At 38.4% G+C, this 447961-nt stretch overlaps 12 protein-coding genes, 2 long non-coding RNA genes and 2 pseudogenes across 20 annotated transcripts; 8 read left to right on the top strand and 8 right to left on the bottom strand.

Annotated features, from left to right (window-relative positions):
- Positions 1 to 13394: 13394 nt before the first annotated feature.
- On the top strand, positions 13395 to 16804 carry LOC104597369 (uncharacterized). Its single transcript, XM_010258840.2, has 5 exons — positions 13395 to 13581; positions 13721 to 13913; positions 14540 to 14907; positions 15320 to 15386; positions 16471 to 16804. The coding sequence occupies exons 1-5, from the start codon at positions 13460 to 13462 to the stop codon at positions 16513 to 16515; spliced, it is 795 nt and encodes a 264-aa protein (XP_010257142.1). The 5' UTR covers positions 13395 to 13459; the 3' UTR covers positions 16516 to 16804.
- A 10322-nt stretch (positions 16805 to 27126) lies between these two features.
- PAO1 (polyamine oxidase 1) lies at positions 27127 to 33958 on the bottom strand. The gene is made up of 10 exons (XM_010258841.3): positions 33800 to 33958; positions 33439 to 33688; positions 33051 to 33176; positions 32849 to 32910; positions 32602 to 32756; positions 31221 to 31364; positions 30337 to 30486; positions 28618 to 28872; positions 27994 to 28075; positions 27127 to 27902 (listed from the first exon to the last, which is right to left on the bottom strand). Exons 1-10 carry the CDS (start codon positions 33849 to 33851, stop codon positions 27688 to 27690), a joined length of 1491 nt encoding a protein of 496 aa, XP_010257143.1. The 5' UTR covers positions 33852 to 33958; the 3' UTR covers positions 27127 to 27687.
- Positions 33959 to 48537: 14579 nt separating this feature from the next.
- Positions 48538 to 76196, top strand: LOC148790123 (retrovirus-related Pol polyprotein from transposon TNT 1-94). Its single transcript, XM_088891470.1, has 3 exons — positions 48538 to 49035; positions 49141 to 49385; positions 75875 to 76196. The coding sequence occupies exons 1-3, from the start codon at positions 48538 to 48540 to the stop codon at positions 76194 to 76196; spliced, it is 1065 nt and encodes a 354-aa protein (XP_088747596.1).
- Positions 76197 to 80425: 4229 nt separating this feature from the next.
- LOC104597372 (insulin-degrading enzyme-like 1, peroxisomal) lies at positions 80426 to 208825 on the bottom strand. Of its 4 annotated transcripts, none has more exons than XM_010258842.3 (26): positions 208622 to 208825; positions 183831 to 183906; positions 178790 to 178857; positions 178198 to 178289; positions 178030 to 178103; positions 177888 to 177931; positions 156829 to 156880; positions 143434 to 143556; positions 143233 to 143345; positions 142923 to 143085; positions 124764 to 124856; positions 124322 to 124407; positions 122431 to 122517; positions 115750 to 115853; positions 106093 to 106195; positions 91547 to 91642; positions 91259 to 91448; positions 90900 to 90961; positions 86514 to 86618; positions 85228 to 85429; positions 84928 to 85136; positions 84439 to 84563; positions 84304 to 84355; positions 84122 to 84208; positions 81790 to 81912; positions 80426 to 80962 (listed from the first exon to the last, which is right to left on the bottom strand). In XM_010258842.3, the coding sequence occupies exons 1-26, from the start codon at positions 208742 to 208744 to the stop codon at positions 80648 to 80650; spliced, it is 2967 nt and encodes a 988-aa protein (XP_010257144.1). In that variant the 5' UTR covers positions 208745 to 208825; the 3' UTR covers positions 80426 to 80647. The 4 variants fall into 4 exon arrangements, with proteins under 4 accessions (XP_010257144.1, XP_010257147.1, XP_010257149.1 ...); XM_010258845.3 differs by lacking the exon at positions 208622 to 208825 and adding an exon at positions 198087 to 198969; XM_010258847.3 differs by lacking the exon at positions 208622 to 208825 and adding an exon at positions 198167 to 198306.
- On the top strand, positions 198151 to 198879 carry LOC148790122 (F-box protein AUF2-like; annotated as a pseudogene).
- Positions 201939 to 207505, top strand: LOC148790121 (uncharacterized; annotated as a pseudogene).
- A 3248-nt stretch (positions 208826 to 212073) lies between the features above and the next one.
- On the bottom strand, positions 212074 to 213980 carry LOC104597373 (uncharacterized). Its single transcript, XR_735194.3, has 3 exons — positions 213099 to 213980; positions 212480 to 212670; positions 212074 to 212343 (listed from the first exon to the last, which is right to left on the bottom strand). It is a non-coding gene; the product is annotated as an uncharacterized LOC104597373 (long non-coding RNA).
- A 1122-nt stretch (positions 213981 to 215102) lies between these two features.
- On the bottom strand, positions 215103 to 326733 carry LOC104597374 (insulin-degrading enzyme-like 1, peroxisomal). The gene is made up of 26 exons (XM_088891984.1): positions 326525 to 326733; positions 293719 to 293794; positions 282684 to 282751; positions 282134 to 282225; positions 281967 to 282040; positions 281827 to 281870; positions 279942 to 279993; positions 276954 to 277076; positions 276744 to 276856; positions 276418 to 276580; positions 274232 to 274324; positions 273750 to 273835; positions 262306 to 262392; positions 255221 to 255324; positions 246480 to 246582; positions 233444 to 233539; positions 233158 to 233347; positions 232837 to 232898; positions 228760 to 228868; positions 218982 to 219179; positions 218680 to 218888; positions 218200 to 218324; positions 218057 to 218108; positions 217879 to 217965; positions 216602 to 216724; positions 215103 to 215722 (listed from the first exon to the last, which is right to left on the bottom strand). Exons 1-26 carry the CDS (start codon positions 326645 to 326647, stop codon positions 215471 to 215473), a joined length of 2904 nt encoding a protein of 967 aa, XP_088748110.1. The 5' UTR covers positions 326648 to 326733; the 3' UTR covers positions 215103 to 215470.
- A 2374-nt stretch (positions 326734 to 329107) lies between these two features.
- Positions 329108 to 333819, top strand: LOC148790120 (uncharacterized). Its single transcript, XR_016078233.1, has 2 exons — positions 329108 to 329279; positions 332787 to 333819. It is a non-coding gene; the product is annotated as an uncharacterized LOC148790120 (long non-coding RNA).
- A 10044-nt stretch (positions 333820 to 343863) lies between these two features.
- On the bottom strand, positions 343864 to 350931 carry SMT1 (sterol methyltransferase 1). Its single transcript, XM_010258850.3, has 14 exons — positions 350766 to 350931; positions 350442 to 350548; positions 349669 to 349735; positions 348801 to 348874; positions 348563 to 348647; positions 348025 to 348080; positions 345859 to 345913; positions 345536 to 345583; positions 345293 to 345376; positions 345085 to 345201; positions 344912 to 344995; positions 344657 to 344782; positions 344385 to 344482; positions 343864 to 344163 (listed from the first exon to the last, which is right to left on the bottom strand). Exons 2-14 carry the CDS (start codon positions 350522 to 350524, stop codon positions 344112 to 344114), a joined length of 1029 nt encoding a protein of 342 aa, XP_010257152.1. The 5' UTR covers positions 350525 to 350548; positions 350766 to 350931; the 3' UTR covers positions 343864 to 344111.
- Positions 350932 to 371209: 20278 nt separating this feature from the next.
- RLF (reduced lateral root formation) lies at positions 371210 to 377270 on the top strand. Of its 3 annotated transcripts, none has more exons than XM_010258854.2 (6): positions 371210 to 371432; positions 371620 to 371709; positions 371796 to 372189; positions 373693 to 373827; positions 376826 to 376876; positions 377033 to 377270. In XM_010258854.2, exons 2-6 carry the CDS (start codon positions 371677 to 371679, stop codon positions 377107 to 377109), a joined length of 690 nt encoding a protein of 229 aa, XP_010257156.1. In that variant the 5' UTR covers positions 371210 to 371432; positions 371620 to 371676; the 3' UTR covers positions 377110 to 377270. The 3 variants fall into 3 exon arrangements, with proteins under 3 accessions (XP_010257156.1, XP_010257154.1, XP_010257153.1); XM_010258852.2 differs by having other exon boundaries at positions 371210 to 371443; positions 371636 to 371709; XM_010258851.2 differs by having other exon boundaries at positions 371211 to 371432; positions 371636 to 371709.
- Positions 377271 to 381407: 4137 nt separating this feature from the next.
- On the bottom strand, positions 381408 to 383770 carry LOC104597377 (protein TEEBE-like). Its single transcript, XM_010258855.3, has 3 exons — positions 383155 to 383770; positions 382287 to 382784; positions 381408 to 382091 (listed from the first exon to the last, which is right to left on the bottom strand). The coding sequence occupies exons 1-3, from the start codon at positions 383231 to 383233 to the stop codon at positions 381568 to 381570; spliced, it is 1101 nt and encodes a 366-aa protein (XP_010257157.1). The 5' UTR covers positions 383234 to 383770; the 3' UTR covers positions 381408 to 381567.
- Positions 383771 to 384672: 902 nt separating this feature from the next.
- Positions 384673 to 386669, bottom strand: LOC104597378 (protein TEEBE-like). Its single transcript, XM_010258856.3, has 3 exons — positions 386513 to 386669; positions 385736 to 386233; positions 384673 to 385314 (listed from the first exon to the last, which is right to left on the bottom strand). Exons 1-3 carry the CDS (start codon positions 386646 to 386648, stop codon positions 384794 to 384796), a joined length of 1155 nt encoding a protein of 384 aa, XP_010257158.2. The 5' UTR covers positions 386649 to 386669; the 3' UTR covers positions 384673 to 384793.
- A 24742-nt stretch (positions 386670 to 411411) lies between these two features.
- LOC104597379 (leucine-rich repeat receptor-like tyrosine-protein kinase PXC3) lies at positions 411412 to 415525 on the top strand. 2 transcript variants are annotated; one of them, XM_010258858.3, is made up of 3 exons: positions 411412 to 414703; positions 414856 to 415183; positions 415271 to 415525. In XM_010258858.3, the coding sequence occupies exons 1-2, from the start codon at positions 412360 to 412362 to the stop codon at positions 415179 to 415181; spliced, it is 2670 nt and encodes an 889-aa protein (XP_010257160.1). In that variant the 5' UTR covers positions 411412 to 412359; the 3' UTR covers positions 415182 to 415183; positions 415271 to 415525. The 2 variants fall into 2 exon arrangements, with proteins under 2 accessions (XP_010257160.1, XP_010257159.1); XM_010258857.3 differs by having other exon boundaries at positions 414856 to 415525.
- A 5046-nt stretch (positions 415526 to 420571) lies between these two features.
- LOC104597381 (DNA topoisomerase 2-like) lies at positions 420572 to 433346 on the top strand. The gene is given in 21 exon segments (XM_088892390.1): positions 420572 to 421236; positions 421532 to 421824; positions 421932 to 421998; positions 422204 to 422474; positions 422577 to 422776; positions 422863 to 423072; positions 423193 to 423306; positions 423391 to 423501; positions 423623 to 423787; positions 423949 to 424256; positions 430121 to 430154; positions 430244 to 430377; positions 430459 to 430692; positions 430694 to 430766; positions 430855 to 431041; positions 431160 to 431209; positions 431300 to 431728; positions 431831 to 432023; positions 432109 to 432173; positions 432264 to 432372; positions 432466 to 433346. Coding segments are annotated over 21 exon segments (4470 nt in total). The 5' UTR covers positions 420572 to 420663; the 3' UTR covers positions 433116 to 433346.
- Positions 433347 to 433473: 127 nt separating this feature from the next.
- Positions 433474 to 439987, bottom strand: LOC104597380 (uncharacterized). Its single transcript, XM_010258859.3, has 4 exons — positions 439833 to 439987; positions 434155 to 434255; positions 433922 to 434074; positions 433474 to 433817 (listed from the first exon to the last, which is right to left on the bottom strand). Exons 2-3 carry the CDS (start codon positions 434246 to 434248, stop codon positions 433926 to 433928), a joined length of 243 nt encoding a protein of 80 aa, XP_010257161.1. The 5' UTR covers positions 434249 to 434255; positions 439833 to 439987; the 3' UTR covers positions 433474 to 433817; positions 433922 to 433925.
- Positions 439988 to 447961: the final 7974 nt, after the last annotated feature.

Below are 447961 nucleotides of genomic sequence, written 5' to 3'. Positions count from 1 at the left end.
GATTTTTGATTTTTGATTTTTTGGTTTTAATGAGCACCCCCACGTCAAGAGCCATTTAAATTCTTTTCCTTTCTTTTTCATGGGTGGTTATAAATATTCATGCAACGAATTCTAATCCAGTGTGAAATCGTGTGTAAACTTGACTACACAATCAATCATAAATGAATACCTCAATGTTATATGTTCCGTACACATGAAACCTACGTATGGTATAATGTCTATTAAAATTTAAACATATATCAACTATGGAAATGGAGATAAATACAAAAAAATCATAAAAGATTGGTGTGTTTTGTTTAATTAGGGGGTTACAAGAGAGTGATGTGACCACGATGCATGCTTGGTCCAATTTGGGTATTAACAAGGACCATACTCTAACTTGGAACAAGAGAACCTTAGGCTATGTTTGGTTGGATAAAATATTAAAGACAAAAAGAAAGTTGAAGGAAAGTTCCATTTGAGGAGAATGTAAGGCCTTGTTTGGCAACGTTCCGTTAGAATATTTCTCTTGTTTATGGCGTTCCCGTAGAGCAAAAACACGTTTGGCAAAATAAAAGTGAGAAAAATGAGTCATTCTCGTGTGAGAATAACACCCAAACAACATATTCTTTGGGAGTGACAAATCGACACTCTCAAAGAACATGTTCTCAGAGAATACGCGGTTCTCACATCATCCTTCAAATTTACGAATACATATGCCTTGCTTCCCACGTGAGAGTAAGGGCATTTTAGACATTTTCCCAATCTAATGGTTTTCTTCTTCCTTTGACTTCTCTTTACCGTCACACAACCAAGGAGCGATGAGCGTTGGATTTTTGGCGAATGATTAGGGACTTCGGTGAGCACTCGGTTTTGCTCATTGCCAACGGTGAATACTCTTGTTTTGCACCGTTTTTGCTTACTGTTGATGGTAAACGCTGCTTTGCTTGTCTTCCTTATCATCACTTTTTCTTTGTTACTAGATACCTTGTTTTGCCTCTCATTCGATTTTCCTCTCTACTAGTATTCTTTCAAGGTGAACACTGCAACAACTCTTTGATGTTTGCTTACTGACAACTATCATTTACACAGATATGGTTTATTTTCCCAATTTGCTAACGATTTGAGCTTCTATCTACCCTGAAATTCCTAATGATATGAGCTTCCATCTACTCCTTTTCCCAACTCCCAACCTAGGTTGCGTGAAATGAAACTAGGTTGGTTTTCATAACTCTAACTACTTCCTAACAATCTGAACTCTATCTACCTTGAAATTCCTAACAATTTGAGCTTCCGTCTACTCCCTTTTCCAACTCCCAACCTGGGTTCCCCCTAGAATTGATCTTGTAGTTCAGTGTTCCTATTGAATATCCATAATTATTCATTGTTTTATAGCTCAAGTCAAATATAATTGGAAAATGAACCATTATGATTCATGTGACTTGAGACTCACAATGGCACTTGTTTTTTTTTTTTTTTTGTTAATTTTAGGTTTAATGACTTGCAACAATGCAAAATATGTTGATAGATTGCAGAATTAATATTAAGAAATACTTGTGCTATACAAACGTTGTTTCTGTTTCTATATATAAAACAAAAATATGTTCTCGAAGAACAAATTGCCAAAAACCTCTATTTTTCTTGAAGAGCAAGAAACAAAATTCCTATTCCAGATAAGGAATTTCCTCAAGAATAGAAACAGGTGGGAACATTGCCAAATAGGGCCTAAATATGTACAGATGTTCAGTGCAAATATAAATGCTACCTCAGGTTTAATTGAAAAAAAAAAAAGATTAAAGCAAAATAGCTCCTACCAAAAGTGGATGATAAAGACACATTATCCATGGTCAAGAGAATATTATACTTAGGCCCATTTGTTTACCGATAAATGGGGGGAGTTGGCCAGTGGGTGGGCCCCATGATAAAAAGAGCTTCATTGACCTCGGTAAAATTTATTCATCTACCAGGTGGATAAGTGACTTTTCCACTTATGGGAAAAGACAAATTTGCTCATTTTAACATTAGTTTTTTTATGGGTAAAAAAGTCAAAAGTCATTACATTATTTACTTGGGAATCAAAAGAACATGGGTAAGTGAATTTATTCAGGTAAGCGTTACCTAAGAAATATTTACTTGAGTCAGTGAAAATTTTGTAAATGAATGTGGCCTAAATGTGATAATATAGGTTACCTAGTTGTGTTCTAACTGTTGAAAACTGCATACCTCTCTCTCCCAAGCCATCGAAAGAACCCCAACTTAATTTGGTTTTATATCATCCTACTATTGGAATTCCTATTGGATATCACTATTTTACTACACATGCAATTATTTTTGTTGCCTAAGATTAAGGGTCCCCATCCCTCAAAACACTTGTTTTTGTTTCTAAGAAAGCAAAAAGAAAGAGAAACAAACCATCGCACGTATGAAACTACTAATATATCAAAATATGATCACACTCCAATGGATTATGAATTTGTTTCTTTTGGAATGTGAGAGTAGTGATGTCAACAGGTAGGGTTTGACTAATTTGAATCCCATTTGTCTCACAAATAGTATACCTATACTCAATCATCAAGGCAATATTTAGGTCCTGTTCATGTCTTATTAAATGACTTACTTGGATAAATACACTTAACCAGGCAAGTGTTCCTTGGGAAACACTTATCCAGATATGAGCACTTATCAGTGTTCTTATACTCCCAAGTAAAGGTGTACAATGACCAATTTATCCAAAAATGACATTATAAGTGGCATTATTGAAGGGACAATGTTGTCCCATCACACATTAATGATTTTTGACACACATGGGTAAGTAATTTATCCAAGTCTAAAGAGAGTATTACTTCTCCAGGTAAATGATCCGCTTGGGACTTATTCTTTTTTGTAGAACCCACTAATACTGGAAAATGAATGTGGGTTTATTTCTTTTCCATAGGACCTACTAACTTATCCACCCCTACTTCCCAAAAAAATGAATGAGGCCTTATAAAAATACTCCAATGCTACATATTATATCATTGTGTTTGGTCGATATGGGTTTATCACTTAACCCAAGCTGCTCACATCACCATGTGAGAGATGAACTAGTAACCAAAAATAGTCCACCTCGCATAGTTTTGCCTAAGTAGACATCAAGATAATAAAATGCTTATTTGGTGACCTGTTAAACGAGTATATATAAGAAAAAATGCAACAATGGGAAACATCTTCTAGATCATGCATGTGATTAGTTTTTTATATTCTATGAGTTAGGATTTGCTCCCAACAAGCAACTGCTCTTGATATAGGGCTATAGTGCCTAGTTGGGAGTAAGGGTGCAAACGGTATCCGATTGTCCAAAGTGGATCCCATTAAGGCCCTGTTTGCTTTTCGGTAAGTTACTTACCCGGGTAAATGCAATTACCTAGGTAAGTGCATTTACCCATGTCCTTTTATTTCTCAGGTAAATAAGGCAATGACCATTTTAGCCATAGAAATCCATTATTAAAAGGGGCATTTTTGTTCCATTCAAGTGTTGACAACTTCCCCCTATGTGGGAAAGTTATTTACCCACCTAGGAGATGGGTATCGCTTTCCTACGTAAGTGATACCTAGGAAAATAAACTTTCCCTAGTCCCCACACAAATCTAAAAAAGAACATGGAATTCTTGGTCAATGGGAACCAAAATCCCATTGACCAATTTTCCCCCCTCTCCAAATCCAATAAAAGGACGTCCCCTAAGGGTGACCCCAATTGAATCTATTTATAATTGGATTGAATATGGATGCACCCCTATCTGATCTAATATAATCTGAATGGATTCGATTTAAATACATATATGCATTTATACACATAGTATTTATATTGTATCTATTAGTAACGTTGACTTAAATGTTGTGTTTTTACTAAATTTTCTTATATTCAAGTTTCATATAAGTATTTTTTAATTAATTTCATTCATAAAATACAACATCAAAGTCAAAGTCGTTTTTAGTTTATTTTATTAATACTATATAATATTTTGATCATTTTTAATATACTTTATTTATATTTTTCAATATCGATTGTAATCCAAATTAGATTTGAATCCAACATAAATCTGATGATAAGATCTGATTCGAATTCGAATATAAATGAATCAAATTTGTATCCACTGATATCTGATCCAATTTGATATATTTGCAGCCCTAATAGGGGGGCTTATTGGTAGTAAATCTTCTTTCATATTCTAGTGAAGCAAATTCTTTAATAAACAACTGACCAACTTGTGCCATGGTTGAATGGTCCCATTTGAGTATCAACTGATAAAGCAAACAGTTTCATAGTAAGATTGTTACAAATTGAAATTCAAATAAATTTTCTTGACATATCCATTGTCATCATTATCAAAGCCTTATTCCAATTATATGGGATTGATCATATAAACCATGTTTCATCATCAGTCCATTCTATTTAATATCATATTCAATGTTAAAGGATCACCGGTTAAATCATTTCTTAACATATCCATCTATATTTTAATTATTCTGTATTGTTTCTGATGCTGCTCAATTCAAGGTAGTACACGAACTGAGGTTGTAGTCAAATAGTCATTGCCAATAGGGTGGAGCCGAGGTGGAAGGATGAAGCCGCGCTTCAAGACCTGTGATCAAGAAAGGATGTTAGAGGCCCAAGGAGTTATCCCCGAGTAGGCACTCCGACGCTCAAGTCAGTAAAAGGTGTTTGATGGCCGGACCAATCAATGAGGGTGCCGGTCCGAGTAAAGTGACAGTATGGGTGCTAGAAGTTGGAATCCCTTACCTGGAGCGGGATATACCTTTTCATAGCTGAAGGTCCATGTCCTGGTTGAATTAGGCTTTCGGGGTTGCTGAGATGAGGTTAATTGCCAAGGTCTTTGAGATAGAGTCCTAATCCCCAGCGGAGTTGTCCTCATTCCTTCTCCTATTCTTGGTCGTGCTTATCTGTGTGACGTGGGACTGACGTGGTTGAGAGGATAAGGTGGGGGCTATGGAGATAGCGTTGCGCGGTCATGGCTACAGAGTCGGTGTATGCCGCGAAGCTGGTTGGGCGGTGCCAACGTGGCCGAGGTGACTAGGCGGCCATATGGCATTTAAGACCAGCTCAACCATGACCCGAACACCACTCCTCCAGTTCTGAAGTCGAGGAATGAAGTGCTCGGTCAAGTTGTAGCGCGACAGGGTGCTTTAGTTCTCGGCTAAGGAACTCCAAGTTGTAGTCTTGGTTGAACGTCTGGTCCACTTAGTATTCCTCGACGCTTGTCCGAGCTTGGAGTCCATGCAATGCGGGATGTGGCTGAAGAATTCTTTGATCGTCGGCTACGGAACTCTGAGAATTATAATTTCGAAATCCAAACACCACTCCCCCAGTTTCGGAGTCAAGGAGAGGAGTGCTCGACCGAGGCATGGTGTGGTCATTTACTTCGGTTAGGCACCGATGAGCTTTCAGTTGGTCTTCGGGGTCCGAGCTTCTCTGATGCTCGGTTGTGTTGCGTCGCGGAAGGGCTCTTTGTTCTTCAGCTGGGGAACTTAGACTCGAAATTTTGGAATCTAAACACCACTCCCCCAGTTCCGAAGTTGAAGAGAGGAGTGCTTGGTCGTGGTGTAGTGTGGAAGAGTTCTTCAGTTCTCGGCTGAGGAACTTGAACTTGAAGTCTGGTTGAGTGCATTATCTAGGTTGAGTGGCTCGAAGTTAGCCGAGGTCTCTGCCTTAGTGTTCTCAATCTCATGCTAACCGAGGTCTTTGCTCCTTGTTGGCCGAGGTCTCCGCCTTAGTGGCCTCAACCTCATGCTGACCGAGGTCTTTGCTCCTTATTGGCCGAGGTCTCTGCCTTAGTGCCCTCAACCTCATGCTGACTGAGGTCTTTGCTCCTTGTTGGTCGATGTCTCTACCTTAGTGTCATCGATCTTATGTTAATCGAGGTCTTTGTTCTTTGTTGGCCGTGGTCTCTGCCTTAGTGGCCTCGATCTTGTGCTGACCGAGGTCTTTGCTCCTTGTTGGCCGAGGTATCTGCCTTAGTGGCTTCGATCTTATGCTGATCAAGGTCTTTGCTCCTTGTTGGCCGAGGTCTCTGCCTTAGTGGCCTCGACCTTGTGCTGACCGAGGTCTTTGCTCCTTGTTGGTCGAGGTCTCTACCTTAGTGGCCTCGATCTTATGCTAATCGAGGTCTCTGCCTTAATATCCTCGATCTTATGCTGACCGAGGTCTTTGCTCATTGTTGGTCGAGGTCTCTTCCTCAGTGGCCTCGGTCTTGTGTTGACCAAGGTCTCTGCCTTAGTGGCCTCGATCTTATGTTAGCTGAGGTCTTTGCTTCTTGTTGGCCGAGGTCTCTGCCTTAGTGGGCTTGATTTTATGTTGACCGAGGTCTTTGCTCCTTGTTGGCTGAGGTCTCTGCCTTAGTGACATCGATCTTGTTCTAACCGAGGTCTTTGCTCCTTGTTGGCCAAGGTCTCTACCTTAGTGGCCTCAATCTCATGCTGCCGAGGTCTTTGCTCCTTGTTGGCCGAGGTCTCTGCCTTAATGTTCTCGATCTTATGCTAATCGAGGTCTTTGCTCCTTGTTGGGCGAGGTCTCTGCCTTAGTGGCCTTGATCTTGTGTTGATCGAGATCCTTGCTCCTTGTTGGCCGAGGTCTCTGCCTTAGTGGCCTCGATCTTGTGCTGAACGAGGTCTTTGCTCCTTGTTGGCCGAGGTCTCTGCCTTAGTGGCCTCGATCTTGTGCTGAACGAGGTCTTTGCTCCTTGTTGGCTGAGGTCTCTGCCTTAGTGGCCTCGATCTTATGTTGACCGAGGTCTTTGCTCCTTGTTGGCCGAGGTCTTTGCCTTAGTGGCCTCGATCTTATGCTGACTGAGGTCTTTATTGGCTGAGGTACTTCCAAGCTCTCAATGTTGCTGGGGAGCTCGGTGGCACCTAGTCTTGAAGAGTTGCGATGAGAGCGGGATCCCCGAGATGGGGATCGGCATGTTGAGCATTCCGAAGCGCTTCTTGGCATCTTTCTTGATTGCGTGGCGAGAGAAAATTAGGAAAGGCTTTTTGTGTGTTTCCCACAGACGGCACCAATCTGATGTTGCTCAATCCGAGGTAGTTAACGAACCAAGGTTGCAGTTAGATAGTCCTTGCCAATAGGGCGGAGCCGAGGTGAAAGGACGGAGCCGCACTTCAAGACTTGTGATCAAGAAAGGATGTTAGAGGCCCGAGGAGTTATCCCCGAGTAGGCACTCCGACGCTCAAGTCAGTAGAAGGTGTTTGATGGCCGGGCCAATCAATGAGGGTGTCGGTCCGAGCAAAGTGACAGTATGGGTGCTAGAAGTTGGAATCCCTTACCTGGAGTGGGAGATACCTTTTTATAGCTGAAGGTCCATGTCCTGGTTGAATTAGGCTTTCGGGGTTGCTGAGATGAGGTTAATTGTTGAGGTCTTTGGGATAGAGTCCTAATCCCCAGCGGAGTTGTCCTCATTCCTTCTCCTATTCTTGGTCGTGCTTATCTGTGTGACGTGAGACTAGCGTGGTTGAGAGGATAAGGTGGGGGCTATGGAGATAGCATTGTGCGGTCATGGCTACAGAATCAGCGTATGCCGCAAAGCTGGTTGGGCGATGCCAACGTGGCCGAGGTGACTAGGCGGCCATGTGGCATTTAAGACCAGCTCAACCATGACCCAAACAATTTCATAAGCATATCCGATATGTGTCTTAAAATATGATAAAGTACACCATGTGAACCTGATGTTTGGGACCCATATATATATATATAGCTGACATGGTGTATTGTGATTGGCCAATGTTATGAGTGGAGGTTATAGAAGATTTGAACTGAATCCTATTTCCCTCTTTGGGAGTGCAGCTGATGTATATGCATACAAAATAGATAGGTCGTTTCTGCCCCATGACGGATAACAGAGAGCTTTCAGTTGAAATTGTTTACCAAGGCTACTAATTACTTATATTTTAATACAATGTGAAGATGATAAATGGAAATCAGATGCCAATTTATTTTACTTCTGAAACAACAAATACATGGATCCAAACTAGCATTTTCACCAACAGCACAATTCATAATTCAAAAGCAGAACTTACATCTCTTCTACCTTTCTTTTTTATACTTCTATTCAGTCTGTGACAGGTTTCCTCATTACACGTGTATAGAATGCAAAACGTAAATGGAAATGGAAATGTAAAAGAAACGTGTGGGAGAAAATGCAAGAAATTCGGGTTCATCATATACAAGAGAGGATTAGGATTAGTTAAACTTGATAGCCATTGTTCGGCCTGTAGAGCCAATCATTTTACCTCGAAGCCATAAATGAAAGTGAGAGGTTGAATGATTGTACTCCGGATCTGCTACCCATGAATGAATTGTTCTCACATCCTTGCCGAGACAAGGGAGATAATCCAAGTGAGCAACTGTAATGTTCTTTGAATGGGGATATAGGAATAGCAGAGCAATATGTACTTTGTGACTGGCGTGGAAGTGTGTAACACAACGATCGGTGATCCCTCAGTTCGTAATACGAGTTTTGATTGACACTCATATGCACCGGGAACATCTTTCATACTTGTCACCAAGAGATATTCTCAATGCACGAGGGTGTTCGATGCAAATTCTTGTAAAATAATTATCAAAGCTTAGTTAATTAATCCTTTCCTCGAAAAAACCTGCGATTCCGGTTCATACCGGTTCATGGGACTCAATACGTGAAGCATCAAAAAGTTCCAAATTAGGGAAGCCATATTTCAAAGAAGTTAAGCTCCTTTTTTGGTATTCAGTGCAATGCACCATTAATAATTTCCTCCTAACTATTTTTTCTTTGAAGTGCTGGTTGTGGGATTTGATTCTGTATCAATTTTGGAACAAACCAGCTAACACACCAATGAGTCAGCCCTTGATTGGTCAAGCTCCTTCAATTCCCAAATCCCCATCATTGATTTTATTTTTATGGGAAGGTTGGCTGACCAAAAACAGCCTCAAATATATGTTATATTCCCATCTGTATTGATCAATCTAAAAACTTTTCAGGTAGAAACAACAATATTATATATATATATATAAAATAAAAAAAAATTCTTTAGGTTGTATTTTGAACCATTGCTATTTTTACTTGAAACATTTTGGATTACTAGTAAGCATGTACGTGCTTTGCACGTGGTAATTCTAGGTGATGATAATGATAGTAATAATGTATCCAAAATTTTCTATAAATATGTATTTTTATTTTGTTTGTTTTTATATGTTCTTTTTGCTTTTTATTATTAATCGGATGCATATTGCAAAATCAAAATCTTATTACATAAATACATCATCTAAATATGTGATAATCGGATCGAGTTGTGAAGTTTTAAGTATCATTGATAGGTCTATCTGCTTGGTTAAATTTTTATTTTTATAATATTTTATCTTTTTTTACTATAAAAATGTAAGATTTAAATAAAGAAAATTGAATGAGGTAAAATTAATAGTTCAATTTACAATTTAAACCTTACAATTAAATAGGGATTAAATTAAAAAATGAGTATTTTAGTTAAAAGAATGTTCCATAATCTTATTTATATTTTTAATAGTAGTGTAAATATAGAATTATAGATGTGTTCATTTTTTATAATTCTTTTATATTTATGTGTAAAAATAATTCCGATATGTAACACTTAACTTTGTTTAATATGATAATTAATTAATATTAAACATGTTTCTAAATGTTTTTTGGTCAGTTCTAATGCATGTATTTCATTTTATTATCAATAAAAATAATTTTATTTATTACACTTATTTTTTAATTTGATTATTAAAAGTATCATAAATGTGTCTAATTTTTTATATATTTTTGTAATTTTTATATTTATTTCTATTTTAAAAATTGTATTACCTAATTATGACTTCATAGGTTTATCAATTTGATTTGGATGATTGAATTGCTTAGCCACCACTTTGATAAATAATGCTTTTATTTTTTAGCTAGTTTTGAAATATATGTGTTCATATCGTTAAAATATTAACATAGATCTAATTAGTACTAGTTATTGGTAAAAAATAACTTAAATATAAGATTTAATAGGAGAAATGGGAGTTAATACCTTTAAGTATAAGACTTAATAAAAGGGAATTAAATGAGGTGGAAAGTAATAATTGAATTTACATTTTCAACCCTTATAATTAGAGGTGTAATAAATAAAAAAATATGGGCATTTTAGTAACTATCAAAAGTTGGCAATAAATCTGTAATAAAATGACTTTCTTGTCCTTTATCAAACAAAGAAATAGAGAGTAATTTTAGTTCAAAAAAACTTCCACTTGCATCTACACTTTTATATATAGTATAGGTCATTTTTCTTTTGTTCATTAAAAATGTAATATTTAAATAAAGGGAATTGAATGAGGTGAAAAGTAGTTTAATTTACAATTTAAACCTTACCATTAAATCATCGGTTTCATTTTGGCCCCAAATTACTATTTTTACAAAAAAAGGTTGAAATGGTCAAAGAACTGTTGATCCGAATGGTTTAACCATTAACGTTCAACCTGGTTACTAGTTCTTGGGTTGCTTTCAAACTAATTCCAAAATTTTTATTTATTTAAAAAAAAGAAATTAGAAAATAAAAAAATTGGTAAAAGAAACTTTCATATCTCAAAATCTTGTTCGATTATTCCTAATAACCAAAATTAGTTAGGGTTTTTAGTTATTTTATTTTGATTTTGAGTTTTCTCATTTATGCAATTATTTTTAAATTGTAATAACAAAAAAAGTACAACTACAATGAAGAAATTGAAAAATCGATACAAGAGATAAGAGATTAAACACCAATCTTTTATTAAAATCTGAGATACACCAATGAAGCAAATGATTTGGGAGTTGAAAGAGATTTAGAGAGATGAGAAATATGTAAAAAGTGGGCAAGCAATGTTGTAGCAGCGGCATTGATGAACAAGGAGATAGCCATCACTGAAGATTCCTTCTTCTTTTTCTTAGGGCAAATATTTCTGCAATAATTCTCGATGAATATGGTGACAACCACCTCCGGAAATGCTTCATTATCTTCTTCTTCCCTTTCTTTTTTCTCCTTCTCAACTTTAATCAGCTACCTCCTTTTCAAAGTCTAACACTCCCTCTTATAATAATGTAAATATATAGTAGGCTTTAACCTAATCCTAACCTAATGGTCAAAATAAAAAGTTACATTATATTTTATATCTTACCGGTTTAACCCATTCAAAATGAATGGTTGAACGACTAACTTGGAAATCGGAAACCAAAGCGGTTTTATTTCTCGGTTGGTATTTATAACCTTGATTTTAGTCAAAAGAAAGTTTCATAATCTTATTTATATTTTGAACAATAGTGTAAATATAAAATTTTATATGTGTTCAAAATTTTCTATAATCTTTTTTGTATTTTTGTGTATAAAAAAATTCTAATATGTCACATTTACTTTTTGTTTAATATGATAAATACATGATATTATACATGTGTTAGAATGTTTTTTTACAAAATTTATGTATTTTTATATTTTATTAATTTTTATTATTTATTTAGGACATTAAAGGTTAACACATTTAACCCAAAAGTTGAACTATTTATTATTAATTTTTATATTTCATTTTTCGTTAGTTCTAAATTATGAATTTCATTTTCATTATGAATAAAAATAATTCTTGTTTATTATTAAAGGGAAAGTTGGGTTTTGAAGAAAATTTATACATCACGTGGTGTCATGTGTGTATGAATTTCGATGGAACATTAACGAATATTAACGGCAGAGATAGAGCTAGTCAATTGTTAGAAAACTTAAGGGTACTGCAAGACAATATCTAAATAGTAAAGGTACAACTTGTCAATTTCGTTAACAGTAGGGATAGTTTAAGAGATTTACCCTTTTTTAATTTGATTGAAAAAAAATATCATTAATGTGTCTAATTTTTTTGTAATTTTCTATATTTATTTATATTTAAAAAAAAATTATTATCTAACTATGATTTCATAAGTTAACCAATTTGATTTGGATGGTTGAATTTCTTAGCCACCACTTGAATAATGAATGGTTTTGTTTTTGAGTCAGTTTTAACATATTTGGGTTTATATTAAAAATATTGACATAGATCTAATTAATAGCATTTATTAGTGAAAAATAACTTAAAATATAGGATTTAATAAGAAAAAATGAGATTTAATACCTTACCTATAAGACTTAATGAGAGGGGATTAAATGAGGTGAAAAGTAATAATTGAAGTTACATTTTCAACTCTTACAATTAGAGATGAATTAAATACACAAATAAGGTCATTATAGTAGCCATTAAAACTAGCATTAAAGCTATAATAAAATGACTTTTACCCTTTTTAAAATAAAGAAATGAAGGATAATTTTAGTCCAAAAAAAGTTTCACACTACATCTACACTTTTATATATAATATAGATTTAATAATAGTTGGCATAGAATTGTTATTTGAAACTATTTATGATTGAAACAGGCATATCTAAAAAATGCATTGAAATAGAAGATTGGATTGGATTGGCTATACACTAAAAACCATAATTCATAAAAAATTGGCCAAAACTGTCTGAACGGTTGGTTTAATCAAAATGTTGATAATAACACTTGAACTCAAAACCTCTTATTCATATATATAATCTTATTACCATGGATCCATTTTTTTTATTTGCATTCATTTGTTCATTTTTACTCTATTTATTATTTTAATACACATGTATTAAAATATGAATTAAGAGACTTGAACCATATGCAAATATAATACTATTTGTTAAATATTTAATATATAGTATTTATTTGAATTATAGTATATATATATATATATATTCCACGTTATCATGATTCAACATCAAGTTTCACCATGATTGAATCTCTGACCCATAAACTTTTTCTTTTTCCGATTCTATTATTCTATTATTCTATTATTCTATATCTATATCTGATCCAATTCTCTAAACATTGAGTATATATGAAATAACTCCCACATGTGATGTAACAATATATATCTCGCACCCATTTGTATTAATCAACCCAAAAGTTTCAAACACAACGTAGTTGTTGCTCGTTTCTTGGTTTTTCCGTTAAACCACATATATGACATCAGATAAAAGAGACCGTAAGATGGGAATTCGCATCTAACATTGCCTTGGTTTTGAGGCCCATTCTAGCCATCGGCCGGTTCACTGACCCGGTCCATGCAGGATTTTCCAGCCTTAGGCCCTTGCCATTTACAAGACCTGGATCGGTTGGTTCTCTGACCCGGAATCCTTGGCCGGGATCGGGAGGGAAGCTGCAAGCTGGACTTTGATTTGATAAAAATGGAACGGTCCAACTGAAGGGTGTTTTGGCCTGTTGGGTATTTACCGAATTACTGGCGTAAAACTATAAAAAGGATCAACCGCGCTTCGAAAAACGGAAAAAAATTCAAAAAATCGATTTCGATCTGCCCGCCATTCCCGCGCGCGCGCGCGAGAGAGAGAGATTCTACGTTCGCTTGTCCGAAACATGGGAGCATTTCCATGCCTGCGCGAACGTAAGGCTGCAACTGCTCTCCTCCTTCTCTCCTCCTCCTCCTCCTCCTCCTCCTCCAACAACTCTTCCTCTCTGTCTTCAAATTACTCTTCAAGGTAATTCACTCCACTGGAATTCCTCCTATGATTTTTATGAATTTCTCATCTCGCTTTCTTCTTCTTCTTCTTCCGTCTCCTCCGCGTCCTGATTAAGCTTATCATCTGTTCCACTGTTTTACTTTTATCTTCTCTTTAGGTGCCTCTCCAATGAGTCCTACTCAAACAACTATACCATCAGTTCAGATGGCAAGGAGGAATCGTCTCCAAGCGGTTCGAATTCGAAGTCGTGCTCTTCATCTCTCACGAATGAAGGATCTTCTGAAAGAAATGAACAGTTTCCGCTTAGAGTTCTCGCAGCTGCAGCTCGGTGTCATGAAATCAAGCTCAAGGTGATCAGATCCGTTTCATGGCTCACTTGTTTCGTTTAGGCTTAATTTTGTATTATCTGTCCGTAACTGCTTGGAGTTTAAGATCCGATCTTCGACTTTGAACCTTATAATTTAGTTAGTTTCATTCTTTCCGCTTCAGATCGACGTGCTTTTTGAATTTAAATTACTTGAAGCGAATCGTAATCTGCAGATCTGAATACATTTTTCATATATAAACCAGTTATGGATTTCGGTTAGTAGGATGGTCTTTCAAGTTTCGAATCCTCCCTACCTTCATTTCACCTACTTATTGTTCTGGTTTATGCCTGCTTTGAAATCTTTCCGAGTAATTCCGTAGGATCAGTTCTTCTCTGCTTGATTTGAATTCCGATTGCTCTATATACCGATCTAATATTTCGGAATGGTTTGCTATTTTAACTAATTCTGAGCGTCCTTCAGATGATTTATAAAGAGTTTTACGTAAATTTAATTATTAAATAATCTGTTTAACTACTTCGTATCTCTGTATATCATTTTAAGCTTCTTCTAATAGTCCAAACCTATCAAACAGTTCAATATTCTGGGATCTCACGCTCAACAGATTCATCTAGAGTTCTAGAGTAGTTTTCTGATCTGATCCTGCGCAGGCCGTGAGAAGACGACGTTCGAAGAACTACAAGAAGACCGACAGCAAAAAAATGATCTCCGGCGTATGGGAAAAACCTGTAATTCTAGCTCCAGCAACTGTGTCAGAAGTTACAGAGGTTTCGTCTCTCTCGAGTGCATCCAGCAGCGTAGCTTCAGCCCTACCAAACCACCGTCTAATAAGACTTGGGAAGAAGTTATCACTGATTCAGGAACGTGGTGAAGAGCGTAGAAGACAGAAAATCAGTTCGGGTTGCCTCCGGCGCCGAGCGGAGGCCATCATGAAGTTTCTTTCTGTTGGTTGCGCTTCTGAGGTTCGGATTCGCCAAGCGCTCGGAGACAGCCCTGATACCAGTAAAGCTCTTAGAATGTGAGCCCTCTCTCTCTCTCTCTCGTCCTGCTCGATCACTCTACTCTAGTCTTTAGAACTTGACACGTTGCATGTGGCGTGTGGTTTGCGGCATGCACGCTTGTCGTCGAGTGTTCTAACTTCTAAAGTGCGCCATCGGAGCGTAATGCGCACTGATCCTAAGAAGTTATGATCACGATAATAGTTCATGGTTGGCGATGGTGACTTATTATGCGGTATGCCTTGTGCGTGACAGACGGTAACCTATCCCAATAAGGTACAACAGGGGTCGGTCCAATTCTTTGGCCATGATCTGTGAATAATGTCATCACCGTTAGATCAAAATCGGACAGTGATGTTATCTCTTTTGTTGTTAATCCAATAATCCATATCGTACATCTTCTCATGATGTCGACGATCATCTGGCATGCAGGTTGGTAAAGCTGGAAGAAATTAAGCGATCAGGTGCAGGTGGTCGTACGGACCCATACATCTACACGGTAATGTTATCACGTCTAATTTATTCTTCAAGAAGGGTATTTACGTAATTTGATCAATCAGTATTAGCACTGCAACTTGGGGAGGCCCCAATTGGCCTATCCGGGCTTCTGCACGGGCTGGTATGATACTTTGGGCTTTGGGCTGGGCTTGGGCCTTGATCTAAACAGGTTGGTTTGGTTGAGGCGTAGTCTGAGCCAAATTCAACTTGGCTGATCTAACCTAAGTCTGTTTAAACAAATAGATAGATGTATTTATTAATGAAAGTTATACATATTTTAAGTTTATTCTGCTTCTAAATTAGATTATGAATGACTTCAAAAATATGTTCATAAATTCTTTTATAGCTAAACAACCTCTTTAGGTTTAACCAAGCCCAACCCAATCCAACCCGAGTCCAATCCCAGTTCAAATTGTCTTGGGTTATGTTCCGATTGGCCTGGATTGATAAATTTGGACTTCACCTCAAATCATCCAGGCCAGATTCAAGCCCAAGATTTGCATCTTAGGCTGTGTTTGGTAGCAGTGCAAATTTATTTGTACTGATGCAAAATTATGGCAGTGTAAATGTTTTGGGTGTAAATTTTGATTTATTTTTGTTTTGAATTTTACCTTACTTTGTTTAGTTGTAGTACAGATGAAGTAAAATAAGACCTAAAACAAAATAAAGTAAAATCCAAAATAAAAATTAAACCAAATATTATATATTTTTTTCATTTACACTCCCATGCAGTTGTACTAGTGCAAATAAAATTGTACTACAACCAAACACAGCCTTAGGGTTAGGCCTAAGTTGACCCCTCAATCAGATCCAACCCTTGCACTCCTGATCAGTATATGTCGCCACCATCGAGTCCGTGGTGTCAAAACTTTATGCTGAAAGTTGATAACAGCCATTTGGTCTGTTGAATTCAAAGATAGTTGAATAGAAGACTTTAGTCGTATCTGCATGACAAAGATTCACAACTACCTTTTCCTTCTTTTTTTTACCTTTTTCCTTCCAACCAAACACGGCCTAAACGATTATTTTGAAAAAAATTCCTTTAATATATGTTCTGATGATTGATGAACATGAAATTTTCACAGGTGGCAGATGCAGCAGTATCCAGGAGCGATGTAGACTCGGATTGACCGAGTCTTCACGTAAGTTGAAAGTTTTGGGGCCTACTCAAGAAAGGTAATAGAATAAGGGGTCATAGGTAACAAACCTGACTAACACAATGGGCCAATTGTTAATTGATTTGACGAGAGTTTCTCTCTTTAATAGAGAAAGGCAGACCCCTCGGATACGCAAGTGTAGAGTCATATGATGTTCTTGTAGTCTGAAGATCTTTACCATTTACCAGCAACAATATGTAATAGGAGGAAGATATGGATGCTCAATAAATCAATAATAGAAATCTTCTTTCAAATAGAAAAAAAAAAAGAAAAAGAAATCTTGATGCTTTTCACATATGAACTGTTTTTTATATGCATTTTATTATTGTAGTACTTGCCATAAAAAAAAAAATCATCGTAGTACTTAAATAATGTAGGAGACTTGAGAGAGGGAGAGACTCAATGGATATATCTATCCTTTCAGAATCAGATGGGACGGCTCCATAGTCCATTGCAAATCCTGATTAGCTGGAACCATTAGCCGCGAAGATAACCATGAAAACAACTGGGCTCTGTCCTCTTTATAAATTTATTGGTTGAGATCTAATCTTCATACTAGATTCAGCTGCATGCATATGAACGGTTAGGGCTTGGGTTACACCTAAGGTTTTTGAATCGCCGTTGATTCGGACACTCGGACCGTTTGGCCTGGGAATCGTTCATACAATCGGTTCTATTTTATTTCAGATTCAGGTTTTGGTCAAAAACCGTTGAAAAAGTCAATAATTTGTTGATCTAGGTGATCAAACTGTCGATCTGTTCAATGGTTTTAATCGTTTTTTATTTTTAATTTTTTTGTCAGAACCAAGGTTTTTAAAAACCAACCGGTGACCGAACTGGTCAGAGGTCCGGTTACCGATTCAAATGGTCTGACCGTTCGACCCGAACGGCCGGCTCGTTCTGACAAAAAAAAAATAAAAAAATTGGAAAATGGTCAAAACCAAAATCAATGGTTTTGGGGGAAAAATCGGTTTTGAAGGAAAACGGAACCGATTAGGTGACCGCTTCCCGGTTTTTCCAGTCCGACCATCCAATCTAATCCGGTTTTGAAAACAGTGGTCAAAATAAGCTATTTGTTCAAACCGAATGAACCATCCATTCAAATCGAACAATCGGACTGTCGACATAAAAATTGGTGGCCAGAATGATTCTATTTCCGAGTCTTTTTTTAAAACGTTGGTTACTTACACCAGTTTGGCCCGTCTTTTTTCCCAAGGACCTTGGCTCTTATGTTTTGGATGGGGCAAGATCTTCAGTCCTGGTCTGAATATGGATCAGATAGAGAGAGACCATTATAAAAGTTTAGAAAAAGCAGAGGATAGCAGAATGCTAACCACCTGATTCGAAATATTGGTGTAATTTGAATCCAAATTTGGTCGAGAACGCAATGCTCAGGGTTATATTGGTTGTAGGGATTGATATGGGGCCAGTAGATTCTGTTTGTCTCTCAATCTTCCAATCTGTATTCACCCTAAAATCCGTATTTAATATCTAATACATAAAGTTTATATGCTTTTTAATAATACACGGGTTGGGGAAGATTGTGTTTAGCCTAATATCATATCTTATTTGTTTCTGTTGTGAATAAAGGGGAATCGTCAAAATCAGGGAATCATACATGTACATGTATAAGGCTTATACACAAGAGAGGGACACCACAAACAACCCAAAAACTTAAGCTATTGGGTTATAGGCCACTCTTGTATATAAAAGACGACTTGATTCATGTATCCATAAAAGGATTTCAAATTGTGAACGTAGATATTAATTGGTTCAGCATTGGGCCACACTAAGACTAAAAAAGGTGGGTTTTGGGTTATTATAATTAATTGAACCATTTTGTACCAGTAATGTCTATGATATGAATCCATTATTTTTGTCATTTTTCTTAGAAAGTTTAGTAATAGAAAAAGAGTAATGCCTAAATGGTTTGCTCTTTTTCCTTTCTTTTTTCCTATTCCTTTTTTACTCAAATGGTTTATTGATTCAAGTGTGTGATATTGAATGTCAAGGCAACCATGCATCTAATTTTTATTTTAGAAAATGCTCGAAGGCAGATCCATTCAACAATTTCTCAGTTACACCAGATTGTAAAGAAGTCATTACAAACCAAGTGAGATGAAAAACAAGACAGAGCATGTTTAGCAAGTCTATGGGCATCCCAAACAAATGTAACTGAGTCATCTTGAAGGTAGGATAGGAATCTCTTACAGCACTAGAAATTCCAAGAGAAGAGGCAAATGTAAGGCTTTCCAAAAGAGCCCAAGGAATTAAGAGGGCGTTCTTTTTCTAGATTTTGAGAGGAGGGAATGTTGGTCAATGGGAATCAAATTCCCATTGACAAAGAATCCCATGTTCTTTGTTCAGAATTATGTGGAGACTAGGGAAAGTTTATTTTCCTAGGTAAGTGATACCCATCTCTTAGGTAGGTAAATAACTTTTCCACCTTGAGGGAAAGTTGTCAACACTTGAATAGGACAAAATTGTCTCTTGTAATAATGGATTTTTTTGACTAAAATGACCATCGCCTTATTTTACATGGGAAATAAAAGAAAATGGATAAATGCACTTACCTGGGTAAGTCTTTCCTGTAAAACACTTGCCTAGGTAAGTGCATTTACCCGAATATATAACTTACCGAAAAGCCAACGGGGCCTAATTAGAAATCTAAGGAAAATTATGGACATTCCTTAAAGAGCAGGGGCAGAGCCAGGGGAGCCATGCCCCCCCCCCTATGATTCATAAACTCTCCAATGAGAAACAGCTTTCCCTGTAAATTTTCCTCTCTTTCCACTCTCCATCTCAATGGTTGGCCCCCTATCAACCCATCCATACTTCATTTATGTTTTGGCCCCCTTATAACAATTTACTGACTCCGCCCCTGTTAAAGAGTCAATAGTTGCATCCTGATTTTCAAGGACAACTACACTATAATTATTATGGTAAATGGACTTAGTTCCCTGTGCAACTTTTTGCAATGTTCAGTTCATTGTACTTTTATATCAAGGACAAATAACATCTTCCATCCATCACCATGCAATTTATAAACCCATGTGCTAGTCATTTATATTGTCAGATAATTTTTTAAATCTTAGAATGTCTTTCTATTTACTCATTTACTTTTATTTAATATTATTTAAGAAAAGAAATCTATGAAGCCGAGAAGACATGATATAGGAAGGGAATTGATCAATCAAATTCTCTCGTGAATTTTGATGAAAATCCCCTTACCTGGTTACCATCATTTTGACGTTGGTTGATTGATTATAAGTTTTCCCGGTATTATGTGTCTTTTCGGCATCATGGTCGATCAAACCCATTATTTAAAAACATAATTTTAATCATAATCTTTTTTGACTAAAGATCTAGATCATAAACTCATGTTTCAAATTAGTCAACCAACCAATGGTGGTTCAGTTGGCAAGTTCAAACAAACAAACAAAGTTGAAAATGTAACTGATTTACTATGTAAGCGCTATAGAAGTAGTATGGTAAACAATGTATCAAATTAATCAAATTCTCAAAATAAAAGCAATGCATATGGTGCATTGAATCAACCCAAGGATCTAGCCCATCAAAATGGTCTCTTAAAATCACTGCCTTACGTGGCGTTTGATAACGTTTTTCAGAGGTCTGGTGTCTGAAAAACTTGCTTTTCAGACACACCAGACCTGTTTGGTGTTGCTTTTGAAAATTGGTCTGAATTTTGCTTTCAAATTTGAAATTGAAAGCTCGTGGCTTGGCTCTTAATGCGTTTAGACATGTTTCAGAGCTAGCACAAAGTCGAAAATACTCCCAGTAATTTTGAAATGACACAATTTTGCCCCTGTTTAACCCCAAACCTAAAAACCTAGCTCATTTGTGTTGCCTCTCTCGAACGGGAAAGAAGATCATTGTTGCTCGTCTAAAGATTGTTCCAGGTATGTTTTCATGGCCGCAACTCTTTCTTCTCTCCTTTTTGCTTCCTCGTTGTCACACATCTGATTTCACACTGTATTCTTCATTTTCTAGGGGTTAAAGTAGCATCCTCACTCTAGATGCCTAGCCAACGATTAACAAGCGACGAAAGTATCTTCTTCTTCTTCTTCAAACGTCTGTTCAAAGGAAACCCAGTTCATATTTTTGATTTATTTTGATTTGTTTATATTTAAATATTTTGATCTATTTATAGTTGTTTGATTTGTTTGAGATAGACAAAACTGCATTTTGATATGTTTATCATGGTTGTTTGATTTGTGTATATTTATTTTGATTTGTTTAAGATAGATAAAGTTGCATTTTTTTATCATGGTTGTTTGAGATAGACCAAGCATAGTCCTCCTCAGAATTTGAGAGGTGCCAAGCTTCATATTTTTATTAATTATTAATTATTAAATATTATTTTGAATTTGATAAATTATTTTATATGAAATAGTACAAATTGAACTCAAAATTACCAAATAGTCTATTCTAGGGGTTAAATAGTAAAATCAGGAAATTTCATATGTTAAAGGTTTGATCCAACACAAACAACCATATCTATTCAAAGCCTCTAAAAAGTAGGAAAGCATCTATACCTCTTTTCAGATTTCAAATACCTTTAATATTTTTTTTAGCTTTTCACACTTCAGATTTCATATTTATCAAACGCCACCTCAGTCTCAACCATCCAAATGATACACTAACATTCAACTAATATCAAATCCATCCAAATGATACACTAACATTCAACTAATATCAAATTTATGGATGCATAGTTGCATATACATACATGTATTGATAGGCAATACACATACACAAGCACTTATAGGTATAAATATATTTATATAGTAATTATATATGAAAATATGAAGTTAAGTTGGGGTTGGCCAAGTCTTCAACCCTAACCTAACCTAAAATAAAGTCAGGTTCATACCTTTTAACCCTAACCCTAACCCAAACTTCAACCTAACCCAACCCTATTTTTTTTGGGCTAGGTTAGGTTTGAGTTTAGGGAGGTCAATTTTCCCCATCCCCGATGGGTATCTGACTTCTCCGACCCAATGGGGTTAGGGGTGGGGATTGCTTTGACGGGGCAAGGATGGGGATGGGGAATGAGGTCCCTTCTCTACCCCGATTATATATATATATGTGTGTGTGTGTGTGTGTGTGAATATGATATTATTACTGATGAGGGCGGATTTGGCCCTCCAATGACATTGTGACATGTGGCATCTCGGAACAACTAGGTGACATTCGAAACCATTTAGGCAACAACTTGCCTTAGCCAAGATGATGGTGTCCTATTTGGCGACTTGGCACAGGCACCGAACTGGCGGCCTAGCACAGGCGCCGAACTGGCAGCCTAGCACAGGCGCCAACCTGGCGACCTTGCACAGGCGCCGAACTGGTGGCCTGGCACAGGCGCCGACCTGGCGACCTGCGAGACGTGCTCGCTGACAAATTCGGCATGCATATCCCAACACTCCCACGATCCTTGGAAGTTGGCCCACGTATCGAACGATCCGGAGGGTGGTCAACGTGCATGGTGGTTGCCTCTGGGAATCTCGGACCACTTAGGCGACCTCTCGGAAATCTCGGATATGGTGCGTGAAGCCCACGCCAAACAATGCCTATATAAAGGCACCAACCCCAATGACATGAGGGGGGCAAGTAAGCATATTCTAGCTCTCATACTTTTATGTTTTTTAGCTCGTAGTCTACTATGAGAGTACTGACTTAATCATCGGAGCGACCTCGCCGGATTAGCCATCCCGGGTCCTCTGACATTGATTCTTTGCAGGTCTCTAAAGAATTACGAAGCTCAACAATCAATCCAGCTCGCCACCGGTCAATTCGGCACCTAATAGGCAGCTTGGCACTCTGGTCAGCTCGACACCTGATAGGCAGCTTGGTACTCTGGTCAGCTCGACACCTAATTGGCAGCTTGGCCCTCTAGTCAGCTCGGCACCTAATAGGCAGCTCAACACTCTGGTCAGCTCAGCACCTAATAGGCAACTCTGCACTCTGGTCAGCTCGGCACCTAATAGACAACTCGGCCCTCTGGTCAGCTCATCACCTAATATGCAGCTCGGCCCCGTCAGTTTGGCACCTAACCTGCCCCCAGCTCGGCCTGGTCAACCCGGCATCTAGGTCCTCATCCAGCAAAAGTTCTCCACTTCAGCCTCTGAGTCATCAGCCACTTGGAAGCAGACCAAATGACGAGGTACTTAGCACGAAAAATTGATACATAGCCAAAAAATTGATTCAATTACTATTACTATTATATATATAAATATATTTAAAATATTTTTTATATTTTAAAATTTATATTTATTTTAAGTAAATTTATTTTTCAAAAAAAAACTGTCAACTAAAAAAAATTTGGGGATTTAGGTCCCTGTGGGGAACCCATCCCCATCAGGGGTCGAGGGTGGAAGACAATTTTTATCCCCAATGGGGATTGGGGTTGAGGACTGAGAATATGATCCCTACCCTGTTGCCATTCCAATTTTGGTTCATGCTAACCTGGCCCAAGTTGCAACCCTACATGGATCTAGGCCATCAGGGTGGTCTCTTAAAAGCAGTGTCGTAATCTTAACCATCCAAATGATGTATTAAGATTCAGCTAATTTGGGACATCCAGAAAATGCCCCAAATGGACACAAAAAAACTAGGCTATCAAAATGGTCCCCTAAGAGCATGGTTTTCAAAATCGGACCAGACCGGAAAAATCGGGAATCAGTCAAGTGACCGGTTCCATTTTCCCCAAAAACTGGATTTCCCCTCAAGACCGTTGTTTTTGTCAACAAACCACGGAATCGAGCAATTAATCGTTCGAACCGTTCTGACCGTTTATTTATTTATTTTTATTTTTTTAATTTTTCTTTTATTTTTTTGTCAGAACGGGCTGAGCATTGATTCGAACAGTTAGACCGCTCAACCCAATAACTGAACCCCTAATCGGCTCGATCACCGCGTTGGTTTTAAAAACCATGCCTAAGAGCAAAGAATTAATCTTGCCCATCCAAGAAATGCACCATGATTTCAATTGATCTTGACAATTCAAGTAAATTATCATTTTTTGTTGAAAAAAATGTTAACCACATAAAGTGGTGTACCAAATAACACCAAATTAAAATCTGGCTCATACAAATAGCATCCTAGGTTAACCAACCAATTACAACCACGCATCAAAATGATGTGCCAAGTTTTTCTCAAATCCTGCCCATCCAAATGATGTACACAATCCAAAGGTCTAGGGCATCAAAGGCCCATGCAAGTGATATGCCATATTTTCAATAAATATGGCTTCTTTAAACAATACATCAAATCAATAAAAAAATCTAAGTTATCAAAATGGTTACCAAGATTTTAATTCGTCTTGGCCATTTGAGTATAGCATCAAAATTTCTAAAAAATATATGTCAAATAAAGTGATGTACAACAAAGTAAGCCAAAGATCTTTACCATTACAGTGGTCTCTTAATATTAGTTAATTAATATCAGTTATCCAAATCATTTATTGAAATTTCAACTAATTTTTGTTTCATCTAAATGAGCTATCAAATCAAGTCAATGGATCTAAGCTATTAAAGTGGTCTCCTAGGATTAATCTCAATTATCCAAGTGATATCAAAGTTAATTTCAATTTATCTAAAGCACGAAATGATTTCTTGTTTGTTTACCATTTACATCATCAAGGTGTTCTACGTTATTTGGGGCTAAGTGTTAAAAAAATAGTATAGTATTAAGGAACTAAAAGTTTCAAAACCCTAAATATAAGGAGTCCCTCTAATTCACCCAATTAACTTGTTTCCAATACTAGTAAGTACGTACGTGTTTTGTATGTGACAATTTTAGGTGATGATAATGATAGGAATAATGTATACAAACTTTTTTATAAAATTTATGTATTTTTTGTTTTTATTATTAATTAGATGTAGACTACAAAATCTAAATCTGATTATGTAAGCACCTTATATTGGACTACAAAGTTTTGGGTATCATTGGTAGGCCTACCTATTTGGCTGAACTCTTCTTTTTGTCATGTTTTATCTTCTTAGTGTATAATTTTTTGTTTATTTATAAAAAAATGTAAGATTTAAATAGGGGGAGTTGAATGAGGTTAAAATTGTAGTTCAAACTACATTTTCAACCTCACAATTAAATAGTGATTAAATTCAAAAAGTGGATATTTTAGTAAAAAGGAAGTTCCACAATTTTATTAATATTTTTAATAGTAGTGTAAATATGGAGTTATTGATGTGTTCAATTTTTATATAATTTTTATATTTCTGTGTGTAAAAATAATATTGTTATTTACACTTTTTTGTTCAATATGTTAAATATATAATATTATACATGTGCCCAAATGTTTTTTTTTTGTAAATTATGTATTTTTTATTTTTGTTTGTTTTTTATATTTTATTAATTTTATTATTTAATTATAACATTCAAGGTTGATGGATTTGACCCAAAAGTTGAACTATTGATCTCTGCCAAATTAGAAAATAATTTCATTTTTTGTTAGTTTTAGATTATGTATTTCATTTTCATCATCAATAAAAATAATTCTTGTTTATTACAGTTGTTTTTTTTTTAATTTGATGAATAAAAAATATAATAAATGTGTATTTTTTCTACATTTTTGTAATTTTCTATATTTATTTCTATTTAGAAAATTTATTATCTAAGTATGATTTCATGGGTTGGCAAATTTGATTTGGATAGTTGAATTGCTTAGCCATTACTTGGATAAAGAATGAATTTGTTTTGAGTAAGTTTTAAAATATATACTTTTAAAAGTATTGGACATAGATCTAATTAGTAGCATTTATTTGTGAAAAATTAACATAAATATGTGACTAAATAAGAGAGAATGAGAGTTAATATCTTAAATATAGGAGTTAATGAGAAGACATTAAATGAGATGAAAAGCATTAATTGAAATTACATTTTCAACCTTCTTAATTAGAGATTGACTAAATAACATATATGGGCATTATTTATTTATTTATTTTTGCTTAAGACATATGTGGGCATTATAGTTAATAAAAATTTCACACCTCTCATTTGTACATTTTATAATAGTACAGATATCTTCAAGAGAATGTACATTAAGTACCACCTCATTTATTATTATATTGATCAGACCTCCACGTGAATGTGTGTGATAGATAACAATTTTGCCATCAACATAAATATAACATTGAATGCTATTATTATAAGTATTTTTCATCTTTATTCTCTTTAAATTATGAACTCTTTTTTAATAATGATCTACCACAACGTGAAATGATCTAATCTGAAAATGAAAATATATGTGAACACTTATATTTACTGACATAAAGAGTACATATTATACACGTGTGCAATTAAATATTATCATATATGAAATATGACTTTTATAGCATTTGTTTGGCATTGATGTTGTTCCAAAAAACGGTGACGCATCAGCATTACGTAAAAAAAAAACGGTACTCTAAGAAACATCAATATGTTTGGAACCGTTTTTCCATAAAAAGCAGTGCTCCAAACCATGCCTTGGAAATCGAGAAGGCATAGTTTGGAGCAATGTCGAATTTGACATTTTCTCAAATTGGAGCTCATTGCTGTCAATAAAGACATGATGTGACAGTGACGTGGACTTCCTATAATGAGTACCAGTGCTGAAAAACAGATATGGAGCACTGATACCAAACAAAAAGTGTTGTTGTTGCTCCAAGAAACATCCTACCTGACAACAACTTTTCCAAACAAAAAAAGGCATCATTTTCTCAAAAAATGATGTTGTATCTGCAACATCGATGCCAAACATATACCTAATCTATTTGGAACCTAAGGCAAATATTGGCTTTATATAGTATTAATGCTTGTATCTATCAAAATTAGATGCATATTGGCTAATGGTAAAGTTGGTTTGAATATTCCGTCTATACTAAAAATTCAGAGGTTCAAGATTCATAAAATTCATTTTCAGGTCATCCAATATTCTCATTATTTTTACTTAATTTTTATCATAATACAATACACAAAACTGCATAAAAGACCACCAACAATCTCCGTTAGAAGAAGTGATTTGTTACAAGTAGAAGGGGTTAGAAGAGTTAGGGGTAGACCAAAAAGGACATGGGTGAAAGTAGTAAGAAATGATTTAAACAATAATTATTTAACAGTGGATATGGTTTTAAATAGAATGAATCGGTGAAAGAGGATTCATGTGCCCAATTTCATATAGCTGGCATAAGGCATGGATGATGATGAATACAATATCCAAATATAATCCAAGTTCAATATAAATCTGATGACAAAGATTAAATTCAAATATTAATGAATCAAATTTGGACCTAGGTATATTCAATTCAATGCAATCTGTTTGCAGTCCGACAAAAACTAGACCAATCTAGGTGAGCCAGATAAATTGGGTTAACTATGCTGAGATAACTAGATCAATGTACCAGGACGGTCTGAGACACCAAGGAAGGGATTGAGCCAGATGAACCAAGGTCCTCAGCCTCATGTTCTACCTTTTTTCACTCTTTTCCATTCTTCACCGCAATCCTAAATTAAGGTGGTACGTTTTCTTCCCTGTATTTTGTCCCGTTTTTAAATCACAAGAAGCCATGTTCAAATTACCACTATTTTGATATAAATGGGCTAAACAAGAAACTCAGAGAACAGTGTGCTCTGTTTCTTTTAATCCCCTGACATCGTAGTTCACAAAGTAACCAGTTGATTAAGATAATTTCCAAAAAAAAAAATTAAATACGCATTTATAATGAAGAAAAAAAAAAAAACCACCTCTGAAGAAAAAAATGCAATACATCGGCATCAATCTACCCTGATGATGAGAGAATGCAAATGGAATCAAAATATAATGCCTTCTTTTTCCTCCACGTTGTATGCTTTTATCCAAAAATCCATTCCCTCAATCCCAAACCCAGACTCGGACCAGAATCACCCCCTAAACAGAGAGCAGGGTCCATTTCATTCCTCCATGTCTCTGTCTTTGCTTATTCTCCTTTTTTTCTTTCATTAGCGTCTTCGTATTTCCACTTGGTGGGTACGATTGGATGGGGGTGAGTTGGGGCCCAAGGCCAAGGGCACTCGAGACAATTTGGTCAATCCACTTATATCCAACTTTGGCCAACAATGAAAATTGGGTTCACAACATGGCCCATATAGTCACTTGATTATTGCCTCGTGGCTGACAAGCTTTCCATTGGAAAAGAGTTGTCGAGCCATATCCCATTTGTGGAGACCAGAAACTGCGTCTGTCTGAGTCAATGTAAGCGACCCTGTCAATGCGAGCAAGGGCTCTAGCAGAAATGGTTGACTCTCCTTTTCGCTTCCCTTCTCATTCTTCATTTCTTTCAGTAAAGCGTTGCCCGTGTCAATGCCTGCTTAAAAATCCTTCGTTATTTAACAGCACAACATTGAGTACAACTCTTTTTTCTTTCTTTCTGTTTTTACCCATAATCTGGTTCTCACCTGACAGGTATCCTCCGTGGACGTAACCATTAAATCTCTCATTTGTATGTTCTCCTGTGAAGAAGATGGGCACCACGGGTGCCTGTTCAACAAGAAAAAAAGAAGGAAACTTAAGATCAGCAACCAACTTCTATTGGGTGCAAATTGCAATAGCTGAATGAATGACCAAAATCAGTACATTTTGTCCAAGTCACATAACAATAATTGTGTAGGAGTTCTTGGAGAATAATAATAATAACAAACGAAGAGTATCGATTAGTATATTGATGCTGTGAAAAATAAGGTTCATTTAAGGTGTCCTCTTCTAGCCAGCCATGGATTTTTTCATACTAAAGCTTTAAAAAACCAGACAAAATGTTAAAAGATAAGATAATGGAAAATGATCTAGTCATGATCTCTTAGGTTGGACCTGTTAATTGGGATATAATAAATCCCTGAATATATAGACAAAGGTATCAATGGGTAAAGGGGCCACCTTAGATTACTCAATATGAGATCAACCTTTCCACAGAATGAGTTAATAATGAATCCGTTGAACAAGCAATTAATAATGAAGAGAAAAGTAAGATTGAATTAATTTTCTGATAATAGGAGGAATATGATGCTGTTAATTAGATAGAAGACCTTGATGTCGGCAAAATCTTGATGGGTAGCCAAGATGGGGTAGTTGCTGTAGCTGCCACGCTGGAATCGATTGTTCCACCAGCGGGGCACGAGGATTTGTGTGGCATCTGGTATGTCAGGTCCAAACATGTCCCTAAGGACCCCCATTGCTTCCTTCAACGTCTCCTCATCGGTTTGCGCTTCCACACGTTTTGATTCTCCGTTCGTCAATGTTACCACCAAAATGTTGGACCCAGGATATGCATTCTCCATATGCTGATGACATGCAAAAATCAAAGAAGACAGCGTGGATCAGCTCGGTGAGTAGGTGATCAACTGATGGCTTTCTGATTTAAACTCAAACCCATAAAATAAGTTATCACGAGCTACAAATGAACTATTTGGATTCAATAAAATAAGCTTATGATAATGGAGCTAATAAGATCCCTCCAAAACTGTGTAAGAGGCCACGTGTGTTGATTATAAAAGGATACAAAGTTTTCATATTAAATTAGAGTCAATGATTTGAATTTATTAAAATATGACATGTTTGATCAAGCATTATTTTATAGAAGATATACCCATTAACAATAATAAAATGTACTTAACTATAATATCTTACACAATTTAATAAGGAAGAAAAAAGGGTGAAGTGTTCAAGGAGTCTCTTGAGATTGGCATTTTATGGTGCAATCAATATTTTTGCCAGCTCAATGGAGTGACCCAATGCCATCTACTTTATGAGCAAATAAACAATACAATATCAATAAGCCAAACAAATGCAAGTTGCTTTTTTACGGGTTCTCTCTCCTATATATATACAACACACAGACATATTATATGGAAAATAAAATTTGTGACTTTTATTACATGTAAACAGTGGTATAGGCAACATGTACAATATCTATTTATCTTCTACGTTGGCATGGATGAGTATTTTGGTCGTAGTACAGTGTTTCAGAGAGTAAGCTACAGGTGCAGTTCTTATAATTAATTAAGTCAGTAAGGAGGCAAATTTCTAGGAATACCTGTATATATTAGATGTCATGCTTATACAATTATCATTATTAAATCCATTGGAGGGTCACTTATACAACTCTGAATAATTTAGATGTCATGCTTAAGGGATTTTATATTCTCAAAAACCAGGTCATTAATGATGATTCCTCTCACGTAGAACACGTCGAATCAGTGCAGAACACAAATCAAATTGTGGGATTTGCATAGATCGATGATCATTTAACCAGCTAGATGATCTTAATCATGGAACTAATGAATTATGGGATTGGCCCACATAGCTTAAAAAACATAATTAAATTGATTGCTTAATTAATCAAGATATAAACAAAGATAAAGAGAGGCCCAGAAGGATTTAAAGGACTCGGGATACATGTGCCTAAGTAACTTACGTGTACACTATAAACATGCATCATCTTCAAAATAATATTATGTTAAATCATTTCTCACTTCAATAAATTTCTTCTCTGTATGTCATGAATTCAATCCATTTGTCCATGCAAGAGACCCAATACTTTTGTCAAGTGTCACTTATGAAAGCATTTCTTTTTAGGACATCTTAACCACCTCTTATAGTGAAAAAAAGGATCTTATGGTGGACCTATCATGCGTGCACCTTGCTTCATTATCATCATCAACATGCATCATCATCCATCACACATTACTCCAGGCACCAGACAGGAAATAGAGATTTCCCTATAAATGAAAGAGAGCGAAACTAACCTGCCAAAACGTGTAGTAGCCTCTCCTCTCGTGAGCATAGATGAAGAACTCCGTCCCAGGTCCACACGGCCAAAACTTACACGGAAATTTGAGGAAGATCTTTGTATACACGATCACATCACACTTCATAATCGCTTCAGTTTTCCATTTCTGTCAATCCAATGTTTTTTAATTTACTTATCCGAAAACAAAGCCAATAAATTAAACAGTAAAATCGCTATATACGACAACCATATTAATATAATCTCTCCTAATATTACTAGATTTATTATCGGGAGGGGGGGGGGACCAAAACATCAAACCAAACCACCCACTCAACTGAAAAAACAATCCTTGTTGATTTATTTCTTGCTCCTTATTAAGAGAGAGCATTATACGATGTGACAGCTGGCAATATATTCAATCCACCTTGCCTATAATTCACCGTACACGTGTCGTACCAGCTAATCTGTCCTAGACCATACAATTGACTGTCCACATATACGGCTTGAATTATATTTATATCATAGTAGACTGCCCTCCACCTCAGAATTCTGAATTCCACTGCATACTTACTGTGGCTGCTTCAATACTGTGGATTGCGTTCATGTAACCCATGGCATCTTATCGAAACCTTCACACGAGACAACTGGTCTATTGCTTACGTTATCACCACAGTTGGAGATATTTATTGAGATGGCTCTCTATCCATCAAATCCGTGCTCCTCTACTCTAAGATCATTATTGTATAATTATTACGATCTCAGTTTTATGGGTCCCATCGAGGAGATACTCCAGTGGGAGTGGGACACAATAAACCTACAGGCGGCCAGATGCGTTCACGCTACAGAGTACGTACATCTAACGGCTGAAATAGTGGGGTGAGGGCGGAAAAGTGAACGTACCGGCAAGGGGGGTCGGAAGGAAATGAGGTCGCTTTGGAGAACGCCCACGCTAACGGACAATATTACGTAAGTTGCCTCGAAGACGGAACCATCCTCCGTTGTTACGGTAACGCCGTTTCTCGAGTAGTGTAATTCCCGAACAACCTGCATCAAATCTGTGTGAAAAGAAATAGCAGCAGGATATAGAAACCGAGCTTCAAAACATGAAATTCTGGGCAGTCAAACCAAGAAACTCCGTGCAATGAAATGGATTTTTTTTTTCATTCAGAATTTACTACCAATTCTGCATATCTTCATCCATCTCTTTGTTCTTCTTTTTTTGTTTTAAGGTTACATTGTTCTTGATGGAGTGTTCTACAACAAAAGGTTCTTCTGTTTTATGCTTGCTTATGACCTAAGGAAAATGACCTGACTGCCCCAAGACTGGATAGGGTATTGAGTCTTGAATGGGAGCTCCCCTGCCTCCTGAGTCCTAAGAGTTGGTGATTGCTACTCAACATTCTATTACTGGTTACTGGTTAGAGAGTTAATTAAAAAGGGATATGAAGCCATTTCATTAGGATAGATACTGATTGCTGAGTATGGATGAGTAGAGTTTTCAGTCATTTGATGCCCTGACTCCTGAACGGTCAGATACTACTACTTGACAGACTCACAGATGGAGATGGACAATCTTGTCAAGTGAAAGTTACTAGACAAACCAATTGGATGCCAATTTTATTGAAATACCAATATCTGTTGAATTAAAAATACAAACACAAACACTATTTAAGGATTCGGTATTTCTTTATTACAATCCAAAAACTATGGTTGAGTTTAGGTTGCATGTAATGTGGAATATTTATGAAGAACAGGAAGGGTTCCCATCTCTGTTTCAAAACCCAGAAAGGAATTCAAAACAAATTCAAGTAGTTTAATGGAGGTACCAGATCAGAAAATGAAAATAATCGAGGAAACTCATTATTAATCCATCCTAGTTTTTTTTTTTTCATCAAAAAAGCGTAACAAACACAACTCAGTAAAATAATAAATAAAAAAGGACAGACATGGGAACTCCAAAAAGGGGTTGACCAAAATCCACATATGTTCTGTTCTTTTTCTATTTTTATTTTGTTTTAAACTTTTAATGCCTCTCAAGAAAATGTCGTTATCTGAAAAACACAAAAGTGGGTCAAACTCTAGAGAAAAGGAGTGCATGCATACAAAACAGAATTTCGGATTTTTTTTGCTAATTTTTCGTTTCTTCTGATTTTTTAAGCATTACTCTGTTTCGATCTGGTGTGATTACAAAGAAACAAAAATACGACATAAATTTATAAAAAACAGAGCGACAGACAGCGAGGAAAATGGAAAAGAAAACAGAGATCCAATCTAATCTAACCTTGTTGAGCTTGAGACGACTGTCCACGATTTTACCGTCAGAGGTGAACAGAAAATTTTCCGCCATTTTGTAGAGCAGGAACTCATATCCTCTTTCATCTGCTACAAGAAATTCTCTCTCTCCGAAATCTGTGTAAGTCGATATCGGTTCTACCTCTGCAAACAAGAGCCATTTTCTCATCAATTTCATCTCTAATGAGAAATGCTAACTCGAAGAAAAATGAAGCAGGAAACCAGCCAAAACTAACCGGCCATCTCAAAATCATGGAGAATGAAATCAATGGCGAGTTCTATTGGAGTTTTAGGTGTCCTGAACAGAATCCATACAGCCAAAATATGTTGTTAATGTCCGTCCCACTCAAAACTTCTAATATTTTCTGACTTATTTTTTTTTTTTTTTAAAAAGACAAACCGAGAGAAGGGAAAAAAACAAGAATGGAAAAACATTACAAGGGCGGTTCGGTTATCGTGGAGAGGCCACGAAGCTTCGCCTCTTGCATCCTCAACTTCTGAATCGCAGAGTCCACCGCTTTGTTGTATGAAGCAGCCGCTAAACCGCTTGGAATGATCTTCCCACTGAAACCGATTCCAAAACTCGGTTAAGATCGCCCGAGTTACCAAATTCCGAATAGCTCAAAATGCAAAATCAGCACTCTTCACATCGCCGATACGAAACTTAATTTTAACGTATCGTTCAAACAATACGATCCACCGCCAAATAGCACTGAAGAACTTAGGTGACAACTTGCCCCCGCCCCCCCCCCCCCCCCCCCGGGCGTACTATAGCAAAAACTAGAAACAGATTTAGCAGAGAGGACAACATAGAGAACATACGAACCTTTGATCGTAGATGTTGTAACGAGCATTGCTGTAATCGGAGAAATAAGTACGCAGGCCGACTTTATTGGCGAGTTCCCAAACCGGATTCGGTTTTTTGCCACCAACGCCTGCAATCCAGCCCGCTCCCAGCTCCACCGACACGCCACCGAAATCCTCCTTTCTAATCCTTCCACCGATACGATCCGACGCTTCAAGAATCACCAAATCCTTCACGCCGTTCTCCGCCAATACCTTCGCCGCTGATATGCCTTCATTAACACAAAAACAGAAAGAAAATACGTCACAGGTTCGCAGGAAAGAAAAAAAATAAAAAACATTTCTCGCCAGGAAACTGAGGTTGTTGCCGGAGATTAACTTACCAGAAATCCCTGCTCCGACGATTATCACGGAACAAGGAGTAGAAGAACCCATAGAGAAGAGACACTCGCGCAGAGAGAGAGAGAGAGTCTGTTTGATTTGTTGTGTTATTTGCTGGTAGGAAGCTGAAATAGCGGGAGTAGGTCTTATATAGGCTTGTTTTAATTTCTGTAGACGAGCCGCGGAGATTGCTTTCAGCCTCTGGAATGATGATGTGGCGTTATCTAGACCGTACGTCACGTCGACAAACTCTGGGCCAACGTGAATCGCCACGTCTGACTGAGCTTCCTGATTGCGCAGATTGCCACACCACAAGATCGTCCAGCAAAAACGAATAAAAAACAAAAATTATGGATGAGGGGGGGGCGGGGCACGGTCAAGGATTGAAGAGAAAATAAGACATTTGGAAAGGACGTTAAGATGAAATTGGGGAAGGGCGGGGGGGTTATGAGAATTTAGGAAATTGCAGGTGTGGTCGCCGTGTGGTCAATGTCGAACGTGAAAGGCATTGAATCCGTGGCAGAGTGAGAAAATCAGTGAACAGTGAACAGGAAAGAACAACCAAAACAAAACCGACGGGAGACAACTGCTTATCGTATCCTTTTTTGCACGTGAAATTTATTAATGCAAGCGTGTGAGATGAAAAAAATGGAGATATCTGAATTCTGAACTGAACCCACATCCGGCCCATTACTCCTCTTTCTTTTCTTTTGGGCTGTGTTTGGTTTGAAACATAAGGTAGGGAAAAGGAAGGGAATTGGTGAATCGATGGGTTTCTTTATCCACATATTGGCTTCAAATTTCAGTTTGATTACATTCCTTCTCACTAATTGAGAGAGAGAAGCAAACATTAGAGGTCTTGTATATGTCGAGGCTGACTATGATAGGCGACCCTCTGCTTTATCCACATCTGCATTAGCGTCAGCCTTAAACCTAATATTGTATGACATTTTTTTTTATTCCCAAATTCCAAATGAAACAATGCCCCACTTAAGGCGGGAATTTCCTTTTCTCATCATTTAAAACTCTGCCTTGTCTTACTAATGATGTTGATGTTTTGTAGTCTTTCTCCTGTTTGGTAATCTATATTAATTAAGTTCGAAAAAGGACAGATGCATACTTTCTCGGATTCCCCTTTTAATTATCTCTAATAATTCATCATCCCCTCAAATATGCTTCCATTTAGCCTCTTTATTTCCCTATTAAATCACTTTAATCCCTGCCAATAATCATAATGCATTAATTTAATTATATCGAGGTTAAAAGTATCACAATGTATTGGTATGTATCATACAATATGGTTTTTTAATCCATTGATACGTTAAATATTAGGAGTTAGGACATGTGACAACTTTTGGAGGTTAATCCTCTTATTACAGATGCCCTAACTCTACCGGGGACCAAAAGATATGATTCACCTGATACAGTGCATATCATATTGATACTTTGAACCTTGAATGCATTGAACTGGGTAGTATTACTTAGAAAAATATAACCCGGGTAAGTGTTACCCAGAAAAATGTAATTACCCATGTTGTGTTTGCCAAATGTGTAAATGAGTGAATTTCCTAAACGGTTCCTAATTCACTTTTGTTCTGACATGGACATTTTAGTATTACATACTTTGGCCAATTTCCCCACTTCATAAATAAGTAATTTACCTAACCCCCAGGTGGTCAAAACTTTTCTACACACAAGTTACCAAAAACTTTCCCATTGACCAACTTCCCCCCCCCCCACCACCCCCCCCCCCCCCCCAAAAAAAAAAAAAACAAAAAGGGAAGGGGGGCCTAAGAGTACCTAGGCCTGCTAACTCTACCCTAAAGTCCACAACTTGATCCAACATCTGATGGGATCATCTTGGATTCAAATGATGGGTTTATGTAATCAAATTGTTTGCAATTTGCATCCGATTAATAATCGGATTGGATTCAATTTTGATTCTATCTGATCCAATTAAAATTCAAACCTGATTATATTATAAAATTTATTTAATTATATTTAAAATTATAAAAAAATATATTTTTAGATATTATATTATATATGAATTTATATATAATAAATTCAATATGTTATATTTACATTAATTTATTATATATAGAAATTGAAAAATAATTAACTTTTTTTATTTTTTATATTTTAAAAAATTAAAACAAAATTAGATTAAATCCGAATAAGGTCCAAATATGTTAGGATTCAAATTCAAAATCCAATCGATGCAAGTTTTCAATGATTGGGTTATATTTGGATTTTACTGAATATGATCCAAATCTAATCCATTTACAGCCTTAAAAATATCGGCCCTTTGAGTCGTGCAATACACGATTTGAACTTATATGAAGTTGAAGTTAATTAGATATTTATTATATCTAAACTTTAAATTATTAATTAGATATCCGAAGAATTTTCCAATCAAGATGATTCATTAATTCTACGTAATAGATATTTATGATTAGATTTTTTTTTTATGTAGCAGCTTTTTTCTTTACTTTTCTTTTATGAATAGCTTATTTCTTTGTATAAATTTGTTCTCTTGAAGTTTTATTTCACTTTTATATTGTTTCCCAGTATTTGGTTTTCCGGTGCATCATCAAAAGTTTCTATTAGTAAGGATTAAATAGGGTTTTATTTTACAAAATTTAAGTTATTTATTTATATTAGCAAGTTGGATTAGACTTTTACTGAAACATTGTAGTTATTTTATACAATATTCTGTGTTAATATTTCTTTGTACTTGCATGAAACTCGGAATTTGCCTTAGCTATGTACTATTCTTTCCGTAGACGCCAAGTATAAATTATAAAATCATTAATTAAAACCAAAAGGTAATTAAAGAAATTCTACAATCATTAATAAAATATATTAAAGAGTGTATCAATCATTATCATAAGCATTAATAACTTGGAGATTTTCAGAGAAATGTTTCAAAATTATTCAGAGTGACACAGTTTTGAATCTTAATTAATTGTTTAGTATATTATTCAAGAGAAAAGACTGAATTACAACATTTCTAGGTAATTAATTTGGCATTGAACTCTATGTATCATTGTCACAACATGAGAAATCTGGCCAGTGAGTGTTACAAGCTTGAGTCTAGGAACCAAATTAGAATAAGAAAATGGAAAATAATATCATGACCCACCACTGTCCTGTCCTGTGTACTGAATGGTGACATTTTTATACTAAATGGGAGGAAATTTGTACTTGCTAGTTTAGTCAAAGTGCAGCCTAAAGGGGAAAAAACAAGAAAAAGAATAGAATGAAGTATGAAATTTCCATGATGCTGATGTCTTTGCTAATTACATTTTGCCTTGAAAACAAGGGAAGATGAAAATAATACCGATGCTCTTATTTAGATGATAATATCAATATAGGGTCACAAATCGAGTCGGCCGACCACCGGAATATGTATTCGGCAAAGTTGAATTTATTCCAAATGTATAAATGTTGGGATATCATACCATTTTTGAATCTCAAAAGGTGGTTTAAAGTCTTTTTTTTTTCTTTTAATCAAAAACCTAAGATGCCATGGGATTTCAAAAGGTGGTCTAAAATAAGTGAGAAGAGAGAAGATTAGAAATGCAACATGTTCTTGTTACATTTTCAGGAAGCTGTTTCAGGGTTCAAGCGAAGCAAACAGTTGAATAGCTAACTATCATATAATCAGCCAGAAACTGTAACCCCCCTTAAAATTTAAAAAAGAAAAGATCAAAAAGCCATGGCCCACGGCCCAAGCCTGTGCGGGCCTGTGCCGTGCCGCGGGCTTGGGCCAGGCGGGTTGTAGGCCATGCCGTGGGCCTGGGCTGTGTCGGGTTGGGCCATAGGCTAGGCCTTGGGTGTAGGCCGAACCGGGTCAGATTGATTTTTTACTTTTTTTTTTATATTTTTGATATTTTTATTTTTTTGTTAAGTAAAACTAAAATATTTAACTTTCTTTTGAGAACTATTGAAAAAATAAGAAATAAGAAATCTAACAAATAAATGAAAACAAATACTTAACCAAGTAAGAATGGAATAACAAATTTGAAGAAAAATAGGAATTTTATTTCATTTAAATTTGAATGATACAAATCACAAAGCATACAATGGTTGGATACTTGGATGAATGAAATATGAATATTAGAAAATGGAATAAATTAATAAAATATAAAAAATACAATATAGTTACAAATTAAAAATACAAAATTATATTGTTAAAAAATAGAAAATAAATTAAATAAAATTAAAACAAAATTTACAATAATTTGAAAAAATGCTATACAACTATTGAGTGAGTATACAAAAAATATTGACTTCATCATTTTCTGATTTTCTCCTATTGTTCATGACTTTCATCATCTGCTTCAGGTGAAATATTGGGTGTAGTGTCATGCCCTCCTTTGTCTTTATAATTTGTTTTCAGCATCCAACCAATCTTTAAAGTAGATGCACATCTCTAGACTTTCATCATTCATACAACTTCTCTTGTCGTCTAACACCTTATTATCTGCACTAAAACAAGACTTCGATGGAACTATAAACATCGGAGGGGTTAGTAGATCACGTGCCATGGCAATGAGAACTGGATAATTTTTTGAATGTTCACTCCACCAAGCTAAAATATCAAAATTATTTGTTCCATCATTTAAAGTAGAAAAATTTGCTTGTAAATAAAAATTAAGTTCAATAAATGAACTTGTTGTTGAGGTAGCTGATTTCTACCTTTTACTTATTAAATAAAAATGTTTTTTTCTTCTACTACTGTGCTCAAGTTCAGAAGTGGAAGATGCAACTGTACAACTTGTAGAATTATTTACTATTACTTCAGAAATAAAAATGTTTCTTTTTATTTCTGATTTCAATATTCGTATTTTCACAATATGTTATAAGTAAAATATCTAAACCATCTTTCCTCATCCTAGGATCTAATATTGTAGCTAAACAATAAATAGGAGAAATGTTCTCCCAATATATATATATATATATATATATATATATATATATATATATATATATATATTTTAATTTTTTCATTATTTCGACAATACTTTTAAATTGTGGATTATTTATATATTTTGCAAAACAATCACTAACCACCATTAATTGATAAGGTAAATTACAACTAGTTGGATAATAAATACACAATAATTCATTAGTTGCATCATAAAAATGTTTTAAAAAGTCTCTTATACAAATTACAATTTCAGTCTTCCTCAAATAACATATCAATAGACATTTTTGTATTATAAAAATCATTAAGAATTTGTTTGTAAGAAATACAACTTTCTAACATAGGTAGAATTCCATCTATGTTTAACATTTGATATAAAATATTTATATTTTAACATTTGATATAACATAAGTAGAATTCCATCTATGTTTAACATTTGATATAAAATATTTATATTTTAAACCATAATTTTGAAATAAATATTTGAATTCTTGCTTTCTTGCTCTATAACTTTTAACATTTATAATACAATTTCTAATTTTAGAAATATGAATAGAAATAATATTTAAAGCATCTTGAATACATAAATTTAAGATGTGACATGCACATCTGATATGAAATAATTTACTATTTAAATATAGTTTTAATTGAGATTTTAAAATATTTATTGTTGAATCATTATTACTAGCATTATCAAAACTAATAAAAAATAATTTATTATCAATTCCATAAGCATGTAAAGTATTTAAAATGCTCGTAGCAATAGCTATGCCAGTATGTAGTCATTAAAGCGTAGTAAAGTTTAAAATTCTTTTCTTTAAAAGCCAATTTTCATCAATAAAATGACCAATAACACAAATATAACTTATGTTAAATTTAGAAGTCCAAACATCAAAAGTAATTGCAACTTTAGAATTAAGATTTGACAACATATAAATTAAATTTTGTTTATATGAATAAAAAATTTTTAAAGCATCTGATCTAATAGTATTCCTAGAAACTTTTTTAAATTGTGGATTTACAGAATTACGTAACCATTTTTCAAGTTTAGTATCTTTAGTTAACAAAAATGGTTGTTCAACATATACAATGTATTTTGCTAATTCTTGCCTCATTTTTCCTTGAGAATATTTAAATGTACCAAAACCCCCGCCCAATTTGTGTTTGTGTTGTTTCTCTCCCTTCTTCTTCTTCTTCTTTCTCATGGATGAGCAAATGTCTGCCCAAAAGGCTAGCACCACCCTTGCTATAATAGTTAGTCTTTCCTACATTTTTGGCAAACAACTCTTTTTCCATTCCCCTCAACCTCCTCTACTTTAAATATTTTCTAAACCCGACTAATCAGCTTATACTCTTAGAAACCCTCTTTTACTTTCCCTTAGTATAAGTAATAGGGTGAAAGTTCCATCAATATCAATAGCATCCATATCGGTGATAATTTTCTAAACTCGACATTGAACATGTTGGGGAATTGGTTTCGGGAGGAGCTAGCCATTTTTTTTTAATTCTAAAAAAATAAAGATTAATTTAATTGGACTTACCCGGATTGCTAGTTCAGAATCCCAACTTGATTTCAATGGTTGAAGCCTTTCAACTCCAAGAGTCTAAGCCTCCCAAATTGCTAACTTGAGATGCTTGAACTGGTTGAGCAAGCATTATTCTTGTTGAAATTTCAATAAAGTTGAGAATTGGGAAATTAGTCAATTAGAGTTTAGAAAATGTATGAGATATTGAGAATTTTAGAGATTGGGAGATTGAAACTTGAGAGAGTATGAGAATTAGAGAAGAGATTAAGAGAATTGTTGAATTGATGTGATGAGAATGGTAGAGGATAGGGCTATTTATAGGAATTGAAAATAATTCAATTGCCCCAAATACCCTAAAAACTAGTCGTTTTTTAGTTGTTGGAAAGGGTATTTTGGTCATTGTAAAGTTATTTATCACTTTACCCAAACTAGCTGTTATATAGCTATTAGGGGGCATCTGTGTCATTTTATCTCTCTCTATAACCAAAATACATAAATACCCCCCTATATAATTGTTTATAACTGGTAGGGGGGGTGTCCCCAATAGCTAGTTCTCGGGCGGGCCGAGCGTGGCCCACTACGGGCCCATGGGCCATGCTGTGCCAGCCCATGATGGGCCATGTCGGCCTGTAGACATTGAACCCTAGGCCCAACATGGCCCGGACCATCACGCTGGGCCTGGCATGACCTGATTTACACCTCTAACCGCATGTCCCCTATGGCAGTTCATCCAAAAACTCAAGATTCACTTCCCTCTTTCCCACCCATACTTGGTCTCTCACTCCCTTGCCCTCCTGCCTACTACTGTCGAGAAATCCGACGGACGATCGTTCCAGTAGATGCATCGGAGGTACGTACTCTCTGTCCCTCTCATCTCATCTACTTTTTAATCTGTTTCTCTGATATATATATATATATATCAGAGAATATATATATATATATATATATATATATATATTTTCTGTAATGGAAAAAACTCCAAGGGAAGAATCGACAACAGTACAGGTGCAGTTTTCTTCCTCCTTATATTTCTTTATATCTGTACTTTACTTTCCCCTGCTCTATGTGCATACAACATTAGGGTTTTCCCTCACAACTAATTTTTTTTCAGCTCGGGGTGACATTTCTGTTGGGTGGCTGAAAAAAACTGATACCGTTTCTTATAGTATATAACTTCACATTCAGATTATCAGTGCAATGTATTATGTTTTGTTAGCAATGTATGTGCGGGAGAGGTGGGGCGAATCGAGTTTCAGAGGGCAGGGGAGTGAGAGACCAGGTATGGGCGGGAAAGAAAGAGGGGAATGAATCTTGAGCTTTTGGATGAAATGATGAGTTGAGAACTAATGGGATGAGCTAACGGCCTCTGCACGAAAATGAAGTGCCCACGTGTGGGAAGACACTCGGCCGAATGTAATGATGTGGGACGTTGTTTTTTTGGGTAGCCTACAAGGGTGATGCATACAGCGCAGCTAGGGAGGTTTTCAGAGACCATCTACTGAGAAAAAAAGGAGCTGCAAATATGTCCTCACACATCACTTGTAAGCGGCAAGAAATGGCACACACCCAGGTTGTAAATCTGCTTCTGTAGCTGGGTAACGTGGACACAAAGCAAAGGAATACGTACAGCTTCTACTCGTACAGTGCTGGGCTGTCCTTGTTGGTATTATTGTGATGCAAATAGCAGGGAGTAGAATATGTCTTGTAGATTCAATAAAGGAGTTACCCCCGGCCCCAGGAAGCTTAATTTTTCTTTTTTTATTTTTTATGACTGAGGAGGAGTGAGGAGTGAGGACTACTGGTTCACTTTTATTACTGTGGAGATCAAGATAGCATTATAGAATTGCATTTTGGGAAGAATCTGATTCCAGTGAAAATTTGAAACATTTGGAGCCAGATTCCATAATCAGTTCTATAATTCAGCCCCGTCTGTATTCTGTAATGGGTTCTAGGATTTTGTGCTGTGGATTTTGGCTGCCGGACCCAACTATTCGGATTTTGCGGGATTTGACTGTACAATACCTTGGATTTTACAATATCATCCAAGTGTCTCTTGGATTCTAATTTATCTATGTAGGATTTTTTTTTTAACCTAAGTAGACAGCTAGCTGTTACTCGGATCAAATTCAATGTGGTTTGGTCTTTTTGAACCCGGCCCGGCCAAATGCTGTACCCACCGCCAAGGATAATGGTCATAACTCAAAATTCTCAATTAAACAATTGGAATTAATTGACAGGTGGAGAAGATTTTATCAGAGCTGAGAAACAATTAGAAATTTTGATGGTTAAATCTTAAATGTTGGGATTCTGTGGCTAATAGCGACAGCCCAAATGGAAGCATTTGTGTCAGGGTGCTGGACAGTTGATTATAGGTGGTGAAGAAGAGAAATCTCATCTCATGACATCAAGCCCTGAAATAAGTCAAGCTGGCAAATCGGACAGTTGAGAGTAATTCTGCAACATGGTTCCATATGTAATTTGTTGATTCTTTTGACAAGCTCCATTCAATGGTGGGTGTGGGTCCAATTGTCCAATTATTTATATTTATGAAACATGGCAGACGATTTGATAGCTCTGGGTGAGGGGTATCATTATGAGCCACTGCTTCAATGAAAATCATCATAAATGAATGATCTTGATTCATAAATTTATTTCCCTTTTTTTCGTTTTTATTTGGATAGTCAAAAAATTAATTAAAAGAAATAAAAACAACTAGGGGAGTTCAAGAATGAATTAGAATGCTTCTTCTGGTTTCATACATGATTTCCCTCTCTTCCTTGCTTCTATTTAACAAGATATGAGTTTGATAGGGAATTCTGGGGGATGAAGAATAGTTTCATCACTCTAATTGGGTATATATATTCTCATAAAGTAACACTCTCACATGCACAAACTTTTTAAAAGTGCATACAAAACAAAATGGGTTGTGTACTTGTGTTGGAGTCTTCTCATGTATAAATCTATATGAAACAATTCATTCCTTAATCTGTATGCATCTGGCCAGCTTGGATGTGATCCAAGCCTGATCAGATTTGAATGAAACCCATGCAACAAAGAGAAGGAAGGGGTAGATCTGTTTGCATATGCATGCATCTTGAGCATGATTTGGATTCAAACTAAATTTGGCTTTATATCTTAGAAGTTAGAACCCTCGAGTCTATTTCAGACTATTTTGAGGCTATCCTTGGATTATGGAGGAAAGATCTCTAGGGTGGAAAAGGTTTTGGCGTTTTGCATCTCAATTCAGCATGGATCTCTTTATTTCTTCATTTGGCTCCAAAAATAATGCACGGCACATGGGTTTTGGCTTCATTTCCACTGAAATTTATCCTAATCCAAACACAAGCCAAAGCCATCAAATCAAGGTGATTTTGTGAAGACAAGGGGTGCACCTTTTTTCTTTTAGGCAAAACATAGAAGATTCATTCATCTATTGATTCAATATAGGTACATAGCTGTGACGATCTGCATCTTTTTTCTTTTAGGCAAAGCATAAAAGATTCATTCATCTATTGATTCAATACGTATATTGCTGTGACGATCATATGCTACATTCTTCGATTTTTATAAGCAAAATAAGCCAAGTCATGGGCTATTATATATATTCAGGTCTCTTTTTATATGTTGAATATTTACAACAGAAAAGGAATCCAAAGTGCCCATATATAGTTGGCCCATACGTTTTTGCCGATATACCAAGGTTTATCGAATGTACGATCCTTGATTCTTTTGATTAGCGTCTGTTGGGAATCATTGTTGTTGTTTCAGAAAATGGTGATACATCAGCGTCATTCAAAAAGAAATGGTGTTTCAAGCCATGCCTTGGAAATCGAAAAGGTGTGGTTTGGAGTAGCGTTGAATTTGGCGTTTCTTTGAGCTGCAGCTCATTGCTGCCAACAGGGATATGAGGTGACAATGACAGGGACATGATGTGGCATTGGATAATGAGTACCAGTGCTGAAAACGTTTCCTAGAGCATTAGTACCAAACAAAAAACATTGTTGTTGCTCCAGGAAATGTCTTGGCAGAAACGTTTCCAAATTAAAAAAGACATTGTTTTCTCAGAAAACAATGCTTTTAACCCACACATCAGCAGAGAAAACGGTGCTGTATCTATAGCATTAATGCCAAACATATACTAGAGCTTCTACATCTAAAAATATGGACACCCCTGAGACACCCAGCCTTTTAGCGAGTAGAAGAGCTTGTAGCTTGTATGAGTCTCAATAGTCTTCGGCTCTAATTACATATCATTTTCTACCCTTTATTGCAATTGTTTGAAAGCCATGAGCTAATATGACATATCCAATACCTGCTTTACCACTAAGGCCCCGCTTGTTTTTTGGAAAGTTACTTACCTAGAAAAATGCATTTACTCGGATAAGTCTCTTTAGAAAGTTTATCCGGGTAAGTGCATTTACCCATGTTCTTTTATTTCCCAGGTAAATAAGGCAATGACCATTTTAACCATAAAAGTTCATTATTAAAATGAGCTTTTTTATCCCATTTAAGTGTTAGTGACTTTCCCTCCCGGTGGAAAAGTTATTAAATTTTCCCTGTGCACACATAAATCTGAAAAAAGCACAGGGGTTTCTTGGTCAATGGAAATCAAAATCCCATTGACCAACTTTCCCCCTCTCAAAATCGAAAAAATAAGAACGCCCCCTAAGTAACATAAATGAATCACCCACAAAAATAAGGAATTGATCAGTCCAAGAGGCCCCATGTGTGAATGCAATTTGAAATTTCCTTTCCTTGTGAACAAGATTATTCTTGGACATAGTCTATTGATCAAATAATGACCATTAACACCTCCACAATCTTGTTTTGCCAAGCAAATGCATGAGTGAAACGTTACTAGTAATACCTGAAAGACAGGAGGGGTCAAGGGTTCCAAGTAGATCGGACAGTCCGACACTTTTGGGTTGATCAGGGTGATCGAGATGCCTGATCCATCTTTACTTATTCCAACCGAATCACGGTGAGGGTATCTCGTACATCGCTTGCTGGATTTTAATCTTATTAGAGATTAAATCCAATGGGTTTGATTGGTCAATTACATGAGAAATTGCACCTGCACACTTGTTTTAGAAATACAACTTTTCTCTTACTAAAACTAATTTTGAACTTGTCCCACATTGGATATTTACAAGTTTTGTTTTGAGTTTTTTTAATAAGAATTGATTTACACTCCTTAGAAATAGAAGATGAGAGTATGAATACTTTATACTGCACAGCGTGTGCGTACGCGTGTACGCATGTACGCACACGTGTACGACACAATGAGACGCTTTAGAGATACACTTTACTAGTTGTATCAGATTTTTTTTCCTTTCTTTTATTTTGCTTGCAACCAAATGCAACAAGGGAATGGACTTTAGACCACCCATAAAAAAATAATAACTTCGAAGGGTGAAAACTTAGGTGACTCAGCTTACATTAATAGTGTGGAGTTGTCATTGTGTTTTGGGTTGATAAATACAAATTGTGAGGAATATATGTTGCCATATAATATATGAGCTAGTGTCGTTTCAACTAGAGAACAAGAAGCATCAAATTTGACGTTTTATGTTGAAATCTCTCTGAAATGCAATGATAATGCAACACCCATTATACTAAACACCTCCTAATTGGTCTAACTTGTTGGAGTGAAGGGGGAGACCTGTTTAATATATAGAAAAATGTTTAGACATTTGACTTTAAGAGTAGTAATCTTGTATATTGGTCACTATAGCAAAGAAAAGGTCGAATATCTCAGCTGTGATCATCACTGGATCAGAGTCCACATCAATCATACTTAATTGTTCCAACACAATTGGAAGTCTGGTTTAATGGTTTTAAGGATACCAGCTGGCTAGTTGGCAAAGTAGTTAATTGCTTGTTGCTTACTTGCTGCTGCGGGCCGGGTGGAGAGGTCGTGGAGAGTTCACATCTGCGCCTAGAGGGAGCGCCCCGCAATGTCCCACAACACATTCATGCCATGTATTGGGAACATCTTCTGATGATATTGTTAGAGCTGATGATATCATCATTAGGAGATGTTTCCAATACAGGGCGGGGATGTATTATGGGATGTTATGGGGCGCAGATCTAAACTCGATTGTGGATGTTTCATTTGTTCCTCACACCTGAGCACATGCCTTTTTGAAGCTCCAGTCCAAAAAGCTTTCTGTCTGTAAATGCTTTCAATTGATCCAAGGTCAATAATTTAACGGGAAACCCATACATATCCTAATGAGGGATAGATGACTGAATTATTCATTAGAATGTAAAATAAATCTGTAGGTAACTGGAGTGTTGCAACACAACCGGTGTCAATACATCTCTCTCATCACAACAACCACCACCACCATCACCACCTAGAGAGGTTGCTGACTCGGAGACAATATTCCTTGATGAAGGGGTCCCTCCCAACTAAAAGACAAATGTCATCACTATTATAGAATTGGGACTTGCTCCTCACTGAGTGTTACTCACACCGACCTACAACCATATCCCGTGTTATATTAGGAATATCTTCCATTAATAATATGCAAATATGGGAGATATTCCTGATGTGTGATTGGAATATGTTGTGAGGTAAGTGTGAGGAGCAGATCTGGACTCTTCAAGAAAGAAATTTGGAGCTAATCTATCAGGGATGTGCTCGGCTAATTAGAAAAGCAGAATTGGATGAGCCAAAATAACGTCGCCTCATTTGGATTGGCAGAAAGCGATGGCTGTCAGCTGTGGAACCAATGATAATGATAATGTCTCGCACCAACTATAAATGCTAAGTGAGAGATTGAGTGGTTTTGAGCCATGTGAATTTTATGACTATTTTGGAGTATTACCATTGGTTACACAGCCCACTACACAGTGGAGGGCCCCTGCTTCGCAAGGGCTATCACTCCATTATTTCAATTAGCCTAAATAAAAATATAAACTTGGGATATTTATAATTGTGAATTACACTTAAAAACCCTCGGGGTGTAATTGTTAAATTGAAAATAGTAAAGACAGACTTGCAGGGGTTTATCTATGAAGATGCACACAAATTATTGAACCACATTAAACCTTGTAAGTTCTCTGTGATTGCATTTCCATTTGTGTTTTCTTGGTAGTCAGTATCAATTACAGCAATGCGCAAGAATTAAAAAGAAAAACAACAGAATTGTATGTTAGAAAAATTACCCGTTGAGTAGGACCCGGATTGTGGCCCATCATGGTGGCCACGATCCAGAGTGAATTGGTCCAAATCCAATCACCCTAATTTGATCTCCAACTGAACCGGTTCAATATAACCTTATCAGTACAAATCAGATGGTGGTCCAGTTCTTAATTAAACCGAGTGAATTATTCAAATAATTCGTTTGGGATCTCTGTAATCAATATTTTGATCGCGTCGACAAGTTGGTTATTGATTGTATTGCACTATAGGAAATTCTTTTTCTGAACGGGCCTAGCCAAAGCAACCCATTGGTGTGTCAAGGATGCCGGAGTTTAAATTAATCACGTTAAATCTTAACTACTTAAGCCCAAAGGCGAGCAATTGAGATTTAACAAACTGAGTGTGTACTGTTAGAAGATTGGGATAACATCCTTTGATGATGCATGCATACTCAGTTAATATGGCGGTTGGGTTGAATGCCCAAAGGTAAAACTCAATTGCTTTTACAGCAAATTCTTAATTCTGCTTAATTCAAATTGCAGCAAATCTCGATTCGTTTGACATTACTGCAATCCTTATGTTGAATGGGGATAATTACGCGGAATGGAGCGAAATGCTTCATATAATTCTGGGTTGTAAAGACTTAGACCTAGCCATATGAGAAGATAAAAACCGTGCTCGTTGAAATTGCGTCTCAGAAAGATATAGAGCACTTGGATGCATCCAAGAATTGTAGAGGCAAGAAATGTAAAGTACTCAGAGGACCTGTTGGAGAAGAGGGGGAATCCTCGAAGCATTGATTTTAGGGAAGTCCAAAACATTGATAGACATCTCAACATTGTTCTGCCTACAAACTCTGTTGTAGTATGAGAAGAACAATCATTAGTGGAACAAACTACTGAAGTGGAAGCGACTGTTGCTCATCAAGAAGAACCTACGGAGGAAATACCATTAGACATAGTGAGCATAGAGGCATTGATGCTTCATAGGAGATCAATTCGAATAAGAAAAATGATCGCATCCTCCGATTATGTATACCTTCAAAAAACTGAGTCTGATTTGGGTCCTTTTATAGACCCAGTCACATTTAGAGAAGCCATTGAAAGTTGTAACTCCATGCTCTAGCTTGAAGCCATGAAAAGCAACATTGACTCCATGGTCACTAATGGCGTCTGGGATGTAGTACCGCTACCGATAGGTGCTAAAACAATTCCATGCAAATGGATATTTAAGACTAAAAGGGCACCTACTGGTGAAATTGAGAGGTACAAAGCAAGACTAGTGGCCAAAGTGTACAATATAGAAAGAGGAATTGACTACAATGAGACTTTTTTCCCTGTCTCTAAGAAAGATTCATTCAGAATAATCATGGCATTAGTAGTTCATTATGACATAGAGCTACATCAAATGGATGTAAAAACAATCTTTCTGAATGGTGATCTGAAAGAAGAAATGTACATGGAACAACCCGTAGGGTTTAAAGCTGAGGGCAGGGAACATATGGTTTGCAAACTAAAGAAGGCAATCTATGGGTTGAAACATGCCTCCCACCAATGGTACTATAAGTTCCATAGTGTAATTACATCTTTTGGATACAAAGAAAATGCAATAGATCAATGTATATACCTCAAGGTCAGTTGGAGTAGTTTCATCCTATTAGTGTTATATGTTGATGACATCTTGTTAGACAGTAGGGACACAAACCTGTTGTGCCAAACAAAAGAATTTCTAAAATAGAAATTCGACATGGACATGGGAGAAGCTTCTTATGTCCTAGGGATTGAGATCATGAGAGATAGAACCCGTAAAGTTTTGGGGTTATCTCAAAGGGTCTTAGAACACTTTAGAATGGAAAACTATGCACCAAGTGTAATTCACATTCACAAAGGAGATAAGCTTAGTAGTGAAAGTTGTCATCAAACTGAATATGAAAAGGATGACATGAATAAAGTTCCTTATGCACTAGCCGTTGGTAGCCTGATGTATGTATAGGTTTGCACCAGACCTGACATTGCGTTTGCAGTGGGAGTATTGGGTAGATTTCAAAACAACCCAAGTAGGAAACATTAGAAAGCTGCTAAGAAATTGCTTAGGTATCTGTAGGGAACCAAATAGTATGTTCTCACATACAAGAAATGAAACAAATTGAATCTGTGTGGATACACTGATTCAGATTTATGGTGGTTGCCCAGACACCAGAAAGGCCACATCGAGGTATATATTTTTGCTTGTTGGATGAACAATTTCTTGGAGAAGTAGCAAGCAGAAGTTGAGAGTTTCCTCCACAATGGAAGTAGAATTCATTGGGTGCCATGATGCTACGAAACATGCAATATGGTTGAAAAACTTTATAATCAGCATGGGTGCCCTAGTATTGGATTATGTAGATAAACCAATACAACTTTACTGTGATAATGCGATAGCTGTGTTGCAGGAAGGCAAGGTAGACATCCATCATATCAAAACTGAAAAAATGTTAGCAGATCCTATGACTAAGGGATTGTCCCTAGTGGTTTATCAAAACCATGTGAAAAACATGGGTGTTGTCAGTTCGTTGGATGAATATAGTTTAATTCAGTGACATGTGTTGGTGCCTCCTATATCTATGGATGCCCCGTGGCCTGTCATATTGTACACATATATGAGATGACAAACTATGGATTGGAAACACTACAAGGTTTATACACTGAGGGTTGTGATGCGTAATTGTATAATACATGGAAGAAACTTGTATAATCCGAGGGTACCGCCATGATTTACATTATGTTAGCAATTACCTAAGTGGTTTGGTTGAATGTGTATACTTACACATTCATTGGCCTTGATCAAGCCAACTATTCGCGTATATATATATATATATATATATATATATATATATATATATATATATGTATACATGTATGTATTTATGTATGTATGTATAAATATATATACATGTATCTTTCTTTATGGCCACCTTTTGGGCCAAGTGGGAGATTGTTAGAAAAATTACCCATTTGGTAGGACCCAGATTGTGGCCCATCATGGTGGCCACGGTCCAGACTGAATTGGTCCAAATCCAATCACCCTAATTGGAGCTCATTATGAGGGTGTTGGACTTGAACAATTTTCTAATAAAACAGCCCCATTAATTAAGGGATTTGCGAGATTCAAATTTGAATTTAAATATCCCATTTTTAATTTTGGAAACCATGGGGCTGATTGATTGGCAAAATTTATGGGAATTAAATTCCCTCTAATTAGGCAAGATCTTTGATAGGAAGATTGCCTAAAAGAATGACAATAGAGATATGACCCATCTCCCCTATGTGTGTGATCCCTCTTGACTTTTTTTCTCCTTCAAGCTTCACTCTCATTCTGCTCTCCCCAAAAGAAAATGAGTGCTCCCTATCAGCACTGAACTAGAGAGTTAACACACAAGAGATATCGACTAGAATTCTAAGGGGATATTATAGTTCTCGCGAGTCACCAATTATAACCAGTGTGTAGTTGTTGAGTAGTTTGACTGCATTAATTAGAAGCAAGGAGTCAAAGTCCAGTGGGGCTTGATTCAAGAAAGTAGAAAGCGGTTTTGATCAATACACTTATTGGTACGAGAGTTCCTTGCACAGAGGTTATGACAACTGTAGGTAAAATTTTATTCCAAACTGTTCTTTTATTTCAGTTGAACAGATTTTGGTCGACTTACATTGTACTCTTCAAAATCATTTCTTATTATATTCCTTATGTAGTAAGAAACCTTGTGCATTTTAATTCAACCTGCTCCGAAGTTTATCTCAAAATCAAATATCAACCTACCATGAAATACCAAGATCATATGGCATGGTTGAAACCATGGAAGCAATACTATTATAATTAAAATTAAATAATTTCAAAAATAGTAAAGAGTAATTACTCATATATAGATAAACAGAATGTTTGGTATCAAGTTATTTCAATAGATTGACTCATTTTGTTTGACCACAACCTAATCACTAGGGATGGTAATGGGTGGATTTAGGGAGGGTTTTGTAAATTCTATATTTTACCAGTCTTTCTAGACCTCTCAACTTGTATCCTCCCCAAGAGGCCAAAACCCTTAGCAGATTGGAATTTTAGAATTCAAACCTTCTTTTTATATAAAAATACAAAACCCTCCCCAACCCTACCTTCCCCACATTTGAGGGTGGGGCAGGTTGGATCTAGAATTAATTTTCCATTATTTCTTATTACACATAATGTCACCTTATACTTTATTTCTTTACCTTCATTTGCACAAATGCGTATCACATGTGCTTACGTTAGTAAGCAATAACGAAGTAAAAGAACATGAAAAAAAATCCAAAATTTCAATTATTTGATTAAAACTTGTGAAAAACACAAATTATCAATTGTGCTTTACATAAAATTCAAAATATTATTAAATTTAACACCTAATATATAAGTTCATATGCCTTCTAACTATATACAGGTCGGGGAGGGTTAGGGCTAGCCTAATAGTGTGCCCGAGGAAAAATCTATGATGCTGGAAAGACATGATATTAGAAAGATTTTAACCAGTCCAAACCGCTTGCAAATTTTGATGAAAACCACCTTATTGGTTACCACTTTTATGATGCTGGTTTATTGGTTATAAGTTTTTCTAGTATCATGTATTTTCAACCAATCGACCTAAATGGATCGGGTTTTGGTCCAATCCGATCCAATGTGAGTCCATTTATAAATGGCTTGGGCCCATTCAGATCCGAATCCAATAAAAATAGAATTCAAACCGGTTCATTTAAATGCATATGGGTTGGATTGGATTGAAATAACACAAAATACATAGAAAAATGTAGAACATAGGTTATAAAATTACAAAAAAAAGTAAAAATGCAGAAAAAAGATACAGGAAAATTTAAAAATAAAAATAGCAAAAGAAATACAGGAAAAAGAGTAGAAACAATTATAGAAAATTATAAAAGAAATTATAGAAAAAGATACAAGAAAGTTACAGAAAAAATTATAGAAAAATTACAGAAAGTCTTTCTACCTACTCTTTCCTTAACTCTTCGATGAGATTTCATCGTATCTGGCGACTTGACCACCACATAGGGGTGTGTCAATGGACTGATTTTGGGTTGGACTCCATCCAAATCAAAATCCATTTGGATGGATTAGACGGACCAAAAAGACATATTGAATTTGGACAGACTGGATGGTCCAATATGACATTGGATTGGGCCTGGTCCGTCCATAATAAATTTATATTGGGTCCAAAATAGGTGTCAACAGATCAGGTTTAAGTTGAAACCAATCTAAATTAACAGGAATTTAAACAGACTGAACAGTCTCTGGACCAATCCAAAATGGTCCAAAATATTCATTGGACTAGATTAGACCAGGTCCATTAATTTATAATGGACTCACATTGAACTGGACTGGATTGGACGAAATCCAGTTCAATTGACACCCCTACCACCACAGACGTCTTTGCAATTACTGCAGACCACATCACAGCAACCAGAAATGGTATTATCCGTCCATTAGAGAACAGCTGGTCAGTTGGCGACAGGAATCTCGGGCTCAACATTTTCAGGAGGGTTTTTCCACTGCAAACGAAGGCTAGGTTTCTTGCTGTTGCCTTTGATTCTGAATCCCACGAAAATCATGTAGGACTAGCAAACAAGAAAAATCCCCCAAAACCAAAACTGAGAGGGATAACAACCAAAATAGAAATCTCAACTTATTGAGATTTGAGAGCGAGCAAGGACCGGTTCAACCCAATAGGCCAGGCCAATACGGTATGTTGGACCCGGTCCATTGACACCTCTAGTGATTCATTAGCATGAGTCTGGATCGAGACCAGTTTTGGTCAGTGCAAAGCCCGTTTGAACAGCCTTTACAGTTTTACAGTAGGAATATGTCCATATTTATGTATTTTGTCTCATGGGGAGATATTCTCCAATGTAAGGTTGCAAGAGGCTGTTCCAACGGTGTGAACACTGGCTTTTACTGACCGATGCTGAACTCATCTGCTACTCAACAATGACCGGTGCCATTTATTAGAAATGCATGATGATGGAGACCTTTTTGATGGAACTAATGGAATAGAGACTGCCAAATGGAGTAGAGACTGCCATAGCCACAGCTTAAGTTGTAGATCAAATTAAGGTTCAAAATTTTGTCATGTATCGGTTGATATGTATCTTTCCAGCAAGTTTTTGATACGGTACATGGTACCAAATTGAATGTTCCATATCTATTCATCGTATCGAGGCTGTATCGTGCCCGTATCGTACCTGTATCATTGAGTATCGATGCATTTTGGCACTGTATCGGCCTACGGTAGCGTATCAGCCGATACAATATGATTTTACTGTGGCGGAAACGCAAATAAAACTCCCTTTGAAAGAGGGTTTCCAAACCCATTTCAGAAGCCCTCTTTCTTTCCCAAACCCTTCAAAAACCCTTTTAACCTTTTTACGCTTCTTGCATTCTAAATTATGCTTCACGCCTCTAGGTAGTGGAATGCCTCTGTGTTTTAAAACATTGATATTTATTTTTTTTAATTTTTTGAATAAAATATGCAAAATAATTATTTCATCTATTATGTCCATAAATCCATTCAATTTTTTGTTACATATTTACTTTTCTTAATTTTAATTTAATTTTTAAAATAAAACATGCAAAATAATTATTGAATAAAAATAAATAATTATTTAGTTTTTAGAAAATTAGAATAAAACATGCAAAATAATTACTTGATCTATTATATCCATAATTAGATAGTGTGTTTCTATTCCCAACTTCCCGTTTATTGATTATAATATGTTTTTTCATAAAACCCACTAAAATGTGTTATTTTTATGCATAAATAACTCATTTATGTCTTATATTTATTGATATTGATATTTATTTATGATTTATTAGAGTATTTATAGAATTTCCATGCATATCTTAATTTTTCATCTGTATCCATGTGTATTCAAGGCGTATCCCAATACGTCTCTTAAATTTGCCTTTCCGATATACATAACGTTTCCAATACTTTGAACCTTGGATCAAACTCCATCACAGGACTCTCCAATTTGATTTGTGTTTCCTTTGTATTGAACTCTAATTTCTACCACTTTAATCCAGTTGTCTTCATACTGTTTCTATGATAGATTGAAGCCTCCTCAGTGGAGATCAAGTTAAGCTGAAGCTCAGATAGACTGGGCCGTAATATTCTTATTCTGAAAATTTATTATATTCTGTAATCAGATGAGACGTAGTGGAGAGTTTTTGGTTGAAAATTATTATGTGATACATAATATTTTTGTTGATTTTTTTTTTTTGTCAAATTTGTAATTTTTCTACAATTTCTGTTTATTTGGTTATTGGATTGCTACCAATTTATGTATTTTCTACAATTCTAATTTTTGGCTGAAATATATATGTGAAAATTTGTCATTTTTTATTTTATTTTTTGAAATTTCTGGTTTTTGCTAAAATGTATAATTTGTATCTTTTTTTTATCAATTTTGTGTTTGTGTTTTGAAAAACAAATGATGAGTGTGGTGGGTAAACGGGCCAAAATGGGTGGGTTGTGACCCACTAACAAATAGTCAATATGGGCCACTAATGGGTTGTAGATGATAATTTGCCACAGCGCTGAGTAGGAGATCTGAGCTCGATTAGTATACCCCCCAATATCTTAAAATATGACTTTTTTATTCACTAAAAAACAAATCAGTAAATGATCAAAAGATGGATAATGGGTTTCTCTATCCTTTTTAGGATCATGACTAAAGAATAAAATTATTCTACATAGTTAATTAAATAGTCGTTTGTTTGCTCACAACCACGTTATTTCATTTGATACGTTCCTCAAACATCTTAAAAGCCACCCGTTTTAGAGTCTTCTCCAGCTTAAATATCATCACTTTACTTGTTATATAACGACATATACATTAGTTACTGTGTTTGGAGCAGACCACTTCATGCACTGAATGAATCAAGGTAACCAGAACATTAATAAGAGACCGACTTAAACCATTAGTAACTCAAATGTCAAATCAAGGCTCCAAGGCTCTCAAATTTCTGATTAATAGGCTCTAAAATCTAAATTACCCTAACTAGAATTTAAATTTGTCATTGTAAGTTTGTAACACCCTTAAATGACATCAATGGAGTCAACCTTGAGGAATGAAATATAAAGTAAAGCTTGAATTTGATTATTTTGGGTATAATGTGGATTATGGCTACTCTTTTCATTGTAATTTTAAAACAATTAAAATCCCAATATGCAATTTTATCTCCAATCCAGAATGCTAAGGAGAAAAAAAACAACCAAAGCTTCTCTTTCTGTTTTTTTAGGGAGAAAGTATGGACCTAAATGCAAGAGACAAATAACAGAAACACCAGCATCTTGTATTGTGGATTTTATTTTTTCCTTTTTTGTTTCTTTTGAGCCCATGTAGTAGTCATTCATGTCCACTAAAACAGAACATCCCCCTTCAAAGGAAAGCAAGAACAAATTTAATATTCTGGGTTTAGGTTCTTAAAGGTTTCTGCTAATAAAAATGGAACCATGTAGATAGAACAAAGAAGGTTGAAGCATCTCATACTAATGAAAATGGTATAAATTAAAAAAAAAAAAAAACAACACCCGTAAGAAAAAATTACAGAAATCAAGTCTGACCAATACCAAAGGGCAAAGGAAAATAAAATCCCAAACTATTGATCTGTAATAACCTGTAAATCAATAATGAACACTAATCAATATTAAGTGGAATTGTCTGTGATCATGGTAAATCCACAGACCTAAAAAGGAGCATTCCAAACAGCAGGACAACATAAGGCAGGGAACCCTCCTTGCTGATCATGCCTGGAAGACTTGGTGTTCATTCTCCTATTGCTTGCCTGAGCCTTGGTACCGCTGTTGTTGAGGTAAACTCAAAACAATGTTCTGGGAATTGAAGGATGGAATCTAGAAGAATGTAGAATTGCAACTAGGACCCAAGTGATAATAATAAGACCCTCCAAGGCATGTGATCTTGCAACATTCAAGATTGTCTCTTTTTCCAGAAATTAAAACACTCCATCTCCTAGCAGTTGATCCAACTTGGTTTATTCTAATGACTGCCTGGGGCAAAGTAATTGATATGATAATTAAAATAAGACAGGCACTAAAGAAAAATTGCAAAAAGAAGTAGATGCTCATATGATAATTTATATTGCTTTCTCCCTTTTATGCTTTTCATAATTATTTTGCAATGATAATATATACAATGTGAAAAAATAGAAAGTTGAGGGTAAAGTTGGGAAGTAAAATTAGGGTGTTTTGACCAAACCAATTGCAACATTCTCATATTTTAGTATGGTATAGAAATTTTTATTATTTTATATATATATATATATATATATATATATATTTGTAATTTATATTGTGATGGTGCGCAATCCGGCTGAGTCCTAGCTGTCAACGACCTTGTCTCTGACCGGGGCTACAGGGAGCCTGAAACAGAGAAGATGAGGAAGCTCCGGGGGGAACCCGGTATGAATGCTCCGAAGCTCAAGTTAGAATTCTTAGGCAAGATAAAACCAGATGGCGCAAAGTTCACGTACCTTGTTCTTGGGGGTAGGGAGCCTTTTATAGCCACCTCGTGCACTCACTCCTAAGCTTCTGTTAGGTTGGGTATGATTACCTCTGGTCTCCTGCCAGTTCGGGTGTCATCCCCTCTGTTGGATAGAACCGCTACTACTCCCTTTTGTCAGAGCCGTCTCTGCGACTGACGATGACGGTGGCAGGTGGGGATGGTAGGTGACCGTTGAAGTGCGGCTGTCAAGTGTCAGATCCCAAGTCAGTCAGGTGCGCCGCCCTTGGATACGAACCTCCTCGGTGTCAGGTATGGTGCGTTTGTTCAGTTCAGCGTCTCGGAGGAGAAGTGCTGGAGTGGCAAACGAGGTGAAGTGTTGAGTTCGGATAGGGGAGTGTCTCGAACTGCCATGAGGCGGGCCAGTTTGGGTCACTGCCTTGTGTGCCTCGGGGCCTAAGGGAGAGTTCGGGCTCCTCGTAAGGAGGTCGGGCTCCTCGTAGTGAGTTCGAGCTCTTAGTAGGGAGGTTGGGCTCTTAGTAGGGAGTTCAGGCTCCTAGTAGGGAGTTCGGACTGCTGGTTTCTTCCCTTTGGTGCTTGCGCCCTGGGTGCGCTGTTGTGCCGAGCTGTTTGCCTTTGCCACGTGTTGAGTGATTACGAGGTCGGGGCAAATCTTCCTTCATCAATTGCCCCCCACTCCTCGTGCTAAGGGTCTTGCCTTGGCGCGGGGAGTTCGCAAGGTGGCAGGTGGATTTGTCCCGTACTTTGATTCTCGGTTGACTGATAGCGCGAGGTGCATTGTCAGGGTTAGTTTCTTTGAGTGCCCAGAAGACGGAAGACGCGCCGACCTGCTTATAAACGCTACCAGACGTGACAGCACGCTTTATTTTAAAATAAAAAAGGCGCGCCACTGGGAGACGTGATAGCAGGCGTCCTTTCAAAATTTGAAAACGTGCCGCTGCCGCTTTTAATGTGAGGAGACGTGTGCTGTCATTCTGTCAGTTTCACAAAGACGTGTGCTGGCGCTCTGTCAGTTTCAAAAAGACGTGCGCCAACCACGTCTCGGTCTTAGGGGACGTGCGGTCAGCGCGACTGCGGGCCGTTGGATTGGCCTTGATCTGTGCCGTTGCTTCTTGGTCACTATGGGTATAAATAGTGGGGGACCCCAGTCGCTTTCACTTCTGTGCTGCCTCTTGAGCTCGCGTCCAAGTTTCAGCTCACGCCCAGGCTTTCAGTTCGCGTTTCTAGGTTTTCGCTCGTTCAAGTTCCCGTAGTCTTGTTGAAGCTTTTTTCCGGGTGAGTACCTCCCTGGAATCCACCTTCTCTCCTCGATGTCTAGCTCGGAATGCTCAGACGGTCCTTCAAGTCGGTCAGATGCAGGTTCTACGAACCGAGTCGCATCCCCTGATAGTCCTAGCGAGCCGGAGGTAGAGCTCGAGGAAGAGTTTGAACCTGTAGGTCGAGTCGCCTCGGGTAGTTTGGCATCCACCTCTCGTCGGGGTCGGACGTTAGACAAGTTTGGCCCCTCGACCATGATGCCTGAGGGACTCCAATCCCTTATTACCTATTACAATTTGCTTGGGGAGTACGCTTATTTTATACCTTCGGGTAGCTTTCCTTGGGAACACGGTCCTGATGAGATCGTGATATTCCGTGAGCAGCTCGCTGCGGGGCTGCGATTGCCTTTCCATCCCCTCTTTGTCGAGGTTTTGAATCACTTCGGCATTACAGTCGGCCAGCTTCACCCGAACTCCATTCGTAATTTGGTGGGGACAATCTCCCTATTTAGCGAACAGGGCTTTCCTTTAGACTTGGAGATCTTCTCTTACATCTTAATGCTTAAGAAGCAAGCGGGTCTCCTCCCCGGGCGTAGGCAGGCATATTACCTGTCTCCTCGCCCGGGTTTTAAGCTTTTGCACGATCTTCCTAACAAGGTCCCGACGTGGAAGCGGGACTACTTTGGGGTGCGAAGTGTGCTGGGGTGACCGTTTCAGACTGGGTGGGGGGTGGCCGCCCCTGACTCCGGTGTTACGCTTGACAAAGAGACGGTGAAGGGCCTCCGACAATGGGCGCGGCTTGGGCTAAAGTGCCAACAGTATCTGACGGAGGCCAAGCTCATTGCGGCCAGCCTGAGTTCGGGTAGGTTCCTTACTTGGAGGTCCTATTTTGCTCTGTCTGGCTTTTTTCTAATGCCGAACTCTGCTTTGCAGGTGTGATGGACTTAGGAGGGACTTGTGGTGGGCGCTTGTTTCAAGGCATGAAGAGGAGGAAGCGAGTTGCCAAGCGAACTCGCGCCGAGCTGCCCCCGGATGCGGAGCCCGAGGTACCGGACTGCCCGTCGGGGGATCCGCCTAGAGAGCCCGAGATGGCTCCTCCAATGCAAGAAGTGGCAGGGGGCCCGTATGCTGAGACTACTTATATGGGGGCTCCCACCTACTCTGGTGCTCCTGCTTACTCTGGGTTTGCTCATACGCGAGTTGGGCCCTCGAGCTCGGGGGCCCCAAGGGAATTCAGGAGTGTGCTATCGCCGACCTACGCTCTTCAGAAGAGTAAGGAGGCCATCTTCCCCGAGGAGGTCACGGCGTGGACTGATCTCCCTCCGCACCAGGTGGCCTACCGTGCTGTTACTCATGCCATGGTGGTAAGTCAGACTTTTTATCGAGCTCTTTTGCTTTTATCCTTCTTGCCGTGCTGTTACTCACTCGTTCTTTTTGGTAGGTGAACTCTTCTATTCACGCCTTGGTGGCCCAGGTGGAAAGGAGCTCGAGGCAGGCACGAGCTGCTGAAGAGGCTCTTCGTGCTGTTGAGATGACTTCCCGAGCTGCTGAGGCGGCTTCCCGAGCTGCTGAGGTGGCTGCTCGTGCTGCAGAGGCCAAGTAGGCGAGGTCTCAGAGAGATGCCGAGGCCATGGGCGTCGTAGTGAAGCACATGGCAGACCTGAGGCTGGATTTGCAGCATCAGGTCGAATACCTTCAGGAGGACATTAGGGAGAGGACGCAGATCTTTTCTCAAGGTATTGAAGATGCCAAGAGAAAGGTTGTCGATGAGTACATCGCCTCACCGAGCTTTGACGACCTAATGGTGGATTCGTACCGAAGGGGTTTCAAGCTAAGCCAGTGGATGATTCGGAATACGTACCCCGAGCTCGATATTAGTGCCATATCCACTTCGCGCATAACTCAGGAGATGGCCAATGCTGCTGACGGTGAGCCAGACTCCGAGGGCAAGGCAGGGCCTTCGGGTATCGTTGAAGTGCCTTCTGATAATGAAGAAGTAGCTCCGGGATTGTATTTTTTTTTTTTTTGAAATGTACTACCTTACTGGAATGACTTTTCTTTAGGTTAAGTGTTGGTTGTTCTTTCTCCCAAACTGAACGTATTTGCCGGACTGACCATATGTCAGATCTATTTCCTGCCCGGGTTATCGCACTCGCGCGGCCTATTTTGGTGGTGATTTTATCCACTTCGCTTGGTGGTTTATAGGTAGTATCGCCTTAGGTTGACATTGTTCCATACTCGGGGTACTTGCTTACCCTCTAAGGTTTCGAGCTCGTATGCCCCTCCGAGTGCTTTCTTTACTCTGTAGGGTCCTTCCCAATTTGGTCCGAGTTTGCCCACGCCGGGTTCGGGTACCATGATCTTACGGAGAACCAGGTCGCCGACGCGGAAGCTCCTCTTCTTTACTCTGGCGTTATAGTATCGAGCTACTTTTTGCTAGTAGGCCGCTGTTCGGATGTGCGCGAGGTCTCTTACCTCATCCAGTAGGTCGAGGTTGGTGCGTAACTCATCTCCGTTTGTCTAGTCATCATATGCTTCTAGTCGCAGTGTAGGTATTTCGATTTCCGCCGGGATTACCGCTTCGGTGCTGTAGGTGAGGTTAAAGGGGGTCTCTCCCGTGGCGGTTTTTTCCATAGTTCGGTCCCACAGGACACTTGGTAGCTCGTCCGCCCACAATCCTTTAGCTCGGTCTAGTCGTGCTTTCAGTCCGCGGAGGATGGCTCTGTTCATTACTTCTGTCTGACCGTCTGCCTGCGGGTGTGCGACCGATGTGAAGTTCTGATGAATTCCCATATTTTGGCACAATTCTTGGAACTTGATATCCTCGAACTGTTTGCCGTTGTCGGAGATCTGTACCCGAGGTAGCCCGAAGCGACATTACTATGTTCTTCCAAAAGAAGTTCTGTATGTTTCGGGCTGTAACTGTTGCCAGAGGTTCAACTTCTATCCACTTTGTGAAGTAATCTACTGCCACCACTAGGAACTTTCTCCCACATGTTGCTGGCGGGAATGGCCCCAGAAGGTCAATGCCCCATTGTGCAAAGGGCCATGGACTAGTGAGGTACTTGAGGTCGGCAGCAGGCTGATGGTGGATATTGGCATGCTTCTGACACTTGTCACATTTTCTAACGAGCTCGACGGCTTCTGCCTTCATCGTTGGCCAGTAGTATCCTTGTCGAAGTGCCTTTTGGGCAAGGGCTCTGCCCCCCAGGTGTCTGCCGCACAGACCTTCATGAGTGTCGCGCAGTACGAGCTCGGCTTCGATAGGTCACAAGCAACGCAGGTAGGGGAGCGTATAGGATCGTTGGTACAACCGTTCGTCTATTATGACGTATTTGGCTGCCTGGCGCTGCACCCTCTTGGCTGCATTGCGGTCCGCAGGGAGGGTTCCATCTAGTAGGAAGCTCGCAAGTGGGTCGATCCAGCTCGGCTCTGCTTCAAGGACGGGAGCAACCTCTTCTGCCCCATCGAGAATGCTGGGCCGAGGTAAGTCCTCTATGTACACGATTCTCATGGCGTTGTGACTCGTGCTGGCTAACCGGGACAGCGCGTCGACCTCAGTGTTCTCTGACCTCGAGATTTGCCTGATGAAGTGTGACTGGAAGTTGAGCAGAGCATCCTTTACTTTTGCCAAGTATGCAATCATAGTGAGCTCGCGTGCTTCGTACTCGCCTATAACCTGGTTGACCACGAGCTGGGAATCACTGTAGATAACTATGTGCTTTGCTCCAACCTTGCGCGCTAGGTTCAGCCCGGCTATCAGCGCCTCGTACTCCACCTCGTTGTTGGATGCCACAAACTCAAAGCGTAGTGCGTATTCCAGTTTCGTTCCGCTCGGGCCGCGTAGCACTATTCCAGCCCTGTTGCCCTGTTGGTTCGAGGAGCCATCTACGTGAAGGATCCAAGGCTCCTCATCCCAATTCGTGTTTGGCCTAACCAGGAGAGATGCTACACTAGCTGCTACTTTACGGGGTTCAGACTCTATTGGCTTGGGAGCTCCGAGCTCGCCCGAACTGAGGATCTTGGGCTCGATCGGCTCAGGGGCTTCGAGGCTAAACGTGCACTCGGTGATAAAATCTGCCAAGGCTTGGGCCTTAATAACAGTTCTTGGTTTGTACTGGAGGTCGTACTCGCTGAGTTTGATGGCCCATTTCGTCAGTCGATCGGAAACCTCGGGCTTGAGTAAAACTTGCCTCAGAGGTTTGTTAGTCAAGACGATGACGGTGTGAGCCTGGAAGTACGAGCGGAGTTTCCGAGCTGCTATCACCAGTGCGTATGCTTGCTTTTCTATCTGCGGGTACCTTGTCTCTGCTCCCTGCAAAATTTTACTAACATAATAGATGGGTCGTTGGACCCGGTCTGCTTCTTTTATTAGTACCGAACTGACCACCTCGTCGCTTGCAGAGAGGTACAATTCTAAGACCTCGCCCTCCTCAGACCGGGCTAAGGTTGGCACACTAGCGAGGTAGCTTTTTAGCTCGTCGAACGCGAGCTGGCAGTCTCGGGTCCACTCGAACCCTTTGCCTTTGATTGCTTTGAAGAAGGGCAGGCAGCGGTCTACTGATTTGGACATGAAGCGGCTTAGAGCGGCTATGCGGCCGTTTAGCCTCTGAACTTCTTTTACTTTCCGGGGTGGTCTCATATCTAGGATGGCTTTTATCTTGTCTGGGTTGGCCTCAATATCGCGCCGGTTGACAATGTACCCTAGGAACTTGCTTGATGTGACACCGAAGACACATTTGTTAGGGTTCAGTTTCATGCTAAATTGACGTAGGATTTGGAAGACAGAATCTAAGTCTTGTATTAATTCCTATGAAAACTGCGTCTTGACGACCATGTCATCTACATAACATTCTATCTTCGTGCCAATCAAGGGCCGAAACAGCCTATTTACAAGTCTTTGGAAGGTTGCCCCGGCATTTTTTAATCCAAAGAGCATGACCTTGTAGCAATATAGGCCAAACTCGGTTATGAAGCTGGTTTTTTCCTCATCGGACTGGTCCATCCTTTGGTTGTAGCTCGAGTAGGCGTCTAGGAAGCTTAGCAACTCATGTCTTGAGGTCGCGTCCACTAGGCGGTCAATTCTGGGGAGGGGGAAGCAATCTTTCGGGCAAGCTCGGTTCAGGTCGGTGTAGTCGACGCACATGCGCCACTTGCCGTTTGCCTTTTTCACCAGCACTGGGTTGGCTACCCATCTCGGGTAATGGACTTCCCTTATGAAGTCTGCTGCGAGGAGCTTTTCGACCTCCTCGTCGACCGCCCTCCAGCGCTCTGGGGCTAAGTTGTGTTTCTTCTGTCTAACGGGTCTAACTACAGGGTCAGTATTAAGTTTGTGAGTTATCAGGCTGGGGTTAATACCAGGCATGTCGGCCGCGGACCAAGCAAAAATATCTAAATTTTGAAGTAAAAAACTCACCAGTTCGGTTCGTAGTGGTTCCTCAACGGAAGCACCGATCTGTAGTGTGCGAGATGGGTCTGTAGCCGAAGTCGGGACTGCGACTGTTTCCTCTGTGGGCGAAGCTCGTTCCTCGCCTTGCTCCGTAGGCCGCTCCAGTTCAAGGTCGTTGGTCACCTTGGTTTTCCCTTCAGGGTGGCAACATAACACTTGCGGGACTCGAGCTGGTCACCCCTGCGCTACCCCCACACCGAAGTCTGTAGGGAACTTTATTGCCAAATAGTATGTGGAGACCATTGCTCGCAGGATATACGTAATTAGCCACCCTATTATGGCATTGTATGGGGAGGGGGTCGTGACCACCAGGAAATCATGGTTGAGTCTGTCCGCACAAGACCATGTGCCGACTTCCACAGGTACTGTTATTTTTCTGAGGGGCTGACTTCCTCTCCGCTGAAACCCACCAGAGGAGTGTTCGCGGGCTTCAGCTCGCTCCTCTGTAACTGTAGCTGGTCAAATGCTGACTTGAAGAGGATGTCCGCCGAGCTGCCCGAATCTACGAGTACATGCCTGAACTCGAAGTCACTGATCCTTAGTTTAATGACAAGCGCGTCATCGTGGGGGTAGTGGACCCCTCGTACATCGTCTTCCGTGAAGAAGATTGACTCTTCAGTCTTTGGTCTTTTTGGGGGGTTTTGTTCCTCTTGGGCCGCTTCGCGAACTGACATCCGGACCGCTGCCGAAGTACACTCTGCTACCACCTAACCTCCCGTAATTACATGGATGGTTCCCCGAACTGGCCTCTCTTCCGGAGGCTGTCGCTGTAATGGTTCGGCTGGTAGCACTATTCCAGCCCCGCTGCCCTACTGGTTCAAGGAGCCATCTACGTGAAGGATCCAAGGCTCCTCATCCCAGTTCGCGTTTGGCCTAACCAGGAGAGATGCTACACTGGCTGCTACTTTACGGGGTTCAGACTCTATTGAGTCCTAACTGTCAACAACCTTGCCTCTGACCGGGGCTACAGGGAGCCTGAAACAGAGAAGATGAGGAAGCTCTGGGGGGAACCCGGTATCAATGCTCCGAAGCTCAAGTTAGAATTCTTAGGCAAGATAAAACCAGATGGCGCAAAGTTCACATACCTTGTTCTTGGGGGTTGGGAGCCTTTTATAGCCACCTCGTGCACTCACTCCTAAGCTTCTGTTAGGTCGGGTACGATTACCTCTGGTCTCTTGCCAACTCGGGTGTCATCCCCTCTGCTGGATAGAACCGCCACTGCTCCCTTTTGTTGGAGCCGTCTTTGCGACTGGCGATGACGGTGGCCGGTGGCAGTGGTAGGTGACTGTTGAAGTGCGGCTGTCAAGCGTCAGATCCCAAGTCAGTCAGGTGCGCTGCCCTTGGATACGGACCTCCTCGGTGTTAGGTATGGTACGTTTGTTCAGTTCGGCGTCTCGGAGGCGAAGTGCTGGAGTGGCGAACGAGGTGAAGTCTTGAGTTCGGATAGGGGAGTGTCCCGAACTGCCATGAGATGGGTCAGTTCGGGTCACTGCGTTGTGTGGCTCGGGGCCTAAGGGAGAGTTCGGGCTCCTCGTAAGGAGGTCGGACTCCTCGTAGTGAGTTCGAGCTCTTAGTAGGGAGGTCGGGCTCTTAGTAGGGAGGTTGGGCTCTTAGTAGGGAGTTCAGGCTCCTAGTAGGGAGTTCGGACTGCTGGTTTCTTCCCTTTGGTGCTTGCGCCCTGGGTGCGCTGTTGTGCCGAGCTGTTTGCCTTTGCCACATGTTGAGTGATTACGAGGTCGGGCCAAATCTTCCTTCATCATATTGTATTCTTTATTTTGAGGAGAAAGGTGCGTAGGATAAGAGAGAAGCCATTTCTGCTTCTTTCTTCCTACTGTAATGATGACATTTGGTCTTTTGCCTCTTGCCATTTTGCTCGTCAATGGTGGGGCTGTTATTTGGATATCTAACGGCTAGCATTAGGATATAGGTTGATTTTGATTCATTTATATCCATATTCGAATCGAACATCTGTTTGATTTATAAAGAAGAGTCTAGATCTCCTACTAACAAAATGCATTCCAAACCCCTACGACCCTACCAAACACAACCCCTATGGTATTACGTTGGTACGGTGTCAAATTATCAGATTGGCTTAATGATCGTTAAGAAAAAACACCCTATAACGATTCAATATAATGATAAGAGCATTTCCTGATCCAATACAACTTATTATGTTAACAGAGACAATTGAAAAAAAAGTTTCATTTAATCATCTAATCGATTGTTCCATGATGAAAAGAGAGAGGTTGAGAAAACATCTATTCCTTCATTCAATTCAAATTCGTGATTTGGGCAAACCATTTGATACTTAACACGTGTTGGCTCTAATCAATGAAGATGTTTGTCATGTAGGTGCTTTTGGAGAAGATCAGATAAGGCGAAGAATAGGTTCCACAACAGTCTTATTATTATTTTATTTGTTTTATCCAATTACAAGTGTTAACTGTTAATTAAATAAAATTGAAAATAAAAAACATAACAAAGGGTAAAAATGAAAAATGAAAATCAAGCTTTAAAATAGAAAACATGATAAAGGATAAAAATCAAAGTGAAAATTAGGCTTTTTGATGAAATATTGTCACCGTCCACATTTTTATAAATGGTAAAGAGATTATCCAATTACAAGTATTAACGGTTAACTGTTAATTAAATAAAATTGAAAAAATAAAACATAATAATATAAAGGGTAAAAAACAGAAAGTGAAAATAAACTTTAAAATACAAAATATAATAAGGTTCCCATCATGTCATCATTGACCATTCTTCGCAAGTATGTGAATGGGTCGGGCAGACCCGTTAGCACCCAACCAAACCTGACCCAATTATAATAGGGTTGGGATTGGTTTTTTAACTTAATTTTTTAGTTCATATATAATCAATTGAGACCCGAAACAGATCAAGGGTATTTCTCTAAAACTTTGTCTGTTTTTTTTTTTTTTCTTTTTCTCTTTTTTTGGTATTTCATTCATTGGAATACATAATTCTCGATTTTGTTCATGTATTTAGACTTCGGAGAACACTATATGGGTGGAAAGAGGAGATATATATGAGGCAAAGATTGTAGTTGATTGACTCATATGATCATATCTACAATAGGGGTATATAGGCCTATATCTTTGCTTATTATTATTATTATTATTATTATTATTATTATTATTATTATTATTATTATTTGTATTTGTTTTTCTTTTGAAACTGTTTCAGAGGAGTCTATTTAAGGTCAGTCTACCCTCTGAACCCCAAAACATTCCTTGTAGGTGTGTATCGAAAAACTATCGATACATATCTAAATTTTGAACCTTGGGTATAACTTGGTTGGTTCGGGTTGGGTTGAACATTTGTAAAATTTTTGAATGAGCCCAAACTCAAACTCGAGTCCGGTGTATTTTAATATCTTCAATTTGGGTGGTCCAGCTTGCACCCAGATCCAACCTTTGCATTTTCAGTGGAACCAACCTAATATAAAACCTCAATCTTAAGCAAAAATCTGTCAGCTGAGAGTTTTTATTTTGTTTTATTTATTAATTTTATTCCGGTTGATGAGCCCAATCAGCTGAGCTCGGATCCACCCAGAGCTTTTCCAAGGAAAAGCAATTTAAGTTGGCATCACTTGTACTTGTGGCTTCTCATCTGAGAGTAGGATTTATTATGATATAGTGAGAAGGGTTTCCTCTTTCTGGGCTCACAATTTATCTCTTTATCATAGTTGCAACTTGGAAGATAGAACTCTGAGCCCACTTTAGGGGAGTTCTGCTTCAGTCAGGGCAAATTTTGTTCAGGCAGCCTTTATTGTCTTGCATAGAGAATATTTCCATACTTATATGCTTTATTTCATGAGGAAATATTCTCAATGCAAAGTTGAAAATCACTTTAGGAGATAAAACCTATACTGGAACCCTGGTTGTTCTTAGGGATATTAAAAAAAATTCTAACATATAAACAAACGATTCTTAAAATGAACTTTAACCCGGCTCATGTGAGACACTACCCATTAGAATGGCAAATGAGAATGCAAATGTATGGTGCAAAAGTTCTTTAATAAAGTGGATTTCTCATTATTCAGTAGGTGTGGAAAGGCTACTCTCCAACTATGTAATGTAGCCTGATTTGTTCATTTTTTCTACAAAAAATAAAGGAGTTTGGGCCCAAATGAGTTGTCTTCATTTGCACAACTGCGCTTTCATAGTTCCCGTGTGAAGAAGAGAGTGTGCATTCCCGCTTTAATAATCCTCTTAGCCATGGTTTTCAAAACCAGGCCGGACCGGATGGTTGGACCAGAAAAAACGGGAATCAGTCAGGTGACTGATTCCGGTATTTTCCAAAACCGAATTTTTGCCAAAAAAAACATTAATTTGGTCAGCAAATTGTTGATTCGGGCAATTGAACCATTTGAACCATTCAACAATTTTGACTGTTGAATGGTCTGATCATTCGACTCGAAACCGGACCCTTGACCGGTTCATTGTCCGGATCGGTTTTAAAAACCTTGCTCTTAGCCACTTCAATAATTTTACTATGCGTGAATCACACGACCCATCATTCAGGGCCTGTTTGATTCACAGTTGGAATTGGAATTAAAATCGAAATCCTCCAAAATTGGAATCAGAATAGTCAATTCCTATAATCTGTTTGGTTCAGATAGGAATGAAAATGGGAATTAAAATCAGCAGGAATGGGATTTCATTCCCAAGAGAAGGATAGGAAATGACTATTCCCTCAAATGGGGAAATACCATTCCAGCAAGAATGGGAATGGGATTCCAATTCCATCTAATCAAATTGTTGGAATCGGAATAGCCCATTCCAATTCTGATTCCAGACTCCTATACCCACGAACCAAACGGGACCTCAGTCTTGACAACACATTTCAGGATAAACCCAAGAGACTCCCAGTGTTCTGTAAAAAAACAAAATATCACGTAAAACGACGTTGGATTCAAACACCGGCGTGTTTAAAAATCACTAGGGGGTCTCAGGTTTGTCCTTGACCAAACTTAAGTTCTTTAGTCTCGGCTTCCTTCCAATGATTTCCTTTGAAAAAGGGGATACAAGGTGAAGGGTAAAGATGTTATTGCTGCATTGTCAAATTTAATTTTCATGACATGCACACAGAGCCCAAACAAGTATCCCATTTAGGCTTGGTTTGGAAAGAGTACAAATGCAAATATATACAGTATAAATATATACAAAATAATACAAAATATAAAATTTTACACTTTACATATTTGTATTTATATTCCTTCCAAACAAGTATCCCATTTTACACTTTACATGGATAGAGAGGGAGAGAGAGTGAGAGAGAGTGAGAGAGCGGTTAAAGTTCTGACCAATCACAATCATACCTGTGAATTTTGATGAAAACCCATTACCACTTTTATGATGCCCGTTGATTGGTTATATGTTTTTCTGTATGATATTTTTCTGGCATCATAGTCAAATACTCAAATGCATAAAACAGCATTATCATTAGTGACACATAGACCATGAAAAGAGTTTCTTTTGTGGACCATGTAAAGGACAGTCAGTGCATGAGGTTCCCACTAATATAGGGTCTGGGGAGGAGTAGATGCACTCATGTACACAGCTTTGCACCTGTATTTATACGAAGAGGCTGTTTAATTTCAAGATTTGAACCATGATAACTCAAGTCAGTCCCAATAGAGTCTGGAGCATAAGTTAACCCAAAACAAGTCTTACCCTTAAGATTGTTTAGTAAAAAACGGCAATTAGAAGCTCAATGAAACTGTTATATGGTCCAATTACATTTGAGATTGAATCTTCTGGTAGACATGGTAGACATAGGAAGGGTCCCATCATCTGAGAAATGGTGATCGAGTATGGGTACCATCTATCCCATACCCCAAAAGTGAATTAGTGTTGCTAGGAGCACTTGCACTCAACTATACTTCATATATATGATTCTCATGAAAGCTTAGAGTTGCATGAAAAGGAGCAACATTCTCATAAAATCTGTGTTGATGTCTCTTATGTTGGTTGCTCAGTCTACTACAGGTTTCATTGTCAGATCTCCTAAATCTTTTTTATCAGTAGGTCAGTCTTGCATGGTTAATGGTCCAGAAGAGGCAGAAGGGTGGGCGATTCTTAAAGGGCTCTTGCTTTTGGCCTCTGCATGATTGTGATCAAACTCGTCCTTCATGGTTATTTAGCCTCAGTTTGAAAGGACTACAGACACAAATATATACAGTACAAATACATACAAATTAATATAAAATACATAGTTTTACACTTTACATATTTGTATTTGTACTCTTTCTAAACTGAACCTGGAAGAAATACAAATGCAAATATATACAGTAAAATGCATGCAAAATAATATAAAATACAAGATTTGCACTCTACATATTTGTAGTTGTACTCTTTCCAAACTGAGCCTAATTATATGTATGTTCACAATAAAGTTTTTATATAAGAATAGAGATTGTACTACTGCAGCCCATAGCCCCATATGATAGCTCAGAAGGCTCATACCGATGGTTGTATAGCACTCTCCACCGGTTTGGTTAGAACCAGTTATTAGTTATTAGTAGTTTTTTTAGTGGGCATTGCTCCATAAAATAAAGGGGAAAAGTCTGGCTATTTGAAAAAGAAAAAGAAAAAACAGCCGGAGATGTTTGGAATGTTCCTGCAAATAACATTTTATCATGAGTGTGGGGGTGAAAGAGCTTTTGCATCCAATATTTCTTTTAGCAAAAGATACATACAAGGAACACTGTTTGGAGTTAATGCTCATGTGCAAGAAGCTCCTAAGTCTTAAGCAGCTGCCTAAGCTGTTTTTCCCACTCAGTCCCATCAAGTGTTCGCTTGTAATTGACTACGATATGCAGCTTTGTGAACAGCAGATCCCTATTACCCAAATAGCCCAGGGTGCTTTTTCTAAACAGCCAATATTTTTCCTCATAATATATCCAATTCAATGGCTTAGTTTGATGGTTCAAGTGGTATTAATCTTATAGGTGTTTGTGCTTTTGTTTTGTATGAAGCTCACAAGCACCCCTTAAAATTTATGATAATATAGGACTAAGGGTGCAACTTGAATAGGCTTAAGTTAGGTTTATGTCAAAATTTGAATGGACTCGGCCCAAAGGCCCAATCCCAGAATAGTGTAAAATGTTAATTTGCGTCAATCAAAATTGCACCCCTAACTGGGACCAATCGGCTCAGTTTGGAAAAATATAAATGCAAATATATAAAATGTAAAACTGCAAATATATACAAAATAATGCAAAATGTAAAGGTTTAGCGTTCAACATATTTGTATTTGTACTCCTTCCAAATAATCCGAGACTGCAATCCAAAGTTCACATCTAAATTTCAACTGTGAGCCATATGCTGGGCCTCTTCAAATTTATTAAATGCATATCTGAGGCCCAGGTCACCCACAGTCTATCCAGAGGACACTGCCCGTATGTTGAAAATATCTTTTTTACATGTATGTTGTCATTTATGGGAGATATCAACTGTAATGTATTGCGGACGGTATATTTGGGTTGAAAGGATGAAGTCCCAATTTTAAGTGTCCCTTTGATAGGGCTAATATAGCTGATGCAACTCAATCTAATAAGTGAAATATCATATTGACAGGTCATTCCCAGCATTTAAGCTATGTTTGGTTTAAAGGAAAATGTAGGGAAAGGTAGGTGATGAAGGGTAATTTGGTCCTCCAATGATATCACGATATGTGGCATTGCAGAATAGTAGAATGACACCTCGACACCACGTAAGAAGATTCTAGGAGCACTTCAGACACTTTACAATTGCATCGATGACCTCAACACCACCCTATTAGGCCAAATTGCAAACAGTTAGGCAAGACCTCAAGTCGACGTAAGAGGCGACCTGTTTCCACCGATTTGACCTGACTCCGGTTAGCAACCTGCTTGACGTGCCGAGCGACCTCCCCCCTTAAATAGACTATTACCTCCGAATTCCCCAAGATCATGACACCATGTGTGAAGAGTTGGTTATCACCCCGTTCGCTTCGATTAGGATTGGATAAACATTATCTACTTATGTGGAGTCCACCTCCAAGTGTGAAATTACCTCCGAACCAGACATATTGGAGATCCTGGACGCATTTCGTGAGGCTCACAACAACTCACCTATATAATGGCCTCACCTCCAACCTCATAAGGTATGCACGATTTAGCACACTCTCTCTCTCTCTCTCTTTCTAACTTTCTAAAAACTCCAGTTTGCTAACTTAAGCATCGGAATGCCCTTCACAAAGTAAAGCAGCCCAGGTACACTGATCTTATCTCTCTTTCTTTACAGCTCGACCAAGTGACCTACCTAGTCCGATGCCCAATTAGTCCGCCAATAGGGAACACAAAATCGGACACCATCAGTAGGGAAATCTATACAAAGTTTATAAAGATTTCCCTACCTTTTCCTACTTTTTCCTTAAAACCAAACACAACTTTAGCTAATCTAAATTAATAATGGCTACCTAGTTAGAAAGATATGGGATGCTTTTTGGGCTCAGTTTTAGAAGAATGTAAATGTAAATATGTACGGTGCAAATACAAAGTTTAAAAATGTCATTTACAAGCTAGCAGTAATGCCTTACTTGATAGAATCTCTGACTTGTTGAGTGGAGACCTAGGATCAAATTCTGTTGCCACCAGGGTTGGGGGTTAAAGGGAGGGGCCAGTGCATCACCTCATGAAAAAAATAAATCGCTTACAATGTACATTTTTGTATTTGTACGTACCGAGATTTAGTATTTATTATTCTTAATATTGATTCGTATTTGCCATATCTGGTTTCCCGTTTGAAGAAAAGACTTGAAGAAACAAGGAAAGCAGGCAGGATAAAGATTTATGGATATGTGGGGGAGATGTTTATTGGGCAGTCTCATAATTAGATACCAAAATAAAGTCTCATTACATGTAGACCTATTTATGGACTGGACTAGGACTGAGCTTTTACACTGTTTTGGCCTCGGGCTTCATCTCAGGACCGTTCAAATTTTGACAAACAATCACCATTACTCCAAGAGTCTGTTTGGTTTGCAGTTGGAATTCAAATTTGAATCAAAATCAAAATCTTTCCGAATCAGAATCAGAATGATCTACTCCCTTGATCTGTTTGGTTCAGACAGGAATTGAAATGAGAATTAGAATAAGATAGAATGAGATTTCATTCCCAATGTGGGTGGGGAAGGGAATGGCCATTCCCTCAAATGGGAGAATATCATACCACCAAGAATGAGAATGGGATTTCCAATCTGCCCAACCAAACAGTTAGAATTGGAATGCCATTCCGGTTCCAATTCCAGACCCTTATTCCCACAAACCAAATGGTCCCTGATTGTATTATCATCCAGCCCCTCCCTCCAAATCAAAATTCTGACGAACAACCACCACCACCACCTCCCTCAGCTCCTCAACACTCCCAATCATGGTAGTGTTGGCAGCTACATAGCTGCTGCCGATGCCTCCGCCCAGTTGGGTGATTGCAGTGCCAAGACGTTAGATGCTACAGACTTGATGCCTTATTCTTTTCTGAAGCATTTGAGCAATTGCATGGTTCAGATAAAAAGAATTAAAACAGATTAACGAATTACTATGGAAAGTTTTAATTTACTTCATTGTCACATAGACTTATTTTCCTTTCTCACTCACTCTCACTCTTTATTGATTTAGTGAATCAGTTGACGAATTTATAACTTGAATATACTTTTTTTGGGTATTTTGAGTTGTTTTTAAACTAAAATTCATTGAGAAACACACCGAAAACATACAAGAAGGGAAGCTTCCTAACCTGTACTTGTTAATGTGGAGGGACCTTAAAGTTGTTAAATATATATGAACTTATTTAACTTTGCCACTTCAACTGCCGTATGTTGTTATTTTGGCTCAGTTTGGAAAGTGTGCAAATATAAATATATAGAGTGTAAATACATATAAGATAATACGAAATACAAGTTTTTGTACTCTAAATATTTGTATTTATACTTCTTCTAAACTGAGCCTTTGTTACAAGAAAAATTCTGCAACAGCGATTCAATACTCATCAAGTCTCAAGTCCAAACAAAAAACCAACTGCACATGGACATGGGTTGATGGGTCCCTTATAACTCGTCGTATATCCGGTCCAGGTCTTAGAGATCAAGACCCACCATTGGATGGGTCCCACCTGATAGCTCGATCTCGATTTGGCCGGAAGAAAAGAACATGTAGAGAACATTACAAGCATGTGGTTTTAGTGCTTTTAGTTTGGTTATTATAGCAACAAATTAAAAGGTTTTCCTTCATCACCGATCATTTCAATGGTTGTTAGTGGTTGGAATACGTGGTAAACCCGCACTGACCCGACCCTATCGGGTTAGGGTTGGGTCCGGATTAATCAGGTTTTGGGTCAGCTCAGGTTGGGGGTGACCCACGCTGAATCCAACCCATTGACAATATAGCTTTGAATTATTAATTTATATAGTGTTTATTGAGTGTAGGTGTACCATATATGAGCTGGGGCGAAGTAGGTTCAGTATCTCTTCTCTATTTAGTCGGGTCCTGTTAAATATGGCTTTGGTTCGGGTTCCGGATGAGACAAACCCGTATTGAAAGTAGGTATGGTTCAATGGATTACCCAAACTAAATCGGTCCCAACTATAGGGTCTGCGTCTGTATTAAGCGTCCCAGTTATTATTAGGTCGGGATTGGCGTTGGAACGGAAGAACCAGAAGGAAGAAAGCCGTCATTGATTAGAGGTGCGATTTGGGTGGGTTTTGGATTAGGCTTTTGTCAAAACATAAATGACCCAGCTCAAAGGCCCGGGCCTGAAGAAATGTAAATGTTAACCCGGACCAACCCGAGTTGCACCCCTTCAACAGGTTCAGGTTGTCTCTTCTCTCTGGGCTGAACCCTAAGCAAGAGAAATTAGCCAATTAGGATCTATTTTCTCCTGACAGATCGCTCATTACGCCACCTCACAGCCACGTACTAAAAACATTTTTCCATAAATAGCACAAGAGATATTTCCGATATACGATTAACACATACCGTGAAATCGGTGTGAGGAAGGAGGAGATGCGGACTCAGGCAAGAGAGTCCCTCTGAAACTGTTCCTAGTCAAAATATTGTGGCCAACTACTTTCCCGAGATTGTGCATCAGTGCATGTGAGTCCATGACTTTCTATGGTTACAAATTAGCATGGGATGGGCTATTGCCCTATTGGGCTTCCTCAGTCGAACCGAATTGGCTGACGCTTCATTTGGGTTGCCCACATTAGGGTCTTGCTTTTAATACATGGACAAAACACTGCCCAAGCCTGAACTGTTTTTTCCTTTTTCGCTGGGTTAAAATAAAAATAAGAAAAGGATGGCAAACCGGACCCGGATCTAGATCCGGTCCGGGCCCTTCTGATTTGCCACTTATACGTCAACTTCAGCCATGGTGTAGCTGACGCAACCAAAGTCCAACAAGTCAAATTTAATATCATATGAATGTAAAGTCCAACGTGCTTAACCGCATATAGTGCGTGGAGGGAGATATTCATTTTTCAAAGGGGGCATTTCTGTATTTCAATCAAAATGACGGGGGTATCCTAGACAAACCACACCTCAGACAAAAATAATAAAGAGCGCCAGCTGGCAAATAATCCCACCAAGAAGAACCCTAGACAAACCACACCGCCGTCGCCAGCACGCGGCGAATATCGAGCGAGCGCGTCACGAAATTGACGCGGTCCTGATTCAACGCCAATATCAGAGGAACGGGGGTCCTAATTCAATGAGACTCATAATAAATCTTATGCACTCACATCCGTCAGATTCGAATCTAATGGCCCCGTACTCCTTTCTTAAAGCCCGTTAGATTCAGCACTCAATTGACCGAACAATCATTTGGCCGAATTGGGTATTTGGGTCATCGTCCTCCGTGCAGCACATCTCCATCACATCACTTCTAACTTAAAAAACAAAGCAAAGAAAGAGGGGAAAGTGTTGTGGGGGAGAGAGTAGCCTTGGACAGAGAGAGAGAGTAAGAGATGAAGCAGATTGAATACAGGACAGACTGGCCTATAAATAAGGCACCCTCTCTGCTCCAAATTCTCCAAGCTGTTTTCATCATTTTCCCATTTCATGGGCTCTCACATCTGGGATGTTTTCTAGCATCTAGCTCTGTAAAAGTTCTTTTTTCTTTAGTTGTTTCTCCTTCTCTTTCTCTTCTTTCTTCTCCTCCGATTAGAAAGAAAGCAGGAGAGAGAGAGAGAGAAGGAAGGGAGATATCTGTGGAGAAGGAGATGAGCAAATACGTGGAGATATTGGATGCTTTCAGAATTGCAGCGAGGATTCACTCTCACTGCCCTCAAACGGCTCGGATGTACTACCGCCCTCCGTCCAACGCCGATGACCAAGACAGCCAGCTGCAGCCTCTCGACCTGCACTCTCATGATGGCACTGCCGTCGTCAGCAACGCAGCCTCTGATGTCTCCGCCCGGCTGGGTGGTTGCGGGGCCAAGGCTATCACCTTCGATATGACGGACTTGATTCTTTACTCCGTCGTATGACCGACCGCATACACAGTTTAGAGGAAAAACCAAAAAAATAAAAGCAAGCAAAAGATGCCATTCTTGGGGAGTTTCGGTTCATCTTATTTGTTTATAGCTCCCCCTCACAAACATAGATTCTTTGTTTTCTTTCCCTTGTTTCTGTGATCTGTCATTGTTTCTCTCTGTTCATTTGTTCTCCATCTAATATTTGTTGAATGAATGAATTGAGAGAGAGAGAGAGCTCTCTACTCTTCTTACAGTTTGTTTATATGTTTTTTCTTCTCTTAAATCGTTTCTGGGGCGCTGTTTTCTGATGGGTATTGTCTATTGTGTGGTTTGAAGTTTGAACAATAAAGATGGAAACATGATTGGTCGGTCTATGTATAAGTCTCCTCTGAAAACTGAAAGCAATTAAACCACTCAACGTCTCGTTAGGGTTTCAGGAGAAGGAATAGCGTTTACCTTTTCTTTGATAACTCGAAGAGCGTTTACCTTGAGACGATGGCTTAATTTCCACGTTAAGGTGGAAAATTTTATTTTTTGTTTGAAGGAAAACGTAGGGAAAGGAAGAAAAAATAATTTAGATTTCTCTGTGTTTCCCTTTTTTTTTCTCTACCTTTTCCTTTAAATCAAACATAGCCTTAGGGTTTAGATTTGGAATAAACTGATTCTGATGGTCTTGAGGAAATATCAACCGTCCATTAATAGTCAATATATATTTTTAATCTCTTTGCTATTTCTATAGTTCATTTTTGAGATTCTTCTAGATTGTTTGGTTGGTTGGGTTATGTGGGGTCCCACCATGCACGTTGCTAACCTGCTACCACGCGACATGTGAATGGAAACGTCAGTAGGTGTAGAGAGGAGGCGTAGGTTGAGTCAAGCCCAGCTAACCCTTTTTTGGAGTTTGGACGGAGTATTAGTTGGAATTTCTGAGTCTGTATCATCTTATTATTAATTAATTATATTATTAAGATTAATATAACAGGAAATTGTGTGAACCGTGAAGGACTGAAGGGGATGGTTTTGAGGATAGAGATGGTTTGCAAGATGTCTGATTCCTTTCACACGATGGACTGTTCTTTCTTTATGTGGTAAGCCGTAAGCGCACGTTTTGTAAGGAACTAAGGATCGTTATTTTGTATGAGGGCCCCTTTGGGTTGGGAGGGTTGAAGTTTTGAATCTTTTGATAAGTTGCTTTCACTTTGGGAAGCCAATTTTGTTTTTCTTTTTTTAGCATGACAGGGCTTTTGGGATTTTAACCAAATATAACTTATAAGTTATTCATGTGGGGTTCCAAAGCTAGAAGTCATAATGAACAAGAGGAGTGGTTCAGTTGGTATATTAGCTAGTTCACTCTAGCAAGGTTCAAAATATCGATACGCCGGTAGGGGCGTATTGGGCCATATCGGTACTTTGTTTTATTTTTTATTTTTCAAAATCGGTTCAGGGGGGACGGTTTAAGGCTCCTCTGCCCCCTGAACCGATCAGAACCCCGATACACCCCTTGTAGGAATGTATCGGGAAGCTCTCAAAACGATACATATCGGCTAATACAGGCCGATACATATTGATTCTTTGAACATTACACTCTAATATAGACGTCTAGAACTTGTAAGCAATTACTGTTTGGTGAAAAGTGAAAACCCTAATAAACCCAAAATAATAATCTAACAATCAAAAACTTGATTTTTAGGTTTAGTTTGGAAGGAGTACAAATACAAATTTGTAGGGTGTAAAACCTTGTATTTTGTATTATTTTCTATGTATTTGCATAGTATATATTTATATTTATACTCCTACTAAACTGAGCCTTTAAGTGATTTCTATGATGAAAACAGCTCAACCAAAGCTTCAGCCCACCCAAAACACAGCATTGAAGTGGGGTCTTGTATGTACATATACAGAAAAAATCGGAGCTGTTGGGCGAGAATTCCCATAAATTCAAAATTTATAGTCAGTAAAAGAATATTCTTGATATAAAATGAATAGAATACTTTAAGGCAAAGGAATATAAAAACATGAATAGAGAAGGGAGTCCTAAAAACATTCAGCATTCAGAAGAGGTTGTCAGTAGAATTAACCTTGCTTGGAAAAAAGAAATGGGATTAACTTGACATCTTTCCAAAGTATAAGACATCACTGCCTACGTCATGTGTGTCATAGCCTAATTTGGCCTGTGAATACGTCCCCCCCTTCACCCAAAAAGAACAATGAGAAATATGACAATCAACTGCGAAGTCTAGACTCTTGAAAATAGTTATAAGCCATCTCTATTTCTTATAAACACAAAGAAAAATAAATCTTAAAGACAATTCCGTCGAGCATGATTTTAGGTATTAGAATCACAAAAATAAGACAACAGAACCACTCTCACTTGCTTTCACAAAAAACTTCAAAAAAGAAAAAAAAAAAACCACTCTCACATCGCTTTTATTGCAAATTGCAACCCTCATGGATCATAATAATCGGAAAGAAAGGATCTTAGATTGAGTTCAGCTTTCTAAAAAATCGGGAAAAAGAAGAATTGGGTTGAACTTAAGTTGCTATGTTTTTGAATGGGGCACAATTTAACCTGGTAAATTGGTAGAGAAGCCAATAATGATGGTTCAGCAGCGACTTGTTTCGTGCCTTTATCTGAACATTCTTCAACAATATCACACGTCCAATTATTAACTTTCAAAAGTGTGGAGTGTTCTCAAATATGTTAATTTTTCCCCTTTTTGTTGTGATTTCAAGAAAATGGAACTGAAATCAGCATCATCCAAGACTTATCCCATGGGCTTGGCTATATTGAATCCTATTTCACCAGTTTATTCTATTTAAAGTCATGCCCACTATTAAATTATTAGTGTTTACTTACTTTTTTAGCCTATCCTATTTCTTCCGGTCACTTCAACTTGTAATGGATCACTTCTTCTAACAAGTGCTATCCGTGGTTTTTTGTACACAAACAAATCATCTTAATCTACTCTCTCATTTTATCTAATGGAGATATCCCCAAGTTCCTACAAATGACTTCATTCTTAATCCTATCTTTTCTATGTTTTCCACTACTCCATCTCAGCATTTGCAATTCTACCACACTTTTTTAGGACATGCTTCTTGATTGTTCAACACTTTGCTCCATATAGGATATAGCATAGTTGGTCTTACAACTGTTTTATAGAAATTTCCTTTTGGTTTAATTGTCATTTGCTTATCACTTAAAACTCCATACGCATCCTTGTTATGAATTATTGAACTAATGTACCTGAAATTGTCACGACTCACATTGAATTATCACTTGTTCTCCAAACCTAAGTTTTCCTTGATTTGCACTCTTACTATCACTAAATTTACATATCATATACTTTGTTTTAATCCTACTTATTTTGAAACCTCATCTCTAGGGCATTGGTCCATAAACTTAATTTGTGTTTAATTCTTATTAGTTTCCTCAATTAAAACAATGTCATTAGAAAATAACATGCACAATGGGACTTCCTGAAAAACAACCAAAAAACCCTCAGTTGCACTGTGTTTTTTCTTTAAATAAAAAATCTATTCTTAAATTTCTGGTTTCACATTTACGACTTTCTAAGATGATTTAATATTGTATTTTATAAAATATATGGCATTTAGATAAAGGTCTTAGTCAAATGGATAACATTTTTCTTCTTTTTAGATTTTATACTTTGGATGAAAGTCCACTAAAATATAGGTTGATATGATTCACAGGAGATTTAATCCAAAACTTGGAAGGCTTATAGTAGTTTGGTGGTCTGAATAGATCACTAAATGATAGCCATCCTCAGTCTTGTGGAAATATAAAAGAGACGTCTTTTTAAAAGCATCCCTTCTGTTGGTTTTAGGAACAAGAACAAGGGAACTTGTTCTGAATCAAATTGTTCTCTTTTTTTTTTTTTTTACTTTTTTGAAAAAACATAAGTTGAAAAAAGTTTTTTGCCTTATTTTTTTGGTTGAGGTGAATTTTTATAGAAACATAAAAAACATAATATTCATTCTGGTGAACATTCCCCCCATTGGTTCCTTTAGAAACCATTTTTTTTCCTCGTAACATCCACGAAACAAAAACATCGTTATCTCGTTGAAACTTGCAGCCTATGGTCCTATCTTATCCACCATTGGTATTCTTAAACTTGACACAACAAAAAAGAACTCTTGTCACAGAAATTGATTTTTTTTTATTTCAAAGCAGATGTGCTTGCATTTCATTGGGGTCGCGTGTGGTATAATCTTAGAAATTTTCTCGATAAAATTGCACTATGTTATAAGAGCAAAAAATAGACAATTCTGACAGCTCATGTTTATCATAACAATTTCAGAGAAAAGTATGCCACAAACATCTGCATATAAAAGATGAGAACAAGGTAGTTCTTTGATTTGATTTAAGGGAGAGAAGCCTTATGGGGTAACTGTGATCTGTTGGTGGTATTACGACCAATATCTCCCATGCTTGATAACTCTCATGAGCAGTGCTGCATCAATGGAGGCTCTCTCACAGTTACTGTACAACCAGGTTGAAACATCTGTAGTTTCATATGACCTAAGCCTCCTTTGAAAGAGCCATATAGAGGTCGTGATCTTCTGAAGCTGAAAATGTCATCAATTCGAACAGATTGTGGTTGAATACGTTCACTTTTGGCTAATTTATAGCCATCAGAATGTAAACCCCCATATACCTGTACACTGAGTATCTTTTTGCGAGGTGCACCCACCTTTATGTATTCATTGAAGAAATCTATCAATTCTTGTTGAGTCAGCTGCTCCAGTGCTGCAACCTGTTTATTGCCACAAGTGACTAAAGCTGACGACTATTTCCAGATTAAGGTGTTTGGTCATGGATGTAATATGCTGTAATTAGATCGTGCAGTAAGAAAATTCCATTTTATTTTATTTTTACTTGTTTCATTTGGGATGCAACGATTTATAACTATTGAATATGATATGCACTCCAAAGTGTTTGCTTTTGCGTGTCTTGGATCTAAGCAAGGTTTTGGAATTTGGATTTCCTATGGATCTGTATAAGGAACTGCAGAACTGGTCAGATCTCAACCACACATGGTAAAATCAGGCTAGTAACTCATAATTGAAATTTAAAAGAATACTAACATAAGCAGGATTTTGCAAAAATGAGCACCGGAAAGTAAAACATTGAAAACAAAAGTAGCAAGATACTAAAGTGGCTGAACTGATGACTTGTTGCTTAATCTCCTAGCCAACAAGTCATTAAGTAGATTTTTGAGCTCTTCAAAGCCTGAATCGTATGTTGGGTTGGTTACTATATTAATAAATATTTTATTCTATAACTAGCTTATCTACTAAAGGACAAAACAATAAGTCCATTCAATTCAGTCACTTAAGCTGTTATCAAATCTTAGGGGCTTGGAGGTTTGATGTCTGATCAACCTGATCTAGGGCCCAATTGAATGGCCAAACGGGAATTACACATAATAAGTACTAGGATTTGAAAAGGGAAGAACGTAATGTAATAATTTAAAACCTAATCCTCATTTCTCACCCAACAATTTGACATTATGTTTTAGTTGCAATGCACTTAACATAAGGTTGACCCCTACATCATATTTGTAAAGTAATGTATTCATACCTCAGATTCTTTCCTGTCAAATTTGAGGGTACCATAAACAATTTCTTTCCAGTAAAATGAAGATTCTTCCCTCAAATTCTTGTGCCTTTCAAGTTTCATATCTATGAGGGCATTTACATTGCTCTGTTTAATAAAAAAAGAAGAAAAATGTAATTAGCTAGACAGATCTGTGACTCAAACATGGTGAAGCTTTCTGAAATTCAATGAGATAGAGAAACCCTCATAAAACACTAATGACAAATAAATAACAAAATTTGGTTATAAGAATAATGCTAGCAAACAATGCTTTTCTAAATAGCCCAAAGACGCACTAAAAGACAGGATTGATCTACTTTATTACAGGTCCCACCATGCCAGTTTTGTTATTTTAGTGACAATGAGGTCAAGTTCCAACGTGTTGCTTGCTAGAATCCCCATTTATATGGAAGATCCAAATAAGGAAATTAGCTCCTAAAGAAAGTCACAACATCAGGATGAATTTAGGATACATTAGTAAGAACAATATTAGGCAACATGTCATGAAGATTAGAAGAGACCCTTATATTGGTAATCTAAATGCTGTCAAAATAGAAAACCATCAAATAAAACCTTCGAATATATGAACTACAAGTATTATAGGCATGGGTCACAAATCATTTTAGATGATTCAATTGTGTAATCAATCACAATCTTTAGAAAGCAATATGGTTAACATTCTTTCTTTAACATTAAACAATAAAGCCATTTATTAAATACACACAATTAATTCAGTTGGTGTGATATATTTGCTATTATATCTGCAGTATGGATATTGAAGTTGATACCAATGAGATGGTACCCTGATTGTGCAATACAAAAGTACTGGGCTCTATGCAACATAGAATAGTCCCAGTAGAACATCCCTGGGAATTTATATTCAAAGGCCTGCTTATAGCAATCTTCAAATTCAACACTTAGAAATCAGTAACACATTCAAGAATTTCTTTGTAAAGTAAATAAAAAGATAATTGGAACTCATCAAGTTTAAAAAATTCTCTCCTTGAAGGCTTGAACAGAGCAGGTCATCATCCCCTGAAATTTCTAGGGAGGTACTTTCTTGATTCAACTCTTCCTATGAAACTTACTGTCCTCTCCTAAAAATGTTGTCCTGGAGAAACTTTGTGGAAGGTGTTCATCCAAATTTCTTGAGAACCAGAGCATCTAGTTGAACCAGGAAAACTGGAGCAGACTCCATTCTGCCAAGTTTGGCAGTTTCTAGGTTAAACCACAAGGTTTCACCAAGGAAACTAGAACTGGAACCCCATCCTGGTTTTCTGATTCAGTTTTCATAGCATTGGTTTATCCTGGAATGGGGGCTATAAATCAAATGGTCAGTCAAAAGAAAATTGTGAAGGTTCAAAGGTTGATTAACTCATGCATGAAATCTTCTGCTGCTTATTTTTCTGTTTTACCCCGGCAACATAAACATGCTATTATTATACATGCTTTAAGAAGATTTTATCACAGAGGTATGACCATCTTAAGGATCTTTATGCTTTTCTCTTAGCTATAAGAAGAGAAAATATGGACTTACCTTTTTATTTTTATTTTGATAATGGATCTATCTTTTTGAACCTGGAATTTGCAATGCCGATTGAAAGTTGATATTGGTTCTTATTCTGAAGGAACAAACAACTGGAAAAACATACTTTCAAAATGATGGTCATGGGAAAAGATGTTAAGAAAGTTATTAGTGGTAATAGGCATCGATGTGGATCAATATAGAGTTTCCATCAAACCCATTTTCCATTTCAAGAGCAGGTTTAGTTGTGCGAGATTGGTGAAGCAATTGCTAATGGAATGAAGAAGTTGCTCCTTAAGACCACCGGACAATACAATCCGGCTACACACGTAAAAGCTAATTCCCTAACAGAAGAGATGTTAGATCTTTGCAGGACTGAAATTGGAACTCTCCATAGGGATAGATAGAGTCCAGCTTGAAGGATAAAGAAGGATCCTTGGGTGGTCATGAGAAGGATGCCTTCACACTAATATGGGAGGTAGGCATCCAAAAAAATACATCAAGGATGCCAGATCATTGGCACTTTAAATGAACAGTTCATTCAGATGGATTCCAAACTTGCAAACTTTCTTGTTGATGGCCTAGCTAGGGTAGGACTGGCTTCTTCGTTTTAATGGACTACAATAATGAGGGTAGCTAGTAGGTTTTAGTCGTACTTTTTTCATACAAGATAATCAGTATTGGTACCCTTGTTCCCTTTCTTTCAATCATAGAGATTTAGGACTGTTTTTTCATACTTCCTCTAACAAACCTTGACCTTATTAATGATCCTGAAAGAAGAGAAAACTTAACCTTGAATTCATCATTTGTCATCACATGAAGTTTGCTCTCAAACACCTTAAGAAATGCCTCAACTCTCAAATCTACCTCCTGTGGATCCTGTTAAGGCCAAAATTGATATTGTTTAGAAAAGGCCTAAAATGGTAACTGAAATGAAAGAAGAAAGGATATCATGATAATGATATGTTATACACCTTTTCTGTTGATTGAATAATAAATTGCAGTCCTCGAATACCAAAATCATTCCTACATGTGGAAAAAATCAGAAATTTTATTGCAAATAATATTTACACTGTGAAGGATGAAGTTTAGGGACAAGCAGGACATACCGCTGCATAAGAACAGTAATGTACCCAAGTTGCTCAACTGAGCGAAGTTGGTGGAAAGCTGCTTGCTTTGCAATAAGGGAAAACAGTTGAAGTTTCACATTCAACACCGAGTCATCTTGGTGAACCTACACATCAATAAGAGCAAGCAATTGAATTATCACATTCAACACTAAATTATTGGTTTAATTGCTGTCAATTAAAATATTATAGATTTGTAAAAGAAAGCATGATTCACAAACATATTAGTGCCAAGCCCAGCATAAGTTAGGTGAGCTTCTGCTGCCTATCCCCTTTCTTTACACATTACATACTCATTCAACATTTCGTAAATTCAATTTAAAGATTTTTTGTTCTTTTGAAACCTCTTAGAGATTTCCCACTTTTTAGAATTGAAATTTCCTTGAGTGTATTGGCAAACCTTGTCCAGAGGAAGTTGAGGAACATATAATAATTATCCCACCTACAAACATCATTCTTCTTGGGATGTACCTGAATATAGTGGACTAATGCAGAGTTCTTGTCACTCTGATTTAGTCCTTCGATAGGGTAGAAATAACTAAGACTGCTTTCAAGCTTAATAGTTCTAGTTGCCAAATGCTCAGAAGGGGATAACTGCTTAGATATGGGTTGGGGGCACTTAAAGAGAGTATCTTCAATATGCTTGATCACTGATTCTGCTTCATTTTGATCAAAATTTCCTGATAAAAGAAATGTTGGTGTTAAGTATCTAAACAAGGCTTACGTGTAATAGCCATTAAACAATAATTGAGTTTATAGAAATATGTTAACCTGCAATGTAACACTCTAAGAAAGCCCTTGAGAGCATCACAGGTGAAAATTTTGCAAGGTCATCGGCTTCAAGATGAGGAAGAGCTTCAAGTTTTTCACTCCAAGGCCATGAGTGATCCTCTAGAATTGTAGAGCAATAGTACAAAGCCTGTTGATATGGTTGTTGAAACTTGAAATTTTCATACTCCTTTGTCACACTTTCCTGATTAAAGAAAGACATAAAGGTGTCAATTACTTGCCTCATCTTGATTCTCTGCATACAAAATATGATGCTTTGTGAGTTTTAAGGACTTTAACCTTGAAACTACCATAAACGGTAGATTAATAAATTATACCTCAAGTTCTTGACAGAATTGTTCAGCTATTTACTATGGTTCTTGAAAAAGATTGTTGTAATTTGTAAAAAATTTAAAAATCAATAGTTCATAATTGGAAGTTTCAAAACTACCTTAATACTGATACAACAGTTAGCAAGACAATCGTAATTCTCTAAAGGTTCTGTGGAAATACATAACCCTGTCTGATCAATATCATCATCTAAGCCTTGTCCCTACTATATGAGGTAGGCTACATGAATCCCATTTCACCATTTCATTCTGTTCAGTGCCATATCCATTACTACAATACAGACGCTTAAGTCATTTCTTACTACTTCCGCCCAAGGCCTTTTTGATACCCCTAGATCTTCTAGCCCCTTCAATTTGTAATAGATCACTTTTTTCTAACAGGTGCTCTAGTTGGTTTTCTATGGACATGAACAAACCATTCTATTATAAGTTAATATAACAGAAAAACAATATGATTAATTTTCAAACAAGAGTTATTGCTTAGCATTACGGTGAAATCATGGGCTGACAAGCATGAAAATGTGGATTTACTATGAGAGCATCCTCTTGGTGCAAAAATGCCAAAGTTTAGGGTTCTATCCAATCTACCCCTCCCAAGATCCTAGATTGTTGGGATCATAATTAGGCAGTGGCCCTTTATTGACATGGGAAATTAAGTACTAACCCCTGTGGTATTGAAAAGTCCCAAAGACAGCACTAGATCATTGATTAGCAGAGTTTCCTTTTTGAAGCTGACTAAGCTGCATTAATTGCTGCACACTTGACAGGCATGGGTGTGCCAGTGTGCATTTGTGTGGTGGGTGCTGGAGAAAGTGGAACCACCACAGAAATCTATATATTGTTTCTTCTTTGAATATGGATTGATGGGAAAATAAAAAGTAAAAAAAAAAAAAAAACAACATGAATTAGACAATAATCAATAAGAAGCCATCCACTTACCTTGACAACCGCAAACCTATCCGGTTTTACTTTAAACTCAGCAATTTTTTGAACTACGGTTTCTAACAAGATCCTCATTTTGTGATTATAACCCAACACAATCACCTAAAAAGGGAAGCAAGAAAAAGTTAGAAAAAAACACAGATGAATTTATGGGAAAATTAAATATATTGGTGTTGATTAAAATTTAAAAACAATAAATAAATTGGCAAAGCAGGTGGACAAAGATAATGCTTAGAAAATCAGTAAAAGCGACCCAACATCATCCTCAAAAATTCAATTTTCTTGGTGTATGATTACAAGTTTTTGTTTTGGGGAGATCTTTGGGTTGGTAACTTGACTCTCATGGACCTTTTTCCCTCTTTGTACTCTCTCTCTGCTTTTAAGAACTACAATGCTTTGCTTCTTTCTTCCCCTCATCTGGTGTTAGTTGGGATTTAGGCTTGAGAAGAGGTCTGAGAGACCATGAGTTTGATCAGGTTGCCTTACTTCTATAAGTCCTTGATTCTTTTCTTTTTGGACCCTACCCTTTTCTCTTGTGCTTCTTTTTTCTCAATCTTGTGCTTGTATTTGCCTTTAAAGAAGTTTGGTTGTCAAAACCTATTCCACCCAAGGTTGGATCTCGTTGTTGGGAAGCTTTTTCATGAAAAGTTAAACACTTTAGACAACCTATAAAAAAGAAGACCCTTCTGTTGTCTCTCTACCAATTGGTGTTTTATCTTAAAAGCTAATAGTGAGAGTTGCTACCATCTGCTAATCACTTGTCCTGTTGTTGCAGGCTTTTGGGAAAGGTTTTTTTGCCCTTTGGTTGCAGGTGGTCTTTATCTTTGCAGATCAGTAGTCTATTTGACCATTCAACCTTTAGATGGCCTAAGAGAAGGGGCAAGATCTTGTGGAGATGTGCTAGGGTTGCCTTGGTGTGGACAGTGTGGGAGGAGAGGAATGCTAGAATTTTCAGCAATAAGGAAAGGAACAAGGAATCCATCTGGGACTGCACTTTAAGTAGGGCTATCCATTGGGATAAAACTATGAATATTTTTTCATTGCTTTCTTATGATGATATTTGGAGGAATTGAGGAGTTGTAGCAAGGAGCTCAGAATTGAACATAAAGCTGGCTAGAGCCTGGTACATCCTGAAGGTTTCATTAAGCTTAACTTTGATGGTAGCAGCTTGGGGAATCTGGGACCCTCAGGAATTAGGGGTGCTTAAGGAATGCAGATGGCAGTATAGTTGCTTTATTTTAAGGCCTATTGGTGTAGGGGACACTATTCAAGCTGAGTTTGAAGCTGTTTTGCAGGAGCACAACTTTGTAGAGAGTTGAACATTGATAGATTGCTAATTGAAGGGGATTCGAAGCTGATAATTGGGTGGCAAAGGAATCCAGACACTGTTGTTTGGACCTACAGGGAAGCTATGAAAAGATTCAGATGGTTGATCTCCAATATGACAATAAGAATTTTACTTATCAAAAAAATAATGACAATAAGAATTCAGTGGGAAAGGAGATTGACTAATGGGATAGCTGACTGTTAGCTAAGCAAGGGGTATATAGGGATCATCTTTTTTAGGCTCAATTGTAATTCGGTGCTTTTTGGGAGGCTGCATCTCACACCTCCTTTTGGGAAGTTCTTTGTATAATTTTCTTCTGCTGTTCTGTTAATAAAATCTTTTCTATTACCAATCAAAAAAATTAGGAACTTAAAGACCTTCTGAGTTGATTCACCGAGTACAACAAAAATTCTAAGATAAGACTTTACAAAAATGTTAAATGGATGGATAGCTTTATCAATAGGAATTGGATAAATTTTCAAGAACCAGAAACAGAACATAAGAATAAATATTTCTTGGAGAGACTAGAGAGATCAAAAAGTGGAAACATTGTCCAATGACCAATAGAACACTGATTAATTTCTAATAGAAAGTAAAGGTGCTTAAGGTCTGGAGAGGGAACAAAAGAACCTTCTTTCGTTCCCTTCTCAAGTTAGATCCCAAAAAAGCTTATGAATGGACTTGGGACTTTTTAGATGAGGTACTTGATAAGTGGAAGTGTGAACAATCTTTTTAGAATAGGGGTTCTTCACAGAGATTGAGAAAAGAAAAGGAAAAAAGAGTAACCACCAATCCAAGAAATTTGGGTGAGATAGGGCAACAAAATTTGAAAATGCAAGTTTTGAAATAAGACTCCAAATGGCAGCAAACCATTACAAATAGTTAAGTGGCTTATCTGTGGATAACGGAAGGTATTCTGCTCCCTAATCCTTCCATAGAAGAATGGGTACCAAGTGCTAAACCATCTTCAAACAATTTTCTTTTTTTTTATTTAAACTGGTATTTTATTTTTCAGTCTATAGGACCCTAGTCTTGATTATTAAGAAATTATAGAAAATCATGAGGAAATTCCTATTGAACTAGGGGACATCAAAAAGGACCATCTCATTAAATGGGATACATGGAAATAAGATTCAATAATGAAATAAACATGAAAACTGCAATCAATCTTAGAATAGAGAAGATTAGAAGAGCAAGAAGAAGAAAAAGAAGAGAGAAAAAGTAAGGAGAAGCAGAGGGAAGCATAGATGAGAGGTGGCTGCCCCATCCTTTTATTATTTATACTTTAGCGTAAATCAGTGTTCAAAGACAAATATGCCCTTAGTAGAGCGGTAACTATTAGAAAGAAAATAGACACCGTACTATGAGCCAAGGCCCAATAACTAATAACAAAAGGAAATAAATAAAATCTCAACTGCTATCAACTATCAACACTCCCCCGCATATTGGGAAAAGAAGTTAACCATTCCCAACTTGCATAGATCATTTTCCAAGTTATTCCTGGCAACTCTTTTAGTGATGACATTGCAAATTGCACTCAGATTAAACACGTGGCAGTCAGATTTCTCCTGAAGACATCCTCTCCCTAATGAAGTGTCTGTCCACCTCGAAATGATTATTCTATCATGCTGGATTAGGTTATGGGCAACATTGATGGTGCCCTGGTTATCACAACACAGTATCATGGACTGCTCTGCATCAATACCACCAACTACTTTTTACTTTCCGATGAAACTAAATTACCATAAAAAAATGTGTAAAAACCTAATGTAGATCTCCTATGGTCCAAAGACCTACCCAATTTGCATTTGTAAAATCCTTAAGTTTCATATGTTCTTGATTATCAAACGACACAAGTTGAAAAAGTGGCTAAGAATATGTGGCAGCTAAGGGAAAAAATAACATGAACTGAGCTCATCTTGGCCATGGGAGCAAAAATCTCCAAATAACTAACACCATAGATTTCTGTATATCCCTTTGCAACTAACCTTTCCTTATAACTTTCTATATTTCTATCAATATTATACTTTATGATAAATACCCATTTGCACTTCAGTCTCCTTATCAATAGTCAAATCAACAATTCCCCAAGTTAGATTCTTAACCAGACATTTTTCCCTTCCTCCTAGAGTCTCTGGCTGTGTAGTTCCATCCATGTTAAGGATCCTAAGAAAACAAAGTTGGATTTTAATGCTATCCAGTATACCAAGAAAAAGTATGTCACCAAGGATGTGGTTTTCTTCAAGTCTCAATCCTTTTTTCAATCTCCCAGGAATCCTCTTTAGGGGGAGACTAGTAGGATGGAAGAGGATCCATCTTCTCCTTCTCCTTTTTGCTGTTATCTATCTCTTGTCTTCCATCTTCTCCTCCTAATTCTCCTAGTTCAGCTTCTTTAATGAATCTATTTCATTATTCATAAAAAAATCTCATTCAACTGGTTTACTAAGTCTCTTGCTTTTAATCATGATCAGGTTGCAGAATACTTAGTTAGGTCTGCTGTTGGAAATAGAGAACTCAATTCGGGTGTAATACTTCTGAAGTAGGGACCTTTATACGTATTGCTTCTCTCAGCATACTTTCTTGGTGGTTTTGGCAGATCACCCTAGGACATCCTATTGTTGTGTATATTGTTGCTTTCTTCACAGACAGCTCTTTATTTCTGGGTGGGGTAAATAATTATCTATTTTTTACTTTATTAATAAAAACTCTTGTTATTTGTCCCAATAAAATAAAAATACAATGACTGGAGATCTAACCATATTATTATACTAGTCATGGCACCATGCACGAGTACTAAGAGACTTTTTTCTTTTCTTTTCTGTTATTTTTTTTTTTATGGTTAAGTACTAAAATAATTGATACCCACTGATACTAGACCTAAGACTTAGGACCACTTAAGTATACAACTTATTTTGACCATAAAAACCAAATTTAATAAAAAATAAAACAAAATAAGATAATAAAATTTTTAAAATCAACAATTACTTTGCCATTGAACATGAGTGTTCATCACACAAAATGCAAAATCCTTATAGAATGTAAAAAAGATGAGTAACCTGGAAACCAGTATCTTTCAGGTATATGGCATAGTGAAGACCGGCAACTTGAGCATCATAAGCTGAAAGATACAGAATAAGTAAGATCAGCATCAAGGTTTATGCAAGAGATAAAAAAATATTAGAATGAAAGAAAAGGTTTATGCCAAATACCTGACAGAAAGAAAAGTAGTATGTATTATATCAGCATCAAGGTTTATGCAAGAGAAAAAAAATGTTATCGCTTCCAGTGAAATCAATCATGTAAAAAAATTTTAATTTCATGCTTTTTGATCAGAATAAACCTTATTAAATAAATTAACTGGATAAAACTTAATGGTACAACAGTTGTTCCATGTTATACACACTAAACAGCTTACCATATTCATTCAAGTAGTCCATTAACAGCTGTGTGAAGATATAAGTAAGAATTTGCGCCTCAGGAGAGTGGCTCGCATAGGGACAGTTGAAATCTATCCTAATATATGCCTTTGGGGTAAAGAACATTGTGTCAGGCTTATACCATAACCTTGAATAAGCTGACTTCCTTAACAGAACCGGATATTTAGCCTGATTCAAATCCAAAAAATCATGTCATTTGGAAAAAAGTTCATAAATAAGGTAGTTGACAAAATACAAAGAAATGGTTTATGATGTTCTGATTGCACCTTTCCTTGTACATCTTTAAGTGACAAATCAGTGGGAATGAACAGATTGGGTGCTGGTAGATGTAAACAATCATTAGGAGCTGTATCTATCCATTTCTGCAAAAGGTTTAGAACATATGATGAACCATCAAGTTGCTCCACAGATTATAATCAACCAGAACTGAACAGTAAACATTAGGTTCAGAAAATGATTTGAGGTTTCCCTAAAATTTACCAAAATTTCCTATGAAATCCCCATTTCAGGGTCCCAAAATATCAATCTATGGAATTCACATAATTACATGATTTATATGGAAAACAGGCAATAATTCTGCTAAAACGTTCCATTTGGTGTTTTGCAACATATCACATACACTTGTTCCAAAATTGAGCATGAGCTTACATATTTCTTTTCTGCAGAAATAAAAGACAATATGATAAAAGTTATATGGATTTGATTTTGTACCACAATGTGTCTATATAGCTATTAACGAAATTAGTTATCAAAAAAAAAAAAAAAAAAAACATGTGGCTTTTAATGACCACTTTGTTCCTTAAACTTGCCATACCCAATGCATAATACTATATTTGTAGCATGGGTCTTTTGCTTTTAATCATGTCTGTATTAACATTATCTGTAGTATGTAAAGAAAAACTTCACTCTCCCTAAAATTGAGAAAGTGTACACTAATTAGAAAATTTCCACTAAATTCCTAACGAAATTTCTAATTTTATTATTGAGCACAGAAGTATTTCTCAAAAGCAAAGTAATGAACTTTCCATCAGAAAACCAAAAAGCTTAAACTTTTTTCTTGACTACAGTATATATAACTATTGATAGTATGAAGAACATGAATGGAGAGAAAATGCCAAATCAATAAAGATAGAGCACCACAGTGCCTATATTTAGAAATAAAGTTGCAATAATTATCATAGGATTAAAATGAGGAGCCAGAGAGAAAGTGGCTAAGCAAAGATTACAGCACAAAACAAGTATATCTGTTTGGCAAATTGTTCTTAAAGAACATATTTTTGTTTTATAAAAATAGAAATGGTATTTGGATAGCCATATTATTTGTTATGATTAATTCTTCATATCAATATACATACAGAAAATCATAATAGTAGTTACTAATCTATTAAGCATTTCTCTTTTAAATTCAACAAATTTAAACTAGATGATGCAATTTCTCAATAGCATAGAGCTGAAACACTTTTTATAATAGAGTAACATCCAATGAACAATAGAATGATAAAACTTGGGACTCTTCTTAGGATCTTAAATTCTACAATATAGGAAAACTAAAACATTAAATTCCAAGATTCAATTGTAGAAAACATGGATATTATCTACCAAATAGGGGACGGAGAGGATTAATGCTAATCCCTATTCCAAAATCGTGAATGGAACCAGTATTTCTAGATTACTACTTTAGGGAACAAACTAAAATGAAAAAATTTATCTTTTGGATTAGGAATGGAAGCGAACTAAAATGAAAAATTACAACATATTCAAGTCATTAGATTTTTTTATTTCAGCCAACAAATGATCAGAAAACAGAAGAAAAACAGCCTTTTGAAAAGAAAGGACTGTTTAAAAAGTTGCAGAAATCAGGTTTCAAGAATAGAGAAGAAGAAGAAGAAGGTGGCGGCAACTACGATTCAGAGAGAGATTTTCGAACATAACCTTCTCTCTTACACCCCTAATTCCATTTCATTAAATTAAACTTTAGTAATTTACAGAAACGCCCCTAGTTGGGAAGAAAATTAAAAAACATAACATAAGAAAGAATAAAGCTCAGATTAAGGCCCATTACAACAAAGAACATAAAGATAAAAAAGGATAAACAGCCTATGGGCCATTCGGCCTATCTTCTCTACACTCCCCCTCAAGCTAAGCATAGATGTCAATCATGCTGAAGTTTAGCCTTGGGAATGCCCTTGGTGAAGAAATTAGCTAACTGTCCTTCAGAAGTAATGAAAGGTAGACACACCTCTCCAGAAGCCACTCTTTCTCGAATGAAGTGTCTATCAACTTCAATATGTTTAGTTCTGTCGTGTTGCATTGGATTATGAGCAATGTTGATGGTAGCTTGATTATCACAGTATAACATCACTGGCTTATCATGCTCAATACCCAGTTCCTCCATCAAGGATCTAAGCCGCAATAGTTCAAAAACTCCATGAGCCATGGCTCTATATTCAGCTTCGGCTGAAGATCGGGCAACAACTGATTGTTTCTTGCTTCTCCAAGAGACAATATTACCAGCCACCAAGCTATAGTACCCAGAGGTAGATCTTCTGTCATCAATGTTTCCAGCCCAATTAGCATCTGTGTAGGCTTCAAGTTTCGTATGGCCATGCTTAGCAAATAGAATTCCCTTTCCAGGGGAACCCTTCAAATAACATAGAATCCGCTCCGCTACTGCCATGTGAGTATCCCTGGGAGCATGCATGAACTGACTAATGCAACTGACATCATATGCAATGTCTGGCCGAGTCATGCATAGATAGAGAACTTTTCCAAGTAGCCTCTGGAAGACTCCCTTATCTTTCAACAATATTCCATCTGAAGCAGAGAGTTTATGACTCATATCAATAGGAGTAGCAACTGGTCTAGCACCCATCTTCCCTGTTTCAGAGAGCAAATCAAGTACATACTTTCTCTGAGAGATAAGGATCCCATTTTTGGATCGAACAACTTCTATGCCAAGAAAGTATCTCAATTCCCCCAGATCTTTGATCTCAAACTCTGTATGAAGGAAAGATTTGAGATCATTAATCCCTGATACATCATTACCAGTCACAACAATATCATTTACATACACAATCAGGTAAATGGCCAAGGATCCTCTCCTCTTCACAAAGAGGGTATGATCAGACTATGTCTGTACATAGCCAAAGCTAACAAGGGCAGCCCTAAACCTTTCAAACCATGCCCTAGGAGACTGTTTAAATCCATAAAGAGATTTCTTCAGCCTATAGACCCTCCCTTTCATATCTGTTTCATACATCTCTGGAGGAAGAGACAATATAGACCTCCTCATGTAACTCTCCATTCAGAAATGCATTATTTACATCTTGCTGATTAAGTGGCCAATCTGAGTGTGCAGCCAGAGATAGTAGAACTCTCACAGAAGTCATCTTGGCAACAAGAGCAAAGGTCTCCAGATAATCAATCCCATACGCCTGTGTATAACCTTTTGCAACCAGCCTAGCCTTGTACTTTTCAATGGTCCCATCAGCATGATATTTGATGGTAAAAACCCACTTACAACCTACTGGATCCTTCCCTTTAGGTAAATCAACCACGTCCTAAGTGTCATTCTGGATCAGGGCATCAATTTTTGTTCTCATAGCATCCCTCCACTCTGGAATAGTAAGAGCTTTTGACACAGACCTGGGAATTGGGTTATAAGCAACAGAAGAAAGATAACCAAAATATGGAGAGAGCAAATTATAAGAAAGGTGTTTGGAAATGCAATGTGCAGTACACTTCCTTTTTCCTTTCCTAATAGCAATAGGGATATCAAGGTCTAGAAAGGATGACTCCAAAGGGGTTGTATCAGTACCTATTGTCTCTTCTGTGATTGAAAGTGTAGGAGGCTCATGTGCTGTAGGGGAAACAATCTACTCACTTCTGGTTCTCTACCGTTGGTACAACCTAGGATTAAAAAGAGGACAAGGAGGTAAAGAAGGAGGGATAGGAACACTGGAATGAGAATAAAATGATTGATCCTCCCTTGACTCATTTGAAGGAGGAAGAGTCTCAACAGAAGACTCAACTAAGATAGGAAGGGGGAGAGCAAACAGCTGTGACAAATTCTCCCCCTTTGGACAATGCCTCTCTTGAGAAGAATCATAAAAGGAAGAAAGCTCATCAAAGGTAACATCCATTGAGAGCCATCGGCTAGGGTGATTTTGTCACGGCTAAGGTGACATCCATTGAGAACCATCTGTAGCCTTGATGGTTCCCTTGCCGGAGATAGGGGCAAGAGAGCCATCAGCTAGGGTGATTTTGTCACGTCCAGGAAGTAAATCATATGAAACAAACAAGGTAGAAAGGTAGGTCATATGATCAGAAGCACCTGAATCAATAATCCAAGGGATCCTATGATTACCTAAAATGGTTGCATGATTAGCAGAAACCCGTATACCTGAATGAGCAAATGCAGAAGAGGTTGAATTTTCTAAAGGGTTGGAAGAAGAAGTCACACCCTCTAGGTGACTGATCATCCTCCCAAACTTCTCATATTCTGCTTTCATGGCTGCTAACTGCACACTAGCTGTCATCTCTTTAGTTTGGTATTTGTCACTATCTAGACCAACAACAATATTGGCACTCCCTGCCTTCATATTATCAGACCTCTTTTGAAACCGAAGAAGAAGCTCAAGATGCAATTTCCAACACTTGTCTTTAGTGTGTTTTGGCTTCTTACAGTACTCATAATTTCTTTCTTCCCCGAGCTACTTGCTACTTGGAGTCCCTGCAATTCCCTTGGATTTCACTCCCATATTAGCAAAGTGATCATTTAGACCAGTCCCTTGAACCTAGACAAGTCTCTTGCTTTCTTCACTACTTACCAAGGCATAGGCTTGAGACAGTAAAACACTATCCTTGGATAAAATACTTTGCTTTGTGATGTCATACTCTGGATTCAGCCCTGTCAAAAACTCAAACACCCTATTTCTCTTAACAAGTTTCCTGTAGGTCTCAGCATCATTAGTGGTGTCCCAGGCTACAACTTCTATCAAATCAATTTCTTGCCATAAAGACTTCAGTATTGAGAAATAAACAGCTAAAGGTTTCTCCCCCTATCTCAAATTCTTCACATCACTCAGCTTGTAAGCCCTGCCCACATTTAATTTCTGGGAATAGGTTTCATCAACATTATCCCAAATTTCCTTTGCTGAATTCATCCACAAATAGTGTTGACTAATTTGCGGTTGCATTGAGTTCACAAGCCATCCAATAACAGTATAATTTTCTTGCATCTATTTTTCATATGATGGATCAAGAAAACCCCATTTGCCTCTATTGCATATATGAATTTTTACTAATTGTGACCAAGCCAGATAATTAGTTCCATCTAGTTTGACTGTGGTCACAGCCAATAGAGAGTCTACAGAGGCTCCCAGAACCAGTCTGGATTCAGCAACATGCTTGTTTTTAACTTCTAAAGGGTTCATCTTCTTAAAATACTTCGAAAATAACTTCTAACAACTTCGAATAACAACAAATGAAGATAGAATAAAAACTGTGTTGTGAGCCAACCTCTATGTAGCCGTACCAGCTACGTGCGTCACACCCGAAAGTCGGGAGAAACAAAGAAATCTCAGCCACTCCTTGTAGACTTCACAGAACACCAATCCACTTGAATCGATCTTCAAGATGAAGGATGAGGAGACTTTCAATCACTGAGCTCCCAAGTCAAACTCCCTATAGGGCCCGCAATCAGATTTCTCCAGAAAATTTGGGTTTCGGGCAACACACTTGAATCTGTCAGGAGGACGACAAAACCAGTCCCCTTCTCTCCAAGAACCACTAACAACTGGGCTGAAATAGGTTTCTTTAACTATTCATACGATTCAGTTCTCCATTCACATTGTGTATGGGAAAAAAGAGGTGAAAAAAGGAAAAAGTCGAGCCTGCTCTGATATCAAGAAGAAAAACAGCCTTTTGAAAAGAAATGACTGTTTAAAAAGTTGCAGAAAATCAAAAGTAGAAGAAATCAGGTTTCAAAAAGAGAGAAAAAGAAGAAGAAGGTGGCAACAACTAGGGTTCAGAGAGGGATTTTCGAACATAACCTTCTCTCTTACACCCCTAATTCCATTTCATTAAGTTAAACTTTAGTAATTTATAGAGAGGCCCCTAGTTGGGCAGAAAATTAAAAAACATAACATAAGAAAGAATAAAACCCAGACTAAGGCCCATTACAGCAAAGAACATAAAGATAAAAAAGGATAAACAGCCTATGGGCCATTCGGCCCATCTTCTATACAAAAACAAAACATAGGGTTTATCTTTCGGAAAGGGGATTGGCTAAGCAAGTTGAATCAAGGAGGAGATTGACCTAACCTTCAAAAAAATAAAATTAAACGTTAGAGAAGGGGGAGAAAAGAAGAGCAACGAGGCTGAACTCTGTTTGTGTGATGATATAGCAGAAGAAGAAAAGAAGTTCTGGCGTTTTTCAGTGCATTGATTGCTGTTTTCAGGCTGAACTATGGTTCAAACTCTTCAATTGGCAACAGTTCAAGTCAGTGAATCCACAAGCAAAGAAGAAGAATGTTCTGGCCAACTATTCTTTCTTGATTGATGGACTGTGCGGCAGTGGGATGATGAAGAAAAGAGATAACTGACAAGGGTTTTTTGTGCCCAACATTTCTTTTATTTGAGCAAAATTACATTAACATCCCTCTTTACATGTGAGAAATTCCCACGTGTTTGTTTTTATAAGTTAACATTGTGGGAACATGCGGTTCCGCAGGACATGTTCTTTTGGAGTGACAGTTTTGTCACTCTAAAAGTACACTCCTGGCAGCTTGTTCTTGTTCCAGAACACGATATTTCTTGTGACAAAATGCATGCAAACGTATTTCTGATCCGTGAGAACATTCAGAATGCAAGAAACGTTCCCATGGAACGATACTAAACAGGGCCTAAATTTCTGATTCCTTTCCTTTCGCTTTTTGGAACAAAAACAGGGGCTCTGCTCCTTAAAATTTCTGTTCTTCATTTGATTTTTTTCTCTGTTTTTTGAAACGGTCATCATTTTCAAGTTTTTTCTTGCATTTTTTTAAAAACTATAACAGGGGCTTCAACCCTTCTCCTCCATATTGCTTATCGTTCTCTCTCTCTCTCTCTCTCTCTCTCTCTCTCTTATGAGACAAAAAACAGGGGCTCCACCCTTTCTTCTCCTTATTTGTTGATTTTTTTTTCTTCTTTTTCTATGACAAAAACAGAGAAGCCCTTCTTTTACTAGGCGATGGTTATTTCTAAGACACTATCCTTGAAATGGTATGAAGAAAATGGTTATTTCTGAGATATTACAGAAGATAAGGTTTATTTTTGAGACAGGCCTGGAAATACTATGAAAAATACGTTTAGTTTTGAAACACTAGGCGACACCTAGGTGGGAGCCTAGGCACCGAGGCAACTAAGCACTCCCTTGTTGCCTAGGTTCACCTTGGCACCTTGAAAACTATGATTGTATTATCTTGATGGTGGTGGTCCAAAAGTAGCACTCCAATCTTCCCTCACTCCTCTCTAATGGTATTATCTTGTGAGTCATGTCAGTATGGGAAACATCAAAAAGTTTCCTCTAGTCCTAGAGTTGATAATCGGCTTTTGAGTCCTTTTTCTTTAGTTCATTCAAATGTGTGGGGTCCAAATAAAATTGTCATATAATGGCTACAAGTATTTTGTAATGTTTGTTGATGACTATTCAAGGATGACATGGCTTTATCTCATGAAAGAAAAAAGCGAATTGCTCTTTATTTTCCAAAAATTTCATGCTGAAATTCGTACTCAATTTGGTGTTCACAGTTCATATTAAAATTCTTCATTTTGATAATGCAAAGGAATATTGTTTAACACCATTTCAGCAATACTTAGAGCAATATGGTATAATTCATCAAACTTCTTGTACTTACACACTACAACAGAATGGCTTGGATGAACGGAAGAAACAACGTTTTTGGAGTGATGTTGTATTTAATCATGTTTTCTCACCAATTGGATGCCCATGCCTATCTTTAGAAGTCATTTTCCTTTCTCAGTTTTGTTTCCTACTCTATTTCCTTTTCCCCTTACTCCCAAAGTTTTTGGTTGTGTATGTTTTGTTCATAAGTTAGGGCCTGGGATGCATCTTTTGTTTCCTAATCTATCTCATTTTCCCCTACAAAATGCATCTTTCTTTACTATTCTAGAACCCAAAACGGATATAAATGTTTCAACCCCAGTTTCCATCATTCATTTGTTTGTCCAGATATCACTTTCTTTGAATTTGTTCCCTTCTTTACAAGTCTTGATGTTCCTCCCTCTCCTCTAGTGTTTCCTCTTCTTGTTCCATTTGAGGACCCCGTTTCTACAATTTCAGTTGTGTCCAAGCCTTCATCTCCTCTAGTGCAGGTTCCACTAAAAGACCACCAATCATGCAAGTGTATATTTATAGACAAGCACCGACTCCTCCTCTAGTCCCTTCTTCATCGATAGATCTAGCAATTGTTTCTCTTCCTTCTAACCTTGATCTTCCTATTGCATTGTAGAAAGGTAAATGCAATTGTACTTCTCATCCCATTTCCAATTATGTTTATGTTTCTCACCTTTCTACTTCCCATTGGCAGTTTGTTTCTATTCCAAAGAATGTCCCTATTACCTCCCTAGGGTGGCGCCAAGCAATGGAAGACAGGAAGAGGAACTGTCTGCACTTGCATATAATCACACGTGGGAGCTTACCACTCTCCCTCCTAGTAAGCATGTGTAGGATGTAAATGGGTGTATACTAAAGTATTTACTAGGTGGCAATGTAGAAAGATTGAAGGTTCAATTGGTTGTTAAAGGCTACTCCTAGTTATATGGAGTTGACTACACAATTTTTTTTTAGTTGCTAAGATTGGATTTGTTCGAGTTCTGATATCTATAGCAGCAATTTATTATTGGCCTCCTTTTTAGCTTGACATAAAAAATGCCTTCTTACATGGTGACATTCTTGAGGAAGTATATATGGAGCAAATGGTAAAGTTAGTACACTTAAGAAGGCAATGTACAAGCTAAAACAGTCTCAGCATGTGTGGTTTGGTAGGTTCAGTGAAGTAGTAAAAGACTTTGGTATGAAACAGTGTCAAGTTGATCATTCCGTGTTCAGCTATGAATCTGAAGCTAAGAAGATTTTGTTGGTGGTATATGTAGATGATATTATCATAACTAGTAGTGATAGTGTGGGGATTGACAGATTAAAGGCTTTTTTGCATGATGCTTTCGAACAAAAGATCTTGGTAAACTAAAGTATTTCTTGGGAATAGAAGTTGCAAGGTCGAGGCATGGTATTAAATTGTGCCGAAGAAAGTATGTTCTTGACTTGCAAGAGGAGACAAGATGGTTAGGTTCCAGACTAGCTAAAACACCCATGGAACCAAATGTCAAATTATGTATTGATGTAGGCAAAGAGTTTGAAGTTCCTAGGAAGTACAGAAGGTTGGTGGGTAAGTTGAAGTACTTAACTACTACTTGGCCAGATCTATCATTTGTAGTTAGTATGGTAAGCCAATTTATGCAGAATCCTTAGGTTCCACACTAAGATGTAGTTCTAAGGGTTGTGCGATATTTGAAGATGCAATTTTAAGGATCTTCATGGGTGACTCTAATCTCATGGAAATGCAAAAAACAACAAATTGTTTCCAAGTCCTCTACGGAAGCAGAGTATAGGGCAATGCCATTTGTTTGTAGCAAAGTTGTTTGGCTTCAATCTTTATTTCAGGAATTGGGTCATTCCTCTCCTACACTCATCCCTCTGTATTCAGACAACACTAGTGCTATTAAGAATGCCTCTAATCCTGTCTTTCATGAAAGGACGAAGCATATTGAGGTGGAGTGCCACTTTATCCGCAACCTGTTTCTTGTGGGCTCTCTCTCTCTCCCTCATGTTGCCTCCAATATGCAAGTTGCAGACACCTTCACAAAGGCCATGACAAGATCCAAACGCTTATTCCTTGTAAGCAAACTGATGCTCATGCCTTTGCATTAGTTTGAGGGGGAGTGTGAAGAGTCTCATTGATGTACCATATTAATGTAGTCCCTATTGTATTGTATCTTTTATTTTATTGTTATTCTCTCTTTAGCCCTGCAAGGGATTTTTTGTAAATATTCTTATTTCTTTAATCTATATATTGAGGCTCTTGGGGTTGGGCCGAACTATTCAGTTCTTCACCCCAAAAATCTGTCTTCTCTCTCTGGTACAAATTGCTTGTTTGACATTCTCTTCTCTAAGCATGGTCACTTGAAAGTAGAGACATATATAGATGCTAACTGGGCAAGTTGAGCTGAAGATAAAAGACAAGTTATTGTACTTTTGTTAGGGAGAAATCTAGTGACCTGGAAAAGCAGAAAGCAAGCGGTTGTTGCAAGATCTAGTGCGAAGGCTAGGTATAAAGCCATGGCACATGGTTCAACTAAGATTTTGTGGCTTAAGAATATGTTAACAGAGTTGGGAGTTTAAGTTTCTAGACCAATGTCATTCTATTGTGACAACAAAGCTACTATTCATAATTTCATAGCCCATAGCCTCGAGATTCATGAAAGAACAAAACACATCGAAGTAGATAAACATTTCATTCATGAGAAGATTGAAATGGTGAAACCTGTATTCCCTATGTAAACTCCATGGACCAACTGGGTGATATCTTCATCAAGGATGTTACAAGTCCTTGGCATGCTGACATTTTTACTAAGTTTGGAATTATAGAAATATACAACCCAACTTGAGGGGGGATGTTGTTAGAAGTGTTAGAATGCCTTTTATTTTATTAAGTTGTAATCAAGGGTATTTTCTAATTTTTCTTTATGCTAAACACCCTAATATATAAGCCAATGTGGGGAGCTGCCACTAATATCTTTTGCCCAAATATTCTTCTTTCTCTCTTCTCCTCCCTTCTCTCTTCTACTAGAGAACTTGCTGCTGATTGGGATGGCAGGGCATTCGAACCTGGAATACAAATAAAACAGAGTTTGAATTGAGACACTGAGAGGGAAAACGAAGAACTAAAGGTACTGTTAATAGGCTACTTTGAATCTCTTCCTCTTCCTCTTCTCTTCTTGTGTGATTTGTCACTCCTTTTCTGTTCTATCGATCTCTTGAGTTGTATCCAAGCTTTTTCTTTTTCTTTTTCTTTTTCGTTTTCATTTGATTCCTTTAGATTATGCTAACCACATGGCTGGCTGTGCATTCTACCTAGGGGTGAAAGTTGGGTGGGCTGAGCCAGGTTTAAGCTCAACCCAAACCCAACCCTTAAATTGAGCCTAAGGCTCAAGCCTGCCCGAGCTCAAGCTCAAACCCGAACTGTCCAACCTGGGTCCGACCCAAATGGAAATTTGATGCACTCAGGTTGGGCTCAGGCCCAAGCCAGGCTCGAGTTCGTCAATCAGCCCATATTAAAATTTAATATAAATGTATATATATATGTATGAATGTATGCATATATGTATGTACATAGGTAGGCAAGGCTTAGGTTAGGATAAGGTAGGGCTGGGTTAGAGCTACCAAAGGGTTACTCTTGGGCCCATCACGAGAAATAAAAGAGCCTAAACTTTTGGTCCTAGGCCCAGCCCAAGGCCCTAAAATCCAAGCCCAGGCCGTGTAAAATTGCAGGCTAGGCTGGTCTAGGCTTGGGCTGGGCCCACCCAAGTTGCACCCCTACTTCTACCTGCATCTCTTCCCACCTTCTCAATTGATCACAAAACCCTCTTCTTCAAACCAAAAGTTTTCAAATCTTAAAGGGGATGTCTTAAACGTCACTGCAATCCAGATAAATAGGTGGATGATTGGTAGGGTTACAAAATTGTGAGATGGAGATTGAAAATTGTATTTTTCTTGTTCTGTTTTTTGTTCTTAGGTGTTACCTTAACACCTATCCAGGTTGTACTCAATTAATTTTTACTTTATGAAATTACCATTTTACTTATCAAAATAAGCTGTCTAGGTAGAGCCTCTAAAGATACACTTAAAAAATTTTCTTCGTGTTCAATAGAAATCCCAAAGCAGATCAGTTTAACTAGAGTTTCTTCCTCCTGATTGCTTGTCCATGTGTATTTGTCCCCTGCATAGTTTTCAAGGTGCCAAAGGCAAGGCTAGGCAGCAGGGGATAGGGGTGTTAAAATTTGGTTGATAAACCAAAAACTGAACCGAACCAAACCGAATAAGCTAATTCGGTTTGGTTAATTCAGGTATCAGTTCGGTTTGGTTTTTATTTAAAAAAATCAGTTTTCGGTTTTGGTTTGGTTTGGTTGAAATTTTCAATGAAATCAAACTGAAAACCGAATTAATGCTATTATTTAATTAAGTATATGAAATATTTAATGTTCTATTTAATACTTTATGCTAATTAATTATTATATTTCCCAATGAACAATTTGGCAATTCCCATTGGGCTTTAGGCCCATTCTAACTTTTAATTAATAATAGTTAATTAAAACCTAGACTGATTATTAATTGTTCATGGATCATTAATTGTTTGTGAAAATTAATGGCCAATTGCCAATTCCCATTGGCAAAGGGATTTGGGCTTATTCTAACTTTTAATTATTAATATTTAATTTAAACCTAGACTAATTATTAATTGTTCATTAATCAATAATTGTTTTTGAAAATGGCCAATTTGCCAATTCCCCATTGGCATAGGGCTTTGGGCCTATTCTAGCTTTTAATTAGTAATAGCTAATTAATTAAAACCATTGGGCTTTTGGGCCATTTTAACATTTAGTTAATAATAGTTAATTAATTAAAACCATTGGGTTTTTGGGCCATTTTAACTTTTAATTAATAACACTTATTAAATGCTTATCATTTATGTGGAATTAGGGCCCGACCGAACTGAAAATCGAACCAAACCGAACTGAATTCAGTTAAGGTCAGTTCAGTTCGGTTCAGTTAGAGGAAATGGTAAAACCGAATAGTCAGTTAGGTCCTCGGTTCTAGCCAAAACATATATCCTAGGGTAGTTCCCTAGGTTCCATAATGATATTTCCTTAATAATTATCCATAATTTCCATAAGTATAAACTTCATGTTAAAGTACAGAAAATGAACATATTCATGTAAGGAAGAAAGAAAAGAAAATTCAAAAAATATAGGGGCTGAACCTGTATTTTTGTTATAGGACAAGAAGAAAAGAAAAGGGTTAAGTACTCTGCAACCCAATGCAGAATTCAAAATGACAGCCTTCCATAGTCTACTAGTAGCCCCCCACCTATAAACCGCATCCTGCCCGTGAATTTGGCATCAATTCATGGTCAGGATGCATCCCCCTGTACAGTGGGGCTACAAAATTCTGACCTGGACTGATCAGTCATTCTCCCAAAAGAAAAAGGTGGAAGAAGAAGAAGATGGTGATGATGACGACAATGTGGAAAAAGAAAATATGTTGATTAGACAAAATTTTAAGTTCTTCCCTTATTGGTTCTGGTTTTGAAGTCTTTGAGGGTTCAATACAGCAGTTAGCAATGTCTATGTTGATTAAACCCTAACAAATAAGAAAATAAGAAAAAGAAATTAGTATATGAACACACAAAATGAATATTTTAGTTTAATACTGTCTATTTTATAACTATAATCTAAAAAATTATAAATATAAAAGCATTTTATAACACAACATACAACATACAAACTGCTTGTTGCCTAGGCGTCACCTTGACAACTATGGTCTCCTATCAGTGGTAGATCCATCAATGCCCATCTTTCCAAAAATTCAGCAAGCCCTTTCATACCTTTGCTTGGCCTAGCTCCTCCCTTCTTTCTTTCATGGGCAATAAAAATAGTGTTGAAAACTGAGAAGTTTTAGTGGATGATTTATACCAATTTCTTGGAGCTAGAGGCCAGGTAGTGTTGGCACTCAAACTGAAGAGGCAATTCCATGACTGGGAATTAGATGACTTGATATATCTGCTCAAATGGTTGGGTGATCATAATTTAAGACCGGGTTGTGATGATGAGTGGTGTTGGAAATGGGAAATGAGTGGTTTCTTCTCAGTCAATTTTTTTTCTGAGATGTCTTAGCAGTACCCATAATGCTCACTTCTCCTCATCTCTGATTTATAGTCCTTTAATTCTTTCCAAGGGTGGGATTCTTGTGGTGGACTGATACTTCAGAGAAATGCCTCACCAAGACCTCTTTGCAAACCAGATGGATGCAGATTGCAGACCAGAATTGTGAGTTCTGCAACGAGGATATTGAACATGACAACGACTTCCATTGCCAGCCCGCCAATAAAATTTGGGAGTATTTTATTGAGCAGCAAAGAAGACCTGGGTAAGGTCTTCAATCCTGTTGGAGCATCTAAGGGCCTGGCATAAACTTGTCTGTACTAAGGAAAAGTCATTTGCCAGCTTAACTCAGCAGCCATCACCTGGACAATTTGGTTGGAAAGAAACAGAAGAATCTTCTCCAAAGTTTGAGATGGAAGAGCTGATCAAAAAAGTGATTGTAAGAATTGGATCCCAGGCATCTGTCCAAAGGGAAGATTTTTTTTCTTCTTAAGATAAAAAAAATATATATATTAAAAGTAAAGAAAAACAATATCCTCCTTCCTCCCCATCCCTCTCCTCTTGAGGATTACACCTCTTATGTTCTGAACTACGACTCATGCCTCTGCATTTTAGAACATTAATGGTTTATTGTTGTGGGATGTTTGATGTCACTGTGGGGGGGGGGGGGGGGGTTCTGCCTAGAGGGCAGTCCTGCCTCTCTGTTGTACTATTTGGTTTCATTCTAATAAAATCTTACTTTACCATTTAAAAAACAAAAAAAAAGGAAAAAGAAAAGAAAAGAACTTGAAGTAGCCATCTAACAACATACCTGTATCATGGAGTCTGTGAGTTTCATGACAGCATATGCAGTTCCATACCATGGTTCAAGCATGTCAGTATGTCCTTCAAATTTCTTAGATTCCCAAAAGATTCTGTCAAAAAGAGAAGCTTGCTTAACATCTACTGAATATAAACTGTGCTATGAAATTGTCATGTGAACCAAACCAATAAATCTAGATTGCAAAGCAGATGAATGTTGCAATGATGAACATTACACAAACCATAAGCAGTAAACAGAGTTTCTTTACCACAGAGGAAGCCATCCTTAATGGCAAAGGTTCATGTAATAAGTCATGCTAACCAAGTATCTATACTTCAATCCAATATAGGTGGAATTGAATAATGGAGGTTCATGGAAGCATTGTACATGAGCAAAATAACATGGATAAAAAGGATTTAGGACGAAGCCTCAGGAAATGATAAAATTAGCATCAAAACACACTTAAGGTGTATTATATAATAATGATTATTTAAAGTAGTATCATGAAATTGATATCTAGTAGGTAGTAAAATACACTGTTAAGCATTCTTAAAATCTATTTAAATGAATAAAAAGTGCAAACATATTAAGGGAAATACTTTCTCAACCTTGAATTCTGTAACATAGGTTCAGTTGAAACTTGCCCAAGCATTAGCAAAAAATGACCATGATGGGCAAAATGTTGAGAAAAGAAGAAAATTTATTACTTGTAAAAAACCAAGAAAATTTTATTTTCACATATAGGATTTACTACGTTTCCTCTCTAGAACTATTTTCTCCATCCAAAATGCTTCAATCCAAAGATCAGCACATGGCTAAGACCTCTTTTGTCTAAATATCACAATGTTAGACAATTATGCCCTTAACTCCAATCAGATTGATGTATCTTTTGACATTTATTGTAAATGAATAAAGTATATAATTGATTCATGTCATTGTAGTGTGTTTCTGTGTAATACCCTTAAACTGGACACTTATAAGACTCATGTTAGTATAGAATCTTCACAGCTGTTGGATAGATCTGGGGAGATTTATCTTGCCAAGGCTGACACTGATGTGCCGCCAAGTTGGTTGGGGTGGCTTGTCTCAGCTGACAAGGTGAGACCTGAGGTACATGTAGTGTGGGTTTTCTTGAAACCCTGAACCGGACCAAATTCCAGTATTACCTTGGACCTTGGAGATAGATGGGCAAAACTGGAATGTTACACCTGACCCCTAGACTCGATTATGGTACTGCACTAGGTGTTGGATTGGGCTGTCTTTGATATGCCAATTAGTGAGATCCTTAGAGGGGGTCAAAACCTGGGTATGTTGGGGCAGTCCAAGAATTCACCTGAGTGGGTGATCATAGTGACAGGATCAGCCCCTTTGTCGGAAAAAGTGAATGATCGGAATATGAACTCTCCCTGATGGAAACCTAAATTGCCGACAGTTGATTTCAAACATTGAAATTTGGTTTTGCAAAATATATTTATATAAAGATATACATACATATGTATAAATATATATATTATGATTTCAAAATGTTTGCAAAAAGTTTTAATTCCTGGGATCCATGCGAGTAGAGAGTGCAGCACTGTACCTTACAGCCGAGGGAGCAATCCTCTTTTGTTGGGCAATGTTTGATCATTATGGGTTGCGAGGTTAAGTGTAAGACCATTGAGGGTAATACCTGATGGGCTAATTTTGCATCTGCCCACAATTCTTGGGTTTTCATAAGGTGGCTGGATCCAAGAACCATTTAGTGTAAATGTTAGGCCCATTAGGAGCCCATTGTGATGGACTTAGGGGTTCACTGTCTCCTATAGTGAATTCGGCCAGGCCTTGTAACAAAGGCTGGGCTGAACCCATGTGGCTGATGTGTAGATCAATGTTAGGGTCCCACGCCATACAAAGAGAGCCAACTGGGCAGCAGGTTAAGGAGTAAGTGAGCACATAAGCTTAATGGGCCTAAGGCCCAATTCAAACTGGGCTTAAGTTAGTTAATTAAAAGGGGGCAAGATCTGATTTATAATCTGATTAGGATTAGCTGAAGGATAAGACAAGTCTTATCCATTTAAGAGTCTAGATCCAAATATCAGATTTGGATCAAGAAACTTTCTCCTAATTAGATTAAGAGGCTGATCCAGAGAAGGCAATAAATAGGGGGCGAATTCCTCAGTTTTAACACACAACAATCTACAGAGTTCTCCCTTGTTCTTGCCGCCCCTACCCAGTTCGATCTCCACTTGTGGAACTGATCAAGAAGTATTCTTGATATTGCTTCTTCTGCCAAGAAGCAATCTGAAGTCGTGCTCACCAGCCCTTACCCAATTCTTACTGAAGAATTCAGGTTCTTGCTAAAGAACCATCCTGCTGATCCTGATTCACTACACACTGTGTCATCTTCAGAGGAGGCGGGTTTTGGTTCTCTTTGGGTGTGAACACCTGCGTTGGGAGTTACTGCTACTTCATATCAGGTATATCCCTCACTTCTTATTGGTTTCAGATCTGGTCCGGTTTTGGTTTCAAGAACGAACCTTGAAAATGCAGTTTTCTAAATTAGGAAATGCGATTCCCGGATGGGAGAAAATAAATTTTTGAAATTTCGACCAACCTTCCCATAGGGTTCGGCCATCCATATGATGGATCTCCCATCCCTTCACACAAGGGCTTCTGAAAAATTATGATAGCATGTCTAAAAACAATCAGCTAGTTTGAAGAGATGTAGCAACTAAATTCAAGTTAAAAGGATTCTACATGTTAGCAAGAATCCAAATATGGTGGCAGTTAAACTTGATAAAGTAAGAAGGGATTTTCTGTGGAAAGCAATTGTTGACAGATGTTGTTGTACATATGTTTAGTACCGCAAGGGTACTTTTGTAATTTCTTCATTCTTTATGTTGCACGACCATCCTAGTATAAATAATAACATACTGCACACGCCTGGAGTATTCTTTTGGGCCCTCAGTCCTCTCGCCTCTCCTCTCTTTCTCTTCTCTTGTTCATCATGGTATCGGAGCAAGTCGTCCAGGCCTGAAGGGTGATGTCGAGCAAATCTGATTTGTTCATCTTCCAAAGTCGAGCAGTCAGTCTCTTCATCTCCCAGCTGTATCCATCTGTTATTTGACCTTAAGCAAGTAGAAGCCTACCTGACTTTTCATCTTCCAGCGTAGAGAAAGTTCTGGTTTATAGAGAGGCTATCATCTGATGTTCAAGAAGGTATTATCTACTGTTCATCTGCTGTTCGGGTGTCCTGGTATTCGACTGAAGTTTTTTTTTGTGTTACTTTGCACCCATTGATGGACTGTTGATGCCCTGGTATTCAACTGAAGTGTTCTTTTTGTGTTACTGTTGTTCGGCTACCCTGTTGATGGACTGAAGTAGCTCTTTCTTTTACTTTGCTCTCATTGACTGTTCGGCTGCCCTGAAGTTGGCACTATACCAGGTCTGCCGATTAGGTGTGTGGTGAACTTCACCTTCCTCCTTCCATTCTGTTGTGGGGTCGTATCATCTCTGTACAACCGTAGGTCATACAGACCTGTTTATGTGCTGCAACAACAGTGTTTGTTTTTTTGGATCCCTGTAAAACCGTAGGTCATACAGACTTGCTTACGTGCTGCAACAGCAGTGTTTGTTCTTGGATCCCTGTGAAACCGTAGGTCATAAGGACCTGTTTGTGTGCTGCAATAGCAATCTTTTTAGTGGACCGAAGGTCAGGAAGTGCCTGAGGCAGTGCTCCTTCTTTGGGTGCTGTTTTTTAAACCTGAAATCATGAGTGGTGAAGATTCAGCCACATCTGGAGTTTCTTCAATGCTGAATGGAATGAGTGGGGGTGGTGACCTATCCATTCCTATGGCTGTTGTCCCTCTTGATGGTTTAAATTACCTAGAGTGGTCAAGAGGGATCAATATACATCACTGCAAGGGGGAAGATAGGCTATATTAATGGGAGAATTAAAGAACCACACTCTGGGAGTGCTGAATATGATAGATGGAATCAGGAGAACAGTATGCTTATGTCTTGGCTCTTAGTCTCCATGCAACCTCAAATAAGGAAGAATTTCATGTGGGCTGAAACTACAAAGGAGATCTAGGAACAAGTAAAATCTACATATTTAGAACTGTGACACTATGCCAAGATCTATCAACTGCAGACAGAATCGTCTACTTGTAGACAGGGGGAGAGGTGTTTATCAGTATATTACTCTGACTTGACTTCTGTTTGGAAGGAGTTGGACCATTACCAGAATGTGGATTGGAAGTGTGACGAGGATGCAAAACTGTACAAGAAACTTGTCTCCCAGCAAAGAGTGTTTGCCTTCTTACATGGTCTAAATCCTATATATGAATCTATCAGAGTTCAGATTCTCAGTTCTAAGGATCTTCCATCAGTTCAGGAAGTTTATGCTCTTGTACAATCTGAAGAGAGCATAAGGAATTTGATGAACAACCCTGGTGAGGATGCAGTTGTGTTGGCAACAAAAGGGGGTGTCTCTACTAGTGTGGGATCTTCTTCCATGAAAGGAGATCTCTAGAAAAAAACAGAAGATAAGGACAAATTGTGGTGCACTCATTGCCAGAAACCCCGATGCACCAGAGATACCTGTTGGGATCTTCATGGGAACCAAAATGGGCTCAAGATCTGAATAAGAAGCAAGGTTCAGATGTGAATAAAAGGTCCGGACAGCAAGGTACAAAGAAATACAACATGGCCAACATGGCTACTCAGGAGAATCAGCCCTCCATCCCTACTGTGACTCAAACACATCTCTCTGGATCTGACCCTAGGGAGGATATTATGAACTCCTTCCGTGACCATTTAGAGATCTATGGTAGAGCAATTCGTCAGATGGATGCTCCTCCCTCAACTTCATTTGCATCTATGTCAGGTAACTCTGCCACAACTTTCCATGTTGCTTCTCACACCCTTGACTCTCCATGGATCATTGATTCTGGAGCATCAAGACACATGACTGGTACGTCCTCTTACTTTCAATCCTATCACCTTCTTTCTGGAAGAGACAAGGTGAGACTAGCTGATGGATCATACACTTCCATAGTTGGTCAAGGAACAATTTCTCTTCCACTTGGCCTTACCCTCTCTGATGTCCTACATGTTCCAAAATTTCCCATTAATTTGTTCTCTGTTAGTAGTGTCACTAATTCCTTAAACTGCTCAGTGACTTTTTTCCCTTCTCATTGTGTGATTCAGGATCTGGCCTCGGGGAGGACGATTGGTAGGGGACGTATGGTTGATGGGCTTTACATGCTAGAGAATAAGGCTGGTCTTCATGTTACCGAGTCTATGAGTCAGTCCTGTAAGAGTCAAATTTACTTATGGCATTGTTGCCTTGGTCATTTGTCTTTTGAGTCTCTAAAAGTTGTGTTTCCAAAACTGTTTAAGTCAGTGTCCATTTCAGATTTCTCTTGTCCAACATGTCAGTTGAGTAAACATTGTAGAACTCATTTTCTTCAAAGAAATAGTAAATCTGAATTTCCCTTTCACATTGTTCATTCTGATGTATGGGGCCCTATTACTTTACCATCTAAGAGTGGTTACAAGTATTTTATTACCCTCATTGATGATTATTCTAGATATACTTGGGTATATCCCATGCGAACCAGGGAGGAAGTGCCAAAAATTATCCAAGATTTTCAGAGGATGGTCTTCACTCAATTTCAAATTGAAATCCAAATTTTTCAGTCAGATAATGCGAAAGAGTATTTTCATAGTGATCTCACGGAATTCTTTGCTTCGCGAGGTTCACTTCACCGTAGCTCTTGTACCCGAACACCACAACAGAATGGTGTTGCCGAATGAAAGAACCGACATCTTCTTGAAGTGGCTCGGGGCTTACTACTCCATATGAATGTCCCCAAACGCTTTTGGCTTAAAGTTGTCCCTTGTTCCTCCTACCTCATTAACCGTATACCCTCTCGTTGGTTAGAGTGCAAGGCCCCACATCAACTTCTTTTCCCTAAGGCCCCCCTCCTTCCTATTCCTCCTCATGTATTTGGTTGTCGGTGCTTTGTCCAAAATCTGTCTCCCACCCGTGGGAAATTGGATTCTCGTGCTATTCCTTGCATATTCCTTGGTTACTCCTTCACTCAAAAGGGATACCGTTGTTTTGATCCTGTTTCTCGGAAATTCTATGTCTCCATGGATGTTTCTTTCTTTGAGGATGAGCCTTTCTTTCCTGTTTCTCCTTAGGGGGAGTGTAGGCCTGAGGAGAAACTGGTTCAGCTCCCTTCTCTTCCTGATCCTCCGCTTTTTCGTGTCTTCTTTCGTCGTCGCAAAGGCCAACCAAATTCAAGAGCTGTGGAGAATCTAGAAGTTGTACCTCCAGTGCCATCAAACCCCTCGGGGGAGGATCATACCCACTCAGGTAACTTGGCTCCCAATGATGTTCCTGATTCTATTGAAATTGATACCTCTGCTGCTAATGACCTTGACCTTTCCTATTGCTCACAAGAAAGGTGTTACATTGTGCACCACTAAACATCCCATTTCCAACTTTGTTTCCTATGAGAACATTTCACCCTCATTTCGTGCTTTCTTTACCTCTATTGACAGTGTCCCTATCCCTAAGAATGTGGCAGAAGCTCTTTCAGTACCTGAATGGACAGATGCCATGAATGAAGAAATTAATGCCCTTCATAAAAATGGCACATGGGAACTTGTAGATCTTCCTAAGGGAAGGGATCCAGTTGGATGTAAATGGGTGTTCACTATCAAGCATAGGGCTGATGGGACGGTGGAGAGGTATAAAGCTCGCTTAGTGGCAAAGGGGTTTACTCAAGTGTACGGAGTTGATTATGTAGAAACTTTTGCCCTTGTTGCCAAGATGAACTCCATTAGAGTTCTAATCTCTCTTGCTACTAATCTGGATTGGGATCTACATCAGCTTGACATCAAGAATGCATTCTTGAATGGTGATCTTGAAGAGGAAGTTTACATGATTCAACCCCCTGGTTTCCTGGCTCAAGGCAATGAACAGAAAATGTGCAAGTTGAAGAAATCTTTATACGGGCTGAAACAATCACCAAGAGCTTGGTTCAGCAGATTCCATGTTGCGGTTCAGCAGAAAGGATACAAGCAATGTCAATCAGATCACACACTGTTTGTGAAAAGAGGAGAAGGTAAAATGGTTGCTTTAATAGTATACGTGGATGACATAATTGTTACTGGTGACTGGACGGATGAAATCCAGAGGTTAAAGAGTTTCCTTGCCACTCAGTTTGAAGTGAAGGATCTAGGACCTCACAGATACTTCCTTGGAATTGAAGTTGCCCAATCAAAAAGGGGTATCTTCATTTCCCAAAGGAAATATGTCCTAGATTTACTTCAGAACACTGGAAAGATGGGAGTGAAGCCTATTGACTCTCCCATTGACCCCAACCATAAATTAGGTGACAGCCAAGGTGAACCTCTCAAGGATGTGAAACAGTTTCAGAGGCTTGTAGGGAGATTGTTATATCTTTCTATGACTCGCCCAGACATTGCTTATGCTGTTGGTGTCCACAGTCAGTTCATGCATGCACCTAGGTCAACTCATCTTGAAGCAGTAGAAAGAATCCTCTGATATCTAAAAAAGTTTCCTGGTGCTGGCTTGTTATTTCAAAGGCATGGGCATTTGAAAGTTGAAGTTTATACAGATGCAGATTGGGCTGGATCTCAAAGTGACAGAAAGTCTACTAGTGGCTACTGCACCTTTATAGGAGGGAACCTTGTTACATGGAGGAGCAAAAAGCAAAATGTGGTGGCTAGATCCAGTGCTGAAGCTGAATATCGTGCAATGGCTCACGGAGTAGCTGAAAGTATGTGGATAAAGAATCTATTGAGTGAGTTGGGTTTCCCAGTGGACAAGCCTATGACTCTATTCTGTGATAACAAAGTAGCTATAAAGATTGTTGCTAACCCAGTGCTACATGATAGAACAAAACACATCGAAGTTGACAAGCATTTCATTAGAGAGAAAGTCATCACAGGCGAAGTATGTACTCGATGTCAGCTCTGAGAACCAACTTGCAGATACCTTTACAAAAGGGCTACACCATTCCAGACATCATGATCTCTGTGACAAGTTGGGCATGATTGATATCTATGCCCTAACTTGAGGGGGAGTGTTGACAGATATTGTTGTACATATGTTTAGTACCGCAAGGGTACTTTTGTAATTTCTTCATTCTTTATGTTGTACGACCATCCTAGTATAAATAATAACATACTGCACACGCCTGGAGTATTCTTTTGGGCTCTTAGTCCTCTCGCCTCTCCTCTCTTTCTCTTCTCTTGTTCATCAGCAATTAATGATGAAAGGAAAGTCCATTTAGTAGAATGGCCCCAAACATCTTTATCCCAAAGGAAGGATGAGAAAGGTGTTCAATCTCATAGGGTGATGAAGGAAATGCTTCTAGGCAAATGGTCATGGAGGTATGAAGAGTGGAACCTATTGAGAAGCACTCTTGGTCACAAATATGGACGTGTCTCCACTGGATTGGGAAACCCTGTCGATTAGCCTATGGGTTGAGTATTTTTTCCCAAGTTTGCCAAAATAGGTAAGCTACAATCAGGGCATACTATGAAGAAATTGGTGGTCATACTATTTAGACACCTTAGTTACATCAAAACAACAACAATTAGAAATGCAGGAACATCCATTTTTGGAGGGGCTGGGACTACATAACTCTGAATTTATCTGTCACTGTACAAATGGAGGAACAGTTGTATATGATAGACGGTTTCTTTTTGACCCTTTAACCATTATTTTCTATACTGAATGAACCACTCCTTCAATTTTGTAGCTAATACACATTTATCGGAAAATTAAAAGAGGAACCAACAAGCATGGTAAATCACAATGTTGATATATCCCTTGAACCCAAAACCTTAACAGCTTAAAAATATGAAATTATTATTTTAATGAAAAGATATTGTATTAGTGAAAGCAAAATGCAAGTATGTGAATCAGATTTATGGCTTTCAAGTCACTCCAGTTGAACTGTTTTCCCATTATGTTTCAAGTAAACAACACCAGCATTATGAAATGAAGTTGATTTTTCTAGGAGTGCAAATTGGATACCAGATTTGAAAAATCTACACTGCATCTGGTTGAGGTCCACAGGCCCAGATCAGTCCTCTTCAAATTTTAACAAATGCTCAACCCAGACTCACCCAAGTTGCACCCCCTATATTTTTCATTATACACTTTTCAAAAAGTGAGGGTAGGCTTGGTGCAATGGCTGGGTTTCTCTAGAGCTGGGTGACTGGGGTTCAAATCTTAGAAATAGCCTCCTTATGTCTGTAGGGGTAAGTCTGCATACATCTGTCCCCCCTCAGACCCTGCATTAGCAGGATTCTCATGCACCAAGCTGCCCTTTTTACACTTTTCAATAAGTAGAGTGGTTTGTTTCTTTTGTATTTAATGATGTGCAAAAAAGAAAAGGCGCAATTGTCATTGCATTTATATGAAGCAGAATCTCAATTTAGTAACAATTGTGATTTACAAGTAGAATACAATGACAATTGCTGCCTTTTCTTTTTTGCACATCCTTAACTTATAAAAGAAACAAACCACTCCTGATAAAAGGGAGAACAACACAGTGAAGGGAGAGAGATTTGAGTTTTCATAGTCAAATAATCCCAGTTCAAATCTAATAATTATTCATGCACCACCTTACTTACCTCACATTGTTCATAGTAAGCTCATCCAACACCATCTGAATGGTGCCTGGATTGAAGTTTAAAGGCAAAGATGAAGCTACTAACCAGTCTTTGGGGGGATATAACTGAAAATATAATTTTAAACGTCAGATTGCCTTTAGCACAAGTAATCAAAGAAGAAACAGCAGTTGTTAAACCAGTTCTATATCAGTGATTAAATCCTAAATTCCTAATATACTTGAATGACATTAAGCACACATTATGATCATGCAGGGCACATGCATCCTTGAGAAAAAAAATGCCCTAGTAAATTTTATAAGTAAAACCATCATCCAGAAATGGAAGGCTCATAGTCTTAATGTTAGTCCTGTAGAATGAAGCACCAAGTTTTGGATGAGCATGCTTACTACATAAAAAAATTGTAATATCAAATGATTATGGGGTTGTAGCTTCTAGGATAAACTTGGCAAGGGATTGGATTCCACCAGTCTAAGATCAAGGCAAACTTAAATTTGATGGGTGTAGTATTAGAAATCCAGAACTGGGAGTCCTCGGGAATAGTGCTGGTTACTTCATTGCTCTCTATTAAGGTCCAGTAGACAAGAGAGACTCTACAAGGTTTCAAAGGCATGCTGCCCTTCAAGGACTAAGGATATGCAAAAGACTGAACCTGTATCAGCGAAAAGGTTGCATTGGGGGATTATTATTCCTTTCTGACAATCAATACAGTTTTCACTGTAACCAATAAAAAAAAAGATTATGGGGTTGTGTAATGATATATGGATGGAGAATGTTAAAGAGGATTTGGCTCAGAAAAATATAGTTCTGGGATTCAAAGGTGTTGTAAAAAGGGTAATTGTAGGGTGACAATATATTCAAGTTCTTTTCAAGAGTTAAGGGGATAGGTTTGAGTGGTCCTTTCCCAATGTCTATGGACCTAATGAGGAAGAGAAAGAGGAGCATTATGCAAGGAGTAAGGGGCAAGCCGGATTCTTTATGGAGAAATTTGTTGGAGGTTAGTGAAGCTCAAATTTGAGTTTTTCATGAGAAGAATGGAGCAATAAAAGAATAGCAATCCTTTAGGGAACCAGAGAGGTAAGTTCATCCATTCTTTCATGCTTCTACAAACACTAAGATACTAATTAACTTATAAAAGTAATATCAGGGCACTGTCATTTTCTTGCATGGATTTGAGCATAGTCATAGATGTGACTATAAATTTCTTTGAGAACCCCTACATAATAAGACAGGAAAAGTAGGCATACATCATTCAACCTCATAACTTTTTTTATTAATAAGCTACATCCTTGCACAAAATAGCATGACTTCAAACCTATAAATCATCATGAACCTATTTCTCAAGTAATGGTATGTGTAAACAGTAGAAATTACTGATTGCAGATTTAGATGAATTCCTTGTGAAGAGAAAGAAGAAGATGAAGAGTTTCAGTAGTAGAGAAGAAAAGAGGAGAAGAAAAGAGTAGGAAGTCAACCAGAATTGAAAAATTAGCTCTGAGCGCCAACCCCTCATTATATTTTATACTTAACTCAAAGAATGAGATATTACAAGAATGCCCTTAATAGGGCGGCTACTAAAGTAGATGAACAGTCACAACTTAAAGCCCAACAATTTCCTAACTAAGTAACTTAAAATAAGAATAAAAAGCAGTTGGGCCCAACTCAACCCTCCCCCTCAAGTTAGGAGTAAATGTCACACATTCCCAACTTGCGTAGATCATGCTCCAGCTTGTTCCTTGCAACACCTTTTGTGAGAACATCAGCGAGCTGCAGATCAGAAGCAATGTATGGAAGACAAACTTCCCCAAAAGTCACTCTTTCTCTGATAAAATGTCTATCCACTTCAATGTGCTTAGTTCGGTCATGATGGACTGGGTTAGGGACAATGTTAATTGCTGCCTGGTTATCACAGTACAACATCATAGGTTCTTCTACCTATACACCAATTTCTCCTAATAGGAAACAGATCCAGAGAAGTTCTAAAACTCCATGTGCCATGGCCCTGTATTCAGCTTCAGCACTTGATCTTTCCACCACTGTTTGTTTCTTACTCTTCCACGAGACAAGGTTACCCCCAACAAGGGTGCATACTCCTGAAGTGGATCTCCTGTCATCAAGGCATCCTGCCCAATCTGCATCTGTATAACCCTTTAGTTTCAACTGTCCATGATCAGTAAACAATATGCCTCTGCTCGGGTGTCCCTTCAGATAAGCAAGAATCCTGTCAACAGCCTCCCAATGCTAGACTCGTGGAGCATGCATGTATTGACTTACCACACTTACTGCATAGGAAATGTCTGGTCTTGTCATACACAAGTATAACAGCCGACCCACAAGTCTCTGATATCTCCCAATGTCCTTTACTGGCTCACCTTCTGATGCATTGATTCTGTGGTTCTGATCAACAGGAGTACGGATTGCCTTCGTTCCAAGCTTCCTTGTTTCTTGAAGAAGATCCAAGACATACTTCATTTGAAAGATAAAAATTCCATGTTTTGATCTTGCAACTTCAATGCCTAAGAAGTATCTTAGTTCTCCAAGATCCTTAATTTCAAATTCTTTATGTAGATTCCTTTTCAGACAATCAATCTCACTTAGCTCATTCCTTGTGACAATAATATCATCCACATAAACAATTAGGACTGACACCAAAGATCCCCTCCGCTTCACAAACAAGGTATGATCGGATTGAGTCTGAGTGTAGCCAAAAGCAATCAAGGCCTTTCTGAATCTGTCAAACTATGCTCTAGGAGATTGTTTCAAGCCATAAAGTGACTTCTTAAGTCTACATACATTTCCCTTTTCAGCATCACTGTAGAAGCTAGCAGGAAGATCCATATACACTTCCTCTTGCAGATCCCCATTTGGGAAAGCATTCTTCACACAAGTTGAAACAAGGGTCAAGAGTATGTGGCAGCAAGAGAAAGAAGTATCCGAACATATGTCATCTTTATAACTGGTGCAAAAGTCTCTAACTAATCAATGCCATAGGTCTATGTGTACCCTTTTGCAACAAGTCTGGCCTTGTACCTTTCTATACTTCCATCTACCTTATATTTTACTGTGTAAACCCATCTGCATCCAACAGTCTCCTTGCCCTCGGGTAGGTCGACAATGTCCCATGTCTGATTTTTAATCAAAGCTTCCATCTCTTCCTGCATAGCTATCTTCCACTCAGGTTTAGAGAGAGCCTCACTAACACCCTTGGGTATAGACACAAAATCAAGAGAGGAAAGAAAAGCACAGCAGGAAGGAGAAAGTCCATTGTAGGATAAGTACTGTGAAATACAATGAACAGTGCACTTTCTCTTCCATTTTCTGAGAGCAATAGGAAGATCCAAGTTATCTGTAATAGGATTTAGTAGAATCAATGGGAACTGAAACAGTAGCGGGATCAAGAGGAATACCTGAATCCACGTTAGTTGAATCTAGAGTCTCCAAGGAACCAACAGGAAGTGATGTGAGTTTTACTGTAGTGGAATCAACCTCCCTGTGAAGTCTCTGTCATGAGCAATGCAGAGAAGCAGGACGCAAAGGAGGTGGTAAGGTAGGTGACACAGGAGGGTTAAGCACAGGAGTAGACACAAGGACTAGAACTGGGAGAGGAATAGATTGCCGACTCACTTCCCCAAAACACTCCCCCTGAGAATGATTCTTTGAGAAGAAGTATGTGGATTCAAAAAAGGTGACATCCATAGTAACATACCGGCTCCCAGAGATTGGATCATAGCAGTAGTACTGGTTTTCTGCATATCCAAGGAAGACACACTTCTTTGCCTTGGGATCAATCTTCAAGCGGTGAGGACCAAGGATATGTGCAAAGCAGACACACCCAAACACCCTGAGAGGAATATGAAACATCTCGCCCTCAGGAAAAAGGAAACTGAATGGGGTGCTGAATTCAAGTATACGAGAGGGCACCCTGTTAATCAGATATACTGCTGTGAGGACTGCATCACCCCAAAACCGAGCTGGAACTGTAGATGTGATCATCATGCTCTTGCAATCTCAACAATGTGTCTGTTCTGCATTTCTGCAACATCATTCTGCTGTGGACTGTAGGGACAACTGCTCTAATGGACAACACCATATTCTAACAAATATGAGGCAAAGTGTTTTTCAAAATATCCCCTGGCATTGTCTGATCTAAACACCTTTATTCTTATTCCAAACTATGTTAGTACCATCTGATGAAATTGCCTCACCAAGGATGGTACTTCATCGCAGGATCTCATCAAGTAAATCCAAGAGTATCGTGAGAAATCATCCACAAGTAAGAGAAAATATCGATAGCCTCTCATAGAAGGAATATGGTACGGTCGCCACACATCAGAATGAATAACATCAAAAGAAGAACACCTTTTATTACTAGTTTTCCAAATTGACAACCTTCACACTCTAGACTTGACAAACTAACAAACTCAAGAAGTTTTGGAAACAACAGACTCAAAGAAGAAAAAGGTAAGTGACCCAAACGATTATGCCAAAGCATAATCTGATCCACAGACCCTAACTCACCATCCTTGCTGACATGATGACTCTGATGAGGAGTAAGCACATCCAGGAGGTAGATTCCATTCACTTCACGACCACTTCCAATCGTCCTCTTTGAATCCATATCCTACAAGATACAATGACCAGGAGAAAAAACTACTGAGCAGTTCAAGTTCTTAATCAAACTACTAACAGATAACAAATTAGTGCTCAATCTGGGAACATGAAGGACAGAGGGAAGGGAAATGGAATCACTAATCTTGACAGATCCCTTCCTAGCAATGGGAACATGGGATCCATCAGTTGTGGAGACCCTATCTCTGCCAGAACAGAGTTGGTAAGAAGAAAAAATAGTAGAGCTATGGGTCATGTGCTCTGAGGCTCCAGAATCTATAACCCAAGGAGGTCCCTCCTTACTTGAAGTAGAAACATAATTTGCAGTGACATGTGAACTACCTGTGTGAGCAAAGGAAGTAGAGTGAACTCCACCAGTACCACCTGTACCTTGTTGTCTGCCTATTGCTGAACTAGAACTGGCTGTATCCCGTAGGTTCAGAAGCTGCCCATACCTCTCAAGTTCGGCCCTTACTGCAACAGCTGCAACAGACTCTAGAAAGAAGATGTTGTCTTGCAATATCATACTCAGGATTAAGGCCAACAAGAAATTCAAACACCCTATACTTCTCTAGATGTTTCTGATAGGTAGCTGCATCCTTAGTGGTTTCCCAAGCAAATGTCTCTAAATGGTCAATCTTCTGCCATAGGGTTTTAAGGCCTGAAAAATAAGTTGCAATAGGTCTATCTCCCTGCCTTGTAGCAATAATCTGATTTCTCAATTGATAAGCCCTAGCAACATTCTCCCTCTGTGAATAGGTTTCTGCAACCCCATCCCATATTTCCTTAGTTGTATTTGTCCATAAAAAACATTTTACTTATATGGGGCAACATGGAATTACACAACCAAGTCATCACCATATAATTCTCCTGTACCTACCGGGAGTTGCTAGTTTCGGGTTTCACTTCTTCACCAGTGATATACCCTAATTTCCCATGAGCACCAATGGCCATCTTTGTAGATTGTGACCATTCTAAGTAATTTGAACCATCCAACTAAACTGTAGTAATGGTCCCAGTCCCGGAAAGGTCTCCAGCACCTCCTCCCACTGGTCCAATTTCACTCCCGGACTTATTTTCAACTCTGTGACCCTCCATGCTTCTCAAAAGGTGCAAAGAAAATAACTGAAATATGCAAGAAGATCAAAAGAAACACTTCTGGAACCAACAACACCTTTCTGGTGTCCTAGATTGTCCTCCCACAAAAGATTCCTTTTCTGCAGGACGGAGAAGAGAGAGAAGAGGCAGCCGCTCTCTCTAGAGGCCTCCAAATCGGCCAAGACTTGAACCGCCCCCTACAGAAAACTCCAAGGAACCCTAAAAAATTAGAGCGCCACTTCCTAGGTCAAAATTGAAGAGTCCAACAGAAACAGGACTCTTTCCCTTTTTCTAGTTTTTCCTGATTTTGATGAGAAACCCTAGACTAGCTACAGGGCAAACAGATCCACCAAAAAATCCAAAAACTGGGCTTACCTGAGATCTTCGATCAGCCTCTTAAATCACCATGCAGTCGACCGATCTAGGGCTGCATGAGAAAACAACTCAAGAAACCTTCGGCCTGCTTTGGTACCAAGTAGAAATTACTGATTGTAGATTTAGATGAATTCCTTGTGAAGAGAAAGAAGATGAAGAGTTTCAGCAGTTGAGAAGAAAAGAGTAGGAAGTCAACTAGAATTGAAAAATTAGCTCTGGCCACCAATCCCTCATTATAATTTATACTTAACTCAAAGAATGAGATATTACAAGAATGCCCTTAATAGGGCGGCTACTAAAGTAACTGAACAGTCACAACTTAAAAACATAAACTAATGGGCCTAAAGCCCAACAACTTCCTAACTAAATAACATAAAATAAGAATAAAAAACAATTGGGCCCAACTCAACGTAAACAAGGCAATTCCAAATACCAGTTTCCTTACAAAATATCTACAGCAACTACAACTGAATCATAAAGAGATGAGGCTTTTATTTGTAGTACAATAAAATTCATTTTGATTAAATAAAGGATAAAATTAAACATAACAGTTGCAACATTAAGCAATAAGAAAACTGTCCATGAATGTAATAGTTCACTCACCTTCATGTTTGAAGCAACATTGACTACATAATTAATAGGAGGGATTTTGTCCTTATAATGGAACACTGTCTCACAAATGGCTGAGATCTTGTGAACAGAATAAATTGTTTCAGAAGCCATAAATATGAAATATAACATCAATTATCCAATAATTCAATATCACAAGAAAGGCAACACTATCACATGAACATTAGATCAAAGAAGAAAAATACTTAACATAATCCTGAGATTGGCACCACAACAACAAAAAATATCATCATCATCATCATCCATGCCTTATCCCTGCTATATGGAGTTGGCTACATGAATCCTATTTCACCAATCTGTTCTATTTAATGCAATATCCACCATTAAATTATTAGTGCTTAAATCACTTCTTATTACTACCCATGTCCATTTTGGTCTATCCCTAGCCCTTCTAGCCCTTTCACCTTGTAACAAATCACTTCTAATTGGTGCTCTTGAGGGTCTTCCATGCACGTGAACAAGCCATCTTAGTCTCTACTTTATCTCATTTTCTCACCTATCAGAGCCACTCCTAGGTTCCTACGGATTCATTTCTGATCATATCCTTTATATTTTTTCCACTCATCCATCTTAGCTTTCACAGTGCTGCCACTTAGTTTTTGGACATGTTGTTTCTTGACTGCCCAACACTCTACTCCGGACAGCATAACTGGCCTTCTTTTTGATTAGTAGAAAGTAATTTTATTAATGCAACTTTTAGATTACAAGGAGGTAGGTCTAAGATCCACCCAAATAGAAAAGAGTTCACAAATTTTCCCAAAACAAATGTTGTCTTAAAGCCCCTTGTTTGTCCTAGAGTGTCTGCCATTCCTTTTGTTGTTCTTCTCATCCATTTAAAGGAAACATTTAGCTCCCTCCTTAAGTTCTCAATATCCCTGAATTTGTGCCTGAAAACCCAAGGTATTTGAGCACTGCATCTTATCCAAGAGCTGATCACCTGAGAGTCCCCCCTTCCACTTCTAGATTGTGGAATCCAAAATGTTTAGAAAATTTTAGCCCCTGCAAAAAGAAAATCAATTCTGCTGTCAGTGAATCACCATGCTCCAGTGGTCCTTAATACAAAGCCACCACTCTTCCTTCTGAATTCCTGAAGACACCCCTACCCCAGCCAATCCCATATTGCCTATGAAGCTTCCATCAAAGTTGAGCATTAGAAAGCTAGATGCCAAAGGTTTCCATACCATAAGTTGCCTTTCCTTTTCTTGAGACAAGAGTGTCACCTCTTTCCAAGTTCTCAAAATATCATTCAAAGAGAAATTTTGGAGAGCCTCCATAGTTTTCACCCAGTGTGCAGCCTTTATTTTAATTAAGGTTGGGCTTACAACTGTTTTATAGAATTTTTCTTTTAATCTAAGTAGTATTCGCCTATCACATAAAAGTCCAGATACACCCCTCCATTTTGCCCATCCTGCTCTAACTCTTTAGGCACATCCTCCTCAATCTTTATGAATTATTAAACCAAGGTACCAACAAAAAAAAATATCAAAAGTATTAATTTGTTATAGCAAAGTATGAAAGCACCACAATAAGATCAGAAGAGGTCAATGCTATTTAGTCATTTTTTTTATTTATGTACAGAAACAAACAGTATCATGTAGTTCTAATGGTGATAAATAGGAGCATGTAGATACAAGGTATGAAACTTAATCTTATTAAAGGTAAGCACTGGTGCAACGGTTAGGTTGCTCCATTGTAACCTGGGTGACCAGGGTTCAAATCCTGGAAGCAATCTCTCTGTGTTACCTGCATTGATGGGACCCTTGTGCACTGGACCATCCTTTTTTTGATGTATATAAATATATATTAACAAAGTTGGCAATTGCACATAAAACCATGCATGTCTAAAAATTCAAAATTCACATACCTCATCAAATACCCATTTCTTAACACCAGATTGTTGTAAGAGAATAATGTATTTGAACAATAATCCTACAATTTCTCCCATGTGCTCTGTAATTTAGAAAGTCAATATCATTTACAAAATGTTTATCATATTGCTAAAATTTCTTCAAGAAAACAAAAAAAAAAGATTTAATTTGACCTATCTCACCATAACGATACATGACTATAACTTAAGAGTGTACAGGCATGTCAGATCCTTTCTTCACCATATTTTATCTTTATAGTAATTTATAAAGGGAAGTTCATAGAAAAAAGTTGAAAACTAAAATGGTGCAAGGCAAAGTAAATTTTTTTTTATAACAGTATAGACAAATAAAAGGTTTACTGGTCAGAAAAAAGATATCAAGAGAACTACTTAGGACACATGAAACAAAATAGTTGATGCACCAAGAAAAGGAACTAACCATGACCAGCATCAGTAAGATCAATAACCACTTTAAAGAAAGAAAACTCGCGTGTAAAATCCCCTTCACCTGCTGACAAACTTATAGCCCATCCTGCAATTTCAGAAAGATGCAACCAAATATACAGCATTAACCTTGACCAATCAGTACAAGAACAATAAGTTATGGATATACAGTCTATTGTTTCCTTCAAGCAATAAAGAAATAATTATTGTATAGTTAAAAAGATGTGGGAGTAAAAAATGCCCCTGTCCCTACAAAAGAGATGCACAAAACCAATTGATGTTTCTAATCAGACAGATTCCAATCTTTCTAAAACAAACAATCTAGAAGTCAATACATTTCAGCTTATGGAACTCCATAAGGAATTTCTTCCCATTTCTTGATAATTGGCATGTATATATTATAATACTAATGCGTATAAGTATATATATAAGATTGATTCTCAAGTCCTTGTCTTCCAGCTCAGCTGAACATCTGTCAGATTTTGGCTTTCCCATTGACAATACATATACCAAAATAAGGATCAAAGATGGAGAATACACCTGATGCTTATACTATGCAATGACTTGAACTTGATGAAACATAACCTCTGAAGTGACCCACCTTTTTTTAAAACAATTTTGATAACAACATAAAAGCCTTTCAAAGGAAACTTGCTGAGAACAACACAATGAAGATTGTTCATTGGATGAAAGCAGCGAATGTATATATGCAATTCTCCATTGACAATATTCTATGAGTATTACGTGGTTGCCAATTCTTCTTCTTTGAGATCCCTAGTGTGCAAGAGGTAGATGCCACCTATGAGTAGCTAAATTAAACTGAATTTTGATGTCTGCAGCCTAGGCAACCCTGGAAATTATGGTATTGGGGGTGTGTCCAGGACTGAAAAATAGAATATCATTAGCCTCTTCTAAGGGCCTATTGGGGTGCATGACTCTCTACAAGAGCAGAACCATTGGAAGCACTCAGAGGGTTAAAGATTGCAAGGAAACACAATTAGGCTATGTTTTGTTTGAAAGAAAAGGTAGGGAAACCTATACGAGCCTTCCCAAAAAGAGATACAACTTTTTCCTTTAGAAACTAACCCACAACATGCTTTCCAAGCCCACAACCCTTAACAAACCAAAACAAAGTTGCCAACCCAACGAAACATAACCCTAAAACAAAAACCTCAATCTATCATCTTTTTAAGATAAATAAAAAAGAAATTTTATTGCTAAAAGAAAAACAGTACATCATAACTAGGTGAAAAAATGTCACCCCCACCGGATTACAGTAATGAAAACCACAAAAAGCAAAAACATCATATCAGATATATAACAAATCTCAACATTCCTATAAAGAATTCAGAGAAGTCCAAAAATCAGCTCCAAAGTCTTTTTTTTTCTGAAATCCTTGAAACTCTTGAAGTAAAAGCACCCAACCAATAACTGTCGAACTAATAACAGCTACCAACTCTTCCATGTTTTTCTTTTTCTCCTTGAAGATCCTTCTGTTTCTTTCCTTCCATATTTCCCAGAAAACAGAGAAGGGAATACATGACCAAAGGATCTTAACCTTAACTCCACCTTGGATTCTTGGCCAACAACTGAAAATTTCAGCTGGAGCAGCCAAAGAGCTTCTTTCCACCTTAAGTAACTTGAAGAAATAGGACCAAACTGGATATGAAAAGTTGCAATGAAGCAAAATGTGAGACACATCTTCCACGCCAGCACAACACAGCGCACATCTACTTGGAAACTGCAGACCACTAAGTTTCAAGTTATCCCGTGTTAGAATGCAGCCTCTCACAATCAACCAAGCAAATGCTTCAGCCCTTGGTGGTACAATCATACCCCAAGCACCCATAACTGGATCAGCCTCCACCTGATTTCTGATCAGTGCCAAATACAATGACTTGACAATAAACTTCCCATCCTTACACTCTTTCCACACTCTAACATCTGTAATTGAGGGATTAATCTCAGAGGCCTGAAGTTTTGCCAGCAACTCCAAGCACTCCACCTCCCAATCAAAAAAGGGTCTTCTGAAACTTGGCCTCCAAATCACAGCACCATTAACAACTTCGCAGCAGTCTGAAATTGGCACTCCTTTCTTGCTCAGATTATATAATCTTGGGCATATTCAGCAAATTTCCCCACCCCCAACCAGTCATCTTCCCAAAACCTTATATTCAACCCACTTCCCACTTTCCATGCATAGAAAGGAATCATCAAGGAGTTAAAACTCATGATACCTTTCCATGCACAAACTCCATACGTGTGTCTCACCTCCTTAGAATCCCACCCAAAGTTCACCACCCCATGCTTACAAGCCACCACTCTCCTCCAAAGGGCCTCCCTCCAAACCCACTTTCCCAATAAAGCTTTGTTGAAGATTCCAACCCTTTTCACACCTAAACCCCTATCTTTTTTGGATCTGCACACCAACTCCCACTTAACCAAGTGCAATTTCTTTCTCTCAGCCCTAGCACTCCACAAAAACTCTCTCTCAAGCCTTTCTCTCCCACCACAGCAGCAGGAGCTTTATGTAAAGATAAATAGTAAACTGACAGATTTGAGAGAACACTTTTTATCAAAGTTAATTTCCCTGCAAAGGATAGAAATTTCCCCTTCCACCATGCAAAGGATAGAAACAGAAGCAGCTCTAGCTCCAATTGGAAGTCCAAGATAGGAAAAATATATAAATATATAATAAAACACTAGAAATATATATAAAATATTATATTTTAAATAATAAATAATATATTATATATTATATATTATAAATATATATATATATATAATGCATATTCAGTTCGGTTGACCGAATTTCCAATTCGATTTCAGTCGGTTTTTTAGTCAGTTCCGTATTTCGTTTCTTCTTGCTCACCCTAATAAACTGGCTTAGAACACCAACCATATAAGCTATGTCCGGGTGTGTCATGGACAAGTAAAGCAATCTTCCCACTAGTCTTTGAAACGGTTTCACATCTTTTAGAGGTTCACCATCACAATGACCCAATTTATGATCAACATCCATAGGGGTGTCTGCTAGTTTTGCACCTAGCTTGCCTATATCTTGTAGCAGATCTAGGACGTACTTCCTCTGAGAGGTGAAGATACCCCTTTTTGAGCGGGCAACCTCAAACCCAAGAAATAACTTTAGGGGACCCAGATCCTTCACCTCAAATTGGGAAGCCAAGAACTCCTTCAACCTTTGTATTTTAGAGCTCCGGTCCGTGTAATAATGATATCATCCACATATGAACACTACAACTTATTCTTGACACCCCTTCACAAACAAAGAGAGTGTGATCAGACTGACATTGTTTGAATCCTACCTGTTGAACTGCCATATGAAACTTGTTGAACCATGCTCTGGAAGATTGTTTCAGGCCATAGAGAGGTTTTCTCAACTTGCACACCTTATTCTCACTACCTTTGGCACAAAAGCCTGGTGGCTGAACCATATAAGCCTCCTCCTCCAGATCACCATTTAAGAAAGCATTTTTTACATCAAATGATGCAATTCCCAATCAAGATTTGCAACCAATCAAAACTCAAATTGAATTCATCTTAGCAACAAAGGCAAATGTCTCATCATAATCAATACCATAAACCTGAGTGTACCCTTTTGCTACTAGCCTTGCTTTGTATCTTTCTACCATTCAATCAACCTTGTGTTTCACTGAAAACACCCACTTACACCCCACAGGTTCTTTGGAAGATCTACTAACTCCCAAGTGTGATTCTTATGGAGGGCATTAATCTCCTCCTTCATAGCATCTGTCCATTCAGGATAAGTTAGGGCCTCTGCCACATTTTTGGGTATGGGAATACTATCAACAACAGATAAGAATGCACGGTGAGAGGGGGAAATATGGTCATAAGATACATAGTGGGTAATAAGGTGTTTGGTAAAACACGATCGGACTCCCTTTCTGTGAGCAATCGGGAGTGAGGTGGAAAAGCTAAAATGTGAGGTGGATTATGATAAAGGAAGTGTTGGAAGGAAGGATAGGAAGAAATGGTGAGTGGGAGCTGGCTGATTTGGGTGTGCTTTATTTCGGTGTCCATGAAGTTGATAAGATGGAATGTAAGAGGATTAGGAAGTTCAAGAAAAAGAGGAGTAATTAGGGACCTGTTGAGGAGAAAAAAACCAGATATTGTTATGATTCAAGAATCTAAGTTGACCGAGTTGGATAAAAAATGGGTGAGAAGTATTTGGTCAGCTAGAGACATAAGTGGGCATATGCATAATCTTGGGGAGCCTATGGGGGAATTATAACTTTGTGGAAAAATGCAGAATTGGAGTGTAACGAGGAGTTAACTGGGAAATATTCAGTATCCATAAAGATCAAGAGGAAGATGGATGGTTGGGAGTGGGTGTTAACCAATGTGTATGGTCCTACCTCTTATAGGGGAAGGGAGAGTTTGTGGGAAGAGTTAGCAGTAATGAGAGGTTTATGGGATGGTCCATGGTGTTTAGGGGGAGACTTTAATGTAATAAGATTCTTAGGTGAAACAAACAACCCAAACCACCAAGTTACTTCGAGCATGAGGATGCTTAACCTCTTTGTAGAAACCTTTGAGCTACGGGACTTACCAATTCAAAAGGCAAGTTTTACTTGGTCAAATTTTCAAGAGGTCCCTACTTGTAGCAAGTTAGATAGACTACTCTTCACAACAGACTGGGAAATGGAATGGCGGGGATTAGTAGCCATGGCTTTGCTGAGACCTATCTCAGACCATTGCCCAATCAGCTTAGCCAAAGAGAGGGTGCGGGGTGGCCCTTGTCCCTTTAGATTTGAGAATATGTGGCTGCTACACCCTGAATTCTTACCAATGGTGAAGTAATGGTGGGAGGAGGATCAAGTAGAGTTCAGATGGAAGTGCTATAGATTTTACAAGAAACTACAGTTGCTGAAAGCAAGAATCAAGGTTTGGAATAACTACACTTTTGGAAGGATTGAGAAAAGGAAGCAGGAAATTTTGAGTAGGCTAGAGGAGTTAGATGGTTTGGAAGCTGAGAGAAGTTTGAGTTCGGAGAATAGGGAAGAAAGGTGGAGGTTGAAAAAGGATTTAGAAGAGGTTAGTTGGAGACAGAAATCTAGTTGTCAATGGCTTAAGGAAGGGCATGGAAACACCAATTTTTCCATATGTTGGCAAATGGTAGGAAGAGGAAAAACTCAGTGTTGAAATTGGAGTGGAATGGACAAGTTTTGACAAAAGATGAGGACATTGCTCAAGCCTTTGTGAACCACTTCAAGACGGTGTACGAGTGCCTGGGGAGCTCAAGAGAAGGTTTAGTGGGCTTGGAATGGAGGGCTGGAAATAGAGTTATTGGACACTTTGGAAAAGAAGTTTGAGGTACAGGCAGTGAGAAATGCAGCCATCTCAATGGAAAGATCTAAAGCCCCAGGGCCGAATGGTTTTACAATGGCATTCTATCAAAACTGTTGGGAGATAATTGGGGTTGATTTGATGGAGGTTTTTGATGAATTCTTTGAGAGAGGGAAATTTAACTCGGGGACAAATGCAACTTTCATTGCTTTGATACCAAAGAAAGTGGATGCAATTCAGCCATAAGGATTTCAGGCCAATAAGTTTGGTGGGAAGCATGTATAAAATCATATCTAAGGTGTTGGCCCTAAGAATAAAGAATGTCCTTCCTTCGATGATTTCTCCAAATCATGGGGCCTTTGTTTTTGGGAGACAAATAGTGGATCAAATTCTAATTGCTAATGAATGTGTTGAGTTTAGTAGAAGGGAGAAGCAAAAGGGGCTAGTCTATAAACTAGATCTAGAGAAGGCTTATGACATGTTAGATTAGGGCTTTTTGATGGATATTCTCAAGTGTAAGGATTTTGGAGAGGGATGATGCAGATGGGTAAAGGGATGTATTTCTTCATGTCATTTCTCAATTTTGGTGAATGGAGTAGCTAGAGATTTCCTTCCTGCTAAAAGATGTCTTAGACAAGGAGATCCTTTATCCCCCTTTCTTTTTACCTTGGTAGTTGATGTCCTGAGTGAAATGATTGTAAGGGCAGATGCTAATAACATGATTAGAGGCTAGAGAGTTGGAAGGGAGGAAGTGGTGGTTACACATCTACAATTTGCAGACGATATTATTTTGTTTTGTGAGGGGAAAGAAGAAGTGCCTGTGAACCTAAAAAGGATAGTGCATAATTTTGAGAGGCTTTCCAACCTTAAAGTAAATTGGGGTAAGTGTTGTGTGGCAGGGGTAAATTTAGGGAGTGAAGAGGTGGATATGCTAGCGAGACTCTCGGGGTGTGAGGTGGGGGAATGGCCATTACAATACCTAGGACTACCATTGGAAGGAAATCCAAATACAGAGAGCTTCTAGTATCTAGTGATTGAGAGATTAACAAAGAAACTTGCAAAACTGGAAAATGAACTACATTTCCCTGGGAGGTAGGATAACTCTAATTTAGTCAACATTGGCTAACTTACCTGTGTATTTCCTATCTACCATTAGGATACCAGTGAAAGTGGCAAACAAGTTAGAGAAGATTATGAGGGACTTCCTTTGGGACCCATAGGACTCTAAGAAGGATCACCTAGTGAAGTGGGAGGTAGTTTCAAGAAGTAGAGATGGAGGCCTAGGGATTAGAAATGTTAGGATGAGAAACACAACATTATTGGGGATGGTTATGGAGGTGGTCGTTGGAACAGGATAGACTACGGCACAGAGTGATTGGCAGCATACATGGAGTGGTAGATAATGGTTGGGATGTGGGAGTTGATCCTAGGGCTTCTCGATGTTCTCCCTAGAAATCTATTCATGGTATTTTGCCTTCCATCCTTCCTTACATTAAACTTGATGCTTGTGCAGAAAACGAAGTGTTGTTCTGGGAAGATGTTTGGGTTGGAGAGAGTCCCCTTAGGGATAGGTTCCCCAATATTTATTCAATGCCAGAAAAGAAAAGAAAAGTGATTTCTTCAGATTTTATTGATAACTAGTTCCCTTTTAGGGTCGACCTTTTTGGATCAGTCTTGTGAGGATAGTAGAATTTGGAAACCTTCCCCGTCTGGTGTTTTCACTTGTTCCTCTTTCTTTAATGTCTTCATTCAATCAAATAACCATGCAAGAAACTTTCCATCAAAGGAGGTATGGTCTAGCCCTATACCCCCAAAAATTTGGGCTTTTTGTTGGGAGGTGGTTCTTCAAAAATTCAATACTCTGGATGTGTTGCAAAGAAAAAGGCCAAATTTCTGCCTTTCACCCCATGTTTGTAGCCTTTGCTTGGGTTCTGGTGAGACGATCACACAACTATTAATATCTTGTCCTTTTGTGTACTTTATTTGGTCCTGGTTCTCTTCTCTCTTTGTTTGCAGGTGAACACCTCCCTCGGATGTGATAACCCTTTTTGATCCATGTTTTTTCAGTCAACCAAAGAGGCATGGTAGAGTGATGTGGAGAGCCACAAGAGCAGCTATACTTTGGTCAGTCTAGGAAGAAAGAAATAATAGGATTTTTAAAGGAGTGGAGAAATCCAAGGAGGCAACCATAGAAAGAATAACCATTATGACTATCCATTGGTTGAAAATTCTTGATTTATTTAAAGATTTCTTAGCTGAGGACATATTTAGGAATTGGGGAGTGGTGGCAGCTACAACATCTATAAAACCTATTGTGTAGGAAATGTTGTCCCCTCCAACACAACAAAGAATAGATTTGAACTTTGACGGGAGCTCTAGAGGTAACCCAGGGCCTTTAGGTATAGGGGGAGTATTCAAAGATGGAGATGGGAGAATTACTGCTATGTTCTCTAGGCCAATAGGGGTGGAAGACTCATTGCAAGCAGAAGTGATAGCTTTGCTTCAAGGTGTAAAATATGCCAAGCAATTGGGATTGCACCAAGTGGAGATAGAAGGAGATTCTAAATTGTTAATGGACTGGTTGCAATCAGGCAAGTTGGGAGCATGGATGTATCGACAGCCCATACAGGAAATTCTCAATATAACAAGGGAGCTTGATGCAGGCTTCAAGTGGAAAAGAAGATCAGCTAATGGTCTGGCTGATACCTTAGCCAAACAAGGGACAATGAGGGAAAGTTTGTTCTGGGCAGTTCTGTAATTCAAATTACTTGGGCCCAACTCCCATCTTAGGGGTTGACAGTTGTATCTTAATTTTAAGTAATGAAGTTACTGTTTCCAATCAAAAAAAGAAAAAAAAAGGGACAAGGCTGCCTAGCTAATTTGGACTTACCTCCTAATGGCATTGGTTACTCAATATCCAGTAGCTCTACATCTTTAGAGCATTGTTGGTCTCTACAGCGTGTACGTAGGAAGACACAAAATGGAGCTGGATCCGGAAGAGGAAAGAGAAACTTGGCGAACCTGCTTTTCCTCCTTTGTACTCCTCTCCCCCTAAGGAGAAGCAGGGTAGAACGGTTCAGACTCGAAGAAGGAAACATCCATAGAGACAAAGTATTTATGACCAACAGGATCAAAACATTGGTACCCCTTTTGAGAGGAGGGATATCCAAGGAAGATACATGGAATAGACCAAGGGTCCAACTTACCACAAGGAGACAAACCATTAACAAAAGCACGGCAACCAAGCACCCTCATAGGGATGGAAAACAGAGGGGACTGAGGAAACAACAACTGATGGGGGGACTTGCAGTTCAATACTCTAGAGGGCATGCGATTGATGACATATGCAACAACAAGTACAGCATCTACCCAAAAACATTTTGACACATTCATATGTAACATCAACCCTTGTGCTACTTCAAGAAGGTGTCTATTCTTTCTTTCAGCAACACCATTTTGTTGTGGTGCTCTTGCACATGAACTCATGTGAAGGGATCCATGGGAAGCAAAAAATTCATTAAGCTCACCATGGAAATATTCTCACGTTATCTGATTGAAAGATCTGAATCTCAACATGAAATTGTGTGAACACCATCCTCTGGAAGTCCCTTATAATCTTTGGGACTTCGTCTCCGGTATGCATAGGAAATATCCATGTATAACGGGAAAAGTAATCAATCAATGTGATAAAGTATTAATATCCACCCTCTGAAATTATAGTAGTAGGCCCCCAGACATCAGAATGCACAATATGGAAAGGTAAATTTGTTGTTTTATTACTTGAATGAAAAGTTGTTCTACATTGTTTGCTCAATTGACACATTTAACACTGAAAATCTGACACCAAACATGACTTAAATAAAAACGGAAACAAATACTTTAATATTTCAAAGGACACATGACCTAGACGATTATGCCACAGAAAAAACTTGACTCCTTATTGGACTGACCCAACTAACTATGTGATTCTAAAGATAACCAAACTGAAGATGACACCGAGAAACCAGCCTTGTTGTCGAGAGTATAGAGACCATCTACTAAGCTTCCCTTACCAATCATCCTCCCTGAAGTTAGATCCTAAAAAATACATGAACCAAGAAATGTTACACTACAATTTAAAAAATTTGTGATACTACTAATGGAAAGAAAATTGATAGAAAGTTTAGCTACATGTAACACATTATATTAAGGTTGAGGCCACGGGGAAGAGATATTCATCCCTGGCTTGCAATGGATGAGAATGATCCATCTGCAAGCCTCACCTTATCTCTCCCAAACAATAGGCTATAAGACTGGGGCTTACCAGTCATGTGGTTCGAGGCCCCTAAATCAGTAATCCATGGGGAATCAATGGCAATGGAAAAATGGAAGGTAGAGGCCGCATTACCTGATGTAGATGCAAATGAAGTAGTACCAGTAACTGAGTTGTCCATCTGACGTAGAGCCCTACCGTACAATTCTAGATGATTAGGGAATGAGTTCATGATATCCTCCTTAGGGTCAGAAATTGTGGATTGTTCCTATGAAGCACTAGGGTTACCAGTAGACTGAGAATCTTGAGCTGCCATATTTGTTGCATTGTACTTCTTCTGACCCTACACCATACCTTGCTCTTCCTTTTTCACAACCCACTTCGGTTTCCCAAAGAGATCCCAGCATGTGTCACGAGTATATCTTGAACGCCAACAGTTAGTACACTACAACTTGTCCTTTTCATCAGCTTTCTTGGGATCACTTTTCTTTCCTATATTAGTACCACCTATTGCAGCTGCAATCAGCTGCTCCCCCTCATTTGCAATCATTAAACTCCGTCTACTTTCCTCATATTGGACCAAGGCATACACCTCTTGGACAGAAGGCAAAGACCCGCTGCTCATATTCACGACTTCCCAAAATCTGAACTTAGATGCTCATACATAGGATTCAATCCCAACAAGAAAGAAAAGACCCGCTGCTAAGATACCAACTTCTTATAAGTTTTGGCATCATTTTCATTCTTCCATTCTATAGTCTGATAGTGATCCAACTCCTTCCAAACAGAGGTAAGAGCTGAATAATATATTGACAAACTGCGGCCACCCTATTTACAGGTTAAGGATTCAGCCTGTAACTAATAAATCTTAGCATAGTGTCTTAGCAAGAGTAGGTAGTTTTAGCTTGTTCCCATATCTCATTTGTAGTCTCTGCCCATATAAAATTCTTATTTACACTTGGTTCCATGTCTGCAAGTAGCCAAGACATCACCATACTGTTCTCCTGATCCCACCTATCATGTTCAACTGTCCCACCTTTAGGTTCTTTTACTCTCCCATTTATGTATCCAGCTTTTCCCCTAGCTATAACATATAGTTTTACACCTTTAGCCCACTCTAGATAGTTCAAACCATTCAAAGGGGTGATTTGCATTGGAAAAAACATATTCTCAACATTCATACCCACTCTACCATGGGTTGATGTAACCCCAGACGAAGCTGAATCATCAGTTGCCATGTTAGACAGGTTCTACAATTCAGAAAGAACCACTAATGTACACAGAAATAAGTCTCCACCCTATTTCTACTACCCAACACACATGTAGGGCACAAAACACACACCAATCTGCCTCCTAGAATGGGACACCACTGCTGAAACACCACTACCGTCTCCAATCACCATTAGGCCACACAAGCCACACACTAAAACAGGACAGCACATACCTGTCACGAGGGAGCACACAACCCCCTATACAGCACCTGTACGAAGGTGAACATTGCAAGAACACAGCCTTCACAGCATCGGCTGTCACCAACTAGGGTTTCCTTGATGTTATGACCAAGGAAGAACCCAGAGAAATCACAATTTGAGAGTTCTGACAAGTCTGATTGGGATCTTGCACCTCACAGTTCAAGAAATCAAAAACTGACGAGAAGAGATGTAATTCTGAGAGAGAAGCTTCCTCCCATTGCCCAGAAGTATGCTCTGATACCATGTTTTCTTCTAGGAAGAAGAGAAGAAAGGAAGAAAAAGAGAGAAGAGAAGAAAAACAGTCTTTTGAGAATAGAGGACTGTTTAGAACAGATGCATAAATCAAAATAAAATAACAGAAATTATTCTTCTAAGGAAGAGAAGATGAAGAAGAAGATGGCGGCAATAGGGGTTCAGAGTAAGAGAGTTTCGAACCTTAATCTCCACTCTTACACCCATAACACTATTTTATTAAGTTAAACTTTGATAATTTACAGAGAGGCCCTTAGTTGGGCAAGAAATTAAAAGAACATAACACAGAAAGAATAGGCCCAGAATAAGGCCCATTACAGCAAAGAACATAAAAAACAAAAAAGGATAAACAGCCTATGGGCCATTCGGCCCATCTTCTCTACACTCCCCCTCAAACTGAGCATAGATGTCAATCAAGCCAAACTTGCCAGTATCATGCTGAAGATTAGCCTTGGGAATGCCCTTGGTGAGGAAATCTGCTAATTGTCCTTCAGAGGTGATGAAAGGTAGACACACTTCACCAGAAGCCACTCTTTCTCGAATGAAGTGTCTGTCAACTTCAATATGCTTGGTTCTGTCATGTTGTACTTGTGAGCAATGTTGATGGCAGCCTAATTATCACATTATAACATCATTGGCTTATCATGCTCAATCCCTAGTTCCTCCATTAATGATTTTAGCCACAATAGTTCAGAAACTCCATGTGTCATGGCTCTGTATTCTGCTTCTACTGAAGATCGAGTAACAACAGATTGTTGTTTCTTGCTTCTCCAAGAGACAATATTACCTACCACCAAGCTGTAGTACCCAGAAATAGATCTTCTGTCATTAATGTTTCCAGCCCAGTCAGCATCTGTATAGGCTTCAAGTTTCATATGGACATGCTTGGCAAACAGAATTCCCTTTCTAGGGGAGCCCTTCAAATAATACAGAATTCGCTCTGTTGCTGCCATATGAGTATCCCGGGGAGCATGCATGAATTGGCTGATGCAACTGACAGCATATGCAATGTTTGGCCGAGTCATGCATAGATAAAGAAGTTTCCCAAGGAGTCTCTGGAAGACTCCTTTGTCTTCTAACAATATTCCATCTGAAGCAGAGAGTTTATGACTCATATCAATAGGAGTAGCAACTGGTCTATAACCCATCTTCCCTGTTTCAGAGAGCAAATCAAGAACATACTTCCTCTGAGAGATAAGAATCCCATCCTTGGATCTAACAACTTCTATGCCAAGAAAGTATCTCAATTCCCCCAGATCTTTGATCTCAAACTCTGTATGAAGAAAAGATTTAAAATCATTAATTCCTGAGACATCATTACCAGTCACAACAATATCATCAACATACACAATCAGGTAAACTGCCAGGAATCCTCTCCTCTTCACAAAGAGAGTATGATCAGACTGTGTTTGTACATAGCCAAAGTTAACAAGGGCAGCCCTAAACCTCTCAAACCATGCTCTAGGGGACTGTTTTAGTCCATAAAGGGATCTCTTCAGCTTGCATACCTTTCCTTTCATATCTGTTTCATACATCCCTGGAGGAAGAGACATATAAACCTCCTCATGTAATTCTCCATTCAGAAATGCATTCTTTACATCCAGTTGATAAAGTGGTCAATCTGAGTGAGCAGCCAAAGATAGAAGAACTCTCATAGAAGTCATCTTAGCAACAGGGGCAAAGGTCTCCAGATAATCAATCCCATATGTCTGTGTATAACCTTTTGCAACCAGCCTAGCCTTGTACCTCTCAATGGTGCCATCAGCATGATATTTTATAGTAAAAACCCACTTACAGCCAATTGGATCCTTCAGGCAAATCAACCACTTCCCAAGTGTCATTCTTGGGCAGGGCATCAATTTCTGATCACATAGCATCCCTCCATTCTGGAATATTAAGAGCATCTGACACAGACCTGGGAATTGGGTTAGAGGCAACAGAAGAAAGGTAGGCAAAATATGAAGGAGAAAGCAAACTATAAGAAAGGTGTTTGGAAATGCAATGTGTAGTACACTTCCTTTTTCCTTTCCTAATAGCAATGGGGATATCAAGGTCTGGAAGGATGGCTCCAAAGGGGCTGAAACAGTACCTGTTGTCTCATCTATAACTAGAAGTGCATGAGGCTCATGTGTTGTAGGGGAAACAACCTGCTCATTTCTGGATCTTTGCCTTTGATACATCTTGGGATTAAAAAGAAGACGAGGAGGTAAAGAGCGAGGAACATTGGGACAGAAAGAATAGAATGATTGATCCTCCCTTGATTCATTTGAAGGAGGAAGAGACTCAGTAAAAGACTCGACTGGGACAGGAAGAGGAAGAACAAACATCTGTGACAAATCCTCCCCCTTTGGACAATGTCCCTCCAGAGAAAAACCAGAAAAGGAAGAAAGCTCACCAAAGGTGACATCCATTGTGACATATTGAGTACCAGTCTTTGGATCAAAGCAACAATAACCCTTCTGTGTGGGGGAATAACCAAGGAAGATACACTTGTGGGCGTTTGGTTCAAATTTATGTCTTTGGACACTAGGGATATGTACATAATACGTGCAGCCAAAGACACGAAGAGGAATAGTAAAAAGCTCCTTGTCCGGATGAAGGAGACTAAAAGGAGACTTAAACCCCAAAACCCTAAATGGCATACGGTTTATAAGGTAGGTAGCAATGAGAACAGCATCACCCCAAAACTTTGTAGGGACATGTGAGGCAAACAGGAGACTTCTTGCAACTTCAACAATATGTCTATTTTTTCTTTTAGCAACTCCATTTTGTTCTGGGGTCCTAACACAGGAGCTTTGATGAATAACCCCTAAATCAGTGAGATAGCAGGACAAGTTCTTCTCAAAATATTCTTTTGCATTGTCAGATCTGAAAATTTTAATCCTGGTATCAAACTAGGTTAGGACAAATTCATGGAATTGCCTCACAAGTCTGGGAACTTCATCACGGGATTTCATCAGGAATATCCAAGTAAACCGAGAAAAGTCATCAATGAACAAGAAAAAATATTTGTAGCTACCCATAGAGGGTAAGTGGTAAGGCCCCCACACATCAGAGTGCACAATATTAAAAGGAGAAGAAGATCTTTTATTACTCAAGGGATAATTGTTTCTACAATGCTTAGACAGCTCACAAGACTCACAATGAAGACTGGACAAACTAATTCCCTTAAACAGTTTAGGGAATAAATGACTCAATGCAGAAAAAGAAAGATGACCCAAACGAAAATGGCATAACATGACTCAACTGATAGACTCTATAGATATAGACCCAAAAAAAGCTTTTCTAGGTTGTTTAGGGCACTGTCCCGGAGTGTCAAGCAGGTATATTCCATTCGCCTCACGGACACTCCCAATCACCTTCTGAGACTCCAGATCCAAAAAAAAACACAATAGGAAGGGAAGAAGGTTACACAACAATTTAATGACTTAGTTAGACTACTTACAGATAACAAGTTTGTATTTAGTCTACGTACATGAAGAGCAGAAGGAAGAACCAAGGAGTCTGTAGCCTTGATGGTTCCCTTGCCGGAGATAGGGGCAAGAGAGTCATCGGCTAGGGTGATTTTGTCACGTCCAGGAAGTAAATCATATGAAACAAACAAGGTAGAAAGGTTGGTCATATGATCAGAAGCACCTGAATCAATAATCCAAGGGATCCTACGATTACCTGAAATGGTTGCATGATTGGCAGAAGCTCGTATACCTGAATGAGCAAATGCAGAAGAGGCTGAATTTTCTGAAGGGTTGGAAGAAGTCACACCCTCTAGTTGATTGATCATCCTCCCAAACTTCTCATATTCTGCTTTATGGCTGCTAACTGCGCACTAGCTGTCATCTCTTCAGTTTGGTATTTGTCACTATCTAGACCAGCAGCAACATTAGCACTCCCTACCCTTTTATTATCATGCTTCTTCTGAAACCGAAGAGGTAGAAGCTCAGGATGTAATTTCCAGCACTTGTCTTTAGTGTGTTTTGGCCTTTTACAGTACTCACAGACAACCTCTTTCTTCCCTGAGCCACTTGGAGTCCCTGCAACCCCTTTGGGTTTCACTCCCATGTTAGCAAAGTGATCATTTAGACCAGCCCCTTGTACCTGGACAAGCCTTCTGCTTTCTTCACTACTTACCAAGGCATATGCTTGTGACAATGAGACACTATCCTTGGATAAAATATTTTGTTTTGTAATATCATACTCTGGGTTTAATCCAGTTAAGAACTCAAACACCCTGTTTCTCTCAACCAGTTTTCTGTAGGTCTCTGCATCATTAGTGGTGTCCCAGGTTACAGCTTCTATCAAATCTATTTCTTGCCACAAAGACTTCAGTGTTGAGAAGTATACAGCTGAAGGTTTCTCCCCCTGTCTTAAATTTTTCACATCACTTCTCAACTTGTAAGCTTTGGTCACATTTAATTTTTGGGAATAGGTTTCAGCAACATTATCCCATATTTCCTTTGCAGAATTCATCCACAAATAGTGCTGACTAATCTATGGCTGCATTGAGTTCACAAGCCACCCAATAACAGTATAATTTTCTTGCATCCACTTCTCATAAGATGGATCATCTTCTGAGGGAGCCTTTTTTGCTCCCAGAGATAAAACCCCACTTTCCTCTACTATAGATATGAATCTTTACCGATTGTGACCATGCCAGATAATTAGTTCCATCCAGCTTGACTGTGGTCACAGTCAATAGAGAGTCAACAGAAGCTCCCGGAACCTGCCCGGATTCAGCAACATTCTTGTTTTCAATCTCTGAGGAGTTCATCTCTTTAAACACTTCAAAAATATTTCAAACAACTTCAAAAGACACCAAATGAAAATAGAACAAGGACTGTGTTGTGAACCAACCTCTATGTAGCAGTACCAGAAATCTGAGTCACACCCGAAAGTTGGGAGAAATAGAACAAAAAAAAGGAGCCACACCTTGTAGAGTACATGAAACACCAAACAACTTGGTTCGATCTTCAACAAGGAAAATCAGAAAGCCTCCAGACACTGAGCGCCCAGTCCAAACACCCTGCGGGGCCCGCAAACACCAGAAAATTAGGGTTTCGGGCAATACACTTGAATCAGCCAAGGAGGCGACAAAGTCAGTCCTCTTCTCTCCAAAAACCACTAACAACTGGGCTGAACAAAGTCTCTTTAACAGTCCGTATGATTCAGTTCTCCATACACACTATGTATGGAAAAGATGGTGAAAAAAAAAGGTAAAAAAGAGAGTTTGCCCTGATGCTAAGAAGAAAAACAGTCTTTTGAGAATAGAGGACTATTTAGAACAGATGCAGAAATCAAAATAAAATAACAGAAATCATTCTTCTAAGGAAGAGAAGATGAAGAAGAAGATGGCGGCAATAGGGGTTCAAAGTAAGAGAGTTTCGAACCTTAATCTCCACTCTTACACCCCTAACACTATTTTATTAAGTTAAACTTTGATAATTTACAGAGAGGCCCTTAGTTGAGCAAGAAATTAAAAGAACATAACATAGAAAGAATAGGCCCAGAATAAGGCCCATTACAGCAAAGAACATAAAAGATAAAAAAGGATAAACAGCCTATGGGCCATTCGGCCCATCTTCTCTACAAGAAGAAAGGAAGAAAAAGAGAAGGAAGAAAAGAGAAGGAGAAGAGAGAATGGCTGTTTGGGAGCCAAAACTTCTTGCTGGTGGCGCCCTGCTTTCTATTTATATTAATGAGATAAAAAATAAGAGGGAAAATTACATGCTTGCCCCTGGTGGCACACACTAATAAAAAACAATAATAAAAACAATAAACAAGCTGACAGCACCCTAAGATTAACAGCACAAAAGACTGTAACAGCATAAACAACACTCTCCAACACTTTGTCCTCTTGAGAAGGTCCAACCTTCGAAAGAAATTTTTTCTGTCCAGGATTCAGAACAATGGACCTATTTTCTTGAGTAAACTTTGTTACCATCCATTCCCAATACCATCACCTTTCCTATTTTTCATGCAATTGCTTTTAAACTCCTCTTAGAGATCAAAAGTTTTCATCCATTTGATTTACTGAAACTCAGCCGCAGCGTCGACTTCTCTTTCTTGAGATGAAGCTTCTCATTTTTCTTCCAACCAAACCCCTCGCAAGGAGACGTAGATAGACCAGAAATTGTGTCTGTAATTCAAGTGGGCCAACTCTCCTCACATCATTCTTAGAAAAGTTATTTGATTCAGCCTCCACACCCTTAGGACCACACTTACTAGCCCAACACTTCTTTTAACAGAGGAGTTATCGTCATCTTTAATCATCCACAAACCTCATCCACCCCCACATAGCCCACCACCAGATCCTAAGTTGGTAGGACACCTTTTCATCCTACATCAGTTTGGTATCAGAGCCATATTAGAGTGAAATGAAGGGGTATCAAGGCCTACCATGAATAATGACTCCATGAGATGGTGCCAAATCATGACAAAGACTGCTATGAAAGAAGCCAATGCTAAATTTGATGATTTGGTTTATAGCCATTTAGAAAATAAGGATTGACTACATGGTATGGTGCAGAAAGTTGCTGCAATGGATGACAAGTTTGAGCACAAGTTTTCTGCAATAGATCACAAACTTGACCTTTTAATTGCCAATCTGGAAGCCTATCTTATAGAGAACGGTCTTATTATCTGTGAAAGATTTTGAAACGCCACATCTAACAGAGTGTCAGCCTACCTTGGCATCAACTTCTCAAACATCAGATCAATATTTAGATAACAACATTATGACACTTATGATACAAATTTCAAACAGAGCTAACTCATACATAAAAGATGTAAAATTAAGATAATCAATGATCTAAAGTACGAAACGAGAGGACTATGGGAGTACATATATAGAACTCACCCAATTTTTTCAAGATGAGAAATAGAGAACCCTCTCCTTTATGACCAATAAGGTGGCCAAGATACCTACATGGCCCTTCCTTGTAATAATGAATACTTGGGGTTATAGGCCATATAATTCTCAGCTTGTGACCTTGCATTATTGGGACAGCTTTGACAAGAATCTGAATGCCATAATATGAAATAGAATCATGTATGAGACAAATGTTAAAATGTTGAACTAGGAATGATACCCCAACAGATGAATAGATAACAAGAAATAAAGTCATATTGTTTATATTTAAGAATATTTCCCTGTAATCTAGGAATACCTGAAGATGCTCAGGTGTGCAAGGCTGCCCAGGAAAACTGAAACAACTTCGGTTGGTATTTGGAATTTCTTGAAACTTGTTTTCCACCAGGCTTTGAATTTTATCAAGACTCTCTGGAATTTTCCATAGTGAAGTAGGTAAAAGGTTCATTGCATCACTAGTTTTGTAAACCACAATGGACATCAAAAAATAACCACTGACCTTTCCCATATACAACCAACTGCATAAGGTTGGCAGAATAGCGTTCTTCATAGAATTTGATAAGCTCACATCTAATATCTATCCCTCTTGCTTTTGGACGGACTTCTAAAGTATCCCAGTTTCCTAAAATCACAACAGATCACCATTAAACTATAATAGGAGGTCATGGAGATTCAGAACCATAGCTAATTTAAGATTCCATTATATTGAGATAGAGATAAATAGAGATAGATAGAGAGAGAGAGAGAGAGTGGTTACAATTTTAACATCCATTAGCAAACTTTTTTATATCACTAACAAAGCAATTGGATTTTGTTGATGAAAAATCAAAAAAAAAAAGAAAAAGAAAACTCATATCCCTTGAATAGAGTTATGTGGATCAATTCAAGAGACAGCATGTGGTCCATTAGCAAACATTTAGGAATAAAAAACATTAATAAGCTAATAAATCTTTCCAAAAACAATGCAATCTCCAGAAGGCCTCCAATTGATCAGAAAATTCAAGTTTAGCAATTCAAAGTAAATATCAGATGATGTGAACTATATTTATATTTACTCATGCCTAATGTTTTTTATTATGCTTGTCTGATGTTTGACTTCAACATGGTTGAAAAGGCTATGGTTCTTTTTGCAGTGTAATTTTTCAGTTGGCCTAGGTTGGGGTGTTTTCCAAGTTTCCATATTTCTGTCTTTGGTTGTAGGACTGTTGGCTGTTCTTCAATTTGTGGTAGAGGTGATCCAGTGTATGTCTTTTCTGGGGAAGGTGGGTCTTACGGTGGCCTGTTTGGATGAAAGGGCTTACTACGTTAGTTCCATTCCATCACATGAATATGGATTCCAGTCTGTTAGAATGTTAGAGTGATGTTTGGCTAATAAGAGTTCTTATTAGCCCATTCTTATGTTTAACTTATCTTGTAACTGGGCCTGTGTTAATGGGCCTAATCCTGTTTAATGATTTAAGTAATCTGGGTGTCCCATCACTAATCAGGGGCATCCCAGTAATTTTTTGTACCTTGTACTATATTCATCTATAAATAAAGGACTGGTCGACTGGCTAGTACAGTTCGACATTCTCTTCAGTTCTGTGGTTCTCTTCTCTTCTTTGCTACTTCGAGTATAGCTCTTCAGATTACATGGTATCAGAGCATTAGCTCCTTCCTGGTTTCAGCAGGCACACTCTCTTCTCTTGCTGTCTTTTCATCTTCTCTCTTCCTTTTCTGGGTTGCTGCAGTGAAGACCTAGGAGTGTAAGAGAGTAAAGCAAGTTCGAACCTAGGGTTTCTCTTGGTTGTAGGACTCAAGGGAAGTAAGACCCAGAAGTAGATGTCCTACTAGATTATCTCCAGCAAATAGTAGCTATTGGGCTACTAAGAGAGGTCTGTATAGGACAGACCTAGTTGAGGACTGATTTCAGCAGTCCTAGCACTAGCCGAAAGGGGGAGAGCTTCCTCTACAGTTGCAGCTTCATGCTCCAGCAAGACTTGCGCAGAACAAGTGGTAAAGACTTAGCCTTCTCTACAGTTGCAGATTCGTGCCCTAGCAATACTTGCGCAGAACTGTGGTAACTTCAGTTACAGATTTTCTTCAGGTCGGTTATCAGTCCTACTTTGTGAACTTCAGTTACTGCACTGCACAGTTACTTCAGGTCACAGAACAAGCCCTAACTGAAGTAACTTCAGTTACTAGCACTGTGAACTGGTTCAGTTACAGCCCCTTACTTGCTACTTCGGCCAGTCCTAAACAGCACTGCACAGTACCCGAACTGTGAACACTTCTACCAGCACTGTGACCACTTCGGCCAGTCCTAAACAGAACCACCTACAGCACTGTGAACAACTCTTGGACTGAAGTCAGGATGTCCTCACTATCTGGTGAAGTTTCCTCTAGAGATAACAGACCTGTTACAAGGTCCTCAAACCTGGAAAACCCTAATCTGCACAGCTTGCAGATTACAAGTGTGCTGCTAGATGAGTATAACTTCAGAGAGTGGTCTGTCTCAGCAATGCTGTTCATTACCTCTCGTGAGCTCACAGGCTATTTGGATGGAGACAAGAAACAACCAGAAATTGGCAGTCCTGAATACACCGTGTGGCGCAAGGAAAATGCCACAGTCATGTCTTGGTTGCTGGCCTCTATGACTCCTAGGGTGGCCAGAACTGTTCATCACTTCCCCACGGCTGCTAAAATTTGGGAGAAAGTATCTAAGACATATGGCCAGAAAAAGAACAATGCTAAAATCTACAGACAGAACCAAGACATTGTAGCCCTAAGGCAAGGAGACATGTCCGTGGCAACCTACTTTGCAACACTGGAAGGCCTCTGGGAAGAGCTTGACCACCATTTGATTTTGGATTGGGAAAATGCCAATGATAAGGGGAGGCATGATAAGCAGATTGAGGAGGACAGAGCCTTCAAGTTTCTGGCGGGTCTTGACCCTTGTATATGAAGGTATAAGGTCACAGATTCTAGGGAGAGATGAACTACCTGAGCTTCACCATGTCTACTACCTGGTGAGGAATGGAGAAGTAAGGAGAAAGGAGATGCAAGTTGACTCCCAGACACAGTCAACAGAACTACCTAGAGAACATTCAGCCTTAGTCTCCACTAAGGGGAATAGATTTTCAGACAAGAAGTCACTCAAGTGTATACATTGTGGTGGTGAGAAACACACAAAGGAGAAATGTTGGGTCTTGTACCCTCATCTGAAGCCAGCTGCTCTGAGAAAGGACAAAAGGTAACATAAGGGCCACACAGCAAGTGGGAATCTTGCCACCAACAACAGTAGTGACAACTCACAGAGTACTCAGACAGTGTCATCTTCCACTGCAAGGCAGGCTGCCGACTCCTCTGGACCAAGTACTTCGGGCTTCACAGCTAGTGAGGTAGAGGTTCTCAGTCAGGCATTAGCCCATCTGAAGAACAATTCTTTAGCTTCCACCTCTCTTGCCAAATCAGGTACAACCTCTGCATTTAGTGCATCTAGTTCCATTAATTCTACCTCTTGGGTGATTGATTCCGGAGCCACTGACCATATGACACATATGTCCTCCTTATTCTCTACATATCATTTGTTGTCTGGCCAGGATAAGATGAGAGTAGCTGATGGGTCCCTCTCCACCATCTTTGGAAAGGGGGTGGTTGACCTAAGCAAGGATCTCTCTCTTAAATCAGTCCTACATGTTCCTAGTCTTACCTCAAATCTGTTGTCTGTTTCAAAGCTTACAAAAAACTTTAACTGCAGTATAACTTTCTTTCCTTCTCATTGTGTCTTCCAGGACAGATTGACGAGGAGAACGATTGGGAGTGGTCATGAGTATGGGGGCCTCTACTATTTTGATGAAAATGTCAGCCCAGCCTTGCAAACTTCTACTACTAGTCCGGAATGTGTGGAGTCAATAGCTAGGCTGCACTTGTGGCATGCTAGGCTAGGTCATTTGTCCTTTACTTCCTTAGCAATGTTGTTTCCCGAATTATGTAAGGACATTCCGAGTCAGAGTTTAATTTGTGATGTGTGTCAAATGTCAAAACAATGTAGATCAATGTATCCAATTTCTAGTAATGAAATTCAAGCCCCTTTTGATTTGGTTCATTCTGATGTTTGGGGTCCTTCACCCATTGTTTCCATTGATGGCTTCCATTACTTTATCAGTTTTATTGATCATTATTCTCAGTGCACTTGGATTTATCTGTTGAAAGGACGTGATGAAGTTCCCCGGATAACTATGATGTTTTGCAAGATGGTTGAAACACAATTTGATAAAAAGATCAAGCAATTCCATTCAGACAATGCAGCTGAATACTTTGAAAGATCCTTGAACTCGTTCATGGAAGATGCAGGCATGTTACATCAATCATCATGTGCTTACACCCCTCAACAAAATGGGGTCGCTGAGCGAAGAACAGGCATCTATTGGAGACAGCTCGAGCCCTTCTTTTCTAGCACAATGTGCCCAAGCAATATTGGTCTCAAGTTGTTCTCATTGCACCATACCTGATAAATCGGATGCCATCTAAGGTATTGGGTATGAAGACCCCTTTCTCTGTTTTGTGTTCCACTCTTCCAGAATTTCCTATTCCCCCGCGGGTTTTTGGCTGTACATGCTTCATACATGTGAAGGATCCAAAGAAGACCAAACTGGATCCTAAGGCTACAAAGGGAATATTTTTGGGGTACTCTCCTACGCAGAAGGGGTATAAGTGTTATGATCCTGTCTCCAAGAAAAAATATGTCACCAGGGATGTAGTCTTTTTTGAGTCTCAATCCTATTTCCAGTCTTCTCAAAATCCTCTTCAGGGGGACAGTAGTGGGTTGGAAGAGGATTCTCATTCTCCCTTCTTTTTTGTTCCCATTTCATCACCTTCCACTACTACTAGCTGTAACATTCCAAGTCAACCTAGTGAGACTTCCACTGTGCCAGTTGCTTCTCCAGATTCGGCTGATGCTTCTGAAGGTTCCAGTAAACAAGAGAAAGAGATACTTACATACAGTAGAAGGAAGATGGCCCCTCAACCTCATGATTGCAACCAGTTGAACTCAGATCAATCTGTCTCTACAATCCAAGGTAATTCTGACTCACTCAATTCAGATTTGGATCTTCCTATTGCTCTCCGTAAGCCTGTTCGTTCTTGTACCACTCGGCATCCCATAGCCGATTATGTTTCTTACTCACACTTATCCCCTGCCTATCATTCCTTTGTGTCTGCTCTTTCCTCTGTATGTGTCCCTTCCAGGTATTCAGAGGCGGCATCTGATCCAAGGTGGAAAGAAGCCATGAATGAGGAGATGAAAGCCCTAATGAAAGCAAGGACGTGGGAATTGGTGGACCTGCCAGAGGGGAAAGGCACTGTTGGGTGCAAGTGGGTATTCACAGTAAAGCACAGGGAAGATGGGTCAATTGAGAGGTACAAGGCTAGACTTGTGGCAAAGGGATTTACACAAAAGGAAGGAATTGACTACAAGGAAACCTTTGCCCCAGTAGCAAAGCTCAACACAATCAGGGTTCTACTGTCACTAGCAGCAAAATTCTCTTGGGAACTTCATCAGCTGGATGTGAAGAATGCCTTCCTAAATGGTGATCTTCATGAAGAGGTATTCATGGAACCCCCACCTGGATATGATGTTGGAAAGAAGGTATGTAAACTAAGGAAAGCATTATATGGTTTGAAACAATCTCCCCGGGCATGATTTGAGAGACTTTGTTTGGCCATGAAGAAAGTAGGGTACACTCAGAGCAGTGCAAATCATACATTGTTTACAAGGAGACAGGATGACAAACTTACAGCACTCATTGTGTATGTGGATGATATGGTGATTACTAGAAATGATGTGAAAGAGATGAAGAGGCTGAAGGAGTTCTCATCTTCAGAATTTGAGATCAAAGACCTGGGAAATCTAAGATACTTTCTTGGAATTGAAGTTGCTAGATCAAGAGAAGGAATCTACATATGTCAAAGAAAGTATGTGCTAGATCTCCTAGAGGAAACAGGCATGATGGGGTGCAGGCCAGCAGACACTCCAATAGAACCAAGCCATGGATTACAAGAATCAATGGGTGAGGAAAACTATGACAAGGAAAGGTACCAAAAGTTGGTAGGAAAACTGATATACTTATCCCTTACTCGGTCAGACATTGCCTATGCAGTGCATGTTGTCAGTCAATTCATGCACTCGCCAAAGACCCCTCATATGAGAGCAGTGGAAAGAATCCTCAGATACTTGAAGACTTGCCCAGGGAAACGAATTCTATTCAGAAAAAACAACAGACTTGAAATTGAAGCCTACACTGATGCTGATTGGGCTGGGTCTGTTGGAGACAGAAAATCAACCTCAGGTTACTGTACATTCTTGGGAGGAAACCTAGTCACATGGCGCAGTAAGAAGCAAAATGTTGTGGCTAGATCAAGTGCAGAAACAGAATACCGGGCTATGGCACACGGGGTTGCTGAACTCTTATGGCTCAAGACTCTCCTTAATGAGCTTGGTATCAAGACTAAGGGTCCTCTCAAGCTGTATTGTGATAATAAAGCTGCTATCAACATTGCCAACAATCTTGTGCAGCATGACAGGACAAAACATATTGAAATTGATTGACACTTTGTCAGAGAGAGAATTATTTCAGGAGAACTCCGTGCCTTATACTCCATTAGAGATGCAGATTGCAGATGTATTAACTAAAGGGCTGGCATCAACGAAGTTCAGGGACATACTTGGCAAGCTAAACATGATTGATATCCATGCTTAGCTTGAGGGGGAGTGTTAGAATGTTAGAGTAATGTTCGGCTGATAAGAGTTCTTATTAGCCCATTCTTATGTTTAACTTATCTTGTAACTGGGCCTGTGTTAATGGGCCAAATCCTGTTTAATGATTTAAGTCATCTAGGTGTCCCATCACTAATCAGGGGCATCCCAGTAATTTCTTGTACCTTGTACTATATTCATCTATAAATAAAGGACTGGTCGACTGGCTAGTACAGTTCGACATTCTCTTTAGTTTTGTGGTTCTCTTCTCTTCTTTGCTACTTCGAGTATAGCTCTTCAGATTACACAGTCCTTCCATGTATAATTGTCTTTAGTTGGGGTTATTTCTGGTTTACTTTGGGTGGTGGGTGCATAGGGTATTTCTAGAATTCCTAGAGCTCAAACTTGTACTTTTTCTTTTTTATGATCAACAAGAAACAAAATTTTATTACTATAATAAGATGAAGGTCTAAGTGTAGACAAGTCCTCTTGTAGAGATAAGGAGTCCTATCTTTACCTATTGAACATCAATTTGCTTTGTTTACAATTAAGACCAGAACACTTGTTCCCTCCACACCCCTTGCATTGCTAAATTATCTGCCAAGCTGTTAGCTTCCCTTGTGATCCAAGAAACCTTCACCTCCAGAACAAGGATTGCATTAAAAGGTGAGAAGGCACCCACAAAAATGCAAGTCACCAAAACCCAACCAAGTCTCCCAACATGAAACTTTCTAAACCAAAACCAAAAACAACCCCCAGAAATCCAAAACCAATTCCAGCCAAAGAGCCTTCAAACTAATGACAAAAAGAAAGAAGATGGCCCATTCAGAAAATGAGCCCCAGCAAACCACAACCATGAAACAAAGATCACTTCCAACCCTAACCTCTACCTAACAAAAGAGACACCCAACTCCAATCCAAACCCCAACAAGAAACCCCTTAAAACCCCAGCTTAATTGTAACAATGCATTTTCTGCTTCTTGGCTTTCATAATTTTCTTGAAAGGACCACCCCCTATTAATTCGCTTCCAGGTGGTTTTAGGCTCTAAAATCTATAGCCCGAGCTTTAGAAAAAGATGCCAAACAAGTTATACCCGACTTTTCATAAGTAATGGTATTATTGAAAGAACAAGAAGATAGACAAAGCTTTTCATACTCCTCAAGGGTATGGATATCATCTCCTCTTCCTCTTCCTCTTCCCATTCCTACTATCGAGATTTCCCTACTGGCTACCAAAGTTGAGGCTCCTAAACAACCGCCAATTCGCAAAGTATACTCTTGCTCCAACTTCTAATGCACCACCATTGCTCATCTATCTCCTTCCTATTGAAAGTTTGTCTCTTGCTTCTCTTAACTTTGTTCCTAGGGCTGTTTAGGAAGCTCTTGTCTTACCAGATTGGAAGAAGGCAATGGATTAGGAATTTAGTGTTCTTGAAGCTAATAATACTTTGGATCTCATTTCTCTCCCTCCAGGAAATAAGGTGGTAGGTTGTCACTGGATTTACACAATTAAGCATTGGCTAATGATAGTGTGGATAGGAAATAAAGCATGCTAGTTTCTAAAGGTTATACGCGGACTTTTGGCATTGACTACATTGACACCTTCTCTCCTGTTGCCAAGATGGTCTCTAATCTCTATATGTGTTATTATGTCCTTAGCTGCCTACTATGATTGGCAATTATTTCAGTTGGATGTCAAGAATGCCTTCCTCTATGGTGATCTTATAAAAGAAGTATATATGGAGCAACCTCCTGGGTATGTTGCTCAAGGAAAGGTTGGGAATGTGTGTAGATTAAAGAAGGAAATCTATGGGTTGAAACAATCACTACAAGCATGGTTTGGTCATTTTGGTAGTATGATACAACAATTTAGACTGCAGTAGTGTTGTATTGATCAATCAGTGTTTAGTAGAGATTCTCCTTTTGGTAAAATTATCTTTGCTATGTATATTAATGATATTATTATTATTATAGGAAGTAATACAAAGGGAATCAAGGAGTTGAAATACTTCTTGCAACAAGAATTTCAGACTAAGGACTTGGAACATTTGAGGTATTTTCTAGGCATTGTGGTAGCAATGTCGAAGTGGGGACTCTCTCTCACATAGAAAACTTTTAGAAGAGTAGAAAAGTTTGGACAACCTGTTTTGATATAAAAACTATAAAAGAAAGAAGAAAAGAAAAAGAAGAAAAGGTTTCATCTAAGAAAGAGAGAGGAGAGATAGAAGAGAATGGGAGAAGCTCAGAATTGGGTCGGGCCGCTCCTTTCATTAGATTATATACTCATAAATAAAAGAGAGTACAAAGAAAAGTATGCCCTTAGTAAGTCGGCTACTTGTGACAACTTAAAAAAGCACTCTTAACTTAAAACATAAACTAATGGGCCTAAGGCCCAATAACTCCCTAACTATGTCATATAAATAAAAACAAGTTATATCAGCCCAAAACTCAACAAGAAGAAATGGGATTACTAGGAGCAAAATCAGTGGACACTCCTATTGATCCAAATGTCAAGATATCTGATAGTAAGGGGGAGTTCCTAGATAACCCTCGAAGATATAGAAAACTAGTGGGGAAGCTCATTTATCTCACCATCACAAGGCCAAACATCTCCTTTACTGTGGGAATATTAAGTTAGTTTATGCAAAGTCCAAGGACAAATCAATGCAAAGGGTTGTTGCATAAGAAAAGGGAGAGCTATCTTGGGAGGGATACACAGATGTAGATTAAGTAAGATCCACTACTGACAAGAAGTCCACAGCAGGCTATTGTACATTTCTTGAAGGAAATGTGGTTACATGGAAAAGCAAAAAAGTAGACTGTAGTTGCCAAGAGCAGCACGCAGAAGTTAAATACAAAGCCATGGCAGATACAACTTGTGTGTTGGTTTGGCTAAAACGGCTATTATAGCAAAATGGTAGGAAGGCTTCAATTCCTATGAGAATATTTTGTGATAATCAAGCAACAAATCGCATTTCCTCTAACCCAGTATTTTATGAAAGAACTAAACATATAGAGGTGGAATGTCACTTTTCAAGGAGAAGGTCACAAGTAGAGAAATTATTACCCCATATGTGAAGTTAGAAGATCAGCTAGCCAACCTCTTTACTGAAGGTCTAACCCATGCTCAGATGGATCATATATGTAGCAAGTTGGAGTTTTATGATATATATATGCTCCAACTTGAGGAGGGTTAGTATTAGAGTCTTTTTATTTTCTTTATAACTAAGTGGTGGTTGTAACTGTTTTCCCTCTTTTTATTTCCTTTCACTTAAGAGCACTAGTGTAATTTTAACTTCCTTTATAATATTAACAAAAAAAGGGTGGCAGTTGGAGATCAGTTTATCGTGATCTCCTCTGCTTTGATCCTCATTCTTCTCCAAGTTCTCTTCTCTTTCTTTCATCTTCCCTTCTTTTTCTCCTTAATTCTGAATATTTTCTAGGTTGTGCCTTGCCTTCCCTATCATTTTCAGGTCTGATCAAAATGTACAGGAGTAATTTTTCATTTTGTTGGGAGCTGATCTCATCTGTAAACTTCTCAAGTACCTATGTTCATTTATCTAACATATCAAGCATGTCCTTGAAATAAATAAAATATTTTAATCAAAGATAATAGAATAATGATTCAAAAGAATATAGATAATGAAGAAATGCTCCATGCTTAACCACATAGCAGTTATATGTTGCAACTCTACCTCATTTCTATGACTTAATCAACTTTAAGACAGAACTCCGACAGTTTGAGCTTGTCTTACACTGCCGGTCTCAAACCCGAACAAAGGAGGGTTGTGTCAGCTTGGCATCCGGCACCAAAACTTTTGCCAAACTCTCATGATATGGCTCCTAATTTGTCTTTCCAATGCTCATACTAGGGAATTCTCCATAAATGACATGTTGCACCCTAACCCGAGTGTAGTGTTAAAAGGGCAAAGGTTTACTAGGATGGTCCCTGCAAATGACCTACCATGGCAACGTCAGTTGTGGTGTCAAATAGACAAGAGTTCTCACATCCTTCTGGACAAAGGTGGGTAAAGAAGCTAGTCCAAGAAACACGACTTCGTTGAACCACTTGGAATGTAGAAACATTGACAACAAAAACTATGGAATTAGTAGACACTATAAAGAGGAGAAGAGTTAATATTACATGCCTACAAGAAACTAAATGGAAGGGTAAAAGAGATAAACAATTTGATAGAAACAAAGTATGGTATACGAGAGAGGTAAATATCAGAAATGGTATAGTGATAATAGTAGATAAGGATTCAAAAAAATGAAGTGGTATATGTTAAAAGAATTGGGGACAAAATAATTTAATCAGACTTGTTTTAGGTGAGGAAATCATTAACATAATTAGTGCTTATGCACCTCAAGTGGGTTTAGAAGAAAACATTAAGAGACAATTTTGGGAAAACTTAGAAGGATTAATCCAAGAAATTCCAAACAAAGAAAAGATTTTTATAGGAGACTCAAATGGGCATGTAGAGAAAAGAAGTGTAGGATATGATATGGTGCATGGAGGATTTGGTTTTGGGGAAAGAAATAAATCAAGAGGTACAATATTAGACTTTCTAAAAGCTTATGACACAGCAATTTTAAACACCTTTTACCAAATGAAAGATGAACACTTGATAACATTTAAAAGTGGGTCAAACATAAGTCAAATAGATTTTTTTCCTTATGAGGAGAATTGAACAAATGATATATAAAGATTGCAAAGCTACTCCAGGAGAAAGCTAAGAACACAAATAGACTAGTGGTTGTAGATGTACGCATTAGGAAATTGAAGAGAAATAGGGAAGAAAATAGGCATCCAAGAATTAGATGAGAAAACATAAAAGGAGAAAATTTAACTCAGTTTAAAAACAAGTTGATAGTAGAAGGAAAACGGAATTTCGATGAAAAGACTAATGATGTGTGGCTTGAAATGGAAAACAACATAAAAAAAAGTAGAAAAGGATTTCCTAGGAGAATCTAAAGGAAAATGGGAAAGTACTAAAAAACTTGGTAGTTGAATGAAGAGGTTCAAAACATAATCAAATGAACATGAGCAATTGAGCATGTTACTAAGAATGTAAGACACTAGTGCAGAAAACTGCAAAACAAAACATAAAACCAAAAGAAATGAAGTTAAAAAGTGAATGAAGCTAAATATAGGGCATATGATGAACTTTATCATAAATTAAACATTAATTTATATAGCAAAAGATGAGATAGAAAGGAAAAGCAGAGATATAACCAATGTTAGGTGCAATAAAGAGGAAGATCAAAGAGTCTTAACAAAAGATGAGGAAATCAAGCTAAGATGGAAAAACTACTTCAAAAAATTATTTAATGAACAATAGGGAGAGGATACTAATGGAGGAGAATCTAGCAATACTAATAGTGTTAAAAATAATGTGTGCATTCGTAGAGTTAGACCTACTAAAGTAAAAGAGGCACTAAATAAGGTGAAGAAAAGAAAGGCATTAGGATTTGATGGGATTCCAATAAAGGTATTGAAAGGTATGGGAGAGGTAAGCTTGTTATTGCTAACCAAACCTTTCGATAAGATAGTGAAAGAAAAGAAAATGCCTAATGATTGGAGAAACAATAGTATGATGCCTATATTTAAGAACAAAGGGGATATACAAAGTTGTAATAACTAACAGGGGATTAAACTCATGAACCACAATATGAAACTTTGGAAGAGAATTATTGAGCAAAGATTACAACTTGAAGCAAGTGTTTCTGAGAACCAATTTGGCTTTATGCTAGGCAGATCAACCACAGAACCTATATTTATTATGCAATGATTTATAGAAAAATTTAGAATGAAGAAAAAAGATCTTCATATGGTATTCATTGTTATAGAAAAGGCAAATGATAAAATTCTTAGAAAAATAATATGTTGGGTCTTTGAAAAGAAAGGGGCTCAAAACAGGTATATAGACCTAATTAAGGATATGTATGAGGGGGCAACAACCAATATTACAATACTAGTGGGAGATGCTTCAAATATTACAATTACTATGGGTCTTTAGTAAGGTTCAGCACTTAGCCCTTATCTATTTGCACTAATCATTGCTGAATTGACTAAATATATTTAGAGTTAATCTCTCTCTTTTCTATTCCTCGTACTGTCTTGTACTTCCTTACTTTTATTTATTTAGTAATGACTGAGTATATGACATATAAATTTAGTAATAATATGACTAAAACAAAGATTATCTCTCCCTTTTCTATTCCTTGTATTGCCTTGCTTTTATTAATTTAATAAATTAGTTATGTTACTAATAAAAAATAGTAACAATAGGAGTGTAAATCAAGATACACATAGAATTGGAGAAGAGATAACTCAATGTGACCATTTCCGGTACCTTGGTTCAATAATTCATAACAAGGGAGAGATTGAGGAGGATGTCACCCAAAGAATTAGAACAAGATGGGCAAAATGGAGGGGTGCATCTAGACTTTTATGTGAAAGCGAATTCCACTTAGATTAAAAGGAAAAATCTATAAAACAGTTGTGAAAGCCAGTTATGTTGTATGGAGCAAAGTATTGAGCTATCAAGAAACAACATATCTAGAAAATGAATGTGGCAGAAATGCAAATGCTAAGATTGATCTGTGGAAAAACTACAAAGGATAGGACTAGGAATGAAGTTATGCATAGGAACCTAAGCATCTCTAATAGGTGATAAAATGAGGGAGAGTAGACAAAGAAGGTTTCGGCACGTGTATGGAAGACCATCAACTGCACCAGTTAGAAGAAATGATTTATTACACATTGAACGGGCTAGAAGTGCTCGGGAAAAGGGCATGGAAAGAAATAGTAAGAAATGATTTAAGCACTAATCATTTAACAGTGAATATGGCTTTAAATAGAATGGATTGGAAAAACAAGATTCATGTAGCCGACCCCATATAGTTCGGATAAGGCATGAAACAACTTTGGGACAACAAACCTATAACAACATTAGTTCATATTTTCATTTCTAGTTTTTTCCTATATTTTCCAGCTGAAGTATCATTTCATTAATTACTAGAAGAGTACCACTCATTTCACCATTCACACATACTCATTAATCATAATGAAACAAATACTGAAGCAAGAAATCAGTACAGATTATTTATCCCAGAAGAATAGATTGATTGTGTTGAAGACAAATTTTTGCACACCTGTACTGAATTTATGGTATGGGTGAGCTTCTGTGCATAGATGTTTCTGAAGCTATAAAAAATAAATCAATGGAGCAAAAAATAAAATTAGCCCATGAAATATATATGTATATATACAGATATATGCACTAAAGGGGTCAAAAAAAGGGCAGGGAAAGCCCTATGATATGGGTTCCAATGCATTATGTGCATGTCATATGTCAATGTCAAGAAGGAAAATTTTCTTCATTCTTTTACTAAAATCAATAAATTTTTTATTTTTTTGAAAGGTGAAGTATATTTGTATTAATTAGTATAACAAAACTACAAGGGTCTTCCTGTACAATTTCTTTTTTTGAATAATAAAAGAAAAAATTATTAAAAAGACCAGCTACAGGGTGATAAGGCAGCACTCAACCAAACCACAAAACAAACTAAACTAAAGAAAAATATACAAGAAGAAACAGAAACAACCCTCCCCTTCTGAACACTTCATTAGTCTTCTCCTTCAAAAAACTCTTCCCAACCATCTTCTTCCTCATTTCATGCCTCTACCCCTACCCCTGCTGAGTTACTCTTTAATCTTTCTTCCTTCCTGCCTTTTTCAAAAGCTTCAAATTCTCTTCTTGCAAAGTCCTCTCTGCCCCAAAAAAACAGGCCTAAACTCTTTCCCTCCTTTACATTCCTCTCAGCCAAAACTCTCAATCTCCACTCCTTTCTTCTCCACCTTGCTAAGTAAAATCTCCTCACCATCTCCCTTCTCACCACCACAGCCACCTTCTTCTCTGGCACTGAAATTAGTAAGGAACTTTCTTCTTAAGAAACCAACATCTGGGACTCTGCCAACTGAATCCTGAACCCCCCAAAACCTCTCCCCTCAGCAGTCTTATTCAAAGCTTTGGCCTTTGATCCTCTTTTCCTGTAGACTCTCCAGAACTTGTTCGTGGGACCTGTCCCAACTAGACCTTCTTTCAGTCTTGAAAATATTTTAGTGGCATGAACTACGAGAGACTTACTACAGATCTGATCATGCTTCAAAACCTCCAGATGACATATCCACATATTCAAGGACCCTTAAAAAATCACATCCAAAAAAGAAGATAACTCTGCCTTCCCTGAAATAGCGTGTAAGTTAGCCATCCTCAGAGCCTCGATTGTGCCATTAAAAAGGGTTGTCTTCTCCAGACCTCTTGTATTCTCTTCTTCTCTCTTCTATTACCCACCACAGACCTTTCTTTTTCTTATTCTTATGAGTTATTCTTATGCAGTCTTCGGACCAGCTGACTACATAACGAATTAAAAAGGGCTGGTTGATCACATCCTTGAGTCCTGGTTGCTGGAGTTTTTGGTGCTGGGTTGCTGCCCAAGTAGTAGTCTTGGAGATCCATCCCAAAAACAGGAAGAACCAGAAACAAGAAGAGATAGGACTGAAAAGATTTCTTTATTTTTTTTTTACCAATAACAGAATTTCATTAGATTTTTTAAAAAAGAATTACAAGAAGAGGAGAGGTAAACTTTCTTAACTCTCCTCAAGGAAATTTACTATTACAATTTATTCCTGTTGAGGATTTTACAGTTATTAGCTTGTTTTTATTTATTGTTTGTTTAGTTAGATGGGACCATAGCCCATTATTTAGAAGTTGATAGAGTAGTGGTTTTCTGTTTCATGTAAGTTGTTTGCATCAGCCGTCCTATTAAGGGCATATTTGTCTTTGTACATGTTTTTTTACTCAAAGTGTAAAATACTAATGGAAGAGGGCATCCAGCATTACTGCCTTCTCTTCCTTTCTTCATTCTTTCTCTTCTTCTTCTCTTCTCTCTCGAAACTCTTCCTCTCTTCCTCTTCTTTCTATATTTTTTATTTTTCTACTGATATCTACTTGGTATCAGAACCAAATTAGGCTTCCTTAAGGCTGATTCATGCAGTCTTAAATCAGCCAACTGCATGAGGGAGTAGAGGTAAAGATTCTGTATTACACATGCAGGGTGGAGATATTTGGCAGAGCAGGTTAGCTTGACAAAGCAGAGAAATTGATCAAGGGGATGCCCTTTGAGCCTGATATAACCTAGTCTCCCCCTGAACATGTTTCAACTCTGACACTTGAACCAAAATTGGTTGTCATGATTAGAAGCCATGGTCTCTGAAGTGGTTGTGAATCCGGAAGGATATATTCACGATAGACTCAGGGTCTTGAATAGGAATTTGGTTAGGCATTTTGTGAATTCTTATCCAGACAAAGAGAGTATTGGTGACTGGGCTAATTCTACTTGGCATCCAAGGAAGCCGATCCAGGTCAGGAAGTTGAATGTCGGCTTTTTCTTTTCATGTTCAATAGTTAAGCAGAGGAAGGTGATATTTTGAGGAAGGAACATAACCAGGTTCAATCTCCGGAACTTAGAATTGGGTGATGGAATCCCTTGGTTGGTGAAATCAGAGATTTGGGTCCTATAAGTTTGATCTGGATAAACATTTTTGGAATTCCCTTACATGCTTGATGTTTCCAAACTTTTAAAGCAGTGGGGGATGTTTGCAGGAGATTCATATTTGTGGATTCTCAAACGATTAACCGGAGGAGTGTTGCTGCTGCTCATATCCTAGTTGAAGTCAACAAGATTCATATGGTCCCATCTTCTCTTGTCCTTCGCTATGCTGGAGAATGCTATGATTTAAGACTTGGAGTTAAAGGCTCATACCCAATGAGATGGTTTGAAAATCTAGGTTCAAACTGGGAGGAACTGAGCATGAACCCTCAGACAAAAGCTGCAAATGGTGGGAAGATGAACAGACTGCTCGAAAGAGGGCCCGAGGTTGAAGACAAGGGCATCGTCAGAATTATAGAGAATGCCAGTCCGGGCTTGATAGGTTCTAATAATAATGACTCCAGGAAGATTTCAAGAGGTGGACTGAATGGTGGGGCCCATCTGAATTGGACTGAGAAACGTAATGAAGTGGGAGCCTCTTTCGATGAGGAAGGAGGCTGTTGGTGGAGATTTTAATGAGGGGACACGTGGAGGGCCAGAATAAGGAGAGGGTGGGGCAAGGTAAAGATTCAGGAAGTTTCTGTAAAGAGACTGGGCCGAATGGGACCTAGCATCTTCTTTTGTAATATCTTTTATTTTATTGTTGGCTAATGGGCCACTCTTAATGGGCCTGTTATTTTTTTCTGTTTAATCTCTTTATGTTACTGCCTACCTGGCCGCCCACTTAAGGGCATATTTGTCATCACTCTAATTTTTAATTCTTAATAAAAAAGGGTTAGAGGAGAAAGGGGAGATAATTCGACTACTTCTTCTCCTTCCTTCTCTTTTCGCCATCTTCTTCTCTTGTATTGCTGCTCTTACTTCTCTTCTTCCTTTCTTCTAATCTTCAAATTTACACCTAATATTTGAGGACTAATTTGCATCTTGGTATCAGAGCAGGTCTATTTCTTCCTTTTTCTCTTTCTTCTTTTCCCATACACCCTTAGATTAAGAGAGTGTATGGAGAGATAGGTTCTCTATAGTACAGAGGATCTCTGGCCTAGTTGGTAGAGGGTTTGGAGAGTTTAAATCTGGTTGGATATTGCCAAGAAACGGTGCTGTTCTGTTGCTGCCCAAAACCCTAGCCGATTAGAGATTTTCGAAGGTACCGGGTAAAGGTGAAGCTTGGGTGTGGCGCTTTGTGCTTGGGAGGTGTCTTGTGACTCCTAAAGGAGGGCGGTTCAGGTTTGGAAGAGATTGGGAAGGTCTGGTAGGAGCGGCTGCATCTTCTCTCTTCCTCCCCAACAGCTAGACGGAGTAAAACCCTAGTTTTCAAGCATCTGAGTTCTGGTTTGACTTCGAGTAAGTTTATATAGACAAAATTTCTGGTTTTTTTTATTTTCGTTTGATTGATGAAGACATACGGAAGTGAGTTCAAGCAAGTGCCGGTTTCAGACCTTGGCTCGGTAGATTCCGTTTTGACTGGTGTAACCACAATCAAGCTAGATGGGACAAATTATCTTGCTTGGGCACAGTCTATAAGAATTTATGTCTGTAGTAGAGGAAAACTCGGGTATCTCACAAGTAGTAAAGTGAAACCCGAAGAGACAGACCCTGAATTTGAAAAATGGATACAAAAGAACTATACTGTCATAGGATGGTTGGTCAATTCTATGCAACCTCGTATAAGTCAGCACAATCTCTGGATGTCTTCGGCTAAGGAGATATGGGACAGTGTTATTGAGACCTATTCACAGAAATTGAATGTAGCCAGAGTATATAAGTTGAAAAGTGATGTGAAGAACCTAAGACAGGGGGAGAAGAGTGTAGCAATCTACTACTCTATACAGAAATCCCTATGGCAAGAAATTGATGTTATGGAGACAGTTGTATGGGAGAGTAAGAATGATGCTGAAATGTATAGAAAGTTGGTGGAGAGAAATAGGGTGTTTGAATTTCTCATTGGACTCAACCCTGAGTTTGACATCATTAGGCAAAATATCTTGGCCAGAGATGAGGTTACTCTTTCACAGGCATATGCTATGATAAATAGTGAGGACAGTAGATGGCAGGTTCAGTTGCAGGGTCCACCTACAGAACATTTTGCACATGCTAGAATGAAGCCAAAGGGCCCTATTGAGAAAAAGAAGCAGATATGTGAATATTGTAAGAAACAGAGGCATACAAAGGACACTTGCTGGAAGCTTCATCCTGAGCTTCTCCCTGATAGGTTTAAGAATAACAACGGCTCTAAGAAGGGCAGTCAGGTAGGAAAACCTAAGACAGCTAATGTTGCTACAGTACCTGAAGGGGGAAATAAGGAGAGTGAAGAGAAATCAACCATTGAGCAGTTGGCAGCAATGAAGGCAGATTTTGAAAAGTATGGGAGGCTCCTAAATCACTTGGAAGCTACGGTTTCTTCAGCTAACCCTTCCAACAACACATCATCTTCATCAGCATTTGCTCACTCAGGTATTCGTGCTTTTGCAAATCATGCTTCAGTTTCAAGTAATCATAAAATCCCTTGGATTATTGATTCCGGTGCATCAGACCATATGACCAGCCTATCTAATCTTTTCTGCTCATACCACCTTCTCTCTAGCAAAGAGAAAATATCCCTTGCTGATGGGTCTCTTGCTCCTGTCTCTGGTAAAGAAGATATAAAGACCTCTGACACCCTTTATTTATCATCTGTCCTTCATGTCTCTAAACTTAATACAAACCTTTTATCTGTTAGCAGCTTAACTAAATCCATGAATTGCAGCATAACCTTCTTTCCCACTCATTGTGTTTTTCAGGACCTGCAGTCTCAGAGGATGATTGGGAGTGGCCATGAGGCAAACGGGATATACTTGCTGGACACACCGGATCGAGGTTTGGGACCCACCTCATGGAGTTGCCTTAGAGTCAGTTTTGTCAGAGTCTGTTAACAAAATTTTGTTATGTCACTTTTGATTTGGTCATTTGTCATTTTCTGCTTTTAGTCATTTGTTTCCAAATATGTTTAAGGGAGTGTCTTTATCGAGTCTTCATTGTAAGTCGTGTGAACTGGCAAAGCATTGTAGACATTCCTATTTAGTAAGCAATAAAAGATCACTTTCTCCTTTCCATATTGTTCACTCTGACATGTGGGGGCCATATCATTTGCCAACTATGGGGGGTTACAGGTAATTTATCCTTTTTATTGATGACTATTCGCGTTACACTTGGATTTATCTCATGAAATCCAGGGATGAAGTACCAACTATTGTGCAAAAATTTCATGAACTCATCCTCACCCAATTTAACACTCGTATCAAAATATTCCGTTCTGATAATGCTATGGAGTATTTTGAGAGAACTCTCTCCACCTATCTTGAAACTTTTGGGGTTATTCATCAAAGTTCTTGTTCCTACACTCCACAATAAAACGGGTAATGACACTCAAGAGGTCAATAAACTAAAAGGATTTCTCAACTCTGAATTTGAGATCAAGGATTTGGGAGATCTTCGGTATTTTTTGGGCATTGAAGTTGCTAGATCGAAAGATGGTATCTTCATTTCTCAGTGTAAATATGTCCTTAACCTCCTTGCAGAGACTGGTAAACTTGGAGCTAAACCAATCTCCACTCCTATTGATCCTAATCATAAGCTTTCTACTACAGATGGTGAGCTTTTATCTGATAAGGGGGTGTTTCAGAGACTACTTGGGAAGTTGTTATATCTTTGCATGACTCGGCCAGATATTTCCTATGCAGTAAGTGTTACTAGTCAATTTATGCATTCTCCCAGAGATACTCATTTAGCTGCTGCAGTAAGGGTTCTGTGTTACTTGAAAGGTACACCAGGGAAAGGTATTCTATTTGCTAAACATGGACACATGAAGCTGGAAGCTTTCACTGATGCCGATTGGGCAGGATGTATTGATGATAGGAGATCCACCTTAGGTTATTGTGCTCTGGTTGCAGGGAACATTGTGTCATGGAGGAGTAAGAAACAGTCTGTAGTTGCTAGATCCTCAGTTGAAGCAGAATATAGGGCAATGGCACATGGTGTGTCAGATTTATTGTGGCTACGATCCCTTTTAGAAGAATTGGGGGTTGACTACGAGAAGCCAATGATACTCTATTGTGACAACCAAGCAGCTATCAACGTTGCACATAATCATGTTCAACATGATAGAATTAAGCACATTGAGGTTGATAAACATTTTATAAGGGAAAGAGTTTCCTCAGGGAAAGTTTGTTTGCCATTCATCACATCAGAAGAGCAACTGGCTGATATCTTGACCAAGGGAGTTCCAAGAGGGAAAATGACACACTATATAAATTGACATCTATGCTCAGCTTGAGGGGGTGTGTAAAGAGACTAGGCCAAATGGGCCCTAGCATCTTCTTTTGTAATATCTTTTATTTTATTGTTGGCTAATGGGCCTATTATTTCTTTCTGTTTAATCTCTTTATGTTACTGCCTACCTGGCCACCCAATTAAGGGCATACTTGTCATCACTCTAATTTTTAATTCTTAATAAAAAAGGGTTAGAGGAGAAAGGGGAGATAACTCGAATACTTTTTCTCCGTCCTTCTCTTTTCGCCATCTTCTTCTCTTGTATTGCTGCTCTTACTTCTCTTCTTACTTCTCTTCTTCCTTTCTTCTAATCTTCAAATTTACACCTAATATTTGAGGACTGATTTGCATCTGTTTCCAATGCTAGATAAAGAAGAGGTGGCTTGGGAGGGTAAGGGGACCGAAGTTTCAAAAGGGGCCCATGCCTTGAATTTAATAATAAAGAATTTCAAAAACCGATTTAGAGCTTCATTCTTAAAGGCTAACAGAAAATACTTATAACTTCAAATGTCAAAAGCAAAGGAAGCTGAGGTGAAGAAAATCGAGCAACAAGCAAGAAGTCAATAAAGAAAGATGCGTTTAGGAGATTTTCAAGTCTATTTCAATTGGGAAGAAGACTGATCCAAACAAAGATAAGGCAAATGATAAAGAAGAGGCTTTACGAATTGACTCTGATGATGGTTGTGCCTTGGTTTGCTACAATCCTATGGTGGATGACTTGGTGGTAGCCTCAAAAGTAGAGGAAGACAAGGGGTCTGAAGTCATTTCTGTTCAAGAAGGTGACTGTAACTCTAGTGAGCAGTTCGGTAAGGCCGTAGGGGAAGGCTGTGAGGAAGTGGAGATTGGTTTGAGGGAAGAGGAGGAAGGTGCAACGAGGATTAAAGCATGGTTTCAAATGTCGCTAATGTTGCCCAACATATGTCGATGTCGAGGCTCACCGACATGAAAATGGATGGTAATATAAAAATTACATTATTTCGGTCGACATTTCCTATATTTCAGAAATGTCGACCAAATCGGTCCAAATAACCAAAACAGATGCAGTTTTTCCTATTATGTCAACAGGATGTAGACTAATGTCGACAGGTTGTCAACTAATTTCGACAAGATGTCGACTAATGTACATTAATAATATTTCCATTAATAATTTCTATTTAATATTTCAAACAAAATACTTATAAAAAAGAATTAACAAAATATAAAAACAAAAGAATAAATTAATTACTTTATAATATAAAACATAAAATATTTTTCAAGTAATAAAATATTAACTAGTTAGTATTTTTTTAAATATTTATTAAAATCAGAAAATGTTTATTAAATTTTATAATAAATTATATTCTTCATTTAATATAAAAAATCAGAATAAATTTAATAAATTTTATACTAAATCATAATTTATTATAAATTTAGTACTAAAAATCATAATAAATTCATTAAGTTATATAAGAAATCAGAATTTATCATAATCTTAATACTACAAAAAGGAGAATCAGTTTATTAAATTTATAATAAAACATAATGTATTATAACTTTAATATTTAAAAAATCAGAATAAATATATTTCTATTTACTAGTGTGAAATAAATACATTAGAATTTATAATAAATCAGAATTAAAAATAAGAAAAGAAAATATCAGATAACCTTGTAAAAACATCAAAATGCATAATAAATCAGTAAATCATCATTTACTAAATTGTTATTGATCTTAGTTTCTTAGCATTATATAATGGTTGGGAATAAGATAATAGTCTAGAAATATGTATTCATACTTCTTTTATCATCTTACAAAATATCTTTGCATATTTCCACATATTTCATAATATTTCCACAATGTCTCTAATTTTTACAATATTTCCCCACGACATTTCCGACATTTCCAACATATGTCCTATATTTTGGTAAGCGACATTTCCATTGACATCAACATTTTAAACCTTGGATTAAAGAGGGTGAGGCAGAAAGAGTGGTGGAAGGAGAAGAAGTGAGACTGGTTGAGAATGTGGTTTGTAGGGACTGCAACCAGGCAAGGAGATCAAATGCTGATCTTTCTTACTCTGAAGAGGTGGTGATAAGCAGGTCAAGAGTGGACCTAGGCCGAAGAAGAAAGATAGTTGGGAAGTCCTTGGATGCTGGGGAGATAGTGGTTGCCAAGAAACCTTGATCTTCAAGAAATCCCCACATTATTCATGTTACCAAAGTTTTCTCTTGGCTGAAACTCAGTTTGGTGGGGGCAGGACCTACAAAAATCTTCAAGAAGGTATATAAGAGAAAAGGTGTGAAGAAAGCTAGGCCGATTATAGACGACGAAGGTGGGACTGGATCTCGGATTATTGGCAGCCATGATACTCAGGAGGGTGGCTTTCAACAGGGTGAGGAGATTAAAGCCGCAAGGTAATTCTCTTGTATGGAAATGTTGAATTCGATCTCTAAAAAAAAAGGTGGAAAGGAGGCATGCCAATTGAGGAAATTGCTGAAAGGGATGTAGAGGTTGGTAAGAAGCATGGAATGTTCTTTTGGGGAGGGAAGGGATTAGCTAGGAAAGCCTTCAAGGAGTTTGAGAGAAAGAGGAAAGAAGAGAAGTTAAAGAAAGTGATTACCGGGGGAGGGGGGAGAAGTGGAATGAAGAAGACAAAGGTCAAGAGGAAGGTCTCGAGAAGGATTGAGGAGAGGCTTGTTTTCTTCAGCTTCCAGTTTTGAATTGAAGGTGTACGGGAATCTTTTGGTCCAGGGCATAGTGGCTTTTGCTGCTTTTGTTTTGGTTGGTGTTTCTTTAAGGTCTAGAGTGTGTTTTTTTATTTTGGTGTTAGTAGTTGTTTAGAGTGCTTAGTGTCTGTCTTTTCCTCTCGGGTGATTCCTTATCATCTTTCTCATTGTATTCTTTCTTTTCTGTTTTGAATTTAATTATTACTTTTTGTTAAGAGTTAGCCGAATGAGGGGTAGATTAGTCTTTTCCAGCCACTTTAAGTTATGTGCTTATGTGACAGTTCTAATTAGACTTCCTGTCCCATACTTAAGTGGGGCCAGTTTAGTCTTTGTACTTAATTAAACCCCTAATCCATATTATGGTCGAACGGTAGGGTTTAGCCTACTATGTTCGACTGTTCTCTTCTTCTTCTGCTCTTCTCCTGGTTCGAACTACTGTAGCTACAGGACAAACATGGTATCAGAGCAAGACGTTGCTCTCTAAATCTCCTCCCCTGCTCCTCTCTGTTCGTGACCTCATTTTTTTTCTTCTTTCTGGGCTGAAAATGGAGAACACGGATTCGACCTAGGTCTGAGAACACTTCAGTCCTTCCTCTGCGCAGAACTTGACTGTTTTTCAAGAAAAACCTTCAGAAGTGGATGGTCGAGTGAAGCTCTCCATCAGAGGTTGGATACCTTTTTTTTGTGCTGTTGGTATTTCTGGGTTGAAAGCCTTCAGAATCTGCTTGGACTGATCAGAACCTAGAGAACTAGGTTGTTTGTAGCCTTGGTTCTTGGAAAAAGGTCCAAGAACAGGCTGTGTTTACAGTGGCCGAATGGTGTAAGGGTATGTTTGACCCTTTTATGTGGGTCTGTAATTGTTTTGAAGCCTTTGTTGGTCACAAGTGACCCGAATTGAATGACAGGTTACTACAGTGGCAGTAGTTGATGTTTTCTTTGGACTTGCAGTGCCCTCTGAAAAAGCCAGACAGATCTGTACCATGTGTGACAGCTATGGTTGTGTGGTGGTGCTTGTGATGCTCAATCTCTATTGAGCAGCTTCAAGAGGGCTTGTATGTGGTTAGTGAGTTGCTAAATTAATGTCAATGTGATTCATGGTTTTGTGAAATCAGTAGTGGTGTGAACAAGAACAAAAGTTTGTGTACCTATCAACTGTGTCTGGGGACGACTGTAGTGTCTGGGACATCTGTGTGTTTGGGGACTGATTGATTGTGACTAGTTGTGAACAGTGGTGATTGATTGTGACTGGTTGTGAGCCTCTCATCTGTGTTTGGGGACTGCTGTAGTGTCTGGAACATCAAACTCCTGACAGCAATACTTAGTTGGCAACTGGGAATTCAGATTAGAAGTAGCATTGGAAGAGCATCATGGCAGCAACTGGAGATGGTTGTAGTGATAAAAAACCTAGTGTGGTGATTCCCTCTGACTATCTGGATGTGCAGATGACTTCAATTAAACTTAATGGTGAGAACTATGTACCATGGGCCAAGTTAGTGAAAGTTTTTCTCAAGGCAAAGAGGAAAGTGAAGCATGTGAAGGAAGATAAACCACCAGCTGACTCTTTAGGGTTTGATGACTAGGAACAGGAAGATGCCCAAATCATGACATGGTTATGGAATAGTATGGAACCTAAAATAAGTGCCAATTTTATGTTCTTAGATACAGCCAAAGACATATGGGAACATACCGAGAAGCTTTATTTTGGGCAGAATAACACTACGAGGGTATATTAGCTCTATCAGGAGTATTTTGATCTGCAACAAGGGAGTAAAACCCTAGAAGAATACTATGCCAGCATGAAAAACATCAAAAATGAACTAAATGTCTATCATCCCCTAACTTCGGATCTTAAGGTTCAGCAACAACAAAGGAAGCAACTAGATGTCACTAGGTTCTTAGTGGGGCTGAAATCAGAGTACAAACTAGTTAGAGCCCAAATTTTGGGAAGCTCTACTCTTCCTACCCTTGAGGAAGTATTTGCAAGGCTCCACAGGATCTCCTTGGGTTCTATAGAGAGTACAAACACCATCTGACAGATCAGGATTTGTGGTAGCCAGAGGAGGTGGACGTGGTAATAGAGGGGGAGGACATGGATCTCGAGGAGGTCGTGGTGGTTTCATATTTGGCCGTGGTGGTGGTCGAGACTCAAGGGGAGGCCGTGGTAAAGGAAAAAGTACCTCTACTAGGAACTATACCCACTGTGGTAAGGAAGGACATTCAGTGAATTTTTGTTATGATCTCCACGGCCCACCTTCTACATGGGCAAATCATGCAGTTGTTGGTGGGGTTGATGTCAGTGATAACCGATAGCTACATCTCATATCTTCCACATCTACATCTATTTCTAGGAAGGAGATGATGAGTGTACCGCGTGATGAGTATGAGAGGTTCCTTCAGGCTACTTCACAACATACTACTGCCACCCTTGCTCACTCAGGTATTGCTTGTCTGGCATCCAAACCCTCTCCCTAGATTATTGACTCTAGAGCCTCTGATCACATGACCGGGACTCCAGGTGTGTTCTCTTCCCTCTCTAAAACTTCCACATCTCAAATTGTTACCCTTGCCAACAGTTCCTCTTCTCCCATCTGTGGTGATGGTAATGTTGACACAGCTTCTCTTTCTTATTAATTTGTTTTATATGTACCTAAATTTTCATTCAATCTTATGTCAATCAATAAATTAACTAAGACCCTTAATTGTTCTATTACATTTTTCCCTTCCTTTTATGTTTTTCAGGATCTCAAGACGAGGAAGAAGATTGGTGGGAGCATGAAGCCGGTGGATTGTAATACCTTGACAGTGGATCGTCAGTTGCACTTTCGACTTCACTCACTCCTCTACAATGGCATTGTCGGCTGGGACATCCATCTCTAAAGGCACTCAAGATACTAGTTCCGTCTTTGAGCCATTTGTCGTCTTTACAATGTGAGTCATGTCAGTATGGGAAACACCATCGGGTTCCCTTCAGTCCGAGAGTTGATAGTCGTATGTTGAGTCCTTTTGCTTTAGTTCATTCAGATATTTGGGGTCCGATTAAAATAGAGTCTTATAATGGTTACAAGTATTTTGTCACTTTTATTGATGATTGTTCAAAGATGACATGGATTTATTTAATGAGTGAACTATTTTCCATTTTTCAAAATTTCCATGCTGAAATACGTACACAATTTGGTGTTCCAATCAAAGTTTTTCGTTCAAATAACGGTCGTGAATACTTTCTTACTTCCTTTCAACAGTATTTAGAACAGCATGGCACCATTCATCAAACTTCATGTGCATCCACTCCTCAACAAAATGGGGTGGCTAAACAAAAGAACCGTCATCTCCTTGAAACTGCTCGATCTATTCTTCATCATATGAGTGTTCCTAAACAATTTTGAAGTAATGTTGTGCTTACTGCTTGCTTCCTTATTAATCGGATGCCCTCCTTCATCCTTCATGGTCAGTCTCCCTTTTCTATTTTGTTCCCCACCTTGTCTCCTTTTCCATTAACACCTCGGGTCTTTGGTTGTGTGTGCTTTGTTCACAATCTGAGTCCTGGGATAGACAAGCTGGATGCACACTCTATTAACTGTGTCCTTCTTGGCTACTCTCGGACCCAAAAAAGGTATAAGTGTTACAATCCCAACTCGAAAGTTCTATGTCTGTCCTGATGTCACCTTTTTTGAGTTTGTCCCTTTCTTCTCAGGACCTGAAGTATCAGTATCTCCACCTTTGCTTCCTCTTCCTCTTCCAGTCCGTGATCCCGTTCCGATTGTTCTAGTTGGGTTTGTCCCTTCACCTTCTCCAGTGCAGATTCCTATTGAACGACCACCGATCCAGCACGTGTATACTCATCGACAGACACAAGCTCCTCCTCCAGCTTCTACCTTGTCTACAGATCCTGTTGTTGCTCCTGTCCTAGAACCTTCAAGACTTCATCTTCCCATTGCTTTACGGAAAGGTAAACATAGTTGTACCCTCCATCCCATTTCCAATTTTGTTTCAGTCTCTCACCTTTCTGCTTCACATCACCAGTTTGTTTCACTATTGTCACCTATTTCTATACCTAAGAATGTCTAGGAGGCTCTTACCTCACCTAGGTGGCATCAAGCAATGGAGGAGGAACTCTCTACCCTTCAGCATACTCAAACGTGGGAGCTCACTACTCTTCCTCCCAGTAAGCATGTTGTGGGTTGTAAGTGGGTGTATACTATTAAATACTTGCCAGATGGTAGTGTGGAGCGTTTAAAGGTCAGACTTGTTACTAAAGGTTATTCACAGATGTATGGGGTGGACTATATGGAGACCTTCTCTCCCATGGCTAAGATTAGCTCTGTCCGTGTCTTAATCTCCCTGACAGTTAGGCATGATTGGCCCTTGTTTCAACTTGACATTAAAAAATGCCTTCCTTCATGGTGACCTTATGGAGGAGGTATATATGGAGCAACCACCTGGGTTTGTTGCTCAAGGGGAGGATGGTAAGGTGTGCAGACTGAAAAAGGCAATTTATGGGTTGAAACAATCACCTCGTGCTTGGTTTGGGAAGTTTAGTGAGGTGGTAAAGAATTTTGGAATGAAACAATGTCAGATTGACCACTTAGTGTTCAGCTATGATTCAGAAGCTAGAAAGATTTTATTAGTGGTCTATGTGGATGATATTGTCATAACTGGCAATGACAAATTGGGGATTGATAAACTAAAGGTCTTTCTGCAAAACCATTTTCAAACAAAAGACCTTGGGAAGTTGAAGTATTTCTCGGGTATAGAAGTTGCCAGATCAAAGCAAGGTGTAAACCTGTGCCAAAGAAAATATGTTTTTAATCTACTGGATGAAACAGGACTGTTAGGTGCAAAACCGGTTGAAACTCCCATGGAACCAAATGCTAAGTTGAGTAGTGATATAGGGGAAATATTTGATGTTCCTGGAAGATACAGACAATGGGGAAGCTGAACTATTTGACTATCACAAGACCAGACATCTCCTTTGTAGTCAATGTGGTGAGCCAATTTATGCAGAACCCTCGGATACCTCACTGGGATGCATTTCTTAGAATTGTAAGGTACCTGAAGGGAGCTCCAGGCCGTGGGTTATTGTACAAACCAGGAGGAAGACTTGAGGTAATTGGGTATACAGATGCAGACTGGGCAGGCTCAGTGTCGGATAGAAGATCTACTACGAGTTACTGCACATTCCTTGGAGGCAATCTAGTGACATGGAAGAGTAAGAAGCAGACTATTGTTCCAAGGAGTAGTGTTGAAGCCGAATACAAAGCCATGGCACATACTACATGTGAATTAGTATGGCTAAGAAACCACCTACAAGAAATTGGATTCACAATGGACAGACATATGAGATTGTACTGTGATAATCAAGCTGCAATTCACATCTCATCTAATCCTGTTTTTCATGAGAGAACAAAGCACATAGAGATTGATTGCCACTTTGTGAGGGAGAAAGTCCTTACTGGAGAGATAAGCACAGAACATGTGGGCTCAGGTGATTAGTGGGCAGATTTGTTTACAAAAGGTTTAAACTCAGGGAGAGTGAACTATATATGTAACAAGCTGGCATTATATGACATATATTCTCTAGCTTGAGGGGAGTGCTAGAGTTAGCCAAATGAGGGGTAGATTAGTCTTTTCCAACCAGTTTAAGTTATGTGCTTATGTGGCAGTTCTAATTAGACTTCCTGTCCCATACTTAAGTGGGGGCAGTTTAGTCTTTGTACTTAATTAAATCCCTAATCCATATTATGGTCGAATGGTAGGGTTTAGCCTTCTTCTTCTTCTTCTTCTAGTTTGAACTACTGTAGCTACACGACAAACACTTTTCATAAAAAAACAGAGGGTTGATCAATTTGCTTCAAATTGCTTAGTTCTTGGATTTTTTTATGGATTTCAGTCATTAGGAAGGTGCTTTGTGGTTTAGCATCAAAATCAAGAAGAACTAGAGTGTGGGGAAGAGTCCTAGTCAAGTTGGACTCTTTGTTTTTGACCTGGTGTTGAGCGCTCAAACTTTACCTTAGAGCTTTCTGCTTTTGACCTTAATGTGAAGAATGCTTTCCTCAATGGATATTTACAGGAGGAAGTGTATATGGATCTTCCAACTAGTTTTTATGGTAATGTAGGCAAGGGAAAAGTATGCAAATTAAAGAAGTCCATATATAGTTTGAAACAATCACCCAAAGCTTGATTTGACAAGTTTAGAAGTGCACTGATTGGTTTTGAGTACACTCAAACCCAATCAAACCATACCTTGTTTGTGATGAAAAGGGGATCTTTGGTGTCAATGTTGATAATCACAAGGAATGACCTAAGTAAAATTGATACCTTAAAGAGGAACTTGCACCAGGAGTTTGAGATTAAGGACCTTGGGGAACTAAAGTATTTTTGGGGCATTGAAGTGGCAAGGTCCAAACATTAGATCTTCATTTCCTAGAAGAATGTGTTGGGCCAACTACAGGAGACAGGAAAACTTGGGTTAAACCAACTAATACACCTATTGACCAGAATCACAAAATTAATACTTCAGATGGAGAATTAGTAAAGGATTTTGGGAGGTATCAGAGATTGGTGGGCCAGCTGTTATACTTGTGCATGACACGACTAGATATCTCCTATATAGTTAGTTTAGTGTGTCAATACATGCATGCCCCACGAGCTCAGCATTGGGAGGCCATTGATAGGATACTTGCTTATTTGAAAGGACACCCAGGCAAAGGGATATTGTTTCCTGACCGTGGGCACTTGAAGCTAGAAGCTTACATAGATGTTGATTGGGAAGGGTGCCTAGATGATAGAAGATCTACATTAGGAGTTTGCACTCTTGTTGGGGGTAATTTGATTTCATGGAACAATAAGAAGCAATCAGTTATAACCAAGTCAAGTGCACAAGCTGAATTGGGGTTTGAAAGCTTCTCTAGGTTCAGTCCTTCCTAGGAGAGATTGGAGTTGATGCAAAGGAACCTATGATGTTCTACTACAACAATCAAACAGCAATTAACATTGTTCATAACCCATTTCAGCATGATAGAACAAAGCATATAGAAATGGACAGACGTTTCATAAGAGAAAGGGTGACATTTGGAGAAGTGTGCCTACCACATGCTGCATCTGACTTACAAATAATTGATGTTCTCACAAAGAGAGTTGCAAGAAATAAGCTTGAACATGATCTACGCAAGTTGGGAATGTGTGGTATCTACTCCCAACTTAATGGGGAGTGTTGAGATTCAGCAGTTTTTTATGTTTTTCTTATTTAAAATTATTAGTTAATGTTATAGGGCCCAAGGCCCATTAGTCATGCTATTTTTTGGGACTACTTTTATGTTGTTAGCAGAAGCCGCCCTATTAAAGGCATATTAGTCATTGTAATCAGTTTTATCTTATGAGTATATTAGATAATGAGTGGGGCAGCCAAATCATTATTGGTTTCTCCCCATCTCTTCTTCTCTTCTCTTCAAGAACCACTTTCTCTTTTCTTTCTATCACTGTTATCAAATCAGATTATTGTTTTTTACTTTCTACTAATAATGTTCTTTTTTTTTTATAAATAACATGGAATTTCATTAAGATTTAAAAGGGAATATACATACAAGCAGAGGAGGTAAATTATCTTAACTCCCTTTAACCAACAAAACAAAACTACAAGAATTGAAAGGGAAGACCCCTGTTGGTTGTAAGTGAGCTTTCACAATTATGTATAGGGCTGATGGCAAATATAAAAGGTACAAGGCAAGGCTGGTTCCTAAAGGCTACATTCAGGGCCTGTTCGTTTCCTCTTAACTCTTATCTCTTACGAGGAATCTTTTAACTTTTAAGAGAAAAATGTTTGTTCGTTTCCTCTTACCTCTTATCTCGTAAAGTGCAATCATACAACTTTTTGTTTTTGTTTTCTAATGATATCCCCAAAAAGACAAACAAAAACTCTTATATATGGGGTCAAAATAGATATTTGATAACTTTCATAATTCAAAATTCAGAATTCAGAACAACATTCTATGCATTCAAAGTTTAGAGGAAAGAAAAGTTCACCAATACCAATATACCTCTTAATGTAATTATTGCACTTTTAGATGTCAGACTTCAAAGAAAACGAACAGGCCCTCAGACTTGCAAGATAAAATATAAGGAGAATTTTTTCCCAATTGCCAAAATGGCATTCATTAGAGTTCTCCTATCTCTTGCAGCTCATTACTCTTGGCCTCTTTATCAAATGGATGTCAACAATGACTTCCTTAATGGTGGTCTTCAGGAGGAAGTGTACATGGATTTCCCTCCTAGCTTTTATAGGCATTTAGCTAGGGGGAGTGTGTGTATAAGCTAAAGAAAGCATTGTATAGCCTAACGTTGCAATCAAATTGATCTTGAATTGAATAATTCAGGCCCGAGTTCGATTAGGCTCAATTCAAGTTCGATTCTAATCAATCTTGAATCGAGTTCAAACCTCGGGGTAAGCTCGATTAGTTATTTGAGCTCGAGCTCGATCAATAAAAAGTTCAGTTTGAAAGCTCAAGAACTTGGCCCGATTAACAAATGCATGCAGACATACATACATACATACAGACATACACATACATGCATACATACATATATTATGAAAATATATTTTTATATTCTATATATAATATAAGAATATACTATATATTATAAAAAATATATCATATATATAATATAAAGCTATATTCATTTTCAAGATTTTGTGTCGAACTCAAACTCATATATCATATATATAATCAAACTAAGCTCAAATTGGAAAAATATAGTTTGAATCAAACTCGAGCCTGAACTCGATCTTGGTAGTATTTTAGTTGAGTCGAGCTAAGACGTGACAAAGTTCAGGTCAGCTCGGCTCAACTACACTCCTAGTATAGCCTCAAACAGTTTCCTTGGGCATGGTATGATATGTTCCTTGGTAGGGATGGCAATTTTCCGGGGCCCCACCCCAAACGGAGCGGGTTTTCCCTGACCCTAAATAGGGACGGGGTGGGGATGGGGAAAATATTTTTTCCCCAAACTAGGGACGGGTATTATATATAATTCCCTGAACCTGCCTCGAATCCGAAGGTAAGTTACTAAAATATCCCTAGGTTTAATATCGATATTTAAAATCTCTAAGTTTTCCCTAAATTCTTAAAATCCTAGGATCCCAAAATTTTATTTTTGAATTACCCCTAAAGTGTTATAATTCAATTCCTAAAATACCCCCAAATTCCTATATCCTATGTATAAATTGTCCATAAAATAGATAATTTTTAAGTAATTGCCTTAGAGGAGGGAAAATTCGGGGATTCCCCGTCCCCGATGGGGAATGGATGCCCCACCCCGCCACCAGGGATGGGGTGGGTACGGGGCAAAGTATCTTGACTTTGGGGCGGGGACAGGGAGGGGGTGCCCTGCCCCAAACCTGCCCCATTTCCATTCCTATTCCTTGGGGCCTTATTGAAGGTTGGGTATACTCAGCCCTAGTGTGACCATACTTTATTTGTGACGAAGAAAGGGCAACATATGACAGCTTTGATAGTTTATGTTGACGATATAGTGTTAACTGGTAATGATCAGGATGAGATTGCCAAACAAGGGGCTGCAAGGCAGCAACTATATTGGGCCTCATTGTAACTTGGGTTGTAATCCTTGGGGATGACTTTCAGGTCATCAGTCTGTAATTAACTCCACATATTTTAATTAATGGAACAATCCTTTTGCTGATCAAAAAAATGATTGAGATTGCCAATTTGAAGAAACTAAGGTATTTATTGGGGATTGAACTTGAAGTGACTCAATGTAAGTATGTTTTAGATTTACCAAAGGACACAAGGTAGCTAAGAGTAAAGCCAGTTGATAAGACTATTGATCCCAATCATGAGATTTACCTATGCATGACTCAACCAAATATTGATTACTATTGAGTATAGTAAGACAAAATATACATGCGCTTGTACCAAGGGTCAAAATTTCACAACGTATTGGCCCATATCAGTCACCCATCGATATGCTACTTTAGGATAGGTTTTGGGGTTTGACCTGTTTCAAGGGGTAGATAGGCCTTAAACCGACCCTGTGAACAGGTTTGAAAAAAGAAAAACTAAAAAAAAAATGAAGCGCCCAATGATACAAACTGATATGCCCCATCCAACGTATCGACCTATATCGATATTTAGAACCTTGGCCTGTACTACACATTTGGCAATAATGTACTCACCCTAGCATATTTGAAGGGTTTTCCTAGAAAAAAAAAAATCTTATTTTTTAGACATGATCAAATGAGGATTGAGATGTTACCAATGCTAACTGAGCAGGATGTCTTGATGATAGGTGGTCTATATTTGGGTTATGTGCTTTTGTTGGAGGTAACTTAGTATCATGGAAGAGAAAGAAGTAGTCTATTGTAACTCACTCCAGTGTAGAGGCTGAGTATAGAGCCATGGCACAAGGCTTATCTAACATGTTGTGGCTGTAATTCTTACTTGGTAAATTGGGGATTGCCTAGGAGAAGCATAGCACAAAAGATATTGAGGTAGAACACCACTTTTTCTTATGGAGAAGTTGATGACTGGAAAAGTTTGTGTCCCATAAGTGAAGACCAACTAGTAGTTGGCAGATATATATATATATATAGCCCCCACCATTCAAACACGTGGATTTTTCAAATTTAGACATATGGCATTTTCTGAGAAGTTGTTAAAGCCCACAACCAACTATCACCATTCAAACAAGTGGCCTTCTCATTTTTTAGAAAGCTAGACACGTGGCAATTTCTGAGAAATCCTACCAAAGCCCACAACCCACTACCAAGCTACAGCTCCCCACCATTCAAACACATGGCCTTCTCATTTTTCTGGAAAACTAGACACGTGGCATTTTCTGAGAAGTTGTTGCTAAAGCCCACAATCCACTACCACCATTTTCAATCCATTCCTAAAAAAATGCAGAAAATGCAAAAGTGGTTATCAACAACCACTTCTGCCTACATTCTATCAATCTCAGTTAATTATTAACCCTCTACTTATCATAACAAAAGAAAATTATCCATATTCTATTAATTATTGAAAAGATATTTCTTGAAATTTTAATAATATTTAAAATATTAATAAATATAAATTTAACAGTATTGATTCCATAATGTAAATTTAACATTACTGATTCCCCGTACTTAGTACGGGGTCATTCACTAGTATGTTCACTAAAGGAGTACCTTGGTTAAACCTACAAAGTGTACTTGGAAAATTGGCTATGATGGAGATCTATTCTCAACTTGAGGGGGACTGTTGATAGATTAGTCTGGCCAGAATATATCCTTTTTGGGACTGTTATCCTTTATATTTTATCTTTCTGATTGGGCCTTACCATTTTGTCTTTATGTAGCACCATTGTATTGGTACCTAGGTATCATAGGAAAAATTTTACAAAGCAATAAAAAATGCCAATTTTTCATTAACTCTTGTTACATCTTACAAGTGTCAAATCAAGCAAAAAATTTAACCTTAACAGTCTCTATCAGCTTAGAATCAGTAAATACCATTCGATACAGTACTTGGATAAAATACATATATCTTCCCAGGAAAGGGCAGCTAAGGCAGTAAAAGTTACATCAACCAATACCTGATTCATTCGCCAAACATCAGACAACAAATTTTTCTGATTCTCTGGACAAAGGGGAAAAAGGAAACAACAAATTACTCCAAAACAATATAGAATATATTGTAAATTTGGTAATAGAAACCACTAAAATACAACTACATACCAGAATCAACAGCTTTTATTTCCCTCATGGTAGCATCAGGAGACATTAATGGTTTGATAAAGAACTGTGCAAATCTGATTGATAAGAAGAATGCAAAGAATTCACGCTTAGAAAATTTTAGAAGGAAAAAAGTAACAAAACTAGTTCTAGGACAGAACAGCATCCTACCTATCCAAAGCCTCTTCAAAACAGTCAGTGTTAATGTCAAAATGGTAATTTGTGCGTTCAGAAGAAGTGAAAGCATTTGTAGAACCTCCATGCTGAGCATCAGCCAAAAAAATCACATCAACAACAAAGCAACAATAATAAAAAACAAGGACAATAGAAGATACCCTTGCAAGGGATAAAAGACCAACAAAATGAAAAATAAAGTTGGCAAGAACGACTAAAGCATATTTTTAATGAATTATTGCTGCAATGAAAATGCTATACCAGTATTTTGAGAGGATTTGTATGCTTTTCATTTCTAATAAAATATCTTTATTGCCGATAAAGAAGAATTAAAAGTTGGTCTAATTGACTACCTTTTTGCTACTGGGTAACAACTTATGCTTATAAAAAACTCACAGCAAAAATCATCTACAGAATTAAATAGTATATATACAGGGGGATGCGAGAGAGAGAAAGAGAGAACAAACCACAGTATGGCATCAAGAAGAAGAAGAAGAAGAAGCATAAAGCAAAGGAAGCAAACATCTAAGAAAATCTGAATAAAAGGATTAAGTATCTCTACTATGATATGGAATTATGGAAGCAATACCTCTGCTATGTACTTCGAATAACTGTCTTCCAATGGATACTTTTCACTAGCATAGAAAAGCATATGTTCTTCAAAACAGTAACAAAATACACTAGGATCAGAAGAAAGTTATCAAAAAGATAATAGAGGAAGGCCACTCATTATGAAGTATAGATACCAAAGTTCATCAATTAAAATAAAGGGGAACTTAAGCTACAATTAAACCATTCATAATGTTGAAAAAACAAAAGCATGAAAAACAACATCATGCAATTAAAACCTATCAAATAAGTAAGAGAAGTTTTCAAACAAAATGGAGAAAACTTGGGAATGAGAAATCCAGAGACTATGCAATGGATAAGACCATTGTCTCACCGAATATGGCTCCATGTTTAAGACTTAAGACTGACCATGCATCAGCAGAAGGATTAACAAGAAATCAATCAACATAGCATGAAACTAAAATATAAAATATTTCTAACATGTCTTATTGATAATATTTCCAAGGAAATTTTAAAGAGTTGCTTATAATTTACTAGGACATGAAAAACCAAATCAGTTGTAAATAAGGCAATTCCAAATAATCCATATAAGAAAGTTAAATAACCTACACCGGATATGTTGTTAGACAGTGTATGCCCTCATCTCCAGCTAGACTAATGTAATCTGATATTTATTATTGAATGAAATCAGAACATTATTATTTCATGTGTTTTGGTGTGTTTCTATGATTTACCCCTTAATCTGAACATTTATGAGACTCATGTTAGTTTAGAATATTCTAGGCCATTTGATAAAATTGGGGAGTTTATCATGTCAAGGCTGACACTATTGTACTGCAGAATTGATGGAGAAGTTTGCCTCAACTACTAGGGTCAGACCTAAGGTACAATGAGTGAGTGTTTAGTGAAACACTAGGACTGTTTACAATTATGCCTTGGAGTTTGGAGACAGATGAGCAAAACTACAAAGTTGCGCTTGACTACAAACTTGATAGCGATACTTCATTAGGTGTTGGATTGAGCTGCTTTTGATATAACAACCAATGAGATATACTTAGGATCAAATAACAAGGTATGTTGGAGCAATTAGGAATAGCACTTAAGTGGGTGATCATTGTGATAGGATTAGTCACTTTGTCAATTAGACAAAGGAAATATCTTGGAATACACTCTCTTTGATGGAAACTTAAAACTGTCGGTAGTGGACTTCAACTTGTTTTAAAGTCTGTTTGCAAAATGTATGTATATGGTTTATTTTATAAAATGGTTTCCAAAAGATTTTAATCCCAAAATCCATCTGAGAAGAGGGTGTGACACTGCATATTCCAGTCAAAAAAGAGGTCCTTCTTTATGGCCAATGTACTGATATTATTGGCTGAGAGGTTGACAGCAAGTGTTTGGTTAGGTTCAAACCAGATAGGCACTTTTTCTCAGGTTAAACCATTAGGCTTGGGCTCATAGGATGGCAGAAACCCAAATCCCACTTATATTTAAGTATTGGGCCAGTTCTAAGCCCAATAAGATTGGGTGGGCAGTTCACTAGGTTACACTAGTGAATTCAGCCCATATGTTTTAATACATGGGCTGAACCCACATGGTTTAATTTGGGAGCTTAGCGGATCTCACGCCATACAAGGTTCAGGTCAAATAGACTAGTCAAAGGTACGAAATAAAAGGATTACTTAAAAGGTCAAATTTATTTCCAACAAGAATAGTTTGACTCGGAAGTTGGATATTATGGGTCAAATTAGCAAAAATGCCTATTCTCTCTTGATCCTACTCTAGATCCTAATCTAATTAGGATTATTTCCTAATTAGAAAAATTCTAATTTAGTTAGATATCTGATTGGGAAACTCATTTTAGCAAAATTGCCTATTCTCTCTTGATCCTAACCTACTATTGATTCTTTTGTTTCTTCGTTCTTTAATAGATCCTCGAAGGATTTGCACACCAATTCCCAAATTCTTTCTCTCCCAGGTTCCCACAAGCTTCCTCCTCATTCCCTAGTTCGGTTCTAACTTCCCCCACCCCTTACATTCTCCTCTTGTACACCTGCAGCTAAAGATTGGGACAGGAGTGTATCTATTAAAAACACAAAAAGCTCATCAGTAGCCTTAAAACTAATAATGACGTGCATACCTGGAGAGAAGGTTTCAACAGGACCGCTAGGCTGTACAGCACCTGGCTCGAGAGTCCACCCATTCAAATCAGTTTCCACCAAGCTGGGAATTGTAGGAGACACTTAGGGTAGAGGTTCAGGTTACAAGAGGTGTTTTTCTCTATGTTTTCTTTGCCTTGCGCAAAGGGAGAGCTAGAGACCAACGACAAAAATCCTTTCCCTTGTTGCTCAACCCGGGTACATTTTGATCCCAAGGGATATAGAAAGGCCTCCAATCTATCAATCCATGTTTCGACCTTGCAACATCTATTCCCAGAAAATACTTCAGTTTGCTAAGATCTTTTGTTTGGAAATGATCATGTAGAAAGGCCTTCAATCTATCAATCCCCATACTATCATTGCCAGATACAATAATGTAATCTACATATACCACCAATGAAACCTTTCTAGCTTCAGAATCATAGCTGAATACTAAGTGGTCAACTTGATGTTACTTCATAAGAAAGTATTTTACCACTTCGCTGAATCTACCCAACCAAGCACGTGGAGACTATTTCAGCCTGTAAATTGCCTTCTTGAATCTACACACTTAACCATTCTCCCCCTGAGCAATAAATCCTAGTGGTTGCTCCATATAAACCTACTCAAGAAAATTACCATGTAAAAAGATATTCTTAACGCCGAGCTGAAATAGAAGTCGGTCATACATAGCTGCTAAAGAAATCAAAATTCAGACTGATCCAATCATGACAACAGGAGAGAAAGTTTCTATATAGTCTACTCCATACAACTATGAGTTACCCTTAGCAACCAGTTGAGCTTTCAACCTTTCTATCCTATCATCTAGTAAGTATTGACAGTGTGCACCCACTTAACCTACGACATGCTTAATAGGAGGGAGAGTAGTAAGCTCTCACATGTAATTATGTGCAAGTGCAGATAGTTCCTCTTCCATTGCTTGACACCACCCTAGGGAGGTAAGACCTTCCTAGACATTTTTAGGAATAGAAACGGAGGATAAAAGGGAAACAGACTGGCAATAAGAAGCAAATAGATGAGAAACATAAACATAATTGGAAATGGGATAAAAAGTATAACGTTGTTTACCTTTGCACAATGCAATGGGTAGATCAAGGTTAAAAGAAGGAGAAATAACTGTTAGATCTGCCAACAAAGAAGGAATTGGAGGAAGAGCCAGTGCCTGTCGACGAGTATACACTTGCGTGATTGATGGTGGTTCAATAGAAACCTGTGCTAGAGGAGATGAAGATTTAGACACAATTGGAACTAGGAATGGGGTCATCAACTGGAACTAGAAGAGGAAACACAGGAGGTGAAGGAGGAACATTAGGACCAATGAAGAAAGGACCAGATTCAAAGAAAGTGACATTTAGACAAATAAATGAACATTAGGAATTAGGATTATAGCATTTATACCCTTTCTGGGTCCTAGAATAGACAATCCTCCTTTACTTGTGCTTGACTAGGCCAAATATATCCTATGTAGTTGGTGTGGTGAATCAATATATGCATGAACCCAAAATCTCTTATACGCAAGTTGTCAATAGGATTCTTGCCTATCTAAAGGGATGTCCTAGTAAGGGAATGTTATACTCCAACCCATGGCATCTGAAGATTTAACCTTACACAGATGCAGACTAAGCAGGGTTTGTCGATGATAGGTCTACATCTGGCTATTGCGCTTTGGTAGGAGGCAATGTGGTATCATGGAGAAGCCAAAAACAATCAGTTATTGCTTGTTCTAGTGCAGAGGCAGAATATCAGGCAATGGCCCATGGGGTATTTGAATGTTATGGTTAAAAGCCTTATTATCTGAGATAAGTGTTCATACTGAAATCCCAATAAGACTCTATTGTGAGAACCAAGCAGCAATAAACATTGCCCATAATCTTGTCCAACATGACCACACAAAACACATTGAAGTGGATAGACCACCCTCTCCAATAATCTCTCTTCTTCTTCCTCCTCTCCCTTCTCCCATCTTCTATCCTTCCTACTCAAAGTACACCTCCACATTATCTTCCCTAACTTGTTAATGGAGGTAGGGAAAACTATTCATTAACATCTCCTACACACCTCTAGGATGCATCCATCAAAAATCAATGCAAAGACATGACCAACTCGAAAGAAAATTAAAATAGATAAAAATGTAGTTAGACAATCCCCATCTTCCAGCTAAAGAACAAACTTAAGGAGTGACCCTTCAATTCTAGGGTTGTCAATGGGTCAGGTTTGGGTCGGGACAAGGCGATCCCAACCCCAAACTGATTATTAATCAAGACAAAATCACAGACCCAGGGCCAGAGCCATCCCGATTAATAGTCGGGTCCAAACTTGATTTACTAAAAATTATATTTATTTACTTAAATGATAACTTAAAATTTAAACTTTGATAATGTAAGCTTAATAAAAAATGATAGTAAAATACTAAATTATTTAAAGGTTTTTATTAGCAACTAAATTATTTATATGTTAATTTTTGAAAATTAACATTTTTATTTATATGTTAATTTTCAAAAAAAATTATTTATATGTTGATAAATTAAATATTTTTAACTAATATTATCTCATATTAGTTCTATAAAATTTGGCACTTAAAACATAAAATATGATAAATATGATAAGAAAATTAAGAAAGTCTTGTATAAATAAAATAAATAATTGGTTCCATCTAAACCAGTTCAAGACAGGCAAGAACTGGAACCGACCCAATAAACACCAAAATGTGGTTCCTCCTACAAATATCTTTTTGGTAATTGTGGTTCCTCTTACAATTATGCATGCGAGAACAATTTATTGCATGATAATCAATTTACAAACATTATTAATTGATTAGAGAAGTAGCAATGCAATACTATTGTTTAACATAGTTAGTACAAGAGGAAAAAATCCACCACTTAAGACATTTCTTCCACATACCAAGAAAATGAGCGAGACCGTCAAGGCCTTCAGGATTGCTAAATGAACCAACACAAACATTCATCGAAGCTGCAGCCTGAAAAAATTGGCATAAAATTTAGGATATGATTCCAAAAAAGCTTTCTACAGTCCTAAAACTTAAAAAAAAAATTAAGAAAGAAGAAAAGAAAAATAATGAAGAGATTTTTTTTAAGATAAAATCATCAGCATCATCATCATCCATGCCTTATCCCAAACTATATGGGGTTGGGCACATGCATCCTGTTTCACCAATCCATTCTATTTAAAACTTTTTTAAGATAAATAAAGAAGAAAGTTTTATTACTAAAAATGAGATAATACATCAAACATAGGTGACAAGGAGTCACCCCCAGCAAACAGAAAAAGCAATAGAATAAAGAGAGGTTTACTAATCCAAAATACAAGAAGCCAAATCAAGCATTTAAAGTGTGCCAAAAGTTGGCTCCAAAGTCTTCTTTCCCAAGGCCTTCAAATTCTGGAAGAACCAGCACCGAACCAACTAACTTCAAGCCAATTGCCACCCCAACTTCTTCCATGGTTTTCATCTTCCCCTCAAAGATTCTTTTGTTTCTCTCCTTCCAAACCTCCCAGCAAACAGCAAAGGGGATGCAGCCCCAAATGATTATAGATTTAGGATTTCCATGTACTCTTGGCCAGCAACCAAAGATCTCAACAGGATCAATTGTTACCCATCTGCTCGCCTTGAAGAGTTTGAAAAAGTAGGCCCAAATACCTTTCACAAAATTACAATGGACCAACAGGTGCAAGATTTTCTCTTCAGCCAGACACAAAATGCATCTGTTTGGGAACTGATTACCTCTTTCCTTCTGCATATCCTGAGTAAGGATGCAGCCCATTGGAACCAGCCATGCAAAAGCTTCCACTCTTGGAGGAATTGGTTTCCCCTAAACACCTTAAAATGGTTCAGCCTCCAGGACCTCCACGTGATTCCTCACCAAAGCGTTGTACATAGACTTCTGTAAATCTTCCATCTTTACAATTTTTCCACCATTTGACTTCTGAAGCCGAAGGGTCAATTACCACCACCTGCAACTTTACCAGCAGCCCCACACACTCCTCCATCTCCCAATCAAATAAAGGTCTTCTAAATTTAGGGCACCAAAACACTGAACCATTGATGATCTCATATTGAGAAGTAGACACTCCTTTCTTGCTCAAACTATATAGTCCTGGGCAAAGATTACAAAGCTTTCCAACTCCAAGCCAATCATCATCCCAAAATCATACACTAGACCCATTACCCACTCTCCAAGAAAAGAAAGGATGCATCAATGAATTAAAAAATTCATAATTCCCTTCCACACACTTACCCCATAAGATGACCTCACTTCCCTCACATCCCCCAAGGTTCACCCCATACTTACATGCTACAACCCTCCTCCCTAGAGCTTCCCTCTCCCTCCCAAACCTCCAAAGCCACTTCCCCATCAAGGCTTTATTAAAGATTCCCACCCTTCTCACTCCCAATCCCCCCATCATTTTTAGCTCTACGCACCAAGTTTCACTTAACCAAATGGAATTTCTTTTTCTTTCCACCTTAATGTTCCATAGGAAGTCCCTTTGTAGCCTCTCAATCTCTTCCACCACCAAAACTGCTGCCTTTATGAGTGAAAGGTAGTAGATTGGAAAATTAGAAAGAACACTTTTTATTAATGTTATTTTCCCCCAAATGACAGATATTTCCCTTTCCAGCCTGCCAATCTCTATTCAATTCTATATAGGACAGGTTGCCATGTGGAGGAAGCAACCACCCTAACCCCAATTGGAAGCCCCAGGTAGGAAAAAGGGAATTTTCCTAATAAACATCCCAAAGCTCCAGCGCACTCCTCCAAAACAGACTACTGAATTTCACCAACTCCTATCATAACACTTTTGCTGAGATTAATCTTTAAACTTGACAACAGTAAGAAGCATTTGGGTATACCCTTTAAATTATAAACTTGCTCCACTGAAGCATCCAAAAATATTAATGTACGAATAGCAGTAGAACTCTCAAGTTTCAAGTTCTATGGTAGATCCAAGGATCAACATTCCACCATACATGCTTCATAATAGCACAGGGTCCAACCAACAATCTTAGATAGAAAGTATCCATGCACACTAGAAACCAGAAGGAATGCAAACCTAGTAAATAATAAAAACAAGGGTAATGAAGATGACAATAACAAGGATGATGCTTATGACTAACAACAATTCAAGCAAATGTTGTTGCCATGTTAGATGGAAGCAGCCTTGGAAATTTGGGACCTTCTTGCAAAGGGGAGCATTTAGAGATGAGGATGAGAATGTATTGCTATGTTTTCCAGACCAATTGGAGAAGGAGCTCCTTAAGAGAGGAACTAATGGCAGCAATCTATGTGGTGCAGAGAGCAATGGAAATGAAGGTGGAGAAGATATTCATTGAAGGTGACTCTCAGGTGGTGATAAACTGGTTGCTCAAAAAGGAAAGGGTTCTTTGGAAATATAGAAATGAGATTAGAAAGTTCAAACGGATGACAAGGAACTTCAAATTCAGAGTAGAATTTGTTTAAAGGTCCGCAAAGGGGGAGAAGCAGTAGAGGCTGGGATCTCAAGGGATTTATTTGTACCCCAAGGGCTTGTATATCGATTGTATATTTCTGTTTATAAATTAAGGAAATTTTCATGTTATAGATCAAAAAAATCCAAGCAAACTAATAATAATGAAGTAAAAAATGAAGTTCACCACCTTTTTGTCACCCCATACTTTGTCTAAGGATACAAAAAAAAAAAACTAAGAAACCCCCTACTTAACCAACCAATGTACCATGTTAGTAATATTGTAAGAAGAAATTATGACTATATTTGTTTCTCTACCTTCTTTGTGGACAATATATATTAATAGTTGGCTTACCAAACAAATTAAGTTTCCCAAGTGAAAAGAATATAACTTGTTTTTAATGTTAACAATTTGAAAATACCTAAACTATTTTAATAATGTATCATTGTTAAAATATTTTTGATGTACCCCTAGAGTACAAAAATATTCTAAAACCCATGTCAATGTATAAGGTCATTAAACCAAATCTGAAAAAGGTCCAAATACACACAAGTAACAAATGAAATCATTCTAAATTTTTAGGATTTTAAGAAATAATTGAGAAAACCTGCAGAATTATTTCTGAGGATTGAGACCCCAATATATATTGAATTGCTTAGTCTCAAATAAAACAGGCCCAATGAAGGCAAGCCATAACATTTCTTAAGTTGCTCTGACTCCAATCACAATTGAGCTGATACAGGCAATCTCAATCAATTTTAATCAGTGTTTTAAAAAGCATTGGAGGCATATTCCAGGTGAGCACTAAGAAAATGCCTGGAGGCGCAGCCTAGAAGCATATAGACACTTGAGACATATGCCTCCAGCATTAAGGCATACACTTCCAGCATATTAGTATGAAGCATACATCTTCATTACGCTTATAACATGGTCACAGATTACACAATAAAACTTCTGGAGGCCATAATTTTGTGTTTGGTTGCCTGATTGGGGTGATCATTATAAGGATTGGTAATAACTTTTCAAGATTTATGCATCCAGTTAGAGTCAACTAAACAGGGGTAATTTAGTCTTTGTATGTCTCCTACATAGACGGGCATTTCTGTCTTTGTATACATGTTTTATCAATTCTAAATTAATGGTCGACTGGGTTGGACTTTTGAACTTCTCAGTTCGACACCTCCTCCTCCTCCTTCTTCTCTCCTCTCTTCTTTCTTCTCAGTTCGGATGAATACAAACATGGTATCAGAGCGCCACTGATAAAGGTAGATTGCAGCCTTCTTCGTTATCTCTTCTCCTTTCTTTCGTTTTTTTTTTCTGGTGTGCGAAATCTGGGTTAGAAAACTGCGGCAAACCCAGGTTTCTGCTGCAATTTCTAGGGGTTCGGTAGGTTGACCTCTGGTGACAGTGGACAAGTGCAACAGTTCGAGTGAACAGGGAAAAAAAGAGAGTTTTTTTTCGTGTGGACTGCTGTCACCATGCATGAGAGCTGTGCTGGTCGAGTTGGTGCAGTAGTGGTGGTGTGAACCTTCGAATGAGCAGTTTCAAGAGGGATTTTCTGTGTTTTTTTTTCTGCCTGTTCGCAGTACAATAGTGTTCAAAGTGACCGAATGCATGTTAGGGCAAACTCGTGGTGACTATTAGTGTGCTGGTGTGGTAGTTGAAGAACAGTAGTGCAGTGGTTGGATCCTCTTCTTCTTGTGTGTGTGAAGGGCAGAAGCAGTTTCGCAGATTGAAATGGCGTCGGTGGGTGATTCAAGTGGTGACCAAAAATCGAGTGTGATGATCTCTGATTTTTTGAGTGCCCAGATGACATCCATCAAACTCAATGGTGAAAACTATGTTCCGTGGGCCAAGTCGGTGGAAGTGTTTTTGAAGGCTAAGAAGAAAGTGAAACATGTATGGGAGGAGAAACCGAGTGCTGAATCCCCAGGTTTTAGTGATTGGGAACAAGAGGATGCTCAGATCATGACGTGGTTGTGGAACAGTACGAAGCCTAAAATCAGTGTTAATTTCATGTTTTTAGATACAGCAAGGGATATATGGGAACATACCAAGAAACTCTATTCTGGACAAGACAACACTGCAAGGGTTTATCAGCTTTATTAGGAATACTTCAATTTGCAACAGGGAAATCAGACTCTTGAAGAATATTATGCCAGTATCAAAAATCTTCGGAATGAATTTAATGTCTATCATCCCTTAACTCCAGATGTCAAAATTCAGCAGCAACAAAGGGAACAACTAAATGTTAAACAGTTCTCAAAGCAGAGTATGAACCTGTCAGAGCACAGATATTAGGGGGATCTGCTCTCCCTACTCTAGAAGAAGTGTTTGCCCGTCTTCGCAGGATATCTCTTAGCCCCACAGAGAGTAACATAACTTCCAACTGATCAGCACTTGTTATCTCTCAAGGTGGTTCTTATGGGCACAGAGGAGGTGGTCGTACAGTTAAGGGAGGACGTGGTAATCCTATGGGTGGTCGTAGCAGTGGAGGAGGTCGTGATTCTAGGGAAGGCCGTGACAGAGGAAGGGGGAGCACAACTAGGAAGTGCACACATTGTGGGAGAGAAGGGCACACAGTTAACTTCTGCTATGATCTGCATGGCCCACCTTCCACATGGGCTAATCAATGCAGCTGTTGGTGGTAGTGAAGTCAGTGATACTGAACCAGTTGGTCCAGTATCTTCTACAGTCACAACTAATTCTGGAAAGGAGATGATGAGTATTCTAAGAGAGGAGTATGAGAGATTCCTTCAGGCCACTTCACATCAGAATACCGCCACCCTCGCTCATTCAGGTAAAACTTGCCTAGCATCCAAACCCTCACCCTGGATAATTGACTCTGGAGCCTCTGATCACATGACCAAGACTCCAAGTGTGTTTTCCTCTCTTTCACCAATTTCTACATCAAATAATGTTACCCTTGCCAATGGATCTACTTCCCCCATTTACGGTGTTGGTAATGTGACCACGAAATCTCTTTCTTTATCATCTGTTTTATATGTTCCCAAGTTTCCTTTTAATCTTATGTTTGTTAGTAAACTCACCAAATTCCTAAATTCTTCTATCGCATTTTACCCTTTCTCTTGTGTTTTTCAGGATCTAACGACGGGGAAGAAGATTGGTGAAGGGCATGAAGCTAGCGGATTGTATTATCTTGACGGTGGCGGCTCTACAGTTACACTTCAAACCTCCTTGACTCCTCTTCAATGGCATTGTAGACTCGGCCATCCATCTCTTAAAGCTCTCAAGCTTCTTGTTTTGTCATTGAGTCATTTGTCGTCTTTACAGTGTGAACCGTGTCAGTATGGGAAACACCATCAGGTTTCCTTCCGTCCTAGAGTTGGTAGTCGTATGTTGAGTCCTTTTGAGTTAGTTCATTCAGATGTTTGGGGTCCAATTAAAATTGAGTCGTACAGTGGTTACAAATATTTTGTTATCTTTGTTGATGACTGTTCAATAATGACATGGCTTTATTTAATGAAAGAAATAAGTAAATTATTTTCCATCTTCCAAAAATTTCATGTTGAAGTGCGTACACAATTTGGTGTTTCACTTAAAATTCTCCGTTCTGACAATGGCAGAGAGTATTTTCTTTCTTCGTTTCAGCAATACTTGGAACAACATGGTATTATTCATCAAACATCTTGTGCCCACACCCCTTAGCAAAATGGGGTGGCCGAGAGGAAGAACCGACACCTACTTGAAACAGCTTGGTCTCTTCATCATATGAATGTTCCTAAACGGTTCTGGAGTAATGCAGTACTTACTGCTTGTTTTCTTATTAATCGCATGCCCACGTTCATTCTTGATGGTCGTTCTCCGTACTCCATCTTATTTCCCACTTTGTCTCCATATCCTCTGCCTCCCAGGATCTTTGGGTGTGTGTGCTTTGTTCAGAATCTTGGTCCTGGTTTAGACAAGTTGGATACTCGCTCCATTAAATGTCTCTTCCTTGGCTACTCTAAGACCCAGAAAGGGTATAAATGCTACAATCCTATTACTCGGAAACCCTTTGTTTGTCCTGATGTTACATTTTTTGAATCGGTGCCATACTTCTCGAGTTCTGATATCTCTCCTTCACCTACAAAGGTTCCTCTTCCTCTTCCTCTTCCGGTTGATACTTCTCTTCCGGCAGTTCCCATTATGCCTGAGTCTCCACCTCTCCCAATGCAGGAGAATACTGAAAAACCACCAATTCGTCAAGTGTATACTCATCAACAGAGACCAGCACCTGCACCATCTTCTACTCCGGTAGCAGATCCAGCTCTTTCCACAACTGAATTGCCTTCTGATCTTGACCGTCCTATTGCATTGCGGAAAGGTACACGTAGTTGCACGCTACATCCCATATTCAATTATGTTTTTGTATCTAACCTTTCTACTTCCCATCGCAAGTTTATTACCCTGCTGTCCTCTATATCCATACCTAAGGATGTTCAGGAGGCTCTTACCTCGCTACGGTGGCGACAAGATATGGAAGAGGAACTCTCTGCTCTTCATCACAATCATACATGGGAACTCAACAATCTTCCCCTAAGTAAGCATGTTGTCGGTTGTAAATGGGTGTATGTTGTTAAGTATCTACTAAATGGGAGAGTTGAACGTCTAAAAGCCCGTTTAGTTGCAAAAGGGTACACTCAACTTTATGGTGTAGACTATGTCAAAACCTTTTCTCCAGTTGCAATGATTGGCTCAGTACGTGTGTTGATTTCCTTAGTTGTCATGCATGATTGGCCTCTATTTCAACTTGATATTAAAAATGCCTTTTCTCCATGGTTGATCTCCTAAAGGAAGTGTACATAGAGCAACCACCTGGTTTTGTTGCTTAGGGGAAGGATGGTAAGGCGTATAAGCTCAAGAAAGCGATCTATGGGCTTAAACAGTCTCCTCGTGCTTGGTTTGGAAAATTTAGTGAAGTAGTGAAGGGATTTGGAAAGAGACAATGTCAAGTTGACCATTCAGTATTTAGCTATGACTCTGTGGTCGAGAAGATCTTGCTAGTAGTTTATGTGGATGACATAGTCATAATTGGCAGTGATAGAGTTGGGATTGATAGATTGAAAACTTTCCTTCAAGATCAATTTAGACAAAAGATCTTGGGAAGTTGAAGTATTTCCTGGGTATAGAAGTTGCTATATCAAAGCAAGGAATAAACCTCTATCAACGGAAATATGTCCTTGACCTATTGGAAGAAACAAGGTTACTAGGTGCTAAACCAGCTGAAACTCCCATGGAATTGAATGTGAAGTTGGGAAGTGACACAGATGAATTGTTTGATAATCCTAGTAGGTATAGAAGGCTAGTAGGGAAATTTAATTATCTAACTATCACTAGGCCTGATATCTCATTTGTTGTCAGTGTGGTAAGCCAGTTTATGCAGAGTCCTCGGGTACCTCACTGGGATGCAATTCTTAGGATTGTACGGTATTTGAAGGGGGCTCCAGGTCGTGGGTTATTGTACAAGCAAGGAGGTGATCCTGAAATAGTTGGATACACTAACACAGACTGGGCTGGCTCTGTATCAGACAAAAGATCCACTACAGGTTATTGCACCTTTCTTGGAGAAAACCTTGTGACATGGAAGAGCAAGAAGCAGACTATGGTAGCAAGGAGCAGTGCAAAAGCAAAATACAGGGCCATGGCACACACTGCATGTGAACTAGTGTGGTTCAAGAATCTATTGCAGGAAATTGGGCTCTCAATAAGAAAACCCATGCAGCTATACTATGACAACCAAGCTACAATTCACATCTCATCCAATCCAGTGTTTCACGAGAGAACTAAACACATAGAGGTAGATTGTCACTTTGTAAGGGAAAGGTCATCAATGGTGTGATAAGAACAGAGCATATGAGAACAGGTGATCGATGGGCAGATCTATTCACAAAAGGGTTAAGTTCGGGAAGAGTGAGCTATACATGTAACAAGCTGGGATTATATGATATATACTCCCTAGCTTGAGGGGGAGTGTTAGAGTCAACTAAACAGGGGTAATTTAGTCTTCGTATATCTCCTACATAGACGGGGGCATTTCTGTCTTTGTATACATGTTTTATCAATTCTAAATGAATGGTCGACTAGGTTGGACTTTTGGACTTCTCAGTTCGACACCGTTCTTCTTCCTCCTCCTTCTTCTTCTTCTTCTCTCCTCTCTTTCTTCTTTCTTCTCAATTCGACTGAATACAAACACATCCCAACGCACCTTGCCCCACTACTTTTGCCAAATGAAAACCTTTTTGGCCTCAAATCCCAATTTTTAGCATTTTTATAAATAAAAAAAATTAATAATTGAAATAAAACATAAAACAATACTTCTATTACATGTAATACACACACACACACACACACACACACATATATATATATATATATAAATACCGTAAAGAGATTGGGCCAAATGTGCCTTAGTTTTCTTTATTTTTAAAGAAAACTGTAGTGGGCCTTCTTATGGCCTATGGGCCTATTTTTTATTTCTTTTGTTTATGCTTAAGTCAACCTCCCAACACTCTAGTTCCTCATCTTTTGGAGCAAAGTTGATCGAGGCAGTTGTTATCAAGTTTACATCCTTAATCTGCTGACAAGACTCATTATTACATATTTTAATTTTTAATAATTTATTTTTAATTTGTTATATTTTTTATATGTATTAAATATTAAATATTTAAATTTGTATTAATTATTACATATTACATTTTGTATTAATTATTAACTATTTTATTACTTTTTCATTGGAATTTATTTGTATTTTTCAATATTATTTTGATATTTAATAAATTATTTTTAACTTTTTTATAATTTTTACCAAATAGTCTATTCTAGGGGTAAGATAGTAAAATCAGGGAATTTCAAATGCTGAAGGTTTGATCCAACACAAATAATATCTTTTTAACTTTTCAGATTTATCAAACGCCACCATAGGGTCCGTTTGGTTTCCGGTTGGAATTAAAATCACAATCACCTATTCCCCTACTTGTTTGGCTCAAACAATATTTGAAATCAGATTCCAATTGATGTTGTTTGGTTCATCTGGAAGCCAAAACTGGAATTAACTAACAGTGACTTACCTCTCCGAAGTTTGAAGCTTCAGCTGTTGGAGGGGGTGCCAACAGAGATGGAAGGAAAGAGAGAGTAGCATCGGCTGTCACATCTTATTATTTTTGGCCGGCTGTAATGAGATTCTCATTCCCAAGGGGGCAGGCCAGAATAGTTACTTCCTCAAATGGGGAAATGCCATTCTGCCACGAATGGGATTCAGAATCCCATTCCACCCAACCAAATGGCAAGATTCTAAAATTCTTGCAAACCAAATGGACCCTAAATGAATTTTTACATTTCCTCAATTTCAAATGCCACAATCGAGTCAGATTAATCTGTATACCCAAAAACTCTTTTTAAGAGAAAACAATGATTGACTAATCTTGTGACTGCCATGTAGCAGATATGGATCATGTCAACCAGTATGTTCAAAAGTGCATCTTAAGGGAGAAGTTTGGCTATGATACCAATCAAGTGGTATTCATCAAAATTCATAAGGGTGCTTTGATTGGTCCAAGATCTTTTTTTTTTATCAATAACAGAATCAATTTATTAATGGACAATAATATTATGACAATCCAAGAAGAGGTAAGGAGGCTTAACTCTTCCGAAAAAGAAAAAAGAACAGAAAATTACAATACAGCCCAAAACATCTGTTCCCTTCCCACCCCTTGTTTCACTAACGTATCTGCAAAAGCATTTGCAGTTCTCTTCACCCATTGAAACTGAACCTCTAACCCTCTAGTTAGCCATTTAGCATCCCTTCTCTCATTTGCATATTTCCACAGTCCATTGTCCTTCTGTAACCAGCTTAAAACCAGCTTTGAGTCTCCTTCCACAATTAGTCTATGAATACTCAGCTCCTTTGTCTTCCTTAAGCCTTCCATTAAGGCACATATCTCAGCTCTTAGAGAGTCAACATTACCAATGGGCCTGAAAACAAAGCAATCACCTTACCATTCTCATCTCTGAACACCCCACCAACACCCGAGGGCCCAGGATTACCTTCACTACTGCCATCAAAATTTAATTTGACACACCCTGGGCCTGGTGGAGACCGTAAGGGAGAGGAAACTGATGAGAAAGGAGGTGAATTTGCCACTTCCAACCAGCTATTCAGAAGCATAGCTGTAGAGACATCAGTAAATATATTCAGAGACTTCAGCCAATGCACCACCCTAACCATAATTACCTCAATGATACCTTCTTTGCACCTTTCCTTATCAGAAAAGGTCCTGGAGTTCCTCTCTTCCCATATAGTCCAGCAAATGGCAGCCCTCACACACCTCCACATAATCCTTCCCCTTTTCTTAGGCCATCTAAGGAAAGACGTGGCAAGCAAGCTTCGTATATCTAGAGGAGGGGTCCACCTGCAACCAAATAAAGAAATAAACCATTCCCATATATCAGAAACAAAAGGGCATGAAATTAGTAAGTGGTAGGAGCTTTCACCATTAGCCTTGCAGAGGGTGCAACACTTTGGGGATAAGCACCAATTTGGCCCTTTCTTTTGGAGTAAATCACATGTGTTGCATCTTTCCAGGAATGCCTCCTGACAGAAAGCTCCAATCCTTGGAGGTATCGGCTCACCCCAAATTTCTTTGACTAGGAAAGACTGAACAGAATTGTTGGTTTGTTGTACCAAGGACTTAAAGAAAGAAGGACAAGAGTAACCCCAGAAGGGGACAAAGTCCAAATTCTACTATCCCTTTTTTATGGGTCCAAAGCCAGCCCATTCAAAATCTGAATTAAGTCCACAACAGTTCCCAATTCTGACTCCCTAAGGCCTCTCCTAAGCCCCAAATCCCAATCATACCCAAAATTTGACTCAGAAGGAACTAAAAGATCAGATACACACTTCCCTTTGAAATGGGAGAGGAAGAATAAAGAGGGAATTTGGTCTTTCAGAGGTACATCCCCCACCCACAAATGTTCCCAAAATTTAACCCGATTCCCAGAGCAAAGATCATACCTGATGTATTGCAGAAAAGAATGAAGAGTGGCATGTATGGATTTCCAAGGAGAGGCCATGTTAGTCCTTGCCACAATCCCAGAGTCTCAGCCATCATCTGCCTGTCCATGAATGTACAAGATTACCTTGGTCCATAGTTTATCCCTATCCCCTCCAAACCTCCACAGCCATTTGCCCAACAAGGCTTCATTTTTCTTTCGGATATTGCCTAATCCCAATCCACCCTCATCTCTACACTTGGAGACTAACTCCCAACTCACTCTATGATCTTTCCTTTCTTCCCCTAGCTCCCATAGAAAATCTCTCATCAACTTTTCCAGCACTCTACTTATTTTTCATAGGATTCTAAACACAGATAAGTAATACACCAGCAAGATAGCCAATGTAGACTTGATCAGAGTGATTCTGCCACCCAGAGATAAATAATTCTTCTTCCAAGAGGCAAGCCTTTTCATGAACCTATTAATTAATAGGTTCCAAAAACTCTTATTCTTCGTATTATCCCCTAAAGGCATCTCCAAGTATATCATAGGCCACTATGACACATCACAATCCAAAATCTCAGCCCTATCCTTCATCTCTCCTTCCATGTTCATCCCTACCACACAACTCTTACCAAAATTAACCTTCATATTTGACATTCTTTCATATAACTGCACTACCCTCTTGAAAATTCTGACCCACCTCACACCCCTTCACAGAATAGGATTGTGTCATCAGCAAACTGTTGATGTGTAATGGTAACCTATCTCTTCCAACCCTCCACCCTCTCACTAGGTTCCTCGAATCTGCCCTCTATTAATTTCCCCAACACCTCTGCTATCAAAGTAAAGAGAAATGGGGAAAGGGGGTCCCCTTGTCTAACTCCCCTAGTGGCAGGGAAATGGTCCACTACAGAGAGTTACAGAAATTACAGATTACAAGTAGCCTCGGCTACCCCACTATACTTAACATGTCAACCATCAGAATGATTTTTCATTCTTACAACTGAGCCCAAAAACATTGATCCCTATTTATCCCTTGTTTAGCTAGCTGGTCTGCAAATCCATTTGCTGCTCTTGGAGTTCACTGAATTGGCAACTGCATGTCCTTGGATTGGCTTTTAATCTTCTTGATGTCATTTCTGAAGAGCCAGGGTATTCTTTCATTTTGCTTTAGCCAACTGGTAACCATTTTGGAATCACCTTCCACAACCAGCCTTCTCTTTTTTTTTATATTCTTCCACAACCAGCTTTCTCACCCCCATCTCCTTAGCTTTTTGTATCCTATATGCCACTGCTTTCAATTCAGCTGTAGTAGAATTTTCCATTCCAATGGGGGCTGAAAATAACCCCATCACAATTCCTCCGTCATTTCTTCAGTACCATGTCTTTCCAGTATCATATATTTTCCCAAGTTTTTTTTATCCTTCTTATGACTTCCACATGGCAGATTTTCCCAATTAAGGGAGAAAAAGGTTTTTTTTTCCTTTCGAGCAGATACAGTCGGGTCAATCTACATACCTATAAAAATAATAGAAAGAGGAGAGTGTGGAGGCTAGGATCTCTCACCACAGGCCTCACACAAAGTCTCCCCTAGTCTCCTTCACACATGTGAAATATTAAAAATAAAGAATTTACTAAAGCTTTTAAATTAGGTATCTTTGTTTCCCATCATAAAGTCTCATAGTGGCAATTAAGGAAGGATGCCCCAATTAAATCCCATCCTTACATCCAGTCTCCAATTCCTTATTAATATCTCTAAATCTATTTAAGGAAGAAACTTTTAGAAATTAAATTCTAGATTCCTTTTTTATTCATTTTTATCACTCACAAATCACCAATTGAATTCATCCCCACCAAAACATTTCCTACACTGTTGTATTATTAAAGTTTCCTAATATTATTCAACCATAGTCCCTCCTCCACCCAAAATTCAATAACTTAAGTTTCAAAACATCACCCATGCACATAATTAATCAAATGCCTATTTTTCTTTGAAAACATATATTTTTTTGAAGCACAAAAACATTTACTTCAATTATAAAACCACTTATATCAAATAGTTTATTTATCTTATTTTTCCCCAAGGCCTAAATAACATGGAGTGTCTTCTATAAAGGTAAGAAACCATTGCTCCTCTCCATGGGTTATCAGGTTCTTCTCTTTTTTTATTAATTTAATGTAGATTTGTTAAAGCACCGAATATGAGCCTTTGGTTATCTCGATCTATTCAAATTTGAAATTGCTTTTTTAACTTGGTTATTGATTTCATGCTAATTACTTGATTTATGTACTTAAGCAATATAAAAAAAGAAATAAGTTTGAAGCTCAATAATTAAGAAAAAAAGTTATTTTTTCTACTATTTTGTATGGATTATGCAAGAAAAATAAAAATATACATAAAGTTTTGCTAAATTACTATTACTTCATTTTTTCCTTAAAAATTGTTTTTAACACCATCCACTATTACAGAAAATTGCATAAAGAAATTTTGCAAAAAAATGCAGAAATTTGATAAAAATAGAAAAGTTCAAGAAAATGCAGAAAATTGCAGGAAAATGTAGAAAATTGCAGGAAAACACAGAAATTATTAAGATATATAAAACTTGTTTGACTTCTTCTCAACAAAAACAAACACGTCGTCATTGGAAGAATAATGGCATTAAAATAATGCACATTAAGGTGAAGAAGAAGAAGCATACACGCTTATCAAAAAAAAATAGCATAAACTATACAGAATAGAGATGCATCCAATCACGAAAGCCGATGTCTTCGACCGAACCTCGACACCATCATTCTTCTCATCTTCAACCAGTTATCCGAGCCGTGTTCAAGCGCTTCAACTCCCTCGTCCCGCAAGCTGACAACCTAGTGGTAAAGGTCGACCGCGTCATCTCCAGATTCTCCACCGAAACTGGTGAGTGCAGCTTCCTATTCCACCTGCTCAAGTCTATACTCCAGACATTGCAAGACTCTCCTGAGACGAGTTCCAATCCAGCCCCGAAACCAGAACTCTCTGACCGAAATCCTTCGCGGATTCGACAGTATCAGAGGGCTTGAGATCATACTTCGAGCCGGGGATCTCCGTTTACACAAGGACGTGGTTGTGAGATGGAGAGCAGAGTTCGGGAAAACCTTGAAGAGCTGCGTAATCTTTACGGTCCAGACCATTGGACCACAGACGATGGGGGAGGCAACGGCAGAGATGGGGAGCGTAGACTTCAACGGTGAAGACGAAGAGGGAGGATAGAAGTTGGGAGTGGTGTGGACGATTAGCGCGCTGGTTGCGGCTTCGGCGAGGCATTATTTGTTGAGAGATGTGATCAGAGAGTACAGAGAGATGGAAAGGTTGGTAGTGAAGGACAAAGAAGAGGAGGGGACGGTGAGGGGCAGTAGGAGAGGGAAGCGCAGCAACTTAATATCACGGTGGGGTGGAAGAATATGACGCCGGTGCCAGCGGTGCGGATGAGGATGATACATGAACCACGTCGCTGAAGAAGAGGTTTCGAACATCAGTCGTCGTCGCCAGTGAAGAAAACACTTCAAACTTCAGTCGTCGTCGTCGTCTCCCTAGAGTCCGGATTCAGATCGCAATCCCCCCAGTAGGGCTGTAAACGGATGGGGTTCAGATCGGATCCAGCTAAATTCGACCCGATCCGATTATCAAACCATTGAATCCGAAATCCGATATGATTTCGGATTTAATTGGCAAAAAACCATTGCGCTTAAAATGGCAAAAAATAAAATATTAAATTTAAAATTAAGCACAAAATATTAAATTTAATCACTATAAACCTCAGGTAATTGTATATAATATATTTTTGAATTTATATAAAATTATACTATATATAATAGTTTTTTATCGTACTTGATTGTAATTAAACTCAATAAACTATCCCCATTATATAGCTCCACAAAAAAAAAAAAAAATCGAATGGAAATTCAATCTAATACCCTATTCCATACTTTCTCATTCAACTTAATTGAACCATTATATAAACCAGTCCAGAGTTTTTTTTTTTAAGTGAAGAAATATATTAAGAGGAAAAAAACAAACTATATAATTAGCAAGCTCTATCTAAATCTCGGGTTGCAAGGTCCCGTATCCATTGGTAGGAGTGTAAAATTGGTCAGTTCAGCTAGAACTGAAGACTTAACTGATTATTTAGTTTGATCTTTTTTTTTTAATTGAATCAAGTTGAACTAGATTTTAGAACCAAAAGGATCCTAATTGAATTCGTTTCGGTTTGGTTCGGTTGGACCCTCATTCCACATAAATGATAAACCGTCAACAGCTAATGAATAATTAATAATTAATAAGTATTATTAATTAAAGTTAAAATGGCCCCAAAATCCAATTATTTTAATTAATTATATTATATTAATTAAAAATTAGAATGGCCCCAAAGCCCAATGATTTTAATTAATTAGTTATTTTTAATTAAAACTAGAATAAGCTTAAAGTCATATGCGAATGGGGAATTGGGGAATTGGCGAATTGGCAAATTGGCCATTATTCAAAAACAATTAATGATTAGTGAACAATTAATAATTATTCTAGGTTTTAATTAAATATTATTAATTAAAAATTAGAATAAGCCCAAAGCCCTATGCCAATGAAAATTGGCGAATTAGCCATTAATATTCACAAACAATTAATTATTAATAAACAATTAATTATTAGTGTAGAATTTAATTAACTATTATTAATTAAAAGTTAGAATGGGTCTAAAGTCCAATGGAGAATTGCCAAATTGGTCATTGGAAAGTATAATAATTAATTAGCATAAAGCATCAAATAAAACATTAAATGTTTAATATACTTAATTAAATAACAACAAATTCGGTTTTTGATTTGGTTCGGTTGAAAATTTCAACCAAATTGAATCAAAGTTATAAATCGATTTTTTAAAGATAAATTTTTTAAACTACCCCTAAGACTTAGGAAATTAACTAACTCTACCCCTACTGATTGATTATTGCCTAATACTATCCCTATTATTTCAAAAATTTATCATTGTCATTAAAATATTGCTGAAATGTCTGTTTTGGCCTTAAGTCAAATTGGAAGCTCCCGTTTTTCATCATCTCTAGTCTAGTATTCGTCGCCCAGGTTCAGTCTGATGTTCATCGATCAAAATCATTATCGTTGCTACAACTTCAAGCAGTGGCGGAGATCTTCTTCACTCGCCCCTTCCCTTCTTTGTTCTCCCAAGCATACAACCACCGAGAAAAGTTGGAAGAGTTGGCCACTGACGATTGCTGGGTAGGATCATTTCGGTATGGGCAGGATCATTAGGATCATCTGGCCCCACCATGAATCTCACCTTTAGACAATCGCTACCCTTCTCCAAATGGCGACTAATCTATTTCAAGTCAAACCAGGGGCACTCCCAACAGCGCTCTGTAGCCTACCCGCGTTCTCTCGATTTGCTCTAACGCTCTGTACCTGTTATGAACACATTGCCCGGAAGCATACTGTGGCGCAGTCATAGGCAGCAGCACGCACTGCAGGCCGCACAGCAGCACGGACCGCCCGGTAGTACCGCACAGCAGCACGCACCGCCCAGCAGCGCACAGCACGCACCGCATGGCAGCAACACTGTGAGACGTGCGCGTTGCCGGCAACAATAGCAGTAGGGCGGGACCCACACGACAGCTCATCAAGGTGGGTCCGCACTTATCTTACCACATCAGCTCTGCTCACCGCCAGCTACTCCATTCCTCATCCCTTATCCTCATCTTATCTTATCTTAACTAAGAGTTGTGTTACCATTAGGAGTAGATAATTAGGAATTTCCTTCTGTAATCTCCTATTTAAGGAGCTATGAATTGAAATAAAGGCATTTAGTTTTCAACCAAGAAAAGTGTTAGGAGAGTTCGGGTGATCTCTTGGACAAATCACCCACGCGATTGCCACAATAGAGTCTGTACGCAAGGGCAATGGCAAGGGAAGACAGGAGTCTCTCCCGGTGGACCGACCCGTGACGAGATCCTATGCGCGGGCCCATAACATTCTGGTATCAGAGCCTACCGTCATGGAGGAACAAGAGCCTCTGTCTTCCAAGGTCCACGAACTAGAGCACAAACTTGTAGAGACCAACATGGAGGTACGTGAGGTCAAGGATGATGTCCGGGAGCTTCGACGCTTGCTGGAGACATTCTTAGCCAATAGGGAAAGAAACTCAGAAGGAACCGCCACCAACAACAGCCGCAGACCAGACTGGGCAGAAACGCCTAGCGAACATCAGACGGCCACCCCGACTGCCGCTATTATCCCCAAATACAGTCGGCTAGAATTTCAATCCTACAACGGCGTTGGAGACCCACTGGGATGGTTGCACCGCTGCGAATAGTTCTTCCGCAACCAGCGCACCGATGACAGAGACAAGGTCAGTCTGGCCGCTTTCCACCTCATAGAAGAGGCACAGCTCTGGTTCTACCGTCTAGAGCAGGAAGAACCCGGGCTTAGTTGGGAACAACTCAAATCCTATTGCCTCCTCCGGTTTGGACCCCCGCTAGGCGAACTGATCAACCTCAAGCAGACCGGGACTATGGCGGATTATCAACGCCAGTTCCAAACTCTTCTCGCCAGAGCAACCTCGGTACGCCCAGACCAGCAAGTCGATATGTTCACAGCAGGGCTGGTGGAACCCCTAAGGGTGGACGTCGAGATGCAGCACCCCCCTAATCTAGTCACAGCTATGAACCTCGCACGCGCCTTCAAAAGGAAGATGCAGATCTCCCACGGGGGCTTCAATATAGGACAGCCGACAGCAACATTGACGCCTTCGAAGACAGCAGGAGTGACTCCCTCTTCGATCACCAGCAGAGAACCAAGGCTGCTTGCGGGCAACCCCTCCAGATCAGCGTCAAGCATAGGAAACAGCAGGTCTGCACCCCCCATTAGGCGGCTGACCCGAGCCGAGATGGCAGAACGGCGCGCAAGGGGGCAGTGCTTCAACTGCGATGACCTGTACTCCGCCGGCCACAAGTGTAAGAAGTTGTTCTATCTTCTAGTAGAAGAACCCGAAGAGGAAGAGGACGAACCTGCAACGTCAGAACCAGAAATCTCCCTCCATGCCATTACGGGGGTCAAGACCTCCCAAACCATGCAACTGAGAGCATTGATAGCAAGACGACCAGTCCGTATTCTGATAGACTCGGGTAGCACCCACAACTTCATTAGCGAACAGGCGGCCCGCAAGTTAGAATTGCCCATGGAAAGAAGACCACAATTACAGGTGGCCATGGCAAATGGGGAAAGAGTTCACAGCCCCGGAATTTGCAAAGACACCAGAATTCAGGTCGGAACAGAGTCCTTCCAAGCAGATTTATTCGTGCTATCCTTGGACGAATTTGGCATCATCCTAGGTGTTAAATGGCTGATCACGCTTGGACCAATTCTATGGGACTTCGCCGCCCTGACCATGACCTTCCACTTGGATGGCAAACCAGTCACATGGCGGGGAACCAGAATAAGAACAAGGGCGCAACTACATACACTCCAAGGTAGGGACTCATGCTCAACAGATATGGAAAGGCTCCTTACGGACTTCTTTGCAGTATTCAAGGAGCCCAAGGGGCTTCCCCCTCCCAGAGCTTGCGACCACCGAATCCCTCTGATAATCGGATCAGATCCTGTTGTTTTCAGGCTCTACCGCTACCCACATCGACAGAAAGATGAAATAGAAAGGCAGTGCGCAGACATGTTACAGCAAGGGATCATCCGCCCCAGCCGCTCCCCCTTCTCCTCCTCAGTTCTCTCGGTGCCCAAGCAAGACGGGACTTGGAGATTCTGTGTGGATTACAGAGAACTTAACAGCCGGACGGTCAAAGATAAGTTTCCCATCCCAGTCGTAGATGAGCTGTTAGACGAACTCCATGGAGTGCAGTATTTCTCCAAGCTAGACCTTCGATCAGGATACTTCTAGGTCCGAATGACCCCAGAAGATGTAGAGAAAACGGCCTTCAGAACACACCATGGCCACTTCGAGTTCTTGGTCATGCCCTTCGGTCTTAGCAACGCGCCATCCACATTCCAGGCCCTGATGAACGAGGTGTTTCACTCCCATCTCCACAGATTTGTCTTGGGTAGAGCACGTGCAACATCTACAAATTGTTCTTGAACTCCTGCAGCAACATTAGCTCTTCCTCAAACGGTCAAAATGCTCCTTTGGGGAATGCAGGGTCCTTTACTTAGGACATGTGATTAGCGGTCAAGGGGTCACTGTGGATGACTCCAAGATTCAGACCATCAAAGAATGGCCCAGACCGCAATTCGCCAAGGCCCTCCATGATTTCCTAGGGCTGACTGGCTACTATCGCAAGTTCATTCACAATTATGGACTGCTGGCAGCCCTGCTAACAAGTCTGCTCAAGAAAAACGCCTTTCTCTGGGATGGTACAGCTGAAGCAGCCTTTGTAAAATTAAGAGAAGCCCTCTCCTCCACACCAGTTCTATAGTTGCCCAACTTTGATCTTGAGTTCACAGTGGAGTGTGACGCCTCCAACACCGGCATAGGCGTGATACTACAGCAACAAGGGCACCCAATCGCCTTTTTCAGCCGCAAGCTGGCTGACCGCCACATTAAGTTCCCGCCTACGAACGAGAACTTATTGGCCTAGCTAAGGCAGTGTAGCACTGGAGGCCGTACCTGTGGGGCAGATCCTTCATAGTCAAGACGGACCATTACAGCCTCAAATATCTGCTGGAACAGTGACTCACCACCTCGCCACAACAGCATTGGGTCAGCAAACTCCTTGGATTTGACTTCCGGGTAGACTACAAGGCGAGGGCCTTGAACCGTGCCGCAGATGCCCTGTCCCGTTGCGACGACGACATGCTACTCCATGCAATCTCACAGCCCCGAGCCTCCCTGCTGGAAGACATTCGGAATGAACTGCCACAGTCACCCGAATGGAGCGATCTGCTCAGGACAATACAGGCGGGAACGACCAACTCCAATTGGAGCACACAGGACGGGTTGGTACTGTACAAAGGCATAATTTATCTTCCAACCAACTTCCCCTTAATTCCCTCCGTTATCTCCAGCATACACAACGCCACGCATGAGGGTATCCAGAAAACACTGCACCGCATCCATGCAGATTTCCACTGGCGGGGCATGAAGGCTTCGGTACGGGACTTCATCCAGAACTGTTCAACGTGCTAGCAGCAGAAGTGGGAAAACTTGCACCCAGCAGGCCTTCTCCAACCCCTCGTCCTCCCCACTCAGATCTGGGCAGATATTTCCATGGACTTCATCGAAGGCTTACCCAAGGTGGGAGGGAAATCGGTGATATTTGTAGTAGTGGACCGCTTCTCAAAGTATGCCCACTTCCTTCCCTTATCTCACCCCTACAGTGCGGTCTCAGTGGCCCACACCTTCCTCGGCCACATCTTCCGATTACATGGGCTACCCGAGTCCATTGTAAGTGACAGGGACGCGATCTTCACCAGCGCCTTCTAGAAGGAGTTCTTTCGACTGCAGGGAACAAACCTCGCCTTCTCCTCCGCCTACCATCCACAGACAGACGGCCAAACAAAGGTGGTGAACCGGACAATAGAGATGTACCTCCGCTGCCTTGTGGGAGACCAGCCCAGGTGCTGGGTGGAGTGCCTTCTGTGAGCCGAATACTGTTATAACACGTCCTACCACTCCTCCCTTGGCATGACTCCCTTCCGGGTGGTATATGGCCGAAACCCTCCCCGTCTCCTATCGTACGAGCCAGGCTCAACACGGCTGGAAGAAGTCGATTGCAGCCTCCAAGATCGCGACGCCCTCTTGGCCGAAGTCTCCTTGCGCCTACAGCAGGCACAGGCGCGCATGAAGCACACCTACGATCAGCACCACCGCGAAGTCACCTTCGAGCCGGGACAGTTCGTTTGGCTGAGGCTCCAACCCTACCGACAACTCTCCCTCAGGTGTCGAGGACCCCCCAAGCTGGCCCCAAAATTTTACGGGCCCTTCAAGGTTCTCAAGCAGATTGGGAAGGTTGCCTCTCAGCTCGAGCTACCAGAGTACAGCAGAATCCATGACATCTTCCATGTGTCCCTCATGAAGCCTTTTACTAGGACTCCGCCGGACCAAGTGCCTCCTCTACCACCTCTAAAGGACGGCAAACCCATCCTCCTACCTCGGGCTCTTGTACGGTCGCGCATCAATCAGGGTACCTTCGAGGTTCTAGTAGAATGGGACGGATTACCATCAGTTGAGGCCACCTGGATCCCTTGGACTGATCTTCACAGCGCTTACCCCGAACTCGAGCTTGAGGACAAGCTCATAGTCCAAGAGGGGTGTGATGTTATGGACACACTGCCCGACAGCACACTACGGTGCAGTCATAGGCAGCGGCATGCACAGCAGGCCGCACAGCAGCATGCACCGCCCGGCAGTACCGCACAGCAGCACGCACCGCACGGCAGTAGCACTATGAGACGCGCGCATCGCCGGTAGCAACAGTAGGGTGGGACCCACACGACAGCTCATCAGGGTGGGTCCGCACTTATCTTACCACGTCAGCTTTACTCGCCAACTCACCGCCAACTACTCCGTTCCTCATCCCTTATCCTTATCTTATCTTAACTAAGAGTTGTGTTACCATTAGGAGTAGGTAATTAGGAGCTACGAATTGAAATAAAGGTATTTAGTTTTCAACCAAGAAAGGTGTTAGGAGAGTTTGGGTGATCTCTTGGACAAATCACCCACGCGATTGCCACAATAGGGTCTGTACGCAAGGGCAAGGGCAAGGGAAGACAGGAGTCTCTCCCGGTGGACCGACCCGTGACGAGATCCTACGCGCGGGCCCATAATAGTACCCTCCCAATCTCGATGCAGTGGCGGTAGGGGTGCTACCCGAACCGTGGGCCTTTTTTGTGAACCGAACCGGTAGTACTGATTTTTGGAAAACCGGTAACCAGAATCGAATCGAAACCAATCGATAAATTGGTTGACCGGTTTGATTAACCGACAGTTTAGTCTGTCAATTTTTCAGTTTTTTTAACTTTATAATATTTATTAAAAAATTATAAATAAATAAATATATATATATATAATATTATATTTTAAATAATATATAAATATATAATATATTATAAATATATATTTATATATAATGTGTATTTATTAATTTATAATATATAAAATATATATAATATACATAAATATATAGAAAATATATATATCAGTCAGTTCAGTTAACCATTGGTTTTTTAAATTGGTTAACCGAAACCAAACTGGTACCTTTAGTTTTAAAAACACCGAACCGACCGATTCGATTAACCGATTTTTTGGTCAGTTCGGTTTTTCAATTTTTTTCTCACCCCTAAGTGGCTGAACAGCAACACTCCCTTCTCCCTTCCGAAACATCCTTGTTGGAAATGAATTTGATACTAATTAATTAACTTCTATTGCTAACACCCGTTGAACAGGTTAGTACTTAGTAAATAGGCCAGTGCCAAGTAGGCTAGTAGACAAGGTTGCATACTAAACGGTACCAGGCCGATCACCAATGTTCAGGTGGTGCAAGACAGAGCTCTTCCTAGTGGACCTAAGGTGGTTTTGGTATGTCCTATGATCTTCACTGTGGTCGATCCGGTTTTCTGTGCAAGGCCTTGTTCATAAACAGCCATCTTGGGGAAGTACTTCCCAAAAACCTTCTCATGCCAGTGGTTGAGGCTGTGTTGGCCGGTGGACGAGCTGGGGCATTCGATACCACAGCTTGCCCATTGACGTATAGATGGCACGGTACTAGCCTACTAGGTACTGGGGTGCAGCCCATGGCCTTGCTGGGATCCTTCACGTGTGCTCCGCTTTCCTATCTCTGGGAAAGATGCTAAGGATGTTAAGGACACAATCAGGTACAAGATGAAGAACAGATTTCCCCACACCGGCAATTACCAATCCAGTGAAGGCAACCCAAGGGACAAGTTGGTGCAGTGGTCACATGGTGCCATGGGCATGACCATCACCCTGTGCAACGCAGCTCAGGTATGCACATTAAAAAGGCAACAATTTTGAAATTTCAGCTTTGGTCGTTAATGCCTTAATGGCCCCTGTGTTTGTGGTTCAGAGTCTTCACACCAGACTGACTCGTTCATGTGTGTGGTTCGTAGGTGTTATCGTGTAAACACACAACTGTTTGTCATATGCGTGTGAAGTGCTTGTCATATAACATGTGCGTGTGAACACAATCACCCTTGGCCGGCCTCCAAAAATTCTAAGGATAAATTTCTTAAACTACCTTTATGGTTTAGTTAATTGACTAACTGTACCCTTACTGTTTGAAATTTGACTAATGCTACTCTTATTGTCTCTGACAATTGACTAACTCTACCCTTACCATTAACATCTGTTAATATTCTGTCAAAACCCGTAGACACGTGACGTTTTGTCTCAAAGTGCCAAAGGCTTTTTATCCCAATACAATAAATTAGAACTAAAATAAAAAAAAAAAAATATATATATATATATTATAGAAGAATATAATTATATATTTTAAATAAATTATAATCTAATTATAATTTATTTATAATTATTACATACATTTATATACAAATATATCAGTTTGACCTCTTATTCAACCCCTATTGAACATATGGCATATGAAGCTCTTCCTTATCTGGGTCAATGCTTGATCTGATTATCTGAAAATTGATTTTTAGTGTGATGATGTGTTACCCAGCTCAACAGCTCAAATGGGTTGCTTGATCCGACAATCAGCTGAGTTGGGTAACAAAATTGCGACAATCACGTCCTAAATGTCATACCTTTCACCAGTGGAAAAATACCGCGTGATGGCTCGGTTAGTATTTAAACTGAATAATTCCAGAAATCACCATTTGGAGAAGAGTTATTTGATAGTTGTTGAAAAAATGTTATACTATGCCAAAAAAAAATAAACTACGGTCCCAATGGGAGAGAAGGCGTGTAATTCAATACCAAAAAAGAAAATGGTGGAAGAATAAGAAGATTTGAGAGAGCAACTACGGATGCAAAATCAAAAATAAAAATCCAAATTAACATACAAATAAAACTGCATTTTAAGGCCAACAAGCCTCAAACCACCAATTCTACAACAAAAATTGCCAAAACTGAAAGCCTATATGCATCAAAATTCAATCAAAGGAACTTTTAATTCTCAAAGATAGAAACAACAGCAGTTTAATGGAGAAATCAAATTAGGAAAAGCAAGTGCAGAAGACCCATTTCTGAATTCTGATTAGTAAATATACCTTATCGGTATCGGGATCACTGATGAGGAGGACTTCGAGAGAGTTTGGGAGGACGATCCTCCTGTACTCTCTCTTGTCTGTTCGAGGCTTCACTATCTTCACTTCTGTAATTCCGACCGCCATTTTCCCTTCACGCTTCAGCTCGGTTGTCTTCCCTCTCGCTCTGAACAAAGATGACGAAGAATGCAGAGTTTACGAGTCAGCGTGCGTTATATAAACAATTTAACTCACCAAACAAATTTTCTAAAAAAAAAAACTCATCAAACAAGATTAAGAAATCCATTGGTTGGTATGGCATCATAATTAATTACATTAAGGCCCCGCTTGTTTTTTAGTAAATTATTTATCCGGGTAATTGTATTTGCAATTTATCTATGTTCTTTTATTTCGTAGGTAAATAAGGCAATGGTCATTTTAATCATAAAAATATATTTTTTGTCCCATTCAAGTGTTGGCAACTTTCTCCTTAAGTGAGAAAGTTATTTGCCCACCTAGGAGATGGTACCTAGGAAAATCAATTTTCCTTAGTCCAACATAAAATTCTTAATCAATGGGAACCAAAATCCTATTGACCAACTTTTCCCTCTCTCAAAATCCCAAAAAAGAATGCCCCCTAAAAGAAAATTTGACTTGCAGTCTCATCTCATCATATGCGAATGAAAGCATCTTTTGAATTTAAACCTCTAAAGTTAACTTTGCCTTCTCAGTAATATATACTCTTTTACGTTGCATAAGGTTTGATCAATTAATTGTCAAAAAAAGTAGGATCAAGAGTGACAATATTACATGTAAATACAAATCCTTGGTTCATCTCAAAGTAGTGGCACCACATTTATTGTGTTTTGTATATTATGTTTAATTTTCAACATAATTAACCCATTGATTAACACGTAAATGTGTATAAGTGGGCTTGTTTATTATCTAAGAATCTAACATGTATAAATTCAAGGGAAAATTCTCAATTAGTACCTTGTACTTTGGGTCTAGTGCCGTTTTGGTCCCCAAACTTTAAAATGCGATAATTCAGTATCCAAACTTTTAAAACGTGACAATTCAGTACTTACCGTTAATTAGTTGTTAATCAACTATTCTGGTGACCCCAACTTTCTTGAATAGAAAAGGCAAGGATATGAGACTACTATTTTTTTGTCAATGTTTGGATGGTTGATAAAGAAAATTAGATGACACTCAAAGGGCATTAATGTCTTTTTCATATGCCACTTAACAGTTGACTAATAGTTAGTTAATAGCAGGTACTAGATTGTCATGTTTTGAAAGTTCAAGTATTGAATTGTTGCATTTTAAAGTTTGGGGACCAAAGTGGCACTAGGCCCAAAGTATAAAGTACTAATCGGAAATTTTCCATAAATTCAATTGGGAATCCAAAAAGGTCCACCTTAGAGACTCCTAGTTATGAAAAAAAAATTCTGCCTCATAACATTTATCATGTATCAATTATAAGCCCTTCTTTTTATATATTAAAGCCTTGTTCATGGGAAAGTTATTCAATGGGAAAAGATACTTTCCTGAGTATGCATATATAACAAAGTTATATATAACAAAGTTACTTTCCTAGGTATCACTTAGAGGGCATTCATTTTTTGAATTTTGAGAGGGGGGAAAGTTGGTCAATGGGATTTTGGTTCCTATTGACCAAAAATCCCATGTTCATTTTTCAGATTAATATGAGGACCAGGGAAAGTTTATTTTCCTTAGTATCACTAGTGATACCCATCTCCTAGGTAGGTAAATAACTTTCCCACCTAGGAGGACAAAAATGCCCCTTTTAATAATAGATTTTTATGATTAAAATGGTCATTACATTATTTACCTAAGAAATAAAAGAACATGAGTAAATGCACTTATCCGAGTAAGTGTTTCCCAGGAAAAACTTACCCAGATAATTTGCATTTACCCGGATAAATAACTTACTGAAAAGCGAACAGGGCCTTAGATAAGTTTTCCATCCGGAGAAAAAATTGTGCACACATAATAGGATGATATTATTCTTTCCAATTTTGTCTTTTTTTAAGGGTAAAATGGTTATTATCTCACTTACTCAAAAAATAAAAAAAATACATATAAATGACCAAAAGAAAAACAAACTGGACTAGATAAATATTAACTATGAATGATGTAAATTGAAAGTGAACATTTGACCAATTCAAAGGTTTCTTTACGCGGTAGATAGATCTCTGCTACGTTGTGCAAATTCAGAAGTTCAATGTTTGAAACCTGATTCGTGGAAGGTGTTTATCTACGTAATCTACTCACCAACCTTTCAAATTTATCAGACAAGAGGAAGAAGACCGAGAGGGAACATAGAACTTGGCATTTGCTAAAAAGTAGGTTTTTGATGTCTATTTTTTTTTTCTCTTTTGTTTGTTTGGTTGGTTTGCATGGGACCCACCATGCGAATTTCTGATTCTGTAAGACTTGAATATATTCTGAGTTTTCATAAATTGACTTAAATATATGTTTCTTGCTCTGATTTTCAATTACAACAGATTTTGATTATCCTTTTTTAGCTGCATTGATTCCTGTGATATGTGATAGCTGAGATGTGGTGCTGGGTTGAATTTGCTGTGATTTTGAGGATTTGGTTCATTAATCAAATCGTATTAGGGACACTGATTGATTTTAGGGCTTTGCTTGTGGATCAGTCATGTTTTGCTATCAAATTTTGATAATATATGTAGATTTATTAAATTTTGATAATATATGTAGATCTATTTACAATATTGTTTGGAATAATTGTTTCGAGGCATCCGGAGTTTTATATAGATATAAATTTGTAAAGAAATAAAAACAAGAGATTGAAAAGGGTCTTTGCCTTGCTGTTATGGTTGTTTTGGTCAAGGTTTTTAAAATTGAATCGGATAACGAATCGTTCAAGGGTCTGGATCTTGGGTCGAACAGTTTGACCTTTTGAATCAAATGGATGGTTCGTTCTAACAAAAAATAAAAAAATAAAAAAAAGAAACAGCCAAATCGTTAGATGGTTCGAATGGTTTGACTGCCCGGGTCAGCGGTTGTTGACCAAATCAATAGTTTTTGGTGAAATAATGGTTCTAGGGTAAAACAAAACCTGACCGGTTCCCGGCTTTTCTGGTCCAACCATCCAGTCTGGTCCAGTTTTGAAAACCATGATTTTGGTGATTGTGAGGAAAACGGCTCACTGTCATATGATAGAATTTCTGTTTTTTTCTTTTCTTTTTTCTTTTTTTCTTTTATTTTTTGAAGTTCAGGCACTTTCACGGCAGCAGCAAACAAATGGAGCTTAAAAATTGTACGATTTCAGATTAAATTGTAACAAAGGCTGTGTTTGGTTGGAGTGCGAATACAAATTTGTAGAGTGCAAAACAAAAATGTTTGATTCATATGAATGCAAAAGTGGTTCAAGATTTACACACCCACTTTGCACTCAACTCATTTGTTTTGAAAGACGCAAATAAAAAAACAATTTTGTGGATGTTTGGCATTTCCATCAATGCAAATACAACTATTTCTTGCTACCAAATGGTGTTTCAGTTACTCCCACCATTAAACAAATATAAAAAATAACAAATAAGCCAGTTTTCTCTCTCCTCTTTACGCCAACACGACTATTCTTTTTGAATAGGAACTATGGAGCTTACAAAGCATAGAATTAGCTGCCCCGACATTCTGAATATATTCTTGAGTTTCACAACTAGCCTCCACTCCTCAATAGAGAGATCATCCTGTACAACAAGTCGGCTCAGGCAACAAAAAACACTTTAGCTCCATTGGAAAATCAAAACAGAAAATCAAGAATATAATAGTAAGATACTAAGTTCAAGTAATAATCGATTGAATATTTCTCCGACTAGAGCTTACCGGCATTGGAACTAGAACTTCATTATGTAGTACTTGTACAAAATAATTGCTTGAATTGTTGGCCGGACAGCTGTACAATACCAGCATATTGTTCCCAGTAAAAGGTGCTACTATACTGCCCCTCCAACTTCTTTTCTGAGGAGGCTTTGGTGATAGTTGTAGAGCTTCCTCCCTTTGTATTTCTTCAAATTCTGGAACATTGAGCCAATAACCAACCATTAGGCAGATAGAGAGATGAAGCATATCCAAATAAAGGGAGTATAGATTAATTTTTTTTTCTCCAAATAGACAGACAAACTCACAAGCTGCATATAAGCATGTTAATATGCCTTACGGCAAGTCACAAAAATCGAAATTTTTAGAATCGGAATCAAAATCTTTCGGAATCGGAATTGGAATGGTTCATTTCTATAGTCTAATTTGTTTGGTTCAGACAGAAATGGGAATAAAAATTAAAATCAGCAGAAATGAAATCTTATTCCCAGAGCAGGGAATGGCCATTTAGGAACATGGTTTTTAAAACAGATCCAGAAACCGAACTAATCAGGGGTCCGGTTACCAGGTCGAATGATCAGTTCATTCTCACAAAAAAAAAATTAAAAAAAAAGTTTGAACTTACTCTGTTCAGAGTTCAGACTTCAGATACCAGGCCAGAGGCCAGCAAGGATGGCGTCCTCTACTGCCATCAACTCCCCATTTTCCACCACCACCGCCAATTGTGACCAGAAAACCACCCATTTCCGACGCGCTACCCTTAATAGCTTCGTTGGCCTCCGGAAAACTACATTAGAGAATCACCATTCCCTCTCCCTAACTAAATTTCTCTCATCCAAACCAAATCCCCGCAGATTCCGTATCTTAGCTAGCAAATCCAGCCCCAAACTCTCTGGTCGCAACCTCTGAGTAGCCGTTATTGGGGGAGGCCCGACAGGTGGCTTGGCTGCTGAGGCGCTAGCGAAGGGCGGCATTGAAACTTACCTCATCGAACGGAAGCTGGACAACTGCAAGCCATTCGGCGGTGATATTCCGCTCTGCATGATCGGAGAGTTCGACCTCCCGCTTGACATTATCGACCGTTGGGTCACTAAGATGAAGATGATCTCCCCATCCGATGTGGTCGTCGACATCGGTCAAACCCTAAAACCCCACGAGTACATTGGTATGGTATGCCGGGAGGTGCTCGATCCATACCTCCGCGACCGTACTGTCAAGTCGAGTTAATTGTCCGGATCAACAGTTTGCTGATCAAAATCAACGGTTTTTGAAGAAAATCTAACCGATCATTCCGATTTATCGTTGATCCATTGATGTAAGAATGAATTACAAGATAATGGAGGGTTTACTTACATTTTCGGTTCCTATGCTCTTGAAACTATTTTTTGCTGCCTAAGATATGGAGCTTAGGATTGAAATAAATTTCTGATATTTAGAGAAATTCACCTGTAAGGCTCTTTCATACAATTTTAAAGCTTCATCAATCTACAAACCTTCATTAATGTTTGCTCTTAAGAAGAGATAGGAGTCATATGCAAAAAACGAGGTGAGTAATAACATGACAATTATGATTTAATTAAATGCCAGAACTGTCCCCTCAGCATGAACTTTTTGAACTGTTGTTGACTTAACCTCTTCATAAAAAAGGAAAAGGTAGGGAAATAAAAAGTCCTCTTGCCTAAGCGCTCTAGAGGGAGTAAAGAACTGGGATTGCTATTCGCTGACAGAACTTGGACTTGTTTTATCTTTATGTGGGTGGCAAGCACATGCTTTCCAAGGGTTGTTTCTTTGTTAGAAGGCTCGTTTGGATTGAGCTGTTTTCATTGACCCTTTGTGAAGAAGCTACTAAAAGAAGTTCTATTGGGAAGTTAATTTTTAGCTGTAACAACAGCATATTTAGGCTTTTTTAACCCACCTCGCAAAGTTCAGACAGTCAAACAGTTCAGTCCGGAAATTGGTCATGCCACCAGTTCTGTTTTTGTCTTAAACCACTATCTTGAAGAAAACTATTGAAACGGACAAAGGACCACTGACCCGGGTGGTTGGACCATCGACCCATTTGACCCAAGATTGCATTTAAAATTAATTTAAAACAAAAATAAAAGAAATGAAAAAATTAATGCCATATTGTCTTAAAAGCTCTATTTAATAGTTTTCTTTCACTCAGGGTTTATTGTCTTCTTTCTTATCTCAACAACTCATCAGCTTGCAGTGGGCCAGTGGCGTCTATGTGACTTACAATGGGCAAGGTCAGTGGGCTGTAGAACAATAATAAAGTTCCATGCCAGTAGTGAAATATATGGGGCCCACATCTTTTACAATAAGGCCTATAAATTTAATACTGGCGTGGAACCTCATCATTGGTTCCACAGCCTGCTGAACAGCTAAAGCGTTCAGCTAATTCGAATTCGCTGACAATAGTTTGGTCTGCATAGAAGACCAAACAGTAGTTAGGTCAGTGAAACTTACTTCCTATGATCCTATCTTATCTGCCACTTGGTATTCTCAAATTTGACACAACAATAAGAATTCTTGTCACAGAAAAAATGAATTTTGTAATTTCATATTCAGCAACTATAAGAAGGTTCAGATTTGTGATAGATAAAATTGCACAACATGGGACGAAAAATGGACAATTTTGACAATTCACATTTATCGTAACAATTTCAAAACATGAATAGAGAAAGATATTAAAAGTACACCAGAGAAATATTTGACATCCGCATACACAAAAGATGAGAACTGTGGTATTTCACTAGTGCGTTCTTAAAGGCTAAATGTAACTCAGTTCAGATCGATATGATTCCCCTACATTTGAAAATGTACAACCATATGATTACAAGGTAGTGCTTTGATTTAATGTAATGAAGGAGAGAAGCCTTATGGGGTGATTGCGATCTGTTAGTGGCATTACGACCAATATTTCCCATGCTTTATAACACTAAGTGCAACATCAATGAAGGCTCTTTCAATTACTGTACAACCTGGTTGAAGCATCTATAGTTTCATATGACCTAAGCCTCCTTTGAAAGAGCCATATAAAGGTCGTGATCTTCTGAAGCTGAAAATGTCGTCAATTCGAACAGCTTGTGGTTCAACAGGTTCACTTTTGGCTAATTCATAGCCATCAGAATGTGAACCCCCATATACCTGTACGCTGAGTGTCTTTTTGCGAGGTGCGCCCATCTTTATGTACTCATTGAAGAAATCTATCAACTCTCGTTGAGTCAGCTGCTTCAATGCTGCAACCTGTTTATTGCCACAAGTGACTGAAGTTACCAACTGTTTCCAGATTAAGTTGTTTGGTCATGGATGCAGTATGCTGTAACTAGCTCGTGAGGTATTTTATTTTATTTTCATTTGTTCCATTTGGCATGCAGGGATTTATAACCATTCAACATGATATGCAGTCCAAAGAGTTTTCTTTTGTGCATCTTGGATCTAAGCAAGGTTTTGGAATTTGGGTTTCCTATAGATCTGTTTAAGGAACTGCAGAACTGGTCAGATCTCAACCATACATGGTAACATCCGGCCAGTAACTCATAATTGAAATTTAAAAGAATCCTACAATAATAAAAGCAGGGTGTTGCAAACATGGACACTGCAAAGTAAAACTTTGAAAACAACAGTAGTAGCAAGAATGGCTAAACTGTGACATATTGCAGAGTCTCCTAGCCCACAAGTCGTTAAGTAGGTTTTGAGCTCCTCAATGTCTGAATAGAATGTTGCATTGGTTACTATATTAAAAAATATTATATTGTATAATTATTTTATCTACTAAAGGAGAAAGCAATAAGTCAATTCAGTTTAGTCACTTCAGCCATAATCAAATGGCCATTCAACTACATAGATCCCAATTTTGGTGACTGGTGGACTTGATATCTGATCCAACCTGGTCTACAGTCCAGTTGAATGGCCAAACAAGGATGACATATAAGAATTACTAGGATTTGAAAAGAGAAGATAGGGGAGTTTACTTTCAGTAAGATAGCTTAACAGGGCCAAATAATGTGATATTTTAAAACCAAATCCTTATTTACACCCAATAATTTTAAATTAGGATTTAGTTGCAATGCACTAACATAAGGTTGATCCTCACACCATATTTGTAAAGTAATATATTCTTACCTCAGATTCTTTCCTGTCAAATTTGAGGGTACCATCAACAATTTCTCGCCAGTAAAATGAAGATTCTTCCCTCAAATTCTTATGCCTTTCAAGTTTCATATCTATGAGGGCATTCACGTTGCTCTGTTTAATAAAAAAAGAAAAATGTAAGTAGGTAGACAGATCTGTGACTTAAACATGGTAAAACTTTCTGAAATTCAATGAGATAGGGAAGCCCTCTTAAAACAGTAGTTACAAATAAATAATATTATTTTGTTGTAAGAATAATGATAGCAAGCAATGCTGTTTTACATTGCCCAAAGACACGCTAAAAGACAGGATTGATATGCTTTCTTACAAGTCCCACCATGTCAGTTTTCTCATTTTAGTGACAATGAGGTCAGGTGCTGATTTGTTGCTTGCTAGAACCCCCATTTATATAAAAGATCCAAGTAAGAAAATTAGTTCCTAAAGAAAGTTGCAACATCAAGACAGACTTAAGATATACTATAAGAACTATGTTAGGCCTAATATCATGATGATTAGAAGAGACCCTTGTATTGGCAACCTAAATGCTGTCAAAACAGAAAGCCATCAAATAAAACCTTTGAAATAGATGAACTACAATTATGATGGACATGGATCACAAATCTTTTTAGATGATTTAATCCTGCAAACAATTACACTCTTTAGAAAGTAAATTGGAAAACTTTTTTTTTCTTAACATTACATAATAATGCCATTTATTAAATGTATAGAATTAATCCAGTTGGTGTGTTTATAACTTTATATACTAGTCTCTTTTTATTATTTTCTTATTTGTTAGGGTTTAATCAAACACACATAGGCAAATTCTGTCTTGAACCCTCAAAGACTTCAAAACCTGAACCAATAAGTAAGGAAAAACTTAAAATTTTGTCCGATCAATACATATTCTTCTTTTAACAAAAATATGGGTTCAACCCCTATATTTTCTGCATTTTCTTTTCTTCTCATGAGCATGTTGATTTTCTATACATTAACATGAAATTTATACTTATGAAAATTATGGATAATTATGAAGGGAATATGGTTGCTAGTTGCTATGAAACCTAGGGAGCTACCCTAGGATATAGGATTTTTACTTAAAAAAAAACCCATTGCGGCGACTAGGTGACAAGGCACCGTGTTGCCTAGCCTCGCCTTGGTGCCTTGAAAACTATGTTCTCAACCATAGAGATTTAGGACCGCTTTTTCATACTGCCTCTCTTAAGAAATCTTGGTCTTGTTAATGATCCAGAAGGAAGAGAAAACCTAACCTTGAATTCGTCATATGTCATCTCATGAAGTTTGCCCTCAAACACTTTAAGAAATACCTCAACTCTCAAATCTACCTCCCGTGGATCCTGTCAAGGTCAACATTGATATTATTTTAGAAAAGACAAAATGGTAATTGAAATGAAAGAGAGGATATTGTGAAAAGATATCTTATAATACCTTTATTGTTGATTGGATAATAAATTGCACTCCTCGAATACCAGAATCATTCCTACATGTGGAAAAAATCAACAGTTTTGATGCAAACAGTATTGACATTGTGAAAAATGAAGTTTGGGAAAAAGCGGGAGTGCGAGATGTACCTCTGCATAAGCACAGTAATGTATCCAAGTTGCTCAACTGAACGGAGCTGGTGGAAAGCTGGTTGCTTTGCAATAAGGGCAAACAGTTGAAGTTTCACATTCAACACTAAGTCATCTTGGTGAACCTACATATCAATAAGAGCAAAATTTAATTTTCAGAATCAACACCAAATTATTTCTTTTAATTGTTGTCAATAAAATTTTATATATTTGTAAAAGAAAGAACGAATTACAAGCATATAAGTGCCAAGCCCTACATGGTTAAGTAAGCTTCTAATACCTAATCCTTTCTTTACACATTACATACACTCATTCAACATTTCATCAAGTTCAACTTATAGATTTTGTATTTCTTTTGAAACCTCTCATGGGTTTCCCACTTTTTAGAATTGAAATTTCCTGGAATGTATTTTCAAACCTTGTTAAAAGTAATGCATAATAATTATCCCACTTACAAACATATTTCTTTTTGGTATATACCTGAATATAGTGGACTAATGCAGAGTTCTCATCACTTTGATTTAGGCCTTCAACAGGGTAGAAGTAACTAACACCCCTTTCAAGCTTAATAATTCTAGTTGCCAAATGCTCGGAAGGGGACAAATGCTTGCATACAGGCTGGGGACACTTGAAGAAAATATCTTCAATATGCTTGATCACCGATTCTGCTTCATTTGGATCAAAATTTCCTGATAAAAACAATTTGGGTGTTAAGTATCTAGAGAAGGCATACATATCATAGCCATTAAACAATAAACTAAATTTATAAAAATTATGTGAACCTGCAATGTAACATTCCAAGAAGGCCTTTGAGAGCATCACGGGTGAAAGTTTTGCAAGGTCATCAGCTTCAAGATGTGGAAGAACTTCAAGTTTTTCATTCAAAGGCCATGAGTGATCCTCTAGAATTATAGAGCAGTAGTACAAAGCCTGTTGATATGGTTGTTGAAACTTGAAATTTTCATACTCCTTTGTCACACCTTCCTGATTAAAGAAAGACATGAAAGGTGTTAGTTACTTGCCTCATCTAGATTTTCAGCATGCAAAATATGATGCTTTGTGAGTTGTAAGGACTTTAACCCTGAAGCTACCATAAAGAAAAAATATCTCTAGACCAACTCTGGGAAACCAAATTATTTCGCCCTGAGAAAACAAACCAATGAAATCTACATGGATTAGGCAGTGTCCAGTGAGTGCATTTTTTTACATCTGAGCCATCATGTTAATAAATTATAGCTCAAAATTTTTGACAGAACTGTTCAACCATTCCTTATGGTTTCTTCAAAAGGATGGTTGTAAAGATTTAAAAATCAATTCTTCAAAATTGGAAGTTTCAATACTACCTTAATAGTTAATACTAGTACAACAGTGTCTTAATTCTCTAACGCTATGTTTGATTTGAAGGAAAAAGTAGGGAAAGGTAGGGAAACCTTTACAAACCTTGTATGGGTTTCCCTACCTTTCCTTTCCTTTCCAGACCTTTTCCTTCAAACCAAGCATAGCCTAAAGGTTCTATGGAAATGCAAAATCCTGTCTAATCATCATGTAAGCCTTGTCCCAACTATATGAGGTGGGTTAAATGAATCCTTGTTTTCCATTCAGTGCCATATCTTCTTAAATCATTTCTTATTACTTCCACCTAAGTCCTTTTCAGTGATCCAGATGGTCTTCTATGCATGTGACCAAACCATCTCAATCTAGTCTCTCATTTTATCATCTATTGGAGCTACTCCTAAGTTCCTTCATATGATTTCATTTCTAACCCTGCCCTTTCTAGTTTGTTTTTTGATAGTAAAAAGAAAATTCAATAAAAAGAAAAAGCGATTACAACCTACAGAGGTGTTGAGGGAACACCTCCAAACAAAACTAAGGACCAACAATCTCCCCAACACTTTCTTTGAAAACTTTACACCCATATTAAACAGCAAAAATGATTTCATTAATGAATCAGAAAAAGCCTTTCTATCCAGAAGGATGCTGACAGGGTACTAATAGAGACGGTTACAAAAATAAACAGTTCCTGTCTTTTCACAATAAAGGCTAAAGTTCCATCACACATTCAAAGCATTCACATTTCTAGTTTTACTACTCATCCATCATTTTTTTTTTAATAATAAACAGAAAAAAGGATTTCATTAATGAATCAGAAAAAGTCTTGCTATCCAGAAGGATGCTGACAGGGTACTAATAGAGATGGTTACAAATAAAAACTGTTCTTGCCTTTTCAAAATAAAGGCTAAAGTTTCATCACACATTCATGCATTTCTCTAATAAAAAGATGATTATGAATAAGAGGTCTGAATAACAGTTATCTACAGGGGTGTAAATCATGGTGGTCATTGGTAGTTCACATTTCCTTCACTTTCTCCAAACCATCAAACTTCAGCACTTTCTTCTAAAGTGTGAAATGAGAAGAGTTAAGGATTCAATGGAAAAAGTGATAAATCTTTTTTTATCCATTGTACAAGTACTTGGGAGTCTCCTGCTTCAGGCCAAGGGAGGCCTGACGTGACATTAAAGGCTTACTGATCCATGGAAAGTTTGATTTAGAATGGATTTGCAAAATTTTATAACAGTTTAGATAATTCTCTTAAATTTCTAAAAAAATGATTGTTCCAATGTTTATATATCATACATCTGTGCTAAATCTTTTTGTTTGTATTGATTTTATCATTGAAACGATCATGTACCAAATATATTTACATATTAAAAAGATATAACAGATTATTGAAAATAGCAATAGGCCAATAGCTACTGCAGAAATTTGTTAAAAGGTACACTGATATAAACTATAAGATCACAAAAAATATAAATGCCAACTAATGATATTTAATGAACATTTCTGAACAATATTAACTTAAGAATGAATAGCACTTGTGTTCCAAACCTGTCAGTAAAAATGGTATTATTGCCATATTCCCACCACAATGTTGAACCTTTGTTATTTTAAAAAATATCACATGTATTTTGCATGTCTATCAGAAAATAAAAACAACCCAAGCAAAAAGAAAAAAATAAGGAAAAAGAGACTGTGGTAGTAGTCACAGAAATCATAACAGAATGGAAACAAGGAGAAAGATACTGATTTATTGAGCATATATGGCAAGATGGTTAATGGCCGGTATGCAGGCTTGAATGGTAGTGTTACTCTTAAACTCACTGTGGAAAGCAAATTCTTTGGTCCATCTTGTCTGCTTAAACCATATCAGGTATGATGCTTGCAATGGTAGTAGGGTAAAGTTTATATGCAATATCCACTTTCAAAAGCAACCTACCTCATCCCTTATATCTGTGCATCCTAATGGGTTAAACTGGAATTTGAGTTTTAGAAGCGGTCTGAGAGATTGTGAAGTACTAAATAGCTTATGCTTGTTCAAAATCCTTGAGGAGGTGTTTCTTTATCTGTCTTCCATAGATCACCAGTGTGGACTACCAGTCTGCTTAAACCATATAAGTATTTACAGAAAGGCCAATGTCGGGCAAAGAAGAGTGTAGAGAAGATGGGCCGAATGGTCCATAGGCTGCTTATTCTTTCTTACTGTCTATGCTCCTTTCTGTAATGGGCCTTATTCTGAGCCCATCTTTCCTATGTTATGTTCTTTGTAATTTTTTGCCCAACTAAGGGCCCCCTTTGTAATTATTCAAATTTAACATAAGACAATAGTGATAGGGTGTTAGAGTGAGAGCAGGTTCGAAACTCTCATACTCTAAACCCTCATTGCCACACTCTCAAAGTCTGGTTTTCTTCTTGGTATTAGAGCAGCCCTGAACTTGGCGTAGGTTCGCATGTGGGTGTAGTCCAGCCGACTGCATGAGAGTGTTCTAGGGCTGGAAGCTTCAGCTCGTGTCGCCTGATTCTTGGAGGTCATTGGAGGGTGCCCAAGACCTTAATCTCTTGGAGAGTGGTTTGGTGACCAGGAAGAATCAGAGAAAAGGACTGTTCGGTTCCTGATTTGGAGCTCAAATCAGAGATTAAAGAGATTGTAAGTTGCACTCAGTTATTTCTGAGTTATATTTCTGTTTTGGGGACTGTTGAAGTGTTCGAAGTTCCCTTGAAACTGTACAGCTGTTCGGCTGTGGTTAATCTGGTTTAACCCAGAGATTTCGGGGTTGGTTTTCTCCCTTTTTGGGACTGTCAAGCTGCCAAAACCTCTTTGGATTCAGTGGTGCAAGTTCTTGCTTCTGTTTGGTTGTTTTTTGGTCCTGTACGGACTGCTCCTGAGGTGTTTCTCACTTGTTGACTGTGGGGCTTTCTCTGCTGCCCACACAGTGTTCGTAAAAAGGCCCCTTAATCACTACGGACTGTTTTTGCTCTTTTTAGGGCACTTGTTGGTGAGTACCTAGAATTCCTGATTAGTAAAGGTACACTTCAATTGGGTGCACAGTGCTTGGAGGCCTGTTGATTACTTCTTGAAGGCTGAACCAAGCCATTTAGTGTCTCGTGTAGACAACAAGGTGCTGCTGCCAAGCTTGGTTCTCACAGCTTCCGGGTGTGGTTTGACTTTGTGTATTGCTGTGTTTGAGGCTGATTTAACACAGTCCTAGCTCATTCTCATTCAGTACACTAGTAGAAGTTGAATGAAACCTTATTTGAAGTGTTTACATGATGAACTCCTCAGAGATTGAGAGGAAGAATGTTGCTGAATTTGGACAAGTTCAGGGAACTCCAGTTGATTCTTTATTGACTGTGACCACAATTAAGCTGGATGGAACCAACTATTTGGCATGGTCACAATCGATAAAGATTTATATATGTAATAGAGGAAAGTGGGGGTTTATCTCTGGAAGCAAGAAGGCTCCCCCATAGGATGATCCATCCTATGAGAAGTGGATGCAAGAGAATTACACTACTATTGGGTGGCTTGTGAACTCAATGCAGCCACAGATTAGCCAACACTATCTATGGATGAATTCAGCAAAGGAAATCTGGGACAGTGTTGCAGAAACCTATTCCCAGAAACTAAATGTGGCTAGAGCCTATAAATTGAGAAGTGATGTGAAAAATTTAAGGCAGGGGGAGAAATCCCTTGCTGTATACTTCTCAACCCTGAAGTCTCTGTGGCAAGAAATTGATCTAATAGAAGTTGTAACTTGGGACACCACCAATGATGCAGAGACCTACAAGAAACTAGTTGAAAGAAACAGGGTGTTTGAGTTCTTAACCGGACTAAACCCAGAATATGACATCACAAAACAGAATATTTTATCCAAGGAAAGTGTCTCATTGTCACAAGCATATGCTTTGGTAAGCAGTGAAGAGAGTAGAAGGGCTGTCCAGGTTCAAGGGGCTGGTATTTGTGAACACTTTGTGAATATGGGGGTCAAACCCAAAGGGGTTGCTGGGGCTTCTAGTGGCCTTGGGAAGAAAGAGATTGTATGTGAGTACTGCAAGAAGCCAAAGCACACCAAAGACAAGTGCTGCAAATTACATCTTGATCTTGTTCCCATTCAGTTTCAGAAAAAACATGATAGTAAAAGGACAGGGAGTGCAAATGTGGCTACTGGTCTAGATAGTGATAAGTGCTATACTGAAGAGATGTCTACTTGTGCACAGTTGGCAGCCATGAAAGTAGAATATGAAAAGTTTGGGAAGATGATCAGTCATCTAGAGGGCATGACTTCTTCTTCCAACCCTTCAGGAAATTCAGCTTCTTCTGCATTTGCTCATTCAGGTATAAGGGCTTCTGCTAATCATGCAACCACTTCAGGTAATCTTAAGATCCCTTGGATTATTGACTCGAGTGCTTCTGATCATATGACCAACCTTTCTACCTTGTTTGTTTCATATGATTTGCTTCCTAGACGTGATAAAATCACTTTAGCCGATGGTTCACTTGCCCCTATTTCTAGCAAGGGAACCATCAAGGCTACAGATTCCTTGTTCCTACCTTCTGCCCTTCGTGTACCTAAACTGAACACAAATTTGTTCTCTATAAGTAGTTTAACCAAGTCATTAAACTGTTGTGTAACCTTCTTTCCTTCCTACTGTGTTTTTCAGGATCTGGAGTCTCAAAAGGTGATTGGGAGTGGCCATGAGGCGAACGGAATATACCTGCTTGATACTCCGGGACAATGCCCTGATCCTCCTGGGAATGTTGCTTTTGGGTCTGTTTCTTCAGAGTCTATTAGTCGAATTATGTTGTGTCATCGTCGTTTGGGTCATCTGTCATTTTCTGCCTTGAGTCATCTATTCCCTGAACTGTTTAAGGGAATTAGTTTGTCCAGTCTTCATTGTGAGTCTTGTGAGTTATCAAAGCATTGTAGAAACAATTATCCTTTGAGCAATAAAAGATCTTTTCCTTTTAATATTGTGCACTCTGATGTGTGGGGGCCTTACCACTTACCCTCTATGGGTGGCTACAAATATTTTATCTTGTTTATTGATGACTTTTCTCAGTTCACTTGGATATTCCTGATGAAATCCCGTGATGAAGTTCCAAGACTTGTAAGGCAATTCCATGAATTTGTTCTAACCCAATTTGAAACTAGGATTAAAATTTTCAGATCTGACAATGCAAAAGAATATTTTGAGAAGAACTTATCCTGCTATCTCTCTTACATGGGGGTTATTCATCGAAGCTCCTGTGTTAGGACCCCATAACAGAATAGAGTTGCTGAAAGGAAAAATAGGCATATTGTTGAAGTTGCAAGAAGTATACTGTTTGCCTCACATGTTCCTACAAGATTTTGGGGTGATGTCGTTCTCACTGCTACCTACCTTATAAACCGTATGCCATCCAGGGTTTAAGTTTCCCTTCAATCTCCTTCATTCGGACAATGACCTTTTTTCTATTCCTCTTCGTGTCTTTGGCTGCACCTGTTATGTACATGTTCCAAGTGTCCAAAGGCATAAATTTGAACCAAAAGCCCACAAGTGTATCTTCCTTGGTTATTCCCCCACATAGAAGGGTTACTGTTGTTTTGATCCGAAGACTGGCACTCGGTATGTCTCAATGGATGTCACTTTTGATGAGCTTTCTCCCTTTTATGGCTCCTCTCCGGAAGGACATTGTCCACAGGGGGAGGATTTGTCATAGGTGTTTGATCTTCCTCTTCCTGTCCCAGTTGAGTCTTTTGATGAGTTTGCTTCTCCTTCAAATGAATCAAGGGGGGATCAGTCGTTCCATTCTCCATGTCCCAGTGTTCTTCCTCCTTTACCTCCTCATCCTATCCACAATCCCAAGGTGTATCAAAAGCAAAGATCTAGAAATGAACAGGTTGTTTCCCTTACAACACATGAGCCTCATACACTTCCAGTCACAGATGAGACAACAGATACTATTTCAGCACCCTTGGAGCCATCCTTCCCTGACCTTGATATTCCCATTGCTGTTAGGAAAGGAAAACGGACGTGCACTGCACACTGCATTTCCAAACACCTTTTTTACAAGTTACTTTCACCTTCATACTTTGCCTATCTCTCTTCTATTTCCTCTAACCCTATTCCCAGGTCTGTGTCAAAAGCTCTTAATATTCCAGAATGGAGGGATGCTATGAGATTTGAAATTGATGCCCTACACAAGAATGACACATGGGAAGTAGTTGATTTGCCTGAAGAGAAGGGTCCAGTTGGTTGCAAGTGGGTCTACTATCAAATATCGAGCTGATGGCACCATTGAAAGGTATAAGGCCAGGTTGGTTGCGAAAGGCTATACACAGACATGAGATTGATGATCTGGAGACCTTTGCACCTGTTGCTAAGATGACATCTGTGAGGGTTCTTCTATCTTTAGCTGCTCACTTTGACTGGCCCCTTTATCAATTAGATGTGAAGAATGCATTTCTGAATGGTGAATTACATGAGAAGGTTTATATGTCTCTTTCTCCAAGGATGTATGGAACAGATATGAAAGGAAAGGTATGCAGGCTAAAGAAATCCCTTTATGGACTAAAACAATCCCCTAGAGCATGGTTTGAGAGATTTAGAACAACACTTGTTAACTTTGGCTATGTGCAGACACAGTCTGATCATACTCTTTTTGTGAAGAGGAGTGGACATCTGGCAGTATACCTCATTGTGTATGTAGATGATATTGTAGTGACAGGTAATGATGTTTCAGGAATTCATGATCTCAAATCTTTCCTCCATACAGAGTTTGAGATTAAAGATTTGGGGGAAATGAGATACTTTCTTGGCATAGAAGTTGCTCAATCAAAGGATGGAATTCTTATCTCCCAAAGGAAGTATGTTCTTGACTTGCTCTCTGAAACTGAGAAGATGGGTGGTAGACCAGTTGCTACTTCTATTGATACGAGTCATAAACTCTCTGCCTCAGATGGGATATTGTTAAAAGACAGGAGTCTTCCAGGGACTTCTTGGGAAACTTCTGTACCTATGCATGACAGCCAGATATTTCATATGCGGTCAGTTGCATTAGCCAATTCATGCATGCTCCCCGAGACACTCATATGGCAGCAACAGAGCGAATCCTGTGTTATTTGAAGGGCTCCCCAAGAAAGGGAATTCTGTTTGCCAAGCATGGTCATATGAAACTTGAAGCCTACACCGATGCTGACTGGGCCGGAAACATTGATGACAGAAGATCTACTTCTGGGTATTGCAGCTTGGTGGCTGGTAATGTTGTTTCTTGGAGAAGCAAGAAACAATCGGTTGTTGCTCGGTCTTCAGCATAAGCAGAATACAAGGCCATGGCACATGGAGTTTCTGAACTATTATGGCTAAAATCATTGATGGAGGAACTTAGGGTTGAGCATGACAAACCAATGATGTACTGTGATAATCAGGCTGCCATCAACATTGCTCACAATCCAATGCAACATGATAGAACTAAGCATATTGAAGTCGATCGACACTTCATTAGAGAAAGGGTCTCTTCGGGTGAAGTATGTCTTCCTTTCATCACATCTGAAGGATAGTTGGCAGATTTTCTCACCAAAGGCATTCCCAAGGCAAAACTTCAGCATGATACTAGCAAGCTTGGCATGATTGACATCTATGCTCAGCTTGAGGGGGAGTGTAGAGAAGATTGGCCGAATGGCCCATAGGCTGTTTATTCTTTCTTACTGTTTATGCTCCTTTCTGTAATGGGCCTTATTTTGGGCCCATCTTTCCTATGTTATGTTCTTTGTAATTTTTTGCCCAATTAAGGGCCCCCTTTGTAATTATTCAAATTTAACATAATAAAATAGTGTTAGGGTGTTAGAGTGAGAGCAGGTTCGAAACTCTCATACTCTAAACCCTCATTGCCACACTCTCAAAGTCTGGTTTTCTTCTAAGAGAAAATAAGAAAGAAAGAATACTATGGTAGTGTACAACAAGGATTATAGGACTAAGGTACAACGTCAAGATTCTTCACAATTTTCTAGTCTGTTGGTATGGCAGGAATATAGGCTTCTTAATCATTATTAAGGGTTAAAAGAATTTCAAGTATCTTGCTAAAGACTAAAACATATTAGAAATAGAATTTTGAAAAGTTGAAGTTGCAGTCTAATCACTTCTCTTCCACTCCAAGTGTGAGCTGAGCATGGTTTCTTCAAAAGCTTTTTTCAATTAGCAAATGACCCAGTAGCTCAGATGGTCACTTGGCGTCCCTCCAAATATGGAGGCATGGGATCAAACCCATGCAACTGCAGGCTATCCAAGATAAGATCAGTCAACATCACATGCATCCTGCTCTGTCCCCTCCCCTTAATCCTCTTGTAATGTGTACTATGTAATACCAAAAAAAAGTTTTTTCAATTACCTATTCAATGAGATCAAGAAGTGTTTCAAGACACATCACCTCTATTTATCCAGTTTTCCCCATATCCCCACTAAAGTATCTTTGATGTCATTAATAGAAAGTTATCACTCATCATGATTAAACACATAAAAAGGTGAGATCAACCTTAATAGGAGTATCAAGATATAACACCATTTAAAAGCATTTACAAGTATCTAGCTTCATGTATATGCATTTGACAAAACAATGGATGCAAATTTTGGATAACTATAATAACAAATAAGTCAAATGCATATGATAAATAATCCAGAATGAAGGAAAAATGGAGTTGTAACAAAATCGAGGATATACGCATGACACTTCAAATGAACAATTATAAACATTTATACAAGTTAATATAACAAAAGATATATCGCTTAGCATTACGGTGCAATCTCTGGCTGACAAGCATGACAATGTGGATTCTATTCTGCGAGAATCCAATTTGTGCAAAAATGCCAAAGGTTAGGTCTTTATCCAGTCTACTCCTCCCAAGACCCTGGATGGGCAGGACCATCATGGGGCAATGGTCCTTTATTGACATGGGAAATTAAGTACTAGCCCCTATGGTATTGAAAAGTACCAAAGGAAGCACTAGTCCATTAATTAGCAGAATTCCTATTTGAAGCTGATTGAGCTGCATTAATTGCTGTGCACTTGACAGGCATGGGTGTGTCGGTGTGCATCTGTGCAGTAGATTCTGAGAAAGGGGAACCGTCATAGAAATCTATATATTGTTTCTTCCTTGAATATGGATTGGGAGGAAGATGAAAAGTAAAAATAAAAAATCGGGAATTAAACAATAAGCAATAAGACATAACAACAAGAAGCCATCCACTTGCCTTGATCACAGAAAATCTGTCTGGTTTTACTTTAAACTCAGCAATTTTTTGAACTACAGTTTCTAACAAGATCCTCATTTTGTGATTATAACCCAACACAATCACCTAAAAATGAAAGCAAGAAAAGTTAGTAAAAAATGCAGATGCATTTACAAGAAAAATAAATAAATTGGCGTTGATAAAAAAACAGTAAATAAATTAGCAAAGCAGGTGGAAAAGGATAATGCTTAGAACATCAGTAAAATCATGATCCTACATCATCCTCAGCAAATCAACTTTTTTGGTGCAAATTTAGGAACATAAAGGCCTCCTAAGTTGATTTACCTACTACAATAAAAATTCTAAGATAAGACTTTCCAATAATGCTAACAAACATGGATGAACACTAGAATAAATATTTCCTGGAGAGAGAATATAAGGTGGAAACGTTGTCCAATGATCAAGAGAACAGCAAATTCTAATAGAAAGTGAAGGTGCTCAAGATCTGGAGGGGGACAAAAGAACCTTCTTTTCGCCCTTTGGATTTATTCTCACTTTTCTCCTTTGAGGACACATGGAGAAACTGGGAATCTGTTGCAAATTCTTCCTTAGTTAAGGACAAACCTGTTGTACACTGGAAGCCCCCAGAAGAAAGCTTCATAAAATTAAACTTTGATGGTAGCAGCCTTGGCAATCCTGTGTGTGAGGATATAGGGAACAGGAGGAAGCAAGAAAATTACAACTTCTAATAAAATGCTTGACACTGTAGATATACATTGCAAGGTATAGAGGAGAGGGGTGTATCACATCATTCTGACCTCTCATTTGATACTCCTTTTTGCGCATGCATACCTATACCATGACACTTGACATATACTTCTGTATTTTCCACAGTGCAGATCCTCAATGTACCTGGGACTCTTTTTTATGATTTAATACAAATCCTTGATCTCTTAAAAAAAAGAAAACACATATCAAGCTTAAAGACATAAACACCAAAACTTGTAATAAAACCCAATTCCAATCCCTCAAACTAACAGCCAAAAGATACCCTCCTAAAAATATAAACACCAAAACCAAATAAAGGCTGAAAATCAGATCAAACCCAGACCAACATCAACTCACTGAAACAACTTTTAAACTTCAAACATCATCTCATTTGACACACCATCAGATCAAACCAACATCAAACCCCAACCAACAAAAAAATATCTTTCTATAAAAACACTTGCTTCAGCTGTATTGTTGGCAGGTAGTAGCCATCCTTTCTACTTAAAATCAAATGTCAGTGCAGGATTAGATTCCTTTCCTAGTAGAAATCTCAAATTACACTATGATGGATGCTCCATTGAATACCCAAGCCTTTTAAGTTTGGGTGGTGCCTTTAGAAGTAGTAAAGGGAAGGTTAGCCATGGTTTTCTATTACAAAACAATTGGTCTTGGAGAATCAATTAGAGTTTAGATCTCAATGCAGGTGTAGGGTTTGAAGCTGAAGTTTACTTTTGACCATGATCAGATTGAGGTAGAGAGAGACTCACAAGTAACTAATGGGGCGCATGCATTACCATTTTGGAGGCCCTTGGGCTCTACCACATTTGATTAAAGAAGCTAAGTCTTTTGCTGTTAGACAGTGTATGCCCTTAGCTCTAATCAACTTGATGTACATTATGACATTTATTGTAAATGAATAAAGTACATATTTGATTCATGTTATTGTGGTATGTTTCTATGTGTTACCCTTAAACTGGACATATATGAGACTCGTGTTAGTTTAGAACCACAACTGTTGGATAGATCTGGGGAGATTTATCCTACCAAGGTTGAAACTGATGTACCGCCAAGTTGGTTGGGGTGGCTTGTCTCAACTGCCAGGGTGAGACCTGAGGTACATGCAATGTGGATTTTCTTGAAACCCTGAGTCGGACCAAATTCCAGTATTGCCCTGGACCTTGGAGACAAATGGGCAAAATTGGAATATTACACCTGACCCCTAGACTCGATTATGATACTGCACAAGGTGTCGGATTGGACTGTCTTTGATGTGCCAATCAGTGGGATCCTTAGAGGGGGTTAAAACCTGGGTATGTTGGGACAGTCCGAGAATTCATCTGAGTGGGTGATCATAGTGACAAGATCAGCCCCTTTGTCGAACAAAGTGAATGATCGGGAAAATGCACTCTCTGATGGAAACCTAAACTGCCAGCAGTGGATTTCAAAAGTGTTTGAAATTTGGTTTGGCAAAATATATTTATATAAAGATATACTTATATATTATGGTTTCACAAATTGTTTGCAAAAAGTTTTAATTCCCGGGATCCATGTGAGTAGAGAGTGCAACACTGTACCTTGTAGCCAAGGGAGAGGTCCTCTCTTGTCGGGCAGTGTTTGATCATTAAGAGCTGAGAGGTTAAGTGTAAGACCATTGAGGGTTATACCTGATGGGCTAATCTTGCATCTGCCCACAATCCTTGGGCCTTCATAAGATGGCAGGACCCAAGGACCATTTAGTGTAAATGTTGGGCCCATTAAGAGCCCATGGTGATGGACCCAGGGATTCACTGTATTTAATAGTGAATTCTGCTAGGCCTTGTAACAAAGGCTAGACTGAACCCATGTGGCTGATGTGTAGATCAATGATAGGGTCCCACGCCATACAAAGAGAGCCAAGCTAGCCAACATTAAAAGGAAGGGATCCTGAAAGCTTAATGAGCCTAAAGCCCATTTCAAACTGGGTTAATTGGATTAATTAAATTAAGGTGGATCTGGGTTTGGATCAACAGATAAGGAAAAGAAGATAACTTTTATCCACTTAAAGAGTCCAGATCCAAATAAAGATTTGGATCAGGGAACTCCTAATTTGATTAGGAATAAGTTGATCTTGAATTGCAGATAAGATAAGGGATTATCCTTATCACTTAAAGAGTTCAGATCCAAATAAAGATTTGGATTAAGAGACTCCTAATCAGATTTGGAGGTTGTCTCTTTAAGGCTATAAATAGAGAGCATGGCGGATCTGAAAAAGACACATAGACATTAGAAAAGACAACTCAGTTTGACTGGTTTTTGCCTTCAGTTCTTTTTCTCCCTGCTCTTGCCGCCCTACCCTGTTCGATCTCCAATTCTTGGAACTGATCAAGATTTGATCTTGATATTGTTTCTTGCTAAAAGAAAATTCTGAAGCTGTGCTCACTACCCCATTTGATTCTTGCTGAAGAATCAAAGGTTCTTGGTGAAGAACTACCTGCTGATCCTGCCTCATCCTAAGTTGTGTCATCTTCAGTGGAGGGAGGATTTGGTACACTTTTTAGGCGTGAACACCTGCGTTGGGAGGAGCTTTTTGCGTGGATTCCGTATCAGGTACATCCCCCCTAATCTTGGTTTCAGATTTGGTCCGGTTTGGTTACAAGAACGAACCTTGAAAATGTAGTTTTCTAAATTGGGAATATGATTCCCGGATGGGAGTAAAGAAATTTTTGAAATTTCGCCTAACCTTCCTACAGGGTTCAACCATCCATATGATGGATCTCCCATCCCTTCATTTGCATCCAGATTTCGAAGTCAACATGTCATTCTGCTGGGTCCCAAGGTTGACTAACTCTCTTGCTTTCAACCATGATGAGGTTGCAGAATACTTTGATAGGTTTGCTGTGGGGAATAGAGAACTCAATTGGGGTGTAATAATTCTGATCTATGTACCATTATACTTCTTATTTATGCTCTCTGTGTACGCTCTTAGTGGTTATGGGAGATCATCCTAGGAGGTCCTATTATTATGTAGATTGTTGCTTTCTCAACAGTCAGGCCTTTCTTTCTGGTTCAGGCTAATAATTATCTATTTTTACTTTACTAATAAAAATTCATGTTATTTGTCCCAATAAAATAAAATTGGCCAAAGATCTAACCATATTAGAATTCTAGTCAAAGTGTTAGAACCACTCAAGTACAAAACTTATTTAGACCATAAGAAACAAATTTGGGAAAAATAAAACAAAACAAGACAGTAAAAAATTTTGGAAATAATAACTACTCTGCCATTAAACACACGCATTCATCACACAAAATATAATCCGTATAGAATGTAAAAAATGAGTAACCTGGAAACCAGTATCTGTCGAGTTTATGGTATAGTGAAGACCAGCAACTTGAGCATCATAAGCTGAAAGATACAGAATAAAGTAAGATCTTTCCCTCAAGAAATTTAACTTAAAGGAGTGATTCAGACGGGTTCAAGAAAATCATTAAAATGAAAGAAAAGTAGCATGTATAATTTAGATATTAAGCTTTATGCAAGAGACAAAAAATAAAAAAATATTCACTTCCAGTGAAACAAAACATAGTGATGTTACCGAAATTCAGAAACAATGGCAGCCATGTAAAAACTTTTAATTTCATTTTATACACACTAAAAAGCTTACCATATTCATTCAAATAGTCCATTAACAGCTGCGTGAAGATATCAGTAAGAACTTCTGCCTCAGGAGAGTGGCTTGCATAGGGACAGTTGAAATCTATCTTAATATATGCCTTTGGGGTAAAGAACATTGTGTCAGGCTTATACCATAACCTTGAATAAGATGACTTCCTTAACAGAACCGGATATTTATCCTGATTGAAGGCCAGAAAAGAATCACGTCATTTGAAAAAAATACTTCTTAAATAAGAAGGTATACAAAGAAATGGTATGTGATGTTTTGACTGTACCTTCCTTTGCACATCTTTAAGTGACAAATCAGTGGGAATGAATACATTGGGTGCTGGTAGATGTAAACATCCATTAGGAGCTGTATCTATCCATTTCTGCAAAAGGTACAGAACATATGATGGACCATCAAGCTTCTCTGCATATTGTAATCAACCAGAACTGGACAGTGAGCATTAAGTCCAGAAAATGATTTGGGGTTTCCTTAAAGGTGCACACCCAACAACTTAGGTGCTCATCTAGGCAACTTAAAAGGAAAAACAATTGCTCTACATTATATTTTAGGGAAAATGAACAGAAAGGTATGACTTTAATTCCCTATGCTAACTAAGAATAATGCAGTGAATGCTTTGCATTAATTTTCCATATTTACAATATGTCCACTTAGTCCTAAATAAAGCATAAATCCCATTTTGTATTACTTGATATTTTATCGGTTAAGAAAAAAAAGAACGTTTCTTGATATTTTTCTTTGATAAGTATTAGAGTTCGGCCTGCCTGTTAGACTGATAACAGTCAAGGAAAAGAGAGAAGAGAGAAAGAGAGAAAGGAGAAGAGTAGAAGAGAAGACAAGGAGGAAAAGGTCTGGTTCGAATGTGAGAAAAATCAACCCTCCCATTCGGCCAGATTTATTTTATATTACTAAAATATTGTGGAAAAATCACATGTGCCCCTACTTAAGTTAGGGACATAGATCTAACATAAGCTTACACATCAACACCTAAACATAAGCACAAAGACATAAATACCCCTACATACTCGACACTAAAACTCCCCCTCAAGCTGGAGAGTATATATGATATTGTTTCGAATGCGCCCACAGTAACCCGAACCAGGAAGAGAAGGAAGAAGAAGAAAGAAAATAAGGGTCTGTCGAAATCTGATGGACTCCCCATACAGTCAACCCCCTTAATCTATATTAGATTCTAATGACCTTTACAAAGACTAAACTACCCTTACTTAAGTGTGGGGCAGAGTGTCTCAAATAAGACTGCAACATAAGCAAACTGCTTAACAAACATAAGACGACTAAACTACCCCTATTCGGCTCACTCTAACACTCCCCCTCAAGATGGAGAACATATGCCATATAATTCCAGCTTGTTACATAGATAGTTCACTTTTCCTGAGCTTAGAGCTTTTGTAAACAAATCTGCCCACTGATCATTCGAGCCCACATGTTCTGTATTTGTCTCTCCAGCAAGAACCTCCTCCCTCACAAAGTGGCAATCAACCTCTATGTGCTTTATTCTCTCATGAAAGACAGGGTTGGATGAGATATGGAGTGCAGCTTGATTGTCACATTACAATCTCATAGGTTTATCCATGGGAAACCCAATTTCTTGTAGGAGATTTCTCAACCACACTAATTCACAGGTAGTGTGTGTCATGGCCCTATACTCGGCTTCAGCATTGCTTCTGGCCACAACCGTCTGCTTTTTACTCTTCCATGTCACAAGATTTCCTCCAAGAAATGTGCAATAGCTTGAAGTAGATCTTCTGTCATTCACTGAGCCTGCCCGGTCTGCATCTGTATACCCAACTACTTCAAGTTTTCCTCCTGGTTTATACAATAGCCCACGGCCTGGAGCTCCTTTCAGATACCTTAAAATTCTAAGAACTGCATCCCAGTGAGGTATACGAGGGTTCTGCATGAATTGGCTCACCACACCGACTGCAAAGGAGATGTCGGGTCTTGTGATAGTCAGATAGTTCAGCTTTCCCACTAGTCGTCTATACCTTCCAAGATCTTCAAATACTTCTCCTATATCACTGCTCAACTTAACATTTGGTTCCATTGGGGTCTCAGTCGGTTTTGCACCTAACAGTCTTGTTTCTTCAAGTAGATCAAGAACATATTTCCTTTGGCACAGATTTAAACCTTGTTTTGACTTGGCAACTTCTATTCCCAAGAAATACTTTAATGTTCCAAGGTCTTTTGTTTGAAAATGATTTTGCAGAAATACCTTTAGTTTGCCAATCCCCAATTTATCACTGCTAGTAATGAAAATATCATCCACATAGACCACTAATAAGATCTTCCCAGCTTTTGAGTCATAGTTGAACACTGAGTGATCAACTTGGCATTGCTTCATTCCAAAACTCTTCACCACTTCGCTGAACTTCCCGAACCAAGCACGTGGTGATTGCTTCAACCCATACATTGCCTTCTTCAGTCTGCACACCATACCATCCTCCCCCTGAGCAACAAACCCAAGTGGTTGCTCCATATATACCTCCTCCACAAGATCACCATGGAGGAAGGCATTTTTTATGTCAAGCTGAAACAGAGGCCAATCATACATAACTGCCAGGGAAATTAGTACACAAACAGAACCAATCTTAGCCACCAGAGAGAATGTCTCCATGTAGTCCACTCCATACAACTGTGAATAACCTTTAGCAACAAGTTTGGCCTTCAGACGCTCCACACTACCATCTGGCAAGTATTTCACAATATACACCCATTTACAGCTCACAACATGCTTACCAGGTGGGAGTGTAGTAAGTTTCCACGTTTGAGTATGTTGAAGAGCAGAAAGTTCCTCCTCCATTGCCCGCCACCATCCAGGTGAACTAAGAGCTTCTTGAACATTGTTAGGTATGGAAATAAAGGACAAAAGTGAAACAAACTGGCGATGTGAAGTAGAAAGATGAGATAATGAAACAAAATTGGAAATGGGATGGAGGGTAAAACTGCGTTTACCTTTCCGTAAGGCAATGGGTAGGTCAAGGTCTAAAGGTTCAGCAATAGGAGCCATGAGAGGATCCGTAGATGAGGTAGAAGCTGGAGGAGGGGCCGGTGTCGTTCGACGTGTATACACTTGTCGGATCGGTGGTCGTTCGGTGGTGATCTGCACTGAATGAGGTGATGAGTCTACTCCAACAACAACATCTAGAACTGGATCACTGACAGGAAGAGGAAGAGGAAGAGGAAGTAAGGGTGGAGACGAAGGTGCTTTAGGACTTGAGAAGAAGGGTACAGACTCAGAAAAGGTGACATCAGGGTAGACATAGCACTTTCGGGTAATGGGATTATAACACTTGAATCCTTTTTGAGTCCGAGAGTAGCCAAGGAAGACACATTTAATTGAGCGTGCATCTAGCTTGTCTATTCCAGGACTCAGATTGTGGACAAAGCACATACAACCAAAGACACGAGGAGTTAATGGAAATGGAGATAAAGTGGGAAACAAGATAGAGAAGGGGGACCGACCATGAAGAATGAAAGAGGGCATCCGATTAATGAGGAAACATGCAGTGAGTATAACATCACTCCAAAACCTTTTAGGAACATTCATGTGGTGAAGAATAGACCAAGCAGTTTCAAGAAGCTGACGGTTCTTCCGTTCAGCTACCCCATTTTGTTGAGGGGTGAATGCACATGAGGTCTGATGAATAATGCCATGCTGTTTTAAATACTGTTGAAATGAAGTAAGAAAGTATTCACGACCATTATCTGAACGGAGAACTTTGATTGGAACACCAAATTGTGTGCGTATTTCAGCATGGAATTTTTGAAAAATGGAAAATAATTCACTTCTTTCTTTCATTAAGTAAATCCATGTCATTCTTGAACAATCATCAATAAAGGAGACAAAATACTTGTACCCATTATAAGACTCTATTTTGATTGGACCCCAAACATCTGAACGAACCAAAGAAAAAGGACTCAACATACGACTCTCAACTCTTGGACTGAAGGACACACGACAATGTTTCCCAAACTGACATGACTCACATTGCAAAACTGACAAATGACTCAATGACGGAACCAATATCTTGAGAGCCTTGAGAGATGGATGTCCCATTCGGCAATGCCATTGTAGAGGAGTAAGTGAAGTCTGAAGAGCAATTGAAGATCCACCATCGTCAAGATAATACAATCCACCAGCTTCATGCCCCCCACCAATCTTCTTCTCCGTCTTGAGATCCTGAAAAACACAAGTGGAAGGAAATAAGGTAACAGAACAATTAAGAACTTTGGTTATTTTACTAACAGGCATAAGATTGAATGGAAACTTAGGTACATAAAAACAAATGATAAGGGCACAGAAGCCAATGTCAACATTAACAACACCACAGATGGGAGATGAGAACCCATTGGCAAGTGTAACAGTTTGTGATGTGGAGGTTTCAGAAAGAGAAGAGAACACACCTGGAGTCCCGGTCATATGATCTGAGGCTCCAGAGTCAATAATCCAGGGAGAGGTTTTACATGACATGCAAGCAATACCTGAGTGAGCAAGTGTGGCAGTGGTATGCTGTGAAGTAGTTTGAAGGAACCGTTCATACTCATCACGCGGTACACTCACCATCTCCCTCCCAGAATTACATGTAGATGTGGGAGGAGTTCGGTCTGCCTGTTTGCTATCACTGATGTCAACCTCACCTACTACAGCATGATTAGCCCATTTAGAGGGAGGGCCATGTAGGTCATAACAGAAATTCATTGTGTGTCCTTCCCTGCCACAATGAGTACACTTCCTTGCAGAGTTAATCTTCCCTCTGCCACGGCCTTCCCCTGAGTCACGACCACCCCGACCAATCATGGAACTGCCACGGCCTCCTCAGGAGACATGTCCTCCCCCTCTTGTACTGTGTGTCCACCTCCTCTACCTGTCACAAGTGCTGATCTATCAGACTGTGTGGGATTCACTGTCTGTCCCAAAGAAATTCTGCGAAGCCGTGAGAATACTTCCTCAAGTGTAGGAAGGGTGGAGCTCCCTAATATTTGGGCTCTAACTGGTTCATACTCCGATTTCAGCCCCACCAAGAATCTTGTAACATCTAGTTGTTCCCTTTGTTGTTGCTGAACTTTAATATCTAGAGTGAGGGGATGATAGGCATTGAGTTCATTCCTTATATTCTTCATGCAAGCATAGTACTCTTCTAGTGTTTTGTTTCCTTGTTGCAAATCAAAGTACTCCTGATAAAGTTGATATACTCTTATTGTATTATCTTGTCCAGAATACAACTTCTTAGCATGTTCCCATATATCCTTAGCTGTATCAAGAAACATGAAATTGGCACTAATTTTGGGTTCCATACTATTCCATAACCAAGTCATGATTTGAGAATCTTCTTGTTCTCAATCATCAAACCCTAGGGAATCAACCGGTGGTTTCTCATCTTTTATGTGCTTCACTTTCCTCTTTAACTTGAGGAAAACTTCCACTGATTTAGCCCATGGAACATAGTTCTCCCCATTCAGTTTAATTAAGGTCATCTGTACACCTAGGTAGTCAGGGGAAACCACCACACTAGGTTTCTGATCATTAAACCCATCTCCTATTGCTGCCATTGTACTCTTTCACAATTGCCTCTAACCTGAATTCTCAGTAACAAGCTGACTGCTGTAATTCAAAATTTGATGTTCCAGCACCTATAGCAACCCCTAAACACAATAGTGGGTACACACGCCTTGTTCTTATTCACACTACTGTTGATTTCACAACACCACGAACCACATAAGCATCAATTTAACACTCACTAATCACATGAAAGCCCTCTTACAACCACTCAATAAGGATTGTGCAACACAAGCACCACAACATAGTCAAACCTGTTATACCCAGTTCAGACTAGTTTAACATTTTTAAGAGGGCACTACACAACTACAAAAACTCAGCTATGTCACAGCATTACACCTTACACCATTCGACTACTTACAACAGCCCTAACACCACTCAACAACTTACAGCAGCCCCTACACCATTCGGCTACTGTACACACAACCCATTTTAGGGCAACAATGAACCTAGTTCTCTAGGTTCTGATCAGTACTAACAGCTTCTTGAAGGGTTTCTACCCAGAAATACCAGCAACACAAGAAGAAGAGATAATCGACCTTCCTTTGAGAGTCTCAACCAACCATTCACTGCTAGTCACTTTTCTTGATGAAGAAGATTATGCGCAGCAGAGAGAGACAAGCTGTGATGTTTCAGACCTAGGGCGAACCAGTTCTCTCCATTGACTGATCAGAAACGAAGGAAGAAGAGTCACGAACACTGCTGAGGTGCTTTACCAACTGAAGTAGGTCAGGAACATGGCTCTGATACCATGTTTCGAATGCTGCTACAGTAACCCGAACCAGGAAGAGAAGGAAGAAGAGGAAGAAGAAGAGAAGAAGAAGAAAGAAAATAAGGGTCTATCGAAATTTGATGGACTCCCCATACAGTCGACCCCCCATAATCTTTATTAGATTCTAATGACCTTTACAAAGACTAAACTACCCTTACTTAAGTGTGGAGAAGAGTGTCTCTAATAAGACTGCCACATAAGCAAACTGCTTAACAAACATAAGATGACTAAACTACCCCTATTCGGCTCACTTTAATAGATATAATCCCAACTTGTTACATATGTAGTCCACTCTACCCCGACTCAATCCTTTAGTAAACAAATCTGCCCACTGGTTCCCTGTGTTGACATATGCAGTGTCTATCACTCCACTCAGCACCTTCTCTCTAACAAAGTGACAGTCAACCTCTATGTGCTTGGTTCTCTCATGAAACATTGGATTAGAGGAAATATGAACTGCAGCCTGATTCTCACAGTAGAGCTTCATCGGAGTATCAACAGTGTATTCCATCTCCTGTAGAAGGTTCCTTAGCCACACTAATTCACTAGTATGTTCCATAGCTCTATATTCTGCCTCTACACTGCTTCTTGCTACAATTGTTTGCTTCTTGCTTTTCCATGTCACCAGATTACCCCCAAGAAAAGTGCAATAGTCTGTGGTAGATCTCCTATCAGATACAGAACCGGCCCAATCAGCATCAGTATATCCTTCTATTTCAATTTTTCCACCACTTTTGTATATCAAACCACGACTAGGAGCCCCCTTTAAATACCTCACACAATCCTTAGAACCGCATCCCAATGAAGAACCATAGGTTTCTGCATGAATTGACTTACCACACTAACTATGAATGAAATGTCTGACCGAGTGATGGTTAGGTAGTTCAATTTACCTACTAGTCATCGGTATCTACCAGGGTCTGCAAACACTTCACCCATATCACTGCTCAGCTTAGTATTTGTTTCCATAGGTGTTTCAGATGGTTTAGCACCTAACAAACATGTTTCTTCAAGCAAATCAAGAACATATTTCCTCTGACACAAGTTAATACCATGCTTAGACCTTGCTACTCCTATCCCCAAGAAATACTTCAATTTACCAAGGTCCTTTGTCTGAAAATGTTCCTGCAGAAAAGTCTTCAACCTGTCAATGCCCATTTTATCATTTCTGGTAATGACAATATCATCTACATACACCACTAGTAGGATCTTCCCTGCCTGAGAGTTATGACTGAAGACTGAATAGTCAACTTGGCATTGTTTCATACCAAACTTCTTTACCACCTCACTAAATCTGCCAAACCACGCTTGAGGAGACTGTTTAAGCCCATAAATGGCTTTCAGTAGTCGACACACCTTACCATCCTCCCCTTGAGCAACAAACCCCGGTGGTTGCTCCATATAGACCTCATCGAACAAATCACCATGCAAGAAGCATTCTTGATATCAAGCTGATAGAGGGGCCAATCATACATCGCAGAAAGAGAAACCACAACACGGACTGAACCAATCTTAGCAACCGGGGAGAAAGTTGCTGTGTAATTAATACCATAGGTTTGGGAATACCCTTTGGCAACCAGTCTAGCTTTCAGCCGCTCTACACTACCATTAGATAAGTACTTAATCGTATAAACCCACTTACAACCAACAACCTGCTTACCAGGAGGAAGAGTGGTGAGTTCCCATGTATGATTATGGGCTAGAGCTGAGAGTTCTTCTTCCATCGCACGACACCATCCTGGAGAGGCAAGGGCTTCCTGGACATCCTTAGGGATAACAACAGATGATAACAAAGAGATATATTGGCGATGGAAAGCAGAAAGGTGAGCATGTGAAACATAATTAGAAATAGGATGAAGGGTACAACTGCATTTACCTTTCCGCAAGGCAATGGGAAGATCAAGATCAGATACTGGAGTTGGGGCTGGTGTGGGAACAACTGCCGGATCTGTCGACGATGATGGAGCTGGAGGAGCCGATACATGTGGGCAATGTGTATACACGTGATAGATAGGTGGTCATTCAACAGGTGGTGGCACCGGAGGCAAGGACTTGGTCATAGTTGGAACAAGAGGAACATAATCCACAACTGGAAGAGGAAGGGGAGGAGGTGATGAAGAGGAAGAAACATCACCAGACCCCAAGAAAAATGGAGTAGACTCAAAGAAGGTAACATCAACACACACAAAGGAACGTCGAAAGCTAGGATGATAACACTTATACCCTTTCTGAGTCTGGGAATAGCCAAGGAAGATGCACTTAATAGATCGTGCATCTAACTTGTCCTTTCCTGGCCCCAGATTATGAACAAAGCAAACACACACAAAAACCCGAGGAGAAAGAGGAAATAGAGACAAGGTAGGAAACAATGGGGTGAATGGTGAATGACCATCAAGGATAGACGTGGGCATCCGGTTAATCAAGAAACAAGAAATAAGCATTGCATCACTCCAAAAAGATTTGGGAACATTCATGTGATGCATGAGGGATCGAGCTGTTTCCAAAAGATGATGATTCTTTCTCTTAGCCACCCCATTTTGTTGTGGGGTGTAGGTACACGGAGTCTGATGGATAATGCCAAGTTGGTCTAGCTATTCTTGAAATGATGAAGAAAAATATTCACGACCATTATCGGAACGAAAAATTTTAATGTGAACACCAAATTGGTTGCGAATCTCAGCATAAAATTTTTGGAAAATGGTAAACAGTTCACTCCTTTCTTTCATTAAAAAGAGCCACGTCATCCTTGAATAATCATCAACAAAAATGACAAAATATTTATATCCATTGTATGACATTACTTTATAAGGACCCCAAACATCTGAATGAACCAAAGAAAAAAGACTCGACATACGGTTATCAACTCTAGGACTAAAGGGAACACGATGATGTTTCCCCAACTGACACGACTCACAATCCAAAACAGACAGATGACTCAATGAAGGAACCAAAGACTTCAAGACTTTCAGTGAAGGATGACCAAATCGACAGTGCCACTGGAGAGGAGAAAGAGACGATTGGAGAGTTGTTGACGTACTTCCACCACCATCAAAATAATACAATCCACCAGCTTCATGCCCTCCACCAATCTTCATCCCCGTCTTGAGATCCTGAAAAACACACGAAGAGGGGTAAAAGGTAATGGAGCAATTAAGAGACTTGGTCAACTTACTAACTAACATAAGATTAAAAGGAAATTTAGGGACATACAAAACTGAGGATAAGGATACAGGGTCCATGTTAACATTACCAACACAACAAAGGGAAGATGTGGAACCATTAGCAAGAGTAACAAATTGTGATATTGGGCAATGAGAAAGGGAAGAAAACACACCTGGAGTTCCAGTCATGTGATCGGAGGCTCCAAAATCAATAATCCATGGATTGGGTGTGGATGCCAGACAAGCCATACTTGAGTGTGCGAGAGTGGCCGTGTTCTGCTGAGATGTGGCCTGAACAAACCTCTCATACTTATCACGGGGAATACTCATCATCTCCTTCCTAGTAACATCTATGGATGTAGAAGGTATTTGATCAGCTGAATGACTCTCCTATTTGAAGCTACTGTCACTAGTCACAGCATGATTGGCCCAAGTTGAGGGTGGACCATGCAAGTCATAGCAATAATTAATGGTATGTCCATCCATACCACAGTGTGTACACCTCCTCGGACCCAAACTACGTCCTCTGCCACGAGCTCCCCCTGAATCTCGACCTCTAGTACGACCACCACCACGGTTATATGTAGGTCCACTACCACCACTCCGACCATATGCCGGTCCATTGTTGCCACTACGGCCAGACTGAGCTCCCCGAGCTCCATTTCTAACACCACGACCTCTAGACACTACAAAGGCTGATCTATTGGAAACATTAGGGTTCTCAGTAGATCCAATGGAAATCCTTGTAAGGAAGGGTTCTCTTCTAAGGAAGGGAGAGTTGATCCTCCTAGTATCTGAGCCCGCACTGGTTCATACTCAGATTTCAGCCCCACCAAAAATCGAGTCACATCAAGTTGTTCCCTCTGTTGTTGCTGAATTTTGACATCAGAAGTGAGGGGGTGATAAACATTCAATTCATTACGAATGTTATTCATACTAGCATAATCTGATTACCCTGTTGTAGATTAAAGTATTCTTAATACAACTGATATACTCTGGTTGTATTGTCTTGGCCCGAATACAGCTTCTTAGCATGGTCCTACACTTCTTTGGCAGTATCAAGAAACATTAAATTTACACTAATCTTGCGTTCCATACAATTCCATAACCATGTGATAATTTGTGTGTCTGCTTGCTCCCAATCATCATACCCATGAGAATCGGTGGAGGGTTTTTCGTCCCTTATGTGTTTCACCTTCTTCTTTGCCTTAAAAAAGACTTCTACAGATTTAGCCCAAGGTACATAATTTTCTCCTTCAGCTTAATGGAGGTCATTTGAACATTCAGGTAGTCAGTAGGAACCATCACACTAGTCTTGCTATCACTGTTGTCTCCCATTGTTGAATTCTGGTATTGTTAAATTCGACACACTAGACCACACTACACACTGATTTCAGCATTTACTATTGTTGTAAACTACACTCTTTACACCACAAACCCTACCTCACGACTACCTGAAACTTCACCACACTGTTTGAGGAACACTTCCCCTTCGAATCACACTGAAAAATGCACAAACCCTAGCACACTACAATCTGAAATCCCACCATACAGTCTGAAACAGACTTATCATTTAATTCACACCAAGAAAATGAATAGAACCTCTTACCTGATCACCCGAAAATCAGACCACACAAGGCACCGACTGCACCACACGAATCAGCCCTCTTCTCTTCATCGATTAGGGGAGGGCTTCTTACAAACTGCAGCAACCGACCACGAACACCACAACTGGAGGCATAGAAACCTCCAAGGGAAGAGGACGATCACTCCTTTTCAGCCCTTTCCCTTATCTCCAACTGATGGCGAAGAAAGCAAGAAAAAACCCTAGACTAGGTGCGTAGTGAACAGAATTCTGGGCAGATCCGATTTTCTCAGTTTAGCTCTGATACCATATTAGAGTTCGGCCTGCCTGTTAGATTGATAACAATCAAGGAAAAGAGAGAAGAGAGAAAGAGAGAAAGGAGAAGAGTAGAAGAGAAGACAAGGAGGAAAAGGTCTGGTTCGAATGAGAGAAAAATCAACCCTCCCATTCGGCCAGATTTGTTTTATATTACTAAAATATTGTGGAAAAGTCACATGTGCCCCTACTTAAGTTAGGGACATTAGATCTAACATAAAGTTATGCATCAGCACCTAAACATAAGCACAAAGACAGAAATTCCCATACATACTCGACACTAACAATAAGTAATGTTTCTTTATATTTTCTCATATTCTTTTATTGAAACTTGATTTCCTAGAACCAAATTTTGAAATCTAAATGGATATAATTATCCCAATAAAAATGAAAAATGAATATAAAAGATTGTGAACTCTCACATGGTTGTGGTGTGACCGTGTGAGGACTGAGGAAAGGAATTTGCAAAGCTTTCCCAGATTTCTTGAACAGCATTGGAATCAGGATGGAGAAGGGAGACAAAACAAGTTTTGTCTTAATGCTCTGGACAAATGTCACTCTAAGGTGAATCTTCCTAGGAGAGGGATGTCCCTGAATGGCATCTTGTGCTCTATTTGCGAGCAGTGGCCAGAAAGCTCCAACAATATTTTTCTTAATCGTGCTTTCACTAGCAGAATCTGGCAACAACATTTGCAGAACATTCATCTTATGGATTGTCAATTGGAATCTCTGTTGAAGATGCTGAGTGCTTGGGTGGTCAATGGAATGAGCAGGAGAGGCAAAATTTGCTGATTGGTGATCCCTTTGGCAGTAGGTCCAGCAATCAGGTTAAAGAGTAACAGCAGGGTGTTTCAACCAAAGGATCTGATCATCCTGTTTTTATTTTGATTTTATTAGGGCTTGGCTGCAATTTTTTTTTCAATTCAAACTATATGTTTTGGCAGTTTTCTGTTTTCATTTTATGTGTGTGTGAATGATTAGCTGCCTTGTGGCATCTATATAAAATCTCATGGTACAAAGGGCTGCAAATTTTCATTTTTTTTATAATGATGAATATAATACTTCAACTTTCAAAAAAATAATAAAAGATAGTCAGAAACAGTTTTGACTGCTTGATTTATATACATAAAGTATAAAACAAATGAAATAAAGAAAAGGCAACTTCATCTTTGATTGAGCTCTCACCAGCAATAATAACAATAAATGGAAAAGGCTATTGGATGTCTAAAGACATTTTAATAGCTAGGTAAAAGTTGAATGCAAAGAGGACCTAGTGGACACTAATTTTGTCTTTTTTTTTTTTTTATCAATAGTGGACACAAGTTCCTGTTGGAGGATTTTTTTCCAAAGACTTTGTTCCAAGTTCCCTAATTTGTACATGAAAATTTAGAAGAGCTCATATTAGTAAATTCCCTACTTTTTATGTTTTCAATATATGGGCTTACAGTATTAAAATAGAGTTCTCAACCAAAACCGTTATAATATTACACATTACCATAAAAATTTTTGTTTTTTATGTTTGCTGTTTTACAGGATTGGAACCATGCAGTCACATAGGTATGCATTTTCTTTGCCTTCTTGGAAAAAAAGGGGCTCTGCTCCTTGTTCTCCTTTTATGAGCACAAACATAGGCTTTCTCCCTTATTGAAAACAAGGGTTCTATCCCCACCAAGGATCAAATTATATGTATTGAGTATCGGTATACAAACAAGGATCAAAATATCAGCATGCCTAATACCCCATGCTTTTTTACTTATTTTATTTTACAAGAATTATAGGGTGATCTGCCTAGAGGTAGCCCTTTCTCTCTGTTGCACTATTTGGCTTAATCTTATATTACCATTTTCAAAAAAAAAAATAATTACTGTTTGAAGTAGTCATCTAGCAACATACCTGTATCATGGAGCCTGTGAGCTTTATGACAGAATATGCAGTCCCATACCATGGCTCTACCATGTCTGTATGTCCTTCAAATTTCTTAGTTTCCCAAAAGATTCTGCCAAACAGAGAAACTTGCTTAAAATTCAGTCGGTATAAACTGTGCTATGAAATTGTCATGTGAACTAAACCAACAAAACTAGATGGCTCATCAGATGAAGGTTGCAATGATGAACATTACACAAAACCATAAGCAGTAAACAGAGTTTATTTACCACGGAAGAAAATAAGTCATCCTTAATGGCAAAGGTTCATGATAATTCATACCAATCAAGTATTTACACCTCAATTGTATGGAGATGGAGTTAATGAATGGAGGCTTCTGGAGGTTCATGGAAGCATTGTTCACAAGGAAAACATGGATAACATGGTATGAGGATGAAGCCTCAGGAAATGATAGAATTAGCATCAAAACACACTTACAATTTATTATATAATAATGGGCATTTAAAATAATATCATGGGATTGATATGTAGTAACATATACTGTTAAGAATGCCTAAAACTCTAGTTAAATTACAATTATAAATGATGCAGACATAAAGAAGGAAACACTCTCAACCTCAAAATTTTAGCTTTTTGCAACATAATTTCAGTCAAAGCTTACCCAAGCATTAACAGAAATGACCATGATAATGTTGACCACAACAAGAAAATCTTGTTACTGTAAAAAAACAAGAAAAAAATTATTTTCACATGTAGGTTTTACTATTTTTCCCCTCTGGAACTGTTTGCTCCATCCAAAATGCTTCAGTTTGAAGATCAACACATGGTCAAGACTTCTTTGGTTGAACCATGGCAAGAGCTTCTGAAATATGATAGCATGTCTGTTTGAAGAGCTGTAACCACTATAGGAGGCGTTTGGTTCTGTGGTTCATTTTGAAAATAGTGTGGATTGCTTGGTTCCAATCCATGCCAGGGTACAAGAAGTGTTCCTTTAAGGTGTAGCTCAGTTCAGTCCACACCATAGTGTGGATTGAACAGGGTATATCACAATTTCTCATCCACATATAAATCTCATGGATCAACCCATGCCACAGTAGATGCAATCATTGTTGTAAGGTCCTGTAATATATCACTAAGGTATTTTACCGAAAATTTTGCTGATAAGGCATCCACACCATCCACGCCAGTGTAGAACACCATGATAGAGTGTGGTGTGATTTCATCCATGCCAGTGTGGCCCACTGGATTGAAACAATCAATTTATTGAGCTACAACACCAAACAACCCCTAAATCATAGTTTTCAAGGCACCAAGGCGAGGCTAGGCAACAGGGGGGCACCTTGTCGCCTAGGCAATGGATTTTTTTTAAGTGAAAAATACATATCCTAGGTAGTTCCCTAGGTTCCATAATCATCTTTCCTTAATAACTATCCATAATTTTCATAAGAAAATTATAAACCTCATGTTTATGTCTAGAAAATCAACATATTTATGAGAAGAAAAATAAGAAAGAAAAGAAAATTCAATATATATGGAGACTGAACCCCTATTTTTGTTATAGGAAAAGAAGAAAAGAAAAAAAGAAGAAATGTGTTGATTAGACAAAACTTTAAGTTTTTCCCTTACTTACTGGTTCAAATTCTGAAGTCTTTGAGGGTTCAATACAGCAGTTAGCAATGTTTGTGTTAGTTTATAAACACAAAAAAAAGAATATTTTTGTTTAATAATGTCTATTTTATAATTATAATCTCAAAAAAGTAACAATATAATAGTATTTTATGACAGTATACAAAACTGCTAGGCGGCTGGGCGAGGCGAGCCTCCAAGGGAGGCCTTGTCGCCTAGGCACCCGCCTAGGCATTAGTGAGAACTTGCATATGGTGGCAGCTACACTTGAGAAACTGAGAAGGGATTTTCTGTGGAAAGCAATTAATGATGAAAGGAACTTTGATGTAGTAGCATGGCACCAAGTATCTTTATCCAAAAGGAATGGTGAGAAAGTGTTCAATCTCATAGGGTGATCAACAAAATGCTTCTAGGCAAATGGTTATGGAGGTACAGAGTTGAGAAAATGGAACCTGTTGAGAGACGCTCTTAGCCACAAATATTGGTGTTTCTCCATGGATTGGGAAACCCTATCAACTAGTACATCCTATAGGTTGAGCATGTTGAAGGGCAACATGCAAATAGGATCATATGTGCTCAATTTATCAAATAGGATCATATGCTTTTAGAAAGATCCATGGTGTATCCATTTTTTTTTTTAATTGGCCAGAAGAATGAAGCTACAATCAGGGAATATGATACATCTTGCTGCTGTTTTTCTACTGGTTTGGTGTTTTGGCTGTGCATCAGAATACAATATGAGGAAACTGGTGGTCATACTATGTAGACACCTCAGTTACATCAAAACATCAATAATTAGGAAGCAGATGGCTTGGTTGAGATAATGGATACTCTTAGGCCTTAGCAGAACGCATGTAGAAGCAGGCACTTCAGATGTGAAAGTTTAGAAGGTTTGTAAGTTGAGTTTATTTTCAGACTTTCAGTCATCCACTGACATCCTTTTAAGTGGCCCTGGAGGGCTCAGCTCCAGATCACTTCCCATGGTTGAAGATTTGGAAGTTCCCTGCACCATCCAAGGTGTCTTTTATCATATGGACTGCTATTTTAGAAAAAATTCTTACCAAGAATCGTACTATTTCTAAAGGGATAGCTTTAGATAACCCCTGTTGTTCATATAGTAAGGAGGAATCTGTTCAGCATTTCATAATTCACTGTGGCTATGTGAATTCACTTTGTGGACATGAGTCCAGTTTTTCAAATAGTGGCTATTGAGTTACCCAAAAAAATATTCCATGTCGCTATCTTCTTGGGCAGTTAAGGGTTGTAGTGAAGGTAGCACCCTTGGCTGGGTGCCTCACCTAAACGCCTAGTGACTAAGCACCTGCCTAGGCAATAAGATGCCCACCTAGGTACTAAAATGATAAAGAAGACACCTTATTACAATATCATCCATATTGCTAGATCTTACTAATATGTATTTTACTACATTATATTATATATTATATGCATTATTTAAACTTTGTTTTAAAGTTTTACTATTGAACTTTAAAAGATCCAAAGCATCCACCACTCTATTCGCTGATCTCACCCATTGTATCCTCAAATTCATAATCCTGGTTAGCCATGTAAATTTTTTCATTTCCATTCTACCACCACTTTTGAATCCCCTTCAATCACCACATTTGATAAGTTTAGCTCACTAACCATCTGCACCCCTTGAATTGCAGCAAGCAGTTCCGTTTTGAGGAAGTCACCCATACCCGCAAGGCTAGGAAAAAGTGTTATAAGTTTACCTTCTCCATCTCTCAAAACCCCTCCTATTCTAGAAGGGCCTGGATTACCTCAGGAAAAAGTGTTATAGGTTTACCTTCTCCTTCTCTCAAAACCCCTCCTATTCCAGAAGGGTCTGGATTACCTCGGCTACTCCCATCAAAATTCAGTTAAACAAAACCTTCAATTGGTGGTACCCAGAGACCACCTCCACTCTGTCCTTTCTCTTAGAGCTTTTAGCAATTGCTTCTCAATTCCTCCAGGTATCATTGAAGGAGAACTGGGAAAACAACTCTAGAGTCTTGATCCAGTGGATCACCCTAACCATCACACAAATCCTGATTTCTTCCTTGCTTCTCTCTTTCTTTGAGAAGATTCTTGCATTCCTCTCTTCCCATATGGTCCAAATCAAAGCTGCTCTGACACATCTCAACATTATCCACCCTCTTTTCTTTGGCCAAGTAAAACATGAGGGATCAAATAACATAGTAACCTCTGTTGGTAAAGTACACCTGTACCCAAACAAAGGAAAAAACCAAAGCCAAATATCTGCAGTGAAGGGGCAGGAAATCAGTAGATGAAGACTCTCATTACTGGATTTGCATAAGACACACCAGTTAGGGGAGAGACAGGAATTAGGTCTTCTCTTTTGAAGCAAGTCCATAGTATTTATCTTCCCGTGAACTACTTCCCAACATAAAGCTCTTACTTTGGGTGGAATTGGTCTACACCAAAACTCTTTAAAGGGAAAGGAAGAAGTTGAGGAATCACAAAAAGTCTTGAACAAAGATGCACAAGAAAACAAACTCTTAGGGTTGAGGGCCCAAATCCACTTATCAGGTTTATCAGGTTTTGAGCAAACATCTTGAATAGGGGTCCAATTCGGGCAGGTTGGGCCGGGTTTATGGTCAACCCAGGCCCGGCCCTAAAATTTGGGCTTAAGGCCCTAGCCCGGCCCAAGACCGAGCTTGATTCCGATTTTCCCAACCAGAGCCCACCCCTCCCTATAGTTTGATGCACTTAGGTTGGGTTTGGGTCCGGGTTGGTCAATGAACCCACTCTAAAGATATACATATATAAATGTATTTATGCAAATATATATATATATATATATGCATATATTTATGTATGTATGTATGTAAATATGTATGCAAAATATCTATACAAATGTTATATACACAAATATGTATGTATATAATTAGGGCTAGGCCCGAGACCGGCCCGAAAAATTAAAAAGCCCGACTTCTTGGGCCCAAGCCCAGCCCGTGTAAAATTCTGGGCTGGGCCAGTTCGGGCTCGGGTTGGGTCCACCCAAGTTGCACCCTTAATTTTGAAGGAGTTGTAGAAGATCCATACAAGCCAAAAGTTCGTTATCCCTAAGACCTCTGCAGAAGCCAAAGTCCCAACTAAGGCCCATAGGATTTGAAGGAGGAACAACAAATCTTGACACATTTTAGTACAAAGAAACTAAGAATAAGGAGGGGAAGAGTTCCATTAACAAATGAGAACAGAGAACCCACCCAAGTATTCTCCCAGAATTTAATAGAAACCCAGAGCAAACATCATATTTGACGAGGTGGAGAAAGTGAGGTAGAATGCTATGAATAGCTTTCCAAGGCGAGGCCAGAGTGGCTCTGGTAGATACACATGCATCCCAACCATTTCCCGACCTTCCATGTATGTTGGCTATTACTTCATGCCACAATCTATCCCTTTCCATTGGCCACCTACAAACCCATTTCCCTAGAAAAGCCCTATTCTTTTTATCCACATTACCAATACCCAATCCTCCTTGTTGAAGATTCCTACACACAACTTCCTATTTAACCATATGCTTCTTTCTTTCATCACCCAATTCCCACAAAAAGTCCCTCATAATCTTCTCAATTTTCTTGGCTTCTTTTTGGGGGATTCTAAAAACTAATAGGAAATAGATTGGTAGGCTAGCAATGTGGATTTAATCAGAGTAATCCTTTCTCCCAAAGATACATCTCTCCACTATGGGGTTCTAGAAAATGCTCTCCTTAGGATTTGCACATAGAGGAAGTCCTAAGTAGGTCAAAGCCCAATTAGCAATAGGACACTAAAATATCTGCAGCAAAGTTTAGTTCCTCTTCTTCCAAGTTGATTCCTGCTACGCAACTCTTATCAAGGTTGACTTTCAGATTAGAGATAAGCTCAGATATCTTCACCAACTCCTAATTGATTACCAAATTTTGCTCTCCACCCTCACAGAAATTATAATATCATCGGCAAACTGTAGGTGTGTAATTGGGACCCTATTTCTTCCAACCTTCCACCATTTTATTATAATCTCCCTAAGGCTAAGATCATTCTACTAACCACATCCGTTACTAGAATGAAGAGAAACGATGAGAGATGATCACCTTGCCTCAAGCTCTGATGGCTGGAAAGAAATCTATAACAATCCCATTAACCAAAATGGAATAGTGGCAAGACTTTACACAACTAGAGACTCATTTGCACCATCTCTCCCCAAACCCACAATTTTTCAAATCCTCCTAGGTCTTTTTAAATCCTCAACAAATTCATTAGAAAATAGAATCTGATCAACTATCTGCCTCCCCTGAATAAAAGCCCCTTGATTTTGAGTGATTACCCTCAACACATTCATTAGCAAATGGAATCTGATCAGCTATCTGCCTCCCCTAAATAAAAGCCCCTTGATTTTGAGTGATTACAGCTTTGAGGACCGACTTTAATCTCCATGAGAGAACCTTGGCTAAGATCTTGTAAATGCTAGCTACTAGGCTGATTGGTCTAAAGTCCTATGGATGACTAGCATCAATTCTCTTTGGTTCAAGAGCTAAAAAGGTTGCATTCACCCCTGGGTTAATTCTATGCTTCTCTGCAAATTCATTGAAAACCTCAACCAAGTCATCTTTCACAATTTTCCAGCAATCCTGGTAAAAGGCCATTGTAAAACCATTTGGTCTGTGAGCTTTGGATCTGTCCATTAAGAACATTGCCTTCTGAATTTCCTCTTCTAAAAAATCCATTTTTTTATCAATAACAGTAATTTTATTAAAAGAGATATGGAACTTATTAAAAATCTCTTTCCAACCAATTTGCTAACTCAGTCTCCACATAAGGCCATTCAATTCCTGCCACACTCATTCTCTCATTCAAAGGCTTTCTAAAAGTAGATTTGAAATGGTACACAAAAATCTTATCAATTTCCTCCTGATTGGTTATCTCCTTCCCTCCTATCTCTGCGTTGGCCATATAATTTTTCCTCCTCCCATTCACCAGGACATGAAAGAATTTTGCATTACCATCCCCTTCTTTAATCCACTTGCATCAGCACTTTTGTCTTCAACAAATCTCTTCCTTTAAGAGCACTTCTTTCAACTCTTTCTTAACCCTACATCTTAACGCTCTCTCCTCCACAACTAGAGTCCCTGGGGCTTCTTTCTCATTTAGCTCCTCTAATTTAGACGAGAGTAATCTTTTGCTCCTCTATTCTTCCAAACCGCTCCCTACTCCATTCCTTAATTCTCTCTCTCAATCTCTTTAATTTTTTGTTAAATCTCACCCCTTTCCGTTCCACTCCTCTTAATTCCTCCTTCCACTAAGCCTCTACATTCCTCACAAAATATAGGTGTCTAACCCACATGTTTCAAACTTAAACGGGGTAGGGCCATTTGCAAAGTTCCTAAATCTAGCTTAATAGGACAGTGATTCGAGGTGACTCTAGGTAAAAATCTAGACACCAAGTTTCCTACATTGATTCCTAAAGTTCATTAAATAGGAATTTGTCTAATTTTGAGCATTGGGGCACTTCCTGGAAATTCAACCACGTGAGTCGGGCTTGCAATAGGGGAACTTCCTTCAGTTCACAAGTCCCCACAAATTCATTTAACTTACTCATACTAGTGGTGACCTACTGGTTGGGGTTGTTTGTTTCATTTGAGAACCTCACCACATTAAAATCCCCTGCCACACACCACAACCCATCCAATAAGCCCCTAATAGCATAGAATTCCTCTCACATTTCATTTCTTTCTTGGTGTCAATTTGGACCAAAACCATTGGTGACAACCCATATAAAACCATCCTTGATGTTTTTGAATTTAATTAATATCGAGAATCTTCCTATCAATTCCACCATTGACTCTACCACATCATCCTTCTACATTGTCAACATTCCCCCTAAGGCCCCACAAGAAGGGCTGAAAGACCATCTAACACCCCTTGAACCCGAAATGCTTCTTATCCACCTTCATTCCATCTCCAACAGTTTTGTTTCTTGTATCAACACAATGTCTGACTTTTCCCTTCTAAGTAAATCTTTGATAGCTCTCCTTTTCCTTCTCACTCCCAAGTCCTCTTACATTCAAACTGATTATTTTCATAATGTTTGCTCAAATAACAACCCTATTAACCCATTCTTCCCCTAGTTTTTTTTCTCCTGGTTTCACCCCTTCCACTGAACTCAATATCACCTTCAACATACGACCTCAACCTTTCCACTTTTGAATTCTTCCTACTCTTTTCTACTTTTCTTCATTTTTCCTGCAATAGACCCTTACCTTATCCACCCCATCTTCTTCCTGGTTGATCCCTGGCTCTAATTCTTCACCACCTTGGACCCCTAGAAGTTGATTTTTCTATAGGTACAAACTGCATACCAGATTTAAAGAATTTACACTGCATCCAGTTGAAGCCCACATGACCAGCCGCCCAGGTCAATCTTCTTTCAACCCAGCCCACCCAAGTTGCACCCCTATATTTTTCTTCAATTTAGTGACAATCAATTTACGTTTAGAGAATCGGACCGGGCATAGAACTGGAGAAGGGAGAGGTTCACAGGTCAGAGGTTCAACCGGGGTCGAACCATACATACATACATAGTGGTAGTTAAGCAATATATGAAAATAAGTGGTCATGGGTTCAAATCTTGTTAAACACATTTTAAAATTTCAATTGGTTAAAGACCCAAGCGGTTTCATGAAACTAGGACCGGGTCACGGTTTTCCAATTAAACAGGCTGGTCAGCCAATTTTCATCGTTTTTAGCAAAAGTGGTTATTGGAGTAAGAACAAACTGGCCAAGATCCCGGGTCACAAATCAACTAGTTCGACCGACCGGTCCAGTCTGGTTTTCTAAAGACTGAGATTTACAAGTACCAACACCAAACAAAAAAAAAATTAAAAATTAAAAAAAAAAACTTAGAAGAAAATGAAAATTTCATCCATTTCTTTTTATTTCATTGTTAATTAACAAAAAAAACCACTCTTGATACCATGGTGCTACGTTCTGTCTCTTAAGAATTTCTTATATTCACAAATTATGGAAGGGAGAACAACACAGTGAAGCAGAGAGATTTTAGTTTTTATAGTCAAATAATTTCAGCTCAAATGTAATAATTATTCAAGCACCATCTTATTTACCTCACATTGTTCATAGTAAGCTCATTCAATACCATCTGAATGGTGTCTGGATTGAAGTTAGAAGGCAAAGATGAAGCCACTAACCAGTCTTTGGGGGGGTATAACTGCAATGATGATTTTAAACATCAGATTCCCTTTACCACAAGTAATCAAAGAAAAAATTGCAGTACTTAAACCAGTTCTATATCAGTGATTAAATCCTAACATACTTGAATGACATTAAGTGCACATCATAATCATGCAGGGAACATGCATCATTAAGAAAAAAAAAATGCCCTAGTAAATTTTAAAATAAAATCATCTACCAATAATGGAAAGTCAGTAGTCTTTATGTTGGTCCTGTCAAATTGCACTTGGGTTTGGATGAGTGTGCTTACTACACTAAAAATTGTAATTATCTCTTTACATTAGATACATAATGATTATGGCATTGTAGCTTCCAGCATAAACTTGGCAAGGGATTTGATTCCACCTGTCTAAGATCAAGTCAAACGTAATACTGATGGGTATAGTATTAGAAATCCAAGACTGTAGCACATAGGAAAGTCAAGAGTGTTAGGAACCTGCCTAACTCAGGGCTCTTCGAGGGGCCAACCTCCTGAATTCTTGGAAGGAAAGGGGGGAGAGAGAGAGAGAGTTTATTGCTGAAAGAGTGTTTAATTCTGAAAGAGTCCTCCTTTATTCCTTTTTGGATCTACTACTTATAGTGTTACAATCTTGACTGTTACAGCTGTTACAAGTGGATGGCAGTTGTGACAAGTGGCTGCTGATGGGGCCTCTTCTTGTAACTGACCAACTGCCTTCTGTTGGTCTGTTCCAACAGTCTTGACAGTCCAATTGGGTGGCAGTTGTTACAAGTGGATGGCGGTTATTACAAATGGCTGGTTAGTTGAGCTGATGTGGCCTCCTCTTGTAAAACTAACTAACTGCCTTCTGTTGGTCTGTTCCAACAGTCTTGACAAAGAGAGACTGTACAAGGGTTGAACTGCATGCTGTCCTCCAAGGACTATAGATATACAAAAGATTAAACCTGCAAAAGATAGTGGTACAAGGCAATTCTAGAAAAGTGGTGGGATGGCTAAAAATGAAACTGAAGGAATATGGCAACAACATCAGGGAAAAAAGTTGTATTGGGTGATTATTTCCTAGATTTCAAATGTTAACAACTGATAAGGGGTAGTAACAAGTCAGTTCTTTAACCATTTTAAATATTATTCATTTCTGACAATCAAAAAGTTTCTACTGCTACCAATAAAAAAGATAATGGGGCTGTGCAATGAAATGTGGATGGAGCATGTTAAAGAGGATTTGGCTCAGAAATGTTAAAATCTGTCATAAAAGGGGGTAGTTGTATGGTGACAATATATCCCAATTCTCTTGAAGAGTGAAGGGGATATGTTTGAGTAGTCACTTCCAAATGTCTATGGACCTAAAGAAGAGGAGGAAGAGGAGCATTATGTACAGATTAAAAAAAAAAGAAAGAAAAGGAGCAGGAGAAATTTATTGGAGGTTAAAGAAGTCCAAAATTGCATTTTTCATGAGAAGAATAGACAAAGTAAAAAGTAGCAGACTAGCAATCCTTTTGTCTGGAGATTAGAGAGGTAAGTTCCCTCCATTCTTTCATGCTTCTACAGACTCTAAGATACTGGTTAACTTATATAATTACAATCAGGGAAATGTCTTTTTCTTGGGTGGGGTTGAACATTTTGTTGGATGTGACCATAATAAGTTGCATCCTTGTACAAAATAGCATGACTTCAATCCTATAAATCATCATGATCCTATTTCTCAAGAAATGATGTATGTAAATAAGGCAATTCCAAACACCAGTTCCCTTGTAAAATATATCTTGACAGTAAATCCGATTGAAGATTACAGCAGAAGAGGAGAGAAGAGAAGAGAAGAGAAGAAGGAAGAAAGGAGAAGGTTTAGAGGCAATGGAACAGTGCTGGCGGCGCCAGCTTCATTATAATATATAGGGCGAAAAAAAAATAAGGGAAACTACCCTTGTGACCCTACTAAGTAAAGTTACAATAACAGATTAAAATAAAAGGCTTAAATCAGACAAACAGACCCTAACAAAAAAAAATCAATTATTACAGCACCCCCTCAAGTTGGAGCATAGATGTCAATCATGCCCAACTTGTCACACAACTCATTATGCTGCACATGATGAAGACCTTTGGTGAAGATGTCTGCAAGTTGTTCTTCAGAGCTAACATATGGGGTGCACACTTCTCCATTTACAAGTTTCTCTCTAATAAAATGCTTGTCCACTTCAATGTGTTTCGTCCTATCATGGAGGACTGGATTAGCTGCAATGTTGATAGCAGCCTTATTGTCGCAATAGAGTGACACAGGGTTGCTAACGGTAAAACCCAGTTCTCCTAACAGATTTCTTATCCACATGATTTCAGCAACTACACGAGACATAGCTCTGTATTCTGCTTCAGCACTAGATCTAGCCACCACACTTTGCTTCTTACTTCTCCATATGACTAGGTTTCCCCCTACAAAGGCACAATATCCACTGGTAGACTTCCGGTCATCAACTGCCCCTGCCCAATCAGCATCAGTATATACTTCAACCTTTAAATGTCCATGTTTTTGGAACAACAAACCAGCTCCAGGAAACTTCTTGAGGTATCTGAGGATCCTCTTTGCAGCTTCAAGGTGAGTTGTCCTAGGATTGTGCATGAACTGACTAAGGACACCCATTGCATAAGCAATATCAGGTCTGGCCCTAGACAAATACAAGAGTCTCCCTACAAGTCTCTGAAACTTCTTCACATCTTTCAAGAACTCTCCCTGACTGTCTCCCAGTTGATGGTTAGGTTCAATTGCTGAGCCAATTGGTCTCGCCCCTAGTTTGCCTGTATCTTCTAGTAGATCTAGTACATATTTCCGTTGGGAAATAAAGATGCCCTTGTGATAGTGAGCAACTTCAATTCCAAGGAAATAACGCAAGGGGCCTAGATCTTTCACCTCAAATTGAGTGGCTAAGAACTTTTTTAATCTCTGTATTTCGGCCTCCCAATCTCCTGTGATCACTATGTCATCCACAAACACAATTAGAGCTGCAATTTTCCCTTCATCTTTCTTTACAAATAATGTGTGATATGAATGGCATCGTTTGAACCCCATCTGTTGAACTGCTAAGTGGAACTTACTAAACCAGGCCCGAGGAGATTGCTTCAGTCCATATAAAGATTTTTTTAACTTGCACACTTTCTGTTCACTGCCTTTGGCACAAAAACCTGGAGGTTGGGTCATGTACACTTCCTCTTCTAAGTCACCATTCAAGAAAGCACTTTTGATGTCCAATTGGAGAAGTTCCTAGTGAAGATTTGCCTCCAGTGAAAGAAGAATCCTGATAGAGTTCATCTTGGCTACTGGGGCAAAAGTCTCTACATAGCCCACTCCATATACTTGTGTAAAACCTTTTGCCACCAATCTGGCCTTGTACCTTTCAACAGTTCCATCAACCTTGTGTTTCACTGTGAACACCCACTTGCACACTACTAGTTCCTTCCCATCAGGAAGATCCACCAACTCCCAAGTGTCATTTTTGTGTAATGCATCAATCTCTTCCTTCATTGCATTTGTCCATTCAGGTTTGGATAAAACTTCTGCCACATTCTTAGGAACAGGGAAACTGTCAACAAAGGAGAGGAATGCACAATACGAAGATGAAATATGACCATAGGACACAAAGCGAGAGATAGGATGATTAGTTGTACAAGATCTAACACACTTTCTCTTAGCAATAGGAACATCAAGATCATTAATGACAGGGGAATCAACATTAAGAGGAGCAGGCATATCAATAGGAGCAAGTGTACCTGGTTGAAGGGAAGGATCAACCTCCGAAGAGGCCAATGATGTTGGTTGCATGGTGTCAGGTTCCACGGCTCTTGAACTTTGTTGGCTTTTGTGGCGGCGAAGAAAGACACGGAAAGAAGGAGGGTTAGGTAGAGGAGGTAGTTGAGTTTGACCCTGTTTCTCCTCAAACCTACTCTCCCCCTGAGGAAAAACCAAGAAGAAAGGTTGATTCTCAAAGGACACGTCGATTGAGACATAGTACTTATGAGAGGCAGGATCATAGCAACGATACCCCTTTTGAGATAGAGGGTAACCAAGGTAGACACAAGGAATAGCACGAGGATCAAGTTTACCCCGAGTAGGTGACAAGTTATGGACAAAGCAACAACACCCAAAAACACACATTGGAATGGGGAACAATAAAGTTGTAGGAAACAAAAGTTGATGTGGTGCCTTATACTCTAGTAACCGAGATGGCATACAGTTGGTGATGTACGTAGTACAAAGAACAACATCCACCCAAAAGCGTTTCGGAACATTCATATGGATTAACAAGCCACGAGCCACTTTAAGAAGATGACGGTTTTCTCTTTCAGCAACACCGTTTTGTTGGGGTGTCCTAGCACAAGAGCTTCGTCGAAGTGATCCACTTGAAGCAAAGAATTCTGTGATATCACTATGGAAGTATTCATTTGCATTGTCCGACTGGAAAATATGGATTTCAGTTTGGAACTGAGTGAACGCCATGAGTTGAAAGTCTTTCACAATTTTAGGCACTTCATCTCTAGATCGCATAGGGTAAACCCGGGTGTATCTAGAGTAATCATCGATCAAGGTAATGAAGTACTTATATCCAGCCTTAGTAGGTAGAGTAACAGGGCCACAAACATCAGAATAAACAATATGAAATGGAAATTCACATCTTTTATTTCTCAAAGGAAAAGAGCTTCTACAATGTTTACGCAATTGACATGTCTGACACTGCAACTGACTCACAGACAAAGACTCAAACAACTTTGGAAATATAACTTTTAACAACTCAAAAGAAATATGACCAAGACGACTGTGCCATAAATAGGCTTGACTCTCACTGGACGAACTCACGGACTCTGTAGCCACAAGACTAGCTTTATTCTCCAACACGTAGAGACCATCCACCATGCTTCCTCTACCAATCGTCTTCCTCGAGGCCAAATCCTGAAACACACATGAAGACAGATAAAAAGTAATTGACCAGTTCAAGGAGTGAGTAATACTACTAATAGAAAGCAAATTTATAGGTAATTTAGGAACATGTAGTACATTAGAAAGGGTAAAGGCTGAGTGGGAGAGATATGGTTCCTTGGCCGGCTATAGTGGAGAAAGAACCATCAACTAGTCTCACCTTATCTCTCCCAGAGAGAAGATTGTATGTCTGAAATAAATTTGACTTACCAGTCATGTGGTTTGAGGCTCCGGAGTCAATTACCCAAGGGGAATTAGAGGTATGAGATGGCACATGGAAGGCAATGGTAGTGTTACTTGATGCAGACGCAAATGGTCACAAAAGGAGTTGATGATCTCCTTAGAGTCAGAACTGGGATGCCTTTCCTGAGTTACCATGGGACCAATCTCTTGAGATGGCATATTAGCTGAGTTATACTCTTTCTGATTCTGCTGACTTGGTTTCTTGCCCTGATCAATTGTTGACTTCTTACCCAAATCCTGTGCCCATTTAGGTTTTCCATGGAGATCCCAACATGTATCTCTGATGTGTCTTGTCTTTTGGCAGTGAGTGCACCAAAGCTTACTCTTATCATCTGTTCTCTTCTGAGAGTCACCCTTCTTAAAACCACGTCCAACATTAGCATCTGAACTTCCCCGAACAGATAGGGCAACTGGCTCCCCCTCTGTACAATTCATCACATTTCTTCTACTCTCTTCGGACTGAACCAAGGCATAAACCTCCTAAACTGATGGCAAGCCTTTACTTACCAAGATCTGCACCCTGATGGACTCATATGAAGGATTCAACCCCAAGAGGAAGGAAAATACCCGTTGTTGAGATACAAGTGATTTGTATGCCTCTACATCTTCATCACACTTCCAGTTAACATTTTGATAGTGATCAAGTTCTTTCCATATCGATGTCAGATATGAATAGTACACAGAGAGACTCCATTCCCTCTTCTTGCAAGTGGATGATTCAGCTTGTAGTTGGTATATCTTGGCATAGTGTCTCTGCTCTGAATATGTGGACTTTGCTTGTTCCCATATTTCACAAGCAGTTTCATCTCACATAAAAGTTTTTCTCACCTGTGCCAGCATTGAAACCAAGAGCCATGATATCACCATACTATTTTCTTGGTTCCATCTATCATATTCAGCACTTCCACTCTTCGGTTCCTTCACTTTCCCACTTATGTATCCTATTTTTCCCCTAGCAGTGATGTAGAGTTTTATTCCCCTAGACCATTCAAGGTAATTCAGACCATCAAAGGGAATAACAACCATGGGGAAACTCATATCCATTCCCCCACTCACTCCATTTTGACTTCCAGAAATCCCTGAAGTAGCAGAGTTCTCAAACGACATGGTCAACACAGAATTTTTTTTATCTAAAACCACAACTTAGGATCCCTCCTTATATTAGAACAAAAGGCTCCACACACACTTCAGTTTCTTCCTCTTGATACACGACCAAGGGAAGAAACACAGGAAAAAAGGGGTGGTACTAGTTGCAGATCTGAATCGATCAGCCTAGATTTACTCCTCTGTTCCGCCCAGATTCAGCAGCTTGGAGAAGACACTTGATCGCCCAAATTCAATGGCCACACTCTGATACCATCTTGACAGTAAATCAAATTGAAGATTACAACAGAAGAGGGGAGAAGAGAAGAGAAGAGAAGAGAAGAGAAGAGAAGAAGGAAGAAAGGAGAAGAAGGTTTAGAAGCAATGGAACAGTGTTGGCAGCGCCAGCTTCATTACGACATATAGGGCGAAAAAATAAGGGAAATGACCCTTGTGCCCCTACTAAGTAAAGTTACAATAACAGATTAAAACAAAAAAGATTTAATCAGCCAAACAGACCCTAACAAAATAAAATCAATTAATTCAACAATATATATAGCAACTGCAACTGAACCATAAAGAAGTGAACCACTGTTCGTATTACATTAAAATACATTTTGCTCAAATGGAGGAGAAAATTAAGCACAAATGATTGAATAAATTGCAACATTAAGTGTTAAGAAAACTATCCTTGAATGTTGTAGTTCACTGACCTTCATGTTTGAAGCAACATTGACCACATAATCAATAGGAGGGATTTTGTCCTGATAATGGAACACTGTCTCACAAATGGCTGAAATCTTGTGAACAAAATAAATTTTCTCAGAAGCCATAAATATGAAATACAATGTCGAGTATCCCATATCACAAGAAAGGCAACACTATCGCATGAATGTAAAATAAAAGAATCCAATGCCAAAAGAACTCAACAAACATAATCCTAATATTGTCATTGCAACAAAAAAAAAATCTCAAAGGTACTAATTTCTTATAGCAAAGTATAAAATCATCACATTAAGATAAGAGGTCAATGCTATTTACTCTTTTTATTTTTTTTATTTTTGCAAATAATCTTATGTGGATAAATGCTATTTTTTAGGATACTGAAATCATGCTTTTTAAGCTTCTGTTTCATTAGGCATTTTGCCATGTCCAAATAGGGATTTTTGAAATTCACTTGAAATTTGAAAGGAAAAATATGAGGAAAGTGGGAAAAGGTTAAAAACATCCAAAGAAATGTAGGATTTACTTATGGAACTCTAAAGAACTTTATAAAATGTATTATTACATACTCAACTCAACTAATATTTGCACTAACCATATGGGGTCAGCTAGGGATGCAAATCAGGGTATATCCAATTCCGATACAATACTATGAACAGAAGATCTGATCCGATCGGATCTCATAAACATTGATTTGAATTCGAATCCGATGAGGAAGTCGGATATTTGGATCTGATCCAATCCGATTTAATTAAAAAGTAAATTATTGAAAGAAAATAAAATATAACAATTTAAATAAAGAAAAACAAAAAATACGAGTATCTTTTCAACTACTTTCATCATATATATACATGTTTTTATAAAAAAAATAAACAATATAACAGATTTACAAAAGTGCAATATAAATAACATATTTTTAAATAAATAAATAAATAACATATTTATATCGGATCAAATCCTCTCAAATCAGATAGGGGTGATCCAAATTCGACCCAATTTTTTATCAGGTCCTATTATCCAATCCAAAGATCCGAAATGGGGATATCTGAATCTGACAAAATAGGATCGGATCGGATCATGATCCAATCCATTTGCACCCATAGGGTCAGCTACATGAATTTTGTTCCACTATTCCACTCTGTTTAGTTCCATATTGTATTGTTACACATTCAGGACCTAAAAGGTAAAAGTCCACTATGCACAACTAATAGAAGATTAAACATTTTAAATAGATATTCATAGGTTCCTTATTTCCCTATACAAGTTGGGTCCATAAATGATTGTCAATACCCATTTAAGACCATCTTCCATATTTTTTAGTTTTATTGACCATGTGTATCTCCCATGAACTCCTTCATACATTCATAGAGTTTCCATTCCACAAAAGAATTATGTCCCCTAATGCCCCCAAAGATGGCACCATGGACCAATTGATGTTCCCACATGCCCATACACTTTGGACAATCGAAAATCAATTTCTGCTAATTTAGATTACTGGATCATTACAACGTCAGGCATCTCTTGTCCAAGTGAAAACTTGACTGTTTATCTCTTCCTTGAACTCATAGTCCTCTAATATTCCAGTTTATGATTTTCATGATTGCTTCTCCACCTTACTCAAATTTCCTTCCTTTTTTTATTGTCCTACTAAGCATTTTTTTTCTCAAGTGAACTGTCATGAGATGTGCTTTATTTTGTATTTTGTAGTGCAAGGGTATTTTTGTCCTCACACTTTATTTTTATGATTTAATCACAAGGGTAAAGTGGGCACCTCCACTTACCCAAGGCATATTTATGTTCTCTTTTCTTCTCTCTCTTCTCTTCTCTACTTTTCTCTTCCTAGATTTTTTTGACAGATCACATGGTATCAGAGCATAATCTGTCATAGCAAAATCTGTTTTCTCTTATTCTTCTTTATTTTCTCCTTGACTGACCATTTTGACAACGTGAAGAGGTAGAGACAAAAAGATATCTGATCTGATTGCCTCTGCCTTTCTCCTCTAATCTTTTCTTCATTTGTAAGTCCAATTTTTATTTTTTCTGGATTGCTTAAGAGATCAAAGCATGTAAGAGGATCTGGCTACCATATAAGGAAAGTTTCTGCTGTGTTCGATCTGGACAGTTTTGAGAGCCTTATGGAGGGTTGTTATAGTTAGAGAAGGTACTGGAATGTGACCAGGCTTTATTTTCCGTTGCAAGGAAGGTTTTCCAAGTAATCTAGTTATGTTTTCTATTTGCCAAGTGAAAATCGAAGGGATTCAGCAAGGTTGGCCAGACTGTGCGTGCAATAATGGTTTACAGTGATAGTGTGTGCATGGTGCAAGTGGTTGCAGCTCTCAAGCAAGATTTTATGATTCAGCTTTGTTCCTCCAAGTACAGTTGGTGTGCTGTTTTCTTGGACTGTTACAGTCATGTCACTACGTGTGACCTGAAAAAGGGTTGTTTTTGCCTTTTAGGTTATTTGGTGGTGTTACTCATCTAGTAGTAGTGTTTCAGCAATGTCTTCAGAGTTCTGTCACTTCAAACTCTTCTGGGGGACATGTTGGTTCTGGTAGTGGAATGAACAGCATAGGTTTTCCTGTGTCCATTGTTCTCCTTGATGGACTGAATTACTTGGAGTGATCCAAAGGTGTGAAGACGATTGTTGGAGACAAGGGAAAGCTGGGGTATCTCACTGGGAGGTCAAAGAAGCCTACTACTGAAGGGGTTGATTATGATAAGTGAGAATAAGAGAATTATATGATAATGTCTTGGCTTACATACTTAATTCATCATGCTCTTAGAAAACACTTCACACAGGCTGAAATGGGCAAGGAGATTTGGAACCAAATAAAGTCAACAAACTGAGAGCAAAGGCATTTTGCTTGGATCTACCAACTCCAAGTTGAGTCATCAGCTTGCAAACAAGGCAACAAATCTCTAGCAGCCTACTATTTGTCTCTTACTTCCATGTGGAAGGTGTTAGACCGTTAGAAGACTTCATTGGAAAAGTGAAGAGGATGCTTCAGTCTATAGAAAGTTGATCTCTCAAGAAAGGGTGTTTGCATTCGTGGCAGGTCTGGATTATGTTTATGAACCCATCTGGGTTCAAATTTTAGGTGGTAAGGGGCTTTCAGCTCTTAAAAAAAGCGTTTATCGTGGTTCATTCCAAGAAAACTAGGAGGGCTTCTATGAATTCAACTGAGGAGAAGGTTGCTTTATGTCTAAAGGTGAAAGCAAGAAGGCTAAGGTACAAAGGAAAGGTGAATATGATAAGGACAAGCTTTGGTGAAGAATTTTGCTAAGATTTGATTAGCAAGCCTAAGAAGTTTCAGGGGAAGCAGAATAGAAAGCCTAATGCAACTATTGTTGCTTCCTCCATGACCAACCAAGAGAGACAACAGTAGCCAAGTTGTTGCTGAATTTTTGCCCAGGATATGGTGGGGTTCTCTAGAGGGCCAACAGAAATCCTCTGGAGACAGGCAAACACCTCCTTGAGACAGGGGAGGGCAGACTCACCTAGTATCTGAGCCCTCACCGGTTCATATTTAGGCTTCAATCCCACCAAAAATCTGGTTACATCAAGCTGCTCTCTCTGTTGTTGCTGAATTTTAACATCAGATGTAAGGGGGTGATACACACTCAACTCATTCCTCAAATTTCTCAGACTAGCATAATACTCTTCAAAACTCTGGTTACCCTGTTGCAGACTAAAATACTCTTGATAGAGCTAATATACTCTGGTGGTGTTATCCTGTCATGAATAAAGCTTTCTTGCATGATCCCAAATTTCCTTGGCTGTCTAAGAACAAGAAGTTTACACTAATCTTAGGTTCCATACTGTTTCACAGCCAAGTCATAATCTGTGCATCTTCTTGCTCCCAATCATCATACTCCTAGGAATCAAATGGGGTTTTTCTTCTCTTATATGCTTTACTTTCTTCTTGGCTCTAAGAAACACCTCAACAGATTTGGCCCAAGGAACATAATTTTCTCCATTCAATTTAATTGAGGTCATCTGTACATTCAAGTAGTCTTGAGGGATCATAACCGACTTACGTTCATTATCTCCCATGGCTGTAAAAAAAAACTTTTTTTTCTTCTGTTTCAACCTGCCTTACCCAGTAATCACTACACTGCACTCCAACAACACTGTACTCCACTCCTCAAGTTAATCACTCACCACCATACGACTGACCCTTGCTGAAACATACACTGTCATAGGTTTCAGCAATGTTAAGCCCCACTATTGTCACTTTCGGCACCTCACAAACACATCACACACAAGAGTACCACAATCTGAACCTACCACCAGACGACTGATAATAAGCCTTCGACCCACTCATCTGAACCTACCACGAAACCTACTGTTGCAGCCCTCTTCGTTCCATCGATTAGAGGGTTCTCTACCAATCACCTGAAACCACAACTTCACACCCAACCGAATACATTAGAACCTCCAGAATGAAGATATGACAACTCCCTTTCAGCCCTTTTACGAAACTCCCCAAAAAAAAAGGAAGAAAACTGAGAGATTACAAGCTGGGGTGCACTGAAAGTCGAACAGATCTGGACTGACTTAACCTGGCTCTGATACCATGTGATGATTTATATTTGTCAGTTGCAGATCTGAACTTGATGTAAAAGAGAAGAAGAGAAGGAGAAATAGAAGAAGAGAAAACCTGTTCAAACTCAAGAGAAGAGAATACATCTAATTCTCTCTTAGATCGGCCAGGATATATAGTTTACTAAAATAAATAGCAAATGACTTTTATGCCCCCTATTTAAGTTGGGACACATAGCACTAACTAAAAGACACATCACCATGTTAATAAAACTCAAATGACTATTCTACCCTTATTTAGTCAACACTAACAGTTGTATTAACATTTTCCCCTAATTCTATTGTGTTTCAGGATTTGACTTGGAGAAATGATTAATAGAGTACTCATGACAAATGGCCTCTACATTTTGGACTTAGTGGCTTCTAATACTTCCAAAGGCACAAGTTTATTGAGTAAGTCAAGTCAGCACAAGGGTCATTGTAATAAAGACTAGATTTATCTCTAGCATTGTCGTCTAGGTCATTTATCTTTTACCTTCTTGAAGACCTTATTTTCGGATATGTTAAAAGCCAGTATCTTTGTCCTCATTGGAATGTCCTACTTATCAATTGACCAAAGGGTCATTGTAATAAAGACCAGATTTATCTCTGGCATTGTGATTTAGGTCATTTATCTTTTACTTCCTCATTGGAGTGGCCTACTTATCAATTGAGTAAATATTATAGAAACTCATATCCTCTTATTAATAAAAGAGTTTATTTTCCTTTTCATATTATGCACTTTGATGTTTGGGGCCCTTGTTCAAATAAGGCAAAAAGCAGTATAGACATTTTTTCAATTTTATTGATGATTTATTTACATTACACATGGATAGTTTTGCTATGGTCTAGAGATGAAGTTCAAAAGGTTGTGAAGAACTTTGATCTTATGGTTTTTACACAGTTTCACATTGATACTTATATCATAAATGCAAAAGTATATTTCACTAATGATGTAAATGCATACCTCCAACATAATGGTATGTTACATCAAAGTTCATGTCCTCACACACCACAACAAAATGGTGTGGAAGAGAAAAAGAACAAACACTTGGAGATAGCTTACTTCTGCAGATGGATGTTCGAAAGCGCTTTTGGGCAGATGTTCTCACCGTGGCTTTCCTTATAAACCACATACCATTTAGACATTGCAATTTAATTTAGGGCCCACATCAGTTGTTCTTTCCTTCATCTCCTTTGTCCTCCATTCCTATTTGTGTGTTTGGGTGTCAATGTTGTGTAAAACCTGTCTCCCACTTTCGATAAGTTTGACCTTCGTGCCATTCCATGTGTTTTCCTTGGTTATTCTACCTCTAACAAGGGGTACAAATGTTATGATCTTGTGTCCAAGAAAGTCTATATCTCCATGGGTGTCTTGTTTTTGAATATTGTCCTTTCTTCCCTACATCACCTTAATGGGAGAGTAGTGGTGAGATGAAACATGTTCTTTCTTTTCCTATTCCTACTCAGCCTTCTTAGCAGCAGTGGCAGTTTCTGCCTCAACGACCTCCTTGGTTCTACTCTTGTCATACTTGGCATCACAAAGGCCAGTTGTCAGATCAGCCACTAGGTATAGGTGTGGAGCTGTACGAAGTGCTTCCAATGCCATCAAACTCTCACGAAGCATATCCTCACCTTAATCATCCTTCAAGTACTTCTAAGCCCATTCCTAATGACATTGACCTTCTCATTTCTCTTTTTAAGGGTGTAAGGTTTATTGCCCACTTTACTTCCACTGCTTCTTTATCTCCCCATTACCGTGCTTTTATATATACTATTAGTAATGTGTTTATCCCTAAAAGTGTTGCAAAGGCTTTGGAATTACCTGAATGGAAGAATGCTATGTGCGAGGAGATTTATGCCTTCCATAAGAATCACACATGGGATTTTGTCAACCTTCCAAAGGGAAAGAAGTTGATAGGTCGTAAATTGATGTTCATTGTAAAGCTTAATAGCTGCTGGTGGCTGTAATAGCTTCTTGAAGGAATAAGAAAGAAAATAGGGAGAGAAAGAAGAGAGAAAATACCTGGAATCACTCACAGGGTGCCTAGAAGGCTAGAATCACTCAAGAGCATGGAAATCACTCACCATAGCTAGCATAAGCTGAATAAAACTCAATAAACTTCATTGCCTTTTGTGTAAAACGTTCATACATATTTATAGACTCTAACTCATAATAATCCAAGGAGTACAACTGTTAGACTCATAAAAGTCTTAGGAGTCAAACTATTAGACTCAATAACATAGTTGTCAAGGCGACGCCTAGGCGACAAGGCGCCCTTGGAGGCTCGCCTCGCCTAATCGCTAAGCAGTTTTCTATAATGTGTTAGACAAAACTTTTATATTCTTAATTTCTTGAAGTTATAATTTTAAAATAGACATTTTTAAACTAAAATATTCATTTTGTGTGTTTATATACTAATTTCTTTTTATTATTTTCTTATTTGTTAGGGTTTAATCAACACAAACATTGCTAAATGCTGTATTGAACCCTGAAAGACTTCAAAACCTGAACCAATAAGGAAGAACTTAACAATTTTCTTCTTCCAACTTTTCTTTTCTTCTTTTCCTATAACAGAAATAAGGGTTCAACACTTAATTTTTTGAAATTTCTTTTCTTTCTTCTTTTTTTTCTCATGAATATGTTGATTTTCTATACTTTAACATGAAATTTATACTTTTCTCATGAAAATTATGGATAATTATTAAAGAAATATGATTATGGAACCTAGGTAACTACCCTAGGATACATATTTTTACTTAAAAAAAAACCATCGCCTAGGCAACTAGGCAACAAGGCACCCCCTTGTCGCCTAGCCTCACCTTGGCGCCTTGAAAACTATGCTCAATAATCCTACTTATGCAATGACTCTGAAATTTTAAACATAAACAAACTATAAATAGACAATCAAAGCCTATTATTGGACCCTACAGAAAAATTGTAAAATGGTAAAAATACCCTTGGGTGTTCAATTCAGTCCAAATCCCAAGTACCATTACTAGAGTTCAGCTTCAGTCAGGGCAAAGCCCATTCGAGCAGCCTTTACTGCCTTGCATTGAGAATATCTCCCCACTAGCGTGCTTTATTCCATGGGGAGATATTCTCAATGCAAGGTTGCAAAAGGGTGTTAGAAGGGTGTGGGCACAGGCTTGCCCTGATGGAAGTCGATCTCCCATTACTATAGCATATCAAGACCTGTTGTAAGGCCTTCTTTCTAGAATAAGTCTTTAAGGGTGCTGATCGGTTCCTATCATCTCTCCCCAGCAAGTTAAGAGCATGGTACCTTTCGTAAAGATCTAGATTGAGACGATGAAAGTCTTCTGCAGTGATCCAAGAACTCTCAGACATAGGCTTGCCATTCTACTTGACAAGGAATTTCAGATACCCTCCCATAGTAGTAGATATTATTTCCTCACCTAAAACATCCTTTGGAATGTCATTTGGAGCTGCAATAGTCGGCAACTTAGGTACAGGACTCTTAAAAGAATCCACATGTCCATGATAATGAGTTAAGTCCTCAACGTTGAAGATAGGACTAATTCCCATGTCATCCAGCAACTGTAGAACATAGGCATTAAAACTTATCTTCTTGAAGGTTTTGTAAGGTCCTACACTCTTTGAATGGAGCTTCTTGTACACACCATTAGGAAGACACTTTAGTCGTAAACGTACCATAACCATGTCTCCTTGATAATTTGCCAAGCGTTGACAAATATCAGCTCTATCCTTGTATAAATCATTGATCAATGCAATTTTTCTCCTAACATCATCATGTATCTCTCTTATGTGCCTAGCAAAATCTTATGCTTCAACGCTAGTATATCTGGTGATAAGGTAACTTAAGTCAATTGGTCGCTTAGGCTGAATACCAGTCACCACTTAAAATGGACTTCTTCCTGTGGATCTATTTGTTGAGCTATTATAAGTAAATTCAGCTATTGGAAGCACTAGATCCCATCTAGAAGTATGATCACCAACTAGACACCATAAAAGATCTCCCAAGCTTCTATTTACTACCTCAGTCTAACCATCTGCTAGGGGGTGAAACAATGTAGAGAATTTCAACTTGGTATTGAGTAGTTTCCAAAGTGTCTTCCAAAAGTAACTCATAAACTTGGTGTCCCGATCTGATACAATAGTAGAAGGCACTCCATGAAGCCAAACCATTTCTTTGAAAAATATAGTAGCAATATGTGAAGCATTGTGTGTTTTGTTGCAAGGTAAGAAATGAGCCATCTTGGAGAACAGGTCCACCACGACATAGATTGTATCATGACCCCTAGCAATCTTAGGCAATCCAAGGACAAAATCCATGGATAAATCTTTCTGTGGTTTCCAGCTACAAGGAAATAAAGGGAAAGTTTGTTGTTTGAAGAAACCCTTCTATGGCCTAAAACAATCCCCCAGGGCATGGTTTGAGAGGTTAAACAAGGTAGTCCAACAGGTTGGCTTTGTGTAGTGCCAGGCTGATCACACACTATTTGTAAAAAGAAAGGGTAATTTCGTTGCCATTTTGATTGTGTATGTGGATGATATTGTGATTGCAAGAAACTAAGAAGAAAAAACATTAAAAAGTTAAAAAAATTTCTTACCTTACAATTTGAGGTTAAAGATCTTGAACCTCTGAGGTACTTCCATGGTATTGACATTGCATATGTGGATGATATTGTGATTGCAAGAAACTAAGAAGAAAAAACATTAAAAAGTTAAAAAAATTTCTTACCTTACAATTTGAGGTTAAAGATCTTGAACCTCTGAGGTACTTCCATGGTATTGACATTGCATGGTCCAATAAGGGGATCTTTATCTCTCAAAAGTACATCCTTGACTTACTGAACGATACTAGAAAACTGGGATGTAAAACAGTAGATACCCATATGGATCTAAACCATAATTTTGAAAACTGAGGGGGAGACACTTTCAAATGTTCAGTAGTATCAAAGACTCATTGGGAGGCCCCTATACCTCTCTATGACCTGGCCAGATATAGCGTTATAGTGTTTATAGTGAGTGTCTTAAGCCAGTATATGGTATGCATTCACTAAAATCATCTCATTTCAAGGCTTTAAAGAGAATTCTTTCTTGCATCAAGAGACATTGTGGTAGGGGCTTCTCTAAACTAAATAAGGCCATATTAGGTAAAGGGTTATATTAATGCTAATTGGGCAAGTTCTATTGATAATAGGTGGCCCACCATTGATTGTTGTACCTTTGTAGGGGGCAATTTGGTCACTTGGAAGAGCAAGAAATAAACCATGGGGGCAAAGTCAAGTGCAGAAGCTATTTATAGAGCCATGTGCTCATGTATTTGCTATCACTATAACCTACTCCAGCAGGAGTAGCAGCTAACATTGAAAAGAAAATGAGAGAATTTTTGTGGAAGGGTTGGAAAGAGGGAAAAAAGAAATTTCTCCTTTGATGACAAGGGAAGACAATCCAAAGTCTCTTGCAATCCGGAGTCCAGCTAGCACTACTAACACTTCAGCCTTTGTAGAGTCTTCCAAAACGATTGGACCACTATAAGCCCATAGTAAATTCCCACCCCTTCCTTCCCTTAAACGCATCCCCATTCCAGCTAAACCAGGGCTCCCAAGGGCACTTCCATCAAAGTTCAGAATCACCTCCTCTTATACACTTGGCTTGAGGCTGCTTGTTGCTTTTAGAGAAGCTGGAGAAGAAAGCAAGATCTCCACTGTGCTTCTCTGAAGGACATTCAAGGAAACACCTTTGAACTCCTCTGAGTTCAGCGCCCAAATGTTGCACAAAGTAGAAGATGTGAGATAACAGTTCACCCATAGTTTTGGCTTTATTGTTGAAGATTCAGTTATTTCTTTTTCCTCCCATACCCCCCCCGAAAAAAAAAAAACTGCCTGAACCACAATGTGCCAATACACTATTCCCCTTTTTCCAAGGCCTCTTCCTTGTCATTGCCAAAGGAGGTCTTGAATATGTTCAGAAAAGACCCAGCTGTATCCTACTAGGTTTAGGAAGAAGCACCAAATTTTCCTTGTTTCTGAGCAATGTAAAAGGTGTTCAGCCGTCTCGCCATTCTTTAGGCACATTATACAATTATGGGGGAGATATACCATCTGCCTTTGTTTTTCCACTGTAACAAGTCACAAGTGTTTATTTTTTTCAAACAAGCCTCCCATACCAAGAAGGAAACTCTAGAAGGAATATGGGAGATCCAAATCCGTTTGGCAGGAAATTTAGAGGTGCTGACTTCTGAAGTTAGGGTCCTGAAAAAATATTTGGTTGAGAACTTCCCAGCTGGATGAGATTTCTAGATTCTTTGGTCTGATTTGAGGGGAACAGGTAGACTTCCCTTAAGGAATGTAGCAGATCTGCCAACTCAGATATTTCTACATCCCTTAAAGGCCTTCTAAGACTTGGGTTCCAATAAGGAGTAATTGGGGATACTTGGATACAGGTTGCAGCGGTGGCATTTTGGGCTTGGGAAAGATTAAAAATAAGAGGAAAGGAGTTGGCTAATGTGTTGTCTCCCCACCACAAGTCAGTCCAGAATTCAATATTATATATCATGACAATTGTTCTATTTATGTTATACACCCACACAATGACGTTATGGATAAAAAGAAAACAAAAAACAAACTTTCGAAATTATGTAAATGTAATTAAATTATAGTAGAGAATCCTCACTGAATTATTGATCAAAAAAATCCTCAACTGAATCTTATTAATGTTTATAAATATATATATATATATTAACAAATTTGGTAATTGCCCTTGTTTTAAACCCCAAAATTTACTCCAGGTGGAGGGGGCACCTTAAAATACAAAATAATATGCCCATAAAACCATGCATGTCTAAAAATTCAAAATTCACATACCTCATCAAATATCCATTTCTTAACACCAGATTGTTGTAAGAGCAGAATGTATTTGAACAATAATCCTACAATTTCTTCCATGTGCTCTGTAATTAAGTTTATAAAGTCAATATCATTCACAAAATGTTTATCATATTGCTAAAATTTCTTCAAGAAAAAGAAAAAACAGAGTCTTACTTATTGATTAGAAAACAGGGGTAAAAACATAGTCTACTAGGATTAATTTGACCTATCTCAACATAATGATACACGACTTTAGCTTGTGGAGTCTGCAGGCATGTCAGGTCCCTTCTTCACTATATTTTGTCATTATAGTTTACAAATGGAAGCTCATGGGAAAAAAATGAAATCTAACACGGTACAATTCAAAGTTAATATAGTATAGATAGATAAAAGATTTACTAGGCAGGAAAAAAGATATCAAGAGAACTACTTAGGACACATGAAACAAAATAGTTGATGCATCAAGACAAAGAACTAACCATGACCAGCATCAGTAAGATCAATAACAACTTTAAAGAAAGAAAATCCGCAAGTCCAATCCCCTTCACCTGCTGACAAACCTGTAGCCCATCCTGCAAAATTTCAGAAGTATCCAGATCACAACACCTTCTTTGAAAACAAAGATGCAACCACAAGTACAATACTGAGGGGGCAAACACTAATGTGGCCTTTTCTTGCAAGACACAACAAGCACACATGAGGGAACAAACATTAAAATGGCCTTTTTCAGGATCTCACAAGTCCTGATCAAGGTGATAAACCTCCTAGCAGAAATACTGACATGCTTAGTGAAGACAAGTGGGTATGGAAATGGAGTAAGGATGGTAATTTTTCAGTCAAAGTCCTTATCATCTAAACTTGGCAGTTCTGGGCCTGTTATCTTTCCCTGTAAACAAATCTGGAATGCAGTTTCTCCCTCTAAGTCGAATTTTCTGGTGTGAACTATGGTGCTTAATAAGTGCCTATCAAAAATCAGCCTGGAAAGGAGGGGTCTGCATCTCTCAAACCTTGCTTGTGGGCTGTGGGGACTGATGCCTGAAAGTACAGATCATCTAAGCATACATTGTTCAATTTCTTCTAGAGTGTGGGAGCATTTTTTAAAAGTCTGCTAGAGTTTGTTGGGTCATGGCGAGATCAGTCAAAGACCTCCTATGTAGCTGGAATCTGGCAGGGTTAAGGAAAAAAGGAAGACTAGTCTGGAAAACAATTCCTGCAGCAATACTGTGGATTTTGTGGTCGGAAAGAAACAATTGAGTTTTCTCTAACAAGTCAAAAAGCCCAGATGAGCTAGTTCAGCAGTCAGTCAGCAAGCTGATCTCCTGGATGTTGGTTACTGCTGATTTTAAGCACCTGAATGTAGCTGAGCAGTTTAGCTCTCAGTCCATTTGGAGTCTGTAATTATACTTGTTTCTGCGCTTCTTCTGCCCAGGAATCTGTTGTACTTTGTTGTTTCTATGAAATAAAACCTTACCTTACCTTTTCAAAAAAAAAAAACTCCTAACAGAAAGAGTTAATCATGGGTGGTAACAAGATGCTCCAAATTTCCATCACTGAGAAAGTCTGAATCTCTGAGAGGAAGGAGGGGGGGAGGAGGACCTTGAATAAAGAGGCAGAATAGAAGGCAACTCACTTTCAGGATCCTATAATCAAGCTTGGAAAAATCAACGGACACAGAGGGCAGAGAATTAATTAGATCCGAAACAGTGAGTATTCCATGATCCCTAAGACCTCTTCTAAAACTAAGGTTCCAATAGAACCTAGAAGAGGAAAGGAAATTAGAGATAGCTTTGTTTTTGAACAAACAATAGCTAGCTAATCCAGATTATGTGAAGTAAACAAATGATGATTATGTGAAGTAAACAAACAATAGCTAGCTAACCCAGATTATGTGAAGTAAACACAGAGGGCAGAGAACTTACTGTTGCAGAAAAAATGATGGAAGAAGCATCAGCCTATGCTCCATAAATTAACTAGCTCACCAATGTATCAAAAGTTGTTTATCGAATACATGAATGATAACCTATGATAACCAAATAACTGTGCATGCCTAGCACACCAGTGTCAAACACAATTTGTACTTGATACAACATTGTATACTGCATGAACACTTCTACATATACTCTAGCATTAACATTTCTAATATGTAAAATGTTATGTTTTAATAAATCAATACTATAAAAATATCTTTGTATGTTAGAAATGAAATTAAATTTTATAAAAATCTTTATGTTAGAAACCAAATTAAATTTGGCAAGATATGTAGCTCCAAAATCTTGATATAGAAACATAAAACAAGCATATTTCATGGGGCAATCATACCCATATTTGTGTTCCAGATTTTAGGAAATGGAAAGTCATATCCCCATTTCCAATATCCGTGTCCATACCAATATCTATACCTGGGTATCATGGATGATGAAAAAGGATGCAACATGACCATATCCCCAGCTTTTAATTAGATGTAACATATAACTAACCCAAGTTCTAAAATATAACATCAGATCAAGATTCAGCTAACAATATTACCGAACATTTACGATATAAATTTCAAACATCAAATTTCTAACAGAGGAAACTCCATACATATAAAAAAATGTAAACTAAGAGAATCAATGGTTTAAAAGATGAAACGAGAGGACTATTGAAATACATATATACAACTCACCCAATTTTTTCAAGATGAAAAATAGAGATCCCTCTCCTTCATGTCCAATAAGGTGGCCAAGATACCTACATGGCCCTTCTTTATAATAATGAATACTTGGAGTTATAGGCCATATAATTCTCAGCTTGTGACCTTGCTTTATTGGGACAGCTTTGACAAGAACCTGAATGCATAAAATGAAATACAATCAACATTGAAATAGACAGGTTAAAATATTGAACTATTATTTCCATGGGTAATAATACCCGAACAGATTAATAGCTACCAATAAATAAAGTGATAAACTTGTCTATATTTAAGCATGTTTCTTTGTAATCTATGAATACCTGAAGATGTTCAGGTGTGCAAGGCTGCCCAGGAAAACTGAAACAGCTTCGGTTTGTATTTTGAATTTCCTGAAACTTGCTTTCCACCAAACTTTGAATTTTATCAAGGCTCTCTGGAATTTTCCATAGTGAAGAAGAATTAGTAGGTACTATGTTCACTACATCACTAGTTTTGTCAAACCACCTGGACATAAAGAAATAACAACTGACCTTTCCCATATACAACCAGCTGCATAAGGTTGGCAGAATAGTTCGCTTCATAGAATTTAATAAGCTCACATCTAGTATCTAGCCCTCTTGCTTTTGGGCGGACTTCTAAAGTATCCCAGCTTCCTAAAATCATAACATATCTTCATTAAACTATGATAGGAGGTCAAGGATATTCAGAACCATAGCTATGTAGGGTTTCCATTGTATTGAGAGAGAGAGAGAGAGAATAGTTAAGATTTTAATGTCCATTAGAAAATTTTTTAAATCAGTATTCAAGAGACAGCCTTTGGTCCATTAGCAAACTTTTAGGAAGAAAAACAATAATAACCCAATACATCTTTTCAAAAACAAGCAGTCCCCACAAGGCCTCCAATGGATCAGAAAATTCAAGTTTACCATTAAAAGTAACTATCAGATAGTGTATACCATATTTAGTCATGACCAATGTTCTTTATCGTGCTGGCCTGATTTTTGACTTTCACATGGTTTAAAAGGCTATGGTTCTTTTCACAACATCTTGCAAGTTTTCCAGATTTCTGTCTTTTGTTGTAGGAGTGTTGATTGTTCTTCAATTTGTGGTAAAAGTGGCACACTGTCTTTTCTGGGTAAGGTATTGGGATGGCCTGTTTGGATGAAGGGGCTTTCTAAATTAGCTCAATTCCATCCCATGAATATGGATTCCAGTCCTTCCATGTATAATTGCCTTTAGTAGGAGTTATTTGTGGTTTACTTTGGGTGGTGGGTGCATAGGGTGGTCCTTCTTGAACTCGTATCCGTAAACTTCCCAAGTACCTGCGTTTTTTATTTAACATATCAAGCATATTCTTGAAATAGATAAAAAATTAATCTAAGCTATATAATAATTATTCAGAAGAATATAGAAAATGAAGAAGAAAGCCTTATGTTTCATGCTTCTAAGAATAGCAGTTATATGCCGCAATTCCATCACCTCATTTCTATTATGATTTATTCGACTTTAGGACAATAAACCTAAAACAAAATTATTTGATTTCTAGGTATTTTCCCATGTATTCCAGCTAAAGGTTTATTGCATTACTTACTAGAAGAATAACATTCATTTCACCATTCACACGTTGCCTAAAAATAAACAAGAGAATCCTATCATCAAATTAGGGCTGTCAATGGGTTGGGTCTGGTTCAGGATAGTGTTGAACCATCCTGAACCAATAGGAAAATTTGCTGTTCTGGTCCCAGACCAGACCCTATAGGGTCTATAGTTACATACTCAGAACCAAACTGATTACTAATAGTAATAAGAATAAATGGGTTTTAACCAACAAGACCTGATTATATATAACTCTATGAGACTACAATCATGTTATCTTGCCGATTAATGTGGTTGTTTTACTTCAGCTATGGACCACAACTTTCCTCTGCAATTCTAGATTGTTGAAGATTTCAATGGTTGGTATTTTCTCAATCACAACCTATCTTACCCATTCATGAATTTAGGCACAACCTTGCCTTCTTGACTCTGGTCTACAACCACTGGCTAGGGATCTTTGCTAACCTCTCCATAGTAGACCAATAATGGAAAAATCTTGGGCTGTATGGCAAGTCTTTTTGGGAAGATCGTCTAGTAGCTCTGACAGTCAAAAGACGCATTGAGCTTTTGCATTAAGACCTGAGCAGCCTGAAGCCCATTTGGCTAAGGTGTGTCTTTTCGCACGTCTTTCCGCTCGAAGACGAATAGAAAAAAATGCAAAATCTCCATTTGGAGCTTCCCGAAAATCGTTTTGGGCTTCTCACGTCTTTCTGACACATCGGCTTTTGGCGGCTAGATCTACCGCGAATCAAACAAAAAAAGACTGAATCGCCATCTGCCGAGCTTGTAAATAGCCGGCAGACTACGCGGAGAGACACGCCAAACGGGGCCCTTGATTTTTGCTAACCTCTGACAGTGGATTGCAGTATTGCTATTCTTGGTAAATGGCAAAGCTGCAAACATGCAAAGCAATTTGTTTTTAAACTTGGTTTATTGCAGCAGTGCTGCACTTGCCTGCCATTTCAGCTGATGTGAACAACCAAAGCACATCCCTCACTGCTGGCACTGTGAACAACCACAACCTATTTTTTTGATAAATAATAAAATTTCACTTTATTAATCAAAAAAATAACTCGACCTTGCCGATGTGAGTGAAGAATGAAAAAGACAAAGGATGAAGAGTCAAAAGGGGAAGAAGACAAAGGGGTAGGGTTCATTCAAATGTTTTTAGACGAAAATGAAGAGTCGGAGGGGAAAAGATGTTACCTTTGCATCTTTTTTGAGGATGGGTCTGAAAAGAAATGCATAAACTTGTTTTGAGTGTCAATAGGAGTATTTTTTTGATGGATGTGTCCATTGGACTGAGTACTGAGAAATCCAAAAAGGTCCCAGCTGGCTCATCATTATTGTTATGTTTGAAATATAATAAAATTAATAATATTATATATATAATCAGTTCGAGTCTGAGTCAGTTCAGGACAGCCAAAACCGGTCCCAACCGAATAACAATCGGGACAAAAAACATGGAACCAGGATCAACCCAACGGAAGAGAATATGGAACCAGAACTGATATAGTCGGTTCAGTTCTGTTGGGTAAACCCAACCCATTGACAACCCCTACATAAATTGACCATATTTCAGGGGAAGTTAAGTAAATATCTGAAAGGGATGCTCTTGCATAATGAATATATAAGTAATACTCTCTTCATAAAAATACAATATGTCCAACGGGCTGAACTGAAAGGCTTAATTGCTTTGTCTTTTAGTGGATAAAAATAAAACATATAGTAATCTACTGAACTTCAGCTACAGCCACTAAGGAGCCCTAAGTAATAAGAGAGGCACTGAAAAAGAAGAGAAAGAAATATAAGCCATAGTGTTACTTAGTAATCATAACGAAACAAATACTGAAGCAAGAAAGTGCAGCTTAGTTATCCCAGAAGAACAGATTGATTATGTTAAAGAGAATTTTTTTTCACACCTGTACTGAATTTATGATATGGGTGAGCTTCGGCACAAAGATGTCTCTGAAGCTGTAAAAAATAATCAATGGAGCAGAAAGAAAAAATTAGCCCATGAAATTAGACCATGCATGCATGCTCTAAGCGAGTCAAAAAAGGCAAGGAAAGCCCTCTGATATGGCTGCCAATGCATTATGTGCAAGTCATATGTGAATGTCAAACAGGAATGTTTTCTTCATTCTTTCACTAAAATCAATAATTGTTTTTGACATGTAAAGTATATTTGTATTAAAAAGTATAACAAAATTACAATGATCTTCCTGTACAATGAGGTTGTGCATATCCACATACATTCAAGGACCGTTAAAAACAATCACAACCAAAAAGGAAGAAGAAAATTCTGTCTTCCCTTAAATGTAGCCATTTCCTTAGAGATTCGGCCTCGTCTATGCCATTAATCACTCACCTCCAGAATGCATTTCGGCTCAAAAATCCTTGACCAAAAGTATCTCCCTTTCCTACCCCCTACCCATAGCAGCAACCTTCCATCCATGTATGAGGGCCTGAACAGAGGCTTGTAGGCACCCCTGATAAGAGATAAGCCTATAGGAAGCATATCCATACCTTGTAAGTGAATCTGCAGTGAATAAATAGATGACTGGGAGATTCTTTCTCCACCATGAACATGGGACAAAGGGTATCCAGTAAGTTTACTCCCTTCCTTGACAGCAATTGTTTGGTTAGGCATTTATCCAAAGCTCCAAGCCACAACCCAGGTGAAAAACCTAATCCTTGAGGGGACAGCAGGCTTCCAAATGGCATTACTAGGAAAAGATGAAACAGCAGTTGTTCCCATTCCAATGATAGCACGGTTTTACTCAGAAAAGGCCAGATTTAGACCATTTCCAGCACCTAGAATGTTGAACTTGTAGGGTAACTCTTTGGGAATGACACAAAGACAGTAGACCTGCCACTTGAGACAGCTCCCAATCATTGAAGTTTCCCCAATAAGATGAAACAATAAAAATGACGAAACAGCAGTTGTTCTCATTCCATGATAGCATGATTTTACTCAGAAAAGGCCAGGCTTAGACTGTTTCCAGCATCTAAATGTTGAGCTAGTAGGGTAATTCTTTGAGATTGAAGCGAATACAATAGATCTGCTACTCAAGACGGCTCCCAATCATTAAAGTTTCTCCTAAAAGATGGTGTCCAGGCAATATTCTCCCCATCGAATATGAATCTGCCACTGAAGCATTTCTGTCACTTGCCATCAAGAAAAGGACAGGAAATAGGTCACATAAAGGCCTCTCCCCACCACATGGGTCCTTCCAAAAACTCAGCCTAATCCTATCTACAAGATTGTATTTAACTCTTACATGAAGCAAGGAAATGCTTTTTAGATTTTTCTCCATACACAGCATCCATACAGCTGACTAGAGTCAGCTCCATCCCAGCCATTCTCGTGAAAGCTATACTTATCTACAATTAACCTTCTCCCAAGGCTCATTTGGTTAAAAATTGAAGCCATACTTAGCTACAATTTCTGATTGTTTTTTTTTTCTTCATCAGAAAGGAATATCTCTTTGTGTGTATATGTGTGTATAAACCCCAGGGCTACGCAATACTCATAACGAAGTCCCTCTTACAAGCATATACAGCACCCTTGGCCTTGTGTTAGTATCCAGGTATTATAGGAAAAAATTAACCAACCAATAAACATGACAAATTTTCATCAACTCTCGCTACTTCTTACAAGTGTCAAATCATGCAGAACACTTGATCTTACAAGTCTCCATCAGCTTAGAATCATTAAATAATATTTGGTACAGTATTTGGATAAAGTACATATATATCTCCCCAGGAAAGGGCAGCAAAAGCAGTAAGTGTTAAATCAATCCATACCTGATTCATTCGCCAAGCATCAGACAACAAATTTTTCTGATTCTCTGGACAAGAAGAAAAAGGAAACAACTGATTACTTCAAAACAATTTAGAATATATTGTGATATTAGTGTAGAAACCACTAAATAGCACCTACTTACCAGAATCAACAGCTTTTATTTCCCTCATGGTAGCATCAGGAGACATTAGTGGTTTGATAAAGAACTGTGCAAACCTGAATGATACAATGCATGCAAAGAAGCCATGATTAGAAAACTTTAGAAGGAAAAAAGAACAAAACTAGTTCTAAGAAAGAACAACATCCTACCTATCCAAAGCCTCTTCAAAACAATCAGTGTTAACATCGAAATAGTAATTTGTGTGTTCAGAAGAAGTGAAAGCATTTGTAGAACCTCCGTGCTGAGCATCGGCCAAATAACCACATCAACAACAGAACAACAATAAGAAAAAAACACCATAGAAGATACCCTTGCAAGGGCTGAAGGACCAACAAAATGCAAAATAAAATCGCCAGAAAATGACAAGTATTTTTTTTAAAGAATTATAGCTGCACATGAAAATGCTGTACCTGTAATTTGGGAGATTTATATCTGTTTCTTTTCTAATAAAATCTTGTTATTGCCAAATGCCAATGAAAGAAGAATCTAAAAGTGGGTCTAAATCACTTCCTTTTTGCTACTAGAAAATAAAATGTTCATTAAAAATTTGACAACAAAAATCAGCTGTAGAATTAAATAATATATATACAGTGGGGAAAAGAGAGAGAGAGAGAGAGAGAGCAAGAAGCATAAAGCAAAAGTAAGCAAACTTCTAAGAAAATCTGAATAAGTATCTCCACTATGGTATGGTAGCAATACCTCTGTAATGTACTTCGAATAACTGTCTTCCAATGGATACTTTTCACTAGCATAGAAAAGCATATGTTCTTCAAAATATCAACAAAATACACTAGGATCAGAAGAAAGGCTTCAAAAAGATAATAGACGAACAAGACCACTAATTATGTACAGCTACCAAAGTTCATTGAAAATCTAAAAAATGAAGTTAAGGTACAATTAAACCTTTCATAACATAGAAAAAACAAAAGCATGGAAAACAACATCAAGCAACTACAACCTATCATATAAGTAAGTGAGTTTCAAACAAAATGGAGAAACCTTAAGATAGCAAGCCAGAGACTAAAGCACTGGATAAGACTATCGTCTCACCAAATATGTGACTCAAATTTAAGACTTAAGATTGATCATGCATCAGCAGAAGGATTGCAATAATATAAACAAGAAATTTATCAACATAGCATGAAACTAAAATATAAAATATTCCAAGCATGTCTCGCTGATAATATTTCCAGTGAAATTTTAAAGAGATGCATATCACTTATTATAAGGAACGAAAATGAAATCATCTGTAAATAAGACAATTCACAAAAAGCTAATTTCAGATAATCCACAATGATAAGAAAGTTAAATAACCTACACTGGATATGCCAGGTGCTAGGTGTATCAAGACTATAAAGCTCACTAAGTAATAGCATATTTTAAGTGAACAAACCAAATTATGCACCTTGGAATGGTATGACCACAAGCTGATTCAACAGCCCTGAAGATCGAGCTCCCATAACTGTTCCTTTTGGTATCTTGTCTTTGTTAGAACTTGCTCCCCCTCATGAAAGTTAAGTAAAAGAGAGGATTTTTGTTTTTTTAATTATGTTTTCTTTTTGATGGGGGACAAAAAGCCACAGAATTAAAAAAGTATTACTAACCTTAAGCTTTGATGTTCAAAAATTCACAAGTATTGAGAAAGTGGTTACAAGAGATTATCAAAAAACCTCAAAGAAAGAAATTGAAGAAAAAGGGTTAGATGGTGGACTTGCAGAATGCACCACCAACCATAAAAGTAGTGACTTTGGCCAGTCAAACATTGGTTGATTTGACTAAAATTTCATGAAAGTACACTTACAGTGCACACATCTATAGATTTTCAGCTCATCCGACCTTTGGAAATGCCCCAGCTAAAGGCTTCAAGATAATTGTTTTTCAGGTTCTGCTATCAGCAATCATGATCAAAGTCAAAGTTAACAGATTGACCAATGGACCACACTATCTATGTCACCCACTATGCAATCTTTGTGCAAGTGGGTGTTCACAGTGAAACACAGGGCTGATGGAACAGTTGAAAGGTACAAGGCCAGACTGGTGGCCAAAGGTTTTACACAGGTATATGGAGTGGACTATGCAGAGACACTTGCTCCAGTAGCCAAGATGAACTCTATCAGGGTTCTTCTCTCATTAGCAGCAAATCTTGACTGGGAACTTCACCAATTGGACATTAAGAATGTTTTCTTGAATGGTGACTTAGAAGAGGAAGTGTACATGACCTGACCCCCAGGATTTTGTGCCAAAGGCAGTGAGCAAAAACTGTGCAAGTTAAAAAAATCTTTGTATGGGTTGGAACAATCACCTCAGGCCTGGTTTAGTAAGTTCCACTTAGCAGTTCAACAGATGGGGTTCCAACAATGCCAGTCAGACCACACTTTGTTTGTGAAGAAAGGTGAAGGGAAAATTGCAGCTTTAATTGTGTATGTGGATGACATAGTGATAACAGGAGACTAAGAGGTTGTGATACAAAAACTGAAGAAATTCTTAGCCACTCAATTTGAGCTAAAAGATCTAGGACCCTTATGCTATTTCCTTGGAATTGAAGTTACCCGCTCTCAAAAGGGCATCTTTATTTCCCAACGGAAATATGAACTAGATCTTCTAGAAGATGCAGGCAAGCTAGGGGTGAAACCAATTGATTCACCAATTGAACCTAACCATCAACTAGGAGACAATCAAGGAGAATTCTTGAAAGATGTGAAGAAGTTTCAGAGACTTGTATGGAGACTCTTATATCTGTCTATGACCAGACCTGATATTGCATATGCAGTGGGTGTCCTTAGTCAGTTCATGCACAACCCTAGGACAACTCTCTTTGAAGCCGCAGCAAGAATCCTTAGATACCTCAAGAAATTTCCAGGAGCTGGTTTGTTGTTCCAAAAATATAGACATTTAAAAGTGGAAGTATATACTGATGCTGATAGGGCACGGGCAGACGATGACCGAAAGTCTACCAGTGGGTATTATACCATTATAGGAGGTAACTTGGTCACCTAGAGGAGTAAGAAGCAAAGTGTGGTGGCTAGATCTAGTGCTGAGGCAGAATACAGGGCTATGTCTCGTGGAGTTGCTGAAATCATGTGGATAAGAAACCTATTAGGTGAATTGGGCTTTGCAGTCAACAATCCCATGTCACTATATTGTGACAATAAAGCTGCTATCAATATTACTACTAATCCAGTATTCCATGATAGGACAAAACACATTGAAGTGGATAAGCATTTTATTAGAGAAAAACATGTGAGTGGAGAAATATGCACTCCAATATGTCAACTCAGAGGAACAGCTTGTAGACATCTTCACCAAGGATCTTCAACATGTGCGGCACAATGATTTGTGCGACAAGTTGGGCATGATTGACATCTATACTCCAACTTGAGGGGGAGTGTTAAAATAGTTTATTTTATGTTTCATTTATTATTTTCTGTCTTGTTAGGGTCTGTTTGGTTGGATTAAATTCTTTTTTATTTTCTGTTATTGTACTTCACTTACATCAGGGGCATAAGGGTCTTTCCCCCCTTTTAATTTAGACACCCTATAAATATCAATAGATGCTGGCGCCACCAGTATTGTTCCATTGTTGCCAATCTCTCCTCTTCTCTTCTTTCTTCTTCTCTTCTTCTTCTTCTCTTCTCTCTTATTTTCAATCGGCTTTATTGTCAAGAACCATTAGAGAGTTAACTTTCAATCTTCTAGAATGTACTATTTACAGTAACTCCCCAAAATGCTAATTATGGTAATTCCCATAATTTCTATCTATGGTAAAATCACGACTTACTGTTTTTAGCATTCTTTAGTTTCTTATATTTGGTTTTAGCAAAATTAGAGATTTATAAAAGTGTCCTACTTTGAAAAGTTTCTACATTTTTTATAAATACAACTTGGACTTAAACTCAAAGATCAAGTTGAAACTTTTAGCTTTTGGATCCATATAAGAGAGTCAACAAGTCTTGTAGAGAGAATCCTATTTTTCCCGCTAAGGAGCAAGCAAAGATTTTTTTTCTGTTTCCATTACAGTCAACAATTATTGTAGAAAATATTCTTGCTTCCTAAAGAGATTTCTCCTCTATTTCTTCTTTCAATAAGACCAACCCTGATTTCAAACGCTATACCTTTCATTTCCCCTTTTTACATGTTAAAGGTAAAAGATGTGATCTTTTCAAAGAATCCCTTCTAATGTTGCATCCTGCAACCTTATCTTACAGGTCAACTCCACATAAGCCTTAACTCTTAAGGCCATGACTATAAGCAATGAAAAACAAAATATGGTGATCCCTATGTGACTTTAAAACCACTAGCTCCTTCTGGTGAAACAAAAACATGACATCCAATAAAAAGGAACTCAAAAGACTTACAATGCCAATGGGCATTGCACCATTACCATCGGCTTCTCTATATTTCTTTACGAGTAAAAATCACTTTTAATAATCCATAAAAAGTAAGCATTAGTGCATTACAGACATCCCATAGAGAGGCACAAGGTGTTACCTTTCCATACAAGAAAGTTAAATCATTACATTTAAGCCCAATACAAAAAATTCCTAGTCCTTGCCATCGGCTTCTATTAATCAAAATATATAAGAAAAGAGTAGAAATCTGCTGAATTAAAAAATATGAAAGAAAAGTAGTTTCTTGAAGAGAGAAGGAAAAGAGAAGGTGAAGAAGAGAAGAAGAGAAGTTGAAAACAAAAGAGAGCAATAATCTGGCCGCCCCCTTCACTTATTATTTATACTAAAAATAATAGAACAGTACAAAGACAACTATGCCCTTGAGGGCGGCAAGACATAAAACAGCATATATAACACTCAAAAAACATAATAAAATTTGGACTCACATAACTACTATGGTCCCCACCTCCTATCTAACAACATAAAACATCTACTTAGAAAAACATCATAAAACTGATTAATATTCAACACTCCCCCTTAAGTTGGGAGTAATTGTAACACATTCCCAACTTGCATAGATCAAGTTCAAGCATGTTCTTTACCACCCCTTTAGTGAGAACATCAGCCAACTGCAACATTGAAGAGACATAAGGCAAACAAACTTCTCTGGTCGTCACCCTTTCTCTTATAAAGTGTCTATCAACTTCAATGTCTTTTGTCCTATCATGCTGAATTGGATTGTGGGCAATATTGATTGCAGCCTAATTGTCACAGTATAACATCATAGGTTCCTCTGCTTTCATCCCAATCTCACTCAAAAGAGATCTAACCCAAAGAAGTTTTGAGACACCATGAGTAATGGATCTATACTCGGCCTCTGCATACCTTGCCACAATCGCTTGCTTCTTACTCTTCCAGGAGATCAACTTTCCACCAACAAAGGTACACACTCCTGATGATGACCTCCTGTCATCTAAGCATCTTGCCCAATCTGCATCTGTATAGGATTCCAGCTTCAAATTCTCATGATTTGAGAAAAGAATGCCTCTGCCAGGGTGCTTTTTCAGATATGCAAGTATTCTCTCAATAGCTTCCCAGTGCTGAACCTGGGGTGCATAAGAAATATTTGGTCGTGTCATACACAAATACAGCAATCGGCCCACCATTCTTTGATATCTCCCCACATCCTTTACCAACTCACCATCCACACCATTAATTCTATGATTTGGATCAATAAGAGTGTCTACTGGTTTGGTCCCTAGCTTCCCAGTCTCCCGTAGTAGGTCAAGTACATACTTTCTCTGTGAAATGAAGATCACATGCTTGGATCTTGCAACTTCAATCCCCAAGAAGTATTTGAGCTCACCAAGATCTTTGATCTCAAATTCTTACTACAATGATTTTTTGAGATCATCAATCTCCTCCAGATCATTTCCTGTCACCACTATATCATCCACATACACAATCAGAATTGACACCAAAGCATCTCTCCTCTTCACAAAGAGGGTGTGATCAGGCTGTGTTTGTGTATCCAAAACGAATGAGTGCCCCTCTGAACCTGTCAAACCAAGCCCTCGGTGACTGTTTCAATCCATATAGAGATTTTCTGAGTCTGCACACCTTTCCTTTACCAACATTTTCACAAAAGCCTGTTAGAATGTCCATATATACCTCTTGTTGTAAATCACCATTGAGGAATGCATTTTTGACATCAAGTTGGAACAAGGGCCATGAATAGGTGGCTACTAGAGATAAAAGGATATGAATTGAACTCATCTTAGCTACTGGTGCAAAGGTTTTTAAATAATCAACACCATAGGTCTACCCTTTTGCTAGCAACCTTGCCTTGTACCTCTCTATCTTGCCATCGGCCTTATACTTCACTATAAATACCCATCTACATCCGATTGTCCCCTTGTTTGGGGGGAGATCAACTATTTCCCAAGTTTGGTTTTTAACCAAAGCATCCATCTCATCTTGCATGGTTGTTTTCCACTCAAGTTTGGAGAGAGCCTCATTAACATTCCTGGGGATAGACACAGAATCCAGGGAAGAAAGAAAAGCACGGTAGGAGGGTGATAAGGCACTGTAGGAAAGATGGTGTGAAATGCAATGGGCTGTACACTTTTTCATCCCCTTACAAAGTGCAATGGGAAGATCAAGGTCAGTGGGATCAGCCGCAACAATGGTGTTAGGGACAAGAACATTATCAACAGAAAACATAATAGGCTCAAGCTCAAGACGAATACCTGGAATTGTATCTGCCGAATCTGGAGTTTCAGAAGGACTGATAGAGAGTGGTGTGGGTTGAGGGTGTGTGGAGTCGACCATCATTTGTCGGCGTTGATAATTTTGTGAGGCTGCCCGTAGTGGCTCAGGTAATGAAACTGGAGGTGTAGGTGCTAGTTGAGCTGATGCAGGTGTTGGCTGAACTAATGGAGGTACTGGCTGAACTGATGGAGGCACCAAAGAAATAGGAAGAGGAACAGATTGTGAGTTCTCCTCCCCAAAACTCTCCCCTGAGGAGAACCACTCAAGAAGAAGGTGGATTCAAAGAAGGTAACATCTATAGTGACAAATCTGCTCCTCGACACTAGGTCATAACAGCAATACCCCTTTTGGTTCTAAGCATACCCAAGAAAAACACATTTCTTGGCCTTAGGATCCAATTTCTTGCGATGAGGGCCAAGAATGTGAACAAAGGAAACACAACCAAAAACCCTCAAAGGTATATGAAATATCTCCCCATCTGGAAAAAGAAGACTAAATGGCACCTTAAACCCCAAGTCTGTGAAGGAACACGGTTAATCAAATGCACAACTGTAAGAACTGCATCTCCCCAAAACTGCACAAGAACTGAAGCACACACCATAAGACTCCTTGCCACCTCCACAATGTGCTTATTTTTCCACTCAGAAACTCCATTCTGTTGCGGTGTATATGCACAACTGCTCTGATGAACTACACCATGTTCTAAGAGATATGTGGTCAGGTCCTTCTCAAAGTACACTGGCATTATCTGATCTAAAAGCCTTAGTTCTCACTCCAAATTATGTAAGAACAATCTGGTGGAATTGTCGTACCAAGTTAGGAACTTCATCACGTAATCTCATCAAATATATCCAAGAATATTGTGTATAATCATCCACAAACAAGAGAAAGTAACGGAATCCTCTCCCATGGAAGGGATATGATATGGCCCCCATACATCAGTGTGAACAATATTAAAAGTAGTACTTCTTTTATTACTTGGTTTGAAAGACTGTTTACAATGCTTTCTTAATCGACAATTCTCACACTCCAAAGTAGATAACTGAACAGATTCAAACAACTTTGAGAAAATACATTTCAAAGAACTAAGAGAAAGATGTACTAAGTGATTGTGCGAAAGCATAATCTGGTTCACCGACTCTGACCTACTACTACTGCTGCTACTAACATGATGACCCTGATGTCTCGGAATCTCATCTAGAAGGTAGACTCCATTCACCTCACGACCACTCCCAATCATCTTCTTTGACTCCAGATCTTGCAAAACACAATTACCAAGAAAAAGGTCACGGAACAATTCAAATTTTTTGTCAAAGAACTAACAGACAATAGGTTGGTATGAACTCTAGGGACATGTAAAACAAAAGACAGAGTTACATCATTGGTCACTCTAACCGTCCCCTTCCCAACAATGGGCATATGTGAAAACCATCTGTTGTAGAGAACTGATAGAAACTAAAAATGGTAGGGGCATTAGTCATGTGCTTAAATGCTCCTGAGTCTATAATCTAGGGAGGTCCCTCCTTACCTGAAGTGGATGCAAGATTTTCACTTGCATATGAACTACCTGCATGTGCAAAGGAAGTGTTGTAGTTGGCTCCTGGATTCTGCTGTCCATCAGGAAGGCTAGAGATAGGTGAATCTTTTTACTCATAAGCTGTCCAAACCTCTCCAATTTTGTTCTCACTGCTGCTACTGCAATGGATTCTCAATCAGTTTGGGAAAGAGGGGCCGAAGAGTCTCCTGTAGTGGCTACATTTGCATTTCCCTTCTTGTACCTTATTCGAGCAGGCATAAGACTTGGATGAAGCTTCCAACAAGTGTCCCCCCGGTACGCTTAGGCTTCTTGCAATAATCACACACCAAGTCCTTATTATCTTCCCTTCTAATCTCACTACTCCCCAGCCTCCATTCGGCTTAAGTTTTGTTGTACCAACCATAGCCGATTGATCAATCCCAGGATGTCTCAACATTACATTCCTCCCACTCTCCACTCCAGAGACAAAGGCATAAGCCCAAGAGAGTGTCACACCCTCCCTAGAAAGAATGTGCTGCCTAGCAATGTCAAATTCAGGGTTCAACCCTGCCAAGAACTCAAAAACCCTATTCCTCTCCACCAGTCTATGATAAGTTGCTGCATCATTTACACTTCCCCATACCATAGTTTCTAAGTGATCTATTTCCTACCATAGGGTTTTCAGCATAGAGAAATACATAGCAAGAGGTTTTTCTCCCTGTTTCATACTTATCACCTGATTTCTTAACTGATAGGCTCTGGCCACATTTTGCTTCTAAGAGAAGGTTTCGGTCACTCCATCCCAAATCTCCTTAGCAGTATTAGCTCAAAGGAATTTTTTTGCAAGTAACATAGAATTACCCAGCCAGGACATTACCATGTAATTCTCCTGCACCCATCGGGATGAGTCTGTATCAAGTTTCTTCTCCTTCCAATGAGATACCCTAATTTTCCACGGGCACCAATAACCAAATAATTTGTACCATCAAGTTTTACTATAGTAATGATCCCAGACCCAAAAATTTCACTACTACATCTAACACCTAGTCCCAAAGTACTGGTAGATTTCATCTCGGTATTCCAACTCTCCATCTTACTTGAAACAGTTCAACAATAAGAAAAAATAGATTGGAGACCTCCAAAAAATAATTTAATATCACACACACAAAAACCAACCCTTCCGGAAGAAGAAAACCCTAGCTGGAGAGAAATCTCTCTCCTCCCCACGCCTCCCAACAGAGAGAAGAGTGAACCGACCACTCCAGGAGGCTCAAAAAATTCCAGAAACCAAACCGCCCTCTTCAGAAAATCAAAAGAAAACTAACAATACTTGGGTGCCCAAGATCAAATCAAAAACAAAGAGTCCAACTTTTCAGGGACTCATCCCCGTACTCCAATTCTTCCTGATTTTGATGCCGAACAGTAGATCACCTTCCTGATGACTAGATCCCACCAAAAAATCCAAGAACTGGGCAATCTATAGCAGATTGATCAGCCATTTACTACTTCATGCAGTCGGCTGATCTAGGGCTGCATGAGAATGCTTCTTGAAACCCTAGCCGATGCTCTGATACCAAGTAGAAATCTGTTGAATTAAAAAATATGAAAGAAAAGTAATTTCTTGAAGAGAGAAGGAAGAGAGAAGTAGAAGAAGAGAAGGAGAGAAGTTGAAAACAAAAGAGAGCAATAATCTGGCCGCCCCCTTCACTTATTACTTATACTAAAAATAATAGAATAGTACAAAGACAACTATGCCCTTATAGGGCGGCAAGACATAAAACAGCATATATAACACTCAAAAACATAATAAAATTTGGACTCACATAACTACTGTGGTCCCCACCTCCTATCTAACAATTAACATAAAACATCTACTCAGAAAAACATCATAAAACTGATTAATCTTCAACAAAAAATACATGTAGAAAATACAGGCCTAAATAAGTAAAAGTTAATCTATTCCTTAATCAAAATGTATAAGAAAATGCCATCAAATGCACAAGATAAGCATACAAATAATTTTGAAAGAATTACTTTATTTTTTTATCAGAAAAAGTAGATTTATTTATTAAATGAAATAAGAAAGTAGGGGTGATTAATACAATTTGATTGATAGTACTGTCAATCCCTTCATAACCCAAGTTACAAGGATAACCAAAACAATTGATGCCTCATAACCCCTAGTTTTGCCATGGAATCTCCCAATCCATTTGAACTCAACCTCTAATTCTCTTACTATCTTTTCCACTTCTCTTAGAACGTGCTGAAAGGTCCAAGGGATACGCCTGTTCTATTCTGCACACAAGATGACCACTTATGAGTCTCCTTCCACTTAAATCACTCTAAATCCCAGCTGTTTAGCTAGTCTGAGACCTTGCAACAGAGCCAACAGTTCAGCCTTCAATGAGTTTCCCAAATCAATTGGCCCTGAAAACATTGCCACAATCCTCCTCTCTGAGTTTCTTATGACCCCCCCCCCCCCAAATTCCAACCATACCCAGGTTTCCAAAGGAACTCCCATCAAAATTTAATTTTACTTTATTACCTGTTGGGGGGTCATAAGAAGTCAGTCACTGAGAAGGTTTTGAAGATGTCTAAGGTCTTCACCAAAAAGGCTACCTTTACTTTTATGCTGCCCATCACTTCCTTCAATGTTCTGCTCTTCTCCAAGAAGATTCTACAATTCCTCCATTCCCACACCACCCAGAAAATTGCTGCCTTAGTGGCCCTCCATAGCACTGCCAGATTTTAATCACAAAGAGACAGGAGATTAGTAAATGGGATAGGGTCTCACCACTACCCCTACATAAGGACATGTGAGGAGAAAGGCACACAGAAGACCTACTTTTCTGCAACATATCACAAGTATTCATAGAATTACTTTATTCAAATATAATTTTTAGTAAGCATATCCTCGAATTCTTATTTTTCAGCCTTCCTGAGTCAAACACCTGGGTGAGCATCACATTCTGATTCTCATGTTTAAGTCATCCAAAACTGCATGCCATTCTCACAAAATCAACTCAAGTAAAATATGTCAATATTTCTCAATAGATACAAAACAACAGTTGGTACTAATCATAGTCTAATATGAGCAAATTTATAGCAAAGATTATTAGCATTTCTTTCCTCCCACAATTCCCAAAACCTAAAATATATTGCAATGTACACATTCACATTATCTTCCCCAACTTGTTATTAGGGAAGGGAGAAACCAATTCATTAACATCTCCAACAAGCATCCACTATACGGCGATCAAAAATCAAATAAGCAAAGAAATGACCTACTTAGAAGCAAATTAAAATCGATAGAAAGGTCATTAGACAATCCCCATCTTCCAGCTAAAGAACAAACATAAGGAGTGACCCCTCAATTCTTCATCCAACCAATTCAAATTCCAAAATGCGCTACCAACATGCATGTGAGAACAATTTATATGTATGATATTCAATTTATAAGCATTACAAATTGATTAAAGCGAGTAGCAATGAAAGTGTTTTTTTAACATAGTTGAGACAAGAGGAAAAAAAGAGCACTTAAGATTTTTCTGCCAAATACCAAGAAAATGAGCGAGACCCTCAAGGCCCTCAGGATCGCTAAATGAACCCACACAAACATTCATTGAAGCTGCAACCTGAAACAATTGGCATAAATTAGGAGATGATTCCAAGTCCAACAAAGCTTTGTAAAGTCCTAAAATTAATGAAAAACACAAAAAGTGGAAAGAAAAACAAAGGACACAAGTAATAGAACTTTCAAGTCCTATGGTAGATCTAAAGAACACATCAGTAATAAATCAAGCAAGCTGATAAAAGATTGCATGACAAGCAGGCCTCTTGCAACCTCAGACCACAACAAGCATCTATCTTCTTCGTTGTTGGGCTGTCAAAAGTCTACTGGCAGCCTCTCTTTGACACTACAGTGGATCCCAATTACTCAAGGCATCGTGGGGGTGAAAGAGAAAAGGAGGCTAATGAGGGTTGGTTGCAGTGTTCTGACAGTGAGGAAGGAGAAGGGAGATCCAGCATAGGAAGTGTTGAAGATATGTTGCAATATTTGGGCCAAGGATTCTCTGCACAAAGTACTACTTTTTGGAAATGGCGATTCCTCAGATAACCTAGTTCAAGGCAATACAAAAAACGATGATAGAGAGAAGCTCTTGGGTTAGCAGGAGGGTCATTCTTTGGATCAGTAAAAGGGAGGAAATATAGTTCTGGTGACCCAGACCCCAACTTTCCTCTTGTTGGTTGTGCTTTACAGCAGGGTCTCCTTCTACTGTGCCTTTATCTATTTCCCCGAACTTGCCTCTTGTTGGTTGTGCAGAGACCACGCCCTCAACAGAAAGACTCCAGAAGCTACCTCAAGACTTATCTGATCACTTGGGGACAAATTCCAGGCTATTCGAACAAGAAGTAGGGGAGTTTATTTGGGGTATAGTGATGAAAAGATTTGAAGAGTTGATTACAGGAGAGATCAAGATGGGGACAAGATAGAAAGAGTGAAGGGATGAAATTTACACCAGCAAGGAGATGGAGAAGAGTTTTGAAGATTGAGGCAAAAACGTTTGTCTTGGAAGAAGTTTGGACAAGAAGAGGAATTTCCCTGAAGGTAGTGGAGCTGAGAAAAGCTACGCTGATTCGTGAAGAGAAAGCAATCTCCTGGTTTCAGGGATTCCTGGAGGGAGCGAAGAGAACTTTGAGAACAATAGAATGGAAGTGTAGTCTTGTGGAAGAGGGAAGAAGGTATTCTACTGAAAGAACAGAAAATAAAAAAGGAAGATTTGTGGGTATATACGAATATTATGGAGAGGGTCTGAAACAGTTCACTTGCTTCCCTGAAGGGAGAGGAGCATCAGGTTGGGATAAACTAATACAAGCAATGCAGGATTTTCTGGTGTTAGTATATGAAAGACGAAGTTCTCCAATCAGAAAGGAAGAGGGTCAGAAGAATCTTGAAGAGAAGATGGAACTAACAGACTGGAAAGAAACAAAAAATAAGGGAACCAATATGGATAAGGATGTTCAGATTGATGCAAGATTAGTGTCAATGAGAATGTGGATCAATAAAGCCAAAACAGAGTGGGAGAACAAATTAGTATTATCCATGAGTAAGAATGTTACAGATTGGAAAACCCTGGGTGAAGAGATTCAACAAACCTTGAAGGTATCAGAAATGCTGCAAATTATTCCTATTGATGGGCAGAAGGCTCTGATTTCTTGTAGAAATCCCTGGCCGGGCTTTGAAGCTATGTCAGCAGTAATAAAGCAAGGAACTGCAGTGGTAGGAAGATGGTCCCCAAGTTGCAATGAGAAAACTGTAAACCCAACAGATAGCATTAAGATGAGAATTCTGGGGCTGCCTTATCATCTATGGTCGGATGAGATTTTTAACAGAATTGCAAAGTTATCTGGTGGGGAACTCTCGACTGTGGATGCCTCAGATCTCCAAGCTGTGCTTATAGAGGTGAGTGGAGCGAAGCCAGAACTCATCCTACGTTCTGTAGATGGTTTCTTAGATGGTCAAATGTTCAAAGCTTGGATAGCTTCCTCTGTGGAAGCTCAATGGTGGAATGAAGGAAGGACTGGAGAAGATGAAGCTGACATGGCCAAAACCTGGTCTCGAGGAAACCTTGGAAAGAGAGAAGAACAGAGAAAATTAAGAAGTTTCATGAATAAGGAAACTGAAAAGACTGAGAATTGGAAAGGTGTAAATCAAGCTATCTCTTAGTGTGGTAATTCGAAGCAGCTGGTCAGAGTTTCAATGGGTATGTGTAAAACCTTCAATCAGGCTTTAATGAATTCAAAAGGTGGAGGCGTGGCAGGTTCAAATTCAAACAAATGGCCGGGGGTGGGGACAAATGGGAAAGAAGTAATTCCTGGTGGGCCTTTGAATGGCTTGGCCCAATCACGAGATAAATCAAATACACATGTGATTCTAGTAGAGAATGGGGGGCTGTTGGGCTGATTAGGCCAGGCCCATTAAATCCGACTCAAATGGAAGAAAACGGGGCTTTTGGACCAAATAGGCCTGGCCCATTAAAAAAGAAGTCATGTGATCACTCAAGTGATCATGTGACTACAACAAAAGGTGAAAGTTGGGGGACCATTGTTTGGGTGTATCATTGTCCCAACCTGAAGTTGCAGCGGTCTTTTCTTCCTCCAAACACAATTCTCCAGCAGCAGGCTCAACAAGAAGTTCCAGTTTAGGGCTTGCTTGGGTGCCAAGACTGGTTTCCTGCTCTACCAGTCCAGAGAAGCTAAATCCAATGTACAATAGAACAAAGAACAGGGATGAAACATTAGATTCAAGGTGGATAAGTTTAGAGGGCAGTATGAAAGGAGAGAACTTTGAAGGTTTCAGCCTTGGAAGTGTTCAAAGTAACTGCCACTCTTGACTTGGGGAAGAAGCGGAAGATGGCTTAATACTGTTTGATGACGATCTCTTTACTACACTTCCTAGACTCAGTCCAGCCTGAAAAAGGGGAAGGAAGATAGGCTCCACTTTGGGGGAAGTAAAATCTAAGACAAAGAATAGCAGAGATCTGTGTTCAGAACAAGACCAAATACAGGGTATTAGTAGGGGCTGTAAAGTCAACCCAGAACCTCTCAGTAGAACTACAAACTGCCCTGTTCTCATGGCTAACTATCTAGAGGGTGGTTCTGAAGGTAACACCTCTGACTTTAGCACAACAATTGGGGTTAAGGGGTCGCCAAATCATCCGCTAAATCCTACCTGTTTACAAAAGTCTCTTTTGAACTCGAATTTTGTTGCTACTAATGTTTCTTTTAGTCCTGTGTATGTTGTGCCTACAGGGGAGACTAATCCAACCTTGCAGTCTACCAGTCAGAATGATCAAATGCAAGAAACAGAGGTGATTGGAGATTTGTTTTCAAAAATTGTACACATGGAGATCGGGGATAGACTTTGGGAGCTGATGATTATGGAACTATTTAGAATTCAGGTGGAGGAAGAGATGGTTGAACAGATTGAAAGGGATGAGGAGGGTCAAACTCCTAATCCTATTGTTGAAAATGAAGTAAAGGGTGATGGTAGATTAAATGCAGAAGATGGCTCAAAAAAAAAAGGGGGGGGCAAAGAAAAAGGGTTCCAATAGAAAGAAAGAGGGGAAAGAGAAGCTAGAGGAGCCTAGATCTAAAGGAGCTGGTGTATAAAAGCAGAGAAAGAAAAAATTAAGTGAGGTGGAAAGGCTAAAATGTGAGGTGGATTGTGATAAAGGGAGTGTTGGAAAAAAGGAGAAGAAGAAGCGGTGAGTGGTTTGTTTGTTTAAGGGGTATTTTGTCGCAGTCTCCATGAAATTTAAAAGTTGGGATGTAAGAAGGTCAGGAAGCTTAAGAAAAATAGGAGTGATTAGGGATCTGTTGAGAAGAGAAAAACCAGATATTGTGTTGATTCAAGAATCTAAATTGTCTGAGTTAGATAGGAATTGGGTAAGAAGTATATGGTCAGTGAGAGCCATAACTTGGGCATACACACAATCTTGGGGAGCTTCAGGGGGAATTATAACTTTATGGAAAAATGCAAAGATGGAGTGTATTGAGGAGTTAATTGGGAAGTATTCAGTGTCCATTAAGTTGAAGAGGAGGATGGATGACTGGTAATGGGTTTTAACTAATGTGTATGGACCCACCTCTTATAAGGAAAGGAAGGGACTTTGGGAGGAGTTAGCAGCAGTGAGAGGTCTATGGGAGGGCCCCTAGAGTTTGGGAGGAGATTTTTAATGTCATAAGATTTTTGAGTGAATCAAACAACCCAAATCATCGGGTTACAACGAGTATGAGGAAGTTTACCCTCTTCGTAGAGACCTTTGAATTGCAGGACCTACCTATTCAAAGGGCAAGTTATACGTCAAACTTTCAAGAGGCCCCCACTTGTTGTAAGTTAGACAGATTCCTATTCACAACTGATTGGGAAGTGGCTTGGCGGGGATTAGTAGTTACAGCACTGCCAAGACCTATTTCAGACCACTGCCCAATAAGTTTGACACAAGAGAGGATGGGGGGTGGCCCCTGCCCTTTTAGATTTGAGAATATGTGGCTTATGCACCCTGAATTCTTGCCAAAGGTTAAGGAGTGGTGGGAGAAAGATCAAGTGGATTTCAGATGGAAGGGTTATAGATTCTATAAGAAATTGCAACTGCTGAAAGCAAGAATTAAGATGTGGAATAAAGAGAGTTTTGGAAAGATTGAAGAAAGAAAACAGGAAATTCTCAGTAGAATAGAGGAGCTAGATGGTGAGGAAGCTGAGAGAAGTTCGAGTTCAGAAGAGAGGAAAGAGAGATGGGGGTTGAAAAGGGATCTGGAAGACATTCTAAGAAAAGAGGAGGTTACTTGGAGACAAAAATCTAGAAGTCAATGGCTCAGCGAAAGGGATGGTGTTGAACAAGAACTAGAGAAGAGAGGAGAGGAGAGGAGAGGAGAATAGAGAGGGAGAGAAGAGAGGAGACTCGAGTGGACTGAGAGCCCTCCTTAACTTAGTGGGCGAGAGTTGGTATTATTATTTATACTGGCCCAGTCGTACAACATAAAGACAAGAGAAAATTACAACAATACCCTTGCGGTACTAAACCTGAGAACATAAACAACTGTTAACACTCCCCCTCAAGTTGGAGCATAGATATCAATCATGCCCAACTTGTCACACAGATCATGATGTCTGGAATGGTTTAGACCTGTTGAAGTTTGACCTGCCATAGAATTCTGTCTTGTTCGTTGACTGTAGAGTAAAGTAGACAGCAAGAAGTAGGAGAGGAAAGAAGAAAAGAGAGAAGAGAGAAAAGAGAGAAAAGCTGGTTCGAATTAGGGAAAAAAAGTTAATCCCTTGATTCGGCCAGACCTATTATTATATTATTGACTTATTGAAAAAGACTTGAGTGCCCTTCTTTAAGTAAGAGGCACTCGAACTAACATAACAGTACACATCAGCACACTCAACAAGTACAAAGACTGAAATACCCCTTCACTAACACCACTAACACTCCCCCTCAAGCTGGTGAGTATATATCATATAATCCCAGCTTGTTACATATGTAGTCCACTCTCCCCCGACTCAAGCCTTTTGTAAACAAGTCTGCCCACTGGTTTCCCGTACTAACATATGCAGTTTCTATCACCCCATTCAGCACCTTCTCTCTCACAAAATGACAGTCAACTTCGATGTGCTTGGTTCTTTCATGAAACACTGGATTGGAAGAGATATGAACCGCTGCCTGATTGTCACAGTAGAGCTTCATTGGAGTACTGATGTCATATCCTATCTCCTGTAGAAGGTTCCTCAGCCACACTAGTTCACAAGCAGTATGTGCCATGGCCCTATATTCCGCTTCTGCACTGCTTCTTGCCACAACTGTTTGCTTCTTACTTTTCCATGTTACCAGGTTACCCCCCAGAAAGGTGCAATAGCCTGTGGTAGATCGTCTATCAGACATAGAACCTGCCCAATCAGCATCGGTGTATCCTTCTACTACCAGTTTTCCACCACTTCTGTACAGCAAACCACGACCAGGAGCTCCTTTCAGATACCTCACAATCCTTAGCACTGCATTCCAATGTGGGACCAAAGGTTTCTGCATGAACTGACTCACCACACTAACCGCAAATGAAATATCTGGCCGAGTAATGGTTAGATAGTTTAGTTTGCCTACAAGTCGTCGGTATCTGCCAGGCTCTTCAAACACTTCACCTATATCACTGCTCAGCCTCGTATTTGTTTCCATAGGTGTCTCAGCCGGTTTAGTACCCAACAATCCTGTTTCTTCCAGTAAATCAAGCACATATTTCCTCTGGCACAAATTAATGCCATGCTTAGATCTTGCTACCTCTATGCCCAAAAAGTATTTCAACTTGCCAAGGTCCTTTGTCTGAAAGTGTTCCTGTAGGAATGCCTTCAATCTGTCAATGCCCATTTTATCATTCCCAGTCACAACGATATCATCCACATACACCACCAATATTATTTTACCTGCCGAAGAGTCAAGACTGAAGACAGAGTGATCAACTTGGCACTGTTTCAGACCAAACTTCTTGACCACCTCACTGAACCTACCAAACCATGCTCGAGGGGACTGTTTAAGTCCATAAATAGCCTTCTTAAGTCTACATACCTTACCATCCTCCCCCTGAGAAACAAACCCAGGTGGTTGCTCCATGTAGACCTCCTCGAGCAAATCCCCATGCAAAAAGGCATTTTTGATATCGAGCTGATGGAGAGGCCAACCAGACATAGCTGCAAGAGAGATGATGACACGAACTGACCCTATCTTAGCAACCGGGGAGAACGTCTCCGTGTAGTCAATGCCATAGGTTTGGGAGTACCCTTTGGCAACCAGCCGCGCCTTCAGGCGCTCAAAACGACCATCTGGCAAGTACTTAACACTATACACCCACTTACAACCGACAGCCTGCTTCCCAGGAGGAAGAGCGGTGAGATCCCAAGTGTGATTATGATGCAAAGCAGAGAGCTCTTCTTCCATAGCACGGCACCACTCTGGAGAGGTAAGGGCTTCCTGGACATCCTTAGGAACAACCACGGAGGATAACAAAGATATGAACTGGCGATGGGAAGCGGAGAGGTGGGTAAGTGAAACAAAATTGGAAATAGGGTGAAGGGTGCAAGTACGCTTACCTTTCCGTAAGGCAATAGGAAGATCTAGGTCGGAGGCTGGTGTCGAAGCTGGAGCTGGATCTGTCGACGGTGATGAAGCTGGAGGAGCTGCAGCCGGTACACGTGGGCGATGTGTATACACGTGACGGATGGGTGGACGGTCAACCAATGGTGGCACCGGAGGCAAGGACGTAGGCATGACTGGAACCAAAGGAGGTGGATCAGCCACAGGAAGAGGAAGAGGAGGTGGTGATGTGGGGGAAGCAGCAGCACCGGACCCCACGAAGAACGGAGTAGACTCAAAGAATGTAACATCAGCACATACCAAGGAACGACGAGAACTAGGATGATAACACTTGTACCCTTTCTGAGTTCGGGAATAACCAAGGAAGATACACTTCATGGAACGTGCATCTAACTTGTCAGTCCCGGGACTCAGATTATGAACGAAGCAGACACACCCAAATACCCGAGGAGAAAGCGGAAACGGAGACATGTTGGGGAATAAGACACTAAAAGGAGAACGACCATCAAGGATAGACGTGGGCATCCGATTAATTAAGAAACAAGAGGTGAGCATTGCATCGCTCCAAAAAGTTTTGGGAACATTCATGTGGTGCATGAGGGAGCGTGCCGTTTCTACAAGATGGCGGTTCTTTCTCTCAGCAACCCCATTTTGTTGCGGAGTATAGGTACATGAAGTTTGGTGTATAATGCCATGTTAGTCCAAGTATTCTCGAAAAGATGAAGACAAGTATTCACGACCATTATCAGAACGGAAAATTTTGATGTGAACACCAAATTGATTGCGGATCTCAGCATAAAATTTCTGGAAGATGGAAAATAATTCACTTCTTTCTTTCATTAAATAGAGCCACGTCATTCTTGAACAGTCATCAACAAAAATAACAAAATATCGGTATCCATTATATGACATCACTTTATAAGGACCCCAAACATCTGAATGAATTAAAGAAAAAAGACTCGACACACGGTTATCGACCCTAGAACGAAAGGGAACACGATGGTGTTTCCCAAATTGACAAGACTCACAATCTAAAACAGAAAGTTGACTCAATGAAGGGACTAAGGACTGCAACACTTTCAGCGAAGGATGACCAAATCTACAGTGCCACTGGAGAGGAGAAATGGATGACTGAAGAGCCGTTGACGTTCGTCTACCACCATCAAGATAATACAGTCCACCGGCTTCATGCCCTCCACCAATCTTCATCCCCGTCTTGAGATCCTGAAAAACACACATAGAAGGGTAAAAAGTGATGGAGCACTTAAGTGACTTGGTCAGCTTACTAACAGACATAAGATTAAATGGAAGCTTAGGTACATATAAAACAGAGGATAGGGATACAGGGTCTAGGTCAACATTACCAACACCACAGATAGATGACGTGGAGCCATTAGCAAGGGTAACAGATTGTGATGTTGAGCAATGAGTGAGAGATGAAAACACACCTGGAGTTCCCGTCATGTGATCGGAGGCTCCAGAGTCAATAATCCAGGGGTTGGGTGTGGATGCCAAACAAGCCATACCTGAGTGTGCAAAGGAAGCTGTGTTCTGCTGCGACTTGGATTGAACAAACCTCTCATACTCATCACGAGGAACACTCACCATCTCCTTGCCTGGACCATCTGAGGGAGTAGAAGGCATCGGGTCAGCTGACCGTTTCTCCTGTGTAGGGCTGAAACTGGTGTCACTAGTCATGGCATGGTTGGCCCACGTCGAGGGAGGACCATGTAAGTCATAGCAGTAGTTAATGGTATGTCCATCCAAACCACAGTGAGTACACTTCCGTGGACCCGAGCCACGTCCTCTACCACGAGCTCCCCCTGAATCTCTGCCTCCAGTACGACCACCACCACGGATGTGTGTAGATCCACCACTACCACTCCTGCCAGGCTGGGTTCCTCGAGTCCCACTTCTGCCACCTCGGCCTCTTGACACTGCAAATGCTGATTTATCGGAGACATTAGAGTCCATAGATCCAATGGAAGCCCTCCGAAGACGAGCAAACACCTCCTCTAAAGATGGAAGAGCAGATCCCCCTAGTATCTGGGCTCGTACTGGTTCATACTCAGACTTCAGCCCCACCAGAAACCGTGTTACATCAAGCTGCTCTCGCTGTTGCTGTTGAACTTTGACATCTGAAGTGAGAGGATGATAGACATTTAACTCATTACGGATATTCCTCACATTGGCATAGTACTCCTCAAGGCTCTGATTTCCTTGTTGCAGATTGAAGTATTCCTGATACAGTTGATATACCCTAGTGGTATTATCCTGACCTGAATACAGTTTCTTGGCATAATCCCACACCTCTTTGGCTGTGTCAAGAAACATGAAGTTCACACTGATTTTGGGTTCCATACTGTTCCACAACCATGTAATGATCTGTGCATCTTCCTGTTCCCAGTCTTCATACTCCTGAGAATTAGCGGGGGGTTTCTCCTCTCTTATATGCTTCACTTTCTTCTTCGCCTTCAGAAAAACCTCTACAGACTTGGCCCAAGGGACATAATTCTCTCCATTCAGTTTAATGGAGGTCATTTGGACATTCAGGTAGTCAGTAGATATCATGACACTAGGTTTACTATCACTGTTATCTGCCATTGCCGAACTCCCTTAATTCTGAGCACTGAATTAGGAGCACTACACACTGCACACTACACACAGACACTTCATCGAAATCTGCACACTGATTTCAACAGCTGAGAACTGCAACACCACAAACCCTACTCACCGAAGTCTGTACACTGATTTCAGCAGTATTAAATGTTGAAAACTACAACACCACAACCCCTACTCACCGAGGTCTACACACTGATTTCAGCGATATCAAAAGCTGAAAACCACACTTGTAACACCACCAACATTAATCCACAACTATAGGAAGCTTCACCATTAAGTAGACACTATTGCCATTCGAATCACACACAAACCAGAATAAACCCTAGCATACTGCAATCTGAGAACCCATCATGCGAACTGTACTACACCTCTCATGTATTCCATAACAAAAAAAAATATATAAAAAAAACTTTACCTCATCGCCTGAAGGCCAACCATACGAAGGGCTGAGACACCACTGCACCACACGTACCAGCCCTAACTAGGGCTTAGAAACCACAGCAACCAATCACCAACGACACAATCGGAGGCATAGAGACCTCCTAGGGAAGAGGGCGATCACTCCTTTTCAGCCCTTTTCCCAGTCTCCAACTCACAACTGAGAACCCCAAGTGAAACCCTAATTCGAATGCGCAGAAGGCAGAATTCTAGCAAGTCTGATTTGGTGAACCTAGCTCTGATACCATGTTGAAGTTTGACCTGCCATAGAATTCTGTCTTGTTCGTTGACTGTAGAGTAAAGTAGACAGCAAGAAGTAGGAGAGGAAAGAAGAAAAGAGAGAAAAGCTGGTTCGAATTAGGGAAAAAAAGTTAATCCCTTGATTCGGCCAGACCTATTATTATATTATTGACTTATTGAAAAAGACTTGAGTGCCCTTCTTTAAGTAAGAGGCACTCGAACTAACATAACAGTACACATCAGCACACTCAACAAGTACAAAGACTGAAATACCCCTTCACTAACACCACTAACAAGACCCTTTGTAAAGATGTTTGCAAGTTAGTTCTCAGAATTGACATAGGGAGTACATACTTCGCCTGTGATGACTTTCTCTCTGATAAAATGCTTGTCAACTTCAATGTGTTTTGTTCTATCATGTAACACCGGATTGGCAGCAATGTATATAGTTGCTTTGTTATGACAGAATAGAGACATAGGTTTGTCCACTAAGAAGCCCAACTCACTCAACAAATTCTTTATCCACATGCCTTCAGCTACCCCGTGGACCATAGCACGATATTCAGCTTCAGCACTGGATCTAGCCACAACATTTTGCTTTTTACTCCTCCATGTAAAAAGGTTCCCTCCTATAAATGTGCAGTAGCCACTGGTAGACTTTCTGTCACTTTGGGATCCAGCCCAATCTGCATCTGTATAAACCTCAACTTTTAAATGTTCGTGCTTTTGAAATAACAAACCAGCACCCGGATACTCCTTTAGATATCGGAGGATTCTCTCTGCAACTTCAAGATGAGAGGACCTAGGAGAATGCATGAACTGACTGAGGACACCAACAGCATATGCAATGTCTGGGAGTCATAGAAAAGTATAACAACCTCCCTACAAGCCTCTGAAACTGTTTCACATCCTTGAGAGGTTCACCTCGACTGTCACCTAATTTATGGTTAGGGTCAATGGGAGAGTCAACTGGCTTCACCCCCATCTTCCTTGTGTCTTGAAGTAAATCTAGGACATATTTCCTTTGAGAGATGAAGATACCCTTCTTTGATCGGGCAACTTCAATTCCAAGGAAGTATCTGGCAAGTCCTAGATCCTTCACTTCAAACTGAGTGGCAAGAAAGAACTTCGACCTCTGAATTTCATCCTCCCAGTCACCAGTAACAATTATGTCATCTACATATACAATTAGGGCAGCAATTTTACCTTCTCCTCTTTTCACAAACAGTGTGTGATCTGATTGACATTACTTGTATCATTTCTGTTGAACTGCCACATGGAATTTGCTGAATCAAGCTCTTGGTGATTGTTTCAGCCCGTATAAAGACTTCTTCAACTTGCACACTTTCTGTTCATTGCCTTGAGCCAGAAACCTACGGGTTGAATCATGTAAACTTCCTCTTCAAGGTCACCATTCAGGAAAGCATTCTTGATGTCAAGCTGATGTAAATCCCAGTCCAAATTAACAGCAAGGGAGAAAAGGACTCTAATGGATTTCATCTTGGCAACAGAAGCAAAAGTTTCAGCATAATCAACTCCATACACTTGAGTAAACCCCTTTTCCATTAAGCGAGCTTTGTACCTCTCCACTGTTCCATCATCCCAATGCTTGACAGTGAACACCCATTTACATCCAACTAGAACCTTTTCCTTAGGAAGATCAACAAGATCCCATGTGCCATTCTTATGAAGAGCATTAATTTCTTCCTTCATGGCATTTGTCCATTCAGGAACTGAAAGAGCTTCACCGACATTCTTAGGGTTAGGAACATTGTCAATGGAAGAAAGAAAAGCACGAAATGAGGGTGAAATGTTCTCATAGGAAACAAAGTTGGAAATGGGATGTTTAGTGGTACACAATCTAACACCCTTCCCGTGAGCAATAGGACAGTCAAGGTCATTAGCAGCAGAGGGATCATTTTCAATAGATTCAAGGACATTATTGGGAGCCAAAATACCTGAGTGAGTATGATCCTCCCCCAAGGAGTCTGGTGGCACTAGAGGTACAGCTTTCGGATTTTCCACAGCTCTTGAATTTGGTTGGCCTTTGCGACGACGAGAAAAAACACGAAAAGGCGGAGGGTCAGGAAGAGAAGGGGAAGAAGGATTAGGAAGAGGAGACTGAGCCAATGGCGAAGAATTAGGAAGAGGAGGAAGATGAACTAGTTTCTCCTCATGTCTACACTCCCCCTGAGGAGAAACAGGAAATAAAGACTCATCTTCAAAGAAAGAAACATCCATGGAGACATAGAATTTTCGAGAAACATAATCAAAACAACGGTATCCCTTCTAAGTAAAGGAGTAACCAAGAAATATGCAAGGGATAGCACGGGATTCCAATTTCCCACAGGTGGGAGACAGATTTTGGACAAAACATCGACAACCAAAGACACGACGAGGAATAGAAAGAAGGAGAGCCTTAGGAAAGAGAAGTTGATGTGGGGCTTTGTACTATAACCAACGAGAGGGCGTACGATTTATAAGGTAAGCGGAACAAAGAACAGCTTCAAGCCAAAAACGTTTAGGGACATTCATATGAAGTACTAAACCCCGAGCCACTTCAAGGAGATGTCGGTTCTTCCGTTCGGCCACACCATTTTGTTGTGGCGTGCGGGCACAAGAGCTACGGTGAAGAGAACCACACGAAACAAAAAATTCTGTGAGGTCACTATGAAAAAATTCTTTGGCATTATCTGATGAAAATTTTGAATTTGAGTATGAAATTGAGTAAAGACCATCCGTTGGAAATTTTGAATGATTTTTTGTACTTCCTCCTTGGTTCGCATCGGGCACAAGAACAGTCCATCAGCTGAACATTCCATCAATCGGCTGAACATTCAATCAATAACCAGTCAATCAGTAGGGCAGCCGAATGGTAGATGACCAGTACCACTTTTAACATCAGAAGATAGCTTCTCTGTAAGCTAGAACTCCCTCTACGAACCTCAAGAGATAGCCTCTCTACAGTCAAACAAATGATGGATGCAACTTCTGGGCTGGAAGATGAAAGGTCTCTATGACTTCTGGGTCGAACTGAGTAAACCAGATTAGCAGTTCGATGGAACCAGCTCTGGAAGATGAAAGGTCTCTATGACTTTTGGGTCGAACTGAGTACTCTACATTAGCAGTTCGATGGAGCCAGCTCTGGAAGATGAAGAGTCTCTATAACTTCTAGACTAGAAGATGAAGAAGACCATCTGCTCGACATTGAACAATAGGTTTGCTTGACACCACCCTTCAGGCCTGGACGACTTGCTCTGATACCATGTTGAGCAAGAACTAGAGAAGAGAGGAGAGGAGAGGAGAATAGAGAGGGAGAGAAGAGAGGAGACTCGAGTGGACTGAGAGCCCTCCTTAACTCAGTGGATGAGAGTTAGTATTATTATTTATACTGGCCCAGTCGTACAACATAAAGACAAGAGAAAATTACAACAATACCCTTGCGGTACTAAACCCGAGAACATAAACAACTATTAACAGATGGCAATACCAATTTTTCCATATGTTGCCAAATGGGGGAAAGAGGAAAAACTCAATGATGAAATTGGAATGGAATGGGCAAGTATTGACAAGAGATGAGGACATAGCCCAAGCCTTTGTGAATCACTTCAAAACACTCTATGAGGGCCCAAGGAGGTAAAGAGAAAACTTAGAGGGCCTAGACTGGAGGATTGGAAACAGAGAGTTGTTGGATTCCTTGGAAAGGGAATTTGAGGTTCAAGAAGTGAAAAATGCAGTCTTCTCGATGGAGAGATCTAAAGCCCCAGGACCTAATGGTTTTATGATAGCTTTCTATCAAGATTGTTGGGAAATAATTGGTGGTGACTTAATGGAGGTTTTTTATGAGTTCTATAAGGGGAAAATTTAACTCAGGTGAATGCAACTTTCATCGCTTTGACACCAAAGAAAGTGGATGCAATCCAGCCGAAAGATTTTAGGCCCATAAGTCTGATAGGAAGCATGTACAAAATCATTTCCAAGGTTTTAGCCCTAAGAATAAAATATGTTATTCCCTCGATGATTTCTCCAAATCAAGGGGCTTTTGTGTTTAGGAGACAAATAATGGATCAAATTCTCATTGCCAATGAATGTGTAGAGTTTAGAAGAAGAAAAAAGCAAAAGGGACTGGTTTGCAAGTTGGACTTAGACAAGGCTTATGGCATGATAGATTGGGAGTTTTTCTGTTGGAAATTCTTAAGCATAGGGGTTTTGGAAAGAGATGGTGTAAATGGATGAAGTGGATGAAGGGTTGCATTTCTTCATGTCATTTTCCAATTCTGGTAAATGGAGTAGCAAGGAGATTTTTTCCCTGCCAAAAGGAGCCTCAGACAAGGAGATCCTCTATCCCCCTTCCTTTTTACTCTGGTAATTGATGTGTTGAGTGAACTGATCATAAGGGTAGATGCCAACAATTCGGTTAGAGGTTGGAAGCGTCAACAAACCCAGAGCAGAATACAAAATTCTGGGGATGAAGAATGGATTATTCGACCCTACCCCAAGGGTCCTTTATATAGAAAGTGAAATTACAAAAATTACAGAGAGGCCCTTGTAGGGCAACACAATTTAGAGAATTTACAAAGAGGCACTTGTAGGGCTGAAGTGAAAATAGTAATAAATAAGAAAACAATACAATAAGGACTGCAATAAAATGGTCCATCAGGGAGTTTCTTCACACTCCCCCTCAAACTGATGCAGAGGCATGAGCATCAATTTGCTTACTAGAAGTAAGTGCCTGGATCTCATCATGGCCTTTGTGAAGATGTCAACAACTTGCATATCAGAGGCAACATGAGGGAGAGAGATAGAGTTTGCAAGAAACAGATCACAAATTAAGTGGCAGTTCACCTCAATATGCTTTGTCCTTTCATGAAAGATAGGATTAGAAGCAATCTTAATAGCACTAGTGTTATCCGCATATAGAGGAATGTCCTAACTCTTGAAATAAAGATTGAATCCAAACAACTTCACTACAAACAGATGGCATTGCCCTATACTTTGCTTCCGTAGAGGACTTGGAAACAGTCTATTGTTTCGTGCACTTCCATGATATTAGAGAGTCACCCATGAAGACACACCACCCGGTAGTGGAGCCTCGTGTGTCAAGGCATCTAGCCCAATCTGCATCAGCATAGGCCTTCAGTTGGAGAGAAGAAGATGAAGAGAAAAAAAGACCATGTGATAAAGAACCTCAAATATAGCGGATGATTCGATGCACCGCAGTCAAATGAGGTTGATGAGGTGCAAAGACAAACTGACTAACAACTTGAACTGCATGTGAGATGTCAGGACGAGTCATGGTCAGATAGATGAGAGACCCTACAAGTTGCCGATAAAGAGAAGCATCAAGAAGCAGGGAGCCTTCTAATTTGGATAATTTGACATTCAGCTCCAAGGGAGTATCAACCTGTTTACTACCACCGAGGTTGGCAAACTTAACAAGATCAGAGGCATACTTGTGTTGGCAGACAAAATAACCTCAGGAGCTCCGTTGGACTTCAAGTCCCAAGAAATAGTTAAGAGGGCCGAAATCCTTCATGTGGAAGGAACTATGGAGAAGAGACTTGAGGTCCTTGATTCCTTCTATATCATCTCCAGTCAATAGTATGTCATCCACATACAGTAAGAGAATGGTAAGGCCCTAGGGTCTTTTTCGAACAAAGAGAGAGTAGTCCGATGCACTTTGGCTATATCTGGCTTGCATGACAACATCACTGAATTTTTCAAACCAAGCTCGAAGGGCTTGCTTGAGCACATAGAGGGACTTCTTTAGTCGACAAACGAGGGAGGGATCACTATAATACACTGGAGGAGGTTTCATATATACCGTCTCTTCATAGTCAATGCCATACTGCTGCTTATATCCATGTGCCACAAGCCTGGCTTTGTAACGGTCCAGAGACTCATCAGATTTCAATTTGATGGAATAGACTCATTTACTCCCAATAATAGAGCCATCTGAAGGTGTTGGGACAAGGTCCCAGTTGTCATTCTCATGCAAAGCTTGAATCTTTACATCCATGGCTTCTTGTCACTAAGAGCTAATACTAGCCTGCTAATAAGAAAGGGGAATATCTATAGAGGTCAAAACAATAGAGAAGGAGCTATGGTTTGAAGGAAAACCATAGTGGTCAGGTGATCTAGAGATACAAGCAGAACAACGTAAACGAGCAGGAGGAATAATTGAGGAATCTAAAACTGGGGCATCACTTACAGGGTATTCTATGATGGGCGAGGGATCCGGATCAGGAGGAAGAGGGGTCATAGGCGTAAAAGCTAGACCACAAACCCGCTTGCAAGAGAAGACGAGAAGTTCCTTCTCAGCAATGGATGATGGAGATTCATGTTGTTCAAAATCATGCAAAACTGAAACAGAGGGTGCAAATAACTTGGCAATTCTTGAAACAAATGAGATATGCTCAAGAAAAATCACATTTCGAGAGATACAAATTCGACGTACTGAGGAATCGTAACAAATGAACCCCTTATGGCTCGGGCTATGCCCGACAAAAGCACACATGACAAACTGAGCTAAAAGCTTTGAACATTCACGAGGAGGAAGATGAACAAAGCATAGACACCCAAAGACATAAAGATGGGAAAGATCTGAGGGGGATCCAAACATCTTTTGATGAGGAGAAATGTTAGCAAGAATAGATGATGGGATACAATTGATCAAATATACTATAGTGCTAGCGGCCTTAACCCAGAATGTGGGAGGCGCCCCATGTGATTCTTGTAGGAAAGTCCTTAAAACATTGAGGATGTGACCATTCTTTCTTTCTACCACACCATTTTGCTGAGTGTCTGCGCAACATCATTGGACTTGTATGCCATGATGTTTCAGGTAAGCCAAAAAATCTCTGTCACTGTATTCTTCCCCTAAGTCTGAGCATAAGATTTACACATTCACTTGGAAACAAACTTGAACCATGTTATGAAATAACCTAAAGGTTGGAAAAACTTCTTATTTGTGTTTGAGAAAGTAGATCCAAGTGTACCCGGCACAATCATCATTAAATAGCACAAAATACTTGTATCCCATCCGAGAAACAATAGAAGAAGTCGAAACATCACTATGAATAATTTCAAAAGGCGAAGTAGCATGTTCAGCTTGGTGAGTGAACAGTAAAATATGACTCTTACTCAAACAACAAGAAACACAAGATGTATAAAAGGATTTCATAGAAGGAAATTTAGTTTTAATAAAACCATACTCAAACAAATATTTAAGTTTATCAGAATTTGGGTGGCCCAAGCGCTTAATCTATAAACCCCAAACATAGTTTCTTTGACTCAAAACAGGACTCAATGTAGAAGAGCTCAAAAAAGCAAAGGATGATGCTGATGGAGATTTCTCAAACTCCAATGCAAACAAGTGGTCCATCCTACACCCCTTCCCTTTCACCTTCCCAGTACATTGGTCCTGAATCAAACAACCCTCAGAAGAAAAGGTTAGAATATGACCTTCATCAACTAATTGACCAATTGAAAACCGGTAGTAAGTTTAGGAACAAGGAAGGTTTTAACAAGGGACAAGGAATTTGAGGGAGAAAGTTTGATACACAAGTCATCACTCCCAATGATGTCAAGTTTCTCACAATGTGTCTATGGTTGGTTCTAGGCAATCTGTTTGAAGGTTCAGGATAGGACCCAATCATATGATTTGTAGCACCAGAATCAATTATCCAAACAGGAGAAGAGCAATAATCGGAGAACTCACCAAATAGGCCGATAGCAGAAAAGGCAAATGAGATGGCAGAAGATACCAATTGGTGTATCTATTCTTTATTCATGGAAGCAGAGGATTCTCCCTTGGCAATAGGGGTATCGGACACTCGTCCCTCAGACGCTTGATAAACTCGTGGCTGATTCTTCTTCATGGGTCCCTTGGGTGGACGAATTGGGCAATCTATAATGATATGCCCATGTTGTTTGCAATATGTGCAAACATTCTTCTTTTTGCAATTAGAGGCTATATGTCCATATCCTTTACATTCATAGCATTGAGTTTTAGAAAGGTCCTTTCCACCAGATTTCTTATTCCCTCTGTTGTGTAGGGGTATTTCTGTCTTTATACTTATGTTGAGGTTGCTGATCTGTAATATTATATTAGAACTAGTGTCCCTCACTTAAGTAAGGGCACATGTGTCTTTTCCATTATGTTAGTAATATAAAACATGTCTGGCCGAATGGGAGAAGTAATTTTTTTCCGTATTCGAACCAGACTTTTCTTCTCTCCTTTTCTCCTCCTTTCTCTCTCTCTCTCTCTTTCTTTCTTCTTTCTTATTCTCTCTTCTTGGTTGTTATCAGACTAATAGAACTAAAAGGCAGGCCGAATTATAATATGGTATCAAAGCTCAACTAAGCAACTCGGATCTGCCCAGATTTCTGTTTTCTACGCACTCAATCTAGGGTTTTCTCTTGATTTCTCTGCCATCGATTAAAGATAAGGGAGAGGGCTGAAAAGGAGTGGTCGTCCTCCTCCCTTGGAGGTTTCTATTGCCTCCAGTTGTGTTATTCATAGTTGGTTGTTGTGGTTTCTAAGAAGCCCTCCCCTAATCGATGAAGAGAAGAGTGTTGATTCATGTGCTACAGTGGGTGTCTTGTGTGGACTGATTTTCTTCTTGTGTGGTTTGTTTTTCAAGTGATGAGATAAAAGATTTCTATGCATAAAAGATTTCTATGCATAAAAGATTTCTATGCATATAACCGTGGTGGTGGTCGTATTGGAGGTAGAGATTCAAGGGGATCCCGTGGCCGAGGACGTGACTTGGGTCCGAGGAGATGTACTCATTGTGGTATGGATGGACATACCATTAATTATTGCTATGGCTTGCATGGTCCACCCTCAACTTGGGCCAATCATGCTCTAACTAGTGACACCAGTTTCAGACAGGAGAATAGTTCAGCTGATCAAAAGCCGCCTACATCCACAGATGTTCTCAGGAAGGAGATGGTGAGTGTTCCCCGTGATGAGTATGAGAGGTTTGTCCAATCCACATCTCAGTAGAACACGGCTACTTTCGCACACTCAAGTATGGCTTGTTTGGCATCCACACCCAATCCCTGGATTATTGACTCTAGAGCCTCCAATCACATGACTAGAACTCCAAGTGTGTTTTCTTCCCTCTCTCATTACTCAACATCACAATCTGTTACACTTGCTAATGGTTCCACATCCTCGATTTGTGGTGTTGGCAATGTTAACTTGACCCCCTTATCTTTATCCTAAGTTTTGTATGTACCTAAATTTCCGTTTAACCTTATGTTTGTTAGTAAGTTGACCAAGTCACTCAATTGCTCTATTACTTTTTACCCTTCTATGTGTGATTTTTAGGATCTCAAGACGGGGATGAAGCTTGGTAGAGGGCATGAAGCCGGTGGATTGTATTATCTTGACGAAGGTGGAAGAACATCAACAGCTCTCTAGTCATCTCTCTCTCCTCTCCAGTGGCACTATTGATTTGGTCATCCTTCGCTAAAAGTTTTGAAATCTTTGGTTCCTTCGTTAATTCAACTTTCTGTTTTAAAGTGTGAGCCGTGTCAATTGGGGAAACATCATCGTGTTCCCTTTAGTCCTAGGGTTGATAACCGTGTGCGAGTCCTTTTTCTTTGGTTCATTCAGATGTTTGGGGTCCATATAAAGTGATGTCATACAATGGATATAGATATTTTGTCATTTTTGTTGATGATTTTTCAAGGATGACGTGGTTCTAATTAATGAAAGAAAGAAGTGAATTGTTTACCATCTTCCAAAAATTTTATGCTGAGATTCGCAATCAATTTGGTGTTCACATTAAAATTTTTCATTCTGATAATGGCTGTGAATATTTATCTTCATCATTTCAAGAATACTTTGACCAACATGGCATTATACATCAGACCTCATGTACCTACACCCCACAACAAAATGGGGTGGCTGAGACAAAGAATCGTCATCTTTTGGAAATAGCACGATCCCTCATGCACCACATGAATGTTCCCAAACCCTTTTGGAGTAATGCGGTGCTTACTTCTTGCTTCTTGATTAATCGGATGCCCACGTTTATCCTTGATGGTCATTCCCCATTCACTACCTTGTTTCCCACCTTGTCTTTGTTTCCTCTTTCTCCTCGGGTTTTTTGGTGTATCTACTTCGTCCATAATCTGGGCCCCAGGAAGGACAAGTTAGATGCACAATCCATTAAGTGCATCTTCCTTGGCTATTCCCGGACCCAGAAAGGGTATAAGTGTTATCATCCTAGTTCTCGACGTTCCTTTGTGTGTGCTGAAGTTACTTTCTTTGAGTCCACTCCGTTTTTCTTGGGGTCAGGTGATGCTTCTTCCTCCTCATCGCCTCCACTTCCAATTGCCAATTCCGTTCCCCTTGTTCCAGCCGTGGCCAAGTCCTTGCCTCCAGTGTCACCACCTGTTGAACGCCCACCTATCCGTCAAGTGTATACACATCACCCACATGTATCGGCTGCTACTCCTCCGACTCCATCACCGTCGACAGATCCAGCAGTTGTCTCTGCACCAGCCCCAAACCCAGTATTTGATCTTGATCTTCCCATTGCCTTGCGGAAAGGTAAACGCACTTGTACCCTTCATCCTATCTCTAATTATGTTTCACTCACTCACCTTTCCACTTCCCATCGCCAGTTTATCTCTTTGTTATCCTCAGTTGTTGTCCCTAAGGAAGTCCAGGAAGCCCTTGCCTCTCCAGGGTGGTGCCATGTAATGGAAGAAGAACTCTCAGCTCTAATTCATAATCATACTTGGGACCTCACCACTCTTCCTCCTAGGAAGCAGGCAGTCGGTTGTAAGTGGGTTTATACTGTTAAGTATTTACCTGATGGTAGTGTTGAGCGCCTGAAAGCTCGATTGGTTGCAAAAGGGTACTCCCAAACCTTGGTATTGACTACACAGAGACCTTCTCCCCAATTGCTAAGATAGGTTCAGTTCGTGTTGTGATCTCTCTTGCTGCTATGTATGATTGGCCCCTCTATCAGTTTGATATCAAGAATGCTTTTTTGCATGGTGATTTGCATGAGGAGGTCTACATGGAACAACCACCAGGGTTTGTTGCTCAGGGGGAGGATGGTAAGGTATGCAGACTAAAGAAGGCTATATATGGGCTTAAACAGTCTCCTCGAGCATTGTTTGGTAGGTTTAGTGAGGTGGTAAATAAGTTTGGTATGAAACAGTGCCAAGTTGATCATTCTGTCTTCAATCATGACTCTCAGGCAAGGAAAATCCTATTGGTGGTGTATGTATATGATATTGTTATTACCGGGAATGATAAAATGGGCATTGACAAGTTGAAGACTTTTCTACAGGAACATTTTCAAACAAAGGACCTTGGTAAATTGAAATATTTCTTGGGGATAGAAGTAGCAAGATCTAAGCATGATATTAATTTGTGTCAGAGGAAATATGTGCTTGATTTGCTGGAGGAAACAGGTTTGTTAGGTGCTAAACCAACTGAAACACCTATGGAAACAAATACTAGGTTGAGTAGTGATATGGGTGAAGTGTTTGAAAACCCTGGCAGATACCCGCGACTTGTAGGTAAACTGAACTACCTAACCATTACTTGGCCAAATATTTCATTTGCAGTTAGTGTGGTAAGTCAGTTCATGCAGAAACCTCTAGTTCCTCATTGGGATGCGGTTCTAAGAATTGTGAGGTATTTAAAAAGGGCCCCTAGTCGTGGTTTGATATACAAAAGTGGTGGAAAACTTGAAATAGAAGGGTATACTAATGCTGACTGGGCCGGTTCTATGTCTAATAGGAGGTCTACCACAGGCTATTGCACTTTTCTTGGGGGTAATCTGGTGACATGGAAAAGTAAGAAGCAAACAGTCGTGGCGAGAAGCAGTGCAGAGGCAGAATATAGAGCTATGGCACATACTGCTTAGGAATTAGTGTGGCTAAGGAACTTTCTACAGGAGATAAGATACAATATTAACACTCCAATGAAGCTCTATTGTGACAATCAGGTTGCAGTTCATATTTCTTCTAATCCGGTGTTTCATGAAAGAACCAAGCACAGAGAGGTTGACTGTCACTTTGTGAGAGAGAATGTGCTAAATGGAGTGATAGACACTGCATATGTTAACACAGGGAACCAGTGGGGAGACGTATTTACAAAAGGGTTGAGTCAGGGAAGAGTGGACTACATTTGTAACAAGCTGGAATTATATGATATATACTCACCAACTTGAGGGGGAGTGTTAGTGTAGGGGTATTTCTATCTTTATACATATGTTGAGGTTGTTGATCTGTAATATTATATTAGAACTAGTGTCCCTCACTTAAGTAAGGGCACATGTGTCTTTTCCACTATGTTAGTAATATAAAACATGTCTGGCCGAATGGGAGAAGTGATTTTTTTTCCTTATTCGAACCAAACTTTTCTTCTCTCCTTTTCTCCTCTTTTCTCTCTCTCTTTCTTTCTTCTTTCTTCTTCTCTCTTCTTGGTTGTACCAAACTAACAGAACTCAAAGGCATGCCAAATTATAATACCCTCGTTCAAGAAAAACAGTATCAATCCCTGAATCAAGATGTTTCCCTTCTATGTTTGCAGCAGTTGCGAGTCTAGTTTCTTCCCTCAACAACTCTCCCATCACAAAGTCTAAGTCTGGAAAAGCTCCTCTACTCAAAATATTTGACCTGATTATTTCATACTCAGATCTCAGCCTCATGAGAAATTGGTTAACTTTCCTGTTTTCAAAATGTTTCTACAAATACTTGACACATTAAACGGGATCAGAGGGTTTAGTATGAACAAGTTCATATTCAGCCCAGAGATCAATAAAGCCTAAATAGTATTCTTGAATCTTTTTGTCCCCCTGGCAATAAGCAAAGACTTCAGATTCAATCTAGTATTGTCATGACATATTGAACTGATGATAAACCTTTTTCAACTAGGCATACATCTCATAGGCAGCCCTTAGTCTTCTCATAGGAACATTAATGTGAGGCACAATGGAGCTCAAAACCCAAGAGAATAACTTTCCGTTGTCAAGCGTCCATTGTGTATAGGCTTTACTATCAGCCTCAGCCTCAGCCTCATCGGGTTTACTTACAATCCCACTCAAGTAACCTTCAAGTCCCTTTCCCTCAACATAGAAATCAAAATGGAACTTCCACATATTGTAGTTAGTTCCATCAAATTTTACAGGGAGAAAATCAACCTTTTCAGCCATCATAAACAAGCAAAAAACAGCCCAGAATAGCACCACAGAATTAGGGCAGACAAATCCAAGGCAACTTCAGCAGGAAACTTTAGAGAAAAATGAAAAATCCTCCAATAGCACCACAGAATTAGGGCAGCACAAACTAGGGTTGCAAGGACTAATAACAGTTGATTATGACAATAGTGTGATGCACCAACCGGAAATGAGAAGTTTTCCATATCAGTTTTGAAGAGAGGACCTACTATCTGTTGAAGTTCCTCAATCAGAAGAAGAAACCAGGTTTAAATACTATTGCTGTTGAGGGAGGAAGCAGCCAGACTGTTGAGACTCCTTAATCTGTGACTGTTCGAAACTGAACCACAGAGAGAAAGGCTGCTGCCACCCAGGAGAAATCAGTACACAGTCAGAGGAAGAAAACAAAACTGCTGCCGCCCAAGAGAGAAGATCGGAACTCCTCCAAGACTTGTCAGTTTTTGCTGATTTTCTGAGGGAAGAAGGTTCTAGGTGACACAGCTGGTCAGAAATCCTTCCAAATAGAAGCCTTCAAGAGGAACAAGGGTTAGAAGAGCCCTAACACCAGCCAAAAGCACCCTGAGAACAGAAACCCTAATATGCCCAACGAATGAGCAAGGAAAGAACAGCCTACTCTGATACCATGTCAACAGACCCAGAGCAAAATACAAAATTATGGGGATGAAGAATGGATGATTCGACCCTACCCCAAGGGTCCTTTACATAGAAAGTAAAATTACAGAAATTACAAAGAGGCCCTTGTAGGGCAACACAATTTAGTGAATTTATAGAGAGGCCCTTGCAAGGCTAATGTGAAAATAATAATAAATAAGAAAACAATACAATAAGGACTACTATAAAATGGTACATCAGGGAGTTTCTTCACAGGAAGGGATGAAGTGGTGGTTACACACCTACAATTTGCAAATGAAATTATTTTGTTTTGTGAAGGGAAAACAGAAGAACTTTATGAACCTAAAAAGGATAGTCCATAAATTTGAAAGGATCTCCAACCTTAAGATTAATTGGGGCAAGAGTTGTGTGGCAGGAGTAAATTTAGGGAGTGAAGAGGTGATCTGGCTAGCTGGACTATTGGGGTGTGAAGTAGGGGATTGGCCATTACAATATTTGAGACCACCATTGGGAGGAGATCCTATTATAAATAGTTTCTAGTATCCAATGATTGAGAGATTTACAAAGAAACTTGTGAATTGGAAGAGAAACTACATTTCTTTGGGAGGTAGGATAACTCTAATAAAGTCAACTTTGGCTAACTTACCATTGTACTTCCTATCTACCTTTAGGATACTGGTGAAAGTGGCAAACAAGCTGGAGAAGATTATGAGGAACTTCCTTTGGGAACCAAGAAACACCAAAAAAGACCATCTAGTGAAGTGGGAGGTGGTCTCTAGAAGTAGAGATGAAGGGGGCCTAGGAATAGAAAATCTTAGGCTAAGAAATACAGCATTATTGGGGAAATGGTTATGGAGATTGCTGCTGGAACAGGACAGACTTTGGCATAGTGATTATTAGCATTCATGGAGTGGCAGACAATGGTTGGGATGCAGGAGCCAACCCTAGGGCTTCCCGATGCTCTCCTTGGAAATCTATTCATAGTACTTTACCTTCATTCCTTCCTTACGTCAAATTTGATGCTTGTGCAAGAAATAAAGTGTTGTTTTGGGAAGATGTTTGTGTTGGAAACATTCCCCTTAGTGAAAGGTTCCCTTCTATTTATTCACTATCAAAAAATAAAAGAAAAGTGATCTCTTCAGTTTTTACTGATACTTCTTGGGACTTGGGTTTGAGGAGAGGTCTAAGGGAGTTGGAAATGGCAATGGTGGATGAATTAATTAACCTTCTAGGGTCAACCTACCTGGATCAATCTTGTTTGGACAGTAGAATTTGGAAACCTTCCCCATCCAGCGTGTTCACTTGTTCCTCCGTCTTTGATGTCCACATTCAATCATCAAGCCCTGCAAGGAGCTTTCCTTCAAAGGAGATTTGGTGTCAGCCTGTACCCCCAAAAATTTGGGCTTTTTGTTGGGAGGTGGTTCTCCAAAAAATCAATATTCTAAATATGCTGCAAAGAAAAAGGCCAAATGTATGCCTATCACCCCATGTTTGTAGCTTCTGCTTGGGCTCTAGTGAGACGAACACACACCTATTAATTTCTTGTCCACTTGTGTGCTTTATTTGGGCCTAGTTCTCTTCTATCTTTGGTTGCAAGTGGACATCTCCCCTAGATGTGGCAAGCCTTTTTGACCCAAGCTTTTTCAGGCAAACGAAGAGACGTAGAAAATTAATGTGGAGATCCACAAGAGCAGCTATCTTATGGTCAGTTTGGGAAGATAGGAACAATAGAATCTTTAAAGGAGTGGAGAAATCCAAGGAGGCAATTGTAGAAAGGATAATCATTAGGGAGAATGACCGATAACCCCAAGGTCAGAATTTGTAGGCTCAAAGTACATTTGGGGTAGGTGCCAGCTCGGAATTGATGCCAATTCACGGGCGGGTATGGGTGCATAGAGTGTGGCTTTTGGACCTTCTGAATGTTTATAGCTTTGCAGTGGGAATCAGAAATCTGCATTAGGCCTGTCCGTACTTTTCCGTAATCATTATGACTATTCAATGGTTGAAAACTTTGGATTTGTTTAAAGACTTCTCGGCTGAAGACATTTATAGGAATTGGGATGTGGTGGCATCTTCAACTTCCATAAAACCTATTGTGCAGGAATTGTGGTCTCCACCGACATAACAAAGAGTGAAATTGAACTTCGACAGGAGTTCTAGAGGTAACCTGGGCCCTTCAGGTATAGGAGGAGTATTCAAAGATGAAAATGGCAGAATTATGGCTATGCTTTTAGGACCAATAGGAGTGGGGGACTCATTGAGAGCGGAGGTGATGGCCTTGCTTCAAGGTGCAAGATATGCCAAACAATTGGGGTTACACCGAATTAAGATAGAGGGAGACTCTAAATTGTTGATTGAGTGGCTGCAATCTGGTAAGTTGTACTTAACTCTAAAAAGTTATTCTTAAGTTGTATTAATGAAAGTTATTGTTTCCAATCAAAAAAAAAAAAGATAGAAAGAGTGATATTTTCCACAGAGATTAGTGGTCAAACTAGATTTGATTTTTTTTTAATTTATCTTCAAAAAAATGGTCAGACTAGAGATGAGTTGTAGGAGGACAGGTAGGTGGAAGGGCAAATAAGAGAGTTTTTTATCAAACTTGGCCTGCAACCTGAGTTTCCAAAAAGGGATGTAAGATTTGTGAGCTCTCAGGATTAAGAGTGTACAACAGAAAAAATCAAGGAGGGGGAACCAAAGGCAATAGAAGAAAGATAAGTGAAATTGAAAACCTCTGATGCAATATTAATTATGACAAATCTAGAGGGGAATCAGAACTTAAGAGGAAAGATTCTAGGTGAAGTAGTGTGCGAAAAGATTTTAGAGAATTGTGAAGAATGAAGATCATAAGCTAGAATGTTAGAGGCTTAGGAAGTGACAGAAAAAGGAAATCAATCAGGAACTCAAAGAAAAAACCAGATGTTTTTTTTTTACCAATAACGGAATCAATATCATTAATTAAGAAGAAAATTAGTACAATTGAAGACAAAGAAGGGGAGGGAATAAACTCTCTTAGCTCTTCCCACCCCTTGTTTAGCAAGTGTATCAACAAAGGCATTTTAGGCCTTGTTTGATTTCACTTCTAAAATGTACTTTTAACAAGTACTTCTTTTAAGTGCTGGGACCACACGTTATGTGGTAAAAAAGTACTTATGTGTGTTTAGTAAAAAGTCACCAAGAAGTACTTTTTTTGAAAAGAAGTACTTAAAGAAAAAGTCACTTGAGACTGGCTTTTTTTCAGCACTTCTTGGAGAAGTGCTTTTTCAAAACGTATGGGACAATTCAATCCTGCCTTTTCAAAACGTATGGGATGACTCAGTCCCTAAATAATTTATTAAATATCCATTTTGCCCCTACGCGAGGGTTTTCTTCCCTCTCCTCTTCGAACACATAAAGAAGAGGGCGGCGACTCCAGTTGCAGGTCCACCGGCAACAATCAATGGTGCAAAAATACAGCCGGCAGACCTGTTGTTTTCCCTTTCTTTCTATTTTTTTTGCTTATTTCATTCGATTTGAAGCATTTTTCTTAAGTTTTTTAACACCTGAAAAGGCACCCTTCTCTCTGTTCGCAGATCTATGATTGGGCAAGTTTACCAGTGACACCCGATCGTCCAGCAGCCGGCGAACGAAGGTGAGTTCACCCAAACTCCTCCCCTCCATGTTTGATGTTATTTTCTTGTTTTTGAGTGAATATTTGTCTAGATTTGTCTATGTGATGATTCCTATGCATGAGTAGATTTTTTTGTGTTTTTTGTTATATTTTTCTTTATTTTTGATATGTATAGTTGTTATTATTATTATTATTATTATTTTTGAATAATCAATATTATTTATCAATAAACAATAATAAATAACCAATATTATTTACTATTTGTTATTATAAGTTATTATTATTATTATTTTTTATGATATTTTTACTATTACTATTTATCAATAATATTTATTATTTGTTGTTGTTTTTTGCTACTACTACTACTATTATTATTATTAATTGGGTCCACATGCCTCTCCACGTGTGGGCTCTCAAGTGTCATGATGTGGCGATTTTTCATTGAAATGTATAATATAATATGTGAAAAGCATTGTTTATATGTACGAGTAAAGTGAGGGCTAAAATTGTCATTTGTGTCAATATAAGAACTTCTGGGGAAAGTAGCTCACCAAACATCCCCACCCCAATAAGTGCTTAAAAAACATAATAAGTGATTTGGCAAGTGGGTCACCAAACACAATAAGCACTTCTAAAAACTACTTGTGCAACAAGTACTTCTTTTAACAACCACTTAATCACCAAGCATAGCCTTAACCTCTTCTGATAGAAGGAGTTTTTCTTGATACTAGCAAACTTGATAAAGGAATTTAGACTTTGACTTTGACCACCTATAGTTCCTTCACTTGCACCTCTTTCTTTCAAGCTCTTCATTGGGACCCTCAACCTTCTGCCACTTGTCCTATTAACACCATTTGGAAAGGTCCACTTCCACCTAAGATCAAATCTTTTTGTTGGGAGGTATATATCATGATAAAAATTAGTACTTCTGAGAATTTACCCAAAAAAAAAACAGAAGAAACCTTGGTGACTACTTTCTCCTGTAGTTTTGTGGTTGCTATCTGAAGCCATTTTCTCTCCCTTTTTGGTTGCAGGTTGGCTCCTCTGACATATCTGAAGAGCCTATTTCTCAATTCATTTTTCTCCACTTCAAATAGAAGAGAGAAGGTACCATGGAGATGTACTAGGGCAGCTATTCTATGGTGTGTTTGAGAGGAGAGGAATGCCTGGTTATTCTTGGACAAAGAAAGAGGCATAGAAGAAATCATTGCCAACATCTCAATAAAGTTGGTGCATTGGGTGACGAACATGAACTTATTCTCTGATTTCACAATGGATGACATCCTTAGGAATTGGTTGCAAGTGATCCTTGACCTTCAGGTATAAGTGGAGTTTTCAGGAATGAAAATGAAATTATCTTAGACTTCTTTTCTAGATCTCTAGGGACAGGAAACTCAATTCGGCCAGAAACTTGGGCAGCACTCATGGGTTTAAGGAGGGAAAAAGCTAGGAACATGGAAGAGATTGAAATTGAAGGGGATTAAAAACCAGTCATTGGGTGGTTAAATAAAGATCAGGAAGTAACTTGGCATTATAGATACATATTCAGGGAGTTATAAACCATCATAAAGGAATTGCAAGCAACAATGACTTGGATTCCAAGGGCTGCCAATGCTTTGGCAGATGAACTGGCAAAGCAGGGGTATCAGGGACCTGTTGTATTGGGGCCAACTGGGCTAGGGGCTAATGCATTCTTGTATGGTTGTTAGCAAGGCTAACCTTTTTTGGGTTATCATCTCTACTGTACTCACTTTTATACTGTTTAATAAAATTTAGTAAATAATGAAGATGGCAATGACAAGAATAATGTTGATGACAATAACAACAAGTCAAGCAAATGTTGTTGCTATGTTTGATGAAGGCAGCATGAGAAATCCTGGACCTTCTGGCATAGGGGGAGCATTTGGAGATGAATACGGAGGCATTGTTGCTAATATTTTTGGGACCAATTGGAGAGGGGAACTATGACAGCAATCTATGTGGTGCAGACAGTAATGGAAATGAAGGGAAGCAGATATTCATTGAAGGCGACTCTCGGGTGATGATGATAAACTGGCTGCTTAAAAAGGAAAGGGTTCTTTGGAAATATAGAAATGAAATGAGGAATAAATGGACAGAAAGGAACATCCAGTTAAGTGTACAATGGGTTTGAAGGCCTGCAAACTGTTTGGCTGACTCTCTAGTAAAACAAGGGGCCGCTAGAAATCAAATATTTTATTTTTGATCAGCAAAAGGATATCATTAATAATTAAAGATTTAAACTTAATACAACTGTTGGCAGTTTCCAATACCCATCAGTAACACTGCTTACAAGTATGCTCAGAAAAGACTTTGCCTATTAACTCCTCGTTCAGCTAATGCATCTACTACTCTGTTTACAGTTCTTCTCACCCAGTTGAAGCTTGTATTTAATTTCTTTGCAATCGCATAAATCTTCCTAAATGCATGTCTGTATTTCCAAGGTGCTTCTTTGAAGTGCTTTGCCCAATGAATTACTAGCTGTGAATCACCTTTAACTTAATCCATCAAAAAAAAAAAATCGCCTTTAACTTCCAAATCTCTAAGGCCATGCTGTTGTGCTAATCTCAACCCTTGTAGAACTACCATGATTTCTGCCTTGACTGGATCTCCCAAACCTGCTGGACCTGAATACATCACAACCACCAAACCTTGGTGGTCTCTAATCACTCCCCCAATACCAGCTCTTACCGGGTTACCCATAGATCTACCATTGAAGTTTAGTTTTAGTTTATTTCCAGCCAGTTACTTCCAGTCCTGTCTTACCTCTTCAAAGTGGCTACTAGTTTGTGCAACTTCAGGCCTGGACCTGGTAATATCATTGACTGAAAAGATTCTGAAAGTCTCCAAGGTTTTTACCCAATGTGCAGCTCTGACTAGGACAGCTTCCAACAATTCCTCCTTTGATATTCTCTTTTCATCAAAGATTCTATTATTTCTTTCTTCCCATATTGCCCACACCATGGCAGCTCTTACTATCCTCTACATGATCTTCCCTCTCTTTTTATTGGGCCTTAGGAAATATGGGTTGAATAAGCTTACCACTTCTTGTGGGGGGACCCATCTACAACCAAATAGAGAACAAAAATATTCCCAAATACAAAATACAAGAGGATATGAGATTAATAAATGAGCAATGGATTCTTCACAAGCCTTACACAGAACAGACATATGAGGAGAAAGGCAAGAATTGGACCTTCCTTTATTGTAGCAGGTTAATGTTAACCTGACCAAGGAATACTTCACAGCATAGAGCTTGAACTTTAGGTGGAATGTGCTTACACAAAAGAGCAACCCATCAGGGGAGGGGGTCCAGACCCTAACATCAGGTGAATTTTGGTCCAAGAACACAGTCTCCAAAGAAGAAAGCAAAGAAATGAGTGACTCACACTCAATGTCCCTTAACCCTCTCTTGAACCCAAAATCCCAATTAATCCCATTTTGGGAGGTTGCACCAAATTTTGGGCTTGGTTGTAAGATAATGTATAGGGGGAGAGGCGGTAGGGGCTGGACTCTTGAGGGCTTGTATATCAACTGTATATTTTTGTTGATAAATAAATGAAATGTTCATGGTATAGATCAACAAAGTAACAAGTCAAGCAAACTAAAATAAAGAAGTAAAAAAATGAAGTCCAAACTTCATCTAAGAAAAAAAAAACTAGAAACCCCCTAGTTATCCAACCAATCTACCCTGTAAGAATTTTGCAAGAAGAAATTATGCCTACATTTGTTTCTCTCCCCTTTTTTTGTGGGAAATATATAGCAATAGTTAACCTACCAAAAAAATTAGTTTCCTAAACAAAAAGAATAAAATTTATTTTTAATCATAACAATTTAAAAATAACTAAGCTATTTTAATAATGCAGCATTGTTAAAATTTTTCTTAGGTATCCCTAGGGTGCAAAAACATTCTAAAACCCATATCAATGTACAAGGTCATTAAACCAAATCTGCAAAAGTACAAATACCCATAAGTAACAAATGAAATCATTCAAAAATATTAGGCTTATAAGAAATGTTTGAGAAAACCTGCAGAACTATTTTTGAGGATAGAGACCCTAATAAATATTGAATCAATAGAACAGGCCCAATTAAGGCAAGGCATAACATTTCTTAAGTTGCATTCTGACTCCTCCAATCACAATTGAGGTAATACAGTCAAACTCAATCAATTTCAACTTTCAATCCCCTTCACCCCCCCCCCCCATAAAAAAAAAGGAAAACAACTATGAACTACCTAATCCGTATGGGGCCCTCCCAAACTTCAAACTGAATCAAAGGTAGCAAAATGGCTCCTTTTAGAGTAAGCATGTAATTCAGAATACTAGCACTCCATAATAAACACATCCCCACAATAGTATTATACAAGTCTAGCATATGTATGCCATCAAACTGCTTAAACCAAGGAACAATCAAATTGGTTAACCTATCTTAGGGCTAGAGAATTATTCCATTCCCCCTCTGCCCATACACCAATATCCCCATATGCTACGCATCACGTGAAAAGGCTAAAACATGTTTAGATATCAATTATAGCATATCCCGTGGCAATACTGGTGTGTCGAAATCCATTAGTTCGTGAATGTAGGACATTTATAATGTTCTACAACTACGTCCTAAATGACATATTTTCACTAGCTATGAACATGGTGAAAGAATCCAAGAATATGAAAGATTTGAGAGAACAACAACGGATGCAAAAATAAAAATAAAAATCCAAGTTATTAAAATGTGTACTAAATAGTACTGCATTTCAAGGCCAACAAACCTCAAACCACCAATCCGATAATAAAAATTGCCAAAATCAAAAGGCTGTCGAGTATCAAAATTCAATCAAATGATGAGAAAAGAAAAGGGACTTTTAATTCTCAAAGACAAAAAAGCAACAACAGTTTAATTGAGAAATCAAACTAGGAAAACCAAAAGAAAGCAAATGAGGATGACCCATTTTCTGATTACTATCAATACCTTATCGGTATCGGGGTCACTGATGAGGAGGACTTCGAGAGAGTTGCGGAGGACGATCCTCCTGTACTCTCTCTTGTCGGTGCAAGGTTTCAATATCTCCACTTCTATAATTCCGACCGCCATTTTCCCTTCACGCTTAGCTCGGTTCTCCGCCCTCTCTCTCTTTCTGAACAAAGATGACGAAGAATGCAGACTTACTGAGTCAGCGTTCGTAAATCGTAATATAACAATTAGCTTGTCAAATAAGGCAATAATCCATCAACGGCTCAACGCTCACCAGACACCGGACAAGATTAAGAACTCTATCTGATAGGTCTGAGGAGATCAGACGGATAACAACGAAACACGTCGAGTCTATCCCACCATCCCCAATTCAAGCCGTTCATCAAAGACATAGATCCCTAGATGGCTCTCTGTGGATGAACCAAAATTTCGCTTTGCAAAAGGTAGCGAGACAATAAGAGGGTGACGTGTCCGAAGCGAAAAAAACAAGAGAATGACGTGGTATCACGATAATCTGCCACATAAACTTAAGTCGCTAGACGTGCAATTTGGGCGAGTTCAAATTAATCTCCTACATTTCTATCTATCATCGAGAGATGTTTTCAATGCACGACGGGATGTGCTGTATAACTTGGGCGGGCCTGTGCTAGAGTGTTTTTTTTCGCTCATTTGTGCCCCATGTTAAATACTTGGGGCAAAGAAAACAACTTCTATATTAAAAAAAATGTTTGGATGTTTTTCTGATGTGATATGACAGTTATTCTTGTTTTTTTAGGTATATATGAGCTTGACCAACCAAAATGAAAGCACCCTGAATGAATTTTGATAAATACCACTTGAGTGGTTGTAAGCTTCTAGTGTTTTTCGGGTATCATAGTTGCACCCATAAATATCATGTACATGAGATATTTTGCTCATTTGTGCTTGTTATATGTATAATGTAAATACATGCAAAGTAATATAAAATATAAGATTTTGTATTTTACAAGTTTGTATTTGTACTCTTTTCAGGAAAAATGCTGGAATTTGATTGGTGATTATCAACAACCACTGTTGGCTAATAACCACTCTAGATTTAATGGAACAAAAATCAACTTAAATGTTACTCTCAAAACATTTGGGTCGTTGTAAATTTATTTTATAGAGCATTTGAAGAAAAGATGGATACAAATTTTTTTTTGTATGGTCTTTTGGGATTTTTAAATTTTGAATGATCTTCCATTTTGGGGTAATGAAAGATAGAAAACCAGAAAGACCTATGCTTTTAAAAGCTCATAAAAGTCTAAAATGGCCAAAATTTTGGAAGCTTGTACTGTTTTTCTTTACCTAAAATCTTTCATTTAAATGCTCTATAGGCCATGGTAGACTAAGATAATCACCAAAAAGTCTAGATCTTTAAAAACAAGACCCCCAAAAGCTCATTATATATTTCGGCCATCGATACTATAGGAAGATCTTCCTAAAAAGACTTGCCAAATGGCACTTATATAAATAAAACATAATTGATAGAAAATTAATAAGTAATTTATTTAACTTTGGTAATGTGAGCTTGTCTCAGATTCCTAGTCCTAAGTTTAAACAAATGAGGGTTGTGTCAGGTCAATAGTGAAACTTAAAACTTTAGTTGAATTCTGAGGAATATGAATCACAACTTAATTGTCATTTTTATGTTCATGCTATGGTGTTCTTTAGAAAAGATTCATCAGTTTTGGACTATGAATCTCATACGGTTGTGTTACTACAGGCCCCTTTGCACTCCCATTCATTTTGTAATGCATTTGATGTGTGACTAGAGTTTATTTTAGTCCTGATTTCGTGAGGGCAATTTTGTCCATAAAATTTAGTAATATAATTATTATTGGTTCTCCTTAATTTTTATTTTTACCTTTTAAAAGAAAATTGTATTAAATCCCACTTTTACAACTGGTTGTAATTGATTATCTTCATAAATTTGCTTAATTTTAATTTCAAAATAATCTACAAATTTGTTATTCGTAAGATTTCACTCCGCAGCAGTTATTAGCCACACCAACTTATCTATACTTATTAGATAAGAGGGATAATTGCCTTGGTTTTAGTGTAGGTCATGAAAGTTAAAGTTGATTTATGTAATGTTGGCTTATATCTTAACCCTTTATTTGCACTTATGCTATGCACATTCACTTACATTAGTATGTGAAAGTGGTGATAAGTATACATCTTTCTTTTTTTTCTCTAAGGATGTGAAAGTGGTGAAGGAAAATTCTCCAAATGAATTTCACAAATTTGTTAACAACATTCCCTTGAATTTTCTGTTTCTTTCTTGTTATCTATCAAACCAAATTATAGCCTAAATTTAACCTCCATTTCCTTTCCTCTATACTTTTTATGGTCTATAACTATGTTTAGTGTATGAATTTAAAAACAAAAAAAAGAACAGCAACGTATCATGCTCTTAACTAATAAGTTAGAAAAGAAAAAGGGAAAAGAATTACAACCATGAAAAAGAGAGTAAAATGGTCTTCAAACTTAAGCCAAATATAGCTTTAACCTATTGCGATCTTTATAAATACCATTCTTTTCTCCTCTCTTCCTCTTTCATCATCACCAGGTGTGGTGATGGAGGTTCTTTAAAGGAATATCTTTTATTGATTAAGGGAAAAAAAATGGGAAGAGGGCATTCTCTTCCCTGTGAACGACGAGAATGATGGGTTCCACCAGATATCAGCAATAGATATATATATATATATATATATATATCATTATATCAAAGGTTCCATCTCTTATTCTTATTGTTTTAATTTTCTTTTATTTTCAATCCAATGCATGCATCTCTGTTCCTTTTCCATACACCCAACCAGATAAATCGTAGGCTTTAAGTTCATATACACAATAAAATCTGAAACTTTTGGTTGATAAATACATTTGTGGGTCAGACTGTTGAATTCAATAGTTCTTTCCAATTTCAATTGCACTTTGTTTTGATGACTGTATTGAACCGAATAATGGGTCCGGTACTGATTTATCTGTCCAACTCTCCAATCTGCACCATTTAAAAAAAAACATCGACAGAAAATTGAGAGCCAATGGGTCCCAAGATTGTCTACATCTAAATCAACATTGATTAAGATAACTGTAATGCATAATCTTAATTAGATGGTTTTTGGGATGTATATGATTTTGTGTTTAAAAGCAAAAACAGTTGCTCACATAAAAACAAGAGCAGTAGAAACATCGGCAAAAGCAATATAAATTTGGTGATGTTATAGTTGTTTTTATTTTCAAAATAAAAATAAAACGAAACCGACTGATGGTGCTCTACGGGTGAAAAAACAAAACCAATCATATCGTCAAACAACCCTTTAATTGGTTGATCTTGTAGAGATCGGGGAACAAATTCTACTACCACCAAGGTTAGGGCCTTAGGGGTAACGGGCGTGGGGATGGGCTACCCCAGTGGTTGTGTAGTCCCAAGAACCCTAAAAAAGGGAAATTTTTTGAATAGTACCCTGAACTTTGGTGGTTGTATCAAGTTAGTCCCCAAATTTCAAAATGTGTCTCTGCAGTATCTTGAATTTTCAAATTGTGTCTAATAGGTCTTTACCGTTAGTTGATTGTTAGTCAACATTATCACATGACATTAGGTTCGCATTAAATAATTTCAAAATGGCAAAATTATCCTTTTATGATATTTTTCTAACCAATTTACCCATTTCGTCTGAGTGTTAAAAGAAGGAAAGGGAAAGAAGGGTTATGAAACCAGACACTGATTAACTCTTAAAGCTCCCACTCCCCTATTCAAGCTCCCATGTTCAACAATCAACTATAACCAGACAATCAACTGGAACTAGACGAAGAATTATACTACTCAAGGCTCAAGGCTTCCTCTACTACAATGAAGCTCGTTGAAAAGTCTCTGGATGGAAACGGGTCTGCTCAACTCTTGAATTGGTTTATGGAAGTGACAGATAAAGAAAATTATATAACACCTGATAGGCATTTCTATCATTTCACTTAACTGTCATGCCTGTCATTTTTGTCATTTCACCTATTAGACACAATTTGAAAGTTCAGGGGTACTGCAAAAGACATATTTTGAAGTTTGGAGATTGACTCGACTCAAATTTTTCTCACAAAGCAAGCACCTTTCCATTGATTCAAGAACCCATAAGATCTCTTGAAAACTATACACTAGATTTTAAATTTTATATAATCCGTGAGGAAATATATTAGAGTTGACCCCTTAATGATGGGTTACCCAATGTTCCACCTACCGGAATTGGTGGATCATGAAATGCCACATCAAGTAACCTTATATGTGGGTCATACATACCAAGCAAATGTGGTGTATGTGATTACCCATGTTACAAATAGGTTTGTGAACAATTTGAACTCACATGATGAAGGTCAATAAAATGGCACTTCACACTCTTATGGACTGGATGGGTTAGGTAAATCCATCAAGAATGAACAAGCCAGTGTATCATATAGATTTGTTCATGGGTCAGGTAACTCAATGGGTTAGTCTGGCCTATTATTTTTTGAGCTTGGACATAATTCTAGGCTGGTGGGCTCAAGTTTGTATCTAAAACACTAGGCTTGACTTTTTTGGGCTGGGCCAACCCTAGCCCAGCCTGCCTAATAATATTTTATATAATAAAATATATATTTGTATATAATAAAATATATATTTTATATAATTAATAATTAATTATATATAATAGAAAATATATTTTATATTTTTATTTGTTTCTCTTCTCTTTTCTTGGACCATAGTGCGATTTTTCATTAATTTTGGGATTTTAAGTAGTTTAATATAAATAAATCAATTTTGTTGTTTGAGTAAAAAAATAAAAATATCTTTGTGACCAAATTCCATGTCAGGCTTTGGGCTTTCTATAAGCATTAGGCTTGAGCTCAAGATCTAGGTCTAATGGTCAGGTTGGGCTCAAGCTTTGGGCCTGAACACATCTAATTCCATACGAATAAGGTATGCACCCCATATGGGCCCATGTTTACAAAACACTAGCATATTCACTCTTGACAAGTTGCTTAGCCCACTCTTTGTTTCTAGCCCAGTTGCACTCTGGACTTTGACACCACCATTGTAAAAAATTAATATATCAATCATGATATCAGAAAGGCATGATACTATAAAAACTTACATTATCATAAAAAGAGGTGACCAATCAGGTGGTGTTGGGTGCTTTGATTGGTCTAAGCTCTTATGGAATCATGTTTATCTGGTATAATAGATTTTTCCCATCTCATTATCTTTTCTTCTCCCTTTTCTTTCGAACCTCTTGAAATTTTATGAAAATTTTGGGTAAATTGCTTAAACCTCCCATTCAGTTTTAGATTGTTGCTAAAACCTCCCCTAAAGTTTCGTAATTGCAATCACCTCTCCTGAACTTTCTAACACAGTTGCCAATAGACTCCTTATATTAGAATTTTCTAAAAAGAGGCACGAAGTCCCACATACCCAAGCAGTTATTATTGAGGCTGGTTTCTACACAAAAAAAAGCCATAAAAACTTTATGAAAACAAGAAAAAAAAAAGAATTTAAAGTTGTAGCTTTACCTTTCAATGATTTATATGAAGGGAAATTTTGAAAAATAAATTTATTTCAAAAAAGAGATAGAAGGGTTTGGGGTAGATATTCATTAGTAGAGAAACTTGGAAAATAAACATTCTGGTCAAAGTTACTACATTAGTATTTTGAACATTTTTATGTCTTGTTTTAGAGGATAATAACAGAGGGGGGTCTACTTGCAACTATGCCAGAAAATTCAGGGGAGATGATTGCAATTACCAAACTTCAAGGGAGGTTTCAGCAATTTACCTTTTTTTTTTAAATTTTAACAAAAAAAAATGTGGGCCTAGTATTTAACCCAAACCAAATTCAGTTTTCCTGACTGAATCTCATCACTCCCTTATAGAACATGGCCATCTTTTAATTCCAATCCATGCATCACATCACATGGGTCCACATCATCTTATACTCTCTTTTCCCTTTCCTTTCCAATCCCTCAATTTTTTATAGTTTTTTGTAATTTTTAGGAAAACAAGAAAAAAATCAAATATATAGCTATTTGGGCTCACCCACAATCAATTTAATTTCCTTCTTATTATAAATCCGGATCTGTTCAACTCCCTTGTTGGCTTGTTGCATCTTTTTTACACCATCATATGGGTAGATCTCTTCCAACATAATTTACTTCAAAAAGGAAAGAAGAATATAAAGCATTTAAACCCATTCACCATTGCTTTCTTGTTACAGGTAGAGGACCAAGAGTTAATTAGCAAACACAGCATCAACCACAACCATCTGATCTAAAAGTATGGGTAATACCAGGGTGACTGGTATTATTCATATTCTCATATTGGCATTAGCCATGGCCCAGCCATCTCTTGGCAGCTTCTATTTGGGTAAAAGAGTAGTGAGCGTGAAAAATGGGTTAAATGTTCCACTGAGGATCCAATGCTGGTCCAAGGACAACGACATTGGCCTGCACTGGCTTCGTCCCAACCAAAAAATTTCTTGGAGCTTCATGGACGATGTCTTCGCTGGCACCAAATTCTATTGTTTTGTGGCGTATGGGAAGAAATACCTAAGGTCGGGCAGCTACAAGGTATACAACTCTCGGAACGACGGTGATATCAGGCATCCAGCCTGCTACCGTACATGCGCATGGATGGTGGCCAGAAGTGGCCTCTACGCATGGGACGCTCATGAGAAGAGGTGGCAACTCGAAAGGGGTTGGCCCAGAAACAGGCCCACACTCTTTCCAACATACCATAGATGAGTTGATTGTCACGTATGGATGGCTGGGTTTGAGAAATAGAGTCCGGATCGATCTGCTGCACTTAACCATTTGAGCTAAGTTAACCATTATCAAAATTCACAGGATGGTTTTGATTGATCAAATTATAAAACATGTGTGTGTGCGGGTATGATACGGGAAAGTCTCACAGTTTAAAGTTTCACCAATCAAAACCATCTCATAAATTTTGATGAATTCTCATTGGTTAGTGTACAACTTAGCACAAATCAAGTGAGATCCCATCTTCGTCCCATAAGGGGCCGCCCCACAATGACTCACAGCACATCTCTGCTGTGTATTGGGAACATCTTCTGATGATGATGATATCATCGATTCTGGTATTATTATCGGGAGATGTACTCAATACACGGCGGCGATGTGATGTGAGACGTTGTGGGGCGGAGATGTGAACTCAAATCAAGTGTAGAAGATCGGAAAAATCAATGGTTGTGGAGATTTATGGATATATAAAAATAATCATTCAGTGGATTTGCTGTGTTACCCTTTTATTTTACCTTGTAGCACATCTATCATTGCTTATTTATTGTAATGGGCACCTAAATGCAAGTGCCAATACTTGCCTTGGGTTTTGGAGTTCACATCAGCACACCACAATGCCCCACATCACATTTCGACCTTGTATTGGGAACATCTCCCAATGATGTCTCATCATCTCCCATACTTATCATCGGGAGATATTCTCAATACAAGGTCGGAATGTGCTATGGAGCATTATGGGGTGTGAACTCTAGTTTTTGTGCAGGCACCACATAACAGGGGAATTCACATCAGTGCCCCACTGAGTGCACCCCACACTTGCCCCATGCCCAATCCAGCTGTTTATTGGAAACATCTCCCAATGCACACTGAGATGTGCATGTGTCTAGGCCTGTAAATGAAGCGAATTTGAATTGAATTAGGCCATGTTCGAATTCGATTCCGATTACATAATAAGTGATTCAAATTCGATTTGAATTCCGTCAAATATTCAAAAATCCCAACCGGATTCGATTTGGATTAAAATGTCGAATATTCGATTATAACTGATTTTGTAGAGAAAACTATAAATCTAAAAACCAAAATAAAGAGGACAAACAACAATCGCATGTGAACAACACAAAAAAAAAAAAAAAAAAAACTCAAAAAATAAAATCATCACTTGTTAACAATGCAAAAAAAAAAGCCTCAAAAAATCTAAAACAAGAAAGAAAATAGACAAAAAACCCATAATCTAGAAGATAGAAGAAATGGGAGATAGAGAATGAAACAGAGAACAAAAAGGAAGAGCAAGAAATCTTGGATAATGGCCCCAATCGACAGAAGTTGAAGTTTAATCTTCAGAAGCCCTTTCGTCTTTGATAGAAGCTAGTTCTTCTTACTTTCTCTCTAAACTTTTTCATCCTGAGTGCCAAAATGAAAGGTGTTGAAGAAAATTTTTCCAAAGTATTTGGTTCCGTTTACGTTTATTGAATAGATGTTTTGTACTTGTGTGGCTGCAAAACCGAGAAAAGCAATTAATGAGGGTGTTTATGACACATAGGCACCCTTAGGCACTACATTAGTAAAGTGCCAATAAAAGCCTACTCATTTCAGGAAGCTCCAAAATGAAGCTTCCTGAAATGGGAGAGGCGCACAAAAATCGATGTTTGCAAACATTGATATGTACGAATGTAATTAATGAGGCCTTTGCTGATGGGGCACCTATGTGGCACCGTTTACTCAATAAATGTAATCGGATTCATCCTAAGTGTGAGAAAGGAAAAGATGGAGAGGGAGGAGAAAGAGGGGAGAAGAGATATATAGAAAAAAAAGGGTTTGGGTATCTCGGTAAACGAAAAAGTTGAAAAAGTTAAAAGGCTTTTGGTATCTTGGTAAATGAATCGAGAACAACTTTTATTTGTCTTTTGTAGTAAGTAGATACAAGTGACGCATTGGGTCGTGTGTAAAATGTGTACTACAAGAGAGAAGATGTGGGGAAGAGAGAGGAAGAGAGGAGAGACGGGAGAAAATCCTTTTGAGAAACCCTAGGTCAAGGTTGTATAATCATTTTTTTCTCCCCTTGGGGAAGAGTTGCTCTCATTTTTTATAGAGAGAAGCCATGGCTATAAGTATATATATATATATAAAGCCGAGCAAAGAGACAAAAGTATGAACAGTTGTATAATAATAATAATAAAAAAAAAATTTGGGGCACATAGTCCATGGCTTCTTAAAAAAATGGGATTATAACAGATAATACTTTAAGGCCCTAATATCAAGTAATACTTTTAAAAAAAATTCAAAAATAGGTTAAGTTTTTAAAAATATATCACTTAAAGGTAAAAAATACTGTTCATCTTTTTCCTTTTACGATCTATTCATCAACACTGTCGTCCATTGTCGTTTGCCGCCGCTTCCGGCAACATTGCCAGAGGTGGGCAGAGGCAAAGGTGGTGGTGGCGGTGCTGGTGGTCATTTCTCTGTCCAATGCCACCACCTTTGCCCATTAGCATTGTTGCCGCCTCTGTCTTCATCCACCTCCGACAACATTACTAGAGGCGGAAATGAAAGTGATGGCATTGAGCATAGGAATGACCACCAACGCCGCCACCATTGCCTCTGCCTCTGCCCATTCAAATATTTTCAGAAGTCACACTCAGAATTCATGAAATATATTCGGTGACATATCACTGCCGGGCAACCATGAAATCAAATAAATAAATAAGACTGCTGACCCATAACTCATATTCAAAACTTTGGAGTCATGTGTAGTGGTAATTAAGTAGAATTTGGTTTGCTGTTTATTGGTAAGCGCTCACATGGAGGACATTATTAATTTTATCTCAACTACAGACCAAGTAAGGTTCATATCACACCAATCCATTGGATTGCTAATCGAGCACATGTAACGCCAACTCAACGCCAGATAGATTTTCTTACCTTTTCCTTACACTAAGGTTATGTTTGTTGTTTTGAGGGAAAAAGTAGGGAAAAGAAAGAAAAGGTAAGAAAACCTACCCTAATAGTGTCACTCCAAAATTTTAAAATATTTATAAAACAAGTTTCATCTTTATATAGTGCTATTAAAATATCCTCGATATAAATATTAATTTTAGGCATTCTATATACTAAAGATTATATTTTATATATAAAGATGATTAATCCATTCATCATTCCACAACTCCAATAATTAATTACCGTGTGTTTCACATTACAAAGGCCTTGTTTGGCTTGCTGGATTAGGGGTTTGGAATCGGAATCAGAATGGGCTATTCCGATTCTAATTGTTTGATTGGGTGAAATCGAAATCTCATTCCCATTTCTGCTGGAGTGACATTCCCCCATTTGAGGGAATGACCATTTCGTGCCCCTTTCTTAAGAATTAAATCCCATTCCTATTGATTTTAATTTCTATTCCTATTTCTGTATGAACCAAACAAATTATAGGATTAAACCATTCTGATTCCGATTATAGAAGATTTCGATTCCGATTTCAACTCCGAGCCATCTTTATCATGATTTGCACCAAAGTCCATGGTGGATATGACTGGTGTGATGTTATTAAATTGCCACAAATGCTGCATTAGGTTTGCATAATCTCATTGGTAGCCAATCAAAGGGTTCAATGATTAATCCACCTAACTACCTATTGTCCTTTTACTTTAACAAAGTGGAAAGAAAAAGAAAAAGGCACAAACAATACAGAGGAGTAGCGTGTCCCCGAAGATAATTAATCTTGTTCTTTCTAACAATCTAAAGAAGTTTATGCGAGGTCTCCAGATTCATGGGATGCATGTCCATTGCTGATTATCGGTGAGTGTTTGGCACTGTAGCTTTTCACAAATGTTTTTTCTGTTGATGTATCATGTGTGTGCCACATCAGCAATTATTAAATGGAATTGATAAGAAAATTGCATTTTGTCAATCATGTTTCTCAAATTCACATTTTTGTAAGGGAAAATTCCATTTTATTACTCTGAACTTTAAGGATAGTGTCAAGTTAGTATCTGATCTTTCAAATATGTCGCTTCATTACCCAAATTTTCAAAAAGTGTCAAGTTGGTCCAAAACTGTTTATAAATATATTATAATATAAATGCCCAATTAACTTGCAACCTGATTTTTTTTTGTATTTTTCAAAAAATAGATGAAATGAAACACTTGCAAATTGGGACCCACATGTGAAATAGAACGTTTATAAAACGATCCGGTTAGGGGTGAGTAAGAAAATCAAAAACTCGAACTAAACTGAAAAAACTTATTGAAACTGAACCAAAAATCTGATTAATTGAACCAGTCTGGTTTGGTTTCGATTTGGCATTTTTAAAAATCGAAGGTACCGGTTCGGTATTGGTTAACCAATATACAAAACCAACAGTTAACTGAACCGACTAGTATACATATATTTCTATATATTTTTATGTATATTTAAGTATATTATATATTATATATTTTCTATATAGTATAAATTAATAAATATGCATTGTATATATGTATATTCATAATAAATAATATATTATTTATTATTTAAAATATAATACTTTATATATATTTCTAGTTTTTATTATATATTTATATATTTTTTACATGTATATTGTAAATATAAAAAACCAAAAAATCAATGAACTGAACTAATGGTTAACCAAACCAGTCAATCAGTTAACTGATCGGCTTTGATTATTAGTTTTCTAGAAACCAGTAATATTTTAAAAAATAGGTTAAAATATAATACTTTATATATATTTCTAGTTTTTATTATATATTTATATATTTTTTACAATGTATATTGTAAATATAAAAAACCAAAAAATCAATGAACTGAATCAATGGTTAACCAAACCAATCAATCAGTTAACTGATCGGCTTTGATTATTAGTTTTCTAGAAACCAGTAATATTTTAAAAAATAGGCCCAGTTCGATTAACCATGAACACCTCAAGCTCCGGTGCCAAACACCATATAGATCAACTAAGAACATGTTTAGGAGGGTTTCTGCATTAGTGGCGAGTTGGGGTGATTCAGCCATGGTAGTTGAGCAGGTACCCATGTTCCAGAGAAGCTATTTACAATAGAATAACTTCCTATTTCAACCATGCTTTTGGCGTCTGAAATACAGTGATTGGCTTTCCTTACTTGAGTTTCTGTGTGGACCTCAGTGATTGGCTTTCCTTCCCAAATGGGCGCTACCTGGTTGGTTTCCCAATAAGTATGCATAAGCAAGTATTATGCATTCATTATTGGGTATATCTGTAATATTATGCATTAGATATGATAGTTAAATGATAAATTTTTAAAAATTAAAAAGTATAAGTAATCAAAAGAATATATAAAAAATTATATATTAATTATGTGAAACTAAAATTAAGTGTAATAAGTCAAAATTATTTATATAATGTACATAAAATATAATATTTAAAACTGATCTAAAAGCAAAGTTATTTTCTTATTTGGATGGTGGATCAATGGTCTAACTTTTCAAAGAAATCCATGATGTCATAACTGAATTGAATAATAAATATTCAAAAAAAAAAGATAGAAGACAAAAAGTGAAAAAGTATAGAATTTTGTTGAAAATATTTTGAAACATTTCTAATGGTATAAATTCATCATATTAAATAAAAATAATTATTAAAATAAAAATTATTTTTATTTATAACAAAAATAGAATAAAAATTTAATAATAATAATTGTTATTATAATTTAAAATTTCCATGTGAAATGCACGTGCATATTTACTACAAGCATTTAAATTTATTTTTAATCATGTTATTACTTTTGTAAATTTTCATTTTCTATCTTAACTATGATATATATCTAAAATTCAAGTAATTAATATGAAGAAAAATTTATTATGTGCAACGCATGTACTTAATTACTAGTTAAAAAAGGGTAAAAGACTAAAACCTCTCTTTATTTTTATCCTAAATACAAAAACATCCCCTCCTTTTTCAAATTGGATTAAGACCTCCCATGCTTTGTGATGTCACAAGACAAAAGCCTCCCTAGGTTAACATTTCGTCCAAATCCGTTAGCATTTTACATTATGTGGAAGTTATTTTTTCCTAAAACCGAATTCTGTCCATTATTGTCCATTGCTCTGTTCTGAATGTGTAAATGTGTGGCATACCCAAAAACGTTATAGAGGCCTGCACTCCCTGAAACACCTAACCTCCGCAATCCACAAACGACTACCTCTCACCAGCAACGCCACCACACGGTATTGCCACTATACTCATTTGGGTTGAGCCTTAGCTATTAGTCAGACATGGTTGAATCTAGCTTATTGATAAAATGGCTGCACAACACTATTTTAATTGGAGGTTGTTTGCATTGAATTTTTAATTTAAGTGCTTCATTTTGTGGACATTCTAGAGGATTTCTATGTCAGTGATTGTATCATTATCCAAAATAAATAAGTTTGTGGTTGAATCATGAATGGATTGAACGTACCAGGATTGAGAATTTGAATGATTCTACAAAAGGTTAACAGATGGGTTTGTACACCATACCAATACAACTGTTTAATTACTATGATGGTTCATCGAAGGTGGAAGTAGCTATGATTGCATGGGCGATCGTTGGTTGTTAGATGAAGTTTGTGGAGGCTTTTTATTTTTTTTTATTGTATTTTTGGTGGAAAAATTTTTGGAGTTGGGATGCATCCTATTCCTATTGTTGATCGATGTAGAAGTAGCTGTGGCATATACAGTGTATAAAACTCTTCAAATTGTGCAGAAGTTTATGGACAAATGCATTCTAATGACTAGAAGAATCAAATTGTTATGAGTAGTTCCATACAGAACAAGTCTTGGAAGAATATTTTACCCTACCTCTTTAAAATATTTATGGGAACAAGTATCATCTTTATGTAGTGCTATTTATATAAATATTAATTATAGGCATTCTATATACTAAAGAACTAAAGATTATATTTTATATATCAAAAATGATTAGTCCATTCATCATTCCACAAACTCCATTAATTAATTATATCGGTGTTTCACATTATTAAGACCCTGTTTGGCATGTCTTTTTGTGTGGTCGTTCGGCTGCTTACAAGTTGGAAAGACCGAAAATTGGTCTATTCCCGTTTGGCATGCCGAAGATCTCGCTGCCAAAAGATGGAGCGCCAAAAAAACGTAAGAAGCTCATTTTGGGTTGATTTCAGGAAGCTCCAAATAAAGCTTCCTGCATTTTCCACGTTTTAATCTCGCACGGAAAGACCCGAAACGACACAAGGAAAGATGCACGTCTGCCAAACAGTCTTCGGGCTGCCCAGATCTTATGTCAAAAGCTCAATGCATCTATTGACTGTCAGAATTACGAGAAGATCTTCTCAAAAAAACTTGCCAAACGAGCTCTAAATCTTTATCATGATTTCCACCAAAGTCCATGGTGGATAGGATGACTGGTGTGATTTCTTTTTTGTGCATTCTCCATGATGATGAAGATTGCCCAATTCAACTTTCATCATGTTGTTGTTTTTCGGTAGAAACTAGAAAGGATGTTATTAAATTGCCATAAATGTTGCATTAATTACATTCACTATTATTATTCAATAATTAATAATTATTAATTAATATAATAGTTAATAACTAATTAACAACTAATAATTAATTAATATTTAAAATTTAATTTATAACTAATAATAATTATTATAATAGTTAATTAATAATTAATAATTAGTTATTAGTATAAATTAATTATTAATTATTCTTATTAATTAATTTTAATAATTCTTATTAATTAATAATTAATTGTAATTAATTAATAGTAATTAAAAATTAAGAATTAATAATTATTATTATTAATTTTTGTATTTCAATAAAGAAAATAATATTAAAAATTGTTATAATGATTAATAATTAATTAATATTTCATAATAATTATTCTATTAATTAATAATAACTTTAATTATTATTAATTAATAATTAGTTATCATAATTATTAATTCACAATTGTTAATTGTTAAATAATACTAATTAATATAATAATTTTAAATTAATAATTATTAATTAAATATTACTTTTTCATAATTAATTATAATAATTCTTATTAATTAATAATAGTAATTATTATTATTATTATTTAATAATTACTACTAATAATAAATGATTAATAATTAATTATTAATTATTATAATAATAAGTATTAATTAATTTTAACTTTAATTAGTTATTAATTAAATAATTAATACTTGTTATTATTATTGCATATGAAGCCCTTGAGTTATAAGGAGGGAGAAGTGTTTTGTGTTTTTGGGGTATCATTAGAAAACCTATATATATATATATATATATATGATTCCACCTTAAGAGATAAGAGATAGGAGGAAATGAACAATCATTTTCCTCTTAAAGTTACAAGGTTCCTCTTTAGCAATAAGAGTTAAGAAGAAGCAAGCATGCCCTTAGTCGTTGAATCTAATGCAAGGCGGGAGTTTGTATGTTAATTTAAAAAATAAGCGTTTATTAATAATTACTTAAAATAATGTAAGGGACCTTGTATAAAAAAACAATAATGTAACAGGCCAATACAAACCAAAAAGAAAATAAGCACTTCAAATAAACCCAAATTTTGGATTTCTGAAACAAGCACTTAATTTCACGAATACCACTTATTTGGACTTATTTCTCAAATATAAATAAACTCTTATGGGTGTGATCCTAGCTCAAAATAAGTGCTTATTCTAATAAGCTACTAGCAGGGACCCATGTGATGCACAAAATTTGTTAAGCAAAAACTAAACAGTAGAAAATACATATGAGTATACAATTGTTTTATATTTTTAATTTTTTAAATAATTAATAATTATTTATATTCTATATATTACTTTTCAATTTTTTAAAAGAAAAAATAAGGTAATTGTATTAATAAGTGTAACTGTTAACATCACAGTTGTCAATCCACAAAAACTCCATGTACAGCTAGAAACTATACAGAAAGCCAACAAAAAACAGGTATGTCCGGAATACATACAAGAGACCCCCCAGCTAATCAAGTAAACAAAAAACTCAGACCAAAATACTGATGGTGGGGGACATGCTCAGCCAAGAATGTATATAGTAGCTATTGCCCGAACCACCAACTCATCTAGGAGCTCCTTTGACCTTCAAAAATCTTATTATTTCTTTCTTTCCACAGGACCTTAAAAAATCCTACTTTTCAAATTTTTTTACGATACAAAAATAACAATAATTAATTTTAGCTAGGGTTGTTTATCAAATTGATGAAATCAACCAACTCAACCAAGTTTGTCGATCTTTTAGTATTTTTAATCAACTTTGATTCAAAATTTTCCAACCCGACCAAGTTAGATCAGTTTTGCTTTAGCCATTTATATACCAACCAAAATCAAACAAACCAGTCATAGATATGTATTAATATTTTATATTTTAAATATAATTTATAATATAATTTTTATATCATAAATTTAATTTTTTAAATTTATATCTTTTAAACTGACCAACCAAATCGAAATCAACCTAGACTGATACAACCCAAATTAGCCAATTTTTACTATATAGTGTATTTACTAACAATAAATAAAATAATAATAAATATATACTTCAATGAGCTTTACATCCAAAACATATTACGAGATGCATCCATTTCCAGGCTGATCGATACAAAACACGACTGTCATACTGGTATGTCAATAATTTGAACCTCAATCCTCATCAATCCCCCCAGCATTTATGCACTGCACTTGGTTTCATTATGTGCTACGTAGAACTTATCATCCTTTGAAGCTCGAAGAATATTTTCTAGGTAAGCAAAAACTGTGCATACATTGTTTCATTCTGCACTGCACTTGAGCCTCAGATCTCCTGTAAGCAAAATCTATGACATTATCCATCGGCACATGGGGAACATCTCCCGTACAAGTTAAATTCAAGGGGAGATGTTCCCAATGGAGGACAAGATTCCCATACTTGCAGAGTGTGGTTAGAACTTTAGTTTACAGAGAATCCGGTCACTCCAACCCCTTCCCCAAATCACCATATAAATATATACAGGAATCAAACTCTCTTCTAGGTTAATCTGATTGGCCTAATCTTATGAGTCCAGATCTGCTACTCTTTTCTCTCCTACGCTTGCTATTGCTACCCATGGAACATTCCCACATGTATGAATCTTTACACACGTGTAATGAACACCTGTCACATGCTGATTGCTTAATGAAGCAAATATAGAAATGAAAGTGCAGCAGATCTAGACGCTACCCTTAGGCTCCAATAACTTGACTTCACATTTGCGCCCCACAGCACATCTCAATCGTGTATTGGGAACATCTCCCAATGACAAGTACGTGAGACGTCCCCAATGCATGCTGAGATGTGCATGTGGGGAGATGTTCCCAATACATGGCTGTGATGTGCTGTGGGGCGCCCATGAGACTTCGAGTTTCTTTCATTCTTCCACAAGTCACATTTAAACCGAGAACACTTTTCATCTCAGAATATTGTCCAGGCAATAAATGCCATGCATTCCTGACCATGTAACCAGCGCAAAAAGCAAGAACTAAGATACATCAGCAGGTGGCAAAACCAGTAGTCAAAATCTAAGATATCCTTCAACTTACAAAAGCTTAACTGCCTAGCTTGGTCTTCTTACATCATACATTGTTTGTTGTTAGCCAGAATATCAAGGAAATTAAAGAGCAAAAGCAGCACACCTGGTAAACTAATTTTCTTTGGATCCATTTCTGCTTCTTGAAGGGAAAGGTAGGCAAAGTAAATAAAGATAACAATATACTAACTTTAAGAAGATTCTACTGCACTGCCAGATTTGCCGTTGTTCTAATGAGGCTTGCGAGCCAAGAAGAAGTACATTGGTGTAAAAATTTCCCTCCTGTATGAACCATTTAAGAATACATTTAAGTATCTGGAACAATTAGCCCATTAAACAGAGAGGGTAACAAGACAATTCATCTTTGTTAACCCCCCCCCCCCCAATAAAACAGAATATGTTCTCTCTTTGAGGGAGAGAGGGGAGGGGGAGAGAGAGAGAGAGAGATCTTCTCAAGTACCAAGGATTTAGAGAGAGATGAGCATGTACAGAAAGAATCTCACCTTCCACCTTCAACAAGTGACTCTGCAGCTTTCTCCAAGAAAGCTTGAACTCTTTGACTTCCTTCTGGAGCAAGATTCACAAATTCTAAGAACTTGACCTACAAAAGCAGGGAAGTTGGCACTTATAAACACCATAGAATTGTAAAAATCGGGAAAAGAATAATATACAAGGAGAAATGGCATTTTTCTATATCCATTGCAACAGCAGCATTATGGATGATTTTTTCAAACTTTTGAGTTCAATATAAATGTGACAGAAGCATGATACTTACCAGGTTTCTGGTCAAGAAACGTCCCAGAGCTGTCAGACGGAAGCTACTTAGCGAGAAATGGGTTGCATCCAAAGGCAAATACCACGGCAGAGGTGAGTCCACAGCAAGATCCTTCTCCCATATCACCTTAGGTAACAATGACAGACCATCTCCATGTCATACCAATATATATGTCTCTACTTTTCTTTTTCCTTTCTTTTTCTATTTTTCCAGTATAATTAAATTAATGGAATGTGCAATGATCATGCTACTCACCTCAAAGCCTGCAAGTTTCAGAGCCTCAAGACACTGCTTTGTTGATCGAATGTCTGGAAGGCCATCACCTAGCTCTATTTCAGCCTGCATTTATGGGAGTAAGTCTATACGTACATGGAAAAATGAATTGGAGGAAACGGTTGAAGGTTATTGTGCATCTGGCAATACAATACCTTGATTTTCTGGTGGACTGCATTATTGGGGTCATAGGAATCAGTCATGCACCATTCATATGCAGCAAAATACTGGCCAGGCTTTAATACTCTATGAATCTCTTTGTAGCATCCAAGCTTTTCCACCCATAAAAGAAAAAAATCGGATACATTGAACACAACATATAATATATGTGGATTTAAATTTAATTACATTAAGAAAACATACCGCATCTGGTGCATGACAAGTAGCTTCTATTGCATATATTGCATCAAAAGTATTGTCAGGAAGTGGCATTTTCATGAAGTCAGCCTTCAATAATCATAAAACAACAACCATAAAGGTCCAGAATCCAAAAGGACATACTATTAGAACTAAGTTCCAGACCAAAAAAAAACTCGGGAAAATGTATATGCACATAAAGGGTTACACCACAAATAGTTCAGTAAAATGACCGAAGAAGATGACAACCTTCAGAAAGTTGCAGGTCTTATGCACTCCGGCAATGTGATTCAATTCCTAAGAAACAACTGAAAGTTGTTAGTACAAATGCTACAAAGACAACAAATCTATTAAGTAGTTATAAAAGTTGAAAACATTTATCCAAAAAAAATGTGGAAAATAAATTATTATGATGGGAATTTCTAAACAGTACCAGAATATAAGAATTAATATATTCTAGAGCTATTTTAAGAGGTTTTCATGTTGCGCAAAGAGATAACAAAAATCAATTAAACAGTTATAGAAGCAAAAAAAACATATTATTGAACCAAAAAAAAATGTGGAAAACATACTATTCCTCTTGATATTTGGTACTCATTGTTGTTCAATCCTGTGATGCATGTTGAGCTGCAATAGAACACCATACAAATTTGTGATGCTCAAAGTTCAGAAGCAACTAACTTGAATAACCAACTGAATTTTCCAAGATAACAAAGATAAAATCAATGGCACTCAATGTAGTATTTTGTCACAGCCAGACCTTTTTCTTTTGTGGGAGAAAAGTGGAAAGACACCAAAAGTTTCTTTACAACATGGAAAGAAGAGAGAAAAGTTGTGGGTGGATCTCAACCTCTTTTTTTATTTCCCAGTTATGAACCATGTTTGACATCTTTTTATTAGGGCATATAACATTTTACTCCCATTTCACAATATTCGGTGTACCTTCTTCACATTACAAAGAAATATAACTAATAGACCTACCACTTTGACTTGATACAAAAAAAGGTGGCTATTTATACTCAAAAATGCCAGAAGAAATAAATATGTTCATCAGTAACTGAAATAAAAAAAACTATTTATTATTTAATAGTGAAAAGATAAAAAGCAGAAATGCTGAAACCAGAACTCTTGAGCATGCTGCCTAGACCAAGTTTGTGATGGTATCAGGCTCCTTTCAGGACAAGGGAAAAGACAAGCTGCAAGAGCTCACCTTTGGCTATATTTCGAAGTGCTTGGAAGCCAAGGAACAGGCAGAATTTCTAAGAGAGAAGTTGATCCAAGATAAAGATAGGTGTAGCAAATTGGGTATCTATTAAAAAAATGATAGTAACTATTGAAAAATCATCTTGATAATGGGTTTTAGGTTGTGAATTCTTCTCATTTAGGCAGATCTCATAGCCTTGGTCCTCTCCAGTCCAAAAATGTGCTGAAGTACCTCAGATGGATGTTGATGTTCTATTGGTAATCCAGCTTCTAGAGATGAAAATTTAGCATTGGACCTAGGGCTAAGGTTCACATATCTCCATGGTTATGATAGAGCGGATATCAGAAGACTCTCAAGTCTCAAGTAGATTATTTGCTAGGTCCATCCTTTTTTGGGTTCCTTGGAGGATATCTTTTGAGTTATGAGTTGCCAGAGCCTTGGAATCCAGGTTGACCACCTTGTTCTCTCAGTTGTCTAATAGTTGGGAGAATGAGCTTATCACTGGGCTGAATTTCACAGCAGGCCTATATTGCATTCTATCTCACTCAATTTCTTTCTGTGTACCCTCCTTAAAATATGGGCCAGTTCCTTCTGTTAGTAGTTCTATTTATCGTCCTTTTCTGTCTTAAGCAAATTTTATTGTTGCCTAGGAAAATATTTATTACACGCATGATAGAGGGATGGTTATCGGACTATGATACCCGGATACCTTTACATGCCAAGCATACCAGTGTCAGACATGATACTCATCGGATACAACACCGAATACTGTAGACACGCCTACATGTACTCTATACTATAGCATTTAATGCCTTAAAACAAATAACATGGTATGTTATAACTAATTATACTATAAAAAACTGTATATGTTAGAATTTTAATTAAATTTGGAAAGGCGAAGTGTTGAGAAATGAAATTTAGCTTCAAGAGTAAGATAATATAAGCATGATATAACCATATTACATGAAATGACCTTGCCCTTATTCATGTCCAGGACTTATGAAATGGAGAGGCATATCCCATTTCCCATATCCATATCTAGGGATTCTGGGCATCATAGTTCTCAAACTTTACAGTTTCAAGACTCACAAACAGCCATCATTTCTATCTATTATATATATATATATTTGATAAATATTGCTATCTATTATATTAACCCAATGAGTTTTGCATGTTGAGACTTGAGAACTATCTTTTGAAGTTTCAAGCAAAAAAAATGTTGGGAACTACCAGAACCTGATGATCACCCCTCTACCAATTTAAATTTAAATAATAATGTAATAATCATCAGGAAACAACAGGATATTCCAAACTAAATACCAGGACCAAACAGAATTTCCAGCTAGAGGAATAAAAATAAAAAGAAAGATTTCCAGCGAGAGGAATAAAAATAAAAAGAAAGAATAGATTTCATTCAGCTTTCTTCTATTTGTAATGTTACAAATTAATAACCCAATCTTCAAAATCAAGGATTTTAATTTTCTAGGACAAAAAAGAAGTTCCATAATCCATACATGTCAATTAAGTAGGTTACCTGAATCTAGCAATTTCTCTTAATGGCCCACCAATGCCACATCCTACATCCAACACCTGCAATGGCAAAGCAAATATTCAACTTCACCAAGATGCACCAACTGGAACTACTGCGAGTGCAACTTGGGTTGGGCTGACCAGAACCAGGCCTAGCAAATCCAAGATTTAGGTTGGATCAGGCTGGATTTCCTCTCCGTGTTGGTGTATGTCTCAAGAACTTCAACTTTTCAATCGCTAATTAAGCTGTCAAGTATCTTTAGTAGGACCTCCGTTGTCATATTAATAGTCATAATTTCAAGTACCCTTTATTCATATTATTGTATAGAGCACCCAGATTGGCCTGATTCTGTGATACAACCCTAGTTGTGCTTTTGGCTAGCAACTAGGCTCTGGTTGGGTCAGTTCAGGTTGGGTTAATCTTAGTTGGCTCTTCTATGCTTAAGACATGTTTGAGTTGGCCCTGGACCTCCCAGAAAACACCACTTTGATGATTGAGGGATTTTCATGTTACAGCAGAAGAACAATTGAACCAAACAAACCTTTTGTCCAGGTTTCAGACCTAGTTGTAAAGCAAGAAAGTGTTCATGACGCTTGATGCTTTCTCGAAGTGACTCACCTTTCCACCTGCAGATATACAGATTGCGCTTTTCATTGGTAAAACTGGAAATACAACTTTAAAATGCATATCCAGATCACGGTAAACTTTGTAGAAGAAAGGACTTAAACCACTTAATATACACATTGATCAAAAAAATAAATCACTTAATATACGCTAACCTGGGCGCAAAATGGAAGGATTCCCCCCACCCAAATTCATAGAAGCTGGTTGAAAGATCATAGTATTTATTAACCTAAAATACATATGAAACAGAAATAGCAGATTAAATTGTTTGCAGGAAAATAAATGAAGAATTGGAAAAAAAGAAAAACTCAAGTTTTGCTGCAAATGAATCACCAAGATGGGTTCCATGTCCAATAATAATGATAATGATAAACTTTCATATTACCTTGCTATGTTGAATGGTATTTTATATAATCAAAAATTTGGAAATGCAAAGATGTAACACTTTGTAAAAGGCACAATTTCCCATTGAAAATATCCGTTGTAATATTCACTAAACCATGGTAATATAACAGACATCTCACTCCCATCTTCTTAGGCATTATGTAAACATAACTATGGAAGCAAGGAAGAAACATTAAGGAGAATACCAAAGAAAAGGGAAATATTAATAGGCTCAGCAAGTGCTGTTTCAGTGCAGGCTTCTTCATTATTAAAACATGAACAATTAATTGAGCATGAAATTCCAACCCTGACTATATGTGCAGTGTTCATAAGAAAATTGATTTCCAACTACTTGAAGCAATATTTCAAAAATAAAGTAGATGATGTACCCACACTGTCAATGGTATAGCCTCTATGCAGTGTTCATCAGATCAGACAATGCACTTTTTTCACTTCTTGCATGTCAAGATGATCATAGGAATTGTTGGGTTTTATCACAAAATGCAGTTTATTCGGAATAGAATGTGCTTGGAGCCAAAAGTGGGAATTTATCCCAAAATACATATGTTTTAAAACAGAAGGATAATTGGTCTACAAGTTTCACATTGAATTGGGAGACCAGAAGAACAGATACTCTACCATGTCAGTATAGTGAGATTTTCTTTCTTCCCCATCACCTCCATAACATACATGATACTTCTCGTACCTGGATTATTAGCCAGAATTACGTCAGATATCACTCAAAAACACCAAGCATCCTTGATGACACTTGATACTGAATAAGTAACATAGAAACCAAAATAAACACACTACAGAGTGCAAATTATGGATAATGAACGTAAAACACTAATTAAGCGATTTAGGGCATATTTTATAACATTCCATGTGAACGAATCTGGTATTCCCGGGAGCAAAAAAAATAGTTGTTTTCCTGTACCGGGAACACAAAAACATTCAATTCGAAATTCTTTTCATTCGAGTAAGTTGTGATTCAAAGCTCAACCTAAAAGCACAGCAAGACTGGGCCAAGTGGAATAAATCCAGTGTTGAAAATCAAAAGACAGAAGCTGAACTATAATGTTATAATGGAAGTTCATGGTAATCGTACTGAAAAGTACAACACAGAAAAACAACAAAACAAAAAACGGCATCTAAGTGACACGGAAGAAAATGTAAGATCTAGAAGACTGTTTGTAAGTCTACATTCTTAAGAGTTTAAGATCATATAATAGCCATTCAAGGAATATAGATATTGTATCCAGTAAATCAGATCAAAGAGTCCTAATTCTTCCGTGACTTTTCAATGATTAACTTCGTTGATCAGATCAAAGAGCCCCAATTCATTCAATTAAGGCAAACATGCACGTCCGACTAAGATACTAGGAAAAAGAGAAAGGAATAAGAGAGTATACTTATCAACAGCTGAAAGAACTTCCTTTTTCTCAATCTTTCCGCCAACGCCAGATGCGAGATCCAAAGCTCCAGTTTTCGACATTTTTCAATCCTCCAAAACACAGATCTGGGAAACACTCAAAATTCCAAAACGCATTAAAAATCACATCTCTTTCCCAACAGTCGTGCCAACAAGCAATAGTCAAACTGTCTAAGGATCAGAAGTTTTCTCAAGAAGAAAAGAGCGAAAGATAAAAGTTCTTCAAACATCACCAAGTTGTCTACAACAATCCCGTCTGTTCTAGAATCAAACTGACGCCATTAACGAAGCATAGAGAACTTACATCGAGGACCGAATCTAAAAGCCCAAAAAAAGCCTGCCGAGAGCAAGAGAACACACTGGAGATCCTACGACGAATAAAACGAGCTCCTTTAAAAGTTGGATACGAAAGGGAGAGAGAAAGAGACCGGTGGTGGTGGTGGAGAGAAAGAAGTAGAAGAGACAGAGCAGAAACAGAGTGTATCGTCTGTCCTCAAATACCAAATGGCACAATGGGGCCCAACTGCCCAAGGCCAAACCGGAATAAGCGATCAACACTCAACAGTCAATAGGAATTGCATTTACATATTTTTTTCAATTATATTCATCCACTTTTTTGTAATTGTAATTAAAAAAACAACGGGTATTGGAGCCAGGTTTTGTAAAGGGAGAATGAATTTTTAGACTCAAAACGGTAATAATAATGGGCCTTTTTTTATCACTTTCTTTTTTTTATAACTTTCTCTTTATTTTTTCTTGTAGAATGGGAAAGACGGGTCTTATCATTCGAACCACTAATAAGAAAACGCATAAAAACTAAAATGTTGAAATTGGCCGAATATGCATTTTTGTTCAATACGATATCATCCAAAAAGTTTATCATACAAATTTTGTTATATTAATCTCTTTTTAAATTCTTAAACTATATCTATATCTATACTAGAATAAGGTCTAGATTTTGAACTTTTTCTTTATTAAAATACCTATATTTTGTATTTGATCCCTCCCTTATTACGAGGGCAAAAATATAAGTTGAATTACTAGCTTAGCTTAAGACCTATATTTAAGATATTTACTTCAAGTCACTTTCGTTAAATTTTATATTTGAAATTACATTATATAAATGAATTTTATATATTTTTTTCTTAACTAAAGCACTCCTATTTTCGAATTTGATCTATCTCTAAAGTATAAAGTATTATTACTTTTCATTTTATTTAATTCCTTCTTATAAACGGTGTTAACCAGTGTTTTCAAAATTGGACTGGAATGGATGGTCGGACAAGAAAGATTATAAATTAGTCACCTGATGTTTTCAAGATTGGCTCATCCTATAACGCTATAATGGGGAGGCCAACCCTTCACGCACTCCAGGTAGTCATTTCTTCCTACCACCTTGCCTTGAAGTTCCCCACCGAGCGTGGCGTCGGGGTCGTTCGTGGAGACCAACATGCCGCCTGTCAGTGTTATGTGGCAGTACTAAAGGGCAAGAATAAAGAAGCTCTGCCACTAGAGGGTATCGACCTTAGGGAGGAGCCAGCCGGCTGAGGACCTTGTCTCAGTCTCCCTAGACGATGACGAACCCGGCAAAACAGTCCGCATCGGGTCCAACCTTCCCCCTAAGAGCCTATCTGAATTGGTAAGTTTCCTAAGACCCAATGCCGACATCTTTGCTTGGTCCGCCGCTGACATGCTCGGAATAGACCCCTTGGTCATTACACACAGGTTGAGTGTGGACCCGAGCTCTAAGACAGTTCGGAAAAAGAAGAGGAACTTTGCACCATAACGTTGGAAGGCCATAGAGGAGGAAGTGGCAAAGCTACTCGATGCCGGCTTCATCCGAGAGGTACACTACCCTAACTGGTTGTCAAACGTGGTTATGGTAAAGAAAGCTAACGAGAAATGGCGGATCTATATTGATTTCACAAACCTTAACCGAGCCTGCCCCAAGGATAGTTTTCCTTTGCCGATGATAGACCACCTCGTTGACGCCACTATACGGTATGAGCTGCTTAGCTTCATGGATGCCTTCTCCTGATACAATCAGATAAAGATGCACCCAGACAATGAAGAGAAAACCTCATTCATCACCGAGCATGGCACATACTGCTACCGTGTGATCCCTTCGGCCTCGACAATGCTGGGGCCATCTACCAGTGCCTTGTCAACAAGGTGTTCAAAGAGCAGATGGGGAGGAACATTGAAGCCTATGTGGATGACATGGTAGTGAAGAGCCTGAGGGTTGAGACCCACGTCTCAGACCTAGCCGAAACCTTCGACACCTTGCGAAAGTATAACATGAAACTTAACCCCAGCAAGTGTGACTTCGGTGTTACATCAGGCAAATTCCTAGGTTTCGTTGTTATACAGAGAGGCATTGAGGCTAATTCTGAGAAGATACAGGCCATACTAGATATGGCAACCCCGTAGACGGTGAAGGAGACTCAAAAACTCACCGACCGAATAGCAGCCCTCAATCGCTTCATGTCAAAGTCAGTCGACCACTGCCTACCCTTCTTCTGGGCCATCAAAAAGCTGAAAGAGTTCCAATGGACGGAGGAGTGCCAATGCGCCTTTGACGAGCTCAAGGCGTACATTACTTCACCTCTCCTTCTCGCCCGGTCGGCTAAGGGGGAAACCTTGTACCTATACCTCTCGGCTGGGGATGAGGCAGTCAGTTCAGTCCTCATCAAGGAAGATGGCATGTAGAAGCCGGTTTACTATGCCAACAAGGTCCTCTGTGACGCCGATACCAGGTACCCTGAGATAGAAAAGTTGGCTTTTGCCCTCGTGACTTTGGCAAGGAAACTCCGGCCATATTTCTAGGTCCACATTGTAGAGGTCTTGATGAACTAGCCCCTCAAGGTCGTCCTTGCCAAACCTGAGACCTCGGGACGCCTGACTAAGTAGGCCATCGAGTTGTCGGAATTTGGCATCCAGTACCAGCCGAGGCCCGCGATCAAAGCACAAGCCATGGCAGACTTTATAGTGGAGTGCACCTTTAGTCGAGCCCTTCGCTAACCCCCAGAAAATGTTAAGGGGGATCATGTTGACGATGAGGCTCAACCTCAACGGAAGCTCTTTGTCGATGGGTCCTCCAATGCTAAAGGAAGTGGAGTAGGCCTCATCCTCCTCACACAAGATGATATTGTCCTAAAATATGCGCTAAGGTTTGACTTTCAAGCATCAAACAACGAAGCCGAGTACGAGGCCCTCCTCGCTGGTCTCCAGCTTGCTAGGGACCCCGACTCCTCACATGTCGAAGCCTTCAACGACTCATAGCTGGTGGAAAATCAGGTGAACGACAAGTACCTTGCCAAAGTCCAAGATCTAACCCGTCACTTTCAACGCTTCTCCCTGCAATGGGTCCCATGAGCCGAGAATGCACGAGCCGACGCTCTCTCCAAGTTCGTGAGTACCTTGAGCGGATCCCTCAGCTGGACTATGCACGTCGAGAAGCTACTTCGGCCCTCCATCGAAGAAGTCCAAGTGCTCCCCATAGAGGCCGAACCTTCATTGATGGATCCCATCGTTAACTTCTTGTCAACAGGACAACTGCCCGAAGACAAAAATGAGGCAAAACGACTTAGATGATAGGCAGCCCATTAAACCCTGTTGGAGGGAAAGCTATACCTAATATCCTTCACCCTGCCTTACCTCCGATGCCTCCGTCCAGAGGAGGGCAATTATGTGTTACAAGAAATTCATGAAGGCATCTGTAGTAACCACCTCGACGGGAGAGCCCTAGCCCAAAAAGCACTAAGGCAGGGCTACTTCTAGCCTACCTTCCACAAGGACGCAGCTAGATTGGTGCAAAGATGTGACCCATGCCAGAGGCACGCCAACTTATGCCACAGGCCAGCCACCACACTTTCGGCCCTCAACATTCCATTGCTATTCGCCAAATGGGGCATGGACCTCCTTGGCCCCTTTCCTCCGGCCACAGGGAGCAGAAAGTACCTCGTCATCGCAGTAGACTACTTCACTAAAGTGGGAAGAAGCCGAGCCTTTCACCGCCATCACGGCGCGAGCCATCCAAAACTTCTTTTGGAAAAACATCATCTGCAAAGTTCCTCGCACATGGAATTCGGAGAACCTCTGGATGTACTACAAATGATTGTAATATATTTTTAAAAACTATGGAATGAACAAAGCAAAGTTCCTCTTCGGCTTAGTGCTCAGCGCGTTTACCTACTATGTCTTTATAACTCTTTGGCCTCGTGACTGGTAGGGGCGCAAGGCCTCCTCCGAGTCTATACCCCCTCGCTAAACCGATGCCAAGACTTAACGAATAAGTAGCGGACACCTTGGCTATGACTTAGCGTGTTAGAATATGCCAAAACGACCGAGGGCCCCATGTGCCTCAACGCCCCGCCTCGGTGGCGACTAGCCTCCTGAACTTTTACACTTAGTGCTACTAGTAAAAGAAGTCAGCCTCATCGGAGTGTTGCACTCGACCCCGTGAAAACAAGTGTGCGGAGGCATGGGAGCTAAGCGAGCCTCGGCTCTGCCTAGGCCCCATGGAGCTAGACGAGCCTTAGCTCTGTCTTGGCCACCCACCAATATGGTAGGCCACCTCAGCCTTGTCAAGGTTAACACATTGGGATACGGGAGCCAGGTGAGCCCTTGCTCGACCTAGGCCCCACGAAGCCAGATGAACCCCAGTCTGTCTCGGCCGCCCCTTAATATGGTAGGCCACTTCAGCCCCGCCGAACCCAACACTTAGAAAATTGGGAGACAGGTGAGCCCCAGCTCAGCCTCGACCCCATTCTACATCGACGGGTCATGTTGCTATCATTTAAGTAAAGGGAAGAAAGTCAGGAAAGCTTGGCACCCCGCTTCGACCTCTCCCCATCACAGGCCTCTTCGGCCCCGCCTAAGTGAATGATTAAAAGGGTGTTAGGTCAGGCAAGCCCCGGCTCAGCCTCGAAGGCTTCACCTCGGCCACCCCTTTGCCATGATCTTGACGCACAAAAATAGAACAAAGTAACTGAAGAGAACTATGCCCATCCCACGCTGTGTTTTTTCCTTTGGAGGGGCAAGGACCCTTCAGCAACAAAAGCATAAGTGCAAAAAACGATGCGAAAACATACAAGGAAAGATAATACAGCAAAACACAAAGTGCAATAGTACACAAGTGCAACAGTTGAAGCAAAAGATCAAAAAATTCCTCTGATTTTCATTATGTACAAAAAAATCTTTTTGGCTTTACAAATTTGTTCTATGGCCCTTCAAGCCAAATACACAAAAATAAAAGTTCTGGCTTAAACCTCTCCACCAACTGGAGAAGGAAGTGTAGAGTTAGTTGCCTCTTTGGGAGTATAGGGAATCACCTTCAGAGATTCAACATCGAAGTCCGGAAACACCGCCAGGTGTGCCTTCTTGGTGTCCTCGATCCCGTCCAAATAAGCCCCGAAAGCAACGTCGTCCAGCTCGCTAACCCGCTCTTCCTAGACCCTCTTCTCGGCACCAACCGTCTTCTGTTCGGCCTCAGAAGCCATCTTAGCTGCCTCTTCGACCCTCCGCTCTATATCGGCCACCCGCCTATTCGCCTCAGAGATACCCTCCTCAGCTTGATGGAGACGCCACTCGGCCTTGGAGATGAGACTCTCTACCCGAGCCCTCTCAATCTGCTCCTTGGCAAGAAGATCTTGTGTCTTCTTCAGGTTCTCCTCAGCCTCCTTGTGGAACTTCTATTCGTCAGCGAAGAACCGCTGCATCTCGCGGCGCTTCTCTACGGCGTTGGTAGCAGTTTGCTGAATCTTGTCTTTCTCAGCCTCCAACTTATCCATATTGGTCAGGGTCAGCTTCAATCGATCCCCCAGACCAACAAAATGAAGGCAGACCTACAACAAGAAAGCAATCAACAACCAGCAAAAAGAACGAAAGAAAAAGAGAAGCAAAGAGGAACAGACTGTTACCTAGGCCAGGCTCTACAACCCTTGGTCGTACAACTTGTCAGGGGCCATCCTCAACATCTAGAAGCGGTCCTAAGACAATAGGGACCCACTTAACAGCACTAGGCCAACTCCCACATTGCGGATCGAGTCCCCCTCGTGGACCTCTCACTGGGGACGGAAGATCTAGTCATACCGCTGGGCGAGCTCCTCTAACGGCATGGGAGCAGAGAACGACCCCATCCGCTTTATGTGGGACCCCCTCGAGGCATCACTGGTAGAGCTCCTGGTGCAGGCCACCTTTTGCTGCGGTAGACCCCCCACAGCCCCCTCGGGCAGTCTCTTCCTCCCTACCACGACCTTGTCGTTAGGTCCTCTCGGCACCTCGGCCGTTTGTTGCGGCGCTTGCTCCTCGCACCCCGGTTGGACCTGCTCGATGAGCCCCTTCCCCTTTGCGGGGATCTACGGAGGGGCTCCCTTCGAGGGAGTTGTTGAAGAGGTCCCTTTGGTAAGGACCTGTGCCCTCGTCCCCTTGGCAGGGACCTGGCGGGAAGACCCCCTCTTTTGCAGGGGTAGAGACCTTCCCGGCCTTCTTCTGCCCATCAAAAGGCATCTTGGCCCGTTTCTTCTGCATGGCATGAGCACGTTTCAGAATAGCTTGGTGGGTATCCTTTGGCACCTCTGCAAACAAAGTGAAGCCATTAGTAAGGCAACAAAAAAAAATGGAAAAGAAGAGAAGAAAAGGGAGGGGGGAAAAGGATGTGTTAAAAGACTACAAGGTCTCTCCTACTGAGGGTAGCAGAGCCAAGCCCCGCAAAAACTAGTGGGACCTCCTCCTCCACCAAGGGCTGGGCTCGAACTATCCCCAGGTCAAGCAACTATGGGAGGTAATCGTTCTCCTCACTTGTGAGCACGGGGACACTCTTCTCCGTAGCCTGGCTAACTTCTCCCCACCCTGACTTGAAGGACCAACCCTCGGGGCTGGACAGAAAGAAGAATTTTCCCTTCCAGTTACAAACAGCGCTCGGAAGAGCCTTAGCGTCAGCTCCACCCCCGGAACCGAGCCACCACCAGCATGGCCACTTTGGTCCTAACGGCGTTGGGCACCAGCTGACTGAGAGTAATCCTATACGCCCTCAACAGTTCGGAAATCAACAAATGAAGGGGAAACTGGAGGAAATGTTGGTAGACGCAGATCTCCCCCTCATTAGGAGTCCACGAATGTTCGCCTACTTCGGGCACCCTCATATCATAGGACGAGGGAATGAAGTACTGCCTTGCCAGAGCTTTGACCTGGTCCCCATCTAGAGAGTTCTCGAAACCCAAGCAGAGGACATCAGGCTCAGCTACTACTTGGGCAGTCCTCATCCCGGGAACATGGTCTAGGGTTCCCTCCCCCTCGGCTGGGTAGACCCCTTCGGCCTCCCTCGGTGTCATAGAAGCGGCACTCTCAGAGGGAGGATCCTCGCCTCGATAGCTGCCTTCGGCACCCTCAGGGGCTACCCTTTCCCGGAGCACCATGACCTCCCGCCATAGGGGGTCAAGAGTAGAAGGACTCAAGGGGAAAGGGGAGAAGGGGTATGGGAAGAGCTCATTTCTGACTCATGCAGAAATTCATAGCACTCAGGTCCAAAATATGAGAAAGACATTGTTTGAAGTTACCTAAGAAATATGGAGGAAGAAAGAGTGAGAGTAGAGTGTTGAAGGTTGGAGAGTTTGGAAGCTAAGTTCACTTGAAGGCAAAGGCACTTAGAGGCAAATGACAGGAACGCTACCCCTAAGGGCCCTATTTAAAGAGGAACGAATGGCCCAGATTTCTCAAGATTCAACAGCTAAGAAGCCACCGCCTCCACTACCCAATCATGCCGCGCTGCGTGATGATCAACCTTGGAAGGCAAAACGACGCTCCAGTGACAGCTCGAATTGTCCTTGACCCAACGGACGTGAAACGCCTCCGCACCTGTGATCCAGTTGTGCCACATCCCTAAACGCTCACCCTCGGAAGGCGAAACGATGCTCACTCTTGGAAGGAGAAATAATGCTCACCCTCGAAAGGCGAAACAACGCTCCGGGTGGATTGACGTGTCTTCCCACTATGGACCACTGGCCTACGCGACCCGGCCGCACGGATGCGTGCACTAGTCAGACCAGAAAGCCATCCCGTACACAGGTCCTCGGGCTTTATAGGTCTTCGACCTAAAACAGCCTTTGGCTTCACAGGTCTTCGGCCTAAACAGCCTTTGGCTCCACAAGTCTTCGGCCTAAACAGCCTTCGGCTCCATCGGTCTTCGGCTCCCCATGTTCTCAACCCAAATGACGGTACCAGAACATCTGCACTGAGTGCGCCTCCCGAATCGCTTGTCCGAAGCAGCAGTGTTGTAAACCACTTGCAGAACATCTGCACTAAGGACGGACCAGGTAGAGACACAAAAGAGGATGCCACTATAGGGTACACCTCGGTTGTTGAGCCCATTGGTGCTCACCATTATTACTCCCATCAACTGAAGCCGAATTTTCCTCTTTAGCCTCGGGAGTGAGGGGCAAGTGATGTGGGGTGACCCAACCCAACCCATTTGAGGCTGGGAGGCCTAGCCCACGAGCGCCAGATCAAGGAACGAGATCCACTACAGCAGGGATTGCCCTGCCCCATCATACGGAGCCAACCGCGATGCACTCACATGATCCTACCAAACCCGCTTATGGCCCTCGTACGGTTCTCATCTCAAGCGTTCATTTCCACCTACCTCCAGGAAACTCATGTATAAATAAGGGTACCTCCCTCCAGGTAAGGGGGTGACAAAAACTCAAGACCAACAACTATTGTCGTAAGGGCTATTGCAATAATTGTTGTTGTGACTTTATTCTGGAACCGCCTACTAGGATCCTATCTTGGTACTCTCCCTTAGTACTCTGTACTAACTTGACCGTCGAAGACTTTGCCTCGGGTTCTCACTTGGGGCCTCTGACGTGTTTTTGCCTTGCAGCACTCCATCCACCTACTCTCGGCTTCTACCGTACTCGGAGTCCACCCCGCCTCAGCGTACACACCTCGGCCTCAGCAGCAACCTCTCTAAGTCCTCAAAGCCTTCGGCCACCCTTCAAAGTCTAGGGGCAAAATTACTTTATTGTCCTCGGCCATTCCGAGCACCAACAGTTAATCTTTACCCCTAATCCCTGATGGGGACTAGTTCCTTATCGAGAACCTAAATCCCCAACTTTTATAATGAAAAGTTTTTTTTTTTTTTTTCGGGGGAGGGGGGGGGGAGATTTACTTAAAGGGAAATTTTTAAAGCGTAAGTAATAGGGAAGGGACTTCAGTCCCTAACCATGTTCCCGTCCTCGATTGGGATCCCTATTAATATCCATCCCTACCAAAGTACTTTTCATCCTGAACCCGATTAGGTTGGGGAGGTCAAGTATCCAATAATGATGGGGAAAATTGCCATTTCTAGGTTTGAGGAGATGAAGTAGAGAGATAAGATTGAGTTATTAATGGATGTGAAACGAGGAAAAAAACAAACAGAAGACAAGAAAAACAAGAAAAACAAAAAAAGTATAGAAGTTAAAACACTAATTCTCAAACATCATAACTTGGTCCACATGGGCTTGCATATTTTTTCTTTATTTCTAACTTGGTCCACATGGGACTAGGAGATGGGTGCCATGTATGCATTCTTGTATATTTAAGAAACCAAACTTTATTTGACCCCTACTACTTTTCTTGAGTGGGAGTAATTGTAAAATTTTTAAATATATTCATAAATTTCATAACTATATAGATTTTTTTTTTTTTTTTACTTCGATAAAACCCACCCGTGGCTGTGAGGTAGGCGTAAGGGGAAGATCCGGTCTCATTGCAGCTGCACGTTGGTAACATCACCCATACTTGTTTGTTTTCATTCATGGGAGATGCTCCCAATGCTTGTGAGGTGGGTGAGGAGGAAATTCAAATTCAATGAAATTGAATCAGAATTAGGTTGCCCCGTATCAAATGTATCATATGATATATTTTCACTATTGATACACCTTTCAAAAGGAATTTTGAGAAATATTATATTTTGATAAACAAAATATATAAAATAACATGATTTTATGAAATTTTGAAAAAATAACTCAGAAAATAAAGATAAAAGGTTCATGATGATGCACAATCTGGCCGATCTTAGCTGTCAATGATCTTGCCTCTGAACTGAGTAACAGGGACCTGAAACGGAAGGAGAAGAGAAGCTCCGGGGAGAACCCGGCGTAAGGGCTCCGAAGCTCAAGTTAGAATCCTTCAAAGGCAAGATAAACCAGATAGCGCGAAAGTTAGCATACCTCGTTCCTGGGGGGTAGAAGCCTTTTATAACCACCTCGCGCACTTACTTACAGGCTTCCGTCAGGTCGGGCATGATTACTTCTGAACTCCTGCCAGTTCGGATGTCATTTCCTCTGGCCGGACAGAACCGCCACTGTTCCTTTTGTCGGAGCCGTCTCTGCGGCTAGTGACGACGGTTGTAGGTGGCGGTAGCAGGAAACCGTTTGAAATGCGGCTGTCAGGCGTCAGATCCCAAATCAGTCAGGTGCGTCGCCCTTGGATACGGACGTCTTTCGTGTCGGGTACGTTTGGTCGGCCTGGTGTTTCGGAAGTGAAGTGTTGAGTGGCGAGCGAGGTGTCTTGAGTTCGGTTTGGAGTGTTCCGAGCTGCCATGGGCCAGCTCGGGTTAGCTTTGTGAGGCTTGGGGCCCAGTATAGCTCGTGCTCCTTGCAGGGAGCTCGGGTTCTCCGGAGGGAGCTCGCTCTTAATAGGGAGCTCGGACTCCCAGTAGGGAGCTTGCTCTTAATAGGGAGCTCGGACTTTAGGGAGCTCGGGTTCTTAGGGAGCTCGGACCCTTAACAGGGAGCTCGGGCTCCTAGTAGGGAGCTTGGACTTAGGGAGCTCGGACCCTTAACAGGGAGCTCGCTCTTAACAGGGAGCTCGCTCTTAACAGGGAGCTCTGGCCCCTAGTAGGGAGCTTGGACTTAGGGAGCTCGGGTTCTTACTTAGGGAGCTCGGACCCTTAACAGGGAGCTCGCTCTTAACAGGGAGCTCGGACTCAGTATAGCGGTTTGGAGTTTGGGCTCGGTAGTGAACTTGAACTTGCTTCCGATGTTCGCTTTGGGCGCTCTACTGTCCCGAGCTGCTTGCCTTTGCCACGTGTCGGGCGATCGTGAGGTCGGGCCAAATTTCCCTTCATTATTTCACAATATCAATACACCCCTTCCGTCAAATTCTTGAATTATGCACCGTTAGATAAAATTGAGTTGATTATCATTATTTATTATTACTATTAGTAAACTATTTTAATATATCCTATTTTATAATTTTGGTGAGAGCGAATTTCCCGCTTCCCAAGTATTGGGACCAGTACCACTAATGTCTGTCTATTTTAATCCGACGGTAGGCAGAGATTCTCACGTGAGCCTGACTGCGGTGGATTATTTAGTTTTGCAACCCGACCAAGATTTTTCAATGCAGCCAAATTTACATACCAAGCAAGTAGGGCACATAGTTCGGGTCATGCTCATGGAAGAAATGGCCAACTTAATTGAGTTGAGCGAGGTAAGTTGATGATTATTTATGTAAAACGAAGATCCGGATCGGCCTTTGCAAAATAAACATGGTCCAAAAGTCCAAACAAATACAGGTTGTAGACATCCTGGCTTTTTTAATGAACAAAGATTCAAGATTGGTTCCCTTACGACTTTTCTGGTATAGGTAACAATAGTGGAGAGAGAATAAACAGTTCTTATTAAATGCAGCTCACATGGGATGAGAGCCAGTGGACAGGAGGGCATCTTCTCAAAGCAAAAGTCCTACATACATGATCGAAGTATGGCACCTAAACTGTAACAATAGACCTGACAAAAAGTTGAGCCAATCCACGGACCCGACCCAATCCAACCCGAAAAAATGGGGTTAGAGTCTCATATTTAGCTACCTGATTGTAAAAATGACCCGACCTGACCCAATCTGAAAAAATTGGGTTGGGTTATGGGTTGACCTGTTGATTTGATTGTCAAGTTTAATTGTGATTATTGATGCATTGTTAGAAGTTTTCACTCTTTAACTTTTTCTATTTAGTCTTTACTTTTTATTATTTACTCTTTAAATTGTTAAATGTTCAAGTTTTTTTTATTTTATATTTGAAAATTTAAGGTTAATTCTTTTAATTTTGATATTTTTTATGTAATTTTTCTTTATTTTTTTAAATTCCGATTATTTTTTGGGATGACCTGAATTGGCCCATGGGTCAACCCTAACTCAAACATTTAAGGTTAGGGTCTAGCATATGACAACCCAACCCAAAATTCAGCCCGACACGAAATCAACCCGAAGTATATAAACCCAACCCTAACTCGACCCACCCAACCCAATTGCTAGGTCTAAAGCTGTATATTTAAAATATCTTTAGGTCAATTTAATATAAGGCTTTTAGTGATTCTCCCATTTCATAAATTTTTATTGGTTTTACAGTTAGAAATGTCGAGAGGAGAGGAATCTAAATACAGGTAGGTTTTGGTGATTAAAACCAAAAGCCCAATAAAAATTTATGAGGTGGGATAAATCATAGATTTTCTTTAATATGTTAGTATGCGGTCAGATGTTATGCTCTTAGAGTGTTTACCCCTATTGCACCCCTAGCTGGAATTGATCTGTTGAGGTGATCACTGAAAATCATCTCTGGAGATGTAAATAACATTGAATTCAAATCTTTCCTGTCAGATTTAAATGGGTTTGAACCGAATTTGGACTGCAGCTGAATATTGAATAGCGATATTAACTAAAAATGATCAAAATGCCATTATTAATAATAAAAGAAAATGATCAGAATAAATGTCAAGTATATATAAGTATATTTATTTAAATCGAAGGGAATCGGATTCCGGATAAGAGTGAATCCATATTTGATCTACTAGGCTTATGTTTCAGGCTTGTAACTGGCTGGGGTCATGATCACCCCTAATTGGAATAGGTCACATCTGCGCCCTACACGTCTCACAGTACATCCCTGCCGTGTATTAAGAATATTTTCTGGTGATGTATCAGAAATGATGATATCATCATCTGGAAATATTCTCAATACACAGCGGAGATATGCTATGGGATATTGTAGGGGCAGATCTGAACTCTAATTGAAATCAGTCACTTTCTATTTCTTTACTTGGCTACTTGCAAGGCAAATCATTAAAGTGGATGATAATGTTGAGGATAAGAAATTCGAATTGGTTTACTATCCAACTATTGTTGCTTTAAATGGATAAACTTTTAATTTTACAACCAACCTTAAACTAAATTTTAGAAAAGGCAAAACCTTGATTTTGAGCCATTGAGTTGAGCCCACACAATGGTTGGCAAATGGAAAACACTAAATGAGTAAATGGGTCTCACTCTCAAGAAGATTTACTGGATATGACAATGAACGGAATGGTATGGCAAAAGAGTATTCACAAATGATGACAGTTGTCTTTATTTTGTTTTATTTTTGAAGCATATCTATCTATATACTTGAAGCATTGGGAGGGTGTACACCATTATTGGGAAGTTGATACATACATGTTTTTTGTTCTCTAAATTATTGACACGTGTTTCACTCTTCCTTCTCCTCTTTATTCTCTCTTTTCTCCCATCTTTCTTTGTTTAAAAAATTACAAGAATGTCACATATAAGACAAACCTCCCTTATAATTGCCTCTATAATATTCAAAAATTATATCAATGCCACATATAAGACAAATCTTTTTATATAATTGACTCAGTGGCATTCGAAAATTACATTAGTGCTACATACAATTATTTATGATTACGGCATCCTATAAATAAAATGCCATTCCTCTTCTTTCTCAACTCTATCTTTCTCTCTCTCCTATTCTCTATCTCAACTTTTATTTATTCATTTATTTATTTTATTATTATTATTTAAATATTTATTTATTTAGTAAAATTAAATAAATCGATAGAATAAAAGATATGTGACATTAAGAGATATATGTCAATAAATATTTATTTATTTATTTATTTTATTAAATTATTTATTTATTCAGAAATAGTTTACTAACAAATTATTCTCTCTCCTTGAGCCCAATATTTAGTGTTGTCAACGAATCGAGTCTAGTTCGAGATAGCCTATACCAGTCCCATCTCAATAGACTTTTATTTATTTATTTAATTTATTTAAGAAAAACTAGGGTTGAACCAATGGGTTGGCTCTATCTTGATGGAGCTAAATTGACCGAACATAATTATAATGGTTTTGGTTCCATTATTTTGTCTTGATTAATTATTGGATTGATTTTCAATCTTACTTGTCCAGAATTGATTCATGTCCGGAACCAAACATTTTATGAAATATATAATTTTTTATCTTTCTTGTATTTTTTGTCATGCTTCATGTTTGAAATAGTAAATTTGATAAATAATAAATAAGATAATATTAGTTAAAAATGTTTAACTTATTAACATAAAAATAAATTAGTATTATTTTGACTATTATTTTTAATATAATGAGGTCTATGATTTGATCCCAATTAAATAATCGGTTCAAGACTAGTTCTACATGGTTGTTTATTATTCATAATAATATAGTTATAGTTATTTTATTTTAAAAAATGTAACCTAATTTATTATTGTATCTCCAAATGGCATTTTTAAATTTTGCCCTTGTGAAGTAGGCGCTTACCCGCTAGTGATTTAGATAATGGATAAACAATGCCAAATCAGATCGTTATGACTTTGTTTGTTTGTGGTGCAAATATTGGATACAGATTTTGCATCTCATTCAAATTTTCAATTATTTGGTTGTCATTCTGATTTGTACTTCTATCTGATACAAAATTTTATATTTTGTTTTATTGCACTCATTGGTAGTGCAAATTTTGCATCTCAAAAATTGATTTAATATTTACACCACCTTCCTACTTCAATTCTATTTCATATAAAGTGGGGGGCCACATCATCTTGCTTCCTATTTTGCTTTTAAGGCTTAGTTTGGAAAGAGTACAAATGCAAATATGTACAGCATAAATATATACAAAATAATACAAAGCATAAGGTTTTGCACTCTACATATTTGAATTTGTATTCCTTCCAAACTCAGCCTAAACAAATAACCCTCCTCCTACCTCCACTATCTTTCACAAATGGTGGGGACTTATTTCATTCCCTATTTTACATCTCACGAAGAAATAAGTCGAAACCAAATCTAAAGCAAAAGTAAATCAGAATTTACACATTGCCTATTTAAACTCCTATGCATTCACACCAATGAAAATGCAAACAAAGTCAAAATGTTTACATAAGCATTTATTCAAGTTATGTGCAAATTAAGGACATTTGCATAAATAAGTCATTCAGATTGGATACACATGTATCTAAATTTTATCTATTTGGTTCACATTTGGAATCAGAATCAAATTCCCTTGAAATCAGAACTGGGATGATTTATTCCCATAGTTTAGTTTAAATAAGAATCAGAATTGGAATTGAAATAAGCTGGAATGAGATTTCATTTCCAAGGGAGGGGAGAGAATGTTCATCCCTCAAATGGTGGAATGTCATCTCAGCATGAACGGGAATGAGATTCCAATTCCACCCATCTCATTTCGACTTTGATTTCAAACCCCTATTCCTGTGAACCAGACAGGCCCTATCTCTAAGGTTCAGATTTTTTTTTTTTTTTTGAGGAAACTAAGGTTTAGATTATACTCAGATTGAATTTTTGATATTGAATAGCATTGATAAATTAAACTAATTAAGGATGGTCATAATATTTTATTTTAATAATAAAAATGAACTAAATATTGCTTTGATATTGTATATTATAAATAAAAATGACCTGAAAAATAACTTCTATGAGACTTGAACACACCAACTTTGTCAAGAGAAACATATCTAACTATTTAAAGAAAAAATACTTACCTTGCCACCTTGGTTTTGATGTAAGTCATAAAAAATGAATTTGATTTTATAATGATGACTGATATCTTTACCTTTTCTTGTAGTCATGCCCTTACATTAGTTAATGTCAACTTATAAAGTGCCCTGCCCATGATTTACATTGAAAATCTTCATCATTTTCAACTCTTATAACACCTGCCAATTACCCAATTGAGATGGTTACTCAGACTTTAGAGTCCCTTTGAATATTGAGGCCCAAGATCAAACATGCAAAACTACAGACTGTTTTTCATTCATTCAATTTAAATTTGACAGAATTGATGAAAATAATCAAAAGGCTTTCGTAATTATACTTCATTTTTCTTTGAAATTTCAAAAAAAAAAAACCATCGAAGAAAGTGTTAAGGAGATTTATGGAATAAAAAATCATGGACCTAAATGGCAAACCAAACACTTCTTAATGAAAAAGGTTGATTAAGTAAATAAGTTGTAAAATATTTGGGATGTTTTAGTAAAAAATGAAGACTATAAGTTAGGTTTAAGTAAATATGTAAAACTATAAGGTATGTTCTAGTAAATGACCCTAATAGAAAAGCATAAGTGTATACAATTGTTTTATATTTTTAACTTTTTAAATAATTAATAATTATTCATATTTTATATACTACTTTTCATATATTTTTTATAATACAAAAATAACAATAATTAATTTCAATTAGGTTTATTCATCAAACTGATGAAACCAACCTGATCAACTCGATCCAAGTTGGTTGGTTTTCTAATATTTTAGGTCAGCTTTGGTTAAAAAATTTCTCAATTCGACCAAGTTGGATTAGTTTCACTTGGCCATTTGTAAACCAACCAAAATCGAACGATCTAACCATAGATATATATTAATATTTTATATTTTAAATATAATTTTTAATATGAAAAAGTGGAAATTTTCCCATATTTCTTAGTCTAAAATGTTTTATATCATAAATCTAATTTTTAATTTTTTAATAATTGCACTGAAATTTTTAAAATTAAATTAAATTTTTAAGTTTAAATCTTTTGAACCGACTGAGCAAACCAAAAAATCAACCTAAACGATACAACTTGAGTGGGTCGGTTTTCACAAAAGGTCAATTGGTTTCATCTCACCAACTCCGCAACCTGATCAAGTCAATTTGGTTGACCAAATAGCCTATGACCGAATCGAACCAACTCATGAACACTCATAATTTTAGTTAAATTAATAGTCTCATCTCTAATAAATAACAATAGTTTAATCTCCAATAATTATTGAAAATTTATAGCAATATTATGTTATGATTTTTTAATTTTTTTATTTTATTGCATAATTTCGTTATTTTAACTATTTAAAATATAGTTATGTTAAATATTTCGTTATTTAAAATATTTTATTGCATAATTTCGTTATTTTAACTATTTAAAATATAGTTATGTTAAATATTTAGTTATTTAAGTATTTAAATGATATATACAATATTTATAAATACTCATTATTTGAATTTAAGATATTTAGGTATTGAAATAATTAAATATTTTTCTATGTAATTATTTAGCTATTTTATTATTTAAGATATTTAGTTATTGAAATATTGAAATAATATTTTATTTTTTAATGTTCAATTTCTGTTTTTTGAATAGCATTTAATTTTAATAACCTGGAAAATCATAATTTATATTGTTAGTACATAATTTCGTGATGGTTTTGTAAAAATATAAAACTATTAATAGTATGAATATTGTTAAATCTATTATAATAATTTTTTTTAATAATTATTTTAATGTTTATACTAGTATTACATACTTTCATTATTAATCTTGTAAAAATATTAAATTATTATTAATTTGAATATTATGTTATGATTTTTTATCTTAAGTTTTTTTTAATTTTATCGCACAATTTCATTATTTTAGCTATTTAAAATATAATTATGTTAAATATTTCGTAAATAATATATAAAATATTTAAAAATACTCGTTATTTGAATTTAAAATATTTAGTTATTGAAATATTTAAATAATTAAATATTTTCTATGTAATTATTCTGCTATTTTTAGTATTTTATTATTTAAGATATTTAGTTATTGAAATAATATTTTATTTTTTAATGTTAAAGTTCTATTATTTGAATAACACTTAACTTGAATAATCTGGAAATTATAATTTATATTGTCAGTACATAATTTCGGCATGAATTTTGTAAAAATATAAAAATATTAATAATATGAATATTATTAAATCTATTATTCTATTATAATTATTTTTGTGTTTTTAATAAATATTTTAAAGTTATTATATAGTTTGTTAAAATATTTAAATAATTTCTAATTTTTTAACTTTCTTTAGATAGATATAGATAAAAAGTGGCCAAGAGAATAAATAGGAATTAGAGATAATTTGGAGAGAAATTCTCTAGTAAATTAGAGATAAGTTAGGGGATAAATAGAAATTAGGGATGATTTAGGAGAAAGTGGGGGAGGTAGTTTATGATAAATTTTAGGAGAGGAGATTGTTGGGGAGGGAGAGCATCTTATTAGTTCTTTAAAAAAAAATACATAGAATAAAAAAAATAAAAAAAGGAGAATATATATATATATATATATAGAGAGAGAGAGAGAGAGAGAGAGAGAGAGAGAGTGAGAGAGAGAGATGTTTGGTATGCTTTGAACTCCAAAGGGAGACCACATATATGTATGTGCATGTGCTAAGATTAAGGGCAACAACAACAACCTGGCCATTCTTCTCATGGTAAAACCCCTCGAATACCCATGTCTTATTCATTTGCATAGAGCTCTCAGAATTTTCTTTACAACTCATTTTGTCCGATACTATACCGGAGGCGATAGGAATAGCATTGTTCATCCAATGTGGACAAAGTTGGGTTTTTGAAAGAATTTAACTACATGTAATGTAAAATGTAAAATGATATTAGCGCATTGTTAATGGTGGAGAGGTCTTTGTCGGATGGATCACCCAAAAAGGGAGGTCTTAGTCCAATTTGAAATAAGAGAGGATGTTTCAGTACTTAGGAGAAACCTTAGAGGTGGTTTAGGCCTTTTACCCTGAAATTTATATCCAATAATTTTAACGGCACAAAACCTATATGCTTAAGGCTAACATGAAAAAAAAAATTGTCACTTTCATCCAAGTGGCAAGTAATCAACCATTAGGGTCAACCCATAATGGCATAATTAAACAATACACAATTAAAAAATAAATAAATATATAAAACTACAAAAAATACATTTTTTTTTTTGTGAATAAATGTCTGACACATCTCTAACATTATATATTTATGATATTAAAAAATAAGTATCACACATAAGAAGTATTTTTATTAATAATGATAATGAAACACAAAAATTTAAAACTGACCCCAAAATGAAACTGTTTCCCGTTAAGTGCTTGATCAATAATTCAACATTTTAGGTTAAATAAGTCAGCCCATGATGTCATAATTAAATAATAACAATTTTAAAAAGATAGAAACACAAAAATAATTAAAAAAATATAAAAATTTTATAGAAATATTTGTATACATCTCTAATGTTATGTATTCATCCTATCAAACAAAAATAAGTATGATAAATTAAAATTATATTTATCAATGATAGAAATAGAATAAAAAAGTAACTTAAAAAGAAAAGTATTTTTCCATCCTAGTGGTGGTTAATGGTCCATAGGAGTACAACTTGAGCAGACCCAACTTGAGGCTGGAATAAACCTAGTCCACAATATTAGATGGACTGAGCTTGGATTTTCAGTTCTTGGGTTGAGTCTAGGCCTGAGTCTGAAATTTGTTGTTGTTTTTTAATTTTTTTTTGGATTAGGCTCAGGCCTAGTCTTAAGTATCCTGAGCCCGATCCAACCACATACATAAATACATACAAAAACACATATTTGCGTACCACATATATGCACACATATTTTACATATACAAATATATACCAATTATTAGATCAACCTGAGCCTATCCTGGGGCCTAAGCCCAAATACGTCGTTAGTTTTTGTGCAAACAACTGTGTTCGCATAAGTGTTCTTGGCAATGCTCTACCACTCTGTCAATGACTTTTCAGGATTTGGTTCTCACACAACTATCCTCACAGTATTTTTATAGCTTTTTGCAGCTGTGCATTGGAAATATCTTCATGTTTGTATATATTTTTTACAGTGAGATATTCTCAATGCATGATTGTAAGGGACTGTGAGGGTCTTGTGTGGACCGATATTCTCCATGTTTGTAAAGGTTTTCCTACCCTTCCCTATCCTTTCCTTCAAACCAAACATATCCTAATGTTTCCGACTGTCCAAATTTCAACCATGTTTTGACCACCAATTCCCTGGTCAAATGGTATGACCATCTGGTCCAAATCCCAGATAAACGGTTCTCGGATTGCTGGACTCGGAGCCATAATCGGTTCCCAGGTACCATGGTTTCGACCTTAATCCAATCCATCTAAAATTGGGTTGGGTTGGAGCCCAAATCTCACCAATCTTATTAATGAAACACCTAATCCAACCGCTAACGGCCCAATACAGCCCAATGATATGTGGTGGGCCGGTGGGGTATAGGTCAATTCGTTCCCTTCTTTCATGTGTAGGAAGACGTGGCAAGAAAGCAGCGGCCCAGTTGCCTTTGGCCAGTCAACATAGAGGATGCATGCAGAACTCGAGTCCGGATCTGGTGCAAACAAGGCGTGTACAACTATTTATGAACCCCAATCATATGTAAACACATCATTAATCCGTACATCTGTAGTACTTCCATCGTCACCTCAGCTTAGGTGGCGTGGCGCCCCTTGATTCGCCAGAGGGAGATTGCTCTCCGTGTCTCCATAGTCCGTACCACTGCTCCCGCTCACACTGGAGGGTAGTTTCGTAACTCCAACAAAAGCTTCTTTCCCCTCTACAATGCCCAATGTCGAACTTCCTCCTTCCCCCTACAACTCATTCATGGTCTCAGCTCTGTGCATTAAGGAGCCCTAGTTTTTCAAAATTTTCGCTTCTATCTCTTCCCTTTTTCAAATTTTCCATTGTAAATATTCCTGATTTTTTCTCCCCACTCAAAGGCGAAGAAGAATCAATCAAGTTGGACTAAAATTGCAAATTGATCAGGATAACCAGCTACCGTGCGTTGAGGGTTCAGGTAAATTTCAGGTGAACCTGTTTGATTGATTTTCATTTTATTTCTTTACTTTTCTTCTTTCTATGTTTTGATTTATATGCTCAATTTTATGCCCTTTTCACCTGTGATGCTTTTAAGTTCGTTAATTCTGTACAATCATAATAAAAATCTCTCACCAAAGCAAAACAACCTGACTAAGATTACGAAGAGATTTTTCGTTTCAGATCAATACTTGGTGCAAACACAAGAATTTGTTGAAATTGATATGGCAGATGATGATGATTTCACCTTTTGTCAGGCAAGTTTAGTGTAACTCCCGTTGAATGGTTTTGCATGCCTGTAATCTGCTTGCATCAGAAAAACTTCATGGGAGTTCTTTTTTAGGTTGCTCCACCCGCAAATCAGGATGGTCTGGGAGCAGAGGAGATTCTTCCCAAGATTGGTGGTATCACTATGAAAGATAATCTCTCAAATAGCGCTGGTGTTAAACAGAAAGATGGTATTCTGTGGAAAGATCAGGCGTCGCAAAATGCTTCCTTTAAGAAGCAGGGAACAGTTGGTTCTTTGTCTTTTAATGTCACTGACACGTCGCCTCCAAAACCTTCGAGTGAATCATCAAAACAAAATGTCTCAACAAATGTTGGAGCTTCAGCCGGTGTTCCACAGGAACAGAAGACTGTTAACAGAAAGCCTGTAGCTCGTGCTAAGGTCCCTTTCGAGAAGGGGTTTAGCCAAGTGGATTGGTTAAGACTTACAAACACACATCCAGACCTTGCAGGTATTTGACGATTTTTTGTTTTTGGTTGTTGAAGTTAGTTCTAGAGTAAGGTTAGTCAGTTGATTAGTACTAACGAGAGTTCTGATTTTGAACTGGAGATGCGTGTAAATCTGTCTATTAATAGTTGTTTGAATAAGTTCGTATGAGGAACTTGTAGAAATAGAAAAGAAAAGATGTTTTAAAATAAAACACTTAATGGATTTTGAAAATGGAAATCAACCTTTTTGAGGATAAGTGTACTTTCCACTCCTTACTCCCTAGTCCCTACAAGTCCGCCTATGGTCTATGGATAGCTCTGATCCTAGGTTCGATCTATCAAGGATATATTTATGCTGTAAAAAAATCCCTTTAAGTTTTATCAAAAAAAAAATCCTTTAAGTTTGGAATATCAACTTGCAGAGATTCAGAACACACAGATCTCTTTATATTTAGACTACTAAAAAATCAAGATATGAGGCAGAAAAGTTAGATGCTTTCTTTGTTTTTTGAGAGAAAGGTAACTGATTTCATTAATAAAAGAGAAAGGTACACAAGAAGGTGTACAATTAAAAAGAAGGGAAAACAAAAAACAGGGGTCAGACCCTTACGAATTATAGAGAGAGTTTATATGAAATATAGTGCCAACATGCACATGGACCCTATCTTACTGTATGGATTGCTAAATTTCTGTAGAACCTATTAATAAAGTTAATTTACACTTAAAGCTTTAGAATGACATTCATCTGCAGATCTTTATGCCTAATTGGCAATTTGGCACTATCTTTCCCTGTTTCTTGTTAAAATTTTCCTTTTTGGTGTTGGCATTTGTTTAACTTTCACTTAAAGATACTGAATGGAGTTTCTGTGGCTCTGGCCAGTATAAATATTTCATCCCATGTACTAATGAGAAAATGCTTGAGACAATTTTATTTTTGGTGTTTTTTTTGTACATTTGTTTTTTGCTTCTTGACATTTTCACTGGCTCATCTTTTTGAAACTCTTTCAGAAAGTAACCTTTGGTTAATCCTTTGATTGAATGGTGCATTTCAGGAAGATCAATGAAATTATTATTATTTTTTTTTGTTGATAGGATTTAAGTGAAATCTTACATTGTTTTCATATTTTAGTGTTTTATTTCAAAAATGTTTTGCATCAAATGCGATCTGCACTTAAGGTTTGGTGTTTTGGAAATTTGGAAGTAGAAAGGCTTTATATGTTATATAAAATTATAAACATCAGAAACCTGGTGATTAATTGGTTCTCCTTAGATCTGGTTGAACCTTTCAAAAGGAAAGGGAATTGTGGGAAGGGGAGGACATTATTATTTAGAAATTGAAATTTAAAGGTTAATGGGGATCAGTCTGCAGTCAAAAGGCTTTTTAATTCTTTTGGTGACAATGAAAATTATTTTGTTTTTTTCTCCTAAAATGTCTCACGGTCAAGGGAATATATGTTGTTTCTTTACTGTATGGGATATCAAAATAATATAATATGTGGTTTTGTGGGTTATATTGCTTGTTTCAGGATTGAAGGGGAAGTCAAATAAAAGGCTTATATCTATGGAAGAAGTTAAACAACACCAAACAGAAGGTTCTGTTTGGACAGTTTTAAAAGGTCGCGTATACAATATATCACCTTACATGAAATTTCACCCTGGAGGTATGCATTAAATCACTCATTTTTTTCTTATTTTTGTTCGTAGTTACATGTTGATGGTTGGAGCAGATTTCCTGTTCCTTTAAAAATTCTAGAATACATGTTTTGGGTTTCAATCAGAATGATTGTTATTATATTCATACTTACTGAGTGTTTTTTATTGTTGTTGACTAAGAAATAAATTTGTAATATATTTCTTTTTTTTTTGGTGGTAATCTATTCCTATTTCCTATTTCCCAACCTTTAATCCGGTTATTTATCTATTACATTTTCTTCTTGGTCTATTATGCAAAGAAGACCCAAGGAAGCCAGTTCATTGTTGTTGTTTTTGTAATAAGATCATGTGAAGTGGCAAATAGCTTAGACATCTCCATAATAATCATAATTTCCTAGAACCTAACTTTTTGTCTTCAAATTTAAATTGCAATGGTTCTATCTATATACTCAACATGAGAGGTCTAACTTTCCTTTATAGATTCCAATTTAGACTCAGGAACTTCTAAGAAACAATTATTAATTGCAGTAGAGCTAAGACGGACCTTTATTTAACCCACAAGAACACACAATTATGGATTATAACTCATATAACAACCCTATATACCTACTATTAATCTAGTATTTAAAAGGTGTGTTCCAGGTGCATGTAAGTACACAGGAAAGGTATGTTTTTAGGCATGTGACTCACTTGATCTCAAGCAACATCACTTTCAAAATGTGCACTCTTGGTTTGAGGCAAAAGGGACTCAAGTGCACCACTTTGTAATTTTACCTTTTTAGTCACTTATTTTTTATATTCTGATACATTTTACACATTCATAATGGTCTATTAACTTCTAATAAACATAAAACAGAATGAATTGTGACCAAAATCATGAAACCTGTCCCCTTATATAACATCGTACTAGCTACTTGAACTGATGCAACTAGGAGATAGACAAACACATTATATAGTTGCAAAAGTGATGCCTAAGCGACAAGGCACCTATAGAGGGTCGCCTTACGTAAACATTATTTTTGTTAATTCTTCAACCATTTAAGGTTCTATGAAACTCTAGCGCCTTAAATAGCTTAAATTGAGGTAAGGATTTAATATTCTGTTATTTTGGAGATTATGCTGACGGTTTATGTAGCAGTGATGGTAAAGCAATGTAAAGAAGATGGAAGCATCTGGTTCTGCAGACAGTTTCAGTGTTTTTCCCAACTTTTGAGCAGTTGGGAAAATTATTGTTCAATATCAGCCAAAGCGGTATGGATGGTTAGATGGCAATCTGAGTGGTTCACTTTTCCAGTTCAATCTAGTTTTCAGAACATTTAAAGTTAAAAGCTGAAAGGGATTTAAAATTATATCAACATCTCACTCTAAAAGTGGATCTTCTGGAGCACTCTTATTTTGCTATCAGGAGGGGAGCCCCATGGGCTTAGGCTTGTAAGTAGTGTGGAGGATAGTTATCAGAGAGACAAATGCAGGATAACAGAGAAGCAAGATGGGGCTCAAGAAGGTCCATGCAAAGAAAAATTGTGTCACTAGGTGGTGCTGGTCTCTTCTTAGCTCCCCCCTTCCGTTCATTTTGGGGAAAATCAATTCTTTCCCACTTAAGCCACTTATTTATAATGCATTTTCTTGGAAATTGACTTCCCACCTTAAGGTGGAGTGCTTGCAACCAAGTGGAAGTACCTTGGATTTTTTGCATGTGGTTAGCCTGATATAATGCCCAAATTGTGTATCAGTTCTCCTAGCGAAGTTCCATCCAGAATGTCCAACTCTTGTATTGCCCCTAAGGTCCCAATTATCCTCCTGTTTTCTATGTTCTCTAAGCCATGCCACAAAAGGAATCACATAGCGAAGGCCTTTGTTAGAAAGCTAACTGAAAGAAGGTTCATAGGATTCTATATAGCAAGGGAAATGGAAATACTTGGTTAGTTCCCCACTGAAGATAGGATATAATGATCTTTTTTCTTCCATCCAAATGCACACAACAAATGAGCAAAAAAGAGCAAATGTATTACTGAGTAAAAAGAATTGGCAAACTAGCTCCAGGAATACTTAAAATTGGACCATTCAATATTGATGCTAATTGGGGCCTTATCCAAGCCTTATCCCAATTATATGGTGTTGGCTACATGGATCCTATGCATGTCTAAGAGCCTGACTCGGCAGAGATGAGAAAACATGGAATACAATACTTGACACTTGTACTTTTTGTCAAGTTGAATGCAATACTTTACCTTTTTTTCTAAAAAAGAAGGATGAGAAAACATGGAATCATGGACATGTCAATAGAAAAGTTTATACCATTAAAATTGTTCATATGTTTTGAATTCTAAGATTATATACCTGGAAAAGGGGGTCTGAAATGTTGCCTTTGATACATAAAATGACATTCATCTTGTACATTCATTCCTGTACCTTCGGACACTTTTTTCTTAAATAATGAGAAATCATAATTATACCACCGGAGGTGTTACCTGTTCAGAAGAAAAAAATGATGAAGTGTTGTAGTGTCAAAAGGTTCCAATGTTTCATTTTTTGGGCTTCTGTTTTGATATTCATTTATTGTTTTTCCCCATTATGGGCACAGTGATCACTAAGAGGGCCTATTCTTGTATCTTTATTTTTGGATTGATGTTTTCCCATTATGGGCAAGCTAACTGCCAAAAGGTTCTAATGTATCTTTATTTAATGATATAATAAGGGCCATACAATCATGTATGGTAGTGGTCTGCCATGTATTACTGTTGTGTATTTCTATCTGAAATTTAACTTATCCAATTTTCTTTAGTTTGCGTCACTTCTTAACCAAAGGTCAAAGCTCTATTATCTTCTTTACTTTCATCAATTTGTTCATTATTACAATTAGTCTGCAAGTTTCTTATATAACTTAAATACCATCTCTATTCCTGTCTTAGACTCTTGGCTAAGATTTCCATGTCTCATCTGGTTTTACAAATACAGGAACTGTATATTTGGACATCATCCTAATTTAACCTTCTCTCCTCTCAGGTATTGATATGCTAATGAAGGCGGCCGGAAAAGATTGCACTTCTTTATTCAGTATCCTTTTATGGGTTTATTGCCCTGTAGTAATGTTTTTATTTCACTAATCTTTTATAGGTTCTGTTAATCATTTTTTGCAGATTCATTGTGTGTATGTATGTATCTATGCATCTCTCCATCTATATATTTATCTATCCTTACATTTCATTCCAGATAAATACCACGCCTGGGTCAATGCTGAATTCTTGATGGAGAAGTGCCTGGTTGGCACTTTAGATGATAGCAGATGAAGGGCAACAAATTTTCAATCATTGGACAAGATTTTCGTCCATTTGTACTAAGCATAATAGACTCACTCAACAAGATGGTAAATTATACATGTCACTACATTATTTTTCATGCAACCAAAAGCTGACATGCACTCTGGGGAATAAATCGTCCTTTATAGAAACTAATAGCGTACCATTTAAAGACACAAAATAATTATTATTCTGGTAGTCCAGTAATCAATTTCTTTTCCATTAAACCCTAATTAAGCTCTTTGTTTCACTTTTCATGTCTCAGTAAGAGCATCTCCATTTATCCCATTAGATTATGAGCGGGAGTCTGAGGTCCCATTTGGTGATCTAAGAATGATAGGCAAGACTCCCACAGAATGAACACAGTTGCAATAATAAACGCAATGATTTAAATTTCAGTTTCGTACCGTATTGGCCTGGGTTGAAACCAAAGTATTCTTCGAAATTTTGTAAGAATTTTTATGTCAGACTGAAAATTTCTAGGAAAAAAAAATTTAGAGGATTCTAGGAAAAAACATAGTATTATTTTTATTTTACAGAAGGGATGATTGCTTGATGCAATAGTAAAATCTCGGTCTGACAAGCATGAAAACATGGGTTTGAGTTGAGGGGCCATTTTGTGCATAAAAATGCCAAATGTTAGGTCCATTATCTAATTTACTCCCAAGTAATTTTTATGTTGTACAAACTCTCCCTTTCCCCCCATTCTTTTCTATCTTGTTTTCATCCTCAACCCGTCTAATCATACCTCGTATAGTCAACTTAAATTTCTCATATTTTTATCTACTTTAGTTCCAAATTTAACAACATATTATTCTTTTGTTCTAATCACTCTTGAAAATTGGGATGGAGTCTCAAGGTATCCTTGCTTGTAGGTAGTTCCATGGTGAAAATCACCATGACATTCATCTACCGTGTTTCCTATGCTGACAACCAAACTATATCTTTGACCATTTAGAGGGACTGTTTTTAGACCATTCACAAATTTTATTTTAGGCTGCATTTGGTAGAGGTGTAAAATCGAAATGGGGTAAATTTTACACTCCGGTTTGATTTTGCAGGCATTTGATAAATATGTAATTTTACACTGAAAATCGTAAAATTACATTTTACCAACTAATTACATCAATAATCGATGTATTATTGATGTATTTATTACATCTCTCTCTCTTCTCCTTCCTCTCTTTTTTTCTCTTTCCGTTATTGCCGCTGGACCCACCTCCGCCTTCCACCTCTCGCTATCTCTCTCATCGCTGCTAACCGATGCTCCTCTCATTCCGGCTAACTCCAAGTTCCCGCTATAAGTCTAGCGATCTTCTACTTTATTCTGTCAAATTTGGAGTAGAAAACATCAACTCTAAGACAACATGAAAGCAAGTGGAACCTATGATTCACCACTGCTAACGGGCATGAGATTTAACGGAGAGATCTCCAATCGAAATGAGGAGAAGGAGAACGACAGGAACTAGAAAACAACTCCTTCCATCGGTGGGTTTCTGTGGATGCGGCTATAGGGTAACCGATGGAGGAGAAGGAGATCTCCAATAGTTGATGGGTTTGTCTCCCCCTCTCTCTCTCTCTGATAAATCTCCCGAGAAAACAGGGTAACCGATGGAGGAGAAGGAGATCTCCAACGGTTAGGTAATAAATTAATTTAAGCCGTCGGAGAACACCGATGGAGGAGAAGAAGATCTCCAATAGTTGTTGGGATTCGTCTCCCTCTCTGATAAATCTCCCTAGAAAACAGGGCAACCTCTAAGGCTCTAACCAAATAGGACGAGTATAAATGGGCACAATGGCCGGTTTGTATTTTATACTCTCACCGAACCATCGTGTCTCAACTCCATCGGTGTAAGTGTGTATTTACACCGGAAACAAATGCAGCCTTAGGAAAAATTTCTGATTAGTACCTTGTCCTTTGGGCCTAGTGCCATTTTGGTCCCTAAACCATAAAACGTGACAACTTAGTACTTGAACTTTCAAAATGTGTCAATCTAGTACCTGCCATTAACTAGTTGTTAACTAGCCATTAAGTGGCATTTGAAAAAGACATACTTTTTGAGTGTCATCTAATTTTCTTTATAAACCATCTAAACATTGACAAGAAGTTAACAACCCCAAATCCTTGCCTCTTTAACAACCTAAGGGCTGGCTCGTTGGTGTGTTAGTTGGTTTGTTTTAGCGTTGATGTAGAATTGAATCCTGCAAACATCACTTTGTGGTGAAAGGGGGTTAAGGGGAAGTTATTAATGGTGCATAGCACGAAATACCAAAAAAAGAAAAAAAATCTTTGCCTCTTCTATTCAAGAAAATTGGGGTCACATCTCAGTGGTTAAAAAATTAGATTTAAATGCTTCTTAACAACTAGTTAACGATTGATACTGGATTGACATGTTTTGAATGTTTGGATACTGAATTGTCACGTTTTAAAATTCAGGGATCAAAGTGATACTGGACCCAAAGTACATGGTACTAATTAGGAAATTTTCCTTTATTTTATTTTGACCCTCTAGATGAATCTTATTAATTGAGAAATCACCGTCTTATATCAATTTCCAGCATTGAATTTGTGGCCATTTGGTAGATGCTCCATTGATCTCTTGAGACAAACTTAGAAGATGATGATGGATAATTAGTGATATCAAATCTCAAGATGAGTGAGAGTGTGAGACGGTAGATGTTGTCAAGACAGAATGAAATTAATAAGTTTAAGGTAACTGAAATGCTTATGTTGGTGATGATTGATGAGGGGGACCGTAAGGATCTATATTGTATACCATCAGAGGCCTACTCGTCTACAATTCTACCCGTGATACTGAGCCAAATCATGGATTCGTGGTGCACCACATCATCCTCATAAATATGTAGGGCCATTTATCTGGCTGATGTGGCAATTTGCCAATGCCGTGATTAGTATTAGACTATTAGTATCCCCCTTACCAAAGCGGATTCAATGTGCCATCTTGCTCAAGCTTCTCTTTTTAGAGCAAGGATTTCTGTACGCTCTCTTTGTTCCATCTGACATTTGTTCCATGATTCCATCATATTTCTTGTCGTTTTCGTTGTGATTTGTGAATCAAGAATTTCTGTACGCTCTCTTTGTTTTCCAACCTCTATTCTCTCAGCCTATCTGTCCCAAGATCGGCTTTCATTAGTGTAACTCCCATAGTCCCATTCAAATATTTTTACAGCCTTGCATTGGGAATATCTTCGTATTTATATGTTTTATTTCATGGGAAGATATTCTTGATGTAAGATTAAAAGAGGTTGTTCGAATGGTGTGAGCTTAGTGATGGGATCTGCTCCTTACAAATGGGCGCCTCACAGGCACATCCACCGTGAATAATAACTAATAAGTACAGGAGATGTTCCCAATGCATGATAAAATGTGCGTGTGAGGTGCCAGGTGTGAGGAGCAGATCCGATCTCATGCACATGGGCTTGCACTGATTGAAGCCAAACTCGTCTATAGCTCCACCTAACAACCAAATCCTCTCTTTTCTCTCTCCCTCTCTTGTGCTGCTGACAAATCCTTGCAAGAGTGAACTTTTTTGGGTGTTCAGAGGTAGGGGTGTCAATGGACCAGTTTTGGATAGGATTCCATCCAAATCAAGATCAATTTGAATTGATTGGATGGACCAATAAGACATATTGAATTAAACTAGTCCAAACTTAATGGTCCAAAGCATTTATTGGATTGGATTGGACCTGATCCTTCCATAATAAACTTATATTGGATTGAATCAATATCTTGTCCATCAAGAATACAGGTGCCAATGGGGTTTGAGTTAAAATCAATCTAAATTAAAACCAATTTTAACAGATTGGACAGTCCAAACATTGAACTGAATCAGTCCAAAATAGTTCAAAGTATTCATATGATTGGATTGGACCTGGTCCAATGGACTCATATTGGACTGGATCGGATTGAACTAAATCCTGTCCAATTGCACCTCCCTTAAGAGGGTCTCTCCATAGGGTGCACCCTGAGATGTCCCAATTGCATGGAAAGGATGTGTTGTGGGGCACGCTGTAGGAAGCCCTTCAGTGCTCGGACCGGAGACAGTAGTCCAGGAGTTCACATCTGCACCCCACAAGGGGGCGCCCCACAATGGCCCACAGCGCACCCCACCTGTGTATTGGAAGCATCTCCGAAAATAATACACATCATCACAAGATGTTCTCAATACACAGCTGAGATGTGCTGTGGGGCATTGTGGGGCGCAGATGTTAACTCGTAGCCCAGTCCCCACCCTTCTACGTGTTGCAGGGTTGCAGCCGGAAAGAAATTTTAGGAAGTATCCTTACAAAAGCCTCTCTTTAAGGGGGCAGTAGACATCCAATAGTTGAGACACCCGGCATGTAAAGTCGGACAGAGACATTCTAACGGTCAATTATACAAAAGCAGGATAGACCGACCATTGCCATAATACCATTAGTCCAGAAAATCTAATATCTTACAGGAACAACCCTGACCTGATCCAGTATGGGACCACAAAGAGATCCATAATCATCAACCCTTGTGTGGTAGAAGGAACTGTAGAATGTGATCCTTGTCCTGGGCTCAATTGCCTTGAACTTGAAACTAGCAGTCTTGAACCCACCCTTTCCATGGGATTCATAGGGGACCTTCAGAGTCTCTTTTGCAGCAAAAGCTTCAACCATCATGGATCCATGGCAGCCATTCCTTGCATCCCCAACTGTGAAACTGACACCGTATAATCTGTTGGGGACTGTTCTTATGATTTGGGCAATGGCACTTTCCCTCCCGGCAACAAGCTCCACTGCTTTAAATCCGTATGGGACATTGAAATGCGCTGAGTCTATGAACTTCACAGCTTTCAGGGATTCGATGATCCACCCAGGAAGTGGAGACGTGCTGTCCTCCTGTTTAGGGGGGAGAAGGACGCCATTGGTGGAGTTCTGTAGCAAATGGGGACCCTCTTCAAAACCACTATTCTTAACCAAGTTATCTGCAAGCAAGCATGAGAACATTGCTCAGACTGAGAAACAGAATATCCAAATTGGGACCCGGAAGCGAGGTGTATATGTTATGAAGAATAACTGAACATACAATGCACTCCACAAGATACCCAGTGATCTAGCTCAGAAGATGCTAATAATAGTTCAAAACCACAATCACAAAGATACAGAGTTGGGTTCCTTACCTTTAGTAGCCATTGGAGGAAAGAGCTCTTTAATGGCAACTGCATCCAAGAGAGGCCCACAAGCAGGATCCTCCTGAATCCCTGGGTTGTGGAATATGACTTTGGCGAACTTAGAGGTGGCTCTGAATCCCCAAGCATAAGTGTCACCTCCATTGCTGCTGTAGAGTGTTTGAAGAGGGAGGTCCCCTGACAGAGGAGGAACTGAGACCCTCAAAACTTCATCCTGGGCACAGGTCCTTGAAGCACCGAATGTGAGGGAGTAGAGAGAGCCTGGTTTAACTGGGATTGTTTGGGAGACTGAGGCTTCATTGCCAAGCCTCACGGCATGGATGCCGTGTGCGACGGCGAAGTACATGCCACCTGGTTGTGGCCCCCCGGAGATGTACTCAACCAGGCCATTGATTTCCCACTTAGGCAGCGAGTTCTTTCCCTTGAGTACTGTTTTGTTGAGGTTGGATGCACTGGGCTTTTCTTCAAAATTTCCATTTGGGAGAAGTCCTGGAAATACAAAAGAAACAGATCAGCAGAGAATATAGAAAGAGCAAACAAATGCAAAGAAACTAAAGACATTCCGTCAGATCAACACAGTGGAGAAGAAGAAACTTGAGAAACTCAAAAGCAGAAAAGCAGCTTCCATTATCAATAAAATCATAATGAAATCTCAGCTCTGGAAAACGGTTTAGAACACCAAAGCATCACAATTGAAATGCAACATGGAGCCACAAACTCCGATAGCAGAATAAGAGGAAACACAAAAGCCCCATCTCAAAATACTTGGATTAGATCTCTACAATGCACATGAGAAAATGAAAACAGAAACCCAACACAGTAGTAGATGATGAAGCCAAACTAGATGGCTGGTTCTTACCCTCTAAGTAGGTAACTGCAAAAGCAGGGCTGGTGAAGAGCAAGGAGAGAGCAAGAAAGAGGGAGAGCCACACCGCCATTTCCTTAGAGCAAGGAAGTAAGGAAGGGGTCTTAGCTGGGCTCAGGATGGAAGAAACACAGAGCTTCTCTGGTCATTATATAGAGATGGAGAATTCACCAAATGGGTAAGGCAGTTACACTACAGAGTAAGGGAACTTAGGAGCTTACTGCTTAGCAAAACAAGAGCGTGGAGGTTTGGAAGAAAAAGGCAGACCAGAAATCACGTTGCAGTAGATTTGTCTGTTTGTCTCAGTGTCTCCGGATTCACCTTTTGTCCATACTTCATTGCTGGGAGTCTGGGACGTGTACACTGTATAGAGGGCAATCAAGTTAAAATTATGAGGAAGTTTGCTTAAACTTTACCTCAACAATCTAAAATATTTCTCGCTTTCTGGACATAAAAACTTCACTGGTTTTAGTAATTGTGTGATTAGTTGGATCTTCGGTGATTCATCTAAAGTTGAACAGTTTCTGTTTGTTGGGTTGATTCTGTTTCTTTGACACCAAACATGGCCAATGTGGAATTAAATGAACGATACCTCATTTCTTCTTGATTCAGTTTCTTGGGTTTATTCTGTTTTACCCCATAAAAGAATTCAACCCCCCCCCCCAAAAAAAAAAAAAAAATAAATAAATAAAAAGAAACCCATCAAAGAACGCTCCTTCATTCGAACTGTCAAACAGTAAAAGGAAAGAACATTTGTGTGCACGGTCAAGCAGATGACGTGTCCCACGTGCAGAGGTATGAAGATAAACTGATAAAGCATAAAATGGATAGATATTGTCTGCAAGATAGCAACTATAAACGCATAGGATTTTGACACTATTTTGGGTTTAATTTACAGAAATGCCATCATTGTTCTTATTGTTGTACTCCTCTCATACAAACCAGTCTATGAGTAGATCCCAATTCTTCTATGAATTCACTGATGCAGTAATTTTCTGGACTGAACTGTTAATATGGATGATTACATCGTCCGATTTGATGCTGGCCTTGGCTTCTGGGTTATCAGAGAGGTCTTAATTTTGTGGGCCGTGGGCCTGGACGAAAAAGTAGATATGATTAGATGGTGTAGATCTCTGGCCATGTCATGTGGAATGTGATGAAATAGCATGGTCTTCACTCCTGTGTGTTTCAAGACTGGGAACTGAAGTTGATGAACAGGAGATAGACCACCGTCCAATTAAGCCACTGGCCCACAGCCCACAATTCAGTCCTGGTTACTTGCATCTCTTTTGGGTTGTCTTGCCTTTCAGGTGGTCTGCCAGTGACAAAGTTTGTACGCTAAGCACATGGGTAAGGGCTGAAATCCAAGCCCAGGGTCCTCCATGTCTGAGTTGAGATCAGATCCCTAAGCTCACAAAAGAATGAATCATTTTTACAGAATGATGCTTAGCTAGGTTTTCTTTATGGGACCCATCAATCCTTGATATCAAAGGCATCTCCACCAACACTTACTGGAATCAAAATTTCAACAAGTATGATTAAGTATGATTGTTACATTAGCTATGATTCAAAATTATAGTTGGATCTTTCTGTAGACTGTAGCTTGGTAACATGGTGATTATACAACCGAAAATTAAGAGACAGGAAAAACCCTAACATGATCCAGGACAGGCCCACAAAGGGTGCCATAGTCATGAAGCTTTGTGTGATAGAACCCACTGTAAAATGTGATCCGTGTTCTGGGCTCAACTGCTTTGAATTTGAGACTCACAGTCTTGAACTTGCTACCGCCATGGGCTTGGAATGGGACTTTCAGGGTCTCTTTAGCAGCAAAGGCTTCGACCATCATCGATCCATGGCACCCATTCTTGGCATCTCCAACTGTGAATGTGAGGTTGTAGGATTTTCCGGGGACTGTTCTTAGGACTTGAGAAATGGCACTCTCTCTCCCTGCAACCAATTCAATTGCTGCGAATCCTGATGGGACGGAGAAGTGCTTTGAATCTATGTACTTCACTGCTTTGAGGGACACTACAGTCCAACCAGGGAGTGGGGATACATGGTCTTTTTGTTTGGGGGGGAGGAGGACTCCTGTGGAGAAGTTCTTGAACAAGTGAGGCCCATATTCAAAATCGCCATTCTTAACCAAATTACCTGCAAAAACATATAATAGAACAACCAATTGTAAGCCTTTTCTGTTATTTTGGGGGGTTGGTAAAATTTCTTCTGAAATAGAAAGAATATTTTTCTTTTTTGGTTATGATCCATTTCTTCACTGTATTTATCTGTTTGATCTTGATTTAAGATCAATGAGATGGAATATAGAGCTCACCAGGTGTTATGTGATTGGAAAGTTACTCTATAATGACTTTGAATCTCTGCCACACAAGCGTTTGTTGAATATTGAATATACTCTTTAGTCTGGACTGATCAATTAAGTAGTTTTCTTACCAAAAAGGCAAAAACAGATAAACTAAATAGTTTTTATATCATGTGCAACTTCCAATATCAGAACTAATTACAGATAAATGAAACAAGGAGAAAGCAACAAAACCAAGGATTAATAGAAGTTTACCTCTAGTGTGCAAGGGAGGGATGATTTCCTTGATTGCAACTGCATCCAGGAGGGGGCCACATGTGGGGTCCTCTTGAATCCCAGGGTTGTGAAATGTCACCTTAGCAACATTAGAAGTGGCCTTGAATGCCCAAGCATAAGTGTCACCTCCATTGCTGCTGTAGAGTGTTTGCAGAGGGAGGTCCCCTGAGAAAGGAGGTACTGAGACCCTCAAAACTTCATCCTGAGCACAGGTTCTGGTAGCACCGAATGTGAGGGAATAGAAAGATCCTGGTTTAACAGCCACTGTTTGAGAGATAGAGGCCTCATTGCCAAGCCTCACTGCATGGACCCCACGAGGGACGGCAAAGAAGAAGCTCCCTGGTTGGGGCCCACCTGAAATGTATTCCACTACCCCATTGATTTCCCATTTGGGGAGTGAGTATTTCCCTACTATTACTGTTTTCTTCATATTGGATCGACTGGGCCCTTCTTCGAAGTTGCCATTTGGGAGAAGTCCTGAAGACAAAATGAAAAAAAAGTTGAGGAAGAGAGATGGAGGAGACACTAAGACCACACTAAGCAATGTCGAACAGTTGGAGCAACCAAGTTTCTAGGAAACAGATGACCATCTAAAGAGATTGTAATACCAAAGCTGTAGGAAATTGAAAAAAAGTAAGACTTTGCTGCAATACTTACCATCTAAACAATTGAGCAGAGAGAGAGAGAGAGAGAGAACCAGTTAAATAGAACAAGGTAGATAGCAGGAACCTAAACAATAGAGCAGGCAATACTTACCATCTAAATACTTTGCTGCAAAAGCAGAGGTGGTGAAGAGGGAGAGTAAAACAAGGCAAACAGAGAGCAACTCTGCCATTCTCATTTGCTGAGAGGAAGATGGATACAAACCAAAGAGAAGAGAGCTCTTATACATGGAAAAGAGAGACACTGAATGGATATTTATACTGGAAAGACTGAGATGAAATAAAGTGATTAAAGAAAAAAGAAGAAGGAATAAAGCAGAAATTGAAGCTCAAGACTTCTCTCGACAATTATTACCACAAAAAAAAAGAGACTTCTCTCGACAACTCGAGTAATGTATTTCTTGGAGTCTTGGACCCCTGTTACTAACAAAGTTAAAAAGAAAACGAAGTATTTCATGGACCCACCACCACCTGTTAATTAACAAATCTAACGTCAAGAACCTCATTGTTTGCCGTGATTAGCTCATTTTCAACTTTGAACTTCTTTTCTGAGATCAGAAATTTTGAACTTCCTTCTTTTATGGAAAATTAAATCAAATATTCTTTTTTTTTTGTTGTTGTTGTTTTGCACATGGTGCTCTGATATTGTTTCTTCCCTTCACATTCAGTGACATGATGTGTATGTTCTGCATTCCTATCAAATGTTTCACCAACAATTCCAAAATTTTGATTTCTTAACTGCAGACCATTAAGAAATAGTCAGGACCATGATCTAAAAAGGCAAAACCTTTATATGGTCTTCATTGTTGAGTGTTGACTGTGCTATTCTTTCTATTTTTGCCTATAATGGATTTTTGATTGCATGGTTGGGATTGGCTGGAATGTTTGAATCTCATTATCAAGGGTCAAAATGAAGGCTAATGGGAACCCATAAACGCTTCCACCAATTTCGGTGGAGAGAAGGTAAAACCCTGCCAAGGATTAAGATTAGAAGACAAGGCAACTACATTTGAGTACATGGAAGGACAATTTATCATTCTCATTTATTTCTTTCAAAATTTTTTTTTCAAGTGACATGTGCTAGATTGGGACCCATTTAGAACTTTGTATGATCTCGATAAACATGGCAATCTTTCAAGCTGTTCCTTTTCTTTTCTAATTTTTTATTAATTTAATCCTGTATTGAGCCTCAAACAACAAATAATTTACTAATTGTCTAAGATTAGTTATCTAGGATCTCTTTCATGTACAAAACGAGAGAGATTTTATTAGAATTGGGAGCAAAATAATTGCTTTCACATGATTACAGGGAGCCACACCTCTTCATCGCTGTCCCTGTACAATGGGTCTATATGTGTATATGTTATATTACGAGTTCAGATCTACGCCCCCCAACGTCACACAGAATATCCCCGCTGTATATTGGGAACATTTCTTGATGATGATATCATCGGCTCTGATAATCATTGGGAGATGATTCTAGTACACGGTAGGGATGTGTTGTGGGACGTTTTGGGGTGCAGATGTGAACTCTTATATTACCAAGTGGTGATCCCCATGTGATGGGGAACTCTCTCTGTCCCCCTCTCCATCTCATGAGGTGGGTTCCTACGAGGGGGGATAAAGGAAACGGGGAAAATTACCATTCTTGGGCTGATTGGATTTTTTTTTTTGTCTTTTTTTTTTTCAAATGAAGCACAGTCCTATTATTACTCAGAAAATCAAAAGATGTATCCTTTAAGATAAAAATGCTTCCAAGGCTCAGTTTGGAAGGAGTACAAAAACAAATAAAATAATACAAAGTACATAGTTTTGTGCTCTACATATTTGTCTTTATACTCTTTCTAAATGGAGCCTTAGGGAGGAATATATAAATACAAATATATAGAGTGCAAAACCTTATATTTTGTATTATTTGTATGTATTTATACTATATATATTTGTATTTGTATTCATTCCAAATTGAACCTTCTACATATTTGTATTTATACTCCTTCCAAATGGAGCGTAAATGTTAATGTTTATGGTGACAAACAATATTGTCTTTGGTCTTTTAACTAGGGTGTATCTTGTTTATCAGAAATGCAAAAGGGAATATTATAATTAAAAAAAAAACATTTCGCTTGCTTAGTAGGTTTTGCGAAATGCATCGTTTCGGTGTCCAACAAATCAAGCTTAAATTTATCGAACTTTAAGTATTGGAAAAGAATAATAATTAAATTAATTTAGACTTCACCGGATGAATGGGTTTTCTTCTCTCTCTACACTATTGCTACCTGCTGATTGGTAAGTTTTGCTTGTCATTAATAGTCTTTTCTGTATGATCCTCTTTCTTCCTTTATTTGAGTTTGGGATTGGCGATATAAAAAGTTAATTACTTAACTTAGGTGGCGTTTGGTTGTGCTTTTCAGACATTTGAATATGAAAACGTTGTTTTTTAGATGCCACTTTCGTTTGGTATGCTCTCTTATTACTGATCTGAAATCCAATTTCAGATCTTAATTCGTGAGAGGTGGGGTGGGTCTTTAATGCACTCAGATGTAATTCAGATTTGTGTAAAAGACATTAATATCCTCAATAAAATTTTAATGGCATGGTTTGTCCCTCATATAACTCAAAAATTAGGTCATTCGAACCATTTCTGTGACCTAAACAAGCTCCACCACTATCAAGCTCTCTTCAAACCCTCTCTACGACCTGAATAAGCAATGGCGGTTCTCTCTCTCTCTGTCTTCTTGCCACCACCACCGCCGCTGCAACTTGCAGCAATGGCGGTTCGGTGAGTAATAATAATTAATAATAATAATTATTATTAATTATAAATTATTTTTACTAATTACTAATTATTAATTATTTTTTATTAATTTTACTTGTGTTATCTATTAATTATTAATTATTTTTATTAACTAGTAATTTTTAATTATTTCATTAATTTTTAAAAATATTTTATTTTTATTTGTATAAATTATAAATTATTAATTATTTTAATATTTTTATAGTCATTAATTATTTTTTTTTTAAATTTTAACCATTTTATTTATTAATTATTAATTTATTATTTATTATTTGTATTGTTTCAATATTATTTTGAGGTTGAAAATTATTTTTTATGAGATAATGCAAATTGAACTCAACATTTCTAAACAATATGTTATATGAATAAAATAATAAAATCAGTAAATTTCATATGGTAAAAGGTTGATCCAACACAAACAAACTTAGGCTCAATTTAAAAGGAGTGCAGATACAAATATGTATAGTACAAATACATACAAAATAATATAAAATGTAAGGTTTTGTACTCTACACATTTGTATTTGTACTCCTCCCAAATTAAGCCCTATGGATTCAAAACCTTTAAAAAGTAGAAAAGCACAACTGTTTCTTTTCAGATTTCAAACACAAAAAATATCTTTTTAACTTTTCAGATTTATCAAATGCCACCTTAGATTGAAGAAGGTATTACCCATAAAATTAATAGGATGAATAAAATGGTTAGTGCATCTGGAGTTTTATATAATAAGAGAATACCAGTTAGATTAAATGAACTAATTGCAAGGTCAATTATGTTTTGACAGTCAAGAAATTGTTACCGAGAAAGACAACTTGGGGGGGGGGGGGAGTTGGGGTTTACAAATTTAAATTGATTTGTCTCAAAAAATGGTTCTAACGAATGAAAATCACTATTGATATACAATTAATGAAAATGAAGAGAGACAATAAATTCAGTCTCAAGTGAATGCTTAGATATGAGTTGTGAAAGTAAGTATTAAAAGAAGCACTAAAACATGCACGTTACTTGAACAAATTAAATGAAAGAATAACAAACAAATAAATAAAAAGAAGAGTATAAATATATTTATAGAGGTTCGGCTATCACAACCTGTGCCCTCTTGTCAAGGAAGTCCCCTTGAGAATTTTCAATCCACTACAAACATTGGCTAGTTGATATGGTCCTAGTCACACCAGTTTGCTTTTCTCTTTAGGCTGCATTTGGAAATAACGCAAATGAAGTGTAAATTCCAGTTTAGGATAAATTCGTACTCTGGTCCATTTTTGCTTTGTTTGGTAACATTATGTTTTTGTATTGACAAATGAGAGACCACTGCATATTTACATTGATAATAAGATGTACAAGTATATCAATAAAAAAGAAGCAAATTTGCATTCCAGTGGGCTTTTGATAAAAAAAAGCATATGTTTTATTGGAATTTGTGTTTGCATCCATTACAATTAAAAGTCTATTTGGTAAGAGGGTAAATTTGTTAATGCAAAACTAACCCAATTTTACAATTTATATGAACAGTTTTACACTATATATTTGCATTCACACATATTTACATCGTTTCCAAACACAGCCTTAAGAACTTGTTGCAGCACCCAATAATTGATTCGTTGCAGAACCCTTAGCTAATGCATGTCATTTTTACATTCCATAATAGATAAAAAAACCTATTCTCAATTTTGAGTGCCTTGGTGATGCATTTGGTTTGCTCTTTTTCAATCTTTACTCTAGGGACTTGAACACCATTCTTTTACGGATCAACTTTTTGGATATACAATCTTGAACCATTTGATTTCATTTGGGTTGTAAATACTAAATTTCACATAATTAGTATCAACAGTCAAAGTGTGTTTGTTATCACCTATTATAATCTAATCTGCACTTGAATTCTGTTAGAATAAGGATTGGAGAAGTAATAGAAAGACTAGAAGAAGAAGGAGAAGAAGAAGAATTATGGTTCGAACAAGAGAGATTAATCACCTCTCTAATCGGCCAGATTTAATTTTTATGTTTCTACTTAAAAACAAAAGGACTCCTTTGCCCCTACTTAAGTATGGGGCACAACCACTAATAAAACATTATACATTAGTAGCTTTAAACATAAATATAAAGACCAAAATACCCCTACAGTCGACATTAACATCACCAAAACACATATAAGTATATATGGGTCATATACCCTGGGGTCAATAGAAACATGTCAAACAATAAATAAATAAATAAATAACTAAACATGATAGAAATGTGAATGTTTAGATAGATGAATAGAAAGGTAGGGTCGTAAATGAAATCATTTGAAGGAACTTGTGTGTTATTCCAATAGGTGATAAAATGAGAGAAGGTAGATTAAGATGGTTTTGTCACAAGCATTGAAGGCCATTGGCAACACCCTTAAGAAAAGTGATATTATGCAAATTGAAGGGACTAGAAGGGCAACGGGTAAGCCAAACAAGACATGTATTGAAGTAGTAAAAAATGATTTAAGTGCTCATAATTTAACAATAGATATGGCATCAAACACAATGAAAGGGTAAACCATGATTCATGTAGTTGTTTCCATATAGTTGGATAAGGCTTAGATGATGATGACAATATACCAATTCTGTAACTGCCCAATTTATTCCAAGAAGAGCTGATTTTCAAATAATGATAACAATTATTACTATTATTATTATTAAAAAAGATTTTAACGAGAGCTGGGGATTCAATAAGGAACCTTTCATGTGAGGGCATATTTTTGCATCGACCTTTAGGCTGTCTTTGGTTCGAAGAAAAAAGTAGGGAAAGGAAGGGAAAACTAAGGAAACCTTTACAAATCTTGTATAAGTTTTTCCACCTTTTCCTTCCTTTCTTTACTTATTCTTTTAAACCAAACATAGCTTTAAGGTTTAATACTGATGGTTCTCAACAATTGAGAGAGAGAGAGGTTTCTTTACCTAAATATCACATTTTTACTGTTTACATTTGCTGTGATCATAGTCACCTATAAACACGGACACATTAGTTATCTTCAAAAGGGGCAATACTGGGCTATAAAAGGGGCCATTAGTTGGTGTAATGTTAAATTCTCAGGCTATCAAGCCTCTGATCATAGGCTATGAGAACCATAAAATGCCAAAGATTAAGACCTTATACAGTCTATCCCTCGCAAGACCCTAAAAAGCTGGGACCAACATCGGATTATTAGCGGAGGCTTGGAATTGAATTCCACATGCACCTTTCATTTGTGACAATGAGGTGTCCTGCTGTACTTTTAACTCTAAGCCGTTAACTGAAGGTACAATGAAGGGTAAATTTACCCAAATATCCATTCACAGTTTAAATAGCTGAGAGAATAAAATTGCAAAATGACATAAAACATGGTTAATGTACAGATTGCCGTTTTACTTTTTAACACTCTGTTCATTCAATTCTAAGAAAGAAAATGAGAAAGGGTTAAAAATTAAGATTTTAGAGACCTAATAAGGGGTAAAATGGTCTCATAAAATTTGTAACGGATAGTCTGGGGATTTTTAAATATTTCAAGACACACATAACATCATATGCTCCAAATGACTGGCAGAATGCTAACAGTTGGACTTGAATGTTAATTTTTGAAAGTACAGGATACGCCACTGTCATAAGGGAAAGTTGAACCCCTCTAAATGTCATTATCTCAAAAGTACAGAGTACCTAATCGTAATTTCTCTAGAACAAATGGATTCTGTCCATATTTTATTGGACGGTCCAGTGTTTTGTTGCGACAATGGGTGCTGCGGAATTGAAATAAAGCACTGGAGGAGCCAATTCCGATTAGCTGAATGCTTTGGCCGTTCAACAGGTATGGAATCAATGATAAGGTTTTACGTCAGTAATAAATTTATGGCCCCGTGGACTATTTATTCAATAGGGTAATTAATGAAGGAACCATCAATTTGACATTTCCTCTCAACATCTCCTGATTTAAGTTTTTAGTAGAAACGTTTTATGACTGTTTTAACTCAAAACAATTTTCGACCAAACATAAAATAGACATTTAAACTCAAAACGCTTAGGTGACATTGATGTGGCAACTTTTCAAGTAGAAACAGCCACGGTACCAAATATCACCTTAATTTCTTAATTCCTTGATGAATAACAATGGGAAGAAACTTGCCACTCTTGCCATGTGGCAGATGACAATTGGGTTCCAGTTATTGTTGGACTGTGACAGGGCAATTGGATTGGATCTTAAAAGCGAGATGCATTGGAAGCAGACACAAATAGGATCAAATAATATATTGTCAAAGCCCACCTCCAGAATTAGTTTGGCCCAATAAGCCCAAGCCAACTTTGTCAATCCTAATCCCATCATAAACTGTGTTCGGTTGGTTCAAGTTAAGATGGGCTTACAATGGGCAAGGAAAAAGAAAATAGATGGGAGTACAGTACTCATCATGTGTGAGGTTCAAGAAACATTGAATTTGCCTTAGCCTAGACCAACCGTAGGTGTTGTTTGGATATTTCCTCCCAAGCCCATGACAATGTTTTGAAAGAACAATCAAATTTCACCTACTCGAATGGATATTGATTATTGGATATTCAATCCCATGTTGCATCCTCTTAGGGTTCATCAATGTGAATGGTTTTGTTTCTTAAAATAAAAAAACTGCCATATCAGTAAAAACAGTGCTATTTTGTTTTTGTTTTCAAAAACGAAGCCATTTACATGGGTGAACACCCTCTTTATGCATTTTGGAAAAAAGTTGGTTTCTCAAAATTTTAATATAACTTAAATAAATAAAAAACAAAAACAAAAACAAAATAAAAAAGTGCTAATCAATATAGAGGCTCATTTTGGAAGGAGCACAAATACAAATATATAGAATGAAAATCTTATATCTTGTATTATTTTATATGTATTTGCATTATACATATTTGTATTTTTTTTATACAACAAGAAAGTGGATTAGCAGCAGTGGGAGAGTCCTCCCTGCTGCATCAAGAAGAATTAGATAGCTGAACTCCCATGGGGGAGAACTTTGTCTTGAGGCTTCCAGATCATTGCAGTGTTTGGCCAGCTAGTCAGCAGCTGCGTTACCTTTTATGTGGATGTGTCCATAAGCGTTTGTTGATGAGGAACTCTGGATCAGACACTCACTCCTGCACTCGTAAGAAGTGATAGGCACTGCCATAGGGGACCAGATTCTGACAACTGAAATCTTTTTTGAGAGGAGGGTGTGGGTGTTTTGAGAAACAAGTGTCAAAAAATTTTCTTAGTGCTTATTGAACGTATTTACAATGGTGTGCCTAACTGATCCAAATTGCTGCCAAGTGACCTTCAAGACACCTTGAAGAATGTTAGTTATGAGGAGAGAGTCTTCTTCCTTCTATAGTGATGAACTGATTTTGCATACCACTTTGACTTTAGAACTTTGCCTTTGCCATCTCTCATTGCACAACCAAAAGTACTCCTTCAAAATTTATTTTTATATTGTTTGTAATTGCTAGGTTCTGTCTGATCTAATTCAATTGTTTCAATTGAACCTCTCTGTAAGAGGTCAGAGGGTTATTTGCTTCCAAGGCTAGAGCACCAAATCTCCTTTTATTTATTTTGCTAGGCAAACTAATTACAATACGCTTTTTTCTTTTTTATCCACTAGTTGTAATAGAGAATGGGTGGGCCTGATTTATGTCTTAGGCCCACAAACATACAAAGCCCTGGGTTGTGCTTGTGTTGAGGAGTCATTGCCTTTTGTAGGCTTGGATTTGGTTACTTTGTTGTAAGTTTGTATCAAGTTTTTGGCTTGTGTTGGTCCCTTCTCGGTCCAACCCGCCCAAGTTGCATTGCTTAATGGACCCTCAGAAAAGAAAAAATAAGGAAAAGATGCAATAGATTCTATATGCATTTCACTTTCAATCCTTATTATACATCCATACATACATATGGGTATTACAATACGTGCATATATACACATATATACATGGCAATTTTCATGGTGTGTATGACCTACTCTATATTTTTTTGTACATGTGGTAATAATGTCTGTGCTATTCTCTTTGGTAGAGAGCGAACCTGTTTCTCACATAGGGCGCCTCACATGCACATCCTACCATGCATTGGGAACATCTTCCGTATTTGTAAGTCATTTTTTACAGGAGATATTCTCAATGCACGATGGATGTGCATGTGAGGCACCCAAGTGTGAGGAACAGATCCCGTATTCCCATGAGATGCCACTTTAACCGTACTGAAATTCACATGAGCACCCCATAGAACACGCTCCACAGCACATCGCCGCTGTGCATTGGGAACATCTCCCCAAACATTTCAGTTAGAAATGATAATAATACCAAACACTACCCTAATTTATTAGTTTAAAATGTATCTTTTGAGCACATACCAAGGGTTTTGGGTGTGAAAAAACTCATCTGCAAAAGTTCTGGGTCATTTAGACATCTCAAAATGACCCCAACTCGCAGACCCACTCTGGCATAACTCAGCCTTTCTCTTTCTAGTAGAAATAACTCACCAATTTAATAATTGATATGGGTTTAGATTGGAATAAATTTGTTCATTTAAGAACCTAGCTACCTTTCATGGATTACTCTTTGATTTTTTCGGCAGACAAAGATCAAAATGAATCTGACTGGAAAGATCTCCATACAATAAAAGATGACCACTTAATTGATTGAAACCCCAGAATATTGACACCTTTTATAGGTTGGACTCTTGGATGCTTTGCCTGTCATTTAGAAAGGACCAAACACATAAACCAAGAGATTGAAAGGGTTGTGTGCAATCAACATACATGGTTGGTTTGGATTATTGCAATTTCATAAATCGAAACCAAATCTGAAGTTCTCAAAACTCAGGAATTCAAAGCTTGAAACTTCCTGGGAATCAAATTTCATCTTTCTGGGTCCCGTTGTATGTTCATTTTATTGATATTTTACTGACGTTATTTACAGGGATGCTTTTCTTTTCATATAATCTCAATTTCATGAATACCCAGATTCTGGAATTAAGTATGGAGCTCAGAATTTATGAAATATATCATCCCAAAGAATTGTAAAGGAATCAAAGAAAAGAGATGATCAGGACCTAGAGGAAATGAGAGGGAGGGACCTTGGATGCCTGAACTTGGTGAGACAACCCATGATACAAGGCCCACCATGATACATGTCTACTAAAGCTAAAGCCTATCTCCATCAGTAGAGAGACTGGACAAAGAAATCCGAATTGCTTTTCCTCCTTTTCTTTTTTGGCGCCATAGCCTACTGGCTTCACAATCATCTAAAGTGGCTTTCTTTCCACACCATCATCCAAGCACATGCGATCAGTCTAAGGGACGAAGTGGAGTCACATCCTGGGGAGAAAAAAAAAGTGGGTTTTGTTTAATTTTGTTCTTACAAGACAAAAGGTGGAGGGACGCAAGAAAAACAAAAGTTCTTCGTTGGCTTTGACTTAATTTAATTAATATATAACAAGGCAAATACTTCGATTCTCAACCAAACTTCGCCCAATTCAACCATCACCTACAAACTATTACTTGGGCATCATGATGTTCATGTCAGGACCCGACTATCTCAAAATCCAAGGGCCTGTTCGGGAGGGCTTCAGTGTTGCTTTAAGTGTATTGATGAATTGCTTTGAAGAAACTATCAGCTTCGTTAAAAAATCAATTCTGAAATTAATGTAAGTCGGTAAGTGTGTTTTGACTTTCTTTTTTCTTTTTAAACAAATATGGCTTTCTGTATGGGCAGGCAGTGTTTTCAAATCATCCTTGACCAAGATAGTCAGACCATTCAGCCCGGAACCATTCAAGCAACCAATTCTATTTCATTCTTAACCTATTTTTTGGCAAAAAACAGTTCACTTGATAAGTGACTCGCTGACCCAGGTGGTCAAACCATCAACTTGATCGCCTTGATCGCCTTAATTGGTGTAAGTGGGGTAATAATGACCGGGAAAGCTATTTCTAGCCTAAACTTCTATTTTTATCCATGATCGCCTTGATCAATGTTTGTTCATATATTGAAAGCAGACAACCAAGTAAGCTTCCAAGCATGTGGACTTCAATGGATACAGTAACCCATTCAAGGTTAGACTTGGGTGGAGTTTGGTGAGAGGAATTTATATTAGTGATTGTTAGTGAAAGGGTATTTCGGTCTTTGTACCTATTGAGAATGCTGATGTGTATTATTATGTTAGTTCGAGTGCCTTTTACTTAAATAAGGGCATTTATGTCTTTTCCAATTATATTAATAATATAATAACAGGTCTGGCCGAAACTAGGGTTGACTTTTTCCTAATTCGAACCAAACATTTTCTCTTCTTCTTCCTCTTTCTTCCTTGCTGTTTACTTTACTTTTCAGCTAACAAACAAAACAAACTTCTAGGGCAGGCCGAACTTCAACATGATATCAGAGCCACATTAAACAAATCAGACTTGCTAGAATTCTGTTTTCTGCGCATTCGAACTAGGGTTTCTCTTGGATTTCTCAGCCGTCGGTAAGAGACTGGGAAAAGGGCTGAAAAGGAGTGATCGCCCTCTTCCCTTGGAGGTTTCTATTCCTCCGGTGGTGTCATTGGTGATTGGTTGCTGTGGTTTCTAAGCCATCCCCTAATTAATGTAGGGATGATGTGTGTGGTGCAGTGGTGTTTCATTCCTTCATGTGGTTGACCTTCAGGCGATGAGGTAAGGAGTTTTTTTTTTATGCATAATTTCTGTTATGGAACACATGAGAGGTGTGGTACAGATCATATGATGGGTTTTCAGATTGCAGTATGCTAGGGTTTATGCTGGTTTGTGTGTGATTCGAAGGAAAGTAGTGTTTACTTAATGGTGAAACTTCCGGTAGCTGTAGAGTAGGGTTTGTGGTGTTACTAGTACGGCTTTCAGCCTTTATTATTGCTGAAATCAGTGTGCAGATTTCGGTGAAGTGTCTGTGTACAGTGTGCAGTGTGTAGTGCTCAGGATTCAGTGATAAGGGAATTCGGCAATGGTAGATAACAGTGATAGTAAACCTAGTGTGGTGATATGTACTGACTATCTGAATGTCCAAATGACCTCCATTAAACTGAATGGAGAGAATTATGTCCCTTGTGCCAAGTCTGTAGAGGTTTTTCTGAAGGCGAAGAAGAAGGTAAAGCACATAAGAGAGGAGAAACCCCCCACTAATTCTCAGGAGTACGAAGACTGGGAACAGGAAAATGCACAGATCATCACATGGTTGTGGAACAGTATGGAACCCAGAATCAGTGTGAACTTCATGTTTCTTGACACAACCAAAGAGGTGTGGGATCATGCTAAGAAATTGTATTCTGGTCAGGATAATACAACTAGGGTATATCAACTGTATTAGGAATACTTCAATCTGCAACAGGGAAATCAAAGTCTTGAGGAGTACTATGCCAGTATGAGAAATATCCATAATGAGTTAAATGTCTATCATCCTCTCATTTCTGATGTCAAGGTTCAACAACAACAGAGAGAGCAACTTGATGTGACTCGGTTTCTGGTGGGGCTGAAGTCTAAGTATGAACCAGTACGAGCCCAGATACTAGGAGGATCTGCCCTTCCATCTTTACAGGAGGTGTTTGCTTGTCTTTGGAGGACTTCCATTGGAGGTAGAGATTCGGGGGGAGCTCGTGGTAGAGGACGTGACTCAGGTCTACGGAGGTGTACTCATTGTGGTTTGGATGGACATACTATTAACTACTGCTATGACTTACATGATCCACCCTCAACGTGGGCCAACCATACCATGACTAGTGACACCAGTTCTAGCTTTAGACAGGAGAACCGGTCAGCTGATCAGATGCCTTCTACCTCTTCAGATGGTCCAGGCAAGGAGATGGTGAGTGTTCCTCGTAATGAGTATGAAAGGTTTGTTCAATCCACGTCGTAGCAGAAAACAACTACCTTTACACACTCAGGTATGGCTTGTTTGGCACCACACCCAACCCTTGGATTATTGACTCTGGAGCCTCCGATCACATGACGGGAACTCCATGTGTGTTTTCATCTCTCACTCATTGCTCAACATCACAATCTGTTACTCTTGCTAATGGCTCCACATCATCTATTCGTGGTGTTGGTAATGTTGACCTAGACCCTGTATCCCTATCCTCTGTTTTATATGTACCTAAGCTTCCATTTAATCTTATGTCAATTAGTAAGCTGACCAAGTCCCTTAATTGCTCCATTACATTTTACCCCTCTATGTGTGTTTTTCAGGATCTCAAGATGGGGATGAAGATTGGTGGAGGGCATGAAGCCGGTGGACTGTATTATCTTGATGGTGGTGAAAGAACGTCAACGGCCCTTCAGTCATCTACTTCTCCTCTCCAGTGGCATTGTAGATTTGGTCATCCTTCGCTGAAAGTGATGAAGTCCTTGGTCCCTTCATTGAGTCAACTTTCTGTTCTAGATTGTGAGTCGTGCCAATTTGGGAAACACCATCGTGTTCCCTTTAGTTTCTAGGGTTGATAACCGTGTGTTGAGTCATTTTTCTTTAATTCATTCAGATGTTTGGGGTCCTTATAAAGTGATGTCATATAATGGATACAACTATTTTGTTATTTTTGTTGATGACTTTTGAAGAATGACGTGCCTCTATTTAATGAAAGAAAGAAGTGAATTATTTGCCATCTTCCAGAAATTTTATGCTGAGATCCGCAATCAATTTGGTGTTCACATCAAAATTTTCCATTCTGATAATGGCCGTGAATACTTGTCTTCATCTTTTCAAGACTATTTGGACCAACATGGCATTATACACCAAAATTCATGTACCTACACCCCACAACAAAATGGGGTTGCTGAGAGAAAGAACCCACGCCTATTCTTGATGGTCGTTCTCCTTTTAGTGTCTTGTTCTCCAACATGTCTCATTTTCTGCTTCCTCCTCGGGTATTTGGGTGTGTCTGCTTCATCCATAATCTGGGTCCCGGGACTGACAAGTTAGATGCACGATCCCTTAAGTATATCTTCCTTGGCTATTCCCGGACTCAGAAAGGGTACAAGTGTTACCATCCCAGTTCTCGTCATTCCTTGGTATGTGCTGATGTTACTTTTTCGAGTCTACTCCGTTCTTTGTGGGGTCCGGTGATGCTGCTTCCTCCACATCACCTCCTCCTCTTCCCCTCTTGTGGCTGATCCTCCTCCTCTGGTTCTAGTCATGCTTACGTCCTTGCCTCCGGTGCCACCGTCCGTTGACCGTCCACCTATCTGTCACGTGTATACACATTGCCCACGTGTACCGGCTGCGACTCCTTCGGCTTCATCACCGTCGACAGATCCAACTCTAGATCTGACACTAGCCTCTGACTTTGATCTTCCTATTGCCTTACGAAAAGGTAAACGCACCTGCACCCTTCACCCTATTTCCAATTTTGTTTACCATACTCACCTCTCCGCCTCCCATCGCCAGTTCATCTCTTTGTTATCCTTAGTGGTTGTTCCTAAGGCTGTCCAGGCAGCCCTTACCTCTCCAGAGTGGTGTCGTGCTATGGAATAAGAGCTCTCTGCCCTCCATCATAGTCACACTTGGGACCTCACTGCTCTTTCTCCTGGGGAGCAGGCTGTCGGTTGTAAGTGGGTGTATACCGTTAAGTATTTGCTAGATGGTCGTGTTGAGCACCTGAAGGCGTGGTTGGTTGGAAAAGGGTACTCCCAAACCTATGACATTGACTACACAGAGACATTCTCCTCGGTTGCTAAGATAGGGTCAATTCGTGTTGTCATCTCCCTTGCAGTTATGTATGATTGGCCTCTATATCAGATAGATATAAAAAATGCCTTTTTGCATGGTGATTTGCTCGAGGAGGTCTACATGGAGCAACCATCAGGGTTTGTTGCTTAGGGGGAGGATGGTAAGGTATGCAAACTTAAGAAGGCTATATATGGACTTAAACAGTCCCCTCGAGCATGGTTTGGTAGGTTCAGTGAGGTGGTCAAGAAGTTTGGTATGAAACAGTGCCAAGTTGATCACTCTGTCTTCAATCATGACTCTCCGGTAGGCAAAATACTACTGGTGGTGTATGTAGATGATATCGTTGTGACTGGGAATGATAAAATGGGTATTGACAGATTGAAGGCATTCCTACAGGAGCACTTTTAAACAAAGGACCTTGGCAAATTGAAATACTTTTTGGGCATAGAGGTAGTAAGATCTAAGCATGGCATTAATTTGTGTCAGAGGAAATATGTGATTGATTTATTGGAAGAAACATGTTTGTTGGGTACTAAACCGACTGAGACACCTATGGAAACAAATACGAGGCTGAGTGGTGATATAGGTGAAGTATTTGAAGACCCTGGCAGATACCGATGACTTGTAGGCAAACTAAACTACCTAACCATTACTCGGCCAGATTTTTCATTTGCGGTTACTGTGGTGAGTCAGTTCATGCAGAAACCTTTGGTCCCACATTTGAATGCAGTGGTAAGGATTGTGAGGTACTTGAAGGGAGCTCCTGGCCGTGGTTTGTTGTACAAAAGTGACGGAAAATTGGAAGTAGATGGATACACCGATGCTGATTGGGCATGTTCTATGTCTGATAGACGGTCTACCACAGACTATTACACCTTTCTAGGGGGTAACCTGATAACGTGAAAAAGTAAGAAGCAAACAGTTGTGGCAAGATGCAGTGCAAAAGCAGAATACAGGGCCATGGCACATACTGCTTGTGAATTAGTGTGGCTAAGGAACCTTCTACAAGAGATAGGATATGACATCAATACTCCAATGAAGATCTATTGTGACAATCAGGCAGTGGTTCATATCTCTTCCAATCCGGTGTTTCATGAAAGAACCAAGCAAATTGAAGTTGACTGTCATTTTGTGAGAGAGAAGGTGCTGAATGGAATGATAGAGACTGCATTTGTTAATACGGGAAATCAATGGGCATACTTGTTTACAAAAGTTTTGAGTCGGGGGAGAATGGACTACATATGTAACAAACTGGGATTATATGATATATACTAACCAGCTTGAGGGGGAGTGTTAGTGAAGGGGTATTTCGGTCTTTGTACCTATTGAGAACGCTGATGTGTACTATTATGTTAGTTTGACTGCCTCTTACTTAAATAAGGGCATTTATGTCTTTTCCAATTATATTAATAATATAATAACAGGTTTGACTGAAATTAGGGTTGACTTTTTCCTAATTCGAACCAGACCTTTTCTCTTCTTCCTCTTTCTTCCTTTTTTCCTCTCTTCTTTCTTGCTGTTTACTTTACTTTTCAGCTAACAAATAAAACAGATTTCTAAGGCAGGCCAAACTTCAACAGTGATCCTACTTTCTTGTTTTGTCACATTAGTTGTTTGGGCATGCAAATTACTTTGAGAGAAGAAGATCTAGATTCTAGAGTGAGATAGCATCTTAGAGTGAGTGTGGTTGTCAATGTGATTTCTGACATGGTTTTATGCTAATAACTTTGAAACAATCCCTGAAACTATGTTTGATTTAATAGAAAATAAGAGAGAAATAAAAAGTTGAATGAAAGTTCTTAAAGAGTTTTGTGGAGTTTCTCTAAAACCTTCCCCTCAACTTTTTGTCTCTTATTTCTCATCAAATCAAACATAGTCTAAATGCCTCAAAATTGATGATTCCCAGAGAAATGATTTTTAGATATGAATGCTTTCCACCAAGCACCTTAAATATAATACTAGAAAAGTCCATTCTAATAACCAGAATGAAGGCAAACTAGAGTGCTGAAAAAAATGGCTAGATGGTAAAGCCAAAGTCATACAGCCCATAACAACTGTGACCCACCCTTGTTAATTAAAGATTAATGGCTCAACTTTGGCTTTATAGTATGCTGAAAATTTTCTTTCTACATGGAGTAAAACCAGAATGAATTGGAAGTTGAATACAACTTTGTTTTTCTCTTGGGTGGGTTATCACTTATCAACTTTTGCCTAATCATAAAAGGAGCCAACTTTTAATATAACCATTAACTATGGGAAGCACTTTTGATATGGGCTACAAGCTAGTACACCCTAGTTCAACTTGGCCTAGGCTATGATAAAATCTGATTAAAAATATGGTTTAACTATCCATTTTAGTTCTTGATCCTCGAAATGACATCTTGCATGCACGAGTTAGCATCCCCTAGACATACAAATCCTAGAAAATACCTGCTTCTGAGGTCTGACAATCTCCTTTATTTGTCCTTCCTTCGAAATCAACAAAATCGTTTTCACTGAAATGCATATGAGATCAAGCTACCTACTCCAGTAAATTGTGATGACTGATTTGATTCACTGTCTCTGCTACAATCAGTAAGAATAGACTTTACCAGTGAGCCATATAGCACCTTCGAGTTTGACAAAACTGCTGTGATCAGACATTCCTGGTTGCAGACTCAACATACACAATGCTAATTACTCCAAGGATCACTTATCCTCTTAATCACGTTTCTTTCTTTCTTTTCTTTCATATTTTCTATTGGGAGGGGGAGGGGGACGTGGGCTACCCCTTAATCATGGTTGAGGGGACACCCCTCATCACTATATTCCATGTATGGAGCCAAATCCTTGATCTCTGCATAAATCAAGCAACAATCAACATTGCCAAGTGCCTGCTGCCATGAGACAATTAACGAATTTCATTCATTTATTTTATTTATTTTTATTAAGCAAGTGTTATCTCATCAATCTAGGGTTTAGGGCTTTGCTTTACCATTAAGTGTTTCACAGATTTAAGATTCAAAAGCAAGGAATCTAGTTCATCTAATTATGTCAAAAGGAAGTTTTGTTTTTTGGGAGGTTGAGAATATTCTGATCTCCAAACCCCAACCCATAACAAAATAATAATAAAATCTTAGCTTTGATCACATTATGTTGCCATCAGACATGTCTGTCCCTTACTTGTCTAATAGATGCCACATCCCCACCCATTTCTGTGGGTCCCTACACTCAAAATGAAATAATTCATTTGTACAACTCATTTTTTGTTTTCTAGGAGGGGCCTATATAGAACAGACAGAATTCTCAATAATTCATATATATTGCACTAAAAGGACTAATTCTGTATGTATGAATTCTTTATTTGAATTTTAATAGATACCACTAAGAATACCATTCATTCATTGATATAAATCTGAACAGGAAGTAAGTTCTTTTTTTTTTTTTTTGCCATAGTGGAGAATAAAATATTTTAGAAATCACACAGGTTATTGATTCGATTGGACCGGCTTGTGGGTCAGGGTCAACCCATGTACATTACTACCTATTTTCTTCAAAGCATATTTAAAGGAAAAGTTCTGATGAACTCCAAGGTGGGGTCGATTGAACAAAGACAGTGATACACTAATAAAGAGAAGGTTTTGCTGCCCAAGTAATGAACCATAAAAGTGATTGGCTTGACTCCTACTCCTCAAGTCCTAAGACCCGAGACACAAGGACCCATTTGACAAAACTTATTTTGTTTCTTCCTCTTTTTCTCTATATCTATGTTTTGGGCCAGAGAGTCTCCAATGGACCCGGTTTATGTTCTGTCCGAAGACTCAGACCACACATGTCTTACCTGTAGCCATACAACTCAACTTTATTAGCTAGTAGGTGAGGCTCCACTGATTTGGACCTGAGAAGAACCTGTGCTAACCATGTAATGCAGGTGGTGAATTAATGGGCCACTGAGCTATAAAGGAAACAGTGAGAATCTGTTAGGCATTTTTCACTCAATTGGCAAATATAACAGACCAGTCTTATTTAATGAGACTGATGGAGGAGAAACCATATGGGTTTGTTGGATGCTCTCCAAAAAACTTACTAGACCAAGTTGAGCCAAGTGTTCTAAGAACGAAAATTGAACCAGGTTCCGAGTCTATAATATTCAAATAAGAGCGATGTTGCTAAAAGCATTTACATAAACAAAGTTTGATCCTGATGCAGTCACACAGCATATTCTCCATGAGATACCTCATTTTGATCTATCATCCACCATCTTGAGCTTTTGCTTTTGCACAAAAGACCTTACTGGTGCAAGTGCTTTTTGCAACAAAGCTCTTACAATGATTTGCCTGCTGCACGCCCCATCAAATGAGATTGATTTCTTTATGATTTTATCATATAATTATGCTTTAACTTTACATTTTAGAGCAAAATGGAGCCATTTTTATATACATATTAATTGAAATTAAAATATTGAAATGGAGTAATTTGAGGATGTATGGATGAAAAAGGAGTTGCGACTGTTTGGGTGATTGCCGAGCTGGCCTAAGGGTGCCATATGGCAGACTCTGTGGCTACTCTCTTCAGGCCGTGTCAGCATCAGCCGCGTAATGGGAGAGTATGAGTGTCCTAGATGGACAAGGAAGCGGATTCTGTCGAGAAAGAGGAAACCTTTCGATAGACAACTCCAGACGCCCAGTCCAATCAAAACACGGATGCTTGGCTATAAATAGGTACGTCACACTCAAGGTAAGGGACTTTCGGACTCAGAACTCAATCAAATACCCCTCTTGCATTTACCTCGGTCTTGACCAACCCACATACCTCGGTTTGTCCTGACCGATCTCTTTATCGCTCACTAATTTGAGCATCGGAGTGCCTACTCAAAAAATAACTCTTCGAGCTTCTAACTCTTTTTGTGATTGAAGACCTCAGTATGCGACTTTGTCCTTCCACCTCTACCTCATCCAGTTGATAAGAGTATATGACTGTAGCCTCGATTCGGAATACCTTGAGCCGGACAACATCAATGACTTTGCTTGTTATTAGGGAGGGAAATGATATCATTTGTCTGAATTCGAATTTGAGCCCAAACCAATTAATGTGATCTGAATTCCATCCATTTATAATTGAATCAGATATAAATAAACCCCAGTCAAATCCTATATTCCCTTAGTTGATAATATTTAAATGTTTATCTTCACAAAATTAATGTACATATAGCTATTAATGAAGATGGTTTGAATGATGAATGTATGATAAAGAGTCATAGGGACTAGACGACAGGAGGTAGCCCATAACCCCAAACCTTTATTAACAGCAGTATTTGATCCCAAGGTTCAAAATTTTTCCATGTATCAGCCTGTATTGATACACCAAATATTTAAGCTTTAGTGTTTTGACCTGTTCCAGGGGATAAAGAAGTTTTAGACCAATCCCTCTGAACCAGGTTTTGAAAAAAATTAAAGACAGAGGGATTCATGGGGTCAAAACACTTGATATGCCCCATTTGGTATTATCAATGTGAGTTTGGATCTGCTGATCACAATACATTGTTAGTCACACTCATTCAGTCGCATATTGAGAACATCTGTGACCACAACACAACCAATGTTTCATATGTGTGATTGAGTAAACACGGTCAGAAATGTACTATGGTCAACAGATTCTACCAGTGCTTATTGATATTTTCAATCTTATTTGACCCCAATTTTTGCTAAAACAAGCTTGAGAACTTATCAATTAAGCCACCATCAATTGGTCTCATAAAAGTTATTTTCATGTCTATCAAATTCATTATTAGTTTATTTTATTATTAGCATATAATGTTTGTGGTCATTTCATTTTAATATCTGAATTCAATCCAAGTCTGATATCTAGATTCTAAAATGAAGATAAGATTTCAATTCGAATTCAAATATTAATGAATGAAATCTAAATCAAAGCATGTCTGATTTGATTCGATCTGTTTTGCAAACCTCTACTACTTGTTGTTCTCCTTATCGTCAATGCATATCAGCATATGCAAAAGGACAATGCACCATGAACACTTCAGTCAATAAAAAGGACCCGATGCTTGTCCTCTTTTTCTTATCTGTATCCAGGTATAGCAAGAATTCCATAGCACTACCTTTCAGTGAATAAACTTATTTCGGATAAAATAATTATATTACAATATTTTCATGGGTGTAGTAGTAATAGTAAACTCAACGAATCATTCAGTTCAGTATGCCATTCAGTCATTAAGGAGCTCATAACCTGCTTAATGGCTTTTTTCTAAAAGACAATGCAGTAAGTCATTCAGTTCAGTATGCTATTCAATCATTAAGGAGCTCACAACCTACTTAATGGATTTTTCTTAAAAGACAATATAAGAAGTCATTCAGCTCAGCCACTTCATCCATTATCAAGTACTCTTAAGGCTCCATTAATTTTTCAGAGGAATGCATTTACTTGAATAAGTATACTTGGCATTTATTAGATAAGTGTTTACCCGTGTTATTTTGATTCATAATAAATTATATAATGACTTTTTTATCCATAAAAAACCATTGTTAGAATGGACAAACTTCTCGCATACCAAGTATCGACTTTTCCCTCCTATTTCCCGAAAAACAAACAGGGTCTAAATTCAGCTTTTACCAAACAATTTTGGGTGTTAAGGGAATAGGGCTTAGGAGGGTTAAGCTGGGATTTGGGACTACTCATTTTTAGAGGGGGAAAAGTAAAAGTTCACCAAAAATACAGTGAAAAAAAGTAATGTATTTAGAAAGGACTACAGTCTGTGTCTCACAATGTGGGCCTGGGGCATCTCTCTCAATCATTTTCCATGCAATAGCATTCCAGCTAACCCTAAGACTAACAAAACTCTATTGGGTCTCACCCTAGTTGTGATGTGACTATATGTTTGGGTCAGAGCTTCATTTAGTAACTAGTGCAGAGAATCATGTTGAGAAAGAAGGAAAAATTCATCTTAAGGTTAAAAAGAACAGACTGTTCTTTTCAAAGAGAACATAAAGGTGAAAAAAAGGTTTAGAGCACACAACAAATGTTTTGTTTTCATCATCATTCATGGTTGCAGTGTTATTTAGTTGAGTTCAAGTTAGGTAGGAGATCTCTTTCTCTCCATTCGAGAGATTTGACTTTTAGATGTCTTTATATAATGCCCAAATACTCAATTGCATAAAAGAAATGAAAAAGCCATTATGTCTTGAGAATACTTTACTACAAATTCCTTCTACTATTAAAATGGTAACTTTTTAGGATATTTAGGGCCCAAAATATGATGGGCCCTACCAAAATGCCTTGGGCTCTAGAGTTGCTCGATGAATGAAATACCCCTATTGACCGTTGACCTCTATTGATCCAGTGCTTATTATGGTTAAGATCGTTCTATTAAGTTAATATGTTTTTGACAAATCAATTAGGTTGTTTTTGAGTCCCCCAAGTTCATGACATAATTGAGACAAGACACTAAGTTCCCCTCTTGTGCCCTGCACATTGGGCACAAGACCCATCAAAATGACTATGATCATTTGATCCTCTAAATATTTCTTTCTCAATTCAACTGGTATACTATTTTACTTGTCATAAGTACATTGATGTAGAGATGGTAGGATCGTCTTTAAGGGTCCTTCAAATTTCTGTGCCAACTAGAGCTCTGAGAAATATATTTTGATCAACTCATGGTTCAAGGTATTGATACACTTGGCGGATTGGTTTGCAAATCAGACTCATTCTCCTTCTGATGGTGATGTCTCCATCAACCTTTGTAATCTCCCTAGGGACCTTTATTTTATTTGCATAAATGACTTTTGGGGGAGTGCTATTACCGTCTTGTGTAGCATCATTTGATTCTATTAAAGTATTGATATGCTTTATACTAAAAATTGGGAAAATCTATGATGCGGAAAAAATATGATAGGGAAAGAGTTTTGATCAATCAAAACCCATCTATGAATTTTGATAAATAACACCTGATTGGTTATCAGGTTTATGATTCCAATTGACTGGTCAAAAAATTTTCAGATATAATATCTTTTCCATATCATACGTATGATTTATTGGGTATTTAATTTGTCAATATGTATGATTTTACTTTTTAAAAAAACAATTTTTTAATAAAAAATATGACTTATATGGCAATTATTTTTCCTAAAAATGTATTTTATTCTAGGCAAAGGCCTAAAAACTGATTGGGAGTACTCTATGGGGAATGTGAAATCCTATGGATTATAGATTATAGAATACAGCTTTGAAGTTTGTGATTGTATAAGCATTACACTACTGCTACCAATAAATGGTAGTCCTAATACTATTTCTTCTAAGGGCCCAATAAATTTTTTAGGTGAAATTAATTGTTTGTTGGTAGGATAAGCTACTATAAGGCGCATTGGAAAAACAAAACTAAAAAAGAAACAGGTATCCTAGTAAATTAATCATAATTTTCATTGACTTCCTCTATGTTTTCAAAAAAATTAATTGACCTCTCCAATTAAAAATTTATTTATTTTGACTCCCCCTGTTATTATTTTATTTTTTTTAACAATGATCCCATGAACAGAAAGTTCTAATATCTAGGAATGTCCTAAATCCCAGTTGACAAAAAAAAATTAGGTTATTAAGCAATCTGATCTAGAATGTTTGAATTCAATATAATCCGAGGTCCGAGGTGGACATTACTCTAAATAAGTATAAACATATTGTTTAGTCAAATCCAGATTTAAAAAGACATCACACCCAAAGCTTCATCATCCTTTCATCCTGATGGCTATCTTTCTCCCTCCCTTTCTTTTAAACCCTACTTGACAAGTTACATCCCTATTGATCAGCTTATTGCACATTCAAATCCAATTTCAAGAATTGGGATCTGAATTCTAATTTTAATGACTCAAGGGGTGTTCAACGACATGGTTGATTTTGATAGTGTTTGGTTTTATTATTGCTTATAAGGGTAGACTTGAGCCGAGCCAAGCTTGAATTGCTTGCTAGGGCAGTACAAGATTTAAGCTTGGTTTGAGTTAGAACCTTGAATTCGAGTTCGACTTGAGTCAAAAGCTCGTAAGCTCGAGTTTTGCTTGGCTCAAACTCGACTTGAGAAAAATGTTTTATAAAAATAAAAAGTTATATATAAAAAATATTTATTATTTGATATTTAGAAAATTAAAAATTATAAAAATTAATTATTTATATATATCAAAATAAAAATATTATATATATATAATTTATTATTATTATTATTATTATTATTATTATTATTATTATTATTATTATTATTATTATTATTATTATTATTATATGTAGCTATTCGAACTCGGCTCGCGAGCTTCACGAGCCCAGCTTTTCATGAGCTGAGCTTGAATAGCTCATGAAGAGCTTGGCTTGTGGCCACCCCTAACTAATTGCTTATTTGAAAATTGGTGACATTTCAGTGCCATATAGGCATTTTCCCTAATAGAATTTGAAATGTTGTTTGCTTTAATCCTTTATCAAATAAACATTTATTTTAATTTGTATGAGAATCATCTATTAGGAAAGCTTATTTTTAATGTTTTTTTCCGACACCAAGACATTTTTCACTATTCATCTAACGTGAGGCTTAATAATGTTTAACTGTTAAAAAATAAAAAAAAAGTTTTTCAACAAATTTTCTCATTTTTAAAGATAAATGCCATACATAATGGTTTTTAAATAAACAACAACGGAGTGAACAGCCCCTTTATTTTTTATTTTTAAACAAAACAACTATCACCAGTAAGTTTGCACCTTGCTCTATTCCCACCCCCTAATCCAATGTATAACATATTTTACCTAAAAAATCCAATTTAATTGGATTGCACTTAAAAAATGGATTATATTTGGATTGGATTGGAGCAACATCGGATCTATTGAGTATTGACAGCCCTATATACAAGCACAAAAAGCAAAAGACCCCATATAATGGTCAATACGTTTTCAGAACTATTCCCACAAACTTGAGTTAAAAAGAAATTGTCAATAAAAGAAAAGAAAAAGAAATGCATGATTTATCAAAAAGTGAAAAAGAGATCTTAGTGGTACCCTTAAAAGCCCATCATCCTCTGTCATGCTCAATCCCAACCTTTATCAAGTAATGAACTTGACTGTTGAATCACCAGCTTACCAAGAATAGACCTTTTACTCAAAAAAAAAAAAAAAAAAAAAGACCTTGAAATCTACCAAACTATGATGAGCAGTAACCGTATGGCCAGTGGCCCACCTTGATTGTTCAATGAATGAATGGTCCTGGTTCTAAAGTCCATTGAATTTGATGGACCTCACTCCTAACATATCAAAACATCCCAAACAAAATCCCTTTGTAGGATTACGATGACGTAGCCCCAGTATCTATGGCAATGCCATACCACCACAGCATTTGGTATTGGATTATGACATTGATGAGCACCATTCGATTTTCTCTGACATAATTATGCTGTAAATCTAACGGCTGGCGCTTAGGCATTGTACTTGTTGCTGCCAAACACGCTTCATGGGGTCAAAACCGTCTTAGAATGCATCTTGCCTTGGATTTCTCCTGTTAAGACTGTCTCTGACATTCGCAGTTTCATTGACTCATGACTGTTTTCTGTTCATTTCTCGTGGGAGAATTTCCCTACCATCTCTTTTCAAACGCTTTTACTCTCTCTCTCTCTCTCGTTTTGATAAAGAAACTGGGGAAAAAACATCTGGTCCGTGAAACCAGCACCGGGACGTCGTACTCTCCTCTCCTCATCAATCATGGAAGCTCTGTGAATGTTGAGGGAGTTTTAATGAATACCCAAGTTCTGTGAGTGGAGTGTCTTTGTGTTTGTTCAAGTTTCTTCTGATTTTTGGATGGACAGTGTTAGAAGTTGTTTAGTGTTCGAGTTTCGATAATGAACTTTTGGTGGGTCTGGGTTTCTCTGCAAGCAAGAAATGGGTGACTTCTAAGATGCTTGGATACTGAGAAATTGCACTTAAGTGTGGATTTGAAGTTGGAGGTGATTGCATTTCGGGTTTCAGTCTTTCAGAGCTTTCATTCAAGTTGTGGGAGGTTGAAAGGCCTAATTGTTTTCTCATAGGAAGCTCTGGTTCTTGAAGATGTTGTTGATTAGTGACCAAGTTCTTTGAGAAGAAAGTGGGGTTTCATCACATCATAAATTTTGATTCTTTGATTAAAGGAAAGAAAAAGGAGATTTGTGGCGAGACGTTCAGGCTTTCTTCACATAAAGTCTGAGTGCTTTGGAGAAAAGAGAAGGTTGTTTTGACGGAGTCATTGTTTTTGGATGGAAAAGAGGGAGCTAGTGGTGAATGTCAGGCCTTAGTTAGGACTGGTTCAGGCATTCGCCGGTCTCACTGGGCCCTGAGGGAGTGAGTTCTGTGCAGGATCTATGCCTTGCTGATTACTTTTGTGCTCCTTGTTTTGGGAAATGATATATCTCTTCATGTTCATTCTCATGGTATGTTCTAAACACTGTTGAGCAAGAAGTGTTCTACAAGGAAGAGAACCTGCAATGGCCTTTTCTCCATGGTTTTCTCTTTTCCTGCTTGGGTTTCTGTACAGAACCCAGTTGGTGGTTGCACAGAAGGATGATCGATCAACAATGTTGGCACTTAAGGAAGAGCTCTCAGTACCTGGATGGGGTTCTAATGAATCGGATTACTGCACTTGGGCAGGTGTACACTGCAGCTCCAACGGGTCTTCGGTGGAAATGCTTAATCTTTCTCACTTTGAGCTCCGAGGTAATATAAGTTTAGCCTCTGAGCTGAAAGCTTTAAAGTGGCTTGACCTTTCTTACAATAACTTTAATGGACCAATCCCTCCAGCCTTTGGGAATCTGTCCCAGCTCGAGTTTCTTGACTTATCGTGGAATAAGTTTGGAAGCTCGATTCCCCCTGAGTTGGGAAACATCAGAAGCCTTCGGTCATTGAACCTCTCCAATAACTTTCTTGTTGGAAGAATACCTGATGACCTTCAGAATCTGAAAGGTATACATGATCTCCAAATTTCTGGAAATAAATTGAATGGTTCCATCCCTAAATGGGTGGCCAACCTATCCAATCTGAAAGTTTTTACAGCCTACGAGAATGAATTAAGTGGTAAAATTCCAGAAAATTTAGGCTCTTCATCTGAGCTCCAGTTGTTGAACCTTCACTCAAACTACCTTGAAGGGCCTATACCAAAGGCCATTTTTGCTTTGGGGAAGCTGGAAGTTTTGGTCCTGACAATGAATAAGTTGACTGGGAATGTTCCTGAATTGGTTGGGAACTGCAAAGGCCTTTCCAGTATCCGAATTGGGAACAACAGACTTATAGGAAATATTCCTAAAGCCATTGGTAATGTGAGTAGCCTTACATATTTTGAAGCGGATTATAACAATCTTTCAGGTGAGATTGTTCCAGAGTTCTCTCGATGCTCTAACCTCACCCTCCTGAATTTAGCCTTTAATGGGTTTACGGGGATGATTCCTCCAGAGCTTGGAGAGCTTATGAACCTGCAGGAATTCATTGTTTCTGGTAACAGTCTCTTTGGAGACATTCCCAAGTCCCTTCTTAGGTGCAAGAACCTTAACAAGCTTGATCTAAGCAATAACAGATTCAATGGAACCATACCACAAGACATTTGCAACACAGCAAGATTGCAATTCCTTCTATTGAGCCAGAATTCAATAAGAGGGGAGATACCTCATGAGATTGGAAATTGTGTAAAACTGTTAGAGTTGCAAATGGGCAGCAACTATTTGACTGGCAGTATTCCTCCAGAGATTGGTTGGATTAAGAATTTGCAGATAGCTCTCAACTTGAGCTTCAATCATCTTCACGGACCTTTACCTTCTGAATTGGGGAAACTGGACAAGTTAGTTTCGTTGGATGTTTCTAACAATCAGCTTTCTGGGAATATCCCATCTGCACTGAAGGGCATGATGAGCTTGATTGAGGTTAACTTCTCCAATAATCTTCTCACAGGCCAATTACCAACATTTGCACCATTCCAAAAGAGCCCACAGTCAAGCTTCTCAGGTAATAAAGGGCTCTGTGGAGAGCCTTTAAATTCCTCCTGTGGGGGTTCTTTTGGTCCTAGTGGTGAAGGTTACCATCACAAAGTGTCATATAAGATCGTTTTAGTTGTGATTGGTTCTGGTTTGACAGTGTTTGTTTCTGTAACAATTGTTGTTGTACTGTTTATGATGAGGGAGAAGCAAGAAAAAGCTGCCAAGCTTGCTGCAGGAATTGCAGATGATGTAACTGCTAACCCACCGTTGATAATAGCAGGAAATGTCTTTGTTGAGAACCTCAGGCAGGCAATAGATTTTGATGCTACCGTTAAAACAACTCTTAAGGATTCAAATAAGCTCAGCACAGGAACTTTCAGTACTGTTTACAAGGCAGTTATGCCATCTGGGCTAATTCTATCAGTAAAGAGACTTAAGTCTATAGACAAAGCAGTAATTCATCACCAGAACAAGATGATTAGAGAGCTCGAAAGGCTGGGCAAACTCTGCCATGAGAATCTGATGAGGCCTGTGGGTTTCATAATCTATGAAGACATTGTTCTCTTGCTGCATGAGTACTTACCAGGTGGCACATTAGCTCAGCTACTTCATGACTCCAGTTTGAAAGCTGAATATGAACCAGACTGGCCAACAAGGTTCTCCATTGCTATAGGAGTAGCACAAGGGTTGTCTTTCCTTCATCATGTGGCCATTATCCATCTTGATATCTCCTCAGGTAACATATTGTTAGATGCCAATTCCAAGCCTTTGGTTGGGGAGGTTGAGATATCAAGGCTCTTGGATCCATCAAAGGGTACTGCAAGTATTAGTGCAGTGGCAGGGTCATTTGGTTATATTCCCCCAGGTACCCTACATGTTAAAATACACTTTACATTCTCCTTTTGTTTTTTGTTTTTTGTTTTTTTTTTCTTTCTTTTCTTGCTTCAAAACTATTGCATATTTCATGCATATGGTTATCCATTGTTTTCTTTCCCTTGACACTTTTTATTCAATCAGAATATGCATACACCATGCAAGTTACAGCACCAGGAAATGTTTATAGCTATGGAGTTGTGCTACTTGAGATTCTTACAACACGACTACCAGTTGATGAGGCCTTTGGTGAAGGGATAGATCTAGTAAAATGGGTTCATGGAGCTCCAGCAAGAGGAGAGACCCCAGAACAGATACTTGATGCAAGGTTGAGCACAGTCTCCTTTGCTTGGAGGAAGGAGATGCTTGCAGTTCTGAAGGTCGCTTTGCTATGCACGGATAGCACACCAGCCAAACGGCCCAAAATGAAGAAGGTTGTGGAGATGCTCCAAGAAATAAAGCAAAGCTGATGGTATTTCATTTATTTGAGCTTCACAGATTTCTAAAACCTGGGAGCCAGAATCTCATAGTTATAAATTTCTTATACTTTTGAATATAGAAATATCAGTTGAATTCTCCACTATCATCATCCATCAAAGGAAGAGGATCCTGAAGGTTGGAAGAAGGGGTTCTTAGATGAAGGCCCTGGAGAATGTGTTAGCTCTCATAGGTTAGTCTTTCACATTGTCGATCTGCTTGCACTTTAAAGTGTTTACTGGAGAAGGCAGCATGTATACATTTTGAATTGTTAACAGGATTGGGGGATGTATTCATGCAATGAATGCTTTCAATTTCTGCAAATATTTTTTTTCTATAATCACATGGTTAAAGTTGATAGTTTCCAACATGCATGTCGGCAGAGATACAATCCAACATAATTCTCTATTTTAATGAAACTGGTGTGACTTTCCACAATTAGTACTTAACCAAGCAACCAGTCTTCAAGTATCTTGTGTGTCTTAAATGAACTTTGGTTTCATATTTACAATATGATATTTCAATCCCCAACCAATTCTAATGTCCTTTACCACATGACTCTTTTAACATTAGAAAATAAATTTGAGCATGTTGGCTAGAAACAAATTATGGGGTGAATGCTAAAATACTTTTGATGTTTGGAAGTTGAGAGTGATGCTTTCCTTTGCTTTTAGCCAAACTAATGTTAAGTTGATATTTCTGTGAGCAGAATGTGAAGGATTTCTATTAGTGGAAATACTTTGCCATGAGACATGGTTTTTTCATGTCTTTAGTTTTATGTCAACTAAAATACTCTATTAATGACTGTTAAATTGTCCATGGTGTTTTTTTATTTCTTCTCTTTTCCTTTGTGTTGGACAAATTGTATATTTTAAAACATCACACTTGAAGTACTATTGGCATGTATAGGGACAGCAAGAAAATTATTGGAATCATGAACTAGTTGCTTGCAGAAAGTTGATTGAAAAATATAAGACAGACAGAAAGTTAAGAGAAAATTCTTAAAAAAAATTTTTGAAATTCCTCTATAACTTTCCCTCAACTTTCTGTTTATCAAACCAAACACAGCCTGAGTTGCTTGCAGTTTGGTTAAGGATCTTGTCTCCCAACACCCACCTCAAAGTAAAAAATTCAGTTACAAAAGTAATAAATAAGTAACCCTTTTAAAAGCCTCCATTAGGTCATTAGCAAGAAAACTCGATGATTGATTAGACAACATTGGAATGCAGGTGAACAAGTTGGTAAACGACAGTACAGCCTGAATATTTTAACTTGTATATAGGATATCAAGGGCAACTAGTTGTCACTTGTCACTTAACAACTTTAATGTTATGTGTAATGCGAACATGTCGAGTTTATTGGAATAACATTCCAATGAGGATGGCTGAACCAGGCAATTTGATGCAGCAGATTCCGGAAAGTGCTGGAATCTGATGATCATCGGAGTTAAGTTTCTGATGCCAGAGAGGGAAACTGATGATTGACAAGTCACCAACTGATTGAAGAGTTTGTTTTAGGAAGAAATAGGTAGTGGCTATGGGATCACGTATGGCTAATTTCTAGGGGTTTCCTGTAAAATTCCAGTTTGTAAGTCTGAAGTACAAGTACTGCTATTCATGGAGTCCATTGCAGGCGTACGTACCTGGCAAGAACATGTCTTTCTGATTTATTCTTGATAAGAAGAGAGTGGGTAGTGAAAAGCTGTAGGGTTAAGAGATATAGGCCTGCAATGAAAATGTAATGGACTAGTGGGCTTTATGGCTGTCTACTGGAGAAAGTGAGGTTCTAAGGGGGTGTTCAAAACAGGAGAATAAAAAGAAAATCTAGACCAAGGGGTGGATGGAGGGTAAGATGGAGCTGGTCGACAAATAGTGTATGTTTGTATGTACATGATTCTCTAAGGTCAGGAAATCAATACATAGATGTTGACTAGGGTTTATAAGCTATTTTCTGTCTGAAAATTGAACTAGTGTTGTTTGAACTACTGTTTTGAAAACCGGACCAGACTGGGCAGTCGAACAGTTTGACCCAGGAACAGGTCATGTCTCCAAGTCTGGTTTCGGACTGAACTGCTTTTTTGGGAAAAAATGTTGAATTGGTCAGAGAACTGCTGCCCGTGCGGTCAAACCACTAAATTGTTTGATCCGGCAGCGGTTTGTGGTTCAATAAAAAATTGCTTAATTTTTTTTAAGGAAGCATTATTAAAAAAGAGGAGATCAAGAGAGATGAGGGGGGGATTGAGACAAGATCTCAAATCTTTCTCAGAGAGAGAGAGAGAGAGAGATCATAGAGATAATAGAGAAAGAGATCCAAAAGGGCTGGGGAGAAGCGTTGCTATTGACGTTTTTGTTGCTGTCATCATTACCAGTGAACGTTGCATCCTCCTTTCCTTTTTTCTTTCATTTTTGTTCAGCTGACAGTCACCTACCTCTCTAAGAGTTAAATCTATCAACCGCTTGAACCGTTTGATCCAGACTACTTTAATTAGGAACATGTAATTAAAAGAAAAAAGAATATTAGAAAGAGATGTAAAGAAAAACAGCTGCATAGAATTAAAGAGTTGCATAAATAAAATTTTATCTACTTAAATGCCAATGTCAGTTGATCCAAAGCAAGGACCATATTTGACTGCTTTGAGATAAATGCAATAAGAAGTTTCTAAGCTAAACATCAAAAGTTCTTGAGGATAAAGTAGTGTGGCCAATCAAATACTGGCCCGGAGTCCATCTAAATTAACAAAAAATATTGGTTTTGATAATTGATTCAATTTATACATGTTCCTAATTACAGAGCTACTGCTTATCTAACACTTGATCCACCTAAATTCATTCGCTATGAATTGATTTCCAGATTTGGGCAAATAAAGATTAATTTCTATAACTGGAAATTTGGTTGGGTTGGAAATTACCAAAATAATAAAAAACAATATTAGATTGAGTTGGTGTCCAATGGTTCCCAATCCTCAAGAATTGTGGGATCTGTAGCCAGCAAAATAAAAAAAAAAAAAAAGTGTGCTGAGAGAATGACATTCAGCTGCACGTCAGGAACATCTCTCAAGAATGTGGAAATAAGATGGTTTTGTTTTAAAAAATAGGGACAATTCCCTATTAGTACCTTGTACTTGAGCCTAGTGTCATTTTAGTCCCCGAACATTAAAATGTGATAATTTAGTACGCAAACTTTCAAAACATGAAAATCCAGTACCTGTTGTTAACAAGCTGTTAAGTGACATTTGAAAAAGACACAAGTGCCCTTTGAGTGTCATCTAATTTTCTTTATCAACCATCCAAACATTGACAAAAAATTGTCTTAAATCCTTGCCTCTTTTATTCAAGAAAGTTGGGGTCACCAGAATACCCACTCAAACATGACCCCAACTTTATTGAATGGAAAAGGCAAAGATTTGGGACTGTTATTTTTTTGTCAACGTTTAGAAACGTTGACAAAGAAAATTAAATAACACTTGAAGGGTATTTGTGTCTTTTTCAAATGCCACTTAATGACTGGTCAACAGCTAGTTAACGGCAGGTACTAGATTGTCAAGTTTTAAAAGTTTGGGTACTGAATTGTTGCATTTTAAAGTTTAGGGACCAAAGTGACACTAGGCCCAAAGTACAGGGTACTAATCGAGAATTTTTCCTAAAATAAATCATGTTTTTGGTCTCTAACCTCTTGATCGTGACTAAAGTTTGTGAAAAATGCATCCTCAAACTATCATTTTCTTATTTATTTAAATTCTACACAACAAGAAAATTGCAAAATTCAAAGTATTATCAGTTGTCAATCCCTGGTTCTACAAAATCTTTTTAGATAATTTGCCAAAACAAGTGAGTAACCTATGTGGGATCTATTACACACAAACAGAAGCTCTATCAGATTTCTCAAATTGCATTTCTTCCCCAGCCAACCTCTAGTACTTTTAATGAAGTCAGATTGAGGACGAAAAGCTTATTGCTTTAGCAACAGAAAATTCTCCACATCAATTGACAGATTTGAAAACCATATTGGATAGCTCTAAAAGATGGTAAAGCTATGAATGAAAACAAAAAATTAACGATTATAAGGTGATTTAGAGACAAAGGCTCTGAAATTACTAGGCAAAGCTTTGCAATGGAGGTACAATACACGTATTTTTGAGTCAGTTAGGGTTTAAGAGAAAAATGGGTGAGGAAAGAAAGTAAAGAAGTTTGGGTAGGTATTTTAGTAATTTAATGCCTTTTGTCATTGAGAGTCAAGATGCATTTTAATTAAGTATTTTTGGGTCAATTAGGGTTTAAGAGAAAATGTGTGAGGAAAGAAAGTAAAGAGAGTTTGGGTAGGTATTTTGGTAATTTAATGCTTTTTGTCATTTAATTTGACACCGGTATGCATTTGTCACAAGGTGAAAGTTAGGGAAAATGGAAGGCCAGGGGTAATTGTCAGTATAGAAAGTTTGTGTAGGTATTTTGGTAATTTAATGCTTTTCGTCGTTTAACTTAACAGCCGGATGCATTTGTCACAAGGTAAAAGTTAGGGAAAATGAAAGGCCAGGGGCTAATTGTCATTGACCTCATAATATGGGTGTCTTTGTATTTTTTTTGAGTACAGTAACCATATCATGCTGCAAGTGGTTTCATAATTTACTCCCAACAACTGTTTAATTGGAAAAAAGAGTAAATCTGCCAGTCCTCCATTAGTCTATGTTTGTAATTCAATTTTATAAATTTCTAAGCATGTTTGTTGGAGACGAATCATATATTTGTCATCACCAACAAGTAAATAACGTTTTAAAAAAAAAATCTCTTCTTCACTTCATTATAGATATATTGTCTGGAGATAAATCATAAAATAAAATTGTCCATTTTAATAATGGCTTTATATTTAAAATAATCATTATCTTATTTTATTTAATTAGGAAATAAAACAACATGAGTAAATGTTTCTTGAAAAATAATTAACTGAATAAGTCAATTTATCCAATGGAACCTTTCATACATTTAGTTGAAAAGGGGATTGCATATTTTGAAAATTTAAAGGATAATTAAGGGCACAAAAGTCTTTTTCCCAAATTAACTACATCCAACCGTGCATTGGGAATATTTCGCATTTGTCATTGGGAGACGTTCCCAATGCACGGTTGGATGTGCATGTGGGGCGCGCTCGGTGCCAATGCGAATTCATACCAACAACAAGCATAGTCATCTTAACCCACTATACTATAGTGGGACTAACAAGCATAGTCATACTATAGTGGGACTCCACTTATACATCCCAAAACCATCTGATCCTCCCCAACTCATCTTGGCCCTCCGTTTAAAACCCGCCTAGTTCGAATTCAAATACAAAAAACTGGACCGTTAAGGCAGACCCTTCTCTTCCCTCCAAATTCCAATATATAACATCCTTCTTCCCCATTTCTTCGTTTGATCTCTCGACTCTCCTTCTCCCTTGACAGTTGACACAATCTCTGTGTCTCATCAGCTTTTGATCTCCACCATGGCCTTCGAAAAGAAGTTCCCTTTACAGACAAGCAACAATGTCAATGTTGCCAGCTCTCGACCCCCGGTCGCGCCCGGCAAAACCATCGAAGAAACATACCAGAAGAAGTCCCAACTTGAGCACATCCTCCTCCGACCAGACACCTACATTGGCTCGATTGAGAAACACACTCAGACCCTCTGGGTCTACGAGGGTGGTGAGATGGTGCACCGACCCGTCACCTACGTCCCTGGCCTCTACAAGATTTTTGATGAGATCCTCGTAAATGCTGCCGATAATAAGCAGAGGGATCCATCCATGGATTCAGTCAAGGTCGATATCGATGTTGAACAGAATTGTATTAGTGTGTACAACAATGGTGATGGGGTCCCGGTCGAGATCCACCAGGAGGAAGGAGTGTATGTGCCGGAGATGATCTTTGGGCATCTTTTGACGAGCAGTAATTACGATGATACAGTGAAGAAGACGACTGGTGGGAGGAATGGATATGGTGCGAAGCTGACCAACATCTTCTCAACCGAGTTTATTATCCAGACTGCTGACGGGAGGAGGCAGAAGAAGTACAAACAGGTATTTTTTGTGGTTTCTCGGATCATGCTATTTAATTTCTCGATCGATTCTTTTTCTTGTTTTTTTTTTCTTAATTCTGGTTTATGTTAACCTTGAATATTGAGGTATTTTGGGTTTGCATCTTTTCTTAAACAAATTCTTGGTATGGATCTAGTGTATCACTCACGAATCTGTTGGCAAATGGCAATACCGTAGGGAATCTGTTGGCAATAATATTCCTGTTCTTGTTTCAATTCTTGCTTTTGGTTTTCCATTTAGGGTTCATAGAAAATCTTATGTTTCACTTTTCGTGAAGGTGTTCTCCAACAACATGGGGAAGAAATCAGAGCCCACCATAACCAAATGCAAGGAAGGCGAGAACTGGACCAAAGTTACATTTAAGCCAGACTTGGCTAAGTTCAATATGACCCATCTTGAAGATGATGTACTCGCGCTGATGAAAAAGCGTGTCATTGATTTGGCGGGTTGTCTTGGTAAGACAGTCAAGGTTGAGTTAAATGGGCAGAGGGTACCTGTGAAATCATTCCTTGATTACGTCAATCTCTACCTTCAATCTGCTTCCAAAACCAGGCCAGAGTCCCTCCCAAGGTTTGTCTTTAGGATGAATAGAATCCCCACCTATTTACATTGTAATTCTTTCTTTTTTTTATTTTTTTTTAATTTAGACCCTCTCATTTGACTCCATTTTCTATCAGGATCACAGAGAAAGTTAACGAGAGGTGGGAGATCTGTGTGAGTCTAAGTGAAGGGCAGTTTCAACAGGTAATTATGCTCATTTTAATTCGTTACAGAGTTTTTCTTCTTCATCATTGGTATTACAGTTGAAGCATTGCTTCTTGAGTTGATCTTTATTGCTTAGAAAAGCTTGTATGGCAATGCACTCCCACAGCTTTGCCATGGAATGGCTTCTTGTTTTATAGTCTTGACTGTGGAACTTACACACTTAAGGGTGCGTTGGTTTTATCAGGTCAGCTTTGTGAATGGAATTGCAACAATCAAGGGTGGGACTCATGTCGACTATGTTACAAACCAGATTACGAACCATGTGATGACTATAGTTAACAAGAAGAACAAGAATGCCAACCTAAAAGCCCATACTGTAAAGAATCATTTGTGGGTTTTTGTCAATGCTCTCATTGACAACCCTGCCTTTGATTCTCAGACCAAAGAGACATTGACAACTCGTCAGAACAGCTTTGGATCAAAATGTGAACTCTCACAGGAGTTCCTGAAAAAAGGTTTGTAGCCTAAATTTAACATTAGTATGGACATATAGGTTATGTACAGTCTTGGAAAGGCATTGAATTTTATCATGTGTTTAATGACACCTTTTGCTGCAGTGGCCAAGTCTGGAGTAGTAGAAAATCTTCTCTCATGGGCAGATTTCAAGCAGAGTAAGGATCTTAAGAAAACTGATGGGGCAAAGAGACAGAGGATCACAGGCATTACTAAGCTGGAGGATGCTAATGATGCTGGAGGAAAGAACTCTGAAAAATGCACTTTGATCTTGACAGAAGGAGATTCAGCCAAGGCTCTTGCTGTAAGTTATTAGTAGTGCTCCTCAACATGAATGCAACTTAATTATATTTGTGGAAGGAATGCTTGTATTGACTGGACTTTCCATAGATGGCTGGGATCTCTGTTGTGGGACGAAACCATTATGGTGTGTTCCCATTGAGAGGCAAACTGCTCAATGTGAGGGAAGCGAATCACAAGCAGATCATGGAGAATGCAGAAATCCAGAACATCAAACAGATTCTCGGATTGCAGCATGGGAAGGAGTATGACAGTGTCAAGTCACTCAGATATGGCCATTTGATGATAATGACCGATCAGGTTAGGTCTAACTTCTGTCATTTCTCTGTGACTTCATCCTGAGAATGGACTATTTCATGGTTCACTTGCTATCATCTGGAAAAAAAGAATAAAACAGAACTCTAATTTCCTTGCTTACAGGATCATGATGGGTCGCATATCAAGGGGCTATTGATTAATTTTATCCACACATTTTGGCCATCTCTGCTTAAGATTCCTTCTTTCCTAGTGGAGTTCATAACACCTGTTGTGAAGGTTGGTATATGATAGTTTGGCCTAATGTTAATTTAAATTTAGAAAAATATCTAATGCTGCACAACACTCCTAATTCTGGTATAGGCAATTCATAAAAATGGAAGGGTCCTATCCTTCTACTCTATGCCAGAATATGAATCATGGAAGGAAAGCTTGGCGGGAAATGCCAGTGGGTGGAGTATCAAGTACTATAAGGTTTGTCAGTGCAAATAAGTAGGAACTCAACTAGACTGCCTCTAATTTGGTTATATACTGCCAACTTAGGCAAGTCAACTGATTGCACATATTCCTGATCGTTCTTTGGCCCTGTCCACAGGGGTTGGGAACAAGCACATCAAAAGAAGGGAAGGAATATTTCAAGGATCTTGACATGCACAAGAAAGATTTCATCTGGATAAATGAGCAGGATGGGGATGCAATTGAGCTTGCATTTAGCAAGAAAAAAATTGAAGCACGGAAGAATTGGCTCCGGAATTTTGAGGTTGGAAATCCTTATATGCATTCATAATCTAAAATCTCTCTTTCTAGATAAAAAAAAAAGAAAAATCAATTATCACAACCATCTTTCCTTGATCGGAAGCAGAAGCTTAGAATATGAATCCTTACATGCATAAATCTTTCTTTTTCTTGGTGGCTTTGTAGCCTGGTACTTACCTTGATCAGAAGGAGAAGTTCATCAAGTACAGTGACTTCGTCAACAAGGAGCTTATATTGTTTTCAATGGCTGATCTGCAAAGATCAATCCCTTCAATGGTTGACGGCCTTAAACCTGGTCAAAGGAAGATTCTTTTCTGTGCTTTCAAGAGAAACTTCATCAAAGAAGCAAAGGTTGCTCAGTTCTCAGGTTATGTCTCTGAGCATTCAGCTTACCATCATGGTGAACAGAGTCTCATGAGTACCATTATTGGAATGGCACAAGATTATGTAGGCAGTAACAACATAAACCTTTTCCAACAGTAGAAGTTCAGGACTGTTATCAGTCTTGAACCCTAATGGATTTGAGGATCGAAAATAAGAAGAAAGGTAAGAGGAAAGAAGAGGAAGAGGGAGGAGAAGCAGTAGAACACAAGAGTTGAAAGGAGGAGAAGAAGCTTAATGTTCTGCCGCCGCCACTGTAATTAATATTTATAGGTTATGCTCATTACATGGAAAGGACAGATCTGCCCTTAGTCTTTACATAACAAATAGAGCAAAAAATAAGACTGAAATAAATAACAACTGAAACAACTAAATGACCAATAGCTAACCCTAGGCAGACTAGAACATCTTCTACCCTACGAACACAGTGGGACCGTAGCTGTGGGGCCCACATCAGTGTTCTCTACACTCCCCCTCAAGTTGGGAATAAATGTTTATCATTCCCAACTTGGATAGATCTGCCTCTAGCTTCTTCCGTGGTACAACTTTGGTGAGGATATCTGCCAGCTGCATGTTGGAGGTGATGTATGGGAGACACACTTCTTGTGATGAGACCCTCTCTCGTACAAAGTGTCGATCAACTTCAATATGTTTAGTCCTGTCATGCTGCACTGGGTTGTGTGCTATATTAATAGCCGCTTGATTATCACAATACAGCATCAGGGGCTTCTCATACTCAATACCCAACTCCTCAAGTAGTGATCTCAGCCAAAGAATTTCAGCCACTCTATTAGCCATTGACCTGTACTCAGCTTCAGCATTGGATCGGGAGACAACACTCTGTTTCTTACTCCTCCAAGAGACCAGGTTACCTCCCACAAGAGCATAATATCCAGAAGTAGATCTTCTGTCATCAACACTCCCAGCCCAATCGGCATCTGTATAGACTTCCACCTTCATGTGATCATTGTTCTTGAACAGTATACCTCTACCCGGGCATCTCTTCAAGTATGCTAGTATTCTTTTTGCTGCTAGAAGGTGCGTGGTTCTAGGAGAATGCATGTACTGACTGACAACACTAACGGCATAACTGATATCTGGCCGGGTGAGGCATAGATATATGAGCTTTCCCACTAACCGCTGGAACATAACTTTGTCTTCAAGCAGCTCCCCACTCTCTGCACTAATCCTGTAGTTCTGTTCAATGGGTGTATCTGCAGGTTTGACACCCAGCTTTCCAATTTCAGCCAAGAGATCTAAAACATATTTCCTTTGAGAGACAAAGATCCCCTGTTTAGATCTAGCAACCTCAATACCCAAAAAATACCTAGTGTACCCAGATCTTTCACCTCAAACTCTTGTTGAAGGAGCTGTTTGAGAGACTCAATCTCATGGTTGTCATTTCCTGTCACCACAATATCATCAACATATACTGCAAGTAGTGTCAGTGACGACTCCACCCTCTTGATGAATAGTGTATGATCTGACTGGGCCTGTACATAACCGAACTTCCCAAGGGCTAGTTTGAATCTGTCGAACCAAGCTCTAGGTGACTGCTTCAAACCATACAATGCCTTATTGAGCCGACAAACCTTCTTACCTGCCACTGTATCATAGAATCCAGGAGGCAACTGCCTCTTCCTGCAAGTCCCCATTCAGGAAGGCATTCTTAACATCCATTTGGTACAAAGGCCAAGTGTAGCTTGCTGCAAGAGATAATAGAACCCGAATGGTGGTCATCTTGGCTACCGGGGCAAATGTCTCCAAGTAATCTATACCATAAGTCTGAGTGAACCCTTTTGCAACTAGTCGAGCTTTGTACCTCTCAATGGAACCATCCGCATTGTGCTTCACAGTAAATACCCACCTGCATCCAACTGGTTTCTTTCCTTTGGGCAAGTCAACTAGCTCCCAAGTATTATTTTTCAACAGGGCATCCATTTCAACTTGCATTGCACCTCTCCACTCCGAGACTGATATGGCTTCCTGCACTGTTCTCGGAATAGGGACATCAGCAACGGAGGTGAGATAGGACCTGTAGGAGGGAGATAGGCGATCATAGGACAAAAACTGGGAGATGCAGTGGGCTGTAGATGTGGTGCAATGCCGTTTTCCTTTACGGAGGGCAATGGGAAGGTCAAGGTCATCTGCAGAGGGTGAGGTAGCAACAATGGAAGGAGTCTCTGTGGGCTTTGGGACTGTAATATTTGGACTTGGAGCCGCAGAAGAGATTGGAGCTGGCCGGGACTGCTGATGACCGGGATCAACCTGCCTGCATCGCCTGTGATAGACTCTCAACTCCCGATCCCTCTGACCACCCTCGCTACTGCAGCCCTCATCACCAACTGGAATAGGTAAGGGAACAACCCCAAAAGTATTAACCCTGTCCTCACTGCACTCCCCCAAAGGACCCAAATCACCACGCTCACTACTTTCCCCCTGAGGAGAGACTCGAGAATAGTAGGGTGTCTCCTCAAAGAAAGTGACATCCATGGATACAAACTTCTTCCCTGAGACAGGATCATAACAACAATAACCCTTTTGAGTTTGTGCATAACCAAGAAAGATGCATTTGGAGGCCTTGGGTTCAAACTTGGAGTGATGGGGACCGAGAAGCTGAACAAAACATGTACAACCAAATGTTTTGAGGGGAATAGTGAACAACTCCTCATTGGGGTATAGAAGGGAAAAAGGAGGTTTCATATTAAGAACCCGAGAAGGAGTCCGATTAATAAGATATACCGCCGTAAGGATAGCATCACCCCAGAAGCGAATAGGGACATTGGAGGTAAACATAATACTTCTAGCCACCTCCAAGATGTGCCTATTCTTCCTTTCTGCAACCTCATTCTGCTGAGGTGTATGAGGGCAAGTGCTCTGGTGGATAACCCCATGATTAAGGAGGTACGATGCCAATGGCTTAGCAAAGTATTCCTTTGCATTATCAGATCTAAGCACTTTGATCCTGTCATCAAACTGGGTTAGGATCATTTGGTGGAAGTTTTGGGTCAACTCATCTCGTGAACGCATAAGATAAACCCAAGAAAACCGGGTGTGGTCATCAACAAATAACAAAAAATACCTGTACCCACCCATAGAAGGAATGTGATATGGCCCCCAAACATTAGTATGCATAATATCAAAAGAACTATTACTCCTTTTATTACTCAATGAATAAGAGTTTCTACAATGTTTAGCAAACTCACAACTTTCACACTTCAACTGAGATGACTCAACAGACTCAAACAAAGTAGGAAACAAACTCTTCAAGGACCGAAAAGATAAATGACCCAATCGGTTATGCCAAAGCATAACCGGACTCACAACCTGAGAAACAAGTAACTTCTTATCCACTGACTCTTTCCGACGAGAACTCTCCTCGAGCAGATAGATTCCATTCGTCTCATGGCCAGTCCCAATCGCCTTTTTCGTCTCCAGGTCTTGAAAAACACATCGGTCAGGAGAGAAAGTTACTGAGCAGTTCAAATGTTTGGTAATACTACTAACGGAAAGGAGGTTAGTATCTAGTTTAAGAACATGCAAGACAGAGGACAAGGATATAGTATCCGACAGTTTGATGTCACCCTTGCCAGAAATAGGGACAAGAGAGCCATCAGCTATAGATACTTTATCCCACCAGAAGATAAGTAATAAGTAGTAAACAAAGAGGGCAAGCTAGTCATATGGTCGGATGCACCTGAATCTATTACCCAACAAGGTTCAGTAGTACCTGGAGCGGAGGCATGGTAGGCTGAGGCTCGAGTACCTGAGTGTGCAAAGGCCGATGTGGCCGGGGCTGACGATGACTGCGGTAACTGAGCTGAACTGCCAACTTCCTTCTCCAATTGTATTAGAGCAGCCCGAACTGCAGCTAAGGTCTCTAATGGTGTGCCTCTTGTGCCAGATGAGGATGCTGAATCAGTAGTCATAGCCACATGAGCATTACCCTTTTTATTTTTCAACTTTGCCGGGACCAAATGTGGATGCAGCTTCCAACATGTTTCTTTTGTGTGTTTAGGTTTCTTGCAATGCTCACTCACCACATCCCTTTTATCTTCCTTCTTTTTGTCCCTCTCTGAATCACCCTCTGTTTTGGGTTTGACAGCTACCAAGGCAGGTGTAAGCGGCTGAGGTTGCATCATGACTTTCCTCTTGGTCTCTTCACTATGCGCTAAGGAGTATGCCTGAGAGAGGGTCACACTATCTCTTATCAAAATCTGTTGCCTCACAATATCATATTTTGAATTCAGTCCTGCCAGGAACTCAAACACTTTGTTTGTCTCGATGTGCTTTCTATGTATCTGAGCATCTTTGGGACTCTCCCACTCAAGAGTCTCTAAGTGATCAATCTCATGCCACAGGGATTTCAAGGTAGAGAAGTAGACCGACACCGGTTTCTCTCATTGTTTAAGGGAATTCACCTCACATTTCAATTCATATGCTCTGGCAACATTAAGGGGTTGGGAGTAAATCTCTTTCATCACATTCCATATCTCCTTGGCTGTCTTTGCCCATAAGTAATTTCGGCTGATATGGGGCTGCATAGAATTACAGAGCCATGTCATAACCAAGTAGTTTTCTTGGACCCACTTGGTATACATAGGGTCTCCCTTGGAAGGTTCTGCTACATCTCCCAAGAGATACCCTACTTTGCCCCTTCCCCCAATAGCCATCATGGCTGATTGGGCCCATTCCAAATAGTTTGATCTATCAAACTTTACGGTTGTAATCTGAAAACCTGTCTCAGAACCACCACCATAACTGCTGTTCCCAAAACTGCCTTCTGTCGAATTCTTAAACTCCATTTCGGTCAAGAACCATAAGTCTTAAAATTAGGGTTACTACATCAAAACCAGCACTAGGACTACCAGCCACAATCACAAAATCAGTATAGAACCAATCTGTACTCACAGTATATGTGCATGAAACATGTATAAAACTGATCTGAAATCAATAGCCACACAACAACAACAGTCCGAACTGTTTTCACCCCTTTAGAAGTGTTCGAAACCCCAAAAGAAAACTTAAAAACAGTTTGAAGAACAATCTGATATGCTGAAGCCAATTTAAGGTTTTAATCTGTCTTAAAGGCCGTAACTCCAGACAGTACCGTACGGATAAGGTTTGTATTAGGGTTAATATGAAACCCTAAAACTGATCAATGTTGAGGAGAACTATTAGGATTTGCCGCAGGGATAAGATCACAAGGTTCAGTCCAATACTAGGGTTTGCCGCAGGGATAAGACAAAACCCTAGAGAATAGAGAAATAAAACCCTAGAGTGGTTCGGCCACCCTTGCTGGATAGGTCCAACCTATCTTCTCTGATATTACTTCTCTCAGAAAATAAAAGACTTACAATAGGATGCAGTTCGCTGCCTACCAAGGTTACCCGAACCCTAGCCTTCTCTGATTCTTCCTGATCACCAACTCGCTGCAACTGTGGCACTTCTTCAAACAGCTGCTAATCCTCTGGAGATCTCCAAGAACCAGTCAACGAACTCTGCTTTCTCAGCTTCCAGCCTTAGATGGTTCTCATGTGGTCGGCTGGACTAGACTCACATTAGAAACACTATCTCTGATAACAAGTAGAAGTTCAGGACTGTTATCAGTCTTGAACCCTAATGGATTTCAGGATCGAAAATAAGAAGAAAGGTAAGAGGAAAGAAGAGGAAGAGGGAGGAGAAGTAGTAGAACACAAGAGTTGAAAGGAGGAGCAAAAGCTTAATGTTCTGCCGCCGCCACTTTAATTAATATTTATAGGTTATGCTCATTACATGGAAAGGACAGATCTGCCCTTAGTCTTTACATAACAAATAGAGCAAAAAATAAGACTGAAATAAATAACAACTGAAACAACTAAATGACCAATAGCTAACCCTAGGCAGACTAGAACATCTTCTACCCTACGAACACAGTGGGACCGTAGCTGTGGGGCCCACATCAGTGTTCTCTACACCAACCAAATGGCCAATTTGGCACACGGCATCAGGTTTGGATGAATAAAAGTAAACCTTCCTTTAAGTTAATATCTCCATAAGCCCATTTTAGTTACCTGAAATGTTCTCTTTCCAATTACAGGGAGGCAAAGATCATGCAAGTGCAAGGTACATCTATACCCGCCTGTCTCCCATCACAAGATTCCTTTTTCCCAAGGATGATGATATCCTCCTTGACTACTTGAATGAAGATGGGCAATCCATTGAACCCACTTGGTAAGTTTTCTAAAAGATTAGGGAGGATAGGCAATTTAGATTAAAGGTCTTGCAAATGTTAATACCCTTTTTAACTTTCAGGTACATGCCAATTGTACCTATGGTTCTAGTTAATGGAAGTGAAGGAATTGGGACTGGGTGGAGCTCCTACATTCCTAACTATAACCCAAGGGACATTGTTGCAAATATAAGGCGTTTGTTGAATGGTGAACCTATGGAGGCCATGGATCCATGGTACAAAGGCTTCAGGGGATTGATTGAGAAAACTGCAACAAAGGAAGCTGGGTCCAGCTACACTGTTAGTGGGATTATTGAGGACTCAGGATGACAAGGAGTTCCTGGAGTCAATAATGACGGGGAATGATAAAATCAAGGAGCCATTTATCAAGGTAAAATTAAAATATAAATTCCTAGTCTTAAGCTAAGATGGTGGGGCTTCTGAGAGAGCTCTCAAGGCAAATCGTGTACTGCTTGCAGGATTACAGGGAGCACAACGATGACACAACAGTACACTTTGAAGTAATCCTGTCGGAGGAGAACTTGCAGGCAGCCAAGCAAGAGGGTTTGATGAAAAAGTTTAAGCTCACCACTACAATCAGCACAAGCAACATGCACCTATTTGATCCAAAAGGCGTGATTAAGAAATATGACAACCCAGAACAGAGTAAGAATCTTACATTTTACGTGGCCCAGATTTCTCTTTTCTTCCTTTTTTTTTTTTTTTTTGATTTACAATAGTGTATTCTTACGTTGACATGCACGTTTTCTCTTTTTGTCTGCACTTCTTGAGGAGTTCTTTCATTTGAGACTAGAATTTTATGAGAAGAGAAAGGTGAGTTGGTTGAAAAAAAAAAGGTTTTTTAGTTTCTTTTTTATTTTTAGAAAGATTATTGATCTCTTGTTTGAAAAAAAAATCCTGCAGAAAGTGCTATTGGACAATCTTGAATTGGATTTACTGAAACTGGATAACAAGGTCAGGTTCATCCTCGGGGTTGTGAAAGGAGAGATTATTGTCAGCAACAGGAAGAGAGCCGATCTATTCCTCGAATTGCAGCAGAAAGGTTTCACTCCATTTCCGAAGAAAACCAAGACAGTTGAGGTGGCAGTGGCTGGTGCTACTGAAGATGCAGAGGAAAATGAAGAAAACTCAGAGGTTGTCAGCAGCAAAGGTGTACGAGCCAGCGATTATGAGTATCTTCTGTCAATGGCAATTGGAACCCTGACACTGGAGAAGGTTCAGGAGCTCTGTGCGGATAGCAATAAGCTCAACCATGAAGTTGATGAGCTGAGAAAGGCAACCCCAAAGACCTTGTGGCTGAGAGACCTCGATGCACTTGAGAAGGAGCTTGATGTATGTCCTGAGATGTTTAGTTTACATTCCTGATTATGTTCTACAATCTTCTCCTTGAGATTTTCTGTTTTTCTTGTCTGATATTTTTCTCCCATAATTTAGGAACAAGACAAGAATGATGCCCAGGCAGAGGATGCAAGGAAGGAGTTGAAAAGCAGGGTGATGAGTGATGCAGGCTTGAAGGTTTCCAGACAGGCACCTAAAAATCCACGGAAGACTAATGCAAAGAAGAACAACAATTTGGAGCCAGTGGCTGAATCTGTAGCAGCATCCGTTGGTTCTGCAATGGAGACAGGTATGACTGAATAAAAATTTGAGTTAGTTTAATTTTGTAAGTTGGTCTCTCAATTCGAATCATCTCATTTCCTCTGATGCACCAGGAAACGTTGCTGAGGTGGCAAAACCCAAAGGCAGAGGTGGTCCAATGAAAGCTTCTGCTAAAAAGGTTTGATATTTTTTATCAATGATCCCAGATTTTCATGCATTTTCAACAATTTGTTTTAATTCGTTTTCTTTTTTTTGGTATTTCTTTCAGCAGGACCAGCTCGCCCTAGCTGACAGTGATGAGGATGACGAAGACGTGCTTGAGCTAAAAGAACGATTAGCTGCATATAACCTTGATTCTTCTCCTGATCAATCAGCAGGTGGACTTTCCTCATCCCATCATTTTTAATTTGGAATTTATATTTTCTTCCCAGATAGCTGTATTCTTCGCCTGACTGTTGTTTCTTTCACAGCAATGGAAACTGAAGTGGCTAAACCACCGGCGGCACGAAAGAAAGGACCAAGTAAAATGGCTGCTGCACAGAAGAAACACCCATCAAGTTACACAGAAAATTCAGATGATGATGACGTAACGATGCATACCATAGAAGAGAATATGAGAGAGAATGGAAATGACGAAGATTTTGAGCCTGAGGCGGCTGGCCCAAGAGGAGGAAAGAAAGGTGGGAGAAAGCCTGCTGCAGCCAAAGTCAAGACAGCAGCTGCTAAACCCACTGCAGCAACCAAGAAAAGAGGACCGGCAAACAAGCAGCCGTCACTGTTGAGTCAGAAGCTAATAACAGAGGTGCTGAAGCCCGTTGACAATTCTGGGGTCTCACCGGAGAAGAAAGTAAGGAAGATGAGGGCGTTCCCATTCAACAGGAAGAGTGCTTCTGTGTTGGGAAGGGTCAGTGGAAAAGTTGGGGAGGTTTCTCCAAAGCTCAGCGAAGAAGAACCAGGTTCCTCTTCTGGTTCTGCTTCCACCAATACCGAAGAGGTGAGTGAAGTGGTGGCAAGACCAAGACCACAGAGGGCGAATAGGGGGAAGGCGAGGTATGTGCTTAGCGATTCCGAGAGTGATGATGCTGAAGAAGATTCTGATTTCAACGAGGATGAAGATTAGATTAATTTGGTCGGTGTGTTGAGATCTGTTAGCTGAGACTAACTGGAAACATGGACTCGTTTCCTATTTCTACCAACTGAAGTTTCAAAGTTCAAGTGTCTGTATTTTTCAACTGAATGTTGAATATTAGAGGTTGTAATTGCAAATTGTGACACTGCATGACTATCTTGAAGTTGTGCCTGTCCAAATATCTAGTGTGGCTTTTTTCTGCATCTGCAAGAGGATTCTTCCCATTGACCTGCTCGGTTGTTCTAATGGTCTGCGTCAAAGAAATCTTGACACAGGTTGTATTTTTATCTTAATTTTTGGACAATACAGAGATCCCATTGTTTCGTTGACACTGGTTCACAAACATATGGAAAATTAACCAAAAAAAGGTTCACATATCAATTTAATATACAAAAAAGTCCCAAGTTGGAAATCTCTTTAAGCGGAAAGTAGTTTAACCAGAGCAGACATATAGGTAAGACATACGAGTAAACCAGTATACAGATGTCTATGTACTCCATAGACAAATAACCAGAAATTCAAACACAGAAGTTTATGTGATCAGGACCAACAGGTTAGTTAATATCCACAACATTTTATTTCCATGACAATAATTCAGATCCAAATAACGTTTTTTTTTTTTTTTGTTTTTATATCAATCAATTCCATGCCTAGTTAAAATGGAGGAGATCGATTCTGTTTAACAACCATCCCCTGCAAATCCATGTGAAAGAAAATTTCAATGTCAACAAAAAATCCATTCATCTAGATGAACTTCTATCTCATCAATCAAAAGAAATTGATTCAGAACGGATCACCTCTTCAAGATTCAGAACGGGCCTTGACAATAAAATTTTGGCGACGGATGGGGTTCATCACCACTGGTGGTCCTGCTGTACGAGGCCACGCCTGAAACTTCTTATCAGTTTCTTCATACCATTCCTCGCTCGCAACAGTTCTTGGCGTTGTTCCTGATTTAAGCATGAGTAGAATTAGAGTTGCTAAAACTAAAAGATGCAAAGAAAAGATGATTAAGCTTATTAAAATTCACCTCCAAGTACTTTGTTGTCAGCAACCCAAATACCCATCACGTATGCAAATGCAAAAGATCCCAACACAGACCCAACAATGTATTTTGTTGCCATTGTTTAACTGCACAGATTTAAATAATTAAATGAGATATACACGATTATATGGATGGTAAGATATGCTGATCTAAATGGAGTCTATTTCCTTGACCGTTGACCTTTTAAAATGTTATTATGACAAGAATACCCCTACATCCGTCCTCAAAGAGAAGAAACTACAGTAGTCACTACATTAAACAACTCTAACATGATAATCTAATATTCTAATGGGAGTTCACATACAGACAATTCTAACATGATAGTCTTCAGAGTTCAGAGGTATTAGACTTCAGATTTCCAAAAGCCACCTTAGTGTTGGCGTGGAGAGTGATCTCCCGGTGCCTCATTGCCTCATCTTCTCTCTAGCTTCTCTTCTCTAAAGTCCAATCTCTAATTCTTCTTAACTTCTGTTCACTTCAACTATCTTTCTTCTCGTTCCTATTCCAGTTTAGTGCTGATTTCTTCAAGACTTTTATATCTAGTACATAGATCACTAACCTTAATCTTGGTATTGCAGAGAGTGCAGACCCTGTTTCAGCCTAGAAATCCTCAAGTTCCATCTTAGAAGTTAGAACCATCATTCAAAACCTATATTTTTCAGGGATGTTAGCAAACACTGGCCTGCAGCCCTAAAGAAGCAAAGTCTAAGCCCTCTTGATATTAATTGATTTCCCTTCTAAACCCTTTAGTTTTACTTAACACACCTAACCTGTAAACTCTAGATACCGCTGCCCTCTATACCCTTTGTTTCAGGATTGTTCTACAATCTAGAGCTGTGACACAGCTGATACCAAATCCTTTAGCCATATATGGCACCATGTTATATAGCCTCTATAAAGTGGTCTAAACCCACTAGAAGCCCTTATAATATCAGTCCTAGCATCTCCTAATTAACCTTTCTACCATTACTTTGCCCTCAACCTGATCCAACCCACTGCCCCTTGCTACCACAAGTAGGAAACTCAGAGGACATGTCTCTACGTAGTCTACTCCAAATTTGGATGATGGCTTTAGAAAATCACAGACCACATGCCAAAAGAAGTCAAAATCTTAAACTATTAGTAGGTTGTATCAATTTGATCTGGTTAATGATGGTAATGTCTAGCAGTTCATACATGATACATCAGTACAAGAAATCACAATAAACAAGCTAGAGCATGAAGAAAAAAAGCCCCACAAGGCCACAACTGCATAAGCTAATTAAAGACGAAAACCAAACCAACTAAGCTCTGGCCACTCCATGGAAGCAAGGTTATTTGCAACAGTGTCATTGATCTTGGAATATGGGTGAACAAGTATGTTCAGTGATAAGCCTATATTTTTATATATTTTCATACCTCTAACTTGATGATTTTGGTAATAATGTTTTTGGAATTAGCATGGTATTGCACTAATTATGATGAAATTGTCTTGCAAGATGACTTGGAGCATAATTGTGCAATTTTAAGGAGGAATTCAATTTAATTGATCAAGATAATCATAGAGGAAGGACCATGCAGCAATGATGCTCCAGGATGTAGCCATGAAAGAGAGAATCCATTGAAATCGGATTTGATATGTATGCACAAAAAATCGGGAAATTTCCTATTTTGATATAGTTCCCGTATTTTGGGCATAACTTTCTGCCTACAACTCGGATTGAGGTGATTCAAACAGATAATTAAAGATAAGAGATATGGCTACAACTCTTGTGTTTATCACTCAACCTAATTCCACCACTAACTAAGTGCAATTCGAGCTAAAAGTTTTGGGTCTGGCAGTTGGAAGTGTAGAAGAGATAGGAATTCAACTGAGATAAGGACTAAGAGATCTAATTTGTGTTGAATTAGGAGTCTACATTGAGAAGCAATTGAGGGGGAGGCTGCACTATAAAAAGGACCATAGACTCAAGGCAAAGGGGCACATCCTTAGAGAGAATTCAATAGAAAAGAGAAGATGAAGCAGTCTCAGCACATCAGAAGAGAAGATGAAGCAATTTCAGCACGCCAGAGAGGAGAGAAAGAATCCGAATTCAAGAGGGAGAAATGCTTAGTTGCTGCACTTGTCTTCGATCTCCAAAGGCTAAAATTTTCTTGTTATTCTATTCATTCTTTGATGTGTTTTTGCTGTGTTTTCCCTTTAATTTTCTTGAGTATGTTGAATTTAATGATGTTTGGCTAAATTCTCTTAGCTAGGGTTTAGATGGATTTTGATCTTAAGATTATATAGTCAATTCAAGACCTTTATTATTTGCATGAAGAATTTTTATTGTTATGCTTAATGCTTTAAAAGAATTGGCCAATCTTTTAATGATTTGATGATTCATGCATGACTGACCAAATGATTGTTATGAATTAGATCCCTAGGCAATAAAAATCGCATGATAGACTATGATATCGAAAAATGATTAGCTCATGTGTGGGAATCAAGGAAGCTTAGTGAGTCAAATCCCCTTCTACGATTAGAGGTTTCCAAAGAAATTAATGCTTATTTTTCCTTTTGACAACCACTTAGAAATTTGATGGTAGAATTGGATATAAATGATTAATATGATTTGAGAAAGTTTATTAATAAATTTAGGGAAATCCACCATCACATGCAAATAACTTTAATATACCTTAGGGTAATTTCGGTCTTGAGTTGGATTAAATAGGTAATTATGTAACCTTGATTGAATGAAATCTAAACCCTAGTGGCATTCATCCATCAATTCAGTTTTTATTAAGTTTTTGGATTTGCATTAATTCTTTTAGTTTTTATTCATTCAATTGATTCACGAATTCAACTTAGGTTAGTTTAAAATTGATTTGGTACTATGATATAGTCTTTATGGGATTGACACTTTTCTCATCATTATACGCACATTTGACTAAGGTACATTTGCCTGAATTAACTGTGCATAAATCACACAACATTCAGCCTATATAGTCTACTAACTTGGTCTTCCTGATGAAATGAAAATTGTCCAAACGCCAGAAATTGCATATTTAAATTCACCTAATAACCCAAAGTCTACCTCGCTCCACCAAATAGTATTTGATGGTATCATCTTGAGTAGACATGTTCATGGGCCGGGCTTTGGGCCCAACTTTACACTATCTCAGGCTTGGGCTTCAGGCTGGGCCCATTAGAATTTTGACAAAAGCCAAGCCCGAGCTTGGCCCATGAACAAGTCTAATCTTGAGGAGAGATTCACTGCATATTTCTTTGGGTAAAATACAAAAACCTCCCCTGAAGTTTCTGACAATCATAAAAACCTCCCCTAGAGTTTCACTTTAGTAAAAACCTCCCCTCTATTTTTGAAAAAAATCAACAAATACCTCCCTTCCGTCATTGACCATGACGGAAAATGTTTAACCGATCATCTTTTTTTTTTAAAATACCTATTTTACCCTTTTATGAATTATTGTACACCTTTTTTTCTAAAGTACCCATGTCTATATTATATACTCTGTGCCCTCTCTTCATATCCTAGTTTCACCTTTTTCTATTTGAAGAGAGCTGAAGAGGAACGAACCCAGGAAGAATGACCGGCACAGGAAGAACGAACTTAGTTTCCCCTTCTCCACTACCTCCAAATATCACAAGTCTGTCATCGTATGACTCTCACGAGGGGAAGGTGGGGTCCCTTCACATTTGGGTTGGGTCCATTCTTCTGTTCTAAGATCCAATATATGAAGGTCATTTACCTTCTTGGAGAAATTGGTACCCCTAAAACTATCATCCTATGCCCCCACAAGTACTGCATTGTGGATGTCTTTTGCACCAGGCTGTTGACGAGTAGTTACAAGGGTGCTCTATGCCATTGTTTCAAGATTAAGCATGAGAACATCACTAAAATGCAGCCGTCAACAACAACCCTGAAACTGAAATAGGTAGAAGAAAAAAACAGTAGAAGAAATAAGAATGTAGAATGCAAATGGAAGGTGAACTTTTAGTTCTTGGTAAGGAAATCCAGATTTTCTTTGTTCCGGAATGATCCTAACTAGGTAATTTGCTAGAAAAAAAAATAGACCACAGTCGTCGTCCGGTGAATGGGAGATGACTAGGCATCAAGGATGTGGTCGTACTTTTCTGCTAGAGCTTGAGGAGCTTGAGCTGAACATACTTTTCTACAAAGGTTTCCAAAATGTGGTCATATTGGCCATGTAGAGAGCATTCAGGAGTGGTGGTGGGTGGTGGGGTTGGCAAGAGTGTTGATGGGTCAAGGTTGTCCGAGGGCAGGAGACGTTGCTGCTGTTGGGTTTTCTTTCGCTACTGTTGTTGCAGTTTGAGTTGTTTCTCCTTGAAGACTTCCCACCACTTGCCAAGGCGCTTGGCGGTGCAACTGGGGATTTTGGAGGTGATTTTCTTCCACTTGTTGTCGTACTTGGCTTGGAGAGAAATGACGAGGTTCTGCTCTTCTAGGGTCAAGGAGCCTTTCTTGATACCGGGTTTGAGACAATTCTTCCACCGCTCGAGATAGGATTTGCCCATGCATTGAGAGATGAGGTGCCATTCCTTTGGTCCATATTGCTTAACATAGGTGCGGAGGAGTCTGTCTTCTTCGGGTTGCCAATGTTGCCTCTCCTTCATCTCCTAACCAACATATCTCCTACTGCTGCTGTAGCTTCTTCTCTTCTAAAGAAGACAAAGATAACAGTTCACTATCTAAACCCACATTTTTTTTCTTTCTTTTTTCATTTCCTTTTATCTGACGTAGAATCGGAAGTATGGGCTTTAAACTTTGGAGTTAAATCAAGAGGGTCAAGACATGAGAGAGAAAGAGAGAAGTGATGAGATAGTAGCCAGGGCAACAAAGTGAGATATGGGGCAGAGGAGGTGTCAGAAGGGATGGAAAAGACGGGACGAGAGATGAATGATCAGGTACGGTATTTTTCAAATAGGTCAGATGAATGAAGTCTAAGGGTAAAAATGCATTTCTATACGATTTTCGTCTTTATCGTTAACGAAAGGGAGGTATTTGTTGATTTTTTTCGAAAATAAAGGGGAGGTTTTTGTATTTTACCCTATTTCTTTTCTCTTTGCTTGATAATGATAATTTTTCATTTCTCTTTTCACTCCTTGGTTTTCCAGGAAACTTTCTTGTCTTACATGTGTTCGTTTTATTTGCTTATAGGAGAAGGCAAGCATTAATCAAGTTCGATTCCTAATCCATCATTGAAGCTCCTATCTTGGCAAGAAGCATATATTATCACAACAGTAAATCAAAGCACTCCCCTCGTCTAATAAACATAACCTCATCATTTCTTAGGTGATAAACACAACATAAGCATCCAAATTCATTTTGGGATTAAATGTTGTCAATCATATTCATTTGGCAAACCTTCAAATGAAGCAAGTTGCATTCGACTGCTTGTCAGTTTCTCTATATATATACTTAACAGCAGAAAATTTGTACCGCAGAGACCAGAAAGAACACAAGAACACGAAAGTAACGAATAGGAGAGCTTAATCTTCAAAACAAGAGAAAAACCTAAAATCCTTGATTCACGTTCAACACTAAAGATCGAAGCAAAGACTAAGAAGAAGTTGAAAGAAAAAAACAATGAAGATAATGAGAGCTTAATCGAAGACTAAGTAACAGAAGGGGAGAAAAGGAGAGAACAGATCTAAAACTCACCGTGATCTGAAGAGCTTTGACTGGATCTGAGTCGGCGAGCGGAGAAGAAGGATTGGTTGGTGACGTGCGGAACTTCTTTTAGGGAGGTTTTGTTAACAAGTGGAGATATAATATTGCTCATTTGTTCATGTTTTCCTAGGCAACTCTTGTAGTAAAATGGCTTAAATGAGCGGAGAACTCTCTACGTGTCCACTCAGCGGCGCCCACAGAATCTTTGCGTTGACTATCATTTCAACCAATGAGCATCGAGCACGTTACGTTACAAAGCGTGGGTGCTCGCCCATGATCATATTCCTACGCCGTGATGAATTTCAAACTGCTGGTCCGTTTTGTTTGCAGTCGGAATCGGAATGGGAATTCCGAATTCCCCTTCCTGTTTGATTAGGACGAGAATCAAAATCAGATTTCATAAGATGCGTCCGTGCAAAATAGAAATATGATTTGGAGGATTTAAGTCAATTGCCGTTTTTTAAGTAAAATGAATTTTCATTCCCGAGGTGTTTTTAATTTCTTTCTTATTGTCTAAAATGAGATTTTCATTCCCAAGTCGATGCTTGGAGGGTGGCCTTCCCTTAGGCCCCATTTGTTCAATGGGAACGTTGACCAATTTTTTCATGTTCTTTTGCACATGTATGTGAGATCCATGGAAAATATATATTCCCCTGCGTGAATATTTTGGCCATTTATTTAGGAAAATTTACCCATCTCAGAGGTGGATAAGCTTCTTTCCCATTGTAGAGAGCAATAGACTGACTTTTATTCAAAAAAATATACCCTCAATGAAACACTTACCTGAGTAAGTTTCAACTAAAAAAAACATGGATAAATAAATTTACCTGAGTAAATTTTACCTAGGAAACACTTACCCGGTAAATGAATTCACCTAGGTAAATAAGATAGCGGTAAATGAATGGAGCTTGAATGAGAGAAAGACATTTCAATAGGGCCATTCCAATTTATATTGATCAACCTAAAATGCTCCAAGTAGAAATAGCAAGAGTACCAAATACAATACAAATGTGGATGACTTGGATAAAGCATGGAGCTGTACTTTCATTTATGGAGAACCAAAGAGGGCAAAAAGGAAGTTGTTTATGAAAAAATGGGAAAGGCTAGCAGCATTAGTGAAGAGGCATTGACTTTGTTTGGGAGATTTGAATTCAATTTTCTATCGGGATGAGAAGGAAGGAGGAAAATGTGTAATCAACACTATTTACAAAAGAATAGGTAGCCCCTTAAAAATTGTGGTTTATAGGAACTCAAGAGCTATGGTCCTTTTACTTGGACAAGTAGAAGAGTGAATAACCAGTTAATCACAGCAAGATTAGATATAGCCTTGTGCAATAGGGAATGGGCAGGTTTGTTTCACCAAGCTAAAGGTAGAATTCTATGTGCTATGGATTCTGATCATACACCTTTATGTGTAAACACCGAGAAAATGAAGATTTGGAGAAGGCCATTCAAGTTTGAAGAGATGTAGTCAAACCATGAGGACTGTGAAAAAGTTATTAAGGAGAATTGGGAGGCTGAAACCTCTGGGTCTATGAGAGAGTTTGAACAATAAAATTAAAAAGGTAGAGAGGGCCCTAAAAAAGTGAAACAAGGAGACTTTTGGAAACCTTACCTTATGTTTGGTTTGAAGGAAAAGGTAGGGAAACATATATTAGGTTTGTGAAGGTTTCCCTACCTTTCCCTACTTTTTCCTTCAAACCAAACACAGCGTTAATGAAAGGATAGTAGAAATCAGGAATAGCCTTGCCAAGGAGGAAGGCAAAGATAGAAAACATTTGGATTTAGAAAATATAAAAAAGTTAAGAAAGGATTTGGATGTTTTGTTAAAAAGGGAAGAGATATTTTGGCACCAAAAATCCAGAGTAAATTGGTTAGCCTATGGGGACGAAAATACAAAATACTTCCATGCTATAACTCAGAAGAGGGTAAGGAACATAATAGTAAGAATAAAAAATCAACAAGGATATTGGAAGGAGAATTTAGAGGATGTGGAAGATTGTACCAATGAGTATTTTAGAGATATTTTCAAAAGTTCCAATCTTGAAAATATAGAAGAGTGTAGCAAACTTAGAAGTTGTTCTAAATGAAGATGACTGAAATGTTTTGGAAATAGAGGTTGCCAATGAAGATATCAAAGATACTTTGTTTAAGATGAATCCAAGGAAATCCCTAGGATCATATGGCTTTCCAAGCCTCTTCTTTCAAAAGTATTGGAGTATTGTTGAACTTGAAATAGACAAAAACTATGAAGTTGTTCTTTCATACTAAGAAAATTCCAAATGATTTAAACTCAACCTTTATTGCTTTAATCCCAAAAGTCAAAAACCATAAAATCCTGAATCAATATAGACATATTAGTCTATGTAACACTGTGTATAAAATTATTGCATAAATTTTGGCTAATAGGGTCAAACTTCTATTAAACAAACTCATAAGCCCAAACCAAAGTGCCTTCACTCCAGGGAGATAAATTAAGGATAATATCCTCATTGCTCATGAAGTAATTGGTTTCATGAAAAAAACAAGAGGAAAAAAAGTGGATCGCTCTGAAGTTGGATATGAGTGAGGCTTATGATAGGGTAGAATGGGATTTTCTCAAGAAAGTAATGGAAAAGTTGGGATTTGGCAATGTTGGATTGAATGGGCTATGGAGTGTGTGACATCTATGTCCTACAAAATTCTGATAAATGAGGCTTTAGGGGAAATCCTAATACTAGAAAGGGGCTTGAGGCAGGGGGACCCTCTATCTCCTTATCTTTTCTTACTAGTTTCAGAAGCTTTATCTACAAAATTGATAAATCTGGTGAAATCAAATCAGCTATATGGCATTAAATTAAATAGAGACTGCCCAGTGATTTCACACTTATTTTTTACAGATGACAGTTATCTATTCACTAAAGCAAATCCAGAAGAGGGGAAGATTCTCCTGGACACTATCCACAACTATGAACAGGCTTTTGGTCAATAGGTAAATCTGGAAAAATTTGAGATTTTCTTCAGTTCAAATTTACACCCAATAGCAAAATCCCTAGGAATGAAAAGAGTAGAAACCCCTTCCATTTATCTGGATCTTCACACAGCCATTGGGAAGTCAAAAAACAAAAAAAATCTTTGTTTGGGCATAGTAGAAAGAATGGTGAAAAGAATGAAAAACTAACAAGAACTTCTCCTCTCCCAAGTTGGTAAAGAGATTTTAATTAAATCAATTATAACAGCCATACCTTCCCACACCATGTCATGTTTTCTTCTTCCAAAAACCACCTGTGAATTATTTTCTAGAATTCAAAGATATTTCTGGTGGAACAATGGTAACTCAAATAAAAAAGTACATTGGGTAAGCTGGTCAAATGTGTGCAGAAACAAATTAGATGAAGGGGATTTAGGGATCCCTACAGCTTTAACATTTTCCTCCTTGCAAAGCAAGCTTGGAGGCTTTGTATTGATAATGAGAGCCTTTGGGCAAAAATTATAAGGGCAAAATACTTGAAAGGAAAAAACCTCCTAAACAATAACCTCCAAAAAGAGGTTCTTGGGGTTGGCAGAGTATTCTAGCGGCAAAGGAAATTTTAAAAGGTGGGGCTTGTTGGGCAGTTAACAAGGGAGATAAGATTAAAATTTGGGAAGAACCCTAGGTTTCAAAATCCAAGGTCCTAGACCTTTATGGGACGTTCTTTTTTCGGATTTTGAGAGGGGGGAAAGTTGGTCAATGGGATTTTGGTTCCCATTGACCAAGAATCCCATGTTCTTTTTCAGGTTTATGTGGGGACCAGGAAAAGTTTATTTTCCTGGGTATCACTTACCCTCCTAGACGGGTAAATAACTTTTCCACTTAGGGGGAAAATTATCAACACTTGAATGAGACAAAAATGCCCTTTTTAATAATGGATTTTTATGGCTAAAATGATCATTGCCTTATTTACATGAGAAATACAAGAACATGGGTAAATGCACTTACTTGGGTAAGTGTTTCCCAGGAAAAACTTACCCAGATAACTGCATTTACCCGGGTAAATAACTTACCGAAAAGTGAATGAGGCCTTAAATGAAAATCTTACGGAGGTAAAAGACCTTATTTTCCGTTCGGGAAGAGCTTGGAACGAGGAGGTTATAAAAAAATAACTTCTGTGAGCTAACAGCAGAAAAAATAAAATAAAATAAACACTCCTCTAGCTGGTGGTGACTAGCAAGATAAATAAATTTGGATTCAAAGTGAGAATGGTCTTTCTTCAGTAAAATCTGGTAATTTTTTAGCAAAGCATTTGAATTAAGATTCTACCAATGCTCTAGTAGAAGAAAGGAGTAGAAGTAGAGCTTTGGAGAAAGGCCATTGAAAAGCTCTATGGAAGACTAAAACTGATCCAAAAATAAAAAATTTCCATTGTGGAAATGCTTCTGGGGGCTTTGGCAGTAAAAGAAAATAAAAAAAAAAATGTCCTATTAGCTCAATGCCTTGCTTTTTTGTGATCACACAAAAACCACTTAGTTTCCAAGTAGGTTAAACTTACGAATAGAAAATTTTTCTTTTTCTTTTTTTTTTGGACTGTGGTTTAAATGGTGGGTTGATCAATGCTTACCTCAAAAAGAAAAAGAGCAAGAGTTTCTGGCTGTCTTTAATTATCCTTTGGTCAATTTGGAAAAGTAGGAATGATTTCATTTTTTAAAATGTACTCATAGATCTTCATCCAGGAGTTTGCCTCAAAGTGGATCCTGGGTTGTATGTACAGGCATGCCCGAAGTGGATCCAGGAGCTTGCCTCAAAAGATCTTCATCCTGTTTTTTCTAGTTATTTAAATTAAAGTTTATTACCAAAAAAAAACAATACAAATGGACACTCAAAACAACAAGGCTGTTGACACTATCTCATGGTAAAATAAAGATAAAGCCTTTGTTTTGGTCACTTGTATTTTAATAATGTTTTCCAACGTGATGGGCTGTGTCCATTTTTCTGTCTGTTTTAGCCCAATAACCCCATTTAATTTGTATTCAAAATAAGGGAAAATTATCGATTAGTACCCTGTACTTTGGGCCTAGTGTCACTTTGGTCCCCCAAACTTTAAAATGCGATAATTCAGCACCCAAACTTTTAAAATGTGATAATCCAGTACTTGTTGTTAACTACCTGTTAATCAGCCGTTAAGTGGCATTTGAAAAAGGCACAAATACCCTTCGAGTGTCATCTAATGTTCTTTATCAGCCATTTAAGCATTGACAAAAAATTAACAGTTCAAAATCCTTTCCTCTTCTATTCAAGAAATTTGGAGTCACCAGAATGCCCACAAAAACTTGACCCCAACTTTCTTGAATGGAGAAGGCAAGGATTTGAGATTATTAATTTTTTGTCAGCGTTTAGATGGTTGATAAGAAAAATTAAACGACACTTGAAGGGCATTTGTGTCTTTTTCAAATGTCACTTAACGGTAGGTTAACATCTGATTAACGGCAAGTACTAGATTGTCACATTTTAAAAGTTCGGATATTGAATTGTCGCATTTTAAAGTTTGGGGACCAAAGTGGCACTAGGCCCAAAGTACAGGGTATTAATCGGGAATTTTCTCTAAAATTAAAAAAGAATTAATACCCAATATATTTAGAAAATAGAAAACTACTTAAATGTACCCTGGACTTTTCAAAGCCTACTTCTACATATTAACCTTTCAAAAGTTAAGTCTAAGGGATAAAAAGTAAAAGACAAATACATCTTTAAATGTAAATTAAATTTTCTTCTTCTTCTTGAGCCTTGTCCATGACATAAATCCGGTTCAATTGGTACGACACTGGAACGTCTATCCTTTGAGAGAACTTGTACTGGTTGCAGTAGTAATGTAGCAACAGCTGAACCGAGCTGTGACAACCTGAGAACTCAGGCATACTGAGGAGATGGAGCACCTAAGGATTGAACACAAAGGGCGATGTCGAGCCAACACTGCGTGAGCCTATCAAATCAGTCTGCATTGAGACTCACATTGGAGATCGCAAATGATGTCTTTGTTACTTGAGTGGTTAGGTTAAGGAGGAGGGCTTCAATGTCTTTGTTGTTTGTTGAGTTGTTGATGGGTTGTGGGTTGTATTTGAGAGCGAGAAGAGGAGAGGGGAGGATGTTGAGTTGCAGCAACAAAGGAGGCATAAGGAGAGAACAAGTGACGAGAGAGAGAGAGAACAAAATCCATGTTCACTCTAATTCACACACAGGCGTGTGTTTGGTTGGTCAGGAGTGCCAAGTTTAGGAAAATGTGTTTTGTATTATGAAAACATTTAAAATAAAGTATTAACATATTGATATTATAAAAACATTTGGAGTAAGGTATCTATTAACGGTTCTAAATGGTCCATTAACACTAACAGTGGTCCTGGTATCATTGATAGCCTAATTAACAGTGGTCCTGGTATCATTGATAGCCTAATTAACAGTGGTCCTGTATATGTTATGTGAGACCATCAACAAGGTATGTACAAGTAGATTTTAAAAGTTCAGGATAAATTTAAGTAATTTCTGTACAGAGTATATTTAAATAATTAACCTAATTAAAAATTCCACCATAACGATGACCCTCATTTTTTGTAGGTAAAATCCCCCCAAAAGGGTGCTTATAATTTCCATAACTGGCAAGGGTATATTTCAAGACTCACATTGGAGATCGCAAATTTCAAGACAACTCTTGACAATCAGTAATTCTTGAAATTTGACTCAAAAAAAAAAGAGCAACTCTTAGAATTCATTCATTGAAAAATAGGTAAAGAAGCATTTTTTTCAGCTTTTAAGGATAGATCATAGAGCTAGGCTCAGTTGCGCCTTTCAAACACATGGCTGTGTACGTAGGGGTGTCAATTTGACTGGATTTGGTCCAATCAGATCCAGTCCAATTTGAGCCCATTATAAATGGACAAGGTCCAATCCAATCCAATGAATGTTTTGGACTAATTTGGACCAGTCCAATTCAATGTCTGTACCGTCCAATCTGTTCAAATTCATTTTGATTTAGATTGGTTTCAATCCAAACCCAGTCCATTGACATATATTCTTTGTCAATAAACCGGATATTAGCTCAAACCAACCCAAGCCAATATAAATTTGTTACAGATGAATCAGATCCAATCCAATCTAATAAATATTTTGGAGCGGATTGGTCCAATCCAATATATCTTGTTGGTCCATCCAATCCGTCCCTTGTGTGTATGTTTATATTCGTAGGCCTATCTGTGTGTATAATCAACACCCCCCCCCCCCCCCGGAGAGGGAGAGAGAGAGAGACGGTTGCATATAAATGAACAAAAAAGAAAGAGGAAAAAAATGTGAGATTTTTAGTTTATAAACTTAAAATTCTAAAAGAATTCCAACTTAGTTCCCATACCATAACGAGGCAAACAAATAAAATAGAAGCCCGAGCTGATAAACATGGCCCCTATACCAGCTCATGACGAAATAATCGTCTTTTTAATGTGATAAACGGATTGGAGTTACAGGATCATGAAGACTAATTCCAAAAGTGTTTTCCCAACATGTCATTTTCATCTTACCTTAAATTCTCAAAATTTAGAAAAGGGCATAGTTATTGCTTCTATTTTATAACAAATCAAAGAGAAGAATCATTAAAATAAGTCAACATGTTAAGATAGCACCCCACAGCCACAAAATGATCAAATAAAAAAACAAGGGAAAATACAAAGCTTTCAGAAAAATCTCTTTTAATACATCATCCACCTACTACAAGATCAATGCAAACCTAAAAATTCTGGACGTGAAATCACCTTGTCCACTGTCAAATGGATAATATGAGCACATAGTTTCTCCATGCTTCTATAACTCCCATCAAACTACCTTCTATTTCTTTCTCTCCAAAGACTACAGAAAGTAGCAAAGGAATGCACCTCCAGAAAATATTAGCCTTACCTTGAGTGTGCGGCCATGTGAAAATCCTCCATGCGGATTAATAGGCTTATATGCTTGTAACAGGAACAGTGAATAGAAAGATTGCAAGAAATAAATAGGCGCCTCACATCTTCAATAATGTTGCACATGCAGTGTAAACAATCTTGAAACCCCTCTTCTTCAAATGGTCAATTGCAAGGATGCTATACAGAGCGACCAACCAATAAAAAGCTTCTATTCTTCTTTTTTT

The sequence above is a fragment of the Nelumbo nucifera genome, chromosome 7 (assembly GCF_055504915.1).
Source record: "Nelumbo nucifera cultivar China Antique chromosome 7, China Antique-T2T, whole genome shotgun sequence".
NCBI classification, from domain to species: domain Eukaryota; kingdom Viridiplantae; phylum Streptophyta; class Magnoliopsida; order Proteales; family Nelumbonaceae; genus Nelumbo; species Nelumbo nucifera.
This window is presented reverse-complemented; position numbering and strand designations above follow the sequence as displayed.

What these genes read in the sequence shown, in the direction of transcription:
- SMT1 (XM_010258850.3), bottom strand. Translation starts at nt 350,524, where the DNA reads ATGTCGAAAACTGGAGCTTTGGATCTCGCATCTGGCGTTGGCGGAAAG. An exon ending in CTTGTCATGCACCAGATGCG is followed by an intron (nt 345,202 to 345,292) that starts GTATGTTTTCTT and finishes TGGGTGGAAAAG; the next exon opens with CTTGGATGCTACAAAGAGAT. An exon ending in TGAAACTTGCAGGCTTTGAG is followed by an intron (nt 344,783 to 344,911) that starts GTGAGTAGCATG and finishes TTGTTACCTAAG; the next exon opens with GTGATATGGGAGAAGGATCT.
- LOC104597372 (XM_010258842.3), bottom strand. Translation starts at nt 208,744, where the DNA reads ATGGCGGTCGGAATTACAGAAGTGAAGATAGTGAAGCCTCGAACAGAC. An exon ending in GTGATCCCGATACCGATAAG is followed by an intron (nt 183,907 to 208,621) that starts GTATATTTACTA and finishes CAATTTTTTCAG; the next exon opens with GCTGCAGCTTCGATGAATGT. An exon ending in TGAAAGATACTGGTTTCCAG is followed by an intron (nt 86,619 to 90,899) that starts GTTACTCATCTT and finishes TTCCCTTTTTAG; the next exon opens with GTGATTGTGTTGGGTTATAA.
- LOC104597380 (XM_010258859.3), bottom strand. Translation starts at nt 434,248, where the DNA reads ATGGCAACAAAATACATTGTTGGGTCTGTGTTGGGATCTTTTGCATTT. An exon ending in TGACAACAAAGTACTTGGAG is followed by an intron (nt 434,075 to 434,154) that starts GTGAATTTTAAT and finishes TGCTTAAATCAG; the next exon opens with GAACAACGCCAAGAACTGTT.
- LOC104597377 (XM_010258855.3), bottom strand. Translation starts at nt 383,233, where the DNA reads ATGGCGGTGTGGCTCTCCCTCTTTCTTGCTCTCTCCTTGCTCTTCACC. An exon ending in TGCAGTTACCTACTTAGAGG is followed by an intron (nt 382,785 to 383,154) that starts GTAAGAACCAGC and finishes TTGTATTTCCAG; the next exon opens with GACTTCTCCCAAATGGAAAT. An exon ending in TCCTCCAATGGCTACTAAAG is followed by an intron (nt 382,092 to 382,286) that starts GTAAGGAACCCA and finishes GCTTGCTTGCAG; the next exon opens with ATAACTTGGTTAAGAATAGT.
- PAO1 (XM_010258841.3), bottom strand. Translation starts at nt 33,851, where the DNA reads ATGGGTTCTTCTACTCCTTGTTCCGTGATAATCGTCGGAGCAGGGATT. An exon ending in TACAACATCTACGATCAAAG is followed by an intron (nt 33,177 to 33,438) that starts GTTCGTATGTTC and finishes AATCGGTTTCAG; the next exon opens with TGGGAAGATCATTCCAAGCG. An exon ending in GTCGTCTCAAGCTCAACAAG is followed by an intron (nt 31,365 to 32,601) that starts GTTAGATTAGAT and finishes GATTTGATGCAG; the next exon opens with GTTGTTCGGGAATTACACTA.
- LOC104597379 (XM_010258858.3), top strand. Translation starts at nt 412,360, where the DNA reads ATGGCCTTTTCTCCATGGTTTTCTCTTTTCCTGCTTGGGTTTCTGTAC. An exon ending in ATTTGGTTATATTCCCCCAG is followed by an intron (nt 414,704 to 414,855) that starts GTACCCTACATG and finishes TTATTCAATCAG; the next exon opens with AATATGCATACACCATGCAA.
- RLF (XM_010258854.2), top strand. Translation starts at nt 371,677, where the DNA reads ATGGCAGATGATGATGATTTCACCTTTTGTCAG. An exon ending in CACACATCCAGACCTTGCAG is followed by an intron (nt 372,190 to 373,692) that starts GTATTTGACGAT and finishes TGCTTGTTTCAG; the next exon opens with GATTGAAGGGGAAGTCAAAT. An exon ending in CATGAAATTTCACCCTGGAG is followed by an intron (nt 373,828 to 376,825) that starts GTATGCATTAAA and finishes CTCTCCTCTCAG; the next exon opens with GTATTGATATGCTAATGAAG.
- LOC104597374 (XM_088891984.1), bottom strand. Translation starts at nt 326,647, where the DNA reads ATGGCGGTCGGAATTATAGAAGTGGAGATATTGAAACCTTGCACCGAC. An exon ending in TCACAGGCTCCATGATACAG is followed by an intron (nt 233,540 to 246,479) that starts GTATGTTGCTAG and finishes TACCTTTTGCAG; the next exon opens with AAATGGATAGATACAGCTCC. An exon ending in ATTACTGTGCTTATGCAGAG is followed by an intron (nt 218,109 to 218,199) that starts GTACATCTCGCA and finishes TTCCACATGTAG; the next exon opens with GAATGATTCTGGTATTCGAG.
- LOC148790123 (XM_088891470.1), top strand. Translation starts at nt 48,538, where the DNA reads ATGAAAAGCAACATTGACTCCATGGTCACTAATGGCGTCTGGGATGTA. An exon ending in ATCAATGTATATACCTCAAG is followed by an intron (nt 49,036 to 49,140) that starts GTCAGTTGGAGT and finishes TTTCTAAAATAG; the next exon opens with AAATTCGACATGGACATGGG. An exon ending in CTAGCCGTTGGTAGCCTGAT is followed by an intron (nt 49,386 to 75,874) that starts GTATGTATAGGT and finishes TCCTCCGATTAG; the next exon opens with AAAGAAAGCAGGAGAGAGAG.
- LOC104597378 (XM_010258856.3), bottom strand. Translation starts at nt 386,648, where the DNA reads ATGTATAAGAGCTCTCTTCTCTTTGGTTTGTATCCATCTTCCTCTCAG. An exon ending in TGCAGCAAAGTATTTAGATG is followed by an intron (nt 386,234 to 386,512) that starts GTAAGTATTGCC and finishes TTTTGTCTTCAG; the next exon opens with GACTTCTCCCAAATGGCAAC. An exon ending in CCCTCCCTTGCACACTAGAG is followed by an intron (nt 385,315 to 385,735) that starts GTAAACTTCTAT and finishes ATGTTTTTGCAG; the next exon opens with GTAATTTGGTTAAGAATGGC.
- LOC104597369 (XM_010258840.2), top strand. Translation starts at nt 13,460, where the DNA reads ATGGGAGCATTTCCATGCCTGCGCGAACGTAAGGCTGCAACTGCTCTC. An exon ending in TCTTCAAATTACTCTTCAAG is followed by an intron (nt 13,582 to 13,720) that starts GTAATTCACTCC and finishes TCTTCTCTTTAG; the next exon opens with GTGCCTCTCCAATGAGTCCT. An exon ending in CGGACCCATACATCTACACG is followed by an intron (nt 15,387 to 16,470) that starts GTAATGTTATCA and finishes AAATTTTCACAG; the next exon opens with GTGGCAGATGCAGCAGTATC.